The 531,499-nt window shown below is 39.2% G+C and overlaps 6 protein-coding genes and 2 long non-coding RNA genes across 12 annotated transcripts; 5 read left to right on the top strand and 3 right to left on the bottom strand.

Annotated features, from left to right (window-relative positions):
• Positions 1–2,461: 2,461 nt before the first annotated feature.
• LOC109637756 (mucin-2-like) lies at positions 2,462–73,942 on the top strand. The gene is made up of 49 exons (XM_069530589.1): positions 2,462–2,565; positions 4,964–5,016; positions 5,185–5,223; positions 9,617–9,817; positions 9,987–10,165; positions 10,697–10,761; positions 11,245–11,396; positions 12,081–12,194; positions 40,817–40,995; positions 41,239–41,303; positions 42,064–42,215; positions 42,744–42,857; positions 44,744–46,714; positions 46,856–47,031; positions 47,592–47,656; positions 48,290–48,441; positions 49,126–49,239; positions 51,472–51,647; positions 52,208–52,272; positions 52,902–53,053; positions 53,720–53,833; positions 54,773–54,948; positions 55,509–55,573; positions 56,207–56,358; positions 57,025–57,138; positions 57,685–57,860; positions 58,421–58,485; positions 59,119–59,270; positions 59,937–60,050; positions 61,560–61,735; positions 62,296–62,360; positions 62,997–63,148; positions 63,833–63,946; positions 64,289–64,464; positions 65,025–65,089; positions 65,719–65,870; positions 67,264–67,598; positions 68,253–68,317; positions 68,407–68,549; positions 68,797–69,089; positions 69,755–69,819; positions 69,909–70,051; positions 70,299–70,600; positions 71,254–71,318; positions 71,408–71,550; positions 71,798–72,072; positions 72,727–72,791; positions 72,881–73,023; positions 73,257–73,942. The coding sequence occupies exons 2-49, from the start codon at positions 4,986–4,988 to the stop codon at positions 73,346–73,348; spliced, it is 8,319 nt and encodes a 2,772-aa protein (XP_069386690.1). The 5' UTR covers positions 2,462–2,565; positions 4,964–4,985; the 3' UTR covers positions 73,349–73,942.
• On the top strand, positions 28,244–31,357 carry LOC138411196 (mucin-2-like; the record flags this gene model as incomplete). Its single annotated transcript, XM_069530550.1, has 1 exon — positions 28,244–31,357. A coding segment is annotated over exon 1 (3,114 nt), but the record flags the coding sequence as incomplete, so codon positions are not given.
• A 4,063-nt stretch (positions 73,943–78,005) lies between the features above and the next one.
• Positions 78,006–79,657, top strand: LOC109637757 (5-hydroxytryptamine receptor 4). Its single transcript, XM_020100312.2, has one exon. It carries the CDS (start codon positions 78,183–78,185, stop codon positions 79,257–79,259), a length of 1,077 nt encoding a protein of 358 aa, XP_019955871.2. The 5' UTR covers positions 78,006–78,182; the 3' UTR covers positions 79,260–79,657.
• A 1,241-nt stretch (positions 79,658–80,898) lies between these two features.
• adra1d (adrenoceptor alpha 1D) lies at positions 80,899–88,134 on the bottom strand. The gene is made up of 2 exons (XM_020100329.2): positions 86,805–88,134; positions 80,899–82,092 (listed from the first exon to the last, which is right to left on the bottom strand). The coding sequence occupies exons 1-2, from the start codon at positions 87,754–87,756 to the stop codon at positions 81,542–81,544; spliced, it is 1,503 nt and encodes a 500-aa protein (XP_019955888.1). The 5' UTR covers positions 87,757–88,134; the 3' UTR covers positions 80,899–81,541.
• A 12,527-nt stretch (positions 88,135–100,661) lies between these two features.
• On the top strand, positions 100,662–113,246 carry LOC138411314 (uncharacterized). 2 transcript variants are annotated; one of them, XR_011243954.1, is made up of 3 exons: positions 100,662–100,855; positions 103,001–103,146; positions 113,056–113,246. It is a non-coding gene; the product is annotated as an uncharacterized lncRNA (long non-coding RNA). The 2 variants fall into 2 exon arrangements; XR_011243955.1 differs by lacking the exon at positions 113,056–113,246 and adding an exon at positions 108,294–108,462.
• Positions 113,247–157,326: 44,080 nt separating this feature from the next.
• ctnna2 (catenin (cadherin-associated protein), alpha 2) lies at positions 157,327–425,064 on the top strand. Of its 4 annotated transcripts, none has more exons than XM_020100468.2 (18): positions 157,342–157,750; positions 180,275–180,381; positions 201,238–201,433; positions 204,813–204,979; positions 206,047–206,166; positions 207,019–207,285; positions 232,231–232,434; positions 348,968–349,048; positions 358,886–359,038; positions 391,533–391,625; positions 393,638–393,794; positions 394,451–394,651; positions 403,383–403,534; positions 407,699–407,812; positions 413,959–414,140; positions 415,544–415,649; positions 422,419–422,553; positions 423,925–425,064. In XM_020100468.2, the coding sequence occupies exons 2-18, from the start codon at positions 180,280–180,282 to the stop codon at positions 424,210–424,212; spliced, it is 2,718 nt and encodes a 905-aa protein (XP_019956027.2). In that variant the 5' UTR covers positions 157,342–157,750; positions 180,275–180,279; the 3' UTR covers positions 424,213–425,064. The 4 variants fall into 4 exon arrangements, with proteins under 4 accessions (XP_069386372.1, XP_069386373.1, XP_019956027.2 ...); XM_069530270.1 differs by lacking the exon at positions 157,342–157,750 and adding an exon at positions 177,331–177,351; XM_069530271.1 differs by lacking the exons at positions 348,968–349,048; positions 358,886–359,038; positions 391,533–391,625; ... (6 more) ...; positions 422,419–422,553; positions 423,925–425,064 and adding an exon at positions 264,677–264,802 and having other exon boundaries at positions 157,327–157,750.
• lrrtm1 (leucine rich repeat transmembrane neuronal 1) lies at positions 321,939–326,399 on the bottom strand. The gene has a single exon (XM_020100469.2). It carries the CDS (start codon positions 325,174–325,176, stop codon positions 323,599–323,601), a length of 1,578 nt encoding a protein of 525 aa, XP_019956028.1. The 5' UTR covers positions 325,177–326,399; the 3' UTR covers positions 321,939–323,598.
• Positions 425,065–459,503: 34,439 nt separating the features above from the next.
• LOC138411258 (uncharacterized) lies at positions 459,504–463,507 on the bottom strand. Its single transcript, XR_011243908.1, has 3 exons — positions 462,862–463,507; positions 460,282–461,662; positions 459,504–460,008 (listed from the first exon to the last, which is right to left on the bottom strand). It is a non-coding gene; the product is annotated as an uncharacterized lncRNA (long non-coding RNA).
• Between the last annotated feature and the right edge of the window lie 67,992 nt (positions 463,508–531,499).

Below are 531,499 nucleotides of genomic sequence, written 5' to 3'. Positions count from 1 at the left end.
TTCCGTTTCAGTTGACTGGCTTTTTTTAGCGCACAAATGACATGAATTAAGAAAGTTATTTTCTCAGAGGAATGTTGGTATGTTGGAGAACAGTCCTTTTGGTAGGCTTAGATAACAAGCATAACTCAACAATAATTCTCAACTTGAGCAGGTTCATATAAAGGCTTTTTGACCAAGAGTCATATGAGCCTGTTGATGAGGAAGTGTAATTGAAGTGAAACATTTCTTTTCATTCTAGAGTTTACTTCCTGATGACCTTGCTTTTGTTCTATCTTAGACATACAATATAAAGTAGTCATCCTCCTACAGTGCTTAACTTGAATACACAGTAATACAATAAACAATGCACATATATTGAGTTTTGAAACCTCTTTGCTTCTTTTAGAATTGCATGCTTGCTTTGATTGCTGATGCTGTGGATTAAGCTTAAAACATGGGAATTATGCACATCAATAAAAACAGATCCAGCAAGCTGTAAGCCAAGCCAGCAACCTTTGACATACAGAGGCTTGATCTTTTTATTTCCTTACAATAAGCTTGTTCACAGCAACACAGAGAACATTTTTTATCCTAGCAACAGAAATATCAGTATCAGAGTAGCTCAATTTGTCTCGTACTTAAACATATTATGTGACAGGTGTGCTGGAATGTTCAAAGTCCCTAAAGGTGTGAAACTTTCCTAGTCACTCCAACTTGCATGTACAGAATGTTGATCTGCCTGATTCAGTGTTGGGGTGGCTTACGTCTCTGTGCTTTCTGAAGCCGCTTACTTAAGAGCATTGTCTGGTGTGGCACATACAAGCATTTATGGTTTCTACCTCATCTTGTTTGATTCACATTGACGTTCATACATACCTACTCAATTTACATAATATTTCAGTTCAGTTCCTCTTGATTGCGATAGTGCTTCTGCTACTTCTATATATTCTCTATTGTTAATTGTGTATCTGTCTGAACAAGGAGAAATATTTTGCTCATTCTTGTCTTTTTTCTCTTCAGTTGTGTTTTCGAAGTTGTATTCTCCAGACTGTAAACCGTCTCTTACACATTTGTGATTTTATTTTGCGTAAATAGAATAAAATATATTGGATACAACTCTACCACTCCAGAACACACTGTGTTGAGACGATAGCGATGCCCATTTTGTGACAAGTGACAAATGCCACTATGAGTTTTAGTTATGTATTAAAGTCATCGACACTTGTTTGGGAATAAAGCATATTTTTTGCACCTTTGCAAAATAATTAAATATCTGTCTGACATTTCTTAAATTAAAGTGTTCACACAAGAACTAAAACAAACTGTGTGGCATAGCATATCACTTACTTGGAAAGCAGACAAAAGGTTTGTATTATTTTACTCTGGCAGATGGATTTTACCTCAACCCACACCCTCAAAACAAGTCAGGCCAATCACAACCATTTAATTAGGACAAGGCGTGTTTGATAAAATGATAGACAGAGGAGCTTTGTTAAAGGCTTTTTATAAACCAAGATATCTGCATTTTCCGAGAAGTAGATGTGAATAACTAAAAGAGGAAGTGTTTTGGACACTGCCAACATATACACCAGTACCTACTAGTAATCGTAGTCGTAGTAGTAGCAGTAGTATTACTGCTTTCGATAGACTAGCCTTCAGACCAAGATAGATTTTAAGAAATTTAGTTTGTCACATGATTGTTGAGGCTTTATTATTTTGTATCCTTTTGTCAGACACCACATACACAGTGACAACTATACACAGTGTCATTAAGTTAGTGTGTTTTGAATTTGCTTTACATGGAAGGACATTGTGGACAAAGGCTGTTGTACTTTTACCTAAAATAATTATTTATTTTCTTTTAATTTCTTGCTAAGAAAGAGCATTTGTTCATATGTGTTATCAGGTTTAATTCAATTGTAAGCAAAGGGGACATGTTTCCATACTGCTTCTCAAACAACACAGTTTCATAATTTACTGGTGAACAATGACAGCAGGCTTGGCAGTATTTTCAGTAGACAATAATAAACATCTAAGTACTAAATTATGATGCATATGTCATAGGAAATTTTCTTTGACACCTCTGGAGGGAAAATTGTTTTCTGTTTTTCCAGGGGTTGGGTGGGAGGATCATCATTAGGATCAAGCAAATTTAAGAAAAGACACATATGCACAGATTTAATTTGAAAATTAGGGTGAAACCTAAGAATAAGCAGACAACCTACTACACCTGTAAATAAATCCAGATCATGTTCATCAAGAGTGCAGTGATTAGTGGAAGGCGATGTACACTCACAATGTGATCTAAACCAGGGTTTTAACATGTTACATGTTTGGAATGGCTAGAATGTTTTCATACAAAAGACACTCCCTCCCTCCGACAACCCATAGGATTGTGCCCTTAGCACTACAACCTTTTTAAATTTAAATTTTGTATAAAAACAAGTCCTGCAACTTGTGTCACATGTTACATGCAAGAATTTCTTGTCTCTCAAAAAGACGTGAGTCACCATCTTAGTGTTGGCTTTAACTATTCAGTGAACATCTTCTGTGACTACAACAAGTTGTATTGGGCAGTCCACGGAGGTAAGAGAACTCATTTTTCTTCTTATATTGCTGAATAGGTGAACATAAAATTGAGCACTTAGAGTAAAACCCTTAAGAATTCAAATCATGGAGATTTTGCATCTCCATCTTCTTTGTGTCTATGTCAATTTACATTAAATAATGATTATTAGAGAAGTTAAGTGAAGCACAGATTTGGGGGATACATTATATGATGTTGAAATTGATGTAGGAAAACTCAGTTGTGTTAATTTGAAGGATTCAGGGGTCCAATAATAATTTCTGCAATTCTGCTTTTCTTTTTAACAGTCTGTTACTTAAGTGGAAAGTTGTTCTTCCATTGTATTATTAAACTATGCAGATTATTGTGAGGAATGTAACTCAAATGTTAGGGTGTGGCTACTACATTTTAGTGCTCCCACAGACCTGGAAAAAACTTTTTATGCTTGCATATCCCTTTTGGCTTGACTCCTGTAACTCCCTTTATTGTGATCTTTCTCAGAAGTCAATCCATTGTCCATAATTAGTCCAGAATGCTGCTGCTTGGCTTTTGATACAATGCTTACGATATAACCTTACAACCCCTATCATAGCATCCGTGCACTGGCTGTCTGTTTGGTTTGGTATTGACTTTAAAATTATTTTAATTACTTTTAAAGCCAGACATGGGCAGACCCCTCCCAATATTTCAGACCTTTTATCTCGCTACAATCCAAGAAGAGATCTGAGTTCCTCTGGTGAAGCGCTGCTAGCCATTCCAAAATCAAGGCTGAAAACCAAAGCGATAGGGCCCCTACACTTTGGAACAATCTTCCTGAAGAGATTAGACCAGCAGAATCAGATACCTGTTTTATCTCTCATCTTAAGACACATCTCTACAAAAAAGCTTTTATCGTAAGATGTTTATAAATTAAATTTTTTATATCTTTAATATTATCATTTCTTTTCTCTGATTGCATGTGGCTTTTATATTGTTTGTTGAAAAGAACTTTGCTACTTGTATTGAAAGTGCTATACAAATATAGTTATTACCTTATTGCTCTGTCAGCTGGGAATGTTCTTGTGCTGTAGCATCTAAGATTGTGTAATAGGAATGTCAGTGAATTCCACTGTTGAAAACTAATAGTTTTGTCTGATTAATGCATACCTATCTTCATTATAATATAACGTAGGCTTCTAACTGGAGAAAACATAGAGCCGTCACTGAACCGTACATCAGCTTGGCATCACACATCATGTATCTGCTTGAAACCCACAAGACTTTTCTTTTTCCAATTCCAATACTTAAACAAAATTGTGAATACATAGGTTTAGCTGGTGACTTATCTTTTGTATGTCCTTTAATTGATTCCTATGAAGGCAACAAAAACTGAATTTTATCAGAGTCAAACTTTATCAAGCCAGTCAAAGAATTGCTTTCAGAATTGTATTTAAAATATGTTTTCAACAGTGTGAACTCAATCATTAAGACCAACAGCACAAAAGTTTGCATTCCAAACTGGTCACTAGTAACACAAAGGATTTCCAAAGCATACAATCATAGATGGAATCTTGAGCAGCCCGACAAGTGTAATCTTTGTCTGTGATAAATCTATTTTGAGCATCTGTTTTGTTTCAGATGTGAGCATCACATTTGAGTTGGTATTTGTCATTCAAATACAGGGTCACCAACTTTTTTGAAACTGAGAGCTACTTCATGAGTGCTGAGTCATACGAAGGGTTACCAGTTTGATACACTCTTCTGCAATAACAAGTTCTCTCAGTTTGCCTTTAGTTATACTGTATATTATTATTAATGATAAATGATACTCATATATGTGAAGACACTGATCACGTTAATGATTTCTCACAATAATTATCAACAATGACTTAACAAGGTGGGAAACAGATATATAAATATTCTACAATTTATTTCTATTAATCTCAGCAATTGTTTAAATTTTCAGATGATCACTTCTACATTTCATAAGAAAAATGTTCCATTTTCACGAGCCACTGACCAACCCTTTTAACAAATCATAGTCAATAGTCAACCTTAATATGAGAATAAAAATTTGACAGTATAAAAAGTAAATAATTACATTTAATTAGAAACGCATATCAAATTTTAGACGCAGCTCACTGGTGAGTTGTGTTATTTTTAGAACAGGCCTGCGGGCAACTCATGTGGTCCTCAGGGCACCATGTTGGTGACCCCTGGTCTAATCCTAGTCCTGCAATAAATCCTATCAAAGATGATAACATTTGGAGTCGGTTGAAACTGCATTTTAGAGGGATTGGATCAAATCTGCATGGTCGCTCACGTTCACTAACCTCATCGATATATAAATAAAGTGCAAAGGTTATTTTTAGAATAACAGCAGTTTTCCCTGCATTCTAAAGTGTATTCAAATGTATTATAATACATTTTGTCTCGCAGGAAACCACAAGAAACTGCGAGGATGGATCCTCTAATACTCCTTCTACTTGCAGGTATGTGTTCATTTAGTCACGAGTGCTTCTCTTCTCTCTCTCTCTGTGCATGTGTGTGTGTGTGTGTGTGTGTGTGAGTGTGTTTGTGTTTACCTCTTTAATTCATAATACATAATTACTTTGGATTGGATATAATCAATATTCATATTTGTGACATTTTCCCTGCAGGGCTATTGGGAGCATCAACCCAAAATGGAACAACACCAGGTAACGCAAACAGACATGAAGGGTCAAGATTTTAAATCAGGAAACTTTGCTGTTATTAGGTTGCTATGATGTATGCAATCTGAAATAACATTATATTTTTGAGTTTGCACTTGTATCTGAACTTTGTCATGTGATGTGCTTTGGAAGCATTATATGTTACTGATACATTTTAATAACATTAAATTGCATTAAAATCTTAAGATAAAACATCTCCGTTAGAGGCCACCTGATTTATCGGTTAACCAATATCAGTCTATCACAGACAAACGAAGCAGAAAAGATGTGCCTTCAAGTTCACATTTTACATAAAAGTTTAAAGTTGTATTTAATTAATTTGATCTGTGTTTTCTATTATTTATTGTTATTAATAATTAAGGTGAAAATTAAACTTTGCTTGTATTGGAATCAGCCCCCAAAAATCCATATTGATCGGGCTTCAATCTAAATATGTTGATTTGCTTTAGATCCACATAGAAATAATGCAAATTAGCAAAAATCTGCTGATACAACTGTCTCTTGTATGAAAGGAGGGTGCAGCGTCGTTCCATTATAAAACACTGTCTTAAACACAGCAAAGCCAGCTTGTAATGAGCATCCTGACATACAGTATGCCTTAACCAAATGTAGACAAATACATGCATAAACACCTCACATCACCAATGCATGTAAGAATGAGAATGTACAAGGAGGAGTAAGTCACTTTTGAATGCCTTTAAGGAAGTTGATGCTTTGTTCAGACCCATATAAGACTCCAAATGTGCCTTCTGTGCAAAGTCTCATGAGTTTTTGAGCATCAGTTGTCCCACAACATCCTGTTTCATAGTTGTGCGTGACCAAATTTGAGATGGAACTGATCATTCCACATAGAGGGATAAAAACATAATTTCCTGTTGCAATTAAGTAGCCTGATCTGAAGTGTCTCACAAAGTATGTGAATTTTAGCATAATGATGACAATAATAATACAAATAATAATGATAATTATCTTCTCTCGAAAAACAATAAGCTCCCTGTACCTTCAGCCCAGATCTGTGCTCAGACCCTTAGTAGTTTATGAAATTGATCTTTGATTTTAAATGTAAATTAGAAAACAAATGGGAAAAAAGGAAAACCTACAATTTACGCAAAAAGTATGTCAACCTTTCTAGTGAACATCACCAATGCACATTTCTACTAGTCAACCCAACTACAATATCAAGCCAATTCAACATCACATTCAACGATCAATATGACATCACCAGTCAATACAATCTTGCTTCCTTTCAGTGTGATCACCACTAGTGATCAACCCCCTCTATCAGTCAATACAGCCTTACAACCAAGCACTGCAACCTGTACAACATGAAATACAACATCACCATCAGTTAGTGTAACCTCCATTTAAAGGTGCAATGTGTAGAATTTAGTGACATCTAGAGGCGAAGTTGCATATTGCAGCTGAATACTCCTCATCTCACCCTCCCCTTCCCAACATGAAAGAGAACCTGTGGTGAACTTCAGTTGTCATGAAAACTCCAAAACGTTTTTTTTGTCCAGTTTGGACGAAAGAAAAAAACATGGCGGCCTCCACAGAGAGGACCCCCCTCCATGTAAATATAAAGTATTTAAATATAAAGGGCCCATTCTATGGTAAAGAAAACAACAATTCATACAATTTAGATGAAACACCAGTGAAAACATCACTAGGATTATTTTAAATTTCAAAAATCCCTTTCACCTAAATTTTACACTGGACCTTTAAGTGAAGTCAACATAAGGCTACACAAAATCACAACTTAAGCTCCAGAAATCTAACCTCTGGGGAACAGAACCTAACCATGTTACCTAACAACCAGTCATCACAAACTCAGCAGTAAATCTTTAAATTATCTAGCATTGTATTCCATATGTCACTGCTGGCATATTGAAATCTGGATTAATTTAATTAGTACATAATTGGTCTACACCAGGGGTTTTCAAATAGTGGGAGAGTCATCCCCCCCTCAGAGAGCAAATAAACAACTGCCCCCCCTTTTTTTATACTTAATGTTCCATTCATACTTAAAAATTGGTTGTTGAAAACATTTTTACACAATTCAAACATCTGTACTTTTAGAAAAACATTTTTTTTACACATTTCAAACATCTGTGCTTTTTTTAACACCTCACATCACCACAATCGCGCCGCCCCTGAAGAACTCTGGCGCCCCCTAGGGGAGGTGGCCCCACACTTTGAAAAGCCCTGGTCTACACTGATGTTTTGTTTGTTGTCTATCTGTCTGAATGTTCAGTGCTATCAGCAATACAAAATATTGGCCAAAGTTATAAATATTAGCCAGACCTAATTCAAATTTAACGTCTGATTTCCTGTCACTTTGAATTTGCAAATAATGTGTAATTCAATTTTAGGTAATGACACCTCTTCACTGTTTGATGGAATGCCAAAGCCATCAAATTTCACAACAATCCCAGCATCAGTCAATACAACCTCACAACCAAAGACTGTAACCTCATCTGCAAGTAATGCGACTGCAACATCCATTTATTTGATTTCCCCATTAGTAAATGCAACTTCAGCAAAGGTTTATACAACAGTAAAACCATCTGCAAACACAACCTCATCCCCAGGTAACATGATGTCACCAACAGTCAACATGACCTCACCCCTTGAAAAACCAACATCACCATCAATCACTGTCACAACAGCAACAGTCAACTTGACATCTGCCAATATCAAGATGACCTTGTCACGGGTTGCTTTTACCACACCACCATTCAACATACCCTCAAAGCCATTCAGATTGATATCTGACACACCTGTCAATATGACCATACAACCACTCAGTGTAATGTCACTACCAGTCAACATTTCCTCGATACCAGGGAACTTGACTTCACTGCTTGTAAAACCAACCTCATTACAAGTGGATATGATCACAGCACCAGTCAACCAGATGTCAACACCTGTCAGCATTGCTTTACAACCACTCCATGTGACCTCATTAACCTTACCACCAGTCAACATAGCCTCAGCACACTTAATTGCAAGCTCACCACCAGTTAATATGATTTCAGCATCAGTTAACATAACCTCAATGCCAGTCAACAAGACCAAAGCACTACTGAACTTGACACCACCAACCTCGCCAACAAGGACTGTAATCTTATCTACAGGACATGCAACTTCACTACCACTCAATCTAACTTCAATATCTCCATCAGCTTATGCAACAGGTAAAAAACACTCACCAAGCATTGATATATATTTTTTTAACAAACAAACAATGCAACCCAATAACTTACTAACACAATCATAAAACCAGTCAAAATCCCCTCAGCACCAATTACTGCAGTATCCCCACCAGTGGATGCAAACACCAGTTAACATTACTTCACCATCACTTCACATTGCTCCAACCCTAGTGAACATTCCCTCACTACGTTTATACCCAACATGACAAACAGTAAACACAACCTCATCACGAGTTAACATTGCCTTAAAATCAGTTACATGAAATGACCTTATCACCTGTCAGCATGACCACACTGCAAGTCAACATCACTACCCTACAAGTCAACATCACTAGTCAACATCACTAACCTACAAGTCAACATGAATTCACTGAGAGTAGATTTGAAAGTTATGTTCCACTTTCACGGAACATAACTTTACCACAAGTTAAAATGACCTCAGTAAAACAAAGCCATAATATCTATTTGCATGTATTTAGCGTGACAAACTTTCCCTCCATCTGTTGGGGGCTTTTCCAATTCCATTTAACTTTTAAAATTTATATTGCTCTTTATTAGTGTCACTTTACTGTAAATTATTTTATCTCTGTTGAATGATGACTGTCTTTCCAGTGATCTGATTGGTTAGTTTAGCTGTTAGCTGTTTTGATCTGTAAACTCAAACTAAAGATAGAAATGCTGGCAGAATGCTGATTGACACATCAGAAACTTAATGAATAAGGTATTATTTCCTGTGTGGGTGATTGATAGAGGAAAATGATGCATAGCAAAATATGAACCAAACATGTACTAAACACAGATTATGTTGCTGTAGAGAACAGACCATGACAATGTCAAGTAAAGCAAATGATTTCACACTTATATGATATAATGTGGCAATGGGCCAAAGCAGCCAATGCATTGTTTCCTTCTGATATATGTATATCACACCATCAGCATGTCTGCTGCTGCACTGCGACTGCCACTTTTACAATTGAGTTTCCTTTTTATTTTTTGTTTTACTTACAGTTGACACTACAAAGTTAGCATCACTTTAACAGATCTTTTCTTTTTTTCTGTGAACCATGTGCACCATGCATGACAAATTACAAAGTGTGTAGACTCATGATGAATAAGATGTAATTGTTGTCAGCTGATCAGTTGTACTGCACTGTGCCCCGAAGGTACCCCTCCACCGGTCAACATGACTTCATCACCAGTCAACATGACCTCATCACAAGTATACATGACCACTCCACCGGTCAACATGACTTCATCACCAGTCAACATGACCTCATCACCACTTCCCATGACAACACCACTGGTCAACATGACACCACCACTTAATTCAACTTCACCACCGATCTCCCCCATGTCACTTCCTGGTATTGTAGTTTCCCCTGTCAATATCTCTAAAAGTTCATGCTTCTCAGCCAACAAACCTTGTTTATGTGAAAGAATATCAGCATCAAGAAATGCATTGTTGCAAAATGTAGTTTATATATTTGTTAAGTTGTAAGATTTCATGGAAACTAATATTTAATGTATTTCTAGGCAATGAAACCTCGACACCAACATCTGGAACATCAGCACAACCTGCTGTCACAACAGTGGTAGCACATGAAGAAGAAAAAGTTGCCATGACATTTGCGTTGATGAAAAACTTCACATCACAACTTACAAACAAATCCTCTGAAGAGTACAAGACATTAGAAAACCAAATAACAACATCAGTAAGTACAATAAAATGACTTTATCACTTTGGTACATACTGAATAAAATACTGTATGTTATCAATGTGAATTATTGAAGAAAACATTTCAAGTGAAGGATTTTATCCCAGCAAAGTAAATGTTTATATTATGCAACACCATAACTGTGGTTGTTAAAGTTTCATCCATCACAAAAAAACAGTTTGATCTCAGTAACTCCAATCGAGCTACGTTTTCATAGAAGAAGGTAAGTTATGGCAGAGCAGGAACAAGAACCACTCATGCAGCACTTATGAGCTTGTTACCCTATTGAGTTAGTTGTAAATGAAAAAAAACTAGAAGCAAAAATTTGGCAGATCAGTGAATGTTTGGATACATTACTCCTACTACATTACTCCTACTACAAATTAATATTGGAGACAGAGATGATCCAGCTTTGAAATAAAAATGGAGAAAAAATAACCAAAATGAGGCAATGGTTATGTAATTGCAACCCTCTTCCACCTCTTCTGTTTTTGGAAATCTTACTGTTTGTCAATTTTATTTCCCCAGCTTGACGCTGTCTATTTGAAGCAATATGGAGACAACTTCGTCAGAACTCAGATCATCTCTTTCAGGTAAATGACATCACACTTTATTTAACATCTGAAGAAGAAAATAGTACGTGTTTCACTAAAGCTGTTTGCATGGAACTGTAGAAATTCATAAGCTCTGTCCATGTTGACATATTGGACATAGGCCAAATGCAAAAAAAGATCAATACAATTTTTCCCAAAGGTGGCCTCTGACATTTAGGGTAATCCTTATAAAACATGTATAATCAAGTGCTCAAAATTCTGGTTTAAATTATTTTTTTAAGTAAAATATATCATTTACAGCTGACATTGACTTTTCGTTGGGTGGGTATATTGTCGAAATCTCGACACCATGGCTCCACTTTCTGATGACTACACAGACTCAGGCTCCAAATTACATCACCAACACAGATGGCAGCACCTATTAGAGGGATATTTTGGCACAGGGGATAGAGATGCATCACCCATTTATGTATATTCAGTTACTGGTCGAAAATAACCATGATAATGTTTTTTTTCTTACAGTCCAGGATCAGTTGTGGTAAATGCTGTGCTTCAGTTCAAAAATGCCAGCTCAGTGCCAGAAACTAGTGCTGTGGCAAATGTTCTGGTGGAGGCAGCAAACAACAATTCCAACTTCTCCCTTCCAGTTAACACATCAAGCATTGTTGTAACAAGTAAGTTGTTGTTAACATTACATAATACAGCCTTTGACTTATTGTGTAAGTTTCCAACATGTACAGTGCAATTCTCTGAACATTCCATGTAAATCAATCTTTTAAATCTGTAAATATGTCAAATACTCACCTATTCATAATGGTATTTAATGAAGGTTTAGTAGAATAAGGGGGTATCCTTTGAGATTTACTGGACAGTATTGTTTACTTGCTCATGTTAGTATTTTAGATGCTGAATATCATGTTGTCCAGGGTAACTAGACATTTTTATTTGATTGAAAGAAATGTATAGCCAGTGTGCTTAGTTTGTAATCGCATTATCTCTTTAATAGAAAAGGTCAATCTTGAGCCTGATTAAAACTGGAAACATGATGAACTACATGAGTTGAAAAGGACAAATTGGTTTGGATAAAAAGTAACACTCTTCAGTAGAGTTTGTGTGCACAACAAGCAAAGACTGTATTCTGACAAAGAACATGTTTTACAGTCAAGTTTTGTGGTGACACAGCTAAGAGCCAAAAAGATGAAACCTCCTATACAGTAAAGTTTGGAAAGATAAACTGTCATTTTTGCGATGTGATATGTAGATTAACAGTTTTTAGTGTTTACGGTTTGTATAGATGCATTTTGTAATGCTTCAAAAGATCCTGAAACCTGTTAACACTGTTCTTTTGGTTGTGACAGGAACTATTTCAACAACATCAACCCCAGCAACTGTTTCAACTGTGCCTATCACTTCAGCTGCCAACCTCACCGTTGCTACAACTGCTGCAACCAATGTTACAACTGGCTCAACAGGTTTGAATATGACTTCACCACCAGTCAACATGACCTCACCACCACCAGTCAACATGACCTCACCACCAGTCAACATGACCTCACCACCACCAGTCAACATGACCTCACCACCACCAGTCAACATGACCTCACCACCAGTTAACATGACCTCACCACCACCAGTCAACATGACCTCACCACCACCAGTCAACATGACCACAACACCAGTCAATGTGACTTCACCACCAGTCAACATGACCACACCACAAGTCAATGTGACTTCACCACCTGTCACAATGACAACCTCACCTTTCAACATGACCTCACCACCAGTCACCATGACTTCACCACCAGTCAACATGACCACACCACAAGTCAATAAGACCTCATCACCAGTCACAATGACAAAACCACCAGTCAATGTGACTTCACCACCAGTCACCATGACAACACTACAAGTCAATGTGACTTCAGCACCTGTCAACATGACCTCACCACCAGTCAACATGATCTCAGCACCAGTCAACATGACCTCGCCATCAATAAACATGAGCTCACCACCAGTCACCATGACAACACCACCAGTCAACATGACCTCACCACCAGTCACCATGACCACACCACCAGTCAATGTGACCTCACCACCAGTCACCATGACCACACCACCAGTCAATAAGACCTCACCACCAGTCAACATGACCACACCACAAGTCAATAAGACCTCATCACCTGTCAACCTGACCTCTCCACCACCAGTCAACATGACCTCACTACCAGCATTCATCATGACCTCTCCACAACCAGAAAACATGACCACACCACAAGTCAATAAGACCTCACCACCAGTCACAATGACAACACCACTGCTCAATGTGACTTCACCATCAGTCACAATGACAACCACACCTGTCAACATGACCACACCACCAGTCACAATGACCTCACCACCAGGCAAATTGACCTCATTACGACCAGTCACAATGACCTCACCACCAGTCAATGTGACCACACCACAAGTCAATGTGACCACACCACAAGTCAATAAGACCTCACCACCAGTCACAATGACCTCACCACCAGTGAACATGACCTCGCCATCAATAAACATGACCTCACCACCAGTCACCATGACAACCCCACCAGTCAACATGACCTCACCACCAGTCACCATGAAAACACCACCAGTCACAATGACCTCACCACCAGTGAACATGACCTCGCCATCAATAAACATGACCTCACCACCAGTCACCATGACAACCCCACCAGTCAACATGACCTCACCACCAGTCACCATGAAAACACCACCAGTCACAATGACCTCACCACCAGTCACCATGAAAACACCACAAGTCAATGTGACTTCACCACCAGTCACCATGACCTCACCACCAGTCACCATTAAAACACCACAAGTCAATGTGACTTCACCACCAGTCACCATGACCTCACCACCAGTCACCATTAAAACACCACAAGTCAATGTGACTTCACCACCAGTCACCATGACCTCACCACCAGGCAAATTGATCTCACTAGCACCAGTCACCATTACCTCTCCACCAGTCACCATGACCAAACCACAAGTCAATAAGACCTCACCACAAGTCAACATGACCAAACCACAAGTCAATGTGACTTCACCACCTGTCACAATGACAACCTCACCTTTCAACATGACCTCATCACCAGCCACCATGATGTCACCATCAGTCAACATGACAACACCACAAGTCAATAAGACCTCACCACTAGTCACAATGACAACACCACTGCTCAATGTGACTTCACCACCTGTCACAATGACAACCACACCTGTCAACATGACCACACCACCAGTCAATGTGACTTCATCACCAGTCAACATGACCACACCACAAATCAATAAGACCTCACCACCAGACACAATGACAACACCACAAGTCAATAAGACCTCATCACCAGTCACAATGACAAAACCACCAGTCAATGTGACTTCACCACCAGTCACCATGACAACACTACAAGTCAATGTGACTTCAGCACCTGTCAACATGACCTCACCACCACTAGTCACCATGACCTCACCACCTGTCACAATGACTACAACACCAGTCAAGGTGACTTCACCACCAGACACCATGACCTCACCACCAGTCAACATGACCACACCACAAGTCAATAAGACCTCACCACCAGTCAACATGATCTCAGCACCAGTCAACATGACAACACCACCAGTGAACATGACCTCGCCATCAATAAACATGACCTCACCACCAGTCACCATGACAACCCCACCAGTCAACATGACCTCACCACCAGTCACCATGAAAACACCACCAGTCAACATATCATCACCATCACTCATCATGAAATCACAACCAGTCACAATGACCTCACCACCACGCAAATTGACCTCACTAGCACCAGTCACCATGACAACCCCACCTGTTAACATGACCTCACCACCAGTCACCATGAAAACACCACCAGTCAACATAACCTCATCACCAGTCACAATGACAAAACCACCAGTCAACATGACCTCACCACCACCAGTCAACATGACCTCACCACCACCAGTCAACATGACCTCACCACCACCAGTCAACATGACCTCACCACCACCAGTCAACATGACTTCACCACCAGTAAACATGACCTCACCACCACCAGTCAACATGACCAAACCACAAGTCAATGTGACTTCACCACCTGTCACAATGACAACCTCACCTTTCAACATGACCTCACCACCAGTCACCATGACGTCACCATCAGTCAACATGACCACACCACCAGTCGATGTGACTTCACCACAAGTCAACATGACCAAACCACAAGTCAATGTGACTTCACCACCTGTCACAATGACAACCTCACCTTTCAACATGACCTCATCACCAGCCACCATGACGTCACCATCAGTCAACATGACAACACCACAAGTCAATAAGACCTCACCACTAGTCACAATGACAACACCACTGCTCAATGTGACTTCACCATCAGTCACAATGACAACCACACCTGTCAACATGACCTCACCACCACTCAATGTGACTTCACCACTAGTCAACATGACCACACCACAAGTCAATAAGACCTCACCACCAGTCAACATGACCACACCACAAGTCAATAAGACCTCATCACCAGTCACAATGACAACACTACAAGTCAATGTGACTTCAGCACCTGTCAACATGACCTCACCACCAACAGTCACCATGACCTCACCACCTGTCACAATGACTACAACACCAGTCAAGGTGACTTCACCACCAGACACCATGACCTCACCACCAGTCAACATGACCACACCACAAGTCAATAAGACCTCACCACCAGTCAACATGATCTCAGCACCAGTCAACATTACCACACCACCAGTGAACATGACCTCACCATCAATAAACATGACCTCACCACCAGTCACCATGACAACCCCACCAGTCAACATGACCTCACCACCAGTCACCATGACAACTCCACCTGTTAACATGACCTCAGCACCAGTCAACGTCACCTCACCACCTTCAGTCAACATGACCTCACCACCAGTCACCATGAAAACACCACCAGTCACCATGACAACTCCACCTGTTAACATGACCTCAGCAGCAGTCAACGTCACCTCACTACCTTCAGTCAACATGACCTCATCACCAGTCACCATGAAAACACCACCAGTCAACATGACCTCACCACCAGTCACCATGAAAACACCACCAGTCAAGATGACCTCACCACCAGTCACCATGAAAACACCACCAGTCACAATGACCTCACCACCAGTCACCATGAAAACACCACAAGTCAATGTGACTTCACCACCAGTCACCATGACCTCACCACCAGTCACCATGACCTCACCACCAGTCACCATGAAAACACCACAAGTCAATGTGACTTCACCACAAGTCACCATGAAAACACCACCAGGCAAATTGATCTCACTAGCACCAGTCACCATTACCTCTCCACCAGTCACCATGACCAAACCACAAGTCAATAAGACCTCACCACAAGTCAACATGACCAAACCACCAGTCAATGTGACTTCATCACCAGTCAACATGACCACACCACAAATCAATAAGACCTCACCACCAGACACAATGACAACACCACAAGTCAATAAGACCTCATCACCAGTCACAATGACAAAACCACCAGTCAATGTGACTTCACCACCAGTCACCATGACAACACTACAAGTCAATGTGACTTCAGCACCTGTCAACCTGACCTCTCCACCACCAGTCAACATGACCTCACTACCAGCATTCATCATGACCTCTCCACAACCAGAAAACATGACCACACCACAAGTCAATAAGACCTCACCACCAGTCACAATGACAACACCACTGCTCAATGTGACTTCACCATCAGTCACAATGACAACCACACCTGTCAACATGACCACACCACCAGTCACAATGACAACCACACCTGTCAACATGACCACACCACCAGTCACAATGACCTCACCACCAGGCAAATTGACCTCATTACGACCAGTCACAATGACCTCACCACCAGTCAATGTGACCACACCACAAGTCAATGTGACCACACCACAAGTCAATAAGACCTCACCACCAGTCACAATGACCTCACCACCAGTGAACATGACCTCGCCATCAATAAACATGACCTCACCACCAGTCACCATGACAACCCCACCAGTCAACATGACCTCACCACCAGTCACCATGAAAACACCACCAGTCACAATGACCCCACCACCAGTGAACATGACCTCGCCATCAATAAACATGACCTCACCACCAGTCACCATGACAACCCCACCAGTCAACATGACCTCACCACCAGTCACCATGAAAACACCACCAGTCACAATGACCTCACCACCAGTCACCATGAAAACACCACAAGTCAATGTGACTTCACCACCAGTCACCATGACCTCACCACCAGTCACCATTAAAACACCACAAGTCAATGTGACTTCACCACCAGTCACCATGACCTCACCACCAGGCAAATTGATCTCACTAGCACCAGTCACCATTACCTCTCCACCAGTCACCATGACCAAACCACAAGTCAATAAGACCTCACCACAAGTCAACATGACCAAACCACAAGTCAATGTGACTTCACCACCTGTCACAATGACAACCTCACCTTTCAACATGACCTCATCACCAGCCACCATGATGTCACCATCAGTCAACATGACAACACCACAAGTCAATAAGACCTCACCACTAGTCACAATGACAACACCACTGCTCAATGTGACTTCACCACCTGTCACAATGACAACCACACCTGTCAACATGACCACACCACCAGTCAATGTGACTTCATCACCAGTCAACATGACCACACCACAAATCAATAAGACCTCACCACCAGACACAATGACAACACCACAAGTCAATAAGACCTCATCACCAGTCACAATGACAAAACCACCAGTCAATGTGACTTCACCACCAGTCACCATGACAACACTACAAGTCAATGTGACTTCAGCACCTGTCAACATGACCTCACCACCACTAGTCACCATGACCTCACCACCTGTCACAATGACTACAACACCAGTCAAGGTGACTTCACCACCAGACACCATGACCTCACCACCAGTCAACATGACCACAGCACAAGTCAATAAGACCTCACCACCAGTCAACATGATCTCAGCACCAGTCAACATGACAACACCACCAGTGAACATGACCTCGCCATCAATAAACATGACCTCACCACCAGTCACCATGACAACCCCACCAGTCAACATGACCTCACCACCAGTCACCATGAAAACACCACCAGTCAACATATCATCACCATCACTCATCATGAAATCACAACCAGTCACAATGACCTCACCACCACGCAAATTGACCTCACTAGCACCAGTCACCATGACAACCCCACCTGTTAACATGACCTCACCACCAGTCACCATGAAAACACCACCAGTCAACATAACCTCATCACCAGTCACAATGACAAAACCACCAGTCAACATGACCTCACCACCACCAGTCAACATGACCTCACCACCACCAGTCAACATGACCTCACCACCACCAGTCAACATGACTTCACCACCAGTAAACATGACCTCACCACCACCAGTCAACATGACCAAACCACAAGTCAATGTGACTTCACCACCTGTCACAATGACAACCTCACCTTTCAACATGACCTCACCACCAGTCACCATGACGTCACCATCAGTCAACATGACCACACCACCAGTCGATGTGACTTCACCACAAGTCAACATGACCAAACCACAAGTCAATGTGACTTCACCACCTGTCACAATGACAACCTCACCTTTCAACATGACCTCATCACCAGCCACCATGACGTCACCATCAGTCAACATGACAACACCACAAGTCAATAAGACCTCACCACTAGTCACAATGACAACACCACTGCTCAATGTGACTTCACCATCAGTCACAATGACAACCACACCTGTCAACATGACCTCACCACCACTCAATGTGACTTCACCACTAGTCAACATGACCACACCACAAGTCAATAAGACCTCACCACCAGTCAACATGACCACACCACAAGTCAATAAGACCTCATCACCAGTCACAATGACAACACTACAAGTCAATGTGACTTCAGCACCTGTCAACATGACCTCACCACCAACAGTCACCATGACCTCACCACCTGTCACAATGACTACAACACCAGTCAAGGTGACTTCACCACCAGACACCATGACCTCACCACCAGTCAACATGACCACACCACAAGTCAATAAGACCTCACCACCAGTCAACATGATCTCAGCACCAGTCAACATTACCACACCACCAGTGAACATGACCTCACCATCAATAAACATGACCTCACCACCAGTCACCATGACAACCCCACCAGTCAACATGACCTCACCACCAGTCACCATGACAACTCCACCTGTTAACATGACCTCAGCACCAGTCAACGTCACCTCACCACCTTCAGTCAACATGACCTCACCACCAGTCACCATGAAAACACCACCAGTCACCATGACAACTCCACCTGTTAACATGACCTCAGCAGCAGTCAACGTCACCTCACTACCTTCAGTCAACATGACCTCATCACCAGTCACCATGAAAACACCACCAGTCAACATGACCTCACCACCAGTCACCATGAAAACACCACCAGTCAAGATGACCTCACCACCAGTCACCATGAAAACACCACCAGTCACAATGACCTCACCACCAGTCACCATGAAAACACCACAAGTCAATGTGACTTCACCACCAGTCACCATGACCTCACCACCAGTCACCATGACCTCACCACCAGTCACCATGAAAACACCACAAGTCAATGTGACTTCACCACAAGTCACCATGAAAACACCACCAGGCAAATTGATCTCACTAGCACCAGTCACCATTACCTCTCCACCAGTCACCATGACCAAACCACAAGTCAATAAGACCTCACCACAAGTCAACATGACCAAACCACCAGTCAATGTGACTTCATCACCAGTCAACATGACCACACCACAAATCAATAAGACCTCACCACCAGACACAATGACAACACCACAAGTCAATAAGACCTCATCACCAGTCACAATGTCAAAACCACCAGTCAATGTGACTTCACCACCAGTCACCATGACAACACTACAAGTCAATGTGACTTCAGCACCTGTCAACCTGACCTCTCCACCACCAGTCAACATGACCTCACTACCAGCATTCATCATGACCTCTCCACAACCAGAAAACATGACCACACCACAAGTCAATAAGACCTCACCACCAGTCACAATGACAACACCACTGCTCAATGTGACTTCACCATCAGTCACAATGACAACCACACCTGTCAACATGACCACACCACCAGTCACAATGACCTCACCACCAGGCAAATTGACCTCATTACGACCAGTCACAATGACCTCACCACCAGTCAATGTGACCACACCACAAGTCAATGTGACCACACCACAAGTCAATAAGACCTCACCACCAGTCACAATGACCTCACCACCAGTGAACATGACCTCGCCATCAATAAACATGACCTCACCACCAGTCACCATGACAACCCCACCAGTCAACATGACCTCACCACCAGTCACCATGAAAACACCACCAGTCACAATGACCCCACCACCAGTGAACATGACCTCGCCATCAATAAACATGACCTCACCACCAGTCACCATGACAACCCCACCAGTCAACATGACCTCACCACCAGTCACCATGAAAACACCACCAGTCACAATGACCTCACCACCAGTCACCATGAAAACACCACAAGTCAATGTGACTTCACCACCAGTCACCATGACCTCACCACCAGTCACCATTAAAACACCACAAGTCAATGTGACTTCACCACCAGTCACCATGACCTCACCACCAGGCAAATTGATCTCACTAGCACCAGTCACCATTACCTCTCCACCAGTCACCATGACCAAACCACAAGTCAATAAGACCTCACCACAAGTCAACATGACCAAACCACAAGTCAATGTGACTTCACCACCTGTCACAATGACAACCTCACCTTTCAACATGACCTCATCACCAGCCACCATGATGTCACCATCAGTCAACATGACAACACCACAAGTCAATAAGACCTCACCACTAGTCACAATGACAACACCACTGCTCAATGTGACTTCACCACCTGTCACAATGACAACCACACCTGTCAACATGACCACACCACCAGTCAATGTGACTTCATCACCAGTCAACATGACCACACCACAAATCAATAAGACCTCACCACCAGACACAATGACAACACCACAAGTCAATAAGACCTCATCACCAGTCACAATGACAAAACCACCAGTCAATGTGACTTCACCACCAGTCACCATGACAACACTACAAGTCAATGTGACTTCAGCACCTGTCAACATGACCTCACCACCACTAGTCACCATGACCTCACCACCTGTCACAATGACTACAACACCAGTCAAGGTGACTTCACCACCAGACACCATGACCTCACCACCAGTCAACATGACCACAGCACAAGTCAATAAGACCTCACCACCAGTCAACATGATCTCAGCACCAGTCAACATGACAACACCACCAGTGAACATGACCTCGCCATCAATAAACATGACCTCACCACCAGTCACCATGACAACCCCACCAGTCAACATGACCTCACCACCAGTCACCATGAAAACACCACCAGTCAACATATCATCACCATCACTCATCATGAAATCACAACCAGTCACAATGACCTCACCACCACGCAAATTGACCTCACTAGCACCAGTCACCATGACAACCCCACCTGTTAACATGACCTCACCACCAGTCACCATGAAAACACCACCAGTCAACATAACCTCATCACCAGTCACAATGACAAAACCACCAGTCAACATGACCTCACCACCACCAGTCAACATGACCTCACCACCACCAGTCAACATGACCTCACCACCACCAGTCAACATGACTTCACCACCAGTAAACATGACCTCACCACCACCAGTCAACATGACCAAACCACAAGTCAATGTGACTTCACCACCTGTCACAATGACAACCTCACCTTTCAACATGACCTCACCACCAGTCACCATGACGTCACCATCAGTCAACATGACCACACCACCAGTCGATGTGACTTCACCACAAGTCAACATGACCAAACCACAAGTCAATGTGACTTCACCACCTGTCACAATGACAACCTCACCTTTCAACATGACCTCATCACCAGCCACCATGACGTCACCATCAGTCAACATGACAACACCACAAGTCAATAAGACCTCACCACTAGTCACAATGACAACACCACTGCTCAATGTGACTTCACCATCAGTCACAATGACAACCACACCTGTCAACATGACCTCACCACCACTCAATGTGACTTCACCACTAGTCAACATGACCACACCACAAGTCAATAAGACCTCACCACCAGTCAACATGACCACACCACAAGTCAATAAGACCTCATCACCAGTCACAATGACAACACTACAAGTCAATGTGACTTCAGCACCTGTCAACATGACCTCACCACCAACAGTCACCATGACCTCACCACCTGTCACAATGACTACAACACCAGTCAAGGTGACTTCACCACCAGACACCATGACCTCACCACCAGTCAACATGACCACACCACAAGTCAATAAGACCTCACCACCAGTCAACATGATCTCAGCACCAGTCAACATTACCACACCACCAGTGAACATGACCTCACCATCAATAAACATGACCTCACCACCAGTCACCATGACAACCCCACCAGTCAACATGACCTCACCACCAGTCACCATGACAACTCCACCTGTTAACATGACCTCAGCACCAGTCAACGTCACCTCACCACCTTCAGTCAACATGACCTCACCACCAGTCACCATGAAAACACCACCAGTCACCATGACAACTCCACCTGTTAACATGACCTCAGCAGCAGTCAACGTCACCTCACTACCTTCAGTCAACATGACCTCATCACCAGTCACCATGAAAACACCACCAGTCAACATGACCTCACCACCAGTCACCATGAAAACACCACCAGTCAAGATGACCTCACCACCAGTCACCATGAAAACACCACCAGTCACAATGACCTCACCACCAGTCACCATGAAAACACCACAAGTCAATGTGACTTCACCACCAGTCACCATGACCTCACCACCAGTCACCATGACCTCACCACCAGTCACCATGAAAACACCACAAGTCAATGTGACTTCACCACAAGTCACCATGAAAACACCACCAGGCAAATTGATCTCACTAGCACCAGTCACCATTACCTCTCCACCAGTCACCATGACCAAACCACAAGTCAATAAGACCTCACCACAAGTCAACATGACCAAACCACCAGTCAATGTGACTTCATCACCAGTCAACATGACCACACCACAAATCAATAAGACCTCACCACCAGACACAATGACAACACCACAAGTCAATAAGACCTCATCACCAGTCACAATGTCAAAACCACCAGTCAATGTGACTTCACCACCAGTCACCATGACAACACTACAAGTCAATGTGACTTCAGCACCTGTCAACCTGACCTCTCCACCACCAGTCAACATGACCTCACTACCAGCATTCATCATGACCTCTCCACAACCAGAAAACATGACCACACCACAAGTCAATAAGACCTCACCACCAGTCACAATGACAACACCACTGCTCAATGTGACTTCACCATCAGTCACAATGACAACCACACCTGTCAACATGACCACACCACCAGTCACAATGACCTCACCACCAGGCAAATTGACCTCATTACGACCAGTCACAATGACCTCACCACCAGTCAATGTGACCACACCACAAGTCAATGTGACCACACCACAAGTCAATAAGACCTCACCACCAGTCACAATGACCTCACCACCAGTGAACATGACCTCGCCATCAATAAACATGACCTCACCACCAGTCACCATGACAACCCCACCAGTCAACATGACCTCACCACCAGTCACCATGAAAACACCACCAGTCACAATGACCCCACCACCAGTGAACATGACCTCGCCATCAATAAACATGACCTCACCACCAGTCACCATGACAACCCCACCAGTCAACATGACCTCACCACCAGTCACCATGAAAACACCACCAGTCACAATGACCTCACCACCAGTCACCATGAAAACACCACAAGTCAATGTGACTTCACCACCAGTCACCATGACCTCACCACCAGTCACCATTAAAACACCACAAGTCAATGTGACTTCACCACCAGTCACCATGACCTCACCACCAGGCAAATTGATCTCACTAGCACCAGTCACCATTACCTCTCCACCAGTCACCATGACCAAACCACAAGTCAATAAGACCTCACCACAAGTCAACATGACCAAACCACAAGTCAATGTGACTTCACCACCTGTCACAATGACAACCTCACCTTTCAACATGACCTCATCACCAGCCACCATGATGTCACCATCAGTCAACATGACAACACCACAAGTCAATAAGACCTCACCACTAGTCACAATGACAACACCACTGCTCAATGTGACTTCACCACCTGTCACAATGACAACCACACCTGTCAACATGACCACACCACCAGTCAATGTGACTTCATCACCAGTCAACATGACCACACCACAAATCAATAAGACCTCACCACCAGACACAATGACAACACCACAAGTCAATAAGACCTCATCACCAGTCACAATGACAAAACCACCAGTCAATGTGACTTCACCACCAGTCACCATGACAACACTACAAGTCAATGTGACTTCAGCACCTGTCAACATGACCTCACCACCACTAGTCACCATGACCTCACCACCTGTCACAATGTCTACAACACCAGTCAAGGTGACTTCACCACCAGACACCATGACCTCACCACCAGTCAACATGACCACAGCACAAGTCAATAAGACCTCACCACCAGTCAACATGATCTCAGCACCAGTCAACATGACAACACCACCAGTGAACATGACCTCGCCATCAATAAACATGACCTCACCACCAGTCACCATGACAACCCCACCAGTCAACATGACCTCACCACCAGTCACCATGAAAACACCACCAGTCAACATATCATCACCATCACTCATCATGAAATCACAACCAGTCACAATGACCTCACCACCACGCAAATTGACCTCACTAGCACCAATCACCATGACAACCCCACTTGTTAACATGACCTCACCACCAGTCACCATGAAAACACCACCAGTCAACATAACCTCATCACCAGTCACAATGACAAAACCACCAGTCAACATGACCTCACCACCACCAGTCAACATGACCTCACCACCACCAGTCAACATGACCTCACCACCACCAGTCAACATGACTTCACCACCAGTAAACATGACCTCACCACCACCAGTCAACATGACCAAACCACAAGTCAATGTGACTTCACCACAAGTCAACATGACCAAACCACAAGTCAATGTGACTTCACCACCTGTCACAATGACAACCTCACCTTTCAACATGACCTCATCACCAGCCACCATGACGTCACCATCAGTCAACATGACAACACCACAAGTCAATAAGACCTCACCACTAGTCACAATGACAACACCACTGCTCAATGTGACTTCACCATCAGTCACAATGACAACCACACCTGTCAACATGACCTCACCACCACTCAATGTGACTTCACCACTAGTCAACATGACCACACCACAAGTCAATAAGACCTCATCACCAGTCACAATGACAACACTACAAGTCAATGTGACTTCAGCACCTGTCAACATGACCTCACCACCAACAGTCACCATGACCTCACCACCTGTCACAATGACTACAACACCAGTCAAGGTGACTTCACCACCAGACACCATGACCTCACCACCAGTCAACATGATCTCAGCACCAGTCAACATGACAACACCACCAGTGAACATGACCTCGCCATCAATAAACATGACCTCACCACCAGTCACCATGACAACCCCACCAGTCAACATGACCTCACCACCAGTCACCATGAAAACACCACCAGTCAACATATCATCACCATCACTCATCATGAAATCACAACCAGTCACAATGACCTCACCACCACGCAAATTGACCTCACTAGCACCAGTCACCATGACAACCCCACCTGTTAACATGACCTCACCACCAGTCACCATGAAAACACCACCAGTCAACATAACCTCATCACCAGTCACAATGACAAAACCACCAGTCAACATGACCTCACCACCACCAGTCAACATGACCTCACCACCACCAGTCAACATGACCTCACCACCACCAGTCAACATGACTTCACCACCAGTAAACATGACCTCACCACCACCAGTCAACATGACCAAACCACAAGTCAATGTGACTTCACCACCTGTCACAATGACAACCTCACGTTTCAACATGACCTCACCACCAGTCACCATGACGTCACCATCAGTCAACATGACCACACCACCAGTCGATGTGACTTCACCACAAGTCAACATGACCAAACCACAAGTCAATGTGACTTCACCACCTGTCACAATGACAACCTCACCTTTCAACATGACCTCATCACCAGCCACCATGACGTCACCATCAGTCAACATGACAACACCACAAGTCAATAAGACCTCACCACTAGTCACAATGACAACACCACTGCTCAATGTGACTTCACCATCAGTCACAATGACAACCACACCTGTCAACATGACCTCACCACCACTCAATGTGACTTCACCACTAGTCAACATGACCACACCACAAGTCAATAAGACCTCACCACCAGTCAACATGACCACACCACAAGTCAATAAGACCTCATCACCAGTCACAATGACAACACTACAAGTCAATGTGACTTCAGCACCTGTCAACATGACCTCACCACCAACAGTCACCATGACCTCACCACCTGTCACAATGACTACAACACCAGTCAAGGTGACTTCACCACCAGACACCATGACCTCACCACCAGTCAACATGACCACACCACAAGTCAATAAGACCTCACCACCAGTCAACATGATCTCAGCACCAGTCAACATTACCACACCACCAGTGAACATGACCTCACCATCAATAAACATGACCTCACCACCAGTCACCATGACAACCCCACCAGTCAACATGACCTCACCACCAGTCACCATGACAACTCCACCTGTTAACATGACCTCAGCACCAGTCAACGTCACCTCACCACCTTCAGTCAACATGACCTCACCACCAGTCACCATGAAAACACCACCAGTCACCATGACAACTCCACCTGTTAACATGACCTCAGCACCAGTCAACGTCACCTCACTACCTTCAGTCAACATGACCTCATCACCAGTCACCATGAAATCACCACCAGTCAACATGACCTCACCACCAGTCACCATGAAAACACCACCAGTCAAGATGACCTCACCACCAGTCACCATGAAAACACCACCAGTCACAATGACCTCACCACCAGTCACCATGAAAACACCACAAGTCAATGTGACTTCACCACCAGTCACCATGACCTCACCACCAGTCACCATGACCTCACCACCAGTCACCATGAAAACACCACAAGTCAATGTGACTTCACCACAAGTCACCATGAAAACACCACCAGGCAAATTGATCTCACTAGCACCAGTCACCATTACCTCTCCACCAGTCACCATGACCAAACCACAAGTCAATAAGACCTCACCACAAGTCAACATGACCAAACCACCAGTCAATGTGACTTCATCACCAGTCAACATGACCACACCACAAATCAATAAGACCTCACCACCAGACACAATGACAACACCACAAGTCAATAAGACCTCATCACCAGTCACAATGTCAAAACCACCAGTCAATGTGACTTCACCACCAGTCACCATGACAACACTACAAGTCAATGTGACTTCAGCACCTGTCAACCTGACCTCTCCACCACCAGTCAACATGACCTCACTACCAGCATTCATCATGACCTCTCCACAACCAGAAAACATGACCACACCACAAGTCAATAAGACCTCACCACCAGTCACAATGACAACACCACTGCTCAATGTGACTTCACCATCAGTCACAATGACAACCACACCTGTCAACATGACCACACCACCAGTCACAATGACCTCACCACCAGGCAAATTGACCTCATTACGACCAGTCACAATGACCTCACCACCAGTCAATGTGACCACACCACAAGTCAATGTGACCACACCACAAGTCAATAAGACCTCACCACCAGTCACAATGACCTCACCACCAGTGAACATGACCTCGCCATCAATAAACATGACCTCACCACCAGTCACCATGACAACCCCACCAGTCAACATGACCTCACCACCAGTCACCATGAAAACACCACCAGTCACAATGACCCCACCACCAGTGAACATGACCTCGCCATCAATAAACATGACCTCACCACCAGTCACCATGACAACCCCACCAGTCAACATGACCTCACCACCAGTCACCATGAAAACACCACCAGTCACAATGACCTCACCACCAGTCACCATGAAAACACCACAAGTCAATGTGACTTCACCACCAGTCACCATGACCTCACCACCAGTCACCATTAAAACACCACAAGTCAATGTGACTTCACCACCAGTCACCATGACCTCACCACCAGGCAAATTGATCTCACTAGCACCAGTCACCATTACCTCTCCACCAGTCACCATGACCAAACCACAAGTCAATAAGACCTCACCACAAGTCAACATGACCAAACCACAAGTCAATGTGACTTCACCACCTGTCACAATGACAACCTCACCTTTCAACATGACCTCATCACCAGCCACCATGATGTCACCATCAGTCAACATGACAACACCACAAGTCAATAAGACCTCACCACTAGTCACAATGACAACACCACTGCTCAATGTGACTTCACCACCTGTCACAATGACAACCACACCTGTCAACATGACCACACCACCAGTCAATGTGACTTCATCACCAGTCAACATGACCACACCACAAATCAATAAGACCTCACCACCAGACACAATGACAACACCACAAGTCAATAAGACCTCATCACCAGTCACAATGACAAAACCACCAGTCAATGTGACTTCACCACCAGTCACCATGACAACACTACAAGTCAATGTGACTTCAGCACCTGTCAACATGACCTCACCACCACTAGTCACCATGACCTCACCACCTGTCACAATGACTACAACACCAGTCAAGGTGACTTCACCACCAGACACCATGACCTCACCACCAGTCAACATGACCACAGCACAAGTCAATAAGACCTCACCACCAGTCAACATGATCTCAGCACCAGTCAACATGACAACACCACCAGTGAACATGACCTCGCCATCAATAAACATGACCTCACCACCAGTCACCATGACAACCCCACCAGTCAACATGACCTCACCACCAGTCACCATGAAAACACCACCAGTCAACATATCATCACCATCACTCATCATGAAATCACAACCAGTCACAATGACCTCACCACCACGCAAATTGACCTCACTAGCACCAGTCACCATGACAACCCCACCTGTTAACATGACCTCACCACCAGTCACCATGAAAACACCACCAGTCAACATAACCTCATCACCAGTCACAATGACAAAACCACCAGTCAACATGACCTCACCACCACCAGTCAACATGACCTCACCACCACCAGTCAACATGACCTCACCACCACCAGTCAACATGACTTCACCACCAGTAAACATGACCTCACCACCACCAGTCAACATGACCAAACCACAAGTCAATGTGACTTCACCACCTGTCACAATGACAACCTCACCTTTCAACATGACCTCACCACCAGTCACCATGACGTCACCATCAGTCAACATGACCACACCACCAGTCGATGTGACTTCACCACAAGTCAACATGACCAAACCACAAGTCAATGTGACTTCACCACCTGTCACAATGACAACCTCACCTTTCAACATGACCTCATCACCAGCCACCATGACGTCACCATCAGTCAACATGACAACACCACAAGTCAATAAGACCTCACCACTAGTCACAATGACAACACCACTGCTCAATGTGACTTCACCATCAGTCACAATGACAACCACACCTGTCAACATGACCTCACCACCACTCAATGTGACTTCACCACTAGTCAACATGACCACACCACAAGTCAATAAGACCTCACCACCAGTCAACATGACCACACCACAAGTCAATAAGACCTCATCACCAGTCACAATGACAACACTACAAGTCAATGTGACTTCAGCACCTGTCAACATGACCTCACCACCAACAGTCACCATGACCTCACCACCTGTCACAATGACTACAACACCAGTCAAGGTGACTTCACCACCAGACACCATGACCTCACCACCAGTCAACATGACCACACCACAAGTCAATAAGACCTCACCACCAGTCAACATGATCTCAGCACCAGTCAACATTACCACACCACCAGTGAACATGACCTCACCATCAATAAACATGACCTCACCACCAGTCACCATGACAACCCCACCAGTCAACATGACCTCACCACCAGTCACCATGACAACTCCACCTGTTAACATGACCTCAGCACCAGTCAACGTCACCTCACCACCTTCAGTCAACATGACCTCACCACCAGTCACCATGAAAACACCACCAGTCACCATGACAACTCCACCTGTTAACATGACCTCAGCAGCAGTCAACGTCACCTCACTACCTTCAGTCAACATGACCTCATCACCAGTCACCATGAAAACACCACCAGTCAACATGACCTCACCACCAGTCACCATGAAAACACCACCAGTCAAGATGACCTCACCACCAGTCACCATGAAAACACCACCAGTCACAATGACCTCACCACCAGTCACCATGAAAACACCACAAGTCAATGTGACTTCACCACCAGTCACCATGACCTCACCACCAGTCACCATGACCTCACCACCAGTCACCATGAAAACACCACAAGTCAATGTGACTTCACCACAAGTCACCATGAAAACACCACCAGGCAAATTGATCTCACTAGCACCAGTCACCATTACCTCTCCACCAGTCACCATGACCAAACCACAAGTCAATAAGACCTCACCACAAGTCAACATGACCAAACCACCAGTCAATGTGACTTCATCACCAGTCAACATGACCACACCACAAATCAATAAGACCTCACCACCAGACACAATGACAACACCACAAGTCAATAAGACCTCATCACCAGTCACAATGTCAAAACCACCAGTCAATGTGACTTCACCACCAGTCACCATGACAACACTACAAGTCAATGTGACTTCAGCACCTGTCAACCTGACCTCTCCACCACCAGTCAACATGACCTCACTACCAGCATTCATCATGACCTCTCCACAACCAGAAAACATGACCACACCACAAGTCAATAAGACCTCACCACCAGTCACAATGACAACACCACTGCTCAATGTGACTTCACCATCAGTCACAATGACAACCACACCTGTCAACATGACCACACCACCAGTCACAATGACCTCACCACCAGGCAAATTGACCTCATTACGACCAGTCACAATGACCTCACCACCAGTCAATGTGACCACACCACAAGTCAATGTGACCACACCACAAGTCAATAAGACCTCACCACCAGTCACAATGACCTCACCACCAGTGAACATGACCTCGCCATCAATAAACATGACCTCACCACCAGTCACCATGACAACCCCACCAGTCAACATGACCTCACCACCAGTCACCATGAAAACACCACCAGTCACAATGACCCCACCACCAGTGAACATGACCTCGCCATCAATAAACATGACCTCACCACCAGTCACCATGACAACCCCACCAGTCAACATGACCTCACCACCAGTCACCATGAAAACACCACCAGTCACAATGACCTCACCACCAGTCACCATGAAAACACCACAAGTCAATGTGACTTCACCACCAGTCACCATGACCTCACCACCAGTCACCATTAAAACACCACAAGTCAATGTGACTTCACCACCAGTCACCATGACCTCACCACCAGGCAAATTGATCTCACTAGCACCAGTCACCATTACCTCTCCACCAGTCACCATGACCAAACCACAAGTCAATAAGACCTCACCACAAGTCAACATGACCAAACCACAAGTCAATGTGACTTCACCACCTGTCACAATGACAACCTCACCTTTCAACATGACCTCATCACCAGCCACCATGATGTCACCATCAGTCAACATGACAACACCACAAGTCAATAAGACCTCACCACTAGTCACAATGACAACACCACTGCTCAATGTGACTTCACCACCTGTCACAATGACAACCACACCTGTCAACATGACCACACCACCAGTCAATGTGACTTCATCACCAGTCAACATGACCACACCACAAATCAATAAGACCTCACCACCAGACACAATGACAACACCACAAGTCAATAAGACCTCATCACCAGTCACAATGACAAAACCACCAGTCAATGTGACTTCACCACCAGTCACCATGACAACACTACAAGTCAATGTGACTTCAGCACCTGTCAACATGACCTCACCACCACTAGTCACCATGACCTCACCACCTGTCACAATGTCTACAACACCAGTCAAGGTGACTTCACCACCAGACACCATGACCTCACCACCAGTCAACATGACCACAGCACAAGTCAATAAGACCTCACCACCAGTCAACATGATCTCAGCACCAGTCAACATGACAACACCACCAGTGAACATGACCTCGCCATCAATAAACATGACCTCACCACCAGTCACCATGACAACCCCACCAGTCAACATGACCTCACCACCAGTCACCATGAAAACACCACCAGTCAACATATCATCACCATCACTCATCATGAAATCACAACCAGTCACAATGACCTCACCACCACGCAAATTGACCTCACTAGCACCAATCACCATGACAACCCCACTTGTTAACATGACCTCACCACCAGTCACCATGAAAACACCACCAGTCAACATAACCTCATCACCAGTCACAATGACAAAACCACCAGTCAACATGACCTCACCACCACCAGTCAACATGACCTCACCACCACCAGTCAACATGACCTCACCACCACCAGTCAACATGACTTCACCACCAGTAAACATGACCTCACCACCACCAGTCAACATGACCAAACCACAAGTCAATGTGACTTCACCACAAGTCAACATGACCAAACCACAAGTCAATGTGACTTCACCACCTGTCACAATGACAACCTCACCTTTCAACATGACCTCATCACCAGCCACCATGACGTCACCATCAGTCAACATGACAACACCACAAGTCAATAAGACCTCACCACTAGTCACAATGACAACACCACTGCTCAATGTGACTTCACCATCAGTCACAATGACAACCACACCTGTCAACATGACCTCACCACCACTCAATGTGACTTCACCACTAGTCAACATGACCACACCACAAGTCAATAAGACCTCATCACCAGTCACAATGACAACACTACAAGTCAATGTGACTTCAGCACCTGTCAACATGACCTCACCACCAACAGTCACCATGACCTCACCACCTGTCACAATGACTACAACACCAGTCAAGGTGACTTCACCACCAGACACCATGACCTCACCACCAGTCAACATGATCTCAGCACCAGTCAACATGACAACACCACCAGTGAACATGACCTCGCCATCAATAAACATGACCTCACCACCAGTCACCATGACAACCCCACCAGTCAACATGACCTCACCACCAGTCACCATGAAAACACCACCAGTCAACATATCATCACCATCACTCATCATGAAATCACAACCAGTCACAATGACCTCACCACCACGCAAATTGACCTCACTAGCACCAGTCACCATGACAACCCCACCTGTTAACATGACCTCACCACCAGTCACCATGAAAACACCACCAGTCAACATAACCTCATCACCAGTCACAATGACAAAACCACCAGTCAACATGACCTCACCACCACCAGTCAACATGACCTCACCACCACCAGTCAACATGACCTCACCACCACCAGTCAACATGACTTCACCACCAGTAAACATGACCTCACCACCACCAGTCAACATGACCAAACCACAAGTCAATGTGACTTCACCACCTGTCACAATGACAACCTCACGTTTCAACATGACCTCACCACCAGTCACCATGACGTCACCATCAGTCAACATGACCACACCACCAGTCGATGTGACTTCACCACAAGTCAACATGACCAAACCACAAGTCAATGTGACTTCACCACCTGTCACAATGACAACCTCACCTTTCAACATGACCTCATCACCAGCCACCATGACGTCACCATCAGTCAACATGACAACACCACAAGTCAATAAGACCTCACCACTAGTCACAATGACAACACCACTGCTCAATGTGACTTCACCATCAGTCACAATGACAACCACACCTGTCAACATGACCTCACCACCACTCAATGTGACTTCACCACTAGTCAACATGACCACACCACAAGTCAATAAGACCTCACCACCAGTCAACATGACCACACCACAAGTCAATAAGACCTCATCACCAGTCACAATGACAACACTACAAGTCAATGTGACTTCAGCACCTGTCAACATGACCTCACCACCAACAGTCACCATGACCTCACCACCTGTCACAATGACTACAACACCAGTCAAGGTGACTTCACCACCAGACACCATGACCTCACCACCAGTCAACATGACCACACCACAAGTCAATAAGACCTCACCACCAGTCAACATGATCTCAGCACCAGTCAACATTACCACACCACCAGTGAACATGACCTCACCATCAATAAACATGACCTCACCACCAGTCACCATGACAACCCCACCAGTCAACATGACCTCACCACCAGTCACCATGACAACTCCACCTGTTAACATGACCTCAGCACCAGTCAACGTCACCTCACCACCTTCAGTCAACATGACCTCACCACCAGTCACCATGAAAACACCACCAGTCACCATGACAACTCCACCTGTTAACATGACCTCAGCACCAGTCAACGTCACCTCACTACCTTCAGTCAACATGACCTCATCACCAGTCACCATGAAATCACCACCAGTCAACATGACCTCACCACCAGTCACCATGAAAACACCACCAGTCAAGATGACCTCACCACCAGTCCCCATGAAAACACCACCAGTCACAATGACCTCACCACCAGTCACCATGAAAACACCACAAGTCAATGTGACTTCACCACCAGTCACCATGACCTCACCACCAGTCACCATGACCTCACCACCAGTCACCATGAAAACACCACAAGTCAATGTGACTTCACCACAAGTCACCATGAAAACACCACCAGGCAAATTGATCTCACTAGCACCAGTCACCATTACCTCTCCACCAGTCACCATGACCAAACCACAAGTCAATAAGACCTCACCACAAGTCAACATGACCAAACCACCAGTCAATGTGACTTCATCACCAGTCAACATGACCACACCACAAATCAATAAGACCTCACCACCAGACACAATGACAACACCACAAGTCAATAAGACCTCATCACCAGTCACAATGTCAAAACCACCAGTCAATGTGACTTCACCACCAGTCACCATGACAACACTACAAGTCAATGTGACTTCAGCACCTGTCAACCTGACCTCTCCACCACCAGTCAACATGACCTCACTACCAGCATTCATCATGACCTCTCCACAACCAGAAAACATGACCACACCACAAGTCAATAAGACCTCACCACCAGTCACAATGACAACACCACTGCTCAATGTGACTTCACCATCAGTCACAATGACAACCACACCTGTCAACATGACCACACCACCAGTCACAATGACCTCACCACCAGGCAAATTGACCTCATTACGACCAGTCACAATGACCTCACCACCAGTCAATGTGACCACACCACAAGTCAATGTGACCACACCACAAGTCAATAAGACCTCACCACCAGTCACAATGACCTCACCACCAGTGAACATGACCTCGCCATCAATAAACATGACCTCACCACCAGTCACCATGACAACCCCACCAGTCAACATGACCTCACCACCAGTCACCATGAAAACACCACCAGTCACAATGACCCCACCACCAGTGAACATGACCTCGCCATCAATAAACATGACCTCACCACCAGTCACCATGACAACCCCACCAGTCAACATGACCTCACCACCAGTCACCATGAAAACACCACCAGTCACAATGACCTCACCACCAGTCACCATGAAAACACCACAAGTCAATGTGACTTCACCACCAGTCACCATGACCTCACCACCAGTCACCATTAAAACACCACAAGTCAATGTGACTTCACCACCAGTCACCATGACCTCACCACCAGGCAAATTGATCTCACTAGCACCAGTCACCATTACCTCTCCACCAGTCACCATGACCAAACCACAAGTCAATAAGACCTCACCACAAGTCAACATGACCAAACCACAAGTCAATGTGACTTCACCACCTGTCACAATGACAACCTCACCTTTCAACATGACCTCATCACCAGCCACCATGATGTCACCATCAGTCAACATGACAACACCACAAGTCAATAAGACCTCACCACTAGTCACAATGACAACACCACTGCTCAATGTGACTTCACCACCTGTCACAATGACAACCACACCTGTCAACATGACCACACCACCAGTCAATGTGACTTCATCACCAGTCAACATGACCACACCACAAATCAATAAGACCTCACCACCAGACACAATGACAACACCACAAGTCAATAAGACCTCATCACCAGTCACAATGACAAAACCACCAGTCAATGTGACTTCACCACCAGTCACCATGACAACACTACAAGTCAATGTGACTTCAGCACCTGTCAACATGACCTCACCACCACTAGTCACCATGACCTCACCACCTGTCACAATGTCTACAACACCAGTCAAGGTGACTTCACCACCAGACACCATGACCTCACCACCAGTCAACATGACCACAGCACAAGTCAATAAGACCTCACCACCAGTCAACATGATCTCAGCACCAGTCAACATGACAACACCACCAGTGAACATGACCTCGCCATCAATAAACATGACCTCACCACCAGTCACCATGACAACCCCACCAGTCAACATGACCTCACCACCAGTCACCATGAAAACACCACCAGTCAACATATCATCACCATCACTCATCATGAAATCACAACCAGTCACAATGACCTCACCACCACGCAAATTGACCTCACTAGCACCAATCACCATGACAACCCCACTTGTTAACATGACCTCACCACCAGTCACCATGAAAACACCACCAGTCAACATAACCTCATCACCAGTCACAATGACAAAACCACCAGTCAACATGACCTCACCACCACCAGTCAACATGACCTCACCACCACCAGTCAACATGACCTCACCACCACCAGTCAACATGACTTCACCACCAGTAAACATGACCTCACCACCACCAGTCAACATGACCAAACCACAAGTCAATGTGACTTCACCACAAGTCAACATGACCAAACCACAAGTCAATGTGACTTCACCACCTGTCACAATGACAACCTCACCTTTCAACATGACCTCATCACCAGCCACCATGACGTCACCATCAGTCAACATGACAACACCACAAGTCAATAAGACCTCACCACTAGTCACAATGACAACACCACTGCTCAATGTGACTTCACCATCAGTCACAATGACAACCACACCTGTCAACATGACCTCACCACCACTCAATGTGACTTCACCACTAGTCAACATGACCACACCACAAGTCAATAAGACCTCATCACCAGTCACAATGACAACACTACAAGTCAATGTGACTTCAGCACCTGTCAACATGACCTCACCACCAACAGTCACCATGACCTCACCACCTGTCACAATGACTACAACACCAGTCAAGGTGACTTCACCACCAGACACCATGACCTCACCACCAGTCAACATGATCTCAGCACCAGTCAACATGACAACACCACCAGTGAACATGACCTCGCCATCAATAAACATGACCTCACCACCAGTCACCATGACAACCCCACCAGTCAACATGACCTCACCACCAGTCACCATGAAAACACCACCAGTCAACATATCATCACCATCACTCATCATGAAATCACAACCAGTCACAATGACCTCACCACCACGCAAATTGACCTCACTAGCACCAGTCACCATGACAACCCCACCTGTTAACATGACCTCACCACCAGTCACCATGAAAACACCACCAGTCAACATAACCTCATCACCAGTCACAATGACAAAACCACCAGTCAACATGACCTCACCACCACCAGTCAACATGACCTCACCACCACCAGTCAACATGACCTCACCACCACCAGTCAACATGACCTCACCACCACCAGTCAACATGACTTCACCACCAGTAAACATGACCTCACCACCACCAGTCAACATGACCAAACCACAAGTCAATGTGACTTCACCACCTGTCACAATGACAACCTCACGTTTCAACATGACCTCACCACCAGTCACCATGACGTCACCATCAGTCAACATGACCACACCACCAGTCGATGTGACTTCACCACAAGTCAACATGACCAAACCACAAGTCAATGTGACTTCACCACCTGTCACAATGACAACCTCACCTTTCAACATGACCTCATCACCAGCCACCATGACGTCACCATCAGTCAACATGACAACACCACAAGTCAATAAGACCTCACCACTAGTCACAATGACAACACCACTGCTCAATGTGACTTCACCATCAGTCACAATGACAACCACACCTGTCAACATGACCTCACCACCACTCAATGTGACTTCACCACTAGTCAACATGACCACACCACAAGTCAATAAGACCTCACCACCAGTCAACATGACCACACCACAAGTCAACATGACCTCACCACCAACAGTCACCATGACCTCACCACCTGTCACAATGACTACAACACCAGTCAAGGTGACTTCACCACCAGACACCATGACCTCACCACCAGTCAACATGACCACACCACAAGTCAATAAGACCTCACCACCAGTCAACATGATCTCAGCACCAGTCAACATTACCACACCACCAGTGAACATGACCTCACCATCAATAAACATGACCTCACCACCAGTCACCATGACAACCCCACCAGTCAACATGACCTCACCACCAGTCACCATGACAACTCCACCTGTTAACATGACCTCAGCACCAGTCAACGTCACCTCACCACCTTCAGTCAACATGACCTCACCACCAGTCACCATGAAAACACCACCAGTCACCATGACAACTCCACCTGTTAACATGACCTCAGCACCAGTCAACGTCACCTCACTACCTTCAGTCAACATGACCTCATCACCAGTCACCATGAAATCACCACCAGTCAACATGACCTCACCACCAGTCACCATGAAAACACCACCAGTCAAGATGACCTCACCACCAGTCACCATGAAAACACCACCAGTCACAATGACCTCACCACCAGTCACCATGAAAACACCACAAGTCAATGTGACTTCACCACCAGTCACCATGACCTCACCACCAGTCACCATGAAAACACCACAAGTCAATGTGACTTCACCACAAGTCACCATGAAAACACCACCAGGCAAATTGATCTCACTAGCACCAGTCACCATTACCTCTCCACCAGTCACCATGACCAAACCACAAGTCAATAAGACCTCACCACAAGTCAACATGACCAAACCACCAGTCAATGTGACTTCACCACCTATCACAATGACAACCACACCTGTCAACATGACCACACCACCAGTCAATGTGACTTCACCACCAGTCACCATGACAACCTCACCTTTCAACATGACCTCATCACCAGCCACCATGATGTCACCATCAGTCAACATGACAACACCACAAGTCAATAGGACCTCACCACTAGTCACAATGACAACACCACTGCTCAATGTGACTTCACCACCTGTCACAATGACAACCACACCTGTCAACATGACCACACCACCAGTCAATGTGACTTCATCACCAGTCAACATGACCACACCACAAATCAATAAGACCTCACCACCAGACACAATGACAACACCACAAGTCAATAAGACCTCATCACCAGTCACAATGACAAAACCACCAGTCAATGTGACTTCACCACCAGTCACCATGACAACACCACCAGTCAATGTGACTTCATCACCAGTCAACATGACCACACCACAAATCAATAAGACCTCACCACCAGACACAATGACAACCCCACCAGTCAACATGACCTCACCACCAGTCACCATGACAACCCCACCTGTTAACATGACCTCCGCACCAGTCAACGTCACCTCACCACCTTCAGTCAACATGACCTCACCACCAGTCACCATGAAAACACCACCAGTCAACATGACCTCACCACCAGTCAGCATGAAAACACCACCAGTCACAATGACCTCACCACCAGTCACCATGAAAACACCACAAGTCAATGTGACTTCACCACCAGTCACCATGACCTCACCACCAGTCACCATGAAAACATCACAAGTCAATGTGACTTCACCACCAGTCACCATGACCTCACCACCAGTCAACATGACAACACCACCAGAAAACATGACAACACCACCAGAAAACATGACAACACCACAAGTCAATGAGACCTCACCACCAGTCACAATGACAAAACCACCAGTCAATGTCACTTCACCAACAGTCACCATGACAGGCCTGCCAGTCAACATTACCTCACCAGCATTAAACATGACTTCATCACAAGTAAACATGACCACACCAAGAGTCACCATGACAATCACACCCGTCAACATGATCTCAGCACAGGTCAACATCACCTCTCCTCCACCACTCAACATGACCTCCACACCAACAGTCAAAATGACCTCCACACCATTCAGTGTCGTTTTACCACAAATATCCTCCATGTCACCTTTAGGTATTGCAGTCTCCACCGGTCATTACAAAAGCATTTTTCTCAGTAGACAAACCTTTTTTAAATGTCATTTAACATCAGCATCAAGAAATGCATTGTTGAAAAATCTAGTTTACATAATTGGTAATTTGTAAAATTTCACTAACTGATATTTCATATATTTACAGGCAATGAAACCTCGCCACCAACATCTGGAACATTTGCACAACCTGCTGTCACAACAGCTACAGCACAAGAGGAAGGAAAAGTTGCCATGACATTTTCGCTGAAGAAAAACTTCACATCACAACTTACAGACAAATCCTCTGAAGAGTACAAGACATTAGAAAACGAAATAAAAACATTAGTAAGTACAATAAAATGACTTTATCAGTTTGATACATACTGAATAAACTCTTGGCAGATCAGTGAATGTTTGGATACATTACTCATAATCCTGGAAATTAATATTGGAGACAGAGATGATCCAGCTGTGAAATGAAAATGTAGAATGAATGACCAAAATGAGGCAGGATATGCAACTGAAACCATCTTCCATCTCTAATCCTGTTTTTGGAAATCTTACTGTTTGTCAATTTTATTTCCCCAGCTTGATGCTGTCTATTCGAAGCAATATGGAGACAACTTCATCGGAACTAAGATCATCTCTTTCAGGTAAATGACTTCACACTTTATTTAACATCTGAAGAAGAAAATAGTACGTGTTTCACTAAAGCTGTTTGAATGGAACTGTAGTAATTAAAACAGAGTCAGTATATACGATTATGAAATGCTCCAACTTGTTAAAAATGTATGTGTCCTTATTCATATCAGATTGATTGTTTAATCAATCATTTTGACTTTATTAAATGTCTGCAGCACATTATGCTTTTATTTTGATATGTCAATAACAATGGCCGTAAATAAAGAAGGATGACATGACAGCTTCCAAAAGTGAAGCCAAATATCTGGATCACACGCCAATGGCTTACAACAGACAAAGTCTGTCCCCTCCATGTTAACATATGGGACATTTTAAAAAACCTTCAAAATACATGTCAAATACATTTTTCCAAAGATGGTTTCTGACAATTATTGTAATTTGTAATTATCTTAATCAAGAGGTCAAACTTCTGGTTTAAATGAGATATTTAAGATAAGAGAAATTGGGTGTGACATAATGATTGACAGCTGAGATTGACGTGTGATTGGTGTGTTGGGTTTATTGTCATAACCTTGACACCGTGGCTCGACTCCACGATGACTATTTCACAGACTCAGGCTCCAAAAGCACGAGATGGCAGAACCCTTATCACTGATATTTTGATTTCATTTTTGGACAGTGGGAGGAAATAGAGATGCATCACTCATCTGTGTATATACAGTTACTGGTCACAAATACCACATCACAATATTTATGATTTGTTTCTTACAGTCCAGGATCAGTTGTGGTAAATTCTGAGCTTCAGTTCAAAAATGCCAGCTCAGTGCCAGAAACTAGTGCTGTGGCAAATGTTCTGGTGGAGGCAGCAAACAACAATTCCAACTTCTCCCTTCCAGTTAACACATCAAGCATTGTTGTAACAAGTAAGTTGTTGTTAACATTACATAATACAGCCTTTGACTTATTGTGTAAGTTTCCAACATGTACAGTGCAATTCTCTGAACATTCCATGTAAATCAATCTTTTAAATCTGTAAATATGTCAAATACTCATCTATTCATAATGGTATTTAATGAAGGTTTAGTAGAATAAGGGGGTATCCTTTGAGATTTACTGGACAGTATTGTTTACTTGCTCATGTTAGTATTTTAGATGCTGAATATCATGTTGTCCAGGGTAACTACACATTTTTATTTGATTGAAAGAAATGTACAGCCAGTGTGCTTAGTTTGTAATCGCATTTTCCCTTCGATTAAAAAGGTCAATCTTTAGCATGTTTTGTGGTGACACAGCTAAGAGCCAAAAAAACTTAGACCTCCTATATAAACTATCATTTTTGTGATGTGATATGTAGATTAACAGTTTTTTGTGTTTACGGTTTGTATAGATGCATTTTGTAATGCTTCAAAAGATCCTGAAACCTGTTAACACTGTTCTTTTGGTTGTGACAGGAACTATTTCACCAACATCAACCCCAGCAACTGTTTCAACTGTGCCTATCACTTCAGCTGCCAACCTCACCGTTGCTACAATTGCTGCAACCAATGTTACAACTGGCTCAACAGGTTTGAACATGACCACACCACCAGAAAACATGACGACACCACAAGTCAATAAGACCTCACCACCAGTCAACATGATCTCAGCACCAGTCAACATGACAACACCACCAGTGAACATGACCTCGCCATCAATAAACATGAGCTCACCACCAGTCACCATGACAACACCACCAGTCAACATGACCTCACCACCAGTCACCATGACCACACCACAAGTCAATGTGACTTCACCACCAGTCACCATGACAACACTACAAGTCAATGTGACTTCAGCACCTGTCAACATGACCTCACCACCACCAGTCAACATGATCTCAGCACCAGTCAACATGACAACACCACCAGTGAACATGACCTCGCCATCAATAAACATGACCACACCACCAGTCAATGTGACTTCATCACCAGTCAACATGACCACACCACAAGTCAATAAGACCTCACCACCAGTCAACATGACCACAACACAAGTCAATAAGACCTCACCACCAGTCAACATGACCACACCACAAGTCAATAAGACCTCACCACTAGACACAATGACAACACCACTGCTCAATGTGACTTCACCATCAGTCACAATGACAACCACACCTGTCAACATGACCACACCACCACTCAATGTGACTTCACCACTAGTCAACATGACCACACCACAAGTCAATAAGACCTCATCACCAGTCACAATGACAAAACCACCAGTCAATGTGACGTCACCACCAGTCACCATGACAACACTACAAGTCAATGTGACTTCAGCACCTGTCAACCTGACCTCTCCACCACCAGTCAACATGACCTCACTACCAGCATTCATCATGACCTCTCCACAACCAGAAAACATGACCACACCACAAGTCAATAAGACCTCACCACCAGTCACAATGACAACACCACTGCTCAATGTGACTTCACCATCAGTCACAATGACAACCACACCTGTCAACATGACCACACCACCAGTCACAATGACCTCACCACCAGGCAAATTGACCTCATTACGACCAGTCACCATGACCTCACCACCAGGCAAATTGACCTCATTACGACCAGTCACAATGACCTCACCACAAGTCAATGTGACCACACCACAAGTCAATGTGACCACACCACAAGTCAATAAGACCTCACCACCAGTCACCATGACCTCACCACCACCAGTCAACATGACCTCACCACCACCAGTCACCATGACCTCACCACCAATCAACATGACAACCACACCTGCCAACATGACCACACCACCAGTCAATGTGACTTCACCACCAGTCACCATGACCTCACCACCAGTCAACATGACCACACCACAAGTCAATAAGACCTCACCACCAGTCACAATGACAACCACACCAGTCAACATGACTTTAGCACCATTAAACATGACCACATCACCAGTCAACATGACCACATCATCGCTCACCATGACCTCACCACCGGTCAACATGACCTCACCACCGGTCAACATGAGCACACCACCAGTCAACATGACCTCACTGCCACTTAATGTAATAACACCATTAATATCCTCCATATCACCTTCAGGTATTGATATTGTAGATGCAGACAAAAATGACTTTTTTATGTTATTGAAAGAGATTTCTTGCCATTGTTCTTAATTTGTAGTAGAATGTTCCCTCTGATGAAAAAGTCAAATTTTGAGCATGATTACAGCGGGAAACATGATGAACTAGTTGAGTTGAAAAGGACAATTTGGTCTAAATAAATATGAAAAGTTTGTGTGCGCCACTCTCCATAAGATTGCATTCTGACAATTTGCATGCGGCAATATGTAGTGTGATCATTTTTATTTTTACTTTTTATATACATGAGTCTGTACTGCTTCAAATGATCCTGGAACCAATAAAACCATGTTTATTTGACTGTTACAGGAATTGAAACATCACCACCAGTCAACATGACCTCACCACCAGTCAACATGACCTCACCACCACCAGTCAACATGACCTCACCACCAGTCAACATGACCTCACCACCACCAGTCAACATGACCTCACCACCACCAGTCAACATGACCTCACCACCAGTCAACATGACCTCACCACCACCAGTCAATATGACCTCACCACCAGTCAACATGACCTCACCACCACCAGTCAACATGACCTCACCACCAGTCAATATGACCTCACCACCACCAGTCAACATGACCTCACCACCACCAGTCAACATGACCTCACCACCACCAGTCAACATGACTTCACCACCACCAGTCAACATGACCTCACCACCACCAGTCAACATGACTTCACAACCAGTCAACATAACCTCACCACCAGTCAACATGACTTCACCACCACCAGTCAACATGACCTCACCACCAGTCAACATGACCTCACCACCAGTCAACATGACTTCACCACCAGTCAACATGACCTCACCACCAATCAACATGACCTCACCACCACCAGTCAACAGGACCTCACCACCACCAGTCAATATGACCTCACCACCACCAGTCAACATGACTTCACCACCAGTCAACATGACCTCACCACCACCAGTCAACATGACTTCACCACCAGTCAACATGACCTCACCACCAGTCAACATGACCTCACCACCTGTCAACATGACCTCACCACCACCAGTCAACATGACCTCACCACCACCAGTCAACATGACCTCACCACCAGTCAACATGACCTCACCACCAGTCAACATGACCTCACCACCACCAGTCAACATGACCTCACCACCACCAGTCAACATGACCTCACCACCAGTCAACATGACCTCACCACCAGTCAACATGACCTCACCACCAGTCAACATGACCTCACCACCACCAGTCAACATGACTTCACCACCAGTCAACATGACTTCACCACCACCAGTCAACATGACCTCACCACCACCAGTCAACATGACCTCACCACCACCAGTCAATATGACCTCACCACCACCAGTCAACATGACTTCACCACCAGTCAACATGACCTCACCACCACCAGTCAACATGACTTCACCACCAGTCAACATGACCTCACCACCTGTCAACATGACCTCACCACCAGTCAACATGACCTCACCACCACCAGTCAACATGACCTCACCACCAGTCAACATGACCTCACCACCAGTCAACATGACCTCACCACCAGTCAACATGACTTCACCACCACCAGTCAACATGACCTCACCACCACCAGTCAACATGACCTCACCACCACCAGTCAACATGACTTCACCACCAGTAAATATGACCTCACCACCACCAGTCAACATGACTTCACCACCAGTCAACATGACTTCACTACCACCAGTCAACATGACTTCACCACCAGTCAACATGACCTCACCACCACCAGTCAACATGACTTCACCACCAGTCAACATGACCTCACCACCACCAGTCAACATGACCTCACCACCAGTCAACATGACCTCACCACCAGTCAACATGACCTCACCACCAGTCAACATGACCTCACCACCAGTCAACATGACTTCACCACCACCAGTCAACATTACCTCACCACCACCAGTCAACATGACCTCACCACCAGTCAACATGACTTCACCACCAGTCAACATGACCTCACCACCAGTCAACATGACCTCACCACCAGTCAACATGACTTCACCACCACCAGTCAACATTACCTCACCACCACCAGTCAACATGACCTCACCACCAGTCAACATGACCTCACCACCACCAGTCAACATGACCTCACCACCACCAGTCAACATGACTTCACCACCAGTCAACATGACCTCACCACCACCAGTCAACATGACCTCACCACCAGTCAACATGACCTCACTACCACCAGTCAACATGACCTCACCACCACTTAATTCAACATCACCACTAATCTCCACCATGTCACCTCTAGGTATCAGTTTCACTTCAGTCTTCTCAGTAGAGAAAACCTTTTATGTAATATATTATCAGGTCTTGTATAATTCCTAAATGTGGTTTGTATGATAATCGAGGTACAAAATCTGTCAGTGCCTAATGTGTTATATACTTCTAGGCAATGCAACCTCCTCACCAACATCTGGATCATCAGCAGCAGTTGTCACGACAGTTACTCAAGAAGAAGATTCAACAGTTGCGATGGAATTTAAATTGGAACAAAACTTTACATCCCAACTTGGAAACAAATCATCCGAAGAGTTCAAGACATTAGCAAATACAATAAAAACAGCAGTAAGTACAAAGACATAACTTATGACTTGGATGTTAACATAAATATATGAATGCACATAATCAATGTGAATTGGTGAACTAAATATAGGGATGATTGTATGTTAATTTCCTAGGGAATCATGCATGGATATGAATGAAAGAAATCAGGCCCATTTAGGAAACTGGTATCTAAGACTGTATGAAATTTGATGCACCTTGATTGAACTTGGTGGAGATATGCACAGTATGGAGTGCCATTCTTGTTTTCTGACAAATCAGTGAAAATGTTGAAAAAAAACTATTTTGCAAAGTTAATGATACTGAAAAAAAGATGGAAAGTGTTGACAAGAGTATTGGGAACCACTTCTGCAGCACTTGAGAGCTCTGTACAGAAATGAGTGAGTGATAAATGAACAAAAATAAGAAGTATTGCAATATTCAGGCAAACCAGTGAAAATTTGGTAGATCAGCTTTGAATAAAAATGTAGAATGAATGAGGCAATGGTTATGCAATTGAAACCATCTTCCATCTCTAATCTTGTTTTTGGAAATCTTACTGTTTGTCAATTTTATTTCCCCAGCTTGATGCTGTCTATTCGAAGCAATATGGAGACAACTTCAACGGAACTAAGATCATCTCTTTCAGGTAAATGACCTCACACTTTATTTAACATCTGAAGAAGAAAATAGTACGTGTTTCAATAAAGCTGTTTGAATGGAACTGTAGTAATTAAAACAGAGTCAGTATATATTATTATGAAATGCTCCAACTTGTTAAAAATGTATGTGTCCCTATTCATATCAGATCGATTGTTTAATCAATCATTTCGACTTACAACAGACAAGGTCTGTCCCCTCCATGTTAACATATGGGACATTCTAAAAAACATTAAAAATACATGTCAGATACATTTTTCCAAAGATGGTTTCTGACAATTATTGTAATTTGTAATTATCTTAATCAAGAGGTCAAACTTCTGGTTTAAATGAGATATTTAAGATAAGATAAATTGGGTGTGACATAATGATTGACAGCTGAGATTGACGTGTGATTGGTGTGTTGGGTTTATTGTCATAACCTTGACACCGTGGCTCGACTCCACGCTGACTATTTCACAGACTCAGGCTCCAAAAGCACGAGATGGCAGAACCCTTATCACTGATATTTTGATTTCATTTTTGGACAGTGGGAGGAAATAGAGATGCATCACTCATCTGTGTATATACAGTTACTGGTCACAAATACCACATCACAATATTTATGATTTGTTTCTTACAGTCCAGGATCAGTTGTGGTAAAGTCTGAGCTTCAGTTCAAAAATGCCAGCTCAGTGCCAGAAACTAGTGCTGTGGCAAATGTTCTGGTGGAGGCAGCAAACAACAATTCCAACTTCTCCCTTCCAGTTAACACATCAAGCATTGTTGTGACAAGTAAGTTGTTGTTAACATTACATAATACAGCCTTTGACTTATTGTGTAAGTTTCCAACATGTACAGTGCAATTCTCTGAACATTCCATGTAAATCAATCTTTTAAATCTGTAAATATGTCAAATACTCACCTATTCATAATGGTATTTATTGAAGGTTTAGTAGAATAAGGGGGTATCCTTTGAGATTTACTGGACAGTATTGTTTACTTGCTCATGTTAGTATTTTAGATGCTGAATATCATGTTGTCCAGGGTAACTACACATTTTTATTTGATTGAAAGAAATGTATAGCCAGTGTGCTTAGTTTGTAATCGCATTATCTCTTTAATAGAAAAGGTCAATCTTGAGCCTGATTAAAACTGGAAACATGATGAACTACATGAGTTGAAAAGGACAAATTGGTTTGGATAAAAAGTAACACTCTTCAATAGAGTTTGTGTGCACAACAAGCAAAGACTGTATTCTGACAAAGAACATGTTTTACAGTCAAGTTTTGTGGTGACACAGCTAAGAGCCGAAAAGATGAAACCTCCTATACAGTAAAGTTTGGAAAGATAAACTGTCATTTTTGTGATGTGATATGTAGATTAACAGTTTTTAGTGTTTACGGTTTGTATAGATGCATTTTGTAATGCTTCAAAAGATCCTGAAACCTGTTAACACTGTTCTTTTGGTTGTGACAGCAACTATTTCACCAACATCAACCCCAGCAACTGTTTCAACTGTGCCTATCACTTCAGCTGCCAACCTCACCGTTGCTACAACTGCTGCAACCAATGTTACAACTGGCTCAACAGGTTTGAATATGACCTCACCACCAGTCAACATGACCTCACCACCAGTCAACATGACCTCACCACCAGTCAACATGACCTCACCACCACCAGTCAACATGACCTCACCACCACCAGTCAACATGACCTCACCACCACCAGTCAACATGACCTCACCATCACCAGTCAACATGACCTCACCACCACCAGTCAACATGACCTCACCACCACCAGTCAACATGACCTCACCACCAGTCAACATGACCTCACCACCACCAGTCAACATGACTTCACCACCAGTCAACATGACTTCACCACCACCAGTCAACATGACCTCACCACCAGTCAACATGACCTCACCACCACCAGTCAACATGACTTCACCACCAGTCAACATGACTTCACCACCACCAGTCAACATGACCTCACCACCACCAGTCAACATGACCTCACCACCACCAGTCAACATGACCTCACCACCACCAGTCAATATGACCTCACCACCACCAGTCAACATGACTTCACCACCAGTCAACATGACCTCACCACCACCAGTCAACATGACTTCACCACCAGTCAACATGACCTCACCACCAGTCAACATGACCTCACCACCTGTCAACATGACCTCACCACCAGTCAACATGACCTCACCACCAGTCAACATGACCTCACCACCAGTCAACATGACTTCACCACCACCAGTCAACATGACCTCACCACCACCAGTCAACATGACCTCACCACCACCAGTCAACATGACTTCACCACCAGTAAATATGACCTCACCACCACCAGTCAACATGACTTCACCACCAGTCAACATGACTTCACTACCACCAGTCAACATGACTTCACCACCAGTCAACATGACCTCACCACCACCAGTCAACATGACCTCACCACCAGTCAACATGACTTCACCACCAGTCAACATGACCTCACCACCACCAGTCAACATGACTTCACCACCAGTCAACATGACCTCACCACCACCAGTCAACATGACCTCACCACCAGTCAACATGACCTCACCACCAGTCAACATGACCTCACCACCAGTCAACATGACCTCACCACCAGTCAACATGACTTCACCACCACCAGTCAACATTACCTCACCACCACCAGTCAACATGACCTCACCACCAGTCAACATGACTTCACCACCAGTCAACATGACCTCACCACCAGTCAACATGACCTCACCACCAGTCAACATGACTTCACCACCACCAGTCAACATTACCTCACCACCACCAGTCAACATGACCTCACCACCAGTCAACATGACCTCACCACCACCAGTCAACATGACCTCACCACCACCAGTCAACATGACTTCACCACCAGTCAACATGACCTCACCACCACCAGTCAACATGACCTCACCACCAGTCAACATGACCTCACTACCACCAGTCAACATGACCTCACCACCACCAGTCAACATGACTTCACCACCAGTCAACATGACCTCACCACCACCAGTCAACATGACTTCACCACCAGTCAACATGACCTCACCACCACCAGTCAACATGACCTCACCACCAGTCAACATTACCTCACCACCACCAGTCAACATGACCTCACCACCAGTCAACATGACTTCACCACCAGTCAACATGACCTCACCACCAGTCAACATGACCTCACCACCAGTCAACATGACTTCACCACCACCAGTCAACATTGCCTCACCACCACCAGTCAACATGACCTCACCACCACCAGTCAACATGACCTCACCACCACCAGTCAACATGACCTCACCACCAGTCAACATGACGTCACCACCACCAGTCAACATGACCTCACCACCAGTCAACATGACCTCACCACCACCAGTCAACATGACCTCACCACCAGTCAACATGACCTCACCACCACCAGTCAACATGACCTCACCACCAGTCAACATGACCTCACCAACACCAGTCAACATGACCTCACCACCACCAGTCAACATGACCTCACCACCAGTCAACATGACCTCACCACCAGTCAACATAACCTCACCACCAGTCAACATGACCTCACCACCACCAGTCAACATGACCTCACCACCACTTAATTCAACATCACCACTAATCTCCACCATGTCACCTCTAGGTATCAGTTTCACTTCAGTCTTCTCAGTAGAGAAAACCTTTTATGTAATATATCATCAGGTCTTGTATAATTCCTAAATGTGGTTTGTATGATAATCGAGGTACAAAATCTGTCAGTGCCTAATTTGTTATATACTTCTAGGCAATGCAACCTCCTCACCAACATCTGGATCATCAGCAGCAGTTGTCACGACAGTTACTCAAGAAGAAGATTCAACAGTTTCGATGGAATTTAAATTGGAACAAAACTTTACATCCCAACTTGGAAACAAATCATCCGAAGAGTTCAAGACATTAGCAAATACAATAAAAACAGCAGTAAGTACAAAGACATAACTTATGACTTGGATGTTATCATAAATATATGAATGCACATAATCAATGTGAATTGGTGAACTAAATATAGGGATGATTGTATGTTAATTTCCCAGGGAATCATGCATGGATATGAATGAAAGAAATCAGGCCCATTTAGGAAACTGGTATCTAAGACTGTATGAAATTTGATGCACCTTGATTGAACTTGGTGGCGATATGCACAGTATGGAGTGCCATTCTTGTTTTCTGACAAATCAGTGAAAATGTTGAAAAAAAACTATTTTGCAAAGTTAATGATACTGAAAAAAAGATGGAAAGTGTTGACAAGAGTATTGGGAACCACTTCTGCAGCACTTGAGAGCTCTGTACAGAAATGAGTGAGTGATAAATGAACAAAAATAAGAAGTATTGCAATATTCAGGCAAACCAGTGAAAATTTGGTAGATCAGCTTTGAATAAAAATGTAGAATGAATGAGGCAATGGTTATGCAATTGAAACCATCTTCCATCTCTAATCTTGTTTTTGGAAATCTTACTGTTTGTCAATTTTATTTCCCCAGCTTGATGCTGTCTATTCGAAGCAATATGGAGACAACTTCAACGGAACTAAGATCATCTCTTTCAGGTAAATGACCTCACACTTTATTTAACATCTGAAGAAGAAAATAGTACGTGTTTCACTAAAGTTGTTTGAATGGAACTGTAGTAATTAAAACAGAGTCAGTATATATGATTATGAAATGCTCCAACTTGTTAAAAATGTATGTGTCCCTATTCATATCAGATTGTTTAATCAATCATTTCGACTTACAACAGACAAGGTCTGTCCCCTCCATGTTAACATATGGGACATTCTAAAAAACATTAAAAATACATGTCAGATACATTTTTCCAAAGATGGTTTCTGACAATTATTGTAATTTGTAATTATCTTAATCAAGAGGTCAAACTTCTGGTTTAAATGAGATATTTAAGGTTAGAGAAATTGGGTGTGACATAATGATTGACAGCTGAGATTGACGTGTGATTGGTGTGTTGGGTTTATTGTCATAACCTTGACACCGTGGCTCGACTCCACGATGACTATTTCACAGACTCAGGCTCCAAAAGCACGAGATGGCAGAACCCTTATCACTGATATTTTGATTTCATTTTTGGACAGTGGGAGGAAATAGAGATGCATCACTCATCTGTGTATATACAGTTACTGGTCACAAATACCACATCACAATATTTATGATTTGTTTCTTACAGTCCAGGATCAGTTGTGGTAAATTCTGAGCTTCAGTTCAAAAATGCCAGCTCAGTGCCAGAAACTAGTGCTGTGGCAAATGTTCTGGTGGAGGCAGCAAACAACAATTCCAACTTCTCCCTTCCAGTTAACACATCAAGCATTGTTGTGACAAGTAAGTTGTTGTTAACATTACATAATACAGCCTTTGACTTATTGTGTAACTTTCCAACATGTACAGTGCAATTCTCTGAACATTCCATGTAAATCAATCTTTTAAATCTGTAAATATGTCAAATACTCACCTATTCATAATGTTATTTAATGGAGGTTTAGTAGAATAAGGGGGTATCCTTTGAGATTTACTGGACAGTATTGTTTACTTGCTCATGTTAGTATTTTAGATGCTGAATATCATGTTGTCCAGGGTTACTAGACATTTTTATTTGATTGAAAGAAATGTATAGCCAGTGTGCTTAGTTTGTAATCGCATTATCTCTTTAATAGAAAAGGTCAATCTTGAGCCTGATTAAAACTGGAAACATGATGAACTACATGAGTTGAAAAGGACAAATTGGTTTGGATAAAAAGTAACACTCTTCAGTAGAGTTTGTGTGCACAACAAGCAAAGACTGTATTCTGACAAAGAACATGTTTTACAGTCAAGTTTTGTGGTGACACAGCTAAGAGCCGAAAAGATGAAACCTCCTTTATAAACGGTCATTTTTGTGATGTGATATGTAGATTAACAGTTTTTAGTGTTTACGGTTTGTATAGATGCATTTTGTAATGCTTCAAAAGATCCTGAAACCTGTTAACACTGTTCTTTTGGTTGTGACAGGAACTATTTCACCAACATCAACCCCAGCAACTGTTTCAACTGTGCCTATCACTTCAGCTGCCAACCTCACCGTTGCTACAACTGCTGCAACCAATGTTACAACTGGCTCAACAGGTTTGAATATGACCTCACCACCAGTCAACATGACCTCACCACCACCAGTCAACATGACCTCACCACCAGTCAACATGACCTCACCACCAGTCAACATGACCTCACCACCACCAGTCAACATGACCTCACCACCACCAGTCAACATGACCTCACCACCACCAGTCAACATGACTTCACCACCACCAGTCAACATGACCTCACCACCACCAGTCAACATGACCTCACCACCAGTCAACATGACCTCACCACCACCAGTCAACATGACCTCACCACCAGTCAACATGACCTCACCACCAGTCAACATGACGTCACCACCACCAGTTAACATGACCTCACCACCAGTCAACATGACCTCACCACCACCAGTCAACATGACCTCACCACCACCAGTCAACATGACTTCACCACCACCAGTCAACATGACCTCACCACCAGTCAACATGACCTCACCACCAGTCAACATGACGTCACCACCACCAGTCAACATGACCTCACCACCACCAGTCAACATGACCTCACCACCACCAGTCAACATGACCTCACCACCACCAGTCAACATGACCTCACCACCACCAGTCAACATGACCTCACCACCAGTCAACATGACCTCACCACCACCAGTCAACATGACCTCACCACCACCAGTCAACATGACCTCACCACCAGTCAACATGACCTCACCACCACCAGTCAACATGACCTCACCACCAGTCAACATGACGTCACCACCACCAGTCAACATGACCTCACCACCACTTAATTCAACATCACCACTAATCTCCACCATGTCACCTCTAGGTATCAGTTTCACTTCAGTCTTCTCAGTAGAGAAAACCTTTTATGTAATATATTATCAGGTCTTGTATAATTCCTAAATGTGGTTTGTATGATAATCGAGGTACAAAATCTGTCAGTGCCTAATGTGTTATATACTTCTAGGCAATGCAACCTCCTCACCAACATCTGGATCATCAGCAGCAGTTGTCACGACAGTTACTCAAGAAGAAGATTCAACAGTTTCGATGGAATTTAAATTGGAACAAAACTTTACATCCCAACTTGGGAACAAATCATCCGAAGAGTTCAAGACATTAGCAAATACAATAAAAACAGCAGTAAGTACAAAGACATAACTTATGACTTGGATGTTAACATAAATATATGAATGCACATAATCAATGTGAATTGGTGAACTAAATATAGGGATGATTGTATGTTAATTTCCCAGGGAATCATGCATGGATATGAATGAAAGAAATCAGGCCCATTTAGGAAACTGGTATCTAAGACTGTATGAAATTTGATGCACCTTGATTGAACTTGGTGGCGATATGCACAGTATGGAGTGCCATTCTTGTTTTCTGACAAATCAGTGAAAATGTTGAAAAAAAACTATTTTGCAAAGTTAATGATAGTGAAAAAAAGATGGAAAGTGTTGACAAGAGTATTTGGAACCACTTCTGCAGCACTTGAGAGCTCTGTACAGAAATGAGTGAGTGATAAATGAACAAAAATAAGAAGTATTGCAATATTCAGGCAAACCAGTGAAAATTTGGTAGATCAGCTTTGAATAAAAATGTAGAATGAATGAGGCAATGGTTATGCAATTGAAACCATCTTCCATCTCTAATCTTGTTTTTGGAAATCTAACTGTTTGTCAATTTTATTTCCCCAGCTTGACTCTCTCTATTCGAAGCAATATGGAAACAGATTTGTTGGAACTAAGATCATCTCCTTCAGGTAAATGACCTCACACTTTATTTAACATCTGAAGAAGAAAATAGTACGTGTTTCACTAAAGCTGTTTGAATGGAACTGTAGTAATTAAAACAGAGTCAGTATATATGATTATGAAATGCTCCAACTTGTTAAAAATGTATGTGTCCCTATTCATATCAGATCGATTGTTTAATCAATCATTTCGACTTACAACAGACAAGGTCTGTCCCCTCCATGTTAACATATGGGACATTCTAAAAAACATTAAAAATACATGTCAGATACATTTTTCCAAAGATGGTTTCTGACAATTATTGTAATTTGTAATTATCTTGATCAAGAGGTCAAACTTCTGGTTTAAATGAGATATTTAAGATAAGAGAAATTGGGTGTGACATAATGATTGACAGCTGAGATTGACGTGTGATTGGTGTGTTGGGTTTATTGTCATAACCTTGACACCGTGGCTCGACTCCACGATGACTATTTCACAGACTCAGGCTCCAAAAGCACGAGATGGCAGAACCCTTATCACTGATATTTTGATTTCATTTTTGGACAGTGGGAGGAAATAGAGATGCATCACTCATCTGTGTATATACAGTTACTGGTCACAAATACCACATCACAATATTTATGATTTGTTTCTTACAGTCCAGGATCAGTTGTGGTAAATTCTACGCTTCAGTTCAAAAATGCCAGCTCAGTGCCAGAAACTAGTGCTGTGGCAAATGTTCTGGTGGAGGCAGCAAACAACAATTCCAACTTCTCCCTTCCAGTTAACACATCAAGCATTGTTGTAACAAGTAAGTTGTTGTTAACATTACATAATACAGCCTTTGACTTATTGTGTAACTTTCCAACATGTACAGTGCAATTCTCTGAACATTCCATGTAAATCAATCTTTTAAATCAGTAAATATGTCAAATACTCACCTATTCATAATGGTATTTATTGAAGGTTTAGTAGAATAAGGGGGTATCCTTTGAGATTTACTGGACAGTATTGTTTACTTGCTCATGTTAGTATTTTAGATGCTGAATATCATGTTGTCCAGGGTAACTAGACATTTTTATTTGATTGAAAGAAATGTATAGCCAGTGTGCTTAGTTTGTAATCGCATTATCTCTTTAATAGAAAAGGTCAATCTTGAGCCTGATTAAAACTGGAAACATGATGAACTACATGAGTTGAAAAGGACAAATTGGTTTGGATAAAAAGTAACACTCTTCAGTAGAGTTTGTGTGCACAACAAGCAAAGACTGTATTCTGACAAAGAACATGTTTTACAGTCAAGTTTTGTGGTGACACAGCTAAGAGCCGAAAAGATGAAACCTCCTTTATAAACGGTCATTTTTGTGATGTGATATGTAGATTAACAGTTTTTAGTGTTTACGGTTTGTATAGATGCATTTTGTAATGCTTCAAAAGATCCTGAAACCTGTTAACACTGTTCTTTTGGTTGTGACAGGAACTATTTCACCAACATCAACCCCAGCAACTGTTTCAACTGTGCCTATCACTTCAGCTGCCAACCTCACCGTTGCTACAACTGCTGCAACCAATGTTACAACTGGCTCAACAGGTTTGAATATGACCTCACCACCAGTCAACATGACCTCACCACCACCAGTCAACATGACCTCACCACCACCAGTCAACATGACTTCACCACCACCAGTCACCATGACCTCACCACCAGTCAACATGACCTCACCACCAGTCAACATGACCTCACCACCACCAGTCAACATGACCTCACCACCAGTCAACATGACTTCACCACCACCAGTCAACATGACCTCACCACTAGTCAACATGACCTCACCACCACCAGTCAACATGACCTCACCACCACCAGTCAACATGACCTCACCACCAGTCAACATGACCTCACCACCAGTCAACATGACGTCACCACCACCAGTCAACATGACCTCACCACCACTTAATTCAACATCACCACTAATCTCCACCATGTCACCTCTAGGTATCAGTTTCACTTCAGTCTTCTCAGTAGAGAAAACCTTTTATGTAATATATCATCAGGTCTTGTATAATTCCTAAATGTGGTTTGTATGATAATCGAGGTACAAAATCTGTCAGTGCCTAATTTGTTATATACTTCTAGGCAATGCAACCTCCTCACCAACATCTGGATCATCAGCAGCAGTTGTCACGACAGTTACTCAAGAAGAAGATTCAACAGTTTCGATGGAATTTAAATTGGAACAAAACTTTACATCCCAACTTGGAAACAAATCATCCGAAGAGTTCAAGACATTAGCAAATACAATAAAAACAGCAGTAAGTACAAAGACATAACTTATGACTTGGATGTTATCATAAATATATGAATGCACATAATCAATGTGAATTGGTGAACTAAATATAGGGATGATTGTATGTTAATTTCCCAGGGAATCATGCATGGATATGAATGAAAGAAATCAGGCCCATTTAGGAAACTGGTATCTAAGACTGTATGAAATTTGATGCACCTTGATTGAACTTGGTGGCGATATGCACAGTATGGAGTGCCATTCTTGTTTTCTGACAAATCAGTGAAAATGTTGAAAAAAAACTATTTTGCAAAGTTAATGATACTGAAAAAAAGATGGAAAGTGTTGACAAGAGTATTGGGAACCACTTCTGCAGCACTTGAGAGCTCTGTACAGAAATGAGTGAGTGATAAATGAACAAAAATAAGAAGTATTGCAATATTCAGGCAAACCAGTGAAAATTTGGTAGATCAGCTTTGAATAAAAATGTAGAATGAATGAGGCAATGGTTATGCAATTGAAACCATCTTCCATCTCTAATCTTGTTTTTGGAAATCTAACTGTTTGTCAATTTTATTTCCCCAGCTTGACTCTCTCTATTCGAAGCAATATGGAAACAGATTTGTTGGAACTAAGATCATCTCTTTCAGGTAAATGACCTCACACTTTATTTAACATCTGAAGAAGAAAATATTACGTGTTTCACTAAAGCTGTTTGAATGGAACTGTAGTAATTAAAACAGAGTCAGTATATATGATTATGAAATGCTCCAACTTGTTAAAAATGTATGTGTCCCTATTCATATCAGATCGATTGTTTAATCAATCATTTCGACTTACAACAGACAAGGTCTGTCCCCTCCATGTTAACATATGGGACATTCTAAAAAACATTAAAAATACATGTCAGATACATTTTTCCAAAGATGGTTTCTGACAATTATTGTAATTTGTAATTATCTTGATCAAGAGGTCAAACTTCTGGTTTAAATGAGATATTTAAGATAAGAGAAATTGGGTGTGACATAATGATTGACAGCTGAGATTGACGTGTGATTGGTGTGTTGGGTTTATTGTCATAACCTTGACACCGTGGCTCGACTCCACGATGACTATTTCACAGACTCAGGCTCCAAAAGCACGAGATGGCAGAACCCTTATCACTGATATTTTGATTTCATTTTTGGACAGTGGGAGGAAATAGAGATGCATCACTCATCTGTGTATATACAGTTACTGGTCACAAATACCACATCACAATAATTATGATTTGTTTCTTACAGTCCAGGATCAGTTGTGGTAAATTCTACGCTTCAGTTCAAAAATGCCAGCTCAGTGCCAGAAACTAGTGCTGTGGCAAATGTTCTGGTGGAGGCAGCAAACAACAATTCCAACTTCTCCCTTCCAGTTAACACATCAAGCATTGTTGTAACAAGTAAGTTGTTGTTAACATTACATAATACAGCCTTTGACTTATTGTGTAACTTTCCAACATGTACAGTGCAATTCTCTGAACATTCCATGTAAATCAATCTTTTAAATCAGTAAATATGTCAAATACTCACCTATTCATAATGGTATTTAATGAAGGTTTCGTAGAATAAGGGGGTATCCTTTGAGATTTACTGGACAGTATTGTTTACTTGCTCATGTTAGTATTTTAGATGCTGAATATCATGTTGTCCAGGGTAACTAGACATTTTTATTTGATTGAAAGAAATGTATAGCCAGTGTGCTTAGTTTGTAATCGCATTATCTCTTTAATAGAAAAGGTCAATCTTGAGCCTGATTAAAAATGGAAACATGATGAACTACATGAGTTGAAAAGGACAAATTGGTTTGGATAAAAAGTAACACTCTTCAGTAGAGTTTGTGTGCACAACAAGCAAAGACTGTATTCTGACAAAGAACATGTTTTACAGTCAAGTTTTGTGGTGACACAGCTAAGAGCCAAAAAAATTAGACCTCCTATATAAACTGTCATTTTTGTGATGTGATATGTAGATTCACAGTTTTTAGTGTTTACGGTTTGTATAGATGCATTTTGTAATGCTTCAAAAGATCCTGAAACCTGTTAACACTGTTCTTTTGGTTGTGACAGGAACTATTTCACCAACATCAACCCCAGCAACTGTTTCAACTGTGCCTATCACTTCAGCTGCCAACCTCACCGTTGCTACAACTGCTGCAACCAATGTTACAACTGGCTCAACAGGTTTGAATATGACCTCACCACCAGTCAACATGACCTCACCACCAGTCAACATGACCTCACCACCAGTCAACATGACCTCACCACCACCAGTCAACATGACTTCACCACCAGTCAACATGACCTCACCACCAGTCAACATGACCTCACCACTAGTCAACATGACCTCACCACTAGTCAACATGACCTCACCACCACCAGTCAACATGACCTCACCACCAGTCAACATGACTTCACCACCACCAGTCAACATGACCTCACCACTAGTCAACATGACCTCACCACTAGTCAACATGACCTCACCACCACCAGTCAACATGACTTCACCACCACCAGTCAACATGACCTCACCACCAGTCAACATGACGTCACCACCACCAGTCAACATGACTTCACCACCAGTCAACATGACTTCACCACCACCAGTCAACATGACCTCACCACCAGTCAACATGACCTCACCACCAGTCAACATGACCTCACCACCACCAGTCAACATGACCTCACCACTAGTCAACATGACCTCACCACCACCAGTCAACATGACTTCACCACCACCAGTCAACATGACCTCACCACCAGTCAACATGACGTCACCACCACCAGTCAACATGACTTCACCACCAGTCAACATGACTTCACCACCACCAGTCAACATGACCTCACCACCAGTCAACATGACCTCACCACCAGTCAACATGACCTCACCACCACCAGTCAACATGACCTCACCACCAGTCAACATGACTTCACCACCACCAGTCAACATGACTTCACCACCAGTCAACATGACCTCACCACCAGTCAACATGACCTCACCACCAGTCAACATGACCTCACCACCAGTCAACATGACCTCACCACCACCAGTCAACATGACCTCACCACCAGTCAACATGACTTCACCACCACCAGTCAACATGACCTCACCACTAGTCAACATGACCTCACCACCACCAGTCAACATGACTTCACCACCACCAGTCAACATGACCTCACCACCAGTCAACATGACGTCACCACCACCAGTCAACATGACTTCACCACCAGTCAACATGACGTCACCACCACCAGTCAACATGACCTCACCACCAGTCAACATGACCTCACCACCACCAGTCAACATGACCTCACCACCAGTCAACATGACTTCACCACCACCAGTCAACATGACCTCACCACCACCACCAGTCAACATGACCTCACCACCAGTCAACATGACCTCACCACCAGTCAACATGACCTCACCACCACCAGTCAACATGACCTCACCACCACCACCAGTCAACATGACCTCACCACCACCAGTCAACATGACCTCACCACCACTTAATTCAACATCACCACTAATCTCCACCATGTCACCTCTAGGTATCAGTTTCACTTCAGTCTTCTCAGTAGAGAAAACCTTTTATGTAATATATTATCAGGTCTTGTATAATTCCTAAATGTGGTTTGTATGATAATCGAGGTACAAAATCTGTCAGTGCCTAATTTGTTATATACTTCTAGGCAATGCAACCTCCTCACCAACATCTGGATCATCAGCAGCAGTTGTCACGACAGTTACTCAAGAAGAAGATTCAACAGTTTCGATGGAATTTAAATTGGAACAAAACTTTACATCCCAACTTGGGAACAAATCATCCGAAGAGTTCAAGACATTAGCAAATACAATAAAAACAGCAGTAAGTACAAAGACATAACTTATGACTTGGATGTTATCATAAATATATGAATGCACATAATCAATGTGAATTGGTGAACTAAATATAGGGATGATTGTATGTTAATTTCCCAGGGAATCATGCATGGATATGAATGAAAGAAATCAGGCCCATTTAGGAAACTGGTATCTAAGACTGTATGAAATTTGATGCACCTTGATTGAACTTGGTGGAGATATGCACAGTATGGAGTGCCATTCTTGTTTTCTGACAAATCAGTGAAAATGTTGAAAAAAAACTATTTTGCAAAGTTAATGATACTGAAAAAAAGATGGAAAGTGTTGACAAGAGTATTGGGAACCACTTCTGCAGCACTTGAGAGCTCTGTACAGAAATGAGTGAGTGATAAATGAACAAAAATAAGAAGTATTGCAATATTCAGGCAAACCAGTGAAAATTTGGTAGATCAGCTTTGAATAAAAATGTAGAATGAATGAGGCAATGGTTATGCAATTGAAACCATCTTCCATCTCTAATCTTGTTTTTGGAAATCTAACTGTTTGTCAATTTTATTTCCCCAGCTTGACTCTCTCTATTCGAAGCAATATGGAAACAGATTTGTTGGAACTAAGATCATCTCTTTCAGGTAAATGACCTCACACTTTATTTAACATCTGAAGAAGAAAATATTACGTGTTTCACTAAAGCTGTTTGAATGGAACTGTAGTAATTAAAACAGAGTCAGTATATATGATTATGAAATGCTCCAACTTGTTAAAAATGTATGTGTCCCTATTCATATCAGATCATTGATTGTTTAATCAATCATTTCGACTTACAACAGACAAGGTCTGTCCCCTCCATGTTAACATATGGGACATTATAAAAAACATTAAAAATACATGTCAGATACATTTTTCCAAAGATGGTTTCTGACAATTATTCTAATTTGTAATTATCTTGATCAAGAGGTCAAACTTCTGGTTTAAATGAGATATTTAAGATAAGAGAAATTGGGTGTGACATAATGATTGACAGCTGAGATTGACGTGTGATTGGTGTGTTGGGTTTATTGTCATAACCTTGACACCGTGGCTCGACTCCACGATGACTATTTCACAGACTCAGGCTCCAAAAGCACGAGATGGCAGAACCCTTATCACTGATATTTTGATTTCATTTTTGGACAGTGGGAGGAAATAGAGATGCATCACTCATCTGTGTATATACAGTTACTGGTCACAAATACCACATCACAATATTTATGATTTGTTTCTTACAGTCCAGGATCAGTTGTGGTAAATTCTACGCTTCAGTTCAAAAATGCCAGCTCAGTGCCAGAAACTAGTGCTGTGGCAAATGTTCTGGTGGAGGCAGCAAACAACAATTCCAACTTCTCCCTTCCAGTTAACACATCAAGCATTGTTGTAACAAGTAAGTTGTTGTTAACATTACATAATACAGCCTTTGACTTATTGTGTAACTTTCCAACATGTACAGTGCAATTCTCTGAACATTCCATGTAAATCAATCTTTTAAATCAGTAAATATGTCAAATACTCACCTATTCATAATGGTATTTAATGAAGGTTTCGTAGAATAAGGGGGTATCCTTTGAGATTTACTGGACAGTATTGTTTACTTGCTCATGTTAGTATTTTAGATGCTGAATATCATGTTGTCCAGGGTAACTAGACATTTTTATTTGATTGAAAGAAATGTATAGCCAGTGTGCTTAGTTTGTAATCGCATTATCTCTTTAATAGAAAAGGTCAATCTTGAGCCTGATTAAAACTGGAAACATGATGAACTACATGAGTTGAAAAGGACAAATTGGTTTGGATAAAAAGTAACACTCTTCAGTAGAGTTTGTGTGCACAACAAGCAAAGACTGTATTCTGACAAAGAACATGTTTTACAGTCAAGTTTTGTGGTGACACAGCTAAGAGCGAAAAAGATGAGACCTCCTATACAGTAAAGTTTGGAAAGATAAACTCTCATTTTTGTGATGTGATATGTAGATTAACAGTTTTTAGTGTTTACGGTTTGTATAGATGCATTTTGTAATGCTTCAAAAGATCCTGAAACCTGTTAACACTGTTCTTTTGGTTGTGACAGGAACTATTTCAACAACATCAACCCCAGCAACTGTTTCAACTGTGCCTATCACTTCAGCTGCCAACCTCACCGTTGCTACAACTGCTGCAACCAATGTTACAACTGGCTCAACAGGTTTGAATATGACCTCACCACCAGTCAACATGACCTCACCACCACCAGTCAACATGACCTCACCACCACCAGTCAACATGACCTCACCACCAGTCAACATGACTTCACCACCACCAGTCAACATGACTTCACCACCAGTCAACATGACCTCACCACCACTTAATTCAACATCACCACTAATCTCCACCATGTCACCTCTAGGTATCAGTTTCACTTCAGTCTTCTCAGTAGAGAAAACCTTTTATGTAATATATTATCAGGTCTTGTATAATTCCTAAATGTGGTTTGTATGATAATCGAGGTACAAAATCTGTCAGTGCCTAATTTGTTATATACTTCTAGGCAATGCAACCTCCTCACCAACATCTGGATCATCAGCAGCAGTTGTCACGACAGTTACTCAAGAAGAAGATTCAACAGTTTCGATGGAATTTAAATTGGAACAAAACTTTACATCCCAACTTGGGAACAAATCATCCGAAGAGTTCAAGACATTAGCAAATACAATAAAAACAGCAGTAAGTACAAAGACATAACTTATGACTTGGATGTTATCATAAATATATGAATGCACATAATCAATGTGAATTGGTGAACTAAATATAGGGATGATTGTATGTTAATTTCCCAGGGAATCATGCATGGATATGAATGAAAGAAATCAGGCCCATTTAGGAAACTGGTATCTAAGACTGTATGAAATTTGATGCACCTTGATTGAACTTGGTGGAGATATGCACAGTATGGAGTGCCATTCTTGTTTTCTGACAAATCAGTGAAAATGTTGAAAAAAAAATATTTTGCAAAGTTAACGATACTGAAAAAAAGATGGAAAGTGTTGACAAGAGTATTGGGAACCACTTCTGCAGCACTTGAGAGCTCTGTACAGAAATGAGTGAGTGATAAATGAACAAAAATAAGAAGTATTGCAATATTCAGGCAAACCAGTGAAAATTTGGTAGATCAGCTTTGAATAAAAATGTAGAATGAATGAGGCAATGGTTATGCAATTGAAACCATCTTCCATCTCTAATCTTGTTTTTGGAAATCTAACTGTTTGTCAATTTTATTTCCCCAGCTTGACTCTCTCTATTCGAAGCAATATGGAAACAGATTTGTTGGAACTAAGATCATCTCTTTCAGGTAAATGACCTCACACTTTATTTAACATCTGAAGAAGAAAATAGTACGTGTTTCACTAAAGTTGTTTGAATGGAACTGTAGTAATTAAAACAGAGTCAGTATATATGATTATGAAATGCTCCAACTTGTTAAAAATGTATGTGTCCCTATTCATATCAGATTGTTTAATCAATCATTTCGACTTACAACAGACAAGGTCTGTCCCCTCCATGTTAACATATGGGACATTATAAAAAACATTAAAAATACATGTCAGATACATTTTTCCAAAGATGGTTTCTGACAATTATTCTAATTTGTAATTATCTTGATCAAGAGGTCAAACTTCTGGTTTAAATGAGATATTTAAGATAAGAGAAATTGGGTGTGACATAATGATTGACAGCTGAGATTGACGTGTGATTGGTGTGTTGGGTTTATTGTCATAACCTTGACACCGTGGCTCGACTCCACGATGACTATTTCACAGACTCAGGCTCCAAAAGCACGAGATGGCAGAACCCTTATCACTGATATTTTGATTTCATTTTTGGACAGTGGGAGGAAATAGAGATGCATCACTCATCTGTGTATATACAGTTACTGGTCACAAATACCACATCACAATATTTATGATTTGTTTCTTACAGTCCAGGATCAGTTGTGGTAAATTCTACGCTTCAGTTCAAAAATGCCAGCTCAGTGCCAGAAACTAGTGCTGTGGCAAATGTTCTGGTGGAGGCAGCAAACAACAATTCCAACTTCTCCCTTCCAGTTAACACATCAAGCATTGTTGTAACAAGTAAGTTGTTGTTAACATTACATAATACAGCCTTTGACTTATTGTGTAACTTTCCAACATGTACAGTGCAATTCTCTGAACATTCCATGTAAATCAATCTTTTAAATCAGTAAATATGTCAAATACTCACCTATTCATAATGGTATTTAATGAAGGTTTAGTAGAATAAGGGGGTATCCTTTGAGATTTACTGGACAGTATTGTTTACTTGCTCATGTTAGTATTTTAGATGCTGAATATCATGTTGTCCAGGGTTACTAGACATTTTTATTTGATTGAAAGAAATGTATAGCCAGTGTGCTTAGTTTGTAATCGCATTATCTCTTTAATAGAAAAGGTCAATCTTGAGCCTGATTAAAACTGGAAACATGATGAACTACATGAGTTGAAAAGGACAAATTGGTTTGGATAAAAAGTAACACTCTTCAGTAGAGTTTGTGTGCACAACAAGCAAAGACTGTATTCTGACAAAGAACATGTTTTATAGAGAAAGGCACTGCAGGACAGGAATTTAAGCATCTGCAGTTTTCGAGGAAAATTGTATTTTGTGTTGTAATTGTGTTTTAAACATAATGTCATGCTTTCCAAGTGAAATTGACAATGAATCGTGTTTTTTTTTGTTAAAGTGAAAAACAAGCAATTGTTCCTATTTTGCATTGACTTGTTCCCTGTGATAAAAAAAGGTCAACTGGGAAACAAGCTAAACAGTATGAGCTGTGAGGATATATGCACTTGGATAAAAATTACTTCATTTGGTGTTTCTGGGCACAACAAGCAGCTTTCACAAGAGTCTGACAGTGGCAGTTTTATGCAGGCAATAGCTAACAAGCTTAAACTTAATTTAAAGGTAGAATATGCAAAATGTTGCCTATTTCCAATGCAGAGTTGTTTGGACAAAATGAAATTAGACCTTATACGGCAAAACATATTGACACAACCCCAAAGAACACCACCAGAACCACTTTGAGTTTATATTTTTTGCACAGCCATAACAAATAATCCCCAATTATCCTTTTTTTTACTTAGGATAAATGCTAGACAGAAAGCAGTAATGTGATGTTTGTTTACCCTCAATCAGAGGAAGATAGAAACAGAGCAACCTGGTACACTACTTTTCATGCTAGGCCTTTTAGTGAAAGATGTCAGTTTTATGTAATGATCCTAATATGATGGAGATTTGAATATCAACAGATCTTTTCCCTGCTTATTTTTGCTGGGAGTTGTACATGTCAAATGTGAAAAAATAGACAAGACGTATAAACTCTTGAAATTATGCTACACATTATATTATGTGTTAAAATTTTGTTTTGTAATTATTGTAGATAGAGTTTCATTTTCTACTCCTCAAAAAGACCCTGATATTGCCTAAATGATCTGATTTTGTTGGTGACAGGAATTGGTGCAACAGTTGCGACCACATCTGTTTCCACTGCGCTGACCAGTGCTCTAACTTCTGACATTACCACCGCTGTTGCAACTACTACAACTACTGCAACTACTGCAACTACTACAACTACTGCAACTACTACAACTACTGCAACTACTGCAGCTACTGCAACTACTGCAGCTACTGCAACTACAACATCCACCACTGCATCAACAGATCCTCCCTCATCTAGTGAGGGATCACTTGGCCTTACCTTCAGTCTGAACCAAACATTTACATCCGATCTATCCAACTCATCCTCAACGGCCTTCAAGACTTTAGCTTCGAAAGTTGTCAAAGTGGTAAGATTTCTACACATGTAATAGAATAATTCTAACAACATTTTAAACTCCAAATAAATTGGGATCTTTGTTAATCTTACAACGAAATAAAGAAAATTAAACCTAAAATGTAAAATATTTTAACCTATGTCTCTAATGAAATTAAAATTCTCTAAAACACTAGATTACTGAAAAAGTATCAGATTTGACCTTGTATTTAAAATTATTTTTTTACATTCCATTACTACAACATTAATTGATACATGTATATATATATGTATTTATATAAAAGTAGTTAAAACTCATAAGAAGGCAGAGAACAAAAACGGTTTGGGCAATATTGTCAACTACGGTAAGCTTGAAGTTCCGTTCATCTTATTTGAATATCCATCAATCATCATTTTAAGAAATACATACATTTACAAGATTCACATGTCATTCAGTAACTTTTTAATTATATCTTAAGGGAGTAATTATTCTTTTCTTTTTTAATGCAATTTGTTGCCGTCACCTAAACTTATATTGAGTCTACATGCTGGAACAGCTCATACCTTTGCAGCACCCCTTCTTCAAGGGCTATCAAGAAATCTGTGTATTTTATGTTGAGCTGTTCGTCAGTGCTAGTGGCCATGTGTTTTTTATTTATTTGCAATTGATGACATTTTTTTCTTTCAGCTAAATGAAGCGGGGAAAAAGTTGTATGGATCATCTTACCGCCGCTCCCTGATTAATTCATTCAGGTAAGACTAAATCTTAGTCATTGATTTATTTCTGCAAGACATGTGCTGCTCATTTGCTTTCATAAAGCGTCATTTCTGTCTTATTGCAGTGACGGATCAGTGATTGTCAAATCAACTCTTGTCTTCAACAATCAAGACTCCGTTCCCTCAGTTAGCAATGCAACTTCACAATTCAGCACTGAACTTGCCAGCTCTACATCTCTGGATGTTATACCGGGCAGCGTTTCTGCACGTAAGTTGTTGGTTACATCTGAAAGGTCAAACATTATGAACTTAAAATTTCTGTTTATTCATCTATTAAATAATTAAATCTGTGTTTATGTCATAATGGTCTTGTAATTTAAAAATGTTTTAAGTAAAATGAAAGCTTATGTTTGGAATAAGGCTTCTGTTTGACCCCCTCATTTTAAACTTATGATATTACTTTGAATACAAAGAATTTTGTCTGACCAGCGTATTTGCTATTTCTCATATTTCAGAGTCTACAGTGGCCCTGACTACTGCAGCATCTACTTCTGACATTACCACCACTGTTGCAACTACTGCAACTACTGCAACTACTACAGCTACTGCAACTACTGCAACTACTACAACTACTGCAACTACTACAGCTACTGCAACTACAACATCCACCACTGCATCAACAGATCCTCCCTCATCTAGTGAGGGATCACTTGGCCTTACCTTCAGTCTGAACCAAACATTTACATCCGATCTATCCAACTCATCCTCAACGGCCTTCAAGACTTTAGCTTCGAAAGTTGTCAAAGTGGTAAGATTTCTACACATGTAATAGAATAATTCTAACAACATTTTAAACTCCAAATAAATTGGGATCTTTGTTAATCTTACAACGAAATAAAAAAAAATTAAAGCTAAAATGTAAAACATTTTAACCTATGTCTCTAATGAAATTAAAATTCTCTAAAACACTAGATTACTGAAAAAGTATCAGATTTGACCTTGTATTTAAAATTATTTTTTTACATTCCATTACTACAACATTAATTGATACATGTATATATATATATATATATATGTATTTATATAAAAGTAGTTAAAACTCCATAGAAGGCAGAGAACAAAAACGATTTGGGCAATATTGTCAACTACGGTAAGCTTGAAGTTCCGTTCATCTTATTTGAATATCCATCAATCATCATTTTAAGAAATACATACATTTACAAGATTCACATGTCATTCAGTAACTTTTTAATTATATCTTAAGGGAGTAATAATTCTTTTCTTTTTTAATGCAATTTGTTGCCGTCACCTAAACTTATATTGAGTCTACATGCTGGAACAGCTCATACCTTTGCAGCACCCCTTCTTCAAGGGCTATCAAGAAATCTGTGTATTTTATGTTGAGCTGTTCGTCAGTGCTAGTGGCCATGTGTTTTTTATTTATTTGCAATTGATGACATTTTTTTCTTTCAGTTAAATGAAGCGGGGAAAAAGTTGTATGGATCATCTTACCGCCGCTCCCTGATTAATTCATTCAGGTAAGACTGAATCTTAGTCATTGATTTATTTCTGCAAGACATGTGCTGCTCATTTGCCTTCATAAAGCGTCATTTCTGTCTAATTGCAGTGACGGATCAGTGATTGTCAAATCAACTCTTGTCTTCAACAATCAAGACTCCGTTCCCTCAGTTAGCAATGCAACTTCACAATTCAGCACTGAACTTGCCAGCTCTACATCTCTGGATGTTATACCGGGCAGCGTTTCTGCACGTAAGTTGTTGGTTACATCTGAAAGGTCAAACATTATGAACTTAAAATTTCTGTTTATTCATCTATTAAATAATTAAATCTGTGTTTATGTCATAATGGTCTTGTAATTTAATTTTTTTTTAAGTAAAATGAAAGCTTATGTTTGGAATAAGGCTTCTGTTTGACCCCCTCATTTTAAACTTATGATATTACTTTGAATACAAAGAATTTTGTCTGACCAGCGTATTTGCTATTTCTCATATTTCAGAGTCTACAGTGGCCCTGACTACTGCAGCATCTACTTCTGACATTACCACCACTGTTGCAACTACTGCAACTACTACAGCTACTGCAACTACTGCAACTACTGCAACTACTGCAACTACTACAACTACTGCAACTACTGCAGCTACTGCAACTACAACATCCACCACTGCATCAACAGATCCTCCCTCATCTAGTGAGGGATCACTTGGCCTTACCTTCAGTCTGAACCAAACATTTACATCCGATCTATCCAACTCATCCTCAACGGCCTTCAAGACTTTAGCTTCGAAAGTTGTCAAAGTGGTAAGATTTCTACACATGTAATAGAATAATTCTAACAACATTTTAAACTCCAAATAAATTGGGATCTTTGTTAATCTTACAACGAAATAAAGAAAATTAAAGCTAAAATGTAAAATATTTTAACCTATGTCTCTAATGAAATTAAAATTCTCTAAAACACTAGATTACTGAAAAAGTATCAGATTTGACCTTGTATTTAAAATTATTTTTTTACATTCCATTACTACAACATTAATTGATACATGTATATATATATGTATTTATATAAAGTAGTTAAAACTCATAAGAAGGCAGAGAACAAAAACGGTTTGGGCAATATTGTCAACTACGGTAAGCTTGAAGTTCCGTTCATCTTATTTGAATATCCATCAATCATCATTTTAAGAAATACATACATTTACAAGATTCACATGTCATTCAGTAACTTTTTAATTATATCTTAAGGGAGTAATAATTCTTTTCTTTTTTAATGCAATTTGTTGCCGTCACCTAAACTTATATTGAGTCTACATGCTGGAACAGCTCATACCTTTGCAGCACCCCTTCTTCAAGGGCTATCAAGAAATCTGTGTATTTTATGTTGAGCTGTTCGTCAGTGCTAGTGGCCATGTGTTTTTTATTTATTTGCAATTGATGACATTTTTTTCTTTCAGTTAAATGAAGCGGGGAAAAAGTTGTATGGATCATCTTACCGCCGCTCCCTGATTAATTCATTCAGGTAAGACTAAATCTTAGTCATTGATTTATTTCTGCAAGACATGTGCTGCTCATTTGCTTTCATAAAGCGTCATTTCTGTCTTATTGCAGTGACGGATCAGTGATTGTCAAATCAACTCTTGTCTTCAACAATCAAGACTCCGTTCCCTCAGTTAGCAATGCAACTTCACAATTCAGCACTGAACTTGCCAGCTCTACATCTCTGGATGTTATACCGGGCAGCGTTTCTGCACGTAAGTTGTTGGTTACATCTGAAAGGTCAAACATTATGAACTTAAAATTTCTGTTTATTCATCTATTAAATAATTAAATCTGTGTTTATGTCATAATGGTCTTGTAATTTAAATTTTTTTTAAGTAAAATGAAAGCTTATGTTTGGAATAAGGCTTCTGTTTGACCCCCTCATTTTAAACTTATGATATTACTTTGAATACAAAGAATTTTGTCTGACCAGCGTATTTGCTATTTCTCATATTTCAGAGTCTACAGTGGCCCTGACTACTGCAGCATCTACTTCTGACATTACCACCACTGTTGCAACTACTGCAACTACTGCAACTACTACAGCTACTCCAACTACTGCAACTACTGCAGCTACTGCAACTACAACATCCACCACTGCATCAACAGATCCTCCCTCATCTAGTGAGGGATCACTTGGCCTTACCTTCAGTCTGAACCAAAGATTTACATCCGATCTATCCAACTCATCCTCAACGGCCTTCAAGACTTTAGCTTCGAAAGTTGTCAAAGTGGTAAGATTTCTACACATGTAATAGAATAATTCTAACAACATTTTAAACTCCAAATAAATTGGGATCTTTGTTAATCTTACAACGAAATAAAGAAAATTAAACCTAAAATGTAAAATATTTTAACCTATGTCTCTAATGAAATTAAAATTCTCTAAAACACTAGATTACTGAAAAAGTATCAGATTTGACCTTGTATTTAAAATTATTTTTTTACATTCCATTACTACAACATTAATTGATACATGTATATATATATGTATTTATATAAAAGTAGTTAAAACTCATAAGAAGGCAGAGAACAAAAACAATTTGGGCAATATTGTCAACTACGGTAAGCTTGAAGTTCCGTTCATCTTATTTGAATATCCATCAATCATCATTTTAAGAAATACATACATTTACAAGATTCACATGTCATTCAGTAACTTTTTAATTATATCTTAAGGGAGTAATAATTCTTTTCTTTTTTAATGCAATTTGTTGCCGTCACCTAAACTTATATTGAGTCTACATGCTGGAACAGCTCATACCTTTGCAGCACCCCTTCTTCAAGGGCTATCAAGAAATCTGTGTATTTTATGTTGAGCTGTTCGTCAGTGCTAGTGGCCATGTGTTTTTTATTTATTTGCAATTGATGACATTTTTTTCTTTCAGCTAAATGAAGCGGGGAAAAAGTTGTATGGATCATCTTACCGCCGCTCCCTGATTAATTCATTCAGGTAAGACTAAATCTTAGTCATTGATTTATTTCTGCAAGACATGTGCTGCTCATTTGCTTTCATAAAGCGTCATTTCTGTCTTATTGCAGTGACGGATCAGTGATTGTCAAATCAACTCTTGTCTTCAACAATCAAGACTCCGTTCCCTCAGTTAGCGATGCAACTTCACAATTCAGCACTGAACTTGCCAGCTCTACATCTCTGGATGTTATACCGGGCAGCGTTTTTGCACGTAAGTTATTGGTTACATCTGAAAGGTCAAACATTATGAACTTAAAATTTCTGTTTATTCATCTATTAAATAATTAAATCTGTGTTTATGTCATAATGGTCTTGTAATAAATGAAAGGAAAGTAAAGGTTGGAATAAGACTTCTGTTTGACCCCCTCATTTTAAACTTATGATATTACATTGAATCCAGAGCTTTTTGTCTGACCAGTGCTTTTGCTTTTTCTCATATTTCAGAGTCTACATCAAAGAGTGCTCCTCAGCACACAATGGCCTCATTGGCATTCTTCTCACTTACCCTGCTGGCTGTGGCACAGATGCTCATCTAGTTATAGCCAGTATCCTGATACAGGCTGATACATTGACTTTACTTTTTAGTGGGCTTTGGGAAAGAGTGATACAAGCAAGTTACAATAAACCAAAAACAGAAGACATAAGTGCACATTATGAAATTTACAAATACAGTTTGATGTGGTAAAAAGATATGTGCTGTGGTGTCAAAGATTGAGAAAGGTTTTCATTACTTGTGTTTCGCTCTATTTATTTTAAAACCTTTTATTATTAATAACAGTACCATATATGAGTTGGGTTTTTTTTGCAGCTGTCGTTCAATTAGTGTGTTTTGTTCATGCTTTTTATGGCACTGTTGACATTTTATAGAGGATATGTACTAAATATTTAAAAATCAAAGAATCAAACAGGATACAGTTTAAATCCAATGCCATAAATTAAGAAACTAGTTAACCCATGAAGAAACATAACCATGAGGTTTAACAAGTGTCTGAAAGCTAGTTTAGAAATAGTCATATACTATATAACAACTAGTGAGACTATTCTTAGATCTTAATTGATTGTAAGTCATGTTGAATGAGAGTACTAACATACATTTTTGTCAGCAAAAAATTAAAATGTTGCCTTTGAAATATGCTTGTTGGTTTTTCTTTTTTTGTGTTTTATTGCAAAAAGGATGTAGTCCAAAATCCTCTGTATTGTTCACTTAGTAACATTCAGTGACTTAATTAGGGCTCATATCTTGAAAGTGTTTGCTTTTATTTCTTGTTGGATAGGTTTTACACAATATTTCTTGTTGTATAAAATTTAAGCCACTGTATCTCCTAGAAAGGTAGTCTTCAACACCCTCGATCAGTCAATTACAAAACAAGTTGAAAGGATTGAAAATAAGCTTTTGAATCGAGAAAAATTACAGAACATACATACGATGTGACAGACAATGTCAAAGCAAGCGAGCACATAGAGATGGCTAAGAAAAAAGAGGTAAATGTGTAATTATTTCTGTCACTGCTGTGGTTAGGGTTTGGGATTTTATAAATCTGAATGAAAGACTGATTTGTGTTGTTTGTGCTTAAACAATATAGCATGAATGATATTAATAAGTAATGTACAAATTTACCTTGTACATGCAGTCGGACCGACACACCAGAAGAGGGCTGCATTAGCCTGAGAATAGTTCAGAATTGTGTGTGCTGCTTTCATCCCTGAGATGATATATTTGCAGTTAAGTATACTCAAGGATACAACATTAAGGGGGTCAAACACTGCATTCGTGACTACCCCACCCACAATCATACAGATTAAGTCAGGGGACAGCTGAGGAGGCTCCGCGCTCCAAGAAAGCTCAAGGCCTGTGCTGTCAAATTGGGGGAGCCTTCAACATGTCTTTAACTTTTTGGGGAGGGGGTTTTCAGTTTTTGGACCATATGATTTAGCATTAATTCCAAATTTGCCAGAGAACAATTTTTAATGGAAAAATCAAGACTCAATAAAAACATCTGGAGAAAAATCACACAGCAGTGAGGCTGTGTTGCATGTATGAGGTAAAGGGTGTGATGTCACAAGATGTAACAACTGGATTACACCCGAATTACTGGATCTGCTACAGTGCAGACCAACCTTTCTATATCAATTTTGTCTTTGATACTGGCCATTAATAATGATTGATATTTATCCATTGTTGACAAGTTGTCAACGCATGATGGAAAAGGGGGAGTCAGAGTGAGAGACACCTTCATTCTAGTCATTAAATCTTGCTTAGTTGATGGTGTCATTTTCGTGTAATGTTACTAATGTGACTATCAACAGATATTGTCCCTGTCTGCTTTTGCCACAGTAGTGGGGTCTGCAGGCTGTCACCAAACAGCAACACCCTGTGAACAGATTTTGGGTAAAGGGGTGCGCTCGCTGGCTCACCGGGTTGTGCAGGACTTATCCAGTCTCTCTCCCCAATTAACACTGGAACTGTCCAGTCAATAAAATCAAAATGCCCTAAAATATCTTTTATTTGGTAATCACATTGGCGTTTGCTCAAAAAAAAAATTTTTGTATAAACAAAACTTTTAAAGACAAATGGTTGCAAATTCAGTCCAGAATGCCAGGAAACAACATTATTGTGAGGTGAAGAGTCATTTAACAGTAATTCACTGCTGATAATGAAATGTGCAATCATATGAGATGGGTCACTCATATCATAAAATGCAGCACGAGGATCAACCTCTGCTCAGCCCCTTTCTGAAACAAAAGGACAGATGTGCAGCCACTCTGCCTCGTCCATAAAGCTCTCTTGCATTACACATATGAATGGCTGGTCTGAAAAAACACTAGTTATTGAGTCAATGGGCCTTTTATTGTGCCCCCTTATTAAAACTCCCCCATGTTTAATTAGAAGACATCCGCCACACTTGAGATGCGCCTGTCACTGGCTGAGGCCCAAGGTATTCAAGCAAGCTGTGCTCCACTGCACAGTGGATGAAAAGAGAGGTGCACATGAAAGAGAGGATGAGTGCTGTTTCAGGGGTATGTAGAAAGTGTAGCTTCAGTCATGCAAATCTAATTTAAAGTGTGTGGATGGTAAGTATATGCTACGCCATCTATGCTTGCTTCATCATATGATTTTTATGTAAAACTGTTCAAAGTTAATCTGATGTTTTCAGTCAGTGTTATGGAGCATCCTTATTTCTTTCTCAAATTCATGAAAAATAAACAATACAAACAAACAACACATAAAATGAAATTAGCTTTTTTTTGCAGGTCATTTCTTTGAAGCATAAACTCTTAAGTGAGCTTCTTACTACCTGAGTTAAAGTCTGTAGCCGCACGTCTCCTGGTTCTGGTTCTACCTTTTGACACCTGTGTTTAAATTGTATGTGGTTTTTTAGCATTATATAGATTTTCCAGCAATGTTTACTGCTGTTAAAGATTTCCTTATCAAATATCATGAGAGTATATCCAATAGTTGTTGACACATTTTACTAAAGAGCCAAAAGAGTCACATCTATTGAAAAAAACAGCATACAAGGTTTGGACTTTGTTGGAAAAAATAATTGTATCACAGTCCTAAACACAGAGTTAGATACTTACATTGGTTTGGTTTTGGCATTGATTTCTACAAACATCCTTTTAATGTAAAAAAGATAAATCACTTTTAATTTACTTTTCAAAGTCATTTTAACATAAATGCCACTCAAATAGCCATGTCACCAAAATATGAAATAAGATACTAATAAATAATTTAAGATGAGTTTGCAGAGGAGTTGACAGCAGACTGTATTTTTTTTGCTGCACACGTTCATTACAGCGCACTTCCCACCTCTCTCATCCCCCTCGTCTCTGAGGAAAAGCAATGTCGACAGATCTGCAGTGTGATGCAGACATGAGGACGGATGAACATCTCTCTTCCATACAGGTGAGTGTCATTGTTTATACAGGTTTTTGTTGGTTTTTGATTTTAAACTGAATTCAGAAGGTCTTGTTTGAATAATTACATTTATATGCTTGCCAGAGTCACTGTATCTGACCTGCTGCTTGTAATTTAAATTGGATGTTTTAAGTGGGACATCATAACTGTGGCTTTTTCAGAATTCCATTTATAACAGCAAAATAAAACTAAAAGAAAAACTCAAAACAAACTTTACTTTTTAATGTGTGCATCACCATCATACTAACAGAATTGTTTTCTGCAGTTTTGCTGCATTGCAATTGATGTAAATACAAAGAGTGCCTTTCATGAAACTTGCACCTGATTTTAACTTTGGCCAACATACATTACCGTATGTACTGTTTACTATTACCAGACATTAAACAATCACAATTACAATCAGCATAATTTTACTTTTGATGTCTTTGTAGCTGTTTTTGCTGATATTGAACTTAATTTGATTTACTGTGCGTGTGTGTTGCAGAAAATATACATTTGAATACAAATTTTTAAATTGAATGGATATCATGCGATCGACCTGTTGTGTGTTTAAATGACGGCTTTCACGGTGACTTCGCTGGAATGGATAGCTGCACATCATCATGTCAGTTCAACAAAGTCTTCAAGCCAAAAAAAACCCTACAATTTCACTCAGCTTCACTTCACTATCACTGCACAGTCCCTGTGGTGTTCATTAAAATCTGCCAGAGTCAGGCGGAACATCTGATCCTTGTTCAAACCACCGCCACTTGCTGTTTGTATGTGTTGTGCTGTGTGACATATGTAAGGACTCAAATTTAACAAATACATAATAGTTCGGTGAGGGTAACACAATTGTGAAATCAATTCATTTCCTGTTATTGTAATAATTGTGACAACCCTTCCTGAAAAACCACATGAACGTGCTTCCACATGCTGCCACATATGGAGCACATGTGGAAATGATGGTAGTACATGTGGTACCATGTAGTGCAAATGTAATCACGTACGTATTTGCAGGTGTTTCACACATTTATCATGGGAAACATGTGCTGAAAAGGTAAACACATGTGGTCATATGTGACATGTGAAACTCCAGTGGTTTTTCTGTAAGGGAAGTTCGACTCCAAAAGACCTGAGGAGAGCTAATGATCATTACTGATGATTCTTTGCCTCCTTATCTGACATTTTTATTGGTTTAGAAAACAAGCAAACCAGTCCTTTTAACAACAAGATTGTACTGATGACAATCCCACTGGTTTTGCTCACTGTACAAGGTGAACAGATGGCTCACATCCTGGGGATTCATGCATCAACTAAAGTTTACAGCTTAGAAATGAACTAATGACAAGTTACCATGGTGCAGCAATCATGTCTGAAAAAAGCAAACTGCTTCACTGCCTCACTTGCTACAATGTCAAAACAAATCACTTTAAACTGCATCTGTTTGTTTTAACAGGTTTGATTGGACCATGGATAACAACAGCCTGGGATTTCTCAGAGAAGCTAACACATCTCTCCAGATTGAACTTCAGTCCTGTGCTACATTTCGAAACCAGGTCTCGCGCATTTTCCTGTATGCCTTCCTCTCTGTTGGCATCGCCTGCACAGTGGTGGGAAATTTCCTGGTGGTCTTGTCCATCGCCTACTTCAAGCAGTTGCAGTCACCCACAAATTCTTTTGTCATGTCTTTGGCAGTGGCTGACTGTCTTGTTGGCCTGGTTGTGATGCCTTACAGTATGATTCGGACGGTTGAGGGATGCTGGTACTTTGGTGCCCTTTTTTGTCAGCTTCACTCCAGCTTAGATGTTATGCTTTGCACTGCCTCCATATTCCATCTCAGCTGCATTGCCTTTGACCGCTACTACGCTGTGTGCAACCCGCTTATCTACTCTTTAAAGATGTCCCACAATCGAGTAGCTTTCCTCATTGTTGTATGTTGGGCAGTTCCCATGCTCATTTCCTTTTGTCCCATAATGCTAGATCTTCATATTGCTGGTGTGGACATCTTGCTCCCTAAAGATGTCTGCGTGTTCTTGGTCAATCGCATTTATGCTGTCATGGCTTCTTTGGTAGCCTTTTACTTGCCAATGGCTATAATGTTGATAGCATACTGGAAGATCTTCAAAGCTGCCAAACGGCAGGCCAGGCAGATCAGCGCCATGGAAAGCCAGATGGCTGCCGGTGTGGGCAAAGACTCAAGCAAGAAACAACGACACCGAAAAGCAATGAAAAGAGAGAGAAAGGCAGCAAAAACTTTAGGCATCATCATGGGAGTTTTCCTAATCTTCTGGATGCCGTTCTTCACAGTCAACATTGTGGACCCATTTATTGGATACAGCACAGAGGTGGTTGTCTGGGATGTATTTTTATGGCTAGGATATATCAACTCATCTCTGAATCCCTTCCTGTACGGTTTCTTCAACCGTTCGTTCCGTAGGGCATTCCTCATGTTCATCGGCTGCAGGGTATGCCTTCCTGGATCCTCCCCAGGGATGGAACTATCTCACACCAGGAAGGAGGCGAACGAACGTGCTCATCAACCATAAAATACAACTAATATCTGTGTAGGCATACAAAGACCAATGAATACTAAGGATTCTAAGGCACTAAATACAAATGTTGGTTACAACCAGGTTTGAATTAGGAATAACTACCTTTGTAAGTTAATGAGGTGGGAGTGTCGTTAACTATGACTTCAGCTCTTTTCCTTCCAGGCAAAAGTAATGTACTCAGAGTGTGTGGATCGGCTCTGTCACAAAGGCTTTTTCCAGTGTCAGCACTTTCTGTTAATAAGCTTTTTATACATTTCATGTGTTGCCATCGCCTTGGAAGAACAATTACCCAATATAAAAAAATGTTTCTCTGATAATGAATTGAATTAAATGAATTGTTTTTGAACAGACAACAGCTTTGGACAGCGATTCAATCTTTAAATTCTGTGACTGCACACATCTTATTACATAATATCTTAATATGTTAAAACTGTATATATGTAAATATATTCATGGATCTGATATTAAATGTTTTTTAATCTCAACTATGTCTCAACCTGAACTGAAAAGTGACCACACCCTATTTTCTTTCAGTTGCCATGATACTTGTGTCTGCTTTTTGTCTGGTGGCCAGTTTGTGGTCTCAGCAGCTGTGTCTCAGAATTGCATTTGAAGACCGATTGTGTCACAGCGGTGTGACTAGGCTGTCCCATTTCGAAGGCTCCTTAAAATGTGACCAACAGATTTATCCCTCCATCCCTTCCGTTCAACCTTTACAGTCTATGTGCTCCATGGAGGAAGTGGTTTTTGTGGGCTGCATAGACACGAAGAGATGAAATTTAGCTAGAAGTTTTAAAAAGCTTTTAAAAAAAATTGTTTTCTTTACTTGTTAACTTTTTTAGATAGCATTACTCAACTTTGGGTGTGACCCTTGTAAAGGATGAAAATGGAAACCTAAGTAACCCCTCTTATGTTTTGACGCTCTCACCTCACATCATTTCTTCCTGAATTGTATCCAATCCTGCATGGCACTGCCCAGAAAGCAAAGTATCCAGAAACAGCAAATTAGTCTCACTTTTAATTAGCTGTAAAGTATAGTCATTAAGTCTGTCTCCACATTCTGACAGTGATGTCTGTACACAATTAGAGGTCAAGGCAGCGACTGGCTCTGACTGGGAACCAGTAAGCGTTATCTATTGAGTGAGGAAATAGTGTTGATGAAGTTACATTGTCTTGTCAGCACAATTTTCTTTTAATTAATTCAGTGAGACAGAATAATGTGTGTGTGTGTGTTTGAATTTTGAAAGTACTCCCTCATATACTAGCAGTAGTTTGCTCATTGATTTCTTTCCAGGTATTTGATTTTTTTTGATGAGAAATGTTTTCCTATCTTTTTTTTATGAAACAAATGATGATTTTCCCGTAGTTCAACAAAGGTTCTGGGTAAACTTCATGTGATGGAACAAAGCTTAAATAGTAAGCAACTGAGATCTATTCATCTCGAGTAAATACACTCCCTGCAGCTAAAAAAGTATGTGTTTGTGTTACTCTCAATTTAAATTCATAAAATCTTTATTTGTATTTGATTGTCTGTCAACAGATTGCATTACTCTGTTCACGTTGGTTCACAAATAAAAATACTGATTATCTCTTTTTGATTTCAATATTATTTTATCCAAAAACATACTTAAAGTATGGAAAATTTTATTTTATTGTTCATTTGACATAAATATAACATCAAAAAATAAAAGAAACATATTCATTTTACAATAGCACTCACTTGGTAATGCAAATTACAAATGGCCAAGTAGACTCATTGGTGTTTTACTCAAACAAGTGTACATATCAATATCAAGTTAACTTGTAAATCGATCTGTTGAAATAAATACCGTGCAGCATCTTTACTGACCTTTTACCTTTACAATGCCTTGTCAGAACTGGAAAATGTCATAATTCATTCAGCAATAAAAAAAAATTGCACTTTTTTGTTTACTGGCTGTTACTTGAAAACATGGAGACTTTCATGAAAATGAAGAAATACGTAAAACAGTAGTAATGACACTGGCTTATGTCAAATGTCTTCCCTGTTAATTATGGGCAGTAAAATGAAGTCCAGGGAGTTTATTACTTTTGCGTCCACTTCAATTCTCATCTAAATAAACATGACGCTCATGAGTGTTTGAAATAGTTTAAGTCTAATGTTTGTGCTGCGTTAAAGTCATTATTCTCAGACTGTAACATGATCAACATTTGATTCTCTGATATTTAGTCTTTCTTGCATGTTGGTCCAATATGGTCCTCTTGAACAATAAATAAAAAGATTCTCTGGGGACCCTCTAAATGTCAGTCTCCTTCAGGCCATAGCAATCTGCCAGATCATAGAACTGATAACTGCTTTGCTCACAGGAGTTGTAAATCCCCATAGAGACTGTGTCCACTGTGTCAATCCGGCCCACGGCAGGTGTGGTACCTTTTCCTGCCCCTCCCTTGATTTTATTTGACAGATTGTTCACTTTCTCTTTGAGCTGGAAGGAGGACTTTTGCAGCGGTGGAAACAGACTCCATTTCTTTATATCAAGCGGGTGCCCTTTCCCCCTGTGCAACAAAGAGTTCCCACAGGGTTCATGCACGGTGTAGCTGGGCTTATGGTCTGCTCCCTGGTCCCTCGTCAAACCCCTGACTGCTGTCCGCCACCGCTGGTCATAGAAGCGCCGCAGCACCCTCCGTCTTTGGTGACACTGGCACCTCAGCAGGCGGGTGAAAGCCCTCTTGAACTCCTTGCTGGAGCAGGGATAGATCATGGGGTTGATGCAGCTGTTGAAGTAGCCCAGCCAAAAGATCACCTTGAACACAGTCTCAGACGGCTTGAGTGCTGGGAAGAAGGAACCTAGAGGAGAACGTAGGAGTTGTGAGTAAATGTACAAGGCACTGCTTTCAATCTTTCAATTCCACATGGTTACATTGGAACCTTGGTTCTCTGAGTGTGAAGTGAGACTATCTCTCCAAATCCATACATATGGAATATGAAACAGAATGGAGAGATAGTCTCCATTTGATAGATACTGTATCTGTCTGTCTGTCTATCTATCTATCTATCTATCTATCTATCTATCTATCTATCTATCTGTCTGTCTGTCTGTCTGTCTGTCTGTCTGTCTGTCTGTCTGTCTGTCTGTCTATCTGTCTGTCTGTCTGTCTGTCTGTCTGTCTGTCTGTCTGTCTGTCTGTCTGTCTATCTATCTATCTATCTATCTATCTATCTATCTATCTATCTATCTATCTATCCATCTATCATGGTTTTTTTGTGTGTATATTTTATTCCCTATGTTTTATGAACTGATCTGATTCTCTAGTTTTTATCGCTGCTCTATTAATCTCCGTTATTTGTTTCTGTGAAGGACTTTGTTACTTTAGAAAACTACGTAAATAAAGTGTATTATTGTTCATAATATTTGTATGTTAAGAATACATTTTGATCATAATGTCGAACAGCAGCTCATATTTATAAAAACTAAATTTAAAAAACACCAGATATGAATTTGTAAAATATTTTGTTAAACTTTAATTGGGTAAAATATTCAATAAGTAAATTAAAAAAATTGAATTGAAAAAGTTAATTTAACATCTCTATATATTTTTTGTAACGATGCATGTGTGTGCACAGTGGCTGTATTAAGCTATTATGCTACATACATGCATTTTTCATCTTGCTGACAGTTGGATAGTCACAGCTATGTTTATGGAATGATTTACTGTGCAGCAGAATCTATTTGGTGGAGTTTATTAATAGGAAAAAAGGAAGGTTTTGACATTCAGTGGACTTTTATTAATGGAACAGATATTTACAAAACACGCTTCAACCACAAGCCCCAGTACACACAGCTCTTTTGTTACAAGACTATTACATCTTAAATGATTTTATCTGATGAAACATCTGACAGACATTAACACCAGGCTGCTAACACCATTACACAGATTTTAAACTCCCTGTGGTTTCTCTGGGAGGACAGAATGTATTGTCTTGCTACGTGTTTGTCTGATTTATTATGGTTAAGAATGCAAAAGCTGTCTTTGTCGTCCGTGCGATTGAAAATCCTGCTCCCACTAAATATCACATGCATCAACTAGCGTGGCATAAAAAAGCAACAGCTATCTTTTCTCTCTCAGGACATTAAAAAACACTTAACAAAGACCATTTTAGGCTTTCTACAATGTTTGCATGAGTTTTAGGAAAACTGCTTTGTGTGCAACCCAGGCTCCCATTGCTTTGCTCATTTCTTTGCAATGACAAACTGTTTTTCATGGAATGTTGCTTCTTGCTGTTGCTTTCTCCTTTCCTGGTCTCCCCCAGGCTTGGATTGAACACAGCATTGACCCCGGACACAGAGGCCCAGAAGTCCACTTGAATTTGAGCTCTGTTATCACAATACTGTGAAATAAATGCACAGAGGAGCCTTGTGGCATTTACCCATAGACAAATACTGAGAAATAAATCAGAGTAATAGATCAACTGTAATTTTTTTTCTGCTGCATAAATTATCGCTCTCATTTCTGTAAAATCGTTCTTTTATAAAAAAAAGAGTTGTGACTCATCACCTTTGGAGATTATAGTGAATGAAGTCATTAAAGGAGATGATGTCCTTCATTGATTCTTCTCACTGAAGTGACATCATCTAAATAGCAGACAGCGAGTGATTCACTATTCTGACGCACGACTGAAGCGCCATGGCAACAGGTGATTTTTTTTTTTTGTCTTATTGCCTTTATTTTGAACGGTATATTTTCAGTCTGACATCTGCAAGATCTTAAATCCTTTCTCAGCTTATACCTCAGCACAAATCAAAAAGTCAAGCGACACATGAACGCTTAAGATTCACACTGAAGGAGTCTGGGGATCTGTCCAATTTACCAGGAAAATGTCATGATTGCTTTTTTTTAGTGTGAGAAGACAGAGAATCCAGATCAGGCGTCAGCTGCAGAGCTTATACGGCATTAACACCTTGACATTTAACGTTCCATGTGCATGTCAACATTTGACAATGAGGTTTTTAAACATGAGGCCGCCCAGGGCCAGGCTGTGGTTCAGTGAATACATGATTTATGATATGCATTCGTAATCAGCCAAACTGGCCACATGACAATTTCAAAGCCATAGTGCTACTTGTATATGTATTACAGACTATATAAGACTATTCCTTAAGTGAACGGCTGGTGGATCATGTGATATTTTATTATCATCAATATATTCCATGAAGAGGCCAAAACTAACAATTAACTATGGTCTGTCAATATAAATTTTATTGTTTCAAAAAATGTTTAAATAGTTAGTTAAATCAGTTTCTGAAACATTTTTAGCAGATTTTACTAAAACATAGGTAAAGACTATGGTGGATTTGTATTTACAGCAGCAGGACAGTGCAAAAGTGCGGCTGCATAGACAATGTGTGCTGCAATTGTTGTTGTTGTCGTTGTTGTTGAATCATCAGACATATCTTTTGAATAGAGAAAAACTTACAAACAGTGAAAAATCCAACTAACTGGATCAATCTACCACAGAGTTCAGTCATGGAGGATTTCTATAACATCACCTATCATTATGCACTTAATCTAGATGTATTGGCCAACATATTCAACACTTTTTATAATATAAATTTACTGTAAAACTTCAGTGTATCTATATCCCTACTTAGAGGATAGATAGTATACATTTAAAACTCAAAGGCCAGCTGTTGCGTTTATCGTTTGGAACTTGAAATATGTTGATTAATGAGCTTTGTACTTTTTAATCAGTCAATTATTATGTTATTACATTTACTGAGCAATAAGACATCACATGTAATTCAGAAAGGCTGTTTCTCTTGATGCTGTCACCTTCTCTCTATAAAAAAGTATCCATATGTTAAGAGCACAAATATAAGCAAATAGTGTTAGGGCACTCTCACTAGAGTTTTGATGAGTCAGACTTCTATGTATAGATTTGCATCATCGCAGTCACAGAGCATCGTTGGCACAAGAAGTGCTAAAACGTATGCCTCTGTGAGTAAAAGGTTACTCATTACAGATGTGTCTAACACAGTGCTTCAGACTAGGCGAATATGGGTGAGCAAGGCGAGGACCTGTGGGCTGTGGCAACTACACTCATTAATCAGACATTTGGGAAACAAACAGCTATGATTAGAGACTGTAAATACATCAAGTCCCCATAAGTTGCAAATGAATGATTTGTACTCACAATTACAATGAGTTTGTTTGACTTATTTGTGTCTTTAGTCATTTCCATGCGATGTCTATCTGTCTCAGACTTGGGAATACAAATTTTTAAAAAATGTTTCACTCCCATTGAGTGAACCAAGTGATAATCAGCACTCATTTCATTTTCCGCAGACTTTGCTCTGATAAGTCGATTTTGTAAATTCGGGGGTGCAGCAAGAATGACAAAGCTCTGAGAGCTATACCTGATCAGTTATGGGCCATTTGTTCTTAATGGCTTTTACAGTCAGTTACACGAAATATATGCAAAATGAAAATTCATGAGGCCACTTATAGTTTTGAATATAAATATATATATATATACTGTATGTGTGTGTGTGTGTGTGCACTCTTACTTTCTCTAAGTGCAGCTTTGTATGCATGCTGCCTATTTTTTCAGTTTGATTTATGTGAAGCCTTAATGGCTCACTCTGGTCATCATGATATTCAGTGTAACCATCTTGTGGTGACCTTTCCATACTACAAATGTGGACCAAAAAACAAATCCCCTTTAGAAGCACAAAAGTAGTGAGTCATTATTTTTTACAATTCCTATTGCAACAACACATCATCAGTAGGGTAAAACTAACCTGTCTCACGACGGTCTAAACCCAGCTCACGTTCCCTATTAGTGGGTGAACAATCCAACGCTTGGTGAATTCTGCAAGTCTAAAACAGTTATGGAGTCCACGGTAGCTGTTACTTGAAATAAGCAGCTGTGATGTTTGCAAGAACTGGGAGTATTCAGTTTTAGATTGACATTTTTACTGAAGAATGCCAGGGTATATTACTCTGGGATATTAGCCAGCCCTCACAAAAAATAGAAAAACAATTCACATCACAATGTTCACATTGTAGATCTGCACTTTTCTGACAATAGGTTTTATTTTAATGACATTGAAACAATCTTAAATTCCAGCATAGTTCCCCAAACGCACTACAAATGAATACAGCTTCTGCTGATTTCTGTGTCCTGTTATACCCAAAATCCTACTGTGCTGTTTTTTTTAATTTCCTGCAGGTGTTTTGTGAACTGTGTGACACTGTCCTGCTCCTGCAGCCAAAATGTTGCACTGTTCATTGAAATAGAGCTGAAAAGAATTTAATCACTCAAAGTGACACAAGAGCATTAATTATTCACACCCAGTTTGATAGCAAACGAATGAGTGGATCTGGAAAGCTGTTTGAGGAGGCAGTGAAGGTGATAGAAGTTTTTGACTTGATGGATTTGTGATGATGCTCCAGGATTATATGAAATTCTAATATCCCTATGTACATCTGATGTTAGGAAAGGCTGGATGCACTAAAGTTTCACCACAGGGAAGAGAACTATAAATCCAACAGACTTACCCATGGGCAGAAAGAAGAAGAAAGGCAGCCAGCAGAGGATAAACATCCCCACAACGATGGCGAGCGTTTTGGCTGCTTTTTTCTCCCGGGAAAACTTCATCAGCCGCACCGACAGCGAACTTCTGAACGGGTGGTTCTTGCTGGACTTGGAGCTGGCAGGACGCGCGTCCTCCAGCGCGCTGCGGCAGTGGATGCGCAGCACCACCTCTATCGACTTGTTCCTCTCCCGCTTGACGCCCGCCTCCAGGCTCTTGGTGGTCCTGCGGGCAACCACGTACACCCTGAAGTACATGATGAGGATGACCATGAGCGGCAGGTAGAAGGAGAAGAGCGAGGAGAAGAGCGCGTAACCGGGCTCCTCCGTGATCATGCAGATGCTGTCGTCCACCGGCGGCGGCTCCTTCCAGCCCAGGAGCGGCCCCACGGAGATGACGGTGGAGGACACCCACAGCAGGACGAGGACGGCCACAGCCTTCCTCTCTGTCATGATGCTCGGGTACTTGAGGCAGTGTTTCACCCCGATGTACCGGTCTATGGAGATGACGCACAGGCTGAGGATGGACGCGGTACAGCAGAGCACATCCACCGCTGCCCAGATGTTGCAGAACACCCGGCCGAATACCCAGCATCCCAGAACCTCCAGAGACGCAGAGAAGGGCAGCACGATGATGCTCAGCAGCAGGTCCGCCATGGCCAAGTTCACGATGAAGAAGTTGGTGACGGTCTGCAGGTGTTTGTTGCACAGCACAGAGAGGATGACTAAAATGTTCCCAACGATCGCAACCAAAATAAAAGCGGAGAGGAAGATCCCTACCCCGACCGCCCGGGAGTCCAGGGTGAAGTTCCTGCACGTCGAGATGCTGTCGTTTGGAAACACAAAGATAGATCCATTGGAGGCTTCTGCGAAATAAATCCCATAGTTGCTCTCGTTCCTCGGGTTAGAGTCTGACATGTTGAAACGCCATAAAGAGAAGTTTAGAGCAAGTTTTCCACACAGAGCAGTTTCATCTCACTCTGTCTTCACAGCAGCAACATCAAACTCACTCTGGCTCTGCATGCGAAACGTGCACAATCTGCAGGTCGAGCTCAGAATATGAGCATGAAAATAAAAAGTCTACACAGCTACAGGCGCGTGCATGCATGATTAGGAAAGTGATGTCTGCAAAAACAGACACGTCAAAAAACAGCTGAGGGCCAGACTCTGCATGGAATCCGCGCAATATTAGTCACAATAATAATAATTTAAAAAATTTTTTTTTTAAACGAAACAAATACATCGAGGTTAATTTCTCCCATGCGGTGGTTTTCCACTGGAGGCATCTCTGGAAACAGCTCAGAGTCAGAGCTGGTCCAGCAGGTCTGAATCTACAGCTCCACCCACACGTCACGTATTTACTGCTGCCTTCTCCACAAGAGAGCGTCACTTTCAGTCTGACCACAGCCCAAGACACACTGAGGGAAATGACTCAGTCACTTTGCATATCTTCTCCTGACATGTGGATGAAGAATGAAAGTGTTAAATGTAGCCTATGGTACAGAGAAGTGAATAATCTGTCACAAACCAAAGTGCCCTATAATGATAATAATGATCACTTCACTTTGCTTTTTGTCCTTTTTATCATTAGATACTGATTTTGTAAATATGTGCAAAGATTGAGTTGAATGTATATGTATGAAAAATTATGCAATTATCTAGCTGTTCTGTAAGTTCATTTGGAAATTCTTTTGATTATTTAAATTTAAAATTTACTTAAATCTTTCTTTCGTCTATGTGTTTTGTAAACGTAATAATAAATGTAAATCATCGGTGTCTTGTAATCACTAAGAAGAATCACCAAATGCATTAGCATGACACAAAAATATAACATAAGAATAATAAAAACAATTTATGTAATCGTAGATTCGGTGTCTACATTATGTATTGTGAGATGTGCACTCAGTAGAGTGCACATTCACTCATGGATGTGCACCAAATTGCACAAACTTATAAATACCAGTCCCCCAAACACATTTTTCATCAAGATCCATGAATTGTTCTTTGCCAGACACCCGATCTCACATTGTTAAAGAAAGTGAAAAAAAATCCTATTCCGTATCACATCCCTTCACCAAGTTTCATGGTAATTCATGGTTTTTGCGTAATCCAGCTAATCATCAGACAGACAAATGAAACAAACACATAACCTTGGCAGAGGTAATAATGCCTTCATGTGACAAAAAATAATTCTACATGACTAAAAAAGGAACATGAAAGACAAGAGAGAAACTTTGTAGTAGCAACCTGAGACAACCCTGATTCCCTCGTGTGTAGATAAGACAAAGCGACATCAATCAGCACCTCATCGAAACTGCCACCAGGCACCTGTGGGCCGGCCGGCTCTGACCACTTGAGTGAAAAACTGAATGCCCTCAGGCAGAGCTGTGAAGTGACTCGGTCACACTGCAGCTGCCACCCCCAGGCCTTTAGAGAGCATAGCTGGAGTAGAAGCACAGGCCTGCACAAATCACCAGGGAGCCTGGAGGAGAGGGAAGGTCAAGAGGCAGAGTCACAGCGTGGACAAACAAGCTGTGCATGGGAAAACAGCAGCCAGGCCTGCGGAATGACCACTTTGTCCAGTGTGTTGTGACATACAGCTCCATTTTTTTACACAGGCAACCATGTATATGATGAATTTTGATGGATTTAGAGAGGATAATACTTATCTGACCGTGAAACAGTTGAAAACATTGTGCTAATTGTTCTCCGGTGATTGTGGTTTGCACATAGACTGTTTATAAAGATGGACGCCATGACAGCTCCCCGAAAGTGAAGCCAAAGTATCTTGACTGTCACCTGGTTGCTGGCTGCACAATAGGTCCTAAACCCTGTCTCCTCCATGTAATTGGATTGGACATAGACCAAACTACAAAGTTCATGGCAAATAATTTCATTTCATTATTTCATAATTCATTTTAGGTTGTTCTTATCACACAATATATTTATATATATACCGTGGTGGTGTCGACGGGACCTCACCACCGCGGCCCCATCCCTCGCTGCTGTGCAGACTCTGGCTCTAAATGTGTAAGATGGCAGTGTTTGTATCCAGGAGTCTATGAATTGGAGTTTCTTTCTTTTCCCCTCCTCCATAATACTCCACCTGTAACATAATTTACTGTCGTAATATGCAGCATTGATGGCTCCCAAACTTATTGCATGTTTTTTGTAATGGCAACGCTGGTGTGTTCACGGTTATGGAAGAATCATAACCGTGAACAATATAAATGGTGGTTGACGTCTGGTGCCCATCCACCACCAACCTTACTTAAAATATAAAGGGCTCTTACTTCATATGGTGGTACTGAATGTTTTAAGTACTGATAAATGTATTAGCTCACCTCCTATCAGTTGTTTGTCTCAGCTCTACTTAGAGCTTTGAGCTTATAGATCGTATGCTGTTAACATTTACCAATAATTAAGCAATAATATGAAATTGCAGCTAAGTCTGAGGTCATTTGATAAGTCAGAAGATGACTTACGTCATGTGAGTATTTTTTGGAGAACACAAATGTCTGCAGCTAATCCATCCAATCATCATAAAGATATTATTATGGACGAATCCAGCTGGTCTAGACAGACTCCATCAAACCACCCACTGCACAGTTGGGCTTAAAAGCGAATGTGAAAAAACTACGTTTTATATGGAGTCGGTGCTGTGGGCAGTAGCACTTCTGTTTCTTGTCATGGTGAGTCTGTCCAGCTGACAAAGCACATCCTCATTATTGGATTTATGGAAAATCTACAACCGCAACCAGCCCACCTGCTCGTCCTTATGAGAGGGCTACATCCACAGACATGCAGAGCCAACGTTAGACCACAGTGTGCAGGAGAGATTTCTCTTTTCTTGGCACAGAACATGAGTCTGTCAACGATAAGCATGTTTCAGACGATGGTGGAATGAAATGTAGTTTTACAATGCCAACCATTCTTTATTTAATTGTATTTAAGATGATTGATTATGTTGTGAATTTACTGTCTCAGCTTGAGAAATTAAACAGTGACAGATGTTCGGACTGATGATTTAAGGGATTTTTGGAACCAACAAAAAGAATTTACCACAAGAAACCACCAGAATATCGACTGAAAACCAGACTAAAGGCAAAAAAACCACACTCAAAAGCTGCATTTGTGTGATGTACGGTGAATCTTGTTGAACGTCACCAGTGAAGAGACATCTATGTGACTGCAGGTGTTCATTGATTGCAAGGAACTGATTGCAATCAAATATTTAGTATGTTTACTGAAGATTTCCTTAATGTGTCCAGAAATAAAAAAAGCACTACACTATTTAATTGGTGTTGAAGCAAGAATAAAATGTATACCAGCCTGTTTCTGATTTTCTATTTGAAGCTTTGAAATCCAAAGGAAGATATATTTGCCAGAAACTATGTGGGTGTAGTTTTACATAAGCTTAAAGGTACGGTGTGTAAATTTTGTGATATCTAGTGTTGAAAGTGCATGTTGCAGCTGAACACCCCTCACCTCACCCTCTCCTTCCAAACATGAAAAAGAACCTGTGGAAACCTTTAATTGTCATAAAACTCAAAAGGTGTTTAGTTTGTCCAGTCTGGACTAATGTAAAAAACATGGCGGCCTCAGTAGAGAGGGTCCCCTCGATGTAAATATAAAGTATTTAAATATAAAGGGTCTTTTCTGGGGTAAAGAAAACTACAATTCATATAATTTAGATGAAACGAACTAGTGAAAACTTCATAAGGATTATGATGAGGATTCTGCCAATAGTTTCCTTTCACCTAAATCTTACACACTGGACCTTTAACAGACTCTTATGGTCTTATTGGATTTGGTTGGAAACTATGCACCTGATCAATGGAGAAGCAGAATGAAAACACCAATAAAACTCCTTTATAGAAATAAAGATTAAAATTGATTTCAAGAAAACACTCCTGCAAGGTTGCAAGGCTGTGGCATCACAAAGTTACAGACGTGCTAGTCTGTTTTAAGGTGAATAGGGGCGTCTCCTCATGGTCTGACCTGCTTTGATACTTTCACAGTATTTATACAACAACTACACATTTATATATAGAAAAGACAAGGAAATCACACTTTTTAAAAGAAGGGACTGTCTCATATTGACAGAGATTTCAAATAACTTGTATCTAATCTATAACAGCATAAAATGATTCTTGAAATTCAGTCTTGGCTTTTGATTTTAGAGTTGCCACCCCAACATTTCACTGGCCCCTTCTGTTTAACAGTCTCTGGGGGAGTCACAGTCACTTTGCCACCTTAAACGTTTCTGTTGTCTCCATGTGTTTTTGATAACAAAGGAAAAGTCTATATTCTACATGTAAACATTCTATATAATGATCCTGTGAGTCCAACTTGTTATGGCGCTAACCAAGATATTTGCACACACACACACACACACACACACACGCACACACACACACACGCACGCACACATTCTTTCTCTCTCTCCCCCCTCAGACTCAAGGTGTGGTAAGCACCAATCTTATCAGCGTTCAGCAGAGCACCAGGAATTCAGTCGGCCACAAGTAATGTTGCTCTTTGATATCACTTCATAAACGATTGTTCAAAAGCTCAATGTCTGAAAAGGTCGAACAGTCGGAGGTTTCTCATTCTGCTACTTGGTTTATTAGTTATTGAAGCAAGGCAGACAATTGAGCAGCATGTGTGTGAAACATGGAGAAATAATGCACATATGGACTTAATAAATAAAATAGAGTTTGCGATGAAACGATCATTTCTGCATTTCTACATTTATTGTTTATGTATATATTAATGTACACTTTAATACATTTATGTATTTCTTTGACCATTTATATTAATTAGGTATGCAGAATTATCTGAGTCTAAAGCCGGGTTGGTCATAACAGTGTGATCTTCAGATCTACCACTTCTGTCTTGAGCTGGTTGAATATTCTTTATAAACTCTTTTGGTGTTTGTGAAAAGTCTTTGGACCATTTTGAAGTGGTGTTAATCAAAGCTACTTTGCGTCAAAGTCTAACAATGCTCTGTCCTTTTGCTCTCAAGTTTCATTATAAACCAGCAGCAGCATTTCATGCCTCTCACCCTCTTTGCATTGGGAAGTGTTGATTTACATTTTGTAACTGTGCCTCAGAGAGCACTCCATCAGACAAGGAGAAATGTGTTGGAATCAGTGCTTTGCAAATGGATCCATTTATGACACTCTGCCAATGCTTAATTGATGCCATCACAAAAAGACACATCTCCCCAGGTGGAGAATGGTGGAAAGAAAAGAGTCACTGGGGGCAGGTTTCATAGTTTCCAACTTTAATAATAAAATAATTTGTCAGTTTTGGCTTTGACAGCTTTGACAGCTGAGACAATATTATTATCTTTACAGCTCCATGCAACCTGTTGATTTACAGAAAAGTCAAATCTTTATTTAATCTTGTGTCAGTTGAGCACAAATCTTAAAACTTCACAATCATGGATGCGTTAATGGCGTCATGAAATTACTTGTACTTGGTGGTAAGGTATTTTTGGGATCCTGTAAGCTTTTGAATTGAGATTGAGAAACGTCAAATAAGGACTCGACTGTTATGGCAGCTTTGGAATTCAAATGAAACTCTGATTGTCAGTTTAGATTAGCAGGTTATGAGATTATTCTGTGTGTTTGAGAGCCCTCAAGGCCGTAGCACTGGACATAGACCAAAGTACTGGCACGCTCACAGGGGAGAGCCTGAATCTCTTGGAATGATGTGCTTGAAGAATTAGCAATGAGCTGCACTGTTACACACATTCTCTAGAAAGTCAGAATACAAATATGATGATTTCCAGCATACATTTGGGGGACTAAATATCTCATGATATGAGGAACAGGAGAGAATACAGACTTTAAGAATATAAGAAATGCTTTGAAATAACTTTGACTTTATCCGACTTGTTCTGGTGTTCTGAAATAACAGCCACTAACTATGACCCAACATTTAAAGAGCATTCACTGCAAATAGATTAATGATAACACACATATATGACAGTTTTTCATTGTAAGCTTGTAAGCTTGTAATCTTCACACATAGAGAGAGCATCAATTCAGAATTAAAGCTATAGAAGTATTGAAGGGCATTTCGGAGTTTAGTTTAGATGTTGTGCCCTTGACGTGGATTCTCAAATTGCATCACAGCATCAATAATATAAAGATATTTATATAATGTAATATTTCAACTAGTGATAACTGAAAAGGCAGAAATAGAAAAAGATATTCCTGAGAAACAGTAAAATAAAGACATCACAAATCACAAATCTCTTTTATTAGTAATTAATAAATTGTCTCAACACATAGGAAATTGTGCCATAAACACATGGAAAAAGAAAACTGACTTTATTGAAGGTAAAGACTAAAGTAAGAAATTATTTTGGGGAACAATAATTTCAAATGTTGATGTATTTTGTTGTTTTAAGGATGAGTTTTGTGTCTTGCTGACATAACATATACGACGATGAATTCTTCTACATTTCAATTTTGGCAGTTTCTGAAAATCGATGCCGTTCTTTGAAAACACTATCATCTGCTGTTGCATGCCTGTATTTTTGAAGGCCAGGACCTTTTACATACATACATAAATACATACCGAAGTATACATTTTCTCCTAGATAGAGGCTTTAATATATGCTGTGGAAAATTGCAAATTGAGTGAGAAATGTATTCTACTTTAAAGCCAGGATAACACTAGCTCTTTCTGCATGATCTACAGTTTATATTCATTTGTATTTTTCTGTGATAGTGACTCTGCCTGATGGGAGTCAAATTTAGAAAATTACTGACACAGAGCGAATATGGTTAAAAGTAATATTTCTCTATAAATTACAGTTGCTAATGAAAGATGTATAATAAAAGAGGACCCCCCATGTCCTCCAGCTAAAAGACTTTAAGAAATGATGATATATGGTCCCAAATAAATGGGTTAATTATGTGCTATTATGCTTTTGCTGTTTGAGCAGAAATGTTATTAACCAGTGAAGATATAGAGAGGTTCCCACGGTGAAAAGGAGGAGAAACGTTAGAGACTAAAGTCAGATGAGAACAAAATGTAAACATAATGTGACATATATATATATATTTGCACTTTGTAACCTTGTTTATATAAATGCTAAATAAATAAAGTTATTATTATTATTAATGTGACTGCAGAGGTTAGTGGAAAATCACACAAAAAATAAAACAAGCCTGTTTATAGACTTAAAAAGAAGCAATACACTTTTCTGGTGCAGTTCTATCCTCTCTGATACCAAAGGTGCCAAGCTTTGAGATTTTCCATTTAGATTACAGCAGCGCCGGCAGGATCACAGGTGAAATAGTCCTTGAGTTTGATGCATGGAGATGTTGCAGTGACTCAGTTCACTCTGTAAGTTACAGCTCAGGGACTGTTTGGGTCATTCACTGCAGCCTGAAACTTTCATCGGTGCAATGAGAGAGCACAAGTTACTGCCCCTGCGAGCTTCCAATGCACAGTTCACCCTGTCTCCTACAAATGATGCGTCTACACACCTGAACTGCAACAACAAATACGTTGAGGGAATGTTTTTCTGTATAAATGATGTTAGACACTACATTTACCAACGGCTGCAGGGCCAACAGCAGGTGGGAGGGTTGGATGTCGGTAAACAAAACGCACAGCAGAGATCAAGCTTTTGCATCCAGTTTCCCCTCTGAGGTTCAGTTCAGTTCAGGCAACGAAAACACTCTAATAAATACATCAAGTCTGGGGTAACTGTGAACATTTTTCTGATTTACACCATGAACTTTACACCATGTAAACCAAGAATTGTGAGTGTCCAAACACAACCATAAACAAGTTAAATGAGGCTTTAGTCACTACCAATGGATACTTTACTGCAAATAACAAATATATTGACTGTGAATATTTTACTTTTTTTTACCAAATATGAAAACTAATGTGTCTGTCAGTGGTAACTCATTCAATGGTATGTAGAAGTTCTTCATTTCTACAGCATTACTATTTGACATTATCCACAAATAAAATCATGACAAAACAAACAAAACACTGAGACTGCAAAACACGAATGAAGGTTAGTCCACACAAAACTCAACAAGGCCGGAATGTGTTGTCAGGCATTTTTAAAAACCAGTCAGCTAGTTAGTCTGTCCTATACTCATACCACTGCCTTAGAAAAGCCTGATTCCTTTAATATTCACAGCTGAGACCTTGGGAGGACGATCAGTCTCAGTTAGTTGGACCTGAGGGGCCAAACATTGCAGAGGCAGGTCAGACGTTCAGAAATTAACCAGTAGGGAACGACACGCAAAGATCTGAACACGAGCAAGAGAGAACATTAAGATGGACTATAGAGAAAACAAACTTACAAAGGAATCAAGTCTCTCTCATCGACCTGCTTATTCTCAATACAGGTGCTTCATATTCCTTATTATTGTAATTTTGTCCAAAATATGGAAATAATTCAAGCCAAGCAAAAACTAACTGTGTTAGTGGAAATGTTTGCTCCTTTCTGCAAACATGCACATTGAGGAATACAATTTACATGGACCTTAATCACTGAACATCCCAGAACGCTCAACACTTTTTATCTGCATTCTTGTTCTGTTGGCCTCTCTCTCTCTAACGCTCTGTAAATCTCACTTAATTACAATCCACCAACGGAGTTTATACCGAGACAACTCTCCTGAGATCTGCTCTGTGTACTCTGAGTGTCCTCCAAAACACGAGGACCCCACAGCGCCTTTCTCACGCTACATGTGCGCTTTGTTGAGTGTGTGTGTGTGTGTGTGTGTGTGTATGTGTGGAGAGATGAAATAAACAGAGATCCCCAAAAAATACTGTTTAACGTGCACACACTTGGCCTCTAGTCAGTATTGTGTAAATCTCACTTGATGGACTATGGGCCCAATTTTGTGTGTGTGTGTGTGTGTGTGTGTGTGTGAGAGAGAGAGAGAGAGAGAGAGAGAGAGAGATTATTTCTGACTAAATGAACAACTGGGGGATACTCATCCAAATTCTTTCAGGCATAATCTCCTATTTACATCCGGTACACTTCTTTTTGATGATTTAATCACTTCCTCTCTAATTAGAATCCATGCTTTCTACAAACACACTCATGTTGCCGTGGGTCACTTTCTACTCAGCTCAGAAATTAATTCCTCAAAGACCCTCCAGCTTCCAAATGTTTCTGTCATTTGACACTGTTCACTTACTGTGAACCTAATATCATCCTTCTTCTGGGGAACTTATTTCTGTCTTCCCTCCACATTAAAAAGCTGTTCTCACTCTTGTTGTCCGTGATAAATGGTAAATGATGGTTTGCCACATTCAAGTGCACCAGCATGAAAAACAAATCAACTCTTGTCCACCACTGCTGAACTGTTTAAATGTCAGCTTTGCAACAAGTAAAACTTTTACTGAAAGTTGTTCTCTGTCTGGCATCTCTCTCTGACATTTTCAAAATCTTTCTGTGCAAAAAACCTCTAACAATCCATGTGTACAGTTTACATTGTATATATTAGTTCAAATGTATTAGTATTCCATTTTTATTGATATTTACTTATTCTGCTGCTGTAACAAAATACAACATTGTTGTCAGTTATAATAGTGCTTCTAAAATGTAGCTGTGTTAGTGGCTTGCCAGTTACCAGTATTACTGTCAGTCTGCACATTGTTCATTCTCCTGCCTGCTGGCCAATCACTTATTTATCAATCTATTTCAATCTGTTGCCAAAACATAACCACACAGGAGAGTGCTGATGTGCTTTTTACAGACATGGCTGATAGTGTTGGTAGACCTCATTGAAAAACTGCTCCACTCCTCCTGGAAAGTGCTGAAATAAAATTAAAAATTATTTTGTCATGCATAATTGCAGACCTCCATGAAAGGTTTAAAGGGTTTCCATAAAAAAACTAAAAAAAACAAAGAAGCCTAGAAAAAAGCTGAATTCTTGTTTATTCTGCAAAAATGGCCTTGATTAAATGATTGGTACCCTCCACTCTTTTAATAAGCATCCAGCCTATTTCATTGAAATGCAGAGTGTGCAACTCACTGAACGTGGATAAGAGAAAGTTAAGAGGAGACTTTGTTTCAGGAGATGAGAAAAGTCAAGAGTCAAGGTAAAGGCCAGTTACACCTTATGGTTCTATGCTTGGACGTATCTTTCGTGATGAGCCAGAAGGGGTTTTATGGTGTTCCATGTTTTTAATCATCAGAAATCATCACTCTGGCAACCCAGCCGAGACCTACCAGTACCAAATTAGTGTCCACCTGATGCTCTAATCCATGGAGACCCACTCTAGATCCACAGCCATCAGGCTTTTCCACTGCCTACAGGATGTTCTTGCTTGCTCTCCTGCACTACAGTCCCTCAAGAGTTTGAGAGTTCGCTGTAATGTGTAAACAGCAAAGTTCCACCAAACTTCCACTTGCTACTCACAATGAGCTCTCCACCAATTGTTCCAGCTCTCTATAACAAGATCTGCATAAGCAAGTAGCTCTTCTGTTGCCCCCTGAGCTTCTTCTCTGGGTTGAAGAGGCTTTTTGGTGAAGAAAATGAAGCTTTCACTGAAAAAAGCACCATCTGTACTACAACACTGGAGGAGGCCCAGTTGTGCTTTGTTGATTCTGTCACCGGGTGTCTTAAAACTATGCAACTGCAACCACAGTGTAATTTGCAAATTATTGGTATTCTAATGTCATTTTCTGGGAAACATGATGATGCAAAGGGAAAACTGAGAGAAACCAAAGACCCAAATATATGTGAAAAGTTGATTTCTACTGTGACAGTGGAAAAACAATACATTACCAGATTAGAAGAATTGTTCAGTCAGTAATCATTGCTGATCACCAGGAATCAGTGTGAAGCTGGGAGGGAAATGTTTTGTCTCTGTGCCACTCAGTTGATCTGTCTGACAGACGATCAACACTGATTTACATTTAACATTTCAAATCTGCTCTGGTTCATTGTTGTGGGTCTGGTTGCTATGAAAACAGCAGCTTGACATTTCTCACATTATTTTGGACAGTTCTGTGATTATGGGTAACGTGTTCCTCTTGAAAACATATTTTTGCTGCCTGGGACATGACAGAGCTTCTGTATTTTCCAGAATTTTAAACTCAAATTGAGAAAGATTCCCTGCCAGCAATCGTACGATGGCTCCCAGTGACACCTCTGCTGCAGAAGCCAGCTGCAGTTATAACAACCAAACCCCCGGATCCCACTGAATGTCCTCCAACTGATTTTCTCTCAAACAGAAAAATATCAGAATGATGAAACAGCAACTGAGCAGCTAAGCTGGAGATGTGTAGTGTGGTCAGTATGACAAGCATTGAGACACAACAAAGAGGTGACAGAGATACAGGGAGGGAAAAAAACAATGTCCAGCAATAAGGAAAAAGTTTTCATAGAACACATTCACTTGACGGGAAATATATGTTTCTAAATGTTGTGCATTTGTTGTCAAATTGGTGATGGTGTTTTATGAATTTGTATATGTTTTCTTCTGGCTGCATTGTTGCAGAAAATTATATATTAAGATCATATGCAAGCATTGGTCTTCGTGATCAACAACAAGTGATAAGTGTGGTACCTCTTTAAAATGCATTTGCTATTCAACTTGTAGCAAGTTCCAAAGCTGGTGGCAGAATAAAGGGCGATCGGTCCCTACCAGAGAGTTTGGAATGTTGTTGTGAGAATGCAGAACAGCTCCAGAAATGCTCAGGGTGACTTCGAGTGTTTCCAGATTTGAAAGTGTGGACCACCGTCCGAACCAGGTTCATGTCTTTATGTTGCATTGTTTTCATTTGATCTGTAAGTTTTGCTTTCACATTGTAATTTCATCCTGTCATCATCACCTATGTGATCTGCATCTATCGATACCTGAAGTTGATTGGTTTATAGCCTGGCATGCACCTCATGTTGCTGTGTTGACAAATCCATTATTTGAATTTGTTAACCTAATCTCAGTTTGTTCGGATGGCATTTTTGTTTTTCTTTTAGCAAGCAATTAAGGAATTTGTGTTTTTATCCTGGTGCAAGATGACAGATAACACAAAACCATACAAGCACAAAGTCATTAACCATAATGAGACAACAACTGTGTGATTGTTCAGTAATTAGTTGTGGGGAGGAGAGAGGCAGGAGAATAAACGTCCCTGAGCCTTCCAGCATCTGTGCTTCTAGAAACTCCGATCACTGACAGCCATGTCTGATTATACCTGAAGGCCGCAAAGTGACGGCGGAGTTCCAACCTCTAGAGTTGTTGCATCGTGAATGATTAATTTAATGAATAATATTCTCACTTTAATGGTAAAGTAATGTATCAATGCATTTTTTAACATAACAGTCAAAGGGCTTATAGTTTAAAAATTCTCCTCAGTCCTTATTGCCTTTTTGATTCTGATGATTTTTGGTAAATACAGAACATATTTTCAGTCTCCTGACCTCACAGCTGATTGACTAAGAGTGGCAGGTGTGAGAGGCCATGGTCGTCACGTGATTAGAAGTGTATCCACGTATCTGCCGGTCAGATTAGAGCTCACAGATGTCGACAAAATGAGGTTCACGCTCTGAAGAAATATGTAAAAACAGAGTGACAGCAACATTGCCTATTAAAAACCCAATCAAATCAATTAGCATCATAACTGGTTGTGTTATTGTCTGGTCACCATATCCACATATAATACAAATAAAACTCACTATGAGAACCATGAATTCCCCTTTTAGAAAAGTGTCAACGTGCTTGTCTATAAGTGACACATTTACGTGACAAGAAATTCCAAGAAATTTATGTTGGTGCGGTTGCTAAGCAATACATCCCCTAGAGGGCAGTGCAGAGTCCAGTGTTGCTGATGAAAAACAAACATGGTGGCAGTGCAGGAGGTTGGAATCATTTACTCGGGCTGTCACTTTTCCCTCTAACCAAGTTTGAACAAACCTGACATGACTCAATTAATTTCAATATGTTCGAATACGCCCTCTGATGAGGTTGGACGTACGGTGCTCCACTTGCCGGCTGTCTGGTTGGAAACCAACAGGTGAGCCTGCAGAGTTGTTGTTGTTGAAGAGAGAGTCATTTGCAGGCACAAAGACAACAAACTGCCTTAACCTTGATAATTTCTTTGCTCTCTTTGGTTTACAACCGAAATACTATACCCACCCACCCATGTTTTTGAGTCATGATTGTCCGCTCAGGACAGGCTTGCCTGCTAGTGTCGTCCATTTTTGTAGCAAAACAACAGAACATTACTGGTTTACTTTACTGATGAGTCAAGAGGGCATGCAATAGGCCGAGCTGAGAGTGAGCATCCTCTGCAAGATCACAGGGCAAAATACTTCAGGCAGTCTGATGCACGTCCAGACTGAATGTTTTTTAAATTCAAACAGGTCAGTTTGAATATGAATTTCAAAGACTCTCTTCAAAAAGTTCCACCATTGTTGAAATTAGCTCCTTGTGTCCTGTGGTTGTCTCGCTTGAACTATTGGCAACAATTGAAGCATTGGGCATAAATTACCACCTGCAGGGCTCAAAGCTAATCTTTAAACTAAGGTTTAAATAATATATTTGGTATTGTTACATTAACTGATGGCTGTGCTGTGAATTGATCTGCAGGGAAACATATCTTGTAAAATCACCGTCTATTCTTTTAGTTAAAAAAAAAAAGGTTTATTAAGAACAAATTCCCATTTACGGGAAATCACTGCTCTCTTCTGTTTGTTCCTTTGAGCATTTTTCTTTTATCTGCTGTATAACATTTACAATAACAAACACACTAATTATCCATCTAACCTCGGCCTACAGAGGAAGAACAAAGCCCTTGCGGTTGCTCTGTCTGGGCCTTCGAGTGCTCACACAGGTCGATTCACATAACCTCGGTTATGTGCACAAAGGAACTCAACAGCAGTGTTTTTCTTCCTCTCGTATAGACGCATGTGGTCGCTGCTCTGAGCGGCTTGTTTGTGTCTGTTTGGCACTTAGCATCATGAGATGTAGCTTTGAAACCTCAGAAAAGATGATACATGTTTTTTTAAATCTGTCATTGAGTTATATAGTGAATTTTACCTGTCCATTACAACATAGGCAATAATAATAATAATAACAATAATAGCTTTAATAATACATTTATTTATAGAGCCCTTTTCAGCTCCACAGACAGAAACTAGAGAAGTAGAGTGCATACCTTTACGAAGGCCAACATGTCCCCTTTTAAGACCACATTTAAAATCACTCAATGTGTATGGCAATAAAATTACTGGATCTGCCCCCTGATCTGAATGTTCACCAAACTTCAATGGCTTCTTTCCTGACGCAGACAGTTTGACCTTAAAGGTCAGATGTTGTTGTGCTCATACCTGCAAGTGACATGCAGTTCTCTGTCTCATACGAGAACTTGTCTGTCACTTGGAATCTGTTACATCCCCACGACCACCATACGTTGAATGAATTCTGAGGGAAACAGAGCAGAGCAGGAACAAAATTCCTGGATTAGCGAATTTATTCAAATCCACACCAAAAATCAAAGGGTTCTTCCCTGACTCATAATGCATCCTTCCTACTAACTGACAAACAAACACAGACAAAAACATAAATTCCTCATAAAAGCTTATAATAAAATTTATTCTAAGAAGAAATTTTAAATATGCTAACGATCGACAGTTTCGGGGCTGTAAGTGCAACAGTCTAGCTCAGTCACCACCCGAGATCTGGGAATCCATAGATCTTCATCCGTGCAGCTAAAGAGAATTACACAGAGGCTGAAAGGAGCAATTGTCTCTTCCATTTGAAGAACCAGCATCCTCTGAAGGTCCAGTGTGTAAGATTTAGGTGAAAGGATCTATTGACAGAAATTTAATGTAGAATAATCCTCATGATGTTTTCACTAGTTCGCTTCATCTAAATTATATGAATTGTAGTTTTCTTTACCCCAGAAAAGGCCCTTTATATTTAAATACTTTATATTTACATGGAGGGGACCCTCTCTACAGAGGCCACCATGTTTTTTACATTAGTCCAGACTGAACAAACTAAACACCTTTTGAGTTTTTATGACAATTAAAGGCTCCCACCATTTCTTTTCATGTTTGGAAGGAGATGGTGAGGTGAGGGGTGTTCAGCTGCAACATGCAATTCCAACACTAAATTCTACACACTGTACCTTTAACTTAAAGTTATTTTATTGCAGACCTGTAGACCACGGTAGAATGAGATTAAAGAGATGAAGAATATCAGGCTCCAAGATCGAAGAAACCGGAGAGGAGGAATTCCCCACTGGACTCTTTCATATACTGAGGCACTGACGGACTCCATCTGCTTCATAAGTCATGACAGGTAATTGACATTGCAGCATAATCTCCAGGCCTGTCCAGGCGTGTGCGTGCACGGTTGTATAATTTGTCAGCGTTATACTTAAGTGGTAAAGACAAATCAGTCAGAGTGTAACTAAAAATAGCTCGGGTCATTCATTGAAATTCCACATGGCACAACACCAAGCTTAATGGACACGTAGAAGAGAAATACATCCACCGAGGCTGCATTTCATTTCTGCATCAGAAAGAATAATGAAACAGCACTTTGTATAATCACTCATCCTCTGTCAGAGAAGCAGAGGGATGAAAAAAAACAATAAACTTGCAATTTCCTCAGTATTCCTCCTAAATAATGAGATGTTTCAAAAAATAGTGATTTTGGCTGAACTGTGATTGAATTTTTGGTCAAAGAGCAGGAGGAGACCGTGTTTGACTATAGGAAATGGAAGAGACAACCAAAGTGGTGGTTTGGTGCAGAAATAAACACAAACCAAAATGGTTGGGTTTTTTATCTTAGAAAACAGTTCAGACACCAGCTCTCTCTTTGTAACATGACATTTGCAGAGACGGAGAAATAGAGGTGTTACTGTTTGACCCTAAAATATTTTTAGTGATGCCCATTTAGTTTTCTATTCTTTTTTCTTTGTTCCTTCAATGAAAGACAAGTTGCAGTAGTTGTTGTAATGGTCACTTTGGGACTCTTTGGAGTTCCCCCTTTGCCCAGTGTTGTCTTGGTTTATGAGTTCTTTCAGTCCAGCCCTTGAGGAAGATAACACGCTACTGTGTTTTATACAGTTTTATACAACCAGTCCCTTTAAGTACGAACTCAATACATCTGTTGTAAATGAACTCCTGTAAGGTAAAGGTAAATTCAAACATCATCTACACAGACATATGAAAGAGTAGCTCGTCCTATATGCTTTGTGAAATCATACTAATCATCTATTGTAGTTTTAAAATGGCATTTTCAAAACAAAATGAAATCCTTCCAGACAATTATTTTAGCTCCATATCTGGAATAATCTCTGTAAATGTATAATACATCACATTTTTTCTCCTCACTGACGTTTGACTTATTGTTTCATACTTTGAAGCGTTGTGATATTTCTACTCTGAGACCACAATAAGCTGTATTGTCTGTCAGTGGATATCAGTTGTCCCTCGGTGCGCCTGCTGCTGCGGGTGAGATTTAAATAAATGATGTGAAGGTATGGATTGATATTCCAAGAACTCCTCTGAGGCAGGAGCGGACTTTAGCCCAACCACCATGCTAATGCAAACTCCACATCTTGTCTTAGAAAATTTGAAATATAGTTGGATGTAGTTAGATATTAAAAATATACAAAACAATATAAGTCCAGTAGTACTTGTTTGATGTATACCCAGTTTTACAATGTTGAAGAAAAAATTCTAGTCCGTCTCCTTAATGAATCTGCACCAAAAGTTAATGTCCTCATCCTTCCACCAAGTAAAGAAAATGTGTGCATAATCATGTTAGCAGAGAGATCATAGACCCTACATAAAGATGGACAACTTGTCTCTGCTACTACAACCACTATGAGGACAAAATATGCCGGACGCGAGGGCTGCCATCTTCTGCATTTGTCATCTGATCAGTAGTGATCGGGGGATGGAGCTGTGATAGTGTGATCCTGCCGAAACACTCAACACTCAATCACAAGTCAGCTGTCAATCCTGTTTCACCTTGTTTGTATTGCATCAAATAATGAATTAGAACCAAATTTATAATTGAGAAAAAATGTATTTATTCTGGACTTTGACTTTTTAGTTTGGTCCATATCCTGTCCACTAATATGGAGGAGGCAGGCTTTATGACCTATACTGCAGCCAGCCACCAGGTGGTGATAGAGATGCTTTGGCTTCACTTTTGGGGAGCTGTCATGTCGTCCATCTTTATATACATTGCAATGAAAACGCAACCTCATTGGTGGAGATGATAAACAGAAAAGTTGGACACAGTTTGCTGCAGACGATCACAATGTGGAGTAAAGTCCAGTTTTCAGCTTTGACTTTGACACAAATTTCACCCATTATCCGTCTGGATTATCCTGATTTGATACCTCTGCTCATCACAGCCCTTCTGTGTTGGCCAGGGGTGAATTTATTTCTGTTTTTGAAGTGTCACTCTCTTTCATCTTGTCTGAGTGTGAGCATAATCAGCTTCGGCTTCACTCTCAGGGATAACAAATACCACCGTCTTTTCTGTTCATATGTCTGAAAAGGCTGTTTGATTGCCCTCAGACCAACAGTCTTTTCATGATCTTTGTCCTTTCATGTCTATTCATTTCCAGCAATCATGAAATTAACTTTTTAAATTGCACCGTATTCATATGCCATGCTTTTATCGGCTCCTGATTGTGTCTGTTGTTTTCATGGAGTTTTCAATTTAAAAAAATGAAAACCTGCCCTTCGTCTGTCCTCTTTTGGGAGTCGAGCATCCGCAGAGAACACAAAACCAAAAACTTGCTTTGCTCAAACACTGATGACAGAGGAGCAGTGATTCAGAGGTGGACCAAGGTTCTATGTGTCCTCTATATGATGATAACTTCTTCTGGCCATAATAGTTTCATATGATCTTTTCTTCCACACAGAAAAATCTTTAGAAACATCTTTAGGAAACACTCATCTCATTTACTTCTAAATAAGCAGTTATACCCTTTGTTTTTTAATTGTATATATAGATTATATTTTTGAATCCTTCCCGTCAGATTCATCACAATCCTTCTCTTTATTTCTCCTGCAGAGCTCTTTCAATTTTTCTTTCAAATTAAGTTTGCTACACACAGTATGTCTTTCTCTAACACATTTGACTCTGCACAGTCTAAAAACATAAAATTGAGTTTTAAAAATTCATGAATTGCTAAATATGAGTTTTGTGAATTTGCACATCTGAAAGAATCGGATACCACACACAGCTCATGCCTTGTGGGCATGCTTTATTGTACTTTAACAGTTTGTTGCTAACTTTCTATGATTGCATTTCTCCCAGTGAACTCCATTTCCAAGAGGTCACTGCAAACAAGACCCTACATCATTCTTTAATTAGTGCATTTGTCATATTGGCAGACTGTGTGCTCTTTATTATACAAGTTCACTTGTGTGTGTGAGCCACATGGGTGAGTATTGTTATGTGATGCCAGCAGTTAGATTGGTGCCGTGCAGAAGAGAACAAGGTTCATGTAAAGTCCGCAGCAGTGGGTGAGCTGCAGCAGCTCTGCTGAGAGTCTGTGGTTTCATGTTGATTTTCATCATTTCAGATAAATGCACTCACACAACCCAAGATAACATTTGTTTTCAGTGCCAGACATCAAATACTTTTACTCAAGTTCTGTACTTGAGTATTTACATTTTATGATACTTTATGATATGATGCTTCCACTCAACTACATTTCAAAGGGAAATATTGTACTTTATACTTCCTTTTACAAGTTATTTACTAGTTACTTTTAAGATGAACATTTTACACATTGTTGTTGTTGTTGTTCTGTTCTACGTGTTCCTCTGTATATTTTGAGTTGGATTTTCTCTGCTGCACCTCCCTGCCTTGATGTGTTCTATGTTTGAGTCCAGAAATCTTTAGACATGACAAAAGTAAGCTGGTATAACATACCAACCACTACTTTCATTCTAATATTCTAATACTGTTGCTATGCTCATATCTTCTACTTCCATGCAAAGCATTTACTTGGAGTATTTTTACATTGCTGTATATATATATATATATATATATATATATATATATATATATATTTTCATTAACAAAACAACTAGTGTGAGTGGGGGGTAACAGTGACCTCCAGGACTGGGAGGTGGTTGGATTCAGCATCGTTCTGTTCCACTCCAAACATGTAGAAGAGATTAATCCCTTGGCTGCCCTCTCATTCGGCTGTGGGAAAATTCCTCCAATGTCATTAGGGGAAGTTTCCTCCTTCCGGCACATACACGCAGAAAGTGTCAGGAAACTTGAGTCGAGTCCCTCAGGTTTTTCTACTCAGGGTGGCAGGTTAAGGAAAGTGCTGCCAAACAAAACCTCTCAGTGACTGCGTCTCAATTAGTCCATCTTAAAAGTGTCAATATTGCATATATGATAAATGGACTGTATTTTATATGCTACACGCTACAAGTCGCATTCACTAGTTAATGCAGGGATTCGAACAGCACTTTTTATGCCACACACTTTTCATATGTAGCCTTCAAGGGTCCTGCTCAAGGACACGCTAGAATGCTGACTGGAGATGCAGGGTATCAAGCCACCGGCATCGTCTCTATCCGCTGATCAGCCTCATCTCTGTGTAAATGTATGGTTTATAGATTTATCATGCATCATCGAAGACTTTTGACAACTATGTGTTTTAAAGGGATAGTTCATTGAAAAAAAGATGATCTAGTACTATCTACTATTCATGGTGTATAAGATGACGTTTCAAGTTGAATTTGAATGTCGGGGCTGATCGACACTTGTATGACACCAGCGGATCAGTTCGGAGGCATTTTATGTTTTTTCTGTTGTTTTTTTGCGTTTAAGGAAAAAGTCCTCAGTTACATTAACTATATTGGATTTGGCTGCAACACTGTCTACCCCTGAAACTCCACAAGTGTTTTGTGGACTCAAACACTCAGCTGAAACTTGAATCACCCAACCTGATTTTCCTCAAATTTAAAAACAAACAGACATGATTGTCTTTTATTGAACACACAGTTTATAAGCATGAACACTTTCTTCCTGCTGAGCTTTGCTGCTGAGCTCCAACTAATGTGCGTAATGCTGCTAATGCCTAAAGCAGCATCAGCCTATTGAATTACTCTTATGTTGGAGTCACACTTGACTTCACACCCCATTCATTTCAATGACAGAGGTGACATGTTGCGTTTGCACTCTGTTGTGCTAAATGGATCCTGTCTCATTTGTCACTTGTTAAGTTTCGTGTTGTTGAACTTTGACCCTTGAAATGCTGACGCTCACCACTGCTCTGCAAAATAAGAGAGTGGGACTGACTCGTTGTTTAGGAGCTAATGATGCTTTCTATTTAGGATGAGGAAACTCAACCTATGTTAAGACAATGAGGTGTTATTTTCATCTTTACAAAACTAATCTTCCTGCAGCAAGTCCAAGTTTCACCTATGTATTTGCATATACTGTGTTTATAGATGGACTACACGTCTCCACATCCTCCCAACATCTTGAAAAGAAGCCAAAATATTCTGTATACGAACGCTGCCATCTTGCACATCTGAAGTCAGAGTCTGCTTTGTGTGGAACTGCAGGATCGAGGCCAATACACGCTAACGTCCAATAGCGCATCACTCAGCTGTCAATCATGACGTATTAATAGTGTAAAATAAAATGATCCTTGTGACATGATCTTTACCATAGAATGGGCCCTTTATATTTACATGGAGGGGGGTCCTCTCTATGGGGGCCGCCATGTTTTAAACTGTCGTCCAAACTGGACAAACTAAAACCTTTTGAGTTTTCATGACAACTAAAGTTCACCACACGTTCTCTTTCATGTTGGGAAGGGGAGGGTGAGATGAGGAGTATTCAGCTGCAACATTCAACATTCACCTCTAGATATCACTCAGTTCTACACACTGAACCATGTCCAAGTCCATGCTTGTTTGCCAGTGCACGCCATCAGCTTTTGTCCTGCCAACACTCGCCACAGCCCCGGCCTTAAAAGAACAGAACACGCGGGTTTGATACGCCATGCTAGGCTGAACGAAATTTCCTGCACAGGAAAGCAGCTATTACAATCAGGCTCTGTAGTTAACTCAAAAAAAAGATGATGATTAACACTCACATTTTACTGGAACTGGGGAGGAGAGAGATGTTGCAAATGTGCTTCACCTTGTATTCTCCCTTTAAAGCTTAAAATACTGAGAGCGAATCATTTTAACAGAAGAGAAACCAACACTTTCACTTTGTCAATCTGCCTTGTAAAGATGAGATGGGATATTCCTGGTTATAGATGTTATCTTTGGTAAAGTTTTGCTTTCGCTCATACTCTTCATACCACCAGTTACAACCAGTTCTAAGCAATTAAGAAGAAATGGTCAACTGAGTTTTCAGTAAACACACCTTCCTCACTTCTCTCCGCACATCTGTGGCTTATGATTTCCATCCAGCACAAATGTTTGGATTAAAAAAAGGTTTAGAACCTGAAATTAGTTAATAATGAGTTCATCACACAGTTCATATTGTAGCTGCTTTCACATGTGCTGAGCTGCCCCGGGAGTCAACACAGAGCGGACCATTAGGCCTAATCTGATTACCACACCATTGCCAAGGCAACCAAGTGCTGTTGTGTTCTGAACCTGCCGAGACCCTCTCCACGGCGAAGAGAGCACAAACACAGGGCACTTGACTCGGCCGACCTTGAGAGGTTTCAGATGGGCACAGTTTTCCATAATTTTAGCAGGATATGGTGAAATATGAGCCAGGACTCACAAGAGAGAAACTAAACTGTAATGTAACAGCAAATCCTCTACTCAGGGGATTCTAGTTTTTAAATTGCTCGAGACTATTCCTGGAGTCAGTCCATTTTTAAAAAAAGAAGCAGTTCTGAAAAATAGAACGACAAAAAGCTTCTGTTGGTGAGTTATGTCACAGGGGAACTAGTTTTTTATCTCATCAATTCAATGGATTTGTACAGAATCAAATCACAACATATCTTATTTCTGGTTCTTTACATAATAAGGTCCAGACCTCACAATATAAAGACAGACCTAACAGCCCCCACAACGAAAACGAGAAACCCAGAAAATAAACCACTTTTAACAGAAATTGATTCTGAACCGGACTCAATGTGGACGGTCATCTGGCTTGACCGGTTAGGGTGAGATGAGACAAATGGGGGAGAGAGGAGAGGTGGGTGGGAAGGAGGGAGAGAAGAGAGAGGAGGGGGGGCAGAGAGACCATACTGAACAGTTGTGTAACCGTTGTATTCAGATCTGTCAGACTGGTGCATTTATGAAAATATTAATAGTGATAATTATAGCTGTAATGATGTTATTAATGATAGCAGCACCAGCAATTAATAATAATAATGATAATGATAGAAGTAGTTGAGCTGTGTCAGATCAGGATCCTGCTGCTCTGGAGTTAGCATTCCTGCAGAACAAGCGAGCGTGAGACACACAAGTGCTCAGTGCATGATGGGAGTTCCCATGCCCTTTTCCAGATACCTAAAATCCTATTGAGAAATTATTTATCATATGTTTTATCTAGTTGAACTGTAGCAATCTGTCAATTTGTCAAACCCATTTGGAGCTGGAGTTGTATGGTAAGGGAAAATAAACAATCCAATAAGGCACTGAAGGCATTACAGCTGTGATGACTGTTGTGTTTTGAAACAGGACAAATGGAGAAAACATTGAAATTTCTAATGATTTTAACATCTAAAACAAACATTTTGTTGTATGTTAAGAATTAATCAAATCTTTAAATATTGGTTATGCATATGCATGTTTTTGGTACTTTGAATACGTGCAAATACTGTCTCAAGAAATGGTCTCATGAGCCATATTACAAGAAAATGCTATTATCTGAAGTGTCTTCTATTGTTTTATAACAAATTATCTTTATGACATATATTGAGAAAAACAAACAACCATTTCAAGTGGAGCATTTGTGCTGTGGGTAAAACCACTGCCAGAGTTGATAGTTGCTCGGACTATTCTTCATTGTCAAAACCAAGTAAAACTAATTTATGAATTCTATTATATTTTTTATTGAAGATGACAATGTTCCCTTCAGCGCTCATGACACAGGCTTCATCCATGACATTTGAGTTTCATCCTGCAGGACTCCTTAAGTCCTTAAGCAAGTGCCCTTGCATTGAGAAAATGCACTTTTTATTTGCTGGGACCCTGTGTAGTATGTGCTCTTGACAGTCTGTGACATGAGAATCCTGGCTTCCTGTCAGCTTCTCAGACGACACCAGAAGGTGACTCAGGGCAGAGGTGGTTTTGTAAGATATTCATTAAACTGCAATTTTTAATAATCTTAAGCAGTTTCCATATCAGTACAACTATGATGAACCCTGACTAATTGTTATGAAACTTTGTGATTTGTAAAGTACTTTATGTGTGAGACTAGTTTTCTCTCTAACTTTCAATCTGGTATAAAGAAACTATTAATTTTGATCATCAGGATTAAACCATTAAATATCATTCCACTTCAATGTTACCTTAAAAAAGTTACAGCTTCTATATTTAATACAACCTGTTACATAACAGAGTGTCTTTGCCAAGCACATGATTCCTGTAGACGGCGTAAAATATTTACTGTTGTTTTAAGAAATGAAATCTCAGCCATGTCCGTGGAAAAAGCAAAACAAGTATTATCATATGATTTGTCTTCTTTCGAATGACTCTTTAAGGTCATAGATTATTTAAACTGATATGAGAGGCACATAACTTGGAGTTTAGTGGCACTAGAGTTATACCAACAGAAAGCTGCTCTAAAGTGGACCTTGTATTAAAGTGCAGAAAGACAGAAAAACTTTTTTCCTGGAAAAGAAGTTAGGTTGGGTTGATAGTGAAACAAAAGATTGAATTATAAAAACACTTGCACCAGGTTATTCTTCTTCTGACAAGTAATTTAAATGGATGTGAATAATTATTTTCCTTCATGGGCTGTGACAAATAACTTAGAAGGATGAGAGATAAGCTGTGAATTATACAAATACTTTTTGCCCCCAAAAAATGAAAAGTGGAGAGCGTGTTAAGACTTTAAATCCTCAAACTGTCACTTCACGTCGAGTCAGTGGGAGTCAGGGCACCTGATTGAGAACTAGTCTGCAATGAAAGATGATGCTTATTAAACTGTGAATTATATAATGCACAAAGAATTGATAGAAGCTATTTCCTTTTCCCATATTCAATGCACAGCTTCATTCTGAGGCCATGTTCAGACCTGGTGTTAACATCTGTCCCAAGAGATCTGCTCACCAGTGGACAGCCCTGCATGATCTCTTCATGTGTCTCCTGTGACCACTTGTGGTCAGGTCTCACTTCTCGGCTCTATATGCAAATAATACGTAAGGACTTGGGTGTGATCAGACTTGTTCTCAGCCCTGACCACGTGTGATGGGATCACTCAGGATGGATGTCAATACTGAGAAAAACAGACTTCACAGCACACTGTTGGTATTTTACATTAATAAATGCAGCACTTAGCAACTTACATTTGCTACTTCTTATTTTGTATATTATCCATGTTGGGTCTGTGTTACAGCTTGAGACATTTTCTTTGTGGTTAAAGATCTTCAGTAAATGCTCGCTCCTCTGCTGAATCTGGTTTGATTCAGGTGGACGATGCCTCGACCACAGTCAGATGAAAGTCCTCCTCTTTACTTAGGCTAGAGTAAATTATGAAAAAACGACTTTTATATGTTAATCAGTTTTACATAAAAACTTTCTTGTCTATATGATGCTTCTTAACACGACATCTGGATAACATCCGAATGGATGATTTAAAAAAAAAAATCTGCCCAGCTTTTGATGAGTGGTTTTGTTCCATCGTGCATGAAATCAAATCAGTGATTAGTGTGGCACTGAAGACAGAGCGTGTGCTTTCTGCTTTTCCACCTGGCTATAAATCAACGCTGATCATTCTGCAAATACTTTACTACTATTAAATGAAACATGGCTAACATGGGAAGAATACTCTGCTACACAGAGATGGCTGAAAAGAAATCCAGAGATAGAGAAGTCACTTATGCCTTTAGTGGGATATTTCTGTGGGGTTAATTATGATACAACTAATGAATATGAGGATAAAATGCATTAATAGATTTGAATTTCAGGGATTTGTTCTTTTCATTAGTTCATTTAAGTCTCTCTGTGTTAAAATCATAGACTGTATATAAAGATGAATGACGTGTTTCCACTTCCTCCAACTATCCAGAAATGAAGCCAGCATTTCCCGGATACTAACTCTGCCATCTTGCAATTCTGGAGGCAGAACCTGCGCAGTGGCATTTGGGGGGATGGAGCCACGGTAATGAGGTCACATGAGCTCGACCAGTCACGAGTCAGCCTCAGCTGTCAATCGTGACATTTCACTCTGTTTTTATAACATCAAATAACCAAATAAAACCAAACTTACACAAACCATCTTTGAGAAAATGTGTTTACATTTTAGTTTGGCTTATGTCCAATCCACTAACATAGAGAAGGTGAGATTTTTAACTTTATAAACAGCAACACCATTCTCCAAGATCTTCTAGAGCTCTTATCGTGGTTTAAACACGACTCCGAGCCAACCGGCCATCTTGATCATCACGGCCACCATTCCTATCACAGTCGCTGCACAGGGCAGCATCTCAATCAGGATTCATCCACTGCGTTCAGCAGCTCGAGCTCCTCTGGCATCATAAGGGTGTAATAGAGAGTGACATTTTCACAGACATGAATTATGTACGACTGACCGTGACCCGGCTCAGAAAGCAGCACCATGCATCTTTGTGTGTGTCAGAACGGGGGTCGGCTTCCGAGGAGTCTGCAGCCAGCTGACTGATAATGGCGTCTGGGGCGGCAGCGAGGTGAGAGAAGGATGAAAGAGAGACAGATGAGTCTTGGAAGAGGGGGAAGCTGCGAGTGGGAGCTAATAAAAGTATCAGACGAATGGCCTCGTCGGGGGGGGGGGGGGGGGGGGGAGGAGCCATCCTATCAGTGTTATTATGTTGTGTAATAAGAGTTTTTCACATTGTGTCATTAGAGGATAATTGTATTTCCAAGTTTTGAATTCCTCAAATGCCTCAAATATGTGACAATAAACCCAGAGTGAGTTTACAGAGGTGGTAGAAACCAATGATATTTACTCTTGCGATCAGTCAAATGTTATTTGTGCACCATCTTTCAAACAGATCAAATGCAATTCACAATACATAAGACTTAACAAATGTATTAAAAAAGAGTGAAATATTCTAATTTTCTAATGCAGACCATTACATTCTGTGTACATTACATTTGATGGTTTCACCAAACATGTGGAGAAGACAATGGCCTGATCGGTATTGTTTCCTGAGCTCCAACTGAATGACAAATTGCTCAGTGAATAAACTTTTAATGTTCTTGTTATTGTATTTGTTTATTTTTTGCAATGTGATACACCTTTAATAGAACCAGACAAAATATGACTTTTATATGTCAATATGATTAATGACATTATGAATAATATACATTGTCCTGTTCCGATTTCTGTCCTATTTGCATAATCCTTTTTAAAAATGGGTAGTATTAAGCTTTCATGTGTGACACTGTCACTTAAGTCAAAATTACAAATAATGTCCCAAATTACCCGAATTCACACTGTTTATTTATTTATGACTTTTTTTGAGTATTAATTAATTAATTTTATATTTAATTTCGATGCATAATGTTTAGGAATGTCTACATTTAAACTCGTTACAATACAACAGTAATCAGCATCATCATCATCATCCTCATCATCAGCATCTTCATCATCATCATCATCATCACCTTCATCATTAGCAGCAGCATCATCTTCACCATCATCGTCATCTTCATCATTAACAGCAGCACAGAAGCCTTAGCTGCAGTTCTGGCTGCAGCCAAAGGGGGCGGAGCTCCGGTAGCGCGTCACACTCCGGTGACACCACGACAGATGGTGAATGTTTACGTCACTGGCAGAGAGCACGCACCAGGACATGCGGGTTGTGAATGGGACGTGAAATGCGCGTCCACACAGGGACTTGGATGCTTCACATCATCATCATCACTTTGGCTCAGGTGGAAAATGAAGATGCATCCATCATCATTTACGTTTCATTAAAATGCTCCACCCCGCCTGCACGCCAAGTGACACAAATCAAACACACCCATGATGAAGTGCGACCAACACGTGCATGCTGGACCAACGTGTGTGTGTGTGTGTGTGTGTGTGTGTGTGTGTGTTTTAACCAGTGGGATGGTTGTTACCAGAGAATGAAGGAACAGAGAAGGGACCTGGAGGACACTGAGGACGTCATGCAGGTGAGGACAGTAACACACTCCCTGAATGGATGTAGATATCCACATGAGAATGATGGAAACCTCTGATTTGCTCATACACAACTTTGTGTATAAGTTGTGAGGCGTGTGTGTGTGTGTGGGGGGGGACCGGATATGTAATTTATGGATCTAAGTTGATTTTGAAAAGATGGATTGTCGTGTGTGTGTGTGTGTGTGTGTGTGTGTCTGTCTGTGTGTGTGTGTGTGTGTGTGTGAATTAACGCTTTTTAATTAGATTTGCTGTCCTCACATGTTCCTTGCATGTTCTGTAAGTAACAGTCTGTCCCTGAGTTGCCCTAACATACAGAGGAGACACATCCGTATGTGTTTTCCTGTCTCACTTAACAAACCAGCTGCCTTTATGTTGTATAAGAACATTTCAGCACTTGGTTGTTTGAGTTTATCCCACTAGATGAGTCCAACATCACTGCATCATTATGTCCAAATTATTCCATTCCCCATAAGCAGTTTCGTACGATCACTTGAATGTCGTGTTTGTAGATATTTAAAAATAAATCCCCCCTGTCGGTGTCTCCTGGCTCTCCTCTCTATTACCCTGAATTGCTCTCCCCATTATAGTCTAATGTGTGTAATTGTGCAATAGCTCGCTCAATGTTTACAGCAAATAGCTGCAATTTCAGCTGTCAAATGACCAGCAACTCATGGCCATGAGTTGTGATTAAAATATTTGATTAAACTGTTTGTTATTTCTCTCGCACATTACCTCACATTACCTCACATTACCTCACATAGAGGTTTTTATCTCTTCCCCTACTGACTGACTCCAAAAATAGAAAAACTGTGTTACATTGTTGATCATTTCTGCACAAAATGTTCTTCAAGAAATTTGATCATTCAGGCTACAAGCACAACAAATGAAGCAATCTAACATTTCTATGTTCACTCCCAGGATCCTGACTAATAAAGGTTTGTGATGAATCTAATGTAGCTGACTTGAGTGCACCTCTGTTAAAAGCCTCTCTCAGACTCCAGTCAGTATGTTGATCTGAAGACAACAAAACAGAGGAACACATGGTCATCAATGCAAATGAAACATATTTATCAAAAGCAGGTGCACTTTGTGTTTGTCTGACAATTGCTCTTAAGGTGAGCTGTGCTCGGGGTCTCGGCAGGTGACTGCACGTTAGTGTTCAGGTTAAGGGGTCACCAACGTTGACAAACTCTCAGTCAAACACATTTCACAATTCATCCTGTAAATGTTGAGATGTTTCACCACTGACCTGCTCAGGGAAGATGTCAGAAAACATTATAACTCCTCCTCTGGACAGTGCATTACGTGGCAGTCCATTCAAACATTGTCTAGGCATTTCACTAAAATCTAAAAATGTCAAACTGCCGTTCCAGATGAAAAGTCAGTGGACCTCCAAATTCCCTGAAAGAAAAATTCCTGGGGAGACACGAGTTTCAATCAATGAAATAGTTGTCAAGATTTTCCAGTTTGGCTCAATATTTTTTTTAATAACGTGAAACCAACTTTTGATCATTTTGGACAATTCAATTAGATTATTACTGTAAAAATAGCATTGGATTTAAATCAACCTGTGAGTGTTTTTAATGCAGCTCAGATTTATAAACCACAGGTCCTTAGGGAACTAAACACTTCTCTGCCCTTAAACGTAGGGTAGTATTTATTGTTACAAGATCTTTGTTGCTATGTAGCTTGAATGTTATGTCTCCCTTGTAAGTCGCTTTGGATAACAGCGTCTGCAAAAAAACTGAATTAAAAAAAATAGAAACACAAATTGCATCCTCTCATTCTTTGGGATGAGATAAATACAGCAAAGCAACCTAACTGAATAAAGGTAACCGCTTCAAACGACTGACTCATTTTGAAAAAGTGATTGCACAGAGCGCCTTTGTGGAGCCACGTTGTCATAGCTCTCAGTAATCCGTCTTCGTTCAGACTGAATGAAGAGTCAGATTCATATTCATCAAGTTACTATGAACCCGTTTCTGATGCAGGTGCACGTCAGTGTGTGCTACATCTTAGTAATTTCATTTTGAACGTTAAAATCCGGTGGAGGCTTCTTTGCGGGGAGCTGCACAACACAAAGCTGAGCTGAAAGGAGAATCCTCGTTTCAGAAATTGTCCTGTAATCTCTGCATCTAAAGGTCCAGTTGTTTCCATTGTAGCTTTACCATCCCAGAATTTATCAAACAGAAGACAAGGACACTAGTTATTTGCATCTTACACCATCTGTCATATTATGTGTACGTGCAGTTTTAAATTCCACCAGCGTGTGAACATGTCTTGGGTTTTCTGCAGGGGAGCACAGGCACTTTTCCGAGGCTCACTGTTATAACCACATCTCGCACTGTTAGTCTGACAGTGAAGATTTCTTCACGATCACAATATGCACATGCGCTACACTCGCTGCCAGCCCTCACATTGTTATGCGGAGGTGATTATGGGAGGAAGAAATCTTAAAATAGACTCCCATGTCAGTCTACTGAGCATTTCAATATTTCACTTTTTTAAGGTGGACCTCTACATTTCTTTTGTTTTTTTTATGTTTTTGTTGATGTATGCACATTATTGAACACATATTAAACCATGAGCAGTATCCCACTAAGCTAAGGTGGACTTTATTCAAACTAATATCTGGATACTGACAGGTGAGGGGTGTTTACACTAGCCTGATGGGACGAGTGTGTAGGTGCATGAAAAATACTCAGCTTTTCTTTCTTTTTCTTTCTAAAACTCCTCTGCTCTCCATTTCCTCCTTTCAAAATTAAACTTGTCTCCATACAGCTAATCTGCATTTTAAATGAACAAACAATCATTGACAGGTTTTTGTGCATCTGTAGAGCGATCAACCAGCATGCTAATAATGCTATTAGAGAAATACAAGGGCAGTTGAAATATAAATTTTGTGTCATGGCAACCAATTAAAACTTTAATCACCCAACCCGCTGCTAATATGCACTGCAACCAGAAAGACATCCTCGTTCATTGTGCTGTGATCCAATGCCACTGTATCATCTTAAATATTTGTGACATGTTAAGGGAACATTTATTTATAACACCACAAACCACATCCTCTAATTGTGCAATGAAAGCGACTGAAGTGTTGCTCCAACTGATAGATTTACAGTTGAGTAGATTTCTGATCTAAGCAGTCACATTATTTTTCACATCTATTTCAAACTGTTCCGTGGAACTTAAAGCTCCAGGTGTGAAAAGTCAAACCTTGTGCACTACAGTGTCTGGGGAAAGGTTTGATGCCAAATAGTGCAACAGTGAAATCATCAGAGGTTGTTTTTCTGACACTTCATGATTAATACCCAGCTTCAATCTAAGGTGGCGTCTCATGAATCAAATGTAATTTCGCAATTGTTAGTTGAGTGCAGTTGTCTGTAGAGGAAATGGTTTTTGTCATGTCACCGTGCACTTTGCACAAACTAATATCCTGAGTACTTTTGAGAATTAAGTGTTGCAGGGCTTTGATGCCAGTATGTTTGATTTTCCTCCCAAAATATTGAGTTGCAGGTTACATGAAGCTGATATGTAAATGAAGACATTTTTTACTTTAAACCTACCGTGATAATATTGTTTTTATGCTGTGTGATTAATTTTTTTTACAGTAAATATACAAACCTCTACCAGTTTGTAGGCTGAATCATGACAGTTGCAAAGTTAAAAAAGTCCTGGAGACATCATCTTCAACACTGTCTGTCAAAACTTGTAGAGTTTGTACAAAGTCCACAGGCACAGGAATCATAAATAATGCCCACAGGCTTACAAACAGTGCATCTAAGGTAACGCTGCTTCATGAACAAATCAAGCGTGCCTCGAAACCTCCAAGTCTTCTCTTTAGTATCCTTTGACGTTCAGGCTGCAGTTCAGCTTGTGTGGAAACTGTAATGATCCTGAAACTGCGATCAAAGTACGAACGTCCACAATGATATATTGTGATACAGAGTGACGGAACTATGATACCTCAACACCAGATGATGTCGGTTCATGACTCTGGATCATTCCGTCATTTTAACCCTGATGTCCTGACTTTGTGCGTCACGTCTCGTGTTGTGTAGCAGGTTTAAACGTATCTCATAAACTCTGGAGTGAATCATACAAACACAAAGTAAATGTCAGTCCTGTATGTTTCCTAATAACTTGTGATCAGTGATGGTGTTTATTGTTAAAGGGTAAAGTGTGCACAGGTCAGACTACCGGACCTTTAATTTGCGTCTGTCCTGAGGCAGTGCTGGTTATAATTATTTAGCGGCATTGCTAAAACAATTAATGTAGTGGAAAACATGAATGCTTATGTTCTGTATCTGCATCGATGCAGAGTCGTCCACCTCTATGCAGGAGCCCAAACATTAGCACGTGTGCTGCTGCTCCTCCTACGCTCTGTGCTGTGGGCGTCAACCTAACCTGATGTGGGTGTAACTCTATTCCAGCCTCATGATTGGTTTGGTGCAGCCCTATTGTCATAATCATTGGTTGTTTGCTGTCTGTCAAAACATGGATGGAATCGACCATGTCTTAAATTTATTAATGGAAGAAAAGTCATATTGATTTATCGCCCAGCCCTAGTGCAGCTCTGTCACTCTCTTTCTTTTTCTCTCTCTCTCTCGCTCTCTCTCTCTCTCTCTCAGATAAACACATTGACCATTAGCAGCACTGGGAGAAAACCTGTTAAACCATTCATAAAGCTTTTACCATCCTAGGCAGACAGGCAGGATTCAGCATATACTCTGCACGTGCACGCGACAAGAACACAGGTTTCAGCAGGCAGATAGACCTCAGCTAAATACCGGCCCTGCTCTGTAAAAGTGTGTGTGTGTGTGTGTCACTCAGTGCCTAAACTTCATCATCATCACATTCGTCCAGTTACAAATCAAAAGTCGTGTGAATGATGCTGATCTGCAATTTGGCAGCAACACAGAAGAAAGGGACTATCTCTGTCACTCTTGATCTTCTCCCACTCACAAACACACTCATACCCACTGTAAACAGGCCTGCCGCCTCGAGCCAGAGAGGAAAGAGCTGCGAGGCAGCTTGAGGAACAAAGGGGAGAGGAAATGAAATCACGGATGAAGCAGATGAAGAGGCACACAGTTGCAGCCTTCAGATATAAAACGGGGAGGACGTTTGAATCGAGGATATTAATTTAGAGTCAAATTAGAAATGTGTGTTTCAGAATTAAGGCACTGAGAGATAGCATCTTGAACAGAGCTCAGTGAAGATGAATGTTTTCTCGCTGCTGTGGGATTGAACCTCAGTTGTCTGTAGAGAAGGTGCTTTGTTGTGTCGCCGTGGACTTTGCACAAACCCTTTGTGCGTTTCTGAGTCGATTCGGCTGAGATTAGAATCTATAATTTTGTTGCAGGAAGCATTTTCCCCTTTTGTGAGAATGTCCTTTTATCCTCGTCTGACCTTCAGTGTGCTTATAATGTCATTATTTAAGGCAAATGTTTCTGGGTCCTAGCTTTGGCCAGTGTTTGGTTTAACCTCATTTGTCCCGTCTATGTTTCTACGCATCAGGAGAGAGGTGAAAACTCCGGAAAATACCATTAAGTTGAAATGTGTCACTGTGCAGTCAGGCAAGGACTGTGAGGCGATGGGGAGGGAGGGAGCGGGGGAGGGTGTGTGTGTGTTTGTGTGTGTGTGGGGGCTAAAGCAGCCAGTTGATGGCAAACAAAGTAATGGTGCTCGTCAGCTGCCTGTGACATAATCTATCCTGAATCACTTTCAGAAACTGGGTTTGCTGCAGTCAACTCCATGAGCAGTGAATGACCCATTTTATTATGACTCACATAAGCGTAACAAACCGGAACCTGTCATTTCTCCGTGGATCAGTATAAAATTAGAAACTCACTTGTATATTTCTGTTTTTAACTTGATTGGTGAGAGTATGAACATCCAACCATATTCTCCTGTTGCCTGACTGTTAATTAATTGTTGTTCTACCTCCTGATCAATGGTATAGATCTGCACACTTACAATAAAACTGTTGAATTCAGCTTCTCTGTTTGTGTAAATGCAGACTCAAGCTCTGCACGTCATTGTGTTGCCTTTTTAATTGCATCATATTAGCTTTACCTGGTCTCTGCTATAACTTCTGGGGCAAATGACTTATGACAAGGGACTGGCACACTTAGCCAGTTAGCAGGTTAGATTAGAATTTGCTGTTTTTTGTGAATCAAATCTTCATATATTAACTCATCAGTGAACATGATTTGCATCTGAACTGGGTCAGGTAGATTTTCATTGTCAATGGTGGTGAAGACAACTCCCATGATCCCATGCTGCTTTCTAGTTACATATTGTGTATTTAATTTATGGTCAATTAAATCTTTATTCTTCGATGAAAGTTCTCTTTCCTTTAGCGTGAATGAGGTGTGTCAGAGTTTTCAAAGTTAAACCTGCCCTCACCACCTCTAAAAGTCGAGATCAAATCCATCATGATGGAACCTTCCTATAAAGACTGGTGGCATTGCCCCCATCTGAAAGGTTAATTCATAATTTATATTCCTATAACAATGAGAGCAGGACAGCACTGTGTCATGAGCTTGGATATATTGTTAAGAGTACAGCTGGAATTACCCTGACAGTAGTTTCCATGGAAGAGCTGATAGAACTGATAGACATAGAAAAAGAAGCGGAAAATTGGGTTCACAATGAAACTCAGAGAGAATCATTCTACTGATGTGTACCCTCTTTAAAAAAGTGAGACTCAGACTCCTTTTTATTTCCTCCTGCCCACTTTTCAGTTAATCTGATGTGAATTATTAAATGTGCCGAGTACAAGCTATGTTTAAACTCCAAAAATAGCTCTGCGTCGTTCTTAAATCAGAGGCAGGATGTGTCTTAGGCAGCAAGTAGAGTCGCACAATTTAATAAATGGAAAGAGCCTTTCTTATTGTAAATTTACGACAATATGATTCACTCTAATCTCAAGCATGACGACTGCCAAAGACCCCCCCACATGCCCTTCTTCTCCAGTGACCTTCATCACTATGTGGTTCACTGATGATTATTTAGTCACAGTTCAAAACCGGCTTTGTCAATGAAAATGTTCTTCCCTGGAGCTGCTGCTGGTTTAATAGTCATCGAACCTATGAGAGTGGAATCTGTTTCAATCAAGCTTGTGCAAATTCCAGTTGTTACAGTCATTCTTTTTGTGTAATATTTGTATTGGCACATATATAAATGTGCTTTTGTGTATGTATAGTCTGTGTAGTGTGTGTGTGTGCGTGTGTGTTTTCCTACCCACTAATTTGCATGTCTTTCCATCTCAATGGCTTGTGTACTGGCTTGGTCACACTCATACAGAAAGCCCCTGGGATGAAATAAGTGCGGAGGCTAAGTCAAAGCTTGTGGGAATGAATCTTCAACAACGCATTCTCCTCCTCTTAGATCACTGCGTATCTCAAACTGGGGTCATCACGTCTGTTTGGATGCTTTTTTAGGAAAGTAGTGCAAGTCTGTGCTTAATAATAATGATCATGTCTATAGGTGTAGAAAACCAAACACCGTTGGGCTGAATGTTTGAAAGCATATGAGGGTAAATTAAGCAGCTTTTGAACATGGACTAAACTTCGGAGAATCTCCCCACGTTCTCTGGAGGGGCTGAACACAAATGTCCGAGTGAGAGCCACCAGACTTTGTTCTGCCAGCCCTTAAGTAAAAATCACAGAGAATGTCCGAATGCGTTCATGAGAGAACATGGCAGGAGATCCTGCACGGGATTCTTTGGTTATGTGGTCTACATGTTGATGTTTTTAACATGTGACAAAAAAAACTGTTAAAGAAGTTAAACAAAAACATTAAAATGTGGGAATCTGTAATTTTTTCATATAAAATCTTAAATCAACAATAGGCCAACATTTAAAATCAAATTTGAAGCACAATATTTCAACATTTTATCTCTCTTTAAAAAAATGTACTTGGTTTTGTGTCGTTTTTATTCAATTATTCTATTGAGTCACTCCCTAATGAACTTGTTGTGACACCAATGTTACTGATCACACAAGAGTCTCCTCAATATCTGCAGAGCTCTTATTTTGATCCATAACTTAAGATTTTTTACTGCTTCACTTGTGTAGCTGACAAGGTGTGTGTGTGTGTGTGTGTGTGTGTGGATTAGAAGTGTTACCTCCAGACGCTTCCTCCTTCACCAGACAATGGTTGCAGATTGCCTCAGTAATGTTATCAGGTTCCTTTGTTTCAGATTTAATTATATTGCTAAACAGGTCTTTTAAATCCTCCTCCATAGATTTCTTGACCAACTCTCAGAGTCAGACAGAGATACTTAAAGTACACCTGCTGAACTATAAGAAATCCTTTCGCTTTTCAGTTACTCACTGATGATATTTCTTTTCATTAAACTCTTTTTAATCATTCAGTCTTTTTGAGACTGATTTTACTTCCTCATGAGAACAAGAAACATTCATAATGAGATAACCACAAGGCCAGCACACAGAAAACCCCTCAGATACAGTCAGACCACAAGATTCACTAAAAAAAACTTATATATCTTTAAAATCTACAAGGAGGAGAAATAATGTATCATGAGGGTGATGTTTCACTAAAGATGTGCACTGGCATCTGAAACCAGTTCTGGCAGGATTCGTGTCTATATGAAATGTCTAAGGTTAAGTAGCTTTTGTGTTGTCTTCAGTGCTTAGAATATCTAAATCATAGAAAATAGATGTTAGTAGTTGGACTTGTTTTGAACTCTTGATATGAAGATCTCGAGATGATTATTATCTCTTGGTGTAATGGGTTCACTCTGACCTTGTGACACACAGGCCGTTGATGAGTGTAGTAATCATATAGGACGGAGAATTGCTCTCGCCCAGTGTCAGCTGGGATTGGCTCCAGGTTCACCTGTGACCCTCACAGGATAAGCAGTACAGATAATGGATGGGTGGATGAATAATGGTGAATAATGAAGAAACTGTACACCCTGATACGTGTTGATGGGTTTGTGTGACAGTAAAGTATATCTTTGTAAGCACGTTAAAGGGAAAAGGAAATGTTCCAGTTCAGAAAAGAGACTGTCAAGTTTCTCTCCCATAAATGTGGCTCCAATTCAGATGAGCTACATCATGGCAGCTTCACAAAAACTATTTTATACAGTGTACTACACAATTGAATAAATGGAAATGACGGGGTTATTTTTAGATTGGATTTGTTTAATAGGAATCTTTCCACCAATTACTTATAGTCAAATGAGGTACTATGTGTTTTTAGTGGTGCACTAACCAGTCTACTGTCACTTATCTACACTTCATTACTTATGTTTATAACTCAACCACCTGGAGATACAAGTCAACTCACAGAGTCATTAATCTTCTGAATTGGCTCATCAACGAGCTGTGCAGTCAGAGCGCTTTATTTTCCTCTCCGCCCTTTGATATGTATTCTGTGATCTCATACTTATTCTCATACTATTTGTTCCATGAGCTGTGAACCAAGTTGGATCTAATGTGTTTTATTAATGTTTTCTTGCTTTAAAAAACACCTGATGTCTGATGCACTCCAACGAAATATGGTTACAAAAAAGGAGATTGTTCCAAGACAAGATCTACCAGAATATAAAAGTAACTTTATCTGAGCACTTCAAAGTCAGCTGACGCAACAACTGAATTTTGCTGAAAGGGACAAACAGAAGAGCTTTCGGCCAGTAGAGGGCTGAACACACAACGCAACATTAAGATACACAACCACCATATACTGTAGTTGTTATGATGCACATGTTGGCTTTACACACGCTGGTGATAGCCATAGCCCGAGGCATTATGGATTTCGGTTTGTCCATCCCTATAAACATCAATGTGACATCTCAAATGTTTACTTGGACTCTGATTGATTAGATGAGGGGTTAGATTTTGCAGCTCAAAGGTTAAGGTCAGTGTGACCTCACATTCTTCTCAATGTGATGTATTTGAAACGCTTGGAGGGGATTTCTTGACCTCAAAGATGAGCTGATTAGATTTTGGTCGTCAAAGCTCAGCTTCATTGTGACCTCACAAAACATAGAGTGCATGTGCTAATGGCAACACATTTTCAGATGATCAATGTAGAAGTGGATAAAATGAGCTGACATCCAAATGATCAACGGTTAAAACACGATTCAACAACATAACAAGAAACAGAAGTGGAGACTTGCTCTCTGTGTCAAATGGTTTAATTTAGTTTTTGTTGCCTGATGAGGGCATGATTTTTATTATAATGAAGTAAACATAATATTTTAGTTCTGTCTGTCTATGTTAATATCAAAAAAACTCTCAAGTAAAAATATATTTTTCTCATTGTAAATTTAAATTTTTGTACTTTTTTTGTGTATTTATGAAAATTGAGGAAATGCAATTCATCAATCTTGACAGCGACGGTTTGGAGGATCGGTTGATTTTAAGTTTTTCTTTTATCTTTTTAAATTTCTTTGTGAAACCAATAAAATGTTAATGCTACTGCTTTGACGGATTCAGCCCATATGTCTGACTGTGGAAATTCTAAATCACAAGACGTGTTGAAGACATGTCCACACGTTGCCGTGCTCAGGTCTTCTATAGACAAAAACAAAATTGCTCACTCTGTCAAACCAGCACGTAGCATTTGTACCCTGGGGTGCGTCTCTTTCTACAAACATCTTGAACAAGAACAAACCCGTCAGTAGCAACTTTATCAGCTGTATGTTCCCTTTTTCCTCCTCTCCACCCTTTTTAAAACCTCTGTCTTTCTCTGTTACGTTCTCTGTGAGCGTTAAGAAATGACATCAACGCTCTTCTCCAATATCAAATCTAATGCTTAATTTATTAAAGATGAACATTATGTCTTTGTCTTCAACATTAATACTGTGCTGTGCCAGAAAAGTGATCATTTACATGTTTTAATCTCTTTACCCATGATGAGTATTAACACATTTCTCCTCAGAAGATTTAAGTCTCACCTTGCACAGTAGCTTTCGTCTCTCCAGAGGTTTTTACACCAATTCAAATGCACGACTGACTCTGCAGAGTGCAATTCACAACAGGGTTTGTTGATATCCTGTAATGATCAATTCAGAATGCAAAGTGCAATTGTTAGATTACATCTGGGTTCATTCATCCTCGTCATTAGTACTTGCAGAATATACACCATCCGCACTAGCAGGGCAGTGGATGTGAGTCAGTTATGACTAATAAGAAATGGATGTGTACAGGCTCTACAAAATCTGTTCAGTCAATCCCTGAAACACTGTGCACACAGTGAAACTGCTTTTAGTCATTACTAGTAGAGTACTCTACGCAGGTATATGACAAATATCCACTGCAGGCCCTTTTATGCACTGATATATTTTTGTCCGTACCCTGCGTATATTACCTCTGTTCTTGTATTTGCACGTCTTCTGTTAGCTTGGGGATACGGATGAAACAGACAAGGCAGAGCAGGACCACTGGAACCTGTGACTGTAGTGTAGCTAATAGTTCAAGCAAGATGACCACAGCACATGAGGGAGACAGTTGTGGAACTTTGCAAAATAGCTACTTTGCGAGCTGGTTAATTAACAGCAGTGGTCCATCTGCTGTTAATTAGGTGGGTGATTTTTCTTCTTTCTTAAGAGATAAATCATAACAACCTCCTCCACCGTCGTCTTGTTGTTTTTCAGAAACTCTCGCCTCTTTTCTGCCATCTAGTGGATATATTACCTAACAACAATACCAATGTAAAGAACATGAAACTGGTGTAGCTCTTTTTTTTCGTACGTAAAGGCAGCATAAATTACCACAAATGATCACAAATGCCCACTTTCAAAAAGGTTGCGTAACAATATAGCTCTGTGACAAAACTTTCACTTCAGTGATTTGCTTTACAAATATATAGTATTATGTGGAGGGCAACTCATGCATTCACTTGTGTTCATAAGATTCATCTAGGTCTGTGTCCTGATGCACAGAATTTGGTGACTCTCTATAGGTTGAGTGTGCGGCTGCATGTACTGTGTGCATTAGTGAGTGTGGTGGTGGTGTGAGGGTGCTGCCGTGTGAGGTTTGTGTCGGTGGCTGAGAAGAAAATCATCATAGTGTTGTACTGACCATTGGGCACTGGACATCATCTTTCTGGAATGATGAGAATTGGTTGGACTGCAGTGAATCTATTTTTAGCGCAAAATCCCTTGTAATGAAAAAAGACGGAGGAGGGCTAGAGAAACACAAAGGGAAAGGGACAAATATGGCTGCCAAAAGGCCACAAGCCAAGAAAAGTCATTACTGCAATACCTGTTGATAACGCATGCTTTCTTGAGCTTTTGATTTTGCATCCGTCACAGCTTGTGCTACACATTCTACACCATTCAGTAACCTCTGCCGGCATGTGCCTGTGTTTACTGCCAGTCTCACACTCTCCCTTAATGAAACCCACACTCTTAAATCCTGCCTCGATTCTTTTCTTCCTCAGTCTGCTCCTGGAATAAGGCTTACCGAATTTTATCAAGACTGGTGACAGAAATTTTGATCTTGATTGAGTGAGTGTTACTTCTAAGATTTTGCCACCTGTCTGGCACGATGGATGTTTCAGTAGAAGGATATTTAGTCATCAACCTGATGCCGCAGATGGCAGTGCTCAGCTCTTAGTGGCACACGGATCATTCTGAGGCTGCATTAAAACACGAAACTCAATTCAGCCTTCATTACACAGCTGACCCAGCTAAAAATACTGAAGCAGACCCTGAAGAGTCAATATGAGCAGTTTTCTAGCTCCCTTTGCAGGTGCAGCCTGTGTTCCTCTTGATGCAATGCCATTTCTCCGAGGCATTATTATTATTATTTTTGTCAGTCTTGATCGAAGCTGAAACTGTAGATTTTTTTATTGCCTATATTTAAGTACTGGAAATAACTTATCACTGCCATGATCTGCCACACTCAGATCAGATATACTGTAGCCCTTGCAGTGGATCCTGTGCCTGGTCTGAACATTTTCCAGTAGATATATTTATTATTTTGTATATTTTATATTTAATTTCTTGTAATTCTGTCTCTCTCCAACAGAGACCAAAAAGACATCTTCTGTTTCTTCTTCTGTTGTTTGATTCTGTTTCAAATTCCTGAAGTTGGTCCAAAAGTTTGAACTAAACTGAAAAATCTGAAGGTTACGAGTTGAGACCAAAACATGTGTGAAAGACCCTAAATACCATCTACTGCATGTTCTGTGCTGATAGTATCGTGTTGCTCTTTTTAGTCAAAGTAGGTTGTTCAATTTCAGAAGAGAATGTCAGGAGAAAAGCATTGACATTTTTATGGTACAGAAAAGTGCATTGTCACTCACCATGTGACGTGTTACTGTTTTACACATGTACTGTCTAAAAGCAGTCCTGTTGTTCTTATACAACCTTTACTGTAAATGAATGAATGATTGCTGAGCTTTTATGAATTCAACAATGTCCTTCTGATTCTGTCCAAGACCCCAAAGGTCCTGCTCAGCCATGCAGAGTTGTTTTCAATTACTGCAGCTGATTAGACCTTGAATCAGGAGCTACGCTGGGATTTATGTGAGGTCATATTCACATAACAGATGCTTGTTCAATAGATTTGTTATTCGGATGCCTGTGGCTCAGGAGGTAGAGCAGGTGGCGCACTAACCACAGGGATTGTGATTCCATCCCTGGCCCCTCCAGTCCTGGTTGTTCTTTTAACAGTGTGAATATTAGTTAGCAATATTATTCTGTTTCATAAAGAAAATAGCTCTTAAACAATTCAAATTATAATTATACTCCATTTAAGTTTCAAAGGCCCATTTATGCTCAACATTAAATACATATAAGGAAACGGACGGAGACGTATGTCCTATGTTCATTTCGTCCGTATTCGTGCACTTCCTCTGAAAGCTAATGGATATGGATTGACCAGATGAAACCAGCAGTACCATGGGAAATCATAGGAGGCAATGTCGTCAATAGTTGACCATTGGACATGAGAAATAAATTTCAACAATGGAACTTTTTGAGGAGAGACTGCAAGTTTACAATGTGGGCGCTTTTGCCTCTTCAATAAGACATACATCAGCAGAATCACCTCCACCATTAGCATTTTGCTGGAACTCGACTTTACTGCCCTCTAGTGGATGTATAGCTTACCAACCATTCCAAAGTAATGGATGGATGGAAGAACGTGGGCAATGACAGTTATCTAAACTCATTAATTTTAAAGTACTGTTTTTTTGTTTCTAGTTTGCTAATGAACTCCTGCTCCATCAAAAGAAGCACATTTTCTGCATTTAAATCCAAGTGTGGCAGTGAGGTCACCATTTTTGAAAGGATGTTTTCCTCCTTTTCTATTTTAGCCGATGTTGTGAATGGAGCTTAATAACAGGGAAGTGGTGTCAGTTGCTGAGCCCCAACAGGTGCAGCCAAACTAAAAGTAGAATGAGCGAGATGTCAATCCATCTCCGTGCACACACTCCCACAGTGTTGAGAAGAGGCCTAGTCAGTGAATGAGTCTAATTAGTGAGTTCGTCTGGGTGGGTGGACCATGGGGGCACATAGGCTTTAATTGCCAAAGTAACATGATATAGATTGCTGTAGTTTCTTACCAACTCTCTACCAAGACTCAGCTCAAAAGTTCCCCCATAGATGAAAAAACTTTCAGAAGACAAATATGGACAAAATGTACAGCGAGAAGGTTCTGACTATTTCTGCATACTTATCCTGATCCTGGATCCGGATAAGTCCTCCTTGGTTTTCAGGTCGGGATGACACAACATCCCATTGTAAATCATAGAAACCTTTTGAATTTAAAAAGAGTGGATATGAATTATTAATACGGCTTAGTATTGTTATCTAAAGGTCATTTAAATGTGTGTGCCTCTCAGTAGAGTCCAGGCATAACAGCATCATTCATATTGTCCAGGTTTGTGTCATTTCAGGTTCACAGTAGTTTCATACAAGTGGTGAGCTTCCTGCAGAGCTCAGCTGCTTCCTGAAGAGCGATTCTTCATTCATAAAATTTCACTAATCCCTCCTCTCCTGTCTTTGACGTAACTCCATGACCTTCACAAGTCCTCATGTTCTTTTTATTATTCTGGCCATTTTAACGGTTCCTCATTAACCTGATGTATCGTAATGTTCACCTGCACATTGAAGTAGAAATAGAAGTGAACCCAGTTATCATATATCATCATATTTAGTCTGTATTTACAGCTTCAGCACTGACATTGACCCAGCTAGCAGTCAGACTCTGGATAAGGTAAAGGCAGTTTGTTTTAATGCTGAACCCAACTTTCCTGATTTGGGTATTTTGTTCTTGATAAAAGTAAGTGAACAAAAATCTGAATTATCTGAGTCTGTTTCTGACCAACAGTTGTTCTCATTTTCAGTGTTCAGTGAAAACAGCTGCAGGGCCTTGTTAAGACAGGACGTGGTCATTATTTAAGAACACTCCTCTATTTATCATCCAGGGAATGAAATATGGACTTGGACTTTTGACTCAGGCTGTTTTAACCTCTGCCCGCCCCTGAATCAACCAAGACACAAAAACACATTTTTCTTACTGTGTTGGGCATAAAACAAACTTTGGTCCCGACAAACAATTTGTGTTCAGTACACACTCCCTGGCTGGGAGAGAGTTGTTTATTTAATTCAGACATAAACACTTAGTTTGGACTAATTGCAGGAAGTTGAGTTGGCATCATACAGCAGAAGAAGGCAGAGAAGTGGCAAAAATAACCCAATGAAACTGCAAACTGAAAGATTACTGCCCAGAAAATTGACAACACGCTGAGTCTGACACATTACAAACATGTCGAAGTCAGGTATAGGTAGATGCAGCCTGCGTAGATGATGGCGACAGGACATGTGTTTGTGGCACCAGACAATTCTTTAGTGTCCTCCCTAAATTGCAATGACATGAACCTTGGTTCAGACTTTGGTTTGAAAAAATCGTGAATGAGGCTGATGGAAAAACCTCAACACAATCTCTCACTTTTCATAAATTTGCAGCAAGTGGTCAAGGTTAACAATGAACTCACTATAACAAGCAGTCCTCAGACAAATAAGGAAAAAATAACTTGCTTGTCGGAGCCCTTCAAAATGACAGATATGACTCATCCACAATAATTATGTGTGTGCTCAGCTATGTAGCAAGATAAACACACTTCCAGCAAATAGTAAAAACAGATATTTCCCTTTAGTATTTACTGGAACCCCTTGTGACAGAGACAAAATAGATTTAATGATGGTAAAAGTTTAAACTAGTAAATTAATATATTCAATATAAACATGGGTTTGATGAGAGGTTTTGTAAAAATGAATTAACACAACAATGAAGATGCTGAATTCAAAAGTGCAACAGCTGACAGATGCGTTTTTTCCCTCAAACCACAAATAAACGTAGAGTTTGCATGCTCGCTGTCTTGGTTGTCCAGAAGTGCAGTATTTCTTTCCCTCTCCATTAATCAGGGTCATTTCACTTCATTTAATAACCAGATGATTTTGTTTATTTTCTGTAGCAAAAGAGGCTCAGTGTCCAGCCCATGTTCAACCCCAGTCAAGATAGGTCAGGCTTCTGTAGCTTAATTCTGTACCCACGTCACTGTGTTGGTCTGAACGGGGCACAAGGGTAATGAGTCAGTACAGTGTTAGAATTGATCACTGAGTAGTAGTGTACGGTTTATAAATTATGGAGAAAGGCCTCAGAAAACTTGACTAGTGGTTGAAAATAATCAAGATAAAAACTAAACAGCAAATAAGAGTCCCTATTCTTCACCTCATTGCCACCTCCCACAAGCTTTACACCTGGTTAAATATAGGCAACTTGTCGGTTGTGCATAAGGTTAAAAGAAACCATTGTCACCTTCTTCATCCCAGAGACTATCACAGCGTTTCACTACTTTTTTTTCCACATTTGAGTGAGAAACAGAAATCGAATCATTTGTCCTCCGAACGGAAGAGCGACAGCCTGAGTGCTGAGTAAATATCGTGTTTCTGTTGAAGTGACAAAGCCTTCTAGCGTTTGCACACATAAACTGAAACTATCTGTTTGATTTATTGCGTATGTGTCAGATAAGCTCCTTTTTATTCCTAGACAAATCCCACATTGAATTTTTTAAGACAAATACTACATTCCAAAGACCAGTATCACTTTAGTTCTCAAACAAAAAAAGGTATTTTTACTCAATGTACCTGCCAGAATCTCTGTTTCTTTAATTCACTGCAACATGTGAAAACACAGCAAATTCCACCAGACCATCATAAAAAGAGCGCTGCACACACTCCAACTTTCCTCCCTGCTTTCCAGCCAAAGATATTTCCTCCTTTCATTTCACCCTCTCTCTCACATGTCCCCTTAAGAGCCTCCATTAGTTTGAACGACTGTGTGTCCAATGGCAGATCGATACTCGATCGTCACCAGAATCTCTGGATGCTCATATTCGTGGTGCTGCTCTCCCTCATTATTATTTCTTTAATAGCCGTCTGAAGTGTAGCCTGTGGTTACAGCCTGTTTTGCACAATGAGGAGTCGTGCAGACACGTAATGATTTATAGCGGGTAAACATGGGCTGGTTTGTTTTGTCAATGAGCAAAAAGTATCTGAACTAATTTTCAGTCAAGTGTTTGATTGCTGTGTTTATTTAGGGAGGCACTCATTCAATCTTTTTCACTGTGAAAATTAACCTTTCGCTATGGAGTCAATCAAGTGCAATTTTTTTCTAAAACCATCAAAGCTAAAAGGGATAAAAAATAAAATCCACTTTGTCTGTGACTGGAAAGTTGGGAATGTGAATCACACGTACCATAGATGAAGCACATATTAAAGATGACTCTCTATCATTCCACTCCATGGGGTTAATCAGACAAGCATTGTCTTTTTTTAATGTACGTTTTAACACATCGTATCAAGGTGAAAATTCTCCCAAACCTCATTAAGGTGTGGACTGACTCTTTAATATCCTTTCCTCTGGCCTTTAGTTTCCCTGCTCTTACATCTTTTATCATCACTCACTTTGATAGCTCTCTGCAGAGTCTCCACAGCCTTTTGACGCAAAGTGAATTTCAACCGGTTGATGAAGTCATGCAGGAGGAGAGATAAGACGGTGACGCTAAAGGGTAAATGGGCCAGAAATAAGAGGCAAGAGGGTGGCGCAGGCCGTCACGTCTGTCACATGCTGGGCTGTTATAGAGTGTGTGATATCAGGAGCTGCAGCAGAGAAGAAGCTGGTGAGTGTGGAGCATCACGGTCTTTAGACACCGCAGGGCTCCGCTGCTCCCAGCTCCCAGCTCCCAGTCTACATACATGTTCTTGATGTTTACACTCAATAAACAACGGTGAGGGAGTGCGAGAGGTGTGTCTGCTCTGTGCGTCTAACTGTGCAGTAAGATTAAAGATGGTGTCATCATGCGGCCAAAGTTAAAATTGGTACCTCTGCATAGATTAAAAATGTTGCATCTTCTGTAATGACTCACTGATTTAATGCACCATCTGGCAACCACAGCAAGTGTCCTAAATCAAACACACCTTCCACATTGCATGACCATAGTGCATGCTGGGTCTGTAGAAGCACTAACTGTGAACAAACTAAAGGTTGATCCTTCACTTGTGACCTCTACCATCAGTAAGGTTTGCACCACCTCTGCTGTTTTAGATGATCTTTCTTTACGTGTGTCTTTTTTTTTTGTGTTCTTTTTAGAAAAAAACAACAAAATCCTTGAAAACGATATGTGAATGCCTCAACGGAATTTTCTCAATTTTGGTAAAAATATTCACTTGGACTCAAGGATAATGTGATTCGATATTGGTGGTTAAAGGTCAAGGTCACTGTGACCTCTGAAAGCACATTTGTGAAGGTGATATCTCTGGAAAGCCTTGAGGAGATTATTTCACATTTGGCACAAACACTTGAAGTTGGATTTCATTGTGGTAGCAAAGGTCAAGGACATGTTGGCCTCAGAGAGTCTGTTTTTGTTTTTCTCGAACATGATATCTCAAGATTATCTTGAGGGAATGTCTTCAAATTTAGTACAATTGTTCGCTTGGACTCACTGATTAACTGATCACATTTCGGTGGTCAAAGGTAAAAGGTCACATTGGCTTTAAAAAAATCAACATGTTTTTGGCCCCTTGAAGGTGATATCTCTATATAGAGGGAATATCCTTAACATTTGATCAGTTGTCACTTGGACTCAAAGATAAAGTGATCACGTTTCAAAAGTCACAGTGATCTTATATGAATTTGTAGAAGTTTGTAGAAATATGTAAACAGAAACTGCACTGGTTGGCAGAGGCATACATTCACAGTGCGGTAATTCCAGTTACTCCTATTCCAGTACAAACACTATAGTATTTTCACTGCAGGGTTTGCATCACCCCTCCGATGCTTTTCATTGTGGCTGCAGAGTGAAAAGGAGCGCAGTGACACCAGAGAGACACATCTGATATTTACTGTTGAGAATGAATAAGTTGAGAAACTGGATTCAGAGATGTTTGTGGAGGACTTTGCTGTGTTAAAGACGAGGTATGTCTGATGTCATGATAGCATTTGTCTCCTGACAGAGACACAGTTAGGAGTTGATGAGCCACCACACCCTGTCTTACAGGTTTACAGTTCACATATACTATTCACTAACAAAAGATATTGTTAGATGGCCTACAAAGTGCTACAGTATTGAATGTTTGATATTTCAAGTGAACAGTATTAACTTGACTGCTGCGGTTCTTTACAGACCTGCAAATTATCCCTTTACCGTTTTCTGTCAAAACCTCAGAGAACTGCTTGACGTCATTGACCAATGTCCTGGCAAGAAAATCATCATGGGAGACTTCAATGTAAATGTACTGGAAAATGATACACTGCTTAACTTTTTTGCTGATCAGTAAGGTTGAGTTGGCGAATGAGTTGAAAAGTATAACAACTTGGAGTGATGACACAAAGATAAATGATATTGACTCTGTTCTTGGAGAAGGGAATAAGTTGTATACTTATCTTAAAGACATTGGGGAAATAAGTGGGGGAAGCGGCTTTCCGTTTATTGACGAGTTGCCAGATGTATACGTCATGAAAGACGTGCAGTTTGAAATTAAGAGTGGTCCAAGTTTCACTATTACACAATAAAAACTAACTGGATATTGTTGGTAATAATAATACATATTTTAGTTCATTAGCTACATATTGTTTGTTGTGTTTCTTTCCTTCTATAGTATCACTAATCATGAAAATCGTGGTATTCCCTCTGAAAATAATGGTGGCACCACAATTTCACTACCCAAAGCTCAGAGTAATATTTAGACAGCTGTGTGCAACCAATGACTAGTGGCTGTAACTCACTGTAGAGAAGACGGTATCATCAACCTCTTTGTTGCTGGGCAATGCAGCTTTTGTCTTTCCATCAGCGGCTGTAGAGTTTACGTTGTTTACACATCTCAGCCTTTTCTGCTGCTTTATTCTGCTTTTATTTCTATAAGAAGTCACAGGCTGTTTCATTTATTTAGCTGAATGTTGCTGCATATTATATATGGTAATATTTATGTTTTCATTGCACCATATTGAGGAGATGTTTGACTATGCTTTAAAAACATATAATCCATACTGGCCAGTATACGTCAACATATGAGCTGACTGCAAATGAGCAAGTTTGACGCTCACCAAAGTTGGCATGAAGTCTGCATGTGAATAATCAAGCAGAGATGAGTTTTAGTGAACAGCTGAGCTCTCTGCCTGGGATGCAAATTATCAAGATTCTATCTGCAAAGGTAAGCTAGATGGTGAATATTAACCTCCTACAATTCTGATCTATTCTGATACTAATTCATGTTCTATCCACTGGTAAGTGAAATGAACAGAGTGGCAGTCTCAAAGATTTCAGTCCTGTATGATTTCTGGTATTTGTACACACACATAATTCTGGGGGCAGCAAAACCAACTGTCACTTTAATAAAGAAATGTGGGAATTATTGGCATTTTCTCTAATTAAATTGATTCTTCTTACTCAAATAAATGTTGAGTGTTTAAACATAAATATACTCAAATGTGCTTGAATACATCTTTTCAGTGCTGTATTTCCAGCCCCACTAATCAGACGGGGTACACACTGGATCAGGCTGTAAAATCGTAGCTGTGAAAGTTTTCAAGCACAGGTGTGAAGTAAGACATCATACACAGGAAGAATGTGTGGGAACATTTGCTGGAAAAACATGTGCTAATGAAAAGGTGGTACTTTAAATCCAGGCTAAAATCTCCAGTGGGCCACTCAGTTAAAGTCATGTTAAGTTCTAACAATAAATATGGAATCTCACTGCCAGTGATAAGGATGTAGGCCACATTAAATAACCATGAGAAATATGTGTATTTCACCTTAAAAATATATATTTGAAGTGGGGTGATCAAATACTACATTGCTCTAATATCCCATCCTTGCTGCCTGTAGGGAAATGAATGATCATTTTATCACAATTTCAGAACAAAAGGAATCAGCTGAAAGCAACACAGGCCTACTCAAACCACATATTTCACTTGGAAATCTGATTTTAGACATGTCAGAGGAATAGAGGATGATTTCAGACGACAGGTACACATAAATAATGTTAACTTAAACTGTGACGATGCATTTCAAGTTCACAGAAGATTTCCATTACACTTCATTACAAGTTACAGCAGCTCAGTGTGAGGGGTCACGTTAAATTATTTGTGTGATTTGATTTAATAAATTGTGTGTTTTAGTGTAAATATTTATGTATAAGTTTAACTTTATTTAATTCAATCACTCTTAAGAAATCTGATTTATTCACTCCAAGTCAGCTTGATAGAAAAAACTTCATTAAATGTGACCATTTACATTGACCTCATGTATGAAGTTATATGGAAATCTAATCTGTAATTGAAATACATAAATTCACAGTATACAATACAGATGATATGTCTCCCTGACATACTGTGTTTTAGGTTGTGTGACAGTATAACATGAAAAGGTCACTGAGAGTTTCCTCTGTAAAAAAAAAAAAAAAAAAAAAACACATTAGCAAATCTCAAGATTGATACATATTTCATGATTTTTCTCCTTTTCACATCCCCTCATTCCTCATCATGCAGTAGTCTTTGGTAAAGCTCTTCTGCCCCCTGGTGTAACATGCAATGATTTATCAAGCCATTTGCTGCTCTGTCGTCCTGCTCATCCTCAAGATAGTTACCATCCGGGAGATTCATTCCTCTTTAAAAAATTACTTCGGTCTAAGATAAGACCAAATCAATCTGAGTCGAGACCAAAACCAATGATGTTGGTGAATGGGACCAGTTGTAACATTATTAATGAACAGGAAGGGTAGAGCTCTGCTTGTGACGCCTGCGTCCAGATGTTTGCCCGGCCGATTTGTTTGTTGTTGAAGTAAATCTTTTATTCGACTCGAGTCGTCAGACAACCTGCATGAGATTAAGTTTTGCATTTGAAACAGAGAGGTTGTACTTTACACAAAGGTGTGGGCGTGTTGTAAAAGCACAAGTTATATCAAAAAAGTCATTTAAATTAATTAGACCAATTTTACAACCCCACTAACCACTTTTAGGGAATGAACAGGCTGGTACATGTATCATCAGCTGATGTTTCACAGTAGAGAAGTCTGTAAATTGTCCACCACCTAGTGGCAATGTTGTACGTACAGTATATACACATGCAGTGGAGTCATGACAATGTCTGTATCAGTATAGACTACAGTGACAAACTGTCACAGTGACATTTTGAGGGCTGTTCATTTCTGCTCTTATGTTGTTGTTGTTATTATTACATTTTATAACATGCCATCTTTTTAGATTAGATATTTATTGTCCCCAAAGTTAAATTCTGTTTGGGTCAGTCCAACAGACAAGACTATCACATAATAGATAAGTAATATTGCCGCTCAAAGCATACTCAAAAAATGGAACTTTAGTAAAAGCAATGCATCTAATACCTTAGGAGCATCTTAAAATACAACCATATATCAACACAATAATTAATAAAAGTAAAAAGCCAAAAGGTTAAAATAAGATTAAAAGGCAAAGACGTAATATATATCAAAAGTAAACAGGAATGTAAATTGTACTATACCGAATGTAGAATATATGATATCTGCTAAGAAAGCCCAGGAAAATGAATATAAATATTTCATCTTTGCATGAGAAAGAAAAAAAACACTTCCATATACTGTGTACAACTATACTTAATGTAAAAGTTTGAATTTATGGCTTATTTATCGTAAATAAATAAGTTCTTCTCATATCCTACATTATTTTCATAGTTTTTTAATTTCAAAGAAAAATTCCAGGATGTTGTCAGTGGCTTGATTTGACTGTTTCTGTTTTTTTTTCTCGTGGTGACAATGAGGTGGTAATAAACATCCCAGCTCCTCTGTGTGAATCATGTTGATGATTCTCTCTCACACATTCTCATTATTATCTCTTTAGGCTGCCGGCTTCCTCATTGCTCTGATATAATGGGAAACCTAATGGAGAGGTGGTTTATAACGTCTCATCGCCCTATGATTAAAAACACATTCAGGAAATGTAAAGTTTAAGAAGCTATTATATGGAGATGAGGAGAGACAAATCCTCAGGGGCTATGATCTCATCTCATCTATCAGACAAGGTACATAAAGAATGGTGTTACAGGAGAGAATAAATGACTCTTTGAACATTTATAACTATTGTCTTTTGAATTTCATGATTTTGGAAAGATTATTTTTAATGCTATCAATCATTATACTGCTTCTTTCTAAGTTTTATAACAGTGGTAACTCTGAGCTGGGATATTTTTTTTCTTATGATAGTTCACTCTGATAGCTGTCACATCCGTCCATTCATTCATTGCACAGCGGAATATCTTCCTTTACTCTGCAACTTTTCAATATCACGATGACTGAGTCCCCCACGGCAGCCTGTCTTTGTGCAACTTCATTCTCTGCTTTGCTGTCACTGTCCTCAAACGCTCAACCACACAATGTGCGTCAGTTACAAACAAAGTCAAAACAAGCAAATGCTCAGTGTCTTCACTGCCATTTGTAATGTAGACGCAAACACAATAATTAAATCAAGCTGCAACACATTGCACACACTCATAGATATCAGTTCTTTAAATATGACAAGATTCATTTAGATCAATAATTGAATTTAAGGTACAGTGTGTAGAATTTTGTGATATCTAGTGTTGAAATTGCATGTTGCAGCTGAACACCCCTCACCTCACCCTCTCCTTCCAAACATGAGAAAGAACCTGTGGCAGCTTCAGTTGTCATAAAAACTCAAAAGGTGTTTTTCCAGTCTGGACTAATGTAAAAAACATGGCGGCCTACTGTAATCTACTCTAAGATACATGCTGCTAATTGCTATAGTAATTAATTCAGGCCATCCCAACAACAAAATTTCAGACTTGATTATAATAGAGACAGGTTTTACACTTGTGGTGTAGTTTCACATTTTACCACTTGAGGCTCTGATGAGCTGAAAAGCCGTTTGCCTCTGCAGCATATTCAGCAACATGTCACCTCACGGTCTGTAAAAGAGAACAGGTGCTGGACATGTGAAGCTGTAGCTGCACAAGCATCACAAGACTCGGGTTTCTGATTCACTCCTAATCTATTATTTAAATGTTTTTCTTTATCGTCACATGACAGTTTTGCTGTTACAAGGAGCCAGGTTGAAGTGAAAAAACGAATTTCCTTTAATTAAGTCTTAGTAACACATGCAGAGAACCACGATGAACCGGTGAAGATTGAGAACAGAACTGATGGGAACTAGGGGAACAAGACAAACTGACAAAAACAAAGTGAAGCACTTCAGGAAAAGGCCGGAAACTGGACCAAGGCAGGAAATCAAGCTGGAGACACAAGGAGCATAATTTCAAAATAAAACAGGACAACTCCGGGACAACAACCAAACAAAACACAAATCTAAACACAGTGAAACCAAGGTAAAAGTAACTAACTAAAGAGTCTTCTTCAAAAGGTCATAGGAGCCAGGGCAGAATCATGACATTTACATCCTTATAATCATTCTGTATCAGACACTGCTACCTGCTGTGATGTCACTGATATCATTTCTTATCCTTTACAGTCCACAGATCAATAGATTCTATGATTTTGGACACAGATTAAATACACCAGTAAGGATTTAATCACATAACCAGAGGTCCAGAATACAAGGCTGTTTCGATTTGACCATAAAAGAGACTCTTAAAGGCAGACCCAGGACAGAGACACAGATATAATTAAGTTTTAACAGCAAAGTCAATAATGTTGCTTATGTGCAGGAACAAACTAATAAACTGAATACTTTCAAACCAACAGGAACAAGCTTTCAGGAACTTTGGTTCAGAGTCCAACAGCAGGTTAGGAGTGTTTTGGGAAATGGGGGGGGTCCAAGGCTCATAGTCGGAGCAGAGGGATTTTCTAAAGAGAGAGTTGAAGAGCAGGCAAAGAAAAGACGAGGAGATGATCCACATGGAAAGACAGAGTTTAGGGTAGAGTAGAGCGGGCACAGAGGACAACGTTTTCAAAAAGCACAAAGAACTAGCCCAAGCATGAGTACCACTTAGTATGATTGTTGTTCTGGCAAGGGGGGGGTGAACAGACGTGTACACACACTAAACAGAAACGAAGCAGAAGGTGGTGGTGGGCAGGGTGACACAAGCAAACCAGACCCCGAACCAGGAACTACCCAAAAAATCTACTCTACTACTATCCCAACAAAAAGGATTTCAGGTCCAGATGATATTTTAGCTCATCTCTATCAACAGCTATCTGCGTATGAATGCAGACAAATTTAAAAGCTGATGTTTCTCCTCTCTTGCTCTTCACATAGACTATTCTCCTGCTCAAGCGGGATTACTCAAACTAGAAACATAATCTAGATATTTTAAAGCCCAAAAATCCTGCCTAACAAGGATTCTGCATATTCACAAACAGAATCTGTTGATAGAGATTAGTCATCCACTAACCAGAGGGTCAGTGGTTCAATCCCCTCCAAGCTGATAGGGCCAGATACTGAACCCCAAATTAGCCCTGACTGTTGTGCTGGCAGGGTATGCTAGAAAATGAATATAGCTGGGCTTTATGAACTTGTGTGTGAATGGATGAATATGGTTAGTGCACTATATAAAATACAGTCCAGTCCATTTAGGTTTGTGCGGTGAGAATGACGGTTCCAATTACGACATCTAAGTAAAATATTCCCAGCCTGGATTGGTTCCAGGCAGCACGTCAAATGCTAGATGTCCCCTCTGTATATTAACAGTAGTGAAAACTTTAGTTTTTACTCACCAGTTTAGTAGCCCCTCTGCCATTAAAAGTGTTGTACAGTGTTAGTATGCGTGAACTGCGCGTAATGCGCTACTATGTTATGGGTTTTTTTAACAATGGCTTGCTGGCTCACATCGACATTGTTACTATGCAAATGGGATGCTATTGAGTTGGGTAATTCAGGTGTGACATCATTCCAAGGGATGAGCTCTGAGGTGTTATGGAACGAGGCAGAAATAAACACCATGGATCCACTGTGAGGTTACAGAGCTTTGATTTTTTACTCCTAATCAGACTTTGAAAAACTAAACAGCAAAACAGATCCCTCACAGCTTCAGACACTGGGTCATTTCCTTCTGATAAAAAAAGCAATTTAAGAAGTTAATCTTGGACAGAACGTGGGGATGGGAACTACTGTTGAATTAGAAGAAGGAGTCATGTACATGAAACGTTCCGACAGGCCTTAACAAACTGCAGCTGTCTGCAGCCCAAGTGATGCTGTTTCTCCAAAACCAGCTCCTCAGCCAGACCTGAAGCAAATTACAGGCTGTTTCACAAAGCTCTGAATCCTCCCTCCTATCACTGCTATCAGGGCTCTGCCATGGTAAATTGCTTGTAATTGCAGGTTTGTGCTGTAATAGCCAGGGTGAGATAATGGAGGCCATCCAACCAATAGCAAATGTAGTATACATCATTGAACTGAAGGAAAAAGGATATTTCTTAAAAGTAAAAGGACAAAATAAACAAATGACATATGCCCATACTTTCTTTATAGAAAAAAATATATGATAATTTGGAGCCACGAAGTCATGAAAGAAAACATTCTGATGACATGATGCAATTTAAGTCACATTAGTCCTTTCTTGAAATATTAAGAAGCATGTGGAGGCAACAATGACAACTCTTTTTGGTGTGTGTGTGTGTGTGTGTGTGTGTGTGTGTGTGTGTGTGTGTGTGTGTGTGTGTGGCAGATGGGATTGGCTCATTCCTCCCACAAGGATGTGCAGGGCTGCTGTTCCTTGCTGATACTGTACATTTCAGTTCCTCTGATCATTCTCCACGTCTTTATCCATAAATACACACGTCCCAGGCTGACATCACAATTTTTAAATGTGCTTTTTCTATGGAGTTCTCTTGGCTGCAGTGTTGAAGCATGACCCCTTAATGCAAAACTTGTATATTTGCATTTCTACATCATTATATCAATTCGCAGGAGGTGCACCTCTATGAGCTGCAGTGACAAAACACAGACAGGAAGTTTTTGCAAAAGCATCTCACTCTTATTGTTGTTTCACTGACAAGATCCAGGGCGTCTCGTCTTTTTTTCTGTGTGAACACTTGAGGATGTCTACAGTTATAACTCCTCCACTGGACCTAATTCAAGAAACTAATGAGCCAGAGGATTAGCAGCGAGGTTCATGCTAATGGGGAAGTCATTTGACTCCGAGACTGTTAGAAACCTCTCCAGGTGGAATTAGCCTATCTTTCCAGGCTCTTTTGAAATCCGCTTACGTGTATTAAGGAAATGATCCAAATTCTGAGGTAATTTTCAATCACTCGCTGCGAAACAACACTGTGAGGATCAGTTTTTCCCATCACAAATTAATCCATCATAGCTTCCAGCAGGATCAACTCTGTAAATTCTTCTCTTCTTGCACAACACAATAAAAAAGTCTTATACTTGTATTTCAAAAGTCATATAATTAAAATCCAGACTTATTTACATTCTAAAGAATTTCAGATGCTAAAATATAATATATTACTGGCACATGGACTTGATAAGGGAGCAGATATTATCAATTATGGAAGATGTTTATTTATCGTGATAAAAAAATATGAAAAGAAGACGATCTCTGCACAGATTAGGACCCTGAAGTGCTGATTTAAGGAAATAAAAACTGAGAGATACAGATAATAAATATAATAATGAAACAATGAACCACAAAAAAGATGTATATGAATAGGTTTGTTGCTCATTAGTCAAATTATTGGTGACATCATGAATCTACTTGAATAAAAATGTGCAGTTTTCCTCTACTTTTTGTCACAGGTCTTTCACTGCAAAACAAAAAAAGTTAATAATGATTATTTAAAATAATTATTGTTTTTTTTCCTGTAATGTTGAAATGATAAGTTATTAAGCAGTAAATTAAGTTGTAAGATCAGAAAGAAATAAACCAAAACACCTAAGAAATGAGTAATCCTAGTCATTTCCTCATCCTCCTTCACTATAGTCAGCCATTACATTAATGAATTACTAAAATATTCTATATATTAAAGCATCTTGACACTTATTAACTCCCACTGAGCTAATTATTGACAAACTCAAACCAAACCACAAATAACAAAAGAATGATAAAACTAGATTCTAATATTAATTGTTTTGCCAATTTACTGAAATGAGTTTAATATATTAAAACTATACATTTTGAAAAGGTGAATATGTGCAATAATTATCATAAATATTCATATGACTAACTAACTGTACTTTGCATAATCCATTCTCTAGTGTCTATTTACAACACATTGCACAATCTCTCCCTTTGGTGCTCATAATGTTTTTATATTTAATATTGTTTTCTTGTGTAAACCTAACGCAAGAAAATAAACTCCGATCACAGAGCAAGTGAGCTACCGCTGCTTCATTTAAATTCTTGGGGAAAATTACCTGTTTGTGGCAGTGACTTTATTTATGGCTCATAATAAACACAACAAACAGCTCATTCTGTGATATTCAACTCTGCTTTTAACATACACTGACATTCAATCGCCCACCCACACCAGATTTGTTTGTACTGTATATTTATTATTCCTCAATTTAAATGCAAATCCATTTCAAAATATTCCACAAAAACCCACCTTTACCGCTGACACTTTGGTTTCCACAGTGACCCGTCTTGAAACAATAATTAGGAAAAAGCATTCTTGTGTCCCTGCATATCTCCCTCCGACATACAAGGTGACAACATCTCCATGACAACAGGACTAGGTGGCACTCGACAAGCTCGGAAAATTGCTATGGACACGTAGAGGTTCTTTCCTCCTGCAGATGTGTTTCATATATCTGTGTGTAGCGTCATTATTTGTGGCGACAGCACGAACATCCCAGGACATTTAAAGCTAATGATCTTTAGTGGAATTTACAGCTTCTGTCTTTTTTCACATTGTCATGATGCTGGGTGATGATTAGGGGTTTCGGAGGGGGAGCAGCTTCCGTTGTCTTCACAAACAGAAAAGTACACATCTCCCCCTGATGGCACAAATCCATCAGCAGAAATGTATCACAATTATTTCTATTGTTACTTCGGTAGTTTGGGCTCCTGTTGTCATGTTGCAAGCACTGCAGTCAAAACGCTCGGTTTGACACACTGCAGATACATCAAGCACATCTCTTGGTTTCTCACCTCAAAGCACCGCAAACACAAATTCCCTCTCACCTTTTTTCCAGTCATTACTTTTACATGCTCATAGATTTTTCCCCTGTGGCATGTCCAGGAGGAGATGTAAGTGTGTTTTCTTACTGAGGTCTGAAGAGGCCTCTCAAAGCGGAGCATTATGTCATGCATGCTTTCTTTTTCTTCAACCAGACTTCGAAAACCTGAGTCTCTGCTCTTCTGACAGGAAGTGATTGTAGATTCAAGTGATGATTTGTACGAGCATTGGGCCAATTAAAAGCTTCCCTGCTGAAAGCTGATGACAAAAGTGATTCTTTACATGTGAGAAAAGCAATTATGTTAAATGAAAATCCTGTAGGATCCCGCAGCGTGTAAGAAACATTTTAAGAATCCTCAGCTGCGTAAAATATTATTCAGAGAATTATTTTCTTCCATCTTTAGAAGAATATAGTAAAACGCCTTTACTCAGATTCTCATGCAGCTAAAGTGCTCCATTACTAATAGAACAGTAAAAATGAACACATACATTTCCCACCACTGCAGTACTTCATCGAAACTTTAATACAGGGTTTTCGCAGAGTCATAAAAAAAAGTTTATGTTTTAATGATCTGAATTTAAGTAATTAAAAAGTTTTGAACACCTTAAAATATGATTATGTATTGGTTATGTAAAGGTTAATTTAATGTTACTTCCACTTTTTTTTTCATGACAATTGTTTATTGTAATGTGTCTGTGTGTATTAGTTCGTTCTCAAAATTACAAATGTTAGAACTCTGTGATAAAACTACAAACAAGACCAATGTGGACTGATTATTGATAGCATAAAAATACATTCTACTTGGCTGTTGGAGACACTACTGACACGAATATCTCGAATATCTCAAATATATCAAACATTATGTTCGATATTCCGTTCAGATGGAACACTCAACAACAATGAGAGCGAGCGTCAACCGTATGTTGCACACTTGTACAGCTGAGACCAATTACAAAAATGAAATTCCAACTTGCCTCCAGCTCATACTGCAAAAGCTCATCCCGCCATTTTATTTTACATTCTAGCCTAATTTTCAAGTGGAAGTGTGTGCACCAGGTATTTCAAGGGAATTCTGTCATTTTTTTCACCTGGGCCCTGTTTTGTGTAGGTGAATGGTACAAAAGCTTACAAAAACTTTTGGAGTCAGTCCAGGTCTCGTCTGGAATTCACTCTGACCAGCAAAAATGACCTGCATTTGCATAGTTCTAGCATTTGTACTGGACAGATTCCAAATGTTCTTCTGTGTAGCATTCATGTACACACCCACATTTATAAAGATAAGGCCCAGGTTGAAACTCCCCTTTAAGAGCAATTCATCTGTTATGTTGTGTGGCTTGAGTCCATCTTCTGTAGTCTGCTTGTTAATGACAGGTGGCTGTAGCAAGAACAAATTCATTCTATGTATGATTGAACACCTGCACTAACTGCAGAGCTGTATATACTGTCTCACACTGAAGTGACGTCGACACAAGGTTGCTAGGTGCTTGCAAAAGTCTCTGTGCACAGGACGGCAGTACTCTCAACAGAAGCTCTGTTCAGACATCACTGCGTTGCTGCGTCATCCAACACCACAACACAATGTTTCATTTTTTTCCTCACGACAAAATGTTTATCTTTGCAGAAAATGCTGTTTGCTAGTAAGCTGTAATCTTGTGATGTATAATACTCCCATTATAATAGTTAAACACTTTTTTATTGCGTTCTCTGTGAGACCAAACAAACCGTTCAGTCGTATAATCGGCAACAGATTTAGGTCAAAAACACCGTAGTCGTCAGCATTTTCCGCCTTTGTTCAGCAGGTATGTTGCTGGTGCGTGGTTTTATAGCCCATTTGCTGCATCTTCAGTAAACAAAACAATTCAGCCATGTGTGCGCGGAGGAGCTGTCAAAATTAATTCATTTTATCTCCCTTTTTTCTAAATATTTCTTACTCCTTTGTTTATTCCTTTTTACAAAGATGAATCAAAATAAGTGGACTTCAAACTTTTCCCTACAGTTGCACCACACAAGAATGAATCCTTAACTCCCTCCGTTACAAATGCACAATTTCAACAATAAAAGAAAGAAGTTTACAAATGTTAAAATACAAAAGTATAAATATTTAAAGTAATGAAAAGAAATATATACAGGTGTAGAAAGAAGGCATCTTTGTGGACATTGTCTATCTCTCTATATATCTATCTCTATATATGTCTCTATTGTTAGGGAAGGAGTAAAGAAGCTTTCTTAGCAGTTTTAGTGCGAATGAAAACAAGATGAATCTATCACACTGTGTGTTGTTTTCTGAGTAATATTTCAAACACTTTCTTTCCAAGACAATGATCAAGAGTTGTGCCATTCAGTGCTGCTACAGAGTCATCTATCTGCATTTGTGTAGAGCTGTATTATTGACTGCAGAGAGAAGGAGACATTAAGGTAGGATATTTTTCTTTCTGAATAATATCCCTCTTGCTTTGGACTGATGAAAGAAAGAAAAAACACAAAGCTCTACTGTGTTCCCACTGGTGTTGTCAAGAGGAGGCACTGTTTATCATTTTGCAGCCTCTCAGCATAAGAACATCAGAAATGATGGATTCAAGGAGTTTTCTAGCTTTCTTCTGTTCTGCGCTCATTAGCCGACAAACAGAAAGCATCTCTCTAGAAATCCTCTAAAAACATTTATTGTGCTCATATAGGAGCAGCAGAGCAGTATTCCTGGGCAGGGGACACACAGCGAACCTCTGGTTAGCAGTTAAACTGTCCGGGGGTTGAATATAAACCAGCAAGGCCACACTCCGCTGCGTGGAGACCTCTCTGGAGATCTGTTTGTAAATGGATGAGAGTCATTCAACAGAACTTTGTAACAGTATATATTTCACACTCTGTGACAGTACACACATTATAGAATAGCCAGTACTCAAGGCTGTGGAGCTTCCAGCCTGGGTGGATGTCTGCCGGCATCTGTGTCCTTCTGCTTTTATTTGCCTCCGGCTTTATTAAGCCGAGCAGCAAAATGTTCAGCAACACAAGAATGGGGTATGAAATGCTTGACATATAATCTGTGTTGGGAAGTGCACGTGATCTGGTTTCCATGGTGAAATCGAATAAGGCTGTGCAATGCTAAGACTCAGGTCAGTTCATTGATTGGATATATTGAAATTTAATACACATTTTGTATCCGTTTCCATCAAACTCTACTTTTATTGGCAAAAAGTCTCTAAAAGCTAATAAGATCTAGAAAAAGATAAATATACACTTAGTTTGAGAATAGTCATATGTGTATTAACTTACTTCCGTAACTCTAAACAGACGTCACTAATAGGTAGACTGTGGTCCAGATGGCACCGGAGCGGGACCTATTTTAACCAGTGCAACTTTTCTGCTTCGGTTTAGTGGAAACTCACAGGCCAAATGCATGCATTTTAACTAATGTCATGTAACTCAACCACTTCAGTGAGTGAGCTACACACACCAGGGAGGCATACGATGAGGGAGAATCCAGTGAGAAGTACAAAGAAAATCTGTTCAGTTGTTAAGATGTGTTGAAACTGTTTTGGTAATAAGAAATGAGTGGGAAACTAAATTTACTTCTTTTTCTATCTACTTGAAATTATATATAGCATCTATATCTCCAGAGTTCAATGTGAAAGCTGACAATAAATATTTTTAAAATATTATTTCTTTCTTTTATTCTAAATATAATTTATTCTGCTTTCTTTGATTAGACAGTTGACAAGCCACACACAGATGTTGATACATCTGATATCTCATACATATTACACTGAATCTAAGCGCTAGTTGCACGTTATGATGTTCAGGACCTTCGCTTGTAGAACTCATCTCTATCTGGACCTCTGAATTTGTGTAAAATTAACTTAAATTAACCAGCTGAGATATTCTGGGAAAAATGTTAAAGACATGGACACAAACCTGCAAAAATAAATCATCAACTTGTTAAAGTCTTTTATAAAGTAACTGGCTGGTGCTTCCTCCTAACTGCTTTTTTAAGTGGCTCAATAAGGCCCACATTCATGAGCCAAATGACTTCTATAAATCAAGATTATGAAGCCAGGAGGCTAATCTTCCTGCCATATTGTTGCAGACGCTATGGAAAAGACAAATCATGGCCATCAACTGAGGTTAGATGTCTCCCTGAGGGGTCTCGCTGTCATGAACTAACTGTCACAGCTGGAAACACCTACAGTAGTAAATATATGTGCCACTGGTCATTGCAGTTTTCCAGGAGCGTAAAGGAAATTGTGATGGATCCTCACAAGGACTAGAACTGGGACTTTTCATCTCTTGAGTTGATGGAAGGGTTGAAAAAGATGATGACTTGAATGAATATGGTTATAGTGGGGTAGCTGTTGGAGTCAAGTACATTGTTTATACTGTTTATCAAGAGTCAAGTCTCATTAAAATCAAAATGTGCAATAAATATGCAATCATCCAATACTTACATTTCAGACACACTTAATTCTGTATATTTCACCATCAAATCTCTTTATATATAGTAATGTTCCTGCAGCCAGAGTTATAGCGACTCAAGGTTGTTCATGGCAGCTTAAACCTGGCATAAATAAAACATTAATATTACATTTTTTCCTCTGAGATCAAAATTTCAAAGATGCTTCACACTACTTTTCCTCGCATAGCGTTTCCCAAGAAATTCACAATTTTATTTGTTAAGTAAACATAACTTTAGTTTGCATTATCTCCTCCGTGTAACCCCGCCCGCCCCCGCCTCACGCAATCATGTAATACAATCAGCCTCACTGTAGGGGGGCTTCAACCTCTGCTGAATCACATTACATGTCGCTGCACCATTATAATGTACACACAGCTGAAACGGACAGGCCTGTAATCAATTCTATCATCATGAAGACTATGATATTCACATTTTAATTGAAGTTGTGGTGTTGAGGTGTTGGTTTATGATAATCTTAGGGAATGTGGTTTGTGTTGATGTCAACATCAACAGTATACACATACACACACATATTTGTGCAGCTATCCTTATTCCTTATCTTTATTGTCCTTGTTTGTGTTGACTCCCATTCATTGTTTATAACCTAACCAACACATTGTCCTTAATATTATCCATGCCCATTTCACATCTTATATCTAACCTTAACCAGGACCTCAAAAATGACATTTAGCCCCATTAGGACTTGGCTTTAGTCCCCATGAGGTCTGCTGGTCAAAGTCATGGTTTGTATGAAACAAACGCACATGCTCGCACACACACAAACACACACAAAGCCTAAACATAATATAATTGTAATATGTATAAATCAAATATTTTCTTGTAGGTTATAACTGCATATTGTGTGAAGTATGAATAGATGTTTATATAAAATATACAGAGCTTGTTGTACATCTGTTATGTTTGGCTGAGCCCCTGCTGTGTAGTTTTTTTCTAGTCGATATTCAAGTGAGGGAGATTTGTACCCTTTGATTTCCTAATGTAAATGAAATGGCCAAATGCTTGTGTACTGCTGCGTGCTGATGAAATGGCCAGAGACTATTCTGGCTTTGCTCTTGTGTTGGGGCTTCCACAAAGAAAATTAGCTGCATTTTGTGGATGAAAGCCAGAGAAGTAATTACAACACCCCCCTAAGGCCTCGTTGGTACATTTACTCAGAGTACGGAAAAATGAATTTTCTTTCTGAGAAGTAGCAGCCACTGTGGAAATAAATGAACAAGCAACTAACACTATGGATTGTTTCTAGTTTGAATATACAGACACATCCTCCAAACTCATATGCAGGAAGTATAAATAATTGATGCCTCTTCTTCTCTTACTGTCCCCTTTTCCCTCTTTCTCTCATTCGTTGTGCTCCGCAGTCTTATCTAGTTACTGACAGCTGTGAGCCACCAAAGGAGTCTGTTCAGTGTTTGTTCGTGGCTGTGCTCATGAAAGGTCATAACATTTTCATGCACAAAGTGCCGCTCATCTTCTAGTCTCTCGATTCTTCCGAGGGATTTTCTGTCTGTGAAAGGTCCAGTGTGACATCATCATGCAGCTTTTCAAGGAGCTGGAGCGATGACAAAACAGGCATCATCCATTATTTCAACAGCTGTGAATGTGTGTTTGCATAAGTAGTGCTGCAAAAACATTTTTAAATATATATCATAATTTGATGATGAGGCAGGGATGACTAACACTGAAGGTGATAATTCAATTTCAATTCACATCTTCAATTTCCGGATTTCAGTGATCTTTTACAACGTTGTGTGTCCAGCTCTGTCCACCTATGACAGCTCCTTACTTTTTATCAGAGGACCTTACAGATGTGCTGAAGCTGGAAACGCTAAAAAAGAGCTGGCGACCTCTCCTGAAGGCTATGTCTTTGTACGGATCTTCCTTAAAAGTTCCGTGGTGCCTCAAACTGACCTCCCTTCAGCTTCTTTGGCCCGAAGATAAAACATGCCTGACTGTCGTGCGGGACGGCTGCCATCACATTTAAAATTGAAACCTTGCTCCGCTCATGGAAAAAGCTTTAGTTTGCACTTCCCTTATCCAAAAAATATTTTTGTGAAAAAGCCACCAGAACATCACAGCTTAAAAATTCAGAATATATCATCTTTTACAGTAGAAATGCCGGCGGCTGGCACGACATCTCTGAGGTAAGTGTTGCAGATGGAAGCCTTTCAAACACAGACAGACAAAATGAAGGAGCAGGTGCTGTTTCACTCTCACAGAAAATCCCATTGTAACATGTAGCATCTCTGGGACTAAATGGCACACAAGCTTATCTTGTCAGCACACTTCTAACAACCTTGGATGCTAACAAAGCAAGCCACTGGGTGATGCAGAAAAAGCTACCTGATCACAAATATTCCACCTCTCCCTGAGTGCATAATAATCCAGTGTTGTATTTTTTACTGGAGTAAAAATTGTCCCTTCAAGCTTTTTATTAGATGGTTTGAGAAGGATGGATAAATAAAAAAAGATCTGATGGTATTATGCTGAAGTATTTGGGCTCTTGAAGGGATAAATATGGGCAGTATGCATTCGTCTCTTCCTTGAGCATGCTGACCCTCAGCAGAAGCAGCACGAACGTAAGAAGGGGAACATTTTATTACATATGCAGATTGCTTTCTAATGCACTCTCTCTGCCATAGCGTCATTGTCAGCTACCATCAACATCAGCGGTGAGGGATGGTAACTGTGTATTGTTGCTGTGAAGATTCCACACGTTCCTGCATGTGCTGTGAAATCGCCTCACATATTTTCCAATGGATAAAAGATAGCCATTAAATCAGACCCAATAATATATCATGTGTGACAGTCTAAATGATTCATTTCTTCCCATGTATTAAATAATGATCAATATTTAATTCATGACTTTGGATGGTACAGAGGCTAAGAGCAAAAAATAGTATATTATGTGGAACTACTGTGAAATACTTTTTCTGTGGTTATATCAAAGGGATGAGTGGCATGGAGCAAGAATATATTCTGGGTTCAAACCGCAGCTCGCTGGCCGGCCTCTCTGTTAGGTGCGTGCATGTACTCCACTCTCCTCCCACAGTCCAAAGACATGTAGGTTGCATTATAGCACCGCTAAAATATCCATTGTTGCGAATGTGAGCAAGAAATATTGTTTGCATTTGTTTATCAGTCTGGTGAAGCCATGTTCCCACTGGTCAAAAAACCCCACCAACATCTGGCTTTTGTCTGCAATGGGAATGGATATAATCGGGATTCACTCCCAGGTCATATGACTATATTAAACAGGTTTTTATCAGACTCCAATCTGCAGTGATAGAAACACACCCAGTTAAACATGCTGATTTCTTCATTTAATTGTTATTTTTTGCTGATGCAGTACCTTTTCTGGTGCGATGTTGTGAAGTCCATTGAACTTTACATTGGCATCTCAATAGCCACAAATACTTGTTTACTTATTGAATTTTGAATCTGGGGCACAATTTCTTCACACTGTGGAAGATTCATACCATTTCCGATACATTGGTTTCCAATTTGTTGAATCCCATTATGTCTGTAACCGGTGCGTAGGTGTCCGAAACGTTGTTTTCATAATTCTTTGTTTCGGACATGTTGCTGATATGTTGCATTCCAACACAGTGATTTCAATGCGTTGGTTTTTGACTCCTTTACTGCCAATAGGAAAGATTTAAAAAACAAGCGTGTGCCAGCTAACTTTGGTGTAAAAGAGGTACAACAGACTGTCAATCTGTCTGGAGGCGTACTCGGCCTCTCACCCACTCAGCTCTCCCCTAGAAAAAGCTTTATAGCAGAAGACTGGATGAATATTAAAGGGATAGTGAGAGAAGCTTGACCAACTGAAGCAGTGTCCAAATCAGCCGAGGCCCAACCTCAAGTTAACACGGCAATGTCATTTCCGAAAAGACACTAACCCCGAAAGAATTCAGATTGAAATGGAGGAGGTAATTGTGAGCACACTGTCACTAAAATGATCATGTAAAGTAGGGTGCTCGTTTAATTGTAATCATTCTCACTCTTGTGCTCGGCATCTGAATAGGCAATCTGACACAACTCTGTGCAAGGGCCCTTTTTAGATCTCCTATCTGATTGTCACATTTAACACAATATTTTTTCCTCTAAAATCTATTTAGATAAAGGCTGAACAATTCCAGTAATACCCCAGACCAAGTGATACATTTGTGTTGATGTGAGGATAATGAGCAGAATGAAGAGAATGGAGTCAGAAGAAATAGTGTGGTGATTGCCACTGTGATTATATCTCATTGGATGGAAAGATGTGCCCGAACAAGTAAGTGGTAATGAATAGACTCCCAGAATTAAAATCAACGAGCAGAAAACTTGTCTCGATGGATTGTGCAATCAGACGGTTCATTATGGTCCTGATTCTCTGATTTTAAACTGTCATGAAAACAAAAAATAAATGTAGAATTTGAATAAAAACATATGGGCATACATTTTGAGTGCAGTGGCTCTCATGCCTTTGTCTTGTTGGAATTCTATAGACATTCATTTTTTTTAAAGAAGGAGAGAACTACAGCAACAAGTCGTGCATGGAAAGATTTTCACAAACATTTGACTTATTTTAACATTATTGATGGTTCTTGATATTCTGTGCTGTCTTTTTTTTCCTATTGGGTTCATGTCTTTGTTACATTTTTAACATTTAAACTGCCTTTGCTTCTTTTTCTCTTGTTTAATGCTGTCTCAACCACCTGGAAATAGTCTGAATGTCTAACCTATCCAAAAAAAAAAGTTTGAACTCTGCAAACAAACATCCATGGTTCAGTTTGATTCAGAGAGAGACCATCTCTTAGGGTTTGACTAAAGTTTGGTTCGTCGGTGGTGACTGTGGTCGGAGGCACATTTGTAATTTCGATTAACTGAAACGCAAATGAAAAGTCTGAAGGTCTGAACCAAACAAGGTAGCCTTGGTTGCAACTCTATCTTGAATGACTCTGTCTGCTGCCATTCTTGACTCTGGTTTTTGAAATGCAATGACTCCTGGGTACTTGTGCCATTACAAGAAATAGAAAAACTCAAACCATTCTTCTGTTGAGATATTAACCTCCAATGACAGTTTTCAGAAAGTGCAGCTCCGACCCTTCTGTCCTGTCCTCATCTGCATTCTCATCTCTTACTCACAGTATAAAGCCTGGGGTTTTGTGAGCCAAGAGGCTGCAAAACTTTATTATTCAGCCCCAAAGTACAGCGGGCTGGGTGTAGTGATGACCTCATTATGTTAAGAGAGCAGTAGAAGCCAGTCCAGGGACATTTTTCTGATTGCAATCCCTGGAGTGCCTGGCCTCTGGGTGGAGGGGAGGGCGCAGCTGGACACTGTGCATATGTAAGCACAAGCACACACCCTTGTGTAGTACAGTTACACAAGTGAGGAAATCTACACAGTGTGAAGTTATGTTGCTTTACAAGCAAAAAGAAGCTTGTCCTCTTGCTGCTTCGCCTTGATCTAAATATAATAAAGTTGTTGACAACCGGTCAAACTCAGATAGGGTTTATTCCCACTGTAGCCTTGCTCCAGATGGATCAGGCCAGTGAACCAGATAGTAAAATGCTGAGATACAATGTGAGGCAACTCTACAGAAACCCTGCAGTCATGGTCCCCTATCTGACAAATGAAATATAGCTTGCTAAGATGTTGTGCTGGTTTACTGCCATGCACTAAAAATGCACGCAGATGGGAGACAATGGACTATTGTTCACTTAAGACAAAAAAGGGTGTAAAGCTAATGCACACAGCTGGCTATACTTTCTATAATAAACAATGTTTGTTTTCAGACCAAGAAATTATCAACTGTTACTGTTATAATCACTTTTTACTGTCCTGATTCACTTTTTACTTTTCTCAAGAAGTACAAGCAGTGATGGACTTGAATTTGCTATTGTGTTTTAATACTGTTGCTATTTTCTTTAAAAGATAATATGTAATAGAGAATCAATTCAGTTTCATTTAGTTGAATATAATAACTATGATAATAATAGTAATAATGCCTTTACTTATGGCACCTTTCAAAACAATTGTTATGAAGTGCTTTACGAAGTGGACAAATAAAAACAAGAATAAATAACACCAAAGACAAGAAGCAAAGAAATACAATGTTATATAAATACTGCATCAATTTAAACTACATAAGTAAAAGCAATTAAGCAAAAAAACCCAATTAATTAAAAGTAGTTCAGTAAATATATGTTTAGTACAAATATGTTGCTGTTTAAGTAAAAAGATAAATGTATAGCTGCATATGCAATGATTTGATTAAGCAGCGAGAATAAATAATCAAGCATATATAAAAGGTGAGAACATCTTCATCTCATATATTTTTCATTACTTTAACATCTCCTCAGTACGTCTGAATAAATTACCATAACTGGTCTGTGAGCCTCTAGTGCACATTATTAAGTTTTTTAGCTACAAGTTTCCTCCCAAATTCACTGAGCTTTTGAGATTAAGATTAAGTAATGGAGTGATAAATTTAGTATCATTAGTGCTGGGAAGAGCTGAGTGAAGCTGTGATGGAGCAGTGGACTGACGGGTGGGGTGGATTGATGACGCATCTGTGGTTATACAAGCACTTGCCCTGCACTATCTGAGTGAGGAGGAGGCTGAGCCTGCAAGGCAAAGCTCACAATTATACCCGTCAAGCTGTGTTCCCCAACATCACTTATGGTCATGAGCTCTGGGCAGCGGCCAAAATGAGTTTCCTTTACGGTGTATCCAGGCTCACACAGAGTGAGGAGCTGCAGATAACTGGAGAGAGTTCCGAGTCGAAACTCCCCATCCTCTCCATGACAGGGAAAAGGGCTCAGTTATTTTGCACTGGCATCTTGATTAGGATGCCTCCTGACAGCCTCCTTGTGGACATATTCTGGGCATGTCCAGGTGGAAGAAAGCTGTGGGGGCAGACTGAGAATATGCAGAGTTAACATGAAATCCCATCTAACCTGAAAAAGTCTCATCCTTTCCCCCAGGTAGAGCTGGAGGACAGCTGTTCCGAGGATACCCTGAAAACCTTGCATGCTGGGCTGCTGAAGCGGGGACCCAGAAACAGATGAGTGGAGGAGAAGTCGTATGGATAATATTAAGGTCAATATATGGTTAAATGTGTGTCAATCATTGTGACTATGTTTATAACTTTATACAAACAATGTTACACAAAGTGCTTTACAGAATCATCGAGAAAAAAAGGACTGAATTCAGAATTTTTAAAATTAAAATAATGTAAAGAGATTGACAGTGAAATAGTCAAAGATATTTAGATAAATAGAATACATAAATACAATTCTGATTAGAAGCAGGAATAAAAAGGCAGGTCTTGACATATTTGTGGGGATTGATGTGTTCATATCATGGACTTCAACAAAGACATGTCCTCTGAAATCCTCCTCTTGAGCCACATTCATGCTCCGATCACAGCGGACATTTAGGCTGAAAACATGCTGTAAATTACCTTGTTGTGAGTCGAATTTGAATGTTGGGGCTTATGGACAATTGGATGACACATTTGAAGAATCTGTCACTATTTACTTCAATTGTATTGGATTTGGCTGCAACACTGTTTAACCCTGAAACTCCAAACGTGTTTTGTGGACTCAAACACTTCACCCTCCGGCTCCATCGGCATAGTGTTGAGTAGGGAATTTTCATTCTTGGGTGAACTGTCCCTTTAAAAGGAAATAATAGTGTTCTCATATGAAGACGATTAATATTATTTGATATTTTTTCATTTACATCGCTTAAATTTAAGCCTTTTTCAAATTGCTGTTATAAATTCTACCTGCTCACATTATTGTACATTAAACTATTTATTAAAATGACTCATTTGAAACCTAATTCCATCCTCTTGACACCTGATGTTCCTGTTAATCAGCTGTTATCTCCTACAGCAAACACTACTTCTGCAATAGCCAGTTGTACAACAAGTCTTTGTGTGGTATTGACATGGTGTCTCTGTGTAACAGTATTACCACAGTGAGATGCACCACAGCTGGAGTCAGTGCCCCTCCCTGAATGAGATGTGCACAGTGGCGGGGGCGCGTCACGGGGGCGCAGCCTCTTTTTACGCCAGGAACCACGCATGCGTCCAAACGTCGAGAGCCGAGACTTGACAACCCGGGGATCCAGCGCACAGGCCCACTATATCGCAAGACTCTCCGCTACTAGCGCACCATCATCTGCACCTGCCCCGCTGTGCTGCGGTGCTCGGCGGCGCTGGAAGGGCTCATTATTTGGCAGGCAGCCGTAGGAGGAGGAGGCATCTCCGAGCAGACGCCGACAGACGGGAGCGTGTTCGGCTCAGATTCAGCACCACAGCCGCGAGGAAAGCGTCGGGATCCAGTCGATTTTGCTCGTTCCCCCCGTTCGCTGTGTCTGGAGCCGAGCAGAGGACACTTCTGTTCTGGGGAATACTCGGTGAAGAAGCGCAGCGCGGTGCACAGCCTGAGGACCCGCACGAACTGTCATCTTCCACGGTGAAAGGTGGGTGGTCAGCTGGGGGCTTGTCAACCGGGGCTGATGTGATTGTGTTGTGTTGTATTGTGTTTTTTTTTTTTTTTTTTTTTCCTCCGCTAGCAGTCTGGTAGCATGTACACCCTCTCGCTCTGGCTGACCCGCCGTGCCGCTAACATTAGCTCACAGGCGAGGTCCATTCATCGTTGTGCTTTAGCTCGTCGGCGAGGGGGTAACAAGAGTAAATACAAACCCACCCATTAAGAAAACCATTCGCGCCTCCTTGTACCACAACAGGCGTCCATTGCCTTTTTTTTTCATTAGCTTTATCGGCTGCTATTTTCCCTTCAACCCCCGTTAGCTAAAATCTCAGCGTCGCCCTCTCTGCTACCGGAGCCGCTGTCCGGGCTCTGCTATCCAGAAGCCGAGTGCTGAACGGCTGCTCCGACCCTCTGAGGCTGGAGGGTGCAGACATGCTAAGATGCTAGGCTAAGCTAACCTAGCTGTCACCGGCTACTTTTTATGCCAGTGAAATAACGGCTGCTAACCGCAGGTTAGCGAAGCCCCCCGCTCCCTTTCGTTAAAAACAACACAAAACGTTAGCATACTTTTTTTTTTTGCGTAATTACAGCGCTCCTAAATGTCTCTGATAATTTCACCTCTTTGTTTAATTACACACAGTTTAAAAAAATCAAATCAAATCAAATTAGCAGTCACATTTAGTTTATGGCACGTTTTCGTAATTTCTTTAATTCTTCTAATTCAAATCAAACGAAGTAGCGGAGGACACATCGCTGCCCTGCAGGTGTAACGTCGCTGTACAGTGAAGTCTCTCTGTTATCAGTGAGAACCATCAATTGAACCAACATTCAAAGTTTTTTATTTAACAGCAAATCATGTGCAGGGAAGTTCAGCTCATGCACCAATGCCTGTTTTCCAGTGATCAATAACTTGTATGTGCCCACTGCTCCGATATGGTTTAATAAGTTCCATTCGTTAGCAATTGGAAAACTTCAAATGATCTCTCTCTCTCTCTCTCTGTGTGTGTGTGTGTGTGTGTGTGTTGCTGGTGGTGGTCCTGCTGCATCCAGTCCATGTGCATTCAGCAGTGCTTGTATTATAGCAGCAGGAGTCAGTCCAAAGCTTTTGTGACCCCCCCCCCCCAGCCCCCTCTTGACCCAGTGTGAGTTACTGTGCCCCACTCTCAGTCTTCCCTGTAACTGGAGATATGGAATCCCAGAGGCCTCCAGGGGTCACATAGTAGCCAGATTTAGAATCTGAACTCTGGATTGGCAAGCAGGCATGCTCAGTTGCATGGGCCGTTTTTTCTCCATATGTTTACTCTGGAAGAGCGGACAGTCTGTAAAGGACGAGTCAGTTCTGATCAGTGATACTGTATTTTTTAAGTCCCTATTGTTAGCAATGATTAGTGGTACGATGGACTACAATGTCATTGTAAGCAGATTTTAGGTGAATGTTAATATACAGTAGAGACAGTTTTTGTCAGCATTACATTACATAACATTTCATTTAGCTGGTGATTTGATCCAAAGCAACTTACAAGAAGTCCATCAACCATGAGGGTACAAAACCAGAACAGCAAGAATCAAATAAGTACAATTTGCTTAAAAAGTTATTATATGTTTTTCTTAAAACTAAGTATTAAAAAAAGAGATTCTTCCAACTGTATTTAATGATATTGTCATCCATCAAGTTTATACAGTTTGCTTGACTAATGGGTGTCCGCAGGAAGAATTACAATTAAACACTTACCACCCCATATAATGTGTACCTGAATGCTAATATACTGCCTATAAATTACAAGCTACATAAAATAAAGTGTTCAGTGGAATAATATTGTCTTAGTGTTTAGTGTAATCCTCAATATATGGGTGCATTAACTTTGCCTATATATCATATAAAGTAATATATTGATTTAGTCCATGTATTGGGAAAAAGTGACTAATGTTGGTGACATTTTCCGAGAGTATAATGTGATATCTCTAAATTGCTTCTGACCAAAAGTCTAATACATTATATTTACAATGAAACAGCCAATCCTCACATTTGAGAAGGTGGGGCCAGTTATATCACTTATCCTTGCAAAATGATATAATGGACTAACTCATTATCAAAATTGTTGTTTATTATCTGTCCCTCTCCGTCACTTACAACACATTTTTATCATTTCCCATCCTATTATGTGGCATAAAACGGCATGACGTGGAAGAACAAACTAAATATGAGGAAGACAAGACAAAAAAAGTGATTTCAGACTTCTAAGCAGGGACAGACTATTAACTGCCCTTCGGGAAATAACGGCATATGTGTATCTCTGTCCGACCATCTGCTTAAGACCATCTTTTTACACAAGGCTCATTTGTTTTACCTTTGGGATAATCTCTCTTTCATTTTATAGTAAACTACTTCCCACATTCAGGATAATGCTGTCGACCAATGCAATTCATGATTTAGTAATTGACAAGATGTTTTATCATTACTTTTACTGAACCCCTGGACAGACTTGACAAACTAATTTGGTTTGAATTTTAGAAGTACAACACTGAGGAAGAACCAAATTACAGGAGTTGACACCCCTGTAATAACTGGAATGTTTTGGCTTAGTTAGTGTGTGCCATTTGCAATAAAGAAAAAAACTGTTTCTGTTACTGTGGATAAGGAAAAGCCATAATTTATGGGTGAGACTGTTCAATCAATGGTAGCCAGGAGTGCATTGTGTTCCCCGTCTCCTGGGAGAGGAAGGGATATTGGATGAACACCACGGAACCCCCCCTGTTTGTTGTACTGAAGCAGAGCTTGGAGGTAGCCATGGCATCCCCCGCTAACTGGAACAGGATTGCCTCTCCTCTCAAGCCGTCTGCTCCAGCTCTTGCACAAATGTTTGATATTGTTGATGAGATGAGGCAATAGATAGTTGTCAATAGTTGTGGTATTACTGTTTACCACATCTATTTTAACTCCCCTAATCCCAGGGGTTTGTGTTCCCCTAATGCTGCAGTGAGGAGCTATGCTGACCCGACAACAAACACTCACCAGGTTTTTAGCTTAACAGTTATTTCACATAGTATATGATTGGTCTCCGTGTGAGGACAGATGATTACTCTTCAATGTCAAATGTATGGAAGAGTTGTTACAGTTATTCTGCTTTCAGACATGAACTGAACTCACTTTCTCCTCAAATTATCCAGATGGGGGTGTATTTTAGAGAGCAAATGTCTGAGTCAGTTGCTCAGGACATTTTGCTGAACTTTTCCCAGTAGCCCCGTAGTAAAATGTCTGAAGAATGTAAGAGTGAGCCCATGTGAGAATACACATGCCAGCGAGTTTGTGTGTTGATGTTTCTAACATGCAAGGCATACAAAACTAAATAAAAAATGAATTTCAGACTGCAAAGATCTCCATACAGAAGCACCATAAACATAGAGTATGTCGACAAAGACGTCAGCTTAGAAAGACTTCTAAAACAAGATTCTAGAGCTTTTGGTAATAAGATGCAACAGTGAAATTTACGTGTCATTTCCGGTCTCCTGTATGTTATACCCAGGTGCCACCCCTCAACTGAAACCCCAGACAATTTCGTGTTGTTGTGAACATGTCTGACTCTTACTGCTTTGTTTAAAAAAGAAGGGCTAATGTCTAGATCTAATTGTTTGAACCTTTTCTGGCATTCATGTCTGAAAATGGCTTAAGAGTGAAATATATACAGTATGATAGTGATTGTTTTAAGATGTAACGTCCCCTTTTCTTGTCATTTTCAAACACCTGTTACTTGAGCTTATAATATGTGACATGGGCTTATGTTTGATTAATCAGCTGTTTCCTGAACTGAATATGTGACATAATCCCTCAGTGGACCATGTAGACAATAAAAAAAGAAAAGTAAACTTCCTTAATTCAATTGGGACTGTACAGTAAATGATCCAGCAATGCTGAAAAGTATAGTGTCAGCAGCAGTTTGGTGCAGAAAGAAAGAATGAGGTTATTCGCTTTAGTCCCCTTTCATGTCTTTTCATGCTCTCAGACCACACCCACTCCCCACAGTGCTCTGCAAAAAGGGCTGTTGCAGTCAAAATTTATATTGTTACAGCCAAGCTTTATTCTCAATAGGACAATCATTAAATAAATCAATCCGTCCATCCATTACTTGTAAGTCTGCAAGTGGGTGTGGTTGAATTTCACCAAGAAACTGCTCACAAAGCAAAACAAAACATCAGATGTGAGGCTGATGTTCTGTGTGTTTCTTATGAAGCTGATGAGATTTAAATAAATGAAAAGTGCAAAAGTATGTGCTCCCCATTGCGGCTTTACTTGTGGGGAAATATTTAATCAAAATTTAATTTCTCATGCGGCTCGGATCTTGTATTCAGGTTGCAGCTACATTTTTAATGGCATCTCAGAATCGTCCGAATCCTATCCTCTTGGCCAACAAACTATCTCACCAGTGTTGGAGGTGAGGTTGACTTGATTATGTTAGGTCCAGGTCTTGTGTCACTCCTCTTATGGCAAACAGATCTATCATACACATTTTATTGTTTTCATGCAGCTTGTTTGCTTGTGCATTTGTGTATGGTAAGTTTGTTGTATAAATTGACCTTTGGCGGTGTAACTGTCATGAGTTACAGCATTGACTTGTCAGACTTACAGTGCAGGCAAGTTTCACCACAGTGGTCAGTTTCATGTGGTGGTGAAACTGCTTGAAATAAAATTATCTCTCGGAGGCCAGCTGCTGAAACTCTTAATTTGCATTCTGATATAAAGCTTTTATATTTTTCAAGCTGTTTGAAATTTAAATTATGTGTATTCATGTTGGTAAAAAAATTGTGCTACAGAAAAACTGAAATAAACTAGAATGGCTCTCTGCAAAGTGCATACCTCTAAGGCTTAACAGTCTCCTTAAATTCAATCAAGCTGCACCAAATTGCTGACACTCAAGGATATTAGTCTCCTTTTCTTCAAGATTCATGTATTACCTGGGGAATCTGAGAAAATGGCAAAACATCTCACAATGTGTAAGAAAGTGATAAAGAACTCTCTGATCCACCCTTTTGTCCGGATTCACACCAACATTTAATGAGTTCTTTCTTGGCCTATTTCCCATCCTTTTATTGCGTGTTGTGGAATTCTTATCTGTATTTTTTGCCGAATCCTGCCAACAATCAACTTGGTTTACTCTTATTTTTATATACTTGATGGATATAGTTATTTCTTATGTGAAGTGAACATACAGTAAGATCATGTGAACGTCAAGCCCTGTGAACATGCAGTTAATCTGCACGCTGCTTTGAGCCTTGGTCCCCATTTGATCAAGTGTTTAAAATCATTAAACTAGCCAGGCACAGAAACCAGGCAGCTCTCTATACAAATTTAAAGTTGTTCTGTGATTACAACTTCATTTAAGGGGTGGAATTACCTGTGTGTTTTAATCGTATCAGTGAGCAGAGCAGAAGGAGTTTTTATGTTCTGATAGTTGAGAGAATAAAATTATAATTCTTCTATTCTGAGTGTATAAAGTGACACCAAAGCATTTTTCCAGCTGATGTGGATTAGATCCTCACCTTTATAGCCTCATTCTAATCATCTATATTCTTCATGCAGACTCAGCCTGAACTCTGAACATCAAAGACACTCTTTTTAAAGTAGAAGCTGTATGTCCAAGTCACTTTGAAACTCACAGCCATGGTAAGAAATTGATTCATTTCGGGTAGTGTTAGTCATCCACAATGGCTTGATTTTACCATTGGAAGCTGCCATAATGATGACTACTTTATATATAACACATGTACAGGTGGCCCACTGGTGCCTAGTTCAAATCCTTTTCCGTGTGGAGTTTGCAAATTCTCTGTCAGTGTGAGTTTTATTCCACACACTGGCATCTACCACAGTCCACAGACCTGTAGATTGGGGTAAGGTTAGTTTGAGATTGGTGGTCTCTGTATGTTGTCCCTATGATACCCTCTCAGTGGGGATTGGCTCCAGTGCAAGACCCTTAAAGGAGAAGTATAATAGATGATGGATGGAAGGATGAAACACAAATATACCCATAATGCTAAAATAATAATGTTGTTGTATTAGATAATTAGGATATGTAGTAATTACTCAGCAACTGATCCTACTCCCTGTTTTCCCTTGTCAAATCTATACTCTTCTTGGGTGAGTGTGAAATATTCCTTTCTTTAACTCAGTGTACTGAAAAACATAATTCATTTCTACCTGTTAATTAATACAATTATGAGGAGAGGATTTGTGGGTTCAGTAATTCTTGGACTGAAACTAGTCTCGCTTCCATACCGACAGGAATTTGATAATCTTTTTAGATGTAGCTTGTTGGCATTGGCACACTAACAAGGCAGTTTGGTAAACTGGGGGTAGTTTGTCTGCAAACATTCTGGCCCTTCCTCACTTGCACAGTGTTTTTTTTTTCTTTGCTGTGAGAGGCCATATTCCTGGTACTAGAAAGTTCTCACACACTCCTTCATTGTGCCACCTTGTTGTTGTTTGATTCCATAAAAAATATCTAGCTAGAGGCCATGTAATTCTATTATCCTCTCAGTTGGTCTGACCTCCCGGTTCCTCACTTTTCTCTCTTTCACACTCTCTTCTCTACACCCCCACCACAGACAACATCTGGGAGCAGTGCTGGCTGCGAGTATTGTCCCAGCTCCTCCCCCATCACATTGTGAATGCTCGGTCTTGGTGCATTAACTTTTCTATTGTTGGGCGGCTGCTTTTCTTCTCTTGCCTCACAAAAAATCTATATGCTGACCAGGGGCGATTCTGGGATTTGACACCCAGGGTTTAGCCTAGGAGCTTGGAAGGAATGGAAAGCTGGGGGACGTATAATTAATTTTCTTTTTCAGAAGTTAAACACATACATTTCATAAGTCAAGATAAGAAAGATCTATTCTATAAATAAACCAAAAACTGGGGTGTTACAGACTTAGAATGTGCCAGCTGCTTACTGATATTCTCAGAAATTGACAGTGCAATGAGTGCATGCATTTTTCAGTGTTCTTTCTCACTTTCCCAAAAATTACCCTCAAAGTTTGCTTCCTGTTATATTATTCTTTCACACATATACAGTCCCTCACTGTTACCCATCGTTAACTCAGTATTTTAATCCATTCAAAGAGCAACAGGACAGTGAATTCCACTGGGAGTTAATTTTTTAACAGATATTACCATAAAGATAATATGTATGTGATGGACATTAAATAATGTGTTACAAATGTTAAGAAGACACAAGGTATATTTGGTTTATAACTGGTATTACAAATTCATGCAGTTTTATTTCCCGTCATTATTATGTGACTTTGAATTTATGTGTTTAATGCTATTTCCTCAGTGGGATGAGTGTTATGTCAACCACCAAGAAGGTTTTGTTTCAACTGCCCGTTGTTGGAAGAATGGATTCTTTAAGCACCCTCCTAGTTTTGTTTTGATGAATCAGTAGCAACTGACCTCTGCTGCTGTCCTTTTCAGTTGACATGCAAGCCCTGGGAGATGTTGCCAGGAGCTAATGTTTTGTAGGTTTATTGAGGTTTGGGTGAATAGTAGATGGACTGTATTTATATATTCCCTTTCTAACCTTATTGACCACAAACCATGACCAAGCACTTCCCCCACACAGCTGTCAGGGGCAATTTGGGGGTACAGTGTCTTGCCCAAGGACACAGGCTTTAGGCAACTTCTGGTTACTGGATGATCTGCTGTATGTCCTGAGGCAAGGCCGAGTTGTATAGCTGCTTCAAGCTTATTCATGCAAGCACAATTTTCTGTTAACTTATTTTCTGCCTCCATCCTCAGTCTTCTCACCTACAAAGCTCTGAATGGTGTAATTGTTTTAAATCAACTTGAGAAAGGTTGACCTGAATAGCGGAAAAAATCATGGTGATTATCGAGTAGAAGATTTCAAGCATGCAAGATAGCTTTGACATTATTCATAACTATATACCAGCGTCAGACACCAACCCCATGCTGTGGGATCATAAACCTTTATTCAACCCGTGTAGGACCCATTTCTATTAGACCTCTGTTATGGGTTAATCTCACGACACTAACTGATGACTGCACTGATATGGGTTAATCCCATGGCAGTACATAGTATAGTCATGGTTCTTTAAACTGTTGTAAAGAACTTGCGGCTGTCATTGATAACAGAGGAGAGAGAGCTGAGTGGTGTTCCCTTTGTTCATTCACATTTGGAGTGTTAATATTAATATATATTCAAATTTCTGTAAGATTAAGAGGAGCAGACTTAATGGTTAAGAGGGTTGAGTCACTACCAATATCTACACTCTTCTAGGTATATCATTCAAGTACAACATATACAAATCCCATAGGTCTCACCAAAACCTGTGCTCCCTCATCCAACTCAAAGCTGAACATGTCGGCAGTGTTGATTCGCAGGGTTACAAAGCCAGGTCTGACCACACTCATTATCCCATTCATACTGATGGGAAATGCATTATCATCCTGTCAAAACACTTGTGTCCAACGGCTATTAGAAACCTCTTTTACTTAACAAAGTGCAGACGATGGCTGCAGCTGCCAAAGGTCAGAATGGAAAGTTTTTTAAATTCAGCTTGTATCAATAGGGTTTGCCAAACAAGCGTTAAATTGGTCCTTGAAAGTACTGCTCTGAATGATGAGAAAAGCAAAGACCTCACCCGCAATGCGGGAGATTTAGCGATAGATTAATGAATAAAACTTAGTTAGTCTGGTTTGTTTTCAAAGTATGGCTAGTGTATGTGTTGTAGATGAGTGTGTCAGATGACAAAAATGTAGTTTTCCAGTGATTGTAGTTTCCCTTTGGAGTTTTCTTTTGAACAAACGAAATGTATAGATCTCAAATAGTGGAGTCAATTTTAAAGATCCAACTCTGATCAATAGTTTGTATGTGTGCATGCAAAATGCAAACAAAAATATAATTATTTGTCAATTTTCTCCACCCTGCTCCGAGAACAACTGACAGAATTCCTGCGAGGTTGTGGATCTTGCCATGTGCTAGTAATTAACATGACAGTTTGAACCTGATCATTTTGGCAAAGAAATGTGATTACACTGGAAAGCAGCCACCTCCTATTCTTTGGCCATTTTATATTGACACAGTCGATAGAATGACATAATTATGTCAACTACAGGGTAGTTGTGGTCAGAGATAGATTTGGCAGTAATAGCCCGGCAAAGGACTGATTGATATTTGCTCAAACTATAGCCATTCATTTAAGAGTTTGTCATTGGGAGTAGTTGGGAGGTAGGCGAGTGTTCATCCTGTGCTGTGACTGCAACATCCAGCCACTGAAATCCACCACATCATCTCCTGCTTTGAGATACTCTTCTCTAACTTTCAGACCTTGTGTCTGGGCCTAAGTTTGTATTTTCTGCAGACTATTGGAGTCACAATAATATCTACTTAAATACATTGTAAATACATACAAAACATTGCACAGGTACTACTATATCAGTTGGAAACATCAACCAAAACGCTGCTCATACAATGTATGATATGATTTTCTCATTGTGGTTCCATTGCAAAGTACTGCTCGTGCAGTGAATGGCAGAAATTCTCATGTTGTAACAGAGGAACCAGCCAAACCAGTCTGCCAAATTAGTTAGTCAAATCAAGTTAAGGGAAAAGAGGCAGAGGCATCTTTCTAATCTGGCATGTTCTTTTGGTTGTGGATTATAATTCCATAGTACATCTCTTGACTAGCATTATATTGATTGCTAGAATGGCACATTTGCTTGAAAGCTGGCCATGTCATGCATCCCAAGCATGAAACTGAGATATCATTATAATGATTGTGTCAGCGCTAAGCATCAAACACGTCCATAGTTAAGTTTTAATGCAATGCATAAGTGCAAGACCTGCTAAAAGATCGAATATGTCTGCTAAAGTATGGAATGCTTTTGGGTAACTGTACAGAAGAGATGTAGTTCCTCACAAACCACCTGGAATACATAAAGAATTCATGACTTCCTTTTTTTAGCATGCACAGAGAGAAGATAACCTGTTAGCAAGTACCAAGCTCAAGACAAGGCTGGAATATGTCAGTGCTACCATAATGGAATATGTTGAAGCCCCCTCACAGTATACCCAAATATTTATTCATCTATTTTGTACATTCACTAATAACCATTTTATCACTGGTGTAATTAATCCTTAACACAAATGAAAAACTTGAAAATATGAAATCACTTGTCGCACATAAATATGAGATTTGAATGTCTCATTATGTATGACTCTGGCTGCTTTCCTTGTGTGTATGTATGTATGTATCTGTGAAATAATGCACTCTGTAATGAAACTTCTGTGCTAAGATGAATTCTGGGCTGTATACAGGATATTTAGAGGAGAAAGAAGGACAGATACGATTGGGTTTTGAAAATATGTTGTAAAACACCAGATCGGACAGATACTGGCTTGCAGGTACCTTATGTCAAACTTGTTTTTAAGTGACCCAATATCAGATTTTTATGGACACCTTCCATCCAAGCAGGGGGCTGGTGTTTTCAGAAGAGGTGTAGCTGTTTTGAGAGAGATAATTCATTGTTGCAGTGAATGTGTTATGCTTTTAAAGACGGCTTTTGAATCAGGAAGAACCTGCCTGCTTTAAGAATTTCACAGGTTTGTGCTCCACTTTGATCAGCCTATTTTGGCCGCTCTGTGAACATGGCTCTGGAGAGCAGCGATATGACAGGTTGAGCCTTGACTTCTGCTTTTAGAGACTCCCCCACTGCTCTACACAAGTTAGTATGCGCTTAACTTGCTCTGAATCTAGGTCAGTGCAGTGTTGGCATATAAACTTTCCATAATGACAAATGACAGGGATTTTAGCCCCAAAGTTAGTGTTGTATGGTGAACAAGCTGTTTTGCCAATTTTATGCAGCACAGGCAGAGTTGACATTTTAGAATATTTTTTATCTGTGACAGTTATCCCTGTGTGTGCAAATCTGCAGGGCTGAAGATATTCTGAGAAAAAAGGTGATGTCTATATTAAAGCCCGTTAAATATACAATGTTAAAAGCATTTTACCCACATTGTGTTGAGACAAAGACTCAGCTGAACTTCACTGGGAGCCCATCTCTCCTGACATCTTGCTTTGAATTTTGACTCATGTCTGTCTATGAAGCAATCTTGCAGTAAATTAAAATGTTTGATCAGTTTGCATGTCAGAAGTAAAATATTAATACACTCTCAGTCCCAAGGACTGTCTTTGTTCAGAGTTTTTGTCACTCTTGTCAGAAATATTCCACAGTGAGGCAGCTTTCCTTTGCATCTCACAGTTTTATAATACAGTAAACATCAAAACAGCTTTTTAAAAAATCTTATAAACAGCAAGTCATATGTCACGGCTGTAACCTTGTGATTGTTACTTGATGCTCTTATGTATTTGTTGTGTAAATTTTGCGCTGTTGCTCAATGTAAATAAACATTGGGGATTGAAAAATACTAAACCCAGCTGGTTGTAGCACTTGGTTTGACCTTATTTTTTGCTGCTCCCCGAATGCTTATCGTGTATTAACCTCGTTTGTTAATACATTCATGTAGTGACATTAATCCCAGCCAACATGGACTCAAAGGGAGAGCAGTCTTGATTTAGACTTTTGGATTCTGCCCTTTAAGACCATCAGATGAGGTTGTGAAATAAGAGTTTGTGACCCCACCCCAAAGCAGTACATTGAAATCATGAATATGCAGTGGATGTACTCGATTACTAAATACATGACTAAATCCGAATGACTTTGCTAAATATGCGTTTTATTTGTCTCTGCTGCTAATAGCATATATGTGAGATGCAGATGTTAAGGGTTGATCTACATTTTTATCTAGATCTCCACCACAATACACATATCTACTGTACACAGTCACATTGATGGGCTAAGCCCATGATTTATGGCAGACACCTAAATCATATCCAAAATATTTGGGCTGCAGTAAAACAAACTGCATCACATAAATGTTATGGTTCTGAAATGACCATTTACATTTCTTTTGTTTTAGTGTCATTTATATTGAAGGTGTAGTTAAATTTTGCAGGGTCACTCAGTCGGTAGGTGAATGCGTCACTTACTGTAAGTTGTTTGGCTGCGTTACAGACAGCCTTCAAGATTTATGACAGCCAAATAATGTCAACTAGGCCACGTCTATAAAAATTTGGCAAGCGACTATGAGAAAATGTTGGCATATCTTAAAAACAAATGAAAAAAGCCCTTTTCAGTAAAATCCAAATACACACAGACTTTGTTGAGTGGATTCTTTTTTTACAAGTGGAGTTCAGTCTCAACACCACTAAAAATGGCAACTGGCGGAAATTAGTTTGGTAGGAAATTCATTGCTTGATATATCCAACATGGTAGATGTATTAGGTGAATTGTAAATACTAAAAATCCACCCATCTATTCATTCATTTTTACCTGCTTATTCTTTTCAATGCTGTTGGTGGGCTGGAGCCTGTCCCACCGTCTAGTGACCTGGACATGTCACCAGTCTGTCAGGGTTAAGATGCACTGGCGACAGCCACATGGACACATACACAGTGTGGGGGGGATTGAGAGATTTGTCTTTACTGCATCTGCTCACTGTGGGAGGAAACAAAAGTTCAGGTGGCTCTCATTATCATGTAAATTGGTAAAAGCTTTATGAGTAAGTTATGGTCTGTCTGGTTAGAATGACCAATCTGCTGATCTTTGAAGCTGTGTAGAGTGTGTGGCTTCCTGTTAGAGACTGAGCGATGGTGCAGCAGCAGATGGAGCAGTGGCAGAGGCCAGGATGAATGATGCTGCTCCACTCAAGGAGCACTTGGTAGGATGCAGTAGTGTGTTTTCAGCTACTAGATGGAGGGAAGACAGGATTTTGATATGCTGACATTGCTATGAAGGTAAAAATGAAAAGTATTTCAAAGTGTGACCATAAAGGGACAAACTATACAACTTAGAGGATAAACTGTAGTCACACTGTATTCAGTTTACCAGCGTGTAGGGTTGTGTGCATCACTGGAGCACATTGATGTCGATGTAGAAAAATACAAACATAAGGGTTTATTATTTTTCTTAGTTTAACAAAAGTAGACATCAAATGAACATTAGAACACTGTCAGAAAATGTGGGGCATTTGGTAGGTTCAGGAATTAACAAAGGATAGGGGTGTGACAATCAGTCGTTCTATTTTTTTTAGTACGTCATAATGGATGACGACCGTTGCTGCATATGGGACACCTAATTACTTTTTCACAAAGTGTTTCTTTAATTCTGTGACGTTGACCAATAGGAGCACAGCTGACAGCGCTACGTTGTCCTTCCTTTCTGGTGACGTCATAAAAGACAGTAAACAGTGATTGATCTGGGAGAGTGTAGTCATATCGCTAGACCATGACACGGTAAGAATTGATGGATATAATCACCTAATCGGACACAATGACAATCTTAACAAACAAAAGCAACTTGTAGTCGCACATCCAGTATTAGTGTAAAATATTTATTTAAAGACAAACCTCTATTCTCCCATTGCAAAATCTATCACAGCTAAGCATATGGGACTCTATACATAATGATAGAAAAATCTAGAACTCATCAATGATGCTTAATCTAATATATATGCAGAGCAGTAGTCCCTTTAACGACAAGACCAAAACAGGCATCACATGTGCAGATGCAGCAGGGGGGTTCTGTTTGTGTTTGTGGAGCCAACTGTGTTGAATAGTCATTGCCATCTGCTTTCTTTGGTATTGCCAGTACCTCGCTGTACTGGGTGGCTCTGTACGAGAGGCACTCAATCAATACAGACTCACAAACCACGGCTCTGAGTCAGCAGAATATCTGTCTTAACTGTCACTGCTGTGTTTGCCGGCTTTGTTGAGACTCACCGATCATCCTGCCACAGCTTTTTTGCAGTTAGTCATCTTATAAACAATCAATGTAACAACACAGGGCCTCGAGATTTATTTTTACTTCATTAATACAATCATACATCAATTATTTTTGGAAAACTAACAAATGGCAAGAAAAACAACAAGGTAAGCAACCAAGTATACATTTACATTAAGTCCACACGCAGCAAATAATACTATTTAGACTTTACCTTTAAACTCAGAATTGGCAAAAGTTGAACTCTATTTTAAAGCTAGTAGTCAGATGGTAATTTAGCAGAAAGGGCACATCTGGTAGCTCTCGACTCTGAATGTCAAAATCTTTGAACGTGGCTGTTTAATCATGGCATAAGCAGAAATAGCCTCAGTTGAAAATTAAAAGAGCATAGAATGCTTCAATATGGTAATGAATGATTATGAGTTTTATACTTCTTACTGTGTATTTTTTTCTCAATATTCATGACAGAAGACTAAAATTCAGGTTCTGGATCACAGGTTCTTCACAGTAATGGTCCCTGAGGTCTTGAAAAAAGCCATTCTTTGTACTTTCCTTGGTTGATTTTGGATTTGTACTTAGCAGGGAGTTCACACAAGGGTTCAGCTCATGCCAAGGTAACTCTGGTACCACTCAACCATAGCCAGGAGGGACTCAAATTTGTTTAGCTGTGGTGTAAAAGCCCACATTTCCTCAGGTAGTCTGAACATGATTTCCTTCTTTGCCATAGTGCTCACTCTGGGATGCTGATAGTCCAAGATGTTCCTCAGCTATGTTAGGTGTGTCAGTTGATGTGAAATTGATAAAAGAAAAAAATCCACTAAATTATAATCAAATTAACAAACTACATTACCTGAGAAGATTTAATCCACGGGTCATTGGAATGTTGCTGGTGTTCACTGTCATCTGAAAGGACATCTTAATGAACTGTCAGAGGCCGTGTCTGCACGTGTCTGAGCCTGTTGTTATCAATTCAGTTTAATTTGGAGTGGTGGCCTTTTAAATTAGATCTATTGTTGAGTTTGTGAAAGTTGATTATGAATTAATTATCATGTAATATCCCTTTACTACAGACAGGGCCCACCAGCAATAGTAGTCATATAAAATATATTGATAATTAATAATCATTTTCAGTTAGATTTAAAAAAGAAAATCTAAATTCTCCTCTACCCTGTTCTCAAATGTGTGTGTTTTTTATTTTTCCCTATACATTTGAAGGTGCTATATTTAATGTTTTTACACCTTTTTTTTTTTTTTACATTTTGCAGACAAATGACCAATTGATTAATTGACAAAACTAAGGCCCATGCATTGTTCTTTTTTATTTTAGCTGGCTAGCTAGTTTTTTGCAGTCTAAACATTAGCTATTTTGCACCTCCTACAGTTGAAATACAAAGGCCATATTGAAGAAAAATAAAACATCACAAGAATGAACTCTTAATTTCGGCAAAGTTTCATTTTAAAGGGGGAGAATCGGACAGGAATGCGGATGTAATGACACATTTCATATTTTACATCTAACCATTGTTTGTCGTGGTGTATATTATCCCAGATTCCCCCCTGATAACTTGAAGCTCTGTCTAAGCCGTGAGTGTTGTGAACAACAGCGAGGTTATAACTTTGCAGGAGTACAAACATTTGTCAGACCCTGCCCCTCCAACACACACATATTCTAAACACGCACCTCGACTGAGGTAATTACTTTACATCCGTTAGCAGTTTTCCCTCTGCCATGTCATCAGCATTATTTCTGAAAATAGCTGACATAAGGAGGAACCAAGGGTAATAATATTGTTTAATGGTCAATAAAAAACATACACGTATCAAAAGGAACGAACATTCATTGATAAATGGGCTGACTTATTGGCACTGGTGGCATGTGGCAAGCTCGCTACAGATGCCTTTCTTACCTCTGCTTCATTGTTGTGTGTCCTAACTGTGACTGTAACAAAACATGCAGTTCAGTCAGCAGTGACAGGATGTTACATGTTTGTTCTGCTGCTCTCAGCCTCTGTGTATAAATACTTTATTTTTCCTGCCAGCATTCCCACTCTCTATGAATATTTAGCTCAAATTAGACGAGGAAATACATTCAACATAATCAAGGGTAATGAGAGAAACAAGTATCATGTGATAGTTATGTCAGTTCATATGTTACCCTGCTCCTTACATACTCTGCACAGTTGTGCCAAATTCAACAGCAGTACTACGTTGGAGGAGGCATAAAAAGTGATGCAGCTTTGAATTAGCTAATGCAGGAAAAGGCACGTGAAGCAGGTTTTTATAAGGTTTTATGATTTGTCAGCACTGAGTGCAGTGTTTCGGACAGTTTTTTTTCTTCTTTTTTTCATTTATCAAGTAAAGTGCATCTCGAACACGATCGGTTTTCAGTCTGTTTGTATGGTAATCCAACCATCATTGTAAAAAACTAAAAGTAAACACTTCGTACTCGTCAGTCCATTGAGGTGCTACGTCACAGACTCACATATTCACAACCACAGCCTCCAATGTAACTAAAGCACAGTAAATGGCCTGTGGGGGAAAAACGGAGCACCTTGAGTAAACCCACTTGTAAAAGGGAGGATACGGACATTCTACATGAGCCTGCAGTGCTAACGACTGAGCAGCTGTGCCGCCCATCTGTGTGGTAATTCCTTCAGAAAGTGTTTCTAAGCAAGATCTCACATGAGCAACAACATCATGGCTGTGATCAATATGTTTTCATGTGCATAGTTTAGTTGCTCTGCCAAAGAAGTAGTATGAAAATGGAAACTCTTTTCTACACAGGGTTTTATACTGGTTCATACTGTCATAGTTCACTGGAAACCATTTGGTACACCATCTCGCCTCCTAATCCTGTTAGATTATATCCATAGAGTATGTACTATGGCATACCTATATTCTTTGACTCGCAGTATGGAATGTTATCACATTATGTTTAAAAGGTCATTGATTCCATTATATTTTTTTTCAACCTTTTCCTCTCACCAATACATAAGGAGTAGCACAAAGCACATTAGGATTTTATATGGCGATTTGGCAGAAATTATTATTGAACAGAGACGACTAAAATATAACACAAAGTGAGAGAGCTAATTAACAATAAAGCTAGGATTTGGTGATCATTTCTTGCCAAACCCAGCAGGCAGAGTCTCTGCAGGCTAATGATGAGCTGAGCTGTGAGACACACATCATTGAACTGTAAAATATTAGGTTCTAGTTGTAGTTTAGTTATCTAATATGATGCTGTCATGGTAACTTACAAAGTAAACATTGAGTCTCAACTGAATGAACTTGTTGTTAGATTCAGACTGGAAACCTTAAAGGCATAGTTCACCTAAAAACACAGTTTACCCTTGAAACTCCTAAAGTGTTTTATGGGTTCAAACACTTCATAGTGGTGAGTAGATAATGAGTGAATTTAGATTTTTGGGTGAAATATTCCTTTAAGTTTGTTGGAAGCTGTGTGCACCACTTCAAACATGTTACATCCTTACATTGGTGTCAGAAGATGTTAGCACTGTTTGGGGACTCGTCTGTGGTATAATTTGCTAAGAAGCTACGTGTCAGACATTTCAACCACATCCATTTGACAAATTTAGCCCCTCTTTTAGCTACAAGATCCTTGTTTTGTCTAAAGTGTTTCTGTGTCATGTTCACTCTCCTGCATGTTTGTTTGTGTTACCTTCTTGCAACCCTTCCTGCATCGATGACGTGTTGAAGAAATCGCAACATCACCCAAATACTTTAAAGAGGGTAATTTGTGACACAACAAAATAATTAATAGTGCATTTAGGGAACAATCAACATTTTCTATGTTACATAATAACATATTGTCTAATTGCATGAAACTCAACCTGCCCTGGACTAGTTTCAGTATAATCTCTTCCAGAATCACACTTCCCAAATCAAGCTAGGAGAGCAAACCTAAAATAGTTTAGTGAGTTTATACTGTGACTAATGCTTGAGTCACATAGTAAAACTTACAGCAATCTAACAACTGAAATGAAAAAAAATTACACTATTCAACTTAACAAATTAAACAGAAATAGATGGCAAACAAGACAACCAAAAAGTATAGTAGTCCTGCTGTACACAATTTTCTAGTTGTTATCCTATGCAAAAATTGTAAATTGCCTCTGAAGGTCCTTTAAACGACTTTTCAGAATTTACCTTATAGTTGGATTTTGTTTATCTCATATAATAAATAAATCTATTTCCTGCTCTCCCTCTGTCTCTTTTTGCTCTTTTCTGTCAGTTGCAGCCATACTCACACACAATTGAACACAGCAGATGGCAGACCATCTCATGAATTACAACCACTGAAATGTGACTCATGCTTCACCAACATCATGTTTGTTGAACCAAACAGATCTGAGAGGGACAGATTTTATCCCTCCTCTGCAAAAGGCTTAATCTTTTGTGGCGATTCTTTGAAATGAGTATAATGCACAGAGATTTTGTTGAAGAAAGTGGAGCCAGATTCACAAGTTTTTTCTTGTTTTTGTGATGTTTGTGAATTATGTTTTCACAATAGACAAAAAAATAGTTGTAGATTCCAGGGTTACAGTTTTTTTGGCGGGGTTTATTCTTTGGGTTATTTTTAACCAGGATTACAAAAAACTTGAGAATCAATTTACATCACAGTTGCACATTTGGTGGAAGGATGGGGTTTTTTTGCCTGCAGGGGAAAACCCATTAAATTCTAGTGTGGATGCAGATTAAGGAGGGGGGTATTTATGTATCTACCATGTGAACTACATAATCATAGTATAGTTTGGCTTTGGTGGAGGTATGCACTGTACATTGTGCCATCCTAGTGTTTGCTGTTTTCCAGTGCTGTCTGATAAAAACCGGAGGCTAACTCGTCACCGAACAGCATGCATGTTGGTCATCAAATTATCTGATCACATTCTGGTTTTATTAGATTCTCTGGACAGCACTGATGCGATTTAAGAAGTGTAATGAAGTTGGTTTGCCTGTGTTTGACTGTGTACTTGAGGCTGAATGAAGGGAGAGTCATATAGTCTGTTCTGTAAACCATAAGAAATAGTTATATGATTTCTGAGACATATGACCGTCCAAAATATATGACAGCATGAGCATTGTAATTAAATAGGAAATACATTTTTTAGAGATACGGTATCAGTGATACATGGTAGAGAGACCTTTTCATTAATTTCACAAATACATCCCCTGAATGCATTCAGTACTGTCACATTTGTTGCTAAATGGTGCAGCTAAATGTGCTGAATTTCAACTGTCTCTTTGACAGATGACAGTCTCAGCTGCTGTTGTTCTAACTTAGTGAGATATTCTCACATAGAAAAATTTTCCTTTAGATTCTTGCAGGCTATGGAAATTGCATTTACTTTCATTTATATTTATATATATTGTATAATATATATATAGTATGGCTACATTCAGGGTTGTCCATTAGTGCATGAGTTCCATCTGGGTGAAAACAGTATCAAACTTTGGTGACATTTAATGCAACATTTGTGCACTTGGAAGTAACATTTCATTTCATGTGAAAATTAAGAGGAGTTATCTCCATTGGTAAACAAACTGCCACTTTATTTTTAGGTTGGTATTCATTCAGTGTTCATTGTTTAGTAGTTATAGGAGACAAATAATTAATGGACTTGTCCTACCTCTGAAACAAAAATAATTCCCTTTTTGATGCTCTTGGTCGTCAGGAGGGAAAGAGTCTTTCCAGATGTCCAATGACTGAAACCCTATATCAGGTCTGTAATGAATGTACTTTGTCAACCATAATATCATGGATTCATGAATTTTCACAAACCCACAGACTGATTTGCTAATTGGTTAAATTATGCCACTTATCTCCATCATAGGTTAATTTACATCTGTTGACGGATATGAAAAACAATTCAATGTAAGCTTGCTGCATGGCAGATAAGAAGCTGGTGCCAACAAAGAAATGACAATGATTCTGCTATGCACAGTCAGATTTACAATAATATTCAAGCACCTCAATCCAATTCAATTGTATTTTATTTGTACATTGCCAAATCACAACATACATTATGTGACACCTCAAAAGTAAACATATACGTGTTTTGCTCAGGCTGTGATCCCAGTCTTCTGTGTCTCACAAGGTCCTGAAACATTAACTGCCATTGCTGACCGATGAATTGGAGCAGTCAAAAAATATGACAAAAGCAGCTTACGATGATAAGAGACTGACTGAGGCGTGGTGCTGTTCAAAGCTGTGGACAATGTGATTTAAGACACTGATGCACACAAGATTTGTGATATTGTCTGCAGGCATATTGAATGCAACATTTTAATCGTCATAGGTTGGTTTGACTCTTGATATTCTCAACTGTACATTTCAAAATTGTGTTGAAAAATTGCAGTTCATATCATGGGTGTTGATTTTGTGTCACATTTGTGGAAAGACCGTCCACCCTTATTTTACTGTATGTATATATATATGACAATGCACTTTATATATATACACTTTATATATACTGTTTGTAGCAAAATAAAAGATGCAGGGGTGAAGCACATGGTCATGGCAGTTATATTGATCAAAAATAAACTACATCATGAGTCACCAGAACATTCACTTTCACTGGCAGTGATATAATAGTGTTGTGAACTGTGATTTGCATGCTGTGCTTGCAGTCTGCTGTCTTTCAGTTGAGCCTCTATTGTAATGATGGGAGCGTTTATATTTCAATGAGACTGTCATGTCTATTTTGCCTTTCTATACAAGTTGCATTCAGATTCTAAACTGTTTTGCTAGGTCATCATGAAATAGCATAATTTCGAGCATGATGTATTTTATTATCTGAGATTATTTTCATCTCCAGATGAAACCATATCAACAGATTTGTTTGTCCATCAAATGTCATAAAGAAAAAGATAATCTTGATGATTAAATAAATATAAATGACAAATGCTTTTTGATAAATTCATTATTTTATTAATCAAGTAATAAAAAATAACCTTTCGATGAATCGATAAAAAAAGAATAGATAGGTGCAGCCCTGCTAATGACTCATGTTCAAGTTCTGATTCAGTGTTCCTGCCCAATTTTGAGGAAACTAGAATGTCTGAGTTGTGGTTTCATCAATAGTTCCAGGTTGCCAGTTTTCCTACTGTTCATCCATCTTACCCCACTGTGTGTAGTATTAGGGGCCTCTGGCCCAGATCTGTCATTCTAATTCACATTCTTTATTCCCTTCTGCCTCATTGACATTGGCAGTAGACCAGGCCAGTCCCAGCTGGCCCATTCTGAAATTGCTTACTGTAGAAACACATCCGCTCAGTAACAACACACTGCTACCCCCATGCCAGCTGTTCTGTTCTCACGTTCACCTAATATAACCCCATTTAAAAACTGTAATAGAATAATCCAAATTACAGAGCAGATTGTCTCAAGAATTGTACAGATCACCTCCATCTTAAGTGTATGTGAATTTTACTTGTGACCTCTGGTTTGGCTGTTTTCTACAGTACAGAGACGAGGCTCCTGGGAGGGTGGTCAAATTAGTTGATTGAGTTGAACTCATAGTTGAACTTAATCTTCAACTTTTCTGAAATGCTTGTGTCTGCCTCCATTATTCGCAGTGCAAGGCTACAGTTCATTGCAATGTTTGTATGTATATTATGCAACATAATCAGAATGCTGCTCAGGTTTTCTGTGAAGCAATATGGGCAGATCAAGAACAAAAATCCAGCTACACAAATCAAGAAAAACAATATAATTCTCCCTCACGTTTGTGGAGTTCTACACTCGTTTTTTCACAGTACAATCAGGCAGTAGCAAGAAGAAAAGATTAACAAATATGCTCACAGATGAAGGAAACAGTATTTCCTTCATATTTTGTGATCAGACCGTCCACTATACCAAATAACGTTCAGCTTTTCAGTCATCCCACATTCACATTGTTTAAGTTAAACAATTATGGTGTATCAAAGAACACAGACATCAAATGCAGCACAGTCTTGAAACATCCTTAGTATTATTAAAATAAGAGTTAAAGTAAATAGACTTGAACTAAATTGTTAATATCCTCCCATAACCACTGCAGTATTAGGCTGCTAAGCAAATGTTTTGTTTGGTTGAACATTGGTAAACTGTTCACTTTGGCCACTAGTCAGCTGATAGAGTTACTGCACAATAGATTCTTCTCTCACTCTCATTCTTCTCATATAATTATTTTCAGACTGTTCAGATTTTTGTAGCCTTCACGCTTTTTGAGCTCATCACCTGTGACAGAAGTAATTCTTGGCTATTTGACAGATTTTCTCCCTAATTTATTTCTGCAGTCAACATGTCAGGAGACAACACTAAGAAGTCTCATGCGTGATGAATTTGTTACTGTGGCAGCAGACCATGTGACACTTGCCTTCAGAAACTTGTGCACTGAAGGAAAAACTATTAAGGCTGATTAACTCTGAAAGACTCACCATAAATGGACTTAAAAACACTCACTAACCCATAGCCCTTGGTTTAACATTCTGTAATAGACCATGGCTACACTCTTTGCATGTTGTAATGAGTGAATGCATGTAATTGTCTGGTACTGAAGTGCATGACAAACACATTCATTTAAAACAATTTCCTCCATGAGCTGAAGGGTTTTCACTGCTAAAAATCTTTCTAACCACTGATCTTCTCTTTTTCCTCAACAGAAATCATGACGACTGCCACCTCCCCCATCCTGCTGAAATGGGACCCCAAGAGCCTTGAAATCCGCACCCTGACTGTGGAAAGGCTTTTGGAGCCCCTGGTCACACAGGTAGTTCAATTCTTTCTTTTATTTTCTAACAATTTAAAGTTCGTGTGTACAATGAATAGTGTTGTTAAGTCTTCCAATGTCGGATGGCGTTGTTGGTAATGGACAATATGACAAAGGTTACTTGTTAGAACTCAATGTGAGAGCGAAATAGATCATTTTCTTGTTTCATATTAGCTGGATCCCTTGTTACAAAGATGTTAAACTGTGTTGGGTAACTCCCACTGATTTTGTTTGGCTTTCCAGTTGAAAAGATGGCTGAACATGGCTTATTGTGACAGTCTAGGATTAAAGTTTAGTATTATATAGATTCTGATTCAGAACTTGTTTGATAAATGTGTTTCCTACCAAAAAAAACGTTTTTTTAGGTTCAATTCTTCTAAGCACCTGTATTAGGGAAAACTGGGTGGCAAAGATTTGAACTTCTGGGTCTGATGTTACTGTATGATCTCCCCATCTGGATTAATAATAGAAACTGGCACATCTGTGGTAATGGCCATGAGGGTTTTACTGAGCCTCCCTCAGTGGTCTGAATCTTGTCTCATCAGTTGGGTGCATTGTGCTTTTCATTGAAGATTTTTAATCTAACCCCTCTTATTTAATAACATGCATGGTCTCTGTAGTGATGTGATCGCATTCATCTTGTCTGTCATCTCTTTTTTCCATATGTCTCTTTTAATTTAATGCTTTAATTATTTTGCTGCTCTTGCATCACATTATATTTTTAGTGGCATTATGTATTACCTTAACTTCTACACATCGGGTCTTTTTTCATGTTGTTCATTTCCATTTTTATCCTGTTTGATCAGTGTCTGAATCCTTGGTCACTTTTTGCTAAAAGATGTTTCTCAAGACTAAAAATACTTCATAAATTCTATAAAGATCCATGAATTATGCTCTTGGAAGTCAACAAAAATGTTCTTCAAATGTTAGAGAGTAATAAAAGACCCTCGATCTGCCCCTTTGTTGGAATCCTCTAAAAAAAATAATGGGTACTGTCTTAGCCCTTATCCTATCATTCCACCAAATTTTGTTGAAATCTGTTAAGTATCTTTTGGGTAATCCGAAATCGAGGCAATTACAACCAAACTGGAAGACAGAACATTTAATCATACATCATTGTGGTAAAATTTCCTAAAATGACAGAAACCATCATTGAGATTTTTTTTGCAGTGTTCTGACATTTTAGTCCGACCCATGTCCCATCTGCTAACTTGGAGTAGGCCATCCTAAACTTCTGCCAGCCACTAGGGGGATCTACGTATGTTGGCTTCAATTTTTGGGAGGATTCATGGTGCTGGTTGTGCGTGCTGACTCACTGTCACACAGCTTATTGAATGGAACTGATTCATGTGAATATTCATTATAACACTTACTTTAATGTCCTCTGTGGAAAAGGTCTGAATCTGACACCTCACAAACATTTTAGCCTCGATCTGTTCTCAACCAGAAGCTGCTGTTTTAAGATTAAATCCCATCAAGCTCCGAACTTTTTCATAATATAATAGCAACTGTTTTTATCATATACATGACGGATGAGGTGTTCCAATGATTGTCGACCAGACATGGTAATTACATACAAAATGCTGTTGCTGGCAAACAATAGTCTTGCCCCTATGCTACAGTTTGTCTGCTGCTGATTATCAGTTTTCCTTTAATGTTGCTGGTGTGTGCTTCAGGCTATACAGTGGCTCCTTTACATTTAAAGGAACCAACATGCTTTTGGGGTATAATTACATTATCTAATTATTTTGTAATTCGATTTCTTAATTAAACAAACAGAACAGACTGGGCTCCACTTTACACAAACTGATGTGTTTGCATTACAGTAGAGCAACAGAATAACTTGCCCTATTTTTTTCCAGACATCTCACAGCAAAATCTAGAAGACTTAATCACTGTAATCTCAGGATAAACGCAGACTTCAGATGGGAGTGCACCTATTTACTCCAGAGAGACATCTTTGGCAACTATCCAAAGGCCTAATAAAGCTGTTTCATTGCAGGTAATTGCTGACCCACTGACAGTGGTGGATATTAGATTTAGAAAGGGTAGATTTACTCACAGTCTGAGACTCGAAATCCAGCCTGTTTACTCTTTTGGCCCCAAGAGAATGTTTTAGTTTTATAGGTGTGAATTTGTTCAGGCTCTACCTGTTAAAAGAGCAATACACAGGCTTTTTATCTCCTCTTACCTGCTGCTGGACGCAAGGGACTCTGTGGTTTCACATTGATAGCCTTAAAACGTTGCACTAAATTACAAAAATGTGAAACAGCTACTGTGCAGCTACACATTTAATTTAATGTAAAATATACATTTAATTGCTGAACTGAACAATAGAAATTCCACACGTATATGGGAATCAATGTTATTCCCATGAAACAGAATGTCAGCTCTTCCAGAGGCCCATTCATCTGTTTTAACTGAAACAATGTGCTGGCACCAGTAAGTAATTCTCTACAATGGATTTTAGATGAATAATACATTTTTGATTTTGTACTGGTTGAATCAAAGCTCTTTTTGATGTATACTAATCAAGTTAAAATCGCAAAATTTCTAAGTCTGGCTCAGGATTAGGTATTGTGATTCAAAGTTTGCTTGTTTTCTTGTAGGTCATGATGACAAATGCAATAATTAAGCTATTGGATAGGGTCTTTGCAAGCATGCATCACATTGAATGCATACAGAATGGGGTGCTTCATATTTTTTAAAGAGTTTGAACAGATGTCACATGTTTAATTGCAAATCCTGGTGATCCATTAAGCCATAATTGCACTGGACTTGCTTGTTAGTTTTCTGGTGGCTTAAGTTTTCCTATAGCAGTTCATTTTGTGCCTTTCTGCTTACGTGGTCGAAGTTTTGTTTTTGCCAGATGACCAAAATACCAAAGAGTCAAAGGAAAAAACAATATTTTGCAGCCAAGGAAAATGCATTGTCAACAAATAAGAGCCCATGTGTCCCATGAGCGCATTGATTACCAGTGTGGTATGTTTTGTATTCAGTCATTCTGTGCCTTTATAACACCACTAAGAGGAAATTCAGTAAAGACTACATCAAGATATGGCTGAATATGAGCAGCTGAGAATGTGTTTCCCTCCAGATTCATTTCAATTAACTTTCTAAGCTTGAGTTATCGCTGGCCATCAAACATCACCATCCGTTTGCTGATCTTTGCCTGTATAACTTTATGGGGTTTGGGCTTATATGCGTTAATTGGGTTATTAAAACTTCTAATGAGGCATCATTACTGTTTGCTTGGAGGAAAACCCAGACATGTTTTTATTTTCTTTAAATTGGCATCTTCTCCCCAGTGATTGACATCAAATATTGGAACAAACCCATCTACAATCTACACTTTTAACATTTTTCCACAACTCTATGGCAGGATAGAGTTGATACTTGCTTTGTCTGTCAGCTTCATCCTGTGTTTAGTCTCATGAGTGGTCGTTAAAGTGACAGGAAGGTAAATGCTTAATGTTAGGAGGAAGAAAGGCTCATGAACTTCTTTAAACATATAGTCTTAATTTCTCATTCCTATCTATGGCTGTCTGACCTAAAAATTTGCTTTACTCTTTTTCCAAGTGATTTCTGGATCAATTCAGACAGCTTCATTACGAGGGTGTGGCTTCCCAAACACAAATCTAATAATGCAAAAAGAAAATAATTTCAGCCAATCATTAATATGTCATGCTGTTATCAAAATAATAATCATCCGATTCTGTCAGTGTTGTATTCTTGACAAGTTTTACCGTCTGTTGTGTCCTATTGAGATTTAAATGATGTGATTTCGTGATATTCATCATCTGTCTTTTCCTAAATTATCCGTAATTCATTTGTTCTTTCAATCTGACTGTTACCTTGATGGATGTTATAGTTAATACCAATTCATCATCCACTCTGGTGCACAATAATAGTAATAAGAACAAACAAAGATGTTATTGTGGCTAAATGGCTAAACTGCACACCTGAATTGGAAGAAGCACAATAGCCTTCTCTGGCAATCCATCTTTTCTGAAATTAATTTGAAATGTGAAGCATTTTCAGATATTAAGGAAGCAATTTGCATGATTCAGTGTCATTGAAAGGAATGAGAGGTTGCTTCAGGTGTATAGACAAACAAGCTTAGCCTGATATTGCAAGATACCGGGCTTGCTCATCATGGCCAAGCGTCTCTTACCACTGCTACTTGCAAAGTCCAGCTCCACAAATTCAGTATAGATATGAAATTCATACTGCAGGTGATGGCAGAATGCTTTTTATCGATTGTAGCAAAGTAGCCTTGAGAGGCATGGGGAGAAGTTGGTCAGTTTTCATTGACCGAAGTCTAGACCATATCTATGTTGTAGAAATGTGGGCAATAATAGAAAGCTGGCTAGAATGGTTAACATGGCTTTAAAAATTGCAACACAGTAGCTTGTAAGGCATCTGGAATGAAGTCAGCAAATGAAAGTCATTTGCCATTTTTACATCTGATATATTTTTTTAACTTTTTGGCATATTTTATACACACACTATATGTAACTCAATTCAAAATTATTTTAGTAAACAACCCTACAGGTAACCATGAAAACTAATGGAAACATATTTTGTTCTGTCATAACTACACCGAATATGCTGTTTGAAATGATGTGCTGTTTACACAGAGACAAACGTGTTGACAGTAACAGTAAATGGAGATTTAAATTCACCTTCTCGATCAGGGAGTATATGCACATCGTTGAATAGACCTTCAGTGTGAGCAGTGTGTTATGGTGCTTTTACTGTGAAGATGACTGAGATGGTATATTCACTCATATTCAATCCTGGTGAATATAAGTGTGTAGAGCTTGTTAGTCTCACCTCATGTGCTCAGTCTCAGAGCCGGTACAACCAATGAGGTAAAAACTCTTCAAGTCAAAGCTTGCAGGGGGAAGGAGGAAGAGTTAGTTGCCCAATGATCAAAAGGACAACGGTTTGATCCCAGGCTCCTCCAGTCTGCATATTCAAGTGTCCCTTTTAGATATTGAACCTTAACTGCCTGTGATGATTGTGTGTGTATGTTAGAGAAGTACTATCCATGTGTGTGTAAATGGGTGAATGTGATCAGTAACATATTTTTTAATTTATTATCTTTTAAGTATTTTAATTTAATATTTATCAATTTATTTTTTGTGTTTTCTATCCATCAGCCAGAGCATTACCAGAACAGTACCTGATAAACCAAACATCAAAAGCGTAAGCTCTTACAGGGTTAAAATGCGACATGAGTACCACTTGTGAAAAACAAAGTGGATTTACCCCCCTGATCTCTCTGCCCTAATTCTGCCTCTTGGATGGGATTTCCACGATTGGAATGTTTGGTCATTGAAGTGACATTTTTACTCCACAAGATGTTGGGATGATCTTCTCTGCTGCACTGTCTTATCTGCATTACCAGACCAGAGAGGGCTAGCAGTTCTTATTTCCAAGTTATGGTTTCCTTCTTCAGGGGCCTCTGACTCCCCTGGCTTCTTTGATACTCTAACATGGATTCACTCATGGTGAGTACTCATGCCAGCCTTGCCAGTGCAACTTGCTTGCTTGATCTCAGTGGTAATGTTTTATTTATTATCCGTATCTGAAAAGAGCAGAATGGTGGGTTGTGCCACATGCTCAGGTTATTGTAGTCTTGCACTTTGGGAACTTCCTCAAACTGACAATTAAGAGCTGTTGTTTTCTGTTTACATTGATTGTTGTGCAGCCACTGTTAGTCTTTGGATCTCTTTCATTCTAAAGCTTAACACTGACTTGATGAATTAAGGCCTAAAGAAACAAGTCATTCTTTGAAGGCAGACACAAATTCAGGATGAAAGAATGAAATTATTGAACGTGGTGAATTAACAGACAGCACAACATGAGTAAAGCACTGTTTGTGTTGCTGCTGATCAATATTCTCATGTATTATTTATGAGCGTTTGGGCATGTGGCAGTAAAGTATTGGTGTGGATACATCCTGATTTATTTTGGTTTTCTTGGTCATTAAGTTAAAAGCGTTTCTTCCTTGGCATCTCTGCAAATGTGAGTCTGGTAATGAGTGAGCTGTGGGTCCCTGAATGGCAGAGATGACTGTCAGCAGTGGATGATTCAACCAGCTTTGTTTTTGTGTAACTTTCAAGGCCAAATCGTTGAGTTTGAGAACTTGTCGGCACCTGACACACAACTCGCATACATGCTCCAGTCAAGGGGCTTAACATAAAGGGAGGGGAGACGACGACGGTAAGGGGGATTAAGGCTTCATGCTGCATCACTGTCATAATCCATTAAACTAGCGGGAAAGGAGGAAGCCTGGACCTCAAACAGACACTTTTCAGAAAAAAGAAGAGAGGAAATACTTCTCCTTAGAGTTTTCATTGAAACCACAGAGAAGCTGCTCTCAAACTCGGGTAATTTTGGATACTGCTGCTGGAGCTAAATTAAGTTTTAGAGAGGAGTCAGTTTTAGGAATATGACGCCAGTAACATCAGAACTGTGACTCTGTTTAATAACTTTGGATTATCTCAGAAACAACCGTTTATGCAGCTATAACCTTATTGATTTATTTGTTATTGAAGCACATCCACTTTAATGTTATTTGAAGATAATACTTTTCCAGATTGCAGTACATTTTCAGGTTATACAGAGCATTGTTGTGGTCATGTTAGTACATCTTTCACTACAGTTGTGAAAACTATGAGCTGAAAAAGAAGGGAACAATCTCTCTAGATTTGGAGATGTTGGAGTCCTCCATTCTTTGTACTTTTTTCTATTCCTTGTTTGAATTTGGATGACAGTATTTTGAAGAGGCTTTGAACCCTGTGAGAGGCAGCGATGTTCAAAGGCTCTCTGGAACCCCTGCTTCTCCTGGCATGCTCCTCGTCGGACACTTGCCATGTTACAGCAAGCAATCCTTAATTTAAGATCGAGGGCAAAGCAGGGGAAGGACTTAGCTGGAAAAATAGCAACATCCTGTCAGGATGAGAGTTTGGTTTTAGGATAATGTGATGCCAGGGGTTAATGATGATGATTTTTTCCAAGATGTTGTTTTTGACAATGTTATAGTTCCACTGAAGTTTGTAATAATGAGAAAACCACCAGGCAGTGTTGGAAACTTAGATCTAAGGTAATTTAATATGCAGTTTAATTAATTAAAAGTTTAAGTTACATTGAGCCTCAATAAACATTTAGTATCAGTATGTAATGCATGTAATGTGTGACACATCTGTGCACCTCGACAGCTGGATCAGCTGATTCTCCTGCCTCCCGTGATTTTGTGACATTTTCTTAGTTCTCTGATGTTTCTGTTGGCTCACACACCTGCTCCCCTGTGAATGCTTTTATCTTTGTTGGCCTTTATGCCTTGCATGATGTTTAACAGAACAATTATTGTTTATTCATTAGGAGTTTACTTGAAGTGAACAGCATGCTGTGTAATGTTCCTCTCTATTGTGCAACACTGTTTTCAAAGTTTGCTTTTACTTAAATTCTTTTTGATAGACTGTGATCTGTGAAATCTTTACAACCTAAGATAAAATATTATGTAGGTTAATAAACAGTAATAAATGATTAAGATTAAGATTCCTCTTTATGGTCCCACACACAGCATGCAACATGCAAACATGGGGAAATTTGACCTCTGTATTTAGCCCATCCGTGTGAACGGAGCACACACGGAACACACGGAACACAATCCACACAGTGACCACACACGGAACAGTGGGCAGCCATGAAGGCGCCCTGGGAGCAATTTGGGGGTTCGGTGCCTTGCTCAAGGGCACCTCGGCAGTGCCCAGGAGGTGAACTCTCCAACTTCCGTCCATGCTGGACTTGAACTGGCCACCCTCCGGTTCCCAAGCCAAGTCGCCATGGACTGAGCTACTGCCTCCATTATAAAATGTCTTTAATTGTCAGTTAGACCATAAATAAATACAAAGATTGCAGCTGTTGCTGAATTAACTCATAAAACATATTGATCCAAATATGACTCAATATGGAAAGGTGAACAAAATATTTCTCAACACTCCATAAGTTATTTGAACTTTGTACAACAGTTAGTTTTTGATATATGCCGTTGATCAGACTGCTGGGAACATGATGTTGAAAACCAGTGCACAGTTATGTTTATTTTATCTAACACAAATGTTTGCGGCTCACACACATGTATGATTTATAGATTTACTCTCCCTTTCTGTGTTTATTATTCTTTCTTCTACTGTGGTGTGTACACATTTAGTGTCGACACACACACAAAAAAAAAAAACAATACAGTGGCCTGAGAAAGGTGATAATAAGATAGTAATGTAACTTTATTTTTATTCAATAATATGATGAAGATGAGAGCTGTGTCGTTACGCAGAGCTCCCCCTGTTAGCTTCTGTGTCCTCATTACCTCTGCCAGAGCCCCGGGTCAGTCCTGGATCTCGTGAAACACACTTTCTTTGGGCTCTCTCTTTTGACACCTTGCTATGTCAGCATATGGCTTGCCCCAGGGATCTGAACAGCCGCCATGCACAGATGCGTGTTACCCACTCTTTTGCACTCTCTGCTGTTCTGCCATAGAAAATATCCCACGTCAGAAAACCATTGCCTCGGAAACACAACCTTTCTGTTTGCAGAATTGTTCTTCCAGGCACAAACTCAACCAGCCATTATGCCCTGTAGTCAAAAAACAATTGTGACTTTGCTTTTGTATGATGTAGAGCATATTATTCATGGCCACTGAAGTTAATAAGTAAACAATGTTAACCCTAAACGTAAATGTGAGTAAGCCATGACAGTGTAACAGTAAATCGCACACACACAATAAATGTAATTCATTTCGGTTCAGTTTAATTGTATTATTTGCACTCGTGCTTTCCCCACTGGGACATGTCCAGATGTCATCTATCATATGAATATGCACGCCTTGAATTCAATTTCTATTTTTACTAAAATAAGTAAAGATGTGAACGTAAATATGTGAAATAATTAGGATGTAAGTAGTAAACACACTGAGTTTAAAAAGCTTATTGACACTTCTGCTGTGTTACTATGTCTGATGTTTTCATACTGATGATGTAAACACATGATCTGTACTGAAGGTAACTGATGGTCACCAAAGATTTGGCCAGTTGTAGTAATGAATGGATGTATGTATGAAGTGCGTGTCCTAAATGCTTGGGTTGGATTTAACGTGACCTGCATATGACTCTGCATTACAATGTCGTGGTTTCTGAGTGAAAACACATACTGTTTGAGGGGCACACCTTCTATGATGTCGCTGTCATCAAAGCTAAAGCTCAAAAATACTTCTTTCATCATCAGACCGAAAAAGAGGAAAACAATCTTCTCTTCTTATGTAAACAAATCAAAAGGTTTTACATTCCCACATTTCAGTAGATGTTCTGATGAAATATTCAGTAAAGTATCAAACATAGCAGCATACTTTAATATACTTTTTTCAAAGCAAAAGTCGTCAGTTATTTTTAAGCAGACATTTGGCATATATCACAAGAAATTGAAACGCATTGGTTTATAATAATTTTAATACAATAGTGTGACAGCAACCATTGAGCCCATAAATAAAAGCCCATATTCATTTTGTTATACATTAAATAAAGTGTAATTATCTAGATACATCAAGCACATCCTCAAAACCTTTTTTTTTTGTTTGAAATCTGAATTTAATTGAATTGATTGTATAATAAATTGAAGAATTTCAAGGAGTCAAGATTAGTTATACAATATATTCATTATATAATTCCTTTTTTTATTCTGTTTTGTTCATTTAATCTCTTTTTAGTTACCAGCCTTTATTTCTGTAGTTTTCAATAAACTTATTTTACCCCATCAAAAGCACTTATTCCCTAGTATTGAAACATACAGTATATTAATGAGTGAGCAATTGTGAGACCATTTCCATATGCATGAATAATGCCTGTCTCAACCCTCAGAGCTGTGGAAGCAGCAGAGGAGAGTCCAAGGTCAGTCTGCCCTGTGATGTCTGGTCATCGGTTAACCAGGCACCTTTGGATGAATTTTGTTCACCAATGGGGAATCCGTTCACATCTGCCTCACAAGACATTTTGTTAACCAACACATACGCCACTCTTACACCACACAAGCATCCTGGAGTGACAGTGACTGTGACATAATGCCACACGGCCTATCCTGTAAAGATGCTGAGCAGATATATGAGTGGAATACAGCTGATCCGTGTGGAATAATCACAGGCTTCTGACAGTGAGCCAGCAGGGGTCCATCTCCCCCTGCTCTGTTGTGTGAATGTAAGAATGCAAGAGAGAGAGACGAAGGCGATGAAGCATAAGAGAGGAAGTCGATGAAAGTTAAAGAAGCCGACAGATAATCTCAGATTCTGGTTGTCTGCACATTTGTCTTTGAGCAACATCACCACAGATGTAATTGAAACATGTTTCTTGATCCAAGCTTTTATGTATTTGTGTTTTTGAAAGTTTCTTTCTATTACTTTTCTCCACATGGCTGTCCTCCAGTCCAAATCTGAGATAACTTGATGAACGCTGTTATTATTTTACTGAATAGAAAAATGATGAAAAACTTTTTTTATGAATAAGTGACTTGCCAAGTTCAACCTTCAGACTGCTTTTGTCTTCAGCGCTCCCTGTAGTTGTCTCCTCTTTATTAGCTTTTTATTGTTCATAATTAAGTTTTGCTATCGTTCCCTGTTGCCCATTGTTGAGTAGATTATTTGGGTAATTACATCAATTTTGTTGCACAGGGCTGAACAGGCCCCTTTTTTAAAAATGTTGTCCCATGACTTGCATAGATAGAATCTTGGTTTAACAACCCAAGTCAAGTGAATAAGGCTTGATACCCTCATTTTCTTGATCTTTAGTCTTTATTCCAGACCATGACTGACAAATCGCTTATTTTTCAGCTTGGTTCTGAACACAACCTGAATATCTTGATTCCAGCAGCTTGTTTCAGCTCAATGTTCTGTTGCTGGTAGCAACCATGAGTGGACCAGTTTTATTTAACTTTTCATGTTTAACTGACGCTTTTACATTCAGCCATTTGTCGGATCAGGGGCCAAGCAAAGACTGTCTGGCAGATTTTAAACTTAACTTACTAGCTTGCCTTCATGAGGTACTGTCTGTATTGGAGGTATTTTTTATTATACCTGATTTTGTTTTATTTGTGATTCATTAATTTAATTTTTCCAAAATATTAAAGTGCAAACCAAGGTAACTGCTGTGTTTACAGTTGCTATCCAATACACTGCTCGTAAGACGTTGAAGTAACCTAACTTACTGTCAAGCTAATTGGTGTTTATCTGTGAGGATTCTCAGTCATTCAGGTCATTGTATTTTCAGGAGTTGCAAAAGTTTACATATAGGCTACTGGAACTGCCTGTGTTTCTTGAAGATGTGTCACCTCTCATGTAAAAGGCCTCTTCAGGTCTGAATTGGTGTATTTTACTCATTTTACTGTCATGAGTGGGAATGTACAGACTGTCCTGTACAACATGCAGTTCTTTGAGATTTTTAACATCAATCTTGTGTTTGTGTACATGGAAGGATCTTTTCTTGAATTTCCTAATATTAAATTGACAACACTATATACGTATTTTGATATTAAAAGAGTTTACATTATCACATTAACAGCCATAGTAAAATTCATGGGTTGTGTGATCTGACAGAGGACCCCAAGCTGAGAAAAGATTTTATGTGACATCCTCCAGTGTGTGTTATGGCAGCAGCAGAATTGGTGTGGTCGCCTCCATATTAACATCAGATACATTAAAACATGCAGTTGGAAAGAGTCCTCTTTCTTGATGATAGGAGGCTGGACATTCACAGGCTTAGTTGGTGGTGAAGATGTTGATGTACCGTTGAGAGGACAGACAGAGATGTCAATGCTTCAGATATACACAATTTCTGTTATCTCATCTGTAAAATATTATTTAAATTCAAAACCTTATTGTACTGTTATAATAGCCATTGCAGAATGCGGGCTCAGACAGCTTTTATGTGGTTCGTCTTTGAAGTAAGCAACATTTCAGATGGGCATACACTGCATCTACTTTTCCCATTTGTTCTGAAGATTTTGTGAAAAACCACCAGGTGTGCAAATGTCAAATGATGATTCATTGGCACTTTCACTGAATAAAATGAAAACTTGTAACACAAACTTTGTGTAATTTACTGGAGGTTAAAGATTTGAAGCACACATTTCATATTTGAAAAGAAAGAAATTGGCTTGGGTTGCACATCTATTTCAAAAGCAAATTTGTGCTTGTGTTGTTTTGTTTTCCTTAGAGCAGTTCCTCAAGGACTAATCATTTACTTTTTTGCACACTTGATGAATGGTATTTTCAGGTAGTTATTCAGATCCAGAGTTTGGCTCCTACGTTGGGCTCTGCGGAAGCTTTGGGACAATTTTAAAATTGGTGCAAATTGTCCTTACAAAGCATAAAGTAGTTCAAAACATTGCCCAACTGAAAAAAAAACAAAAAATTATTTATCCTGTTCGGCTCTATCAACCGTGAATCAAAAATGTTCAGTCGTGCCTCATAAATGAGTGAAGCAACGTCATAGAGTGCAAAAAGACATCTGAGGTGAGGATTATAATGAAAGAGTGGGAGGATCAAACAGGAGTGTAGGAAAACAGAATAAGAGGTTTACTAATGACGAAGCATTATGGGGGAAACTGTCAATTTGTGAGCATTATTATTGCAGATAACGTCTTCTTGTAAAAAAAATTAGGAATGAAGAATCCAGATATCCCTTTAAAATGCTAGAAAAAACAAAGTCCCCAACTGGTGAAAAGTTTTTGAACATGATAACATTATAAAAGACATATTTGGAGTGAAATTATCAGTCACTGCCATGGCTGTGTATTTCTAAGGGCATGGTCACATATGGAGCAGTAACAAACCTCCACCTCCCTTTCAATTCCATTCTGTGCGAGCAAGGGGGCGAGTAAAACATTCACTTTCTTTCGTGAAGCAAATCTAAAGTGTTGCCTCACTAATTAAAATTTGGTGAAGTTTGACAAGTGACGTCAAAGCCTCAACCAATAGCAATGACCCCCTTGGATTATATGTAATTTGCCCTGGCAGGTAATTATCATTTGCCTGCTTTTGCATGTGTGTAACCATGCCTTAAACCAATGCCATAATGAAAAATAAAAACCGATTAAACAGCCAGGGTTTGTGATGTCACAAGACACCAATCCTGTCAACTTTTGGGTGTGGCTTAGTAGCTCCTCAGCTGCAGGTGAGCTGTGAGAATGGGAAGACGGGGAGCAGGGGTGGGGCCATATTAGCATAATCGTAGTGAAACGGGACAAATCTGTTGTTTTATCTTTTTATCCCCCTTAATATCCATTATAGTATTGCACTATGCCTCTCATTCATGGGCTTGTTCTTCCAGGGGTTTTGTGGTGACATGGTTGAGAATGTCAGAGCATGTCAACTTTCAAACCTTCTTCTTTGCCACCCAGAAGCCCATTCAGGTACCAGTGTTAATGCCCACTAATCCCTACTGCTTTGCACTTCACGACTTGTTAACTTCAAAATATATTTTAAGAAGGGATATGATATAGCTCAGCTTTTAGTTTAAAAAGTCTAGGATGCATTTTTATCAGCTCTGCGGCATATAGGACTACAGAGCTGTTCATAACCAGGTACTATGCAGTTTATAATATTTATGTGTAAATATGTACTAGACAGCATGTTTTCCATGCCATTATAAATGCGAGTAGTAGCAACTTTTTATCTATAATTGTCTTTGCTGTGTGTAGTATGTGTGCAGGTGGATGAGTTTGATGGAGATTAAGCAGTCAGTATTGTTGTGTTGTTTATACATTGTGACTTGGTGATCTCCCAGTGTGTAATGTGGCTCGAAGCCATAACAGCAGCTACCTTGTGCAAACAGTTTTATATAGTCCCTCAGAGCTGGGGTGCTGATTTCCACTCAGTCGGAAAAACATAGAGGACCCCTTGCTTTTGTCCCCTGAGCATTTACCCACATTATGCACTTTACACATGGGCATAAATGGCCTTATCAATTATTCAACAGGCAGAGTTATGTATATCACTAAATGTAGGAGGGAGTCAGAGGTTAACAGAATCTGTGCATGCGTGATCATGCATGAGTGTTTGTACCTGGCTTCACACACACACATATGCACACACCTCTTCCTAATGTTCAACAGTTAAAGCGCATCACTCATCTGTTGGATGTGAGTCTCAGAGGCTGAAGGCGGAAAATTGAATGGCTACGCAGAGCCACAGGGAATTACTACTGAGTACAGAGACCACTGGCCAGTGCTCTGGAGGGGAAAGGGCACATGACATTTAATACTATTGATCAGCAATAAAACAGGAGGGCAAGGCACAACAACTTTTTATGCCTGAAGGAAAGGTTATCTGCACTATTGCTGCAGCATAATCACTTATGTATTACCTGGTAATTGTTTTTTGTCTAAGCCTGGAGGTTGTAGAACAATGGTTGCTGATACAGCACTGCAGATATAACAAACTGTGATAACACCTCTGCCTTTTTTTTTAAGGATGAGTTTTGTTCAATAACATTTCAGTGTAATATTTCAGTGTCCAGTGAGGCTTAAATCTTTGATATCCAATCAGCAGCAAGCTTCCATATTTGAGTCGGCGCATATAATCCTGCATTCTCAAGCAGGATTTAAAGGTGGGGGCGAAGCTAATGAGTTCTGGCAGAAACGTCAAGGCTGATGGCAAAGGTGTGAGAAATAAATGGAGTCGGACATGCTTCGGTTGATGATGGAAAACTGCTAGATGCCTCACACTATATGAGCCCAGCAGCCTGCAGGCTTGTTGCTGTACTTTACAGTTTTGCAGTAGCAGGGACAGTTAATTCAGCACAAGAAAAATGTGACAACAAAAGTACTCTGCCGTGGTGGAACACAAGCTAGCTGTATACTACAAGTGCCTATGACATGAACAGGAATACTACTGTAATTTATCTCTTCAGTTATAGAGCAAATGGAAATATAAGCTGATCTCTGTATGATTCTCACCCCCCCTTCTGCCTGTCTGTCTGTCTTTTTCTCTCTCGCTCGCTCTGTCTCTCTCACACACACACACAGATAAGAAAGTCAGCGAGCAAGCTCCCGAATGATTGTGCATATTGCAGCAGGCTTTTGATATGCTAACTTTGCTGCAGTAAAGTTTGCACTGCACCTCATCATTATTTTATTTTATTTTTGCAAACATATTGCATAAATAACTTCACCACCCCTTTAGAGCAACTCTTTTTTTCACAACTGATAGTTCCAATGATATCGATCTATTAACTGGTCAAACTCCAACACTAATTTGTTTTACTGAAACATAGCTCTACACATTATATATAGGACAGTCTACATCATAAAGATTGTTATGTCTGAGTATTCAAAGCTTTAGCTGAGAGAACAACATTACTTGTGGCTGTATGGAAATAACCCCTGTGTGGTCTTGCATAAAATCCGAGCAATGCTGCTAATTCACACGATAAATGGGCTTGGCTGGGGCCAATTACCAGCTGGCAGAAAAGGGCATGTCTACCTTGCCTAGACTTTGGATTTATTTTGTTATGTATCAGGCAACATTTGGATGCCTGATGCAAATATTATCGTGCTTCCATTTAATTTCTTTCTACAAACTACTTTTGTTTTTACCTCGTTCCTGAGGGATCCACATGAATATGATCCATATGTGCTCACTTTTTATTCTGTTTCTGCTATAAAGTGAAACCTGCATGTTTGTATTAAAATCATGCACTTCTCAATACCACGGTACAATACCATGTGGTATCATGGGTTTGATCCTGTACGACTTTCCCTTTTAATGGTCACATGTGTCGATAGAGGAGGAAGTTACAGATTATGTCTGAGGTTACACAGATGACTCAGGTTAGATAAAGTTATTTGATCATTGTATCTTAATTAAAGCTTGCAGGCTGTTTACTTTAAGTCCAGTGTGTAAGATTTAGGTGAAAGGAATTTTTGGCAGAAATTTAATATAAAATATTCTAGTGATGTTTTCGCTAGTGTTTCATGTAAATTGTATGAATTGTTGTTGTCTTAATCATAGAATGGGCCCTTTATATCTAAATACTTTATATTTACATGGAGGGGGGTCCTCTCTGTGGAGGCTGAAATGTTTTATACTGTCGTCCAAACTGGACAAACTAAAACTTTTTGAGTTGTCATGATAACTGAAGTTCACCACAGGTTCTCTTTCATGTTGGGAAGGGGAGGGTGAGATGAGGAGTATTCCGCTGCAACATGAACGTTCACCTCTAGATATCGCTTAAGTCTACACACTGAACCTTTAAAGCAATTACTGCTAAAACAGATGTTGATAAATGTGTCTTTAAATCCCATTTGTTCACTTTTTAAAACTATTCCCATACTATATTTATTTATTTATCTGAGTGAATTCTTAGTCAAAGATAAGTTTGGGAAGCAAAATGTCTTTATATGTAATACAATGTAGAAAACCATACAAATTTAACCATAGCTTCACATTACTGTTGGGAGCAACGCCATTATCTTTCAAACACCCTCATTGCTTGAAGTGTTGTATGCTTACATCATGTTGCAGCATTCTTTCCCTGTTTTCTTGATCGGCCCAGTATGGGCTTGATGGCTGTCAGTTCTGAGCATTTTCCAAAAGTTACAGCCAGGCTGTTTGTCACATCCTGTGTCTCTTTCCCACAGAAAGAGTGATTAAACTTGGATGTGTCACCATCACACAAAAAAAGTGTCAGTAAAGCTCTGCCCTTGTATGTAGTTCCATCACATTGGCTATCTGTCTGTGCATATGGAAGAAAAGCAGCTCTTCGCCATCCTTGCTTTTATATCTTAAAAAGGAATAGTTGTAACAGAGCTAATATCACATTTAAAGGTTTAGACCATAGACATTATATAAAGATGGATGTCATGAAAGCTCACAGTGTCTTGATCACCCCTTGGTGGCTGCCTGCATTATACTGTAGTTATAAACCCTGCGCCCTACCTGTTAGCAGATATGGACCAAACTAATATGTTTCCTCAACTATGTTGTCAGTTATTTTTAGGTAGTTCTTATCACACTGATCAACATCTTTTTCTGGTAAGTTTAGATTTAATTAGCTGTTTGATATTAAAATGGGGTGGGACATCATGATTGACAGCTGAGACTGACTTGCGATTGGTCAAGCATGTGTATCAGCAGGACTTACTGTAGATACTGAGGCTCCATTCCTTGATCGCTGCTTCACAGACTCCAGCTCAATCGTCCGTCTTTATGGTTTAGACCTAATGAAAAGTGATTATGCATGTGCTACAATGGTGGCTCTCAACAGTTGACGGGAAGTCTGTTAGTCAGCAGTGAGTTTTCAAAGTGCCCAATAATAACCTTTCAAAGAGCTATAAATAGTTGTTAAATAATTACGAGTCAGAACTTAGCACATGAATGCCCCCTGCAGACAAATTGTACTACTGATAAAGAATAACTAAAAAAACACTTAAAATAAGAAGAAAGGCAAGATATTACTGCTAATTGTCAGGCAGCATATAATTACTTTAAAATGGTAACCTATTAACTTCAAAGTTAAAGTGTGTTCTCATTTTAATCATATTCTGTCTGAATCTTCTGCATTCTGTATCTTAATCTATACTGATACTCAGCCAGGGCAGCTGCATGCAGAGGTAAGAAGATATTTAGATAAAAATAGCACTGTTAAATCTATATGAAGGTAGCTAAGTTGAATCAGCCAGTGCATGCTGTGAGGTTATTGTGGGCGTAATTAAATATACATGGAGCTTCTCAAGTCAAAACATGTCCACAAGCTCTGATTTGACATTCAATCCCTGTGGAAAGCTGCATGACACATGCTGTAACTTGTCTTTGTGTATGCCACAGTTCAGCCCTGTATTAATGAATATAGGTAAAGTGCAGATGAATCATGCAGACACATATCTCTGTATGCTCTCATTGTCTCCATGGATGAGTTAAAGAAGGCATTAACTCAATGATCCAGCCAAGATAAATTAGAAATTTATACTGACCACTAATCTCTATAAGCAAACATGAGAGATGCTGGGGCTGCCACATGCAACTACATCCGTACCACTGCATCTAAAGTTTACAGTAAACTTACTTACTTGTTCTTACTTGTGTAACTTTGCTATATTCAATGTCTGTATATCTGCAACAAAGCTACAGCCAGAGAAACTCTTGTTCATAACCAAGTCTGTGTAGGAGTGAGGTCAAAGGGAATGTTTGGGTCAACACAAATATTAGACTTTCACACATAAGAAGACTGTTGGTTTGCCATTTAAACTGCCAACACATTGTTCTCATTGTCTCTTAAGTACTAAATGAAAAACCCAAGTTGTGATATTTCTATAAAGAACACCAATTTGTTTAATGTAGATGTGTCAAATCTCAAGCTGAGTTTTGGATCTAGGATCTAAGTTAGCCTCAAAACCACATGTATCACAAATGCATACTATGTAACATGGTGGAAAAGCCTACTTTGGTTTTAGGCATATTGTGTTATTCAGATGTTTAGAACAAGATATGGGAATCATAATGAGCGTGTACAGATGTAAATCACATTTCCGCATCACTGGCTGCTTCTAAAGCAGCCTGGACCCATTAGTTCACTGTGGACAACAAAAACTCCTCGAGCTGTATATGAGGTACAATTTAAAAGAAAAGGGAGTCTGCCTTTATTTGTGTAGATTGTGCTTGTGTGTGAATGATGGATTGTGCTTTTTGTTTGTGTGTGTCACTGAATGTTGTGCTACAATGCTGGTATGTAGGCAGCAGACATAGGAGAGCTTCTGCCTGTGAGGCGGCGGCACTTTGTGCCCAGGTTTATGCATGCTTTCATGTGTAAATATAATGATGAGTTATTTATTCAACAAACTTAGATTGAAATAAGCACGCCCTTGCACTGCATAATGAGCACACTTTCAGTTGTGTAAGGTGATGTTGGGCAGATGAGTTGATGGTAAATAGATGTATAGAAGTCTATAGTTCAGGCAGCTATGAATACAAATTGTACTGTTTAGACAAAAATATAAAAGCTCTTTATTCCTGAATCCACTGTGAGTGAGGACATACATCATTAAAGTTTATATTCCAGAATAGAAGCTCTTTAGTGATGCAGCCTTGACAGGACATAACTTTGCTCTTAGCAGCTTTTCAGGCAGAGAGCTTTTGATATGCTCTATAAACTAATCATATCTCCCCATTGTGGAAGTTCAGCTGTTGTCAGACTCATTGTCCCACAGCAAACTGATTTAAATGTGTGATGAGCAATCCTGTCCTACTTCACAGTCATGTGTCACTTTGTCCAACAAAGGTGTCATCCCCATATTTCCAAGCAGTGGAAATGATCCTATACTTGTGGCAGTAATGATTTGTGCTGTTTTGTGATCAGTCATTTAAGCTAAAGTAGTTTGATGTATTGCTTGATTCTGAATGATTCTCTCTACTGCCTTTACACACAAGAAGTGATGCGTCCATGTCAAATGACAAAAACCGCCACTGCCCACATATTTTCATGCGTCCTTCTTGTTGGCATGGTTGGCTCTGAGCCTGAGCAAAGTGACATCATATAGCCGCCTTGTTTCTTACCAACTCGTAAAGTCGTACCTCAAAATCTCTTGTGTCCTATGGTCCTCTTGCTTGAAATATTGGCTACACTGCCCCCCACGATATCTGGTGGTACTGCTCCTTCTCCTTTCCGATGATACACACAAATACAGACAAAATGAACGCAGAGTATGGACGTATCTAACATTTAGCATAAATGAGCCTCTCTGTCAGTTACTTTCAAAATACATCATTCCTTCTTAGAAATGTTCATTTTTGTTGAATGATAATGATTTTTATTGACTTTTATTGTAGCTCAATCCTAAGAGTTTGAACATGTTTTATTTTCACACTATTTTTCCTGATGAAGCCAAAACCAAACTGACAGTGTGTGTCCTGATTCTCTTAAAATATATTTCTCCACCCTGAGGCTTGCATGTTCTTCAAAGTTACCAAGGGATTGCTGATTAGCCAAAAGATTTCAGCTTTGACTGAGGATGAGAGAGGAGTGTTCATCTGAAATGGCTCCTTTATTCCGTCCTGGCTCTGAGAAAACATTACTGCATTGATTCCATGAAGCAAGATATCATGTTGCACACATATGCTTTTGTTTGTGATCTTTTCAACTGTCTGTCTGCTGTGGGGAAAAATCAATAGCTCTCAAGAAGAAGACTCTACAATAAGCATTTTTAATGGAAAGTATTTTATAACATTTTCCCAAAGAAACATGTTAAACTCTTATACTACATTTACATCAACAGCTCATTGTGTTGGTTTTCTAACTCAACATCTGATTGATTCTGTGCAGTGGGGCTTGATACAGAAAAGCTGAAATTTAGCAAATTATTGACAAAAATTCTCAGACAAAATTTTACACTCACAGTTACATTGTTCTTGCAATGTAAAAACAGTGTGATGTATGACACCATTCTTGATGAATTATAGAGTTGGGCATGTGTCTTTACCTTTAGAGCATTCTAAATGAATTGAGTCATTATAAATGTGGAATCCCTTTTCATGGATAAAAAGAGTCATCTGTATTTTCTGTTCTACTCATGCAGTCATGCTTTACTACAGGTTCCAAAACCACAACAAAAAATACATGAACATACACACAGGTGCAAAAAGAAGCTGATATGTTGAAATACTGCACCTTTAGCGTTCTTGCAGAGTCCATCCTGTTGAGGTGAAATGTCAAAGAAATAATGCGGGTCCTAATGTTTTGGCTCATCTGTGTATGTTTATGTACACAAAAAGTTATTCAATCGATTGTAATGCTCTCCTCTGTTGCACAGGTGACCACCCTGGTGAATACCAGCAACAAAGGCCCATCGAGTAAGAAGAAGGGCCGCTCCAAGAAAGCCCACGTCTTGGCGGTGTCTGTTGAGCAGGCTACCCAGAACTTTCTGGAGAAGGGTGAGCAGATCGCCAAAGACAGCCAGGACCTCAAAGAGGAGCTCATTGCTGCTGTGGAGGATGTTCGTAAGCAAGGTGAGCTTGATGAATGTTCTCATGCAGACACTTTATGATCTTGTGCTGTATCATAATATTGTTGTGATCAGTTCAGATAACTGCATTGTCAGTGTGAAATATCCTCGTGTTTTTGCCACCAGACGTCTCGTAATTTCTCTTCGCCCCCAGCGATGTTAATATTGCTTTTCTCCTCCTCATACCAATATCTGACTCATATATTAGATCTATAGTGTAGTATATGATGAAGCCTTACTCTAAACTTTCTAGAGTATCATTCATCATCAGTTAAGGGTCACCTGCTGTCAGTCCCTTTGGAACATGTTCTTTGTCTCTGTCTCCCAATTTAACTTTTTATAGGCCAAATCTTTTTTTATTTGTTTACATTGAGTGTTTTCAGAAAACCAATTCAAATCCAATCTTACTACTTTCAGTTGGTATGGGTAGTTACCACTTTACACATTTATTTGTATGAAATTGGCTGCAAAACAAATTAACGTGAGTCTCTGACTGAATCTCTCCATACGTTATAATGTCACAAACCATATTTTTGATCACAAAACTAGATCCCACCTGTGAATATGTCATACCCTGCTGACTCAGGGAGATTGCTACATTCTCTTAAACTGTGATACTACAATCTTCCAGTCAGGTTTTCACCACAGTGTTTTTAAAACAGTGACTGTGACGTGCAATGCATGTTAGGTACAGAGGGTGGACAGTTAAACAGGCCAGCGGAAGAAAAAATTGTATTGTACTTTGTTGTCATATTTTTGAGACAGAGTCAGATGTATTGTGGTAACTTTTTGAGGCTGTAGTTTGTAATGGGTTGCATTGAATTACAATAGTAAAGGTGGGTATATTTCCCCCAGCCCTCATTTAATATTTGTATCTGCTAAATAATTGTCACTTACTAAAATGTTGCCTCTTATATTCAGGCTTCAGCTGTGAAAACACAATCAGCACATTACACTGTTTATTATAAGACCTGAATTAGGGGATTGTTGTGACAATGTAAATAAATACTCCATGTTTAGGTGTCAATTTGTTACAGCTTCAGACGAACTTTCTGACTCTTGTATTCGGGCAGTTTATGGGAGTTACTCAACAAAGATGTTCACACAGATTTTACAGATTCTGTTGAAGTTTTGTGTAACTGTAATAATCAAACCTGCTAATCATTTATTTTTTGATTTAAAAATATGGTAAATTGTTTAAAGAATTGTAGTAGTGGAAAAAAAGAGTAAATCTCCATATAACTTTATTGAGGCAAATCAAATCCATTAAATGCAACAGACTGGAACCTATACATAGTTGGACTTTACGTGCTATGTACCTCTTCATTATTGTAATGAGCTTGGTTCTGGAGATGTTTGCCCTAAAGTCATTCATCGTTAGACCATTGACAGTCTTAAACGGCAAAGGACCTGAATTTTAAGGCATTTAGATTTCCACTCTCACAGTGGAAAGCAACTCTTTATTTCAGCAAATCACTCTCAGTCTTCCTGGGAACTACACTCAGAGATCACAGTTGTTTGTAACTCTCTAAAGTTGTGTTACTATGTTTCTCTATAAGTCAGTGAATCTCAATATCGATTCAAAATTTTGTCGCCAGAATGGAATTGGACTCTCAGTTCAATATTTGCGTCAGCAGAAAAAGGTAAACGCAGCTCATCGCTGCTGTCAAACACTGACCTGACTGCCCTGGTACACAACTCTCTTGATGTGTGAGATTGACTGTTACTGTACAGGTCATCACCATAGCGGATATGATAAAGGAATAGATCCTTCTTCTCACTTGTTAAGTGAGTGAGTTAAAGCCAACAGAAGCCTTTTTAAGTGTATTGAGGAAATTATATCTTTAGGGTTTGCTTTAATATAGCAGATGTTTGCATTTGTGCTTGGGTATGTGCACATTTATTTATTTATTAATGCCAGATTCTTTTGATGGTAAGGCTCGGTCTGCCCTGTGAGAAATCCAGTTAGTCAAGCTCAATACCCGCCTTACCCAGGAAAGTACTTTGGTCGTGAAAAGACCAACACTTGAATAGGAGGTGGAAGTTAATAATCTACATCTCCCAACTATTTCACTGATCATGAAAATATGGTCATGCTCAAAATCTCTTCAGAGCACATGTGGACTACTGATGAGGAACTCTCTGCATTCTCTCTCACAAATTACTTCTTTTGCTAAGGTTGGATATAATGAAATGCAGAGAATAGAGAAAACTGTTTTATACTAATAATATTAAACTTATCAGCACAGAAATGTACCATGTTGAGTTTTCACCAGGCTCTTAACAGGACAGCTCACCTGTTCACAGCAGCTAAATGTGTATCCTCAGCCAAATGTCTTCATCTGCCAAATAAAGTTATTTGTATATATTGTAAAATGCCCTTAAATCTGTGATCATGCTTGTATCAGACCAGTGTCATCGCGACCTCATCAACCCTCCTCAGACCACAGGAGAGCTCAGCGATCCGGCCCTCTGTACTCTGCCCTCTGTACTCCCACACACACTACTATGGCCCTATACCAGCAGATCTTCGATTGTGTGAATGTGTGAGAGCTTGTTTGCCTCAGTGTGTTTCTCTCAGTTTGAATGTTTTATTGTGATTAGATATATAAATATTTTTTGGGAACTCAGGGTTGTTTATATACCGAGCATTAGCACAGCAAACAGCTCCATTTCCTCATTGTAATTAATATATGCTATGCGAGCTGTGTTGACCTCCTACCACTGTGCTACTGACCCAGCGAAAAGCATTTTGCATCATTTTTTAGAAAAGGTGTGAGAAATGTTCACTTACCATTAGCTTTTTGTGTATAAGCATCATTGTTGTAAATAAACCCAAAAGAATAAGTAAAAATTGGCAACAAAAAGCAAAGAAAGACGTGTTTTAGAACAATAACAGAAATACTCATGCATTTTGTCTTAGAACTTTAAAAGAATTAGGGATGAATTTTGTTGAGTTGCATCTTGTATTCGGTGAACTCTAAACAAATATCTTGACTTGCGATTAAATGGTTGAAAAGAGGTCCAACTAAACCACCTTTAAGCTTATTATGTAGAGAATATTTCTGTGTTTGTGTGGGTTTGAGCAAATTGCTCTGAAGGCACATTCTGACCTATCTGTGACCTCCCAGCGATCTGCACAGTTTTATGAGCTCTAAACTAAATGAAGGCAGTTGTGAACCTTACATGGGTTGAAGAACAGACAGATTCAAGGAACTCTCAATCATCTCACTGTATAGTTCACTATATGCACATACAGTACATGCATAGAACTCAATCAATGCAGTGTGAAGTACTCATTCTCACAAACGTTGATGATAATCTGGGTAAAGTATGATAACATCCCTTTTCCTGCTTATTGATTTCTTCCTTCCCTCCTGCAGGAGAGACGATGCGTATTGCCTCGTCAGAGTTTGCCGATGACCCTTGCTCCTCCGTGAAACGTGGCACGATGGTGAGGGCGGCCCGCGCCCTGCTCTCTGCTGTCACCCGCTTACTCATCCTCGCTGACATGGCAGATGTCATGAGGCTGCTGGCCCACCTTAAAATTGTAAGTGCGTTCATCTCCCAGAGGACAAAATGTTCTTCTTGGACAGGAGCTCAGCAGTGTGGTGTCTGGTTGATATTAAATCGAGAGTTATGAGGTAGCAGGGTTGTGATTATAGGTTATGTTGTGTTGGAGTGGCTGTCACAACTGTGAGGTGTAACACTGTCAATATTCATGTTTATGTAATGAATGCGTCATGAAATGTCTGAATCCCTGAATGCATTATTAAGACTAACATGCACAGTGCACTTAAAGGCCGGCAAATTAGAAAGAAAAGGACTTCCTGCAGACACAATATATGCTCTTATCACAACCCCTGCACATAGCATATACAGTAGAGGATGTTATTGCAGGGTATCAATATCACCCCGTGTGATTAACTACATATTACCATCATTTGGAAAAGTTCCTCTGTCCCTTATTTTGGAAATGGCTCAGGGATTTGAAAGGGAAGCTAATACACAGTGTGCAGAAGAATGATATGCAATGGGTATATTCTGAAACAAACTAATGCTGGGATGCACCTTCAGTCACTTTTTCCCTCTCACTCACTCACACACAAACACACAGACACATACTCACACTCAGAGTCGTTTATTCCAGCTTCATTCTGGAGGCCCACAGAGGGGCTTAACTCAAGCCAGTATAATCCCCGCCATCAAAGGCCACTTAAAAGTTATCTCTCTCTTTTCTCTCTTTTCCATTACATCTTGTGCAGCACTTTCATTAGGGATAGAAATGGGTTTAGAATCAGAGTGTACCCACAGAAGGGATGGAGCTCGGTGAAATGAGACCCATTAAATTTGCACATATAAATGGTGATTACTCTTTTTTTTAACCGGTCACAGTTCAACAGGAGAAAAAAACATTATTTGTGACAAACACATGTATTGTGATGTTGTTTTAGTATAACCTTTATAGTTAAGGATTTAGTGCTTAATTAAATCATGTAGGTCAGGACCTTGTTTTCATGTGACCTTTTCAAATATTCAGCATTTATTTTTTATGTTTGTGCATTTGTGTGTCTCGCTGTGTGTGTTTGCATGTGTGTTCATGTGTGCGTGTGACAGGTAGAGGAGGCCCTAGAGGGTGTGAAGAATGCAACTAATGAGCAGGACCTGGCCAACCGCTTCAAGGAGTTTGGAAAGGAGATGGTGAAGCTTAACTACGTGGCAGCCCGCAGACAGCAGGTAAATGGCTTTTTCAGAAAAAAAAGAAACCTCTCTTGACTTACATGTCATGTTCAGATGAAAGAAGGGAAACGGCTCCTTCCAGAGATAAATTAAGTAATAATGTTATGATATGAGCCATTGTTTAGTTTTTACTAACCTCCTGGAAGGCAGCCACGGTCTCACTTGTACAAAGAGAATCCTGATGGACAGGACAACACTGCGTGAATCGTTTTTGTGTCATAATAGTAATGATAATAATAACAAATAGAAAAAAAATTGGTTCAAGAATGGTGCCGATGCATTAAGATAAAGAACCTGCACTGAATTTTCTCCTGAATCATTATGACAATATCAGGACTTATTTTTTTAGTCATATACAGTTGAGTTGCCGCAGCTGGCAAACTGATCATGACTGTATAATCTGTTTTTTGGGGGGGACAACGTCTGTTTAACATAATTTTAAATAATTTTATCACACAACTGTAAATCAACTAAATATCAAGACTAGTGCTTATTTGAAACAGACAGCAAATAACAATGTATTTTAATAAGGCCTCCAGTATGACAAGTGTTATGTTGGCAGCTTCATGCTGCTGAATTGTCCCAGAGCAAACCACTGAACTGAATCCCATCCAGCTCCAGGGTTGCTGAACTGCCGACAATCCTCTAACTTTGTTTGGTTGGAACAAAACCAGTTCATCATTTAGGATGTTTGTGCTGTGATCTTTTTGGTCATTTATTTGTCTCTATTGTGAAAAAATTGTAAAAATATTACAAAAATTGTAATATTAAATATTTTTTATGGGGGGGGGCGACACTGACTTGAAATGATTGTTCATGCTTATTTGTGAGCCTTTGTTACCTTAACAGGAACTTAAAGACCCCCAGTGTCGAGATGAGATGGCGGCTGCACGTGGGGCCCTTAAGAAGAACGCCACCATGCTGTATACAGCCTCGCAGGCCTTCCTGCGCCACCCGGATGTGGCGGCCACACGTGCAAACCGAGACTACGTGTTCAAGCAGGTGCAGGAAGCCATAGGAGGCATTTCCAGTGCTGCTCAGGCCACCTCACCCACTGATGAGAAGCATGGCCACGCTGGCATTGGGGAACTGGCTGCTGCCCTCAATGAATTTGATGTAAGTCAGCAAGCATTCTGTTCTTCTGTGTGTGTGTGTGTTTGTGAGTACAAGTGTGTGTGTGTGTGTGTGTGTGTGTGTGTCTTCAAACTGATGTATCTTACCTTCAGGAGTATTAACTACCTCCTGATTTTATCAACTTTTTTTCTAATATGGCTCATGTGCTCCATAAATGCATTAAATCATGTTAATGTAAAAATCAGTATAGCTTGGTGTTCTGTAGATGCATCTATATCATCTGAGATTTCCTAGTGTGATATTTACAATGGCATTAAGATGGCAAGCTCACCATGTTCTTTTCTGACTATAACAATGAAACACATATTAAGTCCAGCTATCTATAATTTTTTATAGATTACCCCTCTGTGTGCTTGTAAACATTTCCACCATTTACTGAGGCACATTCATTGCACATTATAAGTGATACACTGCAGACCACAAGCAGTTCTTATCTGCACCACTGTGTTCAGCCTGACATTGTTGCTGCATCCGCATCACTCTGGGACTTGTAATATCTAAATATTGACTGTATGCATTTTTCTCTTCATCTCTCTGTCCTTCACTCTTTTGAACACAAACACACACACACAGACACACACACACACACACACACACACACACACGCACACACGCACACACGCACACACACTAAACCCACCAACACACACTGATCTACCAAATGTGTATATGTATATAGTGTATGTTTTTGGCTCTACACTTTTTTGGCTGCTGTTTTGTCCTTTCTTTTAATCTATAAGATGCACAAGATGTAACAAATTGACTTTATGTGCGTTCAGAATGAGACTTCTCTATAAACACGATTATATGCTGCCATCTAGTGGTTTTACATTGCTAGTGAACTATTGGTACATGGCCTGAATGAAGCCGGTACCTTAATGCTATTTAGTTGAGCATTTCTAGAGGTCAGATTATAGAGATGATTCCTGATGTTGGCTTGAGTTTCAAAGTTTGTGGTTAAAAGCGGTACTTTGATTCCTTTATCATATTTTGAGCATAATTTACCCTTTAACTTGTGTTTATATTTAGCTAGATATTTAGTTGGACAGTTTCCATTAAGATTCAGTATACCAGCAGCATGCAGTACAGTTAACATTGGTCAAGAAGACCCTGAGTCAAATCAGCTGGGGTTGAAGTTGTTCCCAGACTCAGTTATCAAGTCTTTACTGATCAAAATTGTGTATTTTCTCCCACAATTCCCAACTGTTATCCACTTTGTTCAGTGTAGTACCTTGTTTATCAAATAATACAGCCCTGAACACCATTATGACATATTTAATTAATATTACATTTTATTAATGCTCTAAAGTGACAACGCTGTATTGTATATTATACCCTATGCTCCCGAGAGATATTGAGTAAGGATATTTATTATTGTGGACTGTTTGTAATATAGTCTCGGTAAGACTGCTTCTGCTGCCAATGGTAAAGGGTTGTATATTAATATAAAATAACAAAACATGGTGCCGTGGTTAAAATAATTGATCTCAGCAGCAGCTCATTCAAACGTTTTCACATCCAAACTTTTCTTATTGGACTTACCAGCATGGAGAACCCAAAAAGTGTGAGGCGACAGTGCTAAGCGATGCAACACTGTTCCAGTCCACAACCTTTCTTAATACATTTTATAATTATGATATACTCTAGTTAGTGGAATTGAAAATCTGAATCTTTTCATATTTTCCAAACAGGCTCAATGATGTAGTTGTAATCACAATCAGAGTAGCATCAGTACAACCATCACTTCCTAGACACTGCAGATGTATTCATGTCTGGCCATATGTATCCCTCCTTATCATTACGTGTTATGCACAAAGGTTTTATGGTTATATAAACACAGTCTATGAGAAACATGCTTTATATCGCTGTGCTCTGTCCACAAGTTGTTAGTTTACAGTATGTGAGTGACCCCTTGTGGGGAGATTTGGACATTGCATCATTTTATATACTCTTCTATATTATATACTTCTATACTACTATCTATTTAGTGTGCTGAACCTGGTATACAGCTTTTCTGCATGTGGCCTTGAATAATCATATCCACTCTGTTTTTGATGTCACACAGTTTTGCTTTTTCAAAAGACAAAAGACCTGAATGCGCAGTTCAAAAGATAAAATGCCCTTTGCTTAACCCTGTGTGTTTGCCTGAAGCTAGAGCTGTTTCAATTCTTAACGTTCCACAGACACATATCACGATCAGATCCTTCCAGCATATTAATTAATGGCTAGATATACTCAACTATAAGGATGACACACAGGATTTTGTGTGTGTACATAACTGTTGTAGATGTTGCTACAAGTCTTTTGGTGTTAGAACGCGAAGCTACGTGTAAAATCGCTGCTAATCTATTTTCCAAATGATTAACATCAATCTCACACCTACTTGGATGAGTAATCTCATTCACACTGTAAACAAGTTTTTATGGGGGGGGTAGACTGGAGTTCTATTCTTTTCTTCTATCTCAATGCCATGAATATGTAATCACATGTAAAAACCGCACTACAACAAAGATAAATTAGTGAGCATATGGATCGCTGGTTAATATGCCTCTATAATGAAAATAAATAAGATGTGGATCACATTGCTTCAGTCGCTCCAGAACGTGTGCAGTCTGACACCAAAGTTTAGACAAGATTTTTAAATGCTGGGCACAGATGCAGGTCTAGAAAGTGAAAGGGCAGCTTATGAATAACACAAGGAAGAATAGATGACCCCATCTATACTCCTTTTTATTTTCTTTTTTTCTGACACCCAGAATTACTTTCAATGAGTCAACTTGGGACTCTGAGGTACAAGATCTATTAAGGGAAAAAGGAAGGTCAGCATCAGTTCAAATTCACTCAAGTTCAGCGACGTCTGACATATAAATAAGAGCCAACATGAGCAACCCTCCACCTCTTACCTTTTAGATTCCCCATCATAAGAATGTTCTGTGCAACCTGCAGAGGCTTTGCTGGTAATACCAATTATTTAATTTTATATAAGAAAACTCATAAAATGTTATTCTGATTATTTCTGAGCTTGTAATGAGGCACCACATCCCAGTCCTGAACAAAACATAAATAAATTGAATTATGTGAAAAGACCGAAGCATATGTTTTAAACTCAAAACTGACTTAGTGTCTTGAAAGGGAAGCCAAGGTGGCAGTGCATGAAATCAGTATTTTCTGAAATGACCAGTAGAGGGCAACTCGGCTCCAGGCTCCACCCCCTCTCTCCAAATATGGTTACTTCTGGTTTAAAAAAAACAAGATGGTGCTGGACAAAATGTTAAACTCGATGTTTCAAAACAGGACCAAAGAAACCAATGGCTTACGTCACACTGGGTTGCCACTTAGTTTCCATCTGTGTTGGACACAGAAACTACTTAACCAATTTACATCTAATTTGTTGGAGGGATGGGGCCTGGGCCTGGGAAGAACCCATTCCATTTTGCAGTGGATTTTTTGTCATCTTCTACTTCTATAAGATCATGTGTTGGAAAACAGCAGTTCAAAAGGCAGGCGGTGTGTTGTCATTTAGTTTTACAACTGTAAACATTCCAAAATTGGTGTGGTGTTGGAGTCGAATGGTGAAATTGTTCCTCTTTTTGTTATTAAGTTGTAATATGTTTTAATCTAATTAGCTAACATACCATTCAGATCCATTGCGTTTTTATCGCTGCATCACTTTGGTCTGATTCAGTCGGTGCAATAACAGCTTGCAGTGACATATTTATTAGTCAGCCTTGAAATAGTTTTTTTTTTTTCTCGGCTTCATGCTCTGGTCTCTGTAAAGGCGACGCTGAATCTGAGAGGAGCCACCTTTAAATTCACTATGCAGGAAAAGCACTGTTTTGTTGGAAGGAAAGTCTTTATTTGAGGATCTGAGCTCAGTGGGAGGACAGATGGAGTCAAGACCCAACGGGTATGTGGGTAAACACACACTGAAGCACACACAGGCATAGATTTTTTTTAGGTCACAGCAGACATACACAGTGAAGCAGTGGAGTTGTGAATTAATTGTAGCACATATTATCATGTACAACGAGGTTTTCTCACGTAGATTATATATACATGCTTTCTCTATGCTGTTTGTACCACATGAACAGGAGGACAACCCACTGGGCACGGTAGAGCACATGTAGGCAGAAAACAGACAGACAGAAACTCTCTCCTTCTTGCCATGTAACTACACATTTTAACATGAAGATAGAAGACATCTTTGTCTTCCTCTCATCTTCCTACTCTGAGCCCCTTATCTTTATGCAGTCAGAAGCACTTAACACCTGATAACAGCCATTAAAAAAAAAAAAAAAGTGACTATCACCTACAGTCTCACACATCAAGGCAACATCTTTAGAACAGCAACAAGGTAAGTGCTTCCCTGAGAGGCCTTTTTTTAACCTGAAGAAATACAAGATGCACTGTGCTTCAATTAACGTAAATGAGCTGAGAAAAACCTGCAAGTCAAGTATGATTTATAGAACGTCTTCCTTTTATTCCACCAACACAGTTGCTGCTGCTTCCTTCAATTATATGAGCCAAGAGGAGGGAGCAAAAGACTTGGATGGTATAACATAATTGTGCATCAAAATGATTACCTTCTCCTTAGCCGTCCGTCTTCACTCTCAGCCAGCGAATTGAATGTTGCCTAATTTCGGAGCAGGGCTATACAATTGCATTGGTTGTGTTTGGACAAATTCTCTCTTATTATCATGTCCAGTTCAGCCCAGCACCGTGTCCCTCGTGTGTCACATCTACTTTTGAGAATCAGTTTAAATGCATTAGCCTCAGACTCAAAGCATACAGTTAGTTCATACTGTCACCAGCAGATGGCAGTGTTTAATTACTTTCATCACTTTCGTCACTTGTCCATCCTTTCCCTCTCTCATTCCCCACCCTCGCTCTATCATATCCATTTTTATCCTTTTTTGCTGCAGGTCCTTAGAAACAGAGATTTTCAGTCTTGCTCATTCTGTGCTCCGAGCAAAAGCCTGCATCACCTTGTATGGTTTTGTACCATTAATGAAATGGAAGCTATCATCTGATGCTGAGATGTTTTTGATGTGCGCAGGTCCTCAGATTGAGCTTCGTCTAAGAGAATTCTGTATTAGGGTCCAGTCTTACCGCTCTGCCCTTCGTCTGTTGGACAGTGTTGCTTTTCTTCTCTTCCACCTGGACCCTTCAGTGTCTCAGTGCTGTTGTGTCATTACGAGTCTCATGTACCTCCAGCTATCTCACATAAAAATACTCTCAGTGCTCAGTGGCTGTGTATGTACACACACACACACACACACACACACACCAACATGTTTCATTCACACAGTGCAGACGTGCATATACTGGCAGAGCATAGCTTTGAGACTGCGGCAGAGATCCAAGTCACACTTGATCATTTTTCCATGGTTTGTATTTCCATCTGCTTGTCCTCCACCTCTTTCTTCTTTTGGGGGGGTTATTCACACAGATCATTCTCGACCCCCTATACCTTTTGCTCTCCTTTTCCTCTTTCCCCTCTTCCTCTCTTTGAGTCATTGTCTGATGTATCTTGAACCAGCAGATGTGTTTGAAATGCAGTGCTCACATGCATACACTGAGCCCATTTGGAAACTTGATTTGTATTTTCATGCAAACGGCTACAGGACCTGTAGTCACAAGAATATGCCAGTCCTCACTCTGCATACATTATGGGCCAACTATAACCGGATTTACTTGCTAGCTCAGAGAAAGTGTGCATGACAGCCGGTCCTTTGAATCTCACTGTGGTGAGCAATGCTTCTGTGTGTAAGTCGCTTTCCAAATGCGGCATGCGTTCATCAGTGCAGTGAAAGGTAGCCGGCCATGTTTATGCTTATGGAATGACACACAGAGAGACTCCTACAATTACGTCTAATTACAGAATTCCAATAAACATAACAGGCATGAGAGGAAAAATTGATTTTGTGTGTCTCTTCCTCTTTTTGTGTTATGCCCCTGTATGTAAAGATGGACTTCTTGTTTTCTTTTTGGGAGTGTGTTTGCATCTTCCCTTCTCAATGAGATGAGTTTGTTCCTCTCTGAACAACATGCACCACAGATGGGATCTCCACTGTAAGTGTATGCACAATGACCGCCCAGTGATGACCTTTCCACGTGCTCCGTTTGTGGAGGAGACGCTGCTGAGGCAACCTCAGAGAAACAGTGGTCGGGGAGCAACCCGTCTCTAATGTATGTAGATGCATTCCTAACTGAGGGATAGCTTTCTTTGTAATTGCTATATCAATCTGTGCACTCCTATCCGTGCTGTCTCATTTCAGGCCCTCTCTTATTTCTCTCCCGCTTTCCTCTTCCTCTCTTGCACTAACACACATGCTCAGACGCACACACACACACACACACACACACACAAACACACACACAAACACACACACAGTCGGCTACTCTCTCCCTCAGCCGTGTCTCTCCTTCCCCCGGTTTTGCTCTCTCTCCTTGACTCACATCGATTCGGCTCTCGAACATGTGGGTGTTGAACACATTCTGAAGTTGCCTGTGAGAAACTGGCAGAGAGGAAAGAGTAGATCCTGATCACCGCGCCCACTGGTGCTTGTCGGGGAAGGTCAGACGTAAACATGCACAGATGCACGATCATGTACGAATGCACACAGACCCGAAGCATTAATAAACAAATTGAACACAAAGCAGAGTGCCAGTATTATTGACAAGAACCCTGTTGTGTTCAATAAAACTCCACTCCCGTCGTCATTTTCACCTTGGCTGAGCCACGTGTTAGCCCAGAGGTACACCTCTTAATCACGACATCCTCTGCCCGCCGATTACAACACTGCCTCATTCTCCATGGACAGATGCACCTGTCAAGAGAAATATGAATACGGGGACTAAGCTGAAGTAATGGGACATGACCAGGGAGATAGGGAAGCATTGGTTTGTTTGTTGCTGTACACTAATTACCCAATGCCTCGCTTGTCTTGATGGCAATAAGGCATGGACGAGCTGTGGAGGAGGCAGGAGGAGAGTGGGAGAGGTCACTGGTAAATGGGATTCAGAGATCCATACTAGTTACGGTCAGACCTTGGGTTCATTGTGCTGGCTCCACTGTTGCTTTTACATAAAGTTCAGTTCAAAGCTTCAAACTTCTTGTTTATCTCCAGTTATAGATTTAGTTTTGTTCTGCCATGCCGTTTTCATAGTTTCAATTAACATGCTAGTGAAAGCACCTTATAATACATCCCACAATTTATGGTCAAATATTCCCACCTGAGGTTTGTTCCTACTTGTCTTTGTTTTGTTTTCCTCAGCTCGCGCTATCAGAAGCAACGAATGATGATTAACAGAGTAGTTAGAGTATATTCTAACCACTCCTGCCATATATAGACAGCCACCTTAAATTTAATGGCAGCAGCAACCAAAGTGAATTACCTCACTGCATCTTCAGACCTCTCAGCATAAGACTCTTGGGAGTTGAATTCTGAGTGGGTGCAGCAAATTACTTTTTTTTTTTTTTTTTAAAGGTATTTTGCCCTCCAGTCAAGGATTTCTCTGCGGGAGCCTCACCTGCCAGCTTGCCCACTCATCTCTGTTCTTTCTCATGGATGCGAGGCATGCTGGCTGTTGCACAAATGGTGAATGTAACGTATGCAAGTGTATAGACACATACACGCAGGCCAGAAGACTGTATCCCTGTTTAGGGCCAATCTGACTGTCCTTGCTAGTCACACAATGCTACAGTTTTTTGCAGAAGGTTTTGATTTGACTTTTTTGAAATGCAGCATTTCCACCCACACATATTTTGGTCTACTCTGAACAATAATATGGACGTGCACATACATATTGACTTACGCACACAGAGTCCTAGTTTTTCTGCAAATGATATATCTGGCAGGGAACTCCTGGTGGATTTGAGACAAAACCGAACCAAAAGATTATAAATGAGCTGCTTGTCTGATTTTAACTCTCCATGTTGCAGAGCTAAAGCTCCCTACCTCAAAGTCTGGCTCTAAAGAAATGCAAAGTAGCCGTTCCCTAGACAAAATTGCACAAATATTTTTTCCTGGTATAAACATTTTAGAGGATCCAAAAACAGTAAATAGGCTGCCAAATCTCTGTTGACTTTAGCGGCCAGTTGTTCTATACTATGATACATCTACACCATATGTACTGTATATATACTGCATTCAGAAGTGAAACTTTTCATTAGCAACTTTTTTAATTATGCTCAGTGGTAAGTTTCCTGCAAGCATCAGTTTACACAAGCATTAATTTAACCTGAGAGCCACAGTCTCTCAGGGATGAGTCCTCCACAGCCTGGAATGGAGATTATGGCATTGCCGTAGGGATTCACCAAACTCTTATTTAAGAAGTTTCATTTACACAGGTTTGAGGCAGTTTAGTTCAGAGTTGTCTAACTTGAGTTACTTGCTTAACTTCTGCATGTAAGTGAGGAGCTATATAGGAAAGCTTTTCATTTTCAGCTCAAAGCAACATAAGTGGTTTTGATTTGATGTGCCCAAGGACAAAAGAGTATTATCATTTTCACTGTGTTATGTTAACAGAGTGAAAATAATAAAAAAAAACACTGGAGTTTAAAGAAGTTGACTGAGACAGAACGAGTTAAAAATAACTGGAACAATTACAGAAGTTGAAGTGGCTAAAGGTAGCACTGACTTTAAATTTATAACACCCCATCAATAGTGATCTTCTATTCTTCAGCAAGACTCTCTCCCTACTTGGATAGGCAAGGTAAACCAGCCAGTTAAGGCTGCATGTTTGAATAGTGCAGCATCAAAAACGCTTTATGTTCCCCTGTGGCTTCCTGAATTGAGAAGATGCCCAGTATTTTTGGTCTATAAGCACTAATGCACCAGTGAAGTTGCTTGGATGAGTGTAGCTTTGTTGACAGGCCAATTTAGCTGTCATTTTGAGATAATGGAGTGCTCTGTGGCAGTAAGTACATCAATATACTATGATGATCCAAAGTCCAGCCATGCGAGATTCTAACCGAAGCCACTTTCTTACACAAATCAAATAGAAAAGGACGAGGGAAATGTTGAGACTGCAAGTTGGTTCTAGTTGTATAATGCATTGTTTTAGATGCTTCATGAGACACAAACACAACTAACAAGACAAGTGAAATCCTCATATATGGTCTCTGTGCGCAGCTGAGGATATGGGTGGAAACTGCTGTGACCCTTTTTCACCGGACACATTTTGATATGTTGTTGGTGACATTGCTATCATAAGTTACACCTGTGCTGTTCTGACCACGACATGTCAAAATATCTGCATTTAAGCTGGTTTCAGCCTTTGTTTGCACATCGGGTCAATGGTCATTAGACAGACTTTGTACTAAGAAGTTGGCCGCGCTGCCACTTTAAGGTACAGGGCATCTGATCAGGAAGTATACGTTGATATAATATTTATCATGATGTCAAGCATCATTTCTGGGTAGCAGACCTCTGTGATGCTGACTGAACCCAGTCGACACAGAGAGAGGTGTACTAGATTTGTCAGAAAGTGAAAAAGTAGCATTAATGGAAACTTTACAGGCCCAAAGGTCTCAGGAACACACACCCAGGTTTGATCAGCCTGTGGTGGGTGTGCTTTAGCAGAGGGTGTCCCTTACATCAGTTGGTGGTCGCTAACATCTGCTGAAGATTTCAGTCAGTCTCGCAGCACCGACCAACCGATGGGGTTAACCTAATCACAAAGTCAACTCTACCACTCACTCATTCATTCATTCATTCATTCATTCACTCACTCACTCACTCACTCACTCACTCACTCACTCACTCACTCACTACTTCAGTGTCGTTCAGGGATGTAGCGCTGGACATGAAAAACAGTATTACCATCATGAAGATGTCAAGTTAAAGCTCTCTGTTCAGTTGTGGTTTTGCTCATCTCAAAGTTTAATATTGTGTTCATGTTTCTCTTTTTCTTTCATGTAGAGAAGGAGATCCTCTCTGAATTTTAATTTGCAGTTTTATGATGTCTCTCCTCTCATGAGCATCGCTTCTGTTGTCGAGACTTCTTTTGCAGTAGTGAAATTGACTGCTCTCTTTCATTCTCTTGGTTTCCCGGCATTATATCTTCATCTTATTTGTTCCACATCTTTTGCCTCATCCCTATTCCCTGTCTTGTAATTGTGCCTACCAAAGCTTCCGCAGTGTTTGCATCGTCATTGTGTTCAGTCGTTCTCTCAGAGTCTTGGCTGAAGCTTGAGAGCTTCTTCTAAAAAAAAACTATCCAGCAAAGATCTGTGGCAGTTGAATGAGAAACTTTTGGAAATTATGCTTCCTTCTTTGCCCCCAATGAACTGCCACATCATCATAGCTTCTGCACACAGGGGTAAACACCAAACACCCAACTGGTGGAAGCTCTGCTGACTGAACAATAAAACAAATAACTGTAAATCTTCAGTTAAAGACCACGATGTAATCTGCTTGTGTGGAGACAGTGTGCTTTTCCACTGATCTAAAAGCCTTGCATGCTTGGCAAATAAGAAAGTGAGTGATGTAGAAAAAAGATTGTTTGCAAATTTACTGCCAGTCCTGTTTCTTTGTGGTGTCATTGCATCAAGCCCCTAATTGTATTTAATGCTGGTTCAGTGGGGTGTCCTGGTAGCTCATTCTGCAAGTACAAATGACACGACCACATCGCATGCTGTGCTGCTGCCTCACTGTCTGCTGCTTTAACATTTGTTCTTCATTTTTCTATCATTACGTTAATCTAATCTGTGGTGGGAGCTGAAAGCTCCTCTAAAAATAACATAAGATGATCATATAGGCATAACATGAAGCATGAAAACAAACATTTGAAAATGAGAAGGCCTGTGGAGGTTTTTTATCCAAACATATATTAATGATTATCATAATAATTATTTCTCTGTACCTCTACTATTGGTCACCTTTCACCGTTCAATGCACATGGTAAAAAATGGTCAACCGCATGCACGCAACACATCAATAGCAACACACAAATATGTGGAAGATCGAAAAATGAGAAAAGTAAGATATGCTGTAAGTCTGGTAAAGATTAAACTCAGCAAAGGAAATTGTAGATGCATGAAGAAAAAAGAGGCCAGAGGATCAATCGATAATGCACTTTTGATCAGTCTGTTCTGTCAGTCACAGCTCCTATAGGCTACTGTGAAGCAGTGGTGCGTATTGCAGCTGTCTGATGTAAAGAGTATTTCTAGAGGGAATAAACAGATACTTCCTGTATCTGAATGAATCATGTTTCCCCTGTTATAACATCAAAATGGTGGTATTTCACGACAGACAATGGTAACAAACGTAATAACATTTCTTACAGTTGATATTTATGTTCCAAAGAAGAAGAAATAAACTCTCCGCATATTGAAATATATTTTAAAAATTTATTTTTACATGTCGGAAATGCTGTGCAACAAATCAGAAGTCATTCTCACAGCTGAAATCCAAAGAAAAGACAAAAAAGTCAGAGGTCAAGCCCAAATCCTGAGGTTAGATTTTAAATCCTCAACAGGTCTTTATTTGCTCTTTATTTTGCCTAAATACAAATCTGTATCTGTAACAAACACCTCACAGTATGAATAATGGATTAATGCTCTCACACCTCTGTTTTAACAGTTGGGTTTTCTCAGCATCAATTTAACATAAATTAACACATAAGCTATGTTAAATTCCGCAAAACTAAACTTCCACTGATCTTATTAACAAACACGAAATCAACCCCGTCCATACCTTTTATTAATTCCAATTTGCATGGTCATGTCCAGTTAACTTATAAAACAAGGCACAGTGACTTTGATCCTATTTTTGAAAACTTTTCTGAAAGCTAAAACTGAAAAATAAATATTGCTCAGACAAAGTGTGCCCACTGCCCATCACAATACTGTCAAGGTTATGGTCAGGAATTTATAGATTAGCCTAAAATGGTACAGCTCTGCTTGAATGGTCTTTTTCAGAGTCCAAAGGTGATAAGGAAATACAAGCTTAAAACAATGTTTTTCAGCAGCAACACTACAATAATCCCTGTTGTTCCTGTTTGAACTGTCTGCAAGACTTCTCACTTTGTTCGACCTCCCAGATGCAGTTGCTATAGGTCACGTCCCACAACCCACTGTAAACACAACAGAGTCAGGCATACAGGGCAGCCGGCCGGTTTAACCCCAAAGAGCCTCTGCAGCGGACCAGGCAGTTGTAATAGATTATTTAGGCAATAGCATTCAATAGTCACTTTTGTATCCCAATTAGTGTGATAGAAGTTGAAAGTGTTGGACAAGCTTCAAGTCTGTCTGAGGCATTTTTGGACTCTGCTTAGGAGGAGCTTTGGCTGAGAATTTGTGCGCTAATATTCTGTGCCAAGATTCAGTACAACATATTACTCACCTAAAGCTACATTGACCAACACAATGACAGTAAAAGGCTGTCTTTCTTCCACATATACTGTTAAAACATGCATATGCATTTCTCTATGTCTTGGTGAGTGAAATCCTACCAGCCATTGAATGGAGTGCAGACCTAGGGCCTAATCTACTAAAGGTTTGCGCGTGTAAAACATGTGCAAACTTGATTTCACCCACGAAAAAACATGCAAGCTGATCTACTAATGATGCACACTGAGGAGTGCGTGCATCATTTAGTACGTTGGCCTTAATGAATATGCAATGTCTTTATGTCTGCATCATTTACGCAATAATTTTTAGTAAATCACCCGCAAAATGGCCACCAACCAAATGGGCAATCTATTATAATGTACACACAATTCAGCACTCTTTATTTGGGATCTTAGTCGATCAGGCCCTTTGAGCGCAGCTGGTTTTGGACTAAAGGGAAAGAGTGACAAGGCCTGGGTCACTGGGAGGGCCAGAGGCAGTATCCAGCAGAATGATTTGTATTGAAGGGATGACAGTAAGAGAGGTTTGGGGTTATTGTCTTGCTTGACAGAATTTGAAAAAAGCAGAAAATGAAACGAGAGCTGTATTCATATTCAAATGGAGACAAGTCCCCCATGTGCCGGCGTGGTTTTCAATTACTGGGGATATGTATATTTATGTCAGCTCTAAAGGAAACTGGACAGGGCCTCCAGATGTTTCTTTGAGGCTGAGCATCACACGCATGCAGCGTTTTATTCTGCACTGAAAGTCCGAGGCCTGTATTTGTATTGTTATGTAGTCAGAATTTGGATTTATGCTCCATAAATACATCTGTACATAAAATGTTATATATGTTTCGCAGGGTTGACATATAGACAAACAACCATTCACTGTCACATTCTCCCCTATGGGTTATTCAGAATCTCCCATTAACCTAAGCTGCATGTCTGTGGACTGTGAACGGAAGCTGGATTACCCGGAAAAAACCTACATAGACACCTGTAGAACGTGCACACTCCACACTGAAAGGCCCTGTAATGCAGGTTAGAACCCAGAACCTTTTTTGACTGTAAGACAACAGTGCTTCCCTGTATTGCATTTTAGTGTTTGATTTGTGGGTAATTTGTCTTCTCTTTTGAGGCTGCATTGTTTATTACATATCATTCTTTAAACTTATTTGTATATTTTTTGTGAAGGAAATTCATAGATTAATATTGAAAACAACAAGACATAGACAAAAATAACTCACTCTTTTCACCCTATCTTGTAAATATCCCTCTGCTATATATATATACAGCTAAAATTGAAATGAGCAATGATAATAATGGTGATTAGGCTGCATTGATGTAGCACTTTAATAGTCTGAAGAACAACTCAACTCAAAGCTCTTATCTGTCACTCACACGTCCTATCCACACAGTGGCAGTGCAGCCATCAGGGACAATTTGGGGTTCAGTGTTTTACGCAAAGCTGCTTTGAAGCTGAGGATAGAAACACTGACCTTACGATTAGTGGGTGACCCGCTCCATCTCCTGAGCCACAGTCACCCTTGTTACCATGTGTCTGCATGTCTAAAAGCACAGCAGGAAATACGGTGTCATGGCAACACCTCTGCCTTCTTAGACAGTGTTTCTACCATGCATGATGTTGTATCCCCTGGTCATTGGAAGTTCAGACACCTTGCAGTGATGTGATCTAAATCTTCATTAAGACACCGGGACATTAGAGTGTGACACACCGCCACAGAGCATATGAGAGGGTTGGTCAACCTCCTGCTGAGTAATTAATAAAATCCTCATTTAATCTCCAAACACTTCCTCCTCATTCAGCCCCAACAGAGCAAAGAGGAAAACAGAGAAACACTCATTTTGAAGTTAATTACACGGATCAGCCAAAACATTAAAACTGGTTTTAATGCTGTGGTCCATCTGTGTATTTTTAACTTGATGAAGCCATGACGTCATGGAAAATAATTGTAAGAACAAAATAGTTTTAATCACATTAATGATGTTTCAGAATGAAATTTCCCAACCTGGCCAGAGATAAATGTCGATGTGGTACAGCATTAAAACCAGTGGTTGCATCTGCCTCCAAGGGGGTTATGTTTTCATCATCATTTGTTTGAATGCCTGTTAGTTAGCAGCATTAAAAAAACTACCGGAACCACAAAAAACCATGGAAGGATGTGGTATAGGTCAGAGAAGAACACATGTGAACACAAGTGCAGGTCTGGACAAGGACATTGCTTTAACATTGCAATTTTCTTGTGTAACCCGAAAGGTGTTTGGGTGTGTTTCTCTTCTTGTTGAGACGGAGAGGCAGCTACTTTGTCGTCCTTGAAAAATGGGATCTCCTTGAATCTTCCTGACATGCAGCCATACATCAGCTATTACTTTTCTCAGTCACAACGGCTCCATGGGGTCTCAGGGCCACAGGAATAAACTGCCATGCCATCCATGATCCCTGTACTCCCAATTTTCTACAGGTACACATATATATAGCTCAGTCTTGTGCTCAGCTTGGGGCTATGGACCAACTTACACGTACATTCTGACATCATGCATATTCTTCTAATGCTCCCCTCATTAAGGTATAGACAGTCACAGCCTGGAGTTAATACCAACATAGAGAATCCCCCTGGCTGAGGAGGTAAGGTCATGCAACAATCTGAATGAGAGTGTGTAACGTAGAGATCTTCTAATAGGATGGGATAGCTCTGGAACTTTATATGTATTCTTAATATAGAAAGTGTGAAGAGCTCTCTGTGAGGTGATCTTTTACAGGTGGGTTTAAGCCACTGGGCTGTCACACCTGATGATGAGATAAGAGAAAATGTAATATTAAGTTATTACTATTTTTTCTTTTCCCACTGCTCTTACTGTGACGGCAGAGGGTGGCTGGCGGGTATGACACTATCAGTACCTCCGCTTACTGACACCTTGGCCCCAGCTTAACTGTGAAGGCCACTGTCACAGGTATTTAGAGATTGGTTCCAAGGACGTGAGGAGAGATCTCTGTCTATAAGAAGGTTTTATAACACAAACTCACTAAACCTGGGCAGTAGGTCAGTTAATTGTCTCTTTTCATTAAGCACTGTTACAGCCTCTGACAATCTCACAAGACTGATTATATTTGCGGTCGTTGTCCTCGTGCTTCATTACTTCTGGTTTTGTTTTGTTTGCTGCTGTTAGAAGGCAGATATATATATAATCACCATCAGTTGCAACAATAAGTCTCTTAGGGACCCCCTTTCCTCTTCTTTGTGACCTCGACTTACTTTCGTAAACTGTTTGAAGTTTATTTAAGATAACAGCTTGGTATAGTTTTTCACAAGATAAATGGAGAACCTCTCAGGTAACTTCAGGAGAAAAAGCTCATTGATTCAACCGAAATGAATTCACACCTATCACACACTATCTACTAATAGAACATTATATTCAGAGAGAGGTTAAAGTGAAGTCCTGTCATGCATTTTTAAAATAAATTCTATACAATATAGGCTTCATATTTGCAATAATAATTATAATATGAAATACTAATCGTTCCCTTTTATTGGAGTAAATTATAGTCAATAGTGATCAGCATATGGAAAGTGCTTATTTACATATTGTAATATTTACAAGTCATCCAAGGTTTGCTGGATATCTTATTTCACAGCTTTGCAGTAACCCTAACAACACTTATTGAATATCTCTTTGCATTTCTCACATTGGCAGACACTGGTGTGGCTGCCTGAAACCATTATTATGATGTTTTTGGAAACAGTTTTTGTGATTTGCTTTTTTTTTTTTCCTGCCAAGATCTTATCATCTCCTGATTTACTGTACTCCCTGGCATGGTGGAATGGACTGACTTCCAGTAACATTGATTCCAGCTATCTCCAGAACACATCAAATGAGATTAGTGAAAGACGGCAGGTGTGCCTTTGCTGATGACCCTCAGTGTGTGCCCTCGTTTTAAACAACTGGACACTGCTGTGAAATGACCATCTGTAGGACCTGTGCCTTCCTTATTTGGCAGCTTCTGCATACAGGATAATAAGAACTCTGCTGATTGGGTTCATCTTTAAAAAATGCACTCAAACTGTCAACAGTGTTGTCATTCTATCCTCTGTTAAATAATGTACAATGATGTCAGCAGTATTATTAGTTTAGGGCCATGGAAATGTTATCAGAACATATCATATTCAGTAGGTTGCATTACAATATATAGACAATAAAGACATTTCAATGACTTCACTATAGAACTATTTGGGTGAGCCATAACAAACACAATTTAAAAAAAAATCTAAAACACTTGTTAATTTAAAACATTAAAAAAGGCGTTTAACAAATGTTGCATTTCAAATCAAGGAACACACCTAAAGCACAAAGCATTTGAATGGTTAAAGATCTTTAGCAGAGAGCCCTTGTGTTTTAGGGCACATCATTTCAACCACAATCCTTTGACATTGGTGTTGCAGAGGTAAAGAGGCCACATGTACATGTCAGTGAAGACATGCAACAAGCGAGGTAAATACCCTTCAACCCGGATGATCGCTGTTGACAACCTCATGAACATAATTAGAATGATAATTGTCTGGATGCTTGAACTTGCACTTATTCATTTGACATGTGTTTTTTTACTGGCCTTAATAACTTTGACTCCAGGGGAACTCAGGGAAGAGGGAAAACAAAACATCCCTTTAGAACTGTCTTTTAAGAGAAGAGGGGGTGGGTTTTTTTGCAAAAAAAGAAGAAAAAAACAGCATCACTGAAAATATCAGGCTCAGTTGAATTAAATGTCCTTGTGAGTAAACGAAAACTAAGAACCATTTTGGTAAAAAATATTCAAAATATCCAAGATATCACAACTTTAATTCAAAACTAAATGCTTATTTTCAGTTTTGGCAAAAGGGAGATTATTCCCATGCCATCACCCAAAAGTGAAATAAATTAAATATTGGAGATTTTCTTGGTTGTCGTGCCAATCCCTGTTTCCCACCCAAATCCTCCCCCACCTAATTCTCCCTCACAGCTAACCGTGGGTCCACATTCAGGCTCCTCTGCCAGAGATCCTGGGCTCTGCTCCAACTACCATTACCTGGGCAGGCGAGGAGCCTTGTTGGCCTTATTGTGCTACTGTACTGTATGATTTATGACTCTGTCTCTGTGCATCTGCTACATTAATAAACATTCTGGTACACACTCATAATTTAACTTGCACAGTTTTGAATACAAGCTATATCATACCTTCAGTATCACACGCATCATCGCTGAGGATTATATTAGTTTAGAGTACATCGTTTTGGGGATTGCCTTTTCAGGCCCAGTGTGTTGCTCATCAAATAGTAACATGGCCATTCATTTGTTCACAGACAGGTGACCTTCAGTTGATACTTAAGTGTGCCTGGAAAAAAAAGAAACAGCCTCTATTATACTGTTTTCTGACAGTGTTTCAGAGGTTGTCATGGTAACAAAACCTTTATGCAGACAACACTTTCCTAGTTCTGTTTCCAGACCTGCGGATGTCTTAGCCGGGAAGAGTGAACAAAAACAGAAAATCATTGCACTCCCATTGAAACGGCTGTGAACTGGGGCAACGTTCTGTCTGCTATGGCTGCTTCGCTTTTTGAGCAAACACATCAAGGCGAAAAGCAGGCAGAGCAATGAGATGTCAAGAATCTCAAACCCGGGGGAACGCATTACGCTTGTGATGAATCAGGCATATTGTTACTGAAGAGGGAATGTTGACGACGTGGATTATACAAACATTTAACAGCAAGTATTTCAATGTGAGTTTCGGGCATATTTTTCGAGAGAGGATTTCCCACAGAGAACTCAATTTATTAAATTTATGTAAAAAGTGTTGATTACACTTAAAATTATTAATTTTTCTTAATCAAGTTGATTATATGCAGAACCTTGTTATCTCCCCTGACAAAATTAAAGCAGCAGGAGTTCAATCTTTAATCAAGATGTCCTGACCACTGGGAATTGTTTATCGCCTTTTAAATTAACAGTGTTATTCCTCAAAGGCTCTCTTGTCATGTGGAGAAAACAGTCCAGTGGTTGCCTGCATATGTCCCTGTTTGTATTTAGGGTGGCCTTTTGTCCTTGTTTAATTTCCAGCTTTAATTGAACACGTCTGCAGTAATCCCACTCTTGTTTATGTTTCATCTATGATTTGTTTTATGGGGGATAGTTGTAGGTTTTATTGTGAGAATGAATTCAAACTGGACACAGCGAGCTCAATGGGCCATGCACTCACTATTTTTGGAACACTCTGCTTTTAGCTTGATTTCCTGCTGGTTACACAATTTTATTAATTCATGTGTCTCTGCTCCAATTGGCCCTTCCTTTTTTTCTTTTCTGAATTAATTATTTAACAATTCCTTACTGCTTGGTTTTTAATGCGATATCGGTGTGGTATATTTAAGGACATTTTTCTACATTTCAAAGCAACATATGTTTACTGCACAACATGTAGATGCCACAAAAAGAGAATACCACTCAACTTGAATAATTCATGAAGTCCTCTAAGGACCAGGGGAAGGCGATACAGATGTTCTTTTTCTCAATGGGAAGCTTTGTATTATTTTTTTTAACTCAAACCTGAGTACAATATATAAATTAACAAAGTGAAGGTTATATTTTTGTATGAACAAATTTTAGTATCCAAGTAAAAATTTGCTGATACTAGTGCAACTAATGTATATCCTATGGTTGAATATCTTTTTTTCTGATCTTATTTTCACACAGTTTTAATTTAGTGACATGATTCAATGTTTGTGACAGTTTTGGACATCTCTTCCAGGTGAAGTTAGTATGACTTAAAAACAAACAAAAAACCTACATGTTTAATCATGTTATTTTCACCAACTGTACCCTCTACCTGCTGTTTTGTTTAAAAGCAAAAATGTGAATTTTATTGAAATTACTTTCAGTAGACATTTAATCAAAAATATTTTCTACTTTACTTACATAATTTTGAGTATGATATGAAACATTCAGCTTAGTTTAAAAAGTGATGTCAAATGTATTGAGGTCTTATTGTTTAGATGGCCCTACTATTTTTTGCATATAAACAATTCAACAGTACCTAGTTTAGCTTACCTTACAATCTAAGGACATGATAAAAGCTCACCTTTGAAATATTCATTCACCTGCTAGACCTCCTAGATGTCTACAGGTGAATGCATGGACGGAAGAAAAAAAATGTTGCATGGTAAATAAATTACTCTTTTGCTTTTAGATGTTATGCTACTCTGTTGAGAGCTAAAGCTAAAAACCTAGGTAAGTATGTTGAGTTGTCTTGCTGTCGGCAAACAGTGGTGTAGCAGTGTGGATGCAGAGCTGCATGTAAAGAGAGTGTTTTTGGTACATCCTCGTGTTAGAGATTCACCGACAGCTATGATTGGACAACTATGAAACTAACACCTGCCTGTACTCTAAGGCTCCATCCATCCATCCAGCTGATCCTTTGATGATTGCCAGCGTATTGCAGGGCTGACATATAGAAACAAACAACCACCCACTCTTACACCCCCAGGGAATTTAGATTCTCCAATTAACCTAAGCTGCATGTCTTTGAACTGTTGGAGGAAGTGGGAGAATAGCACCCACAGACAACCCACGCAGACAGAGGGAGAACATGCAAACTCCACGCAAAAAGACAAGCTGGCACGTCTGAACCCTGAACCTTCTTGCTGTGCGGTGACCCTTACCACTGCACTGTCCTGCCCACGAACTCACACGCACCCCCTCATTAGCAGATTTCTCTTTTTTTCTGTTTCTAATTGACAATTAGAAGGCTAAAAGTGGGCGCACTAATCCACTGTTATATATTGTCTTTCCAAAGTTTCTTTCCACTGTGTTAGAAGGCCAAACGCTAACTCTGAGTCAGACGCACTTCATTAGCTTAATCAATCAGAGTCAGTTATGACAAATGCTCCTCCTGGGCCAGTGTGGGCAGAGCTTTGTCAAACAGTGTAATAGTCACAACCAAACAGTCTGAACTGTAGAACAGGGCAACCGCAGGGAATGGAGTGGTATGTTCAAGACTTTGTTGAACTTCCCTCTTAGACAACATAGCTGTCATCAAATACTTTAAAGTCCTCAAAGGCACATTTTGACATAGGCTGATGTGACATGTGCCCTGTCTCACTGCTTGATGCCCCAAAGTGGGGTCAAACTACTAACCTCACCCCTTGTGGGGCAGACGTAAGGTTGCCTCTGCTGCTGATATACTGTCAAACTCAAATGGTATGTTCATATAGAATTACAGGCTTATAGCTTGGCTTAGACTTGAGCAGTAAAATAATTAAACAAAAAATATATATTTCTGTCATCACCCTGCAGATAAGACATGTTCAAGCATTCCGTGCAAGCACCTTATCATAACAATCCATTCTTTGGACTACATTTCAGTTTGCTGTATAAGAGAAGAAGCATTAGAAGCAAAAAATACATTTTACCTGGCATTACGCTACATTTACTTTTATTTAATTTCAAAGTGCTTTAAGATTTTGACATGTCTTCTTGAAAAGCTTAAAAATTCAGTATCAGCAAATTTGCTCTGCTGATATATCCTTGAACAAAACACTGAAACTCCATTACCAGGCATATTGCTCGCAAACTGACTCTGCTCTGTGAACTTTCTAAATGGGGGGTGGAAGTATTTCTTGATTTAGTCTCACGGTTTGGAATGTGTGCGATGAACATTGAATGAATGAAAATCAAAGAAACGGTAAAATAAAACAGTGCCACAGTGCACTGAACACATGATTGTCTCAGTCCGTATTCAGCATATAAGGAGGCTTTGTCTTTAGGCTTATAGACTCATAGGCTTTTATTCTGCAGCAGCATTTTAAACATCTTTATTTACCATGCATCCTTAAAGCAAATACCACACAACAAGTAATTGATATTTAGGTTCAAAGACGACACCAGTCTAAAGACTCAGTGAAAGAACTCTATTAGTAACATTTGTGAGCTTGCTGGACAATGACTTTAGCCATTGCCAATTACCTTGAAAACCTTGCAGCCTTTGTCAGCCCAGCATTTGCTACTCTTTCTACTTTGCCTATTCCCAACTCCCAGTGATAATTGCAACCTGACATCCTGTGTGGAATAACAATCGAGCCGAGTCCTGAGGGAATGTTCTCTATTTCCCTTCATGTTCTTTTCTTCTTTGCATCTTTCAGAGATCCGCATTGCATCGAGCTTTGCTGTTTTCCCCTTTGTCTTTTTAAAACTCTACTCTCTAACATGGATGTCAATATAACGACAGACATTCTTCAACAAGGGAAGACAAGATTCAAGGTTTTATTTTCCTGAATTTACTTCATGGGATCTAACCAACAGTAGATTTTTATCTCGGTACATTTTCAAAATATTTGTTAGTGTCTTCATGAGTGCCTTGCCTGAAAATGTTGTGCTGCTTATGGCATCCATATCTTAAAATTGGCCATCGTAATCAGTTATCTCTCAATTGCTGGATCTTAACATTTATAGAAAGACTCACAAGCATTTTGTAAAATGATGTATTGTTTTTGTCAAGATTTTTAAAATTAACTGAACCAAGATGTCGCCATCTGATTTAATTTTCCTGTCTTGTTTCCTTGGTTTAAGGCATTGGGTCATATTTATTACATTGAGTGATGTGAATAGAACTGATCTCTCAACATTAATAGGCTAACAGTAGTTTTTTTCAATATACTGACAATGTACTAGAGACCTGGAAGCCATTTATCAGACGTCAAAACTATTTCTTAGTGACATGAGAAGTACAACAACATTACTTTGACTTGGAACTGAATGTGCTTGTTTGGAAAGATCAATCTTAATTACATCTCTATGATTCCAGTAGAGAGATGGATCCGGAACATCAAGAATACAACTGTAAGAAGCAAGCTTTGGTCTGACAACACGTTCAAAACCTGTCTCATATAGCCCACATGAAAACAAGCTACATTAAAGCATTGTGACTTAGCATCTAGTTATTCAGACTTCCTGTTTCAAATGCTGAAACACTGTTGTCTTTTTCTCTGACATTGTTTTTCTTATTCTGTATTTATCTATCTTTCTCTTATCCAGTTCTTTTCTGTTCTTTTTTAAATTTATTTTCTGTAGCCCCAAACTATCAATTCCTTCCCCATCTATTTTATTTTTTCTCTGCAAAACCCACTGTTTACTACATATTCCTGCCAGCTGCAGACGAAAAGTAGGTTATGCTTGCTGCAGTCTTTCCTCCCTCTTACCTTACATGTTATTATACATCATTTGACAGTCTGTCACCCTGCCCCGGGATTAGACTGGCTGAGCGGAGACCAAACACTGCACCTTTGCTCTGTGCTATTACCCAGAACTTGCCAACCTCTTCATGTGTGCCACAGAGCCACATCCCTCAGAGTTAGCAGGGAATGTGTAGTTTATTTATACCTCAGATGACATTGGAAGGTACCTTTGGTTGGGCTGAGCGCTGTACTTTTTATCTAATTGGTTTTGTTGAACCTCAGGTTGAAAAGACTTACCATGACATGCTATTAGGGAAATGTTTTGTTGCTCTGCGCCATGATTGGTGTTTCTAGTCACTGCATTGTGGGTATTTCCATCTCTTTAAATTCAACAAAACAAGATGAGGATGCAATAAATTAAAATATTTTATCACGTAATAGCCGACCTTATCAGTTAGAATCATAGGCACATATGCATATGGCTTTTCAATGCCATTGGAATCTGACTGAGACAGTGGTAAGATAGAGATGCAATGCAACATCTGTGTTTATTTCTTGGGTGTCTTCCCTGAGTAACATTTTATATTGAATGTCGAGTTGCTATACTAAAGTACTATACAAAATATATTGATTATCACTTTGTTCACATCCCATCAATGTGCGCTGCCAAATTACAAGCTCTTGTTGCATCAGAGCAGTTTGTGCATTTTTGATTTTGACTTCTCAAAACATGTTACTTTGTCTTGTTCACCTGAAGCTTAAGCCAGAATTCACATTTCCTGAATGTAGCTAAAGAGTCCAGCATGACCTTCCCTTTTAAAACCATCATAACACAACCTGCTGTGAAAGGTGCATGTAAACAGTAAGGGCATGGTAACCATAGAAATAATCCAACCATAGGTGGTATGTGGACAGGGCACATCCCTGTGGCTTCACTTTGTGTTGAAGAGATCCAACATGGAAGACAGACATGAATTAGCCGAGTTAGAAAAGCTGTGGCTTTAAAATCAAGGTCACCTCCTTTTTTTTTCTTGCCTCTGGTTACTACCTCAAACTGAGCTTCTAACCCTGAAAGTCAACAGGGAGGAAGCGTTTTATAAGCAATGATATTCTGACTGCAGTATCACTTTAAATGTATTATCTCTGAGTCAAGCATACCCCGTGTTTGACCTTCTCTCTGTGCCCCTGGTTTTGCCTATCCTGGTCATGCTGATTGTTGCAGCAGTTTATCCTCATTCAGTGCAACGATTTGCATACATTTGAGAAGACTTGTAAATAAACCTTTGTGAATATTTGACTGTTGTTTGCAAAGGTATCAAAACCCGATGCAAGCCTTTTATGTTGTTTAAGCAAATATAATTCTATTTTGAACTTCCTTGCTCTTCTAAGACAGATGCTGTATGCAGGGGGAAACAAATGATCGAGTTTATTTGCAAACCTTGCTGCTTTTGAGTTCAACTTTCATTTTCTTCTTGAAGGAGTTTATCACGAAACACTTTATCCCTTTTGGGTAGAAAATGCAGCTTGAAATTTCCAACTCATTTTCAAAGCTTTTTTGTGAGCACAAGTCCCAAAAGATAATGCCACCCTGATAGTGGGCTTGTCTCTTCATTCATGTGATCAATTTGTGTAAATATGAATTCAAATTGTCATTTTTGTACATGTTGACCACCTGCCTTTTAAATAGAATACTGTATGGGAATTAGTATGTAATATTTTAACTGTGCAGTAGCTGGTCATCTGTTCAATGTATGCAAACACCTCTGTGTTATATCATTGCTACTATTACTATACCATTAATATCATTATCATTATGTTGTGTTTGATATTCAATGTATATTTGATACAACAGATACATTACATAGAAAACTGCACATCAATTATCCAAAGTTATCAATTAAAGCATTTGTAGCAACTGCTAATCTTTAGAAGGTTACAGTGCACTATGTATATATTATACACTGAAATTACACTTCATATATAAGTCACAATAACCATCTCAAGACAACTACAGTGCTGACGACTGTTTTATTCATTCTATGTTTCTGAAATATTTAGTATTTATTATTCTGATCGCAGCTCCCTTTTACTTTATCACCAGAAGTCATATGGGACATGGCTGCCTTCTTCGTCTTGTTCTGTTTCTGTTATTGTATGTTACGTTGTACTGTTGGTAGCCTTTGGTCTGTGAAAAGGACATTTCATTCAGCCGTATACTTCATGAGGATGAATGACTGCAAAACTTTACTTCAACTTGCACATTTTATTTCGGCCTCTAATAAAATCTGATTTGCAGCTAATCACACTTTCTCACCTTGGTCCAGTTGGGTGTGCATAACTGTCCTCACCTTCTACTTGTCTTTTTAATCTACAGAACAAGATCATCTTGGACCCTTTGACATTCAGTGAGGCTCGCTTCCGACCCTCTCTGGAAGAGCGCTTGGAGAGCATCATCAGCGGTGCCGCACTAATGGCCGACTCCTCCTGCACACGTGATGACCGGCGTGAGCGCATCGTGGCTGAGTGCAATGCAGTCCGACAGGCCCTGCAAGACTTGCTGAGCGAGTACATGAACAATGTGAGTTTCCTTTCTGATCATTTGATGCTCCTTCTGCTTTCTGACCACACGCACACACAACAGAAACATACTTACATGGTGCTGACCTTCTTTTGACTTTTCTACTCAATTTCGATAACAGTCGTGTAATTCGTCTTTGTCCCTCTTTGCACTAATGCAACATGTCTTTTCCACAACTATGTCGTTCGATATATTTTTCTATTCAATGAAAAGACTTGAGCATTGTTATTTCATGTATTGACCTTCACTGAAGAGTCTTTTTTTGGATCCTTTTAATATTGTCACTCGGAGTAGTGAAACAGGTGAGAAGGTGGAAGTATATGAGACAGTGGAAGCTGAGGTGTTGGCGAAAATCAGCTCTTTAAATTGCTTTAATGTCAAAGGACCAAGTCTGTTTTCATCATCATCATTGTTTTGATTTGGTTACAAAATAAAAAAGATTAACTAAAAAACAAGCACTGAATGACTTAAACCCACAACATTTTTAGACTTGTGTCATTCTTTGTGTGATAAATGATTGGATCACTATGAGGCAAATAAAACAGATTTTCTTGAACAGACTTTCAGTACTTCCACAAATTTAAGTTCAACTTATCTATATTATCAAGTTGCAACTCAAATCCTTCTCAGCAACAGTATTCTACTTCCTGAATAAACCTGGTATCTTCCTTTGCATTTAGTGAGCCAATCTCTTTATGTACCACTCTGATTGGTACTACTGTTTAAAGGTTATGAGACGAGCCAAGACAATGATTAATCATCACAGACATGCAATTTATATTCCACTTAAACCATCTCTTTTGTGCACAGTGAGCTGTGGGTGGTGTGAGCTGTGTCTACATAGGCAAAAAATATAGAAGGGGGGACTTATATACTCAGCCACTGACCTTGCACACGTGACTTACTTCTTTGTGCTGGACATTTTGCTATTTTGTGATTAAACTTGAGCCTATACGACTTTTGAAAATGTTCAATGTCAAATCTATTAAATGTCTGATCTTGTTTTATGATCTTGAAAACCAAATTTGTTCTAAGTGTTTGACTCCTGCATTTGTCTATGCAGACGTGCACAGACATTTTGATGGGCAGTGGTAAAAAAAAAAAAAAAAGACTACATTATATTATGACCCATCCTCATATAGATACTGGCAAGATACTTGATATTTTATGACACATAATATTCATGTGCCCACACACATACTTGCAAACATGCACATTAAAGAGAACCACTCACAGTTTTGTTTCGGCTGCACTCCAGCGTCTTAACTTCTCACCTTACTGAGGTGATGCACCTCCTGCGCAGTTGAGCCTGCAGAGTTGTCCGAAGGCAGTCGCATGGTTCAGGATGGCTTCGCTTGCTAGCGTCACACATTTTCATAGCAAAACAACATAAACAAACAGGCTTACTACACTAATAGGTCAAGAAGGCGTGCAATAGGTCAAGGTGACAGCGAGCACCCTCTGACGGATCACGACACAGGCCACCTTAGACATTCTGATTCTTCTGCATGTTTTGAATTCAAAGTGGTCATTAAAGTTTGAATATGAACATTGTCCCCCTCGTTTGAATGAATGGTCCAATTTCGAATAAAAAAATGACAGCCCTGGTACGGTTGTTGAAAGGAACCCTGATTAACCCTGGATACCTGGAGGCACTGTGACCACAGTATGTTCCATAATATAGAACAAAGTAATGAAAGCTAAAGAGGTGACTTAAAGAACATAATAAAACTGGTAAAGCCACACATGCTTTGCACTCTATGCCAATTAAGTCATTAATGGCAACTGATTAGGAGCAATATAATCTTACAACATAACCTTAGTTTCAGGCGGACATACAAACCAACCCTGGCAGCTGAGTTAATTACATATGTAATTATAAATAATAGCTCACCTTGTGTTCATTAACATGCAATGAAGAAACCGTGTTAGGGAAGAGTTCTTCTCTGCTCGCTTAACTCAGAAAAATGAATCCCGGCCCTAAGGATGATGACACTGTTGCATATTGAATGGGAGCGTGGCTGGCTATCTCACAATAATATTTGAATAAAAGACAAACAAAATAAAAAACACCAGGGGAAATATTATCTACTAAACTAAAAGATAAGTCTAAGTGGAATGCAAACTTTAATATCAACACTGTAGGCGACATTCAGAACCTCATATCTGTTCCTTCTTGTTCCAAGCTCAAACCAAATTGGTATTGTAAAGTTAACATTGAATTACAGTCAACATAGCAACCTTTCAGGTTCCCTAAACCGAGCCATACATCACTGAGAAGCTGTGGCCTATAGCTGTTACAGCAAGTCTCATATTAGGCCAGCCTGAGTTCTTAGATAACCTTTAATGGGCCTCTGATGTTAGGAGTTATTGCCCTGTTCAAAATAACTGTAATTTACCCATGTGTTCTTCCAAACAGTGACTCACATTGGTCCATGTTGGTCACCGTAGCCGTACATAGCCATCTGTGGCAGAATCAGCCCATGATACAGCACACTAGTTGCTTCTAGTGGAAAATTAAACCCTTTATTTTCTCACTATTATCCATTTTTCTAGCATTTAGTATGAGTTTTGTAAAGCACAACTTGATCCTATAAAATAGTTAGTGACTTGATAATCTGAGGTGGATACTGAATGTTGTATGTGACTGGATATCTTACGAAAGGAAGGACTACCTAAGCACCTCACTCACCAATGGAAAGGCGGTTCTTTCTTAAGTAAACACCACAAACAATCTATCGAATAACTCAATCTTCAAACCTGCGTTGCGTGATGTGTTCTGACTTTTGTTTATTGACTTAAATTTAATCTTACTCCATTGGCTTTCCTGTGTGAAAGTGTGCACGAAAGGTCGATTCAGCATATATTAAGTGCCATTTTTGGTCATTGAGCAATTGGCAAACCAGCTGTCTATTGATCCCTACAGTATCATTTCTCCCCATTCAATACTGTTTATTCCTCAGCCTGTTGACGTATATTTGTAGAGGCATCTGAGCTCATAAAGTAGTCTTGAAACAGTGGAGGCCATTAGATAAGGGTCCTTATTATATAACATGTCCTATCTGGTTGTAATAGAATATTATCCTTTCAACAGCTAACAGTAGTTCTGCATTGTGCATGCATGTGTGTGTGTCTGTGACTCTGGGGGAATGACCTTCATTTGATCTCAACGCTGTGCATATGTTGTCCTGGGTTTGTTATTGTTCCTGGGCTACATACTAGTCTTTGTCTTGGTGACGGGGGATCTCACGCCTTGGAACACAATGAGAAAATATTGAACTATCTGTATAACTTTTACCTTTTTGTCATTGCAAGTGTTGTAACTTCAAGCTACACGACTACAGAAACTTTGAAAGGGGTGACATCATCGTGTTGCCGAACTGCATTGTGGTGCTGTTGTGTCATGCTTTGTACAGCATGCAGCAAAGGAAGCATTGGCCCAGCAAATTGTGTTCATACAAACACATGGGATGAGCCAATCAAATCATGTTAATATAATAGTGGAGGCAGAAGTGAACCTGGTGTGAGTTCATCTGGTCGTGGATTTTATTTCCTGTCTACCTCTATTGAGCATTATATTGAGGGCTTACATGGTATGTTAGCATGAAAGCTAGCTATGTTGTGTGTCTCGACCATGAAACCGTGATTGTTGTTGTTATGATAAACAGTCCTGCGCCAAGTGTCAGTTAACACAACAAATAGGTGTGAGTTCAGTGTAAGCTTGTAAAATCAGTACTGTTTGTTAAATGCTTAAAGAATGGGCTGGTGTAGCTCTATGTAGTGAATGCAATGAAAGTGTGAGTCTTTCATTCAAAAAAGCAGAGCAGTCTTTTTTTGGGCTCAGAACATGGTGTCAAATCATCAGGGATTTCCTCCTTTTACTCACTAAAAAGCTAAAGTCGTGTGCCTGTTTATGAACGCTCAGATGCCCTCTCCCCGTCTTAAGGCATGGCAGCTTTTTGCTAAAGTAATTGTGCCTTGGTTCATTAGGCCCATGAGTTGTGTTTTAGAGGCTACAGCTGGGAGATTGTTGACAGCCCCTGGCTGTCCTAGCAAAGAAAATAGAATAAATCACAGAGACACAAAGAACAAAATGCTTCCACTTCTCAGATCAGCAGCTCCAATGATGATAAATCAAAACCAAAAGATGATATTGCATGAGTGCTTGATCATAAAGACATTTATTTAATGAATCATTTAGATAATTAAATAGCTGTAAAATGTCAATAAATTAAAAGGGAAGCTTTGTTAGGCCCAACCCACCTCTGCAAAACAGGTATGGTTTTTCTACATGATCTTAATTCAAAATGTAAAGTTTTAGATATTAGTGCTTAAGATTGCTGTGCCACAACAGGAACATATTGTATTTGTTTTGTTATTTCTTAGAATTTTTCATTTATTTCTTTAACCTTTAAGAAATATTCACCAGATACATTTTAGACCCCTCAGTTTGTTTCACGGCTTAAATTTTGCTTCATGTAGTTTTCCAGTTTTTTGGTCCAGTCAAAAAAAAGCTTTAAATGATAATTTGCAGAGCTCAGGCACGACTGGATCAGTGAATCCTCTCATTGCTGCAGTTCCACCTACAACAGACTTATATCAAATAGTAGAAAATACCTAAAACTAAATGCTGAAAGAAATCAACTAGTTTAAATTCTCACCTCAAGAGACTCAAATGATTCATAAGTATTGATATTGTGCACAAGAAATTAAACATAGACTTAGCTGATGTGTGCAATCATTTCCATCATTTAGATGTTGTTATGCCTTTTAAAAGATCCAGTCTGTGTCGGGAAAAATATGTCAGCAAGTCCATAGGAACTTTTGGATGTGGGGAAGGAAGAACTTAGTCAGACAACTTTGTAAAAACACAAACATACGCTGGCTAGCGAGTGAACTTAATTCACAATATGCATAGTTAAATATTTTTGTCATTGAAGTAGATTCTGCCTGCAAGTTGCCCCCCTCAATGTGAAATCTGTCACTTAAAGTATTGCTTATCACTGAGTCATCCAGTTACATAGTTCCCCTCCAGCAAAATACTCTCGGCTGCCTCACAGACAAAGTTGCTTCTGACTCTACAATGACAGTGCTTTTGTTCTGAGTTTACTGAAATAAGGTAAACATCCAGTTGCCTTTATGTTTCCTCCTCCTTCCTCATTCAGTTACACTCCTGGTCCTCCTCCCAGCACACAAATTTATATAGGAAGCTTGAACCACAGCACAAGGTTAATCAATGTGGTGGCTGGCAATAAATTAGGTTCAAGTGACAGGAGAATGTCCATACCTGTCTCAGCTGCTGGTGATCTGTGATTGGTGACAGCAGGCCCGGCTCCCTTGCTGGTGCTGAATCATCAGGTGCAGCTGATTTAGTTACGGCAGCTCCGACAGGGCCAATCTATCAATTGATCTGGGGAGTAATGCATTACCAGCTTAGGTCAAGGGAGCCTGGGCAGAATATAGTCATAGCCAGGAGCCATGGCAGTTGTGAGGGCGCAACTCGGCAGGACAGTGAGCAGCATAGAAGGATTTAGGGAGTGTGATAGTGAACACACTAATCTCACTGTTAGCTGGATGTGGCACATAAAACTAAACAGAGGTTGTGAGGTAGGATGATCATTAGGGGGAGACTGATGGCCTTCTTGTGCACACAGCTCCTCTGGGAGTTGCCACGGAGAATGCTTAATCAACAGTTGGGATAACTGATCACATACTGTTAAATGTGTGTGTATCTTTGTGCTTGTGTCATCCTAAACAGTTTCATACCATCTCCTACCTGCTATTGAGTTAAATGTGAAAATAACAGTGATGGCATTAAGACAAGCAGACAAACATTGAGCATTAACAACTGCAATGAAAGAAAAGGCAGTAGTTATTGTGTTCCCTGAAAATGAGTGTTGTTTGAATAGTCTGAAAGCAAGTACAGCTCTGTTCTCGAAACAAAAATAAACATTATACCTTATATGGATTGAGGCATTATTAGAATTAAATAAAACAGATAATGCAATCATCTACTTTCCTTTGTCTGTAACTGTCTGTTGGGCGATGAATTGCACCGGTGGTCTACTTTAACTCCATTTTTAAGACATTAATCTACTACGCACACGAGGAAATGTGCTTAAAGTTTTGTTTGGAACAAGTCAAGATAAAATCTTTGTGTATGTTCACTAATGAATGAGGCCCTGTGGCTGTGTAGACCAACTCTTCCATCTGAGACCATCTTGTCTCAGATGGGAAGCGTCAGTCTGGATAGATAAACCACACAGAGCCAGCAGTAGCCCACACTGTCTCCCGCTCACTGTCTAGACTTCATAGAGAATATTTGCCTGAGAAAACTTGACACTGCATATGTACAAGCACAAAACACAAAAGCTGCTTTTGCTCTATGGTTTTATAGTGCAGCATCATCTTTGTGCCTCTAAAAGCTGGATGTTAAGAAGATCAATACTTTTCTCTGTCCCTTAGCTCTTCTGATGTGCTCCTCTGTCTATCACCCTAAAGTGGCTGAAGGGCACAACTGCAGCGCATGCATTGACGCTTAATTTACCTTGACAGGGTTTTCTGAGGCTAATTGGGTGTGTAGGGGCAACAAGAAAGATGGCACTGATAGGGGACTTGGTTCGGGGTCACAATTTCAATCCATGGCTTCTTTTACCTGTGTGACCAGCTTGGGCCACGGTCCAGTGAAAGGAAATTAGTAAAATTTGTTTAATTGAGAAAAGTTGTTTTAGAAATTACCTAAAGAGAGGTTATAGCATAGCATTAGCCCTGAATTATCCTAATAAATACCCACTCAAATCTAGACAATCCAATGTATAGGCTCATGAGGCCTCACCTCAACACAGTTATGAGCAGAGGTGGGGAAATGTCTTGATTCTTAGAGGCATCGTGTGGTGGACGGGGACGACTCTGCATCGATGCAGAGACAGAACACAATCGATTCATGTCTTCTGCTACATTTATTTTAGTGTTGTAATTATAAACACAGCTGCTTCAGGATCAGGACAGACGCACATTAAAGGTCCATTTGTCTTTAACAGTGTCAAAGTCTCCTGTCTGAGTGTCCTCCCTCCACTCTGACTTCACTCACTTTACACTTTAACAATAAACCGGACACTAATAAGAAGTTATTAGGACCTGAACAGTACTGAAGTTTACAGCCCAGAGCTGATGGTCAAAGGTCATGACGTCACCATTAAGTCAGAAAGAGATGTCACATACTTTTAGTCATAGATAAACTTTTGCAACCAATAATATTAGCGAAACAATCTATATCTCATTGAGATTACCAATCATTAATCATCAAATGGTATGATGTAATAGAAGTATTAAATTTAATTATTAGCATTGCTTAATTTGTTTATTTGCAGCATGCACAGGGTATTTTGTTATATTCGTGTTTCTCTTAATATTAAATTCTAACCCTTTCAAAAACCCTTTTTATGCTGCTACTTATTACACAATGACTAAGCATATTGTGATAGATATTGTAATAGAAAGAAAAACAAGCAGCAAGCAATCCTCAAAAATAATAATTTTTCCCCTGACACAAGTTTAGAGAGAGTATCATCATGCTGTCTATTTTTCATTGATTCTCTTTTGGTTTTTGGCACATTGGTAATTGCATTCTTTGTTTAAACAACACGGCAGTGGACATCCAGCAATTTGGCTCATTATCGTTATACATTTAACGAAGGGAAATTTGACAGAAGGACAATCTTTTTCAGTGGAGAAAATGTAATTTGTTTTGACTTCTACATCACGTCGCATCTCAAAGCAAATAGTGATCAATTCAACTGCTCAAAAAACACATGCAGGCGCATTTCTGACATACACACTCACCTGAGCACGGAATTATTGTCTTTATATACAAAAAAAATAACATGATACATCAACATGTGAAATTTGTGGCGCAAACCACCATTTGTAATTTTGTCAATAATCCACTGTGCCCAAATGTAGATTTGACTAGCTCTCACTCTTGGACATTAATTAAATCTATTATTTTATATTAAAAAGCTTATTATGACAAAAAGCACTTCAGGGTTTTGTATGTAGTGTATAGAGCATACCTTTAGAGATGTGCGCCATGAGGATCCACTTGTGCTGTGGAAGGAGAGATTCAATCATTGCCCAGTGCTATAATCTTGGCCTGGTGTTATTTGTGAGTGCCCACTACCTTGGTGCATGCTGTGTCTCTGTGCTTTTTTTTTTTTGCTCGTTTCTTTCTCTCTCTTTCTTTCATGCTGTTTTTTCTGTCTCTCTCTTTCTTTCTTTTTTTATAATCAGAAAGGTCACATGGGCGCTGTCTATGCAAATAACATTTTGTGAAATCTAGTTGTTTGTATCTTTGCCTTTACTTGACTTGTTAGTAACAGACCCTAGAGGTATTCCTAATTATTTGAACAGAGGCACATGTTAGACACATGCAACTGTGGCATTAAGTCATTTAATGCCAGAGTTAATCAAGATCCCCCTTTAATGAATCTAATCAAACTTGCATCACCATTTATCTCTTTAAAAGTATTAATTTTGTTTATTTCTCTCTTTTTTCCAATTGTTCTCACTTCACGGTCCCTCCAGAATCAGCACTTGCACCCCGTTAAATGTCCCAGGCCCAGCTATAAATCATTGGTTCCCCACAGCGTCCAATGCCCTCCCTCCCATCTGTCAACACCTAATACGCCACACGACAAGCTTGCAATCCACAGTGCACCAGTGAACCACTCATTTAGATTTCTCAGCCATTGAAGACTGGCTCAAAGACATAGCCCCTAAAGGGGATTGACCAGAAGGCCCAGGTAAAAAACGTCTATGTAGGGCTCTCGTGAGACTAAGAGGACTCCTTTATTCCCACCACTTCAGCCTAAGGGAAGTTACAGACAGCTGATCCAGCTGAGCTACAGTGAATGTCCTTCATAGTGAGATTGCAGAGCCACCTGCCTGTGGATGGCTCGAAGAGAGTCCCTGCTGTGAACCATTCATCGGACAACACATGCGGTTTAAGTAGGATTTTTTTTTAACACTGTAAATTTACTCTGCCTCAGTCCCATTCATTTATGTGGGGTTGCAACATCATTTTTTCTTTTCAGTTCCTTCTGCACAAAATCGTAGACTCATATGTCATGGAACAAACCTACAGCTGGCACTTGATCACCAGATCTCCAGATGTTGTGCAGCATGTTTCTTTACGAGCGATTGTTGCAGTGAGGTTGGCAGTAAGGGAGAGTTGATTGTCGAGTGTCACACCCAGGTTCCTAGCAGTCTGGGTGGGGGCTACCACAGAGTTGTCGATGGTGATAGTAAGGTCAAGTAGTTCGGTCTTGTCAGGGTTTATTTTCAGGCGGTGTGCAGACATCCACTGAGAGATGTCAGTCAGACAGGCAGAGATTTGTGCTGCTACCTGTGTTTCAGATTGGGGAACAGGGAGGATTATTTGGGTGTCATGTGTAGCTGTTGTAGGAAAAGCCATGTGAGTGAATAAGAGAGCCGAGGAAGTTGGTGTACAGAGAGAAGAGAAGCGGACCCAGGACGTAACCTCAGGGGACCGGGTTCTGATACAGATCCTCTCCATATATTAAATGGCGTGGCACTTTATCTACCAAGGACAAATAATTGTGTCTTGGCCATGAGCAGCCTTTTTTACAATCCTCTTCTACAATCCTCTTCAAATACCAATTGAGTTTTGTTCCATTCTACTGAATTTCATAATTGAATGATATCTTTGATAATTTTTTTATCATTTGCTGTGTTGCTGTCATACAGTCACATTTTCAGCTTCTTTTTCTCAAGGTTTTAGTTTTAGTTATTATAATTTATGATAACCTGTCCTTTAGTAAACTGTCTTAAATTTATAGTCAAGTGAAGTCAAGTTTATTTGTTTGACAACATTCAATAACAAGGTAATTCATTGTGCCTTACGTAGACACAAATCTTTCATTACTGACGAGGTACAATGTCCCTTTAGCATTTTAACAATGCTGACTAACCTGTTTTAGTGAAAGTGGTTGCTGTATGATTTAGCGTAAAATGTTCTGCCAATTGAGGGAGCTCTCTGAAGAATCCAATTTCAATCATCAGGACATCTAATTATTTCTAATGATGATGTTTCCACATTAACCTTAGCGTCCTGTTTTGAGCCAATACAAAGAATAAACGGATGCAGTCTTCTATGGTCCCTCATGGTCTCCCTCATCTTTGGAAATTTGACAGGCAACACAACGCCTGTTTCACCAAATTGTTCTGCATGTCTTTTAGCTTCAATAAGGCTTGTTAAACGTGCCTCTGACCTTTGCCATTGATTCATTTTAATGCACAGGCTATGCATTTTCACAACATGTAACCCTTACATGTCAAATTTACATGAGGATATCTGAGCAGTGCTGTTCTATCGGCAATCGTGACGAGAAGCTGTGATCTAGGCAAGGTGTGAGTGCTCTTTCATACAACAGGAACGGGAGGGTAAAATATGTTGCTAATCTAGCCGAGGAGTGAGGTTTGAGCTTGCCCAAATTGCAATAAGCACATGTTGCCTGCAGCTCATAACTTAAGTAGGTCACTGTGACTGCACTCCCTTTTAAAAATTTCCCTTATAATTCTAAAATCTGATTCACTGATATTGTTTAGACTATTGTCTCACAATGTCTTATGACCTAAGCTGGAGTTTGTTCAATACCTTCACAATAAAGGCAAATTAGCAGTTCACAAATGAAAGGATTATATTTTTTTGCTTTGTGCTACTGGTACTTTTAAAGTAGCAGAGATGATAGCAGCTCTCATGGATAGCACTTCTAACACTGCTACTGGCTTGGTGATGAGGATTAATGGGTGATTGTTTGTTTTTACCTGTTGGCCCACTCACTAATCTCTATGGTTTCAGAAACAGTGAATACCAATGCTAATGGTACCAATAAAAATATATTGATGTTTTATTTATTTATACTGCTGACTCATATGATGTTGCTAGTATTCTGTTGTTTGTTTTTTCTAATTCTGTTTGAGGCAACTTTAGAGGCACCTAAACTATTAGGATTGGGACAAAATAAAATAAAAGAGGCACTTTGAGCATATAATGGTTCAGGAAAGGGAAAGGTTGAATGCTCTTTTTATTCAATACAATGACTTAGATCTAGCAGAGTAGAACTTGGCAAACCAGAAGTGTACTTGGGGCTTATCAGAGTTACACTTGAGGTGAATCTAATTCACCACTGTAGACATCTGAGTGATGCATATAGATCGACTATCAAGCTATTTGTGCTGAAAAAAAAAGCTACAACTGCAAATCGTTGAAATATGTTAAGTCAGCCTAATTAGTATGTAGGGCTGGGGTATAAAACAGTAATTTCTACAAAATAGTATTGTTCAAAATCAATATAACAAAAGCTCAATATATATCGACAAAACACAATATAGTAATATAATTTGGGAAAATGCTTCACTTTATTGAAGTGTTTGCATTTTCTGCCCCTTTTCTTAATGTTGTGCTCAGGAGAAAAACTAGTATTTAAAATAAAGAAATTGTTTTTTTTACATTTATTATCTTATTATATTGATTTTCAATATCAAATAAAATGAAATTTCAACTCATTGATAATTGCCACAACTTATTCTGTGTGTATATTTTATCATTCCTGGTACTATCTCACCCAACTCCCTAAACCGAACTGTCAAAAGGCTTTACATACACAGGCTTGGCATTTTCTTGGATACCGTGTTCTTGGCAGCAGATACAGCTACAACCACAAACACACTTACAAAGCAAGGGCCAACCAGTCAGGCTACTGAGGACTACCTAGCCTAAAAAAAGGACTCTTGGGGCAACCAAGAGGGCACTCAGTAGACCATTTGTCTGAACAGAGGCAGTTGGGTCCAACATAAGGGTGCTTGGGGAGTACTCTGGGCAAACCAGAATATCTGTCAATGTAAGTCCCTGACTGACCAGACAAGCACTGGGGCTGACAATATAAGATGACCATAAGGGACAATTTAAGGGTAACAAGGAAAGCTCAATTGTCCTATTCTTGTCTTTTCTTTACCAAACTATGAAGCTTTCAAAGTCTTGATCAGAAACTTACATAATTCATAAAAAACTTGTACTTCATCACACATAACAAAAACCCTGTGCACATCAATGGACAAACATACTGGTAAGCATTTCGAGGTGAGATTGAAATACCTTTAACTCCCATCACCATCCCTATTGGATAAAGTTGTGCTTAGATTGATCAGAACAATTGAATCTGGCATGATTCAGCAGGGTTTGTCCATCTCTTTGCCAAATTGAAATCCTAAAGCTTTAATACTCAAGAACCTACTGACCTACGGGTCATGTGGAGTTAATCATGAAGATCTTATACTGTATTGTGCAGTTTATTTTATCCTCTTACATCTATTAAGTGATTTGTGTAACACCTCCTTATGTTATTAACAAGCCCCAAGATGTCGGTCCTGTTTTGTGTTTGTGTTTACAATTTGTGCTAGTGGTAGCTACAGCATCAGTTAGAGAATGCTGCCTCACCAGTCCAATTACGCTTTGCTCTGTGTGTGTGTGGGGGGGAACAGGATCCTCTGGGCGTCAGCAAGCAACCAGCACATGACTGTCTGAACACCCTCATGTCACCATCTCTGATTGAGGTGATCGGATAAATGAGACTTTAATTGGGTTTTTAGGCTAAGTCATATTAGGAGATGAGATAGAATTATCCAAGAACATATTAATGTAATAAAAAGCTTTCAGATCTGGCAGCTCTATTGCATTAGAAAGCTGCCAGCCCTTCTCCTCTCTTCCTCCTCCCTCCAATGCCAATCCCCCTCAAGGGCTTGCTGCTTTGAGCCGCGCTAACATGATTGACATTGATAGCTGGATCAAACTATAGAATCAACCCTAATATAATTAAGTGAGCAGACATGGAAGCGAAGACCTGGGCTCTAACTGTATTAGATGCTACATATGTTAGGGTTATGGATGCGGGAGGCTAAATGCTTTGGGAAACCAAGCATGCAAGCCACAGTTTGCTGAAGAAATGTGCCCGTATGTATATGTAACCTTTGTTCCTCTGACTGTGCCTTACTATGTGTGTATGTGCAAATGGATTGAATGATGTAGGTGTTTGTTTGCTTTGTATTAATCTACATTACTGTCACTTGTGTTGTCCTGTTGCGGATCAGACCCGTCCTCAGTCTACGTAAATAAGCTGAGACCTATCCCTGTCTGTCAGCAGCTGTTTCTGAGTGGAACAGGATTAGTAATACTGGGTATCCACATGTGAAACTGAGCAGTAATGTGCTTTTTTCCAATAGCTAGGATGTTATTCCCTCTAATGCTGCCAAATACTTTGGTGGCAGTGAGCATGATTAATGAACTGGCTTTTAATCAGATATTTTTATTTGCTCCAGAAACTGTGCAATCCTTTGTGTTCAGGGTGCCCCTCTTAAAGTCAACCTGTAACTCTATTTATATGTCATCCAAAAAGTTAGCATATTTATATATATTTATATTTTCTGACATGGACATAGTCACATTTGTGGTGTCATCCAATTGTCCATAAGCCCTGACATTCAAATTTGACTCTAAATGGCGTCATTTACACTATGTTTTTAGCCTCATTGTCCTCTGATATTCTCCTCCTTGTTACTGCTGCAGTAGTCCTTCATTGAGCATTTGTGCAAAATGTTGCAGTGCTCCAATACAAAGATGTGCCCCTTGTCATGCAAGACAGCCATCTGGCCTCCACACCATAGATGTCAGACTTTTATAAGCAGTTTTGCTCTGCTGTCAACTTTTGGTGATGTGTAAAGTCTTGAGACAACTTCATAATAATTTTACTACCATCTTTTCCAGTTTTCTTATGGTCCAGTCCGAACTAAGGGCCCCTTTATGGCTTTCGAGACTTTCCTCTAACAAAGGCCAGGCTGAGGAAATTCTGCCAGCTTCTAGCATCCAACTATTACTGGCTGGACCCTAACTGTAATTAATGGTAGAGGTGAATATAAGAAAAGAGAAAAGCAAGACAAGCTGGTGATGATGATAATTTTAGAGGTTGTATATCATATGAAATGTCTTGTAAAACAATTGACCTAACAGTAAGGTCAATGACTGAGAAAGGAATCCATCTGAGTGTAATATTACTATAATTGTGCAAACACAGAAACAAAGAAGTTCATCCCGGTTGAAGACTCTTACATTCATAAAGCTTTAACCTTAATATCGTGCATTTATATAGCAACTTTCAAGAGGCCCAAGGAAGCTTAAACCTTAAACCACTTGCAATGGCCAGTTTCATAATTTCTTAAAACCACTGCCCCACTAATGAATCGAAATGCTTGAGAAAGGGTTTTCATATTTTGTCGAACATCATTGGTTCAATTTAGTTAAGACATTATAATAGAAATATTCTCTTTATTCATTTTCATGTAGTGATTACTAATCAATGTAAGCATTAATCGAGAAACAGACCTAGCTTGTATCATATTGATTGTTAGTCCCCCTCCCCTTTTTATTATATTGTTACTCTGTGGCGGAGTCAAATTTCATTACACCCTCTGGATCCATATAACAGCACAAACTCATCTTCATGTCTCTAATAAAGTGATTACCTATAGAAGAAATGGTCTGAAATGCTTTTTCATGGCCTCTGAGTGATAATTCCCCAAAGCATTACAAAAATATGAGTGACTGTAGTGTTGGGGGGGGGGGTAATTTGAGAAGGCTTTATAGCTTGCTGACCTTTTAAAGAAATAGATTGTTGTTCTGTTAGATCATAGACTCTATTGAAAGCCGCTTCTCGCCTGTTCTTTTATAATACATTATTGATTTGTGTTAGCTTTATTACTCCATTTAAAGGCCAAAAAAGCACTTGCATTTCTATCTCTAGGTAAAGATGGACATGATGTGTGTGGGGAATTAGTTATTTTGGTCATATCTGTCCTTTGTGATTTACTATGCATTTTATGTTTATTTAGAACAGAGCAGACAGAAATGTGCCAGATTCAACAACTGGATTTTCTTCCTTGATAATTAACCTCATCATTGTTAGGGTTTAAACCCTGAATGGATAAAATCCTATTGCATCGGTTTATTATTATTATTATTTGTCATAATCGACAACAAACATGAAACCTGCACAAAAAATGGCAAAATGGCAGAACTTTGGAGGTGAACGATGAAAGAAGGGTGTCACTGGTAACACTCCCTCTTTCAACTAAACTAAACTGAAGTAAGCTGAAGTGTCTGCTCAGCATTGTGAAGCCTGAAACATGCTTGTGGCTTAACATTAGTTTGATTAAGCTGCTTCCTCTTGTTGAGAACTACCAGGCTTGAACCTGTAATGGTTGCTTGCAGCTATATTTAATTTATCTTTTTTTGTACACGATAATCATTTCATTATAATTTATTAGTTAGAATTTACAACATACTCTTGGTTAGTACATATTGCAGGGGAACAGTCTGCAGTATATGCTCCACTTTAGCAGCTCTGCAGCGTTCTTCTTGTTTGATTGCTGCTGCCAATGGATTCTCCACAGATTCCTCACACACACAAACTATTAAACAAAATTATTGAATCCTGTGCTTTGTGTTGCTTTTAAGAAGTTGTATATGAATTGGAATAGTTTTAACACTACAAAAAAAGTTCCAAACCCATTTGAGAACTAACACGAAAACACATTACTTTCAGCAATTATATGTTCATTTCAATGAAGGAAAACAGTTGAACATCAACAAAACATGTTTGGAAAATTATTTATTTATTACTTATTTTTTCACTAAGTCTATCTGAGTAAATCATTTTCATGTTAAATGCAAGAATACAGACAGTGAATTTCTCCCTGGGAAACTGGATTTCATCTTGGGATTTAAGCAATGTTTTTTTTTATCCTAAGACTCACTCAATATTCCAGTTTCTCATTGAAGTTTCCAATGAAATCGAGGACACTTAATGATAAACAAGTACATTCCTCTGCAAAATGAACCAAACCCAATTTTAGGCTGAATGTTTGGGCATTATTTGGGCCTTTTTTGAAAAAACACAGCAAACTAAGGGTACTATTATGTTAACTTAAATTGTCTGGTATGGTTTTTACTTAGCGTGCTCATTGCCTGTTTGTGTGAGAGTTGGTGAGCAAAGTGCTTTGACATTGTGCATAGAATGAATATCCAAGTAAGAACAGCCTCATCTTTCAAAGCATGCAAGAGCCAACTCTGCCTGTGCAAGTACAAAATAGGTTTGTATGAATCAAACATATATAAAGAGTGCACACCTGTATGCAGTGAACAATGGTATACCTACTTTACAACCATCTCTATGTGTAGAAACAAGTGTTGTAAAGACATATCCTCAGTCATATATGATAAACAATGTCCTTTAAAAGACCTAGCAGCCTAGAAAAAGCTTGGGGAAACCTGCACATTCATATTCAACAACAGTAGGGTTGAGGTACAGCTAAATGGGATTCCCATAAACCAAAGATGAAAATAAATAGATTGTGAGACAATTTGAGGAGCAGTTTACATCATTGTGAACTCAGTGGTTTTAAATTTATGCTAATTTAGACAAACAAGAGGAAACTGATAAATAAGTACAATTGAAATGCAAAAGACTATAGGACAATACTGAATAATCTCAGGATACAGGTTCAACTGATATTTCCTGATCACTAAACACATCACTATCAATTGACAAAACAAAATCACCTTTGACTTTATTAGTAAACATCAACATTTCTCAGGAACATGGATGTAAGTTTTCATTATTCACATTTCATTCAGTTTTCATAGATTTTATCAAATGGCATTGGCTTTAACTGTAGCCTAGCATAATGGGCAGCCTAATTAATCGTTCAAAGTGATAATGTCCCATCTCTCTCCATCTGTCGTAGCTTTTAAGTGTAGGTAGACTGCAGTGGCTAGGCCCATTCTGGACAATCACGAGCCAGGGCTTGGACCGAAGCTTTAATGGCAAGAAATCAGAAGTCAACCAAACACTTTCATTGATTCATTTATTCTCAAATTAATTCGAATATGCATATATTTAAACAAAGCAACCATCAAAACATGGCTGTGCGACTTTGTGGCTTGCTAAAAACTGTGTTGGCCCGCCAGTTTTCTGTGCTGGCGCATGGCCGAACCAAGTTGAAGACCTCTGCCCTTCAGCCAGGATACAATTTGGCACTGTGTTCTGGCATCACAAAACTGCACTTACTGGCCTGATTGGGTCTGATAGGCACACTTTGTAAAGCCAAAACTGCTTCACCTTGGGTCTAGTTTTAATTCAATTTAATGCCTGTATGTAAATTGTGGGCTGTGCCTTATTCACTTCTCAAAACTATGTGAGGTCCAAAGATGCTTTTAAAAATTATTGTTCCTTTCCAGCCTTATGAATCCTATTATAGTATTTATTTTTCTTTGTCCCTCCACCTGATGCTGTTTTTCAAGCGCATTTCTATCCCCAGAGAGAACTGAAATAATGTCGACCTAATTTCCATGAGACGATTTGTAAAATGGGGCTAGAAGTGGAGTCGTCCGCCTGTGCTAATCTTTTAGTGTGCATGAATGCAAGTCAATTTTTGACCTGTGTCTGTACCTCATTATTTTTTCCTCTTTTCTCATAATTTGAACTATAAATCCACACAAACACAAGCCTGGCAGACAAAGAAGAAAGAAATCATTATGCCAAAATTAATTTAATACAATACAGGACCTTGGGGTGTTAGAAGTGGTTCATGCAACCAATACTGAACCCAAACAGGACAACTGTTCTTATCTTTGATTATGATTCTGTGCTAATATAAAATAAAACTCACCACTTTATCATAACTAATACAGCTGCAGCTCTAGCTTGGAATTAGAAATTTGAGAGAGCTGTGTAAAAGGCCAAAGATTTTTCATTATGCAGCTACAGTATATCACATCTTCATCTACTCAACATTTATGAGAGGGTTTGCAGTTGTTCAGCTCAGCATAATCATTTTGAGCCACAAAACTCTCAGAGATGGAACAAAATTGAAGAGAACTAAATAATTTTGGGTTCAACCACTTCCTTAACGGGTTGGCTTAGCTGCAGCAGCAATGAGATAATTTTATGTCACAGGATTGTTGGAATACCCTCGTTGAACACTTTATTAGACACAACTGTATTCATGCTTATTTAAGGATTATTCCAATCAATTAATCATGTGACAGTTTTGTAGTCCATGAATGAATGCATATATATCTTAGGAGCTTCAGCTTATGTTTGTCCTGAATCAGTTGGCACCAAGCAGGCTGGTTTGAGTATTTCTGAAACTGCTAAATCCTCCTCAGCCAACAACAGAAATCTGAAGCTGCAGTGTGCCCTGACTCTCCAGCACAGAACAGTTTCAGACCATGAGTGAAAAACTAAATGCAAACCTTGATTTCTCTAATGGCTGCTTCCAGCATGATAATGATAACAATTTTGTTAGCTATACTACTGTGGTCACCAGAAGTAGAGCTAAGTACGGAAGTACACTGGTTTGTCATTGAACTTTTCCAATGAAATCAGGGACACAAAAAAATAACCAAACACACTTTTTGGGCTTTAAATTTGCTGCCTTATTTGGGCCTTTAAAAAAAAACATGCAAATTGAGGGTACTTAGTATGGAAGCTTAAATTTTTTTTGGTATGGTTTTGACTTTGCATGCTCATTGCCTGTATGCGTAGAAATATGCTTATTTACATAAAGAAACATCCTCAGTTAGTCATACATGACAAACAATGTGCTTTAAAAGACGTAGCAGCCTGGAGAAAGCTTAGGCAAAACTGCACGTTCATATTTAACGATAGTGGGGTTGAAGAACAGCATCTTTAGGATCTGGTTGAATAGGAGATTTTCAACATGAATATGTAATAATAATGTGTCAACAATACATTATGTGGTAGAATCACATTAACATGGACATGCATCTCAAAGGAAAGTTTCCAACATCTCGTGGAATCCATGACTGAATGAACTGAGGCTGTTCTTTGTAGAGCCTTGTATTAATATAATGTGTATAAGATGCATTTTCTTACACACATTGAAATTGTAATACACAGACGGCTAAGGGAACCCACTTGCAGAGACCTTTAAGATACATATATTTAGAAATTCACACCTCTTGTCCATCTACATTGTTGTTGTCATCCCTCCAACATCCATGCTCTACCTCTAACCACCTCTTTGTGCTTAGTAATGGAGACACCACATAACCAAGTGTAATCAAGTGTGATCAACATAAATGGAGCATGTGAAAATTCACACCGCTCGGTGTGTGAAGCCCTAGGATGTGTTGTTTGCAGTAAAACTGGAGTTGTCAAGTAGTTTAACCTTCCAAGAGCCCTGGCTTGTAGCACAGTAAAACTCAATAATAACAATAATAATGAAGCTTATTTATATTTTACTAACTCTGAGTTACCGGTTATTTTCAAGGCAAAGATACAACAACTTAACATCCATCCATCCATTTCCTGCCAATTACTGTAAAGGGGGTTCAGTCGCAGTGGCAGCAGGTCAAGCAAAGTAGATCAAAACATCCCTCCTCATGGGGGCCCCTAAAGTGTTCCCAGATCAGATAAGATAATGTTTCAAACATGTTCTGGGTCTTTCTGAAGCCTCCTACCAGTTGGACATTCCCCCACCTCAACTGATTCGTTTCGGCACATAGGAGTACCAGCGCTACTCAAAGTTCTCCACAGATATCGGAGCTCCTTACCCAGTATTTTAGGCCAAGCCCACCTACCCCACGGAGGAAACTCTTTCAGCTTCTTGTATTCGCTGTAATTATTGAAAAGCCTTTTGAAATAATGTGTTTCAGAGGCAATTTGAACGAAGATACTGATTTTGCCATTCTGAGTTTATCAGGCAGGTTGTTCCCAACAGCTTCCCTAACAGCAAATGCTCTGCCCCCTTTAGTCTCACATCTCGACATGGAAACTCAAGACACAGCTCAGAAGCACAGTGAGTGTAGAAAATGATTTATTAGTGTTGAATATGAACATGCACACTGCTTGTCAACAAACACCCACAGTTCATACATGATTGGAATGATTTTGTTGTAGAGTCATCTCCTAAACAATTACATTACACATAGTCAGATTTTCAACTTAGCTCATATTATGTTCATATATATTTGTATATATGAACATAATATGTATGTTATGAACATATATTATGTTGTATATGTCACCCCGCGAACAAGAGTTGTGGTTTGGGCTTCAAATGATTTATATACCTTAAAATAAACAAACATGAGTTGGCCTGTAAGTGGACAGCATGGAATTTAGCAGAAAGCACAGCCAGATTGTTAGAATCATCCATGGAAGTTTGCCAATGAAAGAAAGTTTTCTTTAAAGTTAAAAAAGGCTAGTCATGCCAGTAAAGGGAGAGTACAGAGGGGGTCATCAATAAGATAATTTCCCAAAATAATAATAAAGTAAAAGTAGTAAAAAAATGTTTATGTCCCCTCTAAGTCAGAAGCTCCATTGTCCTTTCCTTACGGTGTGCGATCACCACACTTTACACTTCCAGGAAATTGAAAATGCCTTTGTGTCCTATGCTCATAATCACTGCACATTTCTCTCTTGTGTAGTGGGGATGGATCAGTGCAGGATGTAGAGCAGGTATTTTTTCCCTCAGGAGAGTGCTAGTGTGTCTTGTTTTACACAGCATGAGCATAACATTTATGATTTTCTGCATCTTACAACATTGCTCTCAAAGCATAGAAAACAAAGTAATACAGCTAATAATGTATAGTTTCTCGTTGTGTCTCGCTTGAAATGGTTCTGCTCTTGATTTGCCTTTTAAATATGCATTGTAAATACCTGGTAACAGAGATATACATCTGTCTGTCCATTTCCATGCACACTGACTGTAAATAAAGAAGCACAACAGTGCCCCCACCTGCTGAGGAAACTCAGGACTTTCCATGTCAGCAAGCACATTTTAACCCTGGTGTACCGGTCACTTATTGAATCCATTATCACTTTCAACATCTCATCTTGGTACAACACCCTCACCACCAGACATAAAACAAAACTCTCCTGTATAACTTAACAGGCCAGCAAAACAATTGGTTCACCCCGAACTCCCCTATCTGAACTGTACACCTGGCGAGTGATCAGGAAAGCAACCCTTAATTTCCTCTGCAATAACCACTGTGAACAATTTAAAATAGAGACTGCACTTTGACCTGTTTTACTCAGTTGCTGTTTTTAAAAGTCCCTTCTCATGTTCTTATTCTGGACTATGGTTTAGATGTTTGTATTGTTGAGCCTTGTTTTTGAAAATGTTCTATAAAAGTCAGTTGTTAAAGTCAAAAATGTGAATATAAAACACATCAGTGTATGAATATCATGCAACCAATTACAATTCATTCACATGATTCAGCTGTTATGTTGAGACAAATCATCTCAATGTGTGTAAGCAGGGAAGCAACTGGTTTCCTCACTCTTACTAGTCTTTTCATAGTAGCAACAGCGGAATGTGTAGTGATGATTACAACCACACAAAAATATGAGCAAGGTGCATGATTTGCCACAAGACTCAAGCATTTGTTATCCAGATGGGCATATTGGAGCATTGGAAGGTTGTTTACCCCACAAGGCATGACTAAAAAGTCCTGACACGTGTGGTCTCAGAGTTTTATATTTCTAGAGTCAGTCTAGAGAGATACGAGGAAAAACTCTAAATCTTAACACAGCATTTTATGCATTTGTATTTAGCTGTTCATTCCATCTTTTGTCGTAGTTGCCGTAATCTTCATAATGTGACAATTCTTTGTTAAACTCAAGGGAGACCTGAGAACACATCATGTACAAACTCAGAACCAAGACAATTCTTTGCCACTGATTTCAGATGGTCATAGACTGTATATAAAGATGGACAATGTGTCTTTCCTTCTTCTCACTATCCAGAAATGAAGCATAAATATCCGGGATATGGACGCTGCCATGTTGCACCAAGGATGTCCTTTAAAGTCTGCACAGTAGCAATCAGGGAAGTAGCTGTGATAGTGAGGTCCGGCAGATTCATCAAATAACCTATTTAAACCAAACTTACTGGAAAATGTAGTACTTGAACATGCATCAGTTCAATAAATACAGCCTAAATTGACACACATATATATATATATATATATATATATATATATATATATATACATATATTTTCTGTGTATTTTGACTTTTTTTACTTTAGTCCATGTACCATCCACTAACCTGGAGAAGGCAGGTTAATGACCTATACTGCCACTAGCCACAAGGGGGGCAATTGGGATGCATGCCTTCACTCTTGGTGACCTGTCATTTCATACAGTCCATTGTCTGTCCCAGTACAAGGAGAAACACCACACTATCATCTGTGCACAGCTTTGACTTCAAATGATGATGCTGAACAGTTTTTCACATATGTCACAACATTGTGTGTTGTGTTTTTAAGGAGAAACAAGCTCACTTCCACAGTAGTCCACTATGACACAGCCCTGTTCCCGTCAAAAATGACATTTCCAGTCACTACAATTATAATAAAACAAGGTAAAATTTACAAACCCTGCGAAAAAATAGAAAAACGCTCAAATTGAGGGAGAAAAATTACTAGCAAGCATGACCACAGGCACCTCTATGCATATGTATTAGCTCTGTAGTGCTTTAATCATCTAAAACAGTGAAAGTTCAAAGAGTTAAATTAAGCTTCTGCCCAGGATGTTTTCAGTGAGTTTACAGTGCTTATCTTTTAATAAAATATGAGACACAATAGAATACATGCATCCCAGTCCAGGCTTTTTCACAGGTCTTAGTGAACAGTTCAATGTGATCCTTCCAAATGGAGGGCATTTTATTCCAAACACACCTACAGAAGAGTCACACTTACATTATAATAATTGCAAAAAATCCCCAAAAAGGAGCTCTCTTGGTTTGCATTGCATATAAATCCAGTTCCCTCACTTAATACTGTTATCATGCCTTTTCCGCCTTCTTCCCTTCTGAAACCACGCGACAAACTGTTTCAGTGATATGAACATGCCAGTGCTCAGGCAGATATAGTGAGACATAAATTATTCTGCCCTGTAGGCATGCATCTCCTGAGTAACAGTACATGTAGATAGGATTAAGTGAACCATGCAACGGGACAGGTTAGCTGCGTTTGTATTTACATATGATAGTTCTATATTCGACATATGAACCCCTTTTACCTTGAAAAACAGATTAGTCAAATACAAAGGGAAGCTCACAAAGCCTGGTTTAATACACACTGATGCATGTGTGTGTATATGTGTGTGTGTGTGTTTGTTTGTTTTCTCTCTTTCAGCTTCACATTGACGTCACATGAAAGAGAAAAAAAGAGATTTTAAATACTGTTCAGCATTTCAGATAGATACATTATCACCACAGCTCAGTGTGTAACATTGGTCCTGGATTTATAATACATTATTTTGGAGGAAGTGCAAAATTCATATGGCAAAGCAAAAAGTACTATTTCATCGTGTTTGACAGAAGTACAGAATTTTTAACTTCAACACAGGTGTCCAACCCAAATTGTCTGTTGATACACATTTATATTATTTTAATCACAATATTTCACTGTCATTAACAAAGGGTTACCTTTTTATTCAACAAGTGTGATATTTTTGTGAGCAAGACCTGAGAACAAGTTGCTTACAATATGCACAGAGACGTACAAGCCAAAGCCACGCTACCATGCACTACACAAGGAACAAATGTTGGATGATTGGCGTAAATGTTGGCATTCAGTTTGAGTGCTATGCATTAAATGTTGCCCAAGACTTATTTGTCAATTCAAAATAGCTTCACATAAAAGCTTTTTTGACAGTTCATATCACTTCTGTAAATTGTTTCAGTAGAAATTTACATGAGACTTTGAGAAGTTGTTTGATGTAAATCTTAAAAACATTATTACAAATTGTTGTTCAACCTTTAAAAAACATTGTCAAATCTGCATTGCATATCCATATCATGCATTCAGTTTGAATCATTAGATGCTCATAACCAACTTAAGTACATTATTTTTATCTAACCAAGGCATTTTTTTCTTTGTTTGAGCCTGGAGGTTTTTGCTCGTTTCGCTGGAATAGCCACTAGGACTCGTCACTGAGAATAGGCCAAAGTCTCGGGCAACCCAGAGAGCCTACAGCCAAACAAGGGCCATCTGTAAACAGGCAAAGTGAGAGAGGAGTGAGCGAGTGGGGGAGACAGGAGGCCAGCAGAGCAAGACGGGAGGAGCAAGGGGGTGAAGCGAGGGGCAAAGGGAGAGGGAGAGACCGAGCATTAGGGAGATGCTGTGGATCTCGCGACCTACCTTCCGGTTATTGCAGTGAGGGAAGAGATCTAAATTAATGGTTCTGAGAAGGTCGCTCTCATAGAAACTCCCTGTGGGTGATTACTCACCTCTGGGCTTTAGCCTTTTCAGAGATAGCCTGTGTCCACATGTGGCCATTAAACACACTCACACACACAAGCATCATCACAAGTCTCTGGTGCTTATCTCATTAATTACAGTGCTGACTTCATTAGCAATATGATGCACCAAATGCAAGCAATTGTGAAGTCAAGCATTTTTTTGGTTTGCTAAATTAAAACTGTGCTTATTTGCTGTGGGGTGAAATTAATAAATCTCCCTCTCTTTAATTGTGGAAAGCATGCACAGTTAAACAATACTCTTTCAATAAAAACAAAACTAATTAAAGCAGAATTTAGAAACTTCCCACAGCATTCAGAAAAAAAATATATTTTCAATCTATAAAAGAGCATGATTGATGTTCTGTTAAATATTAAATATAAACTCTATCTAACTAACTGATCTAAAATTTGATATTTTGTATCTCTCATGAGCTATCTCCTGGTTAATGAAATAACAACCAATAGCATTTCCCCTCTTGGCTCCTTCTTAGACGTTAAACTCAAATTTTTGGGTTTGTAGTGCATCTATGAAAATTTCAGCCCTGATTACAATTACTGGTATGAATGGGAAATGGGGAAGGGGAAGAGGCAAGCAGAGACATTTTGTTCGCAATAGAGCTCTAGGTGAGCAAATTAGTGATACATACAGAGGGCAGATTAGGAAAGTTTTGAAATAATGAATCAATCATGTACTACTATCTCATTGCATGCAAATAAGCAAATAGAATTATCTCTTTCACTTTCATTAACAAGCAGGAGATAGACCGGCTTACTCTGTCTGTCATATCATGATGAAACTTTTGATGACACTGTGAATGTGTACTGAGCAGCACAAAAAATGTCATTTCATCCTGTGTGTTTGGTCAAAGCACTTTGGCTCCTGGTGAAGGTAACCTTGCCCAGTGTGATGTCCTGGAAAGACCTTACGAAATGCTGTAAATAATGATATAATCAAGTCTACTTGCTATTTCTGTTCAATATGTGTGATATAAAATGCACAGTATGTGCTGCATACAATTTGCAGAACATTAGAGGAAATGGCTTACAAGCTTCCAGGTACAGTTAAGCATAAGCATTTTTGAGAGGTTTGAAAAGCACTATATAAATCTGATGTATTATTTTTATTATACCCTTGTAGTTACATTGCCCATCTCAGACATTTTTAGTTACTGCCTGGCACAGTGGTGCATGAGGGAAAAAAAAACTCACTATATGGAGAGGGGAGGGCGGACAGGCTTTTCTAAGATTTTTTTGTGCTAGAGGTTTAGAGAGGCAAAGGGCAAAGATTTAGCAGCAGAACTATGCAGTCAAAAGCAGGCTCTGAATTATACTTGTGTGTCAGTTTATATTGATTTTCAGTGGAAACTATTCAAGATTCAAGGTCTTTATTGTCACCATACGCAGGTACAATGGAGGCTTCTCTCTCCAATATATTACTACAGGTGTAGAAAGATATAAAGAAACATCGTGTGAAAACAACAAAATTAACAGCATCAGCAAATAACTACGTACAGGAGGAAAAGTAACCGTATTTTAGTGCAAACAATGATGGAGTGATGCAGTTCACAGCTCTGGTATAAAAACTGTCTCTCAGTCTGTTGGTGGAGAATCTTAAAGTCCTGAACCTTCTGCCTGATGGCAGCGGTTCAAATAGGTCGTGTCCGGAGTATGTGGTCCTGCCTTCTTCAGTCGGCCAGCATAGCTTGTGTCCAGGGTAAGGAGCTCCATCCCAATAATGCGCTGGGCTGCCTTCAAAACACGGTGTACTCGGCGGCTGTGCAGCTGGCGTACCACATGGTGGCGCAGTTGGTGAGGATGCTCTTTATCGTGCTTCTGTAGAAATTGGCCATTAGTTTCTGTGGAAGCTGAGGCAGACCCACTCACTAAATAGAAACAGTCTTTGTTGGGCTTTTTGGACCAGCTGTGAGGTGTTGGAGGTCCGTGTCAGTTGTCTTGACACATCAACTCCCAGGAATTTAAGGTCATCCACACCCTCTGCTATGTGGAGGGGGGGGTGATATTTCTCCTTAGTTCTCCTGAAGTCAATCATCATCTCCTTTGTCTTGGAGGTGTTGGGGACCAGGTTGTTGTCCCTGAACCACTCAGCCAGATGGTTCACCTCAAGCCTGTAAGCTGTCTCCTCATTGTCTGAGATTAGACCCACTGTTGTAGCGATCCGCCCTATGCTGAAGAAACTTTTACATGTAGGAATACATAAAACATGTTATAGTCTTTTTCAAGTTGACCATGTCATTGTTGGTTTGATGATTTGACAGTGGAGGCACTCATACATACAAGGGATTGTTTGCATGAACATGTCCTAAATGTGACATGGAAACAATGAAAGCGTTACTGTAAGATCGGCTGCATGTTGACCATTCCGAATTTACACTTGAACTCAGGTATTTAATTGTCAAATACATCAGGTAGCATATGAGTCAGGTTAAACTGCAGGTTAACAGGATGGTTAGGAGTTGACTAAACGCTCTATTGACAGAAATGGAGAAACTCTGCAGCTTAGCAGCATTAAGGCTAAATATTCTATAATAAAACTCTTTAAATGAAAGGCTCAATCTTTAATACAATACAATGGTCTGCGATCACTTATTCAAAGATTGGTTGATTCTGTTTTGAATCAAGAGAAATAAATCTTGATCCCAACTTATATTTGTATTTAAAAGATTCCTGTATACATGCCAGTGTTTTCTACCTAGAGACAGCTTTTGAAACTCAAAGCCACCATTAGGCTTCCTCCTATCAATTTACAGCTATTTGATGTTAATAATGCCTCAAATTATCCATTTGCTATTTCCATCTTAACAAATAACAGATTGATCAAAATACTGAATGAATGAAAATGATAACTTTCACCTCAATATGGGAGAGTATGTCATGACACATGGACGTGATGTTAAATTGTGAGGTTTGGCCTGTTATTTTGAGAAAATCACTTGGATTCCCACTGCATGAGCTAATCAGTATTTTTATCTTTTTGAAAGGCTGGTTAAGTGTGGAATTGTGAAGTAACAGAGAATGAGAGTGGTCTGTCAGTGTTGATCTGAGGTCACACCAAGTTATTAACCTCTCTGCTTGAATCACTCTGTCACGGGTAAACAGCCAGGAGTAAATAATTGTACTCTGCTTGCCCCCTACTCACCTCTGACCAGCTGACATCTGCTTGAACAAACTTCCAGCTGATTTTTTTTTCTCTTAACATCACACGTAGGTATTCTTCTAAAATAATAACACAGACGCGAGGTTGTTCTGAGGAAGTCCCAGGGGTGGTTTGTCTACTGGATGCTCGTCCATAAATCGCATCCTTTCTATTACAGTAGCTGTCCATACAGCATCTGACATCCTAACCAAGGGCTCCCCAGAGAGACCTTAAAAAGGTGATTTATCATGAAATATGAAGACGGGTAAAACAATGAATCAAAGTTATGATGTGCATTGTTTAATAGGTCCAGGGTGATATAAGAGAGGGATGTCATGCTCCCACTTAGGTCCATTAAACTGTAAAAAAAAATGAATGGATATCCAAATTTTCAATTTCACTGAAATACTTTGATGTGTGAACTGCTTTTGAACTTTCTTTAAAATATACTTCTATCTCTAGTGAATGGTATAAAGAATGACATGTAGCATTAGCCATTCCTATCCAAGTTGCAATACTTATTTTTTTACATAGTTACTGATGACAATTCTGTGGGTTGATAGGTTGACACAAAGTGATTAAAAAGCAATAACTTGAATGTATGGTCACAGGTGCTTACTTTCGGCCAAAACCTCTATGCTGTGCTAGTATAACACCAATAGCCCAACAATTAAATCATATTACACCTTACAGGACAAATGTATCTTATATAAAGCTCTACAGTCAGTATGACTGTCATTAGAGGATTTGGATGATCCAACCAAGTTTTAGTGAAATTCGAGGAGATTAAGTTAAATTTGGTAACACTTTAGTTTAGGGAACACAATATTAGTCATTAATACATAACTAATAAGGATATCTATTAGGGCTTAGTAAGGTTTTTATTAAGCATCTGCATATATGTATTAGGTCTTAATTGAACACATTCTTATTTTTGCTTAACAACTGGTTTATTCTTGGTAAATCCTTAGACGGCCACTAGTTGGCCATGATCGTAAGTTATTAGTATTTAGTATGGGTCAAAATAAAGAGGCTATAGACTCCTTATACACTGTCTTAATATACTACCAATTGAGACAGAGTAGCAACATATTGCGACAATGTATTAGGAGTCGACTTTGATCCATACTATATATCAGCAACTTAACCTCAAGACTAACTAGCTGCTTATTAAGGGTTTGTTAAGAATAAATGACCTATTCAGTAAGAATAATAAATTGTTGAATAAATACCTAATACATATGTAGAGATGCTTAATGCAGATCTTATTGATCATTAACACATTTTTACAGTTGTTTCATTTGTATATATTTGCCGCCATTGTTCGTCTTACACCTACCTGCTAAATTTTACATGGCAGCGTGTGACATCTGAGCCAAAAGCTTAAATATCAGAAACAGTTGTGGGTAAAGTGGGAGAAGAATTAACAAAGCCTTTATGAAGTCTGTGTTGTGGCTGTCATGTCCTGTTCTGTCTGACGGAGCTGACATCACAGAGGTTTCTACTTGTCCTCTGCAAAGCTGAAGTCTGAATTTGTTTTTGTTTCTGCATTTTTTATGAATATTTTGTATGATTGCATGTTATGGTTAGTGTGTGTTTGCAGGGGAAAACATGTTTTCCAAATAATTGATGAATGATAAAGGCAGTCATGCAGGCCACAAATGAAAACAATATAAACAATGTCTAATGCTCAAAGTGCAACTAAGCAGAAGAACCTTCACGTTTAGTGTTTGTGCTACAGTCAGGACGAAACAACACTGAAACAACAGAGAAGCAGCTTCAATTGGAGACTTATGACTTATTGATTCTCCATATTGGATGTTTGACAGGAAACAGAATGTAGAAAAAGAGAAGAAGAGTATCAAGAAGAGAATAACAATTTCCTTCCCTGAGATCTGTTCAGTGTGTCTCATTCCATGCCACCCAGAGCCAGAGCCATATTCCATTCGATTTCATTTCTTTGCTCTCTGCTAAATGAACCACTGACAGGAGAGAGTGAGGACAGAAGTGACGGAGGGGGGTATCGTGCAGTGCAGTAGCTGTATAACTGATAAACACAGCCATCTCAATTGTGCTCACTGAAGCAGCACCGTGATAACTGGATCATAACCAGCTGATCTGGCTGCGCTACAAATGATCCACACTCATTTGGAGCCGCAGAGGCCTGGCCAAAACGGCTCTTTAGCTTTTGAACAGTGTCTCGCATCCTTCCTCTTCCCGTCCAATTATTATGCTAATTGATGCATGGGCTGCTTAATACTCCAGAAATGCTGTGAAAACACTGATGCCCAGTGTTCTAAGGTAAGAATAACAATTTCAACCAAATCAGCAGAAGGCAAGCTGCACCCTGCCTGCTCAGGGATCCTGATCATTTTATGTTAACTCCTCTGGTCCCAATAACAATTCATGATTTTGTCTCCAGTTGGATCAGAGGAGCTATGATCATGTTGTGGGACGCTGTGAGCTCACCAACATTAGAGGAACGATCGGCTTGATGTTTTTAAAACCATGATAAAATGTACATTCACCCTTGTTGTTTATTCACAATAAAGTACATTACATCATCTTGCAACGCAGAGAAGAGAGAGGGATATTTACACAAACCTTTAAACATGAAGTGATTTTACATGCAACTGTGTTCCACCAGTTGTGTAATCATGAGGCATGTTATTGAGGTATTAAATAGTTATAGCTGACTGGTAAACGTTTATTATCCCGACAGAAAAACCAGACAAAGAGGTTATATTGGATCATGAAAGCTCCAATGATGTGAGAGGATAACACAGTTTGTGATTCTGACTACTAAACCATTATAGCTTTCTCAGCCTATGTTGAGTAATATTTTATTGTGAAGGCAGAAATCATTTCCCCATCTTTCATAGTTATGTAAGATAAATAATGCACATAATAATGTTCATGTTCACCTTTCAGCTATTGAATGATATTCAAATCCCTGTAGTGAAGTAGCTAGTCTGTATGAATTCAATGCATGTAGTAATTAAAGCAACACTATGTAACTTTTAATGAGCAACAGCGCCCTCTGCAACCACACATGGTCATGGAGTCTGTTGGGCTCCATGCCTGAGTGATTAAGTGGTTTTCATGCACAAGTCTATCAATGAGTGGAGCTCTGCATACATAGTTCACTCTCTGAACTCAAACACAACTGAACAATGGATATTCCTCATAATTCTGACAATCAGTTATGCATTTCTCGCAGGAGATTGTACTCACCACTCACCAAAGTTAAGTAAAGCAAGGACAGGCATTAGGTAAGATTGTAGGAATGAAAGTGGTACCACTCTCCCTCTTCTAAGTCAGCGTAGCATCAAACTCATTTTGAAGCTGCTATTGAAGGTAAAAAAGTTGGATGGTGTTGCTTTAATTAAGCACTCGGAGAGAAATGCAAAGTGGACCGTGTTTGGGATTTGAGTGGTCGGAGTTGTCTGCTGCCACCCAGTAATACTTCATGTTGTGCACAGAGGAAAGAAATGCTTGATCCCCCTCCTGCTCACTTGGTGTAAAGATGTGAATACTAATCATCAGCAAATATTAATACCACTGCAGTGGAGGAAACAGCTGTGTGAAGCATTCATTCATCCATCCACAGACATGAGTCAAAAAGGCTATGGAACCAAAAAGAGACTCTACTGTTCATCTTAATCTCATGTTTGTGTCTTCCTTTAAGATATATCAAGTACATTGTCAAATCTTCAGTAATGTCACAGTAATGACACTGTCACAGCAGTTTTCACATCTATGTATTCTCATATATACGGTCAGTAGTTTACAAGACGTAATTTACAGTCATAAGCCGCCACGTTTAAACTGGTAATTGAATTTAATGTGGCGGCTGAAGACATCTTGCTCTGGCACATGCAAACATATTAAGCTTTGATGTTGAATAGACTGCAAATGGTACGTCTTTATAATCTTATAGCATTACATTTATTTTTATGCTGTTAAACCAGAACAGTGCACGACAACTGATATATACAGTAATTTAGGATGAATAAAAAGACTATAAATAAAGGAAACATTTTATCCAAAACCTACTGATAATAAGACCAGTAAATATATGAATTTGTAGCCAGAGTGGATATTCCCAGTTAAATTTTTAATCAGATCCTCTGTGTATTTCTCTCATCTGTGTGATGATACAGAAACTTATAGGCATGTTTTCACTTATAATCTTTATACAAGTATTAATATCTTAATTTATATCATGAAAGCACTGTGTTTGAATCAGGCTCATTATATTTCACACAGATCCTTTAAAACAAACATTTTTTGATCTACCTAGATAATGATCTTTGACATCAGACTGTAATATGAGTCGTAATAATCAGAGAACTTCTGTTAAGACTGATCGATTGAATAAAGTTATGCAATTCAAACTTCTGGTTTGTGATTTTGATAAAGTTTTGGTACCAAAAAATTAACTGTGCATGTATTTGATTGAAAAAAAAGAAAAAAGAAAAAAAGGACATTTACCTGCACATCATATTTTTTAGGGTTACTGGTATATCACAAATTTGTTTTCCTATCTTTGGCTTGTATGTTACTGGCAGTGCTGAGGAAATTCAATTTTCCATTGTAATTGCTAATGTCTTTTTTTGTTTTGTTTCCTCTTTCCCATATGTGCTTTCTGATGCTCTATCTGTAATCACCTTTACAGGTAAGTGTATTTTTCTGTTATCTCTGTTTTTCAGTCCATTCATCCATCGCTCCAAAAAATCAGTGTGTCAATGTACCGCCTGAGTCTTTTATTCATTCTGTTATTATTTAGGAAGCTCATATTGTGTCATGCAAAAAAAGCAGAAAGACGAGCTTGTGAGTGGTGACATTTATAGAAAAGTTTGTTCCTGAAAGCCTGTTTTTAGTCTAGCAAGCATAGTCACTGTGTGATGATTGTGAACCATCATTGTGACCAGATGCATGTTCACATATTAAAAAAGAAATATATCTAAATTCTTCTCTCAGAGACGTTGGCTCCACAAAACTGAAAGCAGCTCACACAGTGCACCAATTTACATTGGGGAAAAAAAACCCTTTTGCTTTCAGAATAATTTGAAAGACGTTACAGTCACGAAACATTTCCACACATGGTGGACTCCACCAACATGACCCAAATGCTGTTGCATTAATGCAGCAGTCAGCTCTTGACTTAGTTTCTAGAATTGTGGTTAACTTGAAGACAACAACATTTTCTTTTTATTTAATTATTTAAGAAGTATTAAGAAATGTAGTATACTCAACAAGAGTTGATGATTCATTTCTTCTGGAGAGCTTCAGGGCTCATCCTCACAGCTGAGCTGCACATCAAAAAAGAAAAATAAAGGCTGACAAAAATAAACTTATAACACTGAGAATTTTACAAAAACAAAGAAAATAAATCATGCTTCATGCAGTTATTGTTCTCAAAAACTTCTGCACCCTGCTTTTAACTGAGCACTGAAAGGGGATTTCAGAGAGAAAACATTGATAGCATGTATCTCATCGACAACCCTGACAACATTAGCGACATTCTTGATGAGTTTTTTAAATTTTTTTTAGAGTGGCCTTGTAATAAAACAAAGACGGCCTGAGGGCATCCCTACATTGTGAACTCCGAACACATCTTTAATCATAATGTGGATTAAAAATTCCAGGAGGAAAGTTTTTCTTCAATCAGTTTCTCTTTCCCTAAAGATATTTTTACATAAAATACTACCTACTCAAGTTTTTCATCAGCTAATTTAAACCTACTGACTCCCACAAATTGTTTTTTTAATCATAACTCTGTATTGGAAGGCTGCTCTGCTGTTGTTATGGATGTCAGTTAATCTTGACTATTGCCTCTGCTTTAAAAGCACAACTTAAACAAATGATTCCAGAACATAGTCGACCTCCTTACTTTCCTCTGAGACTCTCTTCAAGCAGACCCAGTGTAACCCTCTCTACTGCCTTCTGCACTCAAGCCACATGCTAACATTTTATTGTGAAAATGTTAATACTGGATAATCAAATTGCAGTTTGCAAATACATTATCCTTTTAACCATTATGCTACACAACAACTGAACACATCTGTTGATTGCATTGAGAAGGGTTCATCAAAACACTGTATATTTAATAAGCCAAATATCTCTCTTAGCAGTAAGGCTACATTAGCCCCAATTTAGCAACTACGAAAATCTGGTAAGCAAATCATATAATGTTACAACTGCTTTTCTTTTGTTTACACATGGGCTTGGGCTACACCCATGACACCCATTCAGATGTATCCACAGATTCAACAGGGTAAAACAGACTAGTGAAAACGTCACTGGGATTCATTTAATCAATGTCTGCCAATAGATCCCTTTCACCTAAATCTTACACGCTGAACCTTTAAGAAGTAGCATTTTGGACCAGTTGATATAAATGAATTATAGTCAACATGGTGACGGTTCATATTTCTTCTCATACTAATATATACCGGAAGTCATCTGTTATTCTGCTGGTGAAAGATGATTTCAGAGTCACTGCTGTGAATTGGGTGTCGAAGTAGCAAGATTGTCGTGAATCCCATTTGCTTACTTATTGTTTTGACACTCCATCACAATCCTTACAGGGATTTTTCAAGAGCTTATCCTTCTTCTCAAATATTCAGTGCACATCAATCTCCCATGCTGGGGCCAAGTCTAAAGTAAAGAAATATACAGCCTGACAGAGCCTATCAGTCTATGGATTCAATCGAAAAGGGGCCCCTGAATAGTATCCCTTTAGATTTGAGGCAGCTGTTTCTTTTTTTGTATGCAGGGGGTCCCAGAGGGGTGGTGTATATTGAGTTAGTTTTGAAAGCGATGTTTCCATTAGATTGCAGTCAGTCTTCTGGCTCAGCACTAACACTGGCAGAATGCCTGATTCAGCGTCACTCTGTGGGCAGGTGTGATGGAACATTTCACTATTTGCAAAGGACTTGAATAAGTCAAAATCCAAATCGCCATGACTACCAATATTATTGTTATTACAGGGTTTATGTAAAACACTATGTTGAATTGACAACTAATTCAATTGTTATTATAGTATTCTCATTATCAGGCTGCCTCCCCCTTCATTTTTGCTTTAAGTTATTTACAAAATTATGTACATGCATTTACATTCAGGGGCTTTTTATTTTGCAGTGTTTTTTAATCTGTGACGGAAAACAGACCCTCCTCTCCACTAGTCTGTGCTGCAGAAGAGGAATAGCTTCTGAACTGGATTCCAGCTGCCTGTTCCTCTTTGATATAATAATCAGGGTGCATGATGTGGCGATTGAGCAGGGGGAATAAACACATTAATAAACATTATGCCATAATTAAAAATTCAAAGCTTCTTAATGCTTTGAATCAGACTTTAATTAGAATCACTGTTTGTTAGTGTTTTGAATCCGCTATTTTTAATTTCTGACCTTTTTGCCAAATGACAGCCAGTCGAACATTCATTATAAAAACAGATTAAACCACCGTCTTTGTGTTGTATATTTGCATTCTACATAATGGATGAGCAAAACCAAATGGAGTCCTTGCGATCTCTTATGGCCCGTCTGATCAGTCTGGCCATTCAGCAGAGCCCTTTCTCTACAACAACGGTTCAGACCGAATTGTTTGTGTTTTTTTATGCCAAACTCAAGCTTATTTAGTGCAGACCTTGTAACTTCAATGGATTTCATACCCAGAATAGCTGGCTTATGCAAATTGTGCTTTCACATCCACAAAAGATATCAAAACAAATTATGAGACTGAAGTGTCATTACTGACACAAACGAGTGAATAATAAACAAGTGAATGAATGAATAAATAAATTAAAGGCTACATAAACAACATTTATTGCAACTAGGTGTCGGACTAGCACCAGGATCTCAGACCGAAACAAATGTTTTTGCACCCACATCACACCTCTCCCCTTGTGCTCCTTTCAAAGTATAGTCCAATGAAAGAGTTAAAACTGACTAAACCGACCTTGCATACAGGACCAACACATAATCCCACTAGTTACCGTGGAAAATGGATCTGTCACTTTCTGTCCTGAATGCAGCGTTCTCTTACGAGGCCTATTGGTGGCTTGCAGCTCGGTGGCATGGTTAGCATCTTTAGCATTGTTATTACAGCTGCACCATAATTTGTGTAGCACACAGACTGCTTTATAAATATGGGAATGGACAAAATAATTAAAGAAAGGGGCTCACATGTACTAATATGCGTCCAGACAAAGAACAGAAAAGGTTGGATCACAACACACAGAGGGAGTGAGACTTCATCCATAGCTTAGGATACAACTACTCCACCATATTGTTGCATAGAAAATAGTTTTGGCTGCTATACTAATGTTTAAAAAATGTTCAATACTGTATGCATCTTCTAATACATAGGACAATGACCACTATGAATGAAAGTACTGAAGGTGCAGATACTATATACCTTTTTGACCAAATCAGCTACGTGTCATGGTCAAGGTCTGGACCATTATTCTCAAGAGCTACCTCTACAGCCTTCTCCCCTTAATCCTCTCTGCAAAAAAAGGAACCACTGTAAATTTGGTATGTTCTGAGTCAGCATGAGAGCAAAGCCATGAAACAAAAATGGGAACACTCTTCTTCGTACCGCAGTATTTTCTATAAGCTCTAAGATGCCCAGAGATTTGTCCTCTATCAGATGTCTGTAATAGGTGCAATAACATAAAAAGATGAACAGTATAAATTTCAATTATGAACCTCTCAGGCTTTCTTCACTGTGCAGTGAACCGTACACATTTGGACCACACTGTGTTTGGGCCAATGTTTTATGGACAACACATCTGTAGCATCTTATATACCTTCCGTGTTTTGTTCTGTCTGACTCTGCAGTCAGTGCCGTTGCGTCACCTCTAAGGTCCAGTGTGTAAGATTTAGGTGAAAGGGAACTATTGGCAGAAATTTAATGTAGAATAATTCTCATGATGTTTTCACTAGTTTGTTTCATCTAAATTGTATAAACTGTAGTTTTATTTACCCCAGAAAAGGCCCTTTATATTCAAATACTTTATATTTAAATACTTTATATTTACATGGAGGGGACCCTCTCTACAGAGGCCACCATGTTTTTTACATTAGTCCAGACTGGACAAACTAAACACCTTTTGAGTTTTTATGACAATTAAAGGCTACCACCGTTTCTTTTTCATGTTTGGAAGGAGAGGGTGAGGTGAGGGGTGTTCAGCTGCAACATGCACTTTCAACACTAGATATCACTAAATTCTACACACTGTAACTTTAATGCTTCATGCATTAAATCAACTTTTTTTGCAGTGAATGTTAATGCAAAGGAGGAAGAGTTGGTGTATTGTCTAAGAAGAAGCTATGATACATACTGGATCCTCTCTATGAAAATATCAGTTTTTTCGAATTCCTGCTGTAACCACCTTTGTGCTCAATCTATAATTAAACACAAACTTAAAAGCCAAGTGCTCTGCAAATAACCCAAGGGTGATGCATACTGTTGCACTTTAAGTGAGCATTTATTAATACATGTCTGTGTTTTCACAGCTTTCAAAACACATTTTCATAAAATTACTTTTGCAGGTGCATTTTTCTCTTAAAGGCTTAGGGATAAAGAAATGCATCATTCCTTTTGCATGAGAGCCTCTTCTTTAATTAGAGAGCTCCCCTTCATTTATTTATGAGTCTTTCAAAGGGGGTATTTTCATGCAGTGCAAGGTTTCCTTCAGAAGTTATCTCTGATTAAAAAAATGAATTGCACCTTAGTTTAAAGTAATAAAGAACAGTTGAGCTCCCTCACTAACCAGGGATTTGTTTCAGACACTCTGCTTCAGGGGTCTGTGACATAGAATATTGACTTATAAATCTTTATTCCCCCTCATTTACCTGGATCTATACATCATTTCAATTGACAAACATTCCTGATGTAATTGTTAGTCCCAGTGGGGAAAATCCTTTTCTGCACCTAAAAATGAGATGAGCTCAAAAAGGGTGAAATGCCTTGCAGGTCCTTTACAAGTATTTTTGCAAGGTTTCCCACCTTGTTAGAAGACAGAAACAGGAACTAGATCAAATTGTTAGTCAGGTGAGTCAAAGGCTCACAGGTTGAGGCTAAAGGTCAAAGCCGCGACTGCTGCCTTCTCCTAATGTGGTTTTCTGACAGTTCTTAAAAAAGGCTCTGTCTTACGAGCCATGAAATCCTTTTTTAAATCACTTCTTTGGCTGTTCAGGATATTCCTCCTTTGTTGCCATATAGAAAGATATAGATGTGTTGAAAAGTTTATTTTATTTTGCAGGTAGAATAATGTTATTACTTATATTTAAATGTTTTAAATGGCTTTGGATATCAAATGCAGATATAAAGAACTGACTTGAAATCTTGCATAAGGATAGTCCGCATGAAAATTATCTTACAGACCAAATGAAGTCACAGACCTCATTAGGTAGTGTTAGCATGTATGCTAAGATTGCCGCTTAAAGTTGTACACACTGTAGTTTAGCAGGTGGAGTAACTGCTTAAAATGCCTGAAAGTGTAAGCTTCAGAGTAGTTTTGATCATCTAAGTTAAGCAATAATTTCACATAACTTGAAATAATATATATATAAACAATATGTATTTCTGCATCTCTATATTCTCCAATGCTACGTGTTCAGTTTTATTTGTTTGCCGTCAAACTGTTTGACACAAGTGTGTTACACGATATTTATCGTCAACAAGCCTTTGGGTCTTTTTGTCTTGTGATAGTTGTTTTCTGTGGTACATGAGGAGCAGGATTTTAATCAGAATTATTAATCCAGCTCGCCTGCATAGACGCCATTGTCTTTAAAGACCAAATTTCCATAACGAGCATTGTCAACTGTTATAACACCGAACTCTATCAGGCCTTCAACGTCCCAACAGCTATAACGGCTTTCTTTTTAACACGGGCAAAGAAAAAGTACTTTGAGGAAAACTTCTGACAAATTACATCATATGAGGTGAGACAGTTGTGACATCCCTGTGTGGCCCAGAGGTAAACATTGGGTTCATCATGTCATGAGCGGAGCTGAAAGACATAAATCCTTACATTCATTTGCATAAATATACAGCAGTTGTCTTTGCTCTGTGAAAGGATGGTATGTGTCTGTAGGTTATGGTGGAAATGAATCCACCCAAAACTCATATACATGTATATATGTACAGCAATTTCATTAGGCTATGAAAGCCGCATTTACCTAAATGGATCTCTCCATAAATTGACGATTGTCAGTTTTCAACTCACTCAATATGCTGTACAGAATATTGAATGCTTTTATCTTATGTGCATGCAACGGTTATTTCTCAATTCATTGTAATAGCATATATTACATTGTTATATATACTTTTTTAAGATCGTATTTTAACTCTGTCCCTGGTTAGGTCACAAACTATTGTTTTTTGATACCTCCCATAGGGCAAAGCTTCTCACCACACATCATATGCGTGGTCAATCTTGAGTTATGGCTGATACAGAAGCGCACAGATGTGTTTCTCAAGCAAGTCTCCTGCTAAGTCAATAACAAATCATGTTTTTATAGAATATATCAAAGGATGTGCTTTGAATGTCAATCAGGATTTAGTACCCTTGGCATGAATGTTTTGTTTTCCTCCTCTCTGGGATCAAGCTGTTCTTTTGTACTTGTTTGTTTAGCTCCTGTATTTCTACTCCCCTAAGCTCCTCTGTCATCTTACCTGCAGTGTGTCTATGCGACAGTCACACATTGTATTCCCTCATGAATCAGAAACATTCTGTCAACAGAGTATCAGAGTTCGTGTCTGGTCAAAAGTCAATGTTGCTATATTTCCGGATAAACTGTTCTTACGTGTCTATATGTTGACATAAAAAAAATATTAATGAACCTGTGATTGAAATTACTTTCAGTGTTGGTTTGCATCCAAAGAGAATCTCAGGTGTGTACATTTGTTAGTTCTTTCATCAGGTGTCAAATGCCACCTAACATTATTTGCTTCAGATACCATAAATGACATGTCATCAAGACATATGCCATAAAAACATATTTTTACATCACAGGAGCAAAAATGTATGTATATATAATGTTTCATGTCGACGTGCCTGTCATTGGGGAACTGTTGCACTTTAGAGGATTGGAATGCAATGGCAGAACCTCTGTTGGAGTATTGCAGCTCTGTAGGAAAAACACAGCCATCATAACTGGCTAATGAGAGAGTGCAACACAGATAAGTCATTTCATTTCATTTCACAGGATCTGTAGGAGGTCTCAAAAACAGGCTTCAGGAAATGACCTGTTGCTTAACCACAAAATAATTACTCAACAGCATTACAGGCCCATTACAATATTGTATTAAAACAAACTAACAGTTTTACTGGTGAATGTGGGGGGGTGGTTTAACAGTCTAAGCACACAGTTTGTAGCACACGACCCAAATATATTTATGGTGTGTCAAAATCCACTTTTGTTGATTTAATGGCTGAAAAATGGTCACTGTGCCAGGCATGTGGTTCAGAGGGGCTGTATTTTGTAATGTAATGTCTGTTTGTAGGTCATGCGTGTGTTATGGATGAAACATGCAATAAACCGATCAGACTATCATCTCCCATTCCATGTAAAAGCAAGGTGAGCTTGTATCTTGGCAAATTGCTCGTACAATGGCATATTTGCAAGGTTGTAAGAAATTATAATTCTTTGCAGAGGAAACTGTTTCACTTAATGCATGAGCAGATCAGATGTCTCTATCTATCTGCTGCCCTTAGATAACAATGTGCCAACAAAGAGTCTGAGCACACCTAATTTTAAGACCAACACGCCCATGGATGCTCTAATGGGGTAAAGCACATTTGCCATTTAAACAACTTGGGACAATGACAAGTGTGCTGGTCAGAAAACCAGGCTTGCATCGCGATTGGTGCGGCTTTGTGGCTTCATGATATAAGTGGACAAATAAAGGGAGATCAAATTGTCGAAGCATCTCTAAAAGTACTTCAATTAGAGTTGATATTAAGATGTGACACATTTGACCACAACACGTTCTAAAGTTTATGATTATAAACTTGAGTTGTTGTGACGATGGGAGATGTTTCATTCTATTTATTTATTATTAATTATGTGCATGTCATAACCACTGACAACCCTTTCTGGCTTATTTTGCTAAGCAACACACCCATTCATAAACAAGCCATTTAATCAGCAATACCTTGAAAGTCATATCTAATGATCCAAGGATTTTGTAAAAATGTATTTAAATTGTACTAAGTTAAAGAAATAAATTGTACCACATTAATAATATATTTTATGAATTAAAGATAGTCAAGGTGTATTACAAACTGGAGACTACAACCTTTGATTAGCCAACTCCAGCCACGCTGCTGTTTCCTTACAGAGCCCTACACTTAAATGCATTAGCTACTCCAGTGATTGTAGAAATGCCATTCTTCACTATAATTCACAGATAAAGTATAAAAACTCCATGTTTCATCCCTAATGAAACACAGGACTCAGTTACCAGCCCTTGCCTCAGTAATACATCATGTTAACTGGAGAATGAAGGAAGAATAATGGTTGTGCCTGTTGCTGCCACAATTCTGGGAATTTATCAGTGAAAGCCAAGATGAATGGGCTGCCCCACCTGACTTCAAATTTCTCTGTGATGGAGACACTTTCATCCACTCGCCCTCTTTGAGCATTAAAAGCAGCTTTTTTTCTTTCTCATTCCTAAAAGCCATGTGTGACTTAAATGCCTTAACCTGTGTTGTCATGTTGGATGTTATGAGGCGATGGTCTGCTTACCTAATGTCCGTGATGAAACATGCAGAACTTTTCCTCACATCCACACATGAGTAAAGCAAAGGTTTTCAGTATTTGACGTTTGCTTATTTTATTGTCCAAGCATTTGATGCATTTATGAAATGGAACAATGCTAGGTCAGGCTGGCAGCCGGAGCTGCTCCAATCATGTGATATGCCTCACTCTCCACAATCTTCTATAATACACACCCTCACAATTTGACGGTCTATTTCAGGGAAACCTTGTTGTTCACATTATCATTGATGTGGAGAAATACCCAAACTATATTGTTTGCTAATAATGCCAAAGAAAACGCAACCCTTTGCCTATTTACCACTGCTGCAGCTGGGGAGGCCAACAAACACAAAGAAAGTAGTTGTTTTCTATTAGCTGTCAAAGTCCAGCACCTTTGACAACACAAAATGTGCCGTAATTGTGCAATATGTTTTAAAATTTGAGCCTAGTATTTATCTGCCCTACACCATTGAGAATTGAATTAAACCTGAAACTGTGGCCTCTAACATATCGTAGAGTCACAGAAGGTGAATAAGTCAATGTGAGTTCTTATTTTCTAGCCACCGAAAAATGGGAAAGTTGTTGCACTGGAAAATGAGAAAGTCCCATTCATGGTTACTGGAGTTTTGGAAGAATGTATTGAAAAACCAAAACAAAGGGTTGGGTGCGGTGATTACAGAAAATAACTGTAGAAGCTCAGCTAGACTGGAACCATTTATATAAGCATTCATTTTATATTCAAGACTCTGTGTTTCAGTGATACAGAGAACGTTGATAAGAACAAGCACTTATGTTAATGATGCCACAATTAGGGTCCAGTTCATTTTGGGAATGATATATTCTCACACAGATTCTCCTCTAATTTAACATTTTAAATCTTTCAATCAAAATGGTTATATATAAATCTACAATTGACCATGCTTGAATACCCACTGTAGTGTTTTCCTATGGCAGTTGCTGCAGAATCATGAGGCTGCAAGCAAAGTACAGAAGTTATTGAAAAGCCGAATGAACCATGCAACAACTTATGAGAGTGTGCAAAACTAAACTAAACGAGGGACCTGTGGGTTATAGTTCAACCCTCAAATCACTAACATCTATGTTTGTATATACCTGTTAGTGTTTCCTCATACCATGAGAGGGAGAAGTCTACAGAAGTCTTGGGTTTAATCTTGACATGCCAATTTCAAAAAGATCACTTCCTGATTTTTTTGGTATTGAAAACCAGCACTCTATTTTTCCCCTCCCCATGACTTCACGCTTGTGTTCATTGCAATTAAGAGGAGAGCACTCAGGCGTATAGATGAGGGGGACTTAATATTGCATTAATAGGATCTTACATATACATACTTTGGGTGCATGCTGATGAGTTTGTTTATTGAATACTGCTATTTAATTTGAAGAGTTGGAGGCTTCATTTGGATGTGATTTAACAAGGGCAGGACATGGGAAGACAGCACTATATGAGTTCCTTTTAATATTCAAATGACATTTCGGAAAGGACGATTTTGTCCTGTATCATTTGTTCGGTCATCAGAGAATCAGTGGATTTGATGTCATCAGTATTTTCTTACACACTAGTGCTGATAAAAAAAAGAAGCACAGTTGAACATTAGCTCTTGATAGTTGATAGAACTGAAATAAGTAACTCTTGATCACTCAAAGGAAAGTTTTATTTTTTTCTTGTTGTAATTGCACACAGCGACAGCATCATCCTTAAGGTATTGCTTTGCCTGAGGGAAAGCATAAATGAAAGTACAAGCATATAATTACAAAACACAAAGAAGCAGCAGTAGTTTTGAAGAACAAGAAACAAACTTCAGTTCAGACTGTGATGTTTTAGTGACATTACTCTGTAGTTTAACATTTCTCCCTGAACTGACAGGTTGGAATTTCACTGCTCTACTGTTTGACTTGCTTTAACACCAGTATTTGTTCATTGACAGCAATCAGTGTGGAGTGTTCCACAGCTGAAAAGCCTGCAGATAAACACAGTAAGACAGGCTGATGCACACTGATGGGATTACTCTGTTGTCGCCATGGTGAACATGGCCTCATTAGATGTGACCTTCTCTTGGGCCACAACAAAGACCTTCAGACAGATTACAAGATGTTGTTGTGTGCTACTTAGTTTTTTGCCTATTTTTGAAATCAATTTCCCTGCAAGTTGTAATGTTAGAGTAATGAAGCATAGTGAGTTTTGCTCTGCGGTTTCAGGGTAGGTCTAGCAAAACCAGAACCACTTGTTTTTCCTTTAAATGCCACTACATTTTTTGATAAGTAGCCATCATACAATTAAGTATGGAACCGTTAATTTGCTTTTATAGAGCATGCAACTACTTACCATGGAGTTATGGGTCACACAAGGGCTGATCATTTTTTGTAATTGAGTATTCTATTGATTATTCCATAGATTAATTGAATAATCGGATAAGAAATACTTTGCGTGAGTGTTTGAGATGAGTCAACATCGTGATGATCTGTGAACTTTCTCAGGCAGTCGTCTGCACTATTGGGGGAACTGTACACACAGTATTTTTCTTACATAAGTCTAACATAGATTTGTCTTTTTCTCATAAAGGTTTATGCTCATTTCATAATGTTCTTTGAATTTCATATGCATCTACTATCAATGGAGAAATTAAGGAAAAAAGATCTGATAGCATGCTACTTTGCAGCAGAAGTACCGTCATGCTCTGACTGTAAAAGCAGCATGGATAAAGATCGAGAAGCTGGTTAAGGTTGTTTGATCATGCATAGAACCAGGCACAGTAAAAAGAAAGCAGATTGATTCAAAACTTTTCACTTAAAGATGATGTTTCAGCCAAGAAAGATAGATGCCAAGGCTGCCAGTGTGCTCTCCCACAGCAAACACATTGGTGCTCCTATTAAAGATGTGTTGTCTCTGGCATCATTTTAGATTGGAGTACAAACCTCATGGCCAACTATTTGCTGACCGATAATTTGAAGGCAATCTATCTGGAGTACATATTAGGATTTTTAACCTTGTGAAAATTGTGTAATTACATGATACACAATCATAAGTCATCAGTTGGAATAATATTTATATCAACTAAAGCTTATTTTATTCAGTGTTGGGTTTCTCAGCTAATTCTGATATGATATGACACAGGAAGCTGACAGTCACTGTTTCACTTTTTTGTTGCAGGTGTTGAAGAGGTCACACTAATACTAATGTGGTATTTACAGTGGAGAGGCAGTTAGATGTGAGTGAACAAGAGTGAGTGTCACAGTTGATGCGATGGTCTGTCAACTCATTCAGGCTGGCTGTATTATTCCCGGTCAAGTCAACCAAACCAGATTCCGTTATAAGCTAAATTACATTGAAAGATACTTTTGATGTTAACATTAAAGCTAATTATTCCAGAATGTAAAAAAAGGGGCTGATACTGCAAACCCACCTTGTTTCACTCCCAAATCTGAGAGGTGAGTTTAAAGGTTCAGTGTGTAAGATTTATAGGTGAAAGGGATTTTTGGCAGAAATTGAATATAACATAACCCTAGTGATGCTATAACTAGTGTTTCATCTAAATTGTATGATTGTTGTTTTCTTTACGGTAGAATGAGCCCTTTCTATCTACAAACTTTATATTTACATGGAGGAGGCTCCTCTCTGTGAAGGCCACCATGTTTTTTACTGTCTTTCAAACTGGACAAACTAAAATCTTTTGAGTTTTCATGACAACTGAAGTTCACCACAGGTTCTCTTTCACGTTTGGACAGGGATGATGAAATGATGATGTCACTAAATTCTACACACTGAAACTTTAAAACAAATACAGGGACACCATATGAGGTTAACAACCAAACAGTAACCATGCAAGGTTAGGTTAATGTCGGTAATTTCATGGCTCTAAATCGTTTAGCATTTTTAGGATAATTTGTCTCTTCAGTGGTCAATGCAGCGGAGCAGCTCAGTGATATGAAATGCCTGCAAGTTATTTTCATCCAACAGTCATTTAATTGAACAAGCAGTGGTAACCAACATTGGTATGTTTCATCACAGAATTAATTTTAGACCAGGTATCCAACCAACTACAGTCTTTCTTTCTTTCTTTTTATTCCTTCTTTCATGGTCTCACTTGCAGTGGGGTCAAACAGAAGATTGTTTCAGCATGCTGCATGTCACAGAGGATTTGGACTCTATTTGATTCGGGGGACCACTAGGATCAATTTCAACCTGGCCGGCTCACTGCTTGGGTAGCTTCTGCGGCTGCCAGTTCAGAGCTCTGACCTGGATTACAATGCTCAATCAATGGGACTCAAAGCAAGCAAGAGATCGAAACTCAGTCTTTTAGCATATACTGTACACTTGTGCTTTTTCATGCTCCCATCTGATTCAACCGCAACTTTCTTACTTCAAATATCTTTTCTCCCATGCATGTTCATCTAAATCCCTTGTGACATCTAATGGTGGGAGTGCACACACACATTTCAGTGTGCACACACACTCATGTAGATTCCCACATTGTCTTCATGGTAGTATGGGATTTGTTAACTTTTAAAATTCAAGGCTGCCTTCTTCATACTTAAGTATAAAGAACATCTCAGTGTTTTTTTTTTTTCTTCTGTTTTGCTTATTTTGCATTAAGCAGTATTCAAAGTAATATTGTTTTCTTCTCTTTCCTTATGTTCTACTGTGCATCTATTTATCCACCTATCCATCCATCTATCTGTCTGCGTGGCTTTCACATGCTAATGTAGTTGACACATTTGCACATTGTAGAAAATCTTTATGCCATCAAAAGAAATTTGTACAAAATCAAAAACCTGCAAACATTTGATACAGAAATACCCCAGGTCTTGTTTAGTGTTATGGCTAATACAGTTACCCTTGGTGTAATGGCTCCTTTGAAAGCAGCTGTGCTGCACAATCAGGAGGTTATAATTGGAAAGGCAAATGCAGTCCCCAGCTGTGTGATTAGAGCAGAAGGACCCAGGTGAAAGACCATTGTCCAGGGTTATTTGTATACATTTGCCAACACACTGGCTGATTTGAATATGTGAAAAAGATTAGGGCTATCAGTCACATGCTCCATCAGTAGTTCATGAATCTTAGAGATAGTGTCTATGGATGTTTAAATGTCTACATTTTGAAGGAGACATATTATACTCAGATATTTACACTTATTACATAGTTTAAAAGTAGTTAACAGACAATTATTCTACTACGAAATAGACTCTAATACTTTAACTCTAATATGGTTCATTCTGTTTACTTTTGCTCCAAAGAAAACAACTCCTTCAAACATAACATGTCAAAAATAATAGCAGAGTATATGGTTATTTCAATTAATGATAAAAAAAAAAATATTTCAACAGAATTATCAGTTGTTTTATGCCACACTTACCAAAAATACTGCATCATGAGTCTCATGTTAACATAATAAAGTGAGTAAGAAATCGTCAGGGTAGGGGTTTTTTTTGCGCCACATTTTATTCCACTGCTTTCTCACTATCGTTAGCATTGTTAACCCTGCCACTCATGCACCGGGTCTCTGTGAGAGATCAGAAGGTTCCGGTTGTGTCAAGTGCCTGTGGATGGATGGGTGCTTTGAAGCAGACAACCATGCTTTATGGCTCCTTGGTTTTGGAGTGGCAGTTCCACAGTGAAGTGTGTCGAAACAACAATAATCACTCAAAGCTGCTGATGCAACCTTTGACAGCAGAGACACTGGCTTTCATGCATACGCACACAACACAGATAAACCTTCCTTTTCAATAGTAGACTAATAAGAATCGTGTCAAGTCAGGTGAGGTTGATGGAGCAACAGCTTTTGAAAAAGTTGCAGATTTTTTTTTAAACTGGCCAAGGGGAAACTGTGGTCAGTCTCGTTGAAGGCTGAACACATCAGGGCAATATGCACAAAACACAGATAAGCAAACAAAAAGACAGACAAAGGAAGAGTCTGACAGATTTTGTCATTTTCCAATCCCATTCAGGCACAGACAAAAAAATAAGCACTTCAAGGCAGCTGAAGCTCAGAGTGTTGCAGGTGTTTTCTTACACCGTTGAACTTTCCCATCACACATCCCTTCTCTTTAAATAGGACAGAGCAGTAAGAAAGCAACAGAGAGAGAGAGGTTCAAGGACAAAAAGGGGAAATGTGATTGATCTAAAGGGAGATGTGTCTGGCCAGGCTCTCAACCATACCCCCCTTACCAACCCTGTTACAGCCCGTAGATCCAGCCGTCCTACCTAAGTCAGGGTGATGGAGGACCTTGTCTGCCTCTGTGCTGCAATGAGAAAGAAAGGGGGAGAGTGCAATTGTACAGGCAGTTCTGGACAAGTCTGGGAGTTGGCCGACACAGACAGTAACCTAACAAAGTTGAGGTTTCAGGGCCAAGTCTAATAATATCAGATTTTAACTTCCTATTAGAACACATGGCATAGATTTTCGATGCAAGTGGACTGATTTTTGAAGTATATAAATATTATATAAGGAATTTGCTACTAATGAGATTGGCCTAAAAATAGTCGTTGTCTAAAAGGTGGTGATATGGAATTACAAGCCCCATCAAACAAAGTCAAGGATACCTCTAATCTCTCTATGTGCAGACCTGTGCAATATCTATATCACAATTTTTATATTTATATTTGAAAGAATATGTACTTTCTAGGCACCACAGTTAATACAATATTCTCATTACCCCATTTAGAGAGCGTAGTAGTAGAAGGATAAAGACATAATGCTCTAAATCTACTCTGAAATACGCAAGCTTGGTTCATCCTCACTGAAATAATAGCCCGAGTCCTCCAATCCTTTTTTGGCAGCTGAAATACATGAAATATGGCCTGAATGCTCTGCCCTCCCACCACAAGCCATACATCTTGTGGATTCGAGCAGAATCATTTATCCGCTAGAAAAAGGGCGAATGTAGCTATGAGTAGGAGTGGGTGAGAAAAGGTGGCAGAATGTGTTGTTGGCCTGCAATTAGCTGCCCTCTCAAAATTAATGTGGCCATTTTGTTCTTCATGGGCTAAGACTCCATTTTGTTGTTTAAGATCTCCCTGAGTAACTTTGTGAGCTGAGTGCTTTAATTTGTGAGTGATTAGCAGGATACGGTGTTTTGATTTAATAACTGCCAGCTGAAACACAGGAACAGGCTAGCACACGCTGGCAGAGAAGCAATAATCAGGGGTGCAAGAAAAGTGAATGAATGAGTGACATTCTCTATAGTGTAGAAGGTCAGAGAAGGTTTGGAGAGGGGTCCCTTGCTTGTGGATGAAGTCTGCTTAAGGGGAGAGAGGTATTTTGTTGTAAGGATGAGGAGTGGGTTTGGTCCGGCCCCGGCTCCACTCTAGTGGGCCCTCAGGCCGTCCCAAAAACACAGACCAACCTGTGGACAACCTTGGCATTGCTAATGAGCTTGGTGGACCGGAACTTATGCAGCAGACTGTAACCCAGGCAACAGTCTACCACATGCTTCTGAGATTGTTCACAAAATGACAAGTGGCTGAAATGAGAGCCTGCAGCAAAATCACACTGCTGGCTTCAGCTGAACTGATCAGGGCACTATGACACAAAGGTACTACCTTTAATACTCAAACATGTATTAATTTATGTATTTGTATTATTCTGTGATTAAAGCAACACAATAATAATTCATAAATCACACCAAGGGGAGTTCAAGTCCATGTGTTTCTGCCCTTTTGATTATTTCCTTTTAGCTCTATTATTTCTTGACCACATGTACTGGAGTCATTGGATTTGATGGACATTTTTGTTCGTGCACTGCAGGGACTGCAGAACAGACACATGATATTTGATTCTGTTGTACAGTGCGAACATCACATGTTAAAACTAACTAAGATCTAGTTTCTAAGTAAATTTCTGAAACATAGTATTGCATTTCAGCATTGCTGTCCGTAACTGCAATATAATTGTATATATAGTATGTATCTTGTGGACATGCTGATCCAATCATCTACAGTAACAAGTTATATAACTGTGCAGGTTAGCTAATGTTAGCTAGCAGCACTATGTTTAATTGTTAGGCCAACATTACTTGAAAACATGCCACTCATGGCTGCGGTGGTGTGGTTAGCTTAATGCAGCTCCACTGAAGCTCTTAATTCTACACCACACATCTTGATGTGTTGTTGCTCTTTAACTTCACTGCCTTTGTACACATTGAGTCACTTCTTTCAGTGTGGTAGCTGGAGAGGACTTGTTTTTTTATGTCACGACTGCAACATGTTAGCTAGACAGCTAATTACCAGTCCATATCACTTTGGCACATGCTAACACACGTGCATGCTAATTCTTACTCCTGCTGATGTAGAATAAAGAAGGACCACGAAGACGATAGGAGCAAATTCTCTGCTATATGACACATCTTAAAGTTGTTTTTCCAAATTTGTATCAAGGTAATACGTTTGTGTTTAACAAGAGAAAATGTATCCATTAATAATAGATAATAAACTCTGTCTCCTATTGGAGTGATACACATCAGGTGCCAAAATGTTTTGTATATTGATTAAACAAAAGCTGTTGAACATTTTGTACTGTTGTGGGTGTAGAGGCTAAGCTTATGTGCAATATTTAGCACTTCCTTGTGGAGTCATAGTCATATCACTGATATAAACTACAGTATAGGGAACTTCTCATTGTGTGATGTCAATGAGTAGGCAGCTGTCATAGCTAATAGTTAGAAACAGCTCTGTTGTTAATGGAAAAGGAAAATACCTGGTTCTGCTAAATGACCAATTAAAACTGAAATATTACTTGCTGTCAATGAGTTATATATAAGCGAGTGGGTGAACATTGTTTCATCAATCCATCAACTCACAATTGTTTTTGTAGAGTGTTGAATGAAATGAGGGAGAAGGAAATGTCAAAGAGCTCATAGGTCCTGGTGCCTGCCGCAGACCTGTGGTAATTCCATGGCCCCTTTTTTCTTGATTCAAACACACTGCAGTGTCCTAACACACCCTCTGGTATGTCCAGACTTGCGTAGCAATTTATACAACTGGATAATTCACCTTGGTGGTGGAACACATCGGTACCTGGGTCATGTTAGGAGTTGAAATGTGTTTCTGTGGTGTTGGACTAGTGATGCAGTGATGGTCAGTGCTCACTGGTCCATGGTAAATAGATGGTGTGAGCTCTGTTTCTTTAGGGAGCCATTTTGAAAAGTAAGGAATAACTTAACTCTGTGGCTGCCCTCCAGCTTTACACAGCCTTAGTGATTGGGTGATGAAACCTTCAGAGCTTGAAGTTTACACCTTTCCAGTGCTAACGAGCCATGAATGTTGTTACTGGCATCAATAGAGAAAGAGCTATTTAACGGACATGTTGCTAATTTGCACAGGTCCCCTCTGGTGCCAATAGCTTCAGGGTATTATATCTTGTGCAATACAGATCTCATCTGTCTCTGCAAAGCTGTTCATGAAGGCAACGGCCTTTTGAAGTTTGGCTACTATTTTAGTAAGTTGTACAAGAAAGTGTCTGTAAATTGTTGTTTTAATTTTTGTTTACATAGGGGAATCAATTTTGCCCTCAATTAGTCTTGGTATGTTTAATGTCAAATTGGAAGGTTTGAATGTAATTCTCTGGGCAAGTGGACGATATTGTTTACAAATGAAAATTGTAATACCTTCCATCATTTTTTGAATGATTTATTTCCCTCAGTTCATCCCAGCCGCAGCTGTTGACACACTTTGAAAAACAGGTTCATGTCTTTTGTGTTTTAGGTTATTTTAACCATTAACTCTTTCCTTGAGTGTACAAAACTATTTTCTCCAACAGTCTTTAGGCTTTTTACACGATCATTTCCAAAGTTTTATAATTTAAAATATATTTCACATTCAGATATATAATCCTGGGACACATTAAACCAAAATCTCCTACCACCACCTGATATTTTTTTCCAACTGAGAGACAAGTGGGACAAAGAGCAATCTGGATAGGCAGATTGTGGAGCTCGGGTGGCTCAAATTGGCATCGTGCTCTCTCCCATCCCACTGTCGCCAGCAACACTGCCAGATTCTCCCTTCCAGCTTTCTCAAGCTCACTAAATTATTGGCTTGAGGCTTCGGCACAAACCCTGATTTACGAGACTTTTTTTTGTCTTTGCAACACGCCCACAAATATAAATATCATTATCTGCTGACATCAGGACACAAGGCAGATTAAAACATGATTATCGGGCTTGGTGTTTTTGTTTCAGGCAACAGATTTAAACTAAAATGTTAAGATGAGAGAGAGCTGAAATAATTTACATCCAGCTGTGCTGTTTGTTTACATGTCTTGGGGTGTCGTGGGTCTAGTTAGAGTTTGTGTACATGAGTTGTTTTTGAGTGTCAGTAATTGCCATCCGCCTCTGTGTTTATGACTGCAGTATTAAAATAATGACATAAGGTTTGTTGTTTCTCAAAGGCTGTTGAGACACATTTGAATTTGTATCAGAAGACTGAGTCAAAATGTTTAATAATACACAATCAGCCATATCATTGAAACCAGTAACTTGTTTTTAATTCCATGGCTGATCACCATAGTTGCAGTTACGCCATGAAGCCATAGAAAATAAATGACAGGACAAAATAAGTTTTGATGGAAACATATACTGCTTTTTCAGTTTTCCCTCTCCCTCTACCGGTGTATATGGGACATCACAACAAAAATGCTTGATGTTTCATTATATTACAATACCCTGCATTTGCATAATGCACGCCTATATTTTCTACATGCACTGTAAATGGCTGACCAATAATCCAGACTGGGCTTTAAAGTGTGGGAAGCATTAAAGTGAATTTTGTTTTTTTGGTGAACTATCAAAGGGATAGTTCACCAAAAAAACAAAAGAGACAGGAGCTAAAAACAAGCATTTCAGACAGAAGCTGAAAAGAGGAGCTGCAGCAATGAACTGTATGAGGAGGGATGTGTATTTTGAACATCATAGTAACTAAACCTTTTCAAATTAAAATGATGAACCTGAATATGTGTGTATCCTTTAATTCACTCTTTCAAAACAAGACATCAAATGCCCCACAAGTTAAATATAAAAAAAAAAGTTTCCAATTGTACAATACATAACACACCCTTTTAAGAGATGTTTAATGTACGTAACCCATATAACCACAGGTATGTGGTATTATAGCACACTGAAATAATCTGCTCAGTACAGTCAAATACTAGTTCAGACCAGTTTTCTTTCCCCTCAGTGTTTTGAATTGGTTGGAGGTTTAATTTCTCTCCCTTTGCCTCATTTTTTTTTTTTTTTACCATTTTGTTTCTCAACTTTGTCATACATGCCAACAGGTCTGTCACTGACAGACAGTTGACAAAAGTAATCTGGGAACCTCTGACAGGGTGTCAGCGATGAAGGCAAAGGCCTTTATACACAGCACGTCTAAGTTAATGGCACACTCTGTGGGGAGAAAATGGATAGCCTCGGAGACAGAGGGGTGTGGTGACAGCTCAAAGAACGGGGACACAGGCATCATCATGTGATTCTGAAACAGGACACAGCAGGTAGCTCGGCTATTGCTCTCCTGACAGCTGTAAAGAAACAAAGGCTTTCATGCTGATTTCCTGAAACCATGCTTTCAAAAAAGTGATGATTACTGTAACTTCTACAGGTGCAGGGCTGTGAAGGGCAATTTCAGGAATCCACCTAGAATTGCTAAATCCTCACTGTATTTTTCAGAACATCATGTTTTTTTTCTATTATATGACACCAAGAAATAAGCAGAGAAATCCCATGTGCATGAGTATAACTGTGTGTGCATGTCTCACAAATATCTGTGATACCTCCTACATCCCAAAGTCACAGCCCTATATGCTCAGTTTGAGTGCAAAATACTGTGACTCGGCCCCTCAGGCATCCAGTTTATTTGTGTATTTATTTATCTACATCCATTCCCCCCCTGTTACTGACAGGGGCTGGGGAGGGTAATTACTGGTGTGGAACAGCAGGAGAAGAAGCCAATTTAAGTTCGGGCACCAGTGAGTTGTGAGGCCGGCCCCGAGAGGCTGCAGCTCCTCACCTGTTCCATTTAGGCCTAGAAGAGAAGAGGGGTCACTGGGGCGACCCACTGTATGGGATTAGACACAGCATTTGGCCACACACATCTCTCTCACTCTACCTCACTGCCTCTCACTCTCCAAATCAATAAATAATGGCATGGGGACAAAAATATTTCATCCAACAACATATTTCAGTGAGAATATATTGTATACTGTCTCATAAAGGAACCTTAAAGTTATGAGCCCAACAAGGACTTTTGTTTAAAGAAAAAAAAAAGCTCAAAAAGACAGTATTGTACTTGAAATCTATATTTCAACATCATAACAGCTTCGAAGCTCAACAAGCGGATCCACTTGCATTAAAAGTGACAACAGTAACTCAACTCTTTTTAAGCATGACAGATTTTTGAAGAGTTTTGCAGAGAGACAGACACAGAGTTGCAAGAACGGGATTTAAGAAAGAGAAACTTCCACACACCTGTGACAAACCTTCTTTGGGAGCTCGGGGCAAGGTCATGGAAGTAGTTTCTCAAAGTTCCTCTGAAGGGACAGGTGCAAAACAGAAACCGCGGATTCTGGAAAACTGATTCTTCTACCATGATAGCTCCATTTCAGCACCCACTGTGAAAGCCAGTCTCCTGCTTTCCCCTCTCTTTTCATACCACCTGGAAACCGTAAGCTGTCTGATCTTCTCAGAACTCCAAGAAACAGGGTATTTTTTGAAACATAGTTCCAAATATTATTGGAGGTTTAACCTACTGAGCATGAAAATTATCTATTTTGTTGACACGTATATTGATAAGCAGGAGAATTGATGTTCTACTCATGGAAAAGAGGGACTGTAACAGGCAACATCTCTAAAATCGTCTGACAATGTTGCCCTAATTTTTGATTAGTAAAGCATCTATACTTGCTTTTCACATGTTGATACAGTATATATAGTATTGGACACACATATAATAACTGCAATAAAGACACAAATGAATGTAATCATCTTTACTTAGGTCTGTTATAATATTAGATTTTGATCAAGAATGAAATATACTGAAGCAATACCTGTAGAAAGTTTAGTTAATCAAAATAATATAGCTATCAGTTTCAACTTTAACTTGGTATTGTGTGTTTTATATAATTTCTGGCAAATTAATTACATTAATATATGTTGATACCACTAGGGTTTTTGCAGATTGATGATTATTTTTTTCTCCCCTGTTAATAATTATTTTAAATTTTGGTTTATACTCTTGATGAGGGTTAAGTGGATGTTGTCATTGCATTTATTTAAATGTTATAATTATCAGTAATACCAGTAAATTACACTTCTAGGGTGAGCAGTCAGATTGCAAGTCTTAAGAAAATATGAACCTATACCAGGTAATGTTTCATTAAATGGGGTTAGTAAAAGGCTGACTTTAATAACTCTTTCATGGAACCTGACATTAATAATAGTTAGTGCCATCTTTTACTCTTTTCAAGGGTCAATGCAAAGTTAAAAGTGTTCTCAGAAGACATTGACCGAAGGCAAGGATCCAGTCACAAACATAACAAATAATAGAGCATTGTATTTTACTTATTTCTATCAACTGCATCTTTGTTAACAGTGCAACATAAGGCACCACTGGTCCCATCACAATATTTAGAGTTTGTGTTGTGTGCCTGTAACGAGGCTAGTTCCATGTAATTTTGTATTGAAATGAATTGATGCCAAGAATGAAACAACACAGAGAATTGTATTCAAATAAAATTGATAACCCTTATTTAGTAAATGGGGAGAACATATATTATAGTTAAGAATGGAATGATTTATGTTATGTCAGTTTTTGGCAACTATGAAATAGTATAAAGCTATTTGGGGTTTGTAACATCCACATAAGAGCATTTACATAAACTCAGTTTACATGAAACTACAAAATGCAGATTAAAAGTATCCATTGGGAGTCATCATCCCCATGTTTGCCATGTGCATATCTAGCCAAGCTCTATCTGGGTCTAATATTCCTCCTCCTTCCTCTGGTGTCTCTGACACTGACACACACACACACACACACACACACACATATGCATACATACAAACTTGGACATGCAACAACCATATGGCCATTGGGCCCATGAGTAAGCTGTTGTATACAGCCTCCTCCATGCTCCAGTAGGCCTGGATTGGACAATCTTTCTTTGCTTTTCCTTTTCTTCTACATCAGTGTGGATGACACTCAGACTGTCCAAGGTCTGCTGCGTGCTGACTAAGCTAACCGCTGTTGTTGTTTATATCTCATCTCCACAGTGCTCATCTCAGGTCAGTTTTATCTCCTGTATTCAGGAGTTGCCTGAGGCCATGTGTTGAGTGCACGTACAGTGCAGAAATCCAACCTTTCATGTGTTGTCTTTTGATGTTGGGAAGATGACCTGATTGGACAGTTGCATCTTTAGGAAACAGTCTCAAACGTTGTTGCTCATTATAACTCTTAAATGAGCTGTTTTCACATCTTTACACCTGTGACAGTGAAAACTGTTGCACCATTTGTTACATGCAAGACAGACCTGCATAGTTTTGACTTGTGATTGATATTAACTCTCATCCTTTTCATGTCTATACCAAATGCTTTGGCTTAATTTTTGGAATATAGTGGCATGTCAAGGTAATCACATTTCATCTGACTACTAAATGGCCTCAGAGCCTGCACTCCTTATTCTCTGATACCCCAAAAGTGACATTAATCAATCAGCAGATCCATACGCAGCCACGCTCTATAAAACTTTGCCTCATTCATCTCTGTCTTCTGTCTGCAACTGTTTTACATTTTTCTGCTCTCTTTTTCTCTCAAAATCTTTCCTTTGCTTAATAGTTTTGTCTTTATATGTTACCATCAATGATCACGTCAGGTCCATGTTAAGGCTTTATATGCCTGTACTTCTGATTTTGTGGTAACATGCAATGTTACATCCACCTGGGAATGTTTTTCATCTTTTGATATGCATGTTTGTTCTTTATTCTGAATCTGAAATACTAACTTGCACCATTGTGATATTTTTTGTTCTCCTCGTGCCTTTAATCTTTTCTTGCTGCAGCGATAATAAGAGCAACCAGTAGATATCTTGTACGATATGTACATATTCTAGGTGAAATATTTTTCTTTCAGAATAACAAGATTTACAATCTCAATGTCCCTAAACACAGTGCCTATAGATCCATTTTTTTTAGACTTGATTGCATTCACTGGCTACCTTCAGTTATTACCCGTGGCAACGTTTGTGTTTTCCGTAGCCACTTTGTGTTGACAGGAAAATTCTACTGGTTGTAATTAGATTTCTGTCGCTGTCTCCTCCTAACTGGTTAATTATGGAAATGTGTCTGGAAACTTGGAACAGGCTTGTGTGGAAGTAATGTGCCGTATATATCACTCATTGTAATCTATATGAAGATACATTTGATGTTTACTTATGAATCATTTGAACAATGGGAAAGCTTGAAAATACACAATACATTTGTATAATGTAATTCCTTGCAGTTATATTTCCTCAATAAATTGACATTGAAGCATTTGGAAGATGAGTGATGGCACCAAACTAATGATAAACTTTTTCTTCTCTGAATGGTAAACAGTTAGTCAGTTATTAATTTACTCAAATCCAAGTAAAACTTTCTCAGTAAAACTTAAATGTAAACAAATAGAAATACATAATTTTACACATATGTTATGCCAGTTGACAGATGTGGTCTTCCTACAGACAAACACAACTCAATTCAACAGCAATTTACAAAATCAACTACATTGCAGGGGTTAAAACTCCTCCTCCAGAATGGTATCACCAGCATACATTACGACATGACTCATCGGATATGCACTGTACACAGCGCAGGGATTGATGTAGAAAATATTGAAAATCAGTATTTGGGTCTGGGTTGTATTCTTTAATGTGGCATAGCAAACTGTCGTTGCCTGTAATAAATCCTTACATCAGACTAATCCATGCAATTTCCGATTTAATACTGTATTTTCATTTTTAACATTGTCGTCCTTTGCACTATGTTTGTTATAATACATTTGTGACAACTTCTTACCATATGGCCATGGGTAATTAATGCAGCTGCTAAAATGCTGTTTCTAACTGACCTGTATTGTCTTTTGACTAATGCTAATTATGTGCTTTTCTAAATGCGTATGTATATACATAAATTGTGATATCATATACTGTACATACCTAAAATATTATGGCTATATAGCAATGTACACAGAGCATCAGGACTGCTGATAACTGCCTTTCTTTTTATTGGACAATTCTGTTGAAAGAAGTGAGCTATATACTCAAGAAGAGGATGAATACAGAAGTGGGATATAATGTCAATCGAGCCAGTGGATAGCAAGATACTGAAATAATAGTATTAATGAGAAGATTTAAATGGATGAGTGAGAGGTGGAGGCAGAGATACAGAAGGTGAGGGCTGATGCTGCAGATTGCTTGGTGGTTGATCTCTCTCTCTTCTCTACTTCTTTAATATTTCTTTTTTTTTGTGGAAGTGGCCTTGAGCACTATGTGATGCTGACAGACGGCCCACTACTGATGAAAGCTAAGCTCAGGGAATCACTGAGAGACAGCACGATCAGCATTCACAGCACAGAGAAGTGGGGGAAAGAAGGGGAAAAAACAATTTCTAGTGACCTGCCATCTTACTATCATTGAAAGACATGCAAATGAAGCCGTGTTTGCCTGGTGGATGTTATCATTTCAATATTTTTCTAGTCAACCGAAAGTGCCTTTCATGGTGTTTGTTACATTTATTTGGTGAGAAGAGCATCCAGCATGCGGTTTGATTTCTTTTCTATGCTCCATTTCACGCTTACAAACACATGTTTGAAGCTGTCACAATGATTTAAGGCAGTGTCACCCTGCTGTTTTTTTTTCATGACACTTTACTTGACACATGGATCCTCTCTGTTTCAAATCTCCTTTTGCAAAAATGCAACAAAGCAAGGAGGAGCAAGAATTGCATATCCGCACTGTCAGCTGGAATTCAGCAAAGAACCTGTATGAGTGGGAATGGGAGCAGGGATGGCATGTTCAACCTCTGCTTAAAAGCATGGCAGACAGCAGGTCTGGGAGCTGAAGCTGAGTGGGAAAGAGAGCCTGTTTCTGTTTATTCCATTGCTCTTTGTTTATTTTTGGTGTCATCAACATTTTTACACCCTGTACATGTCATCTTGAGGGAGAAACATAGCAAAAAATAGTTGCCGCAAAGAGTCAGCAGTTCCCGGGCTCACAGGAGGTTACACTAATCAAAGTCCTGTCTGGACCAAACCCAAAAACCATGCAATCGAGGTACGTCAGTCTCTGTGGCCTTATAAAACCAGCTCTTCCCAGGGACTCTAGTGTATCTATGCTCTTCACAGGCAACCTCTTTAATTTCCTTGTGATTTATTGTGCCTCCATGCTGGGGACAGCTGTGGCTAGAGGCAATATTATTTCAGAGTGCCCATCCATCCGTCTGTCCATCAATACTTACTGTACGTCTCATTCTCATGACATGATACCAAAGACTGCTTTAAGGATGTTTCCTCAGAGTTGGCATAAATGTTAACTTGCACTCAAAGATGAGGGGATTACATTTAGCTGGTCAAAGATCAAGGTCATTGAGACCTCACAAAACACAGTATTGGACATAACTTAATGCAGATTTTCATATCGTTTAATAGGATAAATCATAAAGCAACCAGTCAAGTTGCTGGAGGCTGACGACCCTGAGACTATAATTCTAGCTTTATTATTAGTAGCATGTCGTCTCATGTCCTCTTTGAAGCATATTTTCTATGGAGCATGCTAAACATTTACCATGCTCTAAAATTTAAGGACCACATCTGGCCCCAGTTTAGCAACTAATTCACTAAGACCTCACATTTAAATCATGCCAATGGCAATTATCTAATTGGAAGAGCAGGGACACTGATAAAGCCCCATACTTCAGTTTAAACAATGTGTCACTGACCTAGAGGAATGGGATTACCGCGAATATAAAGAGAAAAATACAACTTTTAAATTAGTAATGTTTCCAGTCTTGTATATGACCTTGACTTTGTTTTCACCTCAACTACTCTTATGTTCAGTTTATCCATCTGCTCTTCAGAAAATAAACTATTTTTAGCATGTAATGTAATGATTTGATTGTTGAGTGGAAATCAGTGTAGTAATACTGGGCCTGTGAGTCTTGTTCATTGATCTACTTGTTCTGGATCAATCCCTCTCCATATATTTAGATTAGGATGGCTGGTTTTGTACAGATTTACAGTTGTATGAACTGCCCTGAATAACTTGCAGACACCTCTCCGAGGTACATCACAATAAAATCTGTAATATTTAGAGCTCAACGTGGATCCAGTACTTGAAGAAGTTTTCACAGATAAATGGACACCACTAATGGCCAGTGTCAGTGCCATGAGGTGAAAGGGAATATTAAAAAAAACATAAGTGCATGTGCACTGCCCTCCTGTTTTGGTTTTAATGTTGTAGTGTGAAAGTGCCTGTGATGTTGAATCTAAAAAGTCATGGTTACATGTCTGTGCTAAATTTAAACTTCATCATGTAAACAAACAATGTATTGATCAGTGATGGGGGCAGTGTGGGTGAGTGACGGTTGCTTTTCAAATCCTTTTTGGCTGTTGATGTTTTCAACCAGATTCTGTGCTGGATTACAACAACAACCTTTTTTATTTATTTATTTATTTTTTATCAGATGACATCGTAGGCTCCACATATAGCCGGACATGCCTGAGACAGTTCCTATTAATAATTGTATACAGTAGTTACCCTACATGATTCAGAGATAAAGGGTGTCTAATCATTTTTCGCATTATGCTAATACCATGCAGCACATTATGGGAGAGTGATAAAATTCCTGGTAAGCCTTGCTAATCCGCCCTAGTGCTAAAATAATGATTGCTTTTTGTCTGCTGTTGAGAAAGTGTTCCACGCCATTTGGGTCATGCGCTGCCTCTCTCTCCCTTTCTCTTTCTCTCTCTACCTCTCTCTCTGCATCTTGCAACAAAGGCCTATTTGCCACTGTAAGTAAGCCTAAGGCATTCCTATTAACAAACAGCGTATGGACAGATGTGCGCTTGTGCTCATAGAGACATGCACAAAAACACACACATGCACATACGCAGACAAACAAAAGAGTTTCTCTTCTCTGTTACAGATGCATTCCCCTCTACGCCAACAACACAGTTGTTAACTTTTGCCGGAGAAATCTGCAGCAAAAAAGGGCATGAGAAGTGCATGCAGGAGAGAGGATTTCACAGTTCTCATATAGTTGTTTGCCAGCCGACAGCATACTGCAGCAAGTAATAATACTTGACTGGGACCCAGAGGCTTGTGTTGTGCTTAGCCACCACCACCCTGGCTGCTGTTTTGTTACTCTACTGCATCATTGTTATGTTGCAGACGGTTATGAAAAGTAGCATCCATTTGCTGTATATACATCATATCACATGCCACTTCTGCTTGCAAGACATTGAAGGATGGAGAGATGTCGAATTGTGTCTGTGCAGCTTTAAATGTGGTTCAAGCGTGCAGGAAAAGCCACAAGAAGCCTTCCAGCTTGATAAGACCCGGTTCGGAGGCTACTGCGTGAGTAAGCAGGCTTGCAGAATTCAAAGTCCCTGTTGTCGCGCTTAAAAATCCATGTGTGCTTTTGCCACAGTTGCTTAGATACTACATCATGGCTATCTGACCAAGTTTAGCATTTAGCCGACTGAAGTCACAAAGCGGAGCTCACACAGTATGATAGCACTACCCATGCAGTACAACCAGATATTGCTCTTTTTTTGTTTTATTGTTATTTTAAGATGTGTTATAATTAATAAGCTGGTAATATTTACTAGATAGTTATAATTCCAAAGGAGAAATGAGTAGACGTGTTGATAAAAGGATACAAAAAAGTGGTGTTAACACTGATGCTTGATGCTGATACATAACATCAAAGCATTGTAATGTAAATTGCCCCTTACATAAGATCTAAGCTGTCTCAAGAGAGATGGGAGTGGGTTATAATCTTAACGTGAATTACCCCCGTATACAAATCTGTTTTTCTGTGTGGGGGCAGTAAATACATTTTGACTTGGCATTATACTTTCCCTTCATGAACACAGCCCACATTATGCATTCCCTGCTCCAACTAAATGCATAATTAAATATAAGCATCTTTCTGCATTTCAGACAATCTCTCTCCTTCTCATTCCCCCAACCAGGCAAAAAAAGGAGCACTCTCAGTGTATGTCAGCCACTGCAGTGTTGTGTGCAGCAGCTCGTGCACAGATGTGTGTTGCTTTGATAAACATTAGACCTCATGCTATCGATTGCTCTTTACACTGATTTGATGTGTGCGATGGTTGAGCCGCATCTAAGTGTGGAGGGGATGCTGCGCCATGGGCTAAGACCACAGACATCAGCAGGAATGGAGGCCCCACAGAGAAACAGGAAGAAATAAGGAAATTGAGGACACTTGCCAACTGGAAAAGCTAAGAGGGCAGACTGTTTAACAGAGAGAATGGATGGGCTGGTGGTGTGAGGAGTGTGGGGGCACAGCAGTTGGAGAAAAACATTTTTATGCAACGACATGCGAGGAATATTTGTTAAATCCTTTACTGAGTTGGGAACCATAAGAATAGACAAATATAAAATATTTGATCAGAGGAACAAGCACTTACAGTGCAATGCAGGGCAGTGACTAAGTGGAAATAGGGAAACAACCGAGCCATATTTCAAGAACCGTCGAGTGAAGAGCAGCATTGCCTCAGCTGCTGGTCGTCTGCCATCCATCAGCTCCCCTGCCAGCTCCTAGGTTGGCATGCTCCAGGGGTAAGAGGCAGAGATATGTGTTTGTCGGGTGGAGGAGGGGGGTTGTCATCACTCGTCATTGCTGCCTTTCTAACCACAGACATCAATAAACCTTCTGATGGTGTGTAAGTCTGTAAGTAAAGAGCCTGTTTGCTTGAAATTAGCCATGTGTCTGCAGTCTGCAATCCGTCTGTGATCAATTGGCCCACATTGGGTCTACTAGAATAGTTTCACACACTTTAATGTTCAAAATCTCCATTATTTGTTTCATACGGTAAACCACTATAGAACCTCTTTTCACCCTCTGTCTGAAACACTCCATTTGCTCTCTCGGACCACCTACCAATAAGCACAGTCTGCTTTGATTGGTCAGCTGACCCACTCTTCTGCCATTGGTTAACTCCTTGGACTGTGTGTCAGACAGTGTGTATATGACCCACTATGGGAAAAGGGGAAAACCCAAAACCTTATATGGGCACTTTAAGCAGACTCGTGTTAGGTTTTGCTCTGCCCTGACGAAAGATTAATTTACTTTTAATCATAGTTGCTCCAGTAGGATTCCTCAGAGGGCTCCGCAGATGGAGACGTAGAGTGCCATTAGACTGAGGTTTCAGTGGCCCTGAAAATTCAAGCATTCGCTTAACTGTCCCATGTGAGCTGAAGCCTGAGCCCAAGTAGGCCTTAATTATCCCTCACATACTTACACTAAAAACCTGGTTGCCAAAAATGGGTGTGTACTTTCTTTCATCTGTCTGTAGATGAGCGAACTGGAAAAAAAAACATAAGAATCACCCATAAGGTAAATAAAAACTTTAATTTATCTTTTACTTTTTCAGTTCAGTGTACCAGAAGTATTGGAAAAAATATACCCACCAGAGCCCTATGTTTTTCCAACTTGAATCACTCTTTTAATCACATTCTTTTTATTGAAGCTTGCCAGTGTCTCCCTTGCCGTTCACTGCCCAGTGAATTGCTGAAACGCTGCTCAAATGTCCTGTATTTAACACATTTAAAGAATCCATCAGTGAGGCAAACTCTCTTCTTGTGCAAGGCCAGTGGGGTTGGAGTTAAGCATTATTCTGTCAATCATAAAACAGTAGGTAATGAAAAAATAGCCATGCACACATCTAATGAATATTCATGCGGGTGCAAATTGCATTTATTGTACCGACAATATGAATCTAAGTGAGAGTAACCGCATCTGAAAGCCTTCTTACTTGAGTACTGTCAGGTCACAGCAGTCTTTGATTTGTATAAAATGTCTTGCTAAATGGAAATCTCATAACGGAGCAATTCAAGGACATACTGTAAGTCTGGTTTTTGAGCACCAAGTTACAGTACTTGAACTTTAAAGTATTTTTTTTTGTTCTGTGTATATTGCATGACGTTGCTGTTGAAATCCTTTTCAAGAAACTTTCCCAAGGATTTCACCCATAGAGATAGATTTGTAAGGCATCACAATGCTTTGAGCAATGCATTTGCCATGTTGTAACAAAGGAAGTAATATGTAGACTTGGATTGGAAATATGCACAAGTATTTTCATTTCATTTTAAGATTATAAAGAAATGTATTATCCGTATATCATTAATAATCCAGACTGCCACAGTTTCATAATTAACCAAAGTTGTTTTGACACGTCTAGCATAAAGGATCTTGATGATGGTGTCTTGCTCCGTTGCTGCACTGTTCAGCTGTATGTAGCGCTATTTGTAGCGCTCTCATCCATTAAGTTTTTACCATCCATGTAAACAGTCAGACCTCACCTGCAAGTGGCATACGATGTGGTTTACTCACTCTCTCGAGAACTCCTCTGTCAGTGTGTACAGTGTGTGTACGTGTCCCTCAGAATATGTTGCATGTGAGAGCGATATCATAGGAGGAATCAATTCTGTGGGAAACACTGAATATACACTCAAAGATTATTAGGTAATCCTTAGCACAGTCAAGATTTATCTCCATGAATAACATAGTTTGTCATTGCCTGCACCTTTCACAGGGAGGGATGTTCTTCTTCATAGAAGTATTTCCTTCTTTCCTTCACAACAAAGAAGCTTGTCTTCACACTCCCTGGGGTGAGGGGAACAGTTGGGGCATCAGAGTTTAATGAACTCTCACCATGGGAGTCTTTCATCACTGTAGAAATCCCCTTACTCACAAACGAAAAGATGCAAGATAACGGATGTAATATATTTAAAAATGACAAGAGTAAATGTTGTGTGTTTGCTTTGAATTATTTCTGTTTTAGTTGTGCTGTCCTTGTCATTGTGTGCAGTGTTAGACAGATACATAAATAGAGATAGCACCTGTGTGTGTTTGTGCATATGTAATTGTGTGTGTGTGCAATCACAAGAAGGTGCAGGGTCCCAGCCTCACTTATTTATTCCTTATTCATGGAGTGATTGAGGTGACTTAAGGTTCTGTCCGTACATTTCAGTCAAGTTGACAGCCCAGTTTGTGTTCCCTTTTTTGTTATCTGGGATTTAATTGTGACTTTACACAAAGTGATGCAACAGTTGATGATGATAAGACACTGATGCCTCCACTTAGGCCCCTCTGCACTATGGACAAATACTCACACAGAGGAAAATCACAAACATAGCAACAAGGGAATAGTGATGGAAAAAATGAAAACATAATTAGGAAAACAATTTGTCCCTCTCTATTGTCCTCTCTGTCTCTTTTAGTGTGCCTGTCTGTCTCAGCATCTCTTTCTCCTCCTCTCACTCTCATCATCTAATAACTCTAAAATCAAATTGCATTACGCTCCACTTTACTGGTCATTTGGTACCTTCGGGACTGCCTTTACCGCTGGCCAAAAGAGAAAATGGCTAATGACCCATGATGTATTAATTGAATCATTCCTCTCTGGCCAAATCATTCTGACAATGTGACCACTAAATTCCATAATTGTTCAGAAAGGCATCCTTAATTCCTCTGAGTGTTACTGGTACTTGTAGGTGGTTGGGTTAGTGCATGAGGTGCAGTGTTGCACGGATTTGATTTTATTGAAATTTCACTGCAGACTCATTGTTTTAGTGACAGAGATGGACTTTTCTCTGTGTGCATGAACGTCATCAACCTTCATGATACATGTTTGCATATTTATTTTAATGTAGTACGACATATCCTTTGTTAGGATCATTAATCCATACACACAGTATGTATATGTTAAGCATATATGAACATCGATCATAAGATAAGCCTGACAGTACAATTTTAATGTCAGTAAGTAACAACCTCTAATACCAAATAGTCCACAGCACAACCACTTCAGTCTTTTATAATCTTTATTATTATGGAATGTTGATAATGGAACCAAACAGTCATTTAATCATGTTTTCCCTATAACATTGAATATTCATGACTAGTAGAAGTATTGAGAAAAAAAAAAAAAGTAAAATGAGTTTAACAGTCAAAATCTCAACTACTCTGCTTCTGAAAGAGGATTTTAACTTCTCAGCTTGCTACACACTTAAAGGGTTGTAGACGACTGGACTAGCTTGTGTTTCTTGAAGCCTTTTCACTTCTTTTTCAGGAGGCATCTTTAATTCTAACAAGTTGGAGGTTTCAGGTATTACCTCCCCCTCGCCTACTCTGGGGCGAGGGGGTCCCCTGAGTCAAGGTGTAAATACTTGTCGGAGACCCACCCTGTTATTGTGTGAATCATTAGAGTCACATGGATTGTGGTGTGGATTGGCATTGAGGTGTCTGGAGAGAGAACTTATCTTAGACAGCATTGTAGAGCCGTTTTCAGACATGAACTTTGGAAAATATCCAGACAATTGGTTCTTGACTTTCTCCTGACCTTGCCTGTCACATATGAATAGCACATTGCAGGAGATTCTCAACAGCAAATTCTCTGGAACATTCAGATGAGGGGAGGTGTCTGGGGAGGCAGGAGGCAAATTCTGCTGCAGAAATTATTTGTTATTTGTGTCCGGGTCTTCAATGTGTCTTTTTTTTTACACAGCTTCTTTCACTTCTCTTTCAAACCATCTGTCTTCTTCTTTGCACATTAAGATCATCTAAAGATTGTCTGTTGTTCTTGACGTGTCTCTGAGAATTGAGGTGAACTGCTGACTCTCGATGTTACCCAGGACCCTGTGACATCACTGCAGGATGTGGTTACAGGTGCATTGCAGCACACTTCGTACTATATGCCCAGCCACAGCAGTAAGTGAAGCTGGTGTGGGCAGAGAGGACAGTAAAAGACTGCTTTTTATCCCAGTGTGACATTACTCTTAATGGACTGTGTGGGTGTAATGGGTTTGTGGGTTTGATCAGACGTGATTGGGAGAGGCCTGGGAGCAAAATCAAACTGGTGGTACTGTTTGTCTATAATAAATCAGGTGGTAACTCAAACTCTGTCGCTTGCAGGTTAAAAAAGTAATTATTGTTTCGATTGTAAAAACAACATAATTCTTAAAAAGTGATTTGGCGGCTTCTTGTTTCAGTCTGCTTGTAAAGAAGATTAATGTTTTTTTCTCTAGTGCAACATTAGTTGTTTTTTTTCTGGAATCGGGTGGTTATACTGTGAAGGACTAATCTGATCAGGTAACTATAACAAACATTTCATTTTCCAAAGGGATGTTTGGCACCAGAATTAAGTGTTAATTTGCAATTCTTCCTCTACATTCAACATACCAATTTTTCATTCTATATTATATATCAAACATACTCTACATCTGTGTATTTGATTTGAAGTTTATATTGTGTATATATACACACACTGATCTCACCCGGCTGTGGTTTTTATTTTCCACGGTTTCCTCAAAGTTAGTTTTTGTTTACCTGTGTTTGGGTGTAGATGGGTGCCTGTTAGCCCAGGGGTAAACTAGGGACAAAACAATTTATGCTCCCTACATATCAACATGTACAATATGCTATGTATAAGCATGGGGACACCTGCTGGACATCAGAGCAGATATATAACCCTGCGCCAGACTTCTGCTCATGACAGTGTGTTATTACTCACTGCTGACAATTGGATTCCCATTTTATGGCATTTAAAAAGCTCGCAGCCTAGCAAACTATGTGTTTGTTTATGTGTTAAGTTAAAAGTTTAGAGGCTACAGTATCAGTTTTGTTAGAGATGTGTACTAGGGGCATGTTGGTAGCAGGCCAGTGAGCTGTCTATCTTTTGTCAGTTACAAAAGGCTGCAGGCCATAAATCACAGAAGTGAATGATGTATTCACTCCACACACACAAATCATTCCCATGCTTCAGGGCTAAAATGTAAACAAGTATGATTCTGTATTCAAGCCAGTGGATGTAAATGACAAGCTGCAAGAGAAGGGCAAAGATATGATACTTGGAATACATTTTCCAATGTGGCACAAACGCCCAATAACAAACCTTGAAATAAACTTAGTGGACGTAAAAGACACCCAGAGAGCAAAACTCTGCCAAGGCCACACAATTGTTTTAATTGATTGTTAAATTATAAAAAAAAAGAAAAAAATTCCAAGTATGCGTCTTTACCTTGATGCCAGTGAAAATGCACACAGTGTTATACAGTCATGCTGAGTGGCCGATGGTGGCTGTAATTTCATAAGAGCACCTAAATCCTGCCATGGATAACAGTTAAAAGCAAGCATGGTGCAAAGTTGAGTCACTGAGACTAAGTTTAGATTCATTTTTGTTACTGCAGCACTGTCTCTTGAACTTCATGGTTCAGGAACTATGAGCCAAAACAAACCATTACATTACTTCCACCAAGCACTTGTATCCAGCGCAACTTACAGTGCATTTAAGAAGCAACTTCATTGTCTCGCTCACTGGACACTGTAATGGAATGGAATCACAGACCATTACAATGCTCAGTATATGTGAGCAACTGCGGCTTGAGATTGTTCTCGTTCATGGTCTAATGTTCCACCACTTTCACAGAACACCATTAAGTAGAGATTTTACAACATACATGGAATATTTTTTATAATGTTGGAATGTTTTCATTGTTATTATGTGGTGGGTGTGTTTTTAATTGATACAGGTAAATTGATGAAACAGAATTTAAAAAGGATACAACTAAAACTGTTTCCAGGATGACTGACACTCCACATTACAATTATCATGAATATCAGAAACATATTCGGCTATTATTTCATTTTAAATGTTAGTTTGATTAAAATCAAGTGCTGTTAGTAATGACTGAGGTGTGTGTGTGTGTGTGTGTGTGTGTGTGTGTGTGTGTGTGTGTGTGTGTGTGTGTGTGTGCGTGTGTGTGTGTGTGCATGTGTGTGTCCATATTCTAAAAGAGTGCCTACATCTTTAAGGATCAAAATAATAAAGCACTCCGCAACATGTAGAGGGTGAACATGGCCATTGATCTGACGGGCGCTCAACAATATGTGCAGTAGATCCTATAAAACGGCATTGATTTTCTTATTTACTTATTTATTTTGCCAGCGTGGGCTTGTTGTTCAATCCATACATTGCAGTACATTCACAGCATATACAAGCAAAATATGGTCAGGTTTACACATCAGGTAAAACTTAATTGCCTACGTTATCCCATCAAAGGCTGTGAGTGAATGATCTGAACACAACATTTGGAGGATATAACATTTTTTTTAATGCAATAAAATAGATGTAAGATGAAAGGAATTCTATTAGATGTCATCTCCATGTAATTCATTGTCTTCTTTTCTAAATTATGGTCCCTTTTAACTCATACCGACAGTCATGGAACGTGTTTTATATCCTCGCTCTATTTACTTTTTAACAAGGTTAGATTGCACTTAGTAATGGAACACACCACCCACCCTGACAATTAATGGCTGAGGATGAAATGGGTGGGAACCAATAAAACTTTATGGACTTGTACGTGTCGCAGAGGATGGTTAGTGGCTCTTGTTGGAAACAAGGCCCCATATAGTTTAACGAGCTCATTATAACACAGGCGTCAGGCATTAGCTGGTGTCATATCTTGTCCCTCATAGAGATGGGTCTAAGAAGGTACAGACACGTTGGTGTTAACAGTCATTCAGGTCACGCTCACTCAGAGATGGGCAGCTATTTTGTTAATGGAAGAAGAGGTTGAAACTGAAATTGTATCCGTGCAATGACTTACAGTTATAGGATATTCAAATTACGCCTATTGTGGCTTATTGGATCATAATTGTCTGAACATCTTTTGCATCATGTTCACCTACTTCCTATACAACTCATACAATTTTAAGCATAGGCTCATAGCACTCTTTTGTGCTATGAAGTATGAACCCTGTGCCACACTCTGTGTATTAATTGCCCCCTCACTATTATATAAAATGAAATGGAATTGCTAACATTTTTTTTAAAAAGGTACAGCTGTTAAACAGGTAGTTAAACAATAGGGAGAAAACAGTTATTTGATTTGCTCTTGGTAGCAATTTTCAGACATGAATTCAGGAAAATGTTCAGACAATCTGGTCTGGTGGAAAATGTCTCTGACATTTGTGCGAGGGGAGGTGCCTGCATGCAGGAGGCAGGACACTACGTATAAATTCTGCTGTGGAAATCACATATTACTGTTTTTATAGCACATCGACATTGGCATTTTACGTTATCGCCAAAAGCTTGTCTTCTCAATTTGACATCTTCATAGACGTCCTCTACATGCGTGACACCTCTTTTTCATTCAGAGATGTTTGTGTTCTGCTGCTGCTCCCTTCATCCTGGGAGGGGGATCCCTCACATGAGGTTCTCTGAGGTTTTTAGTTTTTTCCCCCGTTAATATTTTTTGTTGTTGTAGTTTTTCCTTAATCATGTTGAGTGTTAAGGACACAGGATGTCACACCTTGTTAAGACCTATGAGACAAATAGTGATTTGTGAATATGGGCTATACAAGTAAAATTGGATGGATTGATGGATATTCTTTTTATTTTTCTCAGTCTTGCGTTTGTCGTGTTTTAGCACTCCCACTCACCAGAGGAGAGTTTTCCGGGCAACTGCCCTGGAAGTTTGAGTTCATTGCATGTCTGAGATCAGCTTATGTTAAGTTATGCTCATCATCTGCCGTGCTCAGCTCCATCTTTACCCCACTTAATACAGTATAAGTGGTATCAATCACCTTTTCAGCAAGAAAGTGTATGACTGAGTTTCCCACAATGTCAAACTTGCTTTTTCATTTGGACTGTTGAGCCTCTAATAGCAGATTTCATGCTGAGTCAGAGGGATATATTTCTGATATGGAAGCAAAACCTTGTTATATTACTTGTTTCTTCACTATAAGGGAGCACACACTTGACTAAAAGCAGAAAAAATGAAAACAACAGATAAGAGACAATATGTTTGCAGGATGTTTACTGCTCTCTTCAAGGGGACCACAGTTTATTGCCTCAGTCTTGAGACACCATACAGCTTCGGCTAAATATGGCTGTGCACATCATCCCTGTGCTTAGTGGGATGCTAGTTATTCATCCCCTCCCTCTGTGTCTGTTTCTCTTTTCCTCTCTCTTTTATTTATTCTTCCTTGTTTTGTATTTTTCCTTGCTCGCTCACAAGCACACACATGCTCTCACAGAAACACACATACACAAATTCATTCAGTCTGCATAACAGAAATGGAAGATTTGGAGGTCTGACTGTACTGTAGGTCCAGAATTCGATTTTGGGCCAAAGCTGCCCATGAATAACAATCCCCATCTGTATTTATTTATGCATTTGTTTAGACTTTAATTAGTCAACTGGAGAACACATGCCAAACCCTCAACCCCCCCAGGCAGCGAGGCACAAAACTTAAAAAACTATGTTGAAGTCTCTACGGATGTTGGCATGTGAGACTGTGAAATCTGGTGGGTGCCTAATAGCACTGTCCTTTCAAGATGTTAAAGCCAAAATACATTGTATGAGACACTTGTATTGCAATATTCCTGAAGACGGAGGTGAATGTGCAGCTTGATCCTGGTGTGCAGACCTTACAGCGTCAATTTGGTTTCCCACTTGCCACTTGTCAAACCTTCCCTCAAACCATGTGGTTGCATTGACAGCTCCTGTGTTTTGTGACTTTGTGAGTTTGTGAGATTGTTTTCTCGTTGACACACAGGGAGATGCTAACACTAACATCACAGCCCATCCCCATAAAAACGCACAGACTTTGATTGATGCCCCTTTTGGTTTGTGGGCTTGCTCAGATGGGCCTCCATCTGTCTCAGGATCCGTGTTGCCTGCACAGTGATCCTCAGAGGAGGGTGATACAACAATTATCATTTGTTAATGTCAGATTTTTTTTTTCCTTTTTTGTACTTTGTTCCCTAGACTTACACTTTCAATTGCTCCTTCTTTTAAGAATCATTTTGCATGTGAGTGTCTCCATGTGATGTTGTCTAAGGTCATTGGCATGCATTCATTCATTTTGTTTTTTCTTTCCATATTCATTAGTAGCAGGGATCCAGTGCTGTGACTCACATCCCCTCTTGAGCACATTTTATCGTTGCACATAAATTCTGTCAGTGAGCTTTGTTCACTTGTAGAATTTACCATTACAGAGGTAGCTCCAGAGTGCTCTAACTTTACTCCCTGAGCTGGGTCTAGACAGACAGAGCGCTGTGTGCCACAGCAGGTCATGCTATCAGAGAAATAGCCATGGATCTATGGGGATTAGGTTAGATGCTCCGCTGGCCTTTCCATCTATCATTCATAAGCAAGCTGGGAGATATTACCCCTCGCAAGTAAAAAGGATTTTTTTTGTGCATGTTAACTACTGGAAGTGATTAAGTTGAAGGTCAACATAATTGTGGACTTCTCAATGTCTAATTAAAAAAACTATTTTCTGTATCACAAACATTAATCATTATGTAAAGTTTATTATTTTGTGCATCAGTGTCTTACAGTATGTGTCCTTACTACAGACTGGCCATTTACAGGCTGATATATCACAGCATTTAACATCATTAGGATCCTCTGATCTGATAATGAGCACCAATTGATTTCCGTCGTTAAACCTTTCTGCAGAAAGCTCCTACATTAGTGAACCTGCAGAAGCCCAGACGTCTACATCATGTGTTTCATATCTAATTAAAGATGTTGGAGCCAGTGCTCCAAAATATTAAAATAGTCAATGCTACGCCTCATTACTTCTTGTGTAGTTAAATAATGTTCTCTTTGCTGTGTGCTGTGATTGTGAGTAGGTCTCCCTCTCCTGAATGCCACTGTTGTGTAGAGCACCTTGAACGATCAGGGAATCCAACGCTCATATCTGTCACACACGTAGTACATCTGACGTGCAGAATGACATCACAGTTGTCATTATTCATCCTTTTACCCTGAGGACAGTTTCCATGCACTTCGGCATCTCTCATTTCTGATGTTGGTTATTGATTCTTGCATTTGCTTACACTGACATACAAATATATCATGTATCCAGAAATGTTGTTTTCACTTTACTGTTAGCTCAGTTAGCCTGTTGCATTCTAACCAGGAAATCACCACAACATCTGCATCTGGAACCCTAGTCTGGTCAGCAAATTAATCTTGGATGTGTGAGGGGCTGAAAAGAAACACAAACTATGAGGCAGCACAGGTGGATAAAACAGAGTTTAATAACCATCAATCTTGGAGCCTATTGGATGGCGAAGTAGCCTTTGGCTGTGAGGGCCAGTATTTTGGAGCTTCCGGTGTAGATATTCAGGATAAGTCTCCATCTTCCTTTTGCTGTACATATCTGACTTGTTTCTTTTATCACACAAGTGGAATGATTCTCCATGCAAATCACAAGGAGTTTTCAGTCCAGGCAACATTTTGACTAATCTCTATTAACTGCTATCTGCATATGACTACAGACATTGTATTATATGATCAATACCATCAAATAAGTGTTTTGTAATGAATATCCTCTTCTCAGTACCATAGAATACATATTACATTTCTCTGCAGTGCAGTGTTTGCACAGAATGTCCATTGAATCTGAAAAAATATTGTATCAGAAAAGAAAATGACTTTAGTGTTGTTCCCCGGTAAACATCTGATGACAGAAATCGTAGCCCCTCAACACACATACCCCACATGTGTGGACTGCACCATGTTTAAGCCTCTGTGCTGCGAAAAAAAAACATCCTTTGAAATAAAGAAAGTAAGCTGCAGCATATCATGTTATAGACAGCTTTGTTTTCAAAGCCAGGAAAGTGCTGCACTCCATCTCAAGCAGCTCTGACGTCTATGACTGAAGCATATGTGTACAGGCTTATTGAATAAACACAAGCTCAAAGTAGATAAGATTCACTGCACTGCAGATGGTTTAACTGTTGCTATGGTTGTGAGGGATGCGGATAAGATATCTGTGTGTTTTCATTATTATTCTTTATTTTACTTGCTCTTTTTGGAAAATCTCAACCACACACTGGCCCCTGCAGTTGAACCTAAATATTAAGCAAGTGCAAAGATGAGACAATTCCCAGGCTTGACTTTTGCCCTTTCCAGGCAGGTCCTTAAGGCTCTGTGTGTGGGTGGAACTGTCAGGAGCTGTTCTCTTTTGCAGAAATTATGTTTATGAAACTTTGATGGGGGCTCAAATAACATAAACCATTTTGATCTGTGTCCCCTCACTATAACCTGCAGTGAACTTAAGAGAGATGTCTGTGTGCACTTTGTTTGTTTGTGACATGTCACAATCATTTTCTTTGGAAATGCATTTCAGTTCTATTTTTCGTTAAAATAACAGGCTCAAAAACAATTGTGTTGGAACACTGACTTGCCAAAGGGAGAATGGTGCCTTTTTCTTTCCCTGTGCATTTGCTCTCGCACTATGCAACTTTGGCGAGCGGGTATGATCTCCTGCTAGAAGTGCCTAACTGAAAGATAGTCAGAGGCATAAACTGCTGGAAACAGGCCAAGCAAGATCAAGAATAACACCAAACTTTAGAACAGCTAAAAAAGACTTTAAAAGTTTAGAAGTTAAAACCAGTGTTCATCTCTGATATCAAAGAACCATAAAATATTCAAAATTCAGAACCCAGTTTGGTGTGTTTGTTAAAACAGTTTACATGAAAAATAATATTCTAATATTAACTAGATTAGGACAATAGTCTGAATAAGGTGCTGCCATATACACAACATTTCTGATGACCTTAATAATAAGCGTTAATCAAATTAAGATATGTTGAGTATTATGACCTTGGTCACATTATAGAGACATTAATTCATCCGGATATTATGTCCTATTTGCAACATCAACATATGTTAACAACTACTTGACAACACATGTCCTGGGTTCAATTGTAAACAATCAGTGAGAGGTGACCTGAGTTATAACCACACTATGCTGTGTAGCATGACAACAGGTATAGAATGGAACATTCTTTAAAATCAACATAATGTCTGATTCAGATTACTAGTATACTCATATTATTGCTGTTCATGTGGATGTGGTCCGTGACTGGAAAGACTTGGATCATGAAGAATATATATTGTGGTCATGTTTCTGGTCAGGCGGTGGGACTACACAGTCGGATTAAGCGATTGATAGGTTTTGTTTTCTGTAAATGAAAATTGCTTAACTGCTCAGACTCATAGTCTCACATAAGTAATTACCACTTGTGGCTGCGCATGCTGCTGTTGCTCTGCAATGGTTACATGGTATTGATTTTAGGTTCACAACGTATAGTCTTTCCCAGTCCATCACTGACACAACCTTGACACACTGGCATTCACTTTCTGGAAATGTAGACTAACTCATCCACTCGCCTTGCATGACTTGGGGGCAACCATAACCATTCTTATGAAAAAAAACAGAACAATATATGTACAGATATTGATTAGAAATGAGCTGACATTCACAGAAAATGAAGAAGATGCTGAAACTGCAGGTGATGAAATGTCATGGTTTCTTCTTGGTCAGGTGGTAAGAAAGATAAAACTGGTAGAAAATGAACTCTTACCCGATCAACTGGAGTGAGAAAACATCAGGAGTCTGTTAGAATAGAAGGCCTTTAATGTCATCACACAATAAAGCATGGCGAAATTACAGCAGCTACGACTGAAAGGTGCTGTTGATGTTGTCTTGTCTTCGTGTGTGCATTTGAGAAGGGCCCTACAGAGGCCCCTTGGTTCTGCGGGAAAGGCTGTCAAGAGCACCCGCCGCCAAGATGATGAATCATTCTGTTAACCAGGACAGATGCTGCCCATTTTCCTCAAACAATGGTCCAGTGTTGCAGCGAGACTCGAATGTTGACTGCATAATGGAAAGTGATGTATTATATATTAGAAAGCAGCAGAGAACATGCCGTTTTCACCCATCCTCCGTGGCATCTATGCAGAGGTCAACATCATGGGAACTTAGCCCAATGGGTAGCTTTTGGAAAAGGGCCTGGGAGGACAGATTGAAGTTGACCTTGTAATTCAGTGTCCCTTCTGTGAATGGACACATTCACTCTCCCTGTCCTAAACTATAGCTGGTTTGGTTCTCGAGTCAGCCATGATGTGTACACACACTAGTACAGTGGGTGTATGGTTCTGTTCTAAGCAGCAATATGAAGTTCTGTTCACTCAGAATAAATAGCTGGGTTATTATTGCCTTTCCAATCTCAATTCATCTAACATTTCTGTTTAAAACTTCAGATTTATTATTTATCATTGTGAATTGATATTACTGCTTAGATATTAGCTACTACATCAAAATGTTCAATAAGGTTTTTGTTGTATTTGTACTGCCCTAGTTATCAATAAACAATATTAGAAACAAATTGTCAATAATAGTTAACCATTAAAAAAACAGTAACTTAATGTTAAAACATGCTTTTCATAGATACTTACTTACCTACTTATCATAGTCAACATTCATTCATTCACACTTTGTGTTCACAGTACATTGTACTGTATTCTCTAAAAGGACAATCAGTTCCTGCTCCAGTGCCCTCCTCTGACATAGAAATAGAATATAATAATGGTCCATAGCTGCAGAGCTGCTTGAAGTTAAACAGCAAATATGAGCTGGTACCACACCCAGGCCAGGGCCACGAGCAGCCAGTCCTTTGTCCAGTCACTCCAATCCTTACTCCCTGGCCTACGTTTTTTTCATTACAGCAACGGAGGACAGGATATTAGTCTTCCTCAAGGGCTGGGGAGCGAACTGTTAGTCACAGAGTTGAAGTGTTGGCTATAAGGAGATGATATGGAGCAAGAGAGCTTTGTAGCTGAGGGTAGGACTGGGGGGGCTCGGGTGAGTAACGGCTGTAGTCGGATCTGTAGATGAGGCTCAGCCCACCCCATTGTTAGAGGATTTGGAAAAATAAAAGGAAACCATTTTTATATGCTATAAGTGAACAGACAAATGTATATTAATGTCAGAATAATCCTACACACTAATGCCTGATATCATTTTTGACTAATACCCCCCAGAAAATGTGTCAGCAGAGAGACCAAAACATTACGTCAACACAAGATGATCCCGTTTGCATTAAGAGGAATGGTTTCCCAGTTTCACCTGATTGCACAGAAAGACTATATTCACATCATATAGGGTGAAAGCATCCAAGTAAAGGTTTAATAAGCCCACATAAATTGTATAGATACAAATATAATTGTTAAGTAAATAGGAAATCTCTTAGGCAGTATGGGTAGTAGTGGGGGCATGTCAGGGTAAAGGCAGAACAACTTGATATTAGATACATTTTGATTAAGTTGGCTTCAGTGTGATGATTTATTATTTCTCTAATACACCTGTCATTAAAACATCATCTACCCACATCAAATATTCTATTAAACCATGAATGAATGTGTATGCATCCCATGTAGCTTTGCTGCCTGTTTATCTTGTCTCGCTGCATGAGGGATTTTCTGTGTGCTCTGCGGGGGATGGTGGACAACCTAAAAAACTGAAAGCAGCCAAGATGACCTAAATCAGGAGAGGTTAAATTCAGTCAGATAGTGGGAGATTACCCAGGGATCAACAGGCTCAATGTTCTCTCAAACAACAATGACTGGAGAGCATAACCCTTCTCACCACCCCCCACAGAGACCCGTATGGCTGCTATAGACCAAAAACACGGATGCCAGTACTCCATAAAGCAGATGTGTCACATCCAGCTTTTCTTTAATGGACAATATAGCACCATGGCTTTAAATGTTCCAGAAACCCCAAAACCCCTGTAAGCTGATTTTGTGCCTATAAGATGTTTTTGTTGTTGTGGTTTAATGCTCTAATGCTGGTCCTTTTAATGTTGGAGGATTATAGAACATGTGGCGTAGCAACAGTGTCTGAAAGAATGATTGCTTTTTTTTTTCTCCCCCCAACAATCATTTAGTGAATGATTACAGCTATTGAATTACTGCTTGTGATTTGATTTTGAGTCATGTGTGTCCATGAGCCCATAGCAGTTTGTGTGTGTTGTGCGTTCGTGTGACTGCAGCAGTGCATGTGTTTCAATGAGATGGCCTTACCATTAATTCATGATTGATTGATGAGTCTGCTGCACGCTGGCCTATAACAAGCCCATCTTCTCCTCTCAGTATATCTGCGAGTGTGGGATGTGTCGGTGCGTGGGCTTGTGAAAAAGACGCATTAGAGGTGGCTCACTGATTACTTTGCACTTTGCTTCATCTGAGGAAATAAAAATAATTTATACTGGATGTTTAAATGTGTCTTTTCCATCGTCAGTACTCTCACCTTTTACTGAAGGAAAGGGAAAATGTTTTTTTTTTAATTAGGTAGAAGCTAAGTGAACATAAATACTAAGAATACAGTGAAAACAACAGGATTTGACCTGAGACATGTTTCATTACTTATCTAAAAAGAAAAAACCCTCATCATCTCTTGCTGGAGAAAAGGAAACAAAAAATGTGCTCTATAATATCAACTATTCGGAAAGTAAACAATTAAACAGCATAGGTGCAATTCTACAAAACAAAGCACAATACATACAAAACCAGAATGGTATATTGAGGATGGAGGAGGGTGGTGCTTGGTGTGGGTCCACGCTTCAATGTACAGTAAATTGCGAGGGGTGGGTGGGGGTGGGGCGAAGCGTTCCTCTAGGCGATGCTTGTTCCGGGAACCATCTGGTTGTGTTGGATTTTGGCATTGTTCACTCTGTCCTCCAAACCTTTAACTCATTCTCACTTAATGTGGTTTCTTGCTTGACTTGTCAAGGTTGAAATTTAACATCACTTTATTTACCTGCATAATATTCTGTTTCATTTATTTTTTTATTATAGCATTACAATTCACTGAAATAATTGCATTTTCAAAAAGTAGCCCAGTAAAATCCATTATTAAAATAAATTATAAAGAATCTGGGAAAGTAAATGGAAGCAAAGTGACATTCAACCATTTTAGCTTATTCAGTTTTTTGTAGTTTATCAAGTTTAGTTTAATATTACTGATATACTTTTATTTATTTTCACTGTTTTTGCTTTTTTATTTTGATGAGATGATCGGGACTGACAGGATTTGTAGGGCGAGAGAGAGAGAGAGAGGATGATATTCAGTGCAGTGTTAAGCCTTGTTGCTGGTACATGTTTTACCAGGTGAACTACTAGGGTCTCTCCAAAATGACTGATTTTAACACTATAATTGATCTTAACTTGCATGCAAACAAACCGTTGAAACAAAATTCATACATTAGAGTCAAATATACAATAATGTTAGATAAAACCATGAAGTATTTCTTAGCTGCAAAGATGCTTTTGAGGATGTACAATTGATTTATTTGAAATATTTAAAAGTCAGTTCAGGGTCTCAAACCACCAAACTATAAATGCAAAAAGCTGCACAGAGAGAATTTGTTTTGGGCGTCCCCCCTTAATTTTTAAGCAATATGCAGGACTCTGGGGCAACTTTGGCTCATTGGTCACTGCAGAGTGAAATTTCTTTGCAACTATAGGATATGTTATTCAGACAGTTTCAATGTAAACTTTATCCCATCAGCTGTGAACTATTCAGTCCTTGAAAGTTGAGTAAGACGGATAGGAAAAGTCCATATACAATGCAAACAACATAAATTAAATAATATAGTGTGCAATCACGACTGCTGCACTGAGATGTCCCTGCTATTTTTTGTGAGCGAAATATATTTTGTGAGTACAATACGATTCAGCAGGCATTATTTGCTCTTACCCCTTTACAAAAGACTGTACATGTAAAAACACCTTCTTTCAGGCTTCAATGTGCAAGACTCACAATAGACTGAAACCTTTAGTCTCATCCCTTTCTAAATGTATAGGAGCTGAGAACACGTTCTCGAAGAGGAATTGCTGCTTGAAGGCATTTATTTGGTTTGGAATCTGGATACTTGAATTAAAGAACAAATAAAGTGGGTTAGGTTCACTTAGATGAATTATTTTTGAAGCATTTATATCGTAAAGAAAATCTTTACTGTGTACCACCACAGGTTTTTTTCACAATGTTCAACACTGTGACTGTGGGACACTCAAAAGACAAAAACAATAAAGAGGACTGAACGAGAGCTTTTAACAGTTGTTGAATGGATGTTATGTGTGTGGTCCTCAACCAGCCATGTCCATGTCTTGCACAAACAACTGCACACATATAGGCACATGAGCAATGGAAAATGAGAAGCAGAGACTGTACTGAATACTGCAGCAAATACTTTTTCTTTTAAACATTCTCCCATTGTCATTGCGGACCCATGGGTTTCATTAGTGTCGGCTTTAAAACAACAATTCTCATTCCCACTCCCACAATCGGGTCCCAAATGCTTTCAGTGTAGGAGGAAACAACACTTGCCTGAAGGGTACGTGCATATGCAGCTCCACTCACAAAAAAACATGTGAATTATACTCTCTGCTCTCATTTGACTGGCTCTGAGGAAATGTGGAAATTTGACCAGCCCTGATGTTGACTTTTTTATTTTGCAATTCCCAAAAAACTGTAGAAAATCGTGTTCCAACCTAAGACTCCGTTGATTTCAGGGGAAAAAACTCTTCAGTGAATGAAATTAGAGACCTCTGTCTCTCCAGCAAAGCTGTGATCAAACACACACACACACACAAACAGACATGCACACACGCACACACACACACACACACACCTTTATAGCAGGGAACACCTGTGTTATTTTGGTGTTTGTAATTGTGTTCTCTGGATCTGTAGGGCTTTGATTGCTGCTTATGCACCCAGCAGAAGAAAAATGTTTATCCACCCAGAACACCTTGCATGAATTTCACAAATGCCCTGAGCTCCCCAAGTTGAAAGGTGTTCAGCTACTTTTTCTTTGCTGTTCAATCAAATGAGTTTGGGATTTTGTTTGCCTCTTCTACAGCAGAGCTACTGCTGTGATGACGGAGAGTGTTTGGGTTTGGGTTGTTTCTGTCCACTCTCTTTTCTCTTCTTCAGCTCGAAGGACATGAACTACTGAGAGCAAAGTAGCAGACAGTAGGACAGCAGCAGACTGTGGTTACCTAGCAACAACATAAGCATGCTTTCAGGGCAGCAGTCTATGCAGATTTCTCAAAAAATAAAAAAGAGCACGGCAACATATATTTTAGTGTAGAGACTTATATCCAGTCATTTGCAGTATACTGTATACTTTACTCTATATTTAACACTTTTGTTGCCCTCATAGACTAATGCATCGTCAGATGATAGCTTATGGGCTCTGACATTTGGAGATGGGGTGAAGTGGTTAGCTCTCATTTATCAAAGAGGACCTAAAAAGCAGATTTTAAGTGTGTGCACTGTGTAATATGTTCAAATGGGTTCTTATTGTTGTGTATGTGGGCACATACCTAATGCGTCCCAGACTTTGCACTTGCACTTGTACGTTTTTAACAAGCTTTCAGGGAATCTAGAGCAATCAGATATTTTACCATTGGACAGGAGAGGATGGGCTGGATCCAGACTCCCTGCCCACGAGGCTGACTTATTCAGTATTCTGGGGATGTGTGATCCTGACCTTACTGTTGCATGTCCTTGATGCATGCAGAGCGCAGCAAATGCCTTTTTGGAGGATTGCATGCTCCAACCCATTTTAATGTGCCTTTTCATCCACAGCACACTCTTGCTAAGCCCCGCAGCAGGGGCTCAGAGCTAGCATTTTGATTATAAGAATGATTGAATTAATGCTGCTGAAGTTGACACCTAATGGATTAAGGTGGTCAGAATTGTTGAAACACATAAGGCAGATCTGTGTAAAGACATCCTAAACCTCTTTATTTGTCACGATCCCAGGGAAAGGCTTTTAAAGTCTAACCTTGCTAATCCAGTGCAAAGTCTAATCTATTGAAAATAAGGTCAAAAACAAACAACAACGCCACTGCGATCATACAGTATTGAGTGTAATAGAGAAAGATTCCCTTCTCTGGATTGATTCCAAATCGTCAATGCCACGCCGCTGTAGGGATCCTGAGTTGTCAATGTCAAATCAATATTCTTGTTGAGGTGGAAGCTATTAAGAGAGGTTAATGCTGCAAAATATCCACAAATAATACATTTTCTTGTGTCAGATTTTGCATATTAGCGGAGCTCACCTCAGCTTGTCTGAGTCTTTTCAACATGATGTTTCTCTTGTGTTTACTTTTTTCACTATATTGTTCTATAGTCCCTTTCCTCCATGTTTTCCAAAAACATGTCTATTTCACTGAGCACTTGTACACTTGTAGCACTCTCTTTCTTGCCATTAAGAGTTGCCAAGTTCCATAACTTCCTCTGCTGCTGTTATGGGTAGAATAAGCACAGACCACAATCTTTTCATTTCCCTGAATTTAGTTTTCCTTTTTGCTCCAGTTTTTCTTTTCTCCTCTTCACGTCACTGAATCCAACACTCCCACTGGAGCGTTCGCCGGTTGATGTACTGAACTTGCACTGTATGCGTTTACATGCATTTTCAGCACTTCCCTCCTTCTCACCGCACTCCCACAGTTCAGCTGGTCATTTGGGCTCCGGGCCACGTTAAAGTTTTCACAATAAAAGTACAAAAGTGAAGACCAATGAGAAGTGCACTTTTTCTGTTTGAATCACACCTAATTTCTTCTTTGATGATGCAATGTGAATTATTCCCATTTGTCATTACTACACTCGCTGTGAAACTGGAGCCAATTGGAATTTGTAATGCATTAACTAAAAGCAATATCGCTGTCACAAAACATTAGCTTCAATGATGGTAAATGTATTTTGTTCAAAACGTTATTAGGTTCATTTTCAAAAGTTATTGGATTCATTTTCCAACCTAATAGGAGAACCCTGCTCGTCCATTCAGAATATCCAAAGCAGCCAAGAGGGACATTTGACAGTTAACATTCGCCATAAATTTGCTTTATATTACACCTTAGTCTGTCTCTGAATACAATGAACTGAGTGGCAACAACACTTAAACACATGCAAATTAATCTAAATGTGTAAATGTAACTTTGGTTGATTCGGTTGATGGTTTCAGAAAATCTAAATGATAAAACATCTGATTTATTCAAGTTCATCAGCTTTTTTAAATGTCAGTTAAACAAGAGTTAAATAAATAGTAAATGAGGATCACATATCCCACCAGTGTGTGTGAATGAGGGGATTTAAGCAGAGCACTGATCACATCCGATTTATAGTGTGTAACAGAGTTCATCTGTTAAACCAGACGATGGTTTATCAAATGTTTATGAAACCCTGTAAAACTCTGGAGGGAATAGTTTGTTGTCATATGCCTGGATTTAGAATAGCCTGTTTACTGAATCCCCCTCATGTTATCATATAATATATCACAGTACACTTTTACAATCACAGAAGATTGATGTGGGTGGATTCCTCGACTATATCATGCCTAGTGATTGAGGAGTTGTTTTTAATGCTATGCTTTATTTAAAGCCATTGTGATGGAATTACTGATATGTGCTGACAGCATTATGCATCCTTGGAGTGAATGTTGACTCCCCTGCCTCTAAAAAAAATGTAGAAAAAGGAAAATCAATAGTAAAGATTTTATTTTTTTACCCCCCATATGTTTTATTCACCTTCAGTGAATATGAATATCATATTACAAATAAGTCACCAGCTTATTGCTATAATATTTGAGTTGGTACTATTATCATTAGTTTTATTGTATATCACTTGTATCTCTGGTGTTTATACTTATCTATCTATCTATCTATCTATCTATCTATCTATCTATCTATCTATCTATCTATCTATCTATCTATCTATCTATCTATCTATCTATCTATCCATCCAATATTTGTTTTTATGTTTTATGTATTTTTGAGTTGATCTTTTTGCATCCATTAATTATCCTGGTGAGCTGGAGCAATGTGTCTTGTGAGAAATCAGCCAACCGTTTCTTCTATTGTTCATGTAAACTGGTAGAAAGGATGATCAGGAACATTCATGTATTTATACAGCACTGTTGCTCAGAACCAAAGTTATAAACTTGTCTTTGTGCTCCCCTCCTGTTTCCACTGTAGACTACAATGGCTGTCACGAGTTAGACATTAAATGCCCGGTCAGTTTAACTGTGGTACTGCCAGCTCTGCGGTCCATACAGTACCCTTCTCCATAGGCCTTCTAATCTCACTGTAATCTGCTGCAGTTGAACCTCTTGCCTCTGAAATATATCTCTGATCATGGATTGAGTTAATGCTTGTTTATCTTTGCACATAAGGATATTTTAACTAACCTCTTCTTAATGTCAGAAATGTTAACGGAAAAACAAGTATATACAATATTTTAACAAGCCCTTCCTTCTCTCTATCTCTCTTTTCTCTGTGCATCCCTTGGTCTCCCTCCTTGTGTTGGATATGACAGGTAAGTGCGTCTGTTGTATTGACTTTGAATCCTCTGGGCAGGATTAGCTTGTACACATTGACTGTCAACGTGAGAATGTAACCAAAATTGCATATTAAGTATTCATTGCATCGGGATGCATTTTAGCGTGACTGTTTTGTAAACAGTGAACGCTTTCCCTTTTGCTCAGCTGACACTTGGAGAATGGGGCAATTCCATTTTATGGAGCCAATCTCATTGGCTACTGGAAAGATGCCAATCTGGCCTCAAAGATAGGGAGAAGAGAAGGAGCACAGAGATCAAGTAGAATAGCATTTATTCATCCTGACATTGATCAGATAAATGGAAAAAGATAAATGCTGTCTATTTTTACTTCCCTTAACCTGCGTTAACGTTTTATTCAAGAAGAGGCCCGGACAACATCGCTGTTAACCTATGAAAACTCAAAGTGAATGGCTAAAGTGTTTTTGTTTGAGTTTTATTTGAAATGGTCTGTCTATGAAAAAGGAAACACAATGCAGTTATACCGATGAGTCATTTGGAATGCATGGTATACAAGTTGAGCTGATGTCTGTCTACTGGGCAAACAAGTTCACACTCATCAGCTAAGACGAAAAAAAACAGGCTTTGTTTTTGAACCCAGTTCCCAGTATGCACTTTTTATTCATTTTCTTTGTGTTTGTTTGTTTGAGGTCTTTTAAAAGCTGCCTGTGCCCACATTTAACACTGTGAATCTAAATGTTCATCCGGGAAAGCTTAATTTATAGTTGTTGAAAAGGCCAAGGTGTCCTCCGAGTAGCAATCTGGCTGATATTTAAGTTTAAAAATCAGCCTTTGAGGCTCCATAATGATATTCATAAAAATCTTATTTGTTGTATTTGTTTGTGTTAGTTTCAGACTTTGTAAGCTTACTTTTTTCTGACAGCCACCTGGGGAAGAAGTAGATTAATAGATTTATTCTTTGTATTGATATTTATCAGCAGGAAATACAGATGCACACAACATTGTTCTTCATTTGAAAGTCATAAAGCAAAAGGTCCCTTGAATCAAGTTAAACACTTCTTTGATATTAAAATGTTTATATGGAAATCATATTTACCATGATTATTTATGTAAATTAAAAGTTAAGCAAAGCATTTCACATTCTATGATATATTTAATATATAGCCATTCTAATGCAACCTATATAGAATTTTCAATTTACACAATTTGCTTCAAATCCTTTCACTGTTATCTTCCATTTCCATTATCATATCCAGTATTTCACCCTTATACTGGTCACTGCTGTGACTGCATAGTGTATTATTTTGTGTTTGTTTCAATAAGGTAAAGTAAATATGAAATCATGTACTGTATTGCTCCTACACACAATAATCTCATATGCCCTTACAGTATACATACAGAAAGCTCCTTCATATATTTTATTGATTTCTATCTCTATGTGTTTGACACACGTCTGCAGGCGTTTTATTAATTTGACTGTTTGTGGGAATGTTGACACATGAGGAACAGAACTGGCTGTACTAAACGTACATAACCTACATGATTCCCACAGTTCACAGTTTATTATTGCTGTGTATTTCAACAGGGTCTGTCTGTAGAGGTATGAATAGCATTAACGGATGAATAGAAAATCCTGCTTCAGTCCTGACCAAAGCTTTGCACTTCAGCCTCCATTAATACTCTTGATATTAGGAGCTGATCCACATCTGCTCGTGTACAGGTTACATGAAGCCCCAGATGCAGGCTCAGCTGTTGCGATGTATTGTCTCACTGACTGACCCTGAGGTTTTATGTAAATGGCCAGACATAACCATCAGAAACAAAGCCATGGCAAGTTAACTAAAAATACACTCTAATGGTTAGAGTAACAATAGTCATAATTATTACATTGAAATAACCAGTTCCCTGTTCCCCTTCCACCCTCTGACTCAGTGTAATGAATATTCAGCTGCCAACCTTGCCCTGCTCTCTGGCCAATTTCACCTTCCACAGCAGCCTCCACCGCTCTATCTATGTAAGGAAGAATAATGACTCCTCCGTCATTATTATTAATTCAGTGTTGCTTGAGTATAATGTAAATGAAGCCGTGGGCGTACAGAGGTGAAGTCTACCTGGAGAGTTAGCCTCAGTAGTGAATATAGTTGTGTCCTATTGGTCTTGTGTCTAGTTTAGTTAATTTATTATTTGCACAATTTGACCCACCCCATAAGAGGAGGTAAGCAACCATAAGCTTTAAGTGTTAAAATCTCTTATTTGAATAGGAGAGACATCTCTTTACAATATAATGTGTGGGTGTAATTTCCATTCGCTGCCCTCTTTTAATTAATTATGAGCTTGTGTGTTAACACCAGCATTTTGTCATCGGCTCTCACTGAATTCAGTGCTGCAACATCACACTTACAGCAGGGACAGAAAGCAGCGTTTGAAAAGGAGGAAGAGAAAGAGAGTGAACAATAAAAGAGAAAATAGTGTGTCAGAGCTTTTGGATTCACAGATGATGTTGATGATGATTAGAATATTGATCCCAATAACCCACCTGTTATAAAAGAAGCAGTGGAAAGCCACCCACACACTGTCATTAGTCATCACCGGCTCCTTGCTGCCTACTGCAGTACATGCTGCCCCCCATGATTTAGCTCTCCATCCAGTTATGAGGGGGTGTTAAGCCTGAATTATGCAGCACAGTCCCAGTCCCAATGAGAAGGCAGAATGCTGGCCGATCGATACCCCTCACAGGAAGCCAGGTTAATTTATTTTTTAAGGATCTCTTTGCGTCTCTAAGGCCGGCCCCCGCCCCCCCAGTCCCCCTCTTTGCTGCAGGTTGTGATGCAAGCTACTTCCCAAAGATCTGCAGAGTGATGCTTTGTCACTGACAGACACCACTGCACCGGTAAAAGGATCCGTACAGAACATTCAGGGACACTTGCATTAACACACCATTTTTGTATACTGCATCGCACTGTTGTTTTTATGATATGCTGTTTTCTTAATAATTTCGATGTTTGAGCGAGAGTGCTTGCTGATTGATAGTGAGGCTACATTTTGTTTGCAGGGATCTGGGCTTGCAACAACCTGTGCAGTTTAAGTCTATAGGGTCGTTCTATTGTTTGTGTTTGACCTTTAGCTCTGACCCACACCTCATGTTCTGCACAGAATGCCCCACTTTCTGTGCCTCACACCCCCCTCCTTTATTTTCTCATTTCACTGTCATGACCTTTTACTCTGTGTGTCAGTGATTCCATGCCTACATATCCACCTTTGTTTAGTGACTCCTCCTCTCTATTGCACATATATAATTCGAGATTTTCCTTGGTCTGTTGTGCTTGTGTATATCCTGCATTAGTACAAATCCACCACATCCTCAGGTTTTAACACATATTCTACAAGACAGTAGCTGCAGAACTATTAGTATGTGCACTAATATACATGCAATCCCTGTGCTGTATATCCTCTGACTGAAAAACAGCTGCAGCTCTGCAAAGTACAGAACACATGTCACACTTTTCTGCCCAAATACTTCTACAAGATGCACAATCTAATGTTTTTTTGAACAGTGATCTGATTCGTTAAGGACACCACTTCAACCAATCATAGTTTTTTTTCATTTAGAAACATATCCCCTTCAACTATGAGTGTACAACTGAAAATCTGAGGAAAGGATGAATCCATTTGTTATTGCTATGATCATTCTGGTTACCACTCATCTGTATTGATTTTTACTGAGCATCATCAATCAAGGCATTTATAATGGATGCTGTCTGGGAGCACATATCTCCCCTCAGGGAATTATCACCCTGGGATTAGGTCAAGCAGAGATTTGATCTATTGTCAGTTAGATGAATTGATGTTTTTCTCCACGTTTACTGTGTGTCTCACGGACGCAAGGGAGAGGGCGCGAGATGGATAGAAAGAGAGAGGAAGGTGAGGAGGGATAGAGATAAGTCTAAAGTAGTTTAGCGTCAGCCCGCAGGACTCAAAGCTTTTAAAATATGCAGGGCCATTCTCCATCACCTTTTGCCCTGGTTGCTTGTTTAAGAAAAGAGTGAAATGAAATCAATAGTGCCTGTACTGGCCTCTTTGCCAGGCATCATCCAATATTTATACAAATGAAGCTTCACAACCTCAAATTTACCCTGCAGCCGCATGTTTATCGGGCCATTGGAAGGGGCTGAGAATTCTAGAGAGAATGAGAAGATGAAGAGAGTAAAACAAATCTCTGTTCCCATCATGGTGCCCTGCCATGCATAGTGCAGTCGTTTGCATTCACATGATTCTCTAGATTATGATGAACAGCCATGTTGAGGCTTGAAGTGGGACGTCCTTGGTGCCATAAATGAGAAATGGATCATAAATCCCACAAGGCAACGTTAAGCTATTAACACTTCCTAAAACATGTATCCTGAGAAATACCCACAAAGTGTAGTGCTTCTGTTTCATCAGCCCGACATGCAGTGAATGCAGACTCCTAATTCAGTCAACCTATGAGCTAATAGCCCAAATTAATGAATACATTTTAGGTATTATATTTCACTTTGACAGCAAAACATATCTTCAGACATTGCTCACATTACGCCTTCCATCTATTTCCTCAGACACTGGTTTGATGTTAATGATTGCTACGGGCTCCAGATGGCCAAAGCTCATTTCAGATGAAAAACTATAATTAAGCATTTGGAAGGAATATGTGTGAAGACAACCAACCAACACAGTTATGAGCAGAGACTTGCACACACATATTCAGAAACACGTCTGTGAAGATGCTCAGTCATCCGGTCACAGTATTACTTGGTGCTATATGGACTTGCTTGGTTTGTCACAAAAGGGAGGTGAAACATCTTCAAGTAACTCACACATTATAGCTTTTAGAATTTGTAGCCTTTTATAACACTTAGAAATACAGCCACGTCATAGTTTTGGAAAGTGTGTGATGAATTGAAATTGAAAAGTATTTTAAATAATATACTTTTAAATTATAATTCTCCTTTGTAGTCATACTGTCGCCTGAAACACATGTAATACATGAAAACTGCCTTAGTTATCGAAGAATAGTAAGAGAATGGCTTGAATTTAGTGCACTCAAGTGCAGACACTGAATTCCCAGCAGACCCCTCATATTAATATGGACAATTAGTACGTGGCAGGATTTTACCTGGGAGAAATCCTACAAGCTGTCTGAGGAAAAGATGGAAAATGAATATGTAAATCCTGCAGCTCACTTTGTCAGTCCCTCCAGGATTCGTAGATCTTGTGATTTCAAGAATTAACTCAAATTGAATCATTTATTTTTAAGAGCTTGCAACTTTTGTCCTATTCCTGCAATGCCTCAACATAATACTGTAAAAGACATTGCCTGTTTTTGTAATCACTGGAACTTTTTGTCAATGCATTTAAATGTGAGAACCACTAATAATTAGCCCAGTTCAAATAGAATTAATCCTCAACCTTAGCAAAACATTATTTTTTTTCAGAGAAATTATTTCCTGAGGGACTGTAAATCCTTGGCCCTTATTCAGAGGCATAGCTGTCTCGCAGGCTCTGTTTCATTCCCAATTCAAATTCACCAAGTGAACCTTGGAAGAAGAACCAACCAAGTCTTACCTGTTTGTCTGACCATACATCCCACTGTGCAAAGAACACCAGCTGTACTTACAAGGTTACTCATACTTATAGTATCTTATTGGAACTATTTAATGATTGTCAATGAGTTCTTGAAACATTTTTATTCCTGCTGACTTACAAGTTGTAAACATTATCTTAATTTATGGCAAAATAACACAAAAAACGATGCAAATTGATGCACTGAGTTGTTTTCAGAAAAGCTGCTGCAATTTCATCATATTGATGTCACCCCTGCTGTGGAAGTTGCTAGAATATGGTGCAGAATAGGAAAAATGCAGCCACAGTTTAAGAATATGCACACTAGAGAGCAGTCTGTTCCCTCTTTCTGCAGCTGTGGAGATTCTCCATCTTCCTCACACATGACACCCTCCTCCTCCGCCTCACTCACACTGCTCATGTCAGAGGAAACACAGCATCTGTCAGTGCACTAATTTACAAAATTAACACCAGAAGAAGGATATATATAAATATATATATATCGAGAGAGAGAGAGAAAGACAAGAGAGAGCTCAAAATAGACAAACATTGTAGATCACATGAAAACACAGTGAATTACAGTCTAAGTGCAAAACCTCCTTGAAGCTGGTCTGAAGCTGTTTTAATTTAAATAAGCATGATTTCAAATGACCATTCTCTTAAGTGTGCTTGAATCAGTGAAAGGAGGCGTCACTCCTCTGTGAAAGCCGAAGAGGGGAGAAACAATGAGAGACATAGCTTTAGATCTTTGACACTCTGCTTTCTTTACTTGTATGGTACACAAATAGTGATATAATAATATGAAAATATGCTTAGTGATTAAGATGAAATAGATCATTCGAATCTATTCACACACAGGCAATGGGAAGGGGGGAAAGAAACTACACTGAAAGCGAGCCAACACAGTGAATGTTAAAACAACAAATATGAGAGTTAAAACAGAGGAGATCTAAAATTCGGACCATGGACTTTACATTGAAGATGAGATGCAGATATCCCTCTGGCCCTCATTTCTTTTAGTATTTCCTTTTATTTTTTTGGTTCGATACACTGCAGAGACATGGATTTTTAGTCCATGAGCGCAAATACTGCGCCTGTTGTCATTCATCCTCTCTGACAGGCTTCTCACATACAAATGAGTTTACTGTGAATAGCAGTTCATTTATTTAAACATTTTTTGTAGTTTACAAAAGAAATAGATTATCTTGTATCATTTTTTTGTCCACACTTGCACTTCTTCTTTAACATATTTTACACAGACATATTTTTACATTTTAATCCAACTTAAACAGGTTTTTTAATATTTTAGATGCTTGTCAAATATTCTTTACCATAATACAAATGGTTTTTTTCTCTTTTTTCTTCTTTTATGTGTTCCCAGTTTATTTTTAAACAATAATTATTTGTCCTGAAGTAGAAAGACACATTAAAGCTCAATTATCCATCCATGAGAAAAAAGCCTTGTTTCCCACGATGTATTCCGTTCTGTACCATTCTGTAGAGCATCAACAGGTCCAAGAGTTAGGTGCCCGTTATGCCCTGTGGCCTCAAATCAGGAGAGGATAGCGGGAACAGTAAATCCACCTTGAAATAGTCAGCTGCATAAAGCACGCTCCTTCCACGTCACAGTGAGATGCTGTGTAAAAAGTGTCCAAAAGATCCCTTTAATCCTTCTGTCCTGCAATATTCCCCCTCCCCAGTGAATCCAAAAAAGGGATTTACTGTATATCCAGAAAATCACAGTTCAAGACGCACTCACAAAGCAGGATCACACCTCACATTCCCGAGAAGGTTGCTGTTGGCAAGTACAAGAGCCATATTCATTGATGATTACCAGAGCTCCCTCAATGTGGTTGGGTTTATAGTCAACATAATACTCCGGAGTAGAAATTGCAGCCATCTGCTGCATGCTTTGCTTTTGCTTCTGCTTGCGACGCTGACTGCTGAAGCACTGCCTCAGTTGTCTTATTCCGGCAGGAAAGCATTTCCATGCTACATACAGCATGAGCACTATGATGAGAAAGGAAAAGATGAGCGCCATAGTGCCTGTCACCACCTTCTGAATCTGCATGGTGCTCTCCAGGTCATCATGGCCCACTGTGACAGTGAAAGAACTGGTGACCACTTCACTGCCCTCACCCTCATAAGGGTTTTGAGTAAATGGGCCCAGGAACACAGAGCCACCCTGGGCCAGATCCCTAGTAGAGGTGTACAGGCCTGCTGTAGTTACCTCCATTGGGGGAACCTCGCATAGCTGAAAAGCATAGACAGCATCCAGCACATCCTCGCCCTGTGCAGTGTCAGGACTTGAACACAGCAGGGAATTGTCACGCTGGCCTCGGAAGGCACTCAGCCAAGAGGCCAAGGCACACACGTTGCGACTGCACTCCCAGTCATTCCCTGCCAGGGTAATGCTGTCCAGAGATGACCATGAATCCAGGATACGCTGGTCCACAGAGGTCAAACGGTTGGAGTCCAGCATTAGAACCTTGAGGTTGGGTGCACTCTCAAAAACATGTGGCTCAATGTACTCGATTTCATTAGCAGACAGGTCAATCTTCTCTAAAAAATGCCATGTCCAGTCCAGGGTATTGACAACAATTGTAGCATGATTGTTGTGCATGTATAGAGTACGTAAAGAGATGAGGCGAGGGAAGTGGGCTAAGTTGACTTTAACCAGCTCATTGTGCTCAAGATGCAACTCTGTTAACTTGAAGAGGCCAGCAAAGGAATTTCGAGCCAGACTCTGTAGTTGGTTGTATCCCAAGTCCAGAAACTGCATACTCCGGCAGTCTTGAAAAATCCGCACTGGCACAAATTTGAGAGCATTGTAGCGTAAATGCAAATTGGTGAGCTTTCTAAGGCCGTGGAACAGGTCGGGCTCTAGTGCCTGCAGCCTGTTGTATGAGAGGTCCAGAATACGTAGGTTGGGGAGGGGCCTAAAGGTGCCATTTGGCAGAATCTCAATCCGGTTGCTGCTCAGGTCTAACTCCTTCACACGTCTCAGCCTGTCAAATGCAGCCTCCTCTACGATGTCAATGTTGTTGTGATCTAAGTAGAGCCAGGTGAGCTGTGACAAACCATTCAGCTGGCCTTCACGCAGCTCGGTCAAGTTGTTCTCTCTCATGGACAGGCCCATGGCACTGCTCAGATTGCGGGGAATGTCTGTGAGGTTGAGCCCCTCGCAGTACAGCAGCTTGCTGTCGCAGCGGCACAGCCTTGGACAAACCCCCTCCACCAAGGGAACCGTTCTTAGAAAAATGCCCAGTGAATACAGTATCAACCCAGGGGGCTTCTTCAGTGGCCACTTTAGGTACAGTCCAATTAGAAGGAAATCCATTAGCATAAATATCCAGGGATGTCACTGAGAAAATGTCCATTGAACCACTCTGGATATTGTTTTTTTTTTGCACCTTCACATCATATTTATCACATCTTATTTAATTGATTAATTAATCCAGTTTTTTTTTTATTTCACTTGTAGGCAGTGATTTGATATTTTTGAATTAGGCAAACAAGGGACTCCTTGTCAAAAATACGAAGGATCGAGTGCAAGTCCCTGTGCTTGTGTTAAAAATCAAGCAGTAGGCAGAAGGGGTCGGGAAAAAAATGTCCTCACTGACAGATCTTATTTATAAGATTCCTACTCACCCCTATCCAAAAGCTGACAATCTCCATTCAGCCTCTCGCTTTGTGCCCCGACACTAATTATGTGCGAATCTAAAAAAGACCCCACTGTGGTACAAATTCTCCCCCCCTCCCTTCTCCCTTTTCAGTGGACACCAGATCCTTGGCAGGCTTACAATGTCTTAGTTCTCCTCAAGTGAAAGAGCCAGAAAGAGAAGGAATTCAAGTAGCTTTCAGCGTGATGGTAGGAAGTGCAAGTTCCCCTGTCTGTATGCATGAGCTCTGTCTCTTTAGCTCCTCCGCAGTCCTCTGCTGCAATGATCAGAGGGGAGAAGAGACAACCAGAGACAGAAAAAAAAAAGAGACCAAGGAAAAATCTTTTCAAATGTCTGTTTTGCTCTGTTCCTCTCCCCTTTCCTGCTTAAGTTTCCGCAAATCTGTCAGCACGTATTATCGTCCATCTCTGGCAGCAATCACTGATTTGTGAGGTTTAAATCCAGTCAAGCAGGTAATCATGCTTTCAGTGAGGGATGCAGGGAGAGAAAAAAAAGGATTTAAAGAGGTGAACCCTGTTCACTTCTTGTGTAACAGTATTCCGTGTCATCTCAGTGGCTCATCTCGGTTAAGAAGCCGCTTGTATCCCCCGTAGCTTGCAGGTCTCCTTCCATCCCTCGCTCTACGGGTGTTTTCTCAGCCAGCTGGAAGAGGCTGCTAACGGCTGGTGCTGGTAGGCAGGCAGGGCGGTAAATGTGGGAAGCAAAGGAGCGCGCAATCCCTTGCAGCAGACCAGTACACTGACAGCGCATGCAGAAGCGCCTTCTGTTCACTGAGTGTCGTAAGCCACTCACAATTCAGAGTTCTCGCTCTCTTTCCCTCACTCTCTTGCTCTCTTTCCCTTGATCGCTCACTCACTTGTTCATGCCGCTCCCCTCCTCTTCCTCTGTCCCTCCCCTATTCCCTCCTCACTTTTCTCTTGCAGTTTTTTTCTCTGTGCCTGAGACATTTACATATTCAAAATGGGCTGGGCTTAAACCAGGAGCTTTAATGAACCCCCCCCCCCTCACCCACCACCTTCATCTCTCTCTATCTCTCTTTCTCTCTCTCTCTCTCCTTCCCTTTTCTCCCTCCCTCCTTCCTTCTCTGACTGTAATGAATTGGGCCATATTATGTCTGCCTCCTTTTCCTTTGACGTCGCTGTGAGAAAGCAGTTTTCTAATTTCAGAGTTGCAAAATAACATTCGTCCATTGAACAAAATGGGTGTTGAATATTAGTTCCACCCCTAAAGCAGAGAAACCTTTTCATGTCAACAATCAAGAGAGGCTGCAAATAGAAGGAGATCTTGCACCTGTAACATCTTGATGATGACACAATTTCTAGTATCTATTTATCATGTGTGTTATTGCAATTACAGCTTCTATATATCATACATTATAATGTCTTGTGTAATGTCTCAATCTCAGTCTATTAATATTCATTGTTTAGCCTTCCTAAACATAAAGGCTAGAGTACAATGAGTCAAGACTGGAGTATGACATTCCTCATTTAATCAAACTGTCCTGTGGCCAGCCATTCTGTGCCATTGTCAATTATAGCAAGGCTATTCATTCTGAATGCAGATGTGATTGCTTGCCACTTATTATCAGCATAAAACTATGACACAAATATTCTTTCTGAAGGCCCCGTTCTCGCCTTGTTTTTCACTGGAATTAGTCCTAGCCTTGTCAATGCTCTGCCATTGATTTTCTGAAATATTTAGCTGTGACCGTGTCTTCCATTCCTCATACCAGCCAACTTTCTTACCATCTGCAGTTTTGTCTCCCTGGGTTTATTGCTTTTTTTGTCAAGCATTCTTAAAAGGAATTTAGAATGAACAAAAATTAAATTGAAGGAAATTTACAAAAACAGGTTATAAAGGACCAGTATGTAAGATTTAGGTGAAAGGGATATATGTGCAGAAATTGAATATAAAATAATCTTAATGATGTTTTCACTAGTGTGTTTCTTCTAAATTGTACAAGTTGTTGTTTTCTTTACCCTTGAATGAGCCGTTTATATTTATATTATTATATACAACTGAAGGCTCCCTCAGGTTCTCTCTCATGTTTGGAACAGGAGGGTGAGGTGAGGGGTATTCAGCTGCAAGATGCTCCTCCCCCACAAGATGTCACTAAATTATTCACACTGAACCTTTAATGATGCCCCTTTAATAACCCAGGTGCAGTGCCTCATGTAAAGAGATAAATACATATTGACACAAATAATAGCCTTTGATAGAGAAGGACAAAATCCACAATGAACATTTACAGCATGTTGTTATTACAGACAGCAATGCCGATTGCTTTTCCTTGTGTAGTTATATTAACTAGATCTAGTCATAATGAGGATAGATTTTATTTAAAAGTTAATAAAATAACGATATACTGTATCATTTTGATAACCTTGGAACTGCGTCTGTAATGTAAAACTTTTACAGTAAAAGCCCACGTGGTTTGAGTTGTGCTTCCTCAGATGTTTATCATATCACTGTTTCTGCTCATATGCTCTGCTTTAGAGTCAATTACTGTAACAAGGATTTAAAATTTAATTTTACTCTACTTATCCACTATATTATGTCTATTCTCCACTATGTATTGGCATATGATGTCAAGACTAAACTACAGCTTTGAAATGATACTATATTAAAGTCAGGGGAGAGAGAGTGTTATAGGAAACAGGGGAGTGAATTAGACTTAATTGTGTCTAATCAAACCAAAAATACCACAATTACCACTGGATGGTGACTGCATCGACTGTTAAGTAGTTTTTGTTCACCACTAATGTTTTTTAAGCTGGCTGTTTATTTAAACAATCATTTGTAAATCAGTCACCAGCTAAGACATGTTTCAAATGATTTGAGACTATTTTATACTCCTGATGACAACATATAACACTTGACTGCACACTATAGGGCATAGCATTTGATTGCAATAGTTATACTGTAGGTCCACCAAGAAACCAAACAGCCCTTTATTTTTTCTGACCATGCCAGCATCACCACAGCTTTGGAATAGTATCATTGTTGTAGGTACAATGTGACTGGTGTTTATTTTCTTCAATCATAACACTTGTTTGTTATTATTATTTTAAATTGCATTAGGAAAAACACATTTTTGGTTAATAGACATCCTAGCCATTCTGTCATTGTCACATGTATCAATGTAAAGCCGGTGAAGGACGAATTATGGATCAGGAACCAAATAATTAAAAGAAGTCCAATCATCCAGTGAATGTATCTTATAAAACCATATTCTTATTTCTTAAATCTTATTTTGAATTACTCTGTGAATATTGCATCGGGACAATGATGCATTGAGCAGCAAGGAGACTGAAGAAAAAATTGCCCTTCACATGATCTGGACATCGTGAAGTTGGAATCATCTCTGCTTTTCCTTTGCTATATTCCCTCTTAACTGTAATGGATGACTACACCATCAGCTAATGACTTGGTGCCCTATAATGACTTGACACACCGAACAGGAGATGAGAGTATCCAGACCATCAGTTTTAAGACTTTAAGAGCTTTGGCTCCCTGCTTTGGAGGTAAAGTCAGTATGAGGTGAAGTGTATTGCCGTGTGTGTGTGAGTGTGAAAAAGATGTGCCTAGTGACATGACTCACATGGACAACAGATATGGTCATTTTACAGAGATTTTTCTTTTAATAAAAACATTTTTTTATAGCCCAGTCATTTTTGTGATTTAATGTCACATCTTGAATATGTTGAACAATAAAACAAAGTGGAGGTTACGGTTTATCGTGAACAGACTGGATTGATTTGAGGGATCAAAAAAGACTCATAATTATCAGCATCTATGATTACAAGCCCATTATTGAAATAATTTGCTGAATCAGAGCACGTCTGATTGTGCGAGCCCGACAAAACAATGTAGATGATAACTAATTGGCCCGCTGCAGAGATAATGTTGATGGGCAGCTGGGAAAGGCTGGTGGTGGGGGTCAGTTGTGGTTAGCAAAAGGCATAGGATATGTTTCAATCCGCAACTGAATTCAAACACCAGTGGACGGAGGATTCTCTTAGTTTTGAAGGGTCACAAGTGGACAGAGAGTTAACATCAGGCTTATTCATTTCACTTTTGTAATAATCCCATTATATAACCATCAACTGAGGATGAACTGTAAATCTGAAGAAATCTACTCAAAGATAAATTGAGATTGCCGTGGACATCGCAAATTATTACCATCATAGACTTATCTCAGATATACATCTTCAAAATCTTAATTGTGAAGTCAGTAACCCAGTCAAGGTTGGTTTTATTATGCGATCCAAGTTTTACTACAGAATAAACCCAAAAAATCCACATCTCTCTCTGTTGTCCTTTTGCTCACACTAACTGCTGCTGGGTTAAACAAAACAGGAAAGACGATACCATCATAATGTTCATTGGAGCATGTGACTGGGGGGAAACAGCTTTCACTGTGGGTTACAACTCCTTGAAGCATGTTTTTTTGTGATGCAAAGTTTGCTTCAGTAAACAGAAGAAAATCAATGTCATACTCGTGATTTCCCCATGTTTCCACCACGCTTTTAAGTATATAGAATTTATAAATAGAGAGGAGGACCTCAAGAGATTGATTACCAAGAGACAAAACAATGAAAAAAGAAAGAATTCAGAATCTGCTTGAAAAGGCCAAAAGGGTAAACAATAGTAACATTGATGGAAAAGGGGATAAAAAGTGGGCCAATAAATCTATGGATGGACACATGATCTTGAACCACCTGTAGATTTCACTTCCAAAACAAAATAATGCTCTGCACTTTATTCACGAAGCACAAGCATGCCACACATATAACACTTTATTTTGTGTTGTTTTTCTGAGCCCCTCAGGTTCTGATACAGCCTGATCCTCCTCTGCGTGGATGACATTTTATTTTCAAAAGCAGAGATTATAGTGTTGGGTGGACTAAAGCCTTTTCTACTTCACGCCAAGACATGAACATGAACATGGTGACTAGTCTTGGCAGCGTAGTGCCAATGTTACAAATGCATGTGGGTCAGTTGTTTCTGTTTTTCATTGTCTCATTCTTAACCATGCAGGCTTTGCCCCTTTAAGACGCAGATGCACATGTTCAAACTCATGTCTAAAATCCATTTTGCTGATTCATTTGAAGAGTTCTGGTTTTGTGCACTACTGTTTGCTGTCAGACTGTCATGACCTACTGGGACACTAAACAGAGCAATAGATAATGCATGGTTAAACAAACACTCCTCCTCTTCTTACCATGAAAAGTCAAAATGTCTGTTTTTAATGTAAATAAAATTGTCTTAAATTGTGTTAAAAAGTGAAGTCAGTGATGCCAGAACCTGATAGAATGACAGACAGAGATGTATTATTATTAACAAGCCTCGCACATACAAGATCAGTGAATATCTGTATACAGACACATGAGTGAGGCTAGTCAAATACTCCATGGGAGTCAGATTAACAGCGTGAAATGTCAAGTACACAAAGATACAGGCCAAAAGCCATGCTGTACCACAAATTGGAAAGTACGAGAAAAATCACTTATTGTGACACAACAGCATCGACTGAGTTTTCATCACTGATAATCATATATAACAGGACAAAGAATATGGATGGATGGATGGACAGATGGAAAGATAGAAGGTGTGTATCTGTATGTGTGAAAGAAAATTAATATGGGTCTAAATTCCTGGTACTGTATGTCCAATTTGAGGTGTTGGATTTTGAGAGGAGACTAGACAGACTGATTTTTACAGTGTCACAACATAGAACAGTCACACTGTCAGTGTTGCTTTTACAGAGAAACAAAATCTGAATTCCTCACCCGGCACCACATTGGTAGATATTTACAGCTACCTGCCACATCCAGTTCTTCACCCACATATTGGCAGGAGGTTGTGTGTTGGTTTTTCCATATTCAGTGTTAAATTCAATTGCATGTTTCAACATTTTTTTACTGAGTGTGTTTCTTTATCCAGCTGTGTTCTGGCTCTATAACGTTTCTGGCTTCAGAGACTACATCAAACAGTGCCCAGAACGAGGCTCTGTCTGCCAGAGGAACTTTGTTGTGATGTCAGATGACGCAGAAATCCCACTGAGAGTCACCAAGCCCGTTTTCAAAACTCAGCTCTCTCGAGCAGCGTGGCCTCACTTTTGATAACCCTGACTTCTCTTGCCTATTGCCTCATTCAGATCCTAACAAGCCTCCACATCCTTCATGTGTCCACTAACCTCTCTCATGTTGGGATGAAGCAGGCTAGAATGCATCGAACTGAGGAGTCTCTGATGCAAAAGCCTGAAAGACTTATTACTTGTGCCTTTATCCGCAGTGTCCCTACTGCAAGTAAAGTTTAGAATACCTAAAGATCAATGTAAAATCCCATTAGAGCCTGTAGTGCAAGGGACAGATGCACCTTGTAACACAAGAAAGGTCTTTGTGTTTCACATTTTCACACCTTACCTTTGGAACCTTTAATAGGAATCAGTTGAATTCTGTTACTCAAAGGTTGGTTTTGCTTTTGTTCAATCAAGCTTGTTTCATTTTGTGCAAAAGTCTTTTATCTAAAATATCACTCCAATTCTGATGTAGTACTGATTCTGTTAAAACTAACTGTTAACACCCTGCTGCTCATTTAGTGTCACAGGTGGTGGTGTTCTCCTTCACGGATGTTTAACCTTGACAGTAATTACTGTAGTTGCAAAATGTCCAAAAACACGACTACATTGAAATTCATTTCAGAAACTACTGGGGGTGAACCAAGTCTTTTAAATTTGGACTTTGGAGTGAATCCAAAATTACAGTATTCTTTTAAACTTCAAATAGAGCCTCGAACATGCAAACAAAATCAGTAAATGTTGAGATTACAATCAAACATTGAACAATCATATGATAGTATTTCCACAATCTTACATTCATTTGTAGATTATCTGCCAGACTTTAAAATGTAATGAATGCTAAACTATCATATTATGTATGTTGCCCCTATGCACCAGCCATGCATCATGTATGATATTGTCATGTTCCATCATGGAAGACTTTTTGACGTATGACAGTAGGAAGATGTAGATGCACATGTTAAAACTCATGTTGTTTCTAAATCCATTTAGCTGATTGTGTTGAAGACTTCTGGTTTTGTACTTGACTGTTTGCTGTCACACTGTCATGACTTACTAGGACCCAAAATAGAGCCATAGCTAACGCATTGTTAAACAAACGCTTGCTCTTCTTACCATGACAAATCAAAATGTCTGTTTAATTTAGATAATATTGTCTTAAATCATCTTAAATAGTTGTTTGTAAATAATGAGAGGTGTCTTTGCTAAAGCAACAGATATTTCCAGGTTGGGAAATTATATGTTTTGATTACCAGTATCCTGCAAAAAAAAAAAAAAAAGAATAAATAAAAAGATTCAGGGCATGAAGTCTTAGAAGTATGCAGGGGTCACCAGCAAACTCTTCTTACATGGAAGGTGTGTACACAATGTTTATAAATTAGGTTTCTCTATAAATATTGTGGAGAAACTACTGAATGCCTTCTCTCATTTTCTTGCACATGAGCACATTTGATAAACATCCACAGACATATTTCCTCTGAACCCTGAGGTGTAGGGTGTTATTCCTCGCGGCTCATCAAACGATGAGAAAAGCAGTGTAAACAGAATCGTTTGCCTCGAGCCCAACAAGGAGCTACTCTAAGAAATACACAATGCAGTCAGAGTTGTTTCAGAATCACCTGATGTCAATGTATGGCTCTTTCATTTGTTTTTAGTGGTTTTTAAAGACTGTCGAGCTGTGTTGCACAGAGACGTAAGCTATTCATGGGATACATTTGTTACTGGTTTACTCTCCTTGAGGGAATTTGTTTAATACAATGAAAATTGTATTTATTGCGTTACTTTATAAGAGGCAACATTGTAAGCAATGGGAGACTTTAGCTCTGTGGAAATTAAACTTAGTGGGTAAACACTATAATCTTGAGCTGATGGGTGCAAATGTTTTATTGTGAATATGCAGTCATGCTACAGTTGCAAATTCCCTAGTATGAATTATTTTATATATCAACTCCCTGTATTGAATCTGAGGTTACAGGTCTTGGTGTTTTCTTAGTGTCAGGCATACACTGTATATAACGATGGATGACATGATGGTTTCCCATGTGGGGAGGCAAAGTGTCCCGATTACTCCCTGGTGGCTGGCTGCAATATAAATCATGAATTCCTCCTCCGTGTCAGTGAATGTGACGTGGGCAAAACCAAAATGTCAAAATTCATTTATCAAAGAATTTTTTTTAAAGATGGTTTCTGTCATTTAGGTAGTTCGTATCACACTATCAATTTGATCAGATACATTTGGTATTAATTGTTATTGTGATGCTATAAAAACGTGGTGAAACATCATGATTGACAGCTGAGACTGACTCATGATTTGAACTCTCCACCTCAGCTCTGTCTCCCGATCACTACTGCGCAGACTCTGGCTGAAAATTATGTCATACTAGATCATGCATTATATCTGGATGGGGGGATGAAGTGGAGACACATCATCTTTCTTTACACACAGTAAAAAATAATGCAAAATTGATTCATGCTATTAAGTCAAGATGACACTGTTACTTTAATGCACTTTTCACTGGCCTGATGCAAAACTCTGCAGCTTGGCTATCTGGCTACCAGAACAAAGAAGAAAGAGCACTTACATCTGCATTTAGTTTCTCTGCACTGGCCTCTTGAAACATTTAAAATTGGATTTAGGTAATTCTCTTTCTTGGAGGACTAGGTTTGAGATATACTGCTAACTCTCATCTTAGCTATTTGTCATCAAGAACACTGCAATCATACTGCTTTATTGAAGGTCCTTGGCTTCGGTTGAAAGAAAATTGGGGAGGCAGCTGTTTGTCAATCATGCCCCACAGCTGCAGAAAACACTACCGATAGATATCAGGGAAACTAGCCCACAAACCAGACTTTAACAATGACTTTCCAAATCTGAAAGTCATTTCTTTTCACTTTTCTTTGCACTTATGCATGACTTTACTTCAATTAAAGTTAGTCAAGTTAAACATTACTTTTATTTTTATTGTTCACAGGGTTTTATTTTCAATCTTATGATCTGATTTTCTGGTAATTCTATCTATTTTTATGTGATGCATTTATCTATATAAGTATTTTTATTGTTTTAGAGATACTATCCAGAGCTTTGCTCTGTACTGTATCTCCAGTTCAGAGCCTTCATTCATAAATCGTTCAAAGACTCCAGCTAATTCTGGCCTGTGGGCCTTATTCAGTCCAGGGAGTATCTAACATAATTGTGTCTCACATTATTATGTCATACACATGGTAGACATAGAGGAACCACACTCTGCAGTAACACAGCAGATGAACTTGTGAATCATCTACTACCAGTGTTGTTCTCTATTACAGATGTAGATCGCTTATGTTTTACTTTTTCATTATCTTTCTCTTTATGTAAGAGGATGATAGGTAGATAGTCTTTAACCATTATCTGTCTCACCTGAGGAGGGATGTTGTTAGTTCTCACAGAGGGAATCCCCAAAATACCTTTTTTAGAACTTGGAGTGGTTAAAGTTGGACTTTTTTAATTCCCATGGAGTCTTGAGCTCCAGTTCTCAGAGTTGTCCCTAATACCCAGCATGGCTGTCTATTGGTGTGTGATGAAACAAGGCTACCTGTAGAAAATCTACATGAACAAGAGCAGGACATTTTATTTCCAGCCACTGAGCTGTTGTGGTTCAGTGCAAAGGTAGATGCAGAGGGTGTTTTGTCCTTGGAGCTCACAGTATACAATAACAACAAAAAGACCCTGGATTGAAGGTCATGTGGTACTTTTTGGTGTACATACATACATATATACATACATACCAGACAGATTGGTTTACTGGAAAGTTGGAATTGATATTTCTGGAGGTGTCTGTGTGATTGTTTGTGTAGCATTTGGTGTTTACATATGGAATACATCACACCAGTGTTTGTTTTGGGAACACGTCACTTTAGATTTGTGAATGAAAATGTGCACGTAGTATAAACAAGGGCAAACTGACAGGAAAAAATGCTTTACCTTAAAATGGAAAAACCAGATGTTAGCAATGTAATTATCATGCAGCAGATGGATGACGACGATGGATGTTATCACAGGAACTAAAAGTTGCATTTACAAATACATAACACTTTTTACTACAAAGTCCTTAACAAGGCATTAGTCAAATGTCACATTTTAAAAGGCTGCATCAAGGCTTTATCAAATCACATTCCATCCAACCATCCAATATCTATATCAATTATACTTTAAGGATTGCGGGGGCTGGAGCTAATCCCAGTTGACGTTGGCTGAGAGGTGGGTTAAATCCTGGACAGTTCGCCAGGGAATTGAAGGGCCGACAGACAGAGACAACATATCATTTTCACACCTATATATCATATACATATATATATATATATATATATGTATATGATCATTGATCTGCTTAATCTAATACCCAACTTCCAGATAGATTTGACCATTCAAAGACAGAAGATCTTTATAAGCTTTGGTATTCATAATTTACTTCTCTGTCTTTGATTTAAAAAACATAAACAATGAAAAACAAAGTTTTGGTAGCTTATTCGTTCATTAGGTAAGGTTCCAAAAGATCTATATAGACCTAACCTTGCTCGCTTGCTCCTTACATTCAGTTCACAGTATAAATTATACAAAAAAATACTATGAATGGTTATTAAAATCATCCATCCATCCTTAAGCCATACCATTTATCCTTTGAGGGTCAGGGGGGGACTTGGAGCCAATCTCAGTTGACATTGAGAGGCAAGGTACATCCTGGATAGGTCACCAGTCTGTCATGGGGCTGACGTACAAAGACGAACAACCATTCACACCTACGAGTAATTAAGGCCGTGTTCCACTTCCTCTCCATGGCCCTACCCCTAGATATGAATTGCCTTTTGCTCCAAACAGAGCCACAAGGGAGAGGTCTAGAAAATCCTCTCCTACGACCACTCGCTACGTCATCAGCAGCCAACCAATGTTATTACAGCAACAAACAATATCAATCGTTGGAACTGTTGGGTTTCTCTATATTAAATAAGATTTTAAGGTATTGACAATATAAACTATTGCTCTACTGTGAAAACCTGAACGGCGATTTTTTTTTCAAACTTCATATATAGGACACAGGAATAACGAATGTTACTCGTTACTCTCACTCAGACAGTTTACATGCTTGTTTTGACTGCATGAACAACGATTTTCCTGAATTCAATCACATTTTTATTTGCTACTGAAGATATTCCAGATATTCGGATTTAAAAAACATTTCATGGAGTTCATGGATTTTTAGATTTGGATTTCTGCCTAACCCTTTGTTGTTTGGGGGGTCATGAATAAACTAAAGTTACTGCAAACACAAACTTACATCCTCTGGTCGTTAATGAGTTGTTATACTGTTACCATCAAATGAAAATGACCACCTTCTCTAGATCTTAGTTACAACCCAGATTCGTCATTACTACAAATCAGCCCATAGAACCTTGTATTATCTATCCTCCTACAGGTTGTTCTGTACCATGACATACAGTGAATTGACCACAGGCACAATGTACAGATAACTAGATTCCAAAAGGTGTGTCAGACTTGTGTATTGTGCCATTACATGATGACACATCCCCAAGTCCTACATTGTATGGGAAGTTAAACATGCAATTTTTTCCACATCATAAGGCCCCAGGATTTAAAATGGCACCCTTTTATTAAAACGCAGAGCGCCGTCTCTGGCACCAGACAATGACAACTAAATCCTCTGACAAGACAAAAAAAAATCTCAGCCTCATTTCATCTCGGCAGCCTTTGTGCTTGTGTGCGTGTATATATATACTGTATGTGTGTATTGTGCTCTGTGTTTCCCTCCTTAAAACATGTATTTGTTGCTACACAGTTGGCCCTCAACTTGGCCAGCTATTGTGTTGTGTAATGATGATTGCATTCCTTGGGGGCTGCTAGCATCACTTATTATTTCCAGTCTTTCTAACCTGAGTGATGACGCACAGCTACATTAACTCCTCGTATCACTCTTTTTAAAAGTTGCTCAGAGCAGAGTTTAGATATCGACATTATTCATCATGTCCTTCTTCTATGAGCCACTGTCTGGTGTGGCTGCCTACCTGCATCAGAGACCTGCACCAAATGGATGATGCATAATTAAGATGGTAACCTACAGCAGAGACCTGACCCTGTCATAGCACTGAAAATAAGGCTGACAACCCCCGGGGCACACTTCCCTGTCCTTGTGAGGCATTCAAGTTACTGTTATACTGCTGCCTAACTATTATTGCCAGGCAGAGCTCATAGTGGCATTAAAATGGCCAACGTTTGCCAAACACTAAATTTTCATGAAAGGTTTTATAAAAAATATAATTAATGTCCTTCTGAGAAGATTTCTCTTATAATTTGTATGATCGTTTGTCTGTTTAGATATATAGTTATCAGATTTCATAGTCCTTGTGTTTGCTTTGAGAATATTGCCATGTTCTTTTTCATGTAGCAAATGGAAAATATTTGTGTACCAGGCATCTCTTTTTGTCAGCCAAGAGTTGTCAAACACACATACATTTGGGTCTGTCATATGTTAGGGACCGGTTCTGCGTGTCCTTGTTTCCACAGTCGAATCAATTTATCAGTCTGTGATCAAATCAGTGCTTATTTAGGTGTTGTGCAACAGTTTAATAAATCAGTCGTAGAGAGGTTCATATGTGTCTCCTAGTTTTTAATGTGCCGTTTCGAAGACGCTTGATAAATGACGGCCAATATTTTTCAAGGGTGATGTCATTTTCATTTCCTGAAAATGCCGTGGGGACACGAACAGCTGTGACCATTGCATTTCGTATAAGTCAGACGAAGGAGGAGAATAGATGTCCTTTGAAAAGACATCAATCCCAAACACCCACCGTGACACTAAGTCCCATCCCCTGATCTGTCCTCACACCGTGCATTTACATTATGTCCAGATATTCCGGGGTTTTATGTTTCCCAGTTAATAACAGAAAAGACTGTTAGGAGCTGGCGGTGTTGCGTGGCTGGACTGACAAAGCCGACATGAAAGCATGGGGGAACATAATCATTTTACAAGTTCAGCCGGCCCCAGCAGTCTTTGAAGTTGTCGCACCATGGATCATTACAGCAAGCCAACACACTGTTGTCTGGCTCTATATAGTATATCAGCACTGTTTGTGTACACAGCAGCTGTCTCTACGGTGGGCTCAGCCACAATAGGCAGGTGGTATGCTAGTGTTATCATGCTATCATTAGCATGTTTCCATTTGATCTGCTCGTGGATCCGTTTTTTTCTGTCAGACTTGAGGCCCTTTTTTTTTTCTTCCTTTTCCCAAACCACCCTAATCCCTGATTAGTACCACCTACACACAGCAACCCACCCACAAGTTCAGCTTGAGTCATCATTATCCTGGTTTACAAAAACATGCATATCATTCTCTGTACGTCTTGCAATCTGTGACAACCGAAAACCTTCACATTGATGGCAAAAGGCTGGCAGCTGTGAAGAGGTTGCGCGCGGGTCACATGTTATGTATAATGTGAATACGCTATTTTTTGTGCCGTTTTGCATAGACTACTCCTACAAGTCAACATTACATCACACTTATTAATGACACTATTTGAAACATGCTGGATATGGATGCAGCACCATGAGGAGATACATGTATGTAGCTGAAGGACCCTGGAATTGACTTTCATTAAATATAAAAAATGTACTTAAGAATTCAACCCTTGCAGTCAACACTAATGTGTGTCTATTCTCTACTGTGCAGAGATCCTCTAATTCGCGACATGTCAGTGTTCAGTCTGATCCGTTACGGGGGTGGGGGTGGGGGTGTGGAGGATGATGAAATGCAGACAGAGAAAATGATGATGAAATGGGATTATCTCTCCTGGTATTAAAAACGAGGTTCTTAAACGAGATTGACCTCAGTCCCTGTTACAGGTGTTTTGTATCCAATCTGTAGCGGCACCCACAGCCACGTCATGTTTGTGTAGTACATGTAAAGGGAAGTGTGTGTGAGTGTTTGGGCGTGTGTGTGTGAGTGATAATAGTTTTTCTTTTCCCCCTGTTCTGCGGTGAAACAAAAGTACATCAATGATACTCAAACCTTCTTCTCACCCCCATTGACTTGTATTTTTTCTTTTTACCACAGTTCTGCTCTCACAGATATCACACCACTCTCTTATTTTCTCACCCTTACTAACCTATTCTCAGCCTCTCCCTCCCTTGCTTCTCTTCTCTTCTGCTGCCCTTCCTCTAGTCCCTCCCTCGCAAACTACTTGCTATTCAGTTCAGGCAGGCTGCAGGCAGCATTGCTCTAGCTCCCCATACTGCTGCTGCAGGGCTAGACTTTTTTCTCCCCTGCTCTCTCTCTGTCTGTCAGATAACCAGACATTTCCCCTCACTCTTTTCCTTATTCTCCTGAAACGACGCACCTAAAACCTTCGCTTACAGCCCAACACACTTAATATTTAACCATTCCCATCCTCCTCATGCTTCTATTCTAAACCCCTGCATCGCTGCATGGTGCGTCGTCACCTGTAACTGCGCACTGTGGCATTTTTCATCAGCACAAAACTATGAAAGGAGCTGTGCATCAATCAGACCATAAGGCTGGTTTTCAACACTTATGAACCTTTGAGCCAGTTCACATTGGACATTCTGGGCAATCATTTTCCAACCATTTTAACACTTCCACCATAAAAAGGTGGACAAATCCAACAGGACACTTTTTTTAGATGCCATAGAAGAATTATCTCCACGCGTCAGGCACAACTTGGAGACTGAGTATTGTGTGGACATCTGAGACGTCTTTCTTTTATTCCAGAGCTACCTCTCTTTTTTGTTTCAGTGCTCATGCTGTTGCTGATGTACCTTTATTTTTCAGGCTGTTTTGGGATACCTTCACCCTACATTAAAAACTGAAATATCGAGGTTGATAGTTTACAGCCTTTCTAATGTCGTGCTGACTATGACTAAGGCAGATGCATAATGAAGACTTTATGATGCCTGTAACCTCCCTGTATGGGTAAAGGAAGGTTTGAATTTTCAAGAAAAGAATTGAATACCCTGGTTCAGGTCATGGTACTGGTTACAAACCTTTATATTTTTTGGATTATTTAAAAAAAAAAAAATCTTGGTCTACATAACCTTTTTACAAAAATCAACCGAATATACCCAACCATAAGCAGTCAAACCAAGCATCTGGGCCAGTAGGTGGCGATGAAGTAAATAAAGCTGTGGTCCATGTAATATCGGGTGAGGCAGACACCTGTGGATGCCAGTAATATTGTGCAGTAATTGTAAGTTTAGCTGCAAACGTACCTAGCAATGCTAACCAAATGTTGAGAAACCAGTCATAGCTGCCATTGTTTGTGTTGTTTCTCAGGCATGCTCATTATACAAACAACAGCGGGCATGTACAGAGTACGCTGTAAGATCATTGTAAACACTCTGTTTGACATGTACACACAGATACACAGAAAGTGGAGTTTTTAAAAATCTTCACTCTGAAAGGCGTTTGTAAAAATCTGTTTTAGTTACTTAGAATGTTGTTCGCATGAAATATTTTCACTTTTCATCGGCAGTGAAAATGTACTAGAATCATACACTATGCTACATATGCCTGTCTGCCTGTCTGCCCCACTCACCTGTTCCCCATTCCATTCTCCCTCGTATACACTGTATAAGGGTCAATTTCCATTTGTTTACTGCCGGATTGTCTTTGTGCCATATGCCTTGGCTTTACAGCGTGCCGTTCTCTGGCTGCCTGTTTTGATCCTGATTGTGTTTGCAAAGTTTTTTCTTTCTGTCTTTTGTTTTGTTTTTTTGGGGGGGGGGTTGTTCCTCAGTTAGACTGTTCTTTGTTTGGCTGCTTGGATTTTTGTATCCTTTTTTTTAAAGTAAGATTTACTTCCTTCCACCTCCTGAGTCATGCTCTTGTGTCCCTTCTCCTTGAACTGTGACACATTTATTATGTCTGACAATCAAAATGCACAGTGAAAAGAAACACATGCAACCTAATCTCCTTTGTGTTGGATCTGTCCCTTGTATATTTTTTTGTCAATTTCTGTCATTGCCTCTGTCTCCACTGCAGTTTTCAGTCTTTCTCGTCTCCTCTACCCTAAAAGTTTCCTATATTCCCTGATACATTTTTATATTTGCTGCAACTTCCAGCCAAAGGAGGGGCGTCCTTGTTTTGTGTAATTTACCACTGTCATCGACCCCTACCAGCTCTAGTAACGTTTCTTGAATTTTATGCTGCATTATAATATCAGTTTATTCTTCGTCTAAATCTTCTAGGTTCAATATTTTATGTTAGTGTTGCATCAATCTAATAATTACCCATGCAGCCATGCACACAGGGTGTTTACTCAGTTTTTACCCCATCTTAAACTGTTCATTTCATACAATGTGCTTGACGATGAGCCGGATGCTTCCTCTCATCCACAGCCTGCTTGACCACAGATGCTAATAGCCAGTGACAGGCCCACAGTCTAAACATGAGCCAGTGTAATGAGAGGAGTAAGCAAACGGCATCAGCCATTAAACATAAGAGAGCTTGTGCCAGAAGGCACTCCGGCTCCTCCTCAGGCAGTGCCGATCTCAGCTGCATTAACTCTAACTGACAGGAGACTGCCAGGCTCAAACAGCACTGTTACAGATACCATGAGCAACCATGTGAGAGGAGAGAAGACATGGAGCTCTGGTATAAGCAGCACTTCGGGTGTCGGGGGTAAACTGGTTTTCCTGAGGCACCACACAGGAGCTCTGGAAACTCCTTCATATTCCCATTAGCCATAAGAAGTGTGTGTGTGTGTGTGTGTGTGTGTGTGTTTGTGTGTGTGTTTCTACCTCTCACTCACAGTTAACACTGCCATTAAAGATTCAACTAAACGAATAACATCTATAAAAATTAGCATATTTCTGATACTTAATTATCTGCTTAATAAGAGAAAAAATAGAAAATACACTTTATTTAATTTCTAATCAACACTTAAACAACAATTTAATACATATATATATATATATCACACGATATGAAGATAAGCTGGATAAGCATTCTGTTAGACCTCCTCAAAATTGTTACTGATGTGTACAGGTTGTGAAACACAAAGAACGATGAGTTACATGTTGTGCACTAGCCATCCCAAGGACAAGGACTGAGAGCTATTGCCAAAGGTCATTATCACTTTCATTATACCTCATTTATCAAAAAGAAAGTCCGGCATTCAGAACTATATGAACACTTTTTAAGATACAATCATTAAGAGTATGAAACTCATTCAGTGCAATAAGCTTTATCCATGCGACAGAAGAGAACTATTCCCTTTTCTGTCTTATTTCACTGTAAACAGCTGCACTGAGGAAAAATAAAAACAACTAATTATCCGAGACAGTCACAAAAACAGCCGAAGCACATAAAGCCCTCAGAGGCAAGGTGTAAAAATAATGTCTCCAGTCAGTGGCATCAAAAGTCTTGTGCACAACATAATGCTGCTCATGGATCTGTAGTGTAACACAAAACAAGGGTCAAGTTTTGTCCAAAACCTCAGTTTTTTCTGGCCATATCAGCTTTTTTAATAATGTTGTGTGAGGTCAAGTTGCAAAAAAAAAAAAACAGACATGCATTTTGAAGTTATTACCATCTACATATATAATAATTATGTATTTATTATAAAATAATTAATTTGTTATACTCTTTTATATTATATATATATATATATATATATATATATATATATTTATTTAATTATTTGACCTCTGTACTTGAAAAATCTGAAAAACTTAAATGAAATATAAATCGTTAAAATAAAACAGTCTGCATAGGTTTCCTCATCTGCTCAACCCTTATTTAAGAGGCGTGTATAGAATGTGTGAGTGTGAGTTGTTGTCGGTCTGAATGTGTTAGTCTTGCAATCCACTGGTGAGCTGTGGCTGTATGCCCAGTGTGGACTGGGAGAGACCTATGGATGGAGGGGAAAACAAAATGACACACAATCTTTTCATCTAACTTTAATTTATATACATTTTACACCTCTGACCCTCTCAGAAAAATTGTCTGCCAACTAATTGGTTTTTGTGTGTGTGTGTGTGTGTGTGTGCGTGTGTGTGTGCGTGCGTGTGTGAGAGAGAAAGTGAAAGAGAGAGAGAGAGAGAGACATATATACTATCACATGCACACATGCTGCTGGTATTGATTCCGTGCTTATTTACTCCAGCGTTGCGTTGTGCCCGTGCTATATCTATCTATTTGAATTTTTGATATTTTGATTCGACATCTATTTCTGTTCTGCTCTGTCGTCTCATTTATAAAAAGGAAAGAAAAACACTAAGCCGCTCATCTTGAAGCATTTTTTTCTTCCCAGTCGCAGGCATTGCAGCGTGTTTACTTTTCCAGTATCCTGTAATCAAACTAGCTGATAGCCACCGCTGCACCTCTTTAAGTTCCACTTAATGAGAACAATTCAAATTGGCCCATCTATGGCACTACAGCTGAGGGAGCACAACTTATCTTAATGAGGATCTAGCTATACCCATTATCTGCTGGTAACCCGACCAACACGTTACCACTATTATCAGCCCCCACCCCGGCTCTCGCGCACACACAAACACTTTCTCACCCTCTCGTTATCTGCTCGCCTTCCCCTTTAAGCCCTCTGCAGACAGTGTAACCACATTGGACAGTAATTGTACCTCTCGCTCCTGCCTAATTGAATTGACAAGGAGCCGGATTGATATCATTTAACACATTGATCTTGAGAGACAATAAGACAGAATGCTTCATACCCCAACACCCCTCCCCCCTCTGTCGCGTCTTTCCTCCCCCACCTGTCTCCTGTTTGCTTTCTCTCTCCCTCATGAGTCATCTGCTCATTTCTCTGTTTTGCCATGTTATTGCCTATGAATGACCAGATAAATCCCCCAGTTATTTCAACCACTTCTCGGGTTTCTGCATTTTGTTGCCACTGTCAATATCATTGCATTAGTTTCAAGTGACACGCGGAGACATGATACCAGAATACGGAGAATGCCAGAAATAAAAGCTTTGGCCGTTTGTGCACATAACGCTTAGAATAAGAATAAACATTGACAACTTGTATTGTACATGGTACTTGGTACTTGGATTCAGAAATCAAAGGACTACAAAGGAAAATCTATTGTTTAAAAATTCAGCCACAATTGCATGTAATACACAAATATATTTGATCAAACAATATTTGATAAATGTATGTGAAATAGTTTGTGCTGCAGTGCACCACTGAATTAAACAACGTGAGCGCGAGCGAGTGAACATGCTCCGGGCCCTCAGCTGCACCGTCCACCAGCCCATCTCCTGAGTGGGCAATGCTGCTTCTATTACCCCAATACACTCTTCATGCTCATTTTCAAGCACCCTGCCACGTCTTCCTCTCCCCTACTGGGAATGAATGAGTGCACACGGGGGGTAGAAAATAATGGATGGGGACAGTTGGGAACAGTGTCTGCCAAACACCACAGGGACTTGAGTTTAGTAGAAAAAAACATTCATGTACATTCATAATGCGACAGTCAAAAACTAATCAATCAATGTTGGTGTCTGTTGAATCAACATTTAGTGCGAGCGAATTGGAGAGCGTAATTCCTACACACATACAGGACCACACCTAGATGGGAATGGAGCAATGTCAAATTTATGTGATTTCCTGGATAAACACATAAATAAAACAGTGTGACTCAGTTTGTCTCTCTCACTTTGTTTCTCACACACACCCACATGTGCACGCACATATCAAAGACCACAGTTTTGACTGACCAGGGATAAATTTGTGGCTGACGCATTTACTAACCTATGATTCATTATTTGTGGACAGCCTTGTATATAAAGTTTGTGATGGGGGATTCATGCGTAGTGTTTTTAATTGGGTGTTTTATGGTTTGCAGAAAACCCAACATGAGCAATGCATTTTCATTCCCTGTTGAAGGAGTAATGCCAGATTAATGTGGAAGTGGAAGTGCAGGATATTTTTAGTAATTGTGGTCTTCTCCCTGTAATTGTCTGAAGCATGCGGCATTGATCTTTGAAGATACATGGTTACTCACAGAGAATACACGCACCAATACTTCTGTCAATAGGAGCTCAAAATAACAGGGGCTGGGTTTTGTCCCTTTAGACTGACATCATTGTGCTGTTTTAATCTCCTTAACTCAGATTAAAGAGTTCAGAGTTTTGAGAAATAAAACAGATGGGATTTCTGATTCCAGAAAATGGAGAGAGAGAGAGAGAGAGAGACAGAGAGAGAAAAAACATGCGCACTAATTATGTTTGTCTATTCATCTTATGAATAAGAGGATTTGTTTATGTCATCTAGAGCCTATCCACTCTCTCTTTCACTTGGTTCAATTAAGGTTGTCGGTTAAATATAAAAGTCACGTGAATATGTGTGAAGTGTCCTAAGAAAGGTTCCAGTTGAGCCCCTTTTTAAATTTGGTGGTGAGCATCTTTAATCCTGTGTGTCCCTTTGGTGCCTTAATGACACATTAGGCTTTTCAGGCAGCACAATGACTAATGTGACTAATGCTGTCATGTGTCCTGCTTTGGCGTAGAGGAGCATGCACATCCACATGTCAGCATTATAGATTGACACACACTTGAAGGGAGAAGAGTGCTACCTTCATTTCCTCCCTCAACAACTCTCTCAAAGTCATTCGAGGCAGGCTTCAGAATGTAATGTTCAAATGTATTAAATGCACATAAAGTGCACTTAAATATGCGTCACTATAGTGGTAAGTCAGTTTGATGCACTGCTCCACAAAAAAAAGAGCGACATCATGTGATTGCTATTAGAAGAGGGGGTGACTAACTGTTGTATGAGCTAGGAGACAAATGAGTCATTCCTAATGTTTAACGTCCATATGAAAGAAAATGCGTGCTATATGAGCCTTGGCGAAGGGCAAGTCAGCAATACATTACACAGAAAAGGGAATTATCTGTTTTTATGGCTACAGGCTCTTTTCATTGAGCTGCACTTTCACATCAATGACCTTGCACACATGTGAATTCCCCACAGCACATGCCCACACTTAAACTCCTGCAGAGGTTAGAGTGTGCCGACATTTAAATTAGGAAAATGCTCAAAGATTGTGGTTGTTGGATTGGATCTTGAATACTCCTGAATGTAAGGTATTTTAAAAAAAAGAAAGAGCAAGGACAATAAAACATTGGTTCTGTACTGGTTCTCTGATGGGTTCAGTGACAGTCGAACAACACTTGAAGTTGTTTACTAAAGCGCACATGCTTTCTGAACTAAATTGACCTTTTAAGGGAAGTGCTCAATTAGTCAATGTCAAGGTGTTGAGTTAACGGTGGCATCGCTCCCTCTCTGCTGATCTCTCCGAGTGTGATAGACAGCATATTCAGAACTTACGTAGAAACTGTCATTTTATAACCTGATAATGAGGTGTTGGAAATGACCATCAATGTTAACCTTGAGCTATAAGTTTAGCAGGAGCTGGGTGTTTGATGGTGTATCGTTTAGTTCTCTGTGACACAAAGATATGTGTTGTCTTCCACTCAATAACTGAAAGGGCAGGACAATCGTGCAGCAAAACAAAGTTAAGGAGCCACATTTTTTGTCCTGTTAACCACATGATAATGAATAAATACCAACATTTGCTTTTTGTTTAAGAGTATAGTCGTCAGTTGGTCTCATAGAAATCCTCATCTGAAACAAACAAGGATGAATGGGAGTCTGTGTCACTACGTGTGTGTTTTCTGCAAAGGCTGATGAGCATTTTGGTTGTTTGCCTTCATGCTATGCTGAGCAGAGCTGTGAGATGGTTGCCTGGCAACGAAACAACTAATTTTGTATGCTGGCATTGCTTCCACAGACTGTGTCTTACAATCTGTTGATCATCCCGTGAACCATTGTTTCCTTTTGCAAAAATATCTTTATACCACCTGAAATTATTCAATCAGCAGATTTTTATACTTTTCTTTTTTGTCTACAACATAAATTGCACCATCCATAAAAACTTTAGTCAGTATTGTCAGTAGCTATATAAAGCACACGTTTTCAAACAGGGATGGTCTCAATTTTTAATTCATCAGCTGTCAAAACAAAAGGACAAAGTAATTAACATGAATGATTATTTGTAGACCTTTAGTTTGAAATCTGGTGGCATTTGACTTTGTGCGGCAGCTGATTGAGAGGACCTGAGGGAGGGTTGCAGCACATTCCTCACTCTTAAGGACTAAACTCTTAAACAGGGTCCCGATTTCAACACTTGTTTCCACTTCTAATGTTGCTCCATTAATTTCACTCATTTAAATAAACTTAGGAAATTTGAAAAACCTTGTTAACCAATCATTTTTTTCTCAGAACAACCACAGCCTCTTGGATCAATCACGTGTTGTACTAGTAACATACACTGTAATATTCATAATCTTCCGTTAGGAAATTAGGAAACTGGTGACAATAAATTATTCTAAGTCTATTAAAAATCTCGAAAATGGTGCATTCAGAACAACCCAATTAGGATTCTATCACTCTCCATGTTCTGAGTGACACATGTATGTCTTTCTTTCAAGAGATCAGGATCTGGAGTAGAAATAATTTGTTAAAAGACACAAGAGATTTTGTTTAGTGCCATTAGAAGAGCCCTGCTTAAGCCTCCTATAGACTGAATAAAACAAGCTACATAATTCTGCCAGTGTGTGATTTTACATTGCATGCTGGTGCTCCAGAATCAGAGACATGACGACTAACAGCATCATTATCTCTCCATTGATGCAGGTCTTTGACGATCTTCTCTGCTGGCATAAAGGCAGATCAGCAATGCCCCTAATGTTCCCTGTTTGCACCTTTTACACAGAAGGGTGAGGCAGAATAATGGTGCAACATTCCCACCTTCAACAGGCTCTTTAATAGCCTGCCTCAGCAACTCCTACTAGTTGGTTGGAATGCTTGCACACTTTAGAGTGGGAACACTTTCACTGTTTTCCCATTGAAATGCTGCATTGTTAGGTGAAAAGAATTAGCTGGTGACTCTGTATGTATCAGTTGGAGCACATGGTCGTCTAAACCGTTGCAAAGTCAGTAGGAGTTGGCAGATACAGGAAGTGCACTGGGCAGAGGAACTGGGTGAAAAATAAAATGATAGTTGCCAGAGAAGCTAGTTGCTAGGTAACATATTTAACTGTTTGACTCATGTTGTCTCTGACTCCAGTTTAATCAAGGACTGCTTGGTATCGTCACCATATGTTCTGTGATGAAGGGTATGTCAGAGATCAGTAATCTAAACCAACTATACCCATGCATGCTTTGTTTGTGTCACTTGTGTACACAATGTGTGGTGCAATGTTTGGAATCAAACAGTAACAGGGTATCGGCATGTGCTCTAAGTGTATTAACTTGGTGTTTGTGTTTTTTCTTTTCACAGACTGGCAGGAAAGAGAAAGGTGACCCATTGAACTCAGCCATTGATAAAATGACCAAAAAGACCAGGGACCTGCGTCGACAGGTGAGTACATGTTTTCATTGTACATCACCATCTCCATCTATCAGTTAAACCCTGTATCAACTGCACCTTTTCGTGAAACATTGTGTGACCTTCAAGCAGCTTTAAAGATTAAGGCTGGAGATATTCTATATTTTTGGTATAGAAAATGCTATGATGATACGAGCCAACAGGGTGTTACCCTGTCCATGACACTCCTCAGTCTTCTAAAAAAGGCTCAATCATTGTATTTAAGTAGCTGGCTGTTTCGAAAGTCTTTGTGAAACATGGGTAAATGTTTTTTGGGGGAACTAAATACAAAAGGAGGATAGCATATGTGGAATTAATCCACATTAAGATGTTATATATGAACAGAATTAAAAGTAAAATAATAGATAATGTATAATAGTCACAGTATTATTGAGAAACAGGGACCAAAGCATCTATGACTGAACCCTTTTCTCAAACAAATCTTTATTGTCCATTCTTGTTATTTTAAAGATCACAGAGGTTTATTTATTATTTAGATTTGAGTGACCCTTGACAGTCACAAGTGACAGGGTTAACAAACGTACTGCAACGACAGAACGTTTCGTTGGAGCTCACAGCAGAAATACAAACATGGGGACATGAAACTTTCGCCCAGTTGTGAGGTTTATTCTGGGACCAAGGCAACGCCCCTATTTCTTCTTTTCTTTCATCCTCTTATTTCAGAAGCGTTTCAAGATTGCATTTCATTCCTAAGCATTTTTTTCAGTGAACAATCAAATGAATTTCAGGCATTCAGTCATATTGATCCATGGTCTACTTTTGATTGTTGAACTCAGAAGAGTTGTATCAGGAAGCTGCAGTAAAATTACCTTCCAAATTCCAAAAGCTACCCTCCAATAGGGAAGAATAAGTAGGTGATTCATTCTGCGATACACAGTGTCAGAACTCAAAAGCAATATTGATTTATCTTGGCTTGGCTGGCTGAAGACAAGATTTATCTGGCTTTGGGTCTCGCAGGGTATGACAAAAATGTTGACACCACACTTCGGAAAAAAAAGAGGACACGTAAGTGTCTGTTGATGCAATGCCATCACTCGAACATGCCTCTGAGGTGCTCTGTCGATTTCTACTAATTAAAACTCAAATTCTGTATGACTTGTCTTACACATGTTTTAGTAGACAAGTATATTTGAGTACATATCTCCCCCCCCAAAAAAGAAAAAAATGGGTCATCTCAATACCCTGTCCTGTCATGCACTGTAGGGTTTTCTTTTCAGATTGAGATACATTCAGGCAACAATTGACAATAGCAGCTACCTGCACAGAGTAGATGTGTTTGTGTCCTCTCTGACCTCAGAAGACCAGGGTATCATTCCAGATGGGGGGCTATAACTTTCCCTCCCGTTGGGCATTTGGTGGGGCTGTCAGACAGGCTGGCAGGCGGTTTTCATACTGACAGGATGTTCTATTGACTCAGAGGTTGGCTTGACAGAATGGGCGGTCTGTTTGAGCTTTGAGTTTAGATGGGAGGGCAAAGCCGCGGCACACATGCAGACATTACATAGAGCCGTGATACCACAATTATGTGAACAAGTTAAAAGTTTAGCACGTCAGCAGCGGAGTGTAGAGACACAAGATCTTCCTGTGGGGAGGAGCACCATTGTGTGTTTGAGCATTTCAGTCTTTACCCTATTATGGAGGGGAGGGATCAAATATTAGAGCAGATGAGTACAAATGACAGACAGCATTTGTGAAATGGGAGCAGGTAAGACCGAACAAGCCTACTGACAACACCGCCAGAGAGACGCAGCATTCTTTTTTCCCTTCAAGCTGTTGTGTGTACATACAAGACAATACTAAGCTGTCTGTTTTCCAGGGCAAACTGCATAGATGTCAAGCATGTCGTTCCCCCTCCCCTTTTGGTTTTCTTAGAATTTCCATAGCGTTTATCCGTCTGATGGAGGCAACAAAGTTCAACATTAGCACAAGCCTTTTGCATCTCAAGTGCTCAGAGAACATTTGATCACCAACATGACTGTCAAATGTTAGTTCCACCTTAATTCTCAAATGTCTTAATCTGTTGTTATTTAAGTCTTCATAAAAATGATTCCATGTTTGGTCTTTATCAACAGTAATCTTCTGTATCCCTCAACGGGGAACCTTCACGCATGTAGAAACAAATCCATGATTCAGTCAATACTTTCCTTATGAGATGTACACAATCACTTGGAAGTTTAAAAAAACCCTAAGTATCTCGACATAGGCCTCTTCAGCGACTCTCCATCATCAACTCTTCAAGTCTATCATCCAAGCCAGGCTGGTGATCAAGTCCACATTAGTGTTCTGCATTATTAACAGTTGAAGTAATGCATGTAAATTATGGGCTGCCTGCTTAATGCTGAAGTACACCCGACCTTATTTCAATGGGGAGAAGCTACATTTTATGTATAGCTCAATGCCTCTGTGATCATATGACTCTTTTCAATATCTGAAACTGGTTGACTTGCATTGTAACCCGATTGCACAGTTTGCAATCGGGTTACAGTTTGATGCTAGAGGACTATGAACCTCTTTTAGTATAAATAACAAATATGCAAATGAGTTGTTTGTTTAGGCGAGGACTCCTGGTGGAGTCTCATTCGGCCTCTCTAACAGACAAGATCATGGATTTGTTTGTTCATTTCCATATAAACAAAGAATAAGTGCAATTGTTCACCTAACTTATACAGCACTATTTAGATATAGCCTATATCCACAGACAACAAGTTACAGTGCAACTTTAGCTGCCATCAAACAAGAAGGATTTTTCTCTTGGCCTTTTTTTTAATTACACACCAAGATAGGGCAGATGAAGGACAAGTACCACAAGTATGTCATATCTTACTGCTTCCTCCCTTACAATATTATTTTTAATTTTTAAAAATGACTCTATTCAACGGGTCAAGTGCCACCAACAAGACAAGAGAGATGAAAGGAGAGTGAGGTTGACTTTTTGATACAACACAAGTAAACAGATCAGGGCAATTATTTAAAAGAAGCACAATAAAAAATAACCAATCTGAGGATTTAAATGTCTTTTTTTAACATTGAATTAAAATGTCTTTCCTCTCTTTTCAATTAGTATTCATTCAGTAACTAGCCCGACAAAGTTGTTGGAAATGAGCCATGTGTTCTACCCACTGTCATCCTGCCTGTGATGAATGCATCTGTCAACTTATCTCTCTGGGCCTTGTTTTGACTGATGGCTGATTCCAGGATTCCCTATAGCACAACCGCCTCATGAATTTTTCCTCCGTCTTTCCCTGCCTCTCTATCTGCTTTGGGATGTTGAAATCATTTCCATTTCTGCCATTAGCTTGTTGATTAGTACAGCTGTTTTTAATTGTTGAGGGTTATCATGTTAAGGAGGAACATCTGCCACTGATTTTGTCAGCTGTAACTCTGTTGTTTCGACAAACAATCCAAGAGTAAGCTGTGACTGCATTCAATCTTTTTAAGCAAAACGTTTCAAGGCTATTCATCAAAATTGAATTTCCTAAATGATTGAAAATTCCATGTTATCTTAGGCAGTGGTAAATAGGTTTATTTACCACTGCCTAAGATTTTTGGAGACATGTGTCGACATGTGTCGATAGCTAAACTAATAAACAGTATAAACATATATTACAGGTACATTTGCTTTACAATTAGCTTAACAATAAACACAAAAATGTATAAATGCTGGAAAAGAAATTCAATTTAAAGCAGCTTTTCATCAAAATATGAATATTAAGGATTCTCCAGATGGCCTCTTGTGTCTGAAGGGAGTCGCTTGTGAATGTAAACCCAGTAAAAATAATTCTATTAACTCTGTTGTTCCCATCAGCTCTTCAGTTCAATGTTTTAGTTTTATGACACACGACTTGACTGTTATGGTTCATTGTGACTGCTGTCATCAGCATCAATTTCAGATGCACTTGGCAGCTGGTTAGGCACATACCATACAGGACTTGATTTACTATCACCAGGTAGGCAGCTGTTTCAAAAACATCCCGAACACCATGGATAGTATCTGCTCAGTCCCAAAAGGAGGACGTTAGCACCAAGCTGATTAACATAGCAGAGTTAAAGATCCAGAATGTTTTTTCTTACCAGTTGTGAGACATAAAAATTTAAAAATCAAAAAGAGAGTTGATATTGTACTTAACATTCGCCAGCTGGCTTGTTCATCAGTTTTATGAGGAATGCCAGTGTTGTTTTCATGGCTTAATTCTACATCCTAAGTTGCCCAAAAATATGTTAATGTATGTGTATGTAACTACACTATAATAAATAATAATATAATAAAAAAACAGCCATACACACAAATCACAGTACAAAAATTGGCCCAGTTTGCTGAATCAGAGCTGCATCACCACAAATTAAACATGTTTACACAAACATCTTGCAAGACAGAATGTTAATATCCATATATTCTATAAAACCTATGGCAAGAAACCTTTGCCATCAGTTCCAGATAATTTTATGTTTGCAGAGACACTAAAGATTTGCAATTACAGTACATTCTACACACATAAAATAAAAACCTGTATAATACTTTGTGATTGTTTGGTTGTTAATGGTGGGTAGGGGAACACTGGAGGGTTTCTGTAGTGCCTGTGTGTGTCCCATGGCAGAAAAGGGGTTGGGAAAGACTTTGCTAAAGGCTTATAGTCACACAGTAAGAAGGAAGAAGCCCTGCGGGTTGAAAAGATTGTCAGGTTGTCTCACTGATATATCACTACACAGTGAATGCTCTGCTACCTGTAATGTTGTTAAACCATTTGATAATCCCTGGCTTGTGCCCTGATGTAGGGCTCTGTTGGCCACACACACACACACACACACACACACACACACTTTTGGTTTGTTCTGATTTTGTCACCACACATGACAACAGGTATCTATTTTGGTGCTATGGAATAGCTTATATAATGAACAACATGTATACTGTGTTTTACTGAAAGCAATTGTGGTCAATACATTCGATTTTTGCATTTGCTTGATTTACATGTATTTGTATTGTATGGAAAAAAATTTCTTTGTTTCTAAAACTGGATTCCCATGAATTTAGATTTTGCAGGACACATTAAATGAAGGCTCCAGGATGAGAAATGTAATGTGCTTGTCCTCAGACTGTCAACGATCAGTCAGTCCCTCTTTCCTCTCCTCCTTTCATTTCTCCACTCTCCCTTCACTAATCATCTTCCCATGCTCCCTGTTAGATATCATATATGAGAGCTGTTACTTAATTTTTGATTTGCCCAGGCTGTTTCCCATCAGCCGTGACTCCAGCCGTTTATGCTGTGATTGCTCTTGACATTTTAATAAGAAACTTTGCTGTGCTGACCCCAAGGAACCCACCACTATGTGTTCTGAATCACAAGTAAAACATAACACAAGTCGAAGTGCAACTATTCAGAATTGGGGCGCAGCGTTCCCTTTCAAATTCAGATTTGTGTTTTCCATCCTTTGCATGTGTTAAGACAGCTGCATTGTAAACAAGTCAAGTTAACAGAGTCTGACTCTGAATGTGTGCAGAACACATGATAATTCTGTCTATATTTTGCATCCTTTGAAAATACATTATTTTCTTTGATTTCGAGTCATACACTGATCATAGTGGGTGTTTTACTAGACTTTCTTTTATGCACATGTTTTTGTGACACATCCGGTCTGTGCTCTGACAAAATTCATACATTTCCACATTTTAAAAAGCAAATGGGTTACATTAATGTGAATCTCATCTTTGAGAATCACACAACCTTCCCACTTTAGTGGGATATTTATCTGTCAAGGTTTGTTAAGCATATGCGTCGTCTTAATTATTCCAGAGAGCTTCTTGTTAGCCATTTTAGTATCAGGTCGGATATAATTTTTGGTTAATTTTAGTTATTTCTCCTCTTTGGATGGCAAGAGCATATAGAGATGTATAAGAAAAGAGGCAAATGGAAGGATAAGAGGAGGAAGTGTAAAGTAAGTCTGAAATTATCAAAATACTAGAAAATCCATTAATAGCAACCATTTTGGCAATTTTTCCACGTTTCCTCGTGGTCTCTTCTGAAAGATAACTCTTTAAATTGTACAGCTAAAATGCTAAAATGACTTTTAAAACAAACAAACATAACTCTGTTTTGTATAAAGATCAAAATGTCCCTGAAGTAGCACTACCAAGACCAAAGCAACATCTGTGTAGGACAGTATTTTTAAAGCTTACATGGGTCCATTTTAGAACTCAAACATATATTCATTCATTCAGTCTACCCCTAACTGATTAATTTATAGCAAATCACTTTTCATTTTCAGGTAAGTTTACTTGCAATGAGTTCTTTGATGCTATAAAAAACGATGTGAAAAGTCATGATTGACAGCTGAGACTAACTTGCGATTGGTTGAGCAGGTGTATCTTAGGTGCAGTCCATTGCGCAGATTCTGCCTGGGATATTTTGGCTTCATTTCAGAATAGTGTGAGGAAGTGGAAAAGTACCGTCCATCTTTATATACTGTATAGTCTATGGTGTTCACATGCTCTTGGCCCTATAGTGCTTTCTTCCTATCTTTCTATCTGTCTGTATATCTGCGTATTTTTCATGACGGCAGTATCGGCTCACTGCTTCGTCTCATTTGTAACATGCCTCTTCACCCTATATGTGGCCGGCCAGCATACTAAAAGCATTCTGGGAAAAATTGCATAGCCACAAGTGAAACTCAGAAAACAATACCAACTCCTGAAACATTTCTCCAGAAGTCTCACATATTAATATGTAAAACAAAAACCATTGCATTCAGAGCTCGAGCCACTGTGGCACTGCACGACTGGGAAGACAAATAGCTGCCTCACTAACATATAATGAGCAGAGTCTTTGCTATCTACTGGAATTCTTGGTCTAATTCCCTATAAGTGTTAGTGAAATACAGGGGGAGTGTGAGAGGAGAGACGGTGGAGATGGAGCATGGAGGGAGGTGAGATCTAAAAGATTGAAGATGGATTTCTGTGGGAGTGGTGTGTGGGCATTAGAATGCTGATGGTGCAGGAGAGACTGCGACTCGGGAAATCACTCGTCTGTATCATTTCTCCACTCAAACTCACCATCAGAATCGGTTTCACTGTTGGGCATTCATGAGTATCCTGAGACCTAGACCTCTTACACACATCCTACCCATATGTGTCTGTATGTTAAATCAACTCGTGATTACTCCCCAGTAACAACATCAACCACAGGAATATTTCTATACTGTACCAAAGGGGTCTCATTCACTACATCCTTTTAAAAAGTGAATTCAAACATATCCACGTCTCACTCAGTCAAAATCAAGTTTATGTAACAACATTTCAATGAATAGAGCTCAGTGAAAACTATTTTAACAGAGATCAACATACGTTTAAACAGCAGGAGGATCGTTTTTATGATCGTTTCAGAAATAGATGGTAGATAGTAGTAGACAGATAAAATACATTTATTTTTATACTTTTGCTTGACGCTTATTTCAGTCATTTCAACTTAATCCTTGTTATTTTTGACGTAGGAGACATCTGACACCTTTTCAATGGGATAAAAAGTTGATGCAACCCCAGTCTGAGCATGTGGAGCTATATGAGACAAGAATTTTTATTGACCAACCGCTGCATCCTTGATGCTCTTTTTGCAGCAATGATGACCATGGGCTCAAAGCTATCGTTGGATAAACACATTGTTAACCCTTTACTAACACTGTACTGTATGTATTATAGATACGGTATAGTATTAGACAAGATATCAATGTACTATGTTGGTATCCTATTATATGGAATGCTACTATTATGATTCAAAGATCATCAAGTGAAATTGCATTATTTATATTCCACATCCAAGATCCACAATTGACTGGAAAAAATAATCTTTTATTTCTCCAACAACTCTGACTTCTGCAACAGAAAAGGTCAGCCAGAGCCTTCATTGGTATTGATGTCTAGCGTGTCTAGTCCAACAGGTATACAAGGCACATAATGAAATCTAATGATGTCATCACAAGCGTACAACTTGATGAGACTAGCTTCTGCTGAAAAAAGAATGAATGCTCTGTTATGATTTTTATTTCATATCAATTTAAACATTATATGTAAAAAACAATTTCCCATAGCCAGAGACCCCCGCAGGTCGGTTTTTATAGGGTCAATTCCCGACATGCAAAATGCAGCTCAACAAAAGCCCACCATTGTACCTCCTATTTTCCTACACTGAGAGGGATTGTGGACTTATCCTAGTTAAGGCCAAAATACACTCAAAATATTTTTTTCCCACCTGTCCCGGAATGACAGTGGGTTCTGCCACACCTATCCCCTGTGCTGTAACAGCAATATCATGGTGTGAAGACACTTCTGGCAATGTAAGATTCTTATCTGTCCAGATTCCCTACCCTTGCCACGCGATTTGGGAAGAGCAAGGTTACACTCGCAATGATGCAAGTCTGTTCTCTGAGAGTAAAAAAAAAAAAAGATATAATATTGACAATTCACATCTTTTCAAATCAGTGATCCAGGATTGTAGAGTTCTGGATAAAGGAGTGCTTACAGAGTGCAGGCTTCAGGTTGTTTACAGCATTTGCAGACCTGTCATGTCCACTACACTGGCCAAATCTAGTTTCTTTCCAAAGGCAATAGTGATGAATTATCTGCCCTTAGGAAGCCATAATTCACCATTGTTCTCCTTCACTCGCTGGACTGGCAATTAAGCTTGTAATTGCTGCAGGTTATTTAAGGGCAACTGACACACATACATATGATTTTTTTTCTTGGTTAAATGAATTTCCCCAAGTCATTCGGAGCCATTAGTCTTCTCTGCCCTTGTCCCTGTCACTTCAGTGTTTTTAATTCACAAGTCGGGTTACAGTGTTTGCTTTGTATCTAATTATAAAAGGTGATTTAAGGAGTCAAACAAATTGCTGTCATTCACGTTGTTAATTGAACACTTTCCCCTGTATTGCCATCATTTGTATGTGTGGAGAAGTGATAACTAAACCAGTCAGAAGACATTTCTGCCTGTGTTAACATAACCTTTGAGTGATACTGTTTCAGTTTGTATAGACATTGCATTTGTGTTGTTGACATGTTAAAGGCCTTTTATTAAAGTGATATTAAATGGTATCACTGCTGTTACTAATAATACTAATTGTGTTATAGCCTCTGCTGCAATTATTCTAGTGCTATTACAATAACCACACATAAATGATATGATATATCAAAACAGTGTTTTGAAGCTGAATTAATTATATTCCCACTAATGTATGTTGGAATTATTGAGGGTGATTTCATGGTGGAAAGCTGCCTCTAGACAACTGAGCAGTGATGCTAGATGTGTGGGAAAAAAGACACACTTTTTTCCCCTAAAGTTCATTGTTGTCTCTTAGCACTGCTCTCAGGTGAATAACTCCCTCTTTGTCTGAGATAAAGGACCTGTCTGTTGTGGCTTCCTTACTGTTTCCTCTGGCATCTCATCAAATGTCCCAGTGAGTAGCAAGGGTCAGGGTCGATTTACTGTTTTATTAAACAACCAGTCCCCAGCCAGTTTGGTACAAAACGAATCCATAAACAAAGATATAAGTCGCGACGTCTCCCCCAGTAAAAAGGCCTTATGGGAAAAATGACACCTTGCAAGCAATTTGCACTCCTGCCCACTGAGAGTTCTCCTCCTCTTTTCACTCTCCCTCTCGCTTTGTCTCTCTCTTTTTCTCTGTCCTTTCAACCTGGTATGTTCCTACATCATATTCATTACAAAGTTAAGTGATATATAATCATTGCAAAATGTAATGCAGTGAAGTAAGCTGCAGTATTATTAATAATATGACCTCTGTCTCTCTCCCTCTGTAATGTAGCTGAGGAAGGCAGTGATGGACCACATCTCAGACTCCTTCCTGGAGACCAATGTCCCTCTCTTGGTGCTCATCGAAGCGGCTAAGAGTGGAAATGAGAAGGAGGTCAAGGAGTACGCCCAGGTGTTCCGTGAACATGCCAACAAGCTGGTGGAGGTCAGTCATGAATTATTCACAGTATGATCCAGTGGTTGCAGCAACTGTAGCTTTTCTTTCCTATGCTATATGCTATATGTCCCTACATCTTATAGTGGGGAGCATTATTTAACTGTGTGAGGCCATAGGCACTGAGGGCAGACAGATCCATTTTTAATTCTTCCGGATTGGTATGCTGCAAGCAGATGAGTTTGACTCCCTCTGAAAAAAAATCTGTTGCCAAAAAATTGAGAAAATATAGATAGAATCATCCTGCAGCAAGAGTCACAGCTCATGTTGCTGCTACTTGCTGGAGGCACTCTGACCTCAGTGTGCAAAAAAGGACAGCAACATTGGGTCACTCGTCTTCGCAGCATATTGAAATTGTGAATTGTGCTTTTCACATACAACCTGTGAAAAGCTTAAGCGAATCTTAATATAAGAAATTAATTTATGTTTTTTCTTATAATTGGGTTAAAATTCCAACCCTAGAAATGTAATCAACAAGTACAGTATATGAGTCAATTAGTGTTTTACTTTGATTGAGAAATAACATTAACATATGGCAATGTGGGCCAGCTAACAACAAGGTTAAGTGTAGCTTGGAATGGGTTTAACTCCTACAGCAATACAGAGTTCTGCAGGTTTGCAGTTTACATGTGTTCTTTGGAATGTGGTACTTTCGGTTCCTTAGACAGATACTGTGGAAATATCCAGGACCAGGACTGTTAGTAGGATTCATGTAGTGAATATACAGTATATACCACAGTGACTAGGCAGTTCATTCCCACTCTCACTGTTTGGCTACACAGGGGGGCAGGTTTTATGTCACTTATTGCAGATGTTATGCAGAGTATCCATGATGCATGTACACAGTGGATCTTTTTTGGTGTTGTCTGGTGAAGATCAAGTCTTTACTCATCCTGGAAATAGGTCCATAAGCTCCTTTATAGTTTATTCATGGACCATGTTTCATTTCCATGAGGTTTTGGATGGAGTTTGTTAATTAGTTATTCCCTATTACTATCTATAATTGTGTTAAACAGTTTCTTCTCTTTAGTTAGCCATGTGATGTTCATGCTAAAGATCATTTTGCTTTTATGTACCAAAATAAAAATGACCATTAAAAGCAATCTGAATCTCAAAGTGATAGTGGGAGGGAAAAGTCCTGTGATGAATTCCTCTGCCCTTTGGTGGTGGTTGCCTTTTGTTCCCATGGCTCATTCAAAGGAGCCTTTAGAAGCCTTTATGTGGGCCTCTCTTAACATACTGTCGCTTAAAAACAGCACTGCTGCTTCCTTTGACATCAACCGAGAGAGTGAGTGATTTGTGTGCCCTTTTGGTCTGCCCCAGCTGTTTGCTGATGAGGGAGGATGTGACTGATGCTGCACTCAAAATTCGTCCTTTGCATTCAACAATATTGAAACTTTGTTCAGCCCAAGGACGCTTTGGACTGAGGCATACTAGTCTTCTCATGAAGCGAAAACAGGGGAGATGTTGCATTGTTTTTGCCCTTTACAGGATTTGGGTTATTTATATGTAAAGCATATGTGGCAACAGTGAGGTACACAGCAGTTGTTTATATGCTAAGGAGATAGAGTGTTAGCCCAGGTCTAAGCAAAAAATAGCTCATTGGTACTGTGCAACAGCTTATCACAAGCTTGTGTGTTTGCAGTGCGTTGGCAGGCTACTGGTGCGCAGTCGTAGACTGGATCATTTCATTATTATTTGTCTTTAATAAAATTGAGCATTGTAGGAAAAGTCTATCAAAAATACAAAAAATATAGTATGATGGATGATCATGCCATGTGACCACTTGAATATTGTCCTTTGCTTTACGTGGTGATTTGTTCATCTCAAGGACTCCACTTGTGTTTTTCTAGCAGCAAATTACAACAGTGTCACAAGCAAGGCCACATAGAATTGAAAAAAATAATGTTCTTCAAAAGCAATAGATGTTTCTTTATACACGTTCTAATTGAAGCAAAGCATGGATGACCTTGTTTAGAGATATTAAGAGGGTTATTACTATTGCTGTTCATTCTTCAGGTTTTATCTGCTGGGCTTGTTTGTGTTTTTAAATGCCTGAACACTGATGACAGCTGTGGCCTGAGGCATTATGGGTTAAATGTTTCCATCTGCCCATCAGTCCGTCTTATTCTGGTAAGGGTGATATCTCTGGAAAACCTTGATGTCTTCTCAAATTTGACACTAAGGTAGGTCCACTTGAACTCAAGGGATTTGAAGTGGTGAGGGTATATGTGACCTCACAAATGACATTTATGTCCGTAACGCAAAACTTATTGGGCTAATTATTTAAAAAATGTAACGCAAATGTATAAAAGCATACAATGAAGTGAGGATTGTTTTCTTTACACAAAAACACATTTCTTATTATTATTCAACATTTAATTTTAGAAGCAGAGATTGTGGCCAAGGTTTCCTACCACCGGACTGGTTAGTGGAGTTCTAAAACCACAAGCCTATTTCGGGGGGGGATATAAGGCTAATGCTAACACTTAGGAACATTCCCTTGGTCCCCCCTTGCCTCTGACTCACCTGTTGCATGATGGTTTGCTGTAACTTGGGCTGGTATCATGGCATCAGATGCTTTTAGTAGGTGAAGCACGATTCCAACACAGCATTTCAGTTCTGTCAGAGGTGATGCCTAGGAATACTTGTTGGTCCATGGGTCATAAGTCAATAAAGATGCATAGGAATAGACATGTTACTGAACCTGTCCTTTCCTAAGACACAGCTCTGTAGTGTTAAATAGGTTTGTCATACTGTAACTGGCAGCGTGGCACATGAATATGAATGTCAGCTTCATGAGATGATGAGGTGTTTTGTCAGTAATGTCCTATTAGAGATCTCCAGCTGTGATTTTAAAACTGTGGTTATCATTTATTTTTTGCCAAGTGATGAAAATGTGTAATCTGTGTGGAAGGACATGAACTGAATTCTCATAATTTGTTGTATTCTTTGAGCAAGCTTATTAAACAAACTTCTAGAATCAGTGTCACCTCATATGACTTTTGTATTTAAACTCGATAGAATCAGAGAGATTTTGTATATTTAAGGAGACAAGAGCTAAAAACAAGCATTTCAGACAGAGGCTGAAAAGAGGAGCTGATGCGATGGATAGTTTGAGGAGAGGGATGTGTTTCCAGAACATGAGAGCATATCCTTAAGTATAAATATCTATCCTACCCTCTAACACTCTTCATAGCTACTCTTCCCACACCAAAGTGGATATGTATATATTGTAATACCTATTGGCAAATGAAGAACTCAAGCATTACCACCCTACGCTGCACCTCCATAGAGCTTGTGCTCGTCTGTTACCCTTCTGTTACCCTTACTAGCAAGATAGCTAAGACACTCAAGGCAATCCTGTATATTCGGCAATATCATTGTCATTGCTGTCATTATTATTACTCATGCCATCCAAGAGACAGCCATCATTAGTGCCACCATCACAATCCTCTAATATATTAGACTAATTAACATCCTGATCAATGTCACTGCAGTCGTCTCCCCTGATGTCAGGGAGGAGCTGTCTTAAGTCATTAGTCTGGAGTGTGGACATGATCAACAGTATCACAGTGAAAAGTAACCCTTCTTTATTTCTCCTTTATCTCCATTTGATTGTTGTTCCATTTGGCTACAAAGTGTTAAAGTCTCTCATTTCTCAACCGTTGTTCTCTGCTCACCTCTGTAAAGAGAGGCGTGTACCCCAAGGCTTCTCCTAATCACATCAAACTCATTACACCACCTTGACCAGTGACAGGAAACCAGTAATTATTCAGCTTGGTATATCATTGGCTTATTGACATGAAATAGCTCTGTGGAATTTGATGCAGGGATCCTGCTATTATGAGATGAATTGTCTCTATGATGTTCTAAATTTTAGTTTTTTAATTAAACTATACAATCTATTAGAAATGCACACACAATTATATTCACACACGTATTCAACAGAACAACAAAACAAAACAGGCATTTGGCACAGAAAAGTAAAGACTCTTGTACTACATCCATAATGTCCATTATATGTGACTTATGACAATCTTTCTATTGTTGTTTAACTGACACAGAAGTTGGATAGTTTCAGTTCACTGTATTTGTTGAGGGGAATTGGTAAGAAACTGTATATTAAAAGTAACAGAAAAGAGCATAGAGACAGTGCACATTGTTCCTCTGGGTGTAAGAGGTAAAATTGTGTGTTTGCTTGTATCACTGGTCTATTAGTGAAGGATCGTACTAATTAATTCCCAAGACTAACTTTAATGCAATGTACCTAATCCTTTCCCATCAGAAATAACTACCTACTCTACAAGAGCCCCTTTGGACAGGTGCTTCTTTGTGGTAGTATAAGTGAATCCAATGAAAAATAGACATAGTTCTGTTAAGCTATATATTTGAATATATATTCAAATATTTGAAGCTCATTTGTGTCCCATTTCTTAAAGTATTGTCTCATTCAACAGGGAACTATCACTGCAATTATCAGTATTTCAAGTCTAGCTGCTGATGAAAGAGAGATTATTGTTTTTCAACGGACGATTGAGAGATTATCCTCTAAACTCTATGTGAATTACTTGCCGCCGCAATGTCATAAATCAAATATTAGACTTTCAATAAAACTTTGAATAAAGGATTTAGTTGATGATGTTATTTTTTATGTTTGCTAACTGCGAGTGTTCAAAATATTTTGTTATTGCGAAGCCAAATCCATCAGTGTGGCAGATTGTGTTAAAGAAACTATGAAATGAAAAACCCTAAAACATTAAAGCAGAACAAAGTCCAATCTTCTCGACATGTGCAGTGACTGTTTCATCACATCCCATTTATCATCGCCATGTGCTCCCATTGCTAAGGAAGGAAAGTATAACATCCCTTGACCAACACAAATGCAGTACACGAATGAATGAAGGTGATCATATGATGCCCACCAGTGTAATTCAACATTAACAAATATAATACAATAATGCATTGTTGCATAATTTTTGAGTTATACAGTAAAATAAGTAGGTAAACTTCCCATATCGTTCTTCATTTTGTTTCTATGTGATGTAATGTAAATACAATATGCAGGGGAAAATGAACTGAATAAAAATCTAAAAGTCTATATACAACTTTATGAAAATAATATTATTAGTTGTCTATTATTTCCTATTCACCACTATTCAGATGTATAATTGTCGTCCCCGGTTTTACTTCCGTGTATCCGCCTTTCTCCCTGTTGATGCAGCATCCTGAGCTCTCAGTGCTGCCCACACTAATATGTGATTATTAATTCAAACACAAGATGAATATCCAAAGTTCCCATATTTCCTTTTTTATATTGCCACTGCAGTGACAGTCTATACATGCCAGCAATAAAGGACGTCACACTTCATCACTGTTCTAATGTCAATATTAGATTCTTTCCTGACCTTGACTCCATCATGAAGCCCTTCTCTTTAACAGCTGTGCTGTTATGAAGGACCTTCATGAACAATATCTTTTTATTTCTAAGGCCCTCATCTCTGGATATGGTATTTTTCTAATGAAAGTTACTCTTTATTTTACTTGTGTGTAGTTGTACTTTGCCTGATGAGGTTGCGTGAATCTATCTTTACCCCTCTCTTAATGTAATTGTTTTTCATAATACCTTCATTAGTAATTCCATTTATTATTCACCAAAGATAAAAACTTAATCCACCAAGCTGTAAATGCATTAATTAATTACAACAAATATAGTAATTTCCAATTTCAGCAATACAGTGTATCTGTGTTCATAGAGCTTCCTCCGTACATACAGTTGCTACATTAAGTTGAGCTGCTCACTTTACCTTCATCACTTCATTAGCTTTTCTTACTTTGGATTTACAGCAGTGACCTTACTTTAGACATCAGCACAGTCAAGGGGAAAGACATACCTTCAGTGATTATGCACAATCAATAAGGAGTTGAATGTAACCAATACTGAATTGGCCTTCAGGGCTCAGCGACATGAGACAGACTGCAGCAGTAAATATTATTCTGGGGGCCACTGCATTAAGCACTTTACTGGACAGTTAACTGTGAAGTGGATAGATCGCTGCTGGAACAGATCTATTTGTGATGACCTGAACCTTTAAGCAAACATTAATCCTCTTTTTTCATACAAAGATATTAGCCTCAGAGGAAATCTGCCTTTGGAGGATGTAACCACAGAGGTTCACAGTACACCTGACCTAATCTACTGCAGGTATTCCTTTTGGAGTTATTTTTAGGAGAGCTGAAAGCCCTTTGGTAGAAAGAAACAGATGCAGATATTTAAATGTCAGCACAACCAGTTTCTGTCATTTGGATTCTTGCACCTACAAGTCTGTGCATCTAGCCTTCATAAAACATCATGGCCTCTGATTCTATGCGCTACCATATTTAATTTTTGCTGCTAAAACGTATTAAATGCTGTGGAGTAGATAAAGACATTTGTTTTGATTCTGTATTACTTAGGAAACAGTAACAATACTTACATGAGTTTAAGGCATCGATCCAAATTCTACTCACTTTCAATCCCCAGCTGAAATCTGATTGGCTCCTGAATTCCACCTGTCTAGTGACTTACTAACAATAGCAACAATAAATATAACAACTTATTGTTAAGTATTTTGTAATAACTGAGCTTGTGCATGAACAAAATATATTTAATGTGTGTGTCTTTGCTCAAAGCTATAGAGCTAACAGTAAACAAGGAATGAATTAAATGGTCACTGAATTCAGGGATTGTGCACGGATGTTGGACATATAATTGGCTCCTCTGTGTGAATTGTGGCCCCTTCATGGCCCCTGATTGAGAAAACTCCTAGATCCGCCACTGATGTCTTGTAAATACAGTTGCTATAATTTAGAATTAACTCCTTTTATTTATCTGAAGGACACTTAACTGACATCTTCTTGGCTTTTGTTTTATTTAAATAAAAGTTTTTTTTTGTTTTAGATGACTCACTGGCTCTTCTGACAGCCAGTGTCTTTTTTCCTTTAAAAAAAATCCTTTCCGTTTTTTTTGTTCACCTCTGAGTGTTTCAAGTTGGAACTAGCCCTTGTGTTTGAGCAAAAGAGGCTCTTCTCATCAGTGTTACATTTCAGGGACAGGACTGTCACAGTGGAGGAGATGAGAGCTAATACCATTGTTTACCATGAAGGATATGGAAGAGAAACCAGCATTACCACAACAAAGAGAGAAAATCTGTTTGATGGAAGCACACTGAGTGAACAACCATATGAGCCGAGAAGGTTATATACCCTATACATATATCTATAGACTCCTATATGTCCCCGTGGAATTATACCATAAAGGAGTGCTGCACAATCAAATAGCTGACATTAGAAGACTTTACCCAGCACGTGTAAGAACATCTGTATGATCATTTTCCGGTGCTCGGGCCTTGTTTCTCTCAGCACTTTTCTGTCCATCAAAGTGTAGTGGATTAAGATACTCTTTCACATGGTAGGGCAAGTCAGAACAGAGAGTGTACAGTCATTTCAGAGCCCTTCCAAATCAGAGACAGACCTATGAAGAGGCAAAGCCCAGAGGAATTGTGCAAAAGGGATATCTAGTGTATAGAGTGTAAAAAAAAAATAAGCTCAGTTGGCTCCATCTTTTTGAAATGGAACAAACATCTCAAGACTTATTGATTATTGAACCAAACCGGGCAAAGTGGTCCTTGGTCAGAGACTGAGGTCGAGAGTAAACAATCCCTGATATCCTCAGAGAGCAGGTGTCATTAAATGGCCACCAGCAAGCTCAAGTGTTGTGGCAGGAAGTTCAGTAAAGTGATTCTTAAATTTGAACTGTCATTTTTAATCACTGTCCTGGTCCCAGATTGGTTATATTTAACTGCTAATTAAACTGATGAATGGACTCATTAACTAATTTTGTTTTGAGTCCTGTATCATTAGGGACCTGAATTACTATGGCACAGGTTTTTCAACCCTGAGGTTGGGGGGGTCACAGTTAAGTTGAAGGAGGGTTTGGTTAGTTGAAGAATCAGAGTGAAGCAATTTTAGATACATAGCACATGTAACTACAACAGCTTAGCCAAATAGTGGAAATATGATAGACAGTACCTCACAATAGGTTTATTTTATCAGGCAATTCAGTACAGCATCAGTGTGTGATTTGCAAAGAAGTGAATGTTAGCATGCATCAAAAAAAGAGATGTAGAGGAAGTATTTATGTATTTAAGGGAGGATTTGAGGACCTAAATTATCAACCTGAACAGAACGGACATTCTCACAGATGAAACTGACTGCTGATTCAATGATAAAGTGAGTTGAGACCACATGTGATGTTAAGTTATGGAAAATTTGATTTAATGATTAACAACTGAGACCTAACATAACCCACCAAAGAACAGACAGAAACAATTGACACAAAAAACAACACACCAAATTTACATTAAGCACCAAATCAGACCAAAACAAATACTGTATTATCACAACGGTATAAACTGGCCCTACCAAAATAATTAGGTAACAAATGAAAGATGAATGAATAAATTCACGTAATTAATGAATAAAGAGATAAACAAACCAACAGAAAGAAAATGAAACATATTTTCGATTACATTTTAAAATTGAATTTCATCTCGAAGACGCTGCTCAAGTGACGGAAGTATTTTTTTTATTCGTATGAAGACGTGTATATTGAATCAGTGAAAGAAGGTGCAGGGCAAAAGGTAACCAGGCCAAAAGGATAAAGTCAAGGATGCTGAAGATTTATCTGAGAAACCTGCATGGACTTGCAATACCATCAGAAAATGTTACCCTCTGCAGTCGTTACTGACAACTGTGCATTAAGGTCATCATGACGTGATGAAACTTTGATGAACAGTAACCCGATCAATACTGCTACAGACCAATACCTGTGAGTCCCAATGGGAAGCTCTCACTGCAAAGTAGCACCAACATAAGCTGTAAGATAATCAACTTTTTTTCTCCAGTGTGCAAGTGTTGCTGGATGATACCACTTTGTTGTGGCATTTTTTTCTTATATAACGCAGCTATTAAACAGCATGATATTTTATACAAGGATGATTACAATACACACATAATTAAGAACATAATACACATAGGGTTAATGTATGAGTCATTTATAGAACTTTGTTCTGAATAATAACATTGACATCTTTGGCAGTTTCCCTCTTGGTGCCTTTGTTCATTTCCCTGTGACTCAGTCCACGTGTCTCAAAGGGGAATTGGTCATCAGCCCTTAACCGAAGAATTAGAGATGTGCCCTAGGATGCAATCAGCCGATCTTTTGACCATGAGCTGACATTTATATTCTTTGTGTAACATCCCCACTGTCCCGGAAAGGGGAAAAGAGAGATAAACGAATGGAAATTATAGCAGCATCAAGCATGTATTCACAAAAGACTGGCCCTAACCCTTGCTGGCAGGCTTAGGGGAGTCAACTCAAGGGTCCATTATCTCTCGCAGACTGCATGAATTGGTTTGCAATGTTTGTGTGACACATTTCACCAAACCTTGCCCAAGCAAACTGCCATGAAGATAAGCTTAGCTCTGAGACAAAAACAGCATCAGCATTCCTGCTAGCAGCAGGGATAGCTTCTGTAAAGGTGCTTGATGACAAGAAGCAGCAGAATTCCTGTTTCGCAGATATGACACTAAGTGGATTACACAAGATTAAATGTGACAAAAGAGAACGCAAAAGAGGAATAAGACTTGACATAACAGCATGCTTCCATGATTTGAATAAATAGATTTCCAATGGTAATATGATATAGAGCCCAGCATAAATCCTTAATTATGTCATGTGCCCATGAGGGATATGTCATATCACTTTAAATGTCTCATAATGCCTCTTTAATCCTGATTCATGTATCATCTTCAGTTTTCCAGCATATGAACAATGCAGAGTTCCAAAGTGCGGGACATTCATACATTTCTGATTTTGTCTCTAATGTAGAAACCACATGATAATTTGTTATAAGATGATTAATATTTGGTAGTAGTTTGTGTTCTGAGGACAAAATAATTTATGAAAACCCACTAAGGAAATAATTTGATGTCCTTGAACTTACGAAATGCTGTTGAGCATTCATATGTTACGTTTTAATCATAGTGTTTGACCTTTGCTTTGCATTAATCAATGAAGAAAGCCCTGCAAACAGTAACTTACAAGTGAGCAAGATGGTCGCTGTGTTGGAATAACATGGAAAACACATCTGAGGGTGTATTAACATCTTTAAAGATCAATACATTGGAGTCTAATTGTTATCAAGTATTCAAATCACTCACATATGCACCTCCATTGATTGTTGATTCTTTTAACAGCATATACTTATTATATGTACTATCTTTTAACATGTCATCAGTTAGGGACCTTACCCTTCACATCCTTTGTATCACCTCTAATCTTTTCGTATGAAATGTAAGAATGATGATAAGCCCTGGGTGTCTTCACTTCCTCATATAAATTACTTCCCATTTTCTCCCCTCTTGCACCGTAGCAAGGAACTAGGAAATGCTGGCTTTCAAATAGGTGTCAGTGTGAAGCATGGTACTAATGGAGTTATTACCCACCAGGCTGAGGGGGTAGAGCGGCCATCCTTAAACCAGCAGGTCGGTGGTTCAATCCCATGTGACCTTGGGCAAGATACTGAATCCTGAATTGCCCCTCATAGAAAAAGTGTTGCCCATAGATGTACTGTATGAATGTGTCTGTGAGCATCTAAGAAGCCGCAGTTGCCCCTGAGTTTCAACCCAGCTTGTGGGGCAACCAGCAGTAACTTGCCAGAGGACCTGAGTGACCTTGGTGGGTTATAGGGAATTAAAAGTTCAGACAAGTAGGAGGGAGCCAGCGGCAGGAGGCAAGTACAGGCGTGTACATATACTTTTGAGAGCCAGTCAGCAACCTTGCAGCAGCATTTTGCACATACTGCAGGTGTGACAGGGAAGGCCTATCATACCTATTATAAATGTGTGGAATCAAATCCGTCATCCGCACGTAGCCAAATATCTAAACAAAATAATTATAATATGTGAGTAGATTGTTTTAAAGTAATTGCTGAGGACTTTATGTGAAGTGGTTGAGTAGAGTAAAAAAAATGTTTACGCAGTTGTGGACTAACTGTACAATTTCAATTTGACATTACATTATAATATATGGATACATTTGGTGTATTCAAAGGTTCAGCAGACTATTGCAAAAGACAAAATCACAGAAGGCCTGTATACACGGAACATGATGTAATTTTATATTTTTCTCTTCGCTTTTCCACTGATGGAAAGATCTTGACGAGCCTTTTTTTGTCTATCAATCTAAAATGTATCATCCATTGACCTACTGTAATGGATGGTGAGGAGAGCTCATAGAACTCTGGCAGCTTATTTCAAAGTGAAAATTGACTCTTTGTCGCCACTGATGGATATTTTTAAAGAGATCTTAAACTCAATGCTGAGAAGGCTCAACCCAAAAATAGATAAATGAAAGTGCTGGCTGACAAAATAAAACGTTCCGCAAAAGTGGAAATCATTTAGCGTAACATACCAAATATGTCTCAATTTCCAATACCAACTTTTGTAAAAAACAAATAAAAGTGCTTTAGAAGAGATTTCAAATGATTTTGGTTTTATATTGGAGTGTTCCTCAATAAATAGGCTGCCCAAATCCATATTATTACTTCTCTAGATTTGACCACAAGTGTAGCAGTGACTCAGATAGCTTATCTTGATTGGAGATATTGACTGCTCTTCCAGTTCCTCACATAACCTATTCACCATCAGCATTGCTAATACACCAAACCAGGGGTGTAACTCTTTTTCTGTGGCTCATTAATTCAACGACCTCTTTATAAAAGGCTAAATTAAACCACGTCCTGCAGCCATTTTAGCTCACCCACAGCAGGTTAATGGTTCATCGAGAGTCTGTTCTGTCTCCTGAAACTGATCTTCTCATTCTCATGCCTGCTCAACCTTACACAGCTACATTGATTACATTGTGCTCTGAGTGTGTGTGCATGCTCAGATTTGTCTACTTTTCCTGTTATCAGAAGGAATCTGCTGTAGAATTAAAATGAACATGTTTGCCAGCTGACAGCCTACCATACATGGTTTTAGTGTGTGGCTGAAGTCAGAGACAAATGGAGAAAAAGGGGGGGTGCCTTAGACAAGGGAGAACAACAAACAATGGAATCATCCCTGAACACCAGCAGTGGCAGTGGGAAGTATGGGATTATCAGAGGTTGGCGCAGCAGTAATGAATGATGCCTCACACTGGCCAACTGAAGAGAAGAACAGAATGATCCCTGCACCCTGCTAGCCATAACCAATACTGTGTGCTGTTTCCTTCCTAATGAAGGTTCTAAGATTTAAATTTATACATATAAAAAAAAATAAAGACAGATTTGAGGGGATGAATATTTATCTGATGTTTTTAAATAGCACCCCACTTAAAATTAGATGCTGTGAACTGTGAGAAATATTCATTCTCCCAATAGAAACACATCAAACTAAAACACTCTCACACAAATAACTAAAAACTTTCAAATTTTCAAATGAGAACAAGTTGAGACCCACCGTTATGTTGCCCATCGGTTGTATTTTGCAGTTTTGAAGCCTTGAGTCTGGTATTTGGACCTCATTTGTTTTTAACTACACTTAACCATATTTGGATGAGAGGGTGGAGTTGAGGAGGAGCAAGGGGCTTTGTCCTTCGCTGTGCCTGAAAAAAACAAAATGGCCTCGATATTATTTGCAATGTTTCACTGTACATATTTTACTCCTCGGGTACAGATTGAAACCTAAAAAAATCTTTTGCATTCACTGATCTATAGATCAAACAAATCTTTGGTTCTTTTCTGTTTTGGTGGCTACTGTGTGCTATGTACAAAGAGGAAGAAGGACTGCATTGTTCCACTGCAAATAGAATATGGAAATGTTGAAGACTTGTTTTTTTGGGGATTTTGACATGAACTGGGTTTTTGATAATTACCTCAGTGATGGTGTAAGAAATCGGAATAACTGTCTGTGATACGACTGTGGAAAAATCTCGAAGGAGCTGCTCCACAGCCTCATCTCCCTTTCCCTGAGGTAGAAAGCCCTAGTTTGAGTGTTCACTTACATCATCAAAGGCCCCCTCTGTCTCATGTAATATTAACATGTGCTAAATCAGTGGCAAACAGCAGCAGCAATGTTTACACAGCATTAGCACAGGCTTGCAAAGCCACATAGACAGGGGCTGCCTTTGTGTTCAAAGATTAGGAGGCTCTGACTCTCATGAGATATGCAGGTTCACAAGGGTGACTAATTTAGCCTCACTGCGCATTGCCTCTGCATTTTTGAGCTGCAAATTATTCTATAAATTACTTTAAACTCTTAGTCTCATAGTATGAAGACATTTTTGAATTCTGTTAGTTATTCTCTTTGTTGTTTTGCTGCTCATCATCATGTGACATGTGCAACAGGAAAACACACTCAGCACATGCTACATAAGAAAAGATATTTAATGTAAAGCTTTAGAGAAGGCTAGGTGGAGACCGTGTAGGTGATCAGAGAGGGACATTCATCTGTAAGCTGTTTGACTTTTTGACACAAGCTTAATCAAATAATCAGAAAGCTTTTGGGGTGAAGTGGGCTGTCACCATGAAGTCAAATCTGCTGGAAATTAAGTCCATTAATCAAATAGTGCTTCATTTAGTCCTTTTCCATCTACAGCTCTGAAGTGTGTATGTGTGAGGGAGTAAGGGAGAATGGGGGCTTCAATTCGAAAAAGTGAGAGAAAAGGAAAATGCTTGGTAGTGCAGAAGAAAGGCCATCAATTCTCATTATGGAAAATAGATCATCTCTCCTAATTAGAGGCACGGCTTTTTACCACAGTACAAATGCCGACTAACACAAGCTAGTGATGGCGGGCACACCCACCACTGATTAATTAGGTGAGTGGATAAAAAAACTGTAAGGACCCTGTGATTTTGCCCTAGATAGCTTATTAAAGGTAAAGCGCAATATATTGCAGGTCAGGTCCTTTGGGAAAATCTATGGGGAAATCTATCAGTTTCCAGCAGCTTTATGATGTTCCTCTCATGAAACACAACTCTTCTATTAACTAAACTCATCTCGCTGTGTCGCTTTAATAATTGTGAAGGTAGCAACAACTGGAGTTTTATCTCTGTACTTTATTTAATAACATAATGGGACAAAGAAGGAAGGAACGAAAGAAAAACAAAGATATATTTTTTATTTAAGATCCTTGGCACAATATCTGGCATGTATGCCAAGTGACCCCATATTATCTCCTAGGGTCTGGATTGAGAGGCTCTGTCCCAATCCCTTTCCTGATCACCGCAACATTTCGAAGATATCAAGTAACGTTGGCATTTGTTCAGTAATCACGAGACAATAGAGTCGATGGGTACAGAAGGATTTGTTCCTTGTCAAATGTGGAGTGACAGGTTTGGAGAGGAGCAGAATTTTGGCACCAGCAGAGATGTAGTTCTTAAGCGAGGAGCACTATAGATAATTAGGATCTTCCCTTTTTAGATGATTAAGATGTGTAACAGATTTTTTTATTCTTGAAGGGGGGGCAAGCTGGGAGGGGGGTCATTAAGGTAAAAAAGTTCTATCATCATCGTTAGGATAAAATATTCAGGACAAGAAATTCAAACAGCCAGTCTTCAAAAAGCTTCTCAGCTGTGAAGCAATCTGTGCAACACATTACACTGATTCTGTAACACTTCTATAGATTCAATATAATCAATACCATGCGTCTCATACATCACAGTCGCCCATGTTTTGCACATGACATTATCTGCAATTGGTCCCAAGACATGGCACCTTCTGGTGGAGGTGGTGGGGTGGGGAGGGGGATTGACTGCAATTCCTCACATGTCACAGCCCTTCCTTTTTTTCCTTTAATGAAATAAATAAATAATGCAAGGACATAAATCCAGTTAAGCTCCAATTGGACATTTACCTAATTTAATTTCCTTTCTTTTCTGACCCAATGTAGTCGTATCTCTATCCTCAGCACTTTTTTGTGCTTTATTTATTTCCCCATCTCCGTTTCCCATTTTCTTTCAAGACTTGGAGCCGGATAGGCTGCAGTTTGTTTAGCAAAGGTCACAGGTGATAAGAATATCCGGGATAAGGTTAAAACGTAGCGGGTCTAAACAGGCTCCTGATGCAAGCAGATTGTTGCCTCATACATATTCATTAGGCACACATTGCTCATCACACTATCTTTCATAGAGTATGCAAATGTTTGTGTGCGCGCAGTAGCACACAATGCATTTCATGCCCTCCTGCTAGCTGCTCAGATCTTCAGACCACACCACCCAGAGTTAGCCACACTAGCTCACTCTACCCCAGCATGCATGCACAAAACACAGTTTTCTGGAGTAATGGTGTTATTTGAATAGCAAACTGTTCCTCTTGTGCTCAAGTGCTCTAATATGCATTGGTAAGAGCATATAGTGTGATATATTTTGCACTGTGAGTGTAATGTGTGTTATTTTGGGTTCATTTGATCCATATGCATTCATTGATCTGATCTTATCGCATTAGAGACTGCCACGGGGGGGATCGTTTCACATGTTGTGCAGTGCTAAAATGTTATTTGAGCTGGAAATCAAGAGTAACTTGGAAAAGCAATAGGACATGAGATTGCATATACATCTGGCTGTCAGGCAGCTGTTCCATGCAGATGTGATGTTGGTGGTGGGCTGATGTTCATTCTGCTGTGTGTCATTGACCTATTCAGACTTAAATTCCTACACACGCACACACACACACATCCACTAGTGAAACAACACGCTACTAACCATATTTACTGTAGTTCACTAGACACACAACTGGAAAGCCTTGAAAACACACCAGTAACAGAACAGTCAAGGTGGTTTTGCTTGTGTATGCTCATTTTACCAGTATGTAATATCATGTTGGTGTGTATTACAGGCAAAAAGATGTTTTCACTATTTTACTGGTCAAAATAGCCTGTGACTCATCAATTCAAATATCCTGCGTGAAAACGAACACAAATATAAGAGTTTCTAAGAATACACAAAACAACAGTGGACTGTTTAGGTAAGTATTAGAAACACAACATCTTCGTTATAAAAACTGAGATGAAAATGTCCACAGAGAATGGTCACAGTCTATATTGCTGTAAAGACACTTTTTATGGTGGCATTCAGCTCCCTAATGACAGAGCAGAATGAGATATCTGCAAATTCAAGGTTATCTGGTGCTTTCATTGTATCATAAATTAAAAATAATCCAGGAATAAAGTTAGAGATGTATTTTTCACACTGTCAGTTGTTGGCAAGATGATTCAGAAGTCACCTCAAAGTGGAAGAAAACTACAATTTGCACACAGTGTTATTTACCTAATTAACATACCTAATTATTTTTATTTACCTAATCTTTAACATATACAATAAAAAGGGTTTGAGTAAGATATACATATGCAGTACTGTAAAACAATGCAGTCCTACAATCTCTGTCATCATTTCCTAAAAGTCTTGATATTGACATTGTAAACGATTGTGCCAGCAGAGACAGGCAGATGACACAGCAAGGTAAAAACTTTTAATCCTTGCCTCCCCGTCTTTGAAAATGGCAAATTATGTTTCATTTTGCTCTTTGTTCAGTCAGTAATGAAATACTGTGTCAGCCCCTGCTTTCTCCATCACCATGGCAACAAACATCTCCCTGGGTAATAAAGCAGTGGAACACTCAATCAAGACTGAGTCATTGAGGTGAGAACATTTTTACACCGAAACAATGCTGAAATAAGCAGGAAGGTGTGCCAGATGGCTGCGAAGACACGGCAACTGGACTCGAAGACATTTCACCTCTCATCCAGGGGGTTTATTCAGTGTAAGTTTATTCAAATAAAATAACATGTTTTTAAGCTAAAGGTATAAAATATACTAAGTTTGATTTCATTCCATATGCTCAACTTTAACCCTAAAAAGTGCAAACACAGCCTAGGTTTATGAATTTAATTTTAAAGGTCCAATGTGTAAGATTTAGGTGAAAGGGATCTGAGGGCAGAAATATAATATACAATAATCCAAGTAATGTGTTCACGAGTGTGTTTCATCTAAATTGTATGAACTGTTGTTTCCTTTACCATAGAATGGAAACTTTATATATATAAATATACTTTATATTTACATCAGGGGCAGGTCCTCTCTACACAAATATTTGAGGTGTTTTTTTTTCACTTTCTTTTTACATTGAATCTTGACATTGCAATGAAATAGTTAGCATCCTAAACCCTTACTTTAGTTTTTGCTCGTTTGTCTGAATTGGTGCCTAAGGTAATTCCATGCTTCATATGACCTGTGAAAGTTTGTGTCAGTAAATAAGTTAACAAATGAAGTGGAATTGCCTTGACCTCAGGGGTGTAAGAACTGTCATTTATAAGTTGACAGGAAGCGGTTCTAACTGATAACAGTGATTGTCATGCTGGGTTCACTGGGGTTTATGTTGGCAATGTCACACCCAAAGATCTGTCAGGTCTGTTACATCAATTCATAATGTGAGTGAGAATATTTGGCCGTCAGTTTGACTCGGACTGTCACACATTCAGTTAAGAAGGCCGTCTGCTCTTGTTGTGTGGGAGGCCTATTTATCCACTCTGACCCTAAGCTATTCTGGGCCAGCAGCTCTGTTATTTGACAGCCAACTTCTGGTCGCCTTTTCCCCAGAGGTTTGGCTGAAGCGTACATTTTTCCTTTGAGACGCTAGGCTAACATACACAGAGCCTGTGCTCCAGCGGACATCAGCAAGCAACACATACACCACAGAGCGCTCTCATTCCCAGAGGTGTCAGATGTAAAGGGATGTTTCTACTACCTTCTCCACAGGCCTGAACTAAAAGCACATCATAGTCTTCTGAAGCCAAAATGAAACAGGTGCTGTGCATTCAGTAGCCAGTTATTCATTGTTCTGTGCAGCCCACACCCATTGACTGTTATAACACTGCTGCAGAACCAAATCGCAGTTTTGTGCATTCATTTTTTCAGAAAAGGAGTAATTATATAAATGTTCCCACAGTTACCTGGTGATGCAGAGCGGTTACTGTAGCAGGAAAGAGATGGTTTGCACAGGAATGGCTTCCATTGCTGAATTTTTTAAGATGAGATGATAACCTGTTGTGAGATGTCAATCAGACATTGAAGCTGTGCACATTGGCTTTAATGAAGCAATAAAAAAAAGAGTGTTGCCTTTTCTAAATTAAATTTATGTATTTCTTGATTTTGTGCATCTAATACAAATTGATTGATGGGAACATTACAAGTTCCGCCATCCCTGATATTAGATCTATAGCAGGACTTGTCTGAGTGCTTTTTTGACAGTTTTCTAAATAAAGTTCATCAAACCCTTTATCAGTGCTGGTATGGGACATCCTCCGGTAACCATGGGTTCCAGTGAAATATAATCAGGCCATTGTTTAGAGTGACTTTGTCTCTCTTTATTTTCCTTCTCCTCCTCCTTTGCTGTCATGCCCCTGTTGCATTCATGCATAGATGGCATGCTAAGTGAAAGAGGAGCCAATGGGGATGAGCAATGCCTGCTAAGCTGGTCTTAGTCACGGGGCATTGTCATTAGATTAATGGAGCAGAAGGAGCCATCCACTCTGTCTCCAGAGGGGAGCTTTACATTTGGTGGGGTAGGGGTGAGGAGAAAATAAAGGGGGCGGGGGGATGTGGCTCTGCCTCAAATGGAGGGTGGTTTGGCAGTTTGCACGGTCCCCTCTGCTGACACCTCCCAGAGTCATGTTCTCCTGGGACCCTCACAGGTGTCTGACATCGTCACACGGGGCCTGAGAAAAAGTGTATTTGTACAAATATTTGTTTTCACACCAGTTTGAATAAAACACATTTAATTTGAGAGCTGGAAACGTATCACCGTATCTTATTATTTGTTTCCATACATTTACTAGTAATTAGTTAGTTAGTTTGGGTTATAGTAATAACACAATTAAATAGTACTTACATACATCTGATGGTTCAAATATAATTGCTCCACATATTACTGTATGTTAAAAATTGGTCTCTATTTTTAGCAGAAAGAAAAAACTAAATAATTGTACCACTTTTGTAATAACAAAATAGTTTTTTGTCTAACTGTGCAGGCATTAACTCTTCATCAAGTAGTATGCTCTTTGTAATTACTGTGCTGTCAAATCAAGTGCTACCCAAAAGCACAGCTTCACAGTTTGCCCACAGCATATAAATTCAGATTAACACACTTCATTCAGTTTAGAATTCCGTTCTGGCTCCAGTGAATAAATTCTGGCAAGAGGGGCAGCAATAAAGAGAAAACATGAAGAGTCTAAAGTTGCACAGCAGCGTTCGCTGAAGAGAAGACAACTGTTTCCATGGCAAATAATCCAGAAATTCTTTGCCTTACCGTTTCCAGCCAATTACCCCAAATCTCTTTTTCATCTGGGAAGCAAAGGTTTCTGGCAGACGATTTACTCTCAGTTCTGATGAGTAATTGAGCAGTAACACATCTTAGTTTAAACTTGTTACGTGTTGCATTGTTTTCATTTTAATTGCTGAGTGTTACGGTCAGGTGCATTGTACAATCACACTTACAAGTGATACAATGCTAGGCCACTGTTTTGCTTATACATTTTTAATAGACTAAATGTTATATGTAGTTAACAGTGTAGCTGTAATTTGTATTGGGAATAAGGGTGTGGTGTTGGAGTCAGGCATTGACAGTTAATTCTACTGAGGTTCAAGTTTACAACATGAATGGAGCCATCATAAGAATGCACTGTCAAACCACTATTGCCTTCATCATTCAGTCTTTTATAGGTTGCTGCTTCTCTGCATTACAGTCAAAAGTAACATGACGTGTTTCTACATGTTCTCAGACTGATGATTGTTTATCAGACATTACTTCAGTTCCCCCTCAGACGCATGATATGAATTCAACCCTGAGAGGTTCATGTAGAAAAACAGTGCAGTGTTTGGGGTATTGGAAGACTTTCTTTATGAATGTTGTGTTGATGGGACTGTCAGACAGAGAAGTGGTGTTGAAATTGAAACAAGCTGTGTCGTATTCAGCTGCCCCACAGAGACCAGCAGCAATTAAAGCACTTTGACCAATAATGCTACTGGCGTGCTGTTGTTTTGCCACAAAGGAAATGAGAAAGTGCAAAACTTGATAGAAATTAATTATTAATTTCATCAACAGTGTCCCTACTCTCAAAATCAATCAATTTATCTGTCCATCCACCTGCCTGTCTGTCTACCTGTCTGACTGTCTATCTATATATCTGTATGTCTGTCTGTCTGTCTGTCCATCCACCTGCCTGTCTGTCTACCTGTCTGTCTGTCTATCCATCTATCTATCTGACCGTCCGTCCGTCCGTCTGTCTGTCTGTCTGTCCGTCTGTCCGTTCGTCCATCTGTCTGTCTCCCTTTAATGTGATTTGACAATTCAACCTTTACACGTTGGCAGTGTTTTAGTCCCCTCTTTATAGCGTGTCAGTTTATTGACTAACCATGTCAGGGCAGGTCATTTGTGTTCGATCTGAGTGATGAGAGGAAACTGCATGTTCTCTTGCTAGAAATAGAATTAGTCAGCTCATCTAAGAGTTCATATCAGACAAAAATACAAAATCTATCACTTTCACATGGTCACTTTATTTTGAATGACAACAGGCCATTGCAGATTGTAAAAATGATGAGGATCCGTACATGCTGTGTAAACCTACTTGCTATGAGTCCATGTTTGTCTGTGAAGTCCAAACAGACACCCAGCTTTTAAGACAAATATCCAATTACACAGCGCAGCAACAACACCCCTGGGATGGCAGCTGTGAATATGCCCTCATGGTGACTCCCTCAATCCGCCGTCTGTTGCACTGTGGAAATAACCTTAAACGCTACAGGCTGGACTCAAGCTGGTCATAAGGCAACATTTAGGCAACCATTTCCTAAAAGTGGTTGATAACAGCAACATGGTTTAATGAGTTCTTTCTATGAAAGAGCATTTTCAAGGTGGAAAGTGAAGAGTGTGCATTATTTAGTGTGGAAATGTCCAGAGACGACTCCCAAAGGAGCAATAGGTGTAGCGGTGCTCAGTTCCCCAGGCTTAATTACACCAATTCTAAATTAATTGGACTCACAATTTACAGTTTATCATAGCTACGTAAGAAAATCACCTATAACACGTTTGGTTCCAGGGTTCACATTAATTGGCAACCCGGGGCAAAAGTTATATCTGCTCCTTAATGAAGTAATTAGCTAAAGCCATTGCATCAAAGGCTTGTGCTGATTGCAAATTCGACTTTGTCTGGTCACTGGGTCCTCAGACTTGCTGCAATTCATTTATTATTTTGGTGAATGTCCTCTGCCAGAAAGGTTGCCAAGACATTACTATTATAATTTGAAAGACGTTGAGACTCATTTGTAGAAGTGACATCAATCAGAGAATCAAATATGGATCTGCAATGGCACTAACAGTCCCAGAGCAAAACGATTGTCTTCATAAAGGCATTAGAGTGGAAAACAAAACATTTGGAATGATGTTTGTTTGGTTGGAGCCAATGTTTGTGTTCTTTGGGTTGTTTGGGCTTTTAGTATGTCACACCATAAAAGGGGAAATAACACATTGGTAATGGGTCACATCCCACATTGAAGTATATAAATAGACTCTGGGATGTAGTCCCAGTGTATTTAGATGTGGTAGATGTCATGCTTCCTACCACAAAAATAAGATTTCTCCACAATTCACACAATAACCAACAACTAAGAAACAACGTTGTGCATTCCGCAGCTGGAGCAAGACCAGCAAGAAGCAAGCCACAAAGAAATGACTGAAGATTTAAACACATTTTCAGCGTTCATTCACCACTGTGGCTGTGGAGTCACAACACTGTTACTCTGCGGTTTGCTTTACAAAGGGCAGGAAAGGGAATGAGCTCAAGACCAAATGGCTAATAGAGAAAGTTCCTAGAGCTTTTTTTTATCACTTTTTGTTAAACGCTCTGCCTTACATTACTGTTTTATCACCTCACGTCTTCATCTCTTTTCAGGAAAGTAGCTCTGCACAGCACACAGTGTACTGCAGTGTACTTCATCATCACAGAAAGCATACTGTTCAAATATCAGCGATTGCAGAAATACACACTGCATTATACACTGGGTGTTATTTAATACCATACCTCGGATAATACATCACAATGGAGGAGGACTTATGGCTCCAGTGATGGAGGATTTTCTTTTAATTGTAATTTGTGCTGTTAACTCTGCTCACAGCCAGTGTGGTGACGGCCTTTCACGTCTTCACACCTTCCTGTTTTCACCTGAGAGAAAATTGCACAAGCATCAATTCAAAAGCACAGGAATCAATATGACATTTCCACCGGCACATTTAGACTTCCTAAGACACAGAGACACCAGAAAGATCAGATCAAGAAGTCTGTCTTATGCTGCGGGGCTCTCTGAAGGGCTCGTGTTGTTTTTACAGGGCCTCTGTGCAGAAGTTGGCTTTTATCAAAATTTAAAAAAAGACAAGACGGTGCAAAATAATGTGATGCTAATGAAATCAATCCCAGCAGCTCATTTATTTTTTTGCTTTAATGAATGAGTGTCTGATTTTAGCATTGAAAGACGTCTTCCTCTTTCTTCTGGAGGCAAATAGAAGGATGTAAAGCTGAGTTTTTCTTCTTTTCCTTGGTGCACCAGCTGTGATGTTTACATTTTTACAGCATGTGTTTGACACGGAATGACTAATTATCGATTCTCATAATCATTAGTGTCACATCTCTTATACTCTTTGCTTTTTTTTTTTTCTTCTCACTTCGCCCATCCCCCCATTGGCAGGTTCAAAGCATTAAGGCCTGACAACGACTGACCTTTCCCACTGTGTGCATCTATTATCCAACAGAACTAATCATGCTTTTCTAGTGCCTAAGATAAATATGAGAAGACAGAGGGATAGGATGTAGAGAAATGTCAAGGTCTTGCTGTGTTCACATTTTGTCTGAGATTGGTGTTATAGGTCCTTTGGATCAACTGAGAATCATTTCTTATGCGATATAGGGTGCTAATTTCCCAAATCTACAAAATGCCAAACATTGCTGAGGAAGTATAAATTATGCAAAACGCAACATTGCAAGCATGCTTATTAAGTAGATGTAGAAGCATCACATGCATAACCTTTTTTGCACTACCATTGCACCTTGATACATTTGATATTGTAGCCGCTGTATCTCACATTCTGCTGCAGAGTCTAATGTCTTGAAAATGGGCCTGATTTTGGCTTTGTCGTTTGGGTTTCACTGGCCATTGAACTGTAAGTAGAGGGGAGAGCAGCAATAGCTGTCTGAGTCAAGGTACTTTGTCATGGGTGCCACACAGTGAAAATTGATGTCGGCGTTTGACAGAAACTAGCGAGCGCTCATATATCGCTCTGCCTCGGTGGTTCAATGTCTGTGAGTCTGCTAATGATATACAATGTGAGCCAGTTTTTAGGCGGTAGGCATTTTCTGATGGTTATGGATAAAAATAGTTTAGTATCCGTTACACACCTGATTCAGACAGCAACCAATGTTGTGCCACCAATAAGTATACCATTCTTTACAGTACAGTGGTTAAACATTTCAATTCCCCTGAAACCATTTTAAATAGCTTCTGTTGAAGAGGGACTGTGGAATGTAGAGATAGATTAAAAGAAACAACCCAGAGGTCCATTTTCATAATTATGTTTTGGTGCCAAGCCCGACTGCTTGGCTAGCACTCTTAGAAAGGGAGGGCAGGAGGGAGAGAGAAAGCATAGAGAAATCAATATTTCAGTTGAAACAGCTCTAGCTGCTTTTTCTTTTTTTTCAGTGGGGGAAAAGAATGTAGAGGAAGTGTGAGAGAGGCAGTCTGACCCCTGAGGCAACAGTGGCGGCTTGAGCAAACAGCAAAAGATGTTGTAAGATGGACAAACTACAGCACTACATACCTGGGAAACACTCCGTTTTGACTGTATAGGTGGTTCTGACCACCCCACACTATAAAGCGCTCGTAGCAAAATGAAGAGAAATCAGTCTGGCCTGCCTCAGTTCCTTATGACTGAAGCACAGCAAAGCAGTGAGGCACTGAGGCCAGTGGGAAGTGTGAATAGTTGCCCTCTGCCTGAGGGAAAGTGAGTCAGCCGTTTGTTACCCTCTTCCATCCTTCTTTAGTGCCCTGTCATTTACAGCAATGTGAACAAGATAATCCAATATCTGGGGTTCTGAACTGACACTGTGAGACCCTTATGTACAGCACATGCACATGTACACTCACACACACATATATCCCTGTCCCCAAGTCAGTTCTGTCCAGCTAAATTTATGATTTGTTTATATTGCTTTCAATTACCTCTCTGTGTCCCTTGTTGAGCTCAATAAAATGTTATATTGTGGATTTTATCCTCCAGGTGCCCATCCTCTCCTCCTATGGCTGTATTCATTTTGGCATCCAATGTAAATAATTCATATTTTAAAGCCTCAGTATATACGGTCACTCAAAGAATTAACAAGTGTGTGACATTTAGCGCCATAAAAGAGCAAGATACCAAAGTGCACACTGCTGCAAACAGATTGCCGGTGTCGTCTTCTGTATTACATCAGGTGTCTCCACTCTTTCAATGGTGTAGTGTGTGTGTGATACATCTGTTCTTGTCTGAGCAGCGTTTTCATCCACCCCTGCTGTTCTCTCATGTACAATTCTAACCTCTCCGTGCAAGCAGTGATGGTTCAGCTCTCCAGCAGCCCGGAGCAAATTATCATATTTATCAAGAAGCCAGCCACTGCATTAGCAGGGATATCCAAATCTCAGCTCTGCAGAAACGACCACTGTAAATCATACACAGTCAGCCTGTCATGCAAGCTCAGTCAGGGTTTTCACAGAGACTTCAACAGCTTTGATTACAAATCATATAGACTCAAAAGAAAAGAAGAAAATAGAAAAGAAGTTGTTTCTCTAGAATTTTCTTTTCCTTGTTCAAAATGAAAAGGTAGTATTGATGGGACTTTGTATTCTAATGCTAAGTATTACAAATGTCTTCTGTTGGATAAGCAGACAAAAAACTACACAACACTAAAAAACTCATTATAATTTGTGGTTACAGTTGATAAACTGATTTATAGACAAAATGTTTAAATGCTGATGGAAGCCAAAGAAAATGCACATCTAAATATGATAGCAAATAAACCAAGCCGTTTCAAACTACAATCGTTGGCTGTAACATTTCATTAAGTCCTAACAGGTAGCTTTTTTCTACAAGTGTTCCATAGTGAGGGTCGATATTGCAATGTTCTGACTCGCTTTGAGAAAACAGAATTTTGCTTATTTTGTAACCTTGGAAATCTTCGACTGAATTTGAGTTTAATTGATTACCAAGGTTCTGGCAGTCAAGCTGTGCTTTTTACCATCATTATTTTGTGTTGAATTTTTCAGTGCCAGTTTTAATTTTGGCTGGTTCGTGCCAAGTAATATTCTAGTATCTTTCCTCGTGTTTGGTTTAAACTAAAAATGTCAAAATTGCTCTGAGAAATCCTAAACGCTGTTTTGCTTTTTAAAACAAGTCTTTGGAGTCTGTGATGAACACACTTCAGAAGCTGCAGATGGTCTTTGCTGATGAAGTGAAAGGACCGATATATAAGTTCTAACTCTGCATGTAGTGAGCGCAAACACGAGTGAAGAAGCTGAAGCCAGCTGCACTCTATTAAAAGTAGTGCTGTCAAAAACAAGCTTAATCATCGAACACGCTGAGGAGGAGCATTAAACACATTGCAGAGTAATTAATGTGGAAGTCATTTTTCAGGGAAAAAGTCATGGTGTATGACTATAATCACTACTACTGAGGGGACTGTGTCATCCCACACCTGACCCCCAGCCCCTCCAGCCACATGCACATGTATATGTTCGTACTGTAAAGGTTTGTTCGATGGGGGATGTGTGCAACTGCTGGAGAAGCGTGGTGAAGGATTCATTGACCATATGGAACTGGGTCACTGAACTCCCATGTTGCTCTCAGGGAGCCTCTGTGGATGTCTTCACATAATTCCAAGGCCACTAACAGTTTAGCAGCAGTGGTTGTATAGTAGAAAATACTTGCCGTAATACATTTTATTAATTGTTTTATTTTATTTCTCTTTGAGTAAATACTGTTTTTCTGAAACATTTGCTGAAAAGCACAGTAAACCTGTTTTTTAATTAGAATACGATATTTCTATTATTCTTTATATGGAGGTTCTCTTGTGATTAAACAGTATTGCAATTTTGAATGTCTTGATTACTGTATATCCACCAATTTACATGAACCTATTCACACGCCCACTTTATTTTTAACCCTTTTGATCTAATGCAGGGTTGTTCATTAGTGGGCGATCTCCATTTTATTTCCGTCTATTATAGGAATAATAAGAGACGCTTCGTGTCTTTGTGTGCATTTGCACAGGCGACTGCCTCTGTATCTGGAGAGTTGAGAAACCAGGGTTCTGCAGGAATGCGGTAGTGTGTATATGTGTGTGTGTGTGTGTGTGTGTGTGTGTGTGTGTGTGTGTGTGTGTGTGTGTGTGTGTGTGTGTGTGTGCGTGTGTGTGTGTGTGTGTGTGTGTGGAGGGTGGAACTGTATTCCAGTCAGCTACATATTAGTGGACCTGTCACTTAGTAAACAGTGAGTTAAACTAATTTCCATTCTGATTAAGGAAGTGTAGAGAGAACTCCTAAGTGCATTAGAGTCACTCACAATTTAGGTCCACTTCATCTCTCAGGCGAGGGGTGGGTGGGAAGACGGGGGAAAAGGTAGCAAAGGGAGCAATTAAACAGCAATCTGTAATCATAATGACTCACAGAGACATTCCCTAATTTCAGGTCATGTTGTAACCTCACCATACAAGACAAAGAAAGACTTGATATTTGATTGTCTTGTACAGATTATGATGTATAATTTGCTTTTCTGGAAATTAGATATCCACCAATCCAGAGCTGCCTTCATGTGAGCGAGATCCAACATCCCAAAGATTATCATGGAGAAACTGTTTTAAAATCTATTGCTTCTGTTCTTGTTATTTAACACTTAGTTGTTGTTGAATATGCTGCAAGGTCTGCTGTTCCTTTTGATGTTGTTGCGAGCCCGGTGGGCATTCTTCCTGAGGCGATACGTGCCTCACTACTTAATAGTGATTGATTTTCAAAGGCGTGGTTCATAGTCAGTCGCAGCAGGTCCACAGCTCCTGCTGTTTGGAATCCCCTGTGGACTTGAACCTCACACAACCTTGACATGTGGTGTTATCTAACGTCATGCACCCTAACCTGTTGCTGTCACCTTTAGTCCATACGTTGCATGTGCAGGCGTTACAGCTGGGGGCTGACAGCTCATGACTAAAACAAATAGAAGTGCTCCCCCTCAAGGGCAGCTCTGTAATTGTTTCACACTCTGCATACTGTATTCCCATGTTAGATGTTCTGCTCCATCTATGCTGACAGACTGATTTATTTACTTTGTGTGTGTGTGTGTTTGTGTGTGTCTGTGTGCATGTGCGTGTGTGTTAAAGAGGCAAAGAATCAGAGGAAGATTCTAGTTCTTCGGTGCATCTGAAAGGAATAAAAGACCATTTTTAGCCCATGTCAATAAACCCCCATTAACACCATCACTACAGCAAGTAAACATCCTGAAAGACTTTTAATAGAACAAAGTGACTCCATCTTACATCACATAAATGTCATCCCCACTTCCACCAGGATTCTTTTCCTTTTCAGGTCTGCCTCCTGTTTCTTCCACAGGCGAAGCTGTTGTGCCCGGCTCCTTGGCTGACACTGGCTCCATTAGTCAATCTTGAGAGTTAATAACTAAAGATTTGTGCGATGTAGCTGCTGGAAATGGGTGCAGAAACATTCTGGTGTGAGGGGTTACAGACTGTCCAGAGTGAAGCAAAGGGAGACTTCCTCTGGCTCATCTTTCCTCTGCTTTGGCATGGTCGCTCTTTGAAAAGTGTTCGCTCCAGCTCCAGCTACCCTGGAAACAAGACTGATCAGTGAGCTTGTGCTTACGCACTCTCTTCTAATCTGATATCTACAGTATTAAATGAATTTAACTTTGTATTATCTGTAAAAAAAACAAGCAACTGCTACATGCTGTAGTTTGTTTACATTTTTCTGCCCCTTTTGCGTGATGTCACGTTTTGCTGCTGTGATTGGTTGTAGGTCTGCTCTGCAACACTGATTGACGCCCCTCTGAAATTGAAGATGAACTGAGGCAATGACATTTGCTCCAACAAGAGCTATCAGATTTTTAGATAGAAAAGAAAAGGTAAATTTGAAAAATAAAAGTGGAGTACAGTACATATGAGAAGGTACAACAAAGTGGAGATCCATGAGATTACATGGACAAAATATACACTCTATGTAGACAATGTTAAACAGCAATAAAGAGCCTGTGCTAAGATGTTATTTAATGTATAACATTATTGGCCCTTTATGGCAATAAATTTGAGGTTCTCACTAAAACCCCCCTCCCTGAAAAAAATGACACACTCAGATCTATTTTCAGTTACTCAGCCCCATTTAGGTGATTTAGATAGAATACACGAGAATGGCTGTCTCTTCAGCTGCAGTGGAAACCTTCATCAAATTAGAATTGAAGTGATTATCCAGGGCAGAGCAAAAGGACAAAATCAATAGTTCTTTGGTCATGGCTAAAATGAAGAATGGGCGTTCAACAGGGCTTTCTCTCTCTGTATTGTTCCCTTTCTCACTCTCTGACACACACACACACACACACACACAGACACATGCACACTCTCACACACATACGCATATTTGAAATGTGTATTCTGTTCCAACATCCTTGACCATATCAGCCTTAGACTCACATGGTATATTCTTAAACCTTCTGTCTTATATTTTGCCTTCACTCTTTGGGAAGAAAAAGCAAAACCTCAAAGGAGCGCCTCCTTAGATAATTGTAATTAGTAGTTTTGGCTGGATGTTGCAGTGTTGGCCCTGGCCCAGCTCTCTGTGTTTGGAAAGAGCGAGTGGGAGTGTGCCTGGTGGGCATGTTTCCAGCCTCCAGAAAGCCCTCTGCCCCTTCACCTCACAGGGTCCTACTGCAGCAATCAGAGGGCCGCCAAGGGCCTGAGCAGCAGCTAGAGAAAGGGAGCTATGTAAGTGAATAAAGTCAGAGAAAAGAGATTTGCTCTCTCCCATTAAAGTAGTTCAATAATATTCCAATTGGAAAATAGCTGAAAGGAAAAAGTGGCACATCTTTATCTTACCTCTCGAAAGCCTGCTACTTAATGGAGATGCAGTAAATGGTGCATTAAAAGGTTATTTAAGGACATTTTCATTGTGATAACACTTTTAGCCCCAGAACGTCTTTGAATCATTAAAGGTTGACTTGGTCACCCGTTTTTACTGGATGTATTTTGTAAAAGCAAGATTGTATGCAAATACATCAAAACACAATTAAGGTTCTGGGAAATTCTCTGTCGAGCTTACAGTAATGTAAAGAAGTAAGTGAATGCAGAAAATGTCAATCATTCTGGAATTTTCGTTAAAGTGATGCTTTGTTATTTCAAAGAGATCATCTGTGAGCAGCCACTCATGTTTATGTGGAACACAGACTCTCAACCACAGTTATTCACTCTGTCACACACACACACACACACACACACACACACTTCACATAAAAGACTGCAATCCATCAATGTGCTCATTGCTGTCATGTGTAAAGAGACGGGGCTCTAAGCAAGAGTCCTCTAACACAAATTTGATTTACCTCAATTTGCCTCAAACAGTGACATGTGAGCACTAGAAGTGCTAACACAGACTGGCACCTTTTTCTGCCAGTAGGCATGTGTCTTAGCTTACTTTCAAGGCCCGGATTTGTGTTGAAATCTGATTTACTTAATGATCGTATTAGATTATATCGAGTTTGAAGTTATGAAAATTAATTGTGCAATACAGTGATGCTGTGGAGAAATTATGTCTGCATGTGGAAATACAGCGTGTGTGTGTGTGTATATGCGTTCGTGATGGTTAGAAATATTTGATAGCATCTGCAATGTTTTCCATCTTTTCTAAATTATTCAGCCACTGTGTACATTCTATTGCATACAGATAAAGAATCGCCAAATCCAGTCAATCAACTTTAATGAGTTTCAAAAGTGAACTCCGAACAGGTACATTTTCGAAGATATTAGCGCGGCTCTGTACCAACATTATCTTGACAGTTCAAAAATTGACAGGGATAAGCTGGTATGTGTCTCCCATGCAGGAGTCGGGTAGGAAACGTGTAATCAAGAGACCGTGCCTCGATAGAAAGACAGACATGAATCCAACCAAGGGTTGTTTCAGACATAAAAACCATCTGACACTTTAATTATACAATTAAGCGCCTCTTTTCACCCCCACGTCTGATAATAACTCAAGCATTGTTGTCATGCATCTGTGCCATACTCGAAATGTCAATGTAATGAATTCATCTGTCTATACATATTGCGTGAACCTGTTCATTTTGGATCTGAATGAAGCAGATTACCTTCTGCAACCGGCCGCTGTATATGCCAATCGGCACTATGTGGCACGGCCATTTTTGACATGCATACCGTCTGTAGTGGTTTAACTGTAATTATATACAGTCTGTACCGCAGTGTTTTGGACATGTAACTTGTCTGTGTCATGTCATGGCTCCAGCCTAACTTTTTACATTGGTTATACTGATGGGTCTAACTTTTTCAGTTAGGTGTACTAGTACATCATTTCGGTGCACTTAAATATTCCACCTCCCCATTAGGCGCTGCAATTACACATTTAAAGTGGCACCTTTTTGGGGTAATTTTATCGTATCTGAGCTGCAGAAATTGGACAAGCTTGTTGTTGTATGTTGTGAGCTCAGGCAAAGAGCCAAGTGAGGCCATCGCTACCAAAGTTGTTGGATCAGAATAAGGCCTCTTACTGGGGATAGGGGGGACAGGTGGTGTAGCAGTTACCAAGTGCAGTCCCCAACCTCCCTGGGGCCCTTAGCAAAAATTAGGGCCCTTTCACACTATCACACCTTTCTAGAAAGGTTTGTTCCATCTGTCTGTCTGAGAATAAATCAACCTACCAAGAACAGAATGAGGTATAAACAAACAACATTTACTGAATACTCAACATAACATAACTAAATATTAAGATTAAAAATAACATAAATAAGAAATCGTAGAAAATAATCAAATATAACTCTGAGCTTTGGCTTTGCTGTCTGGAAATTAGTACATGCTGAAAATCCAGAGTCCCCTCTCCTGATAGACTATAGCCCCTGTGAGTTATAGACAACAATACTATTATTAACTTCATCAACTGAATCAGGCTCATTTAAACTGACTCCTTCTGATTTCTTAAAAATGTAAAATACTGTTTGAGTGGCTCCGCTGAATTTTTGTATAAAGAAATATATATGTTTTCCGACTTTATGCAGTGTGCATCATCTTTGTGTAGTATCTTGGAATGTGTCCTTCATACATTAAAGGACACTTTAATAATATTTTACATCAGTCTTAAAAGAACACTAACATGAGCATATGGACATTTTTGGTTGCTGTAATTTGTCTGTTTCTTCATGGGCTGTGAGTTTGCCCTGATGTAATTCTAATGTAAGTGATGGGGAACAAAATCCACTGTAGCTGGAGCTGATATGAGGCTTCAGCTGTCAAAATTAGTCAAATGTATCAACCAAGGTTACAGTCTTTTTCACACAAAATGTGTTTCTATGCTGAGCTGCACAGAAAGGATAGTCACAGAAAGAAGGGAATTGTATTCTAAGAAGAATATCACTCTGGTAGATAGATACATACTTGATTAGATTTCCGACTGCTGGCCTCAGATTTCCCTCGACTACATTTCAGAAGTCATTTTTTGCAGTGAATCTATAGACTGGAAGAAAGGCCTTTTGTACTGCAGACACTTTGCTGTGTCTCAATTCGCATACTTTAATTTGCTATTGAGTGCATAGGTTCATTCACACTATGGCAATGTGCTGTGCACTTTAAGTAACTGGATGCTGGAGTGCAGAACAAGTCCACAAATGATCTTTGCCATCTTTGCTACATAGTGGAAGGGGATTGACTACCACCATATTCACATCCCCCAAAGAGTTTATGTTTTCATCCTGTCTTAGTTAGCAGGTCAGTGTGATCAGAACTGCCTAAAACGTCCTTATTTCACAAATGTTTTTACATTTTATTTTTGGTCAGTGTCTCATCCATTAGCATGGAGGAGGTAGGTTTAAGCTCTATACTGCAGCTTGCCACCAGGGGATGTGACAATGATTTGGCTTCACTGTTGGTGAGCTGTCATGTCGTCCATTTTTATATACAGTCTATGTTTCATATACACAGGTAAATGATTTAGACGTGAACAAATGTGATCCTTTTCATTACTGACTCATTTCTGTGGCTTTTGACCTTTAGTCCAAAAGCATTCAGCTCCAGGTCATAATGTTTGTGTCCTTTTTCTTTGCTCACTTTATTCAGGTGGCCAACCTCGCCTGCTCCATCTCCAACAATGAGGAGGGTGTGAAGTTGGTTCGTATGGCTGCCACCCAGATTGACAGCCTATGTCCACAGGTGAGGACTTATAAAACCCCTTTCATCCCACACCAAAGCACACAAGTATTATAATTGAAAGCAGCCTCCTCAGAGAAATTGTAATAGCTCGCAATGACAGAGAACAAATCATAGTTGCTAGACTGGGAGTAAAAGCTGTGAATAATGTGTAGGAGGACCTTGTAGTGCTGTTTCTCTGGATGTAAGCAAAGGAGGGCGTACAAATCGATCCACTGTTTCCAAGTTAAACGGTAGGCCTTATTCACAGGGGACCCAACATAGTAATGGAGGAGAGAAATGGAGAAGGGAAGCTGAATCTAAGATTGAGTATCTAATGTGCAGGCCCCACTATATGTCCACCTGCTGAGAGCCACTTACCTAAAAAAAACTTGGGGAGGAACCGTTTCCTGATATCTCTTGGTATACTCAACACAGACAGATTAAATAACATGATAGACCCAGATTTTGTGAGTGGGGAAGGAAAGAACAAAGGGAGATATTTCCAGCTGTTCTGGGTAGAGTTTACCCACGTCCCTTATCTGCGCACATGCAAACACACACACTCACTTAACAACCTCCTGAGCTACTGTTGCATCTAGATCATAGCGTCTCCTCTGCTACATCAGATTAATGTAGCCAAGACATCATCTAATAAAAAGAAGTGATAAAGAACAGGGAGAATGAAAATCATGACACTTCTGTTTAAATTACAGATGCCAGCTGTCACAGTGTTATGATGAAAATTGCAAGTACACGTCGTTGGTATGATTTCTTTAAAAGAGCTTTTTTATTTCAACCATTTTAAAACCCGGAGAAGTGTTGATCTCTTTTTATTTTGGGCTTGAAGCCAAATGTTCTATCTTACACAGATCAAAGTCTTGCAGTCAAGATACTTGCGTTTTACCTTCTTTTCTTTTTAATATCATCTGATCCTCTTTAAGCCGTAAAAAGGTGCATCATTAAAAATTCCCCATGCACACGTTTTTCTTTCAAACTGTGTTTAAAGGACAATCCTTTTGATGTTCTATATTTTTATGTCATATCTAATGACTGTTAAGCCTTTAAGTTGTGCTCACAGGTAAACAACAGGAAAGGATGCAGGGCTTGTTAAAACACCAGTGAGCTCATCCTGTTGCTGCCACTTCACTCAGTCAAGTGTCACTCAAAGATTAAATAAGTGGAAATGGGGTTAATAAATGTGAAGTCATTGTAGATTTTAGTGTAGCTGTATATAGGCAAATTTCTCTATTTAGCATTTAATCTTTAACACAAATTGAGCAACAAGTCAAGTTTGAATACATTGTGAAGCCACTGTATGGAAGGGATGAGAGTTATCAATCATTACCAATCATGGCCTCAACTAAATGTTTACGTGCAGCGTATATATTTGTCATATGTTCATAACTCTGCTCTTCTCCTGGCCTCTGCCCTCCGACAGGCTCGTATTAGATAAGATACACCCTCTTGACGCTTGGCAGCCAATCAAAATGACAAATTGCCATCCATGACTGCGACACTTTACGTCCCACAAGAACTTCAAAACCAACAATGAACCGGTCCTATGAAGAAGTAACCCTGTGTAGTCGTAGCCTGATACAGTCTTCTGCCATTAACCTCTCCTCCTGTCTATAAATGTTTGAAAACCCAGAAATTCAACACAGCCGGGGTTTATAGACTTTCACTAAAATGAAAATGGGCTCTCCGGTTGAACTGCAGTCAATCCCACAAACTCACCAGATTATCAATACATCTATTCATCTGTCACTACAAATAGACCCCAACAAAGGCCTGTTTGGCTCTTTTTGAGAAACATTTTCTACCATCCACAATAAAAAGTACAATTAAGATTGGGAGAGGTGAGATATGACTTGATGTGTGATTATCACTGGTTTTGAGAATAACAAGTATGTTTTTGATACTTGTCACGATGGAAAGTGAAACAAATTTGTTTGTGAACTTAAATGGTTTAACAGACATGCACACAGATAACGACATAACGTACTTATACACCGTTAACCCTTCTAATTCACCAGGTCATCAATGCTGCCCTCACTCTGGCCGCCCGCCCCCAGAGCAAGGTGGCCCAGGACAACATGGACGTTTTCAAGGATCAGTGGGAGAAGCAGGTGCGCATCCTGACCGAGGCTGTGGATGACATCACCTCTGTGGATGACTTCCTGTCTGTGTCAGGTATGAGACACTTCAGCACAAATTATTCACAGATTGGCTGATTGAAGGTAAAGTGGTGTTCCTGATTTTCAAATTTTAAATTGAAGAAGTTTCCCTGAGGTTGTTTGAGGTGAAAAACTAAATTGCATTTAGGATAATAACAAATAACAAGTCAAAACATTGAAACAAATATATTAGAGCAAATCAAAGAAAAATAGAAATTCAACAGTGAAGTCAGGAGTCAGACAATCAGGTGAGACACTGCTGATTCTTTTTTAGTTTGCTTGTTTTTCCTTTATGAATTTGTTCCATCTCATTTTCATTTGCCATTTTGTTAGGATTAAAAAAAATACTTTTAGTTCTTTACATGGTTTGAAAAGTAAAAGTAAATGAATATATATTTCACTGTCTTACATTTTTCTGAGCAAAGTTTGTGACAGATGCACATTTGTAAACTGGTTTCTCATGTTTTTATAAGAAATTAATGGTTTTTGTGAACTGAATTATGACTGTAGAGAATATAATGAACATCCCATTGACCTTCACAGGGAAACATGAATTATACCATATTAATCATTAGCACACAATATTAACAAAATAAAAGATTTATATTTACAAGGACGTTTACAAGGTCTTTCCAATCTCATTCACTGTCTTCTTCTTTGGCCTCCCTGCAGAGAACCACATCCTTGAGGATGTCAACAAATGTGTAATTGCTCTGCAAGAAGGAGATGTGGACACTCTTGACCGGACCGCCGGAGCCATCCGGGGCCGAGCTGCTCGTGTGGTCCACATCATTAACGCCGAGATGGAAAACTATGAACCTGGGGTTTACACTGAGCGCGTGCTGGAGTCGATCAAGCTTCTGTCTGAGACCGGTTAGTGCACTGTACACAAAGCTGGTGTGGCACAGGGAGCAACTGTTTTAATTTATTACACCGAGAAGATTAACACCGTATCCTTCACCCTCAGACTGTGCTTGCATCAAACATTTTGCTACAAGCCTTTTTGGCTTGTGTTTCGTCGTCGAACACACACATAAATACACACACTCTCTACTCGCATTAGCTTCTCAGTGTTGTGAGTGAATTACAGATACACCTTAATTGCCTGCATACCCAGTGTCCCACTGTTTCGATCTTAGCTCTAACAGAAGCCCTCGACACCACCTGTTCACTCCTCTGCCACTCTTGCCTCTCATCCATTTTTCATCTGTTATATATTTTATTTCTCTGTCGTTGTTCAGCTTTTTATTTTCATGGCACATTCCTGGAGACCAGAGTTTATCCCCATGGCACACCAGATTTAGGGCCGACGCACGTCTCAGTCCCACCATAACCCCCTTCCTCCAAAACAAATAAATAAAAACGGACTTTTCTCAGCACATGGGATGTAAGGATTCTATAGAGAGCAACGGCTAAACTTTCTTGAGTTGTGTTTCGTGCTAGGAAGTTTGTGTGTTGTGTTGTCTTGGTATATTCCAGGTCAGAAACTGAAGATATGTCAAAACGGTTGAGAATTTAGTGTTTTTGAGTTTGTGGAGCTGTGCAGGTCACCAGAGCAAACTGCGAGGTTGTGGGGGTGTAGAGTTGGAATTTCTTCATTAACCTTAAGACTATACAAAGGATGAATATGGTAACATGAGGAATGAAGAGAATGTTTGATTCCTATGCAAAACAATCTAAACACCAAGAAGCACCACATTACATAACTGTCTTGTGGTCAGGAGTCTTACAGTCATTGTGAGCTCATATGTAACGTGAAGTGTGTATGTGTATGTGTGTGTGTGTGTGTGGTCCCTCTGAGTTTATGGCTTTTTATACCACCTTCACCCCACCCTGTGCTCTGATTAGCTAATTTTGTCGCTAATTCATCTAGATACTTCAATCAGAAGTGACTTCAATTGAAAAAATAAACATAGTTTTCTGCTGTGCACAATTACAGATAAAAGTAATGGGCTAAAAATAAATGTTGTTGGTGTTCAGACTCCTCGTGATGTCATCAAGGCTGAAAGGGGGTGTGACTGTGTAGTATAGAGACTAGAGGTGTCTGGGGAGGAGGAGGGTCGCAGTGAATCACTGTAATGACAACTGACAGCGACAGAGAGGAGGACAGATTTAAAGTTTGACAGCAACGACATGACCGGCTGATTGATATCATGGTAAAATGTGATTGGATAACCATTAACACCTGACAGTCAGCTGATTAGAAGAGGTGGCGAGAGTGAAAGGTGCGTGAATAAATGGGACATGGAGAAAGTCGTCCTGGTTAAACTTACGCTTAGTTTCATTTAGCCTGCTAGAAACCTAATCGGAGGAGCCGAGGTGACGGCGGGACACTCTAACCGCATCTTTAAAGAGTAAAAGCACTCGACAACTGCAGATTAAAAGCTGATTTGGCTCCAATTTGTCTGTAAATTCCAAAATTTGCTAGCCAGTAGAAAACCGTGCTGAAAAGTGTGAACCTAGCATAAACTGCAGCAGTGAGTCAGCAAAGATTGTGACTGCCAGATACTGGTGCATGAACAAATGCAGATGGTTAGTTTGGTAGAAAGTGAGAACCTGAGTGAGGCTGCTGTTGTTTCCTGGAAGCAACACATACCACTGCAGACCTGGTCCATAACAAACTCAGAAAATGCCGTGACTACTTGTTACATTTCTCTTTTTTAAAATGCATTCTTACATGCTTACATACTTGACCTGCTTTATAAAAGCTCACAAAGTGTTTCACAAATTAAGAAGCAAAGTAATCTGCACCTTAAGGCATATTTTGTTTGGAAACAAACAAAAAGAAGATTCTGTTTTTTAAATTTCTGTTTGAAACAAATGCCAACATGCTTTTAAAAACATACCATTGTGAAAAGACATACCAACAAAATGTAGGATGAAAAGAAAAAGAAATAATTTAGCAATTACCTGTCTACCAGAATCACATCAGACAAACAGTAGCCACTTTACACTAGCCAGTTCCCCTCCCTGTTTTTTTTCCCCATTCTCACCCTGCCATACCTCCCCCAGTTTCTATCGCTCCCATTAGAGCCCATTTAGTGAGGCGGTATGTCTATTGTTTCGCTCGTTACTTTCATCTGCCAGGATAATTGAGAGACACAATCAGCTCCCCTCCCTGCTACATGATGAGTCGCAAACAGCATTAGGTGAGTCACGTGCGCTCACACAGCCATCTGTCTAAGTCCCTGTGCTGGCGCTCATCTCCACACTAATGGACTACCTACATTGCTAGTTATATGGTATCTTAAGCACATTCTGTTCTATTATTGCATAATTTAGTTTAATTGATTGGGGTAATTAATTGATGAAGTACAGTGGCAATATCGTATGGACACTTAAGGTCAATTTTGTATGACCATAACCTTGTCACACACTATGACTTCATAATTGTGCTGCTGTTCTATTAATCCTCCATGCAGTGTGGAGCATGTTTCTGGTGTCAGCAGAGCCCTGAAGCATTATGTCAGCATTACTGAGAACAACCCATGGAGAAGTGTTGGTGTTGCAGCATCACATCGATTGGACGCTGATTTTTCCCTTCCTTTGAAAATTTAGATCCTAATGTCAATCTAATGGATTAAAAGACACGACCACAATCTGAATTAGTTATTCAAAAGAGGGATAAGATAAAAGATTCAATAATTAGATCCTGAACCTTATGGACCAGTTGATAATGTATAGTAATAATCTATTCAGTCTACATAGTAGATATTCGTTATTAGTAATTATTTATTATTAGATCGGGGTAGGTTGGCACAATTCTGAGAGTTTACCTGAATGTTATATGTATCTTTCCAACAATAATTAAATCAATTATTACTGAATGGGTAGAGTAGTTCTGGTGTCACAATGTAAAATACATCTATTTTCCAGTAATGGTTTGTAAGGACACATGACGTCAGTCTGTGAATAGAGGCAGATAAGCACAGATTCTGAGGATTTATTCAAGTATTGGTAGAATTGTTGGTTCTGAATAAACTATGGTTTCTGTAGATAATTGAGCATGTGCTGAAACCTTCTGGTTCATATATGTTTATAAATGTATTTGATATAGCAGGTCAGTGTGGCACAGTTATGAACAGTAATTTTATTCATGTTTATCTGCTCTTACAAGGGGTAAGTTTTAGTTATAAAACCTTGATAATCAAACTGTACACAAAACAAAACCAGTCAGACAGAGTAAGCGAGTTGTTTGGCCTGTAGGTGGTAAAAGTGTTCAATCCTCAGCAGCTCTACATTTGTAGGATTGCTCTGCCGCTGCAATGATATTGCTCTCCTGCAGGTGGTCATGTGTGCAACCTGTCTGACACTGTAAATAAAGATGGATGATATGACAGCTATTCAAAAATCGAAGCCAAAGGGACTTGTTTTCCCTCTGGCTGTAGTATAGGTCATAGACCCCTCCTCCTCTATGTTTACAGACGGACATGAACTTAAAAGTCAAAATACACATCAAATTAACATTTCTTTAAGATGATTTCCATCATTTTAGGTCATTCTTATCATGCTCAAGTATCTCCAAGTAATTTTCGTTTTCATTAGTTATTCGATGCCATGAAAATGGGTTGAACTGTTGTGATTGGCAGTTGATACTAACTCGCAATTGGTGGAGTGCATGTATTGTGGGACCTCGATACTTTGGCTCCACGCCCCAAACTCTACTCCACAGACTTTGGCTCCAAACATGCAACAGTTTAGATATTTAGATATTTTGGCTTCATTTCTCGAGAGTGGAAGGAAGTGGAAACATGTCATTAATCTTTATATACCATCTATGGGCTTACATTTAGCAAACTGGAAAATCCACAGCATGCAGTTCAAAAACAAAAATGCTGCTTTTAAAAATGAGCTCCTACTGTTTCAAGTAAAACTTCATTCAGATGCAGCTGCTCCATTCTATTAAAGTCATGAACTCAAACACAGCAGCGTCTGCACAGATAAATAGCTGCAATAGACCTATAGCCTACTTAAGCAGGAATCCTAGCATTACATTGACAGGAGGATGAATACCCCCACAAGCAGCCGATTTTAAGATGGCCGACATCCTTCCTTATTTCACCCTAAGCTCAAGGCTACAATGATATAGTCTATACACATGCAGCAAATAGCCGAGCCGCACGCTGACTGCATGGCCCTGAGGAGAACTTCTGTCTTAAATTTTAATGAGGCCTCGTGTCCACTCAATTGTTAGTGCTAACTGAGATGTTAAAGCAGGAATCCAGCAACTATTGATAGAGCTGCGTTTTTTATTGGCTCCATATTTCTCTTTGATGAAGAGCTGTTGTGTTTCCCCTTCCTGTTTCCCTCTTGGTGGTAGTTGGGGTTTTTAAGGGCTACCATGCACATCTGATCTGGACCATAAAGCACTTATTGATCCTTGTGAACTTTTGCCGCCCTCTCCCCTCAGTCCTCGCACACTTGATGTCTATGTATTTGAACACGGTCAAGGAGAAATCTGCAGCGAGGGGGAAAGATGATTAAGTGTAGCTCAACTGAGGAATAGAATATAGGACCACACACTTTTAGAGGGTACTGACTCCAATTAACGAGACTCTACCCAAAAATCAATAGCTGTCACCAAGGATTTCACTAAGCGATTTGAGCAGGGATTTTAGTGGAATTCATTGATGTGGTTCCTGTTTTTTCCTTTTCTCAGTTGTGTGCATGTGTAAAACATTTCTCCTCTGCCTGTGTGTGTGTGTAGTGTGTGTTTGAGTCTTTGAGTTGGCTGTTTGTGTTTAGTTTTTTTTTGTTTGACTGTGGCTGTGTTTATACCCGCGGCCACTCGTGCCAATCCCAGCCACTTTCCTGTGTTTTTGGCAGCTGCCACGTCAACACCGGAGACTTGTCAAGACTACCTGCCCTCTGACCTTGTCTCAATTTGCCCATCCCTCTTTCTCATATTGAGTGTGGTCAGATTTATGGCCAGGAGAGATGCAGCAAGCCAAGGCACACAACTCTTCTGTGTAAAGCTGAGCCATAGATTCCTGACAGACAGTCCACACATGGGCCTTCGGATTGAAGCATGTCCTTGAGAGGGAGAAAAATCAATAGCCTAATGGGAAAGTGGTTATGGCCTCCTTCCCCCCTTCTTCCCAGAGACACTTTTCTGCCAACTTACTCCCTGTGTTTAAACTAATCTTCTCCTCAAGAAAGGGACAAATTTTAAAGTCAATCATTAATGTGGAGCCTGGAGAGGGTAGATTAAAAATCTGATATATGGCCTAAATCAGTGTGCCATTTAGAATAGCAGGGTGGCGTCGCTCCTTGTTATATCACATTGGAGCACGGAAAATGAGCACAGGCTTTTGTAGTAAGCAATAACACACGTGCACAGGCTGCCACCCACGTCACGTCTGTAAATCAGTGGTTCAAGTGCACTAAAAAGAGATGTAGCAGAGGTTGAGGGAAAGAAGAAAGGACACTTCTAATATTAAAATAATATCTCTCAGGACTAAAAGCAGTGAGCACAGTGGCTGGCGATTACCATGAATACTGAGCATTTCTTTAAAAATCTTCAGTCAGACTGCCCTGCAGATAACATCATAAGCCACGTATATAGAAAAAGAAAGCAATTTGTAGTTAAAGGGAAATAGGGAAGCAAGCGTATACTCAAAATGGCCTCTTGGTATTGCCTATAGGTGTACAGTGCACAGTTGCTGAGTCGGATGAGTAACACTTTAAATTTGTATCCACTGTATGATCGTAATGATGGGGAAAGAGGTTTTAGTCAGAATGGGAAACAGATGGCAGCGTGCAAGCAGAGGAGGTACAGTCTCTTAATCAGTGTGTAAATAGAGGTGGGAGTTAGAGAGAGAGTGCTGATGAGGAAATCGCTGTTAGAGAAGCTGTGCAGTATGAGGAGGTGGCTGAAACATTTAAGTGTAGTTACAGTGTAGGAGAGCACACAGGCCAAAAGCAGTACATTCAAAATGTCGTACTCTTCCCCACAGATTAGTATAGATATTAGATATTGTATAGATTCCCTCTGTATGTCAGTGTTTGAGTGAGGAGACTTTATTGAATTAAACATTTAGACAAAAATAATTTTCAAGAATACATTTCTCAGAAATGTGTTCATGTGAATATGATTAAATAAAACTTCACCAATCCTTAGAGGTCAATGTTACAGAGAAATTTTACTAAGAAACATTTTATAAAATACTACAAAAAAAATTATATTGTAAGAAATTGCAAAAAATAAACAAGTAAACAGATTGCTTTTAGAAGTGTTTGGCCTTTTTAATACAATTTCAAATCTTGTACTTATCTAACATCCCAATGTTTATCTTATCTATTGCTGTAAATAGTAAGTTGTGGGCTGTAAAACCAAAACAATGAGTTGAAAGATGTTATGAGACTCTGCAGGGCAGAGAGGAAGTGCAGGGACGGGTGATACATCTCTGTGGGTTCATCACTTAGTACAAGTAGTCATGTAATCCCTATACAGCACTCTGCCATACACGTATCATAGAAATAGCGAGAATACAAAACATACGACTTCAGATCTGGCAGGTGTGCTGCTCAGGATCCAGAGGAAGTGCAGTGTCCATTGTGGAGTTTTTTTGATGTTTTTCAAGAAGATCAACTGATAGAGACTCCTACACTTACTTTAAACTGTACACAGCACTTGCTCTCACCATGGTAACCATGTCTTAAGAAGCATGGCTGTGATGATGTCACTGACATCATCTTATTTATTGTGATAGAACTGAACTATGAGTGGAGCACTTTATTTTCAGATGTGGTTGCAATTTGTATCCATTTATAGTTTTACTGTTTATGATTTCATGCCGTGGCTGTTTGGATGGAACAGTTTTTGATATCCACTCTTGTAATATCTTGTCTAAATTGAGCTCTTTTCATGTGAATTTGAGGTTTAGTCATGAGAAACTGTGAAGGTTGGGATGTTTGAAGCTCTTATAGGTGCATGCCATCTCTGCTGTTAGATTTTCAGCATTCATTGTATTTCCATAACTTCTACCTTGAACTATGCTAAAGCCTAGGGGGGACGAAGAATCCATTGCTACATGGTCACATTTAATTCCCTTCATCATTTTTCAACTGGAATGAGTGAAATTGCCCCTTACCATCAGCAACTTTGCTCATTAAGAGCTTGGAGAACATTTAAATATTTCTATTTAAAACGCCTTCCCAGCAATTCCCAAAAGCCTATTTTACGCTTCTCCAGTAAGTGGATTAAACTGAATTAAAAATGAAAAGAAAAGGGGAGAGACTTTTTGTAGTGCCTTTTATGTTTGGTGAACTATAGCTTATGTTTTATATCAGACAAATAAGTATGCTGCAGATACACCTTTAGTGCGAGCTGGCTAATTGATTTATTTCACTCCGCGTGTAAGAGAGAGCAAGAAAGTGTGGAGGAGAATAATAAAATCACACCGTTGGATTTCTGGTGGAGACTCACCAGCCAGCCTGAAATATTTATTTGTTTTTTCCTCAGTTTTTCTTTTTCAGTCCATCTTCATTAGACCTGTCTTCTCCTCTGAAAACCGCTGTTGTCTTAAATCAGAGTTGTCTACATACAAGTGTCGGCTCTGAAAAATCCATGTATTTGTTGCTTATCATTTACCAAGTAGCCACGATGTTTGTTTTTTTTAACAATAATATAATAATAGTATTTTGAAATAATCATTAGAATCAAAGTAGTGGGGTTGCAGTCACTGGTAGTGTGTGAAAAAGCACATACAGATAATACAGTCAATTGTTGAGCTCCTCTCCTGGCCGAGCGATTGTCTGTCCAGGTACCATCAAGCTTTTGTTATGATAATAGAACTACAGCACAAACTCAATGTGAAAAAAACCCACATTATTAAACTCTGCATTCAATTATTGTGACTCAACTCAAGATTACATAGAAAGGTAGGCTGCTAAATATTCAAACATTCAGTCCGTATGCTTGAATATTGAATAATGTCTATTCACATTCAGCACAATTCATTTAAACACACAGTGTCTGGCCAATTGATACAGACAACAAAACCAACCATTTTTATGGTCAATGGGAACTTTTATTTTGTTCCCAGGCTTTTGTTCCCCTCAAAAGACTTTGATGAATTTGTTTCCCTTCATAGACATTGTGAGTTGACAGGCTGAGCTTGCAAGTTTGCGTCCTTGTGCTGCAACACTGGAGCACACACGGCCTTCTCCTCACAGGAGACACACAAACACACACACACACACACACACTCAAACGTATTTTCCAGATGCCACACACTAGCACACATGCAAACAGACGGGCTCATCTTCCTGTTGGGTAAGCCAAGGTGAAATAGCTAATTGGCGTGCAATGTGCGATCGGCGTATTCTCACCTACAAGGAGGTTTGGGGTGACATCTCCCATTTTTCTGAAGTGCACAACCGAGCGGAGGGTGATGCATGAGAAATTTTAGAGGAAAAGGTTGTGATCATGTCCTCGACTAGAGATACAACACATCAATAATTTAACTTTCACAATACTTTTTTCGCTTTTCTGTTTTTTCCTCTTCTCCTTTTCCTCTTCTCTGAAAAGGCAGGTTATTAACAAATGTAATAAACTTAACCCTCCTGTCTGTTTTTTTTTCTCTCCACCTCCCTCCTGCAGTCATGCCCCGTTTTGCTGAACAAGTGGAGGTAGCTATCGAGGCTCTGAGCACAAACCCCCCACAGGCCTTTGAGGAGAACGAGTTCATCGATGCATCCCGTTTGGTGTACGACGGCGTCCGTGACATCAGGAAAGCTGTCCTCATGATAAGGGTGAGTGCGTAACTTCCTCCAAAAGAGCAGAAGGTAAATGCTCAGCACCAATCAGGCAGAAATGTTTTTAGAAGCGCTGGCGAAGACCAAGAGCAATAATTTATTTCTGGCTTCTAAATAATTAGTTTATTATTTCAGTGTATTTTCAGTGTCAGTGCCACAATTTATTGGAATCTTGAAAATAAAGTCAAAAAAACTATACAAAGTTTGGTAAAATGTGTTCTTGCATAATAATAATCATGATACAAAACAAATCCCCAAATAAGCAAATGACTGAATGCATTTAAATAATAATACCCTTAAAGTAATAGATGACAGTTATGGCCATGTTCATAATTAAATCATTATAACACTATTTCATCATCGGTTTAAAGGTTTACCCTGTAATTAATGATTTGAAAAAAGTACTCTTTCAAAATGAGAAATAGAACATTTATTCAATACCTTTGTAAATAAAATCTTTCAGTCATTGGATTCATCGCAATGACAGATTTGTTTAATATGCACAGATGTGTTTTCTTATATATAATATATTATATTATTATATGTTATATTTTATCCCCTTCTTTCATTTTATCTTGACACCTCTCTGATACATTGTTGGTAGAATCTTTGGTATAATGTGCTGCTGGTCAGTGATGGTAGAAGAAGATATGTTTGCCCTGAGTATAAAGAACACCATAATTGAAATCTGAAATTCAACTGAATTCCTATTTGAGATGTCAAACCTGTCACATTATCTGTTTAATAAAGCTGGTAGAGAGCTTTACAGAATGTCATGATGAAAAAAAGCTGCATAACAGCATCACCCCAGCAGCTGTACTGCCTCACAAACTGATGCTACAGTATCTGCATTTTTCACCCAAACCGGCCCTTCTCTCCTCACCATGTAATTCATTTATTCAACTTTATGCAGGCTGGAAAGTTTCCCAGTGAAGCTCTGGAAAAAATCTAATTATGGAAAATAATTTGATGTTGGTAAATAATGTAAAACAGGCAGCTTTGAACTGCCTGGGACCAGCTGGCTTCATAATCCCATCCAAGTTCAATTACTTTCTGAGGAAACAACTTGGAAGATCCTTGCTTTCTCTGTTGTCTAACTCCATCATATAAATAGCAAATGTTGGTGCCACGTACAACAGTTTGTGTGTGTCTGTGCGCTTATGTTTGTGTCTGTGTGATATTTATTCCTCCCACTTAAGCCGAGTAATGGCTCCTTTAGAATTTTTACAACCCAGATCTTTTGAGAAGTCGATGGATTAAGAAACCAATTCTCCACAGTGTTTAAAATTGAGGCAGGTCTAGTGTGAAGTTATATTGAAAGTTCTGAAAACATAGTTTTGCACTGGCCTTAATGTAAACACACAAACACACACACACACACACACACACTCTCACAGAACCTAGTACTGTGATGGAGTAGGAGCCATTAAAATTGAACATGTATGAAATTGACCAGTGTCTGGAGAGTTGTAGCTGTGATACAGCAAATGTTTACACTCATACATTCTCAACAAACTGGCATACAGCCTCTCACTCAGAAAGTACAACCTTTGCTGGAAGTTTAAACAGTATGAGCCCGAATTTAAATTCTGAAAAGTAAAGTAACCAGAATAACAACCACAATTGCATTCAGTAGAGCTTTTTTCATCAAGATGAATGAATTATTCCTAAGGAAATTGTTGAAAATGTCAAAAAAAATAAAAATAAAAATCCCAATCTCTCAATTTTAATGGGAGAGAGAAAAACCAATCCTGGATCTGTCCCTTTATCCAGATCAACCCCAAAGTTAATGAGTGAATTCTCTGTTCATGTCCTATCCTTCCACCATGTTTTGTGGAAAACCATTTTGTAATGTTTTCTGTCATCCTGATGACAACAACAAAAAACAACCAACCAGCAAACAAACAGAAAGGGGTAAAAACACAACCTAGGTGGACGTTATCATTTCATCTTCCATTGGAATGATCACAAGGTAATCTGTGAGTAACATTTTATGCCCAAAAAACAGCCGGTGTATTCGCTAAAGCCCTGCATGTCAACTGAACCTCGTTCAAATGAACAAGGGTGTGCTTTTTTTTTCACCCATTCTTAATGCTTGTGTGAACGTGGCCTGTCTCAGTCTGCCTTTGTGTTAATTGCCTTTGCTCAACCTTCACACAAGATTTTGGGTGGAGGAAAAAGAACTAACCTCTAAAAGTCTCTGAAAGTCTTCTGATCAGTCTCCACAGCAGGTCAGGTGTGGTTTGTTGTACTAACCAAGTTGTGTCATAGATGCTATGGTATAATGCCATGATAGACCTCTGCTATACACATTGTGGAATGACTCAGCACCAGTTATGCCATTACTATTATCAAAGTATGTTTAAGAAACTGTCCCACAAAGCTGAGTCTAGCAAGAAGTTCATTAGAAAAGGCGAAGGTTGTCTTAAGAAGATAATTATTTGCATCATCAATAAATCAAGTGTAGTTTATTAAATTTGAGAAACAATTGGAGAATTATTTCCTATGAGAAAATTAGGTCAGAACACTTTAGTGGAGATTTAGTGGAGCAAATACAGAAATACAGGCACATAGCGAGCAAAGAAACTGCAAATATTCAGTAAAATGTGGAATTTGTGCTTGAATAAAGTTTTATCACAAATGAATAAAAGGAGGGCGGGAAATGTGTATTACATAAGCCCAAATTATGTTTTATTCAGGCTGGTACTGCCCCTGGTTAAGCCTTATTGTATAACTGTTACAGGTTATTGTATTTATACAATCCTTTGAATCCATCATTGAATCCATTAGAATATGTTACTGTATGTCCATCAGTGACATTATATCTGAGTTCAATGGGCCATTCTGGATCAATCACTGTTGAGTATACTAAAAAGGACATAGAGCACAGTTACCAGCCAGTGTACCAGTAAATGTAAGTCATAATTGCCCCAGGTGTAGGTCTATGAGCAAACTGTTGTTTGGACCTTTATAACCAATTGAAGCAGGTTTTGTGTAAAACATGTATCAATGTAAATAATCACAATGTCAACACAGCCTGTGAATAGAATAACTCTAAGTGGTCTTTACTGCCGTGACCATTACGCTTGGAATTTCAAATGCTGGCATCATGTAGAGATGATTACTTTACACATGTAAATCTTAGTGTTAGCCAACCAGCAAATATGTTACCATGGGGACTGCAGCTCAGTTAAAACTGAACTAGCTTCATGAGAAGAACAGGCCTGTCTGAGCTGGCTAACCCACTAATCATAATCTGTGAGCCAGCCCCTACAGGCCATTCTAAAAAGAAAATATAGAGAAATCTGTTAGGAAGAATAAAATGACGGGATTACAACCATCACACAGCAATATTTAAACATGGCACATCTTCAAAGACATGAAGTAAATATAATATTGTGTGTTGAAGTAACTTGTTTAAAATATAATCCAGCTATGATTTGTCCTCCGAATTGCAGTAGTCAATCTTCAAAGCAATAAAAGCAGCTTTGACAAAATTATTTAAATATTTTTTTAATTTGTTACTGTGACTGGCAGGGTTGTTTTAATCATTATACCTAAATATGTACCTGTGGACGCTGCTTTAATGCAATTTGCTGTCATGTTTATTATTTTAGGGTGCAACAGTGACTAATTTGGGGTATTTATATTGAATTTCTACATTTAATTTCATTGTTTATTTGAGGGTTTCTATGTTTAAAGGCACTGCCACTGGGTATTTGTTTCCTTTCAGGTATCTTTTCACCCTTTTTATTAAAGCTAGGACTAGTAGGAAAAATTCCTATAAAGGTATATTCAAAAACGACCTGATCAACTCAACAAATCTCTTTTTGCCATTCCCCACTTTTTTTGAAGTGTTTGATCCAGTGTTGAGGGAACTTACACAAACTGTCAATTTTTCAGGGAATAACTCTGTGATTTGACTCTTTTAATTCTGTGACATATCTGCCACAGTTGGAACTAAACCTCCCAACGAGGCACTGTGTACTGAAAATGACAACAAAGGGGAACGTATGCGATCTGTTACTCAGGATTCCTGCACAATGGGGCATCAAGTCAAAGAAAATTACCCTTTTTCAGTTGTCAGATTTTTTTCCTTTTTTCAGATTCTCTCTCACACTTTGATTCTTTGATTCAAGTTTGTCTTTGTGTTTCTCACAGACACCAGAAGAGCTGGAAGACGACTCTGACTTTGAACAGGAGGACTATGATACTCGCAGCAGGACTAGTGTCCAGACTGAAGATGACCAGCTTATCGCCGGACAAAGTGCTCGGGTGAGTCGGTCCTCACTTAACCCACTGTTCCGAAAACTTCTTGAATGTGTCCTGGTTGTGGAAGCTGACAGTTAAAGAAATTATGGGGAAAACATTATTGCTGCAGTAGGCTGAATTGCAAGTTGAGCTGCATCCCACCACCATTTCCCACCCCAGCTCCTGGCCACACGTGAGTGGATTCATCCAACTGGTTTCAGTTACATAGCATGAAAGTCCTTTTAAATTATTCTAACAAGTGGGATTGTCTAAATAAACACTGTTTGGGGATAGCAGGTGTAAAATTGCAATCACAAACAAAGAAGCAATTACCAAATTCCCTTTAGATGCCACACAAAACACAAAATACAGTATGGTTCTGTGCCAAGACTTCAGTTGTGATCGCCAGGGTCTGTGCTTTGTTGCACATTAGAAATTTTTCACTTGGGCCCAGCTTAAATAACATTAAGAGGGTATCAGTGCTTGCTCCCCTCCAGCAATACAGAGGCTCTAGCGGTGTGTTGCATGTTGAATGGATTGTGGATGGCAGGAGTGTGACTTGGCCCAGTGCCTCTCCCTGTGGCACAAGTCTGTGTTATATTGCCTGGGTCTCTACACAGTTTGCACGCACAGGAGTAATGCACAAAGAAGGGAGAAATAAAAGAAACCAAAACGCCAGTGAATTGTTGCTAAACAAATGTTCTGTGCAGCTTTAGACTAGTTACAAAAGAAACCCAAAAACAAAGCAAAAACAACATCTGAGAATCAAGGGTGCAGTTAAGATGCAGCTCTTCATCCTAAGGCTAAACACAACACCTGATGTGAAGCTGACCTGCAGTCACTGTGACCACAGGACATGGTTGATTCTAAATGATATCATAAGAACAGCATAAATAGAAAAGAGCCATAAAGTGAACAAATATATGTTAGTAGCTCAGTAATGTTGGCTTAAATATAGCTGCTGTTATCTAATGTTTTTTTCCAACTGACCAAGACTGAAGCAGCAAAGTCACTGGGAGAGATTTCTCAATGAAATGACCATTTATTTTAAACTATATATGTATAATGTTTAACATCATCTATTGCAAACAAAACCTTTCAACCAAAAATACAAACACACGCACACATTCGTACATTTACAACAGATCCATCTGTCTCAGAAATTATGTAGACTACCTGTTAATGTGCGTACAAAATAGAGACATTCTAATGTCAGATGTGAACCAATGACCTTTGAGCTGTCCACTTGTGATCTAAACACCTGGGATTAATGTTAATGTCAGGTATGAACTGGGTTTTGAGTCCTAAAGAGACAAGTCATGAAACAAACATGTCAAATCTGAAATCCAACCATGAACAAATAGCTGCTCCAGGATGCCCGTGGGGGTTGGGGTGTGAAGAGCTTGAGTTCGTTGTATGTATACTCCCACTAGGGCTCCCACAGAGTAAAACTGCATGGCCATCTGAGCTTAGACACACCAGCGCTGCCACACAAAGGAGCTTCACAGCGCCAAACTGTTAACTAGTTTTCCTGGCACTCCACTGTGCCGCGAGTGGGCAGCTCCTCATGGGAACAGTTTGAAGTCGCAGCATGTCTCTTTGTCAAAACTTGTTGTTGTAATGCAGTGATGTAAGGTGGATCAAGGGATGACACATCTCAATGTAATGAGTAGTCATGGTCATTTCATTTAGCAAGCTGTGCCCTCGTGTTTGCATTGAATAAATATCCAATGATGTATCGCAGCATGTCCTTAAACATGTTTACTTCTACTTTTACATTTATCTTTCGCATTATCGTGTGGTGCGTACATCTGGCACACTGACAAGGCCCCTCGCACAGTTAATTGATATCGCCTGTTTTTCCACCCATAGACACTGTTATACCCTCAGAGACTAAACATTTACACTCGCGCAAAGCAGGCACATCCATAAAAGATGTGTTTGCCGAGAACCACTGGTGATCTGCCCGGTCCGCCTCAGCCTGTCCTGTCAGGATAAGGCTTGCTGTCCTGTCACGGTCATGCCAAGTGCACGCGGTTTCTGTGTTTCTATTCAGACAAGAGGAAACATAATCCATTTTCTCCATTGGAGCTGACATGAGCACACTGAGGTTTACAGTCATGAGCCCTACAAGCCCCTCCAGTGTGCGGGAATCACGCACAGGACACAGGCATGATATCTCCGTCTCACTTACCCGATCTCACCGTCTCCCTCAGCGTAGAGAGAAATCAAATCAAGTCTGGGGCAGTCCCAGGAGCCTTTGTTCCCAGTGCTTTGCCTTGTGCAGTGCTCCACTTGTCACTTCTATTATACTTACGCATAAAGCTAGGTTATTAGAGCAAACATGAATAATGAGAAGGCAGAGAAACACACAGGGGAAGGAGGCCTGTACATGTGTCTCTTTCTATTAGAGCGTGAGGATACAAACTCTCCTTCTACAACACACCACGGATAATGCACAAGGAGGCAAACACAAAGCCCCCCACCCCACACACACACGCACACACACACACCCAACATCTCTTAACACAGTGATTGGATAACACTGTTGATAGGTCATCCATAAAATTGAACTCTGAGTGTCTGGGCAGTTTATTTCAAATGAAACAAATTAAAGTCATTTCAAGACGCCGCGCTCGGTGAGGAAACCCGGAAAGCGCTCTAATCCCCACAGACGTAGCCGAGTCGCAGAGTGTATTGGCACAGCACTCCCCCGGCTGGATTTTGCCACTATGTTAAGCTCCCAAGGCCCGCTCCTTGTTGTTATCAGTAAAGCAGGGGAAGGGATTTGGGGATAAGTGAATTCTAGAGAGCAGGGGTGGGGGGGAAGAGGAAGGAGGGGACCTCAGCAAGTCCCTTCCTGCTCCCCTGACATCCCAATTGGCTCATATGTTTACCCCTGTGCCGCAGTTTTCTTTTGTATTCAGAACCCCGTCCCCTCTCTCGTTCTCTCAGTCTCTCTCTCTCTTTCTTTCTTCTTCCCTGACGCTCTCTCTCTTTTGTCACACCATTTTCAGAGTTAACTGGAATACCAAACAAATCCCCAACTCTCTCTCCTCAACCTCCCTTGATCCCGAAATTTAGAAAATGGATGTACAATCCAAATAGTTTAGAGAGAGTCAAGAGACTTTTTGCTCCATTTAGCTGTTTGAGAGAAAAGTTCCTCTTGGTTTTTCTTGCAGCTCCTATGTTCACAAGAAGGAGGAAACATTTTGAGTGCAGTTTTAAAAATAACTTCACCTCAAAGTAAAATCTACATTCTCTAGCAAAACCATATCTGCACTAATGGTAGACCCATCATTTTGACACCGGCAGCATAATGTATGATGTAATTGTAGTAATAAGTGAATAATTGGTGCCTCAACAGTTGGGAGCGAGAACAATTTGAAACCCTCCTGCCAGAAAGTCATAGTGATCTGCCTGGTGGCAGAGGGCACTGACCTGTGTCACTATTGATTAGGCAGGTACAGTACAGCATTGCCTATATTATATAATAATATATATATTTGTATTTGGCTGCATTAAACATGAAATCTTATTAGCAAACCATGTACAAGGGAGATATAAAGCAATTAGAAAGATTATAGTCGATTTTAATAACATGACCAGTACTTTCTTAAACTACATTGCTTAAGACAATAAGTCAAACTCAGACAAACACTTCTGTCAGCCAGTGATATAGATTAATATTATAATTGATTATGACCTGATATTTAGTATATAGGGAAAGGTTCAAACACTAACCTCACATAACTACTTGCTGTTTTGACCGTGCGACTCAGGCTCTGTTCGAGTGTATTAGTGCTGGAGCACAGCATAATAAAACAGGGTGTTTCAGTGAGAGGATACTGCCATGTGAACAGGTACGGATTGGTAGCCAGAACTTGCCGGCAAGCTTCACATTCTTTATTTAAGACTTCGGTTACAATTTGGTAATTAAACATCATTGGTGCTAAGTAATAGAAGTCAGTATTTAGCAATTGAATCTTTCTGTTTAGTGACTCAATCTATGGAGTTTTTGGTGACTCGTGGAATTGCAGATATGCAGTAGATGTTTTATCTTATGTTAAAGAAGAAGCGGTGTAGGGACCACAGAGGAGGGAACAGCTGTGTGAGAACCATAATAGTGACATTGTGAAGCATTCCTCCGAAGCAAAGCACAATTTTGCTCAGCTGAAATCACTAGTTTTAAAATATTGGTTCCTCATTATACCGTCTCAATTAGTTTTAAATGTGAGCAATGTTTTCACCCCACATACTGTTTAATGGAATTGCGTGTCTTGGCAGCAGCAGAGGAAATCTACACTGGTCTTGAATGAGCTGGTTATTTTCTCAGGCTGCACCAGCCACGGTCCGGTGCCACATCCCTGAAAGCCCATGAGTGATTGAGTGGCTGATGATAGAGTCAAGTTTGTGATCTGGTTACACCATCGGTCAGACAAGTGCAGCGTAACTGACTGAGGTTACACTATTGGTTGGCCAGTCGAGTTATGAGAGTTTTATTCAATTGACTGTTGAACTTAAAAAAAAAAGGGGGCACAAACACTCTAGCAGCATAAAAAAAGCTCCAATCAACATATCTATAAAAGTTTAGCGACAAGGGAAGTTGAGTATTGCCCAGTAAACTAGAGGCACATTTATATCTGTCTCAGTTCATTCAGTATTAGAGCAGCAGCTTCACACATTCTGTCTTTTTCTCTGAAAGATCATTTTTCATATAGAGCCAAAGTCCCAACATGTCCATCTTCAGTTTCTGTCTAAGGTGCTCATCAGACAACATCACAGTTACAAAATCAGGATTGTAGCGGAGCAGAACAGCGGTGTGGAAATGGTTTGGAAGTGGTGAACTGGTGATCTACATGTTAATGGGCTGTGTTTCAGTCGCTATTTCAAGCTTGTTCCATTGTCAGAAAGTGAACAGATTTACTGGGAATTTGATACAGTCAATGTTAGCATAGAGAGTAGCAAACAGATAAAGAAATTAAACTGGCTGACAGTAGACATTCATATATGCCAATTGACATATCGCAGCTCTACAAACGTTTTCCTCTACTTTCTCATTTTCTCACATTGACCATACACAATCCAGTCATACCCTGGTTTCGACAAATCCATTTGCCTCGGATGAGAAGGTGTAGCCTCCATCTGTAATTTAAATTTTCATTTTTCAATGCTAGAGTCCGTCCAATTCCTGTGTATTTTCTTTAAAAGAATTTCAGGAGCACAAGTCATCTAATTTTTTTTTCATTTTCCTCCTGACACATCTATCAGGAGACATGAGCAAAGTGACGCACTTTCTCACTGAGCTCAGCCTGCACCCCCACACACCAGCTTTGCTGTGAGCGAGGGAAAAGGAGGACAAGGGCGATTATCTCATTAAGAGAGTAGCAATTCTTGGAGGAAAGTCAATAATACATGAGTTTGAAAAACAATAGGTGGTAACTTTTCTTATTTTTTTACTGTACTCGTTTTTCTTTTTCTGCCTCTTGAGTCAATAGAATCGACCTAATGGAAACCAGGTTACTCTCCCTTCCATCTCACCTCCCTGACATAATGTTGAACCAATGCATTATTCATTCTTTGGTCTAAGAAGCCGAGGTAATTATCCATTTATCTCCCAAATAATACCGGGTCCTTACTGCGCCTGTGACCTTGCCAAAAGATTTATGCCATTTTGTACCTGCCCCCAAAGGCCGCTGAGCGAGCAAATGTATTCTCATAGAGGAAAGAAATGAAGGCAAAATGGATTTGCTCTTTATAGGTATAAGATGTCAAGGGGTTTGAAAAGGTCCAGTCATTAAATGTAAAGTTTAGAACTTTATTTTGAAGCATTTCAGAAGGGCAGGGATAGTCATACTCTAAACTTAATGTTTAAGTTTTGTAGGGCGGATTAAAAAGTGGTCTGGACAGAAAAAATTAGAACAAATGGTGCTCCAGCTCTGCCTTTTGAGCACTTCCCTTTATACTCTTTCTCCTTAACTAATCCCTCTTCTTATTCGCCCCTTCCCTCATTTCCCTATCGTTCTGTCCTCCACAACCTTATCTTCTTCCTTTACCTCAATTCCTGTCCTCAGGCATTTCCTTCATTCTGCTCAAATTTACTCCCCTAATAACCTCCTCTTTCTCTTCTAATGCTTTTGTTTCTCTACACTCTTCCATGTCGCCTGCAGGCCATCATGGCACAGCTTCCCCAGGAGGAGAAGGCCAAAATTGCAGAGCAGGTGGAGAGCTTCAGACAGGAGAAGTGCAAGCTCGATGCAGAGGTGGCCAAATGGGACGACAATGGCAACGACATCATCGTGCTGGCCAAGCAAATGTGTATGATCATGATGGAGATGACTGACTTCACCAGGTAAATGTGGCACATACAAAGCAGCAAAAACCAGAGATGTACCAGAGACAAGGTGTAAACTAAACACGGATGTATTATCACATTTGTATGTTCATATGGCACATTTTTGAGCAAATAGCTTAAATAAGCATCTAACTGATACACAAACATCAGAGTGTAATATCTGCTATTAGCTGCTAAATGTTCCACTTTGCTCTCCAGCCAGTCAATTATTATAGCATAGAGCAAGTATATTGAGGCTTGGAGCTGGAAAATGCTGATTCTCTGAGGGTTAACCTTTCTCATATAGGTATCCTTTATACCAATTGTTTTTAAAGAAAAATGATACAGTACATTTATTTAAGTACATTAGGTGACAAACAGGATTTCTGAGAAACTTTGCAGTGCCAAATATGAAGTGACTCAGATAACCTGTGTTCTAATGAGACTACAAAGTGAATCTGTGACTCAAAGATATACTCTAATAGATCATCTGTTTGCTTATGTTTACAAAAAGCTGACAGCTTTCGTTTCAATCTCCTCCATCTGCGCTCAGCTATATCTGGGAAATCCCTAATGCCCAACTGATGGGTTATCTGTCTCGAGTTGTGATCCACTCCACAAAAGCATGTCATGGAAGCAACCAAAGAGAAGAAAATAAATCAAATTCAGAGCCACGTGTGATTGGTCATGAGTGATTATGGCAGTAGTGCTGTAACTGCACTATTATCAGTTGGCACTGACCCCAGTGACTCAGATTGGCATGAACAAATTGAGTGGAAACTTCAGCTTAACACTGACTAAAAATGAGACAATTCACCCGGACAAACACACTTATCTTAGCTACATTAACTCTCCCTGTCACAGGAAATCAAGAAAACACAACACAGGCGCAGTTGTTGGACATTATTTCCCTTTAAAGTTATTGTCTGAAAAAAAAGATATGACTACTATGGCTGAACCGTGTGTTCATTGTTGAAAACGAAACCACAATACACCAATTGTCATATTCATGACATAATTTCATCATATTTGCATTCCGTCTACCGTCAGTCTTTTTCATCTGTTTGCACATTGGCTCAACAGACTTTGTACCAGGGAGCTGGTGTGGAAATGTTCGTTTAATGTCGGGTTCAACTGATTTGAACATTTAGGCTCACACATAGCTCCTCTGGGTAATGTGTGGAAAAGTTCAGGGCTGTGGTGCAAGTGTGAAAGCAGCTTTTTTCTGTCACACTGTGCCTCAGGGTACTAGTAGTTAAGGTTTTTTTTTCAAAATGTTGGTTGATTATTATTGTTATCGTCATTTGAGCTTGTGTGTCACAGGGGGCTCAATCTTTGAATGCAAGCTCTGCATGTGCTCTGCCTCTGCAACTCAACCCACATTCACTTTTTCCTTCTTTATCCCTCCTTGATTTACCCAGAGGCAAAGGCCCCCTGAAGAACTCCTCAGATGTGATCAACGCTGCGAAGAAAATTGCAGAGGCTGGTTCCAGGATGGACAAATTGGCCCGTGCTGTTGCAGATCAGGTAGCTTTGCAACTCCTTTCACTGTCATATAATTTAATACATTCAATCAGCCTGAAACAGTCTCTGACTGTATCATTGTAGATGCAGAGCACATTTTAAGTAAGTGGGCATGGACATTGGAAATCTTTAATGTGGGCAATGATGAGCCCAGCTGGAGTGGTGGGCTGTGTTGTCACATGACGTTGTCTCCCAATAGGGCCGACACTATGAAAGCAAATAGCAGAACCGAGTTGTCTCTAATATAATTAGCTCCCAACCAAGGTGTTGCATTCATTATCAGATGAGTACCTCTCTAAAAGACGCTGACAAACCAGTTTCAATATCTAATCAATCAGTGCTGTGCTGAGGGAGGATGAGAGTGAAAAGAAATAGGTGTGTATCCCTAGTGTGTGTATGTGTGTGTATGTGTGTGTGCACGCAGCAAATGAAGTGGGAGGTTTTTCAGAGTGCTAGCAGCACTGCAGGTCATACATAATTTTCTTCGTTCTATCTATCTCTAATAAGCAGTGAGAATAATCTCAGGCACAAGACTCACTGATTTATTAAGGCAGCATGTTGTCATCGTAATTGCAACTGCTGTTTGCTATCAAACTCTTGGAATAATTGTCGTTGGGTTCAGCGTCACATTCTGAGCTTCTCTACGAGTGTAGATTTCAAATTGCAATAATCAAATGTTTCTCTGAAGTCCAGCAACTTCACACATATGATCACACATTACTACAATGTGCTAAACTTCATATATATTCATATATAAATATAATCAAATACATTATATATAATTATAGGACCCACAAAATGGTGTTTTAGGTTTGGATTTCCTTTCAATATTGATAACAAACAAATTAACAAATCATAGATCTACAAAGGTCACATCTCTCAAACTAACATTAATTGATTGTTTTTTGTTTTAGCCAATGTGGGACAATGCAGCTAGCTGAGTACACAACATGCACATTTAATATATCCAAAAATCACTTTATAAAGATAATATGACAAACAGTGGCTTATTTACACACCCAGCACACACAGAGCAATGTAAGTTCAGTATTCATTTTCTTTTCAGCTCTGTTTCAACTTCTGCCAAAAAAAAACTGTTAGACTGAGCTAACTGCTCTATAGCATTCACCAGCTTGGTGCTAACTTTGTCTTTTGGAAAGGCATTTAAAAAAATTTGAACCCAATTTGGGGACATTGTTACTTTCCAGGTTACCGTTATGAGGAGAGTTTTCCTCATCTCTTGCCTTAATCTGACAATATTTGACTTCACAATAGTACAGTACGTTGGCAAACCCTCTGCTGTTAGCACAGTGCAGAATGCTTGTCAGTCTAAGTGACCGGAGTGTATTCTAAGTCTTGGACTGACCAGAAGGCTTTACTCACTGTTTCAACTCAGTCGTGCAGCAATTACCACAAACAGAGCGAAGAAAAGCAGGTGCTTTATCCACTATGAGCTTTATACATAAACACTTTTCCATGTGTGTCAACATTTGTTTCAAAAGCTGGTCTCGGTCTGTGTCACGGTTTATGTGTGCATTCAGGGCAGGATCTGGGACAGAAAGGCCGAGGTAAGCATGAACATATCCTTGTGTGCTTATGTATTCACTTCTTGGCTTGTTGGCTGCCAAGTGATGATCAGTGTTTAACAGGGTTTAGGTGGGAGTGAAGCTGTCACATGGCAAATCACTGGCAGAGCCTGTGTCTGAATCAACAGTTGCTGCAATGAAAGAGCAGGTGGCTTGCCATTTTTAATTCTCACTTAAATGTTTCCTAGACCAGTGTTGACTAAATATTCAGAGCCTTCTGTTACACTTCCAGAGACATCAGAGCTACGATCAGGAAATAAAGAGGGGCTTGAGGACCTTTTTCATTTCCAGCATGAAATGCATTATAAAAGTAGTTCACGTGAGTCACTTGAAACATCTGTTTGTCATCCCATGCATAAAGGAAATGGAATTATTTAGTAATTTATAAAACAGCAAAAGTTTGCTTTTATCAAACATCTTAATGGAATTACACAACAAATAACATCACATTTATATTTATACTGGATGAGGAGGACAAGTATTTTGCATTCACACAATATGTTGGGTAACCTGTACTGGTCGAAAACGCTGCAGCTCGACAGTGAGAATAAAGGATGCTTCGCTGCTTGCAGGCAGGTCCCTTAAGTAGCAAACCTTGTTGCTATGACTCCACATCAGCCCTATTGATGAACATATGTGAAGCAGAAGAAAATTCTGTGTGGAAGGACAGCGAGCTCTTTCATAGTCATTTAAGCACAGCACTTGACATACGAAAACCCCTCGAGGCAACTCACCCCATTTCACTCCAGCAATGCCCCCCCCTCTGTTTCATTCTTTAAGTACACCTCCTACACACACAATATGCAGTACACTGTGTGTGCCGGCTGTACAGAGTTACGAGCACCTACATCTATCAGCCACAAGAATGAAACAGGTACAGCAGATCAGTGTACTATACGAACCATTGGTTGTGATTTAAAATGTATAATTTGAGTTTGTTATTTTCTATGGCAAAGTCCAAATTACATACATTACATTAGAACTAGATGATGGTTCTAATGTTGTTGCTGATCGGTGTGTTGTGTGAGACATACATTGATTCGGTTGTTGTCGACATCTCTACTTATTGTTTAATAAAGAGTAGTCCAACAGCCTAAGCCCATTCATTACCTCTGAAGACATAAACCATAAAAGTAAAATAATTTTTAGCAGATGTTACATTTCTAGGGGATTTTTTTGTGCATTAAAATGTATGCACAACTGATTATTTACGGCAGCGGGACGTTGTGGAAAATGTGGGACTGACTCAAAATGTAGACAGCGACAGTTCTCTTTGTAATAAAGGTATTCAATTAATTTCATATCATAGTTGTTTGATGGGAAGTCCTATGAGACAAATTGTGATTTGTGAATATGGGCTATACAAATAAATTTGATTGATTGATTGATATCAAGAAAAGTTTTGATATAATTCAAGTTTGGACATTACCAAATGTCCCGAGTCACTTGAAACTGTCAGTTTGTTAATTATAAATGCTGCTAAACACATGCACGTTTGAAACTTTGACTTCCAGGTTTCCCTTTAGTTCTCACAGCAGAAACTTCTGTACCAATGATTCCATAACAAGAAAAGCAAATCTCCTGTAGCTTCCACTGACAGCAGTGAAACCAAGTGTGAATGATGTGTAATTAAAAGGCTTCTCAGTAAAAACAGAAACTACAGTTTAACGGGAACTGTCTTGAGAGGTGTCATTACCAACTATCTATAAAGATTAATTGTGAGTAAAACCTGTCAGCTTTTCAGGAAGAACTACAACTTTGTTTGTACCAACATTTTTTTATTTATTTCTGGAGGCTTAAAAATAAAAAAAACAAAAGACAATGTTACCACATTTCATTGAAAGTGTATTCTGTTGTATCTTATGTCATACATCATATGATAAATAATACACTTACCATATGAAATTGTCTTACCAGATCCCTTTGGATGTAATCATTTAAATGCAATAAGGAAGCATGTAATCCTTCAATTCCAATTAAAGCATAATATTCATTAAATTAATCAACCTTTTTTTCAGCCAATACTAATGTCTTTCATTACGTTATCAGTACATACAGTTGTTAGGCACCCTGCTAACTGAGAGGGATGAGCCTGTTATTTTGGTATTTCGGGAATATGAGCAGACAGGGTGGCTTCTCTGTGGGTCCAACATTCAGGGTTGGATAAATCTGAGGAGGTCGTAAGGCGGTTTAAGGAGAAACAATATGTACAGTACATTTTCTTTACAAAAATAATTAATTTTTTACTGGTTTGATTTTGTTTGCATAGCGCCATATCACTACATATGAGACAAAAAAGACCACAGATCCAGATCATGGGGGATACATCATTCACTCAATGTTTGGCCATTTCTCAAAACGACTTTGCTACACTTTGGTCTTCATATTAATAACTCAGTCTCACATCACAGACTGACTGCACAGCTTCCAATGCAACGCTAATATAGCAGATTGAAACTTTAAATAAAATGTAATTTTACAGAGAACAAAATGTTGGAAAGGTGTCCATGAAGGGAAGCACCATATTGTTCTGTTATGTATAAGTGATTTGTTTGACGTTTTCTATTACAAAACAACAGATGGTGGAATGAAAGAAGGGAAAAGGAAAACAAGTAAATAAGGTAGTTACTTAAATGAAATAAGTGGTTTCTGTATATTGTACAACACAGAGCTGCTCCGTCTTTGGAGGATACGGTGCCAGAGACTGGATGAGCAAATAAAAAGATTGCCAGTTTTGTTGAAGTAACTGACAGGTGACAGCTCGGCATCTCAGGCACAGCAGTGGTCCAGTCAGTTCCAAGAAAGATCATGTAACAGTGTGTAACATGCTCTACTTAAATCTGTCACAGTCATTTCATTTTAAATAACTCTCATCTGTCATTTTCTTTGTCCACTCATAGAATTGGAATGAAGCAGAAATGCGAATAATACACAAAGGCTAATATTGCCTCTTTTTACAATGAATAATTTAGGAAAGGTCAGTCTCACCCTGCTTTAAAATGCAGCAGCAGTGTGAGGTGTGACTTGTGTTTTGACAGACTGCCACACTATGATAGTGTGTTGCCCTCATCCCAGCACCGGAGTTTACATCATCTGCCTGGATTATCCACGGGGAGCATGCTTCATTCATTCTGAGCCTGATTATGCAGAAACAAAAAATAGATTTTTCACCTATTTCTTTTCACACACACACACAAAAAATAAACTTCCTGAAATGTGGAGAGAAGTGCTGAGTTCAGGAGGAGTTTCAGAAGGGCTGAGTAAAATCAGTCAGTGTTGAATGCAGAGAAAGGGAGGGAGGGAGAGAGACAGAGAGAGAGAGAGAGAGCGAGAGCGTGTCCATGGGCCTGGCAAAGTAATGGGGCATACAATTTATTTACATCAACGGGAAATCTGTGGAAGGAATGGACTATTATTCAACTGTACAATGAAGAGCAATTGTGTCATGACTGCATTACACTTGCCTGGGGCAGCTGTGTATATGTGTGTTTGTGTGCACACGGGTGCGTGTGTGTGCCAGCAGCGTGAAGAGCAGTTAGCTGTGATGCTAGCCAGGACTGGCGGTACAGTGGTAAAAAGCCCAAGGAGCAGCTCCCGTCTGGCTCACTGGCTGCTCTATGAGCTAGCAGCTCCACCTCACTCTGCAGTTAGTGACACTTATTGAGAGGAAACTGGTGCTGGTGCGGTCTCTGGTCTTATTTACTTTGCCGTTGAAAGTCCTGTGCTGATAGCAGCCATAACTATAAATGTAATTCCTTGAATTGCTCTTTCAAATCCTATCTGTATTTCACCACCAGACAACAGGAGACCTGTGTTTTACTCGCTGTATTTGTGACCCGTGCTGAAAAGCACTTGTGGCAGATCATTACTATTTGTCTTGGCACAAGAGCCTTTCCTCAGTGGGAAGGAGAGAAGATGGGCGGCTGAGAAAAGCTGATGGTCCTGGAGGGGGTTTATTCATGTCACATGCTTGATATTTAACTTGCCACCCCCCTTTGCCCGAGCCCACAAGACAAGGAAATGAGCTGTGCATTTCCCCACACTGTGCTGCTGAATGTCCTAGTTAGGACTGTTTAATATTAATGACTAGAAAAAAGGTGTTGCTACAAAATGATGCTCACAGTGTTTAGGCAGCTGATGCAGTATTCTTAACCCACTGGGAGCTTAGTGGGCCATGGAGTCCTGGAAGACTTCCAGATTGAATAATAGGGGCAAACGGTGTGATAGTAAGGGAGACCAGAGGAGACTCTCCTCATATTCCCTGTTGGTCCATTTGCTACAATCTACGAGTGTATGAGTTTGTTTCTGAAGTAGCACAGAAGCTAGCAGGACCTTTCTCCAAAGGAAAGATGAATTAGATAAATGCAGCGGCTCTGTCTAGCCGTTGGCCCAAAAAAACGACTTAAAGGTCCAGTGTGTAAGATTTAGGTGAAAGGGATTTTTGGCAAAAATTGAATATAAAACAATCCAATGATGTTATAACTGGTGTGTTTCATCTAAACTGTATGAATTGTTGTTTTCTTTACCATAGACTGGACCTTTACATTTAAATACTTTATATTTACATGGAGGAGGGTCCTCTCTGTGGAGGCTGCCATGTTTTTTACTGTCGTCCAAACTGGACAAACTAAAACTTTTTGTGTTTCATTACAACTGAAGTTCACCACAGGTTCTATTTCATGTTGGGAAGGGGAGGGTGAAATTAGGAGTATTCAGCTGCAACATGCACCTTCACCTCTAGATGTCACTAAATTCTACACACTGAACCGTTAAGTGTCGAGATTATGATATATTTTGGTATATTTAATATTTGTACTACCTGGTTAATTTTTGAAATTCAGTGCATCTCTTGGACCAGGCTGGACCACTTACATACTTGAGTCTCACTCAATATAAGATGTTATCACCATGGTGATAGCAATTGTGGTTTAAAACAAATGGAGGAATATCTGTCTCTCGATGTCCAAAACCACTCAATACAAAATAAACTTCACTGTCAACACTGCACCTCTGTTGGAACACACCCAATAAGTTAGACTATAGGCACCACTTAATATCTGAGAGCTGAAATTAAAAAGGATCATGGTCGTGCTAGAACTTTAAGCTTCTCTGTTAAAGAATGGCTGCTTATAGATATGTTTTTTTTGTGTTTTGACTGTTTCTCTATATGCCTCTTTCCCATCCAGTGCCCTGACTCAGCGTGCAAGCAGGATCTGCTGGCGTACCTGCAGAGAATTGCCTTGTACTGTCATCAGCTCAACATTTGCAGCAAGGTGAAGGCTGAGGTTCAGAACCTGGGTGGAGAGCTCATTGTTTCTGGGGTAAGTTTATCAAAAGTCACATCCTAGACAAACCCACCACTCATCTTGGAAATGCTCAGGATGACATAAAATGTGCACATATAGAATCACCAGTTTAATATTTGCCTCTAAATTATGTTTAACAGACCTTCTGCTTATACTACACTGACGTACGGTTTCGCTTTAATCGGTGAAACAACACAAATGACAAGCAATTGTCTTTTTGGAGGAGGGGTGGGATGCTGTACGTTCAGGGTTTGTCTGTTTCTTACAGTCTATCCATACAGATCAGCACTTGGCCAGTTTTTATCAGTGATGCTCTAGATAGACTAAAAGGCTTGAGTCACTGGATTTTATGCCCTGCACATCTGGTGGGTTAACCTTTTAATTCAAGGTCAAATGAAAGCTTGGGAGACCAGATAAAGGGTCATGCATATTAAGGCTGGCGCAAATATTTCAGACCGATTACCAGGTAATAATACCAGAAAGAAGCACTGTGGGCTTTTTGTCCATTCGTGTGTTTTATGCCTCATGAACCTGATTATCACTGCTCAAAGTAAAATTAGACAGTTATCTCATAATGCTTCCATTGGACATTTAAACATTTTCATGAATGTGTATTTGTTCTCAGTATAAAGATATATGCATATATGTTCTTTGTTGTAATTGTTAGAATTAGGTTTAGATTAGGGTTAGGAATTTAGTATTAGTATTTAGTAGGAGGGTTAGGGACCATGGATATTTTAGGAAGAAGTAATGTGTTGTAACACACTACTCTGTATCCACCATTACACTGAATTCCCTATCATTATATAAAGAAGTGAAATCCCACAGTTTAGTTCGACTTATTAACCATCTTAGTTTGATTTGTTTGTCGAATAAAAAGCTGACGGCTTTATACCTTTGCTTTGGATTTTCATGCATCTTGTTGAAACAGTTCTTCATGATTTCTCAGGACTCTATTATAGTATGTCTCGTATGAGTTTTGCAAACCCTGCTGAGATTTTAACCTTTTCATGGTGGCCAGCTGGAGTCCACGCTCATTAAATCTGCACAGTTGACTCGTCTCAGCATGAGGTAGAAGGAGGCCCACTGGCCGCCGACCCTTAAATGTCAGCCAAACAAAACAGAAGGAGACAGAGGTACACCTGACCCCTGTCTCTGCTAATTAAGGGCTGCTAAAATAAGATGTCATATAGCGATGGCCATGTTTTTGTCCTGCTTAATTGCCTGTTGTGGCACAGACCTCCCAGGTGCTGTATGTAGCCTAACACTCTCTTATGTGCTCAAGAAGGTATTGCACTTTTCCTTGTAACAGAAATGTTGACTTTCTAGACTTGACCATTTGTGTTTCTCTCTCCTCCCCTTCCAACTGTCCTCGCCCTCCTGTAGTTGGACAGTGCCACTTCCCTGATCCAGGCGGCCAAGAACCTAATGAACGCGGTTGTGCTGACTGTAAAGGCATCTTATGTAGCCTCCACCAAGTACCAGAAGGTGTATGGAACAGCGGCGGTCAACTCACCCGTGGTGTCTTGGCGTATGAAGGCCCCAGAGAAGAAGCCTCTGGTAAAAAGGGAGAAACCCGAAGAGTGTCAGACACGTGTTCGACGAGGCTCCCAGAAGAAACACATCTCCCCTGTCCAGGCCCTCAGTGAATTCAAGGCCATGGATTCCTTCTAAGAAAGAAAAAATAAACCTCGTCATACTTACCCCAGAAAAACAACAAAACATGACGCTGACAAGTTGAAGAAAAAAAGTCCCTTTTTACATTGTGTTACCCCACCTCTGTTTGCCCTGTGTGTGCTCGGTGACATCTCAGGAGGACTACAGTACATATTAAACTGCCACACTGCGGCTCCTTGGAACACTGTGGGCCTCGTGGCTCACAGACAGCCAGCACACATCCAACACTATTTATCGGTCTTATTGTAGCTTATTATGTGAGAGCCAAAATGTGACACAAACACTACTTTTGAAAATATGGGAGTTGAAAAAAAAAAAGAAACATATCAGGGGAGGAAGAGTGTCATGTTAAAAATTTGTGGCAGTTGATGTTCTAGCTATATCATTAACGTGCTACTGACTGGCTGCTTGTATACACATTTAAACTGTCTGAATGGAAATCCTGAATGGTTTAGTAGAGAAGTTATTCTAAAGGGGAAATATCGATGTTGGTATATGCTCCCTCTCGATATTTTTTTTCAATTTGAATGTTAACCTGTAGTGATAGGAATAACTTATGTTAAAGATACCTGGAAGTGTCAGCATCCAAGTAGTTTCCTCGTTCCTGACGATCATAATAATAATCCATATGGTGTTTTTTTCCAAAGGACACTTATGGTCTATTGTATTGCCTTTTTAAATTCATTTATTTAATTAATACATCACTAACTATGATGACCTTGATTGGAAGTTGTGTAGCGTATAAATATAGACAGAGAGGTTTGACTAGTTGTGGTTTGCTCAGAGAATAGAAATCCCTGCATACAGTACCTTTATATTCACCCTTCTCTAATAAATCCCTCAACTTGACTCTCAAAGATCCTCGTGTCTTTCTTGCCATCACATTTGTAGCAGCTGCTTTATCAACATGTGAATCCTACAGCAATGATTGCTTTTATTAATTTAATGATCTGACTTAATCATTAGAGATTACCCTGCAAGAGCTGCAGGTGGAAAGATTCCATAGGAGGAAAAAAGAATCACATCTATAAGTACTAAAAGCTTACAAGAACAGGCATATTGATTCAGGGTCGTAGGTCAAGCCCCATTACTTCACTGTGACTTGAGATAATTGCTCTTAGGTCAGCACTGTTAGTGCTGTCGCTGATATTTGAACCACATCCTTCACGTAAACAGACATCACACCTGCCTGTCTATGTGGGTTTTAGGAATGCCAGGCATGAGGTTGTTCAGTCGGTCACTCTGTCCATCATTTTGGTCAAAACTGAAAAAAAAACCAATCATATGGATGTTAGATTGTATACAGACATTCGTAGGCCCCAAATGAACCCTACTTTGATGGTCCTCTGATTTTTCTTAAGTGACACTAAGAATTTGAAATGTGTAATATGTTAGGAAACGATGTATGGATTGCCATTAAAATGATACAAACATTTGTGGTCAGGAGGAGGAAATGTTATAACTTTGGTGATAACTGAACTCATGTAGCACTATATATGATAGCATTTCAATTTGTTCATGACTTGGTTGGTTTATTACAAAATGCCTCCAAGATTAATGACTTCGCCATCAATCTCAACTCAAATCATTCTCTACTATAGCGTGCACTGCAACCCAACCCCACCCCCACCCTCCCATGTATTTGAGTGTCAGAACTCCTGGTGTTCACACATACAGTACCCTTAAAATGTACACAATTGAAAACAGAACCAATAACATGTACACTGCAACATATTCAGAGATGAATGTTGAAATGTTGAAATCTCAGTATTTAGAGTATTTAAACTACAGGACTGATCGCATATGAAGTAGTGAACGAGGGGCTGATTTCAGTCATGGCCCAAGCTTACAGTTCCTTAAAATACCATCTGATAGATTGTCATACATCTATTGAGCAGTAAAAACTGTATCTCAAATTTAACTGCTGAGTCTGTGTCAGGTACATAAGCCAGCACTGACCACTGAAGTCTGTGTCAATCTCGCCTAAGCCCACTGAGTTACTGAGGAGAGTACAGGGGTGTTGGAGAAAGAGCGAGAGCCTTTAAAGAGCTGGACTCAACTGCAGCCTGAAACATTGCTACTCAGCAAGGCAGCAAACCCCACAACCCTCTGGGCTGTGAGTATAAAAGTCTGATCTCTCTATAAGCAGAGACTCATCAGTGTGGATACGACACATGTGATGTTTGTACAGCTCTCTGCTCTTTGGGCAACCACTGAGACCAGGCTGCAACCTTCCTTCATGCCAAGTGATTCCAGAGAATTTGTTTATTTTAAGGGCATCACTGGCTCACCCTGCCATCAAAACACAGACAGCAAATCAGTTGATTGCTTAACATGACCTTTGTCTCACTTGAATCAAATCAAAAGCAACAACAAGTATCATTGTCCCAACAATGGCTCACACAGTACTAGATTAGATAATTCAGCAGTTTGGTCCTCATTCTTTATGAATCCACAATGTACTGCAAATGACCATTAAACTCAACATGCATCAGGCATCCATGCGTATCCGGAGTACCCTGTGTTTAGGAAATAGGGCCGCGGGGGAGAGGTCCCTGTGTGTATCTATCTCTACCATCCAAATAAAACATGGCCTTCTGGCTGACAGCCCGTTCTCCTCTTAAAATGAAAAAGAAATAGTTTAAAAGAAAAACTGAAAGCAGATGAAATGCCACTGCAAAGTAGGATATTAATACTGTGATTTGAGCGTTGTCAACACGGGATGTGCTGTATTAAAAGGATTAAAACAGAGTTCTAATCTAGTTAAACAAACCTCCCTCAGACCAACTATAAAAATAGACAGGGAGAAAAATGGCTTAAAAGTCCCTGAGGCAGGATGGTGATGAACTGCATACAACCAGCTGCTGCAATATGGTTTTTGGCTTTCGGTCTTTCGGTGTCAGGCGCCTTCTGACACCAAACACACAGGAGACTGCCATCTGCGCAGATGGACATCAGCGCTGTTAAGGGACCTCTTTTATGGCTGCAGTTGTTTTATAACGCAACATGAACGTTGAATCATGGCAAGTGGAGTTGAATCATCTTTATTCGACCTGATGAGTTCGTTTTGGAAGACCATAAATATGATCACTGAAATAGAAACCTTTTGGGGAGATCGCTGTGTTCTTGCGCCTAAATGAGGCACTGCAGAGGCACAGATTTATAGTTTCAGTTGGTTTCCTTTGTGTGAGCATAACCGTTTCCAATACACAGAATTAAATGTGCAGCTTGAACACACTGACACGTTTCGACTACTATTCCATTGTAGACAGTTTGGGGGAGATATGGACTGAAACCTAGAGCTTTACCTCCTTTATTTATTCATAATCTTAGCTCTTTAGATGTTCTCCCATGAAAGGGTCAAACCTATTTCTAATTCCATGTTTTTTCATGCTAGGGAATCCAGGAATTTCAGGATCTCCTTTGAAAGCAAGGGCATTACAAAGGTCTGGTCTGGTTTTTACACACACACAAACACACACACACACACACACACGCTCTTTTTAAAGCCTTGTGCCAGTAATTCTTTCTGCGTGCTTCCTTCTTCCTGAACACAACTCCTTGAATGTGCCTGAGGAGGTCAAGTGGGCATGACATTTCAGTGTGGCTGCCCAGATTCAGACTCATCTGTATGACTCATTCTGTGTTTCCAATCTAAAAAATCCAGACAGGAAGGATGTAAATGGTTTTTGGCTGTACAGCCAATGATTAAAGCAAAAGTGTGATCCTGGTAGACAGTCGATAATCCGACCATTCCCCTGGCACAATGTCTCAATCTCTCAGAGAGTATGAAAAGGTCCCACTAGCACAGGCTTGGACTCTCAGAGCTGAGAAAAACTCCTCAGGCTCGGTTGCAGTGACAAAGCAAAATTCAACACATCTCTGCAAAATATTTACTTGAAGAAGCTTTGTTGTTTGTAGCAAATGTGTGTTCCATGAAATGAATTAAGAGATATTAAGCAGAGGGAAGCAAAACTCTTCAAGCTAACAAGCTTGCTAGCAGTTAGTCAGGTCTTTATCGTATTCACTGAATCTAGTTGGTTTACAAGTTTGTTGGCAAGTTAGCAAATTCAAAAACAAGATAGCAAGCTTGTCAGCAAACTAACAAACGTATTCACATGTTAGCAAGTTCGCTAGCTTGTTGAAAAAGTTAGCAAACATGTTTCCTAACTTTTTAAGTAACTTTTCCGCTAGTTATTAAGATTGTTAGCAAGTTGACAAGTTAACAAACGTATTGCCAAGTTAGCAAGTGAGCCAGCTTGTTAACAGGTTAGCGAGTTTGTTAACAGTCACAGTTTCAGCAGAAGTTTAAATAAGAAGAGAACAAACTTATTGTTTAGCCAGGTAATCTGTCTTTGGTCTCAGCTAGAAAATGTAACTAAAAACATAAACTTGTTAACAAATTATATCAAATTAACATGAGAACAAACAAAGTCAAATAAAAATTAGAGAAACTCTCAGGAGGTGAAGGTGGAAGACGACCTTTTTCTTTTCCTTTGGGGGGCAACATAAACTCAGGATGTCTTGGGTGTGTTTAGTCACTGATGATTGGCCGAGGCTTCGGTGACACACAGCAGCATCCTTAATGTAACATGAGCATATTGTTCCTCTCATAACTTTCTGCTAATATCCCTCTTTTGTTGAGCAGTTTTTATCCTGACAGACGATCAGATATCTTGTTACGATTCCATTAAAAATAATTGATTCCAACCCTAAAGTTCATAGATTTGAGTGCTGATGTGGATCACAGTCTTTCTTCCTGCATGTCCCTCCAGTGTGACTCTCACTTTTCTAGATGCTCAGGATCTTACTGACATACTCTTGCCTTTCTAATGTAACAGATTTTCATCTGTGAAATGTTTTTGTACTGGACAGTGCTCTGTAGGGGGAACAGTTAAGAAGGGGACTGACGCCTCAGTGCTGTGTTGACCTTTACAGTGATGGACAGTTTGGGGATGGAGGGGGCTGTTATTTTACCAGTTTTACTCTTGTCAGTGAAGAAGGACGAGGGTGAGAGATGGCTTTGAGAGCCATTAGAGCTGTGTGGAGGTGGGCAGCAGTACCTGGCCTGGGGTCTGTTTCTGAAAAACAGGTCGAAACGAGGTTGACATCACAGCAATGTGCACGTGGAATGATAATTTGCTATTTACAGGGACATGATAAATAACTTCATTCCTGGCTGTTTATCCTCTATCGATGTAATAATATAACAGTTAAGAGTATTCTAAATTTATAAAAGTGATCGCAGAAACTATACATTTTCTGTTGTAGACAAATTGATTTATTGACAAACTGCGAGCTCCCCACCTGTTTTCCACATACACTTGTTTTGACTGACTCCTTATTATACTCATCAATTAGGAGATTAGAGTGTTTATCAGTGATGACTCAGGCTTAGCAATAAACACATTTTTGCCTAATTGTCTCTCAAAAAGCAACAGTAATCCAAGATTAAAGGTAAGACCAGTGGTTTACTTATCCGCTGCTTCCATGGAGTATATAACTCCCATGAATAATCGGAAGGCAACAGTGACTCCATTTTTTCTTATCCAGATATTATTCTAACCTGATTGCTTTTCCACCTTAAGATGTGTCCTCAGTGTCTCCACATTGACATCTGAATGAGGTGTGATCACTCTGTCTAGTTCACGTTACATTCTTCTCTCCTTTGAGAAAAGGAATAGAAGGAAATGGAAGCCATGTGTGGCACTGCGTTATTGTGTTCTCTTGCTTTTCAATTAGTCTCAAGTCTCTCCATCACATGTGTCATGTGCAACTGAATAGGGGACTGATGTTTGTCTTAGTTGTTGCCTAGCTACTGTGATGTCGTCATATGCGGCCGCCCACATAAGTGTTGATTGTAAATTGACAATGCAGTTGCATTAATGCATGAGTTCAATGTGGTCACGAAGCATTTGAATGTATCAGCCTATTGGCTGAGGTTGTTTGGCTGATTGGGTCACACTTGCATCCTCGATGGGTCTTGGGTTCATCTGCACCTGTGCCTTCAGGTGGTTCAGATTTATCCAAATGCGATCGGATCACCAAAAAAGCATTTTCTGCTGCAGTTGTAAATTAAGAATGTGTCTAGTGATGTTATCCTGTTACAGTGACAGTAGCTCACACTTGAACCCAGTGTCAGATTTGGAAGGGTCCTGTTTAAAGAGCACAATCCAATGTTTGTCTCTAACCTTGTAGCTTTCGTCTGAAGATAAAATGAACAGACTGTGCTCCGACTTATCAGAGGCTTCTCGTAAATTGAACAATCCTTTGAAAAAATCTTGCTAAAAGGTCCATACATAAGTTGTTTTGCAGCTATTGATCGAATCACACGAGCAGACGCAGTTTACCCAGTGCTGAAATGTTATTCTTTCAAAACTTTGTAAGGTAAGATGGAGCGTTGAATCATCAGCAGTGAAGACAACACTTCTTACCACGTTTTCTATTGTTTGTAAACTGTTGGTATTTGCACTGCAGCTACATTCTTCTCAGCGATTCTTGCTTTAACAGAGGATCACATTGAAGGAAAAGTTCAACACTTTACTTACTTGCCGAGAATGATTTGAATTAGAATCACAGGATGATTGATACTCGCATGTGATTCGAATTTACAGCAGCAATCAATTTCCCCCAATAAAGTATATACTTGTTATAAGGGTTTAATCTTTGGGAGCTGGTAGATAGTTTTTTTTTGTACCTTCATAGTGAGCTTACTGGTTTCCAGTCTGTGCTACTTCTTCATATTTACTGCACAATTCCCTCCCTGCTTACACCCAACACAAAGTGAGACATGATACTGAGCCTCATGTTACTGATTCTATAAAATCTAATTCTTTGCATCAGTATATGATACTGCAACATAAATACATGCAGCTCATACAGAAATGTATAAATGCTACATGACCGCTGTTTTGTAATATACATATACAGTGTGCTCTTGGATGTATTTCTTCATTCTAATCAATAATTGGGACACTTTAACAATTGCATATCATGTTATTTTAAATAACAAAATGATATTGTACCATTTGTTTTCTTCAGACTATTGTTCCTTAGCTATGAGCTCTGTTAGATGCATTTTATTAAGTCTGATGGTTTCTCTATTTCAGCGAGGTCATGGCAAAGTGAGTCATCACGGATGTGAAATAATGTTATGTTAAGCTGTGATAAAAGTTGATGATATCTGAAGCTCACAGCATACGACCGGTACACAGTCAACCGATGCAGCTCATTATTTTTAATTATCACCACTTTGTCTCGTCTGTTTGCTCCAGTTTTACAAATTCAACTGCCAACGTGTCAAACTTGAAAACGACCACTTTCGTTTTCACTGTCGATAAACCAACAACAGTGAAGGAAACGGCCCCATTAACCAAATATTTACAAACCAAGCACGGCAGCTTTAGCTATTCAGTTCACATTCAATCTCCAGATAACATTAGAGATCCAACATGACTTGGGTTCTTCAATGTATCAGATTTGCAGTACTTTTAGATTTAATGTTCTATTAAGTGTCACATCAATGATATGAAGCTGCAGCTATAAAATGATATATTTGTATGCCTGTGACATGTCATGGTGCATTCAAATGTTTTGTTTTGAGTGGAAATATTTCATCGAGAGTGCAGCACATAAATAGAGAGAGTATTTCAGCTGAAACTGGGAGTGATTTACCCTGAAAAATGGTCCAAAAGTCTAAAATATTGGTTTTATTAAACCATTGCCTGTCATCGTCAGGAATTGTCTTTTTGTTGTTTCTCACACAACAACTTATGATCTCTCCAGCGCATTAGCAAGAGTAAAACAGTTTAAAGGATTATTAGGCCTTGTCGGAGGTCTGCGCATCATTGAGAGCTTTCTTCTTTTATTTTGCATTTCACCAGATGGTACCTTAATGAGCCAAAGCTGCCACTGTTAGAATTACACAGTGCAGGGGATGTGGTGGCACGGAGTAAAAAATCCTTTGCAAATTTGAACAAGGTCATAATAAAGTGGTCAGCAGTCGCCCAAAATGGCTGGAGAAACAGCTTGATTTATGTGTGTCTGTAATTGAATGAGGGAGGAGAGAGTCATCTGCTCAGCCTGAGCCTCGGCCAGTCAGAGGGAAGATTCTATCACATGCAAGGGGATGTTGAAGAGTTATTTCTTCCTATCACTGACTATTATCATTCCCACAACCAATAAACTATATTAACACTGGCTTTCAAAGAGAGTGGACATGTGAAGAGCTAATCTACTAGAGTCCATATTTACCCATCAAGAGGGATATGCTTTCACAGAGGTTAAAGAGTGGATATGAAGTGTATGTTTAAATTCTCTGCAGGGTGAAACTCTATATGGGATTTGCAGCTGTAACAGTAAAATGCTGAAAACTGTTGGGATAAATCAAGCTACGACATGTAAGCACTTGTTTTATTGGTTCATCAAATAGTTTTACTGTTCCAGCAAAAATTCATATGGTAAAAATGTTAGTGCCTTGAGCAGATGGAAATTGAAAAGGACAAAACACAACCTGTATGTTTTTTAGCAAAGTGTGTTTCCTACTTATTTTAACATTATTTTTAATGGTGGGTAATATTAATTTTTGTTTATTTCACATGGTTTTTAATCCTGTTTATTGGATAACATTGGGTTGTGAATGTGCATTAGACAGATTGTTGGGAAGAAGTAATTTATGCAGTATTTTGGAGGAAGGGAATTTTAATGTGTGGGTAACACAAGCAATTAAGCAACAAAATGTTAGCTACATCATCTAAATACAAGTAAAATCTAGTTTAGTAACAGACATGTCATAGTTAATTGAGCATAGACCTGAGGAACCTGTCAGCCTCCTCCATCACCACCAGCTGCCTCCTGCTGCTGTGCTGCCACTGAACTCAGCCTGAGACTCACAAACCAGACTAGTGTCAGGTTTTATAAAGGAACCGGCACTCATCTGTGAGTTTGTGGTATAAATACTGACTGATAGAACTTTATAAGGCAGGGAAATCGTACAAACCTGCTGCCAGGATGTCAGCGTAGTCAAACACTGCAGCTGCCTCTGCAGCAGCTTGTTAAAGACCTTTTCAACACGCAAGAACAACATTTAAATGGTGAGTAGTTTATTATTCCTTTTTTTATCCTCATGTTATGAAATGGTTCTTCATATCACATTTAGGAATCATTTTATTAGTCTGTGAAAGAAAACAAAAATTGCATTTCACATGTTCATTGACACAATAGACCAGGTCAAACTTTTAAAACCCTACATTTATACGGACCAGACCTGGACATGTTAACGAATAGTGTCATGTTGTTTCAAATGTGTGAAACCTTCCTTCCTGTTGTGTCACTGATGAGCTGTCAGTGTCTTAGCAGGTTCAAGTTTTATCTACAGCTGATTAATGCGTGTGTGCAAATATAGCTACTCTTTGTTTTAAGTGGGACCTCCACCTCAAGGCAGCTATGTAAAGGAATAAGTAATTAGTATTGGATTTTAGTATCTTTAAAGTACTTGATCTCTACTTGAACATTTTAATGTTTTTTGTACTTATACTTCATTAAAATTTAGGGGCAACTACCGTATTGTAGATTTTATTCCACCAGATGTATTTGAACGCTCACCTTACAGATGTAGGTTAGTTACCCTGGCAGAATTTAAAGTCACAGTAAAGTCAGTTCAACCTTTACTAGCTGCAATATTCTCGTGGTGCTCAGGTAGGAAGGCTCCTTCTGCAGAATTTTGCTTCGAGCCCCAGAGACGTCAGCACTGATCACCTCCATCTGTCTCTTGTGTCCTCGGCAAGATGTCTGAATCTGACCCAACATCTTTGGCAGAGAAGGACTCATTTGAATCAGAGCCAGAGCCAACAACGTGCAAACAGCCCAAAGTATTTTGCACCTAAATGAAAAGGCACATCAGTGTGTCCAAAGTAAAAAGTTGCTCCGGAGCCATGGTCTGAAAAACGACTTGTTTTTCAACACACATTTAGCCCATGTTTGTTCCACTCATATAAGTGTTCCTGTTAAACGCTCCTCTCCTGGTGCTTTTGGCTGCCTTGTCTGTGACCCTCTGGCTTTTTTCCCTTTATAGACCAGTTGAGTGCTTGGATTAATGTTGTTTAAATGTCAATAACATTTAATTAAATACCCATCCCCAACAGAAAGGCATGCTTTCCAAAGCCAAGCAGGGACCGACCTGAGCTGAACCCAGGTTGGATCGTGCATGTAGACTGAACACCAACGCAGCTCTGAACTGTGGCCGTCAGAACGGTAGATAATTACAAATCACTGCATTAACCTTGTTGCTTGTTGGAGAAGACTGCACATTTGTTTTTTAGTTTTTCCTCTTCCTAGTGATGCAGGGGCAGTGATATCCTAAGGCTTTATATATCATCACATAAATATAGACCTTTTGTGACTGATTCCATTGCCGTCCCATTAAACTGAACCTTGCCAACACTGGAATCTAGTCCCGAGTAGGTTTTCCCAGCATGATACTGTCATGTTAGCCAGTGCCTAATTCTGTCTAATTGAGTAATGACAACAACACTGCATCGTGACACTTCAAAAGCAAGGTCAGTCAAAAGCGTTGCCAGCTTCACACAGAGAAACTGAGTCAAGCCCATGCGTACCACAGAGAGCACAGCGGGAGAGATCCCCAAATCCAATAAATCTAACTGCAGGTATCAACACACACATGTATAGCAACACACACACACATATTTGCACACTCTCACTGACTGTATTGCCAGTGCGAGACAGTATCTATAAGGGAGCTGTAGTTGCTCTACAGTTGGTGTTACTGTACAGACTGTCTGAATTGATTCATGGGCTTTTTTTTGTCTGGTGTTTACATCAGCCCCTGTTTTTGCCAATATTCTCTCTGTACATTCGATTTATCTTAGTTATTCAAAGACACTCAAGTTCAACTTAAAGAGAAAACTCTAAAGTGTTCAGCTTTAAAGTGTAATGTCTAAGTGTGCTGCTCCTGTATGGACCAGATGCATTAAACTATAGTTTAAAACTTGATTATGCCAAGATATATGTATACAAATTATTACAAGTTTTGTTTTAAAATCCTTAAGGTTCAGTTTGTAGAATTTTGTGATATCTAGTGTTGAAATTGCATGTTGCAGCTGAACACCCCTCACCTCACCCTCTCCTTCAAAACATGAAAAGAAACGGTGGTAGCCTTTAATTGTCATAAAAACCCAAAAGGTGTTTAGTTTGTTCAGTCTGGACTAATGTAAAAAAACATGGCAGCCTCCGTAGAGAGGGTCCCCTCGATGTAAATATAAAGTATTTAAATATAAAGGGTCTTTTCTGGGGTAAAGGAAACTACAATTCATACAATTTAGATGAAACAAACTAGTGAAAACATCATGAGGATTATTCTACATTAAATTTCTGCCAATAGATCCCTTTCACCTAAATCTTACAAACTGGACCTTTAAATGAAACAGATTTTACACAGATGTAGAAATGCCTTCATTAAACTTAAAAAGTGAATCAAGAATTGGAGTTCAACAGCCTAAAAATATCATGAGCACAGTACAACATAATATTATTACATAATATTTTGATCTACTGCTACGTTCAGGGACGCTTTCTGTCCCTGAACGTAAGTTGAGTTAAAAGCTAAACATGAAGAAGCAGTTTTCATCGTCCACATTTCTTGAACACGCTCCCAAAGAACTGCAGGTCCGCTGCCACTCTTAGTTGTTTTAAATCAATGTTAAAATCCCTCCTGTTTGCCTGTTGCTTCTTTGCTTTGATGGAATTGAATAATTACTAATTTCATACACTGCACTTTAACTACTACTCCTTTATTTTTTGAGTGCCTTTTATGTTTTAAAAATATATAAAGCACTTTGAATTGGGTCGTTGTTGAAATGTGTTTTTCAAATAAACTTGTCTTGTCTTCCAGTGAAACATTACAGAAACATTTCACCTTCAAGTTTCCCGAACAGTGTTTTGTTACACAAATCATTTTCATCTTTTTATTTTATCATATCACACTCAGTTCATTTTAGAAAGCCATGTGTATGAGGTATATGTGATGTGCACACATTCTCACCGATGTTTTTAAATGAACACCTTTATGTGAGCTAAAAGGCATATGCATGTTTTTTGTGTATCCATAATATAGTATAATCCAGCCCCATGGATCATACTATTATGGAAGATTCAAAATGTCTAAATAAATTAGAGGATGGCATTGTTAAAATGACTTTAATTATTAATTTAACTGTTTATTAGCATTTATATGCATTTAAATAAATTCCATACAACAAAATAAATTGCATACAAATACAATAAATTCCATACAAGTTCTACTCCTTCAGCTCAGGTGTGACAGGAAGGAAAATATAGCTTGTCTGCATTTCTTCATTAAAGTAAGAGGGTGAGATAATGCACCACACTCTATATGTTAGCTTTGGCCCTTGTGTGTCTGTGTTCAGCAGGTGTAGGGAAACATGTTGCCTTTATACAATCTTCTGTTCATATTATATTCAGCAGGAAATGTAGACAATAGTACGATCTCTCTGTTTGTCCATTGATGGTCTCTGCGGTGCAGATTTAGAGCGTTAATTTCCTTCAAACCTTCTTCATGCCTTTATAATTCCATCCCGGCTGCACCTAATAGCATGGTGAGGTGTTGTGAGTACTTAGAGTGGGGCACCAAGGTGCTCTCATAACCATTAAAATGTTCGACTGCCCATTAAATGCAATTGTAGCTTTTTGTAAGTATCCCCATCCATCACTGTTATGAGCGGCATATTCTTAGTGCATGGTTCTGGAGAGACTGTTGATGCTCAGTTTAGGCTGAACATAGAAATATGTTCTACTTAATAGCATGTTTGAGCAATAATGACGGAAAAGAAACAGGAGTGGATGAGAAGTCATTGGTCTTCAATTGAGGGAAACACTGAAAAATCATGAATAATGAGGCAACTGTTTAAATATTGATCTGGACAAAACCCCAAACCACACATTTTATCAAGATGTTTCCCTTTTACACCTTTAGATAAACTTGCATACTGCTGGAGGAAGGTTTGCTGAATGTGCAGAACCTACTGTATGTGCCAATGTGATAATTAAAATACAGACATACTGATTTGATAAGGAAACAGATCAAGCAGAGTTGCTGCAGTGGAAAAGTGAATGTTGCCTTATAAAGGTGGGACGGAAATGTAGTAAGAGTGTTTCTAAAGATAAATTATTTGTCACATGGACATTTCTGATCAAGTCTTCTACTTTTAAAATAAATCACCAAAAAGGCTGTGAAATATTCAGAGATAGTCTCATGTGAGTCTGAGCCAGAGCACCAACGACATCAACACCAAAACATTTGCCTTCCTTTGGCTTGTTCAAATATGCCTCAGGTATAAATCAGCCAAATGTGATAATCAAATGTATAATTGCACTGCCACTAGAGAGTGGTGACATTTTTAGGATGAACCTGAATTATGTACTTGTGCAACTTAATTAAAAGAATGATAGAAACCAGTGCAACCAATGTAAAATGTTACTGTAGAGCCAGGCTACTACTTGCTGTAAATGGGTGTATGGTGGGGGTCTTTTGAATATGGCCATAGAATTGTGATGGAAACATTAGGTATATAGAAGATTTTACAGATGTGTCTCTTTGTCATATACACATTGGGCTTTAATCTAATCCTCTGTTTCCACACACCTTAAAAATGCATCACGGCTGAATTAAACACTTTCCAATTCAATTTGACAACCTTTGTGTAAATGTGCTTGACAAGAACTGAGTTTAAGAGTTTATGACAACTTTAATTCCATTGGCTGATGTATGTGACAAGTAGCATCCAATAAATAAATTCATGCCCTTATTACCTCTGCTAAGGAGCATCTGTTTTCTTTGTGCTTGTTTGTTGGACAGATCAATAAGAAACTTAGTGGAGACATGCAGTATGAATCAGGGAAGATCCCATTCAATTTCGGTGTGGATTCGGAGCAGGGGGCAGATTTTTCATTTTAATTGACATTGTGAGATTTTTTCAACATTTTCCTGGTTTTCTCCTTGAATAATTTATGGATCTTGATGAAAATGTATATTTAGGGATCTGATATCTATGAGTGTGTGAAATTTAGTGCAGCTTGACTGAATTGAATGAGACTGGTGGGCCTTGGCAGAGGCGCTGTACTGAGTGTCACTATAGTGCGATTAATTGTTTTTAGAAACTGCTCAACAGCACATTCATAATCATTGTAGACATGCGAAAACTGCATTTTGACAAAAACAACAATTGGCCTTGTCGTCGTAGGAATGTTGCAAGTGCCTGAGTGACAACTGTGTTAAATGAACCAGCATGCAAAACACCAGGAGCCTGAGACAAATCAAATATAACCATCATGACTCTTATTATTTCTTCATCCTCCCGTGGAATCATCCCATCTCTTCAGCCTTTATGCATATTTTACACTTGACCTTGTAGATCAGGTCTCACCAACATGCCACATTTTCGTGTGCTTTGTTGTCATCCCTTCCTTTCTGTGTTGCATAATGTATTACTTCATTTTCTCATGTAATTGATTATTGATTAGTTGCATCTTGGTCTGTTTTTCCTCTTTGTCTTTAAACTCCTCTGAGACGAGCTCGTGATTTCGGGCTCTGAATATACAGATGAGTGACAAATTAGAGGAAAAACAAGAAAAATGTTAAAATCACTGGATCAGTGGCAGAAAGAGGGCAGGATGCCTACTTGTTTACTAGTCTGGTAACTGTTACATCAACAAAAAGGGTTAGCCGACAAAATTAGAGGTGTGATGCTTTGCGTGAAAAGGTTGGCCTGGAAAGGAGTCACATTCCCAGCCTCAATTATTGTCCCAGTCCACCACTGCAAGAAGGGGAATGCTAATTATGACTAAGATGAAGCAATTTTATATCTATAAGGTCAAAGGTCAAGTTCACTGAGAGATCATGATGTTCTGCAAAACACTTTTCTGGCCACTGTTCAATGACAAAACTGAGAGAACAGAAGAGGCTGAGATTCTCTCTGCCTTAATGAAACTTGACTGGTTAAAGGAAACGCGCGGAGGTTGTGACGTAGCATCATTTTGCACATATTTAAATACTAGCAGTACATTTAAATGTTTATTTATAAAAACAGTACCTGTAGTATTAAGTTCCACCATAAGATGTTTAATCTGATGAACAACTGCACACAAATGGACATTTAAGTTGAAAAGTCTGTGTGGACACGTGGCAGTGGGGTTGTTGGTGGAGTCTGACGTGGAGTGGAACACTCATTTTATTTAACTTTATGTCTGAAGACAGTTATACTGATACTTTGCAAATCTAATGTCAAGTTAATCTCCACATACAAAATATTCAACGACATACAAATGAACATTAAAAGCATGCAGATGCTTATTTTCTATTTTTACTTTTATCGTACATTTACACTCATCTGCAAACTATTATCTTACATTTTTAGCATGATTCTCAGCTGATTTGTTTAGGGTACATTTTCCATCTGATCGCTGCCAGTCGTGTTACCATAGCCGGCTGTAGAGAGCTGTGTCAAATTGGTTTTGCACAGAGAGAGCCCCCTTCCCCCCATACCATTTTATTTTGATGCTATTGTTCCTGTTCCCTGAAGTGAAAGTAATAGCTCTTCATTTCAACGACAGGCACTTGGTTGAAATGAGGCTTTTAAGTTTGAAATGACTTAATGGAAAGCTAAAAGTAGACCAAAAGTAAAAACATGGCATTTAAAGTGAAGCAACCCCAGGTGTGTCCCTTCAGTGGCTGTGCATATAAATTATACCCCCCCCTCCGCCGGTCCATATTCACTCCACAGCTGAAGTGAGGTGCCGCTGCTCGGGCAACACTGGTTTATTTATTTCTAACAGGATTTCATAACTGTTCAAAGCACCATCAGTGCACTTTGTTCCCTGTTTACCTCAAGTTCCCGTGAGTATCAAAGTAAATTGTACACAATGAAATGGACAGTAACATGCACAGAAATGTGTCATGGTCGGAGAGCAGCCTTTTCATGTGATAACAGGCTCCGGATGGTGGTGGGGTTTTCACAAGTGTCTGGCCAAGTGTTTGTGACAGGAGGAGGAATATAAGGCAGCCGGTCGCACCAGCACTAACCACTTCAAAATGGAGCCTTTCATGTCAGCAGCAGTCACTGAGAAGCATCATTCAAGGCTCAAAAGCAGGAGAGATTCTAGTGCCGCAGACCAGGCGATGTCTAAAATCCACAGGGCCATATTTCTTCTTGCTAATGTCTGTGTTAAAGTCCTTAAGCTCTTAATAAATACACATACTTATTCTCAGTTTCAACACACACATCCAAGATTTAAAACGTGAAAGTATTGAAACATTTCACTGGGAGTTAACGTGCATGACTGAAAACATTTCGTCGTGATATTTTTCCCAAAGTTGAACTTTTGACCTGTATACGAAATGAGACATTATTCCAGCAGAAAAGTAAAAATATATGTTTAATGTATCTTCCTCTCTATCTCACTTGCCATCACTGTTGATGGCATCGTCACCTTTATTTCAAATGTTTCAAAGGAATACAATGCTGTCTCTAAATCCAAAAAATCAACTACTAGCATCCCCTGTGTGATTCAATATCCTGCCTCTGCCTTTGAGAATAATAACATAAACATTGGCATCGAGGCCCTTTAGATTTCCAAATTGGAGTCAAATTGGAAAACATACAAATTACAATTGTAGCACAACTTGCATGATTACATTTTTCATTTGTGTTTGATTGTTTGTACTCAACAGGGAGCAATACTTGATGTCTACATTTGGTTAATGCACCCCCCCCCCCCCCTTCACTACAGATGTCAGCTCTATTTGTGCAGATCACTTTTGAGGCGACTGATGTCACCAGAAACACAGAAAAGGGTTTGAATCACCATAAAACCATATGAAATGTGTCAAACACAGTCACCAGAGACTTTTCCCTGTTGTAAAAAATGTAATGTGGATATGAGGTCTCAAATTGCTACAAAAACCGCAGGATAAGAAGTCCTCTAAGGATCTACTGTGCAAATAAGTATTAGAGCACAAATACAGGTTCCACAATCCAAATAGGTCCGAAAAGGTATTTGATGATAAATAGAACATATCAATTCAATGTAATTCTCTAGGATAAAGTAACATTGCATCACAAGGTTATAAAGAAGCCTTTGAATTCCAGCCTCTTTAATCTTACTGCTATTATTGTGCTAGTTTCTGGCTGTACCGCAGCACGCCCCCATTCTTCCTTCATTTCTCTTGCCTGGGGAGTCTGCGTGTCTCCCGGGGCCTCCGCTTCAGAACAAAAACGGCATTAATGAACTCTTTAGCCTGCGCAAATGCTTTCAGGAAAAGATGAGTGCAAAGAATTACCTCTTAATGCTTTGTTTTTTTTTCTTGATTTTCTAAAATGATCAGAGACGATCCTGAGTCACTCATTTCTGGCAGTGATAGGAACATTCTAACTGCTCCATCCCCACAGAGTTGGGGAAACAGCGAGCGGGAGGCATGAGAGCCAGATCATTCTGCTTCGACTGTCAGATAGGGAGAATGGTGGGACTTGAATTAGCTTGGGGGCCCGCACTCTGGATTCTCTTTATAGCTCTGCCATCCCATGCAAAAAGGAATTTTGAATGTAGCTCCTACATATTTAATACACAACTTGTTTCACAGATGTTTCTCCAGACATTTTCTGCCTCATAAAACAGGTTATATTATTTTTTAATAAGCCGACATCTCTTATTGTTATGAGGAAGGACTATGAAGCTCATCAGGGTTGCTTTGATGTGAGCGTTGACAGATTGATGCATAAACTGGACTGGCAGGCTGAGAGGATGCCAACACAATGCTTACATGCAAGTTTGTGTGCAGTAAAGTATGTGGAGAGTTCTGTGCAGATTTTTATCATCTGAAGAAATGATAATAAAAGAAGAAAAAGGTAATTTAGGTTTCACATCAAAATGCGAAATAAAATCACTGCTTCACACACCTTTATAAAAAAAAATACTAAAACGTTGTTGCTTTTATTTGACTAAAAAAAGCAAAAAAAAAAGCTGTTAAACATGGTTTCAAACAAATGTGCCAAAGAAAACATTTAATCCAAAACTCTGTTGCTTCTATTTTTCACATGTAAAAATAAAAGTTTGAAAAATTGGTCATTTAAATAAGGTTTCATGCAAACCTGCCAAAACAAGCTAACAAAACAGCTTAAAATTGTATTTGTTATCCATCCAAATCCATCTCAGACAGAGCTCCTTAACAGAGGCAGGTTTTAATCTGTAACCAAAAACCAAGCCCCAGTAAGAAAATGGACCACAGTCTTTCATGCATAGTGTAACACTTTAGCGGTGCAGTGCATTAATGTGCCAGAGAGTATGCTCTGACATCCAAGCCAGCAACTGATTTGCTCAGAACCAGCAACACAACACTTAACCATCTCTTTGTTGGATTGATTCTTGTCGGCAAACACTGAGCAAAACGTATATTGTGTAGACTGGAGCCGCCCTGTACGGGTTGTGGTAGTTGTCCCTGTGTTCTTGTGGGTTTCCTCTGGGTGAAGTGATATTCCTCCCACAGTCCAAACACCTGCAGGGTCGGTGAAATGGAAACTTGCTCAGAGATGTTATTTGGGAGTGAATGTGTTTGGCTCATTCAGGGTGTAACACACTGTAACTCCACTTTGTGCTGCGGATAATCATGTGCTCTCACTCACAGTTAACAGGTAGACAGAGGGCGAATGGATGGAGGAATGGATGGATGGATAGAGGGATGGATGAATGGATGAGGGATGAAGGATGGATGGATGGATAGAGTGAAGAATGGATAAAGGGGTGGTTGGATGTAGGGATGGATTCTTGGATGGATAGAGGGATGAATGGATAAGAGTCGGATGGATGGATGGATGAGAAGCTGGACTGAAGAATGGATAAAAAGAAGAAAAGCACATTGTATATAAATATTCTCAGGGTCAGTTGAGATCTGACATTTTGCTCGAGGGGTGATCTGTTATCTGCAGGCTATGGATATTGATGGGGACAAAACACAGTCTCTCTGAACACACTCAGCTTTGCTTGTTGCCTGATTCTCTGTTGTGTTGGTATTTTTAATCTTGTTTTGTCAAGACTACAAAGATTATCTTGTGATTATTGATACTCTCAGCTGTTAGCCAAGCTTTTCGTGTGGGGGATCAGAGGAAGCTGCATTAAATGTGGTCTAAATTGTATAATTATTGAAACCTCTGCATAAACTCTCTGAACACACTTAATTGCATGAAAATATGTTTTTCAAGAATTGTACACATCCACTCATGAACCCATAAAGAACAAAAATCTTCCCACAAAAGAGCAGATGCAGCTAAAGAAAAGAAAATTTCATCACCTTGTCAAAGCTGCAGTCACAGGTTTCTAGGTCTCTGCTTCAATATTCTAAGTTCCTAACTCTTAAATCCTGTTATACTCCTTAAAGACTGGATGATTGGAATGAATAGGCCTACAATATACTTTTCTGGTTTTGCACAGTGGCCAGTTTTTATGTAGGTGGCTATTCCCCTCACCCAGCTTTGAGAAGCCTTTGTGAAGCACCTTTCAAAGTGTTGGAAGTTTATTATAAGCCTTTTAGCAGAATGGATCCAAGCTGAGCTGTGAAAGTGCTGCAGGAGAACATAACAGGTCTGCCAGTGCAGCAGCTTCCAGAGCTCAGGAGTAGGGCTGATCGCTCTGAAGTGTTTAAACTACCACGCCGCATCTCCCTGGGTCTTCAGGGAGGGAGAGAATGTAGACAGCACTACAGTTGTCTCATTTGTCTGAGAACAAAAAACAGCATTTCAAAAAAAAAAACTTGGGCTTCATTTGGGAAACTTAATTTGGGAACACAGTGAGCTCTGCACACAAGTCATTAAATTGTAATCAGGGCTAACAGTAAAATTCCTGATGGCTGGGATTGCAGTTTCAATTTCTAAATGTCATTAAAACTATGTTTGACTCCTGAAAACTCTGCAAAAGATGGTAACATCCAACATCAACCACAGTCTCCCAGGTGCAGGTTGGTAAGTGGGTTTGTTATGCAATGAAAATATAACAGAAGATTTTTTTCTCCCTCTAAATGACAGATTTTTTTATTTGGAAAAACTCTATGGAAACATTCTCACAGAAATAGGGAAAACTCTTCCTATGCAATGTTTAGTTCAGTGCATGATGATATGGGGGATTTATCATTTGATATAAACCTGCTTGCTGATATTGTTCATCATATAAATTGAAGCATTTTCTGTTAATCACTCTTGTAAAAACTCCACATGCAGCTGTTGCATGTGTGGAGTGTTGCAGACTCCAGATGTGCATTGCACAGTTCAGTCACCCAACCAAAATATTTTGTGTGACAATTGTAAAAATGTTTTCAAGTCTTGTTGTGAGCAAGCTAAAAGCTAAGAAGTTACAACCTAAGATATAATATGGAGGAACATTGTTGGTGCTGCTACATTAGACAAAGTAAAATCTTTCTTAAGATTCAGTTTGTCTGAGTGGATTACTGATGTGGAACAAAACACTAAACACACACTGACAGATATCGTTGGCATTACTAAAGTTGAGGATTTGTTTGAGCAGGTTATTTTGGCAAAAACCAGCTGTGAGTAGTGGAATCATCACGATCCTCACCTCCATCCGACATCAGACGACTCACCAAAGAGCAGCATCTTCCTCCTTCTTATGCTGTTAACCAACCCGTGCATTACCCATTCCAGGTCTCTAATCGTGATATGACATTTTCACAACCTTTCATCACTTGCTGAAATCAGTAAAAATCAATTACATTGGCATGACACCATTCTCATATTATTCAGAAGCTCTTTTGTATTACACAGGTCTCACAAGTCCCGAGTTTCAAAATCCATCTAAATCCTATCTTCTCCCATTCATGAATGAAATTAGTAGGTGAATCTGGTGAAATGAAGACTCTTAACTTTTGTAGCTGATCCAGCCAATCTATTCGAGGAAAGAGCGGTAAATCCTAATATTTGGTACAGGATACAATTATGGAGTTAGAAGAATCAGACCATGGAAGATGGAAAGTTGTCATTACTGGGGATGGGGCTACGGGGGAATGAAACTGGACCAGTGAGTGTAAAAGAGCTGAGGCTTTAAACTGGGATGTTTCAATGGTTGTGCTCTCCAGTCGACATCAGAGTTAAAGTGCCTTACAAATATAAGGCGAAAAAGACAAGATTATGCAGATACACAAATGTATAATCGCCAGAGAAATACTCAAGCGAGGCACATTTATTTGTGCAGCTCATTTCAAAAGCAAGGTGATTCAAACTCTTATATATAAAGCATGAGAAAATGTAAAAGCAACCAGAGATGTAGCAGAGCTGACCTGGAAGGCAGATCACTGATGACTTTGTAACGATAGAGGTGTGGTCAGAGTTAATAGTATATGTGTTGACTGGGCGGGAACGCTGTTTATCTAAACAATCTGGTTGCAATCATAGTCCATGGTCAGCTGCCATCATGATGCATGATGTGGCTGCAGCCGCTGCATCTGCAGCGATAAGGAATTTAAAAAAATGTATCATTCCTTCTCCTGCTTTAGAGACTTCAGAGAAATGGCAAGGAAATGTACTTTTGCTGTATGTATGTAAGACAAATGTAATGCATCATCATCATCACCACTCATTAAATATACATTTTGAAGGGTCCCTGGTGGATTGTTGACCTGTAGTTGCTCTATAGAGCCATTTTCTCCATGAGAGGGTCCCAGTTTTGTTTATCTTGTGCTTGAGGGAGAAAGCACTTGCAAGCCAGCATGCAAAGACCTGCCAATGGTTTCACACTATTCCCCTGATCTACAGGTTGTGGCAACAAGCCATTAAATGCAGCAGTGAGCAGGTACAGACAGGGACGATGAGGACTGATAGCAAACAAAGACATGGTAAAGAATCCTAGATATAAAAACAATTCTTTAAGTGTTTTGTGAGGAGGGAAATGTATTTAACACTTTTATTAGAACTCAAGGATGCACACAGTGTGTCTTGATGAGTTTCACTGCAAAAATAACTACGATTTACAGGGTCTCTATTCAATAGACTTTGAATATAGGCATTTATAGACATTTGAGGTAATCAAGGTAATTAAGGAAAGGTAAGGAGAGGTTAAGTTAGTCAGGGTAAAGTAAAGTGAGGTAAGGAAAGGTAAGGTATTTTATATGGTGGAATTGATTCATGTAATACATTATGAAATGAAAAACTATGATGCTAAGTCATGCTTCCCTGTGAAATTGCAGATGTGTGATAAGTGAGTGTTCCATTGCTGTGGCTCACTGCAGCTGTCTGGCACAACAAGCCACAGTCAGTTGGCCGACACTAAGAGAAAGATTTGATGGCCTTTGTATTTGAACGTGTCCTTCGTCCTCAGTTCCAGCTGTGAAAGAGGGAAGAGATGAATGATGCGAGCCAAGTGGATTCACGAGGCAGTGCTTCTGTAAGTAGCCATTATGATTCAAAGTGGGAACATCCAGCCAGCGTGGACACATCCTCGTCATTATCTGCATAATGTGCTGACAAGATTAGAAATCCGGATTTCGTTAAATCCAGCTCGGAGTTGTGCTGCCGTCCCTCACTTACTGCAGAATTAAATTATGGCGCTGCCCTCGCCAAGAAACGTGTAAAATGCAATCATTCAGTCATAATCTTTTTTTTTCTTTCTCTCTCTTTTAAATGATGAAATCACCATGAGTGAAAATGTTTTATCTTTGATACTGAGCCACAACATATGAATGAGAAAAGCTAACATGGGATTTTCAACAAGTTCCTGATGAATTAATCTACAGTTTTCTGCTGCAGATCCTTCCGGGCGTGTGAAGACTGGGCAAGGTGCCATGCAGAGTTTGTTACAGTGACAGAGATAAATATTTGGATTACAGCGCTGTGAGTTCATTCACGTAGAAAAAGTACCTGATTTTGAAGGACTTTAAAGTCTCAAAGTTTTAATTGAGACGTCACTGTAGAGGATAAATTATATTATTGTCTAATCCGACTTTGTCCTGTTTCTCCTCTTTAACCCCGGTCCTTGTTTCAGAGTCTCTAAAAATAGATCTGTGAGAGGTCTAGACTGTCACGACAACAGGGTAAAGAAAGGATGACGTCGACGTCGAGGTAACATAGAGGTGTGCAATACGCATCTATCGAGGTTGTGTTGATACAGGATGACCATCACACTTATCCCAAAGTCAAGAAGATAACAATACACACCCCAAGTGTGAATCTGACAACATGACTGGTTCTTCATGTGCACCACATGGAATTATTGGATACATTAACTGTCTGCATCTTCCAACACTACCCACACACACACACACAAACTCTAACAAATGAAACTCAAATGAAAATTAATAATCCATAATGGTTTTTCACCACCAGACTCGCTCCTGGAGAAAACAAATTCAAACCTTGGAAAGAGTTCAGCGGGAGCCTCAATAGTTTCTTCTTCTTTTGTGTTTCCTTTTTCTGTTTCTTCTTCTGGGACTGCTTCACTTGCAGCCAGACAGAAACTGGCACTAACTGTTGGGTGTTTGCATAAGGATACTGTGACGCTTTATTGTCATCCCCACTGAAGCAGGAACAAGGAGCTGTGAACTGAATCAGCATCTATATCCCAGAGATGCTCTCATCACAGAAACAGTCTTACATTCCTGTCTCAGGTGTTGACAAGATAAACCTGAACTGGGAAAACATTTTGTGATATGGCATGTTCATCTTGTTCATGAATTTAGCATTTGTTCTAACAACATCCACTTTTTATACAACACAACAGGATTTTTTGAGTTCATCAAGCTTTGTGCAGGCCAGATTCTTCCACTTTAAACTTGAAAATCATATTTGAGGATGCAGCTTTGTCACAAATATCTTTAAGGCCTTTTTCCTTTATCTAGGCCACTGTCCTGTACAGACAATCAGCTCTGATAGAGCAGAAAAATCTGTTCTCTCCAACTCATCTGCTGTTGAACCAACATGACCTTAATATCTAACAATAAGAGATTGTTCCTCGTCAATTGACACAAACAAAGACCTCAGATTGGTGCAGTCTGTCCCTCTCACAGATGGGACCATCAAAGTAATTTAAAGATAGTGAGCCGGCTGGAGTCAGGAGAAAAAGTCCCACAGTGACTGTGCATATATATATATATATATATATATATATATATATACTGATTTAAGACTATTAGCTGGACATCATCGTTACTGTCAATACACTTTTTGTACATGTTGATTTTCACAGTGTAGAATTAATTCAATGCAATGGAACTTACTCTTAAAATATTGTTTTCCTCTTAATCCAAAAAATCTGATTATTTGCAGATATTAAGATCAAATCAATTCAATTCAATCGATTCCATTACATCTGCCAAGGAGATTATTGTTTGTTTGTCCGTTAGTTAGAAGGATTACGCAGAAACTTCCAGACAGATTTGGTGGGCCTTGGTGGAGCATTTCCTGTTCTATTTGAAGATTTCAGAAGAAATTACATTATAAGACCTAAGATTATAAAATACCCCAAAATACCAGAGCTAGTTTTACAATTTATTGAAAGTAATGAAAATCAGCTGTCTCCACCTGCCATCTTCATTCACCCCTCTTCTTCCTCTTCCTCCTCTCTTCGTCTCTCTATCGTCACGTATTTCTACAGGACATGAGTTGTGATTTGAAGCCATTCATGTGCAATGTAACCCTGCCTGACTTGTGTGCAGAAGTCATTTCCATCCCATCTTCGGTAGCTCATGAATTTCTTCCTTGTATTGAAGAGCAAGAGGTTGTCAAATCTGCCGGCTTCATACTATATTACCTAACCCCCACACTACTGCATGGTCGACATCAGAATATTACCCAGGGAAGGAAAGCATGAATTTTCGGAGACACAAATTTTAATGAATATTTAAATTATTTTTCAACCCATTAATGTATTTTTCAAGAGCTGTTTCCTGGATACCGTTGAATGAATATGTAATTTGAAAGGCCCTGTTCAATTACCCATAAACACTGACTTTTTGAAAAGAATTGCTCTGTTATCTGCATGTTATATAAAAACACACTCAGTTATTTGGATTGTTTGCTTTAGCTGCTTGCTTGTGAGTGTCTTCACTCACATTTTGAATGCTGTCAGCGTGCAACTATAGCTCTGGTCCTGGCATGTATCTCATCTGAAGAAATTCCCCCGAGGCGTTCTTGAGATATCATGTTCACGGGAATACGACGGTCGGACAGACAACCAGAAAACAGGAGGCCTCCGGCCCCGGCTCTTGCCAGGGAGAAGGCATTAGATTGGATTCAGATAGCCAGGGTTTCTGATGTCACAAACTTAAGAAACCAATCGTGTCAACTTGTGGGTGGGGTTCAGTAGCTGGAAAAGGCTTCTTAGATGCAGGTGGCGCTGCGAGGGTGGGGAGACAGGGAGGAGGGGCGTGGCCATATGAGCATATTCATAGATCCCAGTCGTGAATTGAGGAAGGTTTAGTTACATTTTAGCCATTTTAAGGCAGTCATTTTTTTTCACGACAAACCTTTTGAGTATGTAATCTTGAGAACAAAGAAGAGATTTAGGGGCTGTAATAAGCTGCTGGAGAGGGACTTTAATCTTTTTAACATCCTTCAAGGGTCACAGTAAATTATTGAGCTCATATATCACACGAACATCTCTAATGAGATGGCTGGAGCTGCTTCTCTTTGGCAAATCATCAGATTTTACATGGTGGTCGTGATGCTGCGGCTACGTGCAGCTGGTTTTGGGTCATTCAGTCTTGGTGAGTGGAGTCTTTGCGAGAGTCAGTTTTGAAAGAACAGTTCACGGCAGGAGATTTTCCAAGACATAGAAAATCCTCAGGACGTACATGGAGTTTATAGAAGTGGAGCAGAGGAAGGTTGTTGTTTAGCTTTGAGCTCTTCGTGTTCTGCAGCTCAACAATTTCATGTTGTAGGTTTTCAGACATATCAGCTGGCACCACATGAATTAACGTATTATTAATTATTCATTTATTATAAGCCTATAATTTATTATTGTGATTATTACTGTTTTTTATTGGTGCTGCTGATGTTTATTGGTTTTTTAAAATTTATATCAAAAGCTGGATACATTAAAGGATACGTACAAAAGGGTTGTTGGAAGTTGGAATGACCATGTGAAGACCCAGATAAAGATAAATGAGTAAATAAAAACAATCAAGAAAAGAGGACTGCAGAGACCCCAGGATCTTTATGGTTAAAAGAGAGTTCCCAGATTTTGTAGAATTGGTCTGTTTTCATATTCAATGTAAGTTACTCTAATAGAACCAAGTCCAGAAGCACTCTCCACCAGTCGGCACCTTTTCATTAATCCATTATTGTAAAATGTTCTTTCTTGCATCAGAAGGTAATATAATGTCATTATTGCTTCTACACTGTTACTATTGTCATTACAATCAGTGTAACAATGCTTAAACTCTCTCTCTCTCTTCTCCTCTCATCCTCTGTCACTCTCTCTATTTCCCTCCTTTCAACTCAACCGGGCGAGGCAGCTGTTCCTCTCCACCGTCACTGAGTGCTTGCTCATTGTGGGAGCTGCAGGGGTTTCTCTCTATGATATTGTGTAGGGTCTTGACCTCACTCTGTAAAGCCCATTTTGTCACAATGCGGCTGACAAAGAGGGGAGTGAAGCCAGATTAAAGTGCCAATTGAAGTTTTATTGAAAAATAAAAAAAGCTACTTATAAAAGGCGAGAGGTGTGGAGGGCAACTGGATGAGTGGATGGAATTAATGGATGTGTGTGTATGTGTGTGTGATAGAGAGAGACAGACCAGTATATATAACCTTGTTTGAGTCCCACACAGGTGTCACCATAATACTTTGACCACATGCTCCTGCAGTGAGTGGCCAGATGATCCAGTGCTGTGGAAAAAGAGAAGAGTTGTGCCACTGGATTTATACAATCTATACAAACAAATATTTTCAACTTTGCAGGTTTTCTCTGTAGGTTGAGTTTTTCAAACAAAATACCAGTATATTCAGACAGCAGGAGGTTTTGTGGCATTACACTCTAATCATAATTGTGTGTCTACCCTCATGGACTTTTTTACAACCTGCTCTGGATACAAAAACTATGCTATTAAGTATTTTAGGTAGAAACAGTTTAAATTTTCTCGGGATGAACCGTCTGAATAAGGAAGATCTGAACTATAGTTGCAGCTGTGAAATAGAAAACGTTACGGTAAAAGTATTTTTAAAAAAAGGTGGTTGTGAGTGGCTATAGGTTATATTTTGACATGTCGATAATAATTAGTAAAACAGTCGTAAGAAGGCACAGCAAGAACTCATGATGTCCAGTGGCAACCTGTGGAGAGAGGCCGATACAGATTAGTAGATATGATGTTAGATGAAGGTCAGGTTCAGGTTTATTCTCATGTTATACTGAAAAAAACAGAAACATGAATTAAATAGGACACAGCAACAATGTGTGCTTATCATAACCTGACCTCTGGAAGTAATTAGGATAGACACACCATTCACATAAGATTATTTTAATTTAATTTCGTCCCTTTTTTAATTTGATTTGGCTATGACTAGTAACAGGTTTAGAAAAAAATATTCAAATGTGTTATCACTGCACAGTGTATATTTTAAACAAGAGTTTTAACAAGACTGGATTTTTGTTTTTTATGTATGAATATATGTATGAACTTGACAGGTTCACTAGGGGCAGTATTAAAATACATGTTCAGTATGTAAACTGACCGAGTAAATTATATCTCAAAAGCACAAGAAAGTACAGTTCATGAAATTTAATCCCAGCTAATGTAAAGCTTGTTTTTATATCAAACTAAAGTAAATGGACTCTCACACATAAATATATGCAACATTGATCAAGCTGACAAAATGTTGTCTGACAAAATATGTATATTCAATATCTACATCATTCATCATCATTAGAGGTTTTCATGGTTATCTTTCAGCCTCACAGCACTTTGTTTAGATTTGAGAAAAATTTGTGTTCTGGTGTAAAGCAGAGAAATGAAATGTGCATTGTGCAAGTGCATTTATGATGCACTTTCCCACTTTACAATTGATGAATTCACCAACTCTTTTCAGATGTCCCAGTTTTCCACCAGCCCTGAAATGCAAGCATGCAAGCTCTGTATGGAAATGTGATTAATGTCAACACACAAATGCAACATGAAGTCATTTACACAGCCTGTGTAACATATGAACATTAAGCCTGTGATGAGCAGTGGTGAACACGTTTACATAGGTTTAATTTCTTGGTATTTGTGTGTGGATTTAAACACATGTATGCAAGTGCTTGTAAATATTTGTGAATCTTATTTTTCTCTTACACATCTGTGATTGTTTTGAATCCAATTTTCTGCAGCTGATAATAAATGTAGAGCTTCATTCATTTAAAAAATGTTTCCTCTGTACAAAATCCAGCCACTGAATATGTTTCCTCCAAAACATATTTGTTGTTGCAGTTTATTTGTATGGAAACATTGTTTCTTGAAGCTACGGTTGAACATTTTATACTACTCTGGTTGTTGGGATGTTACATGGTGTTTTGATCATCTTTAATTGAACCATTTCATGGTTCTTGGCATGCTCTTGTGTGTTTGTGAGAGAGAGATTTAGACGTGAATCATGAATGCATGCATCCACATTTAGACAAAGGCTCTGTGTAAAGCTACATACTTCATGTTCCATCTCTGCAGAGGGCTGGAGGCTGTGTGCACCGGTCAGGCTCGAATGCTCAGGTCTGCCAGAGTCAGCAACAGACAATGAGCTGAGGATGGAGGCTCCATGTCTGTCTCCCTAGAGAGCACCTGTGGCTAAGGAGCTTGTTATTGATCTGAGTAGGGGGGATGAGAGATGGAGGGCGAGCAGGGAAGCACCTCTGCCCTCTCCTGCCCTCCAGTGTCCCATAGGATAGAGCTGTGAGTCTTTATCATCTCCACAGCCTGCCTACGACAAAATGAAATAACAGCCACAGATGAAAAGGTCCAAAGTCCAACAAGGGTGTGTTGTGTTTCTGGAGGTCGAATTCAAATCAAAACCTTAAAACAACCTTTTCTTAACAGAATTTTCTCCCAAGAATTATGTTCACATTGAAGTATGAAATGCTGGAAAGAATTAGTTGATAGGCAGAAAATTATAATTATATTTTGATAATAATGAATCGTTAAAGCTTCTCAAATGTGAGGATTTGCTGCTCGTCTCTGGTCTGTCTCATTCTAAATTGGATATATTTGGGTTCTTGACTGCTGGGGAAGAAAATTGCGGTTTTCCGCTGGAGTGAAACAAGTTCAGGGAGGAAGGAAGTTCCGCTGTTTCGTTCCACATGAGATACTCAACTCTTTGCAGAACATGCAGTGCGCTCTTGGCAGTTAAACAGTCTGCTCATGCTGTCAGTGCACGGCTCCCCTTTTTGTTTATCTGCTTATGCTGCTGCCTCACTACACAGTTTGCAAACACTGATAATACAGCTGATGATTGCTTAGTGTAATGTAATTTCATCAAGCTCAACTCCACCTGCAGCACTCACCTGTTAGCTCCCAATTTAATTCTAATTTAGAGTATGAGGGGCCACAGGGTGCAGAAACACTGTCACAGCTGATCAGTGCTTCACACACATGAATACAGACATATGATCTGTCTGTGGAACACATCTCATAAACTCTTCATCTCATCGGCTTTATGGATAATCCATATCGTCATATGGATTGTTAATGGTCCGGGGAAGGGGATGTTCAATATTTATAGATATTGAATAAGCAGACGACCAGTCCTCTGCAGCAGTCAGTGGGGGCGGGGCAGCGTTGCACAGCAGTGGTCAGCAACAACATCAAAATTACATTCAGATCATTTTGATGATTTGATTCTTTTTATTTCACCATATCAGACTGACAGACATTCAGTCGAGGGTGCTGATCTCCATTATAGTCGCAACATTTATAGACTCAGTTCCTGTTTCATTATTTCTCAATAAAGTAAAGCACAACGTTTGTTTTGTGGCTGTAATGATTTATATCAAGCTGAATTACTGAGCTTTTACTTTGAAAAGTTGGGACCTTTGGTCTGAAGATTGTGTTGGTTGCTTAACAGATCACTGAAATAGCCGACATGCAATATAGGAAAAAATAAAACTGTTTAGCAAAATTATTCAAATTTATATACAAACTACACATGTAAACAGTAAAAAAACCCAGCTCAATTCCAGTTTATGAAAAACATTAGCTATGAAATGCATTCATTGCAGATAAACCAGGTAGGATGAACACAAAGTTTCCTAATTTCACTCTGCACCACACACTGTTTGTAAAAAGCTCTGAACACAACCTCCAGCACAGACACAATAAAAAGTGACAGTATATTGAAGAAATGTTTGAGGAGGACTCACTTATGACAAGGAATCATTCTGGAGTTGCTCCAGAACAAATAACTCAGGTGCTCCCTATGAAAACATTTGTTTCCTGTGGCAAAGCAAATCCTCAGCATGGTCTGCGAGGAGTTAGACTCTGGTGAACACTGACCTGCGATATCCACTTCCCATTCACATATGTGTGACCGGGCCCTCATACTGCACAATGAGTACTTTTACTTTTATGAAACTTTGAGAACATTGTGTTGACTATACATACTTTTACAAAGGTAAGGTTTTGAATGCAGGATATTTACTGTATTTTCACAGTGTTATTTTAGGGGCTGGACTTTTCTTCACCTCTCTGAACGTCATCCTGTGTCTCATGCACCACAAAGTCCTTCACATTCTGCTGAAGGTTCAACTCGTTCTTTTCCAATGCGTCATTTAACGAGCCCACTCAGCTTCCGTCCCCCTGTGCTCCTCTGTTTACAATCCATTATTTGTATTTTTTACATTCAGAGCTGAAAGAGGCTGTAGAGTTACATCAGGGACACATCTCTCCCAAGGTTCCTAATCAAGGTCAGACTTAAAAACAATTGTATTATTTGGGTTGATTGGGATTAAACCAGTCATTTTATATGTTAACCTTTAACCCATTAATTCTAATGAATCATTTTTGTTGAACCATTGTATTTTCAACTTGTATTAGTCTAGTGTTAACATGGCAGTAAAATTATAACGTTGGATGAAAAGAATTAAAACACAATACTACAAACTTTAAAGGTGAAGATTCAAATGGAAAAGCCACAGTGACAAGAGTTCACAAGTTATTACACATTTTTAAGAGGGATTCCACATTGGATTATTAGTGCAATAAACAAATTGTGCAAACAGGCAAGTAGCAGATATGCAGAGAAATAATTGGATATGAATTGTGTTATATCAACTGTTCACTAACCTTCTTTAAGTCAAATTTAAATTGAAAAAGCAAAATCACTAGATTAAACATCACTGAAATTAATAGAATAAGAGCTCATGACATTTTTGTGCAAGTTTTAACTTGCATCTTACATTTCTGATAACAATTTCCTCTGGCGCACTCACAGCCAATCCTTTCAATTTCCCGCTATACCTGCCATAGTAATCCCATGATTATGTAGAAACTAGATTTAATCATGAATGAATATAGTAAATATTAAATTGTTTCATGTGATACAAACACTGCATGATGGCATCATTCATGTTCATCTAGGAAACATGAAATTAATTCATATATGTAACATTTACTGGTGATGTGATTTGCTTCAAAATGTTTCAACTGTGCAACAGATAATTGAAAACAATGAGAGGTCAGAGTTTCAGTGGCCAAAAGACAACTCTCTAAATGGATGGAAAGTTGTGGAGCAGAGTCTAAGAGCTGATGAGATGCTTCAGAGTGAAGGCCACTGGTTTTCATGGATGCACATTTGAATGAAGGCTGTACTTAGTAATTATTAAGCACTTAAACCTGTTAAACCTTGGTGATAATTGTATATATGAATTAATTTGTCTTTTAAGTGCATTAATTTAAGTGCATAAAGAGATCTGCCCATTCTTTTCTTTAAAAACCTCTGTGATAATTGAATAGAATTTATATATCTATACTAAAGATGAAGAATTTTGCCTTTCATAAATGTAACAACCAGCCAATTTAAATGTTTTAATGACTAACCACCCCCACAGAAACTACTCTTCCTACACATTATATTCATAAACAGCTGGTTTTAAAGGCTTAAAATGTTTTAAAGAAAACATAATGTTGCTTGGATTGTATATTATGCTCAAACAGTAATAATCAGTGTAAAACATTTACTACAGAGGACGAATATTCATTTTGAATATATTTTGAGAAAATTGCCTCTCAAGATGTCTCTCTTTCCTCTCATGTTCCCACTGCACTAAACCACAATTTCATTTTAGAAAAGCTAAGAAAAAAAAGATCTTCTTAGTTAAATGTTGTAGTTATGACAGTGAAATAAACAAAGACATCAGAACGAAGCAGAACCAAAAATCAATCCACACCAGAAATGTTCTGTTAGATGTGATTTGAAATCATATTTTGTAAAACACTGAATAATTCTCATTTGGTAAATTACAGATGTGCTCTTGACTCATTCGTTAGATTAAATATGCTTTTTTCATGCTAATGATTTAAAACTTCACAGAAATAAATGCAGAGGATTCGCCACTTAATGTCGAATCCAAATGAATTTAATGCTGAAATGTTTTCATCCCCACAACAAAGCTTTAATTTTATCTTATATATTTTTCCTTTACAGAAATTTTGACACTTTATCATAACTTTAATTTAGATTTTAGCACAAATATTTATGGATTACAGACTACAGCAGAAAAATGAAGTCTCTTTGGCTTGTACATATTATAAATGTGAGAAAACACATACTGTTTAATAGAAATCCAGTGTGACAGTTTGCAGCTGTGCTCCTTTCCTAGGCTTTTAGTGACTGTGTTTAATTGTTTTGAAACATGAAGTCGGTTAATTCAGTCCTTCAAATCCCACTCAACAATGTGCTGTTTAATTAAAAGATTTGTAGGAACAGTTTATTCAATAATGCAGTATAAGTACCTGATACATTTACAGACAGTCATTGTCTTTTTGTGAACAAATGAATGTCTGATTGATTCAGGTACCATGTGCTTACATTGTTTGGTGAGTGTGTGAGAGCAGTTCGATCAAATTAACTTACAAAGGGCTTCATTAAAACAAACTGCTTTCACTGTGTCTGCAGAAACGAGGTTCTGTTGTATAGAGGGACTAAAGTATCTTTGCAGGATGGGTACAGAAAAATGAATTTTACAGTATTTTTAAATGCATGTTGACGTATTTACCAACCTTTGCTGATCTAGATGGTGATTGTGCACTAAAAATAATCTCTATTAAACACTGGAATCGATCTGAAAAAAAAACAAGAAATAATGGTTATGCAAAGTTTAATGTTGCAAAAAATTGCACATTACCAGCACACAAAATATTTCATTCACTTTTGAGATCATTTAGCTGTAACCTAAAGTAGTAGCTCTGAGTAGAAAGTATATAAAGCAAGAGAAATACTGGAAAACTGTGGGGGGCAAAATCAATACATCCCAGCGTTTCAGTGTAGTGTAGTATATAACTTTCAGTAAATCCTCAAACAAGTTCACAGCTCTGTCACTAGACTAAAAAGTGTATGGGGGGAGGGAGGGAGAAGGAGAGGGAGGGAGAAAGAGATTGACTGATCGAAAGCAGAGAAGGAGACAGGCAGAAAAACACAAAGTCAGCCCCAATCTCTGAGCTTCTTCTCCTCATTATTATTACGATGTCTATTATTATATATATTGTTTGTTATGAAACACAGTCCTTATTTTTTTATTTCATTTTCTATTGTAGGGTGCACAAAGAAAAATTCAGCTGCTTCTCTGTCAGCTCTGGGCAGGGACTTGACAAACACCTGCAGGTAAAACTCAAGTTTTAGTGGAAACATTACACTACAGCTGTCAATCGATCGTAGTAAATTGATCTGAGGGAAATTAATTGGCAACTGTATTGGTAACAGATGATCTGGCAAAGTCATTCTAAAAAAACCAGAATATTTTAGCTTGAATTTGATATTCTCCTTATCATTTTCTAACATTATAAAAAACATTATTCTTCAGGAGTTTCGATTATTAGTAGCTGCTTTCACGCGTCAGATGCAAAGAGTAAAAAACGAAACAAAAAGATAACAGATAACTCCAGGTGAAAACACGGTGACACACACATAGAAGACACAGACTAAGATCTCAACAGAGTTTGTGGTGATAAGAGCCGACGACAGTGTCTGTGTGTTGTAAAGAAAATCACACGATCTCAGTTTACAAACAAAACGCTTTCCATAAAACTGTGTATTTCAAAGTGGTTCCCCTCATGAGTCTGTGTGACGTCAGCTGTGCCACCCTCACTCGTCTCTTTCCTTCTGTGCCCACAGGATCTCTCCGCTGGCTCCAGGGATGTGGGAGGGGTATTTGCCATAAAGCATGTGTACAGTTTATGACTAAAACTGTTCTAGCATGGAGCGGAATAAACAGATGTGTTCACTCCTGCTCCAAAACACAACACTACACAATACACCAGATACTGATAAGCAGATGCTTACGACTGAAAATATACAAAAGGGTAATGTTTGATTCTACTGTTTGGGCAATAAAAACAGATTGTTACTATTGCACAGCTGCTGCAGATCTTTAAACTCTTAAGTTTCTTTTTAGAGACATTTTAAAAACACAAACTTATTCTCTCACGTCCAAACCCTCATCAGTATTTAGCTGGATCACAGTAAAAACTGTATTTCAACACTCCCATTACAGACTCAGCATAGAAAACAGTGTTGTCTCCGCTGTGTGTTATGAATTTCGTAAATGTTATACTTCCTCTGCGTTTCATAGCTTCAGTATTCACCTCATGCCTGATGCTTTAAATAGGCCACTTGAGAGGTCAGAGTTTCAGTGGCCAAAAGGAAACTCTTTAAATGGATGGATTTAAAGTTGTGGAGCAGAGTCTGAGAGCTGATGAGATGCTTCAGAGTGAAGGCCACTGGTTTTCATGGATGCACATTTGAATGAAGACTGTACTTAATGATCATGAATCAGTAAAACCTGTTTAACCTCTGTGATAATTGTATATATGAAGTAATTTGCCTTTAAAGTGGATTCATTTCACTGCACAATGAGATCTGCAAACCCTTTTCTTTGAAAAAGCTCTCTTTAAAATGATTTATATCATATACCTTAAGAGTTATTCATTATTAGAGAAAGTATGTTAAGTAGTTTAATTGTTCAAGCTACAAATGCAAAATACATAGTTCAATTATATGCTGTTCATAACACAGTGTTTTCAGATGAGATATTTTCCCAGGTAAATTTATTTGTACATAACCACACTGGGCATTTGTAAAAGGTGTGAGTGAGAGGTGTTTAGAATAGTCCTTTGGACTGTATATAAAGAACGACAATGTTTCTCCAATTCCTCTCACTATCTAGAAATGAAGCCAAAATATCCTGGACAGAACACCATCTTTCCCTTATAGCGTCATTTCGAGTCTGTAGGGAGGGGGGGTGGAGCTGCGGTATTAAGATCCTGCCAATACACATGCTCCATGACATGTGATCTTGTATTTATAGAAAACAGGATCAAATGAGCACTTGAACAAACATCAGGGTGATACGAACTACCTAAAAATGTATTGGACATGTGCTCTGACTGTTAAGTTTGTTCCATGTCCCATCCACCAACTTGGAGGAGTCAGGGTTTATGACCCATACTGCTGCCAGCCACTAGGGTGCAATCGAGGGGCTGCCATGTCGTCCATCTGTGTATACAACCTTGTTAAGATGGCCATTTCTTGTGTCCTGTAAAAAAATAAACCTGGTGAAGGGCTGCATATTAAAGTTGTTGAATTCTGCTCAGTTTCAATCAACCTATTGTCTTCTCTAGCACAGCTGTCAGTAAACAGAAGTTAAACATCTCAATGAACATGTAGTTCAAAGTTGTTAATTAATACTTTTCCTGCTTTTTTTCCAGCTGAAACATAACGGAGACTGTTGAGAGACAAACTGAATTCTACCTGGCTCATTAAAATGAAATGCTCAGCCTACTGTCATCGCTAAGTCCTTCAATTTTACCTGGTAGCATTTAATGAACATCCCAACGTCTTTTGCTCGTCCAGCTCAGAAGTTGTCATATGGTTTCAGAGTTAATGTGGAAATTTCAATGTGCATTGTGGAGTAGTGAAAAGACTCTGTTGCTCTGTCGGTAACTGAGTCCTGTCTTTAACAGAGGTCTATTGGGTCACTACCCACCATCAGTTGCCCTTGTGCTCTTTGTGTCTATTTTCACACTAAAAAACGGAGTAAACCCCACCCCCGGTGTGGAGAGTCGCTCTACACCCAATGCTACACCTCAAACTAGAAATGAAGGAAGAAAACCTCCTACTGGGCCATAACACAGCCATGAACAAAAAATCTATAAAGTTGGTGAGAGAAGAAATGTATCTGAAAGACGGTTGTGAATAAACTAATGTCACATTGAATAAAAGATCTGGAGACATTTTTTCACTTTCATCTTTTAAACTGACTCAAACGTTTCTCTTTGGGTTCAAAGCCTTTGTTTCATCAAAGCTTTGGTTTGAGGCCAATGTGGCCACAGTGGATTTTTTTGCCTTTTTTAAAGTCAAAGATGCAAAAAGAATTTCCTCCCCTCTAGTTCACACAGACTCCACAGTGCATGTACTGTGTACTCCGCAGTACAAGTGTGTGAATGTGTCTTTAATGTTATTGTTCTACAACAATATTCATGAAAACCAACCATGACCTTAATGTTGTAAACAGCAATAATCTCTCCTTGAAAGTTAATGGCAGTGATAAATATTTACACCCTTGAAATATTTCTGCTTTGGGAGTTAAAATACTGCGCAGTGCACCTTGGATTATTTTCCACACAGCTGCACATTCTTATAATTAAAATGAAGGGGAGACAGTTCATCCATGATAAATGCATGTTCTGACAGCGCTGAACTGCTGAACTGCTGCAGCACAATAGTTCCCGTTGCACAGACTGCTCACCTCCAAAAACATGGCTGTCACGCTGTGAGGAGTCACAGTGAGTGTGTTTGCATTATACAAGTGTGTGTGTGTGTGTTTGTGGAGGAACAGTGTTTTTTTGGTATTTTCACTTTACAATGTCACAGTCAGCTTGCTCTAGAAAAATGTGTGTATGCTTATCTCAGGTTTATTTCTTTCAAAACAAATAGTAGTTATGGATAAAAATGGCAGTTAAGACATATTGATACAAACATTTTTGTGCATATTCATAGTTTGTACACACTCAGTTTTCAGTTTATGATTCAACTAGCTACAATATTCTTGGAGGTTACAGGCCTTTTTCACAGCAGGAAAAGCACAGCTGTAAAAAAAAAAAAAAGAATGGTGGCTTGGTTCCTTTTAGCTACCTCGGGCTCAGGGTCCTGGTATTTTTCATGCTTCCATTCATGCACCTCTTGCTCATCTATAAAATGTAGGTAAAGCACAAAAAAATATTTTGTTTATAAGTCGTGCTTCAGGCCAGAGAAGGACACTGGGAATTTAATCAGTCAGTCGCTGTGTTAAAATACTTGTATCAAAAATGTTTCGTGAAATGAAATAAAATGAACGAAATAAAACAAGTAATATTTTTCTATAGATTATAAATAGAACTTCATAGTGTCCAGTGTTTCTAGTTCTGGTTGAGTTTTTCCTCTCTCTCAACCAGACTCCGGGACCAGAGCGTGCATAATGTTCCATTGCAGCAGCCAAGCACAACCTAACACCTCTGTATATAGCTGTGGTTTGAGAGGTGATTTATGAGAAAAAGGTTGTATTGTTATTATCTGGTTGCTGCTCAGCCTTTCAGGGAAAGAGCTAGTTGTTGTGACAAATATATAGAATGTCTTGGCTGACAAGTGGTGGAGGTTAAACAGGGTGAGGTTTTGGTACAGAAATAACTTCAGAGGCGTAGGTTTGCTTGTCACCTCTTAGACAAACAGGTCTCAGCTGAGGACTGCATTAAAATTGATGTACAGGACAAAATACTACATAAAGGAAAACATGCATGATGTCATAAGTCTTGAAACCTCCAGATTAACAGAAGCACAAAAATGTGAAGTAATTGATAAAATAACTTTACAAAGCTCTCACTTTGTTAAGGTAATTCATTTTGATTTGATTTAAAATGAAGGAGAATATTAAGTTGTCCCTTTTCTAAGGTTGCTTACCAGTGACTCAAAAAAGCCACTTTAATTACAGATATACTGGAGCTCTTGGTTCATGGAGTTGGCCAAAGGCTCTTGTGTGTTGTTTACTATTTTGTGCCCATATAAGATAAAATATCAGCTCTTCTGCAATGTCTTTTGTTTTTCTTTGGAAGGCACAGACTCTATCAAGCTGTCCCAAAAAATTAAGCTGCACTTGAAAGTGTGCAAGAGTTTTCTTTTATCCTGCATTCTTACACACGCATCTATGAAATGCTGCAGTTTCTGAGTGAAAAAGAATGTGCTTAGACTTTAACAAGTCACCTACTGGTTATTTCCTTTTCAAAAATGAATGTGCTCTATTGGGGGAATAAAGTTGAACATGACCTCTTTTGAAGTATTTTCAAAGAAATCTGAATAGTTAGAAAGACTGATTTTTACTGAAACAATGAATTGTCGTATTTAGTTACTACATTACCTCTCAAAGTAAAGCAACTTCTAAATCCAGGTTCAGGGAACTAAAGAGTTAACACACTGAAAATAAAATAAATAAATAGAAGCATAAGCCTTACTCCATAAACGTCTATTTGTTTGTCAATTTTAGCCTGTTTAAGACAACCAAACACAGAACAAGTGGAGGTAGGTGACAAAATAAATGTTCACAATTTCACAATATAAGTATGCATATATGTCTATAAGCATCTCAGGCTCTGATTCAAAGATATGCACTTTGTACAGTCACCATCTACCATGAACACCTCAACCAGTGTGTGATATGATTGTTGCATTTCTGTGATTAGTTAAACTTTGCCACAGAAAATATACTGATAGCAATTACATTTCTCAACCAAATGTAGCTTAGAAAACAAATAAGCAAAATATGAAGTGAGCTTTTAGGGGGATGTCTTGATGAGAACTTTGACAAACTGTCATTTTGTAAAGAGATAAAGAGATAAGACAGTGACTACTCATCCAGCCGTAATTACAAGTTGTTAAAGGTATAAAAGTGTGTCTTGGATTTAGTTCAGTGATGATTGACAGTGAGTCTTTATGTGTCGTGTTTCCCTGATTCAAACTCAAAACCTTTTTCCCGTCTTTCCTTTGATCTCATAACCAGAAAACATTATTGCAAGACGAGACAGAGAATAGAAGAGAATCAAGACAAATCGTATCACGGAAGAAAAAGTACCAGCAAAAACAGAGAGGCAGACATAAGAGCAGGAAAAATAAGAGGCGTAATCGCAAGCCTGTGAGCAGGAGAAATACACATGGAAAAGCTGTCTTGGCACAGCAGAAGGAGATAAAGTACACAGAGCTCACAAGAGACCGCAGAGAGGAGGCTGACATTAAAGCCCTTCACATGCCACCACAAATTCTGCCCCTGGACAACAAGACAGAGAGAATGGCAACCATAAATAAATGTGTGTGTGAGTTTGTGCTGGGACATCTACCTTTGTGAAGATCAGTTTGAGATATAGACGTGAGGATATTTAGGGAAAGTGAGAACATTTTGGCTCAGAGGGCTGTTTGAGGTTTGAGATTTTTAGGCTTTTAAGGTTCAGTTGTGAACATTTAGGATTAGAAATGTAGCAGTGAGGTTAGCTAGGTAAAAATAAGCCTGACTAGTTACATATATTATGCAAAGGAGATGGACTGCAACTTCATTGTCTGTTTTCAAATTATCTCTCAAAGTGTACTTTTACCAAATGGCCTTTTCTTGTTTTCTTTGCTAGTAATTGTTTTTTTTTATATTGTCTTTTGCTATTACTTTTAAATGATGTATTGTTTTATCTGCTGTATTTGAATTTAGTTTTTGTTGTCTTTGATTTTAAATGACATCGTATTAATTTGCTTATGGTCTTTGATGTTCAGTTTTCTTGTTTTTACATGTCCTCTTTGTGAAGCAATTTGTAACGGCTGTTTTTGAAAGTTGCTATATAAAGTAAAAGCACTTCTACTACTTAAAATAAAAGTAAAAAACTCCAGATGGAGGTCATGCAGAGAAGTAGATACAGTAGATGGCAGTAATGCAATGCACCTTGACGTTGGTTGCCATCCGCCAATAAACCTAACAAAGAATAGGAAGTACTACTACTACTACTATTACTACTACTAATGGTCACATAAACCTTAATAGATGGCGGTAATGCATCTTGACATTGGTTGACCCACGGCAATGAGCTGGACAAAGGAGAAGAAGTGCTGCTACTACTACTACAATTTTTTTTATCAAGTCTTCACAACCACTCAAAGTGCTTTACAATACAAACCACACATTCACACACACATTGAGGCACTTGCTATACATGGTGCATTGTGTATCACTCACACAGCATTCTCACAGTTGTCAGGGGCAATTTAGGTTTCAGTGTCTTGCCCAAGGACCCTGCCACATGCTGACTGGAGGGAATCAAACAACCGACACTCTGATTAGTGAACGACCAGTTCTGCCACTGCCACCCAATACATTCCCCTTAACATACAAATTATTTGTATTTGTGAGTTGTTTGTATGTGTCATATTAAATGTGTCATAATTAAATGGTGCAAATGCTCAAGTACATATGTTTCCATCTTAAAGCATGTGTTCGTGTGTGTGTGTGTGTCTTTTACATGTGAAAGCTCCCCAAGAACAAATTCTGTGGCCATAAAACAAAGCACAGAACCATATAATAAAATAACAAGTGGAACGTTAGGGTATGTAAGACATGTAAAACCCACCGACTAAAGGATCAATAACAACATTGAGCGTTTAAGCCAAACTTATGCCTCCTTGCTCAAATCGTTCTTTTACTAACACCGCTGTTGAAATTACAAAAGACACATACAAATACCACTAACCAGAAACTCTAACACTAATTCAACTCAGTGACAGCCATCATGACAGGAGAACCTGTTAATCCACAGAGCTCCAACATATGCCAGCAAACACACACCACTTTACAATCCAGCCAAATGCATGAAGTCTGGAGTGTTTCAGCTTTTCCATGTATTTCTCTCTAACTCTCACTTAGCTGAGAGACAGATTCACTGTGTCCCCAGTGCTCACTAACGACTATAATACAGACCCACAGCAGCCAGGTTGTGTAGAATTGCATCATGTTAATGTGTGTAAATGTGTGTTAGTGACTTGCAAAGCTCACACCGGATGTGCCAATTGCTGCTTATCTGGAGAGGTGATGCGAATCGACTCTGGCAGTGGCATATTCTAATGTTGTGACCTGCCAACCCGTTACGATGCTCATCAAGATAATACAGCTGTGGTGGCTTGTATGGAAACACGTCTGCAGAGTTGTGGCATGTCGTTCCGATGCAGTGCACATTGTCCTCTACACATAATGACGTATGTTCAAGTCAGTAATTTGTGCAAGATTGTGGGAAGTGGTGTAAAATTTGAAAAAACATAATAGACTTTTTAAAGTATATTTTTGGCCTCTGTGCCTTTAGAGACAGTACGAAAAGACAAGGAATGGGAGGGAGAGAGTAGGAGGGTGGCCTGTCAGAACTCAAACAGGGGGACCTCCTGCTTCTCAGGACATTTATGTTTTAAAAGGAGACATAATGTGCTTCTTTTAAAATTCATAATTTTACTTGGGGTGTTTATTTGAAAAGGTCTAATGTTCAGAATGTTTCCTCATACTGTCCAATGCTGCAGCACCTCAGCCTCTGTGTCTCATGTCTCCTTAAGGCCCCTCCTCCTGGTGAAGCCCAGTCTGCTCTGATTGGTTATAGCCGGCCAGCTCTGTTGCGATTGGTCAACCTCTTCCTGTGCGTGTGTTAAATGTAAGCCTCCGCTCTCACTTCATGTAGCTTCGTCAAAGGGTGTGTTAACTAGCCGCTAGGTGTGCGTTATGCAAATGTGAGGGCATCATATCACATGACATCATAATTATGCAGAAGTATCGAACTTATGAGGAGCTTCAGGAGCAGTCTTTGGGATTTTTAACTTTAAAACTTTAACTTATTTCACATTCACAAAAGCACTATACAGCATACTCGAGGAAAGAAAATTTGGAAAAGCACCATATGCCTTCTTTAAATACCCCAAACGAACCCATTGACATTAGGGTATTTAAACCAATGCTTAATTAAACATGAATCTAACACATTAAAATAGCAGCTGCAGCTTCTACTTGATAAACTTCATCCTGATACTGAAGCAATGTGAATCATTCCATCAGAGAGAACACATCTGACTGTGATGGAGCTCTTGGATGTAGTGAGTCCACTCCTGATTGTGTACTTGTGCTAAAAAAGTCAATTGTGAATTGATTGCATTTATTCAGTGCTTTTCAAGACTTAATGACCATTCTTAAGAGTTTTACACTCCAGGTCACATTGACCCATTCACACATGCATTCAGGCTGCGCTTCTATCTATAGTGCTTCTCTATTTAGACACAGCCATCGCTAAGTAATCGGTCTTTTCAAAAAGTTTTCAACACTCTGCTTCCTCTTAACCTTTCACTTGCAGTAGATTCACAGAAGTATATTTATATGCTTCTAACACAATTTCCCATTAAACTTGAGTTACATAGATTTAGTTTTTATGAAATAACAGCAGAGACACTACATTATGAAGACCATGATTTAGCAATAGGTGTATAATATGCAGTTGTGACTCAGAGGCAGACAGAGGGTGTCCTCTTCCTGATGATCACCTTGAGACTCAGCATGTAGTCCTCTATTTCCTGCTCCATGCTGAATAAACAGAACAGATCAGACAAAGAATACAAATGGAGAAACAGAGAAGCTGAACTGGAGTGTAGCAAAGTGCATGCTTTGTCGACAATGTGAGCACAGTCAGTGCATTGGCCCTGATTTCCCTAGCATGACTCACCACTGCAGTCTGAGGAGTCAGTTAAAGGTCTGGATGCACACTCCAACGACTGTGTGTGTGACAGAGAGCATCCTTTTGTCTGGTGGAGGGCTAGGGGCTGACAGCAAAGCCTATTAGTGCTGAACCAAGCCTCAGGCCCTGGTGTTTGCATGCATGTGTGTTTGTCAGTGCACGTTCTTCAGTTTTACAGATGCATGCGTGTGTTACAAAGATTGCGTGTCATTATGTTTTAAAATATGAGTAAGAACACAGACCACATGGTGACAAATGAAGGAGAAATATTCTCTTTTCATGTAAATGCTCTGATTTTTCAGGGCTTTTTATTATTATTTGTCTTTGCACAGTGTCTGTGAGACACTTTAAACAGATTTGGTCCCTTGTGTGTGATAAATCTTGGCCTCATCACCCTTTGGCATAAATAACAAAGTGTCGCAAGCTAGCGCTCAACCATAGACTGCATGACATCCACAAGCTGCAAGTGCTGCTTCTCATTTCATACTATTTGAGTGACCGCACAGAGCACCAAGCACCAAGCATGTTTTTGGTTATCAGAGAGGTAGAGAATTCTGTACAAAAGTCCCTCGTGCTCAGCTTTTGATGATGTGGACTCATGGGACATAGTGAAGTGCAGTTCCTAATTAATATTTGTTGACATTTCACCATGTGAACTAGTCAACTCATAGCCTAACATACAGTAACTAGAAGAGCACTCATTAGAGCAGCCTTCCTCTTGGAAAGCTCAGAAAAAAAAATCTGGATCGGTCCTTTTGGGCAAAAATGTAATAGGTCCTCTCCTGGCCCACTTCCCATCCTTCCACCTTGTTTCATGAAAATCTGTTCAGTTATTTTTGCATAGTTTTGTATTGATGATGATTTCTGTGTAATTTTCCAGCAAAATTACTCAAAACATTGTGCTGCCAAAATTAAATCATCTTTGGTTTCATGATTTTGGCAAGAAAAAAAAAGGTATTTGGTGATATCACCATGTGTTTTAATCACTCGATGTAATGTGATGTGTCTTTGACTTTTGACTGAAGTTTTAAAACCAATAGTTCACTAACCCAAGAAATAACACTCAGATTTTACTAACTTTATAGTGGAGTTTGATGTTTTACAAATTCTCTCTGAACTTTCAGGTAAGTAATTCAGACTTTAAGAACAAGACGTCTGATCTCATTGGACAATAGGACTAGAAACCAGTACAGTAGAGTTGGTACAAAAACACAATGAGACAATTCCTGCATTTCATTTAACTCTCAGTAAGGACTGAAGCTACTACACTTACATTATTGTTTCTGGGAATGTTCAGATTTTTTTTTTTTTTTTTTTACAGATTTTAGCTTTTTAATAGAGATGACTTTTACACAGACTTTTCCATAAAATGTTCTGTGTTCTGTAAATATTTTGTTATTATCATTCATAAAATACTTTATTTTAAAACAGTTATTACAAAATGGGCTTTGCAAATGCAAATTCCTCTTCTATTTTGTGGCATAAATCAAATGTGCAGCATGTACATACCACAAAAATTTAGTGTGAAATCAGATGATGAGGCTTTCTGTATTTCTGTATTCTGAAAATTATAATAAATTACATTTTTCTCCATTTCTCATCACAATTTATTAGGGAGCCAAACAAAAGATGTCAGGGCTTCCCGGACAGAAAAGACAAATGAATGGAACAAGGCATCTCAAGGCTTAACCTTTACAGTAATGAGTGTAAATAACAGGAGAAATATCTCTTCACAGGTTGAGGATTATTAATGTAAAGGGCTGATTATGGCATAACAAGGGCAGAGCAACGCTACTCATATGGGTGCAATACATTTGAATTACCCTACTAATGTGGAAAGGTGGAACAAATTACCACACCAAGCATCAATAGCCAAATATCTGACCCTGTCCATTTTGAAACCCATGAAATGCTGAAAAAGGTCAGGGTTTATCATTTTATAAACACATTTCACACATCATTTTTCAATCTCACCTCCGCAGAATACATTAAAGCTGGATAGAAGAATGTCATGCAGTGATTTTAGAGCAAAGATAAAATGGATTCCAGTGGGTTCGAGTTTACGCTTAGATGAGATTAGATCAGGTTTAATTAGAATAGATGGCGCACACTGCATGGCAAAATGTGATCATGTTCATTTTAATGGGCCAAATATGCATCAAGAGAACTATACACACTTTTTCCTAAATGGAAGACCCTATAAAAATGTTGTTTTGCAGGGCACATGCAAGTTTTGACTGTGCTGCAGTGACTGAGCAAGCGTTCCTACACTGTGTAACTTTGATGTGACATTGTAAAGGGAAGGGTGGCCTGTGTGAAACAAGCTAAACGTCTGTTCTTCATATTGCCTTCTGTATAACCCAGAAATAGCCACTATTTCACATGCTGTGTGCTAAATTGACAATAAAAAGTAAACAGACCCTGTATGCAACCATCACTTTAAACTCATTCACCGTATATCAAGCGCTTTTCCCCCTGATCTGCAGTTTTTAAGAAGCTACTACACAACACTGAATACTAATCATTATGGTTCACCATGTTTTTTTTTACAGCTCTCAGGGACACTGCAGTACAGATAGGAACCACATTTTTCAATCTAACTGTAGGACCGTGTTGTTAAACGCTGTCTGAAGTGATCATAACTTAACCAGGAAAGCTTGTAACCTGTTTGGATATATATTTCTATAAGCCCCCTTAACTGTCATGGCTGCAGCACACCCACGGTGCCCATCGCAGCTCTGCTGACAGTATTTCAAGTTAAACCATAAAACTTGCAGAGGCAGTGAAAGCTCTGTAGTTATTTATTGTTAATATCAGCAGGAAAAGACTGCAAACTGACAAATAAGGGCAGATAATGTAAAAGGCTCTATGGGGAAACAGGTCTCTAACTGTAGAGTCTTTGGATAATAATTAGAATGACACTCGAGTACACTCATCTCAAAAAATTCTATATGTTCTTCTTGGGTGCAGGTGGAAATTGTAGTTTTTGCATAATCTTACTAATGAACAAGCCAACAAACAAACCAACTAGAAGGCTAGTAGCAAGCATATCCCTCCACCAAGGCTAATGCTCTTTCTTACCATGAAACAAAAAGAGAAAAAATATTCACGGATCTGCCCGTCCAACCAAATCTGCTTCCAAATTTCAATGAACAACTACAACAGCGCACTTTCCCTCAGAAGTGCATCCATATAGGACAAATCCACACGTCATTATTAACATCTAATGTTAATCAGCACTAATCTAGTGTGATAAGATGAAGTGTCTGGTATTATGATCTGCCTGGTGTACATGCAGCAAGGGAGATTGCAAGCGTCAAGGTTGTGGGATATGGGCATGTAGCATGTCAAACATTTATGCTGTGGAGTGGAGTTGGCCTCATGCCACAGACCGATCGATGCTACGCTAATTTTCAAGTTAGTATCAAGACAAAACAAAAGTTTTTGATGCTTAACTCTATCCATGTCCATGACCTTTCCTAAACTTTACCCAGAATAAAAGGATAAGAATTGGACCAAGATAAAAGTGATTTGGAGTCATCTCATATTAACATATTTCTCTGGAAATAGGAAGGATTAGGTACAAAAGTGTCATGAGTCTTGAGAGTCTATGAGGCAGTTTGAAGGGTTGGTAGGTTTCTTTCCACTTCACCATATTAACGTCAACCAGATGCAGAGGAAGGAAAAACAACTGGAGTGGAATTGACATTTTTAAAGAGTGTCAGATGATTAATGAGAACCAAGATTCACAACATCCATTATGTGACACAAGCATTTTTAAGATATGCTGAAAAACGTTTGTCAAAGATTATAACTGTAAGTGTGAGATTGTCTCATTGTGGTTTTCACTGTAAACGCTTCAGTGACTCTCATGCTCAAGTGCTCCACTCACCTGCTTCAGGGATTCAGGCCTTGTAGGTGGTAGCGGTGGGGGAGGCCAGGAGACCATTTGAAATTCATGAAGGCATCTGTCAGTGGTACGCATGAAGTAATTGGTTTAATAATAAAAGAAGAACATGTCACTCCTCGTCAGGTGGCACTGTGAGTGTTGTTTCTGTTTGTGTGAACAATAAGAAAACTCTTTTATGTTACTACATCAATGTCAAGTGCAATGTTCTCCCCAGGCATTTAGTGATGACACCTTCCCACTGTCATTTATCTTTTAATATTCCTTCTAAGACTTTGGCTGACTGCCACTGATACACAGGCAAATTCACTAAGTTGTTTGACAAATATCCAGCGGTCCGTGGGGGGGCACAGCCGATGACAGCTCGCTCTCAGAAAAATATATTTGTTTGTTGGAGCTGCAGAGCAAATTAAACGGTCACTTCACCAAATCAGAAAATATATTGATTCTTGATTTGCCGAGAGTTTCGAGACAGCAGATACTATAACTCGTGCAACAACTGAAGTGGAAACGAATAGGTTTTGTTAGTGTGCTGAAAATACAAAAGTTTTAAAAGCGACATATACCTTCAAATACAGACTGAGAGCCTATAGCCATGCTAAAAGCCAGAGGAATTCAAATATTCTGGGAACTGTAGATAATCCACAGACCACTCTGTGTGCAATTTTCATTATGAAGAGAAAAACAGCTCTGTGAAATTTGGAGACAACCGTGCTGAATGAAAAGAGTCAATGTGTTCTACCACAGTCAGTCTTTAAATAGAAGAAAAAGAAAACAAGAACACATTCAAGTGATAACTAAAATATGTATATTATAAAAAATCAAAGTGTTGTATAAGCTTTTCACACTCAAACTATTTTTCCACTTACAATGTTGTTAGGAACTTAATTCATACTGCCAGGGTAAATGTGTTTAAATATGCCCTCCTTACTGTGTTGGTCTGCATCTTACATAATGTCTGGATGATGAACACAATCTTCTCCGCAGGACATTTATACAGTCACTGCTGTGTTTATGTGCATGTCTTGTCATATCCATATTTAGTTTATATTTGTGCATAGTTACATCTTATTTCTTGACATTTAAATGTGTGTTTATTATTACTGGGGTTGGTCCCATTGAAATAATAGTAATAAGAAAAGTTTAATAATTGCGCTGTGTTTTTCATGTAGCTCTTGTGCTCTGTCACATTTGAAGATTATAAAAGTTGAAGCAAAAAAGTGCCAATTATGTTTCACATGAGTAACATGGTGACTTCTACTAATAGATTGTTTTCAACAATACCCAATTATTTTTCATCAACTGTGAAATGTAGCAAAGAAAAGCACCAAATCCTCACATTTGAGAACTTTCAAAATGACTGGAATATGGATGAAGTATAACAAAAAGCTGCAGTACTTTACCATCTTATTGTTGTTATTTTGATTTGTCATATCCTACAAATAAATCCAGAAATCTTTATCATAGTAACATCACAGAACATAAATAGAACCCATTACCAACGTCACGCTATTTGTTTGTAACAATGCCATGCACCGACGAGCACATTTTGAACAGGCATAAAACATACAACTAGAAAAGGTTGAAAGTGATGAAGTCAAATAAATAAATAAGTACACCATCTCACACAACTTCTAACGCAAGGACTCATGCATACACAAACAAACACAAACACGCTCACACACGTACTCAAATCACAGTCACATTTTAAGATGCAATTGTCAAAGTGAATTTCAGCAACACTTTTCCTGATAATTCCAATGCACTATAAATGGATGCAGTAATGAGTATGGATGTATAGAAGCCCTCAGTCCTTTCCTTGTGAATCCATATAATGCATGTTTAATGCACGCCCCCCTCTCTGGCTTTTGCAAGCCACCATGAAAAAGAAAAGTTCCTGTGACTGAATAATGGCTTTTACCTTTATAGCACATGCTGTAAAAATCTTTCTTTTCTTTCAACTAGAAACGTTATGTGAAACCACAATTACTCAATCAAAAGTGTCTGCCTATATATATTCTATACATTGCGGGTAAGCTGTGAGAATAACATGTCAATATAATATAATAAACCTGGAGCACTATTTGTACTGGGTGGCTGCAGGTCATATTTTATGGAAGTCAGTGATACATAGTGTAGAAGGGTGAGATTGAATACAGGACAGGATCTGAGCATCATGTGAGTATTCAAACAATAACTACTCTTGTTATCCGCTATATGAATGGAGAACATGTGTTTCCTGCACGCCATGTTGTGGCTGTTTTAAATGTAGTAAGTAGCCTCAATGTGAATGTAATATAATACAAAGGACTGCAGGGTTTCTACAGATCAGTGACAAATCTCTTTGGTTTGCACGTGGCCATGAAGGGGTGGTGTTGTCCCATTTCTCGAAGCAGGGGGAGTGGCCATAGCCCTCCACACACACCTTCTTCCATACTGTATTTTGGACCCCCTTAAACATGAAGGGGTAGACGAAAATTCCTGAACGAAGGGAATCAACACGACGACCGCTTTGGGTAAAGGCCAAAAGAAAGGGAAGTCGGAAAGGGTCGTATTTTAAATTTCTGGTTAACCTTGAGAACCCTATGCTGCCACTACAAGCCCCACACCTTTAAAACTGTTTGCTCCATGTGTCAGTTAGTGGATGGGGAATAAGTCGACCTAGAACAACAATATTAAATGAGCAGAATGTTTCCTTTACAATCTTAAGATAAGAAAATGAAAGGGAAAAACAATATCAAACATCTGTTTGGTGATGTGCCACCATCAGCTGCCAGAACAGCATCAGAACAACATTGTCTCAAAAGAAACCCTCTACAGTAGTTGGTGGTGTGATGGTTGACAGACTCCCATAGGTGATCAGTTCGGTTTAGATCTTGTGACTCTAACTGCAAAGTGGGAGCAGCTTTTTCAGTTTAAGAGTTTAAGAAGCAAAAGTCCCATTTATTGTTTCCCACAGATGATGTTCCTTGACTAACAGTTGGAGCAATTCTGTGGCTTGGATCAGCATGAAACAAAATCATCAATTTCTTTAATAAAAAGCCTGTGTACATAAACACTTTGGGACAGAAGTTAACTATAACTCCAGGCGTGCATATCAGGATAGAAAATCCAACCGCAGATCTAAAAATTCTGTCATGTACACTGGTGAACAGCAGGATTATGGATTTGAGAAAACACGTCAATCTGCCACTTACATCAGTTGATATTTTTCTTCTGGATCAATTTTGGTTGAATTTCAACTATGGCGTTGTGTTTTCCTCACAATGAAAACAAAGAAGAGGTTTGATTTGCTACTGCTTTGTGTCTAGAAATGGAAGTTTGATTTCTCTCATTTGAAATAACTAGTGCATGCCTGTTTGGAATGGGCTGTTTCATGAAGCTCGAACACAGAACAACAACAATAACACATGCCAAGTGCGAAGCCAATAAGATAAACGGTACTCGAGAGATGCTTTCCACATACAGACAGGCAGAGATTTCTAGAATTAGTAGATATATTATTGGCCATGATGTAATGCTACATAATCAAAGAGAGTTGTAAATAAAGTACGATTGTGGACATTGTTTAATGAAAAAAACAAAATTGGGGAATGTAAAATCCATTCAACAGAAGGAAGGAAAATCGCTTAAAGAAAAATCAGCCGCTGCCACTTTTCCACTGGTATCTAGCCCACACACGTCATCCTTCTTTTCCCTGGTGTTCACAGCTCTGCACTGAGTAGCCAGATGGCATCTTAACTGACCTTAATGACTTCTGAATCCTGCTTCGATTAACCACCTCAAGACCTCCACCCATCTCTCTCTCTTTCTTTTTCTCTGTGTCTCCCTCGATCTTTCCCTGTCTCACACGTAACCTATTAGCATAGCGCTATCTTTAACCCACCTCCCTCATTCATTAATGAAGGTAGGGAATAGGTGAAGCGTATTTAATGAAATCAGTGTGTGACCAGCCCTCCTAAATCATCCGCACAGGTTAAAGAGCAAATGGCTTTTTACACCTGATCATGCAGACTGTCAAGATGTACGTTCCAGATAGATTCTGAGTGTGTCCTGGTCAAAAATGAATATTAGTAACTGACAAAGTCATTCCAACACGATGTAATGAAAAGAATATCGTTATCACACAGCAATCAGCTGAAGAAACTGAATAAAGTGTAATAGTGAGGGTTTTTTAGCTTTGGGGAGAAAAGTGGGGTGAGAGAGAGTTAGTGTGAGGGGAAATTGAGTCATTTGAGTGACGACAGTGAACTGAGGGAAAAAAGGGAAAATGAATGAAGGGACAGGTTGAGACCTTAAGGAGAACAGGGACAGTAACGTCTGTTACAGAATGTATTTGGGCTGAAAGGCGTGTGTGGTTGAACAAACCTGTGTCTGGTAATATTCAGTTTGAGGTGTCAGTAAAACATTTTGTGCATCAAACAAGTTCAGTTAAAAACACAATTATTCGTAGGTGTAGCAAGGACATAGCTGAAAAACTATCCAATTAAAAACAAGTAAACCTGGAGCCAGATGCATGGAACGTCTGCAGACTGAAAACTGAACCTGTGAGTACGCACAGAGACAGGAATATACACACATCTCTTTGTTAAGACAGTGTGTAGGCATTGTTCCGTTTTAGAAATCTCAATCACTGTGGATGGAGGTAGACACATCCTTCCTTTTAATCACATAAATATACTTATGCACCCTCCACTTGTTGTTAGATCCGTCAAATAAAAGAACAGCAAAGATGAACATCTCTTAAAGTCTCCACCAATCCCACAAAGCTGCTGTCATTATACCCATTAAGCCTGGCAGTTGCTATAAATTCATTGCATGTATTTGTGAACAATCATCAGTAAACGTGAGTTTTAAACATCTGAAAAGTAATGATTCGGTTTATAGAGTCATTACAAAACAGACTTTTCAGCGTCACACAATAAACGCTGTAACGACAAAAACATAAAGTCTGATATATAAAATGAAGTATTCCAATAAAAGAACTCTACTAAATTATCACAAACAAAAATATGTTCTGGCTGAAAATACACCTTTAAGTGGCATTTTGCAAATTGCTCTGTAGATGGCAAATGACAATGTAAGTTTCGTATTCTTATTGTCTGTCTCTTTTATTTGCTATTATGTTGGTCTATTCACCTGTGGCTTTCTATATAAGTCTGTGTATGCACGGCCCGATGTATGCCCGAGGGGCACTTATTCATGTTATAAATGCAGGTTTTTATGTGTCAGAACTTACAGATGCATGTGTATGGATCATTTGTTTGGATACTTCCAGGTTTCTGAAGCGAAATATTGAATGGCAATGGGCAAAACATGCAGTACTGAAAAGTAACTCTGGGCCAAATGCACCCACACTTGAACACACACATGCACCCACATACAGCCGTCTTCCATGTGCCACAATGATGACTGGTAGTCAGATACAGCATTGACCAAACACAATCACCATCACAATGTCACACATTTCTCCCAAAACACAGTTCTTTTTTTGCCGCATAAAGCTTGTTTTTGTGCCCCCCACAAAACGCAGAATTACCTTAGCATGCTAAGCAAGAGTGGGAAAGGTCACTTGGAAAGTAGGACATGATTGGCGAGTGGTTATTTGCAGTAAGTCATCGTTGTGACATGGGAATCCATAGTGAAGAAGAGTTGCGTCTCTCTCTCTCCCTGGAATTGGCCACCAATCAATGGTCTAGGAAATTGGTCAGAGGTGCAGAGCTATGAGGAGTGAAGTGGGGGTGGGTGTATGAAACGTTTGGTGAAGCATTAGCTAAAGATTATTTATGATCATACATATATTTATGCTGACACATCAGCAGTTAGATGCTGGATTCCAGGTCTGTCATTATATGCCAAATGTTTCTGTTTTCTTATTCCAAATGGCAGGCTTGGAATTGTATTTCTCTGCAAATGATTACTCTGTGATTACATGCTGAAGTCCAAATGAAGATCATTTACTCATCTATATTGTCTTCTCTTTCTGGCCCAGGTCTGCAAGCCCCAATGTGATGCGCTCTCGTTGCTGTTTTTTCCTTTTATTTTTCTTTCCCGTCTCAGCCTCCCCTCCCTCATTTCAGCTGGCTCCACTGATCTCATTTCCTTCTTTCATTCACTCTTTTTTTCTCTTTCTCATTTTCTCTCTTTTCCCTGTACCACAGAGACTTGGAGATGAGCTTATCACTTTCTGCATCACAGGGCCAAGCTGTCATGCTGGCTCTGAATAAGCCTGTGTGTGCACGTGTATATGAGCATGTGTGTGGGTAAAGAAGTGAAGAACAGCTTGTGGGTGTAGGTAGCCTGTATAACATGGACTCTTTTGCTTTAGACTTGCATCTGTCTGCAGACATTACTGACATGATTCCTCTGAAGGCTTACTCACGTTTTTACTGTTGGTTTGTTGTTGTGACACACAGGTGACTCCACCTCCAGCTCAGTGTGTGCTGGTATTGGCTGCACCATGTTTTGACCCTACATAGGATAAAGAGTCTAAGCTATATGTGAATTAAAGCAGCCTGACCAAGGGGGTATCTAAAGGAGACATATTGTGCACTTATTCAGGTTCATGAATTTAATTTGGGTTATTACTTGAAAACGTCATTGCTGCAGCTCCTCTTTTCAGCCTCTGTCTGAAACATTTGGTTATAGCTTCTGTCTCTTTAACGACACCCTCCTGATAAAGCTCTGTTTTGATTGATCAAACATGTCGAGTACATTTAGGAAAATGTCGAAATCTTTTTAACTGGTTGGGATAGGAGGCGTGCCAGACTAGGAGTTCCGCATTCATTATGCAAATGCTGGGCGTTATGATGTTCTGGCCAGACTACTGACGAGGTGTTTCAGGAGCTACAGCATTTTCTGTGGGGGAGTTTTTTCAGACTGCTTTTTATCTTTGCAGACCTTTTGTATAGTCCAAAAAAACAAAAAATACCAGAACGGAAAAACCAGAAGAAGCATAATATGTCTACTTTACATAACAAATAGCATCACAGTACATAACAAAGTCATCCTACTGACAGGAGATGAAAGAGAGTACTTACAGTCCACATTTCCTCCAAAGATGTTCCTGGAAATTCAAAAAGCTGCAAAAGAAAAGTATTTATTTCATTGCACTCAGTGGTTATTAGCAGCCAAAAACAAGATGAAACAACACGAGAAAAATGTCCTCTCTAAAAGCAACACCATTGTGCACTGTGCCTCCAGAAATCCAGGATTCTCTGTCTCGCTGTCCAGTGTTCTTGGAACCTGTGTAAAACTGGAAACAACAAGCAGATTTGTCATCAGTAATTTGATTTTATTGGTCATTGATGTTTTAATGTTGATGAACATTAAGGTAAAAGGTTTGAGGTCTTAAATATTTGTTTCTTTCTCTTTCACATGTCTGCCTCATTGGAAGAGAGATAAATAAATGTTTTAGTTGTGTTGTTGCATCGTGTCCTCAGACAGGGTCAGAAGCCACGTTGAATTTTGTTGTTTTCTTTGAAAAAACTGTTTTACTCTGCTTCAGTTTCACTCCCCTCACTCAGCCCACTGTCTGAAGGACTGACCTTACATTTTTCTTAACCAAAACGCTAAAGAATGCACACTTTGTTCATGATGCTTCTTCTGTATTTCAGCGGATTATGATGCATTTCATCAATCACTTGAAAATTATGATATAAAATACATGTATTATCCAGCTATAAGGGAAGGAGCAGGTAGATGCCACACAAGTACATATGACATTAATTTTTAGGTTTCATAAAACTCACTTCTTTATCTTAACTGCTGCATCATTACCCTTTTGTCCTTGCTCCTGCTGGACACAGAACTCCCCAAATCTGAGCAGATTAGAAAAAAACATTGCAAAATGCATTACTACACTTTAAGTTCATGATGTCTCAAAAGCTGTGCTAGTAAAGGTTCTCTTCTACAACACTGGCCTGAGCTTAGAAACAAAACTCAGTAGGTGACATGCTCACTTATATATGGTGGGGGGGGGGGGGGTAATCAAGACTGGTGATGCTAACTAAAATAGCATAAAGACATCACAATACTCAGTCCTCAGCTTTCATTTCCTGAAGCACCATCAAAGGTGGAGTGCCTTTCCACTGGTTAATGATTTGAACGAGAGTTTTAAGGAGGTTTAAAGCTGCTATGATGTAATCCTGGTCTACACCAAATGTTTCAGAGACTTTTATGCATCTGATCTATGCACTGACAAGTGACACCTACAATTGAACCTATGCTGTCTAGCTGTCAAGTGCTTGCCATTACAGCCTATAATGACTGTTCTCTTCGTGCTCTCTGCAGCTGCCTGGGTTTCTAAGCACTGTGTTTTCCTTGTCATTACTGTACGGGTTGAAAAAGTTTCTATCATGTCGTCTGTCATATCTTGAATCATTGTACCTCGACCAGATCAATTGGTTGGATGCCTTCTCAAATGAAATTGAGCAAAAGCTTGTCAAGCAAGGCCTGTGCTACCCGCGAGAGAGAAATGCATTTGTGATGTTTGCATTTAACGCAGGCCTTTTAACATTCAAGATGAATTCTCATTTCCTGCTGCACCTTGTAAAGTCGGTAAACATCTTCTGTTTGTTGCACTCTGTTGGAAAAAAAATCAATGAAGCTACACAGAATTAGTTATAAAAATGGACTCAGCATCACCACATTGACAGGATCACACAGTTCATAAATAGTCAAAACGGTCTGTTATTTATAGAAACTACTGCTATGATCAAGAGTTTTAAATTAAGAGACCATTTTTTCTTTGTTGTGTTTAATAAACGTCTATGTATGTATGTTTGTAAGAGAAGATGTATTAATGATAATTTAAAAAGGAAATGCATGGCCAAAGCCGGACTTTAATATCAAGTGACTGAGACACTACATGGGAAATATGAAATATGATGCAACAGTATTTCATTTAACTTCAAATTTGTTGTGATCCATTGCATTAATTAAATTGGTTTTATTTGAATAAAATAAAATTATTAAACTTCAAAAAAATTTAAGATTCAGTCAATTTGGGCAGAAAAGGGTTTCATAAACAGAACTGTCCGCTGCCATGACTCTTATATAAACTGATCGTGTTGAACTGTGCGTCAATCATATATGTTGATGCCTGTGGTTCATTCATTGCAGCACATGCTTGATAATACTTTGAAAAAGACAGCAGGATTAACCAAACATCTAAATGTATAAAATATTATACAGAGCAAGGTCTAGCCCCTCTCAGGGGACCTTTTTTGGGTAAACCAGAGTCTTACTGGAAGAGAAGAAGTCTGGGAGACCAAGCAAATGTTTGCATAATATGACAAAAACCAGCTCAGTGACATGGAAAAGGAGAGTTCCCTTGAACCGCACATACCCTGGATGTGACCCCCTCCTCACAGTTTGATACCACTTCCCCGAACTGATTGGAAGCAAAACAGGATATAGAGAATTCAAGAGCAGCATCTGTACCAGGTCCAAGTGGCTTAGCATTGTAGGTCACTTTTGTGGAAACTGATGGGCACTGCCTGGAAAAACAAATCCATCCCTTTAGCATGGAGCAGAGCTGTCACCACCTTCATCCCAAAGGAGAAAGCTTCTTCCAAAACTTCTACCAATTCAGAAGTAATGTAGAAGCAAAGTTTTTCTTTTCGGTGCTGGCAAAGCAAATTACTTCCTGGCAACAAATCCAGAAAACAAGATATACCAATCAGACCTCCATGTAGTTTGGCTGGACCTAGGAAATCTCTATGGGTCTGTTCCCCACTTGCTCTTCTCTTACACACTCAAAAGAGATGAATGATTACAACTTGTCCAAAACTGTTGTTGACTCAAACAAACCCTTTCAGAGAGAGAACACAGGAGCAGAGAATGATGATAGTTCTTTTGATCAACCAAGCAGTAAGCAGTGGTGGAAATAGAGAAAAGCTAAAATAATCTATTGATGGCCAACATCCTTAAAAAAAACTTTAAACATTAATATTGTAGGCTACTTATTTTCTCTAAATAAGCGTGGGTTCAGTCACCTCAGAGAAAAGCTCCAGTGAGCTGTGAAGGTTACAGTTCTTTCTCTTTCCCTCTTGCTCGTATCACCGCACTTACTCTTGTGGTGACTGTGACATACTGATTGGATTGTGACTGATTGGACCTGATAGCGCATATGTTTGGGTTCAGTGAGATCCATGAGTATTGGACGTATTGAACAATGCAGACCCTGATCCCTGCGGAGGTAAAAATCATGTCACGGTTATGACATCATCAGCAAGTGCAGTTTAACATACATTAGGGATCAGGGTTGAGGCCTTGACAACCATTCATCCGAACCACTTCACACTGTTTTTCATGGAGTGACCACACACGATGAGTTTGAAGTTCATTAAGTGGGCAGTTGTCGAGGAAATCGATGGACAGTCACAAAGACAACTATTTTTGGATTGATAGAAGGACTCAAGTGACCAATCATACCTTGTATCTCTAGTATTTATCTACTGTTATTTCCCATACTTATGCCCTCTGAAAAACAGTGTTTCACTACCCTGTCTGATTAAAAGCCTGTTTTACCTGTGTGATTTGTTGCACCTGTGTCCTGGCTTATATCTGTACATCACTGCGGCATGGGGAGACGTTCAACCACCGGAAGTCAGCAAAAAATAGATATTGAGGATGGTGTTCAGTTAGTCTTCATAAGGGTTGAATAAGTTGCCCTGTTCAGTGATGTTGTATCATAATTTCCATAACTTCATGAGGAATTACTTGTCATTTTTTTAACATGATGCTTTCCATCAAGTTGATGTGCTGACAATCTTTTTTCTTAGGACAAAAAAAATCCCCTGAGGCAACAGTGTTTTTCTAAATTCTGTTATTTATGGCACCAGCAGCCAACCAGCTTTATTCAAAGTGCTAGTCACCCTTCCCTATGCATGACACTGTGAACCAGCACTTACAGTGGCATATTATAATTAGCTGTTATAATTATCTGTTGCGCTACTGGCCAGCTGGGCTAGTCTTCAATAATATAAGAGGTACTAGCAGAGAATGAATAATTGAATGTGGTACAAAGGGGGAAGGAAGGTAGCACAATAATATGGATCTGTAATATGAGCAGTGTTTGCAGAAGACGTGATGTGTGTTTCTCCAAGCATGATGGACTAATATGCTGTATTAGTCATATGATGCCATCTGATGCCATTGTTACCACTAATGCTAAAATAAACAGATAGTCATAGCCTGCATATTTTGGTCACACTGCCCCATGTCCATGTCTATGACTGTTGAGTCACAGGTTTGGCCTCACGAGACCTTCTGCCCACTTTTAAGATTAAAACAAGACTTTAATAAGACTTTTTTTTTTTTTTTTTTTTAAATCAACCTAAAATAATTTCCATACTTTGTCCCGACTACATTATTGCTGTATAGTATGTAGTACTGTTTTGTTTAAGTCTGTAAGGACACTTATTTTTTTATATATGTTATGTGCTATTATTTTGTGTTTTATGTTAATTTTTCAAAGTTGAACTGAAAAAATTACAAAATGAGGAAATGTGCTTCATCTGTTTTGCAGGGGGTTAAAATGAATAAAAAAGTACAAAAAGGAACAAATCAAAACTTGTAACCCACCAACTATGTACTAGGATCCAACCTAACTAATAAATATAATAAAAAACACACAAACATCCACCAACAATTGTATTTTGTTAAAAGTATACAAACAATAAGTCTATAATTAGTTTCACCAGAATTAGTGTATTAATCAGTTTCAAACTAAATTATTTAGTAATTTACCCTTGCAAAAATGAAAATACATGAAATGTGTACAAATATATAGAGTTTACATATAACATCTCATCTTACTGCAAGACAGGAGTTAAATTCTCTCTTACATACAAACACACTTCTCCTTCATTAACATATAGAATCAGCCTAAAACATATTATGAGCAAAATGAAGAACAGAGAGTGTAAAGATTTGATTCACTGTTGCCACTAAAGGACCACAATATTTTTTTAGAGCTTTGTGAAAGCAATAATAGCAACGATCTAATAGCATTGATACAAAGTGTTGATTCAAATTACATTCAAGAACAAATTATAATTGAACTCTAATTAAATTACATTCGCCAAATATAACACACACAGTCACATTAAGGGACATTACAGTAGCTATTCTGAGAGCTGAGGACTCCGATACAGTGGTTGACCAGTATGTGATGGCTCTGTTGGGAAACATTTTAATCTCTCTGCTGCTCTACTATGTAGAGACATAATTAAATCAGGCCTTCACATAAAATGCTGTAACTAATTAACCAATAAATTGGCAGTTGCTGCATCATAAATCATGATGTACAGATCAATTTTTATGTGCCATAGTTGAGAAAAGCTCAAACTAGCCAATATAAACAATGGCTTCCCGACATAATGAGCTTTTAGTGTTTATAACTAACAGATCCAGTGCATAAGAAAGGTTTATTTTAATTTTGTGTATTTTCAATTTCAGAGCAGCACGTCGAGGCTGAGTTCTAGGTATATACATTTTAAATTATTTTAAATTTATAAGCATAAACATAAAAAAAAACAAAAAACAGTAAAGGTGCTTTTAAACAACCAGTGTGGCCCATAATCATAATCAGATCAAAGTACATCTGAAGCAAAGTTTGCGCAACTTCTAGGTATAACTGGAGAACATATATTTGATGAAATTACCATGCTGAGCCGATCAATCACTTAATGACCTAATATTTTTTGTGTCATCAAAAAGTGCTGTAACTTTTAAAAGCTAAAGTAAACATAATAGATTTTGCACAAATCTCTCGACAGCAGACTTAAGTCTTGTTGGATACATAAGATACTAAGCATCCGTTAGCTACATGATTAGGGCAAGTAAAGTGCTATTAAGTCACTTCTCAGTCAAGACACAAATTTATCTTCAAGTTTTCAGTGTGACTGACATATCAATAAATCCAAGAATATCATGATGTCCAATGTCCATCATGAATAAATGCTCCTCAACAGCTAGATAATATTGCAGACTTTTAGAGTATTGCTGGGGCCCACAATTTCCTATCACCGTGATTCCATTTATATGAAAAGATTTGCCTAGTGTTGAAAACCTGTGGCTTCTCTATTCAGCTACTATGGTGTCCAGTCAATATGTTCTGAAGTGACAAAGTCAAAGCTATAAATACAAAATGGGATGTTCTATTCTGCTAACAACAGTGTTGAGGTCCATTTAAATAATAAACTAGTGGGGGGGTTTGAAGCCTTTCAGTAAAGGTATTTGCGAGAGCTTTATTTTTCTCACGTGTTAACAGCAATACCACCATTTACCTTCAATCTGAAAGGAAATTCTGTGAAATGTTTAGAAATGATGCCCCTTAAACCTCTGCCAGTAGAAACAGAAAGACATTAACATTCACTCGTAGCAATGCTCGGAGGCGGTTTATGTAATCTAGGGATGAATAAATGAGCCTGACATTTAATGATAAATGGATGTTAATGAGTAATCATTGAAGCACAGCAGAAATGAAGTCTACATGAACTCAGATGTGACAACCTATATAGGATGCCCACTTTCTGCGATACACCCCATGCATCCATAAACAATTAATAATCATCAAATTGGAGTGGGCTGATAAACCTACATAATTCGTAGATAAAGCATTTTAATGCATATTTCAGTGTGATGACCGGGTGTTAATTATAGAACATATGAAGAAATAAACGGAAAAATCCCTGAACTGTCACTATCACTTAACTGTATATGGCAGGAGAAAAACAGCATGACAGCACGCTCAAGTAATTAGCCCCTCTATGAATCTCTATGCACCGCTGCAGAATTGCAGAACGTGACATTAATGTCTCATGGCAGCAGAGATATCTGATAAAAGAATGAAGTGAGAACCATGTCACTTTTTTTCATTATTTCTTTTTTCCACTCTGTGTTACCTTTGTTGTGATTTGTTTGTAGATGAAGAGGCTTAGATCTTCTTAAAACAGCAGAGCACGCTGGAGAAATGATTCTACTCCAGCTTTGATCGCCCGTCCTGGCCTTCCAAGCCGGGAGGGCTTCAAAGAGGAGCGTAACTGAAAGAGGACATACTGTCTTACAAGACGCCTCTGTCAACCAAAAACCCAACATGGATTACAATGGCAACCAGGTATTCTGTGTGTACAAAGTATGTCAAGATATGATCGTTTTATCACCTTATTTAGGTGAGTACGTGTCAAATAGCACTTGAAGAAATAATTACTCATGACAGGATAGTTTGACATTTTGGTCAACACATGCTTTTATGTGTCCTTGCAGAGTTAGTTGAAAAGATCGATTTCAAGTCTGTGTGTTGTATATGGAGCTTAAGCCAAGGAGCCATTATCTTATAGCTTAATTTAGCATAACGAGTGTATGCAGGGGTAACAGGCAATCTGCATCAGTCAAAAGTTTGATTGACACTAACGATGCGTTCACACGTACAGATATAAAGTAGCTGGTAGATCTGCCCTGGGGGTGTGTTGGGTTGAGCATACATATGAAGTTGTATGAAAATTTCATGTCATGAAAATAGCGAGCATGTTGTTTTTATATTCGTAAGAATGGATGTGAGCATAAAGTTGCCCACTTGTAAAATAACAAATGTGGCCCACACAGCCCAAAACAAATTTGCGCCACCTTTGGTTGACATGCGGTATTGCTATGGCATGCTTGTGGGCCAAATCTGGTACAGAATGCCCATGTATCATCATTCCAGATGACAGTGTGGAAGTGTGGTCCAAAACTATTTTGCTATAGGTGGGCTCTTTCCTCATACTTCATCACAGTATTGATATTTTCATGAAACTAAACTATGAATGGTAAATGTCTATATTTTTTTTATATTATCAGCCACTCACAGTTTACAGTACAAGCCTCATGATGCATACATTCATGGAGCACTATGTGCAGCTGTGTTTTCTATCTGACACTGTTGATATAACAATTAGCGGCAATTTGGGGTTCAGTATCCCCAGGACAGAAGGCAGACAGGAAGAGCAGGGGATCAAAGAGCAGGGGATCAATCCTACGGCCTTCTGGTTAGACCCTCTCTGCCTCCATAGGCACCACAGAAAGCATATACGCACACATTTCCCTAACAAATTTCTACAGGCCCATTGCAGCAATGATAATTGTCACAAAATGTCATAGATGCCATTTTACACGATTCACATCACCTGATGCCGGTCGTCTGTACAGTGTGTTCACTGTGCCACACTAACTGCATCACTGCCACAAGTGTAGACAAAGCTTAGTCTCACATCTCAGTCCTGAGCAATGTTCTAAGACAACACACTTCTCCCTTTCAGTCCATGTCTAATCCTCTCTTAATTCTACACCAGTAATCCTGTATCTGAGCTGAGATGTGATCTTTAAGGGAGGATGAAAAAAGATTTTCTGCCAAGGCTGAGTGGGAGAAATACTTATTTGATAACCGTATTGTAAATGCAATTTCCTGAAAAAGTCGGAAGCACATTTGTAGTAGTATACAAATATTTTACAACAGAAAAGAGGAACTGGGGTAACAAATTCACTGCAGCTTCAATATTTTCTCCACAACAAGCTTTCCTTGCTATAATTTAATCAGGCCACTAGGGATGGTCCAACATCAGTAACAAACTGGTTCAGCATCAAGCTGAGAAAACAAATTCACATGGAAGGCTATAATCTTGTTTCTTTGATAGGGATGTTTCTTATTGCAATGGTAGTATTAAAACAAGCATACATTATAATACATGCATGTGGATCAATCTCATTCATTTAGTTTAAACTGCAATTGCACAACTGGTGTTTAGTTAAATTGCTTTGGCCTCATCTTTTGTGTAGAAATATTATTCACCTTCAATGAATTTAAATTACTGACAAACATTTTCACTTTTGTTTGCTAGAATGGACTTTTTTTTAAGACACCTTAACCAAACCAATGCCTGTTCCCATGTGCTTGCCGGTTGTTAGAACGTATTCTGGAAAGGTCTGCAATCTCTACGAGAAAAAGAAAGATACATTTGTTTCAGCAAATGTATGTAAAACAAAATGTAAATTTGCAGCATTTTATCACCAAAAAGCTCTTTGAATGAACTGAGATGAGAGACTCATAGTGGCAGTTCAAACATATCCAACAAAGAAATTTTCCTTAAAGCGTACTCATTGATTATTCACATTGATTATTTTGAGACAAATGCTGCCTGATGCTTATTAAAAACATTATAGAAGCTGTGATGATTATAGCTGGTGGCTGCGGGAGGCTCATCGCAAACCTGTCATGCTCCTTTTATTCCTTAAGAATGGGCTGTTTCATTATTTATGGTGTAACGTCACCATGGAGGCGCAGCACTGTTCTTTTATTTTTCCTCTGGGCACATTGCCCTTGTCATGCAGGGTCACTATTATTTGGCTATTTCTTGCTGGGTTCCATGTCTTCTCATCTTTTCTCTGAATATTTTCTTTGCCTCAAGGAGAGACACTTTGGGCTTGAAGTAGAAGGGTGCCGCAACATCAGTGCTCCTAGCTGAAATCAGAAAGACTCTTCAGCAAAGGAATACAAAATGACATATGCATAACTGTAGGATTCTGTTAAATGTATGTGGGGGCAGCAGAAAACACGTGAACATAAAATTGAAATACCGATACATGTAAGGTTGATATGGAAAACTTTAAGCCCAACATTCACTCACTTTTAACTTTGGTCGCTAGCAACTCCAGAAGTAAATATCTGGTTCTTCAGCTGTTAAAATGTCACATGCTTTTGCTTTCCTGAAACAAAGCAAAGGCATATCCTCTACAAACCCTTTCTTTGCCACAATCGTTATTTATCACCATTATTTTTAAGTAATGTACACATGATTAGGAATGCCTTTAAGAGATTTCCTTTTTCAAATTTGGCAAAAATTTTCACTTGGACTCAAGGATGAAGTGATTAGATTTTGCTGGTCAAGATCACTGTGACCTTTTAGTCATCCCATTCTTAGGAAAGTGATAGAACCTGAAAACATCACACAAATGTGTCAAATAATATTTAAATTCTAAAGTGCAACTTCATTGTGACAAGAATATTTGGCAAAAGCAAAGCTTGAGTTGGCGGAAGCAAACAGCTGTGAGGGGGTGAGTGTAGTTTCACTTGTGTTAGCTCGCTGGTTTCAACTCCATAACATATCACATGGAGATCCAGCAGTTAAGTGAGTGACAATGGATTTGTTACCTTATGTATTGATGAGCCACTTTAGTTAAAAAATGACTATTCTGTGGCCATTTGTTTGGAAAGGAGGGATGAGTAAAAGATGGATCACAGGTCAAAAGACAGAGGCAGCCAGGTTTAAGGCAATTAACTGCACAAATAGCCTTTAATGGCCTATAAAGTTATACTACCAATTATTAATCATTGTTCAGCTTTTTGTTGGTGAATCATGTTTCCTCACAGCATGATGGCCTGATATTATAGTATCACAAAGCCTACGACGGAATGTTAACAAGGAGGAATGATTCAAAGCCCAATATGGCCTGATGATGTACAACAAATATTTTTAGTGTTGCAGTTAATGGGTAAAATCCAAAGCTGAGCTAATGGTTCCTGTGGTAAAGGCACTTAAGACGATGGCACTATACTGTGATGCAGAAGTTACAATTCCACCTTAAAACATTCAAAAGCACATCTGGTCCTTTTAACAGATGGAAATAATCAGACTCAAATTTTGGTGTATTGGTTCAATTCAATCAAGATGCTGCTCAGATATATCACACAGGAGGGCGGTTAGTCATCACATCCTCCCAGACAGTCTGGGGATTTGAACCATTCAGACACTGTCAGTGCAGCTTTTTAAGATTAGAATTGAAATATATTATCTTTCAAAATACCAGGCTTCCTTCTGTGCCAACACATGTCTATAGTTTCAAAGTAAAGGAATTAAAACTGTGATTGAATTACATTCGCCCCTGCTATTGACAGCTTGCTCTTCTTGCAATTATCCACAAGACAAAGGGCTTTAGATAAATAATGATATATCCACCATGCACTGATTGTCTTTATATTACTTTAAATAAAATGATGCATAGTTAATATTTGAAATCAACAGTGGTTGATAAGAAATATCTGTCTGTATGTCATGTTACAGTATTATTCTTTTGTATTTCTCTCTACTGATCTGATCAACAGTGTTGGTACAATTAGGCACCAATTTAACATCTGTACGATCATAAGATGTAAGTCAATGTAATGAAAAGCCCAAATATCCCTCTCTTTCTTATTGCTTTGAGAAACTGACTCAAGTTTGTTTGAGGACAGGGAGCAGACACCAGAATAAAGACGATGTGCAGCTCCAGTAGACTTTAACTGATCAGAATAAGTGAAAGACTGGAGACTTGAAATGAAAATAAAGGTTTTATCATAAAATTCAGAAATACTGCTATTTTCACAGTGACGCCAAAACAAATGCAAGTAAGAATAGGGATGTCATAATAACAGAAATTTGGTGTTGTCGGTACCAATGCCATTGAAATGTTTTGATTCCTGATACCAAATTTGATACCACAACGAAAATTATAAAACAAAAGAGGATGCTGCAGACACTGTATGATAACATTAAAAACCTACTGGCAGATTTTGGGAATATTACTGAGGAGGACATCTCCAGATGATTACATTTTGGAGCTGATGAATCAAAGGTCAGGGTCAAGGTAGAAAAATATATGCATTAAGTTTTGCAGCCAGTAGATTGGTGTCACAATTTTAATTTTATTCAGATTACCCAATCTTTCATCATAATGACTTCATGATGATCATTACAATATAGATACATGAATGTGGGTGTATTGTGGCAGCAGGGTAGGAAACACCCTTCCAATGGAGGGGTGGGACATGACGACAGGAAGGACTTAATAAGTTAAAAATGTTTCACTATCTTGAACATGGTGAGATAGAGAGTTAGCCTTGACAGAGGTTTGAGCTCTCCAAGCGTCCCTTGAGATTTTCCTATTGTCTTCTTTTTCTAACCAAGTCTGATGGCACACAACGCTTGCTTTCTTAACAAGTAGTATGCTATTAAATTGGTACCAAGCATAGTTTTTTTATGACATTAGTAGTTAAGAAATAATAGAGTAGATAAATGACAATGAAAAAACGAAGCCTTAGAGTTTTGTTACTGTGACATTTAAAAGATGAGACAACAGAATGTTCCTCTAAAAAGCTGCATACTGGTGACCTCCAAACAGGAGAGTCTTCTCCACATGTGGTACTGATGGTGGAAACAAAACAAGATGGGAACCAGATGAGGTTGTCATTATTGATCAGATTGTGCTTATAACTGTCTGAAAATGACATTTGCAGTGCACTGGCTGCAACATTATCACTATATTCTTATTTTTTGCTGTCATGCTTCAAAAATAAGCACAGCTGCATCTATCACACTTGCCTGGGACACATTTTGTCGTGACTGGCTACAACAAACAGGAGGCTTCAGAAGCATCTCAGCTATCTTTGCTCATCACTGCAGAGGGCAGAGATGTTACAGATTTAAGCTTTAAAGTTTGCAACAGCATGACAGAATTTATTGATTTCACCCTGCTTAAAGGTTTATCAGTGTCTGTGCCAAATGCATAATTGCCAGGCAACAAGCCTTCCCCCCACATTGTAATGAGGTTATTCATATTTATTTGTTTAGTTACAGTATGCTGTTTCCATTTACTTATTAGCAACAGAATTAAGATTATTGTGTAATAACTGGATCAATAGAGCCTTTACAATTTTGGTTACAACCTTTGCCTATGGAGCAGAGAAACAGGTCGAACATGAATGCTACAACTCCAATAAACACTAAATTAATTCACATTGAGTAATTTTATCAACGATGAGTGAGTTATTTGATTTATGATTGAAGGTAAAGCCTGTATAACGTCCCCTGTTAAATTCCCTGGAGTTTTTTCCTGCAGTATCCTCAGAGCTTTTCAAGCACACCCTTATATGGGTCACTTGATAGTATGATAAATGAGGAAGAGGTGCACCAAGGGACATTAGTGTTGAATCTTGGGAGGAGGTGGCAGTCCCACAGCAATGTTCGCCTTGGGCTTAGCCCAACTTGCCTCCCCAAGGAAATGTGTGACTGATATAGTCTCCAAGTTTAAAAATAATTATTATCTCAAGGCTCAGCTCACACAGGACACATGTGGTGTTGTACTTTGTAGAGGTCACACCATACTTTAATGTATGGCATTCTTAATTAGGAGTGACGCGTTCACCTCCAATTTGCTTTTGTTCCTTCAGCTGACCTGGTGTTTAACCTGTTTTGCAGAGATTAGATATATCCTTAGACATCTTATTTAATTAATTTCAAAAAGAAAGAAAAATGTAATCTGTAAGGTCACAAACCCAAACTAAATAATAAAGTCACTTTCCTAGTCTTCTTCTGTTCCAATTTTTTTTCCACGTCTTTGTCTCTTCCCGCTTGACCCATTATTCCTCCATCACTCTATTTTTCAGTGTCTGTCTCTGACTATCTCTCCCCACCCCTTTTCTTTCTCTCTGATTCTCCCATAGGCTTGTCATTGCACTCTAATACAACGTTGCATTAAAGTAGTGCTTAACAACAGTTTCCCTCATCCTCTACAAGAGACGTGTGTGTGTGTGTGCTTACATACTGTGGAAAGCCAGGCTGGCTCTACACCTATTGAGATGGCCTCACTGTCAAAGAATCCCTTGAGGGTCTTCGCATATGCCAGTCCCTTTCAGATTAGGACCTGAATCCAGTTAACCGGGAATGTGCTCCATTTTTAGACTTGCTGGTGAAAGTCGGCAGGTTTGGAGAGAAGTAGGGCATCATTTTTGAAGCATTTCCCTAGTCCTAAAAAATGGTAAAGTGATGCAAAGGAAAGGAAGTCCCAGTTTGTTTTCAGTTTAGTTAATTATAAGAGGAAAAGCATCTCTTTTTCCTACTAATACAGTTATACAAGTGTCATGATGAAGGATGCTGTGTTATCATCCTTTGAATTTCTTCTGGCCTAAGATGGTGCTGATTGATTCTGTTGTTACCATGAATGATTTAGTACTCTAACTGCTCACGTAATTTAGTTTTTCTCATTTTCCAACTGCTGTACTGCAGTAATTTCTTTTAAATGGGATGAATTAAGTATCTACCTATTTGAGATTGTGCTTCCTGGACATAGCTGAACTATTTTGGGATACCAATAACACTGACAGCTCATCACAGGAAATATTGGCAAACATTTAGTCATAAACCTGGTCTCTGCTGATTGAAGATTAAACAACATACAGTAAAATCTTCCAAACTGCACCTATGAACCTCTCAACCTGAAGAAATGACTTGGACTAAAAAACTAAAGTGATGGAAAGTAACTGCAACTTCTCAACTACTGTATAAGTTAAATTGTAATGTTATTGTGACTTATTTTACCATTTACTTGTACTCCAACAGCTCAAAAAACCTGACAACTACAATTGTTAGTTACCTAATTCGTTACCAGGGCATCACCTCAGTGATTTGTTCCATTTTCTACATTTGTATGCATAGTTGTTGTAATATATTTAGCAATATATAAAAAAACAAAAAGCTGGCAAGAGCAAAGAGCTAATACGTTTCTTTCTGGTACTAATGCACCCAACCTAGAGAGCAAAATGAGTGCACATAAGTGGCCACTTTTTTCTTTTCTATTTTTGAACATCAGTTTTCTACTTTTAAAGATCAGCCACTCTGTAGGCGTTATAAGCACTGTTCTGTTTGCTGTACTAAACCTATTAAGTTTCTTAATCTGTATGGTCTACAAAGAGTTATGCTGCTGTCAACATTTATCAAAAACAACATTTAAGTATTTCAGATGAGATTAGGCTCATTTTCACGGTAAAGGCATCCGAAACAGCTTTATAATAAATAGCCAACTTGTGCATGAAGACATGGATATACGCTAGCATGAGAAACAAAACACTGCTCTGAATAACAATTACTACATGTCTTTTGTTACATATACCGTAGAAGTAAATGTATAAATGGAGACAGAGGATCCCTTCTGCTGAACTCACTGCATTGCTACACTTGCAACAACTGCTGAACCATAGAAATTAAAAGATGCATACAAATGTCTTCATCAACATGACTTTAAATCCTGTTAATCTTATGGAAACATTCCAGGCGTTACCTGTAGAGATCCAGGGTAAAATAGGTTTAACTTCAAAAAAGTAACATCAGATGAAGTAAGAGCTTGAAACAGCACCAGCTTCATTCCCAGATGAGCCACTGTATTTTTTTGTTCTCACATTGGCTGAGTTGGCAATTTTATTAACTGTCGAAATAAATATACAGGCAGCATTACTGTGAGGAGGCACTTTGCATCTAAACCAGCTATTGATCGTTCTGAGCAGGCTGCTGAAAATTGATTACCTTGATAAGGTGGGATGGCTGCAGTATGGTGAAATCTTGGTGGAGTAATATAGCATTAGTGCTTTGGAGGCAACGCTTTTTCTTGTATTCTCAAGTTAACAGTTGATAGAACAAGACATCAGGAACAGTGCGTTGAATCAACATGTCTTCATTTGGCTTTATAAAAGGTCAAATATAGAAAGTCTGAAATATAAACATTTCATTTTGTTGTGCAGTACAGTCCACAGTCTCTGCTTATTAAATCACTACAGATAATCAAAAAAGATTCTTTTTTTGGGTTTCATGATAGCACCCCCTAGTTTGGGATAATTTCCATTGTTCCAGTGCCTGTCAAAATTGATATAAACACTCTTTTGATTTAGTTATTTAAATATGGCATGAAGTAACATTAGCGTGATGTCATAGTCTGAGCAAATGGTCATATTCAGGAAGACAGCAGTCTGCCAACCTGGAAACTAGACAAATCAGTGAGATTGTGATGATTGGCTCTCTCAGAGGGGTCTGGTCCCCTCCCATATATACCAATTTCCATCCATCCTGAAATTGGTCCGATCAATCACAACCATTTATCTAAAATGGGGCAAGTTTGATACGATGAGTGACAGAGGAGCATGGCTGAAGCATTTTCATTAATAACCAAGATGTCTGCCACTGATGTGGAGAGGTCTGCTGAATCCGCTATCAGGACAGTATTAAATGAAATGATCAAAAAAAAAAACTGCTGCACACTGGATTCTGTTCACAGTTTGTGCAACGTCAGATGTTTTTTTGCTCTGATTGGTTGTAGATCTGTTCTGCATAATGAACCTTGGAAATCAAAAATGAACTGAGAGCTTCCAGACCAACTCAAAATTTGAATTGGTGTGGTGTTGCCAGGCTACAAAACAAGAGCCACAGACTATGAACAACAATTAACATCAGCCTCCCAGCTTCAGTCTCCTAAATAACTGCCATGGACACACTTTTTGCCTCACACCTTAGCTTGATGAACCTTTGACCAAACATATATTCATTGGTTCAAGGTGAACTCTTAATGCCTATTCACAGGCCAGACAGATCATTCCCTGCAGCACATTACACAGCATGTAAACCACAACCTGTAGCTTCAGTGTGTTTGCTTTTTCTCTAGGTCCCTATGTGTATGCATGACAGCCTGCTAACTGCTGTCAATCTAATGGACACCAACGCGCCCTGCAGCCGGCTGAATAGCAGCACGTCTGGTACTTACCTAAAGATGTTTTTCTTTCTTGATTTGAATAATAAAACACTATTAACAATACATTTGAAACTGACATTATTTTAAATTGCAGAAAGGGACTATGAAATGATTGCAGTTGGAAGTCAGTAATCAAACATTCTTGGGTTTTAGAAGCTGAAATGTATATACATAGATAGATAGAAAGACAGATACTCTGGTTTACTACTTTTGTTTTATTCTACATGTTTTTATTTGTTACTTGTGTTTGTTTTTTTAGCATGACTGTGTATTTTATCATGTTCTAGATGTTATTATGTAACAATGTTTTCACAAGTGGTACACATCAAGATATTACTATTATTGTTATAGATATAAGTGAACCTTCTTCAGGTGCAGTATATTACTTCCATAATTACTTTTATTTCCTACAGTTACACACATGCTGGGATTATTACTCATGCCCCCTGCTCAAAAACAGCTGAAAGGATCCTATCAGGGAGTCGTATGTCTTTGCATAATTGTTAATGTATCTTGCAGCAGTGCATTACAATTTTAATTCCCAACCACAAACAGTGAGCAGAGGCGAGTACTATGCTCTTGATAGGCAAATGCAGGCAAAGGAAAATTGAGTGAATTCACATAAAGGAAGGCTGCAAGGCCTTTTAATCCATAAAGTATCATTTCACTTTATGAGTTCAAGTCATGTCCATCAGTTAGTGTAAGTTGGTGGGTGTAAAAGACAGCTCTTAGTGCTAACAGGGTTTTATAACACACAAGTGCTAATTAGCTCCACCACATCAGAATAAACAAACTGCAGAGAGCTGAATAGTTGGGAGTCATAACCCAAAGTTTCTCTTATAACAAGCAGTAGGTCAAGACACAGATGTGCAGCTTATTTTTGCTTCTAAACATGAACTTCTCTGTTGCTATGGAACCAGAGTCAATTTCATTATCAAAACAGATTTTTCCTGGTTATAACAAATCTGCCTTCTTTTTCAATAAGTTGGTGGCAAGGTAACATATCCTGCCATTTTGTGAAGACGTTCCAAGGACATTCAGTGCCTTCAGGAGATAAAGACTGTCTTTTGTACAGCGACACATCTGTGGTTATGATAGCTTTCATCTGCAGCTCTGCCTTTCATCACAATGCTTCTTGAACATTAATAGTATTTCAGTCTATCAAGCTGTATAGTATATGTGCACACATGTGGATGTTCGTTGTTTGTTTGTGCACATGGATGTGGATAGAAGCATGTGTGTGATTAGTAATGGGCTGGTACATGTAGTCAAATGTACTTGCAATCAAACTACCTTATATTGAGAGAGAATGGTGTGATATGTTGATATATGTTGGTTCATGACATTTCACCAGTCCTTCCGAGGGTTTGTGCATGGTTGTGTTTGCAAATGTATTCAGGTAACATTGGTAGTTCACTAAAATGTTTAGGCCCTAAGCTCCACAAATGATGCTCAGCAAGCATCCTGAGTTAGGATGCACATTGTGAAGGATTTTTGAACGATGTTAGCATTGCAAAAAAAAAGGAAACATGACAATTATATAGGCTGTCCAACTGAAATTGTTTGTTTTGGGGGTTATCTTTTTTCCTCTTTCATTCTAAACTCCTTTTTAGACACGGGGACCTGCTCTGTTTTTCTCTAAAATAACTGAGCATTTACTGATGGGAATAATATTTAGACAGAGCTACAGTTTGATTAATTGATTAGTTTATTCACTGATAAGAAGAGAAAATTAATAAGCAACTTTTTAAAATCTTTTACAGTTGGGATATATGATTCTAGATAAAGACTTGATATTTGAATTCAACAGCAATAGCCCTCTGACATCCATTTTATGTTCTCAATTCTCATTTCAGGATTTAAAAGGTCCAATGTTTTAAACTTTTCCAGTTTTAATTGAAGTTTGAATGATTTGATTTCCATGAGAAGAAAGATAAAAAACCATCCCACTGTAATTTCCCCTCTCCTCTCATGCTTCTTTCTGGAGTTCAGGACTTTTTCGAAGTAATGCAGAGGCAGGCCAATCACAGGCACAACAGCCTTTAGCCCACTACTTTAGCAGGGGAATGCAGCTGGCAATGGTCAGTGCTGAAAAAAAATAGATTAAATCCAACTGGATTTGGCTGGATCATTGTGGGGCTGCAGAGCTGCTCCTACTTCAGGAGTGTCGGAGCTCACTGCCACTGACTCCAGCTCATTCTCCTCAGCTGCTAGACCTTCTAGGCAGACGGCAAAGTGCCAGTGTGCATCAAGGCCCCCCAGGGAAGCCTACGTGGCCACAGAAAACAAATACAACAGAGAGATGATCGTGCAAGTGGGAAAGCAAGAGTGGAACATGGCAAGTATATTACCAGAGGAAGGAAGCAATCTTTCTTTCTGTTGCCAGCAGACTTTGTGGAGTTTTGAATGAAATTGATTGGGACTAATGAGAGACCAGTGGTGATGTTAAAGCGAGAGCATGAATGGAAAGTCTACCAGCGGTGGCATGTACAGGTAAATATAACAGAAATATGTTTGCATGGGCAGCAGCTACAGAGACAAAGACGTGAGGCTGCTCGTCCTTTTCCTGAAAACACAAAAAAGAGTCCTTGAATTGAAAATTAATAAAAATAGAGGGTTTGTATCACGTAAAAACTTAAGGAAAAAAATCCTCCAAGTTTGAATGTTTAACATTTACAGGTACAGGATGAATACATGTATACGGAGCATTTTCATACTTTTATATTACTTATATGGCATGTTGACCTGCTTTGTACGCAATTTAGAATAAAAGATTTGTTGGTTGGTTTAGGTGAATTTATATGCTTGTAATCTGGGCTGATAATAGGATGTCAACTGTAAATTGGCACCAAAAACAGGAGTGAAAATGTCACATTTTCTGAAACGTTAACAGACTGCCTGGTTTGGAGTGTCTGGCCTCAGTGGCACTATAAGTCTCTTTGGCTCCTCAAGCTAAACTAAGTCCACACTGATTCAAATATCTGCAGTGGCATAACAAACAAACAAAACCATTCTGGTGCCTTGACAGAGAAACCTTCTTGTTGACTCTTGTTGGGATCCTTATCAACTTTTGTAATCAAAACTTTCGTCAAAGATGTATCACCTCAATATTGTTAGCTAATTTGTGTTGTGTTCATAACTCTGATCTCTTTGGTGCAAAGCACAATAATCAAACTATTTGAATGTATATACAGTGTTGTTTTGCTTTAATGTATATTAGTATTATTTCATTTATATCATGAATTTAATGTAATGATAATATTTTTGGTTGTCTGTCAAATTTGGAGACCAGGGAGATGGTGAATTGCCATGACCTCAGCTACTGAGGATCCTTTAAAAAAAACTAATAAGCAAATAAACATGATCAAATGATAAATAAAATGTATTATTTGTATAGAGAAAAACTATCTAAAAACATCAGTGCTAATGTATGGGACTTTGAGAGGCACTGAAAGCACATGTTGATGTAGACATGCAAAAGCAGTTTCCTTTAGACCGAGACATGTTGCGCACAAACCATATATCCAGTATGAATGAGAGAGCTGCATTCTGAATAAAACATTGAACTGTGGGTGGCATAAAAGTGGAGAGGTTACTAAGTGCTGCATCCATCTATGTATGGCTGCAGCACTGCATGGAAAAGAAAAAACATGGTTTAGATTAATATTCCCAAAGCAAATTATTGCATCTTCCATACATTTCTAATCTGAATACATTACAATACAGGGCCAACCTACAGTACACAGGGAAACTATTGTGTAAAAAAAAGTTTTAATGGATAAATGAAGTAATACATTTTCACATTAGCTCTATCTTTAAACAGATGCTTTAGATACTTTGGATTCCTTTTAGTAAGAAGCTTGTATGAGGCTTGCATTCGCTTGGCCTCATGGGAGTTTGAAATGATGTTTTTTCCATCATTGTAATTTCAAGGCTGAGTGTAATGTTGTGCCAAAGATAGAAAGTATATTGGCCAAAGCATTGTAGTTGTTTTTTTCATTATCCTTACATCCACTTTCTTCCAACTAAACCTGCAGAGGTCACGTCTGTAGCTTCACTGTTGTTGTTGTGACAACTTATTTATAAAATTTCTAAATTCAATCCAATGATTGTCTTACTACTTTACTCACATTAAGGTTAATAATTACTTTCTTTGTTAGTGAAATGGCAAAAAAAAGTGAAAAATTACCACCATACCGAGAGTCCGAGACAATGTCTTGAAATAGCTTTGCTTTGAGCAAAAGACTACGAATCCAGAGTGAAAACACGGTGTTGGAAAATGTTTGATATTTATATGTATTTATACATTGTATTATGATGTGTCACAGAAACTAACAAATTGACATGTTAAACATAAAAATGAATGCAAGGACAAATAGAATCCTCAGACATTGAGGCAGCCATGATATGATATGTTTGCATAGGGTTATATGGGGAGATAAAATAGTATTTGTCCAGTTATGATTCTATAGTCTTGGGGAAAAAAAGACTGAATGAGAGTGCTGGAGACCTTATTCTATGATTTGTCTCTCAGGAAAATGTTGCACAGGATTGCGTAACCCTGAGCAGACAGTTGAGCAAATATCTGAATTTGATTTATTCATAAAAGCCTTGACACAGACAACTTTCACTGAGTTGGTTATTCCTGAATGAATAAAAGAAGCTACATTTATGTAACAGTAGCTTAGACACAGCTTTATGTTTTGAATTGGTCAGGGTCTGACGAACAGGGTTTCGTGTAAACCAAAAAAAGTCTTGGAATAGCTGAGGGTGAGTGGGTGCACAGTATTCTGCTGCCTTGGTTTCAATACAAAAGATGCTGGACGTAATTTGAATCTGCATACAGCACATGCAATGTTCCACTGAAATAGAAATCTTGTATGGTAATCGATTCAGGGCATTTAAAATAATCGTCATTTTACAAGATTCCTCACATTATTGTAAAATGTGTTTTCACAGACTGAAATTTGCTTCTGATGGTGGGTTTTCTTCATACAACACAGATTCACCTCGTAAGTCATTTTCAACCTGACAGGATGCAGAGTTGAGGCACACTAAGTTTGAAAAAGTCCCATCACAATGCAGCATAAAGTAACAAGCTCGCTGCTTTGTCTCTTCAGCGTTATTAATATGCTTCAGCATACATGTAACCTGATTTATTATTAAATCTTTATCTATTTGGCAAAATGCTGTCAGTCAGATGGAGGCAGCATACATTATGCAGATTGGACATTACCTTTCAAGGAGAACTAATGTGGCATAGTGAAGTCAGCCACCATGATATCTATATATATATGTTACATTTTCAGTTAGACGAGAGGAAAATGGAAGTCTGTTGCTTTGTGCCACTGTTCCAGGGGTGACAGAAGGATTTCCTTTTTCTTTTTCACATTAAAAATGGTGCATAAAGTGAAATTCTGCCTTTAACATTACACATTTCCTCTCATGATAACTGGAAAAAGAATCCATGACATGTTGTTTGACCACTGTGGACAGAAAATGGCATGCAAATTGTAAATTCCAAGGTCAGTTTGAAAAGGTTAATGTAATTTACAATTTGGTAGTATATGCTATTAAAATTAATACCGTTATTCATATTCAAAAAGCTGAGGTAAAGAAATTACTGGAGGGATCAGTAGCCTTGGGTGCAGAAGGCATTGATGTAAGAGAAGAGTTGGATTGTTCCATTCATTAAAATGAACCGATAGCCTGTCCTCACTGTGTTCTCCAGAGAGGCAGCAAAATATAATTATACCTATTCATGGGAAGAGGCTCTGGGAGCTCATTGGTGACTGAGGAACGAACAATTGCATAGTTTAATTTAAACAGACTATAATCTGAGGTCATATGTGGAAGAAACTGGTTAGTGACTCCAGTGGTGCTGTCATATGAACATGATATTTGAAGCATCTCCCTACACTGAAGCTTTGTGAACAAACTTTTGCTCAAAACATGCAAATGTAAAGACTTTGTCCTACTTCACTGGGATTACATCCATACTACTATGTTTTACTTTGTCCTTTCAAATGTCCAAAAAGCAGTACACTCAACATGCCACCAAACTAAAACATGGCCAATCATGGATATAAAATATTGGCAACTGAAATCTAGGATGCAAAAACAGAAGTTGCTAATTTTTTATTTTTTTGAGAAGGTAAATTTTTGACCACAGCTTAATGTTCTCCATAATGGTTCCCTAAGTAGCAAGAAGTCTAAAATACAAATTTTCCACAGACTTTCAAATTAGGCCGCAATGAAATAATTAGCCTTTATGTTAATTTTAATGGGCCATGACACATTCTTAATATAAAGCCCTCAATGGCTTAAATGAGCCTTATATTAACAAAACAATTGCGGAACAATTGCTTGGATGGATATATTACAAATGAAAGAAAAACTTAATGAAAAACCTCTACAGTGTGAGACAGTTGAGGCATGGTGATGCTTTCCTTTATATCTCAGTATTCACTTGAGGCGTTCTTTATCTGACATTAACAGATCATTTACATGACCTCTCAAGAGAAAAACGAAAAGCGATTGTGACTTCTCAATGAGCATAATAAGATGAAATGCTGTGGTATAGGTATTATATTGCTCATCATCGTAGATGTTCCCTCCCAAGCAAAGAGACGTATTTACGCAACAAGAGATCTTACAAAGATGGAAATTGAAAAACGGCACTGTAGGATCTCACTAATACTGTTTTGCATTTTTGGAATGAATGGCTTTCCACCCACTGAGTCGTCTGCAGTTTGCACAACTTTTCCCTGCTATGGTGTACATATTCTCTCCCTTTCCACATTTACTGTGCAAGGCATAACACATTTATAAGGGCTACACTGCAAAAACATTCATTTAAATCCTTACTAAAAGCAACCAGAGAATTCAAATAATAGATTGAAAAATGCAGCAAATACAGAAAAACAAGCACGGGTAATACAGGGAAACAGTCATTTTCACTGCTCTTTCAATATATACTCTTTATCCAGTAGCATTGTTTTATAGTAACAGTATTTATTAAATGCCCGTCTCCTCAAGGGATATTTCTTAACAGAAAAACACAATTTTGTACTGCATCAACACAATCTTCATATAAACACATTCATTAAGTGAGGCCGTCTGAACATTTAAATACGTATTACTGTCTTGCCAGGCCTGGTTTGAAAGCTCCCTCTGAGGACTTCATGTGAATTATGAAATATGTTGCACAAATCAATGCAGATCTTGACAGAAACCTATTTTATACAGTATTCATTTTGCTTCACTTTACCTCATGAGCATTATTTTCATTAAGTTTGTTTGTCACTGTTCAGTGGAGACTAGAACAAATGAAAGTGGTACGATTGCTCTCTAAATGGCCATTTACAGCGTACAAATTCCTCTGCAACTAGTGCTGCTGATTATTCCTTGGAAACAAATGCTGTTCGGGCTGTGTAAAGATGTTAAAGAGAGTCTCATGCCTGGCACAGCAAGGAAGCAGAGAAAACACAATAGTGCTCCTTATTTGTTTCAACCTCCAGTGTGTATGATGCCTCTAAATAGGTCAAAGCCATCAATAATCTATTAGTATCCTGTTAAACACAGAGCATCAAAAAGTTAAAAGATAACTGCAAATCAAAAAATGATTTGAACAGTTTAAATTAATAATGGCATTTTTACCACATTGATTTTAATATTAAGCAAGTGGCAATTCATGCACAGTCAAATTAATGAATTCTTTCTCATCTTTGATAATTTGAAGGTGCTGGGAGTGTAATTTGGTTGGATGGTAAAGCATAGACAGGCTTTTGTTCAAGTCGACTAGTCAGATACAAGCTTGACGTTTACTTTATACCAATCTCATATTAGTTATTACTGATAATAAGTAATTATCCATATTGTCAGTTTTTTCTAGTGCACATGAGAACATGTCATGATCTGACTTCTCTTGGCTTTTACAATATCATCCAGCTATAAGAGAGTTGAGTTCACCTGAAAGCATGCAGCATATACATCCTTTATGGTGGTGGTTTGCATTGTAAAATAAAAAAAACTGGTGCAAAATAGTTTTTCTCTATAAACTATGCCTTTGTTATGTCCTGTCAGATTTAAATGTATGATATCTACTAACAAGTTGAAGTTAAAAAAGTCCATCATGGAATGATGCAGACAGACTTGAGGATATTGGAGAGCAGCAGAGGATACATAGATTGAGATTTGAGGGTTTCCTCAACCCCCCCTCCACAGGCCTCCTGTAAAAATACAGTGTTGGCAGCCCTTAGCCAACCTCACACATCCCTCATGTAATAAATGAACGGTTCCGACAAATAAATGCATTTGATGACATGAGGAACAGTTATTTCTTTGCTTTTCATAATCAATTAAGATGTGTTCTTTAGCAACATGTTCTTGACAAAATGTACCACCTTGAGATTTGTAGCTCCAAACTTCAGAGTATGACTTTGCTGTGAGTCGCTGCCTGACAGCACAGCAACTTTATTTTCTTCTAATCTCCTCATCTTCTCCCTGACGACATTACTCACGCTCTTTTTCATCAACATTTCCTGGGAAATGAACTACCAGTTCCTTGAGTCCTATTTACCAAACTCCCTTGGGTGCTGCCCCAGTCTGTTGGGAACTGGGAGTGGCACAAATAGAGCCTGTTGAATAAAATGTGAATTTAAATGTGAGACATACTAATGCATAAACCAGTGACACTCACCAGTACTAGTTTTTGAGATAAACAAACTGGAAGAGGCACAATGCACACATCTTGCTTTTGCTACAAGAAAACCCTTATGATTCCTTAAATCTTAATTTGTGTAAAGTAAAATTATACTTAAATAACAAAAAAACATGGGTGGGTAAGTAATAATAAGCAATATAAAGAGCAATAAATAGAGCAATAAAACTACAAAGCAGCTGTGAGTATGTCAAAGACGGGGAAAGGGGGGAATATAAATCTTATTCAGAATTTATTTTTCTCATTACCAGACATGTCAAGACAGACAAGACATGATGGAACAAGACAGACAAGACCAGATACATTGAGCTAATGGGACAGACTGCACTTTCTTTTTGTGTAGGATTATTAGAGTAGAAGGATAAGAGAACAAAAAAGAAAAAAATGGAAAAGAATGATAAACTTCGTAATATTATCGAGGGCCATTTGTGGACAGAGGGATCAGCATCAAAGTATTGTATAGTATGAACTAGATGTTTTCATAGGAAAGGATGCAGTGAGTTGAGCAACTGAGGAATAAAAACCTCTCTTCTTCCTTTTCATTTGAGGATCTTTTTGACAAGGGATCGTGATATTGATATGAATGGTTTGGGATGTTTGGGCATGTGTATTGTAGAAATATTGCCAACTAATGCAATAATGGGGCATAAGGGAATGCTTTGGCAAAGGATTTCAGATTGCCTGTTCATGATCTCTAACCAGAAGTTTCAGAGGGAAAAAAAAATCATCAATAGACGCTTTACAAGATAAGTCTATATTATTTTGGTTTAAGCCCATGCAGTAAATGTTGTGGGAAGGAATGTGGAATCTATAACTACAAGTGTATACGTTTTTATTGTTTTGGATTGTATGTTGAATGTCATGTTCAAGCCATGGAGTCCTAGGCATAATCAAAGATTGCATGAGAGATTGTTTGAAAACAAGTTGTTTTTTTCTAGAAATTAATTTCTAATAGCACCAGTTTTATATGTGTGTATTATTGATGAAATTATATATTTGAGCCTGATAACACTTTGCTTATATTTTTTGTGTCTGTATTTACGACTGATATAGGGCAATAGTTTCAGTGGGGTCTTCATTATATGAGATAGTTTATTTGAGATTGTTAAAATAATGTGATATAGTAATGTTGCACAACTCTTTATAATTCTGCTGGATAGCCATTTGGTCTCAGTGATTTATTGTTGGACATGAGATGAAGTGCGCTGGTGCTTTCAGGAAGAGAGGTATCTCCAGACACTCTGATTGACTTTGAGTTAGTTTAGGTTAGGAGACTTTACTCAGAAAATATTCAGCTACTTCAGGCAAGGTGTCCAGTTCTGGGGTGTAAAGATTTGAGTAAAGAGGTCTAAAAGAGAGAGAATGTGGAGGATGGATTTTAAATTAATGACTTCAGATGAGTCTACATTTGAGGTAATGATAGATTTCTTTGGTTGTTGCTTAATAAGCTCATTTGCCAAAAGTCTACCTATTTTATTTTCAGTTTGAGGAGAACACTTTTTTATTCAGGATGTTGTGGCGATAGTTGACATTTAATTAACAGGAATTCTGACATCGCTGAATCAATGTTGAGAACCAGATCATACAATCTAATACTAAATACAAACAATCGGTTTTGTTGATTATGTTCTTTTGCAATTTCCAATTGCTTTAATGTAGCAGTATGATGTTTTCGGTCATTGCAACCTTTGCAGTTTCCAATAATGTACAAGCAATTTTTCGTGAAGTTTTGCTAATTTCGATAAAATGATTCTCATTTGTGGTTGATATAGTCATGGAATTCTTGTCCCTGAGGAATGAGTTATTGAAACTAACTAAGAGGAGGATGAAGTTGAATTATACAGTGAATAATAGTAAATGTAATCAAATAAATGTGAGTGCATGATCAGAGATGATTATACAATGGACTGCTGGGTCAGTTAGTGAAAAAAGTTAGACACTGCTGAAAAAAATATCGAACAGACCTCTGTTTTGGGACTATAGATATACAGTATTTTAAAGTTATGGTATCATGTCCAATAATTCCTGTAATAATGTCAGCCCCCAAAAACGTTCTTACGGACTAAGACAGAGACGACTTGTTTAAAATAGGTATATACTGTATATATAATATATACATATGGAGTGAAATCCATCTGGTTTATGTTTCCTATCAGGCGTCTGTAAATTGAGTTTTGTTTCTTATGCAAATATTAGTGTTATATTATGTGTAGTCCTTTTGTTTATTTTGCAGCAGAGTCTCCTCTTATGCTCTATGATGTAATTTCCACTAGCTGCACCGTGTAAGTGGCACTGAAATGAGTGCCATGAAATTACACAATGCTTTGTAAGGATGAATGTGGGAGAAGGTTTTAAAAGCAAAAAAAGCTGCAATGATTAGACAAGTAATCAACTAGCTGATCGACAGAAATGATTGACAGCTTTTCTGATAATCAAATAAATGTGAATGTGAATATTTTCATGAAAACATTTTCTGCCTCTCAGATTTGGAGATTTTCTACTTTCTCAGTTTCATGCCAAACTGCATACTTGTGGGTTTTGAACTGAAACAAAACATCCATAAACCTTACCTTGGTACAAGGACTTTTCACTATTTTCGGATAAATTTGACAGTTCAAATCATTACAGGTTAATCAATGATGACAACAATAGTTGCAGCCCTTGTTGAAACATCACACAAGCACCTGTATTTAAACATTCAAGATTTATTTTCTCAACCTTTCTCCCTCACGGATTCTAGATTCTGGTCATTACACTACCCACTTAACGGTTCTTTTGGTCATGGTACATAGGAATCAGAATTCTGCAATCAAAGAGAGAGATTGTTTATTTATACCGAAAGGTACCTCTCCACGTTCCTTGTGTTCACATTTGGTAATGTTAAGCCTCAGTCCAACAGGCTGAAGCTCATCTACTGCATTATGATACATATCACCTCTTGAAAGTAGCCAAAGTTCCTAAAGTCATCCCTCACCACTTCTTTTTGTACATACTCAGGGGATAGTGGGTGAGCAGAGGAGAACCTCAGCTGGAGTGCAGCCAAGATGTGTCTGCCACATCAGACAGTTGTAAGCACAAAGTAAGGTCATGCTCAAACTTAAGTGGCCAAGGCTGTGAACCTGCGCCCTGTTCACCAGAGAGGTTAATAGGGATTAACAAAGAAGGGCTCTCTTGGGAGACTGTTGTGACACCTGTTTTTAAAAGCGAGGGAAAGAGCTTGACATACAGCAGCACCTACAATTAACCATAGGAAACTGCAGTTCCAGAAAAAGATGACATTGGTTCCTTCCTCTGAAAGGTAGAAAATTGTTTGTGTTCATACATATGCCTAGTGTGAACAAGTGTGTTGGCATGAGTGTCGGGAGATTGATAACGCTGAGATATGGAGGCATGGACCTGTGGCAGTTTGGGCTAGGTCAGCAATCTCCCGTCAAGGCTTAGGTAATGAACAGATAGAGCGGTTATTACAGTATCACTAAAAGCAGAACAGAGCCACTAAATCAATACAGGAACATTATTAAGAATGGACCCTTTCTGAGAGCTGAGAGGCCTTAGTGGTAAACACAGTCATGCTTTTTCAATAAAATGTTTCGATTTAACAGGCTGGCATGCTTTGCTTCTTCTTCAAGTAGGTTGAACAAATGTGAGAAATTTCAAATTGCTTACAAAATAGCTGGTCTGCAGCTAGAGACATTTGATTAGGAGAAATGCATCACTAACAAGTTCATCCTTTCCAATAAATAAAATCATGATAATATTGTTTTGAACTGCAAAAACATGAACAATTGTAACCCTGTAACTACTTTTATTTAAACAAAGTCTGAACACATTTTATCTGCAAATAATACTTAACTGAAATGTGTACATACATGCTTGATCAAAGCCTCAGGAGATGATGTAGTACTTAACCCATGTGATACTTTCTTGGCAAGTGATACTAAGCCATAAAGGCAGATATTTTTCCTTGACATTAATATTCAATGAGGCACAACAGAAATTAAGTAGAATTAACTAGCAAATATGAGCACTTAAGTCAATAGCATTTATGTCAGGTGGTTAAATGTAGTTAGCAATTACTATGCATGTCTTCTGCAGTGCATTTTCACATTAAGTATCCTTTGGTGAATGACTCGCTGTGGAAATTCAGTCACAAGTCATCAAGATGGAAACTGTGTTAATACACTTAACTTACATATATAGAAGAAGACAGTTAAAACATAAAGCTCTACAAAAATAGCTGAATATAAAATGTGAGTCAATAATGCTTGATGCAATATTACTATCGTATGTTTCCATTTCACTCCCTCTATATTACTTTCTTGATACATTTAACCTGTAGTATTTTCTCTTCCCTTCTCATTCCACCAAGTCATTATTACTTAGGTTTCCATTATATTTCTTTCTGTTTCTGCTCATTTATTATATTACCCTCCTTTCTGCTTACTCTGTGCATCCCTTCTTTTTCTTTCCTTCCCTCTCTCTTACTCTTTTGTCTCAACCCCTCCATCATTTACTTTTTGCCCTCCTCTCACCTATCATTCCCTCCTCTGTCCTTACTTAATCATTCCATCTTTGTACTGGTGCAGCTGCAGAAATGAGACTTGGCTGTGACTAATCTGCTGGCAAAGCCTCCGAGGGCCCCTTGTGGTGGTGCCTCTTCACAGAGGACACGTGTGATTGATTGAACCTGGGGAAAACGTTGTCAGGCTGGCCATCATGACTGGATTTCTTGCCTGATAATACATTCCCTCCACCCTCAAGTACTATGGGGAGACACGGGTGACATGTGGTGGATTTTCATGACACATGGCGCCCTGGACTATTACAGTTGATCCTCATTGCCTCATTCTACTTTCTCTTATGTATACGGTCTCACTCACTTCTACACCCTTGGTTCCATCTCTGACCCTTAACAGGCCAACACACTTTTGTACGTCCAGTATAGAGTTGGACGTGAAAGAAAAAAATATGGTGTGTGAGTTATTGTGAGTATGAACATTACTCTGTCCAAATACGGAAACACAGGGCGTGTATTTGCGAATTGTCTAAGTGTGCAACCGATCATTCCAATAACCCCCGTCTTGGTGCTAAGCCTAGAGTGCATATCAGATGAGGGCTGAGGAGAGAGAACAGGGGAATTACTTTTATCGGCAAAGTGTCATGACAAATTGATTTTCTCACTTAAATCCCAGACAATGTACAAGACATAGCAGGTTGACTGTTTCTCTCCCTAAATGGCCCATTTTCTCTTTCCTTCACAGATCAACGCCACCAAGTCATTAAGAATTGCAAGCTGGACCCCAGTGCCAAAACCAGAGGGGCTACAGCGCCAATTCTCTGTCTCTCTCTCTTCACCTCTCCTCTCTCTATCCTACACATGTTCATTTATCACGTTTGCTACTGATGGCTCTGGAGCACAAGTCCATGTATTCTATCACAAGCTCAGTCACCCATTGAAAAGACTCTGAGGTATGTTTGTCATTGGACTGCTAGGTTCTAAGTGAGATTAGCATACAATTACAGTAAAACACTGAGAATAGAAATCTAACTCAGATGAATAATGCTCAAAAATTACATATTATACTGTAGTACTAATGCTAATCAGTACCAATCCTGCCGTATAACCCAGAGTTAGATTATATTTGTGACAGTAGATGAAGGGATGGGGGCTTTGCAGTTATTATCAAATACAACCATATAAAATGTGCTTTATTGCAAAAACTGTGACAAATAATAATAAACAATATATTAATTGCTTCATGTTGTGTAATTGGCCAGTGAGCCTAGGTAAACAGATAAGTGTGTGTGTGTAATGGTGGCGTAATGTCAGATTAAACTTTGGGCACACACAAGGAGGTAAAGCATTTATATAACTCCACTGAACAAAGAAGCTGTTCATTAGCATGTTAGAGTTGTTAGGAGAAATTTTGTGTGTGAAGAAGAGTTGTGTGTTCAAGACATTCTTGAAAATAGAGAAGAAGGCCCTTGTTCTAAGAATATTTGGTAGCCTGTTCCATCATCAGAGAACCACAAATGAGAACAGTTTGGACACTGATTGCCTTGTGTGTGTGGGGATGGCAAGAAGAATGGAGTGACTGAGGAGGAGCAAATTGAGTATGATTGAATTCAAGAAGATGGGTGAAGACCCAGAAGCCGCTATGTAACAAGAATTAGTTACTTGAATTGAATTCTGGCAGCCATGAGTAGACAGTGGAGGTTGATGAGCAGCAAAGTGACAATTGCCCTTTTAGGCTGATTGGAGACCAGATGTGCAGCCGCATTTTGGACCATCTGCAAGGGTTTCACTGTGCTTGAAGAAAGGCCTTCCAGAACGGCATTGCAGCAATTGAGGTGGGAAATAATCATGACCTGTACTCAAAGCTGTGTGGGATACAGTCTAGTATGCACTGAGTATAGTTCTAAGCAGCATGACCAGGAGTCATATGCAATAGTGAAAGATGGATAGCTGGCTATCAAATATGACACCCAGGTTTCTCACAACCTTGTTTGGGACGAATAAGTGATTTTGATGTTCATATTTTGCTGAAGGCCCTGATATTTTTCAAGAGTTTAGTCTAAGGAGGTGGTCAATGTTTAGTTACAGGTAGCTTTACTTATCAATGTGTAATGCCATCATATGGCTAAGACTATGGGATGCGGGACTGAGAGGTATAGTTGGGTGCTTTCTGAATAGCACTGAAATGAGAAGCCATGAGAGATAATTAGACCCAAGGAAGTAGTGTATATGGCAAAGAGAATGGGCCCTAGCACCAGGCACTGGTTCACGCATGTGGGGAGGGTGTTTGAGCCTGCCATGAGACCTTTAATCAACACCAAGTGAGGTAGAATTTAAACAAAGAAAGCACTTCGCCCAAGATACCTATAACTGAAAGAACTGAAAGCAATGTGCGATTGTCAAGGGTATCAAAGGCTGCTGATGGGTCTTGCAAGATAAGAACTCACGACTGAGCTGCAGCTTTAGCTGCCCTTAGGGCTTCTGTCACAGATAACAGAGCAGGTTCAGTGGAGTGGCTGATCTTGAAGCCCAACTAATTTGGATCAAGGAGAGCATTCAGTGTCAGGAATTCCGAGATCTGTTTGAAACGCATGCTTTTGATAGCTTTAGATAAGAATGGAAGAAATGAGACCTGTCGATACTTCTTGAGATGGGTAAAGTGATGGATTATTGAGGAGAGGTCTTACCTCACATTGTTTGAATGCAGTTGGAAATTTTCCCAAAGCAAATCGGTGAAGAATTTATCATATGTGATTGCTGGAACAAAGGTGGGAGATATGGTTTGGAGGAGTTTGGTGGGAATGAAGTCCTGCTCACATAGTAAGACAACAAACAGTCCGAGGTTTTGTCACCTTGTTCTACTTGAGAGGGTTAAATGAGAGAAGCGATGTGGCAATTACCTGGAGACAAAGATACGCACATGTAGTACAACTGCTAAGTGTTATGCTCTTTGGTAATTGGTATTTTTTCAGTCCCATTTAGAAGGAGAAGAATTTGAATCACGTCAGATCCATTGTTTAGCTTGTATTATATTTATGTAAGATCTGAGTGGAATCCTGTTTTACTTTATCCATTTCGGAATAAACCCACCATTCCAGTGTATACTCCGATGTATAGAGTCCCCTGCTTGTGGGCTATATTTGAGTCCTTTCACCTGATAAAAGTGCTTCAAGGAACAGCCATGCTCTTGATGTTTTCACCTACACTGGTACTCACAGACTGAGAAGTTGACCTCTCGGAGAGCACTTGCAGTTTCAAGAAGAAGAACAAGACAGGATTCAAAGCTGTAAGATTACGGAATGTTTTCAGAGTTCTAGGTTTGCTATTGTGTCACATATAATAGTCAATTTATTTCAAGAACAATATCTGTTTGAAATCAACATTTTTCTCTGATACACAAGATATTCAGCCCTGATAATAACGTGTAGCCTATTGGGGATTGTGTAATTAATGCAAACCATGTTTCTACACACTGCAGGCACATCTGAAGGTAAATAAATGTTTTTGTGTATTTAAAAGTGTTTATCCAAACTTTCCAAAAACCTTTTTGTATGTAGACAATTATCCAAAATGTAATGATGTGTTGAATAATCACTTTTTACAGGAAGGGTTGTAGGACTTTTGTGAATTTCTCAACCAAGTTGTTAAGATGCATAGTAAAGTTTGTACTAATAGCTTTAATGTATTATATTAACACAGATACACTATTGGATACATGAAGGTCCACTTGTGAGGAAATGTTTTCAAGTGTACTGAACCATGAATAAGTCTGATAGCTCAAAGGTATGAAGACCTCACTGACTGACCTGAATATGTCCCTTAATAACCTTAGAATGCTTGTGAGAACACAGGCGTTTCCATGACTGAATTCAGTCACAGATGTTACACACCTGACAGATTTCAGGCAACAATTCTGCAGTCATAGTTCAGTTCAGGCTACCCACCATCACCATATTCTTTTGACAATATAGTGATAAATGTTATTAGTGTACTACCTTCTCTCAGATGGTCCAAAATCAAACACAACGTTACATCCTTGAATTTCTGCCTGTATGTATCTACAAACACAGTTATCTATTATTTGTACAACACAAGGGGATACTGGATTCAACCACTTAACCAAAAGAAAGCAACTGACCTCTAAAATGCACACCAGTAAAATGCATTCCAAATTTGAGGGAATAACAAGTTAAATCTTGTTCACAGTGCCTTGACTAAGCAACAGCCTATGAATATTTTTAAAAACCCAAGTAAGGAAAAAAGGAAGTTCTATTGGGTTGTCATCTGTTTCACTCCCAGCAAAGCAGACCTCTTTCACCAGAAATATGAACAGAGAAGTATATACAGTGGTGCTATTTGGAAACAGTAACAAATCCAACAGTGTTTGGTGTCATTAATTAATCTGCACATTTAAAAACATACACATGTATAAAATATCTGAGCTATCGGTCTGCCACTATTATCTTTGAAGACTGCACAGAGAGTTTGACAGGTGTAGCAAGGGGGAGCAGTGGAGTGTAGTACAGGGTTTTCTTTGTTTCCAATACCACATGTAAAACAAATACAATTCACACCTGACATTATATTAACACATACAACGGATCATATCGATTATACGGTGAAACTGATACATTAAAACTTGTGTTTATGTTAAGCTTGCATAAGCACACGTCTGACTTCTTAAGACCGACAACTTCAGTAGATGAGTGTTTATTGTGGCGCTACACATACTAGACAACAGAACACATGTTTACACAACTGAAGGCACACATACTCAACCGCCGGATAGAAAAACTCCTGCTATCAACTGATCTGCCCTTACCTAAGCTGCATGAGTTCCTTGATGATGTCCAACAGACCAATACACAAAAACGTGACAAGCTGATCAAACAACTAATTTAAAGCATAAATCAAATTCCAAAACATTGTGATTGAGCAGCTGTAAGTGTAGGCTAGAATTCAAATATATTGTTAGGGCAGGTGAAGTCATGGTATGTGAAGTGACTGATAAGAGCCAACATATTTTCTACAAATTAATTTAAAAAATCTCCTTGAGGCAAGCTTCGGGGTATTTAGTGCAGACAGAAAGAAAACCTGGCAAAGAAGAGCATGAGTGAATTGGCTTCCTCCAAGCATCATTGGCTAAGTATTGGCTCCGAGATTTCCATTCAGTAACTCTAGTATCTTCTTTGTGCTACAATGAGGAATTCAGGTAAAAACAATAATAGCTAGATACAGTTTTTAAGAAAAGATAAACACTCTTTAATACAAAAAAAATATTGGTGGGAAACATGAGATTCTGGTGAAGGATGCGTGTGGGTGGACATCGGCATCATTAACATCCTCTACCCTCGTCTATAAGCAAAGTCTCACCATGTAACTTTTTCAGTTTGTGTCGACGACATTAGAAGTTTACCTCTCAGCAGTTGCTATCAGTTCAACATTCTGTTTCTATAGCAACCACTACTGACACAGCTTTATAGCAGTTGCAGTTATCTGACATTGTTAGATGCACCATTGTTTCAGATCTGTGACCAAGGCTGTGCCCAATATCCCCTTGTCTGCTTTACTTATAAACTCTATCTATAAGAGGTCCAAAACAGTTTACACAATAGAGGGCAGTAAGTAGAACTCTCAGATCATTTATTCTTATAATTTTTTGTTATCACTTGCAAATCCATGAATGTGTTAAGAAGAACAAGATACCGGATGGTACCCATTTATTCAAATGAAAGATGCTCACTTTGCACATACTTTGAAAAGCTTCATGTTTCTAATGCTCGAGTGCAACTGGATTACTACTCCAGCTGAGCGAGCTGAGACTATGTTTGTCCAAGACTTCTACTGGCCAATCTGGCTGACTTCCTCTTGGCTCCCTGCACACATGAATGGGATAAAATAACTTAATCATACAACTCTTAAAGACTTTCCAAATGGCTGGCTCACTCAATCTTTAATCCCCTCACCCTATGGGCTCATTGCCGTTATTAAACAGCATCTGCAAAAAATACTGCCAAAGACCGAACCCGAGAGAGGCCCAGAGAAATTGCGCCAAAAAAGACCTAGCACTTCAGCCAGATGCTGCCAAATATGCAAAAAATGTTAATATGTTTGCTGATGGACCCTCTTCAGCACCAGTGGCTGGTAATGAGGGTGGCAGGCACTGTGAAGGGGGGAAGGGCAGGGTGAGAGATGATGGAGAGTGGGGCTTGCTGTAAGCAAAAGCTGAAAATGGGCTTGTTGCCTGGCTAACCATATGTAGCCTAATGGGAGATGAGGATTAATAACATCAAGCTTTCCTCTCCTGATAAAACTGCGCAAAAATTGCACTGATTGAGAATAGAATGTGCTTTGTGTTATGATACTAGCTACTGTATAAATGTAATTTGGTGTAATTTGATCCTTAGCTAGCTAATTCTAACATCATGAACATTTTTTTCTATTCAGATCATCCTTGATTCTAACTAAATGTTTGTGCTGCATTTAATGAAATACCCTTTGGGCATTCCTGATATATTGCGTTCAAAACAATGCAAGGCCATGTGACCTTGAACTTTTGACCTACGACCAACAAAATGTAGTCAGTTCATCTTTGAGTGAATTTTTGTACCAGATTTGAAGAAATTTACTCTTGCCAAACTTCAGAGTTCAAGTTTCAAGTTCAAGAAAAACATACAAATACTTTGTGACGCCACCATGCACTTGATCTTTGGCTACTAACATCAAGTGATTTAACGTTTGAGTCCAAGTGAATGTTTGTGTCAAATGTGAAAGGATTCCTTCATGGCGTTCCAGAGATATAACCTTCACAAAGCAAAAATAAGACCTTGGACCACCAAAATCTAATTAATTCATCCTTGAGTCCAAATAAATACTGAAGATATTTTTGAGATATCGCATCACATAAATGGGATGAACGTACGTCTGTACTTCCCAACATAATGCAACATAATGCCTCTGGAATTATATGGACCTTACCTGACAAAGGATTCAGTTTCTGTCTTGATGATACAACTTCTTTAGTCTTGTTTGTGATTACATCACTAAAAGTCATTAAAAGTCTCAAGCTGAGTTTTGCATTTGTGTAAGACACCAGATGACCTTTTAATAATAATCTCTTCATGGGTGGGTTTCATTTTTTCTAATAACTTTCAACCCAGCATTTAAGAAATAGAAATCCCTCTGTGTGTCCCACTCACTTACTGAGAGAGTGGCTTTAGGTCTGTTCCCCTCGATAGGCTTGTCCTGGCTTTGCAGCCTGTCAGCATGCTCTCACTGAGGTTCTCTTGAGGTTTAGGCTGTGTTGACCATCCTGTAAAGCAAGGATTCTCATGTATAGCTGCCTCAGTTTATCACCCGGACTATGTTTCCCTATGTTCTCCTCTCCCCCATCCTCCCAGGTGACCAAAGTATGACATGTGTCAGTGGTGCGTGTTAGTGTTGGGAGATGGAATGGGGAAAGGGTAGGGTTAGTCTCCCTTGTATCAGAAGTCAATGATTCACTGGGGTGAGAAGGACATTCTGCAACAGTGAACATTTCCTTTAGAGCACTCTCTTTCCCCACACACACTTCCAGCCCTTGCTTACTGCTGTCTCATCTTTACACTGTTTATCACCATGCAAAACTCACTCCTATACTATAAAGTCTGCTATTTTTGTGTATGAAATAAGATACAATTACTTATTTAGCTAGCATTAAAATTATATAAAATTACACCTGTGTTGAAATACTGTTGATTGTTATCATAAATTAAATATTTGGAAAATACAAATATATTTTGTAGTATCATAAAAGTGTTTTCTGTATTGGCACAACTTATTTGTATAGAACAACTGCCAGCACTTGGCTGATTTTACAAGTGAATTTTGTCAGCAGTCTCATAATACATACTATTCTGGGCACAGCAACACTTGAAGCTAATACTCTGCGGCCATCAGTCTGCTTTGTTACAAAAAAACAAAGTCTCAGCCTGCTCCAAATATGACAGCATGATTAAACAAATCACACTTATCTTACATCACACCAGTGCATTACTGAAATTTCAAACTTAAAATTACCAACTGCCCATGGAAAAAATCCAGCAAAATAGCAACAGATACAATAATTACAAATCACATGAGCAATACATGTTTTCGACTATACTTTCTACAGACTGTCGTACTTTTTAACTTTTTTGGGGATTTTAAGAGACTGCAAAAAAGAGGGCAATCGTTTCTTCAAAGGCAGAAAAGGCTTTTGTTGCACAACAAACATAAAGAGGTCACTGTTGTGTAGCAGCAAAATAATGCACAGCTGCAAATCTGTCATTAGATTCCAACTACATGCATTCAAACTTCCATCACTGCAGCATCCTGCTACCCCCACCACCACCCAAAAAAGCATATGGGACTTGCAGCGGAGAAACCAAAGATCAAACATTTTGGCTTCAATTCTAATCATCTTTGTTGGAGGAAACAAGGCACTGCTCATTACCTGCCCAATGACTTCCCAATGGAGAAGTGCGGTGTTGGCAGCAGCATCCTGCTGTGGCGGTGCTTTTAAGATGGGGACAGGTACAGAGAGACAGGTCAGGGTTGAAGGGAAGCTGAACGGAGCAAAGTACAGCAATTCCTTAATAACAATCCTCGGACTGGGTCGAAGCTTCACCTTCCAACAGGACAATAATCCGAAGCAAACATGAGTGGCTGTGAATATCATTGAGTGGCAGAGCAAGAGCCCCGACTTGAACCCGATTCGAACATCTCTGGAGACATCAAAAAGTAGCTGTTCCCTGACAGTACCCATCCAACCTGAAGCTTGAGAGGCTCTGCACAGAAGAATGGCATATCTCAAATCCTTGTGTGTAAAGCTTTTCGACTTATACCCAAAAATACTATAATTGCTGCCAAAGGCTCATCAACTGAGAACTGGGTAAAGTCAAAAAAGATTAAATACATTCAGTTTGTACTGTGTAATAATGACATAATTTGTGTGACTGACATGGAAAAGCTAAATATGCATAACAAAATGCAAAGTACTATATATTACTCAAGTTATGCCACTTCATTTTGCTGATACGAAATGTTTTCATCTGTGCATGTGTTGGCGTGGGTGAAAATGTTGAGCATGTGTGTGTGGTTTATTCTGTTCTAATGCAGCGGCCATCCAGTGACATGGTGCTGTCTCCCCTGAGGGGTTAAGGTGTCATAATCACCCCGTGCTCGTTCGTCTGGCCTTGAGGATGTAAAAAAATGAGTGCTCTTGGTGAATGGAGGTGGCACGAAACTTCTATAAAAATGATGGGGAAACTTTGATAAGTCCTCAACAGGGACATGAACTGTCAGGAAGACGGATACATCAAGTCAAGCGGAGACCTTTCATTAATGTAACACAATCCCTCTGCCATCTGTTAAAGGTGACACCAAGAGTCCTTTTGAAGCACTTATGAGCCACTGTGTGTGATCCACCCCACAGCATTGCTTATGATGAGCACTACTTTGAACTATCCAGGTAATGAACAATGTCTCTTTGTTCTTGCATGTACAACACATCTACAGTGCAAGTTTACTTCAACAGATAAATCTATTATATATTGTTTATTATTTATATATATATGTATACATTTATTTTGCAGTCATTATTGAAGATGTGTATTTTGAATAAGGTGAAGATGAGATGTGAATTTGTACAGCACAAACATTTAAGTCTCTTAAATACTACATGTAAAATGTTTACATACAGTACATACACATACATTCATAAAGATTAAAACTTGACACTGTTTGTGTTAGTAAATAAGAGAATATTCAATGTATTTGTAAATTTAAGAAAGATAGTTGTCACATTACAACAATACTAAACGTTTTATTTGAAAAGTTGCCTTGGTGGTTTTACTTGAATTACTGGCTCTGCATTGGGGAGGCTGTAGCTCTGGAGGTAGAACAACTTATTGTGACCATTCCGAAGGGTGTTTCGTGAGAAGCATATAATTGACCCAACAGCCATGCTGTGTTAAAAGTGTGGCACATAGAAGCACTGTTTGAATGTTTGTTTGAATGTAACTTGTTCTGCAAAACACTTTGAGTGTCCAATACAAGAAGAATGTGCTTTATAAAAACAGTCTTATAACTCTGTTCGTGGTGAGTGACACATTTCCTACCTGTACATATAACAGTGACAATGGAAATCTTTGTATTTAGAACTGAAGATAATAGTTTTGACAATTATGAAAGACAAATACAACATCAAGATATATAATTGGCATAACTGTTGGTGTTGTTTCATATCTTATTAGATTGAGTTGATCTCAACATTGAACACTAAAGCACATTAGGTTTCAATGAAATGTAGAGTTATCCTTAACATTTCATTTTTGCAGTGTATGAACAGGAGGTTTGAAAAGCTCAATATGAATAATGTTTATTACAAAAAGTGACAATTTTACAAAAATCTACTTGAAATCAAATTAAAATTAAATTATTTATTTTCTGACATGGAAGACAACTCAAAACTAGTTTGGTATTCCAGCTACAATTATTTTGTGTCAGAATACACAAAGATTTTTTTTAATTCTCCTGACCAGCACACTAGTTCATCAAAATGGTGCTATACCTTGCTTACTCCTCTATCAGTATTCACGGTACAGGGCAGACACACTTCAAAACAAAGCAACCGCAGCAGCAGACAAAAAGCTCCAGCGAAGCAGGCTTTAGAACTCACTGGAGGCCAGAATGGGAGCTAATTTGTCATAATCAGTTACGGTTGTATTGATGTCAGAGCTTAAGAAATCATTGCGCACAAGCACAACTATCTTAGAAGACGTCTGGCTGAGTGACAAGGGTCTAAAGGGGAGAAGCACAGAGTGGGGAAGCAAGAGCACTAATGCGTGAGACAGGCCAAAAGAGAATCGAGAAGTAGAATGCAGAGCATAATGAGCGAGGGTATAGACACTAATTAAGTTTGAGAGGAAAATCTCAATGTGAAACTTTATTCCAAAGGCATGTCTGATAAAAGTGGCTTCTCCTTGAACATGTTGCCTCTTTATTGTTCTTCGAGTGGCGGTCAATTAAATCGGTGGTCATGCGAGACAGAGGGAGATGTCCAGCAAAGCAGATGGGCATGCACACTGAGCCGTGAGAGACTTGGTGTTCACGGTGACAGGTGTGAACACGTTGATGGCCAGATTAAATACAACAGAATGAATAAGACGCAATTAATATGAACAGAAGAAAATAACCATTACCTTGTCCTCCAGTCCTTTCCTTTATATTACTATTATACTAACTGAATTTCTATATCCCACTTTAATACATATTTGTTTCACTGTTTATATACAAAAGCTTATCTTCAAGTATTCTGTAAACCGACCCCAGCCCTGGTGGCATTTTTCTGAAGCCCATAGTATAAATGAGCATTTTAGCCTTGTCTGCAAGACGGGCCTGGATAGTTGGTCTGACTGAATCGCGACTGGCATTTCTCATCTCTTCCATCTATTATCTCAGAGTGTGACTGCATTTTTTTTTTGAAAAATAGATAAATATATGTATAAAAAAACTGCGAAAGCACATCTTTTCATCAAAAGAGAAGATGTCGCTGCTGTTTTCCCAAATGGAGTTGGAGAGTTCAGTTTGTACTGAGAAGAAAGAGGAAAAAAAAGAAACATAACCTAGTAATCATACATAATCATACACACAGTGTACAAACTGTCTCCGCCAGCTCAGACAACATCTATGGATGTCTGAGATTGTTTTTTTTATTTTTCTCTGTAGCCCAAAGTCATAATTAATGAATTACTGGCAGAACCTGAGCTCAGTTCATCTCCATTTAATTAAGAAAATCATACTGGGAAAGGCTTTTGTGTTTTAAACAAGATAGATGACATGTCTGCGATTCCTGCCACTATACAGGAATGAAACAAAAATGTACCAAATATGAGCGCCGTCTATGAAAGACGTCACTTGAAGCCAGGGTATGGGCAGTAGTGACTGGTAGATGGAGCTGCTGTAACGAGCTTCCACCAATACTTGCTCTCAACCAATTGCATGTAAGTCTCAGCTGTCATTGATAATGTTTCACCTTCTTTTTATAGCATTAAACATACAGAGTTTATAACCTAAACTGCAGCCAGCCACCAATTGGCGATCAAGAAAACATCTTGATGCAAGAAACTGAAACTGATCGGATGCCTTTGGAAAACAGTACATGAAATCCTTTTTAAAATGGTTTGGAATAATAATGCAGTGTAAGTATTTGTTGTCTTTCATAAGAAATGGTGAGTGTGTACAATTACAACTGCAGTCATACAGCTGGCCCCATAGACACTGAAAAAGGGCAACACAGTAGAGCTTCCCATAAGCTCCGACTGCCGGCCGAACAGCCCTGTACATATTGAAGTTCAGCCAGTTTCTTCCGACACTGTGTTTCTTCAAATAATGGTCACAGCCTTTATTTAACTTAAGAAGGTAAAAGGCTTTTATTTGATGCAGGGTTGTAGTAGAGCAAGGCCTTTATTCTCTGTGTTTGATAAGTATAGTTGACCATATTTTAATACGAGGCCCCATTTGTCCTCTGCAAGGCTGCAGTGCATTCTCCACACACGCGCACACACGCGCACACACACATACACACACAGCAGTGAGGAGAGGCCGCAGCTTGCTAACATCGAACAAGGCAAAGTGAAGATAACTGGAGTTGACAACATCTACGCTTGTTACTGTAAGTACAATAAAAAGTAAAAGGCCAATAAAGTGCCTCATCAAACCACCAGTTCAACACATATGTAGAAAAACAATAAGTTAAACTGTTCTGTCAGCAGTCTCCCAGCTGCATACTTTACAACAGCATGCTGGTTAAGCTAATAGCAATTTTTTTAGGAAGAAACAAAAAAAAAATCTTCATTGTCATGTGATGAATGTTATTTATTGACTGACAGTTTAGATTTTGCTCTAGTAAAAGATTTTTAGTTAGTTGTGATGCTGGTATTATATTATAAATATTAAAGTTTACCTAGATCCTCCTCTGAATGAATCCACATATTACTAAAGCCTGCAACTATTATTCAACATTTTTAAACTTTAAAGATATAAATTATGCTTGTGACAGTTTTGCACCGACACCCTGAAGCTTTTACTACAGTGTAGAAAGTGGAATTTTAAGCAAAGGATATTAACAGGGTCAGACCTTCGTTCCTTTGCCTGTCTGGTTTCAGAGTGCTCGTACACTAAATGGAGTGAGGAGATGCTCTCTTCTCCTGGATTTTAAAATAACAGCACAAACCCCCACCAGGCAACTGCATCACTATGAAAGAGGAATATGCAAAGTTGCAGGATGGAGTCGACCTTCAACGTGAGCTCTACTGATAGAGTATATTATCAATGTAGGCCACCTAGGGCAAACACAGATGATAGCGATATGTCATCCTGTCTGTGATCAATAACTGTTCTGCACAAAACACAATCACTTCCGTCCATTTCAATTATAGAATCTGGGTTTGTATCTATCACTCTGGTAAAAGTGAAATTTTTGACGGCGTGGATAAAGATGAAGGTTTTACTCCTTTCAGCCTCAACAATTAAAGCAATTTATTATAAAGCAGAGCTGCAGGCATTTTTTGACATGGTTAAGAGTGGAATCTTATTTGAATTGTATTTTAAGGATTTTAGAAGTAACAATTCTAAATACTAAGTAAAATATAAGGAAAGGTATAACACGCAGACTGGTGGCCGTGATTGATGCTTGGTGCCGGCGTGATCATCATCATCAACTACAACAATCACAGTTGCAAGCTTGGGACTCTACACAGCCGGCTTTCAGGCTAAAATGCAATGCTCGCTATCAATACAATGCAAAGTTGTACATAATAAAATCACAATCAGAAGAAGAAAGCAGGTTAGCCAGAGGCCTCTGCCTTTTATTTTCATTTATGTGATGTAATTTCTAGTGCTGCGGACGCTGCATGAAAACTGGAGCTTTGATTAACTTTTGCCAGACATAGTGCATCTGATGCAATGCAATGGAAGCACAATCCAGTTTGACAATGCAAGACTTCATCCCATTCAAAGCACTTTGTTGAATCTCTAAATGCACACTAATGAGTGCAGCAAAAGGGAAAAGTCATTGTCTTTGATTGACAATTGCCATTCTGAGCATAAGAGTAAGCTATTAAAGTAAATTCAACTCTTTGGTCTAGCTGGGACTCGAAATGTTTGTTGCTCTTGTTGCTCAGTGACTAGAAGTCCATCAACTTCATTTGAAGCTGCTGCTCTCTGCTACTCATACTGAAAAAATGCTTTGAGACAAAAGTAATGAGCAATTAGTCTTATTCCAGCATGTGAACTCATCACACAACACTTCATGCGTGTACATGTCAAATGATTTGTGATGCTATATGCAACCATATCCGCTGTGGATCCGACTGCTGTGAAACATATGTTTTTTTTGCTGATCCAATCAATTAATTACTAACATAAAGTTTGCATTTTTCTCATCCCCCTCTCCCTCTCACATGCACAATTGTATGATCTCTCCCCTTTCTTTATTAACACCACTTGCCCATAGGGAACTGGCAAAGTTAAGTGAGCTCTCCGTCTGTTAAATTAGAGAGTGTCAAAACTTTTAGCTGCCGAGTGATCCAGAGACATAATCCCATGTCTCCTTGGGTAATGAATTGTACTCATGCTAATTAGCAAGCACATGGGCAGCAGTAGCAGTGAGAATGTCCTCATCAAATAGACTTACTGTTTTGTCATGTATATGGCTTCTCTCGTCTCCCTGGCGGCTGTCTGGATGGGCTCAAACCTCTGCTGCTCACCCGACCCCAACACATGCCAGTGAAGGGTTCACTCAAGGACACTTTAGCATGCAGTCCGGAGGAACCATGGATCAAACCACCACTGACCTGTCCTACCCCATGAGAATATTCTGGATTATAGCAAAGTAAACCTAATGAAGAAACAATGAAAAGACAACAACACAAATAGAAAAAAACTGCATTTCTTTAACCAATTTTTTCACCCTTTAGATATGGGTTTTATTAGTCTGAGTGATGGAGTCAATAGAGTGATAGAATGGGAGAGTGAGAGTGACACAGGAAAGGAGAAAGTCTTCAAGGTTGAATGAACCAGGGCATCTGCGTTGCTAAACAATGGCTATAATAAAGGCCAAGGATTAGATGGCACCCCACCCAATAGCCACACACATACACTGTATTCCATCTGGGCTTTATCTGGGCTTTTATTTGCCTTTATCGAGCATGGCGGAGGCAGCCCGCTCAGCGTTAACAATGTCGGGCTAAAGTCATTTCACACAACACTACTTGGTCATGTAAGCTGACAACTTTTATATTCCCTCATGTCCTTGGCTTTGCTCTGTCGTATGGGCTTATCAGGAGTGTGGATTGGCTCCACCAGTTGGTTTTCAGCACCAAGACGTACCACAGAGTGGACTAAATTGTGCTAATTTCAAGCCTGGAGGAACCATTACCGGGAAGAGAGCATAACTCGTAGTGGCAGACAAAACTGCCTAGAAAGAGAGTGCACACATTGCTCATGGATCCACTGCATGCTGCATTGGGTTTAAGTGTTCAATACCGTGGCTTGGTGTGCATCAAAGCTTTCACATTCAATTTATCCTTTGGTTGACAAAGACTGTGTGCATGTGTGTGCGTGAGCGTGAGACTTTGTGCCGTAATGGTGGTGCTTTTGGGTAGGGGGGTGTAAGGGGTTCATCTGCACAGTCTTTTAATTAACCTCATGCCCTGTTACTATCAACGCTGCCAGGACTTGGGTGACCTTACACCGATTTATGCCGCAATAAAAGTGACAAGGTTATGGAAATACAGGCTGATGCAGGATGTGACAGAGGGGTTTCTGGACCACCTTTAACTGGCTGACAGAGGCCATTATTCTTGATGTCTGATGAAGAGGTGTAAGATGGAAATGCTCCTTGCATTTAATGCAGCAATAGCTGCTTAGCATAGGGACAGCAACCAGGGTGATGAACAAAGAGTGGACGACTAATATGCTTTACTGAATTAGGATATTTAAATGGTACAGAAAATCAACTAATTACAGCATGCATTTTAAGTTTTGTGAATAAACTTTTAAGTGGTCATCTAATGGTTGTTTTATTACTGATTACTGCAGATTATGTTTTGATTAACTATTCAATCATTTGGTCTAAAATATATAATTTCCTACTACTGCAGCTAGTGCCCTCAAATTGCTTTACGTCTGAATAAAACAAAAATATTTGTTTATCCATCATAGAGGTGAATTAAAGCAACAAATCAAATCATTTCTAGCTCTACTTTAAAGAACAAATGGAAACAGCATATTGATCTCCTTCTAAATGTAGAGCTACCCTCCCTGCAGCCCCACATCAATGTTGTATTTGGGTTCAGCTTTCCTACGGTGTTGATAATATGAATTGTTCATTATAAAACAAGAGATGCATACCAATATTGTCTCTTAACTGTTGCCATATATTATTAAGCTAACAATATTGGATTTTCTCACCGAGTCATTTCTACACTTATTCTCCACTGATATGTCCTTGTTTTACTTCATCATTTTTTTACTCCTTAACCTGAGATGACACTGGGCACATACAGTATATGCATCATTTTATTTGGGATCTGCCATAACTGTCCTAGAAGAACTATGTTTATTAATTAAATAATAAAAAACAAAAGAGGGCACAATAACCCAATCCAGTTTTGGGTTGCTTGTGGCTGAGTGGATTCAGTGGAGTGATGGCGTTCACTATTAATAAGGTTTTCGCTCTCTCTATATTGCCTAATTAATTCAAAAAATGTGATATGGGTCCATTTGGCAGCACATAATTATCTTGTCGTTCTAGTTAATAGCATCCTATAAGAACCAACAGCCCACAAGGTACCTGCTCATCACACAGCAGGGCAGATGACTACATAATAGGATGACCTGAGGGAAGCGCGCTTAGGTCAAAAGGTAGGTTTCCTTCCCAACGAAGCAGTGCACGTAAACCTCAAGTCAAACTTCAAGAATACAGATTTATATTGTATCCAGTGTTGGTAATATGAAACATCGTACTCGTACTGCATGATCCCTTTTAAATATGGGCCAAATGTACCCAGTAGGACATAAGGTAATAATAAACACTGGAAGATTCAGTGGCTGCCTCTAATTCTGCAATTTATCTGTTTTGTTTGCATTCAAATGAAAGAGCTGCTTGTTCTGCATTTGAATTTTAATATAGCAGTAAAATTGTTTTACCTGATCAAAATTTGCCATAGCAAAGTAGCCTCATGGGGTTAACGGGTTTTATTAACAAACTCACAAAGCAAAATTCCTTGATGCCACAATTCAAGTGCAGTTTAAAATAAATGGAATTTAGGGTTAGGGTCTTGAAAATCACAAATCTTCCTGCACCTGCCAAGTTTAAAATTGATCAGATAAGTGGGTGTTAAGGACAAAATTCAGGACAGTCAGAAAGAGAGATTTCTACAGTGTAAAGTAATTTTGTTGGCCGAATGTTAACTGAACATTATTAATTGTGGTCACTTTTTATTTAGATTGCAACTAATGATTATTGTCAAATTGATTAATACATCAGCTATTTTCTTGATGGAATCAGTAAATATGTCAGAGGTGATACCATCAAAGTGCTTGTTAATAACTAATCAGGAGTCAAAAACTGACAAATATGTGTCATGCCCTTACTCTCTAGACCTGCTTCATGTCCCTTCTTCACTGTCACTACCAAAAAGGCCAAAAAATTTAATTAAACTAACCCACAAAATTGTTTACTACAAATCATCAGACAGGGAAAAGCCGCAAAACGTCACAGTTGAGAAGCTGAAATGGACAATATTTGGTTTTGGCTTGAAAGATTAAACATCATCAAAATGTATTCTTTGTCTTTATCCTTATTCCTCAAAAGGTATTTTGGCCAAACCATTTTAAGCTCCTCCGCCCAATATCATGCAGAATGCATAATGCAACCAAACTGATAACTGACTACAGCAAACACACAAAAATGAATAACAAAAAAAAAACAAAACAAGATCAACTGCCAGAATCCAATGTGCTTGTTAGTGTTAATAATCAATTTGCAAACTGGTGATTTCAGTGACTCATGGTTGCCCGGCCAATTAGTCCGACAAAACAATGCCAAAGACAGAGACAACAGAAGTTTCACTGTAATCACACACGCACGTAAACAGTCGCCAGAAGGCAAATACAATGTGTGTGTGTGTGTGTGTGTGTGTGTGTGTGTGTGTGTGTTTGAAGTGTAAGTCACATATTATCCTATCAGGTAGGTCCTTTAACAGAAAGAATAACAAATATTAATACACACAGTTATTTGATCATACAGTCTTGCTGGTCTGCATCCCAACTCTCTGCAGCCATGTCTTTCAGAGTTGGTTGTCTTTTTTTCTGCCCTGCTATGTGAATAGCTTGTGGCAGTGTTCATTGATCTGCCACACATTGTGTCTGGATGTCGTGTTGGAGATTGGGCAGGATGAAGCAGCTTATATAAGCAACAGTTGAAGTCATCAGGGGATGGAGAGACTTAGCCTCGCACTCTACAGCGTGCTAAAGTAAAAATGACAAGATATTACCAATAAAAACACACTCGTGCTGTGTTAAAGCACATCCATGGATTCCAGGCGCAGGCAGCTGATAGGGAACGCTGCTGCTGAATGGTAAATATCACTGCTCTGCATGAACATCTGTTCATTACACTGAAACTGCTACATTACCAGCTGCGGAAATTAACAGAAAACTCCATTCCTTTATGTCAACTGGGGGAAATTGGAGATGCTATGCACAGTTGTTGGTGTTTCTGGTATTATCCTGCCAATAAAATTGTACATGCAGCTATATGCTGTAGGTCTGCAGATATGGAGTTTGAATTTTCCGTTAACGTGTAGCAAGCAAACAGGAAGGACTCATCTCTACTCTACAATAATTGTCACCTTTAAAACGGCAAAGCCTGTCAACTATCAGAGGATTTTAGAATTTTGGTAATTTGCGGTACACAGCAGAGAATCTGCAAACTTTTTAAAATGTGATTTAATGGCTGTAAATACATAAACACAGAAAATCAACAAAGTCACATTATTGTTATTATACACAATAATATAGGGATATTTCAAAATTGGGTAAAATAATCACAAAATATATTACCAAATAGACCAATCAAAATCACAATTATTATATAACTTTGCTTCATTGGCCGGACTTGGGTCAACATGTCACTTTGATATATTTGCAGCGATTTTGGGGAAATATTTTATGGACTGATAAAAACACTCTGGAATTGTTTGGCAAGAACATAAACGGGTATAAAGAGGGAACGGGATCAACAGTGAGGAGCAGTGGAGGAAGCATCTTGGATTTGTGGCTAGACTGCAGCCTCTGGGCCTGAACAGCTCGCTATCATGGAGGGACAAATGAATACCCAGAGTTATCAAGGTATCCGACAGAATAACATCAGGGTGGCTGCTCAGTAGCTGAATCTCAGTAAAAGTTGGAACAGGTCACTGACCTCAAATGTCCAGTTAGATCTACTGTAGGATAACTTTAAACAAAGAAAATCTGTATCTTGGTGTCGTCTAGTTAAAGCCCAAACTTTAGACGCTGTGAGCCCATAGAGCAGTTTCCTGAGAATATAGCAAAACAGAAGCAGGTCTATAAAGGTGAAGTCACCAAGGTGTTGGATTAGATGTGTAACGACTTCACACAGAACTGAACCCAAGAGCACAACAACAGACAGTCTTGGTGCAGTCAATGTGGTTTATGAGGATTGATTGTTTGGATTGATGTTTTTCTGTTTACTGCTTCACTTTATATGTACCATGAACTGTAACAGTTACATAACAGATAATATTACATATAAGACTAAATCTCTACACTAGCACATATGACTAGTTGGGGTACTCGTTCCTACCTGACCAAAATAACAATTAACGTCACTTCTTAATAGTTACAATAATGACAAAAGTTTAATTTAAAACGAGGAACCTCAATTTATCATCGGTCTAAGTCAGTTGTTGTAATGATTTACCAATTGAAGATCACAACGCATTGATTCAAAGGAATGACAAAAATCTTAGATTTTAAGGTGAAGTATTAACCTATTAAAATAATGGAACAATCAAGAAAGAAGGAAAGCCTATGTCGATAAAAAAGACAAGAAAAAAGAGACATGATGAGTTGCCATATGCACACAACAGACACTAGTTCAGTGGCCTGCTCATGGACAAAACCAGATTGTTAAAATAAGTGGCATCCACAGTATAAAGTGCTCAGACCCACTGAAGTCCTTCTCGATAGATAGATAAAGATAGATAAAAACTATCCATATTTGCCGTAGCATCCCTACCTGGGTAATAAAGCTGCACTTAAAGCACGATGGCTTCATTTTATGATCATGTAACATCAGCTTACGAGCAAAGGTCACTCCACAACAGCCATTTTGTTGAACATTATATCCCTTTTGAGGTAATTAATCTTAGCAAAGCAGCACGACTCTAAACAGGAAAAGCTCCTAGGACACTGATGACATTTTGGTGTTGATGTGATTTTGTTTTTAGTCCATTGAACAATATCTCCAAGAAATATTTAAGGAGGTGATTGACGTTAGCCAGTCTTTATGTTTATTACATTTAATCTGTAACAGTGTCTCCTCTCTTTTACTCAGTCTGCGTCAGAGTTGGACACAAACACTGATTTAGTGTTAGTTGAACAAGAATATACAACCTTCAATCAAGAGTGTGGCTACCCAACCCATGACCATCGGAACCCATTGGAGAAAACAAGGGGTTATGGTAGGGGTCAGACCGGGTTCTGATAAAATTACTCTGTTACATGTTATTTTTTTTTACGCTGCATGGGCCTGTCATCAGAGAAAACATAGGCCTTGGGTCAGAGTTCTGTGCCAGTGAACAGAGGAAGAGAAACAGATTTTTATTTAGATGACAACATTAAAAGCTTTCTATAAAGAATATAAGTCATATTCTTTTGACCGTTCAAACTGAGCCTGTCTGTATGTGGCATTGTTTTAAAAATGTGCCTGCTGGGGGTTAAGTTTGAACTTGATCAGATGAGTGATTGTTGACAGACATGAAGGACAGACAGAGAGACATAGGACGGTGGATGTATTAGTAGGATTAGTAGATACTGTGTAGAACTCATAGTATATTAGTTTTAAGACACAGAACTGGTGAGTTCCAATTTAATAATGCTCTAGGGCATTTTCAAACTCTGAAAGCTACAACTCTGAAAGGAAAATGGTAAGAAAAAGAAAATGAAATAACAATAAAGTTGGCCGTGAAAATGAATCCAAAAACAATTTGGGCAAATACAGTTGCTGCCTTCCTTTAGTTTAAAAAGTCAAGTACTCTCATTTGAATACACTGCAACCAAAACTTATAATGAAAGCTAAGGTAAATATATTTATAAACTGGGGGATTTTTATGTTTCACAGGTTTTTCTTTTGACTAAACAACATGAAACACATTTAGTTGTTCAATAATGCTGTTGAGATTAAAGTTTTACCTGAGCTGTTCCTAGCTGCTGAAGACTAACTGACAGTGTTTTATATAATAAATCTTGTCTCCTTGTGCATGACATTATCTGTAGCAGATTGATAAAGTATTGTTAGGGCAGCATACTGACCAGAATGAAACACATTTAAAAAAAAATATGTAAGAATAAATGCCAAAATCTTACTCCTCATTATAAAGTTATCAAATAAGGTTGTTAAGCTTATTAGAATTTGCTACTTCATCTCTATTTTGGATTGAAAAAGACTGAATTTTTTTAAATTCACATCGTATGTAACAGGTGTAGTTATAATATTCACAGAAGCTTCCAATGTACTTACCTATCACCAGGTTGGATGCAACAGGTCTCACACACATCAGTTTTGGGAAACAGGTCAAGCAGGTGTCCCTAAAGTAAAATGAGAAAAACTAATTCAAGCGGGGGGGGGGGGCAACAATCAAAGAAAAATGTTTGGGTAAAAGGTTTTCTCCAGATACCCCGGCGTCCTTTAACAGTTCAAAGACAGTTTGAGGTTGGGTTAATTGGAGACTCTTAATTAACCTTCGGTTTGAATGTGACTGAATAGTTATTTGTCTGTGATGGGCTGGCGACCTGTCCAGGGTTTGCCCCGCCTCTCACTTAATTTCAGCTGGGATCGGCTTTAGCCTCACGTGATAATTGGTATAGATGATGGATGGATGGATCACACCAGTGCTCCACTGCAAACTATTATGTTTTATTATGACAACTGCAAAACTCACTGTATTGTTTATATTTTTTTGCAAAGACAGTGAAACAAGGTTAAACTTTTCTCCTTTGTCCCAGCAGCTGTAAAACATTTGCATTCAAAGGGTTGTATTTATCCAATGGGACAAACACTATAAACAACGACAAACTCTTTTATGAATTATACATTTGGTGGGACTGCTTTAGGAATGCTTAAGTTGTAAAAGGAACAACTCTCCAGCTTCTCAGACTCAATTGTATGTTTAAAAAAACCAAAAATGCTTGAAGTCATAATTCTTCCCTTTGAGTAAACAGATGATATTGCAGTTAGTATTTTAGATGCTTGCTCTTTGCTTTATTTTTTGCCACAGGAAAATTAAGCAAGCAGTTCAGTTATGTTTGTTTTCAGCCGCCCCTGGACTTAATTGCTCCATTAGTTAATTAGTTATTTATCTTTTAGCACTTGAAACCCACACATCATCGCACCATGAGAGCTGCATGCTGTACAGATCTCTTGTTGTTTTGAGGGGGAGGCAATACAGGGAGAGAGAGTGAGAGAGACATCCACATGAGCATTAATGGAGTGAGTCATAAGACTATGTATGGTGACAAGAGGGGGCTTCAAATGACACTCAATATCAAGTGACAGAGAGGTGAAAGGGAGGCTTGTATTAACACGCAAGAAACTTCCTTGACCCTTTTTAATTGCCAACTTAACCTCTGGTGTCGGGGCCATTTAGTTATCACAAAGGCATCACATGCAAAAGTGAGAAAGGAAAAAAAAGAAATCCAAGCTGTGCACTGCATCAAACTCACTTATCCTCCTTAGCCTGACACCGTGTTCCCCTATAGTGCTTTGCCAATAAACCACTAAAACTCCCTCAAGGCTCTGGTACACACAAGCCCACGCTGCTGTTATGACCCCTCTTGCATGTTGCTGGCAACCGTAGCACTTAATTGCCATCTTCTGTAATCTGGGTGAACTGTAGACCTGTAACCACAGGCATCAGCGGTTGTGGAAAGTAGATTATGTAACGTCACCTCACTCATAATGCAAAATAAAGGGCTTGTTGCCCCGTGGATTGCAGTTGAGGAAAAGGTACAGCATGAAAAGTATTCATGGGTCCAAAGATGAAGGACAGTCTTTACTCAACCTTCCAATAAGTCATTTTCACTACGTGACAACATTTCATCTTTGCATCCTTCCCCTTTCCCATGTACATACAGTTCAACCAACAAGTTATTTCTCCTGTAGTTCAAGTTACATGTACATCTAAAATAAAGCAGAAGTGC

This window comes from Paralichthys olivaceus, chromosome 8 (assembly GCF_024713975.1).
Source record: "Paralichthys olivaceus isolate ysfri-2021 chromosome 8, ASM2471397v2, whole genome shotgun sequence".
Taxonomy (NCBI): domain Eukaryota; kingdom Metazoa; phylum Chordata; class Actinopteri; order Pleuronectiformes; family Paralichthyidae; genus Paralichthys; species Paralichthys olivaceus.
This window is presented reverse-complemented; position numbering and strand designations above follow the sequence as displayed.

What these genes read in the sequence shown, in the direction of transcription:
- adra1d (XM_020100329.2), bottom strand. Translation starts at nt 87,756, where the DNA reads ATGTCAGACTCTAACCCGAGGAACGAGAGCAACTATGGGATTTATTTC. An exon ending in CTTCTTCTTTCTGCCCATGG is followed by an intron (nt 82,093 to 86,804) that starts GTAAGTCTGTTG and finishes GTTCTCCTCTAG; the next exon opens with GTTCCTTCTTCCCAGCACTC.
- lrrtm1 (XM_020100469.2), bottom strand. Translation starts at nt 325,176, where the DNA reads ATGCTAATGGATTTCCTTCTAATTGGACTGTACCTAAAGTGGCCACTG.
- ctnna2 (XM_020100468.2), top strand. Translation starts at nt 180,280, where the DNA reads ATGACGACTGCCACCTCCCCCATCCTGCTGAAATGGGACCCCAAGAGC. An exon ending in AAGCTGTCCTCATGATAAGG is followed by an intron (nt 403,535 to 407,698) that starts GTGAGTGCGTAA and finishes TGTTTCTCACAG; the next exon opens with ACACCAGAAGAGCTGGAAGA. An exon ending in GAGATGACTGACTTCACCAG is followed by an intron (nt 414,141 to 415,543) that starts GTAAATGTGGCA and finishes TGATTTACCCAG; the next exon opens with AGGCAAAGGCCCCCTGAAGA.
- LOC109637756 (XM_069530589.1), top strand. Translation starts at nt 4,986, where the DNA reads ATGGATCCTCTAATACTCCTTCTACTTGCAG. An exon ending in CTTCGAAAGTTGTCAAAGTG is followed by an intron (nt 67,599 to 68,252) that starts GTAAGATTTCTA and finishes TTTTTCTTTCAG; the next exon opens with CTAAATGAAGCGGGGAAAAA. An exon ending in CTTCGAAAGTTGTCAAAGTG is followed by an intron (nt 69,090 to 69,754) that starts GTAAGATTTCTA and finishes TTTTTCTTTCAG; the next exon opens with TTAAATGAAGCGGGGAAAAA.
- LOC109637757 (XM_020100312.2), top strand. Translation starts at nt 78,183, where the DNA reads ATGGATAACAACAGCCTGGGATTTCTCAGAGAAGCTAACACATCTCTC.